The 518,194-nt window shown below is 41.2% G+C and overlaps 3 protein-coding genes across 3 annotated transcripts; 1 reads left to right on the forward strand and 2 right to left on the reverse strand.

The window, feature by feature from the left end:
• Positions 1-37,983: 37,983 nt before the first annotated feature.
• On the reverse strand, positions 37,984-301,150 carry CFAP54 (cilia and flagella associated protein 54). The gene is given in 70 exon segments (XM_075274556.1): positions 37,984-38,241; positions 38,533-38,607; positions 42,945-43,116; positions 47,873-47,979; positions 59,501-59,680; positions 70,048-70,250; positions 72,524-72,685; positions 73,403-73,544; positions 78,716-78,814; positions 83,360-83,480; positions 85,593-85,701; positions 85,912-86,070; positions 91,572-91,698; positions 95,942-96,115; positions 100,989-101,146; positions 101,948-102,095; positions 104,853-104,940; positions 105,194-105,363; positions 105,960-106,039; positions 110,802-111,018; positions 112,075-112,128; positions 112,250-112,372; positions 114,819-114,905; positions 116,387-116,587; positions 116,684-116,750; positions 118,660-118,857; positions 127,112-127,199; positions 128,550-128,750; positions 130,936-131,091; positions 133,027-133,135; positions 137,205-137,334; positions 138,097-138,320; positions 153,347-153,574; positions 154,814-154,995; positions 157,712-157,866; positions 170,835-171,065; positions 175,678-175,784; positions 177,334-177,442; positions 184,732-184,858; positions 187,455-187,544; positions 191,797-191,799; positions 194,122-194,227; positions 195,386-195,550; positions 197,784-197,906; positions 201,604-201,759; positions 208,409-208,556; positions 211,441-211,580; positions 212,165-212,350; positions 215,474-215,566; positions 217,419-217,595; positions 217,874-217,989; positions 218,943-219,017; positions 221,572-221,725; positions 224,447-224,566; positions 228,125-228,189; positions 232,968-233,118; positions 238,062-238,196; positions 241,853-241,935; positions 242,801-242,957; positions 256,649-256,761; positions 261,318-261,416; positions 263,380-263,578; positions 265,566-265,667; positions 268,157-268,270; positions 274,192-274,335; positions 293,507-293,565; positions 293,692-293,863; positions 295,652-295,795; positions 297,769-297,874; positions 300,996-301,150. Coding segments are annotated over 70 exon segments (9,438 nt in total). The 3' UTR covers positions 37,984-38,121.
• A 7,677-nt stretch (positions 301,151-308,827) lies between these two features.
• CDK17 (cyclin dependent kinase 17) lies at positions 308,828-419,386 on the forward strand. Its single transcript, XM_075274560.1, has 17 exons — positions 308,828-309,203; positions 363,320-363,476; positions 372,889-373,053; positions 387,275-387,408; positions 396,341-396,466; positions 397,489-397,545; positions 400,069-400,183; positions 400,938-401,032; positions 404,024-404,086; positions 404,891-405,014; positions 410,380-410,500; positions 411,971-412,068; positions 413,139-413,244; positions 414,058-414,100; positions 415,027-415,117; positions 417,396-417,473; positions 418,855-419,386. The coding sequence occupies exons 2-17, from the start codon at positions 363,359-363,361 to the stop codon at positions 418,890-418,892; spliced, it is 1,572 nt and encodes a 523-aa protein (XP_075130661.1). The 5' UTR covers positions 308,828-309,203; positions 363,320-363,358; the 3' UTR covers positions 418,893-419,386.
• A 4,722-nt stretch (positions 419,387-424,108) lies between these two features.
• On the reverse strand, positions 424,109-460,354 carry ELK3 (ETS transcription factor ELK3). The gene is made up of 5 exons (XM_075274543.1): positions 460,078-460,354; positions 433,001-433,209; positions 428,079-428,903; positions 425,168-425,290; positions 424,109-425,074 (listed from the first exon to the last, which is right to left on the reverse strand). Exons 2-5 carry the CDS (start codon positions 433,205-433,207, stop codon positions 424,976-424,978), a joined length of 1,254 nt encoding a protein of 417 aa, XP_075130644.1. The 5' UTR covers positions 433,208-433,209; positions 460,078-460,354; the 3' UTR covers positions 424,109-424,975.
• Positions 460,355-518,194: the final 57,840 nt, after the last annotated feature.

The following is a 518,194-nucleotide window of genomic DNA, read 5'->3' on the forward strand; positions in this document are numbered from 1 at the left end:
GGTCCTGGGAAAAACGTATGTGCGCTATTGTGACAAAAAGTAGCCTATTGTGCAATCGAGTGTAGTGACTATGTTTGTGGAAAATTTCAGCAAAATCGGTGGAGCGGTTTTTGCGTGATTGACCGCCAAACATCCGAACATCCAAAGTCACAAACTCACAAACATTTCACATTTATAATATTAATAGGATTAAAGACTAAAGAAAAATGATCAAATAATTAATATTGTGTGGGGAACCGCTCAGGTAGATGCGTGATAGCAGTGCAGTGTGTTACAACTTCCAGTCAAGCATTGTATGTAGTGTCTGGTTACAGCAGTTGAGAAAAAAAATGTCAAATTGTATGTTGAAAATACTAAATATTATAACTTCAGGGACCACATGTATCTTAAACGGCCACTAACTTTGTCTAATTCCACAGAGCTTGTGAATCTAGATCAAAATGTAATGCACTTTAATGAAAAATGTGGCTGCTTTTTGCCTTTAAAACCTATCTGTTCTGGCCTGTTTCCCTTGTAGGTAATTTACAGATCACTCCCTGTTGTTAGGTGGAAGGCTACTGTCAGCCTAGTGTGCAGTGGTAGAGCCTTATGTTAAAAGATAGCAGTGTCAAAAGAGATCGCTCACACACAGCGTAGCAGAGTTTAACAGCCTTGTGTGTATTTTCCAGCAGCTTCCCCTTCCCGGACAGTATCTGCTCTAATGCCTCTGGGCCAATCCATTGCCATCTCAGCTGCCATTTTACAAAAATAAGTAGTACTGTATTACAGAAGTACCGTTAAGTACTGTAGAATATAAAAGTATATGGGAAAGCTGTGACTTTGCCATGACCTTTGTTACAGGTACTTATTCCAAATAGTCTTAGGTTTAGGTATAGTAATAATGAAATCAGTAGTTCACAAAAATCAATGTAACTGAAGGCATTATATAACTAGTGCATCTCAATAAATTAGAATATCAAAAAATTATTTTTTTTTTAGGAAGAATATGTAAATCTGCCTTCCATGATGTAATTAGGAAGACAGTTGCTGCCTTCCAGATCGAAACAGCTGTCCTCAATTGAGAGACTATACCTGGTAATAATCCCAGCGTCATTGCTAAACAAAGGCCTCTTGGAAGGTCGGGCATGAGGCTAAAGGGAGCAGCCATTATTGGGTTATTTCACTGGAATCTTGTCTTAAGACAGGCTTGCACATTCCAGTGAGCGCCCTCTATTGGTTTGCAATACTGAGGCAGCAACTGTCTTGCTAATTACATCATGGAAGGCAGATTTGCATATTCTTCCCATAGTTCCTTGCAAAGTGAAGTGCTAAAGGCTTAGCAAGTCTCCACACACCTATATGGTGGTCTCTCCCTAAGGAGTGACAATATCCCCCGAACCTTATTTTTTTTAGTAATTCAATTGAAAAAGTTTAACACATATATTATAATGAGTCATTAAAAACAGAGTGAACTTTTTCAAGTGTTTATTTCTGTTAATGTTGATAATTATGGCTTACTGCCAAGGAAAACCCAAAAGTCATTATCTCAGAAAATTAGAATATTATATAAGACCAACTGTAAAAAAAAATATTTAACACAGAAATGTTGGCCAAATGAAAAGTTTGTCCAGTTAATACACTAAATAATTTGTCAGGGCTGCTTTTGCATGAATGACTGCATCAATGCAATGTGGCCTGGAGGGATCAGCCTGTGGTACTGCAGAGGTGTGATGGAAGCCCAAGTTGTATGATAGCTCGTCTGCATTGTTGGGTCTGGTGTCTCTCACCTTCCTCTTCACAATACCCCATAGATTCTCTATGGAGTTAAGATCAGGTGAGTTTGCTGGCCCATCAAGCACAGTGATACTGTGGTTATTAAACCAGGTATTGGTACTTTTGGCAGTGTGGAGAGGTGCCAAGTCCTGTTGGAAAATGAAAATTCCATCTCCGAAAAGCTATAGGCAAAGGGAAGCATGAAGTGCTCTAGAATTTCCTGGTAGACGGCTGCACTGACTTTGGTCTTGATAAAACACAGTGGACCTACACCAGCAGATAACATGGCTCCCCAAACCATCACTGATTGTGGAAACTTCACACTAGACCTCAAGCAGCTTGGATTGTGTACAGTCTCTCCACTCTTCCTCCAGACTCTGGGGCCTTGATTTTCAAAGAAAATGCACAATTTATTTTCATCTGAAAACAACACCTTTGACCACGGAGCAACAGCCCAGTTCATTCTCTTCTTGGCCCAGGTAAGACGCTTCTGGCGTTGTCTTTTGTTCATGAGTGGCTTGACACATGGAATGCGACACTTAAAGCCCATGTCCTGGATACATCTGTGTGTGGCGGCTATTGAAGCACTGATGTCCCCACTATTCAAAAATATAATTATTTATGCTGTACTGTGAACATCTTTAAAAGAAAAATGTGTACATATATATATAATGCGCAAATTAATTTTGTTCATATATTTCCCAAAAAATAGCAATAAAAAGTGATTAAAAAGTCATATTTACCAGTCAGTGGTACCAATAAAAAACACAACTTGCTCAGCAAATAAAGAGCCCTTACATATCTCCGTCAACAACACAGTAAAAAAGTTACAGACATTAGAATATGGTGACCGCAGGAAAATCATTCATTTTCAGAAAGTGAGATTTTATTTGTAACACAAATAAATACGGTAGCACTGTAATCATAATGACCCATCAGGCAAAGTTGCCATGTAATATTTAATGCAAAGTGAATGCCAAAACAAAATGCAAAAAATTATGATAGAATTGTGTTTTTTTCACATGGACCCCTCCAAAAAAGTTAAAATCTAATGAACAAATTATATGTAACCCAAAATAATGCAAAATGATAGAAAAACTCATCTTGCAAACAATAAACCCTCACTTGGGCTCTGTCAACAGAAAAATAAAAATGTTATGAATTTTGGAAGGCAGGGAAGGAAAATATGAAAAAAAGTCACAAAGTATTAAAGTTGTTGTCCCATCTCACGGATCCGATCTATACTGGTAGCTTATGTAAATTGAAGACTTTTCCTAAATATAATGCTTTAGAAATGTTGCTTTATTTGCCTGCTATGTGAACTTTTTCCTCCCATTCTTTACACAGCATTGCTATAACCACGGACCTATAGGACAAGTGACATCACTCACTGCTCTTGCTGGCAGGACAATCAGTTCGGCTAATTGTAGTTTGCTGATAAAGTCGACTCTGTATCTTTCCATATAAACACACAGATAACACTGAGTCCCTTCTCTACAAGTATGTGCATATTATCTGATCTGCATAAGTATTGTGATACTTCATTGTCCGTTCAGCAAGAGGGAGGGAGGAGAAATACAGAAAGTAAGAAGAGACAACAGGCAAATTGCTGAAACAAACCCCTTTAAATCACAAACTACTAAAACTATTACGCAACAGCATTACTACTACAAACTACTAAAGGGTTAATGTCTCAGCTGATACTCTTTAAGTTGTATTGTGAGCATTGGGAGTACTACAAAATGACATTGTGGCCTTTGGAGTAAATAAAAAGGTTGCCACTTATCAGGTACTGCAAACATCAGGAAAACATAGCAACAAATGTCAGCTATAGTTCTTGAAATAATCGAATGATGCTTACTTTCCACAGTAATGCAGAATTATGGTACTTGAAGAAGCTTCCAATACAATGTACACGCTTCTATTCTGAGACACGTAACAGGTCAGGACAACTGTGGCTAATTAAATGGAGAGAGAACCCAACCAAGAAAAAGGCTTTTAATACAATGTATCCATTCTACACAAATACAGACAACGACTGCTCTCATACATAAAAAAATACTGTTCAGAAATGCATGTCATGAGCTCTTTGCATCAACCATACCTTCAGGAAATGTAATAGGCTATGAAAAATGGATACAAAAAAGCTTTTAAAATGCTATATTAATTAGAATCATATTGAAATTGGCTTATTGATCATTAAAGTGATTGTCTTCCTAGAATAACAGAGGCTGAGGCCCCTCATTGCAGAAGCACAGCTTTTTTTGTTGTAGATTTTTCTGTGATTTTTAGAGCCAAAGCCAAAAATGACTGCAAAAGGAATGGGAAGTATATAGGAATTACTTATAGTTCTACCTTCTGCTTAATCCACTCCTGGCTTTGGCTTCAAAAACCACAGAAAGGGTAAGTTCACATAGGGTTTTTTTGTTTAGGATTTTGAGGCCATATCCGCCTCAAAATCCTGACCAAAAAGACGGCTCCCATTGAAATCAATGGGAGCCGGTCAGTTCTTTTTTCTGAGAGCTATTTGTTCCGGCTCCCGGAAAAAAGAAGAGACATGCTCATTCTTTCAGGTGGATTCACCTTGCGACATCCACCTGAAGACACGTCCTCATTCATTTGGGCCTAATCCGGAGCAGAGTGCACGACTGGATGCTGATGCACTGCACCAGCATCCAGTCGCAGCCACCTGTATTTTAGTCCGGAACCTGAGGCAGCAGAGAAATAAGTACCTTATATACTATAAGTACCTTATATACATATAACTGACCCGAATATAGCCGAGGCCCCTAATTTTACCAAAAAAACTGGGAAAACAAGTGTATTGCCGTCTATAGGAGATTCTATACATTACAATAGTAATATTGCTATGACAGGCCTGGGAGCCTCGCCGCGCAGGAGTGCCGGCCTCCAACTCTCAAGGTATGGGGTCGGTGGGGAACGACCACAGGGCTAATTGTAAACTTTTTTTTTTTTTGGGGGGGGGTGGTGGTGCATCTCCGGTTGCGATGGCGACTGAGCTGCAGAGCAGTCGCCATTATACTTACAGAGCCGGCATCCGCTCGAATAGAACGGTGGATGCCGGGGAGGGTTTTAGGAGGGACCCACAGCATCTCCACGCTCCTGCCCCTGCAGGAAACCAGTGGCAGCAGCAGCTTGGTGGTGCTACATGAAAAATCACAGGTCCACAGGTGTCTTGCCGACACTTGTCATAGCAACCGGGTCTCCGTCACTCTTACAGCGGAGATGCCGTAGCTAATGCCTGTGATCTCTAAAAAAAATTTGCTCGACTCGAGTATAAGCCGAGGGGACTTTTTCAGCACAGGAACTGTATAAGAATGAATTCAATTTAGAAATTTCTTTGGGAGATCCTACAAACAAATCAGTGGGTGATAAATGAATGCTACACACTATTTTACTGCCTCTTACCCAGGCTGGATTAAAAGGGGGAGGCAGGCTTGGTGCATACCTTGATTCTGCACCACCAGAAATGAAGAGTTAAAGGGGTTTTCTGGGAAGAATTTTTTTTTTTTAAAGGTTTGTTAGTGCTAGTAATGGGTTAATAAGTACAACCATATACCTTTAGCAGTGTTTGGAGTGATTTGTGGGTGTCTCTGGCAGCTGCTGGCGTCCTCTGCCTTTGTTTAAAGGGTGTTATCTTCCTGCTGTGCAGCTTCCTGTGTAGCTGCTACACTAGTTCCCTCTCACTCAACCCCTCCTCCTCTCTCACTCCGTTACAAAACTCTCCCTGTCTCATTAAGCCTAGCGATCCTGCCCATTACTAGCCCCCTCCCACTCTCCCCTATCTCTCTAGCCTAGCGATCCTGCCCACTACTAGTCCCTCCCACCCTCCTTGTCTCACTAAACCTAGCGATCCTACCCATTATTGGCCCCTCCTACCCTCTCCTGTCTCCCTAGCTAACCTATTCCACCCACTAATAGCAGACAGGAAGAGGGGAGGAGCCATTCCCTGGACACAGGAAGGCTTGGTAAGTATTGATGGGGATAGGGGAGGGGGAAGAGTAATGGTGACGTTATGTTTTGGAAGCAGTGAAACGGAAAGTCGCTGGACTAGTAGAAAGTGTCCCTGGGTTAGTCACATGACCGTTCCAGGGATATGGGTAATTATACTTTTTTTTTTTTCTTTGAAGTAATTTAGAAGTTAGGTGGAGAGAAGAGGGAGTTTAGTTTAGGGGTTAATTCTACGTTATCCTGGACAACCCCTTTAAACTCCACAGAACAGCCTCTCTGCTGCTGATTGGGATCGATGCTTCCTTCTGTCTCACAAATTACCTTTACCCTGTAGCGCACAGCAGAAAAATTACAAGAACTTGACCTGATAGTATCGATGCCCAACCCTCCTCCACAAAATTTACCCTGTGGGTTCTGACCTCTGCTGGCACTGTGGGGCTGCGGAGGGTACCTTTTTCCATGTGTGGTGGGAATGCGGTGCGATCCAACCTTTTTGGACCTCAGTGTTTTCTCTGTACAGTAGGGTTTCTGGCCACACCCTGACCCCATCCCCTCAGATGGCCCTTTTTTCCCCTCATCTCAGGTAAATTTTCAAAGGTGAAAGGGGATCTCCTGCGTCACTTTCTCACAGCCGCCAGGACGGTCAACCCACGCCACTGGCGCAGTTCCACGCCTCCCTCCCTCTCAGAATTGCTTCAGGAGTTTCTCCTCATCCGTAGAATGGAGAGCCTGGTTGCGAGGTACTCGCCTGATTCTTCTAAGTTTGAAGCCCTCTGGCGGCCGTGGGTGATGTTCCAGGAGACATCGGAGTTCTCCTCCCTGTTCAGTTGAGCTCCAAGACGCCCGGAGAATGTCCTCCTCTGCCCTGCCTCCCCAGTGACCTCTCTCCCTTTTTCCTTTTTTGTTTCCTGTCTGTTGTGTCTTACCCCTGTTTCTTGTGACTGTTCTGTATGTCGTCTGTCTCCTCCTTCCCTCTAGTTTGTCAGGGGTTCCGCCCCTGTTTCCTTTTGAACTGTTGTTTTGTTCCAACTACATGTTCTTGCTGTTGGGGGTTCTCCCTATGGCGTCTGTCTTACTTCAGGCCCTGCATGGCCTTTTTGGTGGAACCTTGGGCGTATGGCCCTTTCTTTCCTTGTTCTGCATTTGTTGTGTTTTAATTTTTGATCGCCATGATGTATCTTCTTTGAAAAACTTAATAAAATCTGATTACACCCTAAACTCCACAGAGCAGTAGGTTTGGACTGAAGCCCATTAAAACTGCAGTACTCAGCTCTTTTTTTTAACTACATGTGCAGGTACAATGTACTGCCTGCTGCAAATCACTGACAGCAAGGAGGAGGAAGATAAGGTTAGGCTATTTTCTGCTTTTATTTAGGTGGCGGGGTGAAATATGACTATATGGTGGTACAGAGGGGTCATAATTACTACAATATATGCAGTATATGGAGACACAGTGTGGCATTACTGCCATATGGGGCCACATAGGGGGTATTATTACTATATAGGGAGCACCATTACTTTATAGGGCCACATACGGGAGCATTATTATTACATTGGGAGAAAAGGGGTCTGTTTTCATGTGCCTTCCCTTTTTGTTTGGCTTCTTGATCCTTGCAGGAAACATCCCTGTGAATACTGTTGGCTGTGGTGGGAAACACTTTTAACCCCACTACAGTTTTGGACAAGCAGGACTTGGGGGCAGGGAGAGGAAAAATTATTTTATTATGCTCCTGTCCCTTCAGATAACTCCTGGGGAGGTGGTAACATGGAACTCTTATTTTTAGGAAGTCTGGTGCATATAACTTTTTGTTTGGTTTCCACTTTTAGCAACTAATGTAAATTAATTTGCATAACATACATAAAATGTACACTTTAAATCAAAATCGCATAAAGGTGCCTGTTTGTATACAGTACCAAGTAGCATTTTGACAATTTTGCAGGTGTCTACATTTATAGGTAATGGGGGTTAGTCTAATTTTTTAAAATTTTGAAATTTAGATTTTATTTGTTCATCTCAAAACTGTCAAATTATCATGGTGCAAGACAGGAATGGAAGTCTATAAGGGGGCCACATGGTGGCTCAGTGGTTAGCACTGCAGCCTTGCAGCGCTGGAGTCCTGGTGTTCAAATCCCGCCAAGGGCAAAAAACCATCTGCAAGGAGTTTGTATGTTCTCCTCGTGTTTGCATGGATTTCCATCCCATATTCCAAAAAAGACATACTAATAGGGAAAAATGTACATTGTGAGCTCTATGTGGGGCTCACAATCTACATTAAAAAAAAAAAAAAGGAATGGAAGTCTATCCTCTTTAGCAATGAGCCCCAGTTATGTCTCGGTTACAGTGATAGCTGGAGACATGTGGGCATCGTGAAGGGGCATTCAAAAGGAAACATCACACCTGTCCCAATCCTTGGGTTATGGTGTGGGTTGGCTTAATGTATGGTAGCCTGACCCATGTAGTATTCATTTAAAGAACACTAATAATTCTTTGTTACATTGATTTGGTCATTTAACCAGTGGTACAAACATTTCTCCAAAGTGTACCAGGAACCATACATCAACAGGACAACGAAAGGCTGCATACTACTAATGCTACGCTGAGCAGCCTGTGTGGCCAAAACATGTTGCCATGGCCTGCGGCATCTCCGGGGTTGTCTCCCATCGAGTAGATCTTGGAAGTAATTGCAAAGGGAGGTGCCCAAGTGCAGCTCTGTGCCCCGTTATTTCTGGCGCCCTATATGTTAATTAAGCCGTTCACTGTCAGAAGGGCGTTTCTGACACTAAAGACAGCAGCTACGTCAATCTGACACTGTCCATTTAGCAATGGACAGTGTCGGAGCTGCTTCTGCTGCCTGATCTCGGGAGTTCTCGTGAGATCACGCAGCTTTCTCTTCACAGGATTGCATAGAAGACCCGGAGAAGCGATCCAGGCCGAGTATTGAAGCAGATGAAGGAGAACTTCAGTGACATTGCTACAGGTAAGTAAAGAAACCCCTAAGCAATGAGCATAAGTGCCCTGTAGCCCCTATATAACGAGCATTAACCCCTAATTGCCCCCATTGTTCCTTTTTCACGCTTTGAAAAAGGAACAATGGAGTTCCGAAACGCGTTGGAGTTTTTTTTTTTAAGGTTTTTTTTTTAGGGTTTTTCTTTTTTGTGTGTGTTTTTTCATTAGCAATTATCATGATTTGGTCATTTTTATGATTTCTATTAAAAGTTAAATTTTATCTACTATTGGAAGAGTTGCCGGACTACACATTTTTCTATATGTCATATATTTCCTGCACTTTTGGAGTGAAGTGCAAGCCGTGCACCCCGAAGAGACCTTTTTAACATTGGAGGTGAGCAGGAACAAACTTTTCCTTTTTTATACATGAATGTAGGTACCCATTATACCGGAGTAGTATACAGTGCTTTATTGCGCATCTGTCAGACCTCAAATACAAGTATAGTGAAGCGGAGTTGTAAGTCTCCGGCTCATTGGACTCATGTAGTAAGTATAGGGATTTTTGTTTTTAATTGTGGTCATGGACAGTGTTAGGTTTCTCCAATTTGGGATACTAGGCCAGCAGTTCCTGTACCTGTGGTGTCCTTTAGTTTAGTTAAACTATCTCTGGTTATTCTGAAAGTAATATCTGATAATAAAAGCATCTTCTGTTGCCAGCTCTTTACATGCACAGCTTACATACATTCAGTAAAGGTCTGCGTTACAAAGATGATTCTGTTTTCTTTTTTGCTTCGTTGTAAATTGTTGTAGAAGACAAATATATGGAAAGTCACTAAAAATAACTGCACAAGAAAATGTGGGGCATCATGGGATTAGTCTGTAGAAGTCACACAAAATAACACAGTGTTCCAAAAGCACCAGGGGGAAAGAAAACGGAGCCAATAATTTGTGAAGATCTATCCAAATGGTGTCAGATCAGTTTGCATGGCCATGTAATAACATTCTTTTTTAGGGCATTACTAGAAATGTTATTTTTAAACTACTCAGTTGTAAAAATACCAACTTCACATGAATCATTGATATATGCCATCAGTCTGTTCTCGCAAAGCACCAGAATTATAATAAACTCCTTCCTGACAATAGGCCTCAATTGTCTTCCAATGGCTTTTACATTTTTTTTTTTCCAAAGGAACAAGGTTATGAGCAAATGCTGTTGTGTCTACTGAACTGGCAGAGAAATGTATGCAAAGCACTATAAATATATTGGAGAAAAGAAGCTTGCAAAAACCAAGATACATGTTTCTGGATTTCTGTAACACTCCTGTAAACAGCATTGCCTCTCTAACTAATGAGTAGATGGTTGAAATTGATTCAGCCATCATTTCCTGGACAACTTGCTGAAGAGCGGCGTGACTGCTCGAATCTTTCAAAATGGAGATTAAACTTCAGCAACAAAATAGAAATGTAATTAAGGGAGTAGTGATCCATGTTGTGCTCTCTGCGAGTCATGAGCAATATCACAGGCCATTTGTAGAATATTTGGAATGTACGGGAAAATAATAGACTGTTTATCACGAGACATGCTAATTCTACATATTCAATGCTTCGGCATAGCAAGGCAACAATGTACCGCACAGATTACATACCACAACCTTGTTTTACTGATTATGGAGAACTTGACTTGATTTACAGTAGGTTCATACCAGTGTTCGGCTCTCTGTCGTTCGGGTCTGCATGGGGATTTGAAAGACGGATAGTCCGTCCACTTAAGAAACGGTTACCTGCGGACACTAGTGGACCCCATATACTATAATGGGGTCCGACAGGTGTCCATCGGGTTTCCGTCAGTTTTATACTGAAACTTAGAGAAAGAAAAGTCCTCTGTGCAGGACTTTTCTCCCTACTGATTTTAGACAGAATCTGTGTCAGAGTCTCCAACACATGATATAAACCCAGCCTTAGGGATTATTTAGAGTGTACTCCAGTTGTATTTGTAACCACATGTACCATAAGAAATTTAAAAGTGAAGAAGCAACGATAAAGTGACAATCCAGTAGCCTAGATATCACACAATCACACAAGCCTCTTTTGAGGTTGGTATATATTATATTAAAGGACAACTCTTCTGCAGGGGCTACCAGCCAGTTATTTTACACGTTGTGCCATTGTTGTTAATACTTACCTCAATAAAGGGTTTTTCAACCGGAACCCTTGGCCTGTGTTTGGTCTTCACAACCAGAATTTCCTGCTACAGACCTCTGGTCCTTGTTGCTGTCCATGGTATTCCCCGGCCCACTGGTGTTTGCAGGCTGAACCACTGCCATGCTCATCTTGAATTTCTATTGTCTACACACTATTAAGGATGTTGTGACTGTTTCACAAGCCCAAAAGGTGAGAGGCTATCCATCATGTATGCACGTTGACTTATTGTATACGATTAAATACTACACTTAGTGCGCTTGGTGTCTCTCTTTCTGTATATTTTTCCAAAGGCAGAGGAGAGGTCAAGGACGAGGAGGACAGAGTAATGACGCTTGGCTTTGGCAGTTAGAAGGTCATTAGTGACTTTGGTTGGGGCAGTTTCAGTGGCATGACGGGGTCTGAAGCCTGACTGTAGTCTGTAAAAGAGTAGGTTGGATGAGCGATAGGAGGATAGTTCAGAGTGGACGTGTTGCTCAAGCAGTTTTGAGGTGTACAGGAGCAGTGAGATGGGTTGATAGTTGGTCGGAGAGGACGGGTCGAGCGACGTTTTTTTAAGTATAGGTGTGACTGTGGCGTGTTTGAAGGCGGAAAGCAAGGATCCATTGGCTAGGGATAGGATGAAGAGATGGGTTAGGGCTGGAGTGATTAGGGATGAGATGTGACTGGATCGGGTCAGGTGTGCAGGAGGTGAGGTAGGATTTAAAGATTAGGGAGGAGAGCTTTTCGTCAGTGATGGTAGAGAAACAGGTTATGCACGAGGAGCACCAAATAGAGTGGTTGCCGAGGGTGTAGGGTGAGAATGTCCCTGATGGTGTCAATTTTACTTTTGAAATAATAGGCAAAGTCGTCAGCTGAATTAAGTGATGTTGGAGGGAGCACAGAAGGATGGAGAAAGAAGATGAAGGTAGTGAATAGCTGTTTGGGGTTGAGGAATAGGACAGATATGAGTGTGGTGAAATAGACCTGCTTTGCAGAGGTGAGTGCGTTCTTGAATGTGAATACTGCCTCTTTATACCTGAGGAAGTCCTTCTGGGAGTGGCTTTTTTTCCAGAGAAGTTCTTCAACCCGCGACGCACATCTTTTTTGGTCAGGTCGGTGTGCCAGAGTTTCCTATTGATTATTCGGGCTTTGGTATTTGTGAAGGGGACCACAAAGTCAAGGGCTGAGGTAATGGTGGTATTGTAGAAGGCAGCAGCGGCATCTGCGTCCTGAAGTGAAGATATATCAGCGAGTGGTAGGAGAGAGTCTGAGAGTGTGCGGTTGTCAAGGCGGTTAAGGTTCAGAGAATATCAGCATCCCTCTATAGCGACAGCTTTGTCTGTTTGTATCCATTTTTATGGTGTATTCACTAAATGGATTCACAAAGTAGATGATGGAAATGTAGTGTAACCCCTAGCTTAGAGCGGTGTCAGATGGCATCTGTGGCCAGAACACTGAGGAGACAAATTGGGTTGTCTGATGTAAACATTCCAATGAAGGATGATACACAAAATATCATATTCATTGTCTTCAATTTGTCAGGAAATGTTTTTTGTTTTCTTTCATCATTTACCTCAAGTGATTTTTAAGACATTTTCAACAATTGCAATTTGTCTAACCTTCATGTATCCTATTTGTATGTCTTTCTGTCTAACCTAACTCTCAGATAAGGATACTGTAAGAAACCACCCTATTAACTACAGTTCCTTACATATTTTTCTTATTCCTTCTCTTACATGTGCCCCATTTTATTTACTGTATTTTACTACACTGACCTCCCAAATAGTTTTTCATTGCTCTATTATGAGCAGTATTGGTGGCTAAGGGTCAGTTCACACAAGCGTTCAGAGTATCCGTTACCCCGTTCCACTTAAAATAGGCGGAAAAAAAAGTCCTGCAAGCAGGACATTTCTCTCTGCTCAATTCAGGCAGAAACCCAGAAGACCCCATTAACTCTAAGGGGTGCGCAGGTGTCCATAGGTAACTGCTTTTTAAGTGGATAGGGTTTCCGTTTTTCGGGTCCCCCCTACTGCTTTTCAGTATTGCGAAAAGCGCACTGGAAATATTTCAAATGTTTGTCTTTGTCATCATAATAATGAAACTTCCCATAGTTGTCATCATTTTGGTTGGTGTCTCTTATTATGTTACACTCATTGTACTGTATATTATATTGTATTGTATGAGAAAAACACATAACCATTGAGGCCAATCAGCCACCTAAGGAAGGGGACATGGGACATCACAGCCAGCGAGGACTTCTGGCAAAACAAGACAGCGGAGTATCAATATTGGACCATGTTGGGAAGACACCGGAGCACCGATGAAAGGTGAATATGTTTATTTTTTTTTATCCTGTACATCCTCTTTAAGCCATGCCGCCATGTTCCTTTTTCGAAAGGAGACCTTCTTGTGAAAACCCTTCCAAACGAGCTGTACTTGTTCAGTTGTTTTTTAAATGTACTGTCATGAACTTAAACAGTTGACAGGCTAACTGAGGCCTGTAGAATCTTAGACGTAGCATTCAGATATTTAAATTTAGCATTTCAATTTTTCTGAACAATGCATTGCGTGACTTCAGGATAAATTTGCTGGTACTTCCACTACTGAAAAGAATGGCAACTCTCTTGAATGTTTACCACTTTTTTCTTGATGGACATCAAGGTGTTTGGAAATAACGTTATAACTCTTCCCATATTGATAGACAGCAACAATTGCTTCTCTAAGAGCATTACTGATGTATGTCCTCCATGACATTGTGTTAGCATGCAGGTGAATTCTCCAAACCAGCAAACAGCCTAAACCTCTGCTTTTATAGAGGTGATCAAACTTGCTGATCAATTAATCAAGGGCATTTGATTAGCAGCACCTGACTATCCTGTCTTAATCCCTATAGACCGGTAATGGCATAATTAAAGGGGTTATTTGCTTTCTGAAACAGATAGCCTATTCTTAGAATAGGACATCAATATTAGATATGTGGGGGGGTCTGAAACTGGGAGTCCTGCAGAACTCGGACACTGCGAAAATGCAGCTCTAGTGGCAGTGAGTGAAGGTACTGCAGCGCTGTCCCATTGAAGTTACCATGCTGCCTCAGTATCAGAGATCTGCAAGCTCCTGCAGATCTAATAAGATGGCAAATCTAAAAATAGAAAGTGGACAACCCCTTTAATTTTTCATACACTGCTTCTGCATTTTGACCTAGTTTTTGATGAACAAATAATGTTTATAATGACACAATATAATCTGTCGTGTGAGTTCATCTGAGGTTTTATTAACCTAGTTTAAAAACCTTCAAAGAACAGATTTTTTTTTTATTACTATGCCCTGAGACGGAAAAACCACAGATTTCAAAGAGGAGTACTTTGTTTTTCACATCTGTATCCCTATCTTCAGATGTTACTTTCCTACTCTGGTAAACTTTAGATTTTCATTACACATGAAATATTTTCTGTCTTATGTGCAACATGCTTTTATGAATAATGTGGAATGCTACAACACAACAGTTCACTTCACTTATTCTCTTCCATTTATTCCAACACACAGCAGTCGTGCAGAACAGTTGATCTGTCACACCTTATGTAAACAACCAAAACAAGCGCCTATTCTTTATATAGCTATAGCCCTTTCAATACCCTGGAGCTGAAAAATAGGCCACAAATATGTAGGAATATGCTACATAATAAATCCCCTAGCACATTGAAAGGGTTTCTGGCCTTTAACATTGCATTTGTCATCAGTTGACCTGAAGACCCTTGGATTGAGTTGGGAATTCTTAGCAGGAATAAAAAGCACCAGCATCCCGTAAACCAGGGCTAATACATAATATAAATACGAGCTATTTAAAAGCATTACACGTGTGTCAATACCGGTCGGATTTATAATCTCTTGACTTTCTTTGGTTTTCTCTTTGACTATTTTTATAGGTATAATTTTGTGGCTGATCTACAGTATATGAGACAATGCAACAAACACACAGAAATGGTCAGCACTGCCAAACCATGTGGACAAGAAAGATAGGTGCATCCTTACTCTGTCTGGCTCTCTTCAGTATCTTTGATCCTCTTCTGCCTGTGACTGAGGTGACGTGCCCAGACGTCACTGCTGAGGCCTGTGATTGGGCCTCAGCAGTCATATTGGGCATGTTATCGTCATTACGCAGATGTGACCTCTGGGGACCAATCATACAGTCCTATGAAAAAGTTTGGGCGCCCCTATTAATCTTAATCATTTTTAGTTCTAAATATTTTAGTGTTTGCACCAGCCATTTCAGTTTGATATATCTAATAACTGATGGACACAGTAATATTTCAGGATTGAAATTAGGTTTATTGTACTAACAGAAAATGTGCAATTTGCATTAAACCAAAATTTGACCGGTGCAAAAGTATGGGCACCTCAACAGAAAAGTGACATTAATATTTAGTAGATCCTCCTTTTGCAAAAATAACACCCTCTAGTCACTTCCTGTAGCTTTTAATCAGTTCCTGGATCCTGGAGGAAGGTATTTTGGACCATTCCTCTTTACAAAATAATTCAAGTTCAATTAAGTTTGATGGTCGCCGAGCATGGACAGCCCGCTTCAAATCATCCCACAGATGTTCAATGATATTCAGGTCTGGGGACTGGGATGGCCATTCCAGAACATTGTAATTGTTCCTCTGCATGAATGCCTGAGTCGATTTGGAGTGGTGTTTTGGATCATTGTCTTGCTGAAATATCCATCCCCGGCGTAACTTCACCTTCGTCACTGATTCTTGAACATTATTCTCAAGAATCTGCTCAAACTGAGTGGAATCCATGCGACCCTCAACTTTAACAAGATTCCCAGTGCCGGCATTGGCCACACAGCCCCAAAGCATGATGGAACCTCCACCAAATTTTACAGTGGGTAGCAAGTGTTTTTCTTGGAATGCTGTTTTTTTGGACGCCATGCATAATGCCTTTTTGTATGAACAAACAACAATCTTTGTTTCATCAGTCCACAGGACCTTCTTCCAAAATGAAGCTGGCTTGTCCAAATGTGCTTTTGCATACCTCGGGCGACTCTGTTTGTGGCGTGCTTGCAGAAACGGCTTCTTTCTCATCACTCTCCCATACAGCTTCTCCTTGTGCAAAGTGCGCTGTATAGTTGACCGATGCACAGTGACACCATCTGCAGCAAGATGATGCTGCAGCTCTTTGGAGGTGGTCTGTGGATTGTCCTTGACTCTTCTCACCATTCTTCTTCTCTGCCTTTCTGATATTTTTCTTGGCCTGCCACTTCTGGGCTTAACAAGAACTGTCCCTGTGGTCTTCCATTTCCTTACTATGTTCCTCACAGTGGAAACTGACAGGTTAAATCTCTGAGACAACTTTTTGTATCCTTCCCCTGAACAATTATGTTGAACAATCTTTGTTTTCAGATCATTTGAGAGTTGTTTTGAGTAGCCCATGATGCCACTCTTCAGAGGAGATTCAAATAGGAGAACAACTTGCAATTGGCCACCTTAAATACCTTTTCTCATGATTGAATACACCTGGCTATGAATTTTAAAGTTCACTGGGGTTACAAAACCAATTATGTGTTTCAGTAAGTCAGTAAAAAGTAGTTAGGAGTATTCAAATCAATAAAATGATAATGGTACCAAAATTTTTGCATTGGTCAAATTTTGGTTTAATGCATATTGCACATTTTCTGTTAGTACAATAAACCTCATTTCAATCCTGAAATATTACTGTGTCCATCAGTTATTAGATATATCAAACTGAAATGGCTGCTGCAAACACCAAAATATTTAGAACTAAAAATGATTAAGATTAATAGGGGTGCCCAAACTTTTTCATAGGACTGTAGGCCCCATCAGTGACATTTGGAGCATGGGGCCTCAGTCACAGGCTGGAAGAGCCCAGGATAGGACGCAAGATTTTTCAGAATATAAGTATTTGTTATTTTTTAGTCACCTTCCCTGAATTGGCATCTATTGGAAAGGGGCCTGGCAACAGGCCGGACCCCTTTCCATTAACAATATGCATAGCGGTTGGGGAATCAAGCTTTTCCCAACCACTGTCATGGTGGTCTGGGGCTCCAGCCATCTCCAGCTGACCATGGGCCCTATACCCCTCTGGTCACGGTCACACCCCCTGCGACCGCAATCATTAAACCATTGCCCAGAACTCTGTAGTGCAGTTTCTGTCTCTTTGTACTATGATCTGTATTTTTCTTGTGCAGAGGCAAAATTTGAAGCTCCTGGGCCCCAAATTTTACCATATGTCAATTAAAATGCTGTTGTCTTATAGTATTTGGAAGAGGGACATTTGGGCTCCAGGACCTTGGCATGATTGTAACCTCTGCATACACTATTTTATATTATCTAACACACATAGTACATGTGACGCGCTCATAAGGCTCTCATGCATTCAGCATATGACAAAAACAGTGTCCATTTGGCTTCAGCTAGCATATCTGTTTTCTCACTGTATATGAGTTTTCTGACACTGTAACAAAAGAATACCACATGGTATAGATTCTTTTTAACATGGAGGGTTATACTGTCACTATATGTGTCACAGCCTTTTGTCAAAGGTATACATTAGGTGATCTTTCCCATGTATACCTCTAATGGAGACTCAAAATGAGATGAACACAACCTTATTATATACAGTATCATTATTAGAATATATATTTAATAATTCACATAGAACAAGGGCATTGTATTAATAAATATGTGAATCACATTTCTCAGAGTAAAGAATATAAACACGGGGTTAGACACTCCCTTGAATCTCTTTTTCTTAGAAGGGGTACCCGAAATAATCTGATGATTTGTTGTCCTACAGGCGAATTTCTCCGCATCTAGCTGTAACATGTGCAGGGACCTACAGTGCCACTCCAGCGCCCATTGACAACAGTGAACTCTGTGTAATCTATGGATGTGCTTAGTCCTCCAGGGAGGAAAATAGATACCCTTTCCGTATCTCCAAGATCGATAAAGGTCTTGATGTTCTAACAAAGTATTTGAAAATAGTTTTTCTATATCAGACACGTCCTTTAATGCACATTGCGGTGTTGAACATATAAATAACATCCTCCATCTCGTAGCCCGGTTGCACGTATAAGATGTAAGTACACTACACAACCATCTAACTGTAATTAATATACATGGAAGAAAAGACACTGGAATAATTAAGCTCCATATAAAATCCTTCATATGTCATGAAAAGCCATATAAATGCACACAATACTAAGCAGGCTGTTCCAATTTTTTCATTTACTGTGCAATTGCTAAAAATAAATGAATCGTGATCTGACCCCAGACATGTTGCCTTCACAGTTAGAAAGGGTTGATTGGAATCACAGATTGCTTGGCCACTGAGCAAATGGAAATGTTTTCTGTTTCTAAGCAGTGTTGTCAATATGGATACGGTTGGTTGCATCCAAAACATTTGATAATGAACAAATTTGATGTGAACCTACAATGTATTTAACCCATTCGCGGTGACTTGCAAACAGTTTATTCTAGCATTGTAATGATACACATCATGTATGCGGGGATAAATCATCTTAATTAATCTTCCATAAGATGCCTGGCATTTAATGAGATGGAATGTGCTATAGAAATAGTACATAATAACTAGGAGTTAGGGAATGCACTAGAGGACCGATGTAATGCACATTGTAAACCTGTCTTCAATAATAGCTTGTTTGGAAATGTCAGCATATATTAGTAACAGAAACAATATATTACTGAATGAATATCATTATATACATATATAGTGAAAGAGATAACAAATTCTAATATACCTCGCTGTAAACTAGAGCGTTATATACAATGACTCAGAAAGCACATCCGCCTGTGTATTATATTGTTTGGATAATGCACATTCACCCATAAATTACAAGGGATATAAGATGTCATTGTGTCTTGTCGAGATTTATGTTACATATGCAAAGGTTACTTCTATATGTCACTTGTATGTGGTCATATAAATCCTAAGTGACATTTGATTTCCTGTAGGGGAGATGTTCTAAAATATATATGTCTAACCCTGGCACTGCGGCTATTTAAACTGAGCACAAGGATTATACTCAAATCTTCCCTTCCCTCATCAATATAAAGTGATTACTGTGGTGACAGCTGATGTTATCTGACAGCTTGGCTGATGGAGATTAGGATGGAGAATATTCCTAATGTGCAGGGCTTCATCACTCTTGGCTCTGGATAGTTGAACTTTATCCATGCCCATTGTCATGTAATCCAGATTTTAACATTATTGAGTACTTTCTGGATAAATCAACCATTTATTTTTAAAGGGTTCTGTTCTTACAACTATATGTAGGAACTTTATGCCATGCAATCTATGAAAAGGTTAGTAAGAGAGCAAGCGGAGCTAAGTATACTAAACAGGAATCCATTCAGTATAACTTGTATTTATCTACTGAAATCCCTGCGTGTTCTGTGCTTAGGATTCAAGCAATTGTTGTCTTCCATGTATGATTGTGTGTACACTTACAGTAGCTGTCAATCACTGATAGGACCTCCCACCGGACTCCTAAACTCAAAATGGAATAGAATACAAGTTATACTGTAACAATTCCTACAAACCTATATAGCAATATGCTGAGCTCTTCTTGACATCAGCCTACAGTATTACACTATAGTCATGTTTTACAGTAGGTAAGAGCTAAGACAAGTTTGCTTCTTTTCCCTTACCAGTGGAATTGGTAGAGATGACCGATAACTGCAGAACACATTTTTGTACCTAGACATCCATTAAAGCATATTTAGGACAGATACAGATAAAGGTCAGTCTTGGACAGACACACAGTTGATGTAATCCTGACACTGGTTAAAAATAAAAGTTTGTGGTATGTGCTCCATGCTTGTGTCTAAATAGCTAAGAAGCCTGAAAATTAAGCCAGGCCTTTCACCTCTTCTGCCATGTCTGTTTTAGTAAATCTTTATATTCGCTATGAAATTACAATTCTAGAGCATCTTTTCTTAATTCACTTTATGCTGTTTGCCTGATATTCCTTTTTGGAAATGATGCTGCATCAGCATCCCATTGCAGCTAGCTGCGCAAAATGTTCACAAGGTGGAAAAGCTTTCCGCAACCTTTTCCCCCATGTGAACATAACCGTAATGCATCATGACGCATAAAGATGCAAGCCCCGGCCCACATGACATCTAGGATGTCACCCAACTAGGCCAGAAGCCTTCCGGAAGCAGGAGAGGTAAGTAACTGTATTTTTTATGTTCTGCATTATGGGTCAGACAAACTGTTATTTTATACTGTATAATTTATACGGTATAAAATAACTAAGAAATTCTACCTGAAAGCTGACAGACTTTTTTTTTTAAATTATGACAAAACTGAGTTCCGGCACGTTCTGGCCCACTTGAACAACTGTTACTGGGTACTTAGCATCTAGAACTAAGTGAAGTCTGAGCTTCATCATTGGTCAACAATCTTGCCAAAGCTATGAACTAATCTAAATGTAGCTTTCATTTTTCTCTTAAATCTAGAAGAGCACTAAAATAACCACAGGCAAAAAAACTGCTGGGAGGTCCAACGTCTGACACCTTCAGCGAATGCATACACAAACACTCATACTTTCAATTGTATCTGACTCGATGTAGTTGGTTAGCCTTTTCGGCTATTGTTGACTTACCTGTCATAGAAGTGACCACATATAAAATGCTTTCATTTAACTCTAGGTTTGCCTACCCTATTGAAGCTCCCAAGCTTGTCATATACTTCTGTTACAGGCTGCTCTATTTAACATGTAATAGAAGTGCCGGAATTTTGCAGTGCAATTTCTTTGCAATACATGGCATTAGTGATTATATCTCCTGGGGTTCAAGACCCCGTAGAGCAGGGGTGTTCACACTTTTTCAGTGTGTGAGCTACTTTATTAGCTGACCAAGGCAAAAGATCTACTAGGGCAGGGTAGGGGCGGGCCTGTGGGCGGGACCGGGCGGACTTGTGGGTGGGACAGGCGTGTCTGTGGGCAGGGCGGTGCGTGTGGGCGGGGCCAGGCGGATCGTGACAGCAGGAGAGAGAGGCGTTCTGTGGCTGCCAAGGGATCCCCGCTGTCTGCTTCTTCACAGCGCAGGCTGAGAGTTATCTCTGGACACTGGCAGGCTGGGCTGCGGCAGCCCCGCCTGCCAGTGTCCGGAGATAACTCTCAGCCTGCACTGTTAACAAGCAGACACCGAGGATCCCTGCATCCCGCGATCGACCCATACGTCCTTTGCGATCTACCAGTAGATCGCGATCAACGTATTGGGCACCCCTGCCCTAGGGTGTCTAATAAACACAGTATAAAAAAGAAGTTAAAAACTAAAAATAATGAAAAATTTTAATAAATTTTACCCCTTTCCTAGAATACATATAAAAGTAAAAAATGACACATACACATTAGATATCCCTGAATCCAAAAAAGCCTAGTCTGCAAATCTATAAAAATATTTTTCAAAATGGTGAACGATATAGTGGGGAAAAAAAAATCTAAAGTGCCAAACTAACATTATTATTTTTTCGCCTTTTTACCTCCTGAAAATTGAATTGAAAATGTCAGACCAAACCACTACCCAAAATGGTACAAATAAAAAAAAAAAAGCACATCTTGCCCTGTATAAAAGATGCCTTACACAACTCTGTACACAAAAATAAAGATAAGCTACAGATGTCACAATGTGGCAACTCAAAGTGTTTCATTTTTGTGAAGGTATTAAATATGAACAAAAGCTATGACCATACCAACTGCACAGTACATTGTATGGAATAAAGGGTATCATTACTAATTGTCCTGCAAGAAATAATACCTTCATATGGCTCTCCAAACAGAAAATAAAAAAACGTTATGGATTTTGGAAGGTGGGGAGTACAAAACAAAAAAACTAAAATTCCTGCAACAGGAAGGGGTTAAACAACACAGATCTGTGGGGCTATTTAGAAATAACAATAATACAACTGGTACTCTATAATGCGGTGTCCATATAATATACACTCACCGGCCACTTTATTAGGTACACCTGTCCAACTGCTCGTTAACACTTAATTTCTAATCAGCCAATCACATGGCGGCAACTCAGTGCATTTAGGCATGTAGACATGGTCAAGACAATCTCCTGCAGTTCAAACCGAGCATCAGTATGGGGAAGAAAGGTGATTTGAGTGCCTTTGAACGTGGCATGGTTGTTGGTGCCAGAAGGGCTGGTCTGAGTATTTCAGAAACTGCTGATCTACTGGGATTTTCACGCACAACCATCTCTAGGGTTTACAGAGAATGGTCCGAAAAAGAAAAAACATCCAGTGAGTGGCAGTTCTGTGGGCGGAAATGCGTTGTTGATGCCAGAGGTCAGAGGAGAATGGCCAGACTGGTTCGAGCTGATAGAAAGGCAACAGTGACTCAAATAGCCACCCGTTACAACCAAGGTAGCCAGAAGAGCATCTCTGAACGCACAGTACGTCGAACTTTGAGGCAGATGGGCTACAGCAGCAGAAGACCACACCGGGTGCCACTCCTTTCAGCTAAGAACAGGAAACTGAGGCTACAATTTGCACAAGCTCATCGAAATTGGACAATTGAAGATTGGAAAAACGTTGCCTGGTCTGATGAGTCTCGATTTCTGCTGCGACATTTGGATGGTAGGGTCAGAATTTGGTGTCAACAACATGAAAGCATGGATCCATCCTGCCTTGTATCAACGGTTCAGGCTGGTGGTGGTGGTGTCATGGTGTGGGGAATATTTTCTTGGCACTCTTTGGGCCCCTTGGTAACAATTGAGCATCGTTGCAACGCCAAAGCCTACCTGAGTATGGTTGCTGACCATGTCCATCCCTTTATGACCACAATGTACCCAACATCTGATGGCTACTTTCAGCAGGATAATGCGCCATGTCATAAAGCTGGAATCATCTCAGACTGGTTTCTTGAACATGACAATGAGTTCACTGTACTCCAATGGCCTCCACAGTCACCAGATCTCAATCCAATAGAGCATCTTTGGGATGTGGTGGAACGGGAGATTCGCATCATGGATGTGCAGCCGACAAATCTGCGGCAACTGTGTGATGCCATCATGTCAATATGGACCAAAATCTCTGAGGAATGCTTCCAGCACCTTGTTGAATCTATGCCACGAAGAATTGAGGCAGTTCTGAAGGCAAAAGGGGGTCCAACCCGTTACTAGCATGGTGTACCTAATAAAGTGGCCGGTGAGTGTATAGCACTGGTTATGCTGTCATGGAACTGCTACCAAATATCAGAAAAAATGAATTTCGAATCACATTAACCTTCCAAGCTGCATGGCTCCAGCAGATTTTTCCCAAATGTATCCCTAGCAGAGTATTGCTCCATCAATAGCGGCAGCTTGTTAGCGTGACGGGGTCATTTTGATCATTACGTCTGGTTCCCCTGGATGCAGCTGTTTGATAGAAAGTTCTGGACACTGGATCACAAACCAACAATCTCGGTTGCAAATTCACCCAACTTGTCATAGTCATGCTTTATGAGATGTGTTATTTTTGCCGGTATTTAACCATTAAATGTATTGTGTGTGGGTGTAATGTAGGTGTTTAAGTCGTCACTGGCGGTTATAGATATACACGCTGAGTGGTCACATAATTACAGGGGAGTGGGCACCCTCAGAATGATGGTAGATGCCAGGCCACAAGAGTGCTTATATGATTATATGGCGGCCAGCACTGACTGCATATTAAATACAAAATTTTACAGCATTAATCAATACAATGGCAATATATATCAATAGGCTTCTGTACATAGTGTTATGTGCACGGTTTAACAAAGGAGTCTACAAATACAACACAACCACCTCAGTGAAGTATAAAAAGACAACCAGAACGTTACAGTATTTCCAACTGTACATTGAAAAGTAATAAAGATAGAGAATATAAATGTAATCCCAAATAAAGTAAAATAACTACTGCTATATAATACCTTTAAATATGCAATAAAGCGGGGCGTGGCCTGGTGCTGAAGCGGATCGCGGGTTACTACTCTGAAACGGTCCAATCACATTGCTTCTCTGATACAATAGTGCACAACGTCTATTCCACACTACAGATCTTCTCCCAGATCCTCCATCTTCCAACTGGCCTCTATAAGATCCCGACTGGGCTGCTGTCTGGCCCTCATTCCCAGAAATACTATGTATGTGGCCATTACTTGTGTGCCCCTACAGTTCCACTGTGATCCCTTCTTTGACATGGGGACTTTTTGAGCTAAGCCCCTACCATCCTCTCCTGCACTAGCCACTGAGCCCTGTCTGCTGTGGATTACCATGTGCTGCCTTTGCTTTGGAGACCCTAGATTTCTGTTTTGCTGCCGGAGACCATTTTGAATCTGTTGCTTTTATATTGATTGCGGCTCTGTATCTACTGGACTGAGCATTCTGCTAGAATTGTGACAAGCCATTATTTGTTATGGTGCCTATCTGTCTTCTGGTGTGCACCTACCATACAGATAAAGTCTGGTTAAAGGGATCCTATCAGTCGGACACAATTTTTTGTAGGTACCACGTCGGAATAGCCTTAAGAAAGGCTATAAGTCTCCTACCTTTCATCGTCTTCCTCGTGCCGCCGTTCGCCTACAATCCTGGTTTTTCTCAGTATGTAAATGAGCTCTCTCGCAGCACTGGGGGTGTCCCCAATGCTGCGAGAGAACTCTCTCCAGCGCCACCTCCTCTTCTTCAGCAGCGTCATCTTCAGCCTCTTCTTCCGGTGGTGGCTTGTAACTTCTAAGGCCTCGGGCAGAGCAGACTGCGCATGTCCACAGGCCACGAGAAAATGGCCGCTTGCTCAGTATTGTAAGTGGACATTTTCTTGTGGCCTGTGGGCATGAGCAGTCTGCTCTGCCCAAGGCGGCATTCCCGTAGATATAATTAACATGCTGTGAGTTCCAAAATCGTGGCGGTTTTGGAAATCGCAGCATATTTTTATTATTTCTTATCACTGCATAGGAGTCAGTTGGCATGACAGCTAACCTCTGATAGGGGTAAGAAATGAAAACACATACATTTGTAATGTTCAATTTCCAACTCTAGTTATTAGCAATATTAGATAAAATAAGTGTCTTCCCTTCCAAAGGTATTCATCGAGTTGTAATGCATATACTACATTGTAGGTTTATTTTTACTTTTTGTTCATTCATTTTTGTGAGTGACACATTTGACCAAGGCATCTGACAATATTTGGTGCTATAACACTTTTCACATAGGCCGTCACAAGGGCTTAATTCAACCATGTTTAGTGTTTAACAGACTGGAAAGAGCTTGTAGTTCCTGTTACACTATGTTCAAGGTTTTCTTGTAACGGCTTCTCTGTCATTGCAATATGTCTTACTGTGACTTATGCTCACCTTCACCATTTATCTTCGGGTCTATGCACTTTGCTAGATATAGGAAGATCAGGTGGCAAAATACCTAAAATAACAGACTTTATACGCTCTTTCACCAATGAAAGATTAATGTGAGAAATCCTAATTGTTTTAGAATTTCCAGCTTTCAATATTAGGTTGTATTGACAGTAGGGTTTCCATGGCCTCTTAAAGAAAGTTCCAAATAGATAAATATCAAGTCCCCTGCCACGATTTCCATGTACCCCTTTTAGAAAAAGTGTGGAAAATATGGGTCTGGGCAGAATTATAAGTGGAGCCCCCCAAATTATACCAAAAATAGTTACATTCAGGCAATCTAGAAAGTGGTGTGCAGAGAGGCGCAGAGTTTAGATTTAGTGCTACTAGGGTTATTATTGAAGGGGTATTTTGGGATTGAGCCTTAGGATAGGTAATTAATATTAGATCACTGGGGGTCCGACACTGGAAGCCACTGCTTGGGTTACCAATACAGCCTATTCTTAGTAGCTGACACCATGTCCATCAGTCATGTGAACCTTCTACAGCTGAGTCCCAGTTAAGTTATTGAGACTGAGCTGTAATACTAAATACATCTCTATACTACATACAGTGCTGTACCTGGTATACAGTGTAGACTCTGCAGCACGCATTTGAGGGCCATAACCCCTTCAATCATGTCAGACCCCCACAGATATGAAGTGAGAGTTTTAAAAACATAAGCTCCTCTTTCCCCTCAAGCCAAACACAATACCACCACTATGCCAGGGCCAAATATTACATCATACAGTAATTGTATATTACCCCCATGTTATGAAACAAAATGCACTATCCAAAGACAAATACTAGCAATGATACCATTATACAAGACCTAAACTATAAAATTCAAGTGACGGTGTGACTTAATCCTACATTTTAACTACTGTTGATCCCCTTCCCCTATACTTCTTGTATGGGCCTGTATAAATGGGTGATGCAAATAAGTACGGTTATGAGACTGTTATACGGTCGATAATCGCTCGTCGATTGAACCTTAGCATTACCCAAACCCCTTCCCACACACAACAAGGAAAATGATGACCTTTAACTGTCACAGATGGATTCCCGCACACACGATAACTCCATTCATTCGCTTCAATCTGAAGCCATGTAACATGTTAGGGAGAAAAATCTAATTTGTTTTCACAAGCACCATATATCTAACAAACCCTCCATGGTTCACTCTGCTGAACGAAGCTGATAGCTATGCGTCCAGTAATATAGGGGAGTGACAGAAGCAAATACATTGACTGACTCTGCAATGTGTGTGACTTAGACCTCATACACATGAACATACTTTATTGTGGATCAACGTATGGACACATGGTTTTCAATGGGCCTAGATACACGGTTGGATTGAAAAGCGGCAAATTATGGAGCAGGTCCCATACCTGTCTGTAATTGCTGTTCTGTCAGTTCATTTGGATCGCATGGGTCAGTGAAAACCAGAGATGACACACGGATATCAATCTGTATGCCATCCATGCTGTTTTCACTAACCCGGAAACTGCACATGGTTTTACACAGGAGGCTTTACAGAGAGTGGTGTTGCAGTTCTCCCGCTGCAGTTCAGCATTCAGTATCTCATTTGTGTAATTTTCCAGGAGGCTGATTGCTTTACTTTGCTCATCTCATCTCCAGAAAACTAACAAAAAGTGATCAAAATGTTTTAGGAAACCCAGAATGGTACCAAGTCATTTCACACGAAAACAATCCTTTGCACAGCTCCACAGATGGAAAAAAAAAAATCTAAAAATATTTGAGTCATTTAAATGCATTAAAAAAAAAAAAAAAAAGTTTTGGGCAAAACTAGTAAAACAATAAAAAGCCTTCACGTATTGCCTTAAAGAGAACCTTTCACGTCCTTGGGCACATGCGGTGTAATATACTTCTAGAAAGCCGACAGTGCGCTGAATTCAGCGCACTATCAGCTTACCCATTCTGTGCCTCCGCTGAAGAGCTATCGGTGCCATTAGCGTAGCTCTTCAGTGTCAGAAGGGTGTTTGACAGTCAGTCAGGATGCCCTTCCTCACAATAGCGTCTATTGCATTGTACTGTGACAGGGGTTGTTCCTTACCGCCCAGCGATGACGCTGAACAGTGAGGAACAGTCCCCAGTGCTCCTCTAGGGACGAGTACTATCAGGAGTAGGGGAGACGTTTCTCAACGCTTAGCGTCATGGCTGGGTGGTAAGGAACGCCCCCTGTCACAGTACAGCGCAATAGACACTACTGTGAGGAGGAACACTCTTGACAGTCAGAAATGACCTTCTGACACTGAAGGGATATGGTAAAGGCACCAATCGCTCTTCAGCGGGATCACAGAACGGGAAAGCCGATGTGCTAAATTCAGCGCACTGTCGGCTTTCTCGCGGTGTATTACACTGCATGTGCCCAAGGACGTGAAAGGTCCTCTTTAAATGTATACAGCCATAGAATAAAGTAAACATATTATTATTATTGTTTATTAATATAGCACCATTAATTCCATGGTGCTTTACATTTGGGGGTTACATACAATACTCAAAATATAAAGGGAAAAATAATACTAACAATGACCGACTGGCACAGTGGGGCAGGGGGCCCTGCCCGCGAGGGCTTACAATCTATGGGGGGGAAGGGGGTAGAGACAGAAGGAGAGGGGGAAGACTGTACAGATGGCAGTGCGGTGATAGTGTTATTGGAGGTTATAGGCCTTCCTGAATAGGTGAGTCTTCAGGGCCTTCTTGAAGCCTGTGATTGTGGGGGGTCAGTCTTATGTGTCTTGGTAAGGAGTTCCAGAGTATGGGGGATGCACGGGAGAAATCTTGGAGGGGTTGTGTGAGGAGCAGATGAGAGCAGAGCGGCGTAGGAGGTGATTGTAGGATCTGAGGTTATGTGTGGTCAGGTAGTGGGAGATTAGTTCAGAGATATATGGAGGGGACAGGTTGTGGATCGCTTTGTATGTTAACGTTAGTAGCTTGAACTCAATTCACTGCGCTACAGGTAGCCAGTGGAGGGACTGGCAGAGGGGAGCAGCCGATGAAGATCGAGGGGTGAGGTGAATTAAGCGGGCTGCACAGTTTAAGGTGGACTGGAGGGGGGTAAGTGTTTGCTGGGAGTTCATGGAGAAGGGTGTTGCAGTAGTCTAAGCGGGAGATTATGAGGGCCTGGACGAGCATCTTAGTAATTTCAGGGGTGAGGAAGGAGCGGATTCGATGAATGTTCTTGAGTTGGAGGCGGCAGGAAGTGTTGAGGGTTTGAATGTGTGACTTGAATGATAGGTCGGGGTCCAGTGTTATCCCAAGGCAATGGGCCCGTAGGACAGGGGTAAGTGTGGTTCCGTTAACTTTCATAGATGGGTCAGGTGGAGGGGTCATGTGGGGTGGGGCAAAGATGATGAACTCAGTTTTCTCCATGTTGAGTTTGAGAAAGCGGGAGGAGAGGAAGGAGGCTACGGCCACTAAACATTCTGGAACTCTGGCCAGCAGGGAGGTAAGGTCTGGTCCAGAGATGTATATTTGGGTGTCATCGACATAGCAATGGTACTGGAAACCATGAGATTGTATGAGTTGGCCCAGGCCAAGGGTGTAGATGGAGAACAGAAGGGGTCCTAGGACTGAGCCTTGGGGGACACCTACAGAGAGAGGGCATGGTGAGGAGGTGGTGTGCGAGTGGGAGACGACGAATGAATGTGCGGTTGGTGAGGTAGGAGGAGATCCAGGAAAGGGCCAGGTCTGAGATACCAAGGGATGAGAGAATTTCTAACAATAGGGAGTGGTCGACGGTGTCAAAGGCAGAGGAGAGGTCAAGAAGGAGGAGGACAGAGTAATGGTGCTTGGCTGTGGTGGTTAGCAGCTCATTAGTGACTTTTGTTAGGGCAGTTTCAGTAGAGTGACGGGATCTGAAGCCTGACTGTAGTCTGTCAAAGAGCAGGTTGGACGAGAGATAGGAGGAGAGTTCGGAGTGGACGTGTTGCTCAAACAGTTTTGAGGTGTACGGGAGAAGTGAGATGGGACGATAGTTGGCTGGAAGGGACGGGTTGAGGGATGGTTTCTTAAGTATGGGTGTGACTGTGGTGTGTTTTAAGCAGAGGGAAGGATCCATTGGCTAGGTTGAAGAGATGGGTTAGGGCCTGAGTAATGACTTCAATGAGTTTGGGGATGAGATGTGACTGTATCGGGTCAAGCGCGCAGGAGGTGAGGTGGGATTTGGAGATTAGGGAGGAGAGTTTTTCATCAGTGATGGTGGAGAAACAGGTTAAGGATGAGGAGCAGTGAGCAGTTGGGTAGAGGGGTTGCTGGGGGTGTAGAATGAGACTGTCTCTGATGGTGTCGATTTTAGTTTTGAAGAGGCAAAGTCATCAGCCGAGATAAGTCATGGCGGGGGGGCGCAGGAGGACAGAGGAGGGTGTTGAAGGTGGTGAATAGCTGTTTTGGATTGTAAGAGAGTGCAGATATGAGTGTGGTGAAGTAGGCCTGCTTTGCGGAGGTGAGTGCGTTCTTAAATGTGAGAAGTGCCTCTTTGTGACTGAGGAAGTCTTCCTGAGAGTGGCTTTTCTTCCAGAGGCGTGCTGCAATCCGCGAGGCACATTTCAGTTTTTTAGTCAGGTCGGTGTGCATATTACATATGTTACATATTACATATGTTACATATGCTCCAAAGTTAGCGGCTCAAAATTCATAGCACAAAAAGTAATTGCAGGGTTTTTTGGGCTTCCTCCCCAAAAAGAATTAATTGGAGCTAATTAGAATTATAAGCTATATATACCCGACAATGGTGCCACTGAAAAATACAACTCATCCCATAAAAAAATAAGCCTTGAACCAGCAATGTCATCAGGAAAATAGAAAGGTTACAACTTTAGGAAGGAGCGAATAAAAAAAACTAAGATGATGCTTGGTCCTTAAGGCTCAAAAAGAGAGTTACACGTTCTTCCTTCTGTTAAAGGGGCTCTATCAGCAAAATTTTGCTGTATGAGCCCCACATATGCATGAATAGCCTTTAAAAGGCTATTCAGGCACCGCTAATGTTATTTTAAACCCCCGTCCCGTTTTAAAATAAAACTATAAAAACATATATGTAAATCATACCTGAAAGTCCACGGTGGGTGGTCGTGCACGATCCGACGTCATCTTCTGGCACGCCTACCTCTTCTTTCTTCTTGCAGTGACGCGCTCTGGTCCTGACTCTTCCATGCCTTCAGCGTCCTCTTCTTCCGGCGTGATGGCTTCAAATTCCGTGCCTGCGTGGTAGTGCTTCCCTCCGGAGCGCTACTGCGCAGGCTTCAACACCATTTTTAGCAATGGCAGTTCTTGAGAGTACTGCGTATGCGCGGTACGCTCGTGAAGTTGTAAGGGGAACTGAGCATCCTGAGCGCCGAAGCCTGTGCAGTAGCGTTCCGGAGGGAAACACTACTACGCAGGCGCGGGATTTGAAGCCATCACACCGGAAGAAGAGGATGCTGAAGGAGTGGAAGAGCCAGGACCAGAGGGCGTCACTGCAAGAAGAAAGAAGAGGTAGGTGTGCCAGAAGATGACGTCGGATCGTGCACGACCGCCCACCGTGCACGTTCAGGTGTGATTTACATATATGTTTTTATAGTTTTATTTTAAAACGGGACGGGGGTTTAAAATAAGATTAACGGTGCTTGAATAGCCTTTTTAAAGGTTATTCACGCATATGTGGGGCTCATACAGCAAAATTTTGCTGATAGAGCCCCTTTAAAATCACTTACTAACCCAGTCTTTATTAATCTCTTCTCTCTATCTCTTCTCTCTATCTTATAAAAATGAATTCTTGTCTGTCTGTCTGTCCGTCTGTCCGTCCGTCTGTCTGTACTCTAATGCGAACCAAACGACTAGACCGATCTTCACCAAATTTGGTACAGACATACTTCTGATATCAGGGAAGGTTTAAGACGAGACTCCAACTCGCTCGGACATACCGTTGCTGAGATACAGCATTCCAAACACAGTGCCCCCCCCCCCCCCCCCCTAGCCAATACAAACCTGCAAGTCTTTCACTCATATTCCAACTGCAATACACACGGTCACTCCACATGCACAATACAACACTAATATCCAAACTGAGATACACGCATCAGAGGATTAGATACACAGATCAGCACACAGTCCCACACACCAGAGGATTAAATACGCATTTCTGCACACAGTTCCACACACTGAAGGATTTGATACGTGCATCTGCACACGGTTTCACATGCCGAAGGATTAGATACAGGCGTCTACACACAGTTCCACACTCCAGAGGATTAGATACGTGCGTCTGCACACATTTGTACACGCCATAGGATTAGATACACGCGTCTGCACACAGTTCCACATTCCAGAGGATTAGATATGCGCGTCTGCACACAGTTCCACATTCCAGAGGATTAGATACGCGCATCTGCACACAGTTGTACATGCCATAGGATTAGATACACGCGTCTGCACACAGTACCACATGCAGTAGGATTAGATACGCGCGTCTACACATAGTTCCACACGCCAAAGGATTAGATATGCACGTCTGCACACAGTACCACACGGGGGAGGATTAGATACGCGCGTCTACACACAGTACCACATGCCATGGGATTAGATACGCGCATCTGCACACAGTACCACATGCTGGGGGATTGGATACACGCGTCTACACACAGTTCCACACGCAGTAGGATTAGATACGCGCCTCTTCAAACAATACCACACAGGGGAGGATTAGATACACGTGTCTTCACACAGTTGTACACGCCATAGGATTAGATACACGTGTCTGCACAGTACCACATGCCATAGGATTAGATACGCGCATCTACACACAGTACCACATGCCATAGAATTAGATACACGCGTCTACACACAGTTCCACACTCCAGAAGATTAGATACGTGCGTCTGCACACAGTTGTACACGCCATAGGATTAGATACACGCGTCTGCACACAGTACCACATGCAGTAGGATTAGATACGTGCGTCTACACAAAGTTCCTCACGGCGAAGGATTAGATACACGCCTCTTCACACAATACCACACAGGGGAGGATTAGATACGTGTGTGTGCACACAGTACCACACTTTGGAGGATTAGATACATGCCTCTGCATACAGTACCACAAGCCAGAGAATTAGATACGCATCTCAGCACACAGTATCACACGGGGGAGGATTAGATATGCGCGTCTGCACACAGTACCACACGGGGGAGGATTAGATACGCGCATCTACACACAGTACCACATGCCATAGGATTAGATACGCGCATCTGCACACAGTACCACATGCCGGGGGATTGGATACGCGCGTCTACACACAGTTCCACACGCCGTAGGATTGGATACGCGCCTCTTCACACAATACCATACAGGGGAGGATTAGATACACGTGTCTTCACACAGTTGTACACACCATAGGATTAGATACACGGGTCTGCACACAGTCCCACACACCAGAGGATTAAATACGCACTTCTGCAAACAGTACCACATGCCATTAGATTTGATACGTGCGTCTGCACACGGTTCCACATGCCGAAGGATTAGATACAGGCGTCTACACACAGTTCCATACTCCAGAGGATTAGATACACAGATCAACACACAGTATCAAATGCCAGAGGATTAGATACATGGGTCTCCACACAGTCCCACACACCAGAGGATTAAATACGCATTTCTGCACACAGTTCCACACACTGAAGGATTTGATACACGCGTCTGCACACAGTTCCACATGCCGAAGGATTAGATACAGGCATCTACACACAGTTCCACACTCCAGAGGATTAGATACGTGTGTCTGCACACATTTGTACACGCCATAGGAGTAGATACACGCGTCTGCACAGAGTACCACATGCCGTAGGATTAGATACACGCGTCTACACACAGTTCCACATTCCAGAGGATTATATACGCGCGTCTGCACACAGTTGTACACGCCATAGGATTAGATACACGCGTCTGCACACAGTACCACATGCAGTAGGATTAGATACGCGCGTCTACACATAGTTCCACACGCCAAAGGATTAGATACGCGCCTCTTCACACAATACCACACAGGGGAGGATTAGATACGTGTGTGCGCACACAGTACCACACTTTGGAGGATTAGATACATGTCTCTGCACACAGTACCACAAGCCAGAGAATTAGATACGCGTCTCAGCACACAGTATCACACGGGGAGGATTAGATACGCGTGTTTACACACAGTACCACACGGGGGAGGATTAGATACACGCGTCTACACACAGTACCACATGCCATAGGATTAAATATGCGCATCTGCACACAGTACCACATGCCGGGGGATTGGATACACGCCTCTACACACAGTTCCACACGCCGTAGGATTAGATACGCGCCACTTCACACAATACCACACAGGGGAGGATTAGATACACGTGTCTTCACACAGTTGTACACGCCATAGGATTAGATACACGTGTCTGCACACAGTACCACATGCCATAGGATTAGATACACGTGTCTGCACACAGTACCACATGCCGTAGGATTAGATACGTGCGGCTACACACAGTTCAACACGCCGTAGGATTAGATACGCGCCTCTTCACACAATACCACACAAGGGAGGATTAAATACGTGCGTCTGCACACAGTACCACACGCCAGAGTATTAGATACGCGCATCTGCACACAGTACCGCACGCCAGAGTCATTAGATATGCACGTCTGCACACAGTTTCACTTACTGGAGGATTAGATACGCGCCTCTTCACACAATACCACACGGGGAGGATTAGATATGTGCATCTGCACATAGTACCACACAAACAAGGATTGGATACTTGCATCTAAACACAGTACTACACGGGGAAGGATTAGATACAGCTTTACTCCAGGTATCCATAACAACTGATCACAGGTTTTTCACTGACATCCAAAATGAGATACACATAATCACGACTCTTATGGACATACACACAAACCACATACAAAATACACCAGTGCAAAATTGGACAATTCTTATGGGGCCAAGACACAAACACAAAATGTAATATACCCGTGCGAAGCCGGGTCCTCCCTCTAGTGCTGTATAAACATAGAATGAAAAGCTCACCTCCAATATGTATACAGCAAATATTCCAGCTTACTCTGCCAGGTAATAGGGTGTGAGCACCCCTAACTCCAGCGAGAGTTCAGCAGGAATAAGACAAGACAACCCAGCAACAATCCAAATAAATTTTCCTATAATTTACGTAAAAATACATTAACCCTTTCCAGCTCTGTGCTGTACTATTATGTTGTGCTGAACATATAGTTAACGCTCAGTGCTGTAATAGTACAGTGCTGTAATGCCATGGGTACAGGAGCTGTGCCTGCTGCATTACTGCCAGCTCATGGCTGTGGTACACAACTGAGGGCCAGGACTAGGAACTGGTGTAGGAAGATACTCTGACTCCACCAGATTAACCTCCTGGATGTTGTGCTCAATAGTGATCACCCACTGCTTCTTCCAATACCAATGCCATATTGGTGCAGTATTCTGCTTCCATTAAGGGATTATTTTTGGTGCAGATTTTGCTGTGGCTTATTTTTTTTAGCCAAAGTTAGGAGTGGCTTGAAATAGAATGGAAAATATAATCAAGACACTTAGACATTTCAATTCTGTTAAATACACTCCTGACTTTGGCTAAAAAAAAAAAAAAAAAAAACACAGCAAAATCTGCAACAAAAAATGTGTTACCATAACGTGGAGCTACAGTCTAAAAGATACTATTGTTCTCTAGGAAAAACTAACAAAGCTCTTAAATAACACTGCAAGACAAAATTCAGACAATCCCATTCAGTAGTGAATTCTGTGTATTACATCCATTAAGGTATTTCGTACATCAGATGTTTGCCCACTAGGCATTAACAACCTAGCAAATGTCAATGTGCAGAACAGCTCTGTACTACACATAGAACCAGAATCAGTGGTTTAGAAGTTCCCATAAACAGCAAATAAAAAAAAATTCAGCTGTGATCAATGCAACTAATCTGAAATCAATATCTGCAAGCCATTGTGCTTGATGCGGAAAGCGCTAATTGCCCGGCTATTAATAATGTAATCAACCATTTCTGCTGCTCTGCAAAAAGAAGGAGCTCATTATTCCTAAATGTTCCTTAATCACAGAAACAGGTGGATTTGATGCATGTCTTAAAAACTGCGCGGTAAGGTGTTTCATCCAAGAAGACATTAAACATGGTCATCAATTATTAACGTTTTACAAGTAATTAGTTATATTTATTAAATTAATTATCTCACTTGGAGGTCTATTCTATGCAGATTTATTAAGAGTCATATACGGAGAGAGGCTTCATATCCTATTTCTGTACTAGTTTGCTTCTCTAATTCAGAGGGGACCTTAAGATAACTGCTGGTAAAATTGATATTTGAACAGTGGCCAAATTCCAGCTAAAAATTGACAGCATCGGCTCGACTTGGAGGAATTCAATAAAACTAAAATACTACAGTACTTTACAGTGTTCTAAGTATCAGATATGCAGTCATGGCCATAAGTGTTGGCACCCTGGAAATTTCTCCAAGAGAATCAAAACAATTACATGTTATATTATATTCATGTTAGTTCCCTCGTGTGTATTGGAACAATGTAAAAAAAAAAACAGAGATTAAAAAAAGGCAAAAATTACCATTTCACTCAAAACTCCAAATATGGGCCGGACAATATTACTGGAACCCTCAACTTAACATTTGGTTGCACACTTCTTGGAAATAATAACTGAAATCAATCGCTTCCTATAATCATCAACAAGCTTCTTACATCTCTCAACTGGTATTTTGGACCACTCTTCTTTTGCAAACTGCTCCAGATCACTCATAGTTGAAGGGTGCCTTCTTATAACAGCAATTTTAAGATCTCTCCAAAGGTGTTCAATGGGATTTAGATTTGAACTTGTTGCTGGCCACTTCAGAACTTTCTAGTCCTTTGTTTCCATCTACTTCCAGCTGCTTTCTGAAGTATGTTTGAGGTCATTGTCCAGCTGGAAGACCCATGGAACTAGGACACAAACCCAGCTGTCTCACACTGGACCCTACATTGCGACCCAAAATCCTTTGGTAATTTTCATTTTTTATGTTGCCTTGCACACAGTCAAGTCACCCAGTGCCAGAGGCAGCAAAGCTATCCCAGAATCCCTTTCATCCTTCACCATATTTGACTGTTGGTGCTGTGTTCTTTTCTATGTAGGTCTCATTCCATTTTTAGTAAACAGTAAAATGCTTGTGTTTTATTCACATTTCCAATTGTTTTGTGGACAGTAAAAAGTAAGAAAATGGACATGCTCTGTCTTTTTCTAATTTTTCAAAAGAAATTAATTGCTAAGTTTTTAACCCTTTCCTGACATCCAGCATAATAGTTCAGGCAGATGTTAGGTATTTAAATATTGAGACCACTCAGGAACTGTGTGGCTGCAAAATATGAAGGGTCTCCACTTGTTATACTCCTTATTATACAACAGAGACCCAGTGGCAAAGCCAACAGTTATACCGATTGGGGGCATTGTACCCCCAGCCCCTTGGTCAAAGCTGACAGAGGCACTATTTTGTGGTCGATCACTAGCCTATTGAAGGCTCCCAGGCTTAACTAGCTTAGACTCATATTACAGACTGCTCAATGATTTGCAATGCTTTGTATTAGGTATCAGACTGCCTGGAGTGCAAGACCAATAGGGTCCAATAATAGTAATAAGTTTAAAAAAATGCATAAAAAATAAAAATTCAAGACAACCTTCTTTTCTTAAAACACATATAAAAGTAAAAAATTCAAGTGAAACACAAAAATTAAGCCCCAATATGGCTCTGTAAACGAAAAGATAAAAAAGTTAGTGTTTGGCAGGTAGGCTATCATAAACGAAAATTAAAAACCCAAAAATGGCTGCAGTGGGAAAAGGTTTAACAAATGTAAAAAAAATTACATTGATTGAAATAATAAAGCTAAATGGTTGTAAAATTGAACACATCCTGCGGTGCTTTTTTTGCTGTGGACCCCCTATGTAGGGCCATAGCCTTAGGGTCCATTCACACGAAGGAAGTTGGTGCTGATTCTGGCACGGAACCCGCGTCAGAATCAGCACAGAAAAAAAAGGCTCCCATTGATTTCAATAGGTTCTGCGCGGAAAACGGAACCCATTGAAGTCAATGGGAGGCTTTATTTCCGTGCGGATTCTGACATGAGTTATGCCAGAGTCAGTGCTAACTTCCTCCGTGTGAATGCCCCCTAAAGGTGAAGCCAACATTGTGAAAATGCAGCATTGCATCAAAAAACACTTCTGATTTATAGTACCTGCAAAGTGAATGGGATTCTGGATAATCCCATACATGTAGAAAAAAATCTGCAGCGAAAAAGCTACATTTTTGAAAATCACAGCCTGTGAACTATACCTGCGGAAATGCTGGTGTTTTCTGTATAAGTATAATATAGAAAGTCTGCAACGTTTTGCTATGTGGGGCTTTAGCCTTAGGTGTATTTTGTGATGTTTGGGTGAACACCATCTCTATTGTATGCCTAGTTATTTCCAGATAATAGTCATACTACATTTTCCCTGTATGAGTATTTTTGCAACACATATGAGATGATAGTCAACGCTTTAAGTTATAACGCCACAGAAGAGCAAGTTAGATTTTAGCATTTCTTTCTAATAGCTGTTTACAGTACATTCTTTTCATCTCAGAAACTACAGGGAAGCAAAGAGATTGATTTTATGAGACTTTTTCCCATGGGCAATGCAATAAAATATTGTAGAAAGTTGCAGAAAAAGATATAAGAAATGGTTTGAATAAAAATTAGTAAACTCGGAGTATGTGATGTGTCTGATAGGAATATATTTGTAAGTGATAAAACAATAAGTAGGAATTGATTGTTCAGGTGAGATGTGACACTGTCCAATCTAGAAGGCTTCCCTTCATTAACATACAGCCGTGAGTCAGGTCAAAGACTCTCTCCAGCCTGATTAATGATGGCAAAGTCATGTCAAATGGAGCCTGTGAAAAGAAGGAAATTATAGCTGTGAGAGATTCATTTTTCTTGTCATAGGCAAGCATCACATCCATTTTCGCACTTAAGAAGATTAATATCATAAAGCAAAACTGTGCTGCAATACCCACCAAATGGAGAGGAGCAGGCACACAGACTATGTAAATGTAATATAAACACTGAATAAATAGAACAAATTATGGAAAATGAATCATTTACACTTGTGCCTGGTGTTTTATTCTTCTGTTAAAATGATGTAGATTTTCAATGCTAAAGATAAACATAAACTGGAAGCTAACCTGAGTAATTGGCAGCCGATCTGGATCAGTGGATAGCAGGGCTTGAGCTTCACAACAACACTTCAGGACCATTGCCTGTCAGAAAATTACACAGAAAGCAGTAAACATGAAGATTTTGTTGTAAAAAACATCACTATTGAAATGTGCATTCAAGGTAAATTTGCATTCCTTATACTTCATCACTGGGTTCACTCAAGCAAGGTAAATAGTGTGCCATATACTCCGTACTCTGTAAATAGTCTGCTATACACTAAATCACAGGGTTCAACCATACTCTATAAATAGTCTGCCATATACCTTATCAGTGGGTTCACCCATACTCTATAAATAGTCTGCCATATACCTTATCAGTGGGTTCACCCATACTCTGCAAATAGTCTGCCATGCACCTTATCAGTGGGTTCACCCATACTCTGTAAATGTCTGCTATATACTAAATCACAGGGTTCACCCATACTCTGTAAATGTCTGCTATATACTAAATCACAGGGTTCACCCATACTCTATAAATAGTCTGCCATATACTTCATCATGAGGTTCGCTCAAGCATTGTAAATAGTCTGATATACTCCATCACAGGGTTCACCCATACTCTGTAAGTAGTCTAATATACTTCATCATTAGGATCACTCCTACTCTGTAAATGGTCTGCCACATACTTCATCACTGGGTTCACCCATATTCTGTAATACTCTGTTCACCTATGCCCTGCAAATAGGGCAATTCTTGCCATATTCACTGTGCATATTCTTGCAACTAGCACCCTTTTGACTTGATGCTGTATTGCAAGAATCCATTTACTTGACATGAGTTCCAAGTACATTGGGAAGCCAGAAGAATTTTTAGTGCAACAGAGTGCAAAACCAGGACAAAGCTAGTGATGTGGTATATGGTGGACTGACAAAGGTGTTTTACCATGAAAAACTTGAATACAGGATAAGTGATAAATATATGATTGCTGGGGACCCCCACCTCTGGAAACCCTATTATTTACTAGAGGGTCCACAATCCACAAGAAAAGCAATCGTGAGTATGACACTTAGTATAAAAGAAATATACTACACATCCAGTTTAGGTAAATAAACTTGTCATAATTTTATTTATTACATCGTACACATATATAAATGATGGACATTAGAAGGGTCCACAAACTTGTACCAGAAAATTTTGCACGGTCGCACATCCACACTATCACTTCAGTTTCCGTTCCCTGTCTAAGAGGCTGACTGGAGAAATGCTAGCTTTATCCTTCAGTCTTGTTATACCCTCTTTAAAGGGATTCTATCATTGGAGAAACATGTTTTTAACTGAAGCAATGTTGTAGTAGCCTATATAGACGCTATTCTCCTCCTACCTATATTTTTCTTCTCCTCACTGCCGTTTGTCACAAAAAAACCTTTATGCTCATACGTAAATGATGTTCAGTGAGCACGGGGACGTTCCCCCTGTGTTCCAAGCACACCATAGTCATCGCCACAACCCACTTTCAGCACTGCTTTTTCACGCCTCTTGCATCTTCTTGTTCCGTCGGCCCTGCCACTCCGAGTTCAGGCAGAATCGAAAAAGAAGCACTGGAGGCAGGTTGTGACAATGGCAATTAAAAGCACCCATTATCACAGGTTCTAGTCTAGTTCTGTGTGTCTCCTACATGAAAATTATAGTAATGGAGAGGGAAAAGTATTTTTATAAAATACCACTTCGTAGATAAAATGTGAAAACAGGCATCTTTCCTCTAATTTTTTTAAACATTTTTGTATATATTTTAAAAAAAATGACATAAAAATAATCCTCATTTATCACTGAAAAATTACACAAAACATATTTGAATAACCCACCCCCCAAAATGTTGTAGCTCTCAAAAGCGCATGAACTTCAAGCAGGAAAAATGGCCCGGTCACAAAATGGTTTAAAGAAAAGTTATAGCAAGTTTTATAAACAATAAATGAACTCAAGTTCCCTTTGTGAGATTATACTCGGGATCAAATTTGCTGGGGTCAAAGGACATCAAAACCAGGCCAAACAGCAGCATACATGTATAAGCTGACAATGTTTAATGCAGGTATACAGAAAAGAAAACAAAAAAAATCCTTGCATGGCATTTACTAAACGTTAAAGAACTCTAGCTAGCAGCTAGAGAACTTCTCCTTGTCAGCTTAAAACCAAAACAAAGTTCAGCAAGCAACCTCTTACTCAGATGTATTTCTGACACAGTCCTGCCCTCCTAACCTCTGTTAAATACCCACCATCTCTGATTTAACTAATTGATTAATTATCAGGTAAATTCCTGTGCCTGCTACTTAAAGGTGCTCTATCATTGGGAAAAGTCATTTTTAATTAAGCACCTACTTGCATAGCTTTTAGAAAGGCTATTCCACACGGACCTTTTGTATGTAAATCGCCTCAGTGGTTTTTGAATGAGACCATTTTTATTCATATGCTAATTAGTATCTTGGTGCACCCCGGAAGTCTCATCATGCACCCTCTGCTATTCTTTCCTATGTATGTATACAGCACAGGCTGCTGATGATTTCCTGCTTGCACACACAGATAGGAAAAAATAGCAGAGAGGAGTGCTGCTGGGAACTTCCTGTGCTGGCTGGAAGCTAATTAGCATATGAATAAAAATGGACTCATTCAAAAACCACTGAGGCAATTTACATACAAAAGGTACGTGTGGAGTAGCCTTTCTGAAGGTTATGCAAGTATGTGCTGTAAGTCGATGGCTGGTCAGATAATGAGGGGGGGGGGGGTGTACATCTCACCCAGACTACTAAGGTGGGTGAGATGAGAAAACTCCAAAAAGAACGTTGTCTGCTGAGGGTTATTTTAGAGTTCCAGTTACTGCGCTGGATTTTTAGGAATGGCAGGTAGGTTGGTAGTGGGACCTGTCATTCCCCCCCCCTCCAGTCCACACTTTGGGGATGTTCCTACAGCGACTCAGCTGCAGAGAGTCTGCTCCTCAAGGGAGGTTTAAGAAGTCAGCTCCAGCAGCAGACTGTGGGCAGAGTTTGGCTGGAGAGCCAACAGAGAGGTCTTATTTTTGGAGCTATGTCCTGAATGATTCTACTGGTTTTTGATTTCTGCTATTCCAGGTGAGGTAACCTATTCTATGTTTAGTTAGAGCCTAGCCGGGCAGGTATTTATTTTTGTATTGTTTCCTTTTGTTGCTGCACTACCTTTTTGAGTGAAAATAAACTCTACCTTTGTTTTGGACTAAAGAATCTGGACTTTTGGTGTCTATGCCACCCCACCTAGCAACCCCAGACCCTGACAGTGCTTAGTTAAAAATGACTTTTCCCAATGATAGAGCCCCTTTAACATAGGAGAGGAATCTAGAAGAATCATAACTACCCTCCACAATTAATCCTGCACAGGTGTCACACCTTAACTTTTATATACACAATGCAAGACTCAAGAATTCATAAATTCTATATTGAAAGAGAAGATACTACCATCACTCCATGCCCTTGGTTGCCATGCACTTTTCCAATACGACAATGATGCAAAACACTTCTCTAAGGCCACTGATAAATTTCTGAAGAACAACACAGTGAAAGTGATTCAGTGGCAAAGTATGTCTCCTGGTCTGAACTCAATCGAACACTTATGGGGAATTCTGAAGAGACAAGTTGAGCATCCCTCTCCATCCAGCATCCAGGTTCCAAAAGAAATTGTTCTTGAAGAACGGAAAAAGATAGATGTCCCCAAAAGCCGCCGGCATCTCTGTAGATATAATTGACATGCTGTGATTTCCAAAACTGCACCGGTTTTGTAAATCGCAGCGTGTCCGCGCTGCGGTTTTGAACGCATAGTAGTCATGGGATTTGCATGAATCCCATCCACTCTGCAGTTACTGTATAATGCCACAATTTTTCCCACTGTGTTTCTGCTGTGGGACCCCAGCCTTAGGCAGTCTCTTTAGAACTGGAAAAATGTTGTATTGTATGAATTTCAGTTCATTTGGGGGAAAAATGATTTGAAAAATATCTCGACTTTCTGTTGTTGTTATGTTTTAACACAGATAAAATTCTTTGCAATATATTCAATACAGATAGAGAAATTGGACAATTCAAGTCATCAGTTTGCATGTGTTATTCCTCAGCGCAAGAAAGTACAATACTTTATTACCACACACCATTTTTCCTCGTGTTAAACGGCAGACTCAATGGGAGTCAGTAAATATGATTTACAAATATCCCAGATAAGCAGAAACATGAAAAGTGTATCTATTGCCATGACATGCAATTTGGAAGACTGATACATAGATCCCTGGCCTGTCAGCAGATACTGATATGTTTCTTCCTGCATCCGAGTGTGACAGCCAAGCTACTAACACTAATGCTTATCAATGTGTTTCCATCTATCAGCCTCCCACATATATTACCCTGCTGATTGTGAGCCGACGGTTATACCTGCAGTTCTTCTGTGATCTTCACTGGTTTCAGATCAGGTTTATTTGCAGTTGTCTGAGACGATCTTCTTTGCTTTTCACTGATGCCCAGGTTATAGGTGCCGTTCCCATTGTGTAAGGAGATTTCTGCCTTCTGTCTCAGGTCACAAAGCTTCTCATATAATGACAGGACACTGGTTAAAAGAAGGAAAATTAGGACCAATAATTTCTGATCATGAGATTCAGTCATTTGACAAAAACTGCAAAATGCCATTTGTTTAACCCCTTAAGGACACAACCAGTGATTGCCCTAAGGCTTGGTGAAAGTTTCTTGCCAACATACAGAAAACGACAACTTTTTTTATTTTCTCACTAATGTAGCTGTTTGAGGATTGTTTGTTTTTCTGGGATACATTATACTTTTCAATGGCACCTTTTTGGGATGCCTATAACTTATTGAATACATTTTATTAACCCTTAGGCTACATTCCTACAACCAAAGTGCAATTTCCACTTTTCACAGCCATCTTGGGGCGGCCGTTTTCAAGGAAATTATCTAGATTTTGACAGTCCTTTACAATGGATTGTCAAAATAATGGTCATTTGACTAGCCCCCATTCATACACACTGAATGTTTTAGCTTTGCCAGTTGTCTCTTCTCATTTCCTGTATCCCCCCCCCCCTTGCTGAATGGGACACTGAAGTCTCCCAATACTTATACAGATTAGATATTATGCAAATTGCTTTTAGAGAACACTCAGTGTTATCTGTGTGTTTACATAGAGAGATAACAGCCCAGGCTTTATCAGCAAACTACAATTAGCTGAACTGTTTGTCCTGCAGCAGAGCAAGAGTGATGTCACTTGTTCTATCTCTCAGGTCATTGGTTATGGTAACACTGTGTAAACAATAGTAGGAATAAGTTCACATAGCAGGCAAACAAAGCAGCATTTCTAAAGCAATATATTTAAGAAAAATCATATACAAGTATAGATAGGATCCTTGAGATGGGAATACCCCTTTAAGGTCAGAAACTCGAACACCAATTTTCAGTTTTTTTTAAATAAAATTAGTGCCACTTACCATAGAGTATACATAACATATTGTAAGAGTCAGTATGAATACCAAACTTTTATAAATTTTTACTCATTTTGCACAATGTTAACACTTATTTTTTTTAAACATTTTTTTTTCTATTGCTAACTTCTAAGACTCATAACTTTTTTGATTTTTCCAACTGAGGTTTGTTTCTGAGAGACAAGTTAATCTTTACTGCAGCAAAATGGCCATAAAACAACATTTGTAGTGTAGTTTAGCTTTTTTTTCCCCCAGCGTTCACCTTGTTGGATAAATAATGCAATACTCTTATAGTACAGGTCATTACAAATGCAGCACTACTAAACATTAATAGTTTTTTTTTTTTTTTGTTAGTCCTCCAACTGTGGACATTTTGAGGATTTTGTTTAATTTAAATATTTTTATTTGTTTATTTTGTAAACTTCTTTTTATTCACATTAGCGGATTAGATGAAGGGATATTCTGAACCCTGATAGAATAAACTGCAACAATATCCTACTGCAGTGTATTCTGGCTGTCAGGACTTGGCTGACAGCCAGCCAATCAGCTGCGGTCTTGGGCAGTTACTCAGATGAATAGTTAGATAATTCATGATCAAATCAAAACGATCAAATCAAGGTTTATTGCCACAGTTATCAAGAAACTGCAGCAAGTTGCTGTGATTTTGTTTCACTTTTGAAGTAACTGGCGCAAATGACTGCAATTTAGATAATCTGCTGATCCCCCCCCCCCCCCCCGAAAAAAAAAGGACAACTCATAGAAACTAAGGACTGAAGCAAAGTTAATGCAGCCAAAAAAAGCTCCATCTGCTATGCTTTTCTACAGTGCATGTTGTTTGTGCTTTTTCAGGAGCCCGTGGGCAGATGGATTCTATTAGTCAACCTATAATTTGTGGCATCTTAACATTGTTCCCAGAATGATGCACACCATGGTGGGTAATAGGGAAGGCAGAAATGTCACGATTAAAGGATTTTTCCCATCTCACTGTTTCAGCAGTTTGACTGTATTCCCCCCCCTCTCTTCCTGAATGGGATATTGAAGTATCACAGGATTCTTGAGACGGGACAACCCCTTTAATCTATGTCGTAAACTTGTATTCATAAATCTAAATAAAGGCTAGCCTCTATTGTAAATTGCACAATATTTTAAATTAAAGGGGTTTTCCCACAAATATTTACCCATCCTTAACTCCTACTGATCATGAGAATTGGGGTGTCTCATACCCCAGTCTGAATGGAGTTGGGGTCACACAGGTTCAATGCAGTCATTTTGTCAAACCGTTCATTTATCTGGTACTTTAAGAGATGGCTGAGCACTGTTTAGCTATTTCTAGAAGCTTCATAGAAATTAATGGAGCAGCAGAGTGACTCCATGACTGTGAGGTCACATGGTAATTAAACAGCATTTGCAGGCAGCAGAGAGAGGCCACCTATATGCACATCAATCCATAGTGGGAAAAATGGGTCACAGTGTGATTATGTGACTCACTGAAGAAGTTGAAAGTAGGATGAGGAAAGACCCTGTGAGTAGATAACTATTACCATTTGCTGGATAGTTTTTCAGGCAATATTATGAGTCGAAACAAAATCATTGGAATATTGCTTTAGGAAGTGGACATGATTACTCCCTTCAAGCTGCCACCATAGTGCTGTAGGTGCTGTGACATGTTTACATATCATACCTTCACCGTCCTGGTGATGGCAAGACATTTTCTTCATTATACAAATTAGGTGCTCAGAGCACAGGGGCATTCCAAGAGATCCCCAAGCACAGCATTCAACATCACAGCAATAGAGCAATAATTTCCGACTGGCCAGTGACTGGTAGGAAACTGTACAGTATGCACTTGTAGTGTTTGGCGTATACGAGCATACAGCTCATATGTATTTATGCATTGTGTGATTCGTGGCACATACTGCACATGTGCAAGACATCACAGACCTGAAGAAGATGTAACCGCAGTGGGATAATCATTGCCAACTTGCCAGGGGGTGGAACAAAGCATACAGGGGTTCGTTTTCAATGAAGAAAGCTGTGCTTGGAGATATCTGGGAATGCCCTCTGTGCACCTAATTTGTATAATCTCCTCCACTTCCTGGCGCCCTTAGTGGCTGCCTCGATACAGGGCTCCAAGCTGGGAGCAACCTTATCTTTCCTTTCTCACTCTTTTTCTCTGTATCTTCAAAAATCCTGTAACCAAGAAAACTAGCACTATGAATTAGCAACTATAAATCGAATGGAAGACCCTGTGGAGTTTTTTGTTCCTTTTGTTTCTAGTGTAAAGCATGGACTCAAGATCTGGTTCAGCTGGTTTCCTGTGTCTACACATGTGCCTATTACCATCCCCCCAGGACACCATGCGGCATGGAGGAAAACCTACATGGAAGTGTGGACTTCTTCGTTCAAGGAGATGATTTTTGGCGTCTATTGCTGATGTGTGAAGATGCTACAGCTGACTGGTATTTCTTTCTATTACTGTGGACACGTGGGACTCTGCTACAGCCTAGAAACCTACCATCACCCACCTACCCCAGGAGTTATGGAAGCTTGGCACGAGAACAGCACCATGTATACCTGGATGGCTTCAGACTTCTTTGGGGAAGTAGAACACAGTGGTAAGGAGGAGGAGGGCTTGTGATGAAGGATATTTGGGGCATTTTTTTGTGGTAAATGGACAATAGTGCTGATGCAAGATACCGAACTATCAGCTGTGAGCAGGAGATCTCACTACCTACCAAAGGAACTACCACATGTTATGATGATAGCTGCATATGTCCCCCACCTCTGCAAAAATGTTTTTCTGCCTCTTCTATCTACATGCTGTGACCCCCATCCTCGTGTCCTCCAACCACATTCGGCTGTATTATTAACATCAATCCACACAGAGAACTAAATGATCCTGCAGTGTGTCTGTGTTTCTTTCATTTTAGTTGCTATGATTCATAGGATTTCTCTATCTGCCATGAGCTTGTATGTGTTTCTCTCTTGTTATATACTACTGTACCATCTATGAAACTGTATCACTGAAATTTCCCCATTGTGGGACTATTAAAGGAATATCTTATATCTTATATTATAATGAAAAAAACGCCTTTTTCTTGGCATTCATGGGACTATGAAACATAATGAAGGTATGATATGCAAGCATGTCACAACGCCTGCAGAACTATAGTGGCAGATTGAAGGGGTTAAGGAAGGTGATAGACTCCCTTTAAGTGATATCTAAGCACAGAAGTAAGATGTTAAAATAAAGTTTTTACTGTTTTAATGTTTATTAAAATGAATTTTATTCAAGACATACAGTAACATGATACATAGGCCATGCTAAAACATTAAAGATGTATTACATGTAGTAACTATCGACATCTATGTGTCTTACAGGGGTAAATATGGGGATGGGAACCTCTTCCTTCTGGAGGAGCCATAGTAGCTAGGCTATTATTTGCTATTATTCCCAGATTATGCCCATAGGTTTCTTTGAAAACCAGGTATTAATCTATGGGAGATACCTTCCAATAGGTGGTGCAAGTAGCAAATACCTCTTTTTCACCAATAAAGTCTTATTTGTATTCCTTTCTTAGGGGTAAATATGTAACTGTGAATTGTATGCTCACGTTGTAATATGATAGAAAAGTTAGTAGAAGCCCATGCACCGCACACTGACAAAAGAGCAGACATCTGGACTGTTGGTCCCAGTGCCAGCGTGCACTAATGTGTTAACAGCAGAGCTGTGTTGGCAGTACATCAGGAACAATGATCATGGAAATGCTGGTCCTGATCTGGTACATTAAATATAGGTTGTTTAGATGATTTTGTGATGTGAGTGCAACTAGTACACAAGTAACCTAATATGCACTATAGACATATACTTACTGTGTCCAAGAAACCCAACGATAGCCACATAGCACAACAGATGGATCAGACTTCATTGGGTCTTTAACATCAATAGTCTGTTTGTTATAGGAATACATGAGCAATATCTAGAATACAAATACATAACATAGTATAATAATGTATGCGTGGTATATAAAAACCTTGTAATGGCACTAATTGCCTAGTTTTATCTACTAAAAAGTCCTGTAGATGTAATATACCATCCTTACATGAGTAGCTAACAGATCTCTTAACGTAGGTTTCCTAGTAAAAACTATGACAATGTATGATATCACAATGAACTGAAATCATAAATTGTTGAAATGCCAAATGTAAAGCTGCAACTTTAAATAAAATCATTTATTTTTTGTGGTCCGTAATAGGATCAGAACAACATATTAAATTGACAGAATGATGGATGAAAACAGAACACCATGGGGCAAATTTATTAAGACTGGAATACTATACACCAGTCTTAACAAATGGCCCAAATGGCCCAGAAACTGAGAGATTTATAAAGAGGCTGCAGCCTCTTCATAAATCTGTCTCACATTCCAGCGCCAGAATGGAAATCTATGGCAGTTAGGAACTGGCGTATTCCATTGTAACTCATGCCATAGATCTGTCGATGCTCAAACTGACCACATCTGTAAACTGTGACAGTTTGCTAGCAGAGGGAACAATGAATTTTCCCCATTCCATCTGTATCCAGTATCAATCACCGTAATGTAAAAAAAAAAAAAAGAAAAAAGACAGCAACTTTCTTCCATCTTTTTTTGTTACTTTTCAAACAGAAGATAAAGTATACTCTGACTGCATCTCTCATTCTAGAATTTTTTCAGTCGTATGACCAGAAACAACAGATTTAAAAGAAGTCGGTGTGAGCTGAACCTAAGACAGCTAAACCCTGCCCACCTGTGTAAAACCTAGCATTGTTTTCCTAGACTAGGTTAGGCTAGGTTCACATCTGTGCACTGGTCTCCATCGTTCATGGTCTGTCGGGGACTGCTAAAACAGCAGTTACCCGTCTACCCTATAGACTATAAAGTGGTACGTCTGGTGTCCAACATTTTTTACTAAAAGCGAAGGATGTGAACCAAACCTAACCTGGTGAAGATGTATGGCTTTTCTGCCTCAGGACCATGCAAATTTGTCATAATCGATAGAATGATTATTTTTGCTCTAGATGTTTGGCCATTGGTCGTGAAGCGACAGATAACAATCCAAAAGAAGAGCATCTCTAACTCTGAATTTTTTCAAAGGAAAAAAAAAGTGGTAATTTGGTTCACAGGCACAAGTTCACAATAACCCATAATACATAAGTTAATATTTGTAGTGTTTTTTTGTCCAAATAAAAGTCCTCTCTTCAAGTCTGTAAAATCTACACCAGCTTCTTACACTATTGACGTGCGCATTCTGAACCATACTTAGTTCATCCATGCATCAAAGTCAAAGCATGGCGCATGAGTCTGAGAAGCTAGTAGTCATTTTACAGAAATAAGACGGGCTCTGGGAATTGGAGGACTCAATAATAAAAAGGAAGAGATCAACGATTTAAACATGCATTGCACACTTGTTGTGAAATATTAACTGTGAGCCATAGGATTGCTATGAGGTTTTGGTGAGCGCACAACAACAACTTGATCCCACTGATATACTGTGATTAAAAACACTAAGTGTTCCAAAATAAAACAATTTTGCCAAGGAGCAAGGGAAGATAGTCCTTCAAGGGAATGTGAAAATCTAATCTCAAGTTACTTGTAGTATTGCTGCCATTGCCGCAGCAGTTTTTGTAGAAAAAATACTTGAAATTTGCCCTTTTATTGAAGTTTTTTTTGGGGGGAAAATCGAAAACATAGGAGACAAATATGCAGAGACAGAAGAAGTCAAGAAGGTTGTAAAGACTTTTTCAAGCCTAGAAGACCTGTTTTCTTTAGAAATATAGAGGGTATATGACAACTAGAGATGAGCGAACAGTGTTCTATCGAACTCATGTTCGATCGGATATTAGGCTGTTCGGCATGTTCGAATCGAATCGAACACCGCGTGGTAAAGTGCGCCATTACTCGATTCCCCTCCCACCTTCCCTGGCGCCTTTTTTGCTCCAATAACAGCGCAGGGTAGGTGGGACAGGAACTACGACACCGGTGACGTTGAAAAAAGTAGGCAAAACCCATTGGCTGCCGAAAACATGTGACCTCTAATTTAAAAGAACAGCGACGCCCAGCTTCGCGTCATTCTGAGCTTGCAATTCACCGGGGACGGAGGTTTCCGTCCAGTTAGCTAGGGGTTAGATTCTGGGTAGGCAGGGACAGGCTAGGATAGGAAGGAGAAGACAACCAACAGCTCTTATAAGAGCTAAATTCCAGGGAGAAGCTTGTCAGTGTAACGTGGCACTGACGGGCTCAATCGCCGCAACCCAGCTTTCCGCGGATCCTGAATGGAATACACTGTCAGTGTATTCCCGTATACCCGATATATACCCCCGATACCCGTTCCAACGGTGTGCCCCCCACCTTCACCCCAGAAATACCCTGCAAGTCCCCTAGCAATAGAATTGGGGCTATATACACCCACTATTTTTGCTACTGCCATATAGTGCCATTGTCTCACTGGGAATTCAAAGAATATATTGGGCTTACATATAACTTCAATTCCAGGGAGAAGCTTGTCAGTGTAACGTGGCACTGACGGGCTCAATCGCCGCAACCCAGCTTTCCCAGGATCCTGAATGGAACACACTGACAGTGTATTCCCGTATACCCCATATATACACCCCAAATCCCCGTTCCAACGGTGTGCCGCCCCACCTTCACCTCAGAAATACCCTGCAAGTCCCCTAGCAATAGAATTGGGGCTATATACACCCACAATTTTTGCTACTGGTATATAGTGCCATTGTCTGACTGGGAATTCAAAGAATATATTAGGGTTACGTGCACCCACAATTTTTGCTACTGGTAGATAGTGCCATTGTCTCACTGGGAATTCAAAGAATATATGGGGGTTACGTGCACCCACAATTTTTGCTACTGGTATATAGTGCCATTGTCTGACTGGGAATTCAAAGAATATATGGGGGTTACGTGCACCCACAATTTTTGCTACTGGTATATAGTGCCATTGTCTCACTGGGAATTCAAAGAATATATGGGGGTTACGTGCACCCACAATTTTTGCTACTGCTATACAGTGCCATTGTCTCACTGGGAATTCAAAGAATATATTGGGGTTACGTGCACCCACAATTTTTGCTACTGCTATACAGTGCCATTGTCTCACTGGGAATTCAAAGAATATATTGGGGTTATGTGCACCCACAATTTTTGCTACTGGTATATAGTGCCATTGTCTGACTGGGAATTCAAAGAATATATGGGGGTTACGTGCACCCACAATTTTTGCTACTGCTATACAGTGCCATTGTCTCACTGGGAATTCAAAGAATATATTGGGGTTATGTGCACCCACAATTTTTGCTACTGGTATATAGTGCCATTGTCTGACTGGGAATTCAAAGAATATATTGGGGTTACGTGCACCCACAATTTTTACTACTGGTATATAGTGCCATTGTCTGACTGGGAATTCAAAGAATATATGGGGGTTACGTGCACCCACAATTTTTGCTACTGCTATACAGTGCCATTGTCTCACTGGGAATTCAAAGAATATATTGGGGTTATGTGCACCCACAATTTTTACTACTGGTATATAGTGCCATTGTCTGACTGGGAATTCAAAGAATATATGGGGGTTACGTGCACCCACAATTTTTGCTACTGCTATACAGTGCCATTGTCTCACTGGGAATTCAAAGAATATATTGGGGTTATGTGCACCCACAATTTTTACTACTGGTATATAGTGCCATTGTCTGACTGGGAATTCAAAGAATATATGGGGGTTACGTGCACCCACAATTTTTGCTACTGCTATACAGTGCCATTGTCTCACTGGGAATTCCACAAATAATTTGGGGATTCATTCACCCTACATCTCAGGCTCTTGCCATATTCACCCAGGTTGTCAGTGCTGCACCAGCTCGTTCCCAGACAGCTCGGCCCGAAAAACACGTTACCTATATAGAGGATTTGGACAATGAAGACAACATGTTCTAAATCTAATGTCTGCACCTTCTCCAGAATTAAAATAAAGGCAGCGTTTAACTTTCAAATAGCACTGCACAAAGGAAGAGCTTATCAGCTTGTCTCATGACATGCTACTGAAAAGTGTCATTTGTGTATCTTAATGTAAATATAGTTGTATAAGCTTTTTGGGTTTTAGGCACTGCCAAGTTATTTATTACCACCCGCTCCCTTATAATGATGATGACGCCAAAGTCACTGTGGGTGTTCAGAGCTCACAGCTTTGGTTGACATTTGTCTTGCTCTCTGTCGGTACCAGCTGTCTTTTTGGATACCGTAAAGTTATGTTGACTTTATTAACAGCTATAGAAGCTTTAGCCAGGTTGTGACGGTGTGTAACCCTAACAACACTAAGTGGGATACACATTAATAGTCAGTCTATGTACGCTAAACGTATCACTGAAGTAATTTTTTTTCCCTCTCCCCTAATATAAGAAAGGAACAGACATTACACCTAGACCGGGGTTCGAGGCTTGTAAAAATCCAGTATTATTTGTTCTTCATGATGTGAAATATGTGTTGAAAAGCAACCCAAGATGAAGTCAGCCATGTGTGCCAGTGTGTTACTTGGCATGCCTTTGCTGGCCCCAACTGTAAGGGTCACTCTCCATTTCCTCCATTTTCCACTCCCCTTCACACCATGTGTGGTGAAGCAATGAGATGCACTGAAGTGCACCCTCTAGCCTCGTGTGGGACAGGGACATCAGATGCCACTCCAACCCCCTCGTCTTCCTCCGCCAGCCAACGGTGCGAAGATGAGAGGAGTGTGCTCTGAATGTTTTCTGCCTAGCAGAGGCTAGTTCTCACTTACGAAAATGGCCCCACTTTGACCTGTATATCAGGCACAATGGTGTAGGTTTCAAAGAAACATGGCACCAACAAGTTGGAAAACGTGGGCCATGCGTGGACCGTGTTTGAGTCTGGCAAGCTCCAGATCTGCTACCAGGTTCCAGCCATTATCACAGGCGCAAAAATGCCAGGCCCCAGGTGTAGCAGGGAAAAAAAAATGCCATCTCAGCCAGGATGGCATCCCTGACCTCGGAGGCACTGTGCTGTCTGTCCCCCAAGCTGATCAGTTTCAGCACGGCCTGCTGACATCTCCCCATGCCAGTGTTACAGTGTTTTCCGCTAGTAGCTGGGGTGGAGGTTGCAGCTTCGTAGGGTTTCAGTCTACTCCTGCCATGAATTTTGGCCTGGGAGAGGAGATAGGCCACCCCAGTTTGCACCCGGGGAACAGACTCCACCACATTCACCCTGCCTGTCATTAAAGATAAGCACTGCAGCATCCCTGACCACAGGCGCTTGTCCATGTGTCGGTGGTCAAGTGGACCTTGCAGCAAAGCGCAGAGCTCTGGGCCCGACTGATGTTATGGGACACATGCAGGCGCAAGGCAGGGACAGCACACCAAGAGAAGTAGTAACGGCTAGGCCCAGCATAGGGAGGTGCCCCAGCTGCCATCTGCTGACGGAAGGTCTGGGTCTCCAGAAGCATAAACAAACACCAACATCTCCAGGGCCAGCAGTTTATCGATGAGGCTGTTAAAGGCTTGGGCATGGGGGTGGGTTGTGTTGTACTTCTGCCTGCAATGAAAAGCTTGGGAAATGTGGAGTGGCTGGGAAGAGGCGCATGATGGTGCAGGCCAAAAGGGCGCATGAGGGTGAACTCCCCAATGTGTCAGAGATAGGTGTGTAGGTGTCCTTGCATCATATACTTGCACCATATTTGGCTTTGGAAGTTAATTTTGTGCCAAAAAGTGGTTAAGACAGCGATCCCTCAGCTACTCCCGTTACACTGTCTAGTGAAATTACCATCTTTGGAAGTGGACCACCACTTGTAAGATCCCAAAGGAAGCAGGCAAGAGATGTGCAGTGCAGAAAAAAAGATGAGAAAATAAGTGTAGGCTGTAGAGCACAGAGGGATCGGAGAGGACAGAGCTGGTGTCGGCCAGGTATTCCCACAACATGCGCCTATACTTGTCCCTCCTGGTGACACTAGGCCCCTGAGTGGCAGTAATTTGTCCAGGGGGGCCATTAACGTGTTCCAGACCTAGGAATAAGTCTTCCAACAGGGTAGAGTTTTGCATGCCTTTGCTTCTACCCACTGTTTTTGCTGCTTAGCTTCCCTCCACATCTACACTGCTTTCACCCCTAAACATCACCACAGTTTATGCCTTTGTTTCTACCCTGTTTTTTTTGTTGAATTAGCTTCCCTCTACATCTACACTGCTTTAGCCCCTAGACATCACCCCTGTCCATGTGGGGTCGGTGGCCTCGTCATCCACCAACTCCTCTTCCAATTGCGCACTGGCCCCTTACTGCAAACCGCACATGACCACAGCTGGCCCTGATGGCAAGTGTGTCTCATGATCCCCACTTAGGTCCAGACAAGTCGGTGGCGGGTCCAAAACCCCAAAATTGGAAGGAAATGGCGGATGCTGCAGTATTTCTAACACCTGTTCCTGGTGCTCGGGCCTGGTCTGTGTTGTACCCTGCACCCTGCTTAACGCAGCTGCCATATCCGAAGTTGTGCTGAGCGCATGCTAATGTTTCATGTCCAGTGCAATGGATGGGATGGGATTTCACATAAGTCTGCCACCCATGGCCACTCATGGTTGAGCAACTGAGGGAGTTGACTTTGACGAACCCGAGGGTTTTGGAGTTGGAACTACATCAAAGGTCTGTGCTGCTCACACACTCTGCTCAACACATGATATGTTTAGTGCCAGCAGTGTGGAGACGTCGCACAACAGCCGTTGTTCCAGCAGGTACAGGCGTTGTAGGAGTGCATAGAGGCTAGCAGCGGCAACTATAGACTTTAAAAACTATCCGCACAAGCGCCACACTTTCACCAGTAGCTCAGGAACATTGGGGTACCTTTTTCAAAAGATTAGCAGCAATGAGTTAAAAACGTGGCCCAGGCATGGAATATGTTGCAGGCTGCCAAGCTACAGAGCCAATCCCAGGTTACGGCCATTATCACACATGACAACATGCCTGGGCCCAGGTGCAGTGGCAAAAACCACATTGCCGTCTCATCGAGGATGGCATGACTCACTTTGTAGGCAGTGTGCTGTCTGGCCCCCAAGCTGATGAGCTTCAGCACGGCCCGCTGACGTCTCCCCACACCAGTGTTGCAGCGTTTCCAGCTCGTAGCTGGGGTCAATTTAACAGCGGAGGAGGGTGGTATTTCAGCCCTCCTCCCAGGAATGTTGTGTGGGGAGACAAGTCAGGCCACCACATTTTGCGACCCGGTCCACGCCTCAACTACATTCAACCACTGTGCCCAAATTGAAAGGTAGCGTCCCTGTCCGCATGCACTTGTCCATTCGTAACTGGTCACATGGAACTTTAGGGCTAAGCGCTGAATTTAGGGACCGCCTCATGTTTGGGGGAAAGTGCTGGTGTGGACGGCACAGTGCGGTGGCACAGTAGACACTCTGCCCAAAAAGGATTCCACTCTGCCCAGCCGGGATTCCAACATCTCCTGGGCCAGATTTCTTGAGATGAGGCCGTTGAAGCCTTGGGCATGTGGGTGGGTTGCGCTGTACTTTAGCATGAAATGAAAGGCTTGGGAGATGGGGAGTTGCTGGGAAGAGGCGCATGATGGCGCGGGCAAAAGGAGAAATGGCAGGAAAAGGTGAGGATAAGGGTGAACTCCCCAAAGTGTCAGAGGCAGATGTGGAGGTGTCCTGGCTGCTGGTCTGGACTGCAGCGCCAGCCCTGTCAACAGTGGGAGAGGCAGTGGCCGCCAGGCCAAACGACGATTATCCTGCGCTTGCTCTCACCCACTGAGCCCAGGGCTTGCCTTCCAAATGATGGCACCCGCAAGAGGTGGTGAGATTCCTCTCCGCAGATCTCCAAACCATCTTGGACTTGCAAATTGCACTAAATTTGTCATGTAACTGACATGTATATGATGAGTCTATCCATTGTCTGTTCATTTTGGTGAAAGTCAGCCTGTCAGCTGACAGACAGCTGTGCTTGTCAGTGATGATGCCACCGGCTGCTTGTACCCCCAGTTTTTGCTGCTTAGCTTGCCTCCACATCCACACTGCTTTTGCCCCTAGACATCACCCTAGTCCATGCCTTAGCTTGTACCCCCAGTTTTTCCTGCTTAGCTTGCCTCCACATCCACACTGCTTTTGCCCCTAGACATCATCCCAGTCCATGCCTTAGCTTGTACCCCCAGTTTTTCCTGCTTAGCTTGCCTCCACATCCACACTGCTTTTGCCCCTAGACATCACCCTAGTCCATGCCTTAGCTTGTACCCCCAGTTTTTCCTGCTTAGCTTGCCTCCACATCCACACTGCTTTTGCCCCTAGACATCACCCCAGTCCATGCCTTAGCTTGTACCCCCAGTTTTTCCTACTTAGCTTGCCTCCACATCCACACTGCTTTTGCCCCTAGACATCACCCCAGTCCATGCCTTAGCTTGTACCCCCAGTTTTTCCTGCTTAGCTTGCCTCCACATCCACACTGCTTTTGCCCCTAGACATCATCCCTATCCATGCCTCTGCCCCTAGCCATAACTCTGCCACCCCTGGAAACTCATGGTGCAGAAACTTTGGGAGCTGACTTTGAGGAACCCTTGGGTTTTGTAGATGGAACTCCATCAAAGGTCTGTGCAGCTCACACACCCTGCTCAAGATATGGTATTGTAGGGTTTCAGCGTGTGTGAATGACAGACAACAGCCTGTGTTTGGACAGATGTAGGCCTTGCTAGAGTGTTTTTAGGCTAGCAGCGACTCCTGTGCACTTGCAAAAGTGGGCGCACAAGCGCCGCATTTTCAACAGTAGCTTCGGTACATTTGGGTATGTTTTCAAAAAACTTTGCACCACTAGGTTAGACGTGGGCCAAACATGGAACGTGTTGGAGGCTGGCAAGCTCCAGAGCCGCTACCAGGTTCCAGCCATTATCACAGGCGTAAAAATGCCAGGCCCCAGGTGTAGCAGGGAAAAAAAAATGCCATCTCAGCCAGGATGGCATCCCTGACCTCGGAGGCACTGTGCTGTCTGTCCCCCAAGCTGATGAGCTTCAGCACCGCCTGCTGACGTCTCCCCACACCAGTGTTTTAGCGTTTGCCGCTAGTAGCTGTGGTGGAGGTTGCAGCGTCGTAGGGTTTCAGTCTACTCCTGCCATGAATTTTGGCCTGGGAGAGGAGATAGGCCACCCCAGTTTGCACCCGGGGAACAGACTCCACCACATTCATCCTGCCTGTCATTAAAGATAAGCACTGCAGCATCCCTGACCACAGGCGCTTGTCCAAGTGTCGGTAGTCAAGTGGACCTTGCAGCAAAGCGCGGAACTAAGGGCCCACCTGATGTTGAGTGACACGTGCTGGTGCAAGGCGGGGACGCCACACCGGGAGAAGTTGAGACGGCTAGGGACGGCATAGTGAGGTGCCACAGTTGCCATCAGGTCCGGGAAGGCGGGAGTTTCAACAAGCCGGAACGCCAACCTCTCCTGGGCCAGCAGTTTAGCGATGTTGGCGTTCTAGGCTTGCGTGGGTGGGTGGTTAGCGGTGTATTTCTGCCGGCGCTCCAATGTCTGAGAGATGGTGGGTTGTTGTAAAGAAGCGCCTGATGGTGCTTTTGATGGTGCAGGAGAAGGAGATAAGACAGAAACAGGGGAGGATGAGGGAGAAGTCAACAAAGTGGCGGAGGCAGATGAAGTGATGTCCTGGCTCGTCCTCTGGAGTGCATCGCCAGCACTGTGAGCAGAGGCAGTGGCATGAACGGCAGGCGACGTTTGTCCTGCCGTTGCTGCCTGCCACTGATTCCATTGCTTGGATTCCAAATGAAGGTGCATTGAAGTGGTGGACAGGTTGCTCTTCTCAGGGCCCCTACTCGATTTCGAGAGGCAAATTGTGTAGACGACACTATATCTGTCCTCGACGCATTCCTTGAAAAAACTCTACACCTTCAAGAAACGTGCCCTCGATGGGGGAGTTTTTCTGGGCTGGGTACAAAAGGGAACATCTTCGGACATTCCGGGTCTGGCCTGGCTTCGGCAAAGCAGCTGACCTCTGCCTCTGGACATGTCTCTGCCTCTAGCTACCCTTTTTGGTGCTGCACCTGCCTCAACATCCACACTACTTTCCCAGCTTGACATCCGCCTTGTCCAGGTTGGGTCGGTGTCCTCGTCGTCCACCACCTCCTCTTCCAACTCCTGTCTCGCCTCCTCCTCCTGCACAATGCGCATGTCAACTGGCTGCCCTGACAGCAACTGCGTCTCATCGTCGTTGATGAGGGTGGGTTGCTGGTCATCCGCCACCAAATCGACCGGAGATGGAATGGAGGAGACTCTACTGTTTGAGCATCTGGACACAGATACTCGTCTGTTAGGTCCGTGGAATCGCGAAATGGAGGGGCAGGTTGCGGTACAGTCAAAGGAAGGGAGAACAGCTCTGGGGAGCAGGGACAGTTGGGGTTATTGTTCTGGGAAGATTGGGAATTTTGGGTGGAAGGAGGACAAGACTGTTGGGTAAGAGGAGGTAGAGGCTGCCTGGCTGGTGGACAATGTGCTTTAAGCGTTATCCGACAGCCATTGCAAGACCTGTTCCTGGTTCTCGGGCCTACTAATCTTTGTACCATTCAGCCTAGTTAATGTGGAACTTTTGTGCAAAGCGCAGAACTTAGGGCCCGCCTGATGTTAAGGGACACACGCTGGTACAAGGCTCAACTCACCCTAAGTGCCAAAAACACTGCTGGTGCAAGGCTCTACTCATGCCAAGGGCCTCAATCTCTGCTGGTAGCTCAGCTTAAGGTCCTGTAACTTTGTTTGGAAGGGCTCATGTTAAGGGCTAGAAAAGTGAATTTTGGAAGGTCTTACCACATCACACACACACACACACACACACACACACACACACACACACACACACACACACACACACACACACACACACACTCAAAATGACAGTTAAGGGTGAGGGCTTTTGGAATTCCCATTGCCTATTCCATTTGTGGTTGTCATGGGGAACGTGATTTAAAGGGGTGGTTGTTACTGTTTGTTGAGCTTAAATTGGGGTTTGTGTCCATCCATTTGGGGAGTAAAGAAGGTTTCCAGGTATTTTCCCACTTTGATAGAGGTTTTTTTGAATGTGGAAAGTGTGTAGTTGTTAGGCAGTGATGTTGGGGTAATAGAGGGTCTTTGGTGTGTTAGATGCCCCCAGACATGCTTCCCCTGCTGTCCCAGTGTCATTCCAGAGGTGTTGGCATCATTTCCTGGGGTGTCATAGTGGACTTGGTGACCCTCCAGACACGGATTTGGGTTTCCCCCTTAACGAGTATCTGTTCCCCATAGACTATAATGTGGTTCGAAACCCGTTCGAACACACGAACATTGAGCGGCTGTTCGAATCGAATTTCGAACCTCGAACATTTTAGTGTTCGCTCATCTCTAATGACAACACATTTTATGCTACTTGTTCAGAAAAGTATCTGTGCTGCAAAACCTTTTTCATATACTAAACATTACCTGGGGTTTTGCTGATCTCTCCAAGGCTGGAAAATACCACTGTAGACAAAGTTCCTGTTCTGAAGCAAGTGTTGCCATTTGTTCCCCATGAACTTGTAGTTTGCTTTCTGAGGACCCACTGGAAGGTGACTTCAATGGCTGTGGTGTATGCTGATGAGAATCTTTACTTTCCAAATGTGCCTAAAACAGACATGAAAATAAAGTTTGTTTTTTTTTTTTTAGCTATGATAGTTATGCAATATCCTCACACTGGACGTATATAGATTCTGTAGGGGTACATAGAAAACATTTTATCTAAAGGCATAACTCACAGAAGACACAAGTTCAATGAAACAAACTGTCATTTATGCTGGCATTAGATTTGTTGGTGCAGAGAGTCCTCCCAAGGGTCCTGACCGAATCTTTACGGTTGAGCATGGTGGAAGTTTACCGTTCGGTAGTAGCAGCACAAAATTTGCATTTTCCAATTGCAAAGTTCTAGTTACTACAATTTCCTTAATATCATACACTAGCTGGTACCCGCGACTTCGTCTGCGGTGATTGTAGAAGTGGGTATATACAGGCGTGGGTAAGGTTTTCGTAGTGTGTATAAGGTATGGGATATGAAATGTAACTTTGTATCTTGTTTTTGCTATAATTCAGAGAATACGTGAGACTTTTGTGTTGAAGTTAATTTGTATTTGAGCTGCTATACGGTGTTGTGAGAAACTTTACATAGTGACTTTGGGACAGAAGTATTTGAAGTTAACCCTTTCCCGCCGATGGCATTTTTTGATTTTCGTTTTTGACTCCCCTCCTTCTAAACCCCATAACTTTTTTATTTCTCCGCTCCCAGAGCCATATGAGGTCTTAATTTTTCCTGGGACAAATTTTTCTTCATGATGCCACCATTATTTATTCTATATAATGTACTGGGAAGCAGGGAAAAAATTCAGAATGGGGTAGATTTGAAGAAAAAATGCATTTCTGTGACTTTCTTATGGGCTTTGGTTTTACGGCGTTCACTGTGCAACCAAAATGACATGTCCCCTGTATTCTGTGTTTCGTTACGATTCCGGGGATACCAAATTTATATGGTTTTATTTACATTTTGACCCCTTTAAAAAAAATCCAAAACTGTGTTAAAAAATTATTTTTTGAAAAGTTGCCATATTCCGACAGCCGTAACTTTTTTATACGTGCGTGTACGGGGATGTATAGGGCGTCTTTTTTTGCGGGACCGAGTGTACTTTGTAGTTCTACCATTTTCGGGAAATGTTATTGCTTTGATCACTTTTTATTCAAATTTTTATCAGAATCAAAACAGTGAAAAAATGGCAGTTTGGCACTTTTGACCATTTTTCCCGCTACGGCGTTTACCGAACAGGGAAAATATTTGTATAGCTTTGTAGAGCGGGCAATTTTAGACGCGGGGATACCGAACATGTATGTGTTTCACAGGTTTTAACTACTTTTATATGTGTTCTAGGGAAAGGGGGGTGATTTGAATTTTTAATCCTTTTTATTTATTTTTTTATATTTTTTTTTACTTTTTTTAAACTTTTTTTTTGCATTTATTAGACCGCCTAGGGGTATTGACATGGGTGGGCGGTGTCGCGGATTGTCAGAGCGGTGGGGGTCGGCAAACATGGCTGCTCCGGAGCGTTAAAGAGAGCCTCCTGGAGTATCGTTAAGGTGAGGGGCAAAGTGGTAAAGTATATGTATATGTGATTGTGTGGGGTTAGGGGCAAGGCTGTAGAGGGCAATATGAATTTTGTGGCTTGCTATGGTCCAAAGTGTGTGAGATTGCAGAGATGGTGGTGTGAGTTTGGGTTTTGTGGGGGTCCTGGCACAAACGTATGTGTGCTATTGTGACGAAAAGTAGCCTATTGTTTAATCGGGTGTATTAACTATGTTTGTGGAAAATTTCAGCCAAATTGGTGGAGCGGTTTTTCCGTGATTGAGGAACAAACATCCGAACATGCAAACATCCAAACACACAAACCCACAAACTCTCACATTTATAATATTAATAGGATTATAGATTTCGATTCAGGTGCATGGAACTACCTGAGATGCACCAGAATTATTAAAGTCTGGAGCTTGATAATAATTCTGACGCATCTGGTGCTAGTGGGGACATTGGTTAAGACTCATATATGAAACTCCATTCTTGATAAATTTCAGCTTTTTCCCAGCACTATTACATTCAAAGCATTTTTTGTTATAGAAAGGAAACTTTTACTGTTCGAAACACAGAAACTAATGAGGTCTAATAGTTTCATGTACTGAACAACATAACAGGTTTAGTCTCAGGTGTTAATGGTTATTACCAAAGATGAGGAAAACGGTTTGCAAGTTTCAGTAGTTCACACCAAAAAATCATTTTGAAAAGGTTGTTATAAAAATCTATTAAAACTAAACCTTTATTTCTTGCCTGGTACAATACATTCACTCCTCTGCATCCTTGCTAATTCCCTCATTCCTCTCTACAATCTTCCCATTTTAAGGGGTACCTCATTTTATTTTTCCTTTTTTCGTTCAGTAACTTATATTTTTCATAACTTCCTTCTAGAATGTCGATGTCGGACAATGGAAATCATCAAGACAAGTTAAGAGTCAAGGACGGAGTCAGAAACAAACCAAGGATCAAAATACAGAGAAACCAGCAAATGCAAAAGTAGAATACCCTTGCAGGAATTAGTAAACTAGAAACCTATATTACTCAGGTGTCTGGTGCACATAAATAAGGTCTGGGCAAAACGGATTGGCTGGAAAAAGTTAGATTGCTTGCTTGCTGTCAGTGTCAGAAAGGAACTGTTCGTACTCTATGGGAGCTAGGAAGTTAGAAGTCAAGGGACAAGAGAATGAGGAGGAAAGAAGAAACAAATTACACTGGCATTCATGTCAACCGGAAGGGACAGTATGCCATTCGATACAGAATTCTGGCATAGCAAGTAAGAGAGGAGGATGCAGACATGTAACCTAGTTGCAGGGACCACCAGAAGGAGCGGCACCTGCCACTGGCTTTACACGAGGCTTCTGAGTCCAGTGAGCGGTTGTACTCAGTTACTGGCGTCCTTCCCTGTAAGAGTGTGTATACACATGCACATGTAAAATCTGGCCAATATAGTATAATATGTTACAAACTGAGTAAACATACACAGGGAGTACTTTGGCACCTGAAAATGTTCTGTTCTTATGTGAGGAGGACACCATCTTTTTACCTAGCTATCTTTCCCATCTTCAGAACTAAGAAGGCACTCAAAAAAGATTGTAGAAAGATAGACAGGTGTGCCGTCAATAAGAACCTGAAGCCTCCTAAATGTTATTGATAAGAGTCTCCCATTTCCTAATAAACATTATTATCTCCTCTTTATAAAGATGTTCAGCCTTAAATCAGTCTTATGTTTAGGTCCGAGTATTTCCATTTCACCAGACCAAAGGAAAATGAAATCAATAACTCAGTAAAGACAAACCCCACAGCTCAGAACAGGCTTAACATTTACCAAAGCTTAATTATTCCATGAAATCAAAATATTTGCATGTGAAATTTTCAATAAAAGACGTTATGAATTTGGGATGAGGATCTGCCCCATCTACCCGTAATAAAGAACGCTTGCATAATGACACTTTCATCTTTGTAGAAAACATGTGATGACATTACATTACAGGGGGAGTTTGAGTGAATTCATCGTGACATGTTTAAAAGCAACAAAGCTTTGTTTCTGTAATGAAACAAAATAATCAAAGGCCTGTCTGCTTGTTAGCTATCTGCTCCAGACAGGGTAATACACGATTGTGCTGCACCTGTCAGCTAACTGCAGCTGATGATCTGAGGAAAGCACAAGGATAATATATGAAAAGGGAAAAAACTAACAAATCGGTCTATACAACATTTTAATATGATGCTGCTGGATATGTCAATTACATTTAATGTTTTTCAAGATAAACTCTGATATACATTTTGTTTAATTCTCAAACCTGTTTTACAAATGTGCACATTATTCTTTAACGCGATCTTCCAATTATAAAACCACTTTAATAAATGAACCGTACAGGTGGATATAAGAAACTTTGTAATATATCTTAGAACAGAAATATGTTTCTTTCTCCACTTACCAGACTGCTTTCTTCCTCCTTCACTTACAATGTTATCTCCAATAGTATCCATATCTCTATTCACTTTCACACACAGAAGCCTATGGAGAGGGGAGGGGGAGGAGGGGGTTGCTGCAGACCTGTTAATTGATTTATTGCCTCTCTGCAGTGGTAGAACATTCTCTTCAATGATATAGTATTGGTAAGTGTGATGTTTTTGTTACATTGTTTAATGATGTGTATGAGATGCAGTATGGGTATGCTTTCCAGCAGCCCCCTTTTCTCTAGACCTCTAAGTTAGAAGTAACCTCTCCTGATAAATGGAAATGGAAACATTTTCCTTTAATACGATATATTACTAAGTTTCTTATACTCACTTGTATGAAAAGGGTACAACAATAAATTCTTCCCCATGAAGGCCATTCAACAGTTCTGGTCTTGATAAATATGGTTGAGAAATATATTGGGGGGAGGGATAAAAATAATATGAATCCTGGCTACAACTGACCCCCAACTTCCCCCCTTATAGCACCTCAGATGAATTCGTTTTACTATTCTCAGAGGGAAAATGTTAGCTGTAGTTTTATTAGATGTAGCTTTAATCCAATCTAGGGTATTGTGGAGTAGAAATAAGGGACATGATGGTCCATATAGGAGCACAGGTCAGATTATATATTAGTCCACTTCCCCCCCGGGAAGAAGGCTAGCGCCGAAACGCGCTTTGGGGATCCTGGAGATCCATCCAGGTTAGGTAGTTGCTGCTCTATGGGTATGATTTCTCTATTACATTAACATGCTTATATACTTTGCTCTCTATATACTTTGCTCTTTGCTCTCTATATATCTACGACAAGCAGGCATCTATGATATTATCTTGATGTTTTACTACAACCATACACTATATCCATATGGCTCACTCTCTATATATTGTGTATCTTGGTTGGTTGACATCAGTATATGGCATTTAGTTTACATCATATCATCATATTATAGGAAACATTTATTATCACTCAGTATTTTTTATTGTGGAGGTATTTTTTTATTTGGCACAACAATACAATTTTGTGAAGTTCTGTGTAACTGTTATGCTTATGCGATGCCGTATTATGTCTATATACTTTCTTATGTGTACTTCCTTTAATTCACACACGATTTATAATATCTCCACAAATCATACTGTGTCCTGATTTATTTACTTTTTGATGTACTTACCACTGTGTGCATATAACTCCTCATAGGGTGATATGCACTTTTTGTGACGCTTCACAAACTATTGGAATTATATGGCACTTTGCCACGTCCATATATCTACTTATGTCTGTTTGCATATACCTACCTTAGCCGGCTCTCCAGTCTAATGGTAATTTTGTCCTCCCCATATATTTTTATATTGTTCCTCAATAAAGTTTTTGTATTTTGATTATACTTTAGTGTCCCAGACATTTTCTTTTGTTTTTTGGCTGACCCTTAGATTGGTAGGCCTGGTATGTTTTTCTAACTATGGACCATCAAAATACTGATCATGTGAATAGCCCCAATTCACAGACAGTGAAATTAATATGGCCAAGGTCTATCATGTAGCCAATACTCACTGTTGTGTAAATATAGGGTAAGGCCGCACATATTGGGTCCATTACAAGATATCCATCAAAAGACATCTGCAGTGTGTGTGGGGATTGTATAAATCCCATCCTCAGCATCTAATCTTCTACAAGTACGCAAAGTATGTCCTCGAACCAAAGGTGTTTGTGCACAAATACAACATATACACTATTTACAGCTCAATGTGGGTTTGCTGGTATGCCCACTGATGTATGGGCACTGTCCTTCAGCTATCTCCAGCAGCACCATAGAAATGAATAGAGTGACAGCAATGCTCCCCTGTTTTCATAATCGATGAGAGTCCTAGAAGTCAGACCACCACCAATTTGCAACTTATTTCCTATCCTGTGGACAAACTCCATTAAATCTACTTTTGAAAAGTGCAACAAAAATGTCAGAGAATAAAGATAAAGTCTCAAAAGTTCAAGAGTTTAATTTCCTACCTCTACAAGATCACCAATTCTGGAGATAACAATTTTATGAGTTCAATAAACACAGACTAATACTTATAATAAGAAGGCTAATAAACTGCTATTGTTAAGAATAATGTCCTTGCACCCAAAACCAAATAATGTACTGTGTATGTAAATGAGGTCTTTAGGCCTCGTTTGATAAATTAATATGTATTTCTGATAGATACAAATGAACTCTTTAACAACATGCACATCTTCAAAAAATGAGATGTAACAAAAATCTTTGCTTTCTCTTTTGCAATGAGATTTTCTATAAATTCAACTGAAATCCTAACAGTCCAGCACTAATGCAAGACCAGGCACTTTCTCTGACACAGAACAATATGCAAGTCAAACATTACAATATGAAAATCCATTGTTCATTCAGGTCACGTTCCTCCTTCGATTTAAGCCAACTATTTCAGGAGGTCAGTGGAGGAACAATTCTTCTGCCGAGGTGGAAAACATATATTAAATTCAAGCTAGATTCCAGGTCACTTCTTCTGACCCTATATGTAATTTCTACACTAAAACATATATTAATTGAGAATATGAAGCTTTATGGCAGAAGAAGGTTGATTCTTGCAAGAGATTAGCTTGGTGTGCTGCATAAAGAAAGTCAGATTTGTAATCCTATAAATGTAGAGGCTTCCCACTGATTCAGCTGGCACCCCCATTTACGGAAACAGATGGTAAGGTCATTGCTGGCATTTAGGAAATTGTAACTCTCAGAGCAGAAGACAGTGTGTATATTTTAGTTAGCATTCACATGTCATTTAATTGCTTTAAACACAAAATGATGTTTCCCGAGCACACAGCAAGTAGAAAAAAAAGCTTAATTACTTGCTAGTTGCTAAGGTAACAACATTTTCTCTAGGAAAATAAATTCCCAGATTTATGTAAACATAGTAATAATTAGAAAAAAACACTGATTTATTAGCAGAGAGATGACATTTAGTTGAATCATTAGTAAGAAACTATTGCTATAGGTTATATTTAACTAATTCGATTTTACACCTCAAAGCTATATTCTCAACAGAGAGCTAGAAAACAGGACTGTTTCAGTACAACACTTCCACCATCTAAATTACATTATACCGATCTGATTGAATATGAGGAAAATCATATAGCACAAAAATACTACATACACTGAAATGAGGATCTAGTTCCATCTGAAGACTGCTTGGGCATTTTAAAAAGATTTCCATATTTTTTTTTTTTTTAACAAACAGGATTTTTTTTCTTTTTTTGTGTTCTAGGTAAACTGAAATACTAAAGGGGTTTTCCAGTTTCAGCAAATACGTGTTATTAGATGTATAATGAAAAGTTATACAATGTTCTAATATACTTCTTTTATCAATTCATCATGGTTTTCTACATATCTGCTTGCTGTCATTCTTCCTGTTTACTTCCTGTTGATAAAAATCTGTCCACGGTCATGTGATATACAGTCCACGGTCATGTGATATACAGTCCGCGGTCATGTGATATACAGTCCGCGGTCATGTGATGAATACAGGTGCACAGCTCGCTATAGTCACAGTACAGTAACCAGACATCTCATCTGTCTAGTAATGAGCAGGGTACCTGTGTATCATCACATGACTGTGGACTGTGTGTGTGAGTATATATATATATATATATATATATATATATATATATATATATATATATATATGTATATTCCACTGGAAGTAACAGAATGACTAACAGAGGTCTAGAAAACCACGTGCAATTGATACAGAAAGTATATTCGAAAACTGTACATTTTTCATTATAACAAAATCATTTATTTGCTGAACCTGGACAACCCCTTTAGTATGCATGACCAAAAGTCTAGAATCTGTATATCAGAATACAAAAATAAATTCCTCCTTAAATGGAGTCAGAATTTAAAGGGGATATATATATATATATATATATATATATATTCATTCTTTTTTTAGTCTCGGGAAGGGCATATGCCTTGTTGCTTCTGCACCTGATCTTTAAAGATAAGGCACAGAAACAACTAGTTTGCCTAGGCAAAAAACCTTACAAATTTACATTAAGAACATCCCTGAAAGTACCAGTGATAGGCACTGCGGCACACTGAATTAACAGAATGTTAATGTGTGTACAAATGTTGTGTGTACGAATGCGGCCCCACTTTTAATTTTGCCCAGGGCCCCATTTTATCTAAACCCGGCCCTGCTGACGCTTGGTTGTTGCTCATCGGGATAAAGTGAGCAAAGTGCAGGGTTGAGCTGGGACCTGCTGTATGTCCGGGATTCTAGTACTATGCAGGACATGCAGTGGGTCTTGGCTCCACCCCGCACTCACCTACCAAACTTTGGACAACTACATTACATGTCACTTGTCCCTGTGACGTGTAATGTAGCTGTAGTGAGGCTGTAGTGAAGTTAATAGCACTGATTCTGCCTTATGGTGACTTGAGTCACATTAAATATAATAAAAATTATATAGTTTGCACTGTCTCTTGTATTTTCATATGTACATGATTCTAATCTACACCCTCATGCTTAGCCCCGCCCCCATCTACACCCCTTCCCCGCCCCCATCCACACCCCTTTTCACCCCCACTGGGCCATGGAAAAATTGTCTTGCTGAAACTGGTCCCTGGTGGAAAAAAAGTTGGGGACCACTGCTCTAGTTTATATTCAGAAAAGCACAGTGAGGCAGAATCACTTTTTTACATCACTTCTGTACAAAGTTACAAATGTGGCTTTCATGCCATCTTCTCCACTTTTCTTGAAGTGGGCAAAGCATCATGGTGAGGATGGGATCATCCACCATGTCAGATTCGTTATCAATTATGCCAATTTAGTGCTCCTTGTTGGTGTAGACTATAGTGAAAGCACAGAGACTCCCGGAGAATGCACCCTGCTATGACATAAGCGCATACACCAACGGCATAAGGGACACACAATATGCCAGTCATGATGAATGTCATTAGTATGGATAAAGTAGTCAGAGAATCAAAAAGGACTGGGAATTAAAGAAACCATAACAGAAAATTTAAAAAGAAGGGTACTTGTAGTGAATTTTTTATTATAAAATTTAGGAACATAGTAAGTCAGGTCTAAAATGCCTCCATAACAGATAACAATGCTGTTTAGGGGCTTTTAATGGGAAAGGAAACATTTATGTCTAGCCACAAACAGATGAAGAGCTAATCATATTTTTATGAATATGCAAATAGACTGAATAAGCAAAGGTAGGGGCTGATTTGCCTATAAACAGCCACAAGTGCCCTGAATGTCCTCTAAAATTGATGACCAACTTCACCCCTTTAGCACTAAATGACATTTATCAGTATTAGTATCGCCTGATTCAGAGTTGTCTGTAGGTAAATCTGGCAAATAGGGCCCAGTCTTGTTGCACTTACAGGCTGATTTACATATTAATAAAAGGATGATGATACATTGCATCATCAGTTTGCGCACACAGGGGTATGTTTTTTCTACTATTAAAGGACCCAGTGCAGGACTATTAGTTTGGAAGACATATTGAGTTGTTCAAGATGCCTTTAACAGTTTTGCGCATAGAGGTTTGGGAAAGTGGGAAAAAAAAACCTATACTCACCTGTCCCCGCTGCTCTGGCGTCTCCAATTGCAGTCTGGTCCTGCTCCTCCTGGTGTCTTGTTCCAGCGGAAGGCCTCAGTGGCATGGGTGAACCTGCCCTTTTCACCGCTTGAGGCGGCTGACAGAAAGCCCCCCCCCCCCCCCCCCGGGAGGAGTGGAACGGAGAGGGTGTGGCGGAACGAAGGGGCGGGGCGAAGCTGGGAGGGCGGGGCTTAGCGGCGTTCGCAGGCACGGAGAGGACCTGCTCTCTGCCTGAGCGTGAGGGGAGGTTGCTGGAGCAGCGCTGCTCCAGCGGCCTCCCCAATCCACCGTTCAGTGCTAAGCCAGTCCAGGACAGCTTGTCCTGGACTGGCTTAGGTAAGCAAAAATGACGCCCTCCCTGGGGCCCTGACATAGCGCCGCCTGAAGCGGTCGCTTCAGTTCGCCTCATGGGAGGTGTGGCGCTGCTCAGTGGCCTAAGGAAAAGACACAGGACGATGTATATGAATGGCATCCTGGGTTCCTTTCCTTAGGCCGCTGATTGGCCCCATCAGTCATGTGAGGCGAAGACATCTGGGACACCACTGGATTGGATGGTGACAGGGCATACCTTCCCTAGTCTTCTTGTGAAAATCTGTATATCCTGGACAACCCCTTTAAGACCTGAATTTTGACATTAGGTAAAATAATGTTGAATACTTTTAGAAACCTTTTTAAATGAATGCTACTTGTCTTTACCTTTGAGGTAGCAACTCTCCTCTTGTGCATTTAAATGTATGATCCATAAAATGAAGCTCCTACTTTACATACATATGAATATTCAGACTCATATACAATAGTCTAATATACCTTAGGCAGAGCATAAAAGCCTGTTGTTTTCTGTTCTAGTCCCCATAATAGTTCTGCAGGAAAGTCATTCACGCAGCATGTGGAATAAGAGGGAAGATGCTTCTTGAGAAACAGGTGCATCTCCACATAGCGCACTGTAATCCCATTATCAAAGACAGATGTGTATAGTGTGTCACTGGCAGACACTTTCCCATCATCAAAATCTGTAAAAACACATGTACATATAATAAAGCGAGTGATATATTGTATCTGTCACTGTTAATTGTAAGGATATTAGAATTCACAAATGCAGGTTACATGGGGATGTGAAGCTGGAAGGTGCTAGAAATTTCTTCGAAAACAGCTGAAAATTCTGACAACACATGTTCCCAGCCAGCTCCATTCGGACATCTCAAAGCAGGGAAGTGCTGTACAGGGGACCTTGGGACCATTTTGAGAGTGATAAGCAGAAATGAATGGGCACAGACAGAAGGGACATCGAATGAGGAGGGTCATAAATGTTTGCCATCAGATAGGGTTAAAGAATTAAGGTAGTGCCTTATGTATTTCCAAACCTGCATTTATTTAACTCCTTCAGGATGGCCCTCAGGACCAAGCATTTTAGGGTACTGAAGGGTAGCCGAATAACAGAAGCATACTTGAAAACTGTAGAAACACCGCTGCAAGGTACTGCCATTAGGTTTATAATGAATTTACTGCTGACAGACTCCCTTTAATAATGGGACTGGAAAAAAATAACACTAGTTCTGCCATTTCATTTTAGTCATCTTTTTATTTTGCTAAATTTGACTAGAGGCCTAGAAGCTGCCATTGTTTTCTCAATTCTTACGTTTCCCTTCCCTCTGTTTAACTCTTTAGATGCCAGAAATAGAGAATGCAGCAGGTTTTTGAAGTTTGGTGACCTGATGCTCTTGTCATGGGCACAGCTACTGTTCCTATCCTTTCACACAAAGTGTAGCAGTATGAGAAGGGTTTCAAGGTGAATAAAAGCTGCGACTTTGGATGGATATGATGGATGGATGTTTAGCGTATTGGAAGCTAATAACTTTGATGGAAGCTGCAATAGCCTCTGGGGTCTGGAAGCTACTGCAGTGGACAGGGAGGAGATGCAGCTCTGCTCCTGTTACTTGCTGCTGAAACTGCTCATCTGTGCAGGGTCCAGGTGTCGGACCCAGTTAGATCAGATACTGATCACCTGTCATGTGGATAGGTTACCAGACATACTACACCTCTCCTAAAGCTAACATATGGAGTTTCCCTATGTGATAACAGCTGAGCATCATGGTTAAATGAAGCCAAACCTTGGATGACTTTATAGTAAGAAGTGGTTATCCAGATGGGACAACCCCATAAACTAGAACTTAATTAAGAGGACAGAGGTGCTACAAAACTACAGGCAGTATGTTGAAGGCAAAGCAGTATGATGGAGCAGATACTCTAATGCATAGTAAGAAAAATTAATGTGTCATGCAGTTCCTATGGAAAGACAGTAATGGGGCTCAGTAATAGAGGACAGTATTTTTTAGATCAAGACAATAGGGTACATTTATGATGTCCCTATGCCAATTTTATGCCATAAAAGATTCTCAAACCATAGGGTTTGCAACCTTTTAAATACCATTTGTGCAAATAGCGTTTTTATGGCAGCCTCAAAAGTTCTACAAAGAGAACACAGCAGGGAAGTGGTGTGGTGTGGCTGACATATTTATCATCATTTATGCCAGTCCCCTGGTATGAATGATGACTGAAATCTACGCTAGTTACAAGCTGGCATAAATTTCAATATTGCTCATAGACTGACAGAAGATTTGCTTAATTTATGACGATGTGTGCATAGTATATGCTGCTCTCCTCATATAATCATATGGCTAAAACATTAACACACTTCAGATAGGGGAAGGCTATGGACAACTTTGCGGACATGTTTTACTGAAATGTATGTAGTTACGACTAGTTATGACTTTAAGAAACGTGTTTTCTGCAGCCTGAATGTATTCTCATTAGTGTAAAATACAGGAGACAAGCTCTCTGAATAAAGAGATGGGCTATACACCAATCTGCCAGAGATCTAGCTTGTCTAAAAGATTTCACTCTGAACATGCCAGTCTACTCTGCAATGTATAAAAAACATGCAGGCTGTAGCAGACAAAAACAATTCTGTAAAAAATAATGGGGCAAATTTATTAAGACTGGTGTAGTTTACGCCTATTTTAATAAATGACCCGTTTGGCAAAGGGTAAGCAGCCTCTTCATAAATCTGTCTTACATCCCTGATTCTGAATGGAAATCATTGGGCGTGCTCAACTTAGATGACCCCGATTCTCGTCCACATTTGCACAATGTGCACCTCAATATTATTCCTATACGCCAGTATTCTGCCCCAAAAGGTGACCAAGCCTTGTAACATAATAACAGGAAAGCAAAAATAACTCAACATAGGTTCTTGTTTACAAAGAATCGGCAATAAGTAATTTACCTGTCATTGTGAGCAGATTTTTAAGTCTCATTAGATGATTATGATATCGGATGACATGTATCCAGGACAGCATATCTATAGGAAGATCTCCACCACTTTTCTTTCCATCTATGGGACTTTCATTTGAAAGTTCTTGTATTTTAGCACAATTGTACTGATCATCTGTGAAGCAACATTCTGTAAATTACAACAATCACAAGTACTGAACTTGAAGCAGCCTGACTCCCCAGGTATTAATGGTGATGGTCACTTGTTTGGTGATTATTGTTATGTTATTCATCATTTTCATTTGCAATAGACATCTTCTAACAGACTCCCTACCGCCAACACTAGATTCTACAAAATGCAACAGAATTGAGGAAACTCATAATTCACTTATTGGGTCTAAATTTTCTTTACTTTGTTTCTATACTTGACAGATTTCTATAATTAGGGCCCAGGTCCATGGCTATAATACAAATTGAAAGTTTTCCTATTGGAAAACACTGCATACCACACTGTGCCAAAACAGAAATATAACAAAGACTGAAGCTTTGCAACATGCTATGTTATTGTCCTGTAGCTGCACATATTTACATCTCATTTATAAAGTGCAGGTAAATGTATTCTGTAAATGTACTAAATGTATAATGTGCTTGATAAAAGCAAGCAAAATACAAAATAAAATTATATGTCAAGTCTAGATCTACACTTTTAAACAAGGTGCTTACGGGCAAAGTTCCAATACTATACTAGACCAGAAGTTAAAATTCTAGTCCACTCCATCATATGTCTTTACCCATAGATTCACATCTTAAGCTGACCTGATTTCTACCATTCCCTGGCCCTGGAAATAAAGCAAGAGCACCCTGTAATATCTTTACCTTTCTTTGTACTTACCTTTCAGGTACTTTTGGTATGTGGCTAAAAGATCCATACAAGCAAATGATGGGATGTTCTGTTGAAGTTGGGTCTTTGTAGCCTGGACAATAACATCCTTCTCACCGATTAACTGTTTATATGCCAACATGGCTGTAGCCACCTACACGAACATATAAAAATCATGCAAAATACAACATAGCAAAGTTAAACAAGTAAAAGTTGGTAAACTAAATGCAAACTTATTTTACTAGATAAACTAAAAGGAGTAATGAATTTACAGAGGAGGTTCACAGCACGACATCCCGATAGACAGGTAATTTTCTGTTTGTTAATGTTCTTTCTGGAGAGGCTAAGATTTCACAATGCTTCTGAACTTTCCTGCCCAGAGCAATTTACTGGCAGTGTACAAGAAAGGTAATATCTTTCTCCTGACAGGGACTGTAACTCCTGTCTCTAGTTAGCAATCGTTTTTATAATCCAACATTACTTCTCATCAAGACTGTATTCGTGGTGATACCTCTGCTGTCTTTTTAATAGTACATGCTGTGTACAATCTCATCATTTTTCCTTTGCTTAATCACCAAGATCATTGGACCCATATCATTCACGACACTAGCAATATAGACATAGCTCCATGGAACAATGCCTAACATATTTTTTGAGGCTAAATAGTATTTCTTATCAATCTCTTGTTGGCAGAATTTGCTGTTTCTTTCAGAAAATAATTAGTTTACTGGATGTTGGCATCAGTCAGAGAACTATAAAGGGATTCATCAGAAGTGGCGCTACATACACCAGTCTTGATGAACTGTACTCTGGAGTGACTTGGGTCTAATTCATCAACAGGCATATGCCACTTAATGAAATAGGTGTATCCTCAGTCTTCAACTATCATTTGTTTCAGTCTCTGGTCTAAATTATTATAAATATGTCAGGCTGCAAGAGGCCACACCCCTCCCAACACGCTATGTAAGGGGGAATAAGCTGCTATTAGGCACCTCTGGTGGCAACATTTCCTTCTTGACAACAGAAGATCAGGCATGATGAAAAACTGCAAACATGGGGCCACACGGCGACTCAGTGGTTAGCACTGCAGCCTTGAAGCGCTGGAGTCCTGGTGTTCAAATCCCGCCAAGGGCAAAAAAAAAAAAAAAACATCTGCAAGGAGTTTGTATGTTCTCCCCTTGTTTGCATGGATTTCCATCCAATATTCCAAAAAAGACATACTGATAGGAAAAAAAAAAAAAAAAGTACATTGTGGGCTCTATGTGGAGCTCACAATCTACATAAAAAAAAAGCAAACAAAAAAACTGCAGACATTGACAGCTTTGATACTGGATTGGTTTGGAGCTGTGTATCAGATAAATCATTATAAATATATATTTTAAGAAATTAAACACCATCAAATGTTGGACATAAATAGACATGATGTTAAAGGGGTTGTCCAGGATAAACTGAGAATTAACCCATAATCTAAACTCCCTCCCCCGCCTAACTTCTAATTTACTTAAATTAAAAAATAAATAAATCTATAATTACCCATATCTGTGGAGCAATCATCTGACCAGCCCAGAGACACTTTTTGATAATCTGGTGACGTTCCATTTCACTGCTTCTGAAACGGAACGTCACCATTACTCTTCCCCCTCCCCTATCCCCATCAATATTTAACAAGCCTTCCTGTGTTCGGGGACGGCTCCTCCCCTCTTCCTGTCTACTAGAAGTGGGCGGAATAGGTTAGCTAGGGAGATGGGGGGAGGGGCTAGTAATGGGCAGGATCACTAGACTTAGTGACACAGGGAGGGGGAGTGTAGGAGTGAGAGAGGGAGGGGGAGTGAGAGGGAACTAGTGTAGCAGCTACACAGGAAGCTGCCCTGCAGGAAGCTAACACAAAGGCAGAGGATGTCAGCAGCTGCCAGAGACACCCACAAATCACTCCAGACACTGCTATAGGTATATGGGTCTACTTATTAACCCATTACTAGCACTATCAGACCTTTCTAGAAAAAAAAAAAGATTTTCTGCCCAGAAAACCTCTTTAAGAGGTGAATATTCTCTTTAAAGCAGTTGTCCAAGCCGTCTTTAAGCATCTATAGGTATTGTAAATGGGCCAACAGAATAGAAAAATGTACTCACCTCTCCCTGGTCTTCATTTTCCAGCAGCAGTTCCTATGTACAGAATCCTCATGCTGATGCCAGCTGTGCGGACCCGTGTGCGTGTTAGGTGACCATAGAAGCTAATCTAAGGCCTCAGGAGTGACTGCTTCACAAACAGCACATCACTTCTGGGGTCAGTCACATGCCATTTGTGAAGAGATCACCACTGAAACCTATGACTGAGTGCTACATTCACCTGACATTAGCTAGGGAACTTGTAAATAAAAGCCACCATTGGAAACAGAGCAATGGGAAAAGGTTTTGTATGTTTTTTATTTTATTTTATCAGTCCTATTTGTAGAACCTATAGTTGTTAACAAAAATTACTCAAAAAACCCCGATAAGACACACCATGGTCCCACTGAATATAGTCCCATGACAGGCTATTCATATTAGCTTGAACATCTGGAGATCTCCAAGCTAAAAGAGGGTGGGTTATGGCAATTTGTCGGGTGCTGCTCTGTTCTAACTATCTGTTTGACTTGTCAAGAAAACAAATTGTTCCAACAGAAGGCTAGTATTAATCTCTTATGTGTTTCTTTATTATCCAAAATATTACAGTTTAAATTAGCAATTACAATTCTACGTTTGGGCTTCTTCGGCTGATAAATTCTGATGAATTTTGCATATTTTTGGGGATATTATTTATGGTACTGCAGAATAGGGATGTTTTTACAATGTTAAGATAATACAATCTCTTTTGTAAATGAGTAAATTCAGAATTGTGAAATATTTTTATACAAGTTATTGTAAGTGAAGGTGAGGCAAGGACAATATTAGAGTCCATGCACGGAAGAAGAAAAGAAGAGCCAGTTATTTCTATCAGCTATCTATCAGGCAGGGCATAACACAGTGAAGAAGAAAATCTCCCTGGTGACAAATGCTCCCATTCCTAGCGTACCACAGCACTAAATAACGTTTAGATATAGTAAAAAGGAAAACAGGTTTTCCCCTGTAATGTTCACAAATCTAACTATAGGATATTATGCCAGCCCATAAAATCTGGTGCGATCATAAAATTTCCAGGAGACCCTGTACAGAACAGATGCTGCTTATACTGCCATCAGACTAATATCTCAGAGACTTGTTTCCATGAAAAAAGACAAAATCTTTTACAAGCTGTACAGCAATATGTTAATGACTTTCAAAGATTCCAAGATTTTAAAAATAGTTTATATGGAATCTGTGCATGAAAATAGCTGTAATATCACTTTATATGAAGGCTTTTTATATCATGTAGGCATATAAAAATAGTATTGTTCTGTGACTGCAAACTAAGCAGATGTCTTCACAACAGACAATCTTTCTTGCTGGCTCCCAGGAGAGTGCCTTGTCTAGCTCAGCTCTGCATGTTTTCTGAAGCAAAGCTTCACTGTCTCTTCACATGCATTTATCTGACTGTCCAAATAACAAACACTTTACTTGGAAATCAATAAGAAGGTCATGGCTTGTCCCTACCTGGATAAAATAAGTGTATGCAGGCTGAAAACAATGCCATAAACATATGATGTAATTTATTAATCCATTTATTACATGTTGCAAAAGGAATAAACTCTTGGCCGCTGCTGATGTAGTGGTTTTTAACCATCGACTGGCAGCAAATAGCTCTGCTTTTACTACCACTTACAGCATACTCAGAGTTTTCAGAACCACGGATAGTTACAAATGATTTGGAAACTCACAAACACATGGCACACCAAATAAAAGAGGCTAAAATACTATTAGAAACGTAATGGGGCAAATTTTGTCTAGTTTTTAAACAGGAAAAACTTAGATACGACAGTCTTGATATGCAACAGATTTATTACAGTATCTGATGCTCAATATAAATCTAGTGCACTTAGATTGTCTAGTCTAACGTCATACCACCAAGTAGTTATCGACTTTCCCATTATGTGACCCTGCTGAAGAGCTATCAGTGCCAGTAATGTAGCTCTTCACTGTCAGAAGGGAGTTCCTGACAGTCAGTCAGGATCGCCCTTCCTCACAGTAGCATCTATAGTGCTGTACTGTGAAAGTGGTGAGGAACGCCTCCCTCCCCTCCTGATAGTACTCGTCCATTCCTCACCACTCAGCATCATGGCTGGCTGGTAAGCAACAGCCCCTCTCACAGTACAGCGCAATAGACGCTGCTGTGAGGAAGAGCGTTCCTGACTGACTGTCATAAACGCCCTTCTGACAATGAAGAGCTATGGTACCGGGATCGACAGCTCTTCACCCGGGGCACAGAACAGGAAAGCCAATGATTTCAGTGCACTGTCGGCTTTCTAGTGGTGTATTACACCGCACGTGTCCCAGTAGGTGAAAGGTCCTCTTTAAGCCCTCATCCTTCTTGAGCATGTCAAAAAACACAATAAATATGGAGTACAACATGTAGGCTAGTTAGCTTAGTGAGTCTTTCCCAATATATTATAAAGAACACAAGTCTTGATTATTTAATCCTGTAACTCAAATATTTGCTAACCTCCTCAGGATCCCTGCAAAGACTATTGAGGATACCATACATGACAAAACAGAAAGATATCTATGAGCTAATGAAACCTAACCTTCCTAATCCACCTGAAAATCTGCACCAGATACCGCCTTGTGAACTTACTCCTAGTGGCTAAGGCCAGGTTCACACTTCCACAGGGGGACTCTAATGATCGAGAGCCCACTCACTAAAACAGCGGTAATTGCGGACACCCAGAGACCCCATAAACTATAATGGGGTCTGCCAGATTTCTGCCATTTTTATACTGAAAGCGGCAGAGAGAAAAGTCCTCCATGCAGGACTTTTAACTGTGTTGAATTTAGGTGGTGACTCCAACGCAGATGTGAACAAAGCATTAGTTAGATATGGGAGATGAAACTAAATATTGTAAAAGAACATTTGATGAATCTATTTAATTCTGTAGACAATCCAGATACAGAATTTTGCCAATAACAGCTTGCCTTACATTTCAGCTTTTTCTTCTGAAACCAGAAAAAACTCTCTACATGTTGTTTTGGTAATCTCTTCAATATGTTACAACAAAATAAGGTGTATAATGCCCTTTCCGTTTTTTGGACCTTATTGCCACTCGTCTAACATACATGTGAAGTCAGTATCTGTGTAATTTTTTTTATCAAGTTACAGCTATTTTTCGGACAGTTATTAAAGTAGTACAGAGAAAATGAAAGCATGATAAGAACCTGTGTGGCGGCTCTAACAGCAATCCATGCCAGCAGTTTGCAGAAGTCTGATATGCTCACTGATTTCCTTCCAACATCCTTTTCCATCACGTTATCCACCTGGAAAAAATACACAATAGATGTTATGCTCACCATCAACAACAAGTCGCCATTCGTGGGTTTATTGATCACCCCAGTAGCTTTAGCCAGTGAAACTGAAGCAAAGCTAAACAAAATAGTAGCAAAATAATAATAATCATTAAAATAATCGTTAATCATTTAAAAGTAACGTTCAAAAAAGCTTTAGATTGGAATAATGAAAAATGATGTGAAGAGGTTGTTCACTTTGTATTTTTTTTATTCGTTAATTTATTTTATGATAAGATGGGAAATTATGTACTTAAAATTATGTACTTAGAATTCTGCTCACATACTTGTCATATACCAGTAGGTAATCCCTGTCTCTACACTGTAGAATGGTATAGCTCATGAACCAGAAAATCCTGTGTAATGTATCCATGAACTTGCTGAATACGACATAACATGGGGTCTGACACACACACACACACACACACACACACACCTTCCTCCAGACATATCAACCCACCCAGTCACCTGGTGAGCATTCTCTTTAACCCTGCCACTGATTCCTTGGTATTCACTGCACTGCACCTGAGTAGATATTAATGAATTTGCTGTGGAAATCCACCACCTAGTCACAGTTTTATTCTATTTTTTTCATTAGCTTCGAGCTGGGAACACAGGACCACACCTATTGATGATGTATGTAAGGCAGTCACTTTATTGCTTGAGCCACTGCCTCAATTACTCAGAATGGTATGTTTTTCTCTTACCAAACTTCAATATTGTATGCTTACTACTAAAGTTTGGTAAGAGAAAAACCTATAGCTGGTGGCTAAGCAGAAGAATAGTTGCAAACCTGGGTGAAACTTTATGGAAAAAAAAATCTTAAAAAGATGGGAGGATAACCTCTGTAATTTCAATTTAGTAAAATGATTTAAAAACACATAAATATAAATATCTATCTATCTATATGTTTGTCTCTAACATAAAATATAATGATTTTACATATTAGATTTGGTATTGCCATAGCAGTTACAAACCACACAATACAATTAACATAACATTTAAAAGGATCTGTAAATGGCAAAAATAAAAATAGAGAAATGTTTTACATTATTTAACCATTAATAATCTGGGATCCAATTATACTATACATGATCTGAATATATAAAATCATGACCTTTTATAAAAACCCACACCCCTTGAAAAGGCTACTCCTACTTTTTCCATGAGATTAGATGTGTGACTCATCCTATGTTGGGCTCTCCTAGGTTGACATCTCTGGATCATCATGTGTCTTTGAAATCCATCAATTGTTGGATTTACTTGCATATCATAACATTAACTGCCTGTCCTATAAAACCTATAGACATACAAAGCCTGCCTGATTTAGTATGATTAAAAACAACTTTACTCAGTTGCACTTAAAAACTATCAAAGGAGTTATTTGCCCATCATGGGTTGACAACAGACTAAAGGAGATTATCCTTTCAACACAGTCTGTGCAAGGCTCACATAATTTTTTTTCTTCACCACATGAATAATCTTTCTCTCCTAACCACTGCCCTCCCACCAAACAATTCTATAATCCTATGAATTTTTACTGAGCTTATTGAACTAACTTTCACCAGTGGTTAAAGGGGTTGTCCAGGAATTAAAGTACTTAGGTAGGATACCAAGAAGGTGAAACAAACAAAACAAAAAAAACAAGCACCTGTTTGGGGCTTGTTGTGGCGAAGTCTACTAGTGGCCTAAGGAAAGAAAAAAAATGTGATGTATATGAGTAACATTCAAGTTTCCTTTCCTGTGAATGCTGAAGCCACTAACTGGCCTTAGTGGTCACATGCAGCAAGAAGTTCGGCCAGTACATGCCCCGGCACGCACTAAATGGGCAAGGTGACAGGTGCATAATGGCGACAGAACATACACAGTTGGCTGTTCCGTCGGCCATTTTGCAGTGGTTTCGTGTAAAAAGAATCCAACATGGTTTTAGTACAGTTTTTTTTAATGATAGAATCCCTTTAACTAAAACTGAATAAAGTTCTTTTTAATAGGCCTATCAGGTTTTGTATTTGCATCATATGGAGTGGATACCCAAGAATTGTAGTTTTTCTGTATTTCTATAGACTAATCTGTGGGCTGTAATATTTTTTTATTTTTTTAAATTAAACAGGCACCTACTACATGTATATTAGGTTCGTATGTTGCAAAATTTTAAATGTGTGTACAGTACTGAGCAAAACTTTTAGCAACACAAGAATGCTTTTAAAAAGTGTTTTAAATAAGGGCGGGTTCACATCTGATCATGGTCTCCACTTTCAGGTTTCCGTCTTCTGCCCGAGAAACTGGACAGGAGACGGAAACCGGCAGTCAGTTTTCACACCCATTCATTTGAAAGGATTTGCAAAGTGTCTGCCCCGTGAGCATCTTCGGGTCTCCACGGCGAAACAGGGTTTTTTTTAACCATACACTAAGTCGGACATGCAGGACTTTGTGTCTAGTTAAAATGAAAACTTGTTTCACCGCGGAGACCACAGAAAGCTCACGGGCGAACACTGTCTGCCGAGTGTCCGTCTCCTGTTGGCAGAAGATGGAAACCTGAAAGCGGAGACCGGGCGCAGATGTGAACCCCCCCTCCCTTCCTTAGTTGTTTCTTTTTTTTAAAAAAATAAACTTGAGTTTATTTTTTTGTCAATTAACAAGCGTAAGTAAAAAACAAAAGAGAAATCTAAATCATATCAATATTGATGTGACCACCCTTTACCTTCAAAACAGCATCAATTCTTCTAGGTACCATTGCACACAGTTTTTGAGGTTGTTCCAAACATCTTAGAGAACTAACTAACTTTCTGTGCATGTAGGCTTGCTACAGTCCTTCTATCTCTTTTTGTGATCCTAGATAGACTCGACGATGTTGAAATCAGGGCTCTACAGTGGCCATATCCTCATTGATGGGACTCCTCATTTAAATACAGTATTCACTTGTTTTATATTTCTCTTTTGTTCATTTACTTCAATGTGCTACTTGCTAACTTGACATCTATGAAGGAGTCTCTCGCTGCAGAAACCGCCTATAAACATTTGAAAGAAAAGTCCTAAATGGAGGACTTTTATCTCCGCTGCTTTCAGTATGAAAACGGCAGACACCCAGCAGACCCCTTTACAGACAATGGGATCTGCTGGCGTCCGCATGTAACTGCTGTTCTAGCAGTCCAGCTCCATCATTTGGGCCCCCCATGGCAGACCAAAATGAAGAACAGCCTGCTGCAGTTGTGAACCTAGCCTAACACTTGAATTTTTTTTAAAACACTTGCTTGGCTATGACTTTTTAATATCTAAATAAATACATTTAGAAAACTATAAAGCAGACAAGACCTCAGCAGACAGAAATCAAACAATTGTTAAATTCTGCAAGATCTTAAAGTGAAAACCTAGACTTGCTTATGGGGCAACCCCTTTAAGATAGTAAATGCATTCAGTTTAGCTCAGAACATGTATGCCATATGTAAAACTATCAGCCTTGAAAACTTCTGTTACTTCCTAATGACATAAAAAAGACATCCTGGAATAGGATTCTGTTAAAAACTGTATTCTGGTAAATGTATTGGTAACAGATTTACAGAAATGTCTGCAAAATGACACTCATTTAAAGAAGCCTTGCAGAAATCCATGCACATGCTCCAGAAACAACTCCACTTGAAATCAATCTGCCACGTGTGAATGTATCCCTTGCAATCTCCGTAATCCGAATTTTCAGACAGCAAGATGCAAGCTTAAACCCTCAAAATGAGAGATTTGGCATGTACGTCTTTTAAAGTGAAAAACAGGGCCCGTGTGATAGATCCCAGGCTAAATGACCTGAACCTAGGGAGTTGCTAGTTACTGTAAACCGCTTTATTCGTATATTATTCTAAAATAATAGACATAGTATTAAAAACTAGGCACAAGACCCCTACAAATAAATGAATGATAGAAGGGTTTAGTCACAGTGGGTCAACGACGCTGAAATGTAGCAAGGCTAGCAGCATTTTAAACTACTTCTCGTGATTGAAAAATCTCCTATGAAGAGTTTAGGGCCTGGAGGCCTCAATTTAGCCCTAGTGGTGTTCAAGATGATATTAGTAATACACTGTGAGCTTCTATCACTACATGGAAAAATGAAATATACCTCATAATATCTATACTTGCTCATATCAACCAACCCCCTATCATTTTTCATTGATCGACACTCTAATGATTACATCACTCTAAATAATGAAGGTCTGAAGAATATTTTTTTTTTATACTTTACAAACCATGTTTTGATAGACTGGCGCCTATCTGAACCACTTTGCTGCTTGAGATGGTATATAAATACAGAATCTGAAACTCTAGTCACAAATTACTTGGAAAAAAAATCACAAAATCAAACCCGATGCCCAGCAGTTTTATACAGCAATGAAAATAAGAAAAGAAATGTGTGACTCGTACCTGCCAATCGATAATTTTCAGAAATATACAAAATAAAGTGAAATAAAACTTACTGTGTATTGTTAACTTTTCGGACAAAGACAATCAGATTCACAGAAATGTTAAGGTTACCTTTCGTTTTGAAGTAGGCGTTTTCATTGTATGTAAAAGTATGGTATTTGTTTTGTTTGCATCCAAATTGGTCATGTGCAGGTATACAAGTGCTATCTCCAGATAACATTTCCTCATTAAACTATGGGTAAAAAGTAATTACATTAAATATAATTGAGTACATAGGTTCAGTAGTAAATTTGTGCCAAATGAAGAAGCCTTTACTGGCCACATGAATGACTACTTAATAGAAGCTCATTTTAAAGGGGTTGTCCAGGATAAGCCGGGGACAAACCCTTTAATAGACAACCATTTACTAGAAATGTATTTTAAAGGTGTTGTCCAGGATAGGCCAGGGAAGGTGAAAAAAAAAAACAACAAAAAAAACCCAACAACCATACTCACCTGTCCCCGATGCGCTGATGTCTCCTACAATGGGCCAGTACTGCTGCTCTAGGGTCTTATTTTGGTGGAAGTCCTTGCCACACGTGACTGCTCAGTAAAGGAAAAGGGACATCCCATGTTCTTTCCTTAGGCCACTGATTGGTCTCAGCGGTCGCGTGCTGCAAGGATTTCCACCAACAAAATACCTGGGACCAACAGAACCAGACTGCGGTGGGAGAACTGGGTACAGATGAGTATGAGTTGTTGATTTTTTTCACCTTTCCCCAGCCTCCTTGCCAAAATTGGGTTATCCTAGATATCCCTTTTATGTTCACCAGAATAGGAGTCATTATTTGCAGTGGCCAATATGCTCTCAATGTGAAGCTGGGTCAAAAATAATAAAATTACATTTTCATAAAGGGGTAAAAGGGGTTTTCCTTCATTGAGATAGAAGAGAAAAAAATGTATGCATACTATTTCTTTATTCACACAATAGACTTGGCCCCCCTGTATTTGTAATTGCTGGGGGTCCCAGCAGTTGGCCTCCCAGCAAATAAACACTTATGCCCTATCCATAGTGGGCCAGATAAAACTAAAACTAGAAATTTTCAGCGCAGTCTGCAATAGAATGTATCTTATGACAAGCCTGAGAGTTTTCAATAGATTCCTGGCTTTCATGGTACTGGAATGAGGTCTGGGGCCTGTGATCCAACCCAAAATAGCGGTGTCCATACAACGCTGAGAAAATGGTACCTTGGTCAAATGGGAGTTATTGTGTGCAATAAAAGCATATTTAAATACCCAACATCCGCCATGCTACCATACACATATACACACATCCTTTTCACTAAGCCCAACCTACATGTTGCATGAAACGTGTCTCAAACACATAGAAGATGAAGTGTAAAGCATGTACATCAGTTTTCTGGTGCAAATTATGCCAGAATTCTGGTGCATATTTATTAGTTTATCTGCCACAGTATTATTATTGAGATAACAGTTTGGAAACTAATGGAAACCTGAGGTTGTAAACACTAAGGTTAAGTTCACACAGGCCTCAAAATCCTGGCCAAAAACACAGCTCCCAATGAAATCAATGAGAGGCCGGTCAGTTCTTTTTTTGGGAGCCGTTTGTTCCGGCTCCCAGAAACAGAAGCGAGATGCTCATTCTTTCAGTCGGATTCGCCTCGCGACTTCTGCCTGAAGACCCTCCCGACTAAGCCCATTCATTTAGGCCTAATGCAGAGCGGAGTGCGCGACTGGATGCCAATGCACTGCACCGGCATTCAGTCGCAGCTGCCCGTATTTTGTTCCAGGACCTAAGGCCTCCGCCTCAGTTTGCAGACCAAAAAACCCTGTGTGAACTTACCCTAACAGGCAGGTTTCTAAGAAAAAAAAACCCAACCAATTGTGGACAACAGATATGTTAGAAATCCCACCTTTAGGGGGAGTTCACACGGTGTAAAGTGGCGCGCAATCTGGCACGTATACGCGTGTCAGCAGTTTGTGCGCTAAAAAAGATCCCATTGAATTCAATGGGAGTTACGATCGTATACGGCGCGTAATTTTGCGCCCGTAATTTTGCAAACAACTCCTGATGGTTTATTTGGTTTCAACATGGTTTCCCTTCCTTGACAAGGGATGTTATGTCCAATTTCACTTGCAATACAAAATGGATCACTAAGCACCCTTTTTCCAATCTGATTCTTAGATTTACAGATCTTAGCATCATTGAATACTTAATCAATTAGAATTATATTATGGCTTTTCCTTCATGGTGTTGCAATTTCAATGTTCAGGAATGTATATAATATATTACATTAATGTCTTGAATATGATATACTTTTAGAAAAATCTATATATATCTTACCTATAGTTCTGGTCATTATCCCTGCTAATGTTGATAGCATCTGAGAAGGATTTGATGGCGCAAGACTTTTCATGGTCTCCTAAGATGAGCATCAAGCGTTCTGTCTTGCCTAAAATAGTAGACATGCCACGAAGATTTCTAAAATATGTTTCCATAGTACAAACAGTGCAATGCATTTTAGTTTTTATTTTAGCCATAACTCAAAAGATAATACTAGATGTATTAGTAAATACCTAAACGACAACTAAGGCCCACAGCATTTTGCTATACCTAACACACCGAACTTGGATTAGATGGATTGATGTATTAGACACAATACCTTTTAAATAAAGCAATTCAGCTTCCAAGTCTGTTTGTCGAAATGCAGACAGTCGGCACAGCGTTAATGCCATGCTGCACAGATTAAGACTTGGCAAAATGGAACATGAATTAATAGATGATTCAGAAGAAGAATTTGCTTGGAGAGCCAGTATGCGCCCTGTGCAAAAGAATCATTTATAATAATTATTGCTGGGTTTTTTCTGACAATATAAAGCTTTACTTACATGCTCATATTTCCTATCAGTGTTAGGTATCATAGAAAGTAGAAATGGGGAATACTTTTCTCATGCAGTTAGGAAATGCATCCATGTGAATGTAGTTTCAGTGCATACTTGAGAAAACAACCAGTCAAATAAAATACAATTCAGAGGATAGTAAAGGTTATTAGACAAAATAGAATATCATATATTTCAAGAAAATATCCCTATAAATGATCTTTCTGACTCAGTGTCCCACAGCCGAATACGGCGGCAGAAAACGAAGAGGAACTTCTCTTCATTTTTCTGCCATGTGAAGACGCCTTAAGACAACCCAAGAACCAATATGGTTGCATTTTCTCTTGTGTTTTTTTCTTAATCCCAACCGCTGCAACAAACGAGACAAATACTAACACCCGCGTAAAAAGTTCCTGAGACAAAATTTGGCTATACATTACAAGGGTTGTCTGAAGGGAAACATTTTTAAAAGCAGGCTCAGAATGGGCTGAAAATTATTAGGCTCCTATTAGTCTCTGAATTACTAAAAAGCCTGTAAATTACTGGCTAATGCGGGTCAGCCCTGCAACCCGTGGTTGGCAGAGAGGAGATCCAGATCCAGTCCAAATAACCCAAATAGGGCATACAAGTCATCATGATGAATTATACCCATAGAAAACAAGAGACAAGCGGCACATGGTTAGATGGGACTAAGTTAAAAGGCAACTATCGGTGTCGGAATTGTGCCTATTGTATATTCAGTAGTCAAATTAAACAGGTTAATCTAGGTGGAATATATTATGATTTCAAACAGTTAATCACATGTAAGACCTGTTTCGTGGTGTACGCTGTTCAATGTCCCTGTAGGAGATTCTATATCGGTAAAACTATTAGACCCATGTATCATAGATTTAGAGAGCACTTTAAGTCTATTGAGAGTGGGAAGGGGTCACTCAGATTAATTAAGCATGTGAGGGAAGTACATGGAGGTAGGGCCGAATGTCTGTCGTTTTTTGGATTATGGCATGTTGAGCCGTTGCCGAGAGGGGGAGATAGGAATCGCAAGCTTCTACAGGAGGAAACGAAAATTATTTTACAAACTGGTGCGATGGGTCCCCTTGGCCTTAAATGGGCTCTATCAGCAAAATCATGCTAATAGAGCCCCACATATGCGTGAATAGCCTTTAAAAAGGCTATTCGTGCACCGTAAATCTTATATTAACCCCCGGTCCCGTTTTTAAATAAAAGGATAAAAACATATATGCAAAACTTACTTGAACGTGCACCCTGGGCGGGGGTGCACGGTGCGATGTCATCTTCGGGCACGCCTGCCTCTTCTGTCTTCTTGGAGTAACGCCCTCTTCTCCGTGTCTTCTTCCGGCTTCTTCTCGTGAAATCCTGCGCCTGCGTAGTAGCGCTTCCCTCTGAATCGCTACTGCGCAGGCTCACTTGTCATTTCACTTAATGGCAGTTCGCGATTGTACTGCGCATGCGCAGTACTGTCGCATACGTCTACGGGGACTGAGCCTGCGCAGTAGTGATTCGGAGGGAAGTGCTACTATGCAGGTGCGGGATTTCACGAGAAGAAGCCGGAAGAAGACACGGAGAAGAGGGCGTTACTCCAAGAAGACAGAAGAGGCAGGCGTGCCCGAAGCTGACGTCGCATCGTTTATCCCCGCCCAGGGTGCACGTTCAGGTAAGTTTTGCATATATGTTTTTATCCTTTTATTAAAAAATGGGACCGGGGGTTAACCCCTTCCCGCCGATGGCATTTTCTGATTTTCGTTTTTGACTCCCCTCCTTCTAAACCCCATAACTTTTTTATTTCTCCGCTACCAGAGCCCTATGAGGTCTTACTTTTTGCGGGACAAATTTTTCTTCATGATGCCACCATTAAATATTCTATATAATGTACTGGGAAGCTGGAAAAAAATTCAGAATGGGGTGGATTTGAAGAAAAAATGCATTTCTGCGACATTCTTACGGGCTTCGGTTTTACAGCGTTCACTGTGCAGCCAAAATGACATGTCCCCTATATTCTGTGTTTCGGTACGGTTCCAGGGATACCAAATTTATATGGTTTTATTTACATTTTGACCCCTTAAAAAAAATCCAAAACTGTGTTAAAAAATTTTTTTTCTAAAAGTCGCCATATTCCGACGGCCGTAACTTTTTTATACGTAAGTGTACGGGGATGCATAGGGCGTCTTTTTTTGCGGGGCCGGGTGTACTTTTTAGTTCTACCATTTTCGGGAAATGTTCTTGCTTTGATCACTTTTTATTCAAATTTTTATCAGAATCAAAACAGTGAAAAAACGGCGGTTTGGCACTTTTGACTATTTTTCCCGCTACGGCGTTTACCGAACAGGAAAAATATTTTTATAGATTTGTAGAGCGGGCGATTTCGGACGCGGGGATACCTAACATGTATGTTTCACAGTTTTTAACTACTTTTATATGTGTTCTAGGGAAAGGGGGGTGATTTGAACTTTTAATACTTTTTATATTTTTTTATATTTTTTTTTTTACTTTTTTTAAAAAATTTTTTTTGCATTTATTAGACCCCCTAGGCGTGTTGAACCCCAGGGGGTCTGATCACTAATGCAATGCATTACAATGCTAATGCATTGCAAAAAATCATCCTCTCTTTTGCAGGCTGCATAGACCAGCCTGCAAAAGAGACAATTTGCAGACAAGCCTGGGAGCCTTGTACAGGCTCCCGGCTGTCATGGCAACGTGACGTCAGCCCTGGAGCATGCTCCAGGAGCCGGCGATCACCGGCAAAATGTGCGGTAGTGGCGATCGACCTGTTTGGATTTATCGCTATTTAGACGTTGTTGGCATAAGAAGATCAGTGGTTTGGGCTCTTGTTGGCTATATATAAGAGGATCTGATAGCCTGCGTTAGGGGTCTTTATTGAATTGATAGCCAGAGTTGGGTCTGTTTAACAGTTCGAGTAGGTTGGAGGTGTGGTGTAGAAGTGTTCCGCAGCTTAGTGCATTAATATAGATGGGAACATAGTGAGTAGTATAGTATAGAGAGGATGTAGCTCGGTTGGTTATTGGTTGAAAATCGTGGAAACAGTTTTCATTCAGGTCTGTTAGAATAGAAGGGGCGGAGTCAGGTGTGATCTTGATGAACTCCCGTTTTGTAGTCAATCGTATGTGCACTAATGTCCAGTAGCTTGGATTCCGATTGGTTAAGAGAGGGACTTGGTAGTTTTCATTCAGGTCCGACAAAGTAAAGAAGGCTGGGTTATGATAACCGCGTGTATAGTAAGGCTTTTGTAATTCTCGAGTAGCGAAGCGAATGATTGGTCCATAACTAGGAGACGCTGTTCTCCTTCAGGTCTGCCAATAGGAGGAGGTACATCATCGGCTGCAGCCTATCATGGCTAAGGGCCGGTGTTTGGTGGGGATTTTTGTGAATGGGAAATAGTAGAAATATATTATGGTGATATTTATAGTTTAATGAAGATATAGAATAAAAAAAACTCTGGGAGTTAATTAAATAGGTCTCTCCCCGCAAATTGTTTGTTCTTTATATTGTATAATGTTTTTGTATATTTTTTTAATGTGTTTTTTAACTGGAATGTGAATTTAACACGCCCTGTCCACTAGAGGTCACCAGCAGGTACGGTGATCTCTACACCTGTATAAATGAGGGGTGTGGGCACAAGTTTAGAGTAAGCCTGATAAAATGCAACCTGCATGAAACGATCGTCGCTTCATTTACATGTCGTTCCATCGAACTCTATTCCCATGCACTGAAGATGTATTTTTAAAGACATGAAATAAAAGTCTATCGATTTTAACATCAGTTGTTTTTGGTGAGTGCCCTGACTCTCTATTTTTCTGGATGATAAATTACACAACTTTCTAACATAAAGTACATTGCAATTCAATTCCTTGTTGTCAAAAAGATTTTTGTGTTAGATTTACTAATTGCCTTGCATCAAAAGTCTGGAACTTATTATGCTTAGAATATGGTATACAGTACAGCAAGGGTGTTTTCAGTGCAACGGGGCGTGTGTTTTTTTGTTTTCTATGTTTCCTAAAAACTTAAAAATCAGTTTAAAAAAAAAAATCTGACATACATATTTTACAACACATTTATGATGAATTTTGGATACTATATTGCTTTGCTAGACAAGAAAAGCTGGAAAGGGCCTAATTTTCACCAGAAATTTGACGCAAAATTATGACATAACATGAGCCAACTAACATGCGGTATAGACTAGAAAGTCTAAAGATGCACCAAATAAGACTCCCATTGACTTCAATGACATTTTACACATGTATTTTGACGTGTTTTTTTTTTTTTACATGTGTAAAAAAATGTCATTGAAGTCAATGGGAGTCTTATTTTACATGTGTATTTTTTACACGTGTATTTTGCCAAAATACACGCGCGTTTACTCCGTGTGAAGGGGCCCTTAGTCTTCACACTCAGACTGTTATTAGGGCCTGATTATTCAGCTGACCCCCCTGGTGTGAACTTTTACCATACACTCTTTAGGTGCCTGGCTGGAATGTACCTGTCTTCCCAGACCACACCTGTCACTCTCTCACAACCTATAGTCATAAAAATAAATGTAAAAAACAGGATGTATCTGGGTTTTTTTTTTTTTATTCTTTTTATTCTTTTTAATACTGACCCAAATGAATATAAAAAAGGAAAGTCTTTTGTTTGTATCTGTTAGGGTGCATGCACACTCAGTAACGCCGGGCGTGTATGAGAGCCGTACACGCCGGCATTACAGCAGACTGCCGAACACTTCCCATTCACTTCAATGGGAGCGCTCGTAACAGCGGCGTTTACGAGCGCTCCCATTGAAGTGAATGGGAAGTGTTCGGCAGCCCTGCTGTAACGCCGGCGTGTACGGCTCTCATACACGCCCGGCGTTACTCAGTGTGCATGCACCCTTAGAAGGGAAACTCTTTTGTTCCCCATTTTTCTGATTATGTGATGATTTAAAATGACAAAAAAAAAAAGAGTAGTGTAAACACCTCTTAATAAGATATTGTGATATTCAAAAGGAACTGACTGAATGTCAATGCTTATCTTGAATTTTTCTTGTGGTGTACACAAATCGTAAAATCCATCTGAAACTGAAGCCAACCTAGCCCATTGCTGTCAGTTGTACAGATTGAAGTACTTGGAATAATGTACAATCCCTGTGTGGATTGCAGATATAAAAGCAGATAGAAATATTTGGATAAAGCTCTATACAATTACTATTCTAGTATTGGAGACAAAGAGGATAATATAAGCTTACTGATGACGGAGTACAGAGGAGTCTACTTGATAATCAATATGATGCCAGGATTTGTGTAGATAGTTATGCCTATTTTTAGACAGAGTCAACATTATTCTTCAGAAAGGACTCCTTATAAAATATCTAAAAGCCAGAAAAACATGCAATTCGGAAAACTTGTTGGCTATTGATGTGCTGAACACTTACCTATTCTCATTTTCACTTTTGCCAGCAAACAAATTTGTGGTAAGTATACGTTTTTGAGAGATAGCTCGGATGATGAAGTCACAGATTGTGTTACAGTATGTTCAATAGTTTCCCCAAGACATACAAGCTGAAACAGATGATAAAATGTATTTATTCATTAATATTTCTATTGATGTGCACAAAATTTACCATTTCGCACAATACCGAGAATATAATTACTTTGCAAGCCCTGCTCCAAAGAGTCATGGCTCCCATGTCTTGTAATGATGAGATCAGAATGCATATGTACTGATGAGGCTAGAACATTCTAATATACCTTGTGTTTCAATTCCTCTCCATTTCCAAGATATTAGTTTGTTGTGAGTGAATGAGAACACTGCTGTTTACATTGACTGTAAACTTAATAGCCACAAACTTAATAGCTTGGCACCCTGCATAATAGCTAGGCACAGCTCCTATTCCCACTCCCATAATATCTTGCCAGATTAGCTTAGGCAAACCCACCATAACAACCAAGTATAGTCCCAAATATAATAGCTATCTTCAGCCATACGAGCTAGCACAGCTTCCCCCAGAAAAGTTAGCACAGCCCCCCATAATAACTAGCCCTGTTCCCCACATAATTGCTAAGTACAGCCCTCATAATAGTTAGGTACAGTTCCCTATACATACTAATGCTGTTCCCCCACATAATGTACTTGACAAAACCCTTTCCCCACATAATAGCTAAGTACAGCCCCCAAAATAGCTAGCACTGCCCCCCACCACAATAATGGGAAGGAACAGTCCCACCATAATGTGTAGACAGCTATTATATGTACCCCCATATAATAGCTAGGCACAGCCTTCCATGAGCGTGAACAGAGTTGTCGCCTCTCTGCTGAATTGCTTTATGGCAATCTGTGCAGCCATCATTCCCAGCTTGGATCATGCTCTAGAGAACATCTCTGCCCTAATAGAACATATCTGATATACAAAAATGTATGCCTTGAAAACATAAGTTAATAAATGTAAACATACTGTCCATAGCAAGGGAAAAAGTATGTATGAAATGGAAGTGTATAAATCAGTATTTCATTAGTGTGATATAGGGTGGATACACAATATACAAGCACGGTGCTGTTACTTGTGAATATTAACGTAATCTGTCCAGATTCAGCTCAGGAACAGTTGTCAAATGTTTTATACACTGAAGACTCAATGAAATGTATTAGAAACGGCCCAGTCTAGTATTTACTATCTAGTAAGAACCCTCTGGGCAGACATTGCTTTTAACTTAAAACAGAATATCTGACATTGCTATTTTACACTTGGACAGTATAAAGGATTTTATGACTTGGTGAATACAGATTTTTCTGATACGGCGTACATTTTGTAGCCTGCACATTTCCCTCATCACATTTTTGATAGCTGTAGCATATGTCTAATAAATTCTGTTATATTTACTGCTATTCCGGAAAGTAAGTCCACAAATGAAAGGGTGGACTTTAGCCGGTATATGAAGCATTTTTTATTAATGAACATGTGACCGGCAATGCACCGTTGTGGCACTGCAGTGAGGCCGAGATGTTGGTTTCCTATCCTTCGCTGCGCCATGTGAAATTTGAAACGAAGAAGATTTTTTCTTGTGGGAACATGTCAAGTCCGTTGTGTATGCAACACCTGTGCCAACCCGCGAAAAGCTTGTGAACCGCATCCAGGTTGCGTTCGTCGTGGTGAAGACCATGCCAGGAGTCTGTGAACGGGTGCATCATTCCTTTACCCGGCACTGCACTGCTTGTATTGAGGCAGGCGGCCAGCACGTCAAGCAATTCTTGTAAAACAGGGGTGCTCACACTTTGTCAGCATGTGAGCACTTTATAACATGACCAAGTCGAAAGATCTACTACCCACTTCTTGTGGGCGGGGCCGGAGAAGGCCTGTGGGCGGGGCCGGGCGGAGCGTGAGAGCAGGAGACAGCGGCGTTCTGTGGCCGCCCAGGGATCCCCGCTGTCTGCTTGTTCACAGCGCAGGCTGAGAGTTATCTCTGGACACTGGCAGGCTCGGGCAGCCCCGCCTGCCAGTGTCCGTAGATGACTCTCAGCCTGTGCTGTGAACAAGCAGCACCCCAGCCCCCTCCATCCCTAAGAGCGGCTTGCAAGTGTCCGGAGTGCTTGTTCACAGCGCAGGCTGAGAGTCGACTCTCAGCCTGCACTGTGAACAAGCAGACGCCGGGGATCCCTGGCTGCATCCCGCGATCGACCGATAGATCGCGATCGACGTATTGGGCACCCCTGTTGTAAAAAGTAACAGTGATTAAACAGATTCCCCTTTAAAGCACTTTCTCTTCTTTGTTTCTCCTTTCACACGGCCCAGTGAGGGATAGGAAACCGATATCTCGATCTACCTGCAGCGCCACAACGGTGCAATTCCGGTCACATGTTCATTAATAAAAAACGCTTCATATACTGGCTAATGTCCACCCTTTCATTTTGCGTTCTAACTTTTTGGACAACCTGTATAATTTGCAAACTGAACTAAATCTAGTGAGCCACCCTTTGATATTTTTTAGTCTGTAGCACCCCTCTTTGTAGAAAGTGAACTTAACATATGATACCAATCTGCCAATAAATCATAATTCATAGAGACTCCAACCATACATATGAACATGATATTTTTAGATTTACATATGGTTGTAGTGTACTGAAGATCTGGTATATAGTTGGGCAAGATGGCATATTGGATAGCACTACCACTGATTTCAAACAGGTAAAACCCGTGTCTAGATTTGTCCGTTTTGTAGGAGTTTCTTTCAGGCACCCTAAATACAAAAATACAGTCTGTGTATTAAGCCGAATGCACACTATCATAATGATTTACAGTGCCTGGCAAAGTTACTTGAATTTTTGCACATTTTGTCATCCTACAACCACAAACTTAAAGGTATTTTGTTGAGATTTTAAGTGATAGACCAACACAAAATAGCAGATAATTGTGAAGAGGAACAAAAATGGTACAAGGTTTTTAAAATTGTAATCAAATAAAAATCTGAAAAGTGTGATGTGCAAAAGTATTCAGCCCGTGTACTCTAATACCCCTAAATAAAATCCAATGCAATCAATTGCCTTCAGAAGTCAATCAGTTAATAGAGTCCAACTGTGTGTAATTTAGTCTCAGTGACCAATAGACCTGTTTTGTGATGGACTCAGTGGTTTGTTAGAGAACACTAGTGAATAAACAGCATCATGAAGACCAAGGAACGCATCAGACAGATCAGAGATAAAGGTGTGGAGAAGTTTAAAGCAGGGATAGGTTATAAAAACATATCCCAAGCATTAAGCATCCCAAGGAGCACTGTTCAATACATCATTCAAAATGGAAAAAGTATTCTACAACTGCAAACCTATCAAGACATGGCCGTCCACCTAAACTGACAGATTGAGCAAGGAGAGCACTGGTCAAAGAAGTAGCCAAGAGGCCCATGGTCACTCTGGAGGAGCTGCAGAAATCCACAGCTCAGGTGAGAGAATCTGTCCACAAAACAACTATAAGTCATGCACTCCCCAAATCTTGCCTTTATGGAAGAGTGACAAGAAGAAAATCACTGCTGAAAAAAAGAAGACATAAGAAGTGTTGTTTGCAGTTTGTCACAAGCCATATAAGGGAAACAGCAAACATGTGTAAGAAGGTGCTCTGGTCAGAGGAGACCAAAGTTGAACTTTTTGGCCTAAAAGCAAAGTGCAATGTGTGGCTGAAAAGTAACATTTCTCATCACCCTGAACACACCATCCCCACTGAGAGACATGGTGGTGGCTGCAGCACACTGTGAGGATGCTTTTCTTCATTGTTCAGTGTTTCTTCAGAATTTGTGCCATATGTCCACAAAAACAGATAATGTATTATCAGTGTGCCAACAGTGTGTGATCCTAGTTTGGAGATCCACAAAAAAAACCCCCCAAAAAGCAGGAGCATAAAAAAATATAGCACACTGATCTCACCCACAATCGTCTACAAGAGACCTTAATGTCACTAAGGCCCCACATAGCTAAAACAGCAACAAAAAAAAGTGCTGAATAAAGCAGTGAAAACACCGTATTTTATTCAGTGTTTTTCATTCAGTTTTCTTAATTTCCCTTCCCCTATTAAAAATAGCTCTGACTGGCTGGGCAGACCAAGCTCAAGAGGTTGACTGTTAGGCATGGGAACCTTAAAGAGACAACTCTGAGCACTGCTGCGCTGAAGATAATGATGGATGCATGTAGGAGCGGTGGTAGCATAGATATTAAGATTCCTAATATAGACCCACTTTTACCAATTCACTTTTTTAGAGCAATCAAAGATTATTTTATAAATTTTTGCTTTAACTATTTATTATCCACAAATACACTTACCTGTTTGGTGATAAGTTCATGTGCCAGTTTGTAATTGTTCAACTGCTTTGTCCAAAACAAATGCTGGTCCTCATTATTTTCCATTAAGTCAGCTGAAAGAGTCAAGCTCTGAGCCAATGTTAAGTATGCCACAGGAGACATGAAACACTTTCCTTGCAGCAAGTGGATGATATTCTGTTAAAACAGACAAAGCAGCTTTTTAAATTGAATAGTTTTGTATGAAAGTTGTCTCTTGCAGATCATACTGTTTACAAGACCACAGGACTCGCTATATAAAATGTCACAAAAAGAGCAGATATTTGGTCCTGCTGGGAGTAGGCAGATACAGTTTCCACAAATCATGTATTTAGAAATGCATTCATTATTAAATAATCTTTAAAAAATGGTTACATCTGAAAAATTACACAAATCATCACTTATAATAAAATTAAATGAATTACAAACAAAACCAACAAAAGGAACAAACAAAATTTGATGTTTAAAGGAAAGGTCTACATTTGTAGCCTATACTTCTAAAATGTAAAATAAAGCAACTCTGTAAGAAGTCTTCACTACATCTTCCATTGCTTTGTGTATACAGGTCTTATATTACGGTCACCATGGTTATGGACGAAAAATAATGTATAGACTGATTTTGATATTACAGTATTTCCTTCCATCCTTCCCCTATTCATTGCGAACATACATTTGGTAGCTTAGTAGGAGGTATGGATGGAAATATGACTGCAGGATTAGAGTTTATATGTAGTTTGTTACTGTGGAAACATGTAGTTGTATGTAAGGCCTGTGGACACTAAAATATAAGACATTTATAATTAAAGAGAAACTTTCATGTTCTCGGGCACATGCGATGTAATACACTGCTTGAAAGCCGAAAGTAGGCTGAATTCAGCGCACTATCAGCTTTTACGTTCTGTGTCCACGCTGAAGTGCTATTGGTGCCGGTACCATAGCTCTTAACTGTTAGAAGGGCGTTTCTGATAGTCTGTCAGGAACACCTCTCCTCACAGTAGCGTCTATTGCGCTGTACTGCGAGAGGGGGTGTTACTTACTGCCCAGCGATGACGCTGAGCAGTGAGGAATGCCCTCAGTACTCATCTTTGGACGAGTACTATCAAGAGTAGGGGAGGCGTTCCTCACCACTCAACGTCATCGCTGGGCGGTAAGGAACGCAATGGACGCTACTATGACAAGGGGCGTTCCTGGCTGACTGTCAGAAACGCCCTTCTGACACTGAAGAGCTACGGTAACAGCACCGATAACCCTTCAGCGGGGGCACAGAACAGGAATTCAGCGCACTGTTGGCTTTCTAGTGGTGTATTACACCATATGTGTTTCAGGTGGTGGAAGGTTCTCTTTAATTATAAATGTCTTATATTTTAGTGTCCTGGTAAAAAAGACAGCCGGGATTGGGATAATTATATGCAGCAGCAAATATACATATCCCAATCACTGTTAATCAAACAGGTAGAATTACATCCTTAATATCATATGAAAGATGAAAACCGAAAGCAAGTTTTTACATTTCAAATGCCTGAGATATACCGTAGTTACTTGAAATAACTAGGGTTGAGCCGATCTTGACTTTTCAGGATCGATTTTAAAATCTGATTTCCGATCATTTTTCATTCGAACCCGATCTCGATCCCAATTCTGATCCCAATGCAAGTCAATAGGATTTTTTTTTATTAATCGGAGATCGGATTTTAAAAGCAATCCTATTCACTATACAGCATGGAATCTAACAATTGTTAGAATCCACGCTGTGTAGTGAATCACTAAAGTAGCCAGAGGATTTTTTTTTAAATCCTCTGGCTACTTAGTCCCCCCTGGTGTCCACTTACCTCCAGAGATGGCTGGTCCGGTGCCTTCCTTCTTCCATGCCTCGCTGCCGCTCCATGCTGCTCTTCTCCCTTCGCTGCCAGGTTAGGAGAGTGTGGGCGGGTACTGGGAGGGGAGACGTCACATCTCCCCGCCCTGTACCCACCCACACTCTCCTAAGCCACAAGCCCCGCCTACCTAGCGCTTTAAACACTAACCTGGGAGGTGGGGCAGCGAGGCAAGAAGAAGAAGGGCACCGGAGCAGCCATCTCTAGAGGTAAGTAGCTGCTAGAGATGTTTAGTTTAGCCTCCCATTCGAATGAATGGGGGCAGCCGGGGCGCTGGGGGTTAAGGCTGTGTGCTGGCTGCTTCCATTCATTCCTATGGAACATGTATACTCAGTGTGAAGGCTAAGCAAAGCATTGTGGGAAAAGATCACCGATCTCGATCCCACATAAAAAGATCGTGTTCGGAATTCCGATGGCGATCGTGAAATTTTCTCGATCGCTGATCGAAATCCGATCTTTTCCGAACACGATCGCTCAACCCTAGAAATAACCCTCCCCTCCCTCCTTTTCTCTTCACTTCACACATGTCTGTACTCTGTACACAATGAAAAAAGGAGAAGTAAAAGAAGGCTCACATGACAGAAGAAAGGAAAAAGTAAAAAAAAATTAAGGTTTTCACAAAAAGGAGCCAAAATGTGTTAAAAAGTATATTACAACATTTATTAATGACACAAATGCTGCCAGAAAATCAAAAGTTGTAAGAAAGTTTAGTTACATCATAAAAGTGGAACCTATAACACCAGTGTGAACAGAGACTTGTATATCCAAATGCATTTGTTTAACCAAATATTGATTTTTATTTTTTTTTAACTATTTCTCTACTTTTATATTTTCCACCACATATTTTACATATTATTTTACAGTAATGGTCTGCATGCTGTGCCTGCATAGCTGCTGTGACACTACAAGTCTCAGCATGCCAAGCCACCAGCAGACCACTACTTCAGAAGAATGGCCTTCATTTGTATTCAGAAAGCCCTACCAGAAATAACTTCTGCTGTTTCATACAATGGATGTTTTCAGAAGGATAATATATCACACAGAAACATTAGCAATACTAAGAATATTCACTAAATCATATTAAAGTGACACTCTCCAAAAATAGTTGTTTGTATATTATTTGGGTTTTCTGTATTGCAATAGTATATCTCAAGAGAATATTAAATATAGTTCTATAAGTATGCAGAAATCCAAAGTCATAACAATATTTGCCTAGTACTAGCAAGAGGGCAGGATCATCGATCAGTCTTCAAGCATAATGTGGACGATAAATAAAAATGGCTCTATTCTCAGTTCCTTATGCAGAGAAATGAGACACTTATATCAAAGTCAATGCTAATGTGTTTGCTGCACATACAACTTTCCAGGGGTTGTCCATAGTTTTTTTTATGCTTTGGCTTAACTATAGTGTTATAGTTTAGAAAACCAGGACTATATGATTGAGAATACATCACATCACATATTGATTTTAGAAATGACACCTCTTTACATACAGTCAGTGAGTTGAGGTGTCATATAGTCACAAATAAAATAATTTTTCAACAGGTCAGTGCCTCAGATAAGATACAAGATAAAATAATGTAACTAAAGCTGGCGATAGAAGTTATATATTAGATGAATGTTGAAGAGACTGGCCAGGCATCTATATATGAGTGTATCAACACTTGACCAATGGCAGATGTAGAGAAAAAAGAATCAGACATATTGCATTTTTTTTTAAAATCCAATCTTTTTGTTCTTAGTGGTCATTCACACTACTGTTGGTGTCCACTCAGCAGTGTCCGTGGCTATTGTCCATACAAGATTTTAGCAATGGACACTAGCTGGTCCGTTTGCAATTTCCATTCTTTTCAATTGGATTTTATCTTGTGTCCTGTAGAGATGAGCGAGTACTATTTGAAATGGCCGTTTCGAATAGCACGCACCCATAGGAAAGAATGGACGTAGCCAGCCGGACGTGCCGGCCGCTTCCATTCATTCTTATGGGTGCATGCTATTTGAAACGGCCATTTTCTAATAGTACTCGCTCTTCTCTAGTGTCCTTTAGTGTCTGTTTGTGTCCTTTAGGGGGCATTCACACAATGTAACGCAGCGCTGATTCTGGCACGATAACTCGCGTAAGAATCAGCGCTGCAAATCAGAATCCAATTGACTTCAATGGGTTCCGTTTAGCGCATGTAACACATTGAAATCAATGGGATTCTGTTTTGCAGCGCTGATTCTTACACGAGTTATCGTGCCAGAATCATTGCCACGTTACATTGTGTGACTACCCCCTTTGTGTCTGTTTACAACCATGTCCGGTTTTTCAAGCGAGCAAAAAAATCATACATGCAGGAGTTTTCTGTCCGTTTGAAAAAGTAAGTGTCCGTTTGTTTTTTGTTTTGGTTATTTTTTTATTTTATTTAAACATTGAGGTCTATGGGCAACAGACATATAATGGACAGTAACTGAGTCCGTTATGATAGGTGTCCGTTTTTTTTTTTTTGTTTTTTTTTTTTTGTTTTTTTTTAAACAGACACCTTCTGAGCGGACAACAATGGTTGTGTGAACCCTACCCTACTGGCTTAACAGGTATGCATGTGTCAAGTGGGGATTAGAGCAATAGTTGTTCGCCAAGCAGTGAGCTTTAGACTTTAAAAAAAGTAAAATTATTTACTATCTTTTAAGAGACAAAACAAGAAAAAAAGTCAAATTCAGAGGTTCTGTATTTAACAGATATAACATATTAAATAACTGCAATAAGAGACTTGCTTTACAACACTGCTGCCCAAATAAAGCCGGTGGTGTTCCAACCACTCACATCATCAATTTCCTACATACAAGGCAGTAGATAGCTGAAAAGTCACCTGCTCTACCAGGAGGGTGCAGTAGGCAGGGATACGGATCATTTTTATGTAGAATATGAAAAATTATTTGAATGACTTGCTGCAATGAAACTAGAAGCGAGCTGCAAAATGTAGGTGCAAAAAAAATCCCATAGGTTGTAATGTTAAAAAAATGGATCCATTCCTAGACTAAAGTATCACCATTGTTAGTTCAGTTGGACTGAACACCGTTACTAAAGTTGGCAGTCATTATTTCATATAAATATAACAATTCCTGAAAATACAATATGTGAACAAGTAGATTTACTGTGCAAAAAATATGTAATGTACCTTTAGCATGTGCTGAACGCCTTTCCTGGGATGTCCCTCTTGAATATCAAGGAAAGCTGCTTGCAGCATGAACTGAGCCTGGGTCTCAGAATCATTAAAGGTTTCTGCCTCTACAATACCCTTAGTTATTAGAGCTGAACGGTCAAGCACATCCTGATCTAGAAATGTGATGTAAAAAACATTATCTTACTATATCAGCAATCTTGTTGTGATAACAATACATCTGTCAATACACGTGCAAACTGACAGTAAAGTGTAACATCAATGGTGGAGAGCTGTCAAGAACAACAGACAAGTACTACCATGAGGAGGTTAACACAGATCATGTAGCACACAACTAAGGAAGCAGCATTGTCAGACACACACTCTTGTAAAGGCAGAAGTAGAATTCAGATGGAAAGAAAACAACATTCTATTTTATTAAGAAGCTATGCGTTTACAACGCATTTTTTCCTGCACCACTTTTTGGCTGTGGCCAGCTATGTGAGGCTTTAGCCTTACTAATGAAAAGTCGCAAATTCTGTTGCACATGCATGGGTTTTTTTGCACAGAATTTTAAGTTTTGCTAGGTTTACACTAACATTTGGGTCTAGGGACTTCAAAGACAAAGAGCCTGTCTGCTTAAAATGAGTTTACCCTGGACACCTGTGGACCCCATAGACTATAATGGTTTTATATGGAAATCGGTGTCCTTGCAGGACTTTTCTCCCCAGCCAAATCTACACGACCCCAACACAGAGGTGAACTTAGTCTTTCTCTGTTTTGTTCCCAAGTTCCATTTTTCAAAAAAGCACCTAGAGCATGGTAGGAATCTAGGTGGGCTGGGACAGGTTTACTATAACTCAGGCACACAATAGGCCCCAATGTATATAGCTACACTACATCTATTCACAGTTTATGTTGTGCTCAGATAAAACCTACTCTTTATTTAGATATTAGGAGAGAATAAATGTCCATACCATGAAGTGCTATACCACGTATCTGCCTTGTAAGAATAGAAACAAAAGCAAGTCGACATCTTAACCATGTGTTCATGTTGAGATGCTCTCTGGCTTCAGATTCACTTGGATGAATGGAAACAGTTTTTTTATCGACTTCTTCTCTGATCTTAAAATAAGACACATTAGTAAATTACAGCAAAATACAATAAAACACTCTTCATACAATTTTTCAATTAGCTGAGGGACAGACTCCATTTAAGCCTTGCGACCCCTCCACAGCTACTTTCTTTATGCAGAATTTTCTGCAGTTTTTTTTAACCAAAGTGGAGTGGATTTAGCAAAAGTACTTCCTTTATATTTCCCATTCTTTTATGCCACTCTTGACTCTGGTTCTAAAAACTGGAGCAAAATCTTCAGCAAAAAGCAGGTTTTATGCAATATGTGGCCTTTTTGAGCAGAGGACACCACTGGCAGCCATTTTGTTTTTTACCTTTAGTCAAAATGAGCTCCTGAATCTTACTTACTATGTGATCTCCTACATTTTACTACTTACAACACACCTACTTTTTGGCCAGTTTCAAGAGAACATTTAATAAGTCTGCCTCAAGAAAGTAAAATATAAATTAGGCTTATATACATAATAATAAATCATGCTTCTGTATCTTGTGAATATTGTAATACGCACTAGAAGCTGGTTATAAGTACAAGTAAGCTGAATGCATTCTAGTTTATTTGAATGACTGGCACAAGTGGAAACTGAACCACTGAAATGGCATTCATGAACCTTGTAGAGTAAGTGCAGCTCTCTTGACTAAGCCTACACATAATGATCTAATACAATAGGCAGGGAAAGTAAAGTACAGAATGTGATTCTGCGTTCTTGGACAGTCAATGCGCTTGCTGTTAAATGTCAAGATAGTATTTTTATGTACGAAGCCTTTGTTCTCATACTCTGTTTTTAAATTGAATATATTCAGATATGAGAAGTCTATAAACAAGCATGAAAAATTATATAGTAACATACTGTATATAACAAGATGTTCCCTTTGTCTGGATGAAGTGTAAGAAGTATTTTACGGCTGTCTATTCTATAGTTCTATTTTAGGACTATGGCATATATACACTATATACCTTATAGTGAGTGTACTGCTATAAGGTATATATTGCAGCCAGTGGCGTAACTACCGCCATAGCAGCAGAGGCAGCTGCCACAGGGACCAGGACATTAGGGCGTCCGGTGACAGCCACTACAGCTGCATTTTTTTCTTCTTAATAGGCCGTTGCCGGCTGGAGTTACTTTTCAGACCCCCGAGTATAATGATCGGAGGCCCGAGAGAGGTAAGAAACATAAAAAAACACTGTTACTCACCTATCTCTTGGCTCTGCTGCAGTCCTCCGCTGTCGGCCTCTCCACGATCCGGTCAGGCTTCAGGCCTGGTAGTCTGACGTCTCATGACCCCGGCCTGCGTCTCGGGTCATGTGACGTCTGACGTCATCAAAGATGGACTACAGTGGAGGCCGACAGCGGAGGACTGCAGCAGAGCCAAGAGATAGGTGAGTAACAGTTTTTTTTATGTTTTTCTCCCCCTGGGTCTCAGATTATTATACTCTGGGGTCTGTGTGCAGGGGCCACTAAAGAACTTATTACTGTGTGCAGGGTCCACTATGGGGGATAATACTATGTGCAGGGGCCTCTATGAGGCATAATAGAGCGCGCAGGAATGCGTAGGAGAGGGGTCAAAAGGGGGGTCAAATGTTCGCCACGGGGCCCTGCCATTCCTAGTTACGCCACTGATTGCAATATTAAAACTACTTCTGGATACACAATGCAGTATATTTCTATTCATTAATGTATCTGCCACTGTTCATTTCCAAAACTACTCAGATTTGCACGGCTTACCTATCTGCTTCCTTCTGATACATTATCTTTTTTTTTTTTCTTTTTTTTATGTAGTTTGTGAGCCCCATATAGGGTTCACAATGTACATTTATTTTCCTATCAGTATGTATTTATAGAATGGGAGGAAATCCAAGCAAACACGGAGAGAATATACAAACTCCTTGCAGATGTTGTTCCTGGCGGGATTCGAACCCAGGACTCCAGGGCTGCAAGGCTGCCATGCTAACCACTGAGCCACCGTGCTGCCCCTGAAACATTATCATATTTAGTGGTATGTTTGTACTGTTCCCCTGCTGCCCTAAATTTACCATATGTCCCCATGCTTATACAGTGTGCAAATATACACATCTCTCATAGTACAGAAGCGAACTGTAATGGCAATGCAACCATCGTATACACAGTCTACCAATAAGTATTTGGACACCTGTGGTAGAACAGAAAAACAACATTTATTCATATTCAATAGTTGGTAGAGCCTCCTACAAGTCCTTGTATGACGGCTAGTGGTATTTTATTCCATTCGGTTTGGATAAGACAGGTAAGTTCTTTCACTGATTTTGGACGGCTGCAATTTCGGGGTTCTGCCGACTTGGGGCACAATCACTGTTCACCTTCCACTTCGTAATCACATAGGCCACTGTCGATGTTGGGTAATTCAGTTCGCTTGCTATGTCCCTTAAGGATCGACTATTTCTGTTGTACCCCACAATTACCCCCTTCTCGAAGTCGGACAACTCTGCACTTCGTGGCATCCTGCATGCGACTAATGCCAATGCTGTATCCTACACGACATTTAACGGCGGAAGGCGTGACGTACATCACGCCCGCAGATATCTTCATGTGCATTTGCATGGGTTTCCAAATACTTATTGGTAGACAGTGTAGTACAATACTTTTTACTATAATATTATACTTTATTAGTGTAGTGGCTCAGTATGCAGTATATGTTTAAAAAAAAAGGATAAAAAATATTAATACTAAAGAAAATGTGTATGGTAACAGGTAATCGGTGTCTGCACTTACATGCCCATCTTTATTGTCATCTTTACTTTTAGCTGCGAATAGTTTGGCCTCCTGAAGGATCTTCAGAGCAGAAAATGACATAGCAACGCTGAAATGATTAAGAAATTAAAATGATTTTATTCCCGCTGGACATATCACCATTGGGTGTAATGCTGCTGCTACTACTACTACTATTATTATTATTATTAATAATAATATAGTTTGATCAATTTATCTTCAGATCAATTGAAATGATTGGAATACCCCTTAAAGTTCCAAAAAACACAAAGAACTTTACCACAACCAGTGATGTAATACTGTATTTCCTTAGTCATACCACTTCTGCCATATGTTACACTTACCCTTCTGCAATGTGCTGCCTCTGCTGTGCTATTTCAGAAAGTTGAAGCTTTGCTTCAATTGCCATTTTCAGGTCAACTGCACTACAGTCTGAAAGCTGATATTTATATTTCATCTCTAGATCCTGAAGAATGCTTTTTATTTTTCCCTCTGTTTCTTTCAATAAAACATCCTAAATAAAGAACAAACAACAGAGAGGGAAACCTACGATTATTATAAAAGAACAGTTTATCTATGTTCCTGGAAAACCTGTTTGCAAAATGAAAGATATGTTTTTTATCAAGATATTACACTTAAACAACTAACAGAAACTAGAAAAAAAATGGATGAAACCAATGGTCTTTCTATAACACTTTCCTATAATACCTTTCCTTTTATTAGGCCATCAGTATGAAATTAGTCAGGGTCCAACTCTTGGAACCCCTGCTGATCAGCGGCTGTAGCACTCCGGCAATTGTGGCAGATTCTTCATTGTTTACCTTACTCTGCACTGCACAACTTATAGAAGTGGTTGTGCTTGTAGCTGCAATATGCCTAAGCAGCGCTGGTGCTGAGAGTCAGATCCTATTTTGATGGCCTTCCTTAAGGACAGGCTATCAAAAGCCTGGATAAATCCTTTAAGGCTAAGGCTGCACGTTGCGGAAACGCAATATTAAATTGTGGTGTAATATTACCATGAATTACAAATTACTTCCCTGTGACCATGGTATCCTAACTTTACAAGTTATATGTTCCAAATTAAAACCCCATCCTGAAGATGCAACAAACCTTTAGTTTGGGTAGTGTAAGAGCTTGTTTACATGCAAGTTGTACTGGAGCATCACTATCAACTTTGGATCCATTTTCTTCTGCAAAAAACAAAAAACAAAACAAAAAACAAAAATAAATTTAAGGCTAAAGCCCCACTTTGCACTTAAAGGGGCCCTATCATTGGGAAAAGTCATTTTGTAACTAAACATATACTTCCGGGTGCTTGCAGGAGGCTAATTAGCATATGAATAAAAACAGGCTCATTCAAAAACTACTGAGGGGATTAACATAGAAAAGGTAGGTATGGAATAGCCTTTCTAAAGGATATGCAAATATGTGCTTAGTTAAAAATGACTTTTCCCAATGATAGAGCCCCTTTAAGCAAAATCCAACATAAGTTAATGCTCCTGTAGAATGGGAATGCTGTAGTCACACATAAGCCTCTAATGGACCAAGTAGTGGCAGAAAAAAAAGTGACTCTTGAAGAAATAGTCAACGAGAGTTCTTTGGAAAGAAAGTATCCAAAAGATTATTTGAACTAGAGCTTACTAACCTGGTGACAAGTTACTTTTAAATATGTAGATACTTTAAAACATGAAAACCATCTGACATGTTAAAATAGATTTCTGATACTGATTGCCAAAACTTAGGATAGGATATTGTTATCAGATCATTGGTGGTCATGCTTCCAGGACCCATACAATCAGCTGACAGAAGGTACCAACAAGAAGAAAAGAAGAGGGTGGCACACTTGATCAGTGCCCAAGGCTTTATTAACAAACTATATTGAAGATCCTTCCTCCCAACTGCGGTCAGCCTGTATAATCAACATCAGATTAAGTGAAGATCACTCCACAGAAAGAACTAAATGATCCTGAGTCTTCTTCTCTTTTTAATTGCTATGACTCCTTGTATCTTTTCTATCTGCTATTCTGAGCTTGTACATGTTCTTTTTTGTAATCTATTACTCTATTATCCATGATGCTGTAACACACTGAATTTCCCCATGGAGGGACTATTAGGCTGCATTCACACAGAGTAACGCCAGGCGTCATTTGTGTGTAATTTGTGTGTCTTTTACGGCCGTCATAAAACGTTTACATAGAGTTCTATAGGAAAAGACGGCCGTAAATGACGGCCGTCTTTTCCTATAGAACTCTATGTAAACGTTTTATGACGGCCGTAAAAGACACACAAATTACACACAAATGACGCCTGGCGTTACTCTGTGTGAATGCAGCCTTAAAAGGATTATCTTATAGTAAAAGTAGGCACAGCACTGGTCACAGCAAAGGGCCATTTTGCACTACAAATGATCCTACATTGTTTCTAAAGCAGACAATGCCTCCATGTTATTGTTTACCAGCTGTACAGTTTGTAGTGGTTGTTCTCATTGTTACAGTGCTCTGCAGCTCATTCACTACTAAATGTACAGAGTTTAGAATGAGCTATCAATATCACATCCATAAAAAACCCACTTTAAACTGTACTTCTTATAATATTAGCATAATAGAACTGAGAATGATTGAAATTACTCGACAAAAATGTGTTTGTTCAATATGCACTTAGTACCGGTGTGTTGTTTTTTAATTGTGGTACTAAGCATGGACTAAAAAACTACTAATAAAAAGCAGAATGATGTACACCTTTAAGGTAAAGCTAAAGCTGAGTAGAAGAATAAATCATTATAGTATATAAAGCCTGGCATTTTAATTCTTAATTTGAAACATATTCTGTAATTAAAAAATGTTTCCATCTTCCTAACACTTTAATTTCAAGAGCTTTACCGCATGTTCTTCTGCAATAAAGAGGGAGATGAAGCTCAATGTTGATAAATGTAAGGTTATTCACTTGGGCCATGTTAACAGTATTTCTAGCCATATGTTAAACTGAATATTGTTAGGGAAAACAGACATAGCGGGAAGCACTCAATATAACACATAATGCCAAGCAGTAGCTTTAAAAGCAAGTTAATTATAAAGAGAATAAAATAGAGGTAACTACGTGTGATTGAAGAATGGTTCTGCATCAATTATTTGTGAAGCCATACCGTGGAATGATTGCAAAAGCATGGGCCTTTCTTCTTCCAGTTACAAACCTATATTAGAAATGACTTGAACACTAAGTCTATCATCAGAAACTGTTTTATTACCTTAGTGAATACAAAATTAAAAGAAACTTTGTTTCTTGATTAAAAAATGAGTCCTGTTTTGTTTTTACAGCACCTCTGTAGACCTGTATGCATATCCATGGTAACAGACAACAAACAAACTCTGTGTAGTCAGATCCTGCAGTCATATTCCCTATCCTCAGTATCCTCTACTTATGGTTAACCTACATAACCCCAAAGAATGCCCAAAATACATAAGCCCAAGGTAAAGGATGTATAGAAGAAAGTATGAGAGTGCAAGGCTGCTGGATTACATTAGAAACACAGTCTACATAGGAGCCACATGAAAAAACAACAGGGATTTTTTAATTAAGATCAGTTGCAAAGCTGCTTCATTCTTCATGTTAGATTTAATGGGACAACAAAAAAATGGTTGCAGAGATATATACAGCCTTAAACAGGTTGAGATTCTAGTCTGAAAATATATAGTATTCATGTGCAAATAGCATGAAATTAGTGAAAACAGCTTATAACCTCAGTTTCCACTGCATCAACAAAAATCCACTTCACAAGTCACGTACAGACAACGCCTCGTGTCTAATTGAAGATCTGGCCCTGCTGGAGAACACTCACAGACAGGCAAACTGAATTAATGAAAGGAGACTGCAAAAAGTTGGATTTTGCAGGATGGAAAAAGAAGTAAACATGTTCATCACATTAGTATGTAAAAATATATTCACAGTCAAGCTAAAGATTTGTCAAATACATTTCAAGGACAGAGTGCTATCCATTACTTGAAAGAGGAAGGTGGTTTATCTGAAGCATAGGAGAGAGATGTGGTATTGGCAGGCAATGACAGATGATAAAACATACCTGCCATTTATAAGTAATGCTGTCAGCAGATTAATTAAGGGGGTTATTTGATGAATCATTTACATACCAAACGCAGGCTATTGGTCACACACTATTGGTCTTCATACTTTTAACCCTCTGAAGAGCTGACAAGATTGTCCCTTCTTAATTTCCAAGCTAGCTGAACAATTCTAACAATCCGATAAGGAGTATTCTGGTTAAGCTTTATTACTAATGTACATCCCCGTCCCCTGTTAATTATTTTTGTGGAGGGCAGCTGGAGAGGCCAAAACTCTTGTTCCTCTGTTTTCCCTGCAACCACTCTGACTCTGAGACATCAACTCTCCACAGAACTGAGCAGTAGTAAAGTGAAAAAGTAATACACAGGGCACATGGAACCAAGATGTAGGGAATGCACTGGAAAGCTTTATTACTCCCTGGATAACGCATTTAGGCCGATTGCAGATGACCATGCTGTGGCTCAGTGTGCTATCCGTCTATTTCACAGAGAGCACACTGACCCATTCTTTTCCACGTCCCGTACACATGACCATGATTTTCACGATCCCATGTGCAGGCCACATCAGATAGGACAGGTCCTATCCCTGTCCTATGTTGCGGCCCAGGCTTCCGTGGCTCCCATTTGTTTAATGAATGCGCAGCCCATAATTTTAAGTCACAGCAGGCCGGTGGCAGCAGCTAGCCTTAAAGGGGTTGTCCCATCACAAGGATCCTATCTATACTCCTTGTTAATGTGAGTGTAAGACTTTTCCTAAATACACTGCTTCAGCAAAACTGCTTTGTTTGTCCACTATCTTACTTTATTCAATGCAATTTCATTCATGTTGACACAGCCCTTGACTTATCTGCTCAAAAGTCAAGTGATGTATCTGCCTGCTCTCAGGGGGGAAGGAGGAGGGGCTAAGTGCACAGGAGCGAGCCTGTGTTTCTAGCTATTCCTGTGTCTGCACCACGTGACCTAGCTTGCTGATCTCAGATAGGGGAGAGGAGCTGCTTTCATTTCTGAACTAGTCTTCTGTTCTCCCAGTTATCAGGCTAGCTAATTCAATTGTGTTCATTAAGGCAGAGACAGGCAGTCTCTGTATGTAACACAGAATGGAGTTGCTCCTGCCTGTACTTTATAGTCCAATATTGTGCATATAGTGTTGTTTGAGGACCTTTGATGACATCACAGGCCCTTCAGCCACCCCATAGGATCACACTATGAGATGGGCGGAGCTTCACACTAATTCGGGGGCAGAGTTAAAGGGCAGGTTGTATGAAACCCCGCCCACCAAATGACGCAAGAAACCAGGAAGAAAGAAGATTTTACAGCAGTGAAGACTGGTGAGTATGTGACGTGGGAATACCCCTTTAAGCTAAGGCCCCATGTAGCAGCCAAAAACACTGCGGAAAAAAGCATGGCAGAAACGTATTTTCCCTGAGTTTTCCTCTGCGGACTTTCCAGAGGACAGATGCCCACTGGATAATTTTATTTAGACAATCTATGTGCACTCAACCAAGTCATGTATTCTGTATAGAGAGAAACTAATGCCAGGCTCATCTAATGCAGCTACGTGAGTACAAAAGGATCATCCATGTTGAAAATCAACAGCCTGATCTTTCTCTTCTCCAATACTGGCTGCTGCAGAAAAGTTGTAAGGCCTCATACACATCAGGTGGTTGGCCAATCCTGCCAAAATCATTGTGTGCAGCCAACATTAATCTAATGTGTATGGCCTGCTTCACTGCAAACATTTTAAACATAAAATTTCTTTAAAATTCTTTGTGCCACGTTCTTCATGGAATAATCCCTTTCGTATAAAACACTGTCAGTGTTTACCAATGTTTGGTAAGAATTGTAGTGTAAATGCGGCTATTTTAGCTGGTTTTGTTACCTGACAAAGTCGGTTCCAGATCTGTACTTTGCAGTTTAGCTTTTTCCCCAGTCACATAATATCCAGACTCCTTCACCACTTCAGGGATGGCATTAATCGTTGAAGACAGTTTTAGGATGAAATGTGTTTTCGTCAGTACCAGCTTATTCATGGTTGCTTGATCACACACGGTGAGCAGACAAGGGCTAGGTTTTCTGTTAAGAATCTCTTCTAATGCCTGTAATGTTAATATAGTTTATACAATGTATACAACAACAAGATTGCTATTACCATCTACGTAGAATTACTGCTTACAAAGCAAATACTAAATTAATGGATATTATATATTCATATTCCTTTAATAAAAATATACAAGGTATTTTCCCATTAGTATTCTACCCTACAGTATTTTGTAGCTGATGTTTTGTGATCTAGATTGCATTTCCTAGCAAGATATGGTTCTTCAATTAAATAAGCCTTAGAGACAAGAACTGCACCTTTAGGGGAGCAAATATCAAGCTATAGCTATTGCTGTAAGCAACAATTCTGACTTATTTTAGTAACAAAACCACTAGAGTATACCTAGTCATGACAGCAAGGTTTACTAAAATAAAATAGGTAGCAAAACATTCTTTCTGCAAAAAACACTCCCTTTTTGAGAATAAACTAGTACAATAAAACTAAATATACTAAAATACTAAAATGTAAACGAAGGCATAATACACAAATCACATTGATAATGAATAATATATAATAAAGAACAAGATGGGAATGGCTTACTAGCCTTCACCTGGATTTTATTTTTCATAGAACAGTCTATTCTATGTACATGTATCTATTATGTGCAATGATCCAATGTTTACCGGTATACATTATTAATACTACTAAAGATTCAAAAGGCACAGCAAAAAATCTGATTCCGTGATCTATAAAAGCAGTAAAATAGTTATATATGACACAATAGGGGGTGTTTATTACATAATAAAACCTAATAAATCAATTGAAGCTGTAATACATCTTATGTTTCAGGGTCAGCACTCAGTTCTCTTATTACCGCAACGTCATCGACTTTGCTTTTTTAGTACCAAAAAAGGTGCTTGTATTTTTGATAATAAAATAGATTTTTTTTCTACACCCCAGGGCTCTATATTAGCGTATACCGTCAAAGAATGATTTGCTGTTTAGGGTTTTTCATTTATATACAGCATGATTTTATTATACATTTGATATAAGTTCTTTGATTGTACCTATAAGTTAATAATAAAAGGAAGTCTACTAAAAATGCACATCCTACCTGTACATTTTCACTGGAGATAAGAGTCTTTGATGATGAGAATTTCAAAGTTTCCTGAAATAAAAGAGTAAAGTTACAATCCACCATTTTCTGTTTTATCATTCAGCCTAATACCTCGCAAGTGAAACAAAAAAAAATTCTAAAACTTAAAAATAATAAAGAACTATTGTTTTACCAGAACTTTCCCAGCTGGTGAGAATCCTTCGTGTGGTCTTCTTGGAATTTGTTTTCCACTATTTAGGAGAAATAGCTCATGGAAAGCTTCAGAAAACAAGTGAAGGTCTGTGAGGACTTCAACCTTAAAAGGAGCAATATAGTAAAAAAAATATTACACAATGCTGGCAATAGCTTTCATATTCCAAAGGAGGAAAAGGTGGTCTAGGAGAACTTAGTATATGCCATAACATCACCTGATTTGTCACTATTCCATAACGATGGCGTCACCCACATTTTACATAAACGTTACATTACATGACAGTACACATGTAGGTTGTATAGTATACAAATGTACACCATATGTTATAAAACTGTGTAAAGTACACCAAAGAGACTTAAAGTTTAACTTGACAGTTTTTGGAACCTGGCAGTCAGTTGTGGATTGTAATTGCTGTATCAGGTATTCACTCCCCTGTTCAGCACAGTATCAAAGGTTCATGGAGCTTGGGGTGAGTGTTTAGACTGTAAATCATGTAGATACTATATGACATTACCTGCACATGGTATGGTACTGTGGGCAATATACACATTTCTAGTATCCACTACTTACTATATCTAAGCAATGTATATGACTAAGTATATGCTGTACCTTCTGGGTGCATGTTTGCACTTGGGCACTCTATGGAAATATTTGTTAAGGAATGGCGCTCTGCAAGTACATTCATATAAGAACAATCATACATAGATAAATATGGACATTACTAGGACAAGGACAATGATCCGAATGGGTAGCGTACGTTAATGTTCCTGCTTTATCTACATCTACATGTGTATTTTATCTATACATGTATTAAGTTTAAGGTTAAGTTCATACAGGGTTTTTTGGTCCAAAACCTGAGGCGGTTCCGGACCAACATATGGGTAGCCACGACTGAAAGCCAATGCACTGTACCGGCACCCAGCCGCGCACTTCGCTCCGGATTAGGCCCAATCAATGGCCCTAGTACGGAGGAGGGAGTGTCTTCAGGCCAAATCGTGAGGCGAAACGGCCTGAAGAATGAGCATCTTGCTTCTTTTTCTGGGAGGTGGAACAAACCGGCTCCCGGAAAAAAGACCTGAGCGGCTCCTATTGATTTCAATGAAAGCTGTCTTTTGGTCAGGCTTTTGAGGCGAATACGGCCTTAAAATCCTGACCAAAAAACTCAATCTGAATTTACCCTAAGGCTGCATTCACACAGAGTAACGCCAGGCGTCATTTGTGTGTAATTTGTGTGTCTTTTACGGCCGTCATAAAACGTTTACATAGAGTTCTATAGGAAAAGACGGCCGTCATTTACGGCTGTCATTTACGGCCGTCATTGTAATGACGGCCGTAAATGACGGCAGTAAACTACGGACGTCTTTTCCTATAGAACTCTATGTAAACGTTTTATGACGGCCGTAAAAGACACACAAATTACACACAAATGACGCCTGGCGTTACTCTGTGTGAATGCAGCCTAAGGCTGTATTCACACAGAGTAACGCCAGGCGTTTTTTGTGTGTTTTTTGCACATAGCGCCGCGTTAACGCCGCGTAGCGCCGCGTTAACGCCGCGTATACGTGGCATTAACGCGGCGCTATGTGCAAAAAACACACAAAAAACGCCTGCCGTTACTCTGTGTGAATACAGCCTAAGGGTGCATTCACACTGAGTAAACGCTAGCTTATTCTGAACGTAAAACACGTTCAGAATAAGCGGCATCTAAAGCAGCTCCATTCATCTCTATGGGAGCCGGCATATGAGCGCTCCCCATAGAAATGAATGGGCTGCTTCTTTCACTCCGAGCAGTCCCATTGAAGTGAATGGGGAGTGCCGGCGTGTACGCTCCGGCATGAGCAGAACTTGCCGTATATGCTGGCACTCCCCATTCACTTCAATGGGACTGCTCGGAGTGAAAGAAGCAGCCCATTCATTTCTATGGGGAGCACTCGTATGCCGGCTCCCATAGAGATGAATGGAGCTGCTTTAGACGCCGCTTATTCTGAACGTGTTTTACGTTCAGAATAAGCTAGCGTTTACTCAGTGTGAATGCACCCTAAGAATGCTGGATATCCACTGGCTACCTTTATGGCGGAGTATGTGAAAAAATAGTGAAATAGAGAAGTGCAATCCTAATTCATTAGCCACAGGGCACAAAAACTCAAATGCCAAATTTGACTTTGTAACCACTGTACATAAGCAAAAAGGTAATACTAGATAAGGAAGTGGATACTAAAACGTGTAGAGAGAAACAGCGTTGCTGGTCATAGCAAGCAGATGACTGTGTTTTCTGAGGTCAATATCTACAGGACAGAAACTGTTAATCTGTTATGTCTAGTCTCACAGTTTTCCTTTGCGGTGAAGACACTTGACTGCTATCTTTAGTTTAGAAAATACTAATATGTAGTGTAGTCAATACAAGAAAAAAAATGACTGACGACAGCATACAAACAAATCAATTATTGGCAAGATAATGTCTGTCCGTGTAATACATTTACTGCTGTTAAAAGTCACGCTGTCATCTGTTTATCTCGGCGTCAATAAGTTGAATAACAATTTCACATACCTTTAAGAGCCTTCCCTCCACACTTCTGACAGGGTCCCGGCACACAATGCTGACAAAATACTGGTACAACGTAAATAATGGCAAAATCTGCAAAAACACATTATAAAATGTGTAAATGTTAGGTAATGTAAATGTGTAAGTAAACTATTTATACAAGTATAACACTATTAAACCAAAAAAGGGATGATGTGGGGAGTTTTAGGCTAAGGCCCCACGTAGCAGGCCGCATCAAAAAAGCACTGTGGGAAAAATCGTGATGGCAATGCATCGCAGCTTTTATTACTGTGTTTTTTCAAAACTGCTAGCGCTTCCATAAGTATAGTTAACATTTCCAAAGCTGCAATGGTTTGCATTGTCATAACTTGTGCCAAATTTATCAAATACGGAGCAATGTTGAGTACATGTGGTGCACCTTAGATTTTAATATGTCTGCTTTGAGGCCTTTCCACACTTTTCTTGCCATACATCTACTGAATTGAGATTAAAACAATCATGTAACTTTTGATAAATCTGGTATACAACCACTTGCCATGCCTACATTTCCACAATGGCAAGCTAAAAAATGTAAAATGGCACATACATTTTCTGAATATAAGGCCAAAAAGTTGCAAAAAAAACCACAAAAATATTTTTGTGACTTTTTGACGCAATAAAGCTTGATAAATTCCTCTATCTATCCTCTTCCTAAGTCTTTTCATTTTGTAACAAATGCAGAAAGATTGTTGCATAAATGTTGTCGATATGCATATCTCTATGAGTTATTATGCTGGGATCTCTTGCCAAATCTGTAAAAACTCAAGATTTTTTTGCTGTTATGGCTATATTTGGGTGGTATAGCTCCAGTCTTTGAAATGGCAGTGTTAGGAGCATTCACAATATCAGTAAACCCACTGCCAGGTGATTTCTGCTGCTGAGCTGTGTAATATATAAATTTACGGGATTTTGAGAAGGATTTCTACAGAGTAAATCCTGTCAGGACTCCTATGAGACATGGTAAGAGTCCTGTTTACCCCTCCCACAAAGGATGATTGACAGTTTTCTCACTGGCAATGTGTACAGGGATACATATGTTTATCCTGTATGGTGGGTAAGCAGGACTCTCATTGTCTCTACTGTCTAGAGGTTTCTGAAAATCTGGTACTGTACATGTGAGATAATCTAAAGACTAAGGGTTTATCGAATCATCAATGTTATTTTATCTAGGATATACTGAAGGATCATATTGAGCGGACTTCCCCATAAATGTAAGGACATTGTACAGCAATCATACAATATTTCAGGATTTGTTTTATATATATCTTTTTATAATTATCTTTCTATCCATTATGAGACATTTATACTTTTATGATTTTTGGCTAGTTTTATCATTCTGCTTTGGATCGCCAGTTATTTATGTTCTTCAATTTTACCATATAAACTGAATACACATATGTGGAACAAACCAAAAACTTTTTGTTAAGACATAAACTGGAACTTGTTTCCTACAAAAAAAAAATCCAGAAGCAACAGTGTAAGAATTGCAGTATATAAATAAAATATTGATTTATTTTTTAAAAATGGGCACGAACCATAAGATTCTGAGCATGAGAATGTAATTCAGAAATGAGAAATCCTAGACTGGAAACAACAGTTATGACATCTGCTCTGTGCCGATCAGAAAACAGGTCAATCCCTGGAATAAGTTCAGATATTTCACATCCTTCTCCAATCTCATATAATGCATAATCAAGATCTTCATCTGGATGTGACAGGGACGTGCGGAACAAGGACTAGAAAGAAAAACAGAAACCATATATTATGTCATTTGCTTTCAGATAACTTATTACTTGTCACAGAAATTCATAAGAAACAAATGTGCTTCTTACCTTGAAAAGTAAAGCTGAGAGCAAGCAGCAATCTGTTCTCTTTCTAACATCGGATGTCAAGATATAGCTAAAAAAAAATACAAAACAAGAAAGTTATACAGCAATGACTTATAAAGAGAGACCTATAAGAAGCAATGCATCTGGAAACCAGGGGCCTGCCAGCTACCAATGAAATGAGAACATTAGGTGACCTGTTACCAGTGTTATTTTACAAGATTAGTGCACAACCCCCAGCGGTAAAGAATTACACAGATGTATATATATCTGCTATAATATAAACATTTTAGATAATTTTAGGTAGTCAGAGCATTGGGATAGGTAAAGTAATAGTAAGACAAAGAAAAGGAATTTCACCTGACTTGTAAAACCTTATGTGAGGCCGCAGATAGGTAGATATCTCAGTCACACTAATAATTAGATACCAGCCTCCATTCAAGCTCCTTATCAGCTAAATAAGGAAAGATACTTTGTTCTTTGCTATGTCAAACACTATGGACTAACACTTTTGGATTGTGTTATTGCTTGTCAACTTTGTTACATTACCAAATGCTTGGGTCTAGCACCATGTTTGGTCAGGATCAAGAAGTATTATAATTATACATTTTTAAAGGAGTTGTCAAGTTTAGAAGACCCATCTTTTGAGTTAATTGAGGTGGGTGTGGGACCCTTCTCTAGTGGCCACAAGAAAGAATAGTTATGAGTAGCATCTCTTGCTATTGTGGACCTCTCCTACATCACACACACACTACTGACAACCCAGCTCTGTGTAATACCTAATTTTTCCTCTAGTAGTGCTGCTGAAAAACTGAGGCATAGTTTCCATTAAAAAAAATCTAATTAATTAATTTCTAAGCCGGGGATGGAAATTGATAGCTGGAATGTAATGGGAAGCAGTGGTCACTGAGACGGGAAGTCATTCACAGCTGAGAAGATGCCGAAGGAGCGAAAACTACATAGGTTACCCTTAGTTCATATCTGCGTTTGATAATTCATTTGGGGAGTATGCATGGGGACCCCCCCCCCCATACCCCCCCCCCCCCCCCCGAATGGACTACCATATGCACTGGCAAGTATGAAAGTAGATCACAATCTACTTTTCTGTCCCCATGTTCCGTGTGGGCAGCGTGCGGAGAGCACACAGACCCCATTACAGTCTATGGGGCCTGTGTGCTTTCACTGCACACTGCTTGCCAGTGCGTTCAGTAGTCCTTTCGGGGAAGTCCCCATGTGGACTCCCCCGAACGGATTACCAACACAGATGTGAAGGAGACCTTAGATGGTTTACAACATTAGGAGTGACTTATATTTGTCCACAATCTAAATAAGCTCTTTGCATACAGATGTGAAAACTTTACCATATACATGTAAATGCATTGAGTTAAAGACTATTCTGAGGCAGATTCAAGAAGTTTAGTATAGTGAGCTCACATAGGGTATTTATTGGTATGGCAAGCTGCACTTTGAGAATGCAAACATTTCCGCTAAAAAGGTCACAGAATAATTAAATGACAGTTTACAGGCAATAAAACCTGTTCTCACAGATGATGCTATAGCAGTGACCACATCATTGAGAATTCCCTAGGTAGGCGTAATGTTGCTTAGTGGAATCCATGGTGATAACCTGCTGCGGTTCTAATTAGAAATATATACACGCACACACACACATATATACTATATATATATATATATATATATATATATATATTTATAGAGATACAGATTCTTATTATGCCATAGCATGGCTTCCATTTAGTTGTTACAAGCGTGGAATATATGTGGTTAAATACAGGGGTTCATGCATTAAACTAGAACGCAGAAGAAAATATCTGCTGCTAAGGAGAAGTTTTTTCTTCCTATATTGTAACGTTTTATTTCTTCAGTATGTACCAGGAGAAGCTTTTATTGCTCCCCTCTGGGCACTAAACATTACGTGATAAATAAAAATAAATCAAGAAGTTTTTTTCTTCAATACTTACCGAGACATTTTAGCAGCAATGACGGCAGCCAGCAAACAACCCCAAATTCCCGCTCGGGAAAGAAATTTCTCACTGTAATCTTTAGATCTTCCATTGCTTATGCCGTCTGGGGAGCTATCAAGCTTTTGCCATGAATTAAGAGCATCAGACATGTTGAGCGTTTCATCAAGGGCCTGACACCAGCATTTGAAAGCAGCTCTGCAACATATAAAATGCAAAAAAATATGACACTATAGGGGGGATTTAGTGCACACGCAGCCAAATAAAATACTTAACCTCTTTAGTTCTAAAGATCAAGTAATGCATACACACAGGAATATCAACAGAATGAGTTATGTGGATATTATCCAGATGCTGAATTACTTTATCAGTATGAAGTATAATTTATTCCAAAAGCACTTACAGATTTCAACAACTCATATGTGTACCAAAGCAAAATGGTACATGTCTAGTAATATAAGTAGAGCGTAATCTGAGGACAGCAAAAAGTACCAGCAAAAGACCCCAATTCTATAGCTGGGTCATTTACACAATGTCATATTGTAGTTTTCAATCAAAAAATCCCTGCTGATCAGTTGTAGCCAGCGCTGGATGCTGAGTCATGGCTCCCCCAACCACCTGCTGCTGATTGACAGCTTTCTCTCTATATTGTGCATGTAGACAAAGCTGTCATTCAGCATGGCTTGAAATGTTCTAATATTTAGCCCTATTTATTCTTGCTTTAGAATACAACGGGTAATTCCAGTCATGCATTGTATACAGTGATTAGGACCACCTACTCAACTCTGATATGAGTATGGGGTTCTATGATACGGATCACCGATTCTTAGTGTAGGTCATAAAAATCAAATTGACAGAGGTCCAAACATGGAACCACGTTCTCCCCGTGTTTGCATGGATTTCCATCCCATATTCCAAAAAGATATACTGATAGGGGGAAAAAATGTATATTGTGAGCTCTATTTGGGGCTCACAATCTACATTTAAAAAAAAAAAAAACAAAACAAAAAACATGGAACCACCACAGATCAGCTGATTGAAGGGGTTTCAGTGATTGAACAAATGCTGTGGCGTCATCATTGCTTATCAAGCACAATGCTATACGTTGTATAGTGGCTGTGCTTGGTATAGCAGCTCACCCGTATACATGTAAATGGTACTGAGCTATAGTATGGCCAAGTGACCAATAGATGTGATGTCAGTAGCCTGAGAAGAGGAAATGAAGCTCAATCAAGAGCAGCAAGCTCTTCAAGTACACATTGGCCAGGGCATTGGGTATCACAGGAAGATGAAGAATCAATAGAATTGTTCCAGAAACCCTTTAAACCAAGAGGGTGCAGGGATATATATAAGCAAATTACGAGTTTTACTGAATCTTTCCTAAGTATATTGTATTTATATCTATTTACAAGCACTTTTTCCAAATTACATTCCTTGGACATCATTTACACAGACATGTACACATATAGAGGCTGTACATCTATACTTCACTAGCATTTTTGAACAGATAGAAGTGATACCAATACTTTTGATGTCTGTTTTAGTAAATAATTTTGAATCAAATTATTTACAACTCTGTGCCACTCCTCTATTATTTTAACTAGAAATTTATGAATAGTATGACAACTGGGTGTTACTAGTTTGGGGGATGTGCAGTCCGCTATACAGTCTGCTATACATTCTCATGCTGCTTATTCAGTGTGGACACTGCCAGACCGTGTAGGTCCATTTGCTCATAAATTTCTAGGTGGAATAAAAGGAGACAGCTTAATGGGCATTGCATAGATGAGCGTATATAACAGATACATATGTTATATGGTATATAGAAATAGGATGAGCTGATAACCTTGAAACTATGAAACAATAGGTCACTACTTTAATTTTGCAACCTACTGCAAAAGCCAGGAACTCAGCACAGAAGAAATGCACCAATAAGAAGCATTGAAAGTAAACACAATAAATCTCTTAAATAACCCTACAAGATACGGTAAATGGCTATGACAGCCGCTACTGTAAGCACTAGATAAATATGACAGTCACAATGGAAAACATCTTTGTTGATAAATATCACACGCAAAACAGATTATCAGCTTATAGAAGAAAAATGAATTGTCATTTCAAAGGAAAATACTTTTGGCAGAGTCTCAAAATAATTTTGGTCAGCGATGATTTAAATATGTAGATGATCTAAAGCATATAAAGCAATCTCTGCCTGATAGGAGGCAGAAAGGATTTCGGCACAGGTTCCTCAACGCCACAATACCGTTTATAATAGTGCAGGTTACTCTTTTATTTTCTGTGAAATAAATCAAAAAGAGTTATTTTTATCTGACAGAATGAAAGCCCCAGATTTTCAGTCATCTGCCCTTTGGTATATGACAGGGACCCCAGTTGCTTTTATTTATTGTTCCCTTAAGTGGCTATACAATACAACTGAATGCTTTTAAAAGCTGGGAAAACGACACTACAGAGAAAAATGCTCAGACCTGCCATATATTCAATCGAACAGTTAGATCAAGACAATTGACTTGGAGGAAAGATGACTTCCATGCTCTAATATCATAGCAAATATCAGATAGTACATTTCCTAAGAATACATATTTACCTACACATTAACATCCATAAATATGCTAAAAGATGCAAATTCAAAACATTCATCTTATAGTAAACCGTCCTACAAATGATTCTTCACTAAAGAAATATAGGGAAGAGGCCTCATAGCCAAATACAGCTAAAAAAACGCAGCAGGAAAACATGCGATGGAAACATATGACTTTTTATCAGCAGCGTTTTTAACAGAAAGTGCATAGTTTTCCTCTGTGGACTTTCTACACCTATCGTACCAATACGGAAAATGTCAGCGTTTCCATAAATATAATTGACATAATGCCATTTTCAAAAACACATTTTTTTAAAAAAATGCAGCCTTTCCACTGCAGATTTTTTTTCTGCAATATGTGGTTGAGATCAGCCAGAATCCCATCCGCTTGCAGGTACTATACAATGCAGCATTTTCACAACATGGTGCCCTGATGTATATGCTGTATATGTATGGGCAAGTTAGTGACATAGTAAACATACTGCAACTTCAGTATATCAAAGTGAAATCTTACTGCTGAGAAATTCAACTTTTATTCCATTTGCAAATACACTGTTTGGTGCATTCAGGCAGGGTCACACCTGCTGAAGCATCAAATTTCTTCTGTGGTCTCTCCTTAATTCTGCCACAAAAACAGAGAGACTGACATGCCCCATGGACAATTATTTGCAGCGTCCACAAAAGCAGATGGTGCTCCAGTAGAAGAGACTTCACCCCAAGTGCACCAAATAGCACCTTTGCTTGTGAAATATAATTTGAATTTCTCTATAGCAAAATTGCTCTTTGACACAAGAAAGGTATATTTGCTATGAAAGATATTCACTATACCACTAACTAGCCCTACAACAGTATACGGCTTATTCAAAAGTGGTTTTGGTAGCGAGTAGTATTCGATCGAATACTACTATTCGATCGAATACTCTTATCGGTCGAATACCACGCGGGAAAATTCCATTGAATTCAATGCAAAAACCTCCTCGTGCTCCTAATCCTGCTAATTCCGGAACTTGGACGATCCAAGGTGTCGAACTCTGGTTTCTATGGAAACCGGAACAACATTCCCGTTTTTTCCCATAGACTATAATAGGATTCGATATTCGAACAAATACTACTCGCTCATCTCTACATATGAGTACACAATACAGAGTCTGACCATGAACAAAACAAAACTATATATTTCAAGACATTTATATAAGGTGTCCTTAAAGGGATCCTATCATTTAAACACTTTTTTTTTTTCTAGTTGACACGTCGGAATAGCCTTAAGAAAGGCTATTCGTCTCCTACCTTTATCAGTCGCCTCCGGCCCGTCGTTCGGTAGAAATACTGGTTTTTACTGGTATGCAAATGAGTTCTTTCACAGCACCGGGGTTGGGCCCCAGCGCTCAGACAGCACTGGGGGCGTCCCCAATGCTGGGAGAGAACTCTCTCCAGCGAGGCCTCCATCTTCAACAGCAACCGCGTCTTCTTCCGGCTGGGGTCACACTTCGCTCTTGCGCACATGCGCAGTACACTCCAGTAGTTCTCCGTAGAATTACATGAACTACAGGAGCGTACTGCGCATGCGCGCCGGAGAGGAGTGTGACCCCAGCCGGCAGAAGAAAGAAGACACGGTTGCTGTTGAAGATGGAGGCCTCGCTGGAGAGAGTTCTCTCCCAGCATTGGGGACGCCCCCAGTGCTGCGAAAGAACTCATTTGCATACTGGTAAAAAATGGTATATCTACCGAATGGCAGGCCAGAGGCGACTGATAAAGGTAGGAGACGAATAGCCTTTCTTAAGGCTATTCCGATGTGTCAACTAGAAAAAAAGTGTTTAAATGATAGGATCCCTTTACGTCTTCAGCAATATTAAATGAATAATGGAAGAAAATGCTTCTTAGATGTAAAATTTAGGAACCAGAGTCATTTTCTGTCTTGAATCATTCATTCTGTTGCCTTCACAACAGATCCAACAATTAATATTTAAGTCTCTACATGAGGTTTATAATCTACTTTGTCCCGGAGCTCCATGATAATATAGATTATGTATTTTCATATAAGGTCAAAGCTGACATCCCACTGTAACCTCGCAGCCAATGCTGGCTTTTGTTTAGTTTCTTTCCATTTAATAAAGAGGATTTGTCTCTCTTTTGATTTTTGAACAAATACAATCACTAACAGTAAGAAGAAATTCTGAAACTATTCCAGACCTGAAACCAAAACATACCAGAGAGATGTACACTGGCTTGCAAAAGTATTCATACCCCTTTAACTTTTTCATATTTTGTCAACGTATAACCACAAACTTAAATGTATTTTGATTGAGGTTTTAAGTGATAGACCAACACAAAGTAGCAGATAATTGTGAAGTGGAAGGAAAATGATATATGGTTTTCAAAATTTTAATCACATAAAAATCGGAAAACTGTGACGTGCAAAAGTATTCATGGTTGTGGCAGCATTATGCTGGGGGAGGCTTTTCTTCAGGAGGGACAGGGAAGCTGGTCAGAGTTTATGGGAAGATGGATTAAGATAAATACTGGGTAATTTTGGAAGAAAACCTGTTGGAGGCTGCAAAAGACTTGAAACTGTGAAGGACATTCACCTTCGAGGAAGACAATGACCCTAAACATACAGCCAGAACTACAGTGGAATGGGTTAGATCATGGGTTAGAATGGCCCAAAGTCCAGACCTAAATCCCATTGAGTATTTATGGCGAGACATGAAAATTGCTGTTTACAGATGCTCTCCATCCAATCTGGCTGAGCTTGAGCTATTTTACAAAGAAGAATTGGTAAAAATCTCAGTCTCTAGATGTGCAAAGCCGGTAGAAACCTACCCCAAAAGACTTGCAGCTGTAATTACAGGGAAAGGTTGCTCTGCAAAGTATTGATACAGGGGGCTGCATACTTTTGCACGTCACACTTTTCAGATCTTCAACTTCACAATTATCTGCTACGTTGTGTTGGTCTGTCACTTGAAATCTCAAAAAATACATTTAAATTTGTGGTAATAAGGGAACAAAATGTGATAAAGTTCAAAGGGTATGAATACATTTGCAAGGCACTGTATAATGAAAACCCCTTTAAATTGAGAGCGAACTGTACTTAGCCACTGAAATGAGATAAAAGATGGTGTGGGGTGTTTTTTAGACCTCCCATTTGTTCAATTTCTTGTTTAATATACATCGCCATGATCAATGGCTTCCAGCTTTTAAAGAGTTTAGCTCCTGTGTTCCAAAGTTATCCATGGACATACTAATGTAGTAGGTCTGAATTTGTCACATTGCTGTTAATTTTGTGCTATAACTAATACTGAAAACTGAATAAAATGTTTGCTAAATGAGAAGTTCATCTTTACTACTTTGACAAACTTAGCTTTATAACATCTGTATGTCTTTCAACTTCTCCCAACTAGCAAGCAACTTGAATAGACTTTGCAACATTTTCTGCTGAAATTGTCTACAGTAAAGCATAGCTCTGAGTATATATAGTTTTAAAATATTTTTTTATATTACATTTTTTTCATAAATTTTCTATTACATTTTTATATTTTCATATTTATTTCATATTATTTCTTTTACATTTTTAAATTATTAAATTTATATATGCATATATATCTATATATACAAAATCTAGAGAATAATATAAAAATATAAAAGAGAAAATGTGAAAATATGTTTAGGTATAATGTATTCCCTTTGACGTTTTTTCTCCTTTTTGTTCTAGTTTTGGATGAAATTGTATGCATAGATGAATCATATTTTTGTGATTAAAGGGGTTATGTGGGGATACAAATTATTTTACAGTGCATTCATTCTAAATTACTGTACTGTAAAATCCATAGAGTAGAGAGGAGTCAGTCATGTGACTAAGACTCAGAATAGAAGCAGGGGAGGCTAAGGAAATGAGTCCCCCCTCCCTTCCTACTGTGTTCTGCAGAGCTAAACATTGGGGCACCAAGGGACTGTCTGCTATGCACTAAGAAATTTTGTACGGTGAAGTGAATGCACTGTAAAAAAAATCCATCCCCGTATAACCCTTTAATTTTGAAAACTTATATGAAATATTAATGTAATACGTTTGACTCATACATTTCTGGTCTGAAACAGAAGTAATGTTGACTGGCAAATTGGATGATCATCAAACAACTTCTACGGGCTGCCTAGCTGCAAACCTAAAGGTACACATATACATTAGTACAGAATCAGTTTCCATTAACACACAATTTATTGAAGCCATCAAGGCTATAAGCACTTTATTCATTAGCTCTATTGTAAAGGTCATAAAAACAGAGCGAACATCAAGTATAAAACAGGTTACAAAAGGAAACAGCATCACCTTAACCCCTAATGCAGTTTTCAACACATTTACTAAGTATGACTTATAGAAGTGAATCTCCATTGTAGTGAATGCAATGAATTATACCTCTTACCTGTAACCTTGCTTATTAAAATGCAATACTGAATATAGTACAGTCAAGTTGTTAGAAGTTGCTATGATGGAACAGTTAATCCAATCTGCAATATTACTACTAGTATCTATTCTTTATTTTATTTGCATTTTATTGGCACATTTGTGTGATGTTACTTAGTATACAAACTGCATATTAATAATCATTATATATACCATAACAGTTGGTATGGGACAGTATGATGCTGGCAGGTAGGGACCCCTACCATCAAAGACAACTAGGATGCTAGGAGTTCCACTCCCAGCATTAAGCTCAAGCCAGTAAACCTGGCTAAGACACAGAGATGTGCAGCTATACTAACAGTAGTAAGTTTTGTACTAATATTCTGAAAATAATACAATGAAATACGTTACAAATGCCAACAGTCAGCATACTACAATAAGTATTATTGCAATTTTATTAATTTATTTTTTTTTATCTCAGTCCAAATCTTTTTCTTCAAGTTGATATAATGGCCATGAAAAAATTATTTTTAACGTGGAATTGTAATTATTTAATTGATTAGCAAATGGATTTTAACAACTTTTATATTATGCTTTATTACTGAATTCTTGATAGTTTTATTGGAAAACAGCCTCTGAAGTGACACCTCCAGCTGCTCACCAAATGAGCACTGCTAAGATGTATTCATAGTCAAGAGGGCACTGTACTTGAGAAAACGGTTAGCTACATTAATAACGTTTATCATAGAAGTCACTCTCCCCATACAGTAAAAATTTCAGCTGGGTTAACACTATCATTGTTAATGTCTGACGCGGTCTTGTGTCATCGGATGACAAGAACGGACATTAAACTATCTATACTGGTAGCTTATGTAAATGGAATTATTTTCCTAAATATACTGCTTTAGAAATACTGCTTTGTTTGCCTGCTATGTGAACTTATTCCTCCCATTGTTTACACAGCATTGCCATAACCAGGGACCTGTGAGAAAGGACAAGGATGTCACTCATTGCTCTGCCAGCAGGGTAAAGCGGAGTCTGTTATCTCTCTATGTAAACACACAACACTAAGTCTGTTCTCTTCAAGCATGTGCATATTATCTGATCTTCATAAGTATTGTGATACTTCAGTGTCCTTTTCAGCAAGGGGAGGGATACAGGAAGTGAGAAGAAGAGACAACAGGCAACTTGCTGAAACAGTGAGATGAGAAAACCTCTTTAGCTGTTGTAGAGAACGTATGCAGACTGATTCTGTGTCTATTCCCATTGATACATAAGAAACATGAGGGACACTATCTTCCCTCATGTTTGTTTACTTTTGTAAAGTCCTGCATGCATTTCAGTTTAGGGGATTAACTTCCCCACATTTCAATAACATGTATTTTTTATGTTTAAATAAACCTGACATACAATATTACAAATGATCTCAATGCACAATTGTATGTAATAAACATTACCTTTTGTTTCCTGCATACAGGTGAAGATTGCCAAGCTCATGAAGAGCCTGAGCTTTAAGGCCTTGCTGTTTGTCTAAATGAAGAATTTCTACAAAAAAAACAGTATTCTAACATTAGGGTACTAAACATTGATGTTTAATTGTAAAGTTCATAAAAAATGGACAAGTGGATATATTCTCAAAAATATACTAAAAACACAACTAGGAGTTTTTCCTCACTAACAACACTTATTTCATATCCACAGGACAGGGGATAAGAGCCTGAGGGTCTGAACACTAGGAATCCTTACTGAACGTGAGAACTGGGGTCCCCTGCATGAATTGAGCAGTAGTCCACATGCAGGACACGTGTTCCATTCACTTCCATGGGACTGACCGTGATAGCTAAGGCCCCATAATTTTTGCAGATAAAAGTGTGGAACCATGTATTTATATGGGTCCTTTCACATGTCCTTTTGAGTCAGAGTTTCTGGAACGTAGATGGGATCAGTAAATTATGAAGCATGCCATATTTGTGGCACAGACCAGTTTGGGGAGTCATACAGGAACCGTGATTGTGGACGGCTTTACTGATATAATGCAGACATGTTTATGTGCAGATTGCAGATCAGTATTTGAGGACCGTAAAACCACTACGGTGATGTGCATGAGACCTAAGTATAGTTAGTGACAGTTTGCCCCAGTATTTAGACACTCATTCCCTATCCTTTTTTAATTTGCCAGTCAATGATAGACTTATCAAACTATATAGACATATTGACCAGGTGTGAATTCACCCCATATGGAACTGGATTACTGAGTTGTTTGAGGAAAGTTATATGTCATCATTTTACTACATTTATCTGTTGCAAGAGTAAAGAAATACAGCAATGATAAAAAGAAGGGGCTGTATATTACAATACCCAACTGCATATCCATACTTCATTTAATATGCATATTACGTAAAATGACAGATGAAACTATGTTCCCCTTGTTATCCTACTATGTATTTCTCTATGGCACCTTTCATTATTACGTTAACCTACTATTTTGTCTGCTTTGAAATAAATTTGCAAATAAATGGATATGTCAGTAAAAGATAAATGATGTATTGGCAAGTGCATGGCACACTATGACAGGCTGCAGTGTCTGGGCTTACAACGTACAGCTCTGGATGTGAAGCAGAATTGTTTAGCACTGATGAGATGAAGGATTTAATGAATGGTAACTCTATAAGCCTGCGTGCATACTAATCTTTCCCTCAGGTAACAGGATGTGTTGATTGAAGCCCCCCCTCACTTCATCAGGGTGATTACATTAACATGATATATTTGGGAATATTTTGCTGTCACTGTCCAGCTTTGCAATACTTATTGGACGCTGAAGACATTAATCCCTGACCCACAGATTAATTGATCTTAGACTGTGGCTTCCTATCAGTCAAAAAATAAATGCCTTACCAATAGTCTTGTCATAGGAAGCTATAACAACTGAAAGGTGTGAGGGAGGGATTGCCTTGCTTTCAATTGCACCCACAGAGATGAATTCTTCTTCCGAGAGGTCAGGGGGGACTGGGCGATGTGCTTGTAAGGCACCACCAGAGAAGCCAACTTTTCCATAAGGTAGTTGTGAACTGCTATACCTGTCTTGTGAATTTAACCCTAAAAAGAAATGCAGAATGGTAAATTTAACATATGAACCTGTAGACCCATGCAAGGAAAAACTACAGAAAAAAAAGGTTTGGCATGTGCCACTGCCCTCTGTGGCATCACTGCATTGTAATATGTAAAATGTACTTATATATGGTTTTATATGAATAGGCCTGCACCATATACTTAAATTTAATCGATACAGAAGTTTAGAACTATTTAGAAAAAAAGGAGCAAATGTATAGCAGAATTTGCCAAGCAATGATAGTGGATTACCATGGGTTAGGAAAAAACTGCTTTTATGTAAAACTGGATACAGTAATGTTATGAGATAACCAGAACCATAATAAGTCTTCATGGAGTCCCACAACAAAACTTGTAATGGTGCCCCACTCTACTATGGCCTCCTCAAGCAGCAAGTTCAAGTGAATAATTATTTTAGTCTCCCTTACACTAGGTTCATATTAGTGCCAGGTTCTCTTTCGCTCTGGTCCGATGATGGACCTGAACAACTGAGAGCTGGACTGCTAAAACAGTGGTTACAAATGGAGACTGGTGGACCACATTGACTATAATGGTGTCCGCCATTTCAAAACTAAAAGCACTGGAGAGAAAAGACCTCTGTCCAATTTTCAGTGGTTGCTGCAATGGAGTCTCCTCAGACACTCCAGCGCAGATGTGACCCCAGCTTTACACATAGAGATAATGGACACAGTGTTTTTATAGTACAAGTAATGTCTAGAATGATGTCACAGTTCCTAACTGGCATAGGTTTCAATTCTGGTGCATGGGTGTCTGTCACCTGAAGACATCATGTCAACCCAGGACTGAAGATAGATAGATTAGGGTCGCCTAAACCGTGTTTTCCCCATGTGGATAGCTGACAAAATATCGTTGTTTTTGTCAATATACAAATTAGATATTTGGAGAAATCGGGCATGGGGGTCCCCATGGTTCACAAGAATGTGGATGTCTCGCATCCCCATTCTTGCAAATTCTAAGGGACTACCTGAGATAGCTATAGTGTAGTCTTCGGCTCCCTCCATCAGTCCCATAAAAATTAATGGAGAACCATCTCAAGGCACCTCCATTCTTGTGATTAAACTCCCACCAATTTGGAACTGTCTGTCCTGTATATGACCACTTCATAGCACCACTTCTTTTACCCAGCATAAATAACCCTTAAACTATTACTTTTTCTCCTTCCTTGGCACAGTCTGACTACTGTTTTGCTGCATACATGGGCACTGCACAGCACCAGTTCAATAATCCTGCTTAAGGCTATGGCCCCACGGGCTGGAAACGCCACGCTAAAGTGCTGCGGGAAGAACCGCAGCGTGAACGCATTGCGGTTCTTCTCGCAGTGCTTTGAACAGATAGTTTACAGAGTTTTCCCCCCAAGGACAAATCTGTTACAATGCCGTCAGCGTTTCCGTAGATATAATTGACATGCTGCAATTTTCAAAACCGCGACTGTTTTGGAAATTGCAGCGTGTTCGCTCTGCGTTTTTTTCCGTAAAGTGGCCATGGGATTCACATGAATCCCATCTACTTTGCAGGTACTGTAAAACCCCAGAAAATCACGGCGTTTCCCACCTGTGGGGCCCCGGCCTATAAGGGCAAAGTACAGTACGTTTTTATTCTATGTATATGGGCCCTGTACCATTGTCTTTAGATTTGTTGTTCTGATCAGTCAGAGCCTAAAAGTATTGTAGTTTATCAGTAAATTCTGTATTTTTAATTTACTTTTTAGTATCTGAAAAATTAGCATACACTGAGTTCTTAAACAGCCATAAACAGCTCAGCGTGAATTATTACTTAATGAATTGATGGCAGGTGAAGTGGGCAGAAGTTCCTGTGACACTGATCTCCGGTAATCCTGAAGAGCCTATTAAGATGCTTTTGTAAAGCTATTGTACACTTATTTCTAGGAAATTATTTTCAGCCGTACATTCACAGACTACAGGTTGTCATACAAAGTCATTTGAGGCAGAGTTTTGATATTTTATGGCAACATACAATATTTGCTTTATTGGATTGATGTCCACAGAGGTACACGTATAAGGCTACTCACTGATCACAATTTGTCTTTATTTTAGATGGCCTGTAGAGAATCCACTCCTCTGAGTATACCAACACTTATACCACTGTTACCTTGTTGCATTCATATATAGAAATCTTACAGTACACAGTATACATGGTTACGTACCTTGACCATAAGCTAAGAATAAAGCGAGTAGTTTTCTGCTATGTTTCAGTGCCCGACTTGAGTATTTCGATTTCTGTAAACTTTCATGGAAGCAAGCAAATGTATCTAACACATCCAGAGGAACACAGGTAAGTGCTTTGTATTCTGCAATGACAGGAAAGCACATTTTTAGTATTCACTCAACAAGGGGACATGGTTTAGTGGGAGTTGGTGTATGATTTAAAATATGACATCTTGGAACAAAACAAATTGAAGGGGCTCTATCAGCAAAATTATGCTAATAGAGCCCCACATATGCGTGAATAGCCTTTAAAAAGGCTATTCAGGCACCGTAAATGTTATATTAAATCCCGGTCCCGTTTTTAAATAAAAGCATTAAAACATATATGCAAAACTTACCAAACGTGCACAATGGGCGGGGATGCACGATGTGATGTCAGCTTCGGGCACGCCTGCCTCTTCTGTCTTCTTGTAGTAACGCCCTCTGGTTCCGTGTCTTCTTCCGACTTCTTCTCTTCAAATCCTGCGCCTGCGTAGTAGCGCTTCCCTCCGAAGCGCTACTGCGCAGGCTCACTCGCAAACTGCCATTAAGTAAAATGGCGAGTGAGCCTGCGCAGTAGCGCTTCGGAGGGAAGCGCTACTACGCAGGCGCGGGATTTGAAGAGAAGAAGCCGGAAGACACGGAATCAGAGGGCGTTACTCCAAAAAGACAGAAGAGGCAGGCGTGCCCGAAGCTGATGTCGCATCGTTTATCCCTGCCCAGGGTGCACGTTCGGTAAGTTTTGCATATATGTTTTAATGCTTTTATTTAAAAATGGGACCGGGATTTAATATAACATTTACAGTGCCTGAATAGCCTTTTTAAAGGCTATTCACGCATATGTGGGGCTCTATTAGCATAATTTTGCTGATAGAGCCCCTTCAATATGTTTTGTTCCAAGATGTCATATTTTAAATCATACACCAACTCCCCCTAAACCATGTCCCCTTGTTGAGTGAGGTGCAAAAAGTATACAAACGTATAGCAAATGTGGTGCAAGGCATGTCTTTTTTTTTTTTTAGGCAAATTGAGGCACCAGTACAACTTTCTGATTTTCTGGTGATATTTCTCCCTTCCGGAAACGTAAAGTCAACTATACTAACCCACCCCAAAATACTTACCTTTTTTCTGATTTGGACATCCTCATCAGAGGACATAATTTTTTCGGGGTGGCTGGCACCTCCTCTTCTTGATGTCTGCTGACCACCCACGCTTGCGCAATAGAGCTAAGGCGCTGGCATGCACAGTGGACCAGAATAAGTGACATCCTGTGCCCAGAAGGCCCAGAACATAAAATAGATTAAGCATGATGGGGAGAGTTGAGTTAGTTAGGAAGGGCTAATGGTGGGCGGGCTAGCTTGGGAAACAGGGAGTGGGAAGGAGTGAGAAAGGGAGGGTGAGGGAGTGAGAGAGTGTTGGTGCGAGTCTACTCAGAGGGAAGCGCAAGGCATCATAGCATTTGTAGGAAAACAGAGAACAAGAAGATGACCATGTTAACAAATGTAGAGGATACCAGGAGCTCACAGCGAAACCCAGAAAACAATCAAAACACTGCTAAAGGTATCTGGGTGCACTTAGTGCTATTAATATGTTAATAACAGACCTTTTCTGAAAATTGATTTCTATTTGGGAAGTAACTAATGACAATATGGTTTGAGATCACCGTTACCCTGCTTAGGATGTACAGTTATATCAAACAGGGTGTATCTTTGTAGATGGAATAAAAGTGTCACCTCTTGTATTAATTACAGCTATTCATTACAGCTGTGAACACTTGGAAATATTTTTTGGAAATAATGGGAACTTAATGATAATCTCAGACATGCCACTCACTATTTTATAAATCTGCATTTGATGAATGCAGTCATATGGCAATATGTCAAGTGAATATACCACAACCTGCCAGCAAGTGGTGAAAGCGGTTTTATAAAATAGCCTACTTCATATAGACATTACAATGGTCTAAACAGAACGTTGCGTGGTTTATTTGCTTGGGATACAAATACATGTCACATAAAGAGATGTAGCTCAGCTCTGACCTGAATGAACAATGCATCCTCTCTGATCAATATCGGCCCCCGAGTTCCTCACTTTATTAGTGAATGTGCCAACATGCGGTTGTTTTCCGATGTAATTCCTGCAATGCATCTAAAGAGCAAACGAGAACAGAGAACATTTCTGAAGGCTTATGTTAACAAATCTTTTTAGCAATTTATGATGTGCATGTTCTTCAAATACCATAATAGTGATATTGTTTTATAGATAATCCAGTAGGGGAAAAGAAGACAGACTGATGTTAATGTTGTCCTTTAGTAAAACTATCATAATGACAATTTATGTTTAACGCTGCAATCTAATACAATAGAAAAGCTGTGTTATGTTCTTTTTATGTAAAATAGACAGAAAGGTTATTGCAAATAATATATTTTTATACAAAAAGAAAACAATGATGACAGCACCAAGCATTTCTGATATCCTACTAACTCGTTCAGATATGGAATGCAAAAAGACATAAGTCAATGCAACACAAGAGCAAAAAACTAAAACAAGATGACAATAGTGAAGCTAATCTGATAGAAAAAAAAATGATAAAATATACATGCATTGTAATTCAATGAGATTGTGTCCCTTTAATAATGACCCCCACATTTTACATAGTTAATGACTATCTAGATTACGTAGGCATAGACATTTTGGTGGTCCAAATAATACATTTTTCATATTGTACTGCAACTCTTTTTATGCCAGAAGGCTCACATATGGCAGTAAATGTGTCTGGCAAGGCTGAGAAGCCGATTCTGACTCTTCTATTTCTTCATAGGCCTGACTCCAACTCCCGCAAAAATGGCTGATAGTAATCGTCAGACAGATGTAGTAAAAAATATTTAATTCACATAAAAGGCAGTGACTGACATCATGTAAAAGTATATATACCACAAACTATGAGTCTAATTAATTATGCAATATTGATAATTGTGTAATATAATTTCGTATACTGATTTATTTTATTTTGAAGTTGGAATTGGAATCATTTTTACAACTCGAGCTCCACCCAAAATTGGTCCCAACTGACCCCACAGCCCTGTGAATGGGACACATGAATAATAAAGCCACCTCTTTCACTACAGTGACTGTACTGCATGTAGATTGTCTCTTACTAACTGTATGATGACTGGTTATTAGTTAAAAAACCAGGCCTGCAGTAAATCAAGGTGACAGCACATCAATAAAGGACAAGGGATTAATGTTTGATGACTGTACTAAAAAAAAGCAAGAGTATCGGCAATACTCCTCGTAGCACTAATAGGTTTCTAAGCATTTAACATTTCCTAAAGTGAGTCTGAGAAAGGATTGTGCCAAGTTAGACATGCTATTTAATCTAGTCAACGTATATTACTGCTATCATTTAATCTATGGTAAATTGTAGCCACACGCAAGCACTAATACTTTCTTCTGTGCTGACCGCAGCGCACCTCGAGTATAAGGCACAATGCTTACGAGTGCTGAATGGGATGTATGACTGATGTGCCCAATTATTCCGCTTCAGAACAAAATTGCTGCACAAACCTACACAGAAACTAGATACGAGCGACCAGATCTTTGTATTGGTGCTGCACAAAAAAGTTCTAAACTAATGCAGAAAAATAACTGAACAAGTTATCACACCAAATATTGATCTGATTTACATTTCTCTGTTATTCAATCACTTAATGTAACTGACAAAATTGTTAATTAACAAAAATAAAGTATTAAAAATTCTATATTTGACAGCATTCATAATTTGCTAGTGGAGGTGACATGATGGGGGAAAATTAGTAATCCATCTATGCCAGTACATAGCTAAGTGCATGCTATGGAATTGCCACTGGAGCAATGCCAAAGAAATGGTGGAAATGGCAGATACCAGAGAGCAGTAGAACTCGCAACTTAAATCTCATGCTGCGCTGGGAGATAGATCTTAGGGTGCATTCACACTACGTAACGCCAGCGTGTATCACAGCCGTACACGCCGGCGCTACAGCAGGGCTGCCGAACACTTCCCATTCATTTCTATGGGAGCCGGCATACGAGCGCTCCCCATAGAAATGCTTCTTTCACTACGAGCAGTCCCATTGAAGTGAATGGGAAGTGCCGGCGTGTACGGCTTGGCATGAGCAGAGCTTGCCGTATATGCCGGCACTTCCCATTCACTTCAATGGGACTGCTCGCAGTGAAAGAAGCAGCCCATTCATTTCTATGGGGAGCGCTTGTATGCCGGCTCTTAGAAATGAATGGAGCTGCTTTATACGCCGCTTATTCTGAACGTGTTTTCGTTCAGAATAAGCTTCAGTATACATAGTGTGAATGCACCCTAAGAGTCCATTCCCACGGAGGAAAATGGTGAGGAATTTGGTGTGGAATTTCAGCCCTGAAAAAAAAGCCTCCCATTGACTTCCTCTGCAGAAAAAGGAACCCACTGAAGTCAATGGGAGGCTTTTTTTTAAGTGCTGAAATTCCACACCAAATTCCTCACCATTTTCCTCCGTGGGAATGCACCCTAAGAAACCCCAAATGTTCTTCACCAGAGCCTACCACAAAGTCGGTTGGACTTAGGCTGAATGTGGACCCAGGTTATCGTCTCACTAGCTAGGTGCAAGAAATAGATACTCTACAATATGAATACGAACCAAGACCCATAGTACTACTTACTAGGTAGATCTAAGCAGGAAAGCTGAATCAACTGTGTGATCTTATCCAGGCTGGGGTCAATCCAACTCATAATAATGTAGGCACATTTAGTGCAACAGAGGAATGTATAAAGACTGGCATATAAACCACCAGTCTTAATAAATTTCCCCCAGTGTGCCAAATATGCGCAAAACTGTTAGACAGTACTAAGAAATGTACTTTAAGGTATGCATTAAAATATAATAGCTGTAATAAAATACATTTTCTTTTGCGGTTGTTATCCGCATCCCACTAGTACTCAGTTGACAAAAAAGTATGGTAATACATTATGTATACTTGTTACATGACCTTGGGAGTAATCACTGTCCATCAAGGTCAGATTACAATGGAAATAATCTGTAACCACCGAGGGAACTGTCAGAACACATTTCTGAATTTACCACCAGGACTCTATTTTTTTCTTATAATCAGGTAATAGGTCTCTTAAGGGCTATCTGAAATACATTTCTTCATCACTTGATTTTATGCTTTCATGGGTCAGGCTACTGAATGCCAGCTAGTTATTACCATGGCTTCTAGGAAGCAGTTATCCTCCTCATGGGCCTCGTGACCAGCTCTAAGGAGGCCCATGTACATAAACAGCTTTTTACGTAGCAAACTATACAGTATATCCTTAAACTCAGTACAGTATATGCCCTTTCTCCTGCACTAACTGTTAGAAAGCTTACCCAAGACGACAAGACAGAGCCACTTTAAAGGAACAATAAACCCAAAGTGAATGTTTCCAACATTTCTGCATTATTTCACATAAATACAGTGCTGAGGACTACAAAAAATATAAATATGTATATATTTTAAAGAATGATGTATAACAGTGTACAGTGAGTGTCTATGGAATGACTAAGTGTGTCTTTAGGCAGCCAAAATTGATCAAACTGTGTCTTGGCAAGGAATTTTGTACCAGAACATGGCAGCTTCAACCACTATAAATATATTCTCTACAACAAATTTTATATATACTAATTGCTTCATAAACTTTGTGGTTACAATTGCACACACAGGACATGTCAAAAACTTAGGTTAGTGTAGACTATGCCATAAAGAAACAGTCCCTAGCGGCAAGTGATTGGCATTAAAATCAGTATCAGCCAAAAATGAACAGGACCTCTGAGACCCTATACTGTGTCAGATCCTAGGTAACAACATTACATCAAAGTTGGATCAGTCTGTTGTGTTTTTTTCCACTTTAATTTTGGGGGAGACTCCAAATCCAGGCCTCCATTGGTTAATACATTTGAATTCCATTGATGATTTTTGTGTGATTTTGTTGTCATCACATTCAACTAATGAGAATGTTTCATTCATTCAGATCTAGGATGTGTTATTTTAGTGTTCCCTTTATTTTTTTGAGCAGTGTATAACCAGAAAAATAAAGAAAAAACAGATGCAAAATATGATGTAGAAAAAATTCCTTCCATTGAGAATTGAATCCATGTTAGTGGCAACATCCACAAAATATACAAAAAAAATGTAATATTCAGTCACTGACCTTTTCATCACTTTCCTCCATAGGTGCATAGGAATTAGGAACATCAGCTCCTTTCATGTCAAATATTCTGCCAGCCAGCATCCTCTGTGCATGAACCAGCAGTGGTGTGACTTGCTCGGTAAATCTCTCACTGTAATAATACAACAGTATATTAAGATATTATATTATATATATATAAAGAGCTCAACGGAAAAATGGCCTAAGTCCAAAAATCAATATTGTGAGAAAAATGAAATTTAAAGTTTTAGCCTAAAGCAAACGGGCATTATTGTGGAATATATCTATCCAATGTAATCAGCTAATGAACACCGTTAATCCTAATCATAAATTGTATTATTTATTAAAAAAATTGCAGCTTCATGTATAAATATTATTTATTTAATATTATTAATTAATTACTACTATTATTAAACGATGAAGAATAATAATTACCTGCCTCCCTTTTCGGCGCTAAATATGTGCAAAAGTCGATTTAGAGCCTTTTAAACAATAAGACAAAGTTTTTACACTAATATAAACAACAGACCGGAAGTCACGATTTCAATGAAAAAATGACCAACGAGAGTGAAGTAAGTAAGTTTGTATTGGACTTAGGCCATTATTCCATTGAATGTAAATTCTTCTGCATTGAAATATATGGACTTAGGTCATTAATCCTAGGTACCTTGTAAACCCAATGCACAGAACGAGGTACAAAGAAGCTTTCTAGGTAATAATTTGAAATATGACAAAATGTGGACTTAGGCCATTTTTCCGTTGAGCTCTTCATATATATATATATATATATATATATATATATATATATAGCCTTCAATATTTACTCAGAATTACCACTTCAGTGTGAGTCTTAGCTGCATCCGTTATTCATACATAATGAGGAAAAACTACTTACTGAGAGAGTATATTGAATTGCACCGCTATGTGCACCAAAGTTTCCCATCTTTTCACATAGTATAAAACCTCCATGGCTTTCATCACTAGATCACATATCCAGCGCATGTCAATCACAGTCACATCATCAAAGGGATATTCAAACTTCAAGCTAGATCCCCCCTCTTCATCCGCAACACTCCCCATGCAGCTTGGGACACAGAACTTTCTATTGTCATCAAAGACCTAGGGGTGAAAATTACATTACTGTGTTATTAATTGGGCCATTAAAGGGAGTCTACCACCTTCCTAAGCATATTGAACAGCCACCAACATATTACAGAGCATACTACTGTAATAAACATCATACCTTTGACATGTATATCACTATATATCTGGAGAAAATACTCCCAACTTTTAGTAGATGAGACTTTCTCCTCACTGACACAATCTAAGGAATGCAAAGCAATACAGTGGGATGAGCACTGATGATTACACTTTACCAACTCCTTTTTACCCCAATCAAAAATAGGGTTATGGAGGTTCAGCCAGGGAAACCACAAAATAACATCAGCAGACAGATGCTCCATTACAAAAAGGCTTATGACCTCCGAATGTGGAGAACCCACTTGCAATGTGATTAAGGGGGTGATTAAGGGGGTCTTATATTGAACCTTACCCCTGGCCGCTCCAGTAACAAAGGAGTGTCAAGTGGCAAAAGCTCAATGCCCAAAGATGAAACAAATGAATAAAATTGTAATTTACTTGGTCATAGCAAATGTATGCTAATGCTCAGCAATCGTCTTACAATTTTCAAGACAAACGAAAAGAGCAGATGTCTCAAGATATGTAACTATATCACTTTTTCCTTCACCTTTAGGTGTTGATCTTCTACTTGGGGGATCTGTGCCTGTCTATACATAAAAACAATACCAACGCCTTATAGGAGTGACATTTAGTTTTGAATCCAGTACATGTAGTTGCAGTATGAGTGGTGTTTGCTGGAAAGTCACCGGAGAACATACTTCAATATTAAATAATGCTCTTTTCCCGTGACCGATTCCCTGTCTGATATACATTAAGGGTTCACATAAAGCAAAGTGAGAAAAAGTAAATCATTGGTGTCTAATGGAAGAGTGTTTTATTTCTCCATCTAAGGTGAGAAAGGTATGTACTATACTTTCCAATGAAGACATAACAGAGATGACTTCTATTCATATGTATTCACATCATAAAATATTCTTTGCAATGGGCAGAAACCGGATATGGAGATAAACGCTAGCACAGAAAGCTTTTTATTGTGCATAGAAATAAAGACTCAGAAGGGAACATATAAACTGTGACTGGGAAAGAGTAATGTGCATTGGCATTGTACCAGAGTTTGTTCAAGATACTAATGAATCATGTGTAGCATGAAACTACTGTTTGCCAACAGCTTTATTCTTCTGATTCGCTCGGCTCTATGGACATTTTTAATTGACTGGACTAAATGTAACATTTTATCTTTGCCATTCTGTGACACAACTTCATTTCTCATGGGTGTGCCAAATATTTACCAGTTACCCTGTGCTTTCTATGATCTAAGTGCAAGTGCTAAACCTGGTAAGCGACATCATAGCCATATGTTTCGTGAGCCAGGCTGGTAATGACGCTCCACTTCTTTCTAGTACTGGCAGAATTCCTGTAAAACACAGAGGCATATAAACCTCCAGTGTATACCCTAAATGAATGCCACTGTATAGTCATAAAGTGGCATCTGTCACGCAGAGGCTCCATTGCTTGAAAAAATAAATAAATGTGTATTTGATTTCCACCGGATGCCATGTATAGAATAGCATAGACTGCTACACTGTACCATGCTGTATATACCATGCTGTAAAAAAAGACAGTATAATGGTGGCTCAATGTATCAAGCAGTCTCCCTCATCTCCCCAATCCATTTGTTCATGACGTTAGATGCATAGTACAAACACAGTGAGCTTACACTTGAAAAAAAATTGCTGTCCAACTGGTTCCATCTTTAGGTGTGAGCCTCCCTAGACAGTAGGTCCTTGAGATCAACAGTCTGAAAGCCTTGCTGTTGTAAGAAGCACCAGAGAGTACATGGCATGTAGTCGAGGCAAGGAGCAGTGTTGTATGCAAAATTTAACACTCCTATGGTAACGGGTTTGCAATCCTGCCTATAGAAACACTGAATCTTCCTCTTTAGCAAATTTGTTCTTGATAATATCAAAGGGAGGTTGTCAAGCAAGAAAACTGGTATTAAACTAATGACAGTGCCTTGTAGGATTGCTTGTACACTTTACAAAGTTGCCTTTCTTATTCTGCATCGCAGTTCCACTGCAAATGAAAATTAGGATTTTGTTCTTCTTCAGATCAGCTGAGAAGGGCTTTAGGGGAATTTTCTTCTCCTGCTGGGGCTTCTCTCTTCGCTCCAAATAACCATTCCTAACTGCACTCAACGAGTGTGGGAGAGGTCACTGATGCCCAGGTTCCTCCACTTGGGTGGCAGTAATGAGCAGTTACCTATGGTAAACAGTGAAGCCCCAGCAGAGGAGGAAATGCCCCCAAAGCCCCTTTGTATTAATCTGCAATGCATATTATGAAAGACTTCTTTATCAAATGTGTCATTAGGTTGATACCGATTTTAAAACTGACAGACTCCCTTTAACTTTTCTATCACAGAAAGTAATATCTGGAACTAAACTAGACTATGCTACTATCATGGACTGCTGGAGTCTTCATCAATCTTCAGCAATGCTTTAGCTTTTTCACAGGTTTCCTCTGCACAGTGCTGATCCGGGCCTACTCCTTGTGTATGGATCCCCTTCATCTCATTACTGGGTTCAATGGAGTCCCAGAGGTCAGACCCAAACCAATAATAATGTTATAGTGTAGTATATCCTCGCAATAGAAGATATGATATACCAATATATCTCTTTAGGATTTCTCAGTTCTAATAAATTATTTCTTATATATCTATCTGAACTGTAGCGGCATGAAATTACATTAAGATCTAAGATCTCAGGAATTAAAGGGGTTGTATAAGCCATCAGTAAATACATTTCTGACATACATTGAGTTAAGCTTGGTCCCAGACTGCTGATCTTAGGCATACCAGTCTAGACATTCATGCATATTTTAATGGTTTTTCTGAACTTAGCAGATGTTATATAGGGAACACAGAAAGTAGAATTCTGTACGCACTACAAAGCAAGTAAAATCTTCATTAGCTCTAAACACATATTCATAAAAACCAATGTTACATTTCTTGATATTAATGAAGGATAAATTTTAAAACTCACTATTTTTTTATGGCTGTGACTGCAACTATGTGTAGATTTTTGTGACTGCAGCAATTGTCATTCTTTGAAATAGATTTATAAAAACAAATCTGCTTTTGCTGATATGTTATGATTTGGAATGACATAAAACAAGATATTTTATCAGAATAACTTAAGAAATAAAGGCACGATGTATGAATTTAGGAAGCTTTTGTTTAATAGTGAATCATAACACTCACTAACAAAAAAAATGCACCAAGGAGTTGGAATCAAATGAAACTTTATATGTGTTAGGCCGGTTGCAGACGACCATGCTGTGGGTCAGTGTGCTATCTGTGAATTTCACGGAGAGTATACTGATCCATTCCTTTCTATGGAAGCGTACACAATACTGTGATTTAAACTGTCCTGTGTGCGGCTCGTCAGTCTGGGCCACATCAGATAGGACAAGTCCTTTTTTTGTACTATTTTGCGGTCCGTGCTTCAATGGCTCCTATTCATTAATGAAAGGATCCACAGAGGCACAGCCAGTACACGGGGTGCACATGGAGACATCCTCGTCTCCCCCATGTGCAGTCTGTGCTTTTATTTCACGGCAGGCCGGTTGCAACACAGTCATCTGCAACTGTACCTTAATGTAATAAGGATATATGTAAGTGAATACCATATTAGAGTGAAAGTATACGTGTATTGGGGAAAACTATATGATTTAAGTTCTAGTACCCTGCTGGACCACTAGGCTGGATACATGGTAAGATATGGTTGGATACTGAAGAATACAGGTTCCATATGCTATCTTGCGCACATTTACTTACAAATGATGAAGCTGGACATGTGGATCCTTTGCACTCACAGGCTGCCAAAGATCCATAAATGCTTAATTGGGGATAAATCAGGCAACCAGGCAGGCCATAGAATTGTTACAATCTGATGAACAAGGGGGAACCCTTGTTGTATCTGGACAAGCATTATCCTTCTGAAAAATGCCAGTTGGAAGCCCTGCCAAAAGAGTCAACACGCATGGCGCAGGATGTCCTATACATATCACTGAGCTGTATGTGAACCACTTTTCACTCTCATGTGGGAAGACCCTAGTCTAATCAGACCAAACCTGTAATCATTCACGTTATTTGCCTGAGACATAACTGCATGCAGTTTTATGCACTGTTTTACAGCAATCTGACATTTTTATCTGGGTGCGTTATTTTTTTTAGTCAATGAGGGTTATCTATCATTTACCCCTTTTTGACTATATTTTTCGCAGGTGCAGCCTAATGTTAAACTAGTTTTACTGTGATGCCTATTTATGATGTAGGCGCACGTCCTTGCTAAATTTCACAGATTAAGCTGAGGACATCTTGCTTCACTGTACGTACATGTGTTCAGTGTACTCTGCTTAACTTTACACGAACAATGCAAATGCATCCAAAGCCTCTGAATAGGAGTTCTGGACTCATATAGTTGGTTATCTATTTGATTCTTTGGACTGCAGAAATGAATGGTACTGGCACGTTTGGGACCCTACTCCCCAATTGCATAATAATATGCTGTTTGTTTGGAGTCCCAAACTTGCTGACAAAAAGTGAGATACATGCATTTTTATATTATTTACATACAGTTTTATATTATTTTTATACATACAGTTTTCTGAATGCCCTACTCATATGTATAATTCTGAATTCACTTCCAACATTTAGGTCTGTCTTTTAATACTTTTTTTTGTTTTTAATTAACCAAAACAACTGGATTCACATGTTTGTTAGTCTAGGCAAACATATCTTCCTTTGTGGTGGACCCTGACATTTACTTTTAGTTGGCAAAGAGCCTAATAATAATTAGAGATGAGCGAACAGTGTTCTATCGAACTCATGTTCGATCGGATATTAGGCTGTTCGGCATGTTCGAATCGAATCGAACACCGCGTGGTAAAGTGCGCCATTACTCGATTCCCCTCCCACCTTCCCTGGCGCCTTTTTTGCTCCAATAACAGCGCAGGGTAGGTGGGACAGGAACTACGACACCGGTGACGTTGAGAAAAGTAGGCAAAACCCATTGGCTGCCGAAAACATGTGACCTCTAATTTAAAAGAACAGCGCCGCCCAGGTTCGCGTCATTCTGAGCTTGCAATTCACCGAGGATGGAGGTTTCCGTCCAGCTAGCTAGGGCTTAGATTCTGGGTAGGCAGGGACAGGCTAGGATAGGAAGGAGAAGACAACCACAACAGCTCTTGTAAGAGCTAAATTCCAGGGAGAAGCTTGTCAGTGTAACGTGGCACTGACGGGCTCAATCGCCGCAACCCAGCTTTCCCAGGATCCTGAATGGAATACACTGTCAGTGTATTCCCGTATACCCGATATATACCCCCGATACCCGTTCCAACGGTGTGCCCCCCCCCACCTTCACCCCAGAAATACCCTGCAAGTCCCCTAGCAATAGAATTGGGGCTATATACACCCACTATTTTTGCTACTGCCATATAGTGCCATTGTCTGACTGGGAATTCAAAGAATATATTGGGGTTACGTGCACCCACAATTTTTACTACTGGTATACAGTGCCAGTTTCTGACTGGGAATTCAAAGAATATATTGGGGTTATAAATACCCTCATTTCTTGCTACTGCCATATAGTGCCAGTTTCTGACTGGTAATTCAAAGAATATATTGGGGTTATAAATACCCTCATTTCTTGCTACTGGTATATAGTGCCATTGTCTGACTGGGAATTCAAAGAATATATTGGGGTTACGTGCACCCACAATTTTTACTACTGGTATACAGTGCCAGTTTCTGACTGGGAATTCAAAGAATATATTGGGGTTACAAATACCCTCATTTCTTGCTACTGCCATATAGTGCCAGTTTCTGACTGGTAATTCAAAGAATATATTGGGGTTATAAATACCCTCATTTCTTGCTACTGGTATATAGTGCCATTGTCTGACTGGGAATTCAAAGAATATATTGGGGTTACGTGCACCCACAATTTTTACTACTGGTATACAGTGCCAGTTTCTGACTGGGAATTCAAAGAATATATTGGGGTTACAAATACCCTCATTTCTTGCTACTGCCATATAGTGCCAGTTTCTGACTGGTAATTCAAAGAATATATTGGGGTTACGTGCACCCACAATTTTTACTACTGGTATACAGTGCCATTGTCTGACTGGGAATTCAAAGAATATATTGGGGTTATAAATACCCTCATTTCTTGCTACTGCCATATAGTGCCAGTTTCTGACTGGGAATTCAAAGAATATATTGGGGTTATAAATACCCTCATTTCTTGCTACTGGTATATAGTGCCATTGTCTGACTGGGAATTCAAAGAATATATTGGGGTTACGTGCACCCACAATTTTTACCACTGGTGTACAGTGCCAGTTTCTGACTGGGAATTCAAAGAATATATTGGGGTTACAAATACCCTCATTTCTTGCTACTGCCATATAGTGCCAGTTTCTGACTGGTAATTCAAAGAATATATTGGGGTTACGTGCACCCACAATTTTTACTACTGGTATACAGTGCCATTGTCTGACTGGGAATTCAAAGAATATATTGGGGTTATAAATACCCTCATTTCTTGCTACTGCCATATAGTGCCAGTTTCTGACTGGGAATTCAAAGAATATATTGGGGTTATAAATACCCTCATTTCTTGCTACTGGTATATAGTGCCATTGTCTGACTGGGAATTCAAAGAATATATTGGGGTTACGTGCACCCACAATTTTTACTACTGGTATACAGTGCCAGTTTCTGACTGGGAATTCAAAGAATATATTGGGGTTACAAATACCCTCATTTCTTGCTACTGCCATATAGTGCCAGTTTCTGACTGGTAATTCAAAGAATATATTGGGGTTACGTGCACCCACAATTTTTACTACTGGTATACAGTGCCATTGTCAGACTGGGAATTCAAAGAATATATTGGGGTTATAAATACCCTCATTTCTTGCTACTGCCATATAGTGCCAGTTTCTGACTGGGAATTCAAAGAATATATTGGGGTTATAAATACCCTCATTTCTTGCTACTGGTATATAGTGCCATTGTCTGACTGGGAATTCAAAGAATATATTGGGGTTACGTGCACCCACAATTTTTACTACTGGTATACAGTGCCAGTTTCTGACTGGGAATTCAAAGAATATATTGGGGTTACAAATACCCTCATTTCTTGCTACTGCCATATAGTGCCAGTTTCTGACTGGTAATTCAAAGAATATATTGGGGTTACATGCACCCACAATTTTTACTACTGGTATACAGTGCCATTGTCTGACTGGGAATTCAAAGAATATATTGGGGTTATAAATACCCTCATTTCTTGCTACTGCCATATAGTGCCAGTTTCTGACTGGGAATTCAAAGAATATATTGGGGTTACGTGCACCCACAATTTTTACTACTGGTATACAGTGCCATTGTCTGACTGGGAATTCAAAGAATATATTGGGGTTATAAATACCCTCATTTCTTGCTACTGGTATATAGTGCCATTGTCTGACTGGGAATTCAAAGAATATATTGGGGTTACGTGCACCCACAATTTTTACTACTGGTATACAGTGCCAGTTTCTGACTGGGAATTCAAAGAATATATTGGGGTTACAAATACCCTCATTTCTTGCTACTGCCATATAGTGCCAGTTTCTGACTGGTAATTCAAAGAATATATTGGGGTTATAAATACCCTCATTTCTTGCTACTGGTATATAGTGCCATTGTCTGACTGGGAATTCAAAGAATATATTGGGGTTACGTGCACCCACAATTTTTACTACTGGTATACAGTGCCAGTTTCTGACTGGGAATTCAAAGAATATATTGGGGTTACAAATACCCTCATTTCTTGCTACTGCCATATAGTGCCAGTTTCTGACTGGTAATTCAAAGAATATATTGGGGTTACGTGCACCCACAATTTTTACTACTGGTATACAGTGCCATTGTCTGACTGGGAATTTCATGAATATATTGGGGTTATAAATACCCTCATTTCTTGCTACTGCCATATAGTGCCAGTTTCTGACTGGTAATTCAAAGAATATATTGGGGTTATAAATACCCTCATTTCTTGCTACTGGTATATAGTGCCATTGTCTGACTGGGAATTCAAAGAATATATTGGGGTTACGTGCACCCACAATTTTTGCTACTGGTATATAGTGCCAATTTCTAACTGGGAATTCAAAATGCGCAAGGCTCCCGGAAAGGGACGTGGACGAGGCCGTGGGCGAGGTCGGGGGAATGGTTCTGGGGAGCAAGGTAGCAGTGAAGCCACAGGGCGTCCCGTGCCTACTCCTGTGGGGCAGCAAGCATTGTGCCACTCCACAGTGCCAGGGTTGCTTGCCACATTAACTAAACTGCAGGGTACAAACCTTAGTAGGCCCGAGAACCAGGAACAGGTCTTGCAATGGCTGTCAGAGAACGCTTACAGCACATTGTCCAGCAGCCAGTCAGACTCTGCCTCCTCTCCTCCTATTACCCAACAGTCTTGTCCTCCTTCCTCCCAAAATTCCCAAGCTTCACAGAACAATAACCCCAACTATCCCTGCTCCCCAGAGCTGTTCTCCGCTCCTTTCATTGTCCCTCAACCTGCCTCTCCACGTCACGATTCCACGAACCTAACAGAGGAGCATCTGTGTCCAGATGCTCAAACACTAGAGTCTCCTCCATCTCCGTTCGATTTGGTGGTGGATGACCAGCAACCCACCCTCATCGACGATGATGTGACGCAGTTGCCGTCAGGGCATCCAGTTGACCGGCGCATTGTGCGGGAGGAGGAGATGAGACAGGAGTTGGAAGAGGAAGTGGTGGATGATGAGGACACTGACCCGACCTGGACAGGGGGGATGTCAAGCGGGGAAAGTAGTGTGGATGTTGAGGCAAGTGCAGCACCAAAAAGGGTAGCTAGAGGCAGAGGCAGAGGTCAGCAGCTTAGGCGAAGCCAGGCCACACCCGGAATCTCCCAAGATGTTCCAGTTCGTACCCAGCCCCGAAAAACTCCCACCTCGAGGGCACGTTTCTCGAAGGTGTGGAGTTTTTTCAAGGAATGCGCCGAGGACAGATATAGTGTTGTCTGCACAATTTGCCTCTCGAAATTGATTAGGGGCTCTGAGAAGAGCAACCTGTCCACCACTTCAATGCGCCGTCATTTGGAATCCAAGCACTGGAATCAGTGGCAGGCAGCAACGGCAGGACAAAGGCCGCCTGCCGTTCACGCCACTGCCACTGCCTCTGCCACTGCCTCTGCCTCTGCCACTGCCACTGCTGACTGTGCTGGCGATGCACTCCAGAGGACGAGCCAGGACACCACTTCATCTGCCTCCGCCACTTTGTTGACTTCTCCCTCATCCTCCCCTGTTCCTGTCTTATCTCCTTCTCCTGCACCATCAAAGGCACCATCAGGCGCTTCTTTACAACAACCCACCATCTCTCAGACATTGGAGCGGCGGCAGAAATACACTGCTAACCACCCACACGCGCAAGCCTTGAACGCCAACATCGCTAAACTGCTGGCCCAGGAGATGTTGGCGTTCCGGCTTGTTGAAACTCCCGCCTTCCTGACCTGATGGCAACTGCGGCACCTCGCTATGCCGTCCCTAGCCGTCACTACTTCTCCCGGTGTGCCGTCCCCGCCTTGCACCAGCACGTGTCACTCAACATCAGGCGGGCCCTTAGTTCCGCGCTTTGCACAAAGGTCCACTTGACCACCGACGCGTGGACAAGTGCATGCGGACAGGGACGCTACATTTCACTGACGGCACACTGGGTGAATGTAGTTGAGGCTGGGACTGCTTCCCAAACTGGCCCGGTGTACCTCGTCTCCCCGCCTAACATTCCTGGCAGGGACACGAGAAGAACACCCCCCTCCTCCTCCTCCTCTACCGCCTCCTCCTCCGCCACCGCCTCCTCCTCCGCTGTTAGATTGACCCCAGCTACGAGTTGGAAACGTTGCAGCACTGGCGTTGGTAGACGTCAGCAGGCTGTGCTGAAGCTGATCAGCTTGGGGGACAGACAGCACACTGCCTCCGAGGTGAGGGATGCCCTCCTCGATGAGACGGCAATATGGTTTGAGCCGCTGCACCTGGGCCCAGGCATGGTCGTTTGTGATAACGGCCGGAACCTGGTAGCAGCTCTGGAGCTTGCCGGACTCCAACATGTTCCATGCCTGGCCCACGTCTTCAACCTAGTGGTGCAACGTTTCCTAAAGAGCTACCCCAATGTTCCAGAGCTACTGGTGAAAGTGCGGCGCATGTGTGCCCACTTTCGCAAGTCGACAGTAGCCGCTGCTAGCTTAAAATCTCTCCAGCAACGCCTGCATGTGCCACAACACCGGCTTTTGTGCGACGTCCCCACACGCTGGAACTCAACGTTTCAGATGTTGAATAGAGTGGTTGAGCAGCAGAGACCTTTGATGGAATACCAGCTACAAAACCCTAGGGTGCCACAAAGTCAGCTGCCTCAGTTTCTCATCCATGAGTGGCCATGGATGAGAGACCTTTGTGACATCCTACGGGTGTTTGAGGAGTCCACAAGGAGGGTGAGCTCTGAGGATGCGATGGTGAGCCTTACAATCCCGCTCTTGTGTGTTCTGAGAGAATCCCTGATTGACATCAGGGATAACTCAGATCACACAGAGGAGTCAGGGATAGCATCCGATCCGTCACAGCTGGAGAGTAGGTCCACACATCTGTCCGCTTCATCGCGTTTAATGGAGGAGGAGGAGGAGGAGGAAGAAGAGTTGTCCGATGATGTGATGGTGATACAGGAGGCTTCCGGGCAACTTCGAATCGTCCCATTGTTGCAGCGCGGATGGGTAGACATGGAGGATGAGGAGGAAATGGAGATTGAACTTTCCGGTGGGGCCAGAGGAGTCATGCCAACTAACACTGTGGCAGACATGGCTGAGTTCATGTTGGGGTGCTTTACAACCGACAAGCGTATTGTCAAAATCATGGAGGACAACCAGTACTGGATCTTTGCTATCCTTGACCCCCGGTATAAAAACAACATCTCGTCTTTTATTCCGGTAGAGGGGAGGGCCAATCGCATCAATGCTTGCCACAGGCAATTGGTGCAGAATATGATGGAGATGTTTCCAGCATGTGACGTTGGCGGCAGGGAGGACAGTTCCTCCAGTAGGCGACCAAGTTCTCACCGGTCCACACAAACGAGGGGCACACTGTCTAAGGTCTGGGACACCTTGATGGCACCCCCTCGCCAAAGTGCCGCCACAGAGGGTCCTAGTGTCACCAGGCGTGAGAAGTATAGGCGCATGTTGCGGGAATACCTTTCCGACCACAGCCCTGTCCTCTCCGACCCCTCTGCGCCCTACACGTATTGGGTGTCGAAGTTGGACCTGTGGCTTGAACTTGCCCTATATGCCTTGGAGGTGCTGTCCTGTCCTGCCGCCAGCGTCCTATCTGAGAGGGTGTTCAGTGCAGCCGGTGGCATCATCACTGACAAGCGCACCCGTCTGTCAGCTGAGAGTGCCGACCGGCTCACTTTGATAAAAATGAACCACCACTGGATAGAGCCTTCATTTTTGTGCCCACCTGTGTAAAGCACCCCAACATGAAACTCCATGTCTGTACTCAACCTCTCCAATTCCTCCGCATCCTCATACTCATCCACCATAAGCGTTGCACAATTCTGCTAATACTAGGCTCCCTCCAACATGATTTCCCCCAACTCTGCCGGTTAGAGGCTCCCTCCACCCTGATTTCCACCAACTCTGCTGGTTAGAGGCTCCCTCCACCCTGCTTTCCCACAACTCTGCTGGTTAGAGGCTCCCTCCACCATGAATTTGCCCAAACTGGGCTGTTTAGAGGCTCCCTCCACCATGAATTGGTCCAAATTGGGGTTTTTAGAGGCTCCCTCCACCATGAATTTGCCCAAACTGGGCTGGTTAGAGGCTCCCTCCACCATGAATTGGTCCAAACTGGGCTGGTTAGAGGCTCCCTCCACCATGAATTGGTCCAAACTGGGTTTTTTAGAGGCTCCCTCCACCATGAATTGGTCCAAACTGGGGTTTTTAGAGGCTCCCTCCACCATGAATTGGTCCAAACTGGGCTGGTTAGAGGCTCCCTCCACCATGAATTGGTCCAAACTGGGTTTTTTAGAGGCTCCCTCCACCATGAATTGGTCCAAACTGGGGTTTTTAGAGGCTCCCTCCACCATGAATTGGTCCAAACTGGGGTTTTTAGAGGCTCCCTCCACCATGAATTGGTCCAAACTGGGGTTTTTAGAGGCTCCCTCCACCATGAATTTGCCCAAACTGGGCTGTTTAGAGGCTCCCTCCACCATGAATTGGTCCAAATTGGGGTTTTTAGAGGCTCCCTCCACCATGAATTTGCCCAAACTGGGCTGGTTAGAGGCTCCCTCCACCATGAATTGGTCCAAACTGGGCTGGTTAGAGGCTCCCTCCACCATGAATTGGTCCAAATTGGGGTTTTTAGAGGCTCCCTCCACCATGAATTGGTCCAAACTGGGCTGGTTAGAGGCTCCCTCCACCATGAATTGGTCCAAACTGGGTTTTTTAGAGGCTCCCTCCACCATGAATTGGTCCAAACTGGGGTTTTTAGAGGCTCCCTCCACCATGAATTTGCCCAAACTGGGCTGTTTAGAGGCTCCCTCCACCATGAATTGGTCCAAATTGGGGTTTTTAGAGGCTCCCTCCACCATGAATTTGCCCAAACTGGGCTGGTTAGAGGCTCCCTCCACCATGAATTGGTCCAAATTGGGGTTTTTAGAGGCTCCCTCCACCATGAATTGGTCCAAACTGGGCTGTTTAGAGGCTCCCTCCACCATGAATTGGTCCAAACTGGGGTTTTTAGAGGCTCCCTCCACCATGAATTGGTCCAAACTGGGCTGGTTAGAGGCTCCCTCCACCATGAATTGGTCCAAACTGGGATTTTTAGAGGCTCCCTCCACCATGAATTGGTCCAAACTGGGGTTTTTAGAGGCTCCCTCCACCATGAATTTGCCCAAACTGGGCTGGTTAGAGGCTCCCTCCACCATGAATTGGTCCAAACTGGGCTGGTTAGAGGCTCCCTCCACCATGAATTGGTCCAAATTGGGGTTTTTAGAGGCTCCCTCCACCATGAATTGGTCCAAACTGGGCTGTTTAGAGGCTCCCTCCACCATGAATTGGTCCAAACTGGGGTTTTTAGAGGCTCCCTCCACCATGAATTGGTCCAAACTGGGCTGGTTAGAGGCTCCCTCCACCATGAATTTGCCCAAACTGGGCTGTTTAGAGGCTCCCTCCACCATGAATTGGTCCAAATTGGGGTTTTTAGAGGCTCCCTCCACCATGAATTGGTCCAAACTGGGGTTTTTAGAGGCTCCCTCCACCATGAATTTGCCCAAACTGGGCTGTTTAGAGGCTCCCTCCAGCATGAATTGGTCCAAACTGGGGTTTTTAGAGGCTCCCTCCACCATGAATTGGTTCAAACTGGGGTTTTTAGAGGCTCCCTCCACCATGAATTGGTCCAAACTGGGGTTTTTAGAGGCTCCCTCCACCATGAATTGGTCCAAACTGGGGTTTTTAGAGGCTCCCTCCACCATGAATTTGCCCAAACTGGGCTGTTTAGAGGCTCCCTCCACCATGAATTGGTCCAAATTGGGGTTTTTAGAGGCTCCCTCCACCATGAATTTGCCCAAACTGGGCTGGTTAGAGGCTCCCTCCACCATGAATTGGTCCAAACTGGGCTGGTTAGAGGCTCCCTCCACCATGAATTGGTCCAAACTGGGCTGTTTAGAGGCTCCCTCCACCATGAATTGGTCCAAACTGGGTTTTTTAGAGGCTCCCTCCACCATGAATTGGTCCAAACTGGGGTTTTTAGAGGCTCCCTCCACCATGAATTGGTCCAAACTGGGGTTTTTAGAGGCTCCCTCCACCATGAATTTGCCCAAACTCTGCTGGTTAGAGGCTCAATCCACCCTGATTTTCAAAACAAATGTTGGTGCCAACCTCAACTTACTACAAGGGCCAAATTCACTGCTGGTGACAAGCTCTCCTCACTGCAAGTGCCAAATACACATGTTTCAAGGTGTTTTCCTACTGTCAGAGAGGTGGTATTGAGTGTGTAAAGTGTGTAGTTGTTAGGCTGTGATGTTGGGGTAATAGAGGGTCTTCGGTGTGTTAGATGCCCCCAGACATGCTTCCCCTGCTGTCCCAGTGTCATTCCAGAGGTGTTGGCATCATTTCCTGGGGTGTCATAGTGGACTTGGTGACCCTCCAGACACGGATTTGGGTTTCCCCCTTAACGAGTATATGTTCCCCATAGACTATAATGGGGTTCGAAACCCGTTCGAACACACGAACAGTGAGCAGCTGTTCGATTCGAATTTCGAACCTCGAACATTTTAGTGTTCGCTCATCTCTAATAATAATATCACTCCCTCTTTTTCTGACAAGTGCTGTCAGGTTCATGCAAGATATGGAAAAAAAATATCACATTTTTGATATACTGTATGTTAAAGTACTTTTTGAATTTCTTCACTTAGGTCTCTTTTCAAAGTAAAGTTAATGTTATTTAGTGAACTTTGGGACTTTGCTTATTACAATGTTTACAGCACATAAAATAAGGTAATGATAATAAAGACTTAAATATCTTAAAAATGTTTGAGCTCCTATAGCCCGGCCAGGCCATTACACCTCTGCTTCTGGTTTTATACACAATGAAGAATAATATCACAATGAACTGCTACAGAAATTACGAATATAGCCAAGAACATGATACTGGATGGGATGTTGGGTGGGGGGAATGGCATTCTCCACATAGGTGTGGGTACCGGATCTGACATGTATTACGTATTTGAGTTCTGATTTTGTTCAGTCCAAACATTTTTCATACAGGATGAAAGATCTTGGCAAGCTGAACATTTTGATCAACACTCCAGAAAGTAATACATAAATTTACGCAAACGAATGACTGTCCTGGATATACAACGCTAACATAAAAATTACCTTAACTGAACCGGTATTTTGTAATGTGACCAACATATCAAGTATGGTGTCTGCTGCAAAATAGAAAGGCATCCACATTTCACTTTTCAGGCGATCTCTTGTTATGGGAAAGAATCCTTTATTTGCATAATAATTCTCAGTGATTAACTGTATTTCCATCACAATGTTCCATAGTACACGGCCAGCGTTCTGTAGTAATGTCCAGTGTGCTCCTCGATGTGCCAGAACCTGCATGATAGAAATGCACAAATGGATTAACCAATTGAAGTAAATACTGCAACACATCAGCTAAATGTTTTATGCAAAAGCGCTAAAGATAACACAACACCAGTCATAACAGTAAATCCACTGACAGGTGAAGAAATAACATAATATTGATGCAGTATTACCTACCTTGGGGTCGGTTATATTAGGCAGGACACATAGTGAGTTCTTGTGATAGATGTGTTTGAACCAAAAATTTAAGCAAATAAAAGAATCTCGGTGAAAAGGGCCAATTGTGATGGTTAGACAACTGAGTCAGAACATTGCCAAAGAGGTGGGTCTTGTGGGGTGTACCTGGTATACGGTGATTAGCTATCTACTAAAAGTGGTTCAAGAATGGACATCCGGTAAAAACCAGCATCAAGATCTTGAAAGATTCTGGCTCATTAATGCATGTGGGGAGCAAAGGTTAGCCTGACTAGCCAATCTCACAGAAGAGCTACCATAGTACAGACTGCTTAAAAATAGCAACAAATATGATAGAAATGCTGAATATAAGAGAAAGTTTCCTTGTATGGGACTGCATAACCGTGTAGTACAGAATGGCAGGCAGAAGCTTTTTATGTTTTGTACCCACAGCAGATAGCAGGAGTCATTCCTTGCCGCTTCCCATCAGCTTCCTATAGCACAAACTAGTGCTAGTATGTTTCCAAGACATATGTGCATGTGATCCTTGCTTCTTGAGGAAAGGCATGTGTCCTGGTCATTATGTGCACCAAGCCTTTTCCTCATGATATATAAGACACACACACACCATGAGAAAGTGCCCAAGTAGTAAGTTACCTAGTATTTCGCAAAGAAAGGTGGATCTGCTGGACTATCTAAAGTTATGACAACGCTCAGGATAATGTCCTCCATTATGCAACATGGCTGGTTTAATATTAAGTTTCCTGGTGACAGACTCCCTTGAATGCCAAGCACTGGCCCAAATATTGCTCCTTAACATAAAACATGGCTACAAAAGTCAAAAAGACGTCCTAATAAACAGATACATTGGATTTATATGCATCAAATATAGTCCATTTACATACCAGACTCAAACTGAACGAAAACGTGAATTTCTAATAGTGGAAGGCAAGTGTGTCAGTGCCGCAAAAATGATATATCTAATATGTAAAACATTTTATGATATCAAAACTGTTTAATAACCATTACTGCACATCAGGAAGCATAAAAAGGCACTTTACTAGGAAAATGTCTTACCAATGCTCTTTTAAGATGAAGAAAAATCTTCCCAAGGTGATCCAAAAGAATGACTGAGGACATATTTAGCTTTGCTTGTTCTTTTAAAGGAGGAGATGAAGTCTCTATGTCATTGGTCATTTGTGTGCGTGGAGTATCCAGATCACTTCGCTTTGTACTTGGTTCAGAACCATCTAAAGAATCTTAATAGAAAAATGTAAGATTAGACTCAATGCTGGGTGAAGTAGATGCAATTATACGCATGCATACAAGAAATAAACATGGTGAATGGAGAAATTAGATTTTTTTTGAAAAAAGTAAAATAACAAAAAAAAAAATCAGAAGTGGTTTTGAGACTTTAGTTTAGTTAGTATAACTATTTTGTCATACAAGCAAAAACATTACTCAAATTACTGTATACATTTTATACTCGTATATCTTTTTCAACAGATTTTGGTGATTCTTTGGTATGCCGTATATACTTGAGTATAAGCCGACCCAAATATAAGCAGAGACCCCTAATTTTACCACAAAAAAATGGGAAAACTTATTGACTCGAGTATAAGCCGAGGGGGGGAAATGCAGCAGCTACTGGAAAATTTCAAAAATTAAAATGGTCAGAGATTTTGGGTGCAGTAGTTGCTGGGTGCTGGGGAAGGGGAGGGGGTGTTTTGGTTGTCTGTCTGCCCCTTCCCTGAGCTTGAGGACTGGGTTTTTTTCCCCCACTTGGAATTCAGCCTGGCTGAATATAGGGTATCTGCAGTGCTCCTATTAACCCCTTCCCGACGGAACAGGAGCACTGAAGATCCCCTATATTCAGTAGACCAGGCACTTTCAGACACAGGATACCTAATGTGTATGTGCTGCACAGTAATTTTCAAATTTTATATGTATTCTAGGGAAAGAAGTGATTTAGAACTTTTATTTACTTTTTTTCTGAATTTTTTTTAAAAACTTTTTACTTTTTCACAATTTTATGGGAGATTCTATACATTACTATTGCGACTGGTCATAGATAAATAAATAAAAAAATTATAAGCCGAGAGGGGGCTTTTTCAGCACAAAGACTGTGCTGAAAAACTAGGCCTATACTCGAGTATATACGGTATATGAGGATGCATTCATATCACAATTTATTCTCACATTTAATGTATACAGATGTAGCGTTGAGAACCCAAACTTAGTTAAAGAGGACCTTTCACCATTTTGCCCACAGGCAGTTCTATATACTGCCGGAAAGCTGACAGTGCGCTGAGTTCAGCACACTGTCGGCTTTCCCGATCTGTGCCTGGTGTGAAGAGCTTACGATCCGGTACCGTAGCTCTTCTATGGTCAGAAGGACGTTTCTGACAGTTAGCCAGAGACGTCCTTCTTCACAGCACAGCCAATCGCGCTGTGCTGTGAGAGCCGGGAGGAACGCCCCCTCCCTCTGCTGCAGTACTCGTCCATAGACGAGCATTATCAGGGAGGGAGGGGGGAGTTCCTCACAGCACAGCGCGATTGGCTGTGCTGTGAAGAAGGACGTCTCTGGCTAACTGTCAGAAACGTCCTTCTGACCATAGAAGAGCTACGGTACCGGACCGTAAGCTCTTCACACCGGGCACAGATCGGGAAAGCCGACAGTGTGCTGAACTCAGCGCACTGTCAGCTTTCCGGCAGTATATAGAACTGCCTTTGGGAAAAATGGTGAAAGGTCCTCTTTAAACTGCTGCAGTATATGAAATGACTTTTCATTGGGTTTTGTTGTCTTCTGTGATACGGTATCATACTGCAGCAGTTTAACCATTTGCAGAGGTTCGGGTTAACTTGTCTACATCTGTATGTGTTAAACCAATGCCTGTGAAAAATGCCGTATGTTGTTCTCGAGCACCATAGACTCCCATTGTAAGAAAAAAAACACACTATATATGTCTCACATTTTATAATTGGACCATGTTTAACATAGACAGTTTTTGTTGGAATTGTAGGATGAAAAATAGTAAAATGCTAGACTTTCCGTCCCATATACAGCCATATACTGCATTGTGAATAAATAATTGCAAACCTTGGAAGACACAGTGGCATCCAATGGAAAATTTTATTGTTTTTTTTTTTTAATAGATTTTATGACTCTTGATAAGGGTCTGATAGCCCAAAATGCCATAAGAATATAATGTTATTAAATGTTTATTCTACTGTTGGTATGGGTGGATATTTTGTCGCAAAGATAATAGAGTGACTAGTAATTCACTTTCTACATGGGTAATGATTTTATTCTAAAACATGTCTTAAGAATATTTTTATATCACATATTTTATTCACTTGCACACACACTCCACTAATTACTAGAAATAAGGATTATGGTATAACCTACAATGTCTACAACAGTGGTGAACATACTACTGTATATGTGCAACCAGAGGGGGCACAATTGTCTACTGTATATTACATTGCATGAAAGGGATTGAGCTAGAGAATTACATGGCTCACAGACGATGAAAAATTGCTATACATAAGGAGGGATATTTTGTGATAAGCTACTGAAAAGTATACACTTGAATGGGGCCCATACCCATCCTTGCACAGGGACTCTCTCTATCCTAATAAGAAACTATTACCATTTCCCGAGGATGAACCAATAGCCAAATAATGTCATTTCTTATTAATTATTAGCTATCATTGCCAGTGATGAATTAATAACCCCCATTTATAACGTATGCACAATTTGTAGATTGCTGTAATGCATGATTTCAGTACTGGCACACAGTGAATGGCATGTCTTTTTCAAAGTGCTTCTGTACAGTCACTTAGAGCTGAAGCCATTACACAGGCAATTTGCAATTCAATGGAGGCGTTTTGAGAATGCAATTACATTTGTAATTAAATGCAAAAACACAGTAAAATATTGGACATTGTGGTATAAATTTATAAAATGTTTACCCGTTAGTTTGGCATCTGGTGGAAGATCTAGTTTAAGTGAGGGATGAAGGTGACCTAGGCTAGACATTTGCTCATCTGCAGCATTTGTTTCTGTTGCCATGACGACAGTGCCAGCATGATGCAAAGTGAATAATTCGGGATCCAGAACTCTATAGCTGCACAAACATAGAAAAACACATGTATGGAACCAAAACAAATGTTAATTCCAAGCAATTAATTCAGTCACAACAACTTGAAGAACAGACACTTTTCCACTTAACTAGCAACTTGGAACCAGACAGCAGGTACAATTTGGCGGTGCAATGAAAAGAATGTTCTACTAATGCAGCATTAAAATGAGCATTTATCCTTAATTTCCAAGAAAAGGTGATTCAAGTGACAGCTACAAGCTCAAAGCCTTCAGCTCTGATCACTCTGTTTTATGATGGTTACTGTTCTGCTGAATTTAATGGTGCGGCTGCAATAGGGCTGCATATCAAACTGAACATAGGCCACCGTCCATCCAAAGAAACACAGGTCTGGGGGCCGTATTACAGATGCAGCAGCACTATGCCCATTTAAAACTAGCTTTAAGGGATTGTGGACTGAGATTCGGGTATGTTTTTATTTTATGTGACCTCTTTTTAAAAGAAAGCCCTAATATATATGCCAAAGGGGTGCTCATCGTTGATTATTTGTATCGGCCATTTACACAGAGAACATGCTTTTTTGTCTAGAGTAAAACAAAATTGCTGCAACAAGCTGTCGTTTCTGAGAAACTGGCAAACCATGGCATTTTAGCTGCCATTTTACAGCAATTACAAATAGAAAACAAAACACAAATTTCACCATGTAGTGTGAATGCACCCAAAGGAGGTGACAGGGGGTAAATTAAGTGACATCAGGAAGAAATTCCTGTTGTTGCCATAAATATATACCGTATATACTTGAGTATAAGCCGACCCGAATATAAGCCGAGGCCCCTAATTTTACCACAAAAAAACTGGGAAAACTTATTGACTCGAGTATAAGCCAAGGAGGGAAAATGCAGCAGCTACTGGAAAATTTCAAAAATTAAAATGGTCGGAGTTTTTGGGTGCAGTAGTTGCTGGGTGATGGGAAAGGGAGGGAGCGTTTTGGTTGTCTGACTGCCCCTTCCCTGAGCTTGAGGACTGGTTTTTTTTTTTCCCCCACTTGGAATTCAGCCTGGCTGAATATAGGGTATCTGCAGTGCTCCTATTAACCCCTTCCCGACAGAACAGGAGCACTGCAGATATTCAGTAGACCGGGCACTTTCAGACACAGGGATACCTAATGTGTTTGTGTTTCACAGTAATTTTCTACTTTTATATGTATTCTAGGGAAAGGAGTGATTCAGAACTTTTATTTATTTTATTTTTTTATTATATACAGTAGACCAAAAGGTTGGACACGCCTTCTCATTCAAAGAGTTTTCTGTATTTTCACGACTATGAAAAATGTAGATTCACACTGAAGGCATCAAAACTATGAATTAACACATGTGGAATTATATACTTAACAAAAAAAAGTGTGAAACAACTGAAAATATGTCTTATATTCTAGGTTCTTCAAAGTAGCCACCTTTTGCTTTGATTACTGCTTTGCACACTCAATCGCGATGGTCTAAGCTGGACCGCAGAGTGAAGGCAAAAGGGCCAACAAGTGCTAAGCATCTCTGGGAACTCCTTCAAGACTGTTGGAAGACTATTTCCGGTGACTACCTCTTGAAGCTCATCAAGAGAATGCCAAGAGTGTGCAAAGCAGGAATCAAAGCAAAAGGTGGCTACTTTGAAGAACCTAGAACATAAGACATATTTTCAGTTGTTTCACACTTTTTTTTGTTAAAGAAGACCTTTCATGGTTTGGGGCACAGTCAGTTCTATATACTGCCGGAAAGCTGACAGTGCGCTGAATTCAGCTTTACAGTCTTTACAGTCAGAAGGGCGTTTCTGACAATCTGTCGGGAACATCCTTCTGCAAAGCAGCGCCTATAGCGCTGTACTGTGTGAGAGGGGAGGAACGCGCCCTCCCTCTTTTCACAGTGCTCGTCCATAGACGAGTACTAGCAGGAGGGGAGGAGGCGTTCCTCCCCACTCACACTGCACAGCACTATAGGCGCTGCTGTGGAGAACGATGTTCCTGACAAACCATCAGGAACGCCCTTCTGACTGTAAAGAGCTACGGAACCGGCAACAATAGCTCTTTACCCGGGGCACAGATTGGGAAAGCCAACAGTGCGCTGAATTCAGCGCACTGTCAGCTTTCCAGCAGTATATAGAACTGCCCGTGCCCAAATCAATGAAAGGTGCTCTTTAAGTATATAATTCCACGTGTGTTAATTCATAGTTTTGATGCTTTCAGTATGAATCTACAATTTTCATAGTCATGAAAATACAGAAAACTCTTTGAATGAGAAGGTGTGTCCAAACTTTTGGTCTGTACTGTGTATATATATATATATATATATATATATATATATATATATATATATATATATTTTACTATTTTATGGGAGATTCTATACATTACCTATTTTTGCTTGACTCGAGTATAAGCCGAGGGGGGCTTTTTCAGCACAAAAACTATGCTCAAAAACTTGGCTTATACTACATCTGGAATTTTTATTTTCAGGAGGTGTTACGTATCTCAGGCTCTGCTTTGGTTAGACATTTATCATCAATTCTCATTAATTTAATTTTATTTTTTTTTACAAAACTGTGCTTAGTATCTTCTTTTAAAAAAATATATTGGTATGTGAGCATAATATAATATATTTACTTAATAATTTAGATTTTATTTGTGTATGTCAGAAGTGTGAAAATTACATTGGCGGCAAAAATGGTTAAATAACATGTTCATGTGCTAGACTGGTTATATAATGTAGGCACAAGTCTCAAGATGTTGAGGTTACTATCTTATTAAATATATTTGTTCATAGATGTAGGATAAAGACATAGCTATGGATGAGCAATAGATAGCAACTTATAGTTATAATAATTTTACATATAGCCCCCAGATCTGCAGTCTACAGTAAAGAATAGGTTAAACAAGTGATCTGTTCCAAGGCATAGTCACATAAGATACCAAAATAAATTACTGTAATGTATTTGATGTGATTCTTAACAAAACTAACCTGATAATGTATTACAATGGCTATAACAATGATTTACTGTTCTTAAACTTTACGCTAACTTTGTCAATAGCTGATAAAGTTACTTCCTTTAAATCATACTGTATAATAAAAAAAATATTCATTTCTGAGCTGTGCCGCTTTCCCTTCAGCTTTCTGAGAAATCGACACAGCCCCGTTTTACAGATTTCTCATCTACATTATCGCAAACACCTTGGGGAGAAAGCTTTTGTCAAGTGAAACTTTTGCTGGCTCTTTTTGATTTCTCATAAAAAGTAGATCAATAACTTGAGCTCTCGTAACAAATGTAATAGCAACCAGAAAAATTTCAATCTGACCAGAGTAATTGGTTTAACGGGTTTGTGAAGATTCATACCGAGCTCCCAGGAGAGATGGGGAAAACAAGAAGACCATTTTCTAATAAATGTCCTAATAATAGTGTTGAACTAATGTGCAAATCTGCTTTTTAGTGCAGTTTTTATTGGTGTCAGACAAAAAAGTGCACTTTTAAAACTACATGTGACAAGACCCAGAAGTAAAGTACTGTACATGCAAGAATGGAATACAGCCAGGAGGGGAATCTCAAGTTATAGCGTAGATAGCGTTATTACAAGTAGTACAAAAAGGAGCACTTGTGACCTAAACAGAACATAGAAATCACTTCCTGAAAGCAAAAACAGAAATATCTATTTTTGACTTGCTTACTTTTACTACCACACCCTATAAACCTTGCTTACTTGGGTAAGTGTACATCCTGGGATTTCCCCATTACCTTCTTCTGATTCCTGGCCATGAAGGCATATTACCACTGGTAACCCTTGGTTCACATCTACGTTTGGTAATCCGTTTGGGGACCCCCCAAATGGACTAGAGAATGCATCTGTAGGTGTGCAGTGAAAGCACACGGACCCCATAGACTATAATGGGGTCCGTATGCTTGCTGCGCGCAGCCCGCACTAATCATGTGGACAGAAAAGTAGATTGTCCACATGTTCTCTGCAGAGATCTCGCGGCAAGCACACGGACCCATTATAGTCTATGGCAGGGGTGCTCACACTTTGTCAGCATGTGAGTTACTTCTTAACATGACCAAGCCCTAAGATCTACTACCCACTTCTTGTGGGCGGGGCCGGGCGGGTGGGGCATGTCCCACACTGCGGCAGCCCTGCCTGCCAGTGTTCATAGATGACTCTCAGCCTGCGCTGTGAAGAAGCAGCACCCCGGCCCCCTCCATCCCTAAGAGCGGCCTGCAAGTGCTTCTTCACAGCGCAGGCTGAGAGTCATCTATGGACACTGGCAGGCGGGGCTGCCGCAGCCCCAGCCTGCCAGTGTCCAGAGATAACTCTCAGCCTGCGCTGTGAAGAAGCAGACACCGGGGATCCCTGGCTGCATCCCGCGATTGACCCATACGTCCATTGCGATCGACCAGTAGATCGTGATCGACGTATTGGGCACCCCTGGTCTATGGGGATCCATGTGGTTTCACTGCCCACTGATTGCAAATGCGTTCGGTAGTCCGTTTGGGGGGATCCCCATGTGGACTCCCCCGAACGGATTACCAATGCAGATGTGAACGAGGCCTTATAATAGCCATTCCACAGAAAAAGCAAAGAAAGAGAACCTACTTTAAAGGATTTTAGGTTCATACAGTACAATATGGCATCTTTTTTTTGTTGCTTTGTTTAAAGAAGTTGTCCAGGCTAAATAATATTTTCTAATTAACCCGGGGAAGGTAAAAAAAATAAAACCATACTCATCTGTCCCCAGAGCTCCAACGTCCTCCCAGGTGGTCCAGTCTAGTTGGCTGCCTTCTTTTTCATAAATTTCTTGCCAGCTGTGACGCTCCGAATCCCTTCCGCTAAGGCCTGAAAACTGGCCTCCGCAGTTGCGTGGAGTGGGTACTTCCACTGGAAGACAACAATGGAGTTGCCTGGACCGTCCGGGCAAGGGTGGGAGCCCCAGGGACAGTTGAGCATGGTTTTATTTTATTTTTTTCACCTTCCCGGTCCAATTAAGGGTCAGTTCACACGTGAACCGTCCACACGGGCTTTGACACAGAGAGAGACGCGTCTCTCTCTGGTCAAAACCCGTCTGCCGCGACCATCGCGGTTGCGGCTTTCCCCTCCTATGCCGGCTCAAATGAATGAGCCGACATAGGAGGGTGCTGCCATTAGGCGGAAGCCGCGGCCCGGCCCTGAAGATAGGGCATGTCGCTTCTTTTCTCCGCTAGCAGCAGCCCGCCGCTAGCAGAAAAAAAGAAGCCCAGCAGTCTGCATAGACCACCATTGTAAAGGGGCGGATTTTGAAGCGAAATCCGCTGTCAAAATCCATCCCTTTGCCCACGTGTGAACTAGCCCTAATAGGTAAAATGTTAGGCCAGACAACCCCTTTAAATAAAAAGTTTAGTAGTCCTATGATAGACTATAGTCCAACTAATTCCAGCCCCAGTTATGTCTGTACTTAGAACACTTGCATAAACTCATCTCAACTAGTCTGAAAATGCTTTTTTATCTGCTCTGCTGTAGACACTGCACTGTCTCAAGCAATTTTAGAAATATGTTACAGACAATACAATACTATACCTGCCGCAGATCATGCCATTTCTGAGGCCTATTGTGATAAGAAGCCTGCCACTGATCTGTTCCTGCTGTTTCTCTTCACATAGTCATTGAGTTAAAATATACTTCCAGTTACAAATGAAACATTATATACTACACTAAACTAAACTTCCACTTATAAACGTAATAGTATAAATGATAATATAATAATATAAACATAATTATTATTAGAAATATATAAGCTTAATAAACTTCAACTAAAAGAATTGTCACAATCCTCCTCCAACTGCATAAACACACATTCCTGTAATGGGCAATAACGGTATCTTACACTGATCGTACACATTACATTATAACCTGGAAATGTTACTGGGGTGATCTAACGTGCATGGGGGCCACCCTACAATCTCCTGACATAAGATTCCGGAAAATTAATAGATTGAGCATTTGGTATACAGTGATGTATGATAGCAGATTTCCGCTCCTCCTTAATTCTTGCCATTGTATGGGCAAGTATAGTGTAATAGCTTTCGGCCAAATGCTATCTATCTCACGCCCAGCCCAACAAATGAAAACAGTTCAAAAAAAGGGGTTGGGGGAGACCAAACACAGTAAAAGGTCAGCTGATCTATGTTAATTTAAAGAGTTTTTTAGGGAATAACACATTGGGTCATCAATATATGATCTGTGGGGGTCAGACACCTGGGATTTCCATAGATCAGCTGGTTGATGAGGCTACAGTATTCTGGTGAATTCTTTGGCCTTTTTACTGAATACCAAGCATAGTGCCATACACTTCAATGTAACTTAGCTACTGGTCCATGTGACCAATTAACGTCACGTCATTGGAACTGGGAAGAAGCCACAGTACTCGTGAGCACCACAGCCTCTTCCAACAGCTGAGTAGCAAAAGTCCTAGGTGTTGTACTTCCACAGGTAGTGGAAAGATAAAATTGAGGTATTCTGCAGTTACCCCTAGGGGGAGCTCAACGTATAAATATTTGTACTTCTGCCAATGAGTTCAGATGCAGCTATATAAACCCATTTACAGTAAATTTTCTCTGGTGGGGGCAGCAAGCAGATAGAATAATTAAATGTAACCACTGTATTGACGTAAGAAAAGTATTTGTATCAGCTTTATTTCCTATAGTTACATTACAAAATTTATTAGCACATCATTTTGGATTGCTGTTCAAAGGACTCCATAGATTTTAAATAAAGAAGTATTACTGTCAATTTCACTGTCCTCCACAGTAAAAAATCTAGATAATCCAGCATCCGCAGGACCTTTGACATTCTGGATTATAGGAAATGTTATCAAAATGTTAAACAACCATGAATACACAAAATATACACTTCATACACCACATATAGTTCTGTTTCTTTGTTTTGTTCTCTTTGCCCTTTTTGTCCCATTTTAAAGGATTGCCCCCTTTTGAATTTGGTTGTGGAGCCCTGTAATGTTGTTGGTGTCATATTGATAATAGAAGATGAACTGGTTGAAGAATATTAAAAAAAAAACCAAAAAACAACAACATAAAAATAAGGCATCAGACAGGGGCCACACGGTGGCTCAGTGGTTAGCACTGCAGCCTTGCAGCGCTGGAGTCCAGGTGTTCAAATCCCGCCAAGGACAAAAAACCATCTGCAAGGAGTATGTATGTTCTCCCCGTGTTTGCATGGATTTCCATCCCAGTATATTCCAAAAAAGACATACTGAAAGGGAAAAATGTACATTGTGAGCTCTATGTGGGGCTCACAATCTACATTTAAAAAAAATAAATAAAAATCAGGCATCAATCTGGTGTATTCTGTCCTAGATACCAGCGTCTAATAAATACTTAACAAATAAATGATGCAAATATAATGCTATAAACAATGTTACATTCAGTAATGTTATGTGCGTTGTACGCTAAATTTATCTAGATAATTTACAAAAACTGACACTCTGACCACCTGAACCTCAGATTCCAGGCTTGCTGTAACATATGGGGAGCCTCAATATTTTGCAAATTATACGTCAATAGGATCTACTAATTTTGATAAAGCTAATGAGTTCCTATGATAACAGTGAGCTCATGTCATAGACATCTGAAGTAATATAACACAGCCGGCTTTTTGGTTCTATGAAAAAAACTGATGTTATTGAAATTATTGCAATTTATCAGGGATATGTGCTGTTGTCAAGTCCTGAGATGAATTATGAGTAAGATATCTTGCCATCACATAATGTATTATGGTCTGCATTGAGAATTTATCTTTCTTATGTATCAATAGGATGGCACAACTGGGAGTAATAATAATGTGCTAATATTTGATGTACAAACAGTATCAATAATGCTTGTTACATCTGTGACATATACAGCATTAATGTTATATCCTCATTTCCATTGGAAACTAAAAGCCCTGTTTGTCACTGTGCCAGGGTCTTCTTAATTTCATACACATGATTAAAAGATTTACATATAAATGAACATTAACGGTTTGATCTCTACCCCTAGAGTATTAATTAAAATTAAATCTTATTAAATAACAAGAAAAAAATGGTAAACTTAACTTACAATTTATATTCCAGTCTTTGCAGTGAGCACTAAATTCAGAAAATAAATTACTTCTAAAGTTTGCTTTACAGCATTGCTTTACACGACTGATTTTTCAATGGTTAATGTAGTGTTATGTACAATAAAAGCGGCATAACCAAAGGCTAAAATTAACACAGTAAGAATATGCAAAGACTGAAATAGAAAAATGTGTAAACTTGTCCATTCAAGAGACATTCCTGCCACTTGAAATATGATGTGAAGTGCACCTGTAGGAAGGTAGAATGTTTGCAGACTGGCCAGTAATCTGAAAATTGTCAGCTGTTCCAAAAGCTTAAAGCAACCCTCCAGTTCTCTGTAAAATGTTACAATAAGTACATAATGAATAATGAAAATATCTCCCTTACATTTCTGCCAGAAATCGAAAACTGGGGCCCATTTCATTAGGACATCTTGAAGCTACGTTCACACTAGTGTGAGTCTCTGTCCTTCGGGTCCGCATGGGGACCTGAAAGATTGAGACCCTATCCGCTTAAAAAGTAGTTATATGCAGACCCCATACAGTATAATGGGGTCCACCAGGTTTACGCTCAGTTTCCAAGAAATTGGCAGATAAACATCTCCTTTTCTCGCCACCAAGTTTAATCGGAATGTGGAACAAGTCTCATACAGACACTCTAACGCTAGTGTGAACCTAGGACTAGTGATTCTAGCGTTCAGACCACTCCGATATGATAACCCTCTGCAACTCTTTTGTGAAATGACAGAATTGAATTCTATAATAATGAACATTACTCTGGACTATACTGTAGATCAGTGGTCTTACACTTGTGGCTGTCCAGTATTACTCCTATAATGCTGCGGCAGCACATGGAGGGACAGAGTTTAGAGACAAGTGCTGTATATCAATTTTTATACTATGACATGAACAAAAATGTACTGAATGAACCCATCATGTGTATGGCTCAGTATTAAATAAGTGAGCTTTAGTCTGTAGGGAATATGGATCAAAGCACGATCTTCTTGGTACCTTTTCTTTATAAAAACTTGTTATATTTCCACCAACCACTACCCTCTGGCCAAAAATATGAAAGTTACATATATTATGGCCATGTCCCTGCACTGAAGAACTGCTTGCATTATTGAGACTCCATTCTAGAGAACAGGTACCACTACTAGTATTGGAAGGGAGGACCCTTGTAGACCTTTGTAATATACCGTATTTTTCGGACTATAAGACGCACTTTTTTTCCCCAAAATTTTTGGGGAAAAGAAGGGTGCGTCTTATAGTCTGAAGGTGGCGCTTGGCATCCGCTGTAATAGAGAGACGGAAGCCGGCAAGTGATAGACGCCATTACAGGTGCCGGGGCCTGAGACATCGCTGCGCTCCTCGGCCCTGCATGAAGCCAGCAGCGGCATGGGCTCCTCCGTGCCCCCGCCGTTGGCTTCATGCAGGGCAGAGGATCGTAGCGATGTCTCAGGCCCCGGCGTCTATCCCTCCCCGGCATCCGCCTCTCTAGTACAGCGGATGCCGGGTCAGTATCGGTGGCCCCTTCTCCCCCGGGGCCGGTCCCCACCGGCCCCGTACCTATAAAGTTGCAGGCCGGCTCCTGCGCGGCGATATCGCAGGAGCCGACCTGTTCGGGTGACAGCCGGGAGCCTAATGAGGCTCCCCGGCCTGTCACGGCTATATTAGTATTGCGGCTGGTCTCTATGACCAGCCGTAATACTAATAGACAGAATGTCCCATAGACGGCAATACAGTTGTATTGCCGTCTATGGGACTTGCGATCAAGTGACCGCAGGTTCAAGCCCCCGGGGGGGAATAAAATAGTAAAAAAAAAATTAAAAAAAAAAGCTTTAAAAATATGAAATAAATAAAAGTTCTAAATCACCTCCTGTTTTTTTTTTTCAATACAAGGTGATCTAAGCAATAGATATCCCCCAAAATGGTATAACTAAAAAGTACAGCTGGCCCCGCAAAAAAAACGCTCTATGCATCCCCGTACAGCTGCAGGGTCACCTGTCAATGTGGCCTTGCAGCTGTTGCAAAACTACAACTCCCATATATTAAATATTTTACCAGTTTTTGCTTCAAAATTTTTTTTCCCTATTTTCCTCCTCTAAAACCTAGGTGCGTCTTATAGTCCGAAAAATACGGTAGCTTTTGTTTTTTCAAATGTCTCATATTCTGTTAAATTATAATTTCCTTTTTTAACTTAAAAGGGGTTTTCCGAGCTAAAATCCTAAACATAGGTTATCAACAGCAGGCCGTTAAGAGTCTGACCCCAGATACCCCAAGCACTCAGCTGTCCTCAGAAAATGGAACTGGAAGCAGACAGCTCACTTCTTTGTGTGGTGGTCAAACCAGTGTACTGCAGACAGCTTCCACTCACTAGAATGGGATCTAAGCCACAGTCACCTGGTACAACCATTATACACAGAACAGAGCTGTCTGCTTCCTGCTCTATTCTTCATGTATCAACTGCTGAGAAGAACTAATCGGTGGGGGTGCTGGGGGCTAGACTCCCAACAATCCGATACTGATGACCTATTTATAGGATAGGTCATCAACATTTCCAACCAACATTTTATTAATCAATTTAATAAAAAGTAATATTGTCATATTTAAATAAAATACCATATCATACATTTGAAAATAAATAAAAAAGGTTAGATAGATAGATAGATAGATAGATAGATAGATAGATAGATAGATAGATAGATGTGTATGTACTACTACTGTTAAAAATTCTTGACTTAATACAACATTTATTTTCATACAAGAGATGCTATTCAAACCTATTTTCAGTGCTAGAAATTCAGAAACCATAAGGTATTTTGAGTGAGTTTTGACATAATATTAAGTGAAATTGTGCAACAATTGCATTCAAACCATTTCTAGGCATATTTCAGACACTGCTACTTTTACAGAACACCATAATTTTTCAATGCATTAGTAATTTAGGTGCATAAAGCTCCCTGTGTGTATTCCAAGAACTGAAAAAAATGAATAATTTCTGTTATATTATCCTAAGGCGAATAGTTAGATAATGTGGGGAAACCAGATCCAAGTTAAATCCAAATTAGGAAACTAAAGATCATAGGATAAAGATAAAGGGATTTGATGTAATAATCAAGGCATAAAAAGACAATCTGAGAAGAATGAAGAAGACATGAACAAGACACAATGGACAGGGGCACAAAACTGCAGAGAATAAAAAGCCAGATATGTTGCATGATATGTAAAGGGATGGTAGGTAAGTAGGTTTTATGAGAGTTAAATATTGATGACCTATCTTTAGGATAAATGGGGGTCTTATCAGCTATTTAAGGCAGCAGCTTCACAAGTCATGTGATGTCCTATTATTTGGTCACAGGGCCTGTTTGTAGTTTACTTTCATTAAGGAGAATGTGACTAAGCTGCAATACCAAGAAAAGCCACTGTACAACGTATGTCTTGACCAAACAATGCAATCTCTTCAAATAGTTGATCAACAGGGGTTCCAGGTTTGAACTAGCACTGATCTGATATTCATCACCAATCCTAAGGACAAGTTATCAATATATAATTCCTGAAAAACCCATTATAGTGGGGAGAGGTTCAGGTTCTGGTTATGTCAGAAACAAGATGCAAGTGGGACAAATAAAATCATTTTAGAAGGTAACATGTCTACCGTATATTCTTATATAATAACTCTAGATTTGGATAATAGTACTTATCATTGTACCTAGTACTAATCTGTGTAGTTCAGGCTTGGCCTCTTAGGGTCAGTGCACACAGAGTTTTTTGGTGCTGATTTTGATGCTGAATCCGCCTCAAAAATCAGCCTCCCAATAGACTTTTATTGGCAGGCTTTTTTTGAGGCGAATTCAGCAACAAAATCAGCACCAACAAACTCTGTGTACACTGACCCTTAGGTCATGAAGATAGCAATCACATACTCTGACCTGTAAGGTTATACTTATTGGTTTGTCACTTGCTGTGGATTTCATATCTTATGCCTTCCCCTCCAGAGACACCACCCACAGTAAATTTTATACTGATAACACTTATAATGATACTAGAGATGAGCGAGTACTATTCGAAACGTCCGTTTCGAATAACACGTACCTATAGGAATGAATGGAAGCGGCCAGCACGCAGTCTTTGCCGGTGGCCGGCAGCTTAACCCCCTGCGTGCCCACTACGTCCATTCATTCCTATGGGTGCGTGCTATTTGAAACGGACGTTTCGAATAGTATTCGCTCATCTCTAATGATAACACTTTCTCCATGACCACTTCGCCCACCTCTTGGTTTATGTGTGTGTATATATGTATAAAAATTACGGAGAGGCACTAGGGAATTATCTGATATTGCAAATGATGGTGCCAGTTTATGACGGTGCCAGGTTTCCTTTAAATTAAGCCCTAATGCCATTTCTTATTAGATAAGCCTCTAGCCATTTTACAAATGCTGACAAAAATAACCACCACTACTACTTCTTGGGGTGACACATTCCACAACCTATCTACTTTAGAGGCATCCCATAAGAGAATGACTCTGAATTACAATGGTTGAATAGAAATTTGTGAAAAAAGCAGCTAAAGTCTATAAAGAAGAAGCACTGCAATGCTACAGAATTACAGATATTGTGATCTGTGTTTGTGCCCATTAACAGACAGCAACAACAGGAAATAGAAAAGGTCACACTATGGCAATTTGTTCTTGCAGCATTAAAGGAACTAACAAGACAACATAACATTTAAGTTGGTAAACTTGAGAACAGGGGCCACCATGTCTCTTCATTACTAGCGGATCTTACATTGGTTGTTTGTCTGTAGCGCAGAATGTGGAGGAATGCTAATGAGAGGCATTATTTGTGAAGCTGCTCATGTCTTGAGCTGGGTTACCTGTTAATGCTTAGCTCACTGGTCGCTTCTTCTCTGCACAGCTGACTAAGCTTTTTCCTAAACAAGCTGAAGTGAGTTAGTGCCAGAAGTAGATTCATTTGAGCTCTCCATGGCATCTCTTCTCTGCTGGCTTGAAAAAGTCTCTTCCGTTTAATATATCTACCGACAATAGGAGTTAGCAGCACGAGCAAAGTTGTAAAAGCTTTTTTCTCAATCTCCTCTTGGGTAAGCCTGAAATGGAAAAAAAGTAGTACTAAGTGGATAGTATAGAGTCACAAAAATAACAAAACCATATAACTCATGCCAGTTTATCTTTGCTTACTCTTTCTGCACAACCAATGATGGTCATTTTGCACTACGACTCTTTCACTAGTGTATGTGAATGGAGTAACATCGCAAAGATGATGTAACCATAAATTCTAGTTGTAAAAGAAATTGTACTAGAAGTTCATTTTCAGGATCGCAATGCAACTTTACTCACTTACATTATGCAAATCTGTTTTCCAGGACGTAATTAGTAAAACAATGCCTTTGTTCGCTGCCACTAGGACAGCCCCTTTCAACATCATGCATTACTTTTTCAGTAAGCCTAATACCACGATGCGGGGATACTGCCAGACTAGTATATCTATCTCAAAAGGAACAGACTCCCAGCTGTGGACAGTGCTGTTTTGATCTGTTTGGATCTCATCAGCACAGTGTAGGGAAACTCGTCTGCTAAGTGAGAGACTGTACACCCGGTTCAAGGACTAAGAAAACTCCTTAAGAAGAGAGCCTTTTCACTTACATTAGTTAAATAGTTGCAGGGTGACATGGCGAGAATTACTTTGTAGCTCTAGCCTAATACGTTGTTGATCTGTTTCCAGTGACAGAATACCTATTTGTGCCAAAATGCTATCTTTCTGCCAACAAAACCATTAATTTGTATGCACATCAACAGCTTGGTGCACCAGCAATATGGTTGTCTGACAAAGCACCAAATTTCACCAGATCTCTACCAGGCAAAGTTATGCCCTGAGTGTACTAGAAAAAGCTCAGGTCCATGTAGATTAAGGCTAAGGCCCCACATTGCAGAAACACAGCGTTTTTGTTGCAGATTTTGTTCTGTTTTTTTTTAGCTAACTTCAGGAGTGGATTTTACAGAAGGGAAATGTCTAAGAGCTCCCTTTATATTTTCCATTCCTTTTTAAGCCACTACTGACTTTGGCTCAAAAAGATACAACAAAATCTGCAACAAAAAGAAGCTGTGTTTGCACAATGTTGGGCCTCAGTCTAAAAGTTGATTTTCTCAGAGGCAATACTATACTAAAAAGGTATGTACTGTACATCACTAACTGCCTCTATAACAGTATACACTTGGTTAATAAGTGATATTGGAGGTTGTAGGCCGGGTTCACACGATGTCTTTTGGCACGTAATGTGCCACGTAGATGCCGCGGGAGCTTTTGCGGGCCGTATACGCTCCCATTGTTTTCAATGGGAGCCGGTACTGTATACGCGGCGCTATTTTGCGGCTGTGATTTTGCAATGGCCGCAAAATAGTGCCGCGTATACGGTACCGGCTCCCATTGAAAACAATGGGAGCATATACGGCTCGCAAAAGCTCCCGCGGCGTCTACGTGGCACATTACGTGCCAAAAGACATTGTGTGAACCTGGCCATAGGCTGTTTTACAAAACTTCATATCAAGACAAGCATATACTAAACAAAATTACAATTGGAAAAGGAACCAAATGAGGGTAGCGATGTATGTAAAATTTTATGTGTTCAAGTTGATACTGTATTTCGCAAGTCCTTTAATAGCAAATGTATTATTAAGCTATATAAGTAACTGCACGAGTCTAGAGGAAACCATATATCTTATAGTATGTTCACATCACATTTGAGGTATTTGCTCACATTACATATTAAACATGCTCATACAGTACTCCACAGACAGATTTAACCATATGTCATGTATAGCTGCATACTTTATGTCCATGATTGACTTCCATAGTAAAAAAAAAAAAAAATGTATACCACACATTATGGGCTTTTTTGTGCTATCCCCTTACACTGAAAAATTACTGTACATAGTGTAAGGCAAGGACACTTTTTTGGAATAAAGTCTAAGGGACGTTCCACAAAAACATTTGTAAAGTGCTCCCAGTATCTCACAGAGGCTTAGATATACCATATTCACTAAATATAAGTCTTTTGGGTGCTGTAACTAAACACCCAATGGTTTATATCACTGGAACTGCTTACAGACTGGATGAGATTATACAGTATGTACGATACTACTTATATTCCCCCTCCATGGCCACCACTCTTCTGTATCAATCCATCTCTCTCTCTCTGCATACCTAATACATTTTTTCATGTTTATATAAAACCTATTTTTCTGTATTGGGATAGGTATATTGTGTTTATACTCTGTACATTGTTTCAGAAAAAAAAGAAATGAACAAAAATTTGTCAAAAGTACTGTAACTGACATACGTCAATTTATGGAAGTATATGATACACAACATTACAATGAATGGCACAAGTAACATATAAACTTTCAAATAAATGTTCCATAAAAAAAAAATGACAGACAGTGTTGTATTATGAGAAACATTTTATGTCAAAGCAACATTGCAACCTTCTACAACATATGGCAGGAATGACTGGGCTTTAGATGACCGACTCTTTTTATGTGACAGTTGCAAATGTCACACAAGCTTTATAAATGAACTGCGTGCCGGCAATATTTTTGGCCACAAGCACAAACACAAAATTTAAGCCAGCTGGGAAAAAGATGATTAAAAAAAAAAAAAGAGTGCATATATATATGTAGAGAGAGACATATCTACAGGAATGGATAACATTTTTCAGAATTTGTTTAATACAGCATCCCGTTCCTATACATTACTATTGTACTAGATTCCATGTGTCTATGCTTGCTGTGCTCAGAAGAAGTGACACTGTGCACATCTCATTACTGTGAAGTATCGTTCAATGCAAATTGCTATATGCTCCGAAACAGTTTCTAGATTAGAAGGTTTTTATTTTATAAGTAAAACTTTCATTTCAAATTGCTATGTTCATTAGACTGATGCACTCAGACTGCACTGCGAGGAGACAACAACACAACACAATTACATCTAATTACCCTAATGACTGCATAAACACATCATTTAAACATTATTTTAAATAGATATAATTTCCCCATGAGGGAATAATTGGAAAATGTTCCCAAAATTAATGTAGTGGATTTTTACACTAGCACAAGTGTGCACACAAAAAAATATATATAAAAAATTAAGAATGAATATAAGCAATAATATGATTAGTTTTAGAGTCAAATTATAGGAGCTTCTGAAAAGATGTGAACTGTGTGTGATAAGGCCTCATGTACACTGTCATATTACAGCTACATCAACCTATGAGTAAAAACCGGTAATTAGCCATGGATAGCTTATACTGTGCCTTATCTTTTCTCCAGTGTTATGTGAAATGTGCCATTAGATGCCATGTCATAGGGGTATCCTACCCAGAAGCAATTTTGGGGGAAATATCTTTGTAGTGTATTGTACAGAGTCACCATACAGCAGCACGCACAATGCAAACATGTCCAAAGTGTGCAGGGACATCATGTGCCTCTATATGTTATGTGCGCACTAGGCTCTGCTCCATGGCTTCATATCTGAAACTGGACACTCTCATGGTTAAAAATGCAATTTTTAAAGGGAGCCCCAAAATTTTATTAAAGGGAATCTATCATTGGCGCTAGTGAATTTTAACTAAGCATATATTTGCATAGCCTTTAGAAAGGTTATTCTAAACATACCTTTTATTCATTAATCCTCCTAGTTGTTTTTGAATTAATTGTGATATGTATAAACAGGGGGAGGTGAGAGCAGGGAAGGCTGCTGATGCTGATGGGGACTCACCTTTCCCTGCTCTCAACTCCCCTTGTTTACACATATCATACAGTGCTCAGTGAACACAAGGCTCCAAGGTGGCTAATTAGCATATCAAGAAAAGTGAGCTAATTCAAAAACGGCTGGGAGGATTAATGAATAAAAGGTATGTCTAGAATAACCTTTCTAAAGGCTATGCAAATATTTGCTTAGTTAAAAATCACTAGAGACAATGATAGAATCCCTTTACACCAGCCTAAGTACTTCACAGTACTCAGAGCTGTGAGCACATAACTATAATTTGTTTGCAGATCGGGCGCTTAATTTTGATGAAAAACTGCTTTTTATTCCTATGCTAATGAGCAAAAAGTACATCAGGGCGAGTACTAGGGCAGCTGAGCATCACAGCAAGATCTTCCTCTTGCTTGGGAGTAGGAGAAAAGCTCTGATTACATCAGTGTTGCTGAGCAAGAGGAAGATCTTGCAAGCTCAGCCATCTCACTACTCGATGCAGTATTAGCTAATTTGCATAGGAATAAAAATCATCTTTTCATCAAAATTAAGCAGCCATTCAAAAAATTATAGCACTGTGCTTACAACTCAGAATCCGTTTCAAAATCAGTTCCAAGCATCTTTTCTTAGATCTCTATCTTGTGCCATTTTTTCAAGAAATGTATGAATAAAATTGTCAATTGGGTGTTACCAGGTAGTATCTCTGATACTGTCCAATCAGTCCGTGTAGGAACACACCCCTTTGACAAATAGAATAGTAACACCAGGTTGCCCTTTTATTCATTAATTTCTAAGGGATGGGAGACTAGCAGAAAAATGAAAGAAATTGATATTTCCTAAACACATATATCAGAAGTGGTGATCTTTAAACAACAAATCTAATGTCATATACAAGATTTAAAACTGTATCCAAACTATAAGGAAAGTATCAATGTTATAATAACCTTTGAGGTTCTGCATTTCGATTCTTCTTTTTCTGTTCCTTTACACTTTCCACTTTTTTAGAAACATCCTGTTTTTTAGTTGGTTTCAGTGGTAAAGGTCCTGGGCCCTTAAATATGACAAAATTAATATTTTTAACAAGTGCTGGTTTAATTCAGAATAATATTTTATAATATGTTATTTTATAATTTTATAAAACCGTATATTTCGGACTATAAGACGCACCTAGGTTTTAGAGGAGGAAAATAGGGGAAAAAAATTTTGAAGTAAAAACTGGTAAAATATTTAATGTATGGGAGTTGTAGTTTTGCAACAGCTGCAAAGCCACATTGACAGGTGACCCTGCAGCTGTACGGGGATGCATAGAGTGTTTTTTTTGCGGGGCCAGAAGTACTTTTTAGTTATACCATTTTGGGGAATATCTATTGCTTAGATCACCTTTTATTGAAAAAAAAACCGGTGGTTTATGATATATGATTTTCTACTTTTATATATATATTCTAGGGACAGGAGGTGATTTAGAACTTTTATTTATTTCATATTTTTATTATATATTTTTAAAGCTTTTTTTTTTTTTTTTTTTTTACTATTTTGTATATATATTCATAGACCCAGCCGCAATACTAATATACAGCAGTGACAGGCCTGGGAGCCTCAGTAGGCTCCCTGCTGTCACCCGAACAGGTCGGCTCCTGCGATATCGCCGCGCAGGAGCCGGCCTGCAACTTTACAGGTACGGGGCCGGTGGGGACCGGCCCCGGGGGAGAAGGGGCCGCTGATACTGACCCGGCATCCGCTGTACTAGAGAGGCGGATGCCGGGGAGGGATAGACGCCGGGGCCTGAAACATCGCTGCCCTGCCCTGCATGAAGCCAGCGGCGGGGGGACGGAGGAGCGGAATAGCATCACTCCTCCCGCTGCTGGCTTCATGCAGGGCAGAGGAGCACAGCGATGTCGCAGGCCCCGGCACCTGTAATGGCGTCTATCACTTGCCGGCTTCCGCCTCTCTATTACAGCGGATGCCAGGCGCCACATTCGGCCTATAAGACGCACCCTTCTTTTCCCCCAAAATTTCTTATAGTCCGAAAAATACGGTATATTACTAATGAGAATTTAAAAACACAAAAAAGTACAAACACATATACATATGGCTAGAAAGTGACAACATGTTAAATTACCACAGCAGATCATTGCCGCTACAACACAAATGGATGTGTGTATGAATGAAATACAGACAACGAAATACACCTGCAGTAGGTGATAACTTGCTATCTAAAGACTGTAAAGTAACATCTTTCTACGGGTAAAAAAAAATCTGAGTGTAATAAAACACGGTTTGTAAATCCAGCCTAGTATTTCTATTCCAAATATATTTCTCTTTTTTTATGTAGATTGTGAGCCCCCCATATCGGGATCACAATGTACTTTTTTCCTATCAGTATGTCTTTGTAGAATGGGAGGAAATCCATGCAAACCCGGGGAGAACATACAAACTCCTTGCAGATGTTGTCCTTGGCAGGGTTTGAACCCAGGACTCCAGCACTGCAAGGCTGCAGTGCTAACCACTGAGCCCCCGTGTTGCCCCGCTATTCCAAATATATTTCTGTATGAGACTTGATTTTTTTTCCAATACGAAAAAGTAGTTAACAATTGGCATACCTTATGATATTCAACAAGGGCTGTGGTGTATCTCCTGAAGGAATCATTTGGGGCAGGAACTTCCTCGGTCTCATCAGTTTGCTTATTTCCAAAAACATTTTCATTTCTCCTAAATGGATAAGACATTGCTTATATAATTTACTAGTTATTCTTCTTTTGTCACACGTTTCCCTGTTGGTCAACAAAATATTGCCTGGTGTGCACTTATAAATTGTATGGATGTACAGTATAAGCTTGGTATTTGTCACAATATTACTGGTTGTAACTGTTACCGATGGCTATAGAAGCACTTATAAGTGGGGAGGTCCCAAGATAAAGATTAAAAGGCCGTCCTCTTTCTTAGGGTATGTTCACACAGAGGAAAAGGTTGCAGAAACCTTTTCCGTTGTGTTAACTTTCCGCGCGGCTAGCAGTGATGGGAGGCCGATGCGGCATCCTGCTCCTGATTAGGCCCAAATGAATGGGCCTAAACAGGAGTGTGTCTCGAGTCCCGGACACCGCGGCTGAATCAGCCGCAGAATCCGCGGCAAGATAGGGCATCTTGCTTCTTTTTTCGGCTACTAGCTAGCAGGAAAAAAAAGCGAGCGGCTCCCATGGAAGTCAATGGGAGCCGTTTTTGCAGGCGGATTCCGTGTCAAAATCCGCCTGCAAAAAACTCTGTGTGAACTAGCCCTAATAGTGGTTGACACTATCACACCTCTACCCAGCTGGTATCTTGGTGTTTGTATCCAGTTTGAGTCTGTGGAGAGGAGATACTTGCAAAAGTTCTTACCGCCTACTCTACTATGGAATGGGGGCCACATGGGTTGGAGCTCCATAGCCTAATTACATGGGCGACCTCTGTGTTATACCCTTGCTGGCGGTTGGAATTAAACTTGTTTTACTTAAAGAGAGCCTGTCAGCGATTCTGTCCCCTCACACCTGCTGTCAGAAGTATATATGTGTATACTGTGCACAAGTGTAACTGATATTGATATGATTTAGATTTCTCTGTTGTTCATTGACAATTTTATTTGCTAACACTTCTATTTTTGAAAGCATTCTATCTTTGCAGCATTTTTTTTCCACACCTGCATAAAACTTTTGCACAACACTGTATGTGACAGACCTCCTTTACAGAGAACCTCTCACCTATTCTAATGTATCTATTTTAGTAAATACCTGTATTCCCCATAAAATAGCAATTTTGGCACTTTTTTTATTGTAACCATTTCCCTTGTCAAAGCAATATTTCTCTAAAAGGTCTGGCACTGTCGGTCGTAACTGGACAGTGTGAGAGTGTGCAGGGATAAACCCAAAACTGGTAACGCCCAGTTCAATTAGTCATAAATTTCCATCGGGAATAACAGTATCTACACAATGCAGATTTATAATAAAAGATTACCCAGAATAGTTATTTAATGAAGAATATAGTATTTAGTAAAGACAAGTCAGGAGTGGTGACAAGTTCTCTTTAAAGCCAATTAATTTGACATCACATTGCTATGTATAATATGAATATAAAATTTCTAGTTTTAAACATCTCCCTTGAAATATATACTGCCAATCCTCCTTGCAGCTATAGACTGCCACCCGCCAGTATGGGTCCTTGCCTAAAGACTACTGTAAAGTCAGCGGAGTCTGTAGTTTGCCTCAGATGGTAGCAGTGGGGATCCTTCGGCACTGCCGCTGCCCAGTAGGGCATTCTCTGAAATGATGATAGAACCTATTATAAATGTAAGAATCCATCTGTAGACCCTTCTCTTTAATTATAGACCTTCTCTCACAGAGCCAAGCTATATGATTAAAATTTTCTTCTGTGTATTTTTCAGCAAATTTTAAAAAGATCAACTTTTCTGGTCATGACTTCTCTTGAAAAACTGTCAGTGCCATCCAGAATCAGGCTTCAGTTTGCTATTATTTCACTGAATAAAAATAGAATTACATTACAAATTAATACCCTGTAATTCTTGTGCAGGGAGAAAAAGAAAATCAATAGGCAGGTGGTTGTCAACATTTCACTCTCTTTGTACTACTGTAAGATGACAGCTTATTGATTCAAATCTATTTCTCGACTTCAATTTAGAAATCAATTTCGCAAAGTGAAAGCAAGACCCATAACCCGTAAACTTTTTTTTTTCAATGCATATGTTACAATATGGATGCCTCTCCAAAATAACAATTTAATAGTCTAATGTGACATAAGTTATTTCTAGTTACTTCACAAAAGTATTAGCATAAATTCATTTTTTTTTTTATCCACAACATGAAAAGTCAATGTCCTGTAACTAAGATCAAGCTGGTTCCAATTTTATTTCAATTGCAAATACTCCATCTGTGTGCTAAAAAAACAGATGGACTCATGGTAGAACCTTTGCATAAACAAAAGACTTACTACTTTATTATGTATTACTTATTAGTTTTCATACATTTCATCATATAACTAGCTATAAATAAGGATATGGTCTCTTAAAGGGATTCAATCATTAAAATGCTATTTTTTGTCTCTAACACGTAGGAATAGCCTTAAGAAAGGCTATTCTTCTCCTACCTTTAGATGTCTTCTCTGCGCCGCCGTTCGGTAGAAATCCCTGTTTGAGTCAGTATGAAAATGAGTTCTCTTACAGCACTGGGGGCATCCTCAATGCTGCGAGAGAAATCTCCAGCGCCGCCTCCATCTTCGCCTGGAACAGCCTCTCTCTGCGTCTTCTTCCAGCGCTGGCTTCAAACTTCTAGGCATGTGCAGTCGGCTCTGCCGTCAGGCCTTGGGTAGAGGCAACTGCGCATGCCTGCGGCCATTTTCTTATGGCCGCTTACCCCAGCTTACAAGAAAATGTACACTAGTTTACTGTGTAAGCGGCCACAGGAAAATTGCAGCGAGCATGTGTAGTCGGCTCTAACCAAGGCCCAACGGCAGAGCCAACTGCGCATGCCTAGAAGTTTGAAGCCAGCGCCGGAAGAAGACGCAGGGAGAGGCCATTCAAGACGAAAATAGAGGCAGAGCTGGAAATTTCTCTCGCAGCATTGGGGACGCCCCCAGTGCTGTTTGAGCGCTGGAGTCCACCCCCAATGCTGAGAGAGAACTCATTTGCATACTAAAGAAAACCAGGATTTCGACCAAACGGCGACGTGTTAGGGACAAAAAATAACATTTTAATGATTGAATCCCTTTAAGGCAAAGAGCACAAAACTGTTTGAAATCCAGCTTTAGTTCTTCCCGCAGCGCTTTGAACAGAAAGTTCACGGAGTTTCCTCCTCAGACTTTCTGTTACAATTTATATCTATGCAAAAGCCGCTGGAGTTTCCGTAGATATAATTGACATGCTGTGATTTTCAAAACCGCACTGCGATTTTTCCCCGCAAAGTGGGCATGAGATTCGCATTAATCCCATTCACTTTGCAAGTACTGTACAACGCCGCGATTTTTCCAGAAATCACTGCGTTTCCAGCCCATGGGGCCCCAGCCTTAGGCTGAGGCCCCAGCTTTTTTTGTTGCAGATTTAATTGCAGTGTTTTAGGCCAAAGCCATGAGTGGATTAAGCAGAAGGTAGAAGTATAAGAGCTTCCTATATATTTCCCATTCCTTTTGTAGCCATTCTTGTCTTTGGCCCCCAAAAAAACACAGCAAATTCTGCAAAAAAACCCAAAAACGTTGCATTTCCATAAAGTGGGGCCTCAGCCTTAGGACACATGTTGAAGAAACGCTGCTTCTATTGTTGCAGATTTTACTGTGTTTTTGCACTGTCGAACCTAGTAGTGGCTACAGAAGGAATGGGAAATATCTAGAATACACTTATAATTCTGCCTCCTGCTCAATACATTCCTAGCTTTGACTCAATAAACAATAGCAAAATCTACAACCAATAAAGCAGCTTTTCCGCAATGTGGGCCTTAGCCTTAAAAACTAACTGGATAGTTAGAATCTACCCACCTACATAAAAAATTAAGTATTGGTAAGTTAGTACAGGCAGACTGTGCAGTCTTCAGGATTTTCTTTAAAACTGGGCAGATGATTTGGCTATGTATAGACCTCATCTGGTAGTTTTGGGGTATTTGATGGTAAATGCTTCCAATGTACACACTGCATACTGAACGTATAAACAGTTTATAACGACTTGGACATTTGCCAAAATCATCTAGCCACTATGACTCAGCATAAGATTTCTTTAACTGTATTGGAAAGCAGTGTTATCTACTTAAAGGGATTGTCCACTTTCAGCAAATACATGTTATTTCATTGTTTGTATAATGAAAGGTTATCCAATTTTCCAATATGCAGTCCATGGTCATGTGATGGGGACACAGCTGCACAGCTTGTTACAGTCACAGTACAGTAATCAAAGCTCTGTCCTAGCGAGCCGTGCACCTGTGTGTCCATCACATGACCATGCACTGAGTGGACAGAATGGCCTTTGCAGAGATAAATGGGTCTAAGTCTTAATCTGTTTCCATATATGCTTTTCAGCACCAGCTTGGCAGGCCTCAATGTGCAGTGACCACAAGTGGGAATGGATGATCCAGTAGGCCATGACCCGAGTGCACTGAGCAGCTAATTTGCATACAAATAAAAATTTGCTCTTTTCAGCAGCAAGACTGCAGATTTATACAATAAAAGGTATATGTTACTATGTTACTAACAACCCCTACATCAGCATATTTGTGGTTTAAGAGATTTTGGTTGTGGCACCAGTTTAAATTAAGACTTTGTATACGATTAAAGGGGTACGCCTATAATACCAAGTTATCCCCTATCGACTGGATAGAGAATAACAGCTAGGTTGGTAGGGGTCCAATAACTCAAAATCACCTAATCCTAATTCACTCATAATTCCCTATCCCAAGGCAATGGACCTACACGCATTATAATGTCAATTTAACTCTCTACATTGTATTAGTATTATTGTATTAGTATTATTAAATGGGATATTATGTAGTGTCCGTGTGTGTCCTTAAGTGTCTGTTTGCAAAGATGTCCGATTTTTCAAGCGGACAGCAAAATCCTACATGTAGTCCCCTTGAAAAATCGGACAGCTTTGTAAACGGACACTTAAGGACACCCACGGACACTACATAATATCCCATTTAAAATACTGGAAATTGTAAACGGACACAGTTACTGTCTGATGCTAAAATCTTCCACAGACACTAGCTACAGACACTAGCTGTCGGACACTGATGCTAGTGTGAACCCAGCCTTACATGGTACTGATTGTCCACATCCATTTTTATGCTTTCTTCTATTGATAATAATTATTCTTTGCTTAAAAATGTTAGGTAAGCATTACTATATTGTCATAATAATACCAAAACACCACATAACTCCTAGTTAAGAACACATACGTTTGTACCCTGTGCACTCCAATTCAGAAGCATTTGGCTATAGATTTTAGTATTTTATTCTTTTATATATATGAAACCGAGAATGTAGTTTAATAGCTTTCATTTGACAGATTAAACTGCAATCTCAGGGCTTACACATGATCAAACTGTGAAATTTTTTGATGGGACAATCCATCAGTCTTGGCAGTTATGTTGTTAAAAATATAGTGAACCTGGGGCTATTATTTCTAAAGATCCATGAACAACATGCCACTGCATTGGGGAAGCCTAAGAAATATTAGTAACATGAATGATTTATTAGCAAAAAAGTCCTCTATTCTAATACAGTCTGCCTACAACACATTACAAAAAATATATGACACTGTTATAATATTGTGGAAAAAGCAAACAAATAACATGACATTTAAGAATATCAATATCATATTCAAAGAGCTCTTTGGAAAAATATGAAAATATGTTTTTGGAAGGTTTAATATTTGTCATAAAAGTTTCAAGTTACAGGCTTTGTCATGGAGATATTTCAAGGCTAAGGTCCCACGTTGAAGAAACGCAGTTTTTTTTGTTGCAGATTTTGCTGTGGTTTTTTTGAGCCAAAGCCAAGAATGGATGCAAAACGAATAGGAAATATATAGGAAACTCTTCTACTTGTACCATCTGCTCAATCCACTCCTGGCTATAGCTCAAAAAAAACGGGGGGCCTTAGCCTCAAGAGGACTTTTAGGGGCTATGCGTTTCTTATACCTTCGTCTGTTATTCCACCTACAAATTTATAAGGTAAAAAAGGTGCTACTAGCTATGGATGTGGGCATGCACATTCTGTCATTGTACAGATATGAACTGATACATATTTTCTAGGAGGAATAACAGAGAAACAGTATAGCACAAGGGAAAAGATACTTCAGAATTGTATTTCATGGTTAATTCTAGCATTTACTAAAACATACTGTATATACATCAGGAGAGATGACAGAATCTCTTAAGCCTAAGGCCCCATGTGTGCAAAACGCACCAAAAAAAATACCCGCTGGGAAAAAAAAATGTGTTGTGCTTCTGCAAAATTTTCCTTTGCAGAGTTTCTGCCCTTATTATACCTATAAGGAAAACACTAGCAATTCCACAACTATAACTGACAAGCATTTTTGAAAATGCAGCTTTTTTGCTGCAGCTTTTTTTTCTGTAATGTGTGGTTGGAATTAGCCAGAATCTCATTCACTGTGCAGGTACTATAAAACACAGCGTTTTTGCAATGTTCAGCCTAAAACTGTTGCACTATGTGGGCAGTGAGCCAGTATCCCTTATCATGTAGCATTGTTAAAGAACCAGTGTGGACTCAAAACAAAGCCGTAACGTTTCATATACGGTATGTTAATAAATCAGTCATAGTCATCGTAACTTAGAACTCTGACTACTCCCTACCGTGTTTCTGTCTGACAATGTACCACAGGAGCTTCAATAAGTTACCATGCTATTTAACCCGTTTATGCCTAGAGTTGGAACGGCAGCCTCATAGCACACAACTCAAAAATTTCAACCTCTGGCATAAGTGAGTTAAAGTCTATCGGACTGACTAAGATAGCCAAATGATGTAGTCAGCTATCTACAGTTTCCATGATTAATATGGTTGGGACTCTCATTGTTTAGATATAGATACTTATCCTTTGTCCTGCAGATAGATGATAAATGCTGATGTGAAACTGCTTTAGGCTGGGACTACACAGGACAAACTCTTCTTGAAATTCTTGAGTGTGCTTCACTGCAAGCTGCCATGGTACAAACCACCAAATATTGGGTAGTTTTTGCTGTGGCTTATGGTACTTGCAGTTTGTTTTTTTTCTGACCCTCAGTAGCTTTTAACCTTTTAATTGCATACTTAGTTTTTCTAATATTCTCACATTGCAGCTTCTGCATGCATACGAATCCCCAACAGCATGAGGCCTACAATGTATAATCGGGGGGTGATAATTGGTGGTGGATACAGATAGGGCTTCATCTGCATGCGGCTGCCGCAACATTAGAATGCAGCATAAGAATTGCCAAGCACTTTATAAAGCCAGAGACAGTAGGGAACAAGCACTATACCTTTTCAAATAGTCTAAGGCGGTAGATGACCACTCCAGGATCTTCTGAAACTTTTCCTCATAATATACTCTCTGCAACAACTGTATAAGAAACTCCAGAAAACGAGATTTCTTCTTGAATTTCATGACTAGATAAGAAAAGACACAATGTTTTATTATTGAAGTCATTTATCAAGGAAAATAACAGGTACTGTTGAAGACACAAATATTTGTGGCAAATGAGGTCAAATGGTTTCACAAACATAGTCAGAAAAGGTAATTATATAAGTAATCTACCTACAGCATCGCCATTCAGGTCACTGACAATAGTGACACAGGCATCAATCTCAAGCTCTGGACGCCAGCATGCATTACAGGTACCTGTGACAGCTCAACATAAACTAGAGAAGAGTGACATCTTTTGGTTATTGATAATCACTAGTTTTCTTGCTTATCTAAAATATTTCATATTCTTTTAGGTCACCAAATTCAGTTTATAGTTTTGTGGGGGGGGGGTTGTTTTATTTTGTAGGACTAGTTTATCTGAACGTTTAGTCCAAACCCATGCCTTCCTCCCTGTTTTATTGAGACTGGGGATTCTGTTTGCTAGTTTAACTGTTATCTCTTTATTGTTATATAAATATTCTTATATTTTTGTACCTGGATTTTTTTCACTTAGTTTCTTAGCATCTTTTTGGAACTCAAGTTAGTAGATCATATTTAGATACAGTGCAATACATATGAAATTTCCACACGTAAAATAAATATTCCGCACTGACTGCTGATGTTACGGTCCCCTAGCAGATCTTGTTAACTTCCTAGGTGTGATGATATACCGCACAGAACACATGATTGTGAAGGCCAATTGCTGCCTGCAGAGGTGAATTGCTATCTATTCTGATTTCACAGATATGGCCAGCGACTGGCTACTGGGGTGATGGCCCAAAGATGTAAACAAGATGCAGCGGGGAACCATGGACTAACAGTGTGGAACACAAGCAATACACTGTAAATATATTATTACTGGTTATTTTCACATGCTTACAATTTGTTGGTCGGTATTTTGAGGAATAAACAACTCATTCTATCTGTAACAGTAATGCAATATTCTGAGTATACCTGCGTTATCATAGTAAGTATCTAAAACACATAAAAAGAGATGTATGTCACATAAGACATTATGTTATCACCTGCCACCATTTGTGCAGGCCAAGAAAATGTGGAAACTGCCTGTATTATAATAAGTTTTGCACTGTGTTCCTGTGCTCACCCAAAATCTCCTGGGTATCAAGAGGGGGCAACTAAGCTCCTGGCTCCAATGAAAAAACCTTTAACAAGGACGCCCATGGTTCATTTGTAACACTGATCTCTTCATATAAGGCAGCGGTGCTGTAAGGACAGAGCAATTTGGCAATGTCATCATTACACAGAGCTTTAGGGAAAAGCTCCATGTCTATGTAAAAAAGGTAACTCTTTTTCTGATGTCAAATTACTAAGAGTAGAGGTTTTACACAAATTCTGCTAATCTATTCCTTGTATGCAAAGATTTCTTTAGCAAAAAGTTCTAGCTTGTGTATTAACCATTGATAGGAGACACATAAAGAGCTTGAATTATTGAGGTGGTCTGCTGCTTGGCCACAATGAAGAGTTGCTCTGTACACGGGGTTTCCATTCTGGTGGGCTCAAATTATCAAAGATGGCATTAAAGTGAATTGGTAGTATGTAATACTACATTGTCCCCATACACAGGTCGCTGCTCGCTGCAATGGAAAGGTTTGGCTGTACAGAGGCATTTTCCTCAAATTGAACTGAATGCTAAGGTTGCTGGAAGCAGGACATGGGACACTCAGCCAATCACCCAGCAGGTTGCATTGGGTCTACCTCAATTAAATTTATCTTAGGCTGTAGAGTTGTAGAGTTGTGGATGGAATAGTGAATATACCTTTTTGTGGCAAAATGCAAGCTTTCTGCAAAGAGAATATGAACATGATTCGTGTAGTGCACGTTTGGTTGCCACTCCGTGGGTGCCTGTCAACCTTTATATTTGGAAGTGTTACTCGGTGGGGACCACCAGTGAAATCAGGTACTCTGCTATGGCCACACCCCAGGTGCACCAGACAGCTCATTTGCATACATATTAATAGTTGCACATTGATATGCAACTACATAGGTATGTTTACTTTGTCACTAAACAGCCCTATAACAATATATAGGTGGTTTGGAAGCAATTTTCGTGGTAGTAGGGTCCCTTTAACACACCTTCAAGTCAAGACAATTACATAACAAATAAAATTAGAAACAGAAAAATTAACCAAATGAGTGCAACAAGTGAGTCTGAGCCTAAAATTGATCAGAAATGTAAACATGTCCCTACAACACAAGAAGCACGTTGTACATAATAAAATATTCAGTACGATATCAAGAATCCTATACAAATTCTTTTCCATCATGGAAAAAGATTGTGCATCTGCGTTGCCTTCAATATTGCTTTCAGACGTTAGCAAAATTAAAACTGACTGTAGCGTTTACCACTTTACAACCGTGAAATATTTTGATGCATGAATAAGTGTTTTGGCTAACAGAGCAGTTTCCATCACTGAGAAGGAATTGTTTTTAGCCTCGCAGACCTACTGAAAAATGTGCTAATCTGTCAACTGCAGTCCTACCATATGTAGCATCATGTACTGCCTATTTTCTATGATAAAAAATCTCAGTTTTTCTTCCGGTTTAGATGAAAGTACTTACTCTCTTTAAATGCTGCACTTGGAGACCAGCAGGAAACCACAGAATACAGAATGATGGGATCTTCTTGTCCAGTAAGCTGTGTCCCGGCAGCTGTAAAATGAAATGATAAATTATTGGAGTTATACATAGTCAAATGAATTAACTTTACATTAGTCAATGAAAAAGTCATTTTTAGACTAAGCCATACATTTGAAACTTTCTCTGCAATTTCTCTGTTTAGTATTCTGTTCCAACATGTGAGCGCAGCAAGCGGTAAATTTACGTTGTGCTGTGTCAGCTTGTTCTTTCCGGTGGCAAGAATCTCTTAATTGTTTTTTTACTTTCCATAGAAGCATCAGTGTAAAAACAACAACATAGCAAGTTAATATCTTATTTCATTAACCTATCCAGGTAAACCAGACTGATAAGCTATTCTAATTTGTGTCTAACTGATGCCATGCAGATGGTCCATACCCTGGGAGCACATAAATATGGCTCTATGTACTCATTTTATGTTCATGGATAAGTTCTTGGTACATTAAATGGGGCAGAATTGCTACTAAAAATGTGCTAAAATTTAGGCATAATTTGCACCAAAAAACTACAATACATGCTTTACTCCTCGGATCTTTAGCTTTTCCTGTATTCACAACTGAGTTTTCCCTTATCTCAGTAATTGGAGATTACACATACCAATTGTGTCTGGTCTTGGCACAACTGAAGGAAAAGGCTTGGAAAGACATCGGTCAGCAAATCTGATTAAAATAACCTAAAAATATACCTCATAGGGAACAACGGGACTAGATTTGTGTTTTTGGTCCCCCCTCATCCTTTTTATACTGGCTGGATACAAAAAAGAATGGGTTGAGACAAGGATAATGCAGCAGGCTACGGATATTTATTCTGTGTCACTTCATGTGCATTACAAAATTTACTTAAGCACATGGACCCCATAGACTATAATGGAATGGAACATGCGGACAGAAAAGTACTTTGTGATCTACATTCATGAACGCATGATTCGTGCAGGCAGCACGCGGAAAGCACACGTACCACATTATAGTCTATAATGCAGACTCTCCGAACGGATTACCAAACGCAGATGTGAACGAGGCATTATATAGGACAGGCTCACAGGCAAAAAATTTCATGGGGAAAAAGATTTTACATTTAGGAGACCATGTCCTATCTAACGGTGTTGCTGGTTTACCATACTTCACCCTGGTAACAGAGTCGTTTTAGGCAAGGCCAAAGCCAAAAAGCGCCGCGGAAAAAAATGGGGAGGAAATGCATCACGTTTCTTTCACATCATTTTTCACAGAAAGTCCACAGAGTTTTTCTCTGAAGACTTTCTGTGCCTATTATACCTATACGGAAAACAGCAGCATTTCCATAGGTATAATTAACATGCTGCAATTTGAAAAAAGACACGCGTGTTGTTGAAATCTCAGCATGTGCACTGCAGATTTTTTTCTGCAATGTGTGGATGGGATTAGCCAGAATCCCATCCACTTTGCAGGTACAGTAAAATGCTCTGGTTTGTGCTGTGGCGTTTCTGCCGCAGCCAAATCGCAGCGTTTACGCTACGTGGGGCCCCTGCCTTAAGAAGTCATTTTATTTCTCCCACTGGACAATACATTGTAGTATAGCTGATACCCATCAGTGCCATTATTTGTTACTTTCCAAAATGGATTTTTCCTTCTCACCATGTCTTCACTTAACTAATACAGAAAATAGTCTTACAGTCTTTACTTTCGCTTCATTAAGCAAAACAAAAATCTAATATCTGAACTGCACAATTTCTGCTTCGAAATGCAACAGTCTTGGCTTATGACCGCAAAGCAGAACCTATATGCATTTTACTAAAAGCAATATATTGAGGTTATTCTCAGTCTCATGTCATTAAAATCCAAATCTATCCTAATTTTTTTTTATAATTTAATGACTAGACTGTAAACTGACTTAATTAATTTATCATATGCTTCAGCAACCAACTTGCATAATTAGCTGATTAAGATGCATATCTCATTGATTTAGTTATACACTTGTTAATTTAATTGCCACAAGTTTGGCTAATTACATTTAGGAGAGTCCCCATAGTTAGATATTGTCCTTTTGTTTAAGGATATATAGAATATTATATCTAGCTTGTGCTTGGCGGAGATTATAAAGAAGTGGGCTTTTATTCATTTATTTACTTGCTTGCTGAATATTAGGACAGAATGCAATTTAGTCTGCAAATCATAGAAGCAGGATAATTCAATTAAGTCATATTTATATCTGTTTCCCGATTAACGCAAGCACCTTGCAAAATAATCTGTTCACAGTTTTCAAGATGGAAATGACTATTACTTACAGACATAGTGTTAGTGTATAAGTAATGAAAACATTACAAAAAGCTGCATATGTTCTAATATTTCAAAGATTTCCAGGCATTAACAGTAGACTTTACCTTTGAGATTATAACTTTATGTCTGGCAAGTGAATTACTGTGGCAACGAAAGCAAAATCATCCACTTTGGTGTTTTCATAATTTTAGCAACAATACATCGAGAGGCAGAGTTATCACATGAAATGCATCAGAAAAGTGCAGTTTTATGTATCAGAAAATGATGCAAATGATGTAATATTTAGTAAAAATATGTCACATGTTTAACCCCTTCCCGCCGATGGCATTTTTTGATTTTCGTTTTTCGTTTTTGACTCCCCTCCTTCTAAACCCCATAACTTTTTTATTTCTCTGCTCCCAGAGTCATATGAGGTCTTAATTTTTGCGGGACAATTTTTTCTTCATGATGCCACCATTATTTATTCTATATAATGTACTGGGAAGCAGGAAAAAAATTCAGAATGGGGTGGATTTGAAGAAAAAATGCATTTCTGCGACTTTCTTACGGGCTTTGGTTTTACGGCGTTCACTGTGCAGCCAAAATGACATGTCCCCTGTATTCTGTGTTTCGGTACGGTTCCAGGGATACCAAATTTATATGGTTTTATTTACATTTTGACCCCTAAAAAAAATTCCAAAACGGTGTTAAAAAAAATTTTTTCTAAAAGTCGCCATATTCCGACGGCCGTAACTTTTTTATACATAGGTGTACGGGGATGCATAGGGCGTCTTTTTTTGCAGGGCCGGGTGTACTTTTTAGTTCTACCATTTTCGGGAAATGTTATTGCTTTGATCACTTTTTATTCAAATTTTTAGCAGAATTAAAACAGTGAAAAAACGGCGGTTTGGCACTTTTGACTATTTTTCCTGCTACGGCGTTTACCGAACAGGAAAAATATTTGTATAGATTTGTAGAGCGGGCGATTTCGGACGCGGGGATTCCTAACATGTATATGTTTCACAGTTTTTAACTACTTTTATATCTGTTCTAGGGAAAGGGGGGTGATTTGAACTTTTAATACTTTTTATATTTTTTATATTTTTTTTTTTACTTTTTTTTAATTTTTTTTTTGCATTTATTAGACCCCCTAGGGGTGTTGAACCCCAGGGGGTCTGATCACTAATGCAATGCATTACAATGCTAATGCATTGCAATGCATTGCAAAAAAGCATCATCTCTTTTGCAGGCTGTATACACCAGCCTGCAAAAGAGAGAATTTGCAGACTGGCTGGGAGCCCTTAACAAGGCTCCCGGCTGTCATGGCAACGGGGGGTCGGCCCTGGAGCATGCTCCAGGAGCCGGCGATCCCTGCCAAAATGGCGGCGCCCATGCGCCGCCGGGAAGATGGCGCCTCCGGCGCCTTTGACAGCAGCGCCGGAGGGGTTAATGCCTCCGATCGGTCCGGGGACCGATCGGAGGCATTAGAGCCGGTTGTCTACTGCTTGAAGCAGTAGACACCCGGCGGCTATGACGGCCGCCCGGCTCCCGGGCGGTCGCCATAGTTACAGACCCGACACGCGCCGTACTATTACGGCGCATGTCGGGAAGGGGTTAAAGGGGTCTTCCCATGAACATAACTAGATTTAAATTTGTAGATGGTTAAAAGCTAAACATTTTTTGTAAATATAAATAGTAAAAAAATTTGCAGATGTTTAAAGATTTTCTGTAACCATCTTAGTGGTGACAGTCTGTTGACTTGCTAGTTTGCCAATGGATATGACCATGAATGCAGGTACTTTCTATGGTCTGACAGTTGTCAAGCAACTAGCCATGATTTCCTTGTGGCTGGGTTATCTTCTCATACGTTTAGGGTAAGTTCACATGGAGATTTCTGGTCCGGAACCTGAGGCCGCCTCAGGTTCTGGACCAAAATACGGGTAGTTGCAACTGGATATCGGTGCAGTGCAAAGAATGGGCATCTCGCTTCTTTTTCCGGGAGCCGGAACAAACAGCTCCCGGAAAAAAGAACTGACCTGCTCCTATTTAATTTCAATGGGAGCCGTCTTTTTGGTCAGGATTTTGAAGCGGATATGACCTCAAAATCCTGACCAAAAAACCCTGTGTGAACTTACCCTTAGTCTACCTGCCTGATAACCTGGCCACAATAAGGAAATCATGGCTGGTTTTCTGACAAGCACCATATCATAGTAAGTTCCTTTTTTTTTATTTTATTTTTTTATGTTTTTTAAATGTAGATTGTGAGCTCCACATAGAGCTCACAATGTACATTTTTTTCCCTATCAGTATGTCTTTGGAATATGGGATGGAAATCCATGCAAACATGGGGAGAACATACAAACTCCTTGAAGATGGTTTTTTGCCCTTGGCAGGATTTGAACACCAGGACTCCAGCGCTGCAAGGCTGCAGTGCTAACCACTGAGCCACCATGTGGCCCCCTCATACCATAGAAAGTTCCTGTGTTGTATCTATTGGAAACCACAATATATCTGATGCTCCAGTGGTGTGCCATGGTTTGCCCAGAAAAAAAACATTGTGTTTTACAGTTAAAGCAAAGTGGACACTTTGCATAAAAATACATGCAGCGGACAAGCTGCAATTTCCAAAATCGTTGCACTTTTGGTACTCGCAGCATGTCAATTATACCTACAGAAAAGCTGGCACTTTCCCTATAGGCATAATTGAATCAGAATGTGTAAAGCGCTGTGGGGAAAAATGCGGTTTTCCCACAGTGCATCTTTGCTGCAGCCTACTATGTGGGACCTTAGCTTATAAGACAAAAGACTGTCATCACTGAGATGGTTTTAAATTTTTTGTGTTAACTAAACTTTTGAACAACTTTAGACTTACTGGCAGCATTTGTCATTTATACATTTACATATACTCTATTTATATATGTTGTCTTTTTTCTGTGCCAAAACGTATTTATTTCTTCCCTTGTTTTTCTACTGAGATCTGTTCCCTGCTTCTCACTGTGTGCTCTCAATAGAAAAGCAAGGGAAAACAAAGAAATGCAGGATTTCACAGAAAGGCGGCAAAACTATTTAATAAAGTATATTACAGAATTTATTAATGGCACAAATACTGGCAGAAAATCAAAATTTGTTCAAAAAGTTAGTTACGCTTTAAAACGCTGGTAAATTTTTTATTACTTATGTTTGCAAAAATGATTAACTTTTAATTGTCTATAGGTTAACATTACTGTTTAGTTAGTTGCTCAAACAAGCAGGTTTTTTAAATTTGTTTTTGCCTGACGTTAGGGCTGTATTTTGTTTTGCTAATTTTGTGCCTGAAGTCAAAGATTATTTATTTTTCTGCATATATATATATATATATATATATATATATATATATATATATATATATATATATATATATAGGGGTTGTGGTCCTGAGGCTTTCTCTGTGAGAGTGTAATGTTGATGATATTTGGAAGTAATTACAATATTACAACCAAAGAAGAAAGCTAGTGAGTGATTGAGAACTATGACTATAAAGATGGCTACTGATGGTGTAGTGGGCGGGCTTGCTAGGGAAACAGGAAGGGAGAGTTTGCAGTGGAATGGCACTTGGTTGTTTCCTTCTCCAAATACAGCTTATTATCTCCACTGCTTCTTTAGGGTGAATTCACACGATGTAACGTGCCGCGTGATCTGGCACGTATACAGCGTGTGAGAGTTTGCGCGCCGTAAAAGCTCCCATTCATTTCAATGGGAGTTAGGATCGTATACGCCGCGTTATTTTGCGGCCGTGATTTTGCGGCGTGCAAACTCTCACACGCCATGTACGTGCCAGATCACGTGGCATGTTACATTGTGTGAATGCACCCTTAGAGTTCATTGCCTAAGTTCCTGGCCACCACTGCTGGATCTCAGTGGTGGCAGACTAGATAACTTCAATCCCTTCTCTGAGTTAGAGGGTGAAGGGTACATCTTTGTGTATCTGTAAAGCTACCTTTATAATCTGTGCTTTTCTGTAGTTGACAAATCCAATGCAACCTAATCAGCCCTGGAGCCATCTGTCAGCACCAAAGAGAACACATACAAGACACTGCACCCGGTCAGTGTTTTACCTACCTGTCCGTACGTACAAAGAAAACACTGACAGCTTTAGAACAAGTAGACTTTTCAGCTGGGTAGCATGACAGTTTGTATACTGTCTTTTTACTTTGCTTTACGTCTCCACCCAATGTTTGCTGGCCTGACCCATCCTTCACAGATACTAAGGTTACCCATCAGAATAGACAATGATACAAAGGTTTTCCACCTTTGGAATATAAGGCAGGCAAGTGAAATCTCTATATGGGAAAACTCCTTTGCATATTTAAAAGAGTACTCACATGGATTTGTTAGTTTTAGCAAATTTTGTTCCAAAGCACTTAACTGTTCAGTAACTTTTTCAACAACAATTGTTTTCTTTTTCTGAAGTTTTTTGAGAGGATATCCCTTTGGGCGGTAAAAAAAAACAACATCATGATGGTTAATTTCATGAAAATGCTAAATATCAATACAGTGAGAGGGTCCGACTATTCTATTCAGCCACTAATTGAGTAGTGTCTCTTGTGTGTTGAGAGGGATCAGAAATCAGAGATACAATTAGTATATTGGTTAAACAAATTATTAAAGTGCTAATATTGCTAATTAAATGGATACAAGACTTAAAATAATCAGACAATGGCTTATGTTGGGGGACGGAATATAAATTAGACAGTGTGAGAATGTTGCTAATTACGCTTGTTCAGAACCTCCATGAAACAATAATTGAGGAAGATGCAGGGTCAGTTGTGGATTTCAACATTCCCAGTTTTTTTTTACTTTACTTTCTGATCCTATTGAAACAGCATGACTACTGACCAGAGTCTAGTGCGAAATCGATAAGATAGCTCTAAAGCAGATGTACAAAAGCTGTGACCTAGGGGCTACATGCAGCCCACAAGGCAATTTTGTGCATTCTCCAAACAATAGGGCACAGAGTGACATTAACTTGGGACACTGTGTAACTGACGCTAGGTTCACACTAGCGTTCGGGTCTCCGTTCTTAGCTTTCTGTCTTCTGCCGGCAGAAGACAGAAAGCTGTCAGAGCGGGTCCGGCCGTGAGAGGCAGTGAGCGTTTTATGCTCTCCGCCGCGAAACCAGTTTTTTAAAACTGGACACAGAGTACTGCATGTCCGACTCTGTGTCCGATTTTAAAAAAAAACGGTTTTGCGGCGCAGAGCATAAAACGCTCACCGGCACTCACGGCTGACATCTTTCAAACCCATTCAAATGAATGGGCATGAAAGAGTCCTGCAGGTTTCCGTATCCTGCCTCTGTTTTGTGCAGGAAACGGAAACCTGCATAACGTAGACCGGGCGCAGATGTGAACGAGCCCTGATTCTGTTATGCCAAACAGTGGAGCAACATTGGCTAGATGTACTAGAAGTCTATCAGACATTTATGGCATATATTGTTGCATCTAAATTGTAAGCTAGGTATTTATTTATTTATTTAAATCCCAGCTACAAATAACATTAGCATAGGGTTATTTGGGACACTAGACCACTGGTTTCATGTCTGTTCAAAACTCTGTTCAGACATGACACTTATTACATTGTTTTCTTTACCTTTTCTTTATCACTTGCATCTTTTGCTTTTTCTGTGTCATCATCACCGTTGGATTTTGTCTGAGAAAGTTGTAGAACTGATGTATTTTCTGTCAAATCCAGTAACTTTTTCCCAGTTTCTATTATTTGTGTTGCAAGTTCATACTCTTCCCAAGAACGAAGTACCTGCCCAAAGAGAAACAACATAACATTCTAGAAAACACAATGATTTTTTTTCACCTCTTTAAATTAAATCCCACCACCCTTCCAAAAATGTAACTTCATGTGGAGATTTTGGTAGTTCTTTTGATCTAGAAGTTGGCAGTAATATTAAAATGGTTGTCCAGTAAATTCAGTGCCTTGAAGTCAAAGTTTCAGTGCCCATCTTTTGGTCATGGCAGCTTCACTTCCCCTTCAGTGTTGACAAAGAGAGCACTTTCCCCAAATCTTTACCAGCACATGACCAGGCTATAAGAGGCTAGCTGTTATGCTTAGTGCAATAGGTAAGCCAGCTCACTTTGCTATCTCAATATCAGCTGTGATGGAGAATACAACTGGCTTAGGTACTGAGATAAGCCTAATGGATAGTCCAATAGAAACACATCACTTGCTACATGTCAACACAGACAGGAGCTATACACACAAAGTCTGTGCTATACACAGTCTGTATTTGTGTTTAGTACCTTCTGTGGACTTCATATCTACTCTAGGAGAATTTAGGACCCTATCTATATCGGACAAGTTAGGGGTTATGGGTCACATACTCCCTTTGATATTATATATGTATATTGAGCTGATACAATAGAGCCTCATTGATACACTATCCTGTGTAGGGGTTGTGGACTCTGAAATATTAACCCCTTACAGTCATGCTATTTGTAGGTACAATAACACCATCTTAGATGCTCACTTTTTGGTGGAATGTCCACCTTTTAATACTATATTAAAAGTTAAGTTTTATTTTTATTTTTCTAGTAGGCGTATTCCCTTCTGTGACACACGTCAACACAGAGAAAGTAGGGAGCTTTCAAATATGTTGGACGAAAGTGGAAATGTGACTACTAGGAAATGGGTACTAAAAATGGAACATCAGTGCCGAACTGAACAACATTAGTAAGTTACATTATCTAACAGTTACACCAAATAAAAACATTTTTCTTTCACCGGACAACTACTTTAAGAAACTCCCATCCTTAAACATTGCAAGATCCAAAAAAATCAAGACAACGAGTCTGTTACGAGAATCTTCTGTGAATAGGATTTCTATAATGTGTCAGGCCTCATTCACATGACATTATTCAAGTATTTTCCATCTGTATTTGTAAGCTGAACAAGTGTTATGGATAAATGTTTACCTTTTCTGTGCATTGGATCCAATTCTGGTTTTGGCTGTGAAATTCTGATAAATACCGCCATGCCCATTTAACGTGTTCATGAGACTCAAAGCCCTTTTCCACTGACTATAATACACTGAGTACACTATCCTACAAAACCAATTATATACTAACAAAACAGTAGCAAAGCATTGAATTGTGTTCGCCTCCAGTTTAAGGAGCACATATGACAATGTATAAGAACAATTTTAATGTGACGCCAATAACTAAAGCATCTCAGTCTGTTTTTCAATGCAGAGGTAGAAGTATTCATTATACTCGCCTAACAATCTCATTACCCCATACATCAATGGATCGCTACTGCAAACAAAATATTGTTTGCTGTGCTCTCTCCCTCATACATTTCTAAGGGGACTAAAAAATATCACTGCCATTAGGCCACATCTTTTGATCTGGCTCTAAGCAGGACAATTATACACCATTTCCTCAGCACCTGCACAATTCTGCATTTCAACAGAAGAATGAGGAATTTTCTTTGAATTTCACATGAAATGTTTGATAGTAGGAGAGTTATAAGTAGATCATATTATCTTTCTTTTTATTCATTATCGATAATATGGAAAACTGCATTACCTCATTGCTATATAGCTAACAGATAATTATATTGAATTCTGGGTAACAAGCTATTGAGCCTGAAAGAAAGGCACATGGCTAGCAAGAACTTACTCCAGCTTAGTACGAAATACTTTCTAGATTTATAGCAGGAAATCTGATTATACATAACATATAATTATGGCTTCTGTAAAGCAGGGATTTGAGCTTTTGCACATAGATTTCGACAGGTGACATGGCAGGAAGAGAAAATATTTACATCAAGGAGCTTGATAAAGTAGGCTATTAACTACTCTGATCTAATACATATCATTTAAAGAGACCCACCATAGGGTCACAAATGGAAATAATAATGAAATATTATCAAAACCAGAAAAGTAATAGGAAAATGTTCTGCTTCTAGTGTCATCCTAAAAATAGAAATATAATAAGCATTCTCCTGATTGCCATGTTGGATGTGTCTAAATAAGTACCTTAGCTACATAATACACCATGCAGGCTGTCATGTGTAGAACGCCCTCTGTTACACCAGCCTGTTTTTTCTGCCAGGTGCTGCTGGGGATTTCTTGTAGAACTGCCAAGCATTTAATTAGGATCTGAAAACATGAAAAGAAATGTATTGAGCCTTATAACATTAACTACTTCTTTATCAGAAGAGGAGGCTTCATGATCATGTCCGCTAACATGCTAAAGAATGCTATAAGCGGAGATATTTATCAATTTCTGAAAATACAGGAATAGGAAATGTATATGAATTCAACAGTGTGTTCATATGTATAATCGGACATGTTTAGGATAGAACAAATAGATTACAGAATATTATTAAAATGCTGAAAAATTGGGAAATATATACTATGCCAAAAGAATTTCATCTCCTGCTGCTGCAAAGGAATTTTAACAGCAAATCTTCATTATTGTTTTAGTAGTAGTATTTTTATTTACTGTATACAGTGCCAATATGCTTTACAATTCACTGGATACATATACAAACAATACGAGGGAAGGCCCTGCCCACAAGAGCTTACAATCTATGAGAAAGCAATGGTTTTCAAAAGTGGTTCAGTCCTTATAGCCAGATAGTACACATAAAGTTGTATGGGCCAGTCTACAAATCCACAAATTGGAGGTTCTTATGAGACTTACTAAGTGAGAGTTACTTCTAAGTGAAGAGATAAGGCTCTGGGTAATAATGGAGTAGGTAAATGAAGAAGTTAGATTAAGAAGTGTGAAAGGTCAAGTACAGCATTCCAGAGAACTGGTACAGCGCAGAAAGTGGTTAGAAATGGCAGTGTGAGGTTCAGATTACAAAAGATTGATAGTATTGGCTTGTTTGCAGAACATAGAGCCCGGGTGGGGTGGTAGACAGATAATGGAGGAGATATACTGTGCTGCAACACTATGAAGATATTTGTGGGTGAATATAATACATTTAAATTACATTTTGTAGCGTGCAGGAAGGTAGTACACTGACTGAGGGATGGATGTAAAGGCTGGACAGTTAGAGGAGTCTGGCTGCTGAATTCAGGGTGAATTGTAAAGAAAGAAAAATATATTAGTAATGAGTTACTGTAATTAGGATGAGAATTAATCAGACCAACAATTAAAGTTTCCGAAGATTAGCAAATTCTGGTTTACAATTAACAGGTACCTGTCAGGTTGATTTCGGATACTAAACCACCCAGAGGTCCTTATAGAAAGGCGGCTTAGTGGCCCAAATAGGACACTCCTAAAACAGTGGTTGCTATGAAAAAATGCTTATACTTACCCAGAGATGAACCAATGCATCATCTCCAGTGCTCCTAGAACCTGCACAATCTTCACTGAAGCAGGCTCCAGGAGTACAGGAATCAGGTAAGTGTATATATATATTTTTTCTTTAACTGGGATCACCAATGGAGTTAGGAGTACGTAGGAGTATGCTATATAGGACACTAAACTACCAGTTCATAAGGACATGAGGTGGTTCATTGTCCCAAACAGACCTGATAGGTTCCCTTTAAAGGGAGTCTGACCAAGATGATTCGCATTAAACTAGCAACACAGTTAGATAGATCAGGCTCATCTGATTGTAACAACTTCCCCATGAAAATGTGTACCCCTCTTGAGGAAATATTCATTTACTTCATAATATGCAAATAAGCATTCTGAAGCACCGAGGTCGACTATTGCTCCAAACTGCTATGGTATAACAGTTTGGAGAAACAGAGTCACCTTGATGCTCCAGATTATTAATTTGCTTATTGTGAATTAAATTAATATTTCATCATCAGAGGAATGAATTTTCATAAGAAAAGGTGTTACATTCAGGAGAGCCAGACCTAACTGTGTTGCTGGTTTAATATACTTCACTTTGGTAAGAGACTTCCTGTAAGTCTTCGTAATGTTCTTATTGATAAGAATATTGTTATAGAATTAGCTTGGCTGTTGATCCAATAATTACAATAATGAATTACAAAATAAACAGCTTGACCAAGTACAAAATTAAAATATTCTGGTGCATTCATAGAAGGACATGATAACTGCTTGAACTGAATCTCAAGAGCAAAAAAAAGACAAGAATGGGTCAATAAGACTGAGATCAGATTGTCCTTTGCTGACTAAAGAATGTTGTTCTATTGAATTTGCACATCAGAAAGCAAGTTGCTCTTGTTCTAATGATTACAACATCCAAAGTAACAGCACATTTCTTTTCCAAAATGTTTAATCTGATTTCAGTAGGACTGACAAGTGTATTATATGACTCATGATCAAGTATCATTTTTACCATGGCCATTATATTTGATAAATTGATCCCAGACCCATCTTTTTGTGTGCATAAAGCATCATTCTCTATAAGAAATTGATCATTTTTATGTTTCATTTCCAATGGGCTTTGTAGAACCAGTGCCAAGGAAAAGCAGCCATAGACCACCAAACAGATCCCTGTATGTTTCACAATAATTGAAATGTAGTGAGGATTGCACTCTATGTATGCACTGTCACTGGCAAACATCATAAGAACAGAGAATAGATATGAGCGAGTACTATTCGAAATGGCAGTTTCGAATAGCACACACCCATAGGAATGAATGGAAGCGACTGGCACGCCGACTTTGCCGGCAGCTGGCCGCTTAACCCCCTGCGTGCCGGCTGTGTCCATTCATTCCTGAGGGTGCGTGCTATTCGAAACGGGAGTTTCGAATAGTACTCACTCATCTCTGTCAGAGTATCATATTCCTGAATTCCACAGACAATGCTCTCTTTGGAAGGACTACTTTTGTTTCACACATTATCTATAATTTTTACTAAAGGAGTGCATGCATGCAGTCCAGTATCTTACTGACCACGTTCAATAGTAAAGTGACTCACAGAAGATTATTTGTTACATGATTTAAAAAAAATGTTACACAGAGCGGAAACGTGATGGAAAAAACATGCTGTATTTTACAGTACCCGCAAAGTAAGGGCGGGTTCACATCTGCGCCCAGTCTCTGCTTTGTGGGCTTCCGTCTTCTGCCAACAGGAGACGGAAACCGGACAGTCAGTGTCCGCCCGTGAGAGTCTTCTGGTATCCGCGGTGAAACCAGTTTATTATTAACTGGACACAAAGTCCTGCATGTCCGACTTTGTGTCCGGTTAAAAAAAAAACGGTTTCGCCGCGGAGAGGAAGAAGACGCTCACGGGTGGACACTTTGCAAACCCATTCGAATGAATGGGTTTGAAAACTGACTGCCAGTTTCCATTTCCTGTCCAGTTCTCGGGCATAAGAGGTAAACCTGAAAGCGGAGACCGGGTGCAGGTGTGAACCCACCCTAAATGAGATTCGGGTTATTCTCATCCCCACATTGCAGAAAAATGGCGGTGGAGTGGTATGGCCCAGGTCTAGGAGGCTTAGCCTGGCAGCAGGGATGTTGCTGGGGTGCTCTTTCACTCTTCTTATGCGTGCTGTATTGTGTTGATCATGGTCGCTGTATAGTAGAGACCCACCACACAAAGATCACTGTGAAGTGAATAGTGGGCTTACACACCTTGATCAATATGTATACTAAGAGCCTTGTGTTCATTTTTGTAGATTTTGCAGAGATGCATAAGATCAATGTATAATATTGTGATGTGCGGTACTTTGACAACACATTCAGAGCCAACAACAAGATGTCTGACCCTAAAAGGCACAACATCACTCTTGTAGTAGGCACTTCAACTTCAGCCTGGAACAAGTGGTTCATTACTTTTATGTGAGTGAACCACTTGTATGACGACCTAAATAGAAATGATCACGTCTGAATGAATTTATTTTGTGAAATTTCTGCTTACCTGCACTACTGAAACTGAAGGGATCCGGTGATAGATTAGTGGAGCAATCAGACCGTAGCACTGAACAACAGCTTGAAGGGCATAGCTGGTATCACTCAGCAAGGTACTAACATCAAGAGCCACTAACAATCTCTCACATTCGGCTATTCGACAAATCTAAAGATAACAAAGAGACATTGTGCTCAGCAGAATCGGCCCTTCTTTAACAATCTAAACAAAAGTGTTTTGGCAATCTAAATGTAAATACATTTTTATAATCTCCTTTTTTGCAAATCAATTTGAAGCAAACAAAATTTCCCTTTGAGGATTACATAAACTTTTACTCTACAAACTGCCTGTTGTGTTTGACTTCTCAAGTGTGTTACTTTAGTAATAATCCTCCCATGTGCACTGAAGAAATGGCTACACTACGCTACTTGGTTCTACTCCATTCACGTTGGCTGATTTATGCAATGTTTCTTATGCGTATTGTTTTCTGGTCAAAGCGCTGTGGTGTGATGTTCTGTTACATACTGTGCACACCTTCAGAGGCATAACTGAAGAATTGCTATTTCCACCATCTAACCAGCCAAACCCTGATATTTCCATTTCGGGATGTGGTCTTACCATAACTCAAAGGAAAGACATAATGCATGAGACAGCATATAGACAATCAGCGGTATCTGAAGGAGTGGAGTGGTGATATCATGGGAGGAGCGATATACTGTATATTTGTGTGACATCATCAGAAAGATGGTACTGAAAGCCAAATATGTTGATAGTTTGTCCAATAGGGACTGTGTAGTAGAAAAGGAGAGGACCTAGGATTAAGCTCTGAGGACTCTGACATCAAGGGGAAGTGACAGGGCAAGGACACGAAACACTGAAAGACAGGAGAACTAAAGAAGAGGAATATTCTTGAGGATAATACACTGGAGCATACTGAGGAGAAGTTGGAGGTCTACGGTGTCAGATGCTGCAGCAAGATCCAGAAGAATAAGAAAAGATAGTTACCATCAGATATAGCTGTAACAAGATCACTGGAGAATTTTGTAAAGGGAATTTTCAGTACAGTGAAACCAGAATGTCAGGAGTTCAGAAGAGTCTTGGCAGATAAGATGTGGAACAGGCGAGAATAAACCAAGAGTTCCAGGAGTTTGGAGATGAAAGGAAGGTAAGAGACAGGTTGGTAGTTAGTAGTACTGGAGGGGGCAAGAGAGGGTATTTTTCTGGTACTGGGTTTATAACAAAATGTTTGAAACAGGAAAGAAACAGTGTAGAAGCAAGACAGAGGTTATATGTTTTAGGAATATAACAAAGTTATTCACTGATTCTGTACACTGGTACTCAATACCAAATCTCAAAGCTTCTTTAAACTATTATTTGCTGAAAAAAATGAATTAAAATGTACTGTTTAATAATAACTATTAAATAATGGCTATTTTAAAATCACATTGTGTGCCCAAGTGAACACCTGTTGTAGCTACTGTGGGTCGCATCTCTAAGTGGAGTTGGGGTCTAGATATTTCTAAAAATTACTAGTGAAAAAACCCTTTTAACGCCTAGATACCAGTTCCTACCTACCAGTTCCAATGATATTGTTGTGCCCTCAAGAGGGCAATTTTAACTTTATGTCCCGAATGAATTCTTCCCATAGCTACAGGTGTTCACTACGGCACAAGGCGTGAGTTTCAAACAGATGTTTATTAAAAGTTCCTTTTTAGATCACTTTTTATTTCGTGAATAGTAAGGAAACAATGCTCTGGACAGGCAAAATCTGTCAGGGAAGTTATATTACAGTTACTCCTGGCACAATTACATGTAGAAAAAACAGTAGTAGTAACAATGGAGAGGGGAGGGGGCAAACTGTAATGTACATGCTCCCTGTCACAAATTCAAACTATGCTGAAGCCATAATGGAACTATTATCTGCAAAAAAACTGATAAGACACTATGTATGAAGGCGTATACAATAATGGAAAATATTACCCAGCAAAATCCTGCAAATATTTTAGCTGTTGATGAAAACTCAGGTATTTTTTTAAGTCCTGCTTCAGTGGCTAAACATCATTCCTCATGCTATAAAATGCACTTATCTGCAAAAGCTGAACCCCTTTTTCTTCATAGGATTTCTACTGTTGAAAGATGGAGAAAATTCTGCACAATGACAAATAGGGAGGGTAACTATATTTCCTGTTTTCTTTTGGCATTCATGTCAAGGTTCAGTTAATGTGGCCAACACGTGTGTTTTTAAGAATCCATAATACCTTTTACTACAGAACACAGTTGTTAAGATTTGCGGCAGTAAAGGAGTTATTTAAGTGGACAGAGAGTGTAATATTTTATTAACCTACACACCCTATGGAACATTAGACAGACATGTAGCTGTGAATGCTCTTATGACACTTAGAGTGCTTTAATAGCAAGACATAGTCATTTCAGAACATGGTTTTAAGTTGAATTGAAGGGAAAGTGGAATAAAATAACAAGACTACGTTAATGAAAGAAATTACAAGACTGCTGAAGTAAAGCGAGGACTAAAAGAGATTCTAAGGATTGCAATTCAGTATGAATTCACTTTTTTACAGCAAAATCTGTCTAGATGACTGGAAATCACAGCAATAGGCTGTACTGTAGTTTAATCGACCTATTCTTTTATCCAAAATACGTGAAAAATCAAGACTCCCATTTTACACATTTATGGCATTTATATTTGCTAATTTTTATTTTCTTTTGAGATTGGTGCCACATGATTGGTGTATGTTTGATGCAGAGGGGAAGGTAGTGTGGTTGGTGGAGGGAGGGGGGAGGACACAGGATGCATTCACTTCAATGTGTTCTAGCTAGTCCAGGAGCTGCAGTAATGAGCCATGCTATTACAGAGCCATACCTCCAGTCATAGCTAGTTTCGGTGTGACTGGATACATTTCATAATGCTCTGCTCTGATGAGCATGTGAGCCATAGGCACAGGAACCCACTAACCAGGCAGAGTGTGACTGTGTCTACAGCTCTTGTGGTCATCAGAGCAGAGCGTTATCCGATGTATCCGGCCACACTAAAACTAATTGGGAGGCATGGCTCTGTAAAAGCACAGCTCATTACTGCAGTTTCTTGTCCACAAGGGAGGTGCACAGCTACTTTTTATCTCCCTGCAAAAAAGTTTTATTTCAAGCATCAAGACCCTATATTTTGTTATATTTTAAGAATGGGGCTCATCATTATTTCTGCCTGCAAAACAAAACTTTTATCCTCAAAATGAATTCCTATAAATATGGGTTTTCCTCCTTAAGACAAGGCTCCTTTTGCCTCTAAAAGACAACAGTGTGATTAAATATATTTGGGGTAAAAAATATGCAAATCTATTCTCCAGGATGTAATTAGGAGAACAGCGCACTCTGTATGCCACCCTCTAGAGGGCAGCATCCTTAATATCATGCATGACTCTAAGTCTACTGTCATGATGTGGATTTAATTGCCAAATTAGTATTTCTATTCCAAAAGGAACAGATTCCCAGCTATGGACAGCGCTGTTTCGGCCTATTGGGCCTCCTCAGTATAACGCAGGGATACTGATTTGGCAGAGTGAGGGATGCTGCCCTCTAGAGGGTGGCATACTGAGTGTACTGTTCACCTAATTCCATCCTGGAGAATAGATTTGCATATTTTTTACCCAGAATCCCTAGCGGAGCAGGAATGACTCGTAAGTCTCCGTACTGCCTATGTAGGCACACACTCTTCCTGATGTGTACGATTATCCCTGACCCTAAATATATGTTGCAATATACCTTGCTTACACTTATTTTTCATTATTTGATCACATATTGTAACCAAATGTTCCTAATTCATAACTTATTCTTCATTTTCTAGAACAATAATTGTTATTGAAGAGCTCTGAAATTACATTACATACAAGAAAAAAAAATGAGGGGAAACAAAAGGCCAATACGGCCGGTCAGAAATGTCAATGAATAAGTGAAAATACAGTCTATGCTAAGACAAATATGTGTAGTACACAATGCACTACCCTTATTCTTCTTTTTAATATCCCTATAAAGAATTTTTCTCAATAGTAACAGTAGGGCATATGTGCCTGATCACTGGGGGGGGGGGGTCTGAAAAAGTATAACAAATCGCGGAAACAATAGTGGACCACTCAAAAAAGGCAGTTGATGATTGATACAGTTAGGTATAATATCGTGAGCTGGACAGTTGTCTGCCTGTATGTATACATGGTACACATGTTCTTTTCATACCAATGGGAGTGAAAAGTGCTCTACTCTGTGATTTCTGTTCTACAGTAGTAAACAGAGGGGTGGCCATACATGTGCACTACCACTCCATTAACACAAGATATCCAGGGGCCTTTGCAACGGAATCTCCCACATAGATGAGAAAGTAGCCCTCAATGACATTCAGCAACATCAATATTTTGGGGGAATTTTTATGGGGTTCAACTAACAGGCAGTGTACGGTTAGCCTAGAAAGTCTAATAACATGTCAGATTTATCATCTGTCATAAGAAACTATGATAAATCTGGTACATTTAAAGTCCATTGTGCGTTGTAGACAATGCTGAAGAACACTAGTATGCTGTATGTAACGGCCCAACATTCTTCAGTGTCATGATGTAAGTGTAACGCTGCCTAGAAGACAATGTGTGTCACCTAAATTGTCTTGACATGTCACCTTTGACATTTGTCATAGGTTCACCATCATTTACGTGTTTAGACAGTTAGTAAAACTGCCCATACTGAAAATCACTGTACTGCCTGTCTGGAGATGGACTACAAGTCAAATGGTTCAGATAACTTATCTGTATACAAAGCCAATGAGAACGGAGGGGGAGGATTGAGTAGAAAAGCAAGAGATAAAGAGACTTAGACTGATTCAAGAGATTGATGGAAGGTTTCTATCTTAAGCAAACCACTTTACTCATATCAGTGCATGTCAGTACTTTACTATATGTAGGTCTGGAAACTTCTGAGTGACAGAGACATTTAAGCTGGTCTTACACGACTGTAATGTAAGTCCGCAAATGGTCTGCAATTGACGGTTTTCAATTGGGGACACATTATATTCAATGTGGCCTCTTACACCACCGGATATTTTATCCATGGTGTGGCCGGGCCACAACCGTGGTCCACAATTTATAGGACATGTCCGTAATGGCCGTGAATTGCGGCACTGCACGGACTCGCCCATAGAACTCTTTGGGCGAGTGCGGCAGGACAAGGACATCTGTGGAGCCTATGTTGCCGATCAGCAATTTGCGCACCGTACATTCAATACAGTCGTGTAAGACCAGCCTTATAGAGCAGATTTTCCTCTACCTGGGGTGTGCAGCGTACGGATGTTAGTTTCCATCCACCAACTTGGAGAGTACTGCACTTTCCAGTTAACACTATGAAAAGGTGAAATTGCTAAAAAAAACCTGCAGAATATAAGTCTAAATAATGACTAGAATTAGTGTTACTTTATTGTACACACAAGCAACAACTTATCCTGGAAAGTCAAATAAGGGCGGGTTCACATCTGCTCCCCGGGTCTCCGTTTTGCAGGTTTCCGTTTCCTTCCCAAAACTGGACAGGAGACGGAAACCTGCAGTCATTTTTCAATGACAGAAAAGTGTCCGATGAAAAGTGTCCGGCCGTGAGCGTCGATGAGCGTTTTGTGCTCTCCACGGTGAAACTGTTGTTTGTTTTTTTTTAACCGGACACAAAGTCGGACATGCAGGACTTTGTGTCTGGTTAAAAAGAAAAAACAGTTTAGCTGCAGAGACCACAAAACGCTCACCGACGCTCATGGCCAGACATGGTCTAACAGGTTTCCGTCTTCTGTGAAACCTCAAAACGTAGATCAGGCGCTGGTGTGAACTCAGTGTAAAAGGGAATGCATCACTATAAATGGTCTAGTTTTAAAACCAAGTTTATATAAGAAATACAGTTTTAAGAATTTTTTACTATTTAAATTATTCATCAATATTTTAAAAAAGTAAAATATCCTGCAATTTTCACTCTGTCTGCTAAAGCCTAATAAGCAGCCTAACACTTGCAAATTTCTGTAGGTGTTTTCATTGCAACAGTGACCTCTAAGGGGGCGATCACACTACCGTCAGTGTCCGACAGGTAGTGTCCGCTCCTAGTGTCCGTTCAAAATCTCGCACAGACATTAGGAGCGGACACTAGCTGTGTCCGTGACACTTGTCATTCATTTAAATGGCGATCGGGTGCATTCTTTTGCACTCCGTGCCCTTCCTTCACTGTCCGCTTGTAAAGATGTCCGACTTTTCAAGCGGACAGAAAAACCCGACATGTAGGTTTCTTCTGTCCGCTTGAAAAGTCGGACATCTTTACATGCGGACAGTGAAGGAAGGGCACGGAGTGCAAAAGAACGCACTCGATCGCCATTTAAATGAATGACAAGTGTCACGGACACAGCTAGTGTCCGCTCCTAATGTCCATGCGAGATTTTGAACGGACACTAGGAGCGGACACTTCCTGTCGGACACTGACAGTAGCGTGAACGCCCCCTTACATCACAAACAAGACACAAAGGATTAAAATAGAAGTTCACACATGAACAGATAACACCCATAGTGACCCAGTAGTGACAACAGATGATGTCACAGCTTATCTACTGCCCTTCCTGCACAGAGCATGTCTAGAAAACTTTCCCATAGACCTGACTGAGTTGGCTCCAGACCATTGCTGCCAATGGCCATGACTGTAACATAAAGCATATTACTAAATCAAATAAATAAAAAGTAAATAAATAAATGAACAAACTGGCGATAAATTCCTTTTTAATATTAGTTTTATTACTTACCTGTCCATCGCGGGAAAGCTCACCAAAACAAAGAGAGTCACAAAAAAGTGATCCTTCCTTTATGTTTATATCACTGTACATAAAAATACTCCCCAGGAAAAGTTGTAGTAGTATAGGAGAGGAGTTTGATACAGCTTCATGACACAGTCTATGGAAAAAAACCAAACATCATATGAGATATATGACATGCAGAAATGTATCTATTCTTCTAACAAAATTTGTGAATATTCATATATGAAGAATTCCAAGCCATTATGATAAACTGCATTTAGATATAATAATGTTAATTCTGACTCTAGTACTTCCTGAAGGAGATCCGGGATATTAAAGATAAGTTATGACAAACCGGCTATTTACTAAACAGTGAGAGTCACAATCTGACAGCGCTAATTAAAAATTCTTCCATGCACACAGCAGGCTGATACTGGCCACTGCCGTTACCATGGAAACCATCACCAGGTCCCTTTTGTTTGAAACAAAGACGATATTAGAAATGGATTCCAAGCTTCTCGGTGTTATACATAGATCATTGCATATTATTTAGTGTAGTCCTGGGAGACTTTGATATTGAGCTTAAAAATAAAAACCGCTCTGTGACATGATAAGTGGGTCGAGCCCGATTTCACTGTGTTACAGCTGTGTAACTGTTCACATAATTAGTGAGAAGGACAGAAAGCAAACACCGCGCAGCCATGAATGCAGGGACAAGTTTTATTTCTGGATTGACCTTTCCTTGGATTGCTTAGGCATCCATAGAAAAATAAGAAGAAATGATGCTGCTTCGCCTATTACCTGCGTGAATACAGTAATAATCACTCTGTAGCATTAACAAACCCACTATTGTTACAGGAATCGGTAGTATTACTGAGGATGTAATAATATCTTAGGAGCCAAATGTCCTACTTATTGTTTCGACCTCCAGAAAAATCCCCATTGGCATTCTCTTGTTTACTGATCCCTGTTTTCGGCTGACCCATCCCTTCTTGGGCATACATGGACCCCTGCCAACTTCATAAAGGAATAATGAGGCATATCCACTCTCATGGTGCAGAGTATTGACTCCCTAATCGCTTGGGTTCCTGTCATTTTGATTGCATTATCTATGTACCATTACTGGCCTATGTACACAATAGAAGATCATTCCATAACTCAAAATCTATAAGCTCTCCACAGCGATCCTGACAGCTCCCATGTAGCTGTACCTCCTAGGTGGCACTCACAAATAAGTATTTCTGCCAATATACTCGACAAATGACCTACATAAGTAAGAGAACTTATCTGTTGTCACAAACCATAACATAAAAAACTATAAAAACAGCAACAAATGCTACAAAATAAAGAAAAACTCGCTAGTGATCCCACCAACGTTGCTTACAAAAAGCTAGAAAAAGATCACTATCCGATCAGTAGTCTCTGTAATCATTTGCTATACAACTGGCATCACTGCTCAGCAATGTGAGTGTAAAGGCCATAGATTTTCCTAGATGGTCACAAAAAAAAAAAGGAAGCAGCATAAGAGTGGCTGCACTGGATAGACAGGAGAGCAGAGGTCACATTACTTATTTCTTGGCAGAGTTAAAAAAAAAAAAATAAATAAAAATAATTCCTTAACATTTTTAAATGGAGTACCAGTATCCACAACCCATTGGAGTGAATGGAGCTGAAGTCACGGAAATGCACTGGTTCTCCATTTACAAGGAGGCTTCAAAGTCCCCTTGTTCTAATTACTGGGAACTCAGTGGTCAGACCCCAATGATCTGACACTTTTCCCATACCCTGTGGATGAGACAAGTGTACTCAAAGAGGACCTTCTATGTCCTCATCAATGTGCAGTATTATATAGTGCTAGAAAGCTGACAGTGTGCTGAATTCAGAACATTGTTGGCTATCCCAGTATGTGTCCCGATGCTGGAGATATCAGTACCATTATCCCCCACTGTCAGAAAGGCGGGCCTTAAAAGCCTAGGGTCATCGCTGGGATGTAAGGAACGCCCCTCTGACTTTACTCTAACATAGCTTTCCTTACCACCTAGCGATGACACAGGAGAAAGAGAAGGAATAAAGAAATGCAGGTTTTCACAGAAAGGAGCCAAATAAAGTATATTATAATGTTTATTAAAGATAGAAATGTTGCCAGAAAATATAAACTTTATGAAAGTGTATGCTTTATTAATACTAACAAAAGCTTTTAGGTATATGTCTGATGGTGCACATTTCTTGACCCATAGACATATTGTATTGAATGAAGATAGCCACAGTATAGTAAAGCTAGAACTCAGTGTAGACATTTTATTACAGAACTGCATTACTGCATTTTCACTCCATTTACAAACACAATCACTTAAGATAATAAGCCTGTAGGGCTGAGGTGAAATTACAGGTAGCGACAGCAAAGTATATGTAAGCATACATTATATGAACACTTTGGGAACAATTTTTGAAACACTATGCTCAAGGTTTCTTCCATAAAAAGTTGCCATTTTTACTAAAATCTATTTTTGTGCAAACCCTTTTGATATGTAGAGCACCGCAGATTAATGGTGCTCTAAAAATTAATAATATGAACTTTTTAATGTCCTATACACAGGAAGCAGGGTGTGGGTGGCAGGTATCAGTTTGTGTTCCAGCACTAGACAGAGAGCAGGCACGCTCAATTTGAGTAAATTAACATGTAGAAAAAATTTTGCAGAAATGTCTGACTGTTTCATTCATCTCAATGGATTTTGTAGGAAACCAAGCACACGCTGCAGAGACAACACCCCTTGTATGAAAAAGATTGTAGAAAAGTCTGCAAAAAATCTGCTGCGTGTGTATGCGCACATAGATAGGTTACACAGACTGTAACCTAACTAATTTATGTTGGAGAGGTTTCCTTCAACAGAAAATGACCGTATACATGTAATTAATTGTATTTAGCATGGAAAACACAGCGTTACAATCTTTCACATTTCAAGTTTGTTACAAATGATATCTTCATCATTTTTATAATTGCCAAGATTTCATACAACTACAGTCATTACTTCATAACTTACCTCATCTGCCTTATATAACCGTTTTGGAATTCTGTTTTTTCTGAATTACATTGTCCCAGATTTGGAGAGATGACAAAGTAGTTCCATAAGACAGAGCAGGCCTTCTTAGCCACTTTATAGTTACCAATTTGATAAGCACTCTGTAAATCAGAATATCATTTATACTTGGTTATTAAAAGTACAAAATACAAATGAAATGATATATTTGATACACAGTGGAATTAAAGGGATTGTCAATTGACATTTTCAAAAATCGCTTGAGAGCAAAGCAATGATCTGAGCATAAGCTAAACATGCAAGTGTCACCCCTGAGGCCACTAATTTGTTACATTGGTCACATGAAAAATGTGTGTGACATCATCATTATGGTACTGTTGGGGATCAGTGAATAGGCAGTGGCGGATTTTATCAGGTAACAGTTATCATTTTATTTGATATTATAGTGTGCTCTTAGGCAACAGAAATTTCTGCTGTGAAAAATCTGAATTTACCCTAATGAGCATTTATACCAACTTTTTTATTTTACTGTTTGTACTGACTGAGAGTGCACAAGAGTGTGCCCTAATGTTCCTATCTGTCATGTCTGCAAGCCAAAATGTCCACTGATACAGTATAGTATGTTGCTAATTCTGCAGGCAAAAGTGAAAAGCATATTGGCTAAAACAAATTGTTACACACTATTCCACAAAAACGAAAACCGTTATGTAATAGTCATGTACAATACCTGAGCTAGATAGGCTAATGTTGCTGGAACTGACAAAGGGAGAGAGGCAAGGATTGGTTTGGTTGATTCTCCTATCACATCTCCAATAAGGCGGCCATCTGCTGCATATGCTGCAACTGCAAAGATGTACTTCTCATTTTTCTTTAAACCTCTAACTTCCAACATGATATTACCATTTGCTGGTACCTGTTGAAGTAGTAAGTGTGAACATTACCACATACTAGAATCATGGTTCAATAAAGATATTGAGGCACATTTATAATATGGCTCAGACAATGGACTGTGCTACTATGCCAGGGACAAATGCGTCTGCAGAAGACAGTCTTTTAGACACCCATCATATACCATTCACATCACCATTTCAATACCATTGCTATGCCTATGACACCCAAATATACATCTTTGGACCAGACATTACCTCTCTACTGGCCAGAGTTCCAGATTGTTTAGCAGCAGTAGCCTCCTTCCTCACCTCCCGCTTTCTCAAACTCAACATGGAGAAAACAGAGTTCATCATCTTCACCCCACCCCGTATGGCCCCTCCACCTGACCCATCTATCAAAGTTAATGGAACTACAATTACCCCTGTCCCACGGGCCCGATGCCTTGGGGTAACACTGGACTCCGACCTATCTTTCAAGTCACAAGTTCAAACCCTCAACACTTCCTGCCGCCTCCAACTCAAGAACATCCATGAAATCTGCGCCTTCCTCACCCCTGAAACTACTAAGATGCTCGTCTAGGCCCTCATAATCTCCCGCCTAGATTACTGCAACACCCTCCTCCATGGACTCCCAGCAAACACCCTCGCCCCCCCCCCCCCCTACAGTCCACCTTAAACTGCGCTGCCCGCTTAATTCACCTCTCCCCCCGTTCTTCATCAGCTGCTCCCCTCTGCCAGTCCCTCCACTGGCTACCCATAACCCAGCGAACTGAATTCAAGCTACTAATAGTAACATACAAAGCCATCCACAACCTGTCCCCTCCATATATGTCCGAACTAATCTTCCGCTACCTGCCCACACGTAACCGCAGATCCTCCAATGACCTCCTACTCCGCTCTACTCTCATCCGCTCCTCACACAACCGTCTCCAAGATTTCTCCCGTGCATCCCCCATACTTTGGAACTCCTTACCAAGACACATAAGACTGACCCCCACAGGTCACACAGGCTTCAAGAAGGCCCTGAAGACTCACCTATTCAGGAAGGTCTACAACCTCCAATAACACTATCACCACACCACCATCTGATCTGTCTCCCCCTCTCCTTCTGTCTCTACCCCCCTTCTCTCATAGATTGTAAGCCCTCGAGGGCAGGGCTCTTTACCCCACTGTGCCGGTCGGTCAATGTTAGTATTATATCTACCTGTATATTTTGTGTATTGTATGTAACCCCCAAATGTAAAGCACCATGGAAGTAATGGTGCTATAGAAATAAATAATAATAATAATAATAATAATAATTCACATCAATATATACAGTATGTGCCTCAAATTTTCACCTTTTTTAATCCTTTGTCTTTGAAAAACTGTATTTAGGCTAAGTTCACATGGCGGACTTTGGTCCGGAATTTGGCACAGATTCTGCGTCAAATTCTGGACCAAAATCCGCCGTGTGAACTTAGTCTTAAGGTATGTTCACACAGAGGAATTTGGCACTGAATTTGGCCTCAAAATCAGCTGCAAAATCCTCCTAAATTCAACTTCCATTGATTTCAATGGGAATCGGATGCAGATTTTTCCTCTAGCTGTTTTTTCAGCTAGCAGAAAAATAAGAGCCATGCTTGATCTTCAGGCATATTGCGCCTGGCAACTCTATTTGAAATGAATGGTAGGTGAAAAATCCTGCCTGGCATGTGCAGAATTTGACAGTTTTCTGCACATTGTTTTGACAAGCAAAACATTCAACTTCCAATTCCTGAAGCTGAATTTTTCAGCTGGGAAAAATTCCTGAAGCTAAGTTTTCAGCTAGGAAAATTTCTGTCATGTGAAGAACTCCTAAGGCCCCATTCAAATGGGGCATGGTATGGTGTATTTTGATTCTTATTCTGACGCGGGAAGCCACGTCAGAATAGGGCCAAAATGCGCCTGCCACTACTGTCTTCCAACAGTCTCGGCTTCCCGCTCTGGAGTAGGTCCAAATGAATGGGCCTAGTCTGGAGGGTTCTGCCGCGAGGTGGATGCCGGGGCTGAATCAGCCGCGGAATCTGCCTGAAGAAAGGGCAGCTCACTCCTTTTTTCCGTGAGAGGCAAAAAGCCGCTCACGGTAAAATAGTAAGCTAGCGGTCTACATACACCTCTATTGTTAGGGGGGAGATTATGACATGGATTCAGTGCCAAAATCCGCCCCCTCTTGCCCCCCTCTGAACGAGCCCTTAGGCTAGGGTCCCACATTGCGGAAACACAGCGTTTTTTGTTGCAGATTTTGCTGCATTTTTGGAGTCAAAGTCAGGAGTGGATTTAACAGAAGGGAAACTTCTAAGCGCTTCTGTGATATTTTCCATTCCATTTCAAGCTACTCCTGACTTTGGCAAAAGAAAAAAAAAAAAAAAAAACACAACAAAATCTATAACAAAAAAAACTGTATTTCTGCTACATCAGAAACATCAGACTAGGGCGTCAGGGCATCAGACTAGGTTCACACCTGCACCTGATCTACATTCGTGGTTTCTGTCCCCAAATTCGCTTAAAGAATGCAGAGAAAAAAAGTCCTTTTTCGGGCGGAAACTTGGTGAACCCCATTATAATGTATGGGGTCCACGGGTTTCTGTGAGTGACCGCTTTTTTAAGCGGGTTAGGTTTTCCGAACGCAGGTGTGAACCTAGCGTCAGCCATTCCTTAAGGCTAAGACCCCACATTGTGGAAACAGCTTTTTTTGTTGCGGTTTTTTGAGCCAAACTCAGAAGTGGATTGAGCTAAAGGTATAAGTATAAGAACTTCCTGTATATTTCCCATTCTTTTTGAAGCCATTCTTTGCTTTGGCTAAAAAAAAAAACACAACAAAATCTGCAACAATAGAAGCTGCAATTCCGAGGGGCCCTGACCAAAAAGTTTTAACTTTTTTGATAGTGAGAAGGCAAAGTAAGCATATTTCTGCACTATTTTAAATGTTTTAACCAATGCAACGTTTAACAAAATCCTGTGAAACTGAATAACAAATTTGGGCCATGAATTTGTATTTGAATGATCTACAAACATATACAATAGTAACATTTGTGTATAGTGTAAAGTGTACCGGTATTGTGTGTACGCTGTCTACCGTATAGTATACATTATACACAACATGACACAAGTATGAAGACGTTTACCTGCTCTCCAGTCCCTAGAAGATTATGATCATTTAATCGTACTTTCAAGTTGGGACTAGTTACACTTCGCCCGAACAAACTGTACCAGGCCACCTGTAAAGAAACCAAACATATGTAACATGGAATATAATGTAAAAATACTGAAAATACTCAAGATAAAACAAAAAGCTGCATGAATAAAATAAAAACACTTCTAGGTATAAAATACAACAGCAAGGAATGGTTGCCATGTGCTATCTGGAAAATATTTGTCAAAATACTTGAAAAGTAATTTTTCTCAAAGTATATAACTTCACTTATCTGGTCACAAGTAAACAATTTAGTTGCAGGGACAGGTCAAATGCCATGGGGAAAAAAAATTTTGCACCCATATTTTTGAAAATTGCAGCATATCAACTATACCTGTGGAAATGCAGGAATTTTTCCTGAAAAATTAAGAAGGGAAGGAAATCTTCAGAGAAAAATCAAAAACACAATGAAAAATGCTGCAGAAAAAAAACACGACGTGTTTCCACGCTGTTTTTTAGCTGTGTTTTGCTACATGGGGCCGTAGCCATAAACAGGGAACTCAACCACCATTCCTATCCTTTGAATTTTCAACAGCACTGAACTACCTGATGCTGACCCAACTCCTTTTCTCAGGACTATATTGTGGCTACACTACACTGTGTGGCTACACTGACTAGAGTCTACTTAAGATATGTGGAGAGAAAAGTCCTGCAAGCAGGACTCTTCTTTCTGCTGATTTCAGGCAGAACAGTTTACCGTATTTCAGGTCCCCAAGTGTGAACCTAGCAGAAATTGTATAAAAAAAAACATAGGCCAACCCAAAATGTCCTTGAGCTCCCAATAATCCAATTAAAGATCTCTGGTGTGTCTCAGAAGAATGAAATTAATTAACCATATCACTGCTACTTCAGTGTGCAGTGCTGACCTGAAGCTGTGAGATAGGAGCTAACTATGCACGACTGTCCTGAAGGAAAAAGTGGATAGACATATGAAAAAAAACAGAGGGTACTATCACTGACATCAGTGCAAGTCTTTAGACCAGAAAAATAATTTTAGGCTGAGGCCCCACATTGCGGAAAAGCAACTTCTTTTGTTGCAGATTTTGTTGCGGTTTTTTGAGCCAAAGCCAAAAATGGCTACAGAGGGAATGGAAAATATACAGGAGGTTCTTATACTTCTCCTTTCTGCTCGATCCTCTCCTGGGTTTGACTCAAAAAACCACAACAAAATCTGCAACAAAAGAAGCTGCTTTTCCGCACCGTGGGGCCTCAGCATAAGCGCAGTGATAAAGCGCTGCGGAAAGAACCGCTGCGTGAACCCATTGCGATTCTTTCCGCAGCACTTTTAAGAGAAAGTTCACAGAGTTTTCCTCTGCAAACTTTCTCTTAACATTATATTTACGGGAATGCTGCCGCCGTTTCCGTAGATATAATTGATGTCGTGTCCGCGCTGCGATTTCTTCTGCAAAGTGGGAATGGGATTCGCATGAATCCCATCCACTTTGCCTGCACAATACAAAGCCACAATTTTTCCCACAGCGTCTCTGCTGCGGGCAAATCGCGGCGTTTACGTCCCGTAGGGCCCCGGCCTTAAAAAGGATTTTGAAAAGATTTTATGGCTAACTTACTTTTTTGTTTTGCCACTATGACCTCTTAATTTGCTGAATATGTTCAAAAAATTTATTCCTTTATTTTTCTGAAGGTGTTCAATCAATTCCATTATTATTTGATAATATGTGGGTCTTTTTCTGTGTATCAACTGTTTTTAAGGTGAATATACAGTAGAGGAAAAAGTTGACAAATTCCAAGATAACAAATCCTTACGTACGCATGCAACTAATGATTCTTAACAAAATGAGAAAGAATTAAATTCTCGGTTGACAGAAAGAGCTTCAAGGTCAGCCATAGATGTTGATAATGAATGTAAACTAGTTTACCTTAGTATCAGATGTGAATGGAGCTGGTTTAAACACCATTGAATTTTCTGTTTTGCTAAGTAGAATAGGTGGGGGCGGTACATTCTTTTTGCCACCTTTTGTCTCTGTTTGCTTAATGCAAGATAAGTAGACTGCATTTTCTTCCATTTCGACTTGCTGAATCAATTTTTCTGAATCCTGCCAGTAGAATAACATGGAAATAAATAAGCAATAAATTGTTCTTGTGACTGCTTGTGTCTAAAGGAAGAACAATAAATATGTCCTAGACATTGTTAAGCTGGGAGGAAAGCAGAGAAAAGTCTTGGTAACATTGCAGAATTTTATTATGCCATAGTTTAAGCCAGAGATCGATAATGCTGTAACAGACACTAGCACAACATATACACTGGAATCATAATACCAGCACGCCAAGAAAGTTTAATAAAATTGATCAGAATGATAATGCTCAACATTACCTCAAGGAGCATATTAGGTGAACAATCTAGTCCTTTATTCAATAGCAAGGCTTTCTGCATTAAGAAGATGGCTTTCGAGAGCTTATTCTTGTTGATTTGATCAAGAAGTTCCGATTCTACAATCCAAAATTACATAAAAAGTATGTTGCATAGTGCCCAGTAATGTATTTTAATGTTTATGGTGTGTTTCCATGTTCAGAACTTTTAGGGTGCATTCACACTGAGTAAACGCTAGCTTATTCTGAACGTAAAACACGTTCAGAATAAGCGGCGTCTAAAGCAGCTCCATTCATTTCTATGGGAGCGGGGATATGAGCGCTCCCCATAGAAATGAATGGGCTGCTTCTTTCACTCCGTGCAGTCCCATTGAAGTGAATGGGGAGTGCCGGCGTATACGGCAAGCTCTGCTCATGCCGGAGCGTACACGCCGGCACTCCCCATTCACTTCAATGGGACTGCACGGAGTGAAAGAAGCAGCCCATTAATTTCTATGGGGAGCGCTCGTATCCCCGCTCCCATAGAAATGAATGGAGCTGCTTTAGACGCCGCTTATTCTGAACGTGTTTTACGTTCAAAATAAGCTAGCGTTTACTCAGTGTGAATTCACCCTTATGCAGTTTTTGAAGAGAGAGAATGCATAAGGCTAAGTTTTCCTTTGTGGACTTTCTCCCACTATTATGCCTATACCAAAAACATCGGTGTTTCTGTAGGTATACTCAACATGCTGCAATTTTCAAAAACACAAGTGTTTTGGGTTTTTTTTTATAAAAAAAAACAAAAAAAAACAAAAAAAACTTTCCACTGTGAATTTTTTCCTGCAATTTATGGATGGAATTAGCCAGAATTCCGTTCACTTTGCAGGTACTCTAAAATGCAGTGTTTTTTACTTCGGTGTCTCCATCATGGCCAAAAGGCTGTGTTTTTGCAATGTGGGGCCCCAGCCTAAAAAGCATTCTGTTTTTTTTTTTTGTTTTTTTACAATCCACTAATTTTGTCTTAAAAACTGCATCTATAAACCTGAATGTGGAAACACAGCGATACAAATTTAATTAGAGTAATATCATCTTACCATTGTGGAAAAGAAAAGATTCATCTCTTCCTTGACTTCGCCTTTGACTTTTAGATGATCTAAGGTGTTCACTGTCTGTGAATACAGTAGTAATGCATTAAAGGAGTATTCCCTCAAAGATCCTACATACTTCCAGTTTAGGTAAATGCAAGAGTTTTCTTGAATACATTGCTTTAGCAATGCTGCTTTGTTTGCCTGTAATATTAAATTATTCCTCCCATTGTTTAAACATCATTGTCAAGGCACCCGGCTTGTTATCTATTCTTAGGGTAGATGATATGACTCACTCACTGCTCTCTGAAAGGGAGGAGGTCTGCGATCCCTGTATTACTTGCAGAGCCAATTGAAGTTTGCTGATAAAGGTTCAGACAGTGTCGTTATCTCTATCTAAACACTAAGATGTTACTGCAAGTCTGTTGTTTTCCTAGAAGTGTATCATTTTTTTCTCTCATAACAAATAATATCTCTTGTAAAGCCAATGTCTATATGTACTGCAGCACTTCATAGTGTCCTGTCCATCAAACAGTCAAAGTTCGCCCACCAGGTTGCTGAAGAATACAGGCAGTGAGAAGAAGAGACAACAGGCAAACAGGTGGGAGAGAGAAGGGAAAACTCCTTTAAATAAGATACAGTCTTCAAAAACGTATGTACAATGAATGTAAGGAACACGTGATATGAAGAAGAATTTTATGTTAGATTATCATCCCCCATTTGAGCTATAGACATAACGTATATATATATATAAAAAAAAAAAAAAAAAAAAAAAAAAAGCTGAATAAGACCAGCTTTACACATTTGGTCTATGAAATACAAACCAGGTATTGACAGCTTTTTCTAGACTAAACACTGAGCTGGACTCTAAGGCCAGGTTCAGATGGGGTATTTTGGACCGGAATTTGACGCGGAGGCCGCCTCAGGTCCCGGTTCAAAATATGGGTAGTCGCGACTGGATTCTGGTGCCGAATGCCATCCAGTCGCGGCACTCCGATCCGGATTAGGCCCAAATGAATGGGCCTAGTCGAGAGTGTCTTCAGGCGGATTCTCAAGGCGAATCTGCCTGAAGAACAAGCATGTTGCTTCTTTTTTTCATGTTCCAGCTCCCAGAACTTACCAGATCCTATTGATTTAAATGGGAGCCGTTTTATTGGTCAGGATTTTGAGGCAGATTCGGCCTCAAAATGCTGACCAAAATACCCTGTGTAAACTCAGCCTAAGCATTATGGTCATCTAGTAGTACTATGGTGCCATAGTAAATACATGATTACAGGAGGGCCTTCTAACATCTGGCAGGGTTAAAACGCTAGATTTTGGTGACAGACTCCCTTTAAGTTCATGTAGTTATCAGCACAGTCTTTTGAATGTAAATATGTAGATAAAACTGGAGATGCTATTCTCCATTTACTATTATAACCCACTATGTAACCTACCCTGTGGGTACCCATAATGACTATCCACTGATATCATTGATTTCAGGAGCCAAATACTAAATGTTACCAAGATTAAAACATTTTAAGCAATATTCTTCTAGGTACCGTATACTCGCGTATAAGCCGTATAAGCCAGTTATTGTGCTGAAAAATCCCCCCTCGGCTAGTACTTGAGTCAAGCAAAAAAAAATAAAATATATATTTTTATATATTAAATATATAAATATATATATTAAATATATATATTAAAATATATATATATATATATATATATATATATATATATATATATATATATATATATATATATATATTTTATTTATTTATTTATTTATTTTTGGGGGGGTCTATGACCAGCCGCAATAGTAATGTATAGAATCTCCCATAGAATAGTGTAAAAAAAGAAGCTTTAAAAAAATATAATAAAAAAATAAAGTAAATAAAAGTTCTAAATCCCTCCTTTCCCTAGAATACATATAAAAGTAGAAAATGACTGTGAAACACATACACATGAGGTATCCCTGTGTCTGAAAGTGCCCGGTCTACTGAATATAGGGTATCTGCAGTGCTCCTGTTCTGTTTGGAAGGGGTTAATAGGAGCACTGCAGATACCCTATATTCAGCCAGGCTGAATTCCAAGTGGGGGAAAAAAAACTCAGTCCTCAAGCTCAGGGAAGGGGCAGACAGACAACCAAAACACCCCCTCCCCTTCCCCAGCACCCAGCAACTACTGCACCCAAAAACTCCGACCATTTTAATTTTGAAATTTTACAGTAGCTGCTGCATTTCCCCCTCTTGGGTTATACTCGAGTCAATAAGTTTTCCCAGTTTTTTGTGGCAAAATTAGGGGCCTCGGCTTATATCTGGGTCGGCTTATACTCTAGTATATACGGTAATTAAGTGACTTGGTTCCCAATTCAGAGTGCCAGTGAGTGACCCAGTAACCCAACACAAAATGCAAGACAAACCAATGTAACAATGGCTCTTGTTTGACTGTTCAGAAGAAAAGTAAATCATAGCATCTCTGCAAATTTAGATATACAAAACAAGGTAAATTAAATCAATATGAGCTGTATGTAAGTAAAATTATAGGAACTTATATCATCTATTGCTGGAAATGTATCTGAATTTGGATTATTTTGGAACATTGCGAGATAGGAGTTCTATATTTTGGACAGATATAGCACTAGCAGATCTCCTACCTTTTACTTGGCAGAGGATTTTGATTGACACCCGATGTTGGGCTACAATTAGTTCAAGATGTAAATCCATCATTGTCGCATTATTTACAAGTGACTTGGAAGAACTGTTTTGCTCTTTCGGTGTGTTTTCTCCATGTTGTCCCTTTGCACCCAGCTAACAAAAAACACAGACATATAGAGAATGGATTAGTATGCATTTGTGTTGCTGTGTTTTAATTAGTTTATAATCCTAACAAATATTACTTCAGGACTTAACCAAGAATTTACAAAACATTAAATATTCAGTAAACAAGGAATCTGAATAATATAAGGCTTTCTGATAAACTCAGTGGAACATCTAGAAATGAGTGTAAAGTAGATCCTTCATTTATTTAGACAAATGATTGAATCTAGGCTATCAACCCTACAGATAGATAGGTTAGGATCACCTGGATGAAAGGGTGTTTTCCCCTTATGAATTAGTGTCTCTGTTGCTGAGATATCGACATTTCTGTCAATTTGCAATTGATTTTTCTGGAGCAATGTAGCCATTGCCATTTACTATTTTGGAGCAATGGCACCCCCCTTATTGAGCCAAAAAAAACTTGCTTGCATATTGAAAAAACTGAGAACCAATTCACAAGAATAAACACATTGTTTGAATCAGATGACCACATCTGTAAGGTAGTGCTGATATAGCTGAAATGTGCAGGGCAGGGTTGGTAAACAGGCAGCATGGTGGCTCAGTGGTCAGCACTGTGCCTTGCAGCAATTGAGTCCTAGGTTTGATTCTGACCAAAGCTAATATCTGCAAGGTGTTTGTATATACTCCCATGTTTGCTTGGGTTTCTTCCCACACTCCAAAGACATACTGAAGGGACAGCATCTGTAAAGCCGAATATTTTTGAAGTGTACAAGTATGAGAAATTTATAACTAAATATTCTAACTTCTGGTGAAAGATTCCCTTTAACTCTCAAAAGGATTCTGTCGGAAGAAGCTGTCTCGTAAAATCAACAAGACATCAGGGCAGAATGGACTCCAAACCAAGTCAATGGAAACTGGCAGACACCAGATGCATATAAAGAGCAGTCAGTGTACAAGTCAGTCTTATCACAAATTAGATTTCAGCAGCAAAGGGTCTTAGGTTAAGGCCCGATGGGCCGTAAACGCAGTGATAAAGCACTGCGGAAAGAACCGCTGTCTGATCACATTGCGGTTCTTTCCACAGCACTTTTAAGAGAAAGTTCACAGAGTTTTCCTCTGTGGACTTCCTCTTAACATTATATCTACGGGAAAGCCGCCGGCGTTTCCGTAGATATAATTGACTTGCTGCGTTTTGCAAAGCCGCAACGGCTTTGCAAATCGCAGCATGTCCGCGCTGTGATTTCTTCCGCAAAGTGGGCATGGGATTCGCATGAATCCCATCCCCTTTGCTTGCACTGTAAAACGCCATGATTTTTTCCGCAGCGTCTTCGCCGCAGGCAAATCACAGAGTTTACGTCCCGTTGGGCCCTGGCCTTAAAAAGTTCTCAGGCTTCATCCACCAAATGTCAAATGACTCTGCTGCAGGACACAATGCAAGATGTAAAGTGTTCTGAAAGAGTCCTGCTGCTCTGTTCACATTTTGGTTATAGGCTCCAACAAGAATTCCATGAAAATGATGGCAAGAATAGCTGGGCATTCTCGGTCTAATGTTGTTACTCGTCTTTATTCACTCTTTTGTTGCTCCTATTTACTGTTTTGCCTCCTCATCCTGCTTACTATTCCCCTGATCCAATCTGGGAGAGATTTCTTAGGCTCTGCATTCCACATAAACCAGCCCAAAATGACTTTAGATTAGAGAATCCATTTCTGTGAGCAGCAGATAGACACCACAAGGGATCCCTCCTAGAAAACCCCATTATAAGTCAACGGAGTTAGTTGGTCATTATTGTGATGTGTTGTATGAAGAATCTGTTACAATGCAGATGTGAACAGAACCTAAAATATTTAAAAGAGGACCTTTCACCACATCCACAAACTCTGAGGGTGAGTTTACATCTGCGCCCGGTGTCCAGTTTAGCCATTCGGCGTTTTTTTTGTCTTCTACTCAGAGAAACTGGACAAGAGACGGAAACCCGGCTGTCAGTTTTCAAACCCATTCGCTTGACCATTTTTTTTCAACCAGACACAAAGTCCTGCATGTCCAACTTTGTGTTCGGCTAAAAAAAAAAAAACGGTTTCGCTGTGAACAGGCAGAAGATGCACACAGACGGTCAGTTTGCAAACCCATTCAAGTGAATGGGTTTGAAAACTGACCGCTGGGTTTCCGTCTCCTGTCCAGTTTTTTGGGGCAGAAAACAGAAACCCGCTGGATTGGCTAAAGCGGAGACCGGACAAAGATGTAAACCCACCGACTCGGAATCCTTTAATAGTTGCTGCTCCATCACTTCTGCTGCAGTTGGAAATTTTTTTTTCTACTTTCACCATTCTCCACCAGTATTTTTGTAAATTTCAGCACAACTCTCTGCTGTCAGGTGGGCGGATCCTGTCTGTCTGTCCCAGCCAAGGACCACCCACTTGACAGCAGATAGTATGATTGCGATGAAAGTAAAAGAAGTCATTACTCAGGAATGGTGAACACAGGACAAAAAGTTTCAACTGCAATGGAATCAGAGAAGCTACAGCTATTGAATGATGTAAATAGTTGGAGTTAGTAGAAATAGTGAAAAATCCTCTTTAAGTATATTATATAAGCATACATAAGCCATATGCTCTAGCCTATAGGAAGGGGGTAGCTGAAATGTAGCCCATTGTGACTAATCAAAAAGAAACTCATTAACATACAACAGTCCTGTTTTTAAAAAAATATACATGGAATTTTATTTTTAATATACTACACTTCTTTGGTCTTACCATCTTGATATAGTGGTCCACAATTAACATATCAGGATGTCCAGATCGGGATACTGCTAATCCATTGATTCCCTTGTCTAGGGTTTCATATGCAAAAAACAGCTGTGTCAGCAGAGTTTTCTACAATAAAAAAAAATTAGCCACAAAAGTATGAAAGATTATCTTTACCAGGATCTGAAAGTAATAAGGTCTATTTTTAATAAGAAAACATTTTTCGAATAAATTCACACCCAAGAATTGACAAATTGATTTTACTATAACGGAATTGCAAAATTAATTTCTGTGTGACCCATGTAATAAATTAAATTACCTAGGCTCCTAGCTCTCCACTCTCAATTCAATAAGATTAATGGAGCTATTTGTCCAAACTGCATAAAGCACTCCAATGAAATAAAATAAAGAAAAATATTTGTGTAGAAAGGTTCACTGTATTGTAACTTCTGGTATGGGAGAAAATCAGTAGTTTTAAAAATCTAAGTAACAGACATTACTGGTGTAAAGAAGATGCAACAATCCTATAGTAATAAAGACAAGGTAGAAAAAAAAACATGATCCCTAATCTGCTCTTCACCCAGAAGTAAAGGGGCTCATTCATTAGAAGACACAGTGAGTGTGCTTTCTTATATGTACAGTATTAGATTTAAAGGAGTATAGTCCTAGATATGAAACTAATATAGATTTTCCATTTTTCCAAAGGAGTTTTCCACAAATAGCCTATCTACAGAATGAAAGATAAACGTATGATACATGTATGCTCAAAACAGTCCATTTTAAGGCACCCCCACTGATCGATCACAAGAACAGTGGTTCCTGAGACTACTCTGAGTTCAGTGGTAGGGACCATCACTCCATCACTGTCTACGGCGCTAAGCTATCTGTGTCAGTCCAACACTGAATGAATCAGTGGTTAAGCTCCATTCACACAGGGGATCCTGTTCTTTTCATAGCTGGGGGGTCCAAACCAAGACTCCAAGCAATCATACACTGATCAGCTATCCTGTGGATAAGTGATTAAATTATTTAACCCCAGAAACATTTTAGTGTTTTTGCACACGTGTTAACATTGCACACGTGCTTCATTAAAATGGGATCACTACTGGATGTTCAGACATTTTGATATATGTATAGTCTAGATGAATGTGGCGGTTATGGCAATGCTTGGTCTGGCAAGGGCTTTCTTTATTTGTCTTTTTTAATTATTATTTATTATTTTATATGTAAGCGTTTTTCAGATTATATGTCCCCCAGGAAGTCATTAAAGCCTGCTGGGAACATTCACACTTTATCGTATTTTGCAACATGTTGTAAAACTAAGCCATCAAATTGCAGCTAAAAAAAAATATGCAGAAAAAAAGCAGCAAAACACTTGCGGTTTTACTGCTTTTCTGCATTGTTATACATTTCTAAAGTGTATGGGAAAAATGGGTGCAATTAAAATACTCTGCTACTATACTTCCACTATATAGTACATAGTGCTAATTCAGTGCTGTGTGATGTATAAAGAAAAAGACAGAAGTGGTAATAAACCAATTCTAACTTCTCCGCAGACTGCGTTTCGCTACGTGGAATCTTAGCCTAAGGATGAGTTAGTTCACACAGTTTTTTGCAGGAGGATTTTGAAACAGAAGCAGATTTTTTTCCTCTAGTTGATTTTTTCAGCTAGAGAAAAAAAAAGCAACATGACCTATCTCCAAAAACCACCTTGAAAAACTCATTGAAATCAATGGGAGGCAGAAAAAGCGTGAAGCTTTATTTGACACTGTATTTGCAAAAATCTCATCAAAAACTGTTTTTTTTTTTTTTTTTGTTTTTCTTTTTCTTTTTAAAGTGAAGTTTCCATATCCATAGAGTGTGCTGGAGGAAAACAAACGAGTGAAAAAGCAGCAAAACCTAACTCCTGCAGAAGATTTTTTTTGCTTGCAAAAAACTTTGTGAACATACCCTAAGATTTACCATGTACATAAGTCCTTAATCAACAATAGTCTTCTTGTTTTCTGGTTTGACACTGGAGAAATATTATGACTTACAAAACCTCACAGCCACTGTAGATGGTATATAAGAACAATGTTACAGTAGATGCTTTGTCCATCATTCCAGCAAGAAAACTGATAATCCAAGCTGTATGCACATTCAGCCATATTGATAAATGAGAAGCACATATTGTGATGGACTTGCTGCCAATTTGCATCCTCAGAGCTGTAAAAGCATTTGTTTCTCCTGTTTGACAGTGGGAGATTTCATTGTTGTTGCCTCAAACATGAATTACCAATTTACCAGGTTCATGTCAGGTCTTTGGCATACAGTGCGGTGTATACGATTTTTGCTGCATAGTTCAATAAAACATACACAGCTACAACAGGATGCAAATGGATGCCTATACAACTGGGTCATGCTGCCAATTACTTCTACTGAAGAAAAAATACTTCAATGACAGTAGCATAGCCATCCACAATTGCATCCTGTAGCAGATTTTCTGCAATAAAAGCATATTCTTTCAAAGGGATTGTCCATTTTTTAGACAGGGCTCCGCGTGAACACATTCCGTCGCGGCATTCCGCTCCAGATTAGGCCCAAATGAATGGGCCTAGTCCAGAAGGTTGTGTCGTGAGGTGGACGCCGCAGCTGAATCAGCTGCGGAATCCGCCTGAAGAAAGGGCAGCTCACTTCTTTTTTCCGTGAGTAGGAACAAACTAGGAAGAAGACAGCTCCATTCTGTTTGTAGTGGCAGAGCCACTTACTGCAGCTCAGCTTTCACTTGAATGGAATCTAATCTATAGTAACCTAGCCTGCCAATTACACAGATAATAATGATGATAATACAGATACACTTTGTATAGTGCTAACATATTCCGCAGCACTTTACAATTAATACAGAGAACAGATTGTCTGCTTTGGCTCCATTCTCTGTATAAGTTCCGGTGGCTTCTGTGAATAACTGAATGGTGCAGGTCTGATACCCTAATAATGACCTATGCTAAATATAGGTCATCAACATCTCTAACCCGGATCTCTTTTAGACTAAGGTCCCACATATCGAGCTGCATCAAAAATTGACACAGGAAAAAAACATGGAAACACATCCGCAGTGTTATTCACAAAAAGTCCACAAAGTTTTCTCTGCGGGCTTTCTGCCCCTATTATCCCTATATGGAAAACGCCAGCGTTTCCATGGGTATAACTGACATTCTGTGATTTTCAAAAACACGATTTTTTTCTGCAATGTTGAGATTTGCCACAATCCCATCCATATTGCAGATAATGTAAAATGCAGCATTTTCTCAACATGGGGCCCTGGTCTCCATGGATATTTCACCACCTCCACCAGCTCCAACACTGCATTCTATAACTGGACTCGGTACTGATTCTGATGCAGTTAGAATTTTTTCTCTAACCCCCACAATTCCTGACCAAACGTTTCCAATATACTACAGTCAGGTGGGTAATCCCTGTTATCTAATACCTAATTAGCATATTGGGTGAAACTAACATCGCAATTGCTCAGGAACAACACGGCTAGGGAAAATATTCTAACTGCACCAAAACAAGTGGTGTGGCACCTATTGAAGGATGCAAAGAGTTGGAGTTGGTGGGGTTGGTGAAAGGTCCTCTGGAAAGCACATTAAGATTACACAGTATTTCATTAGGTTATGTGTTCCACAGACAAACGTATCTGCTCACCTTCATACTTGTTTGCTTATTGCTCCCACAGTGCACATTTCCATTTCCATTTTCCAATGATCTATCTGAATAAGAGAAAAGGTATGTGTTACTTCTCCTTATAAGCGCCATTCAACTGAGGGAACAATTTAAGCAGAATGCAAGACGGAATTATGGCTAAAGGAAGCTTTACAAACTCATTAAAACTATTAGAAGGAACAGTAGAAAATAATCCCTCATGATAAAATGATAATAGTACAAGACATTCTTTTATTCATATATTCCGCATTGCATAGGTAAAAAAAACCCCTGTTATACTATGATGCTGTATACAAACAAGTCTGATAAATCTCTTTAATTTCCAATATTCATAAACATTTCAGTGTGTCTTAACATGCGGAATACCATCTTCATACACAAAGCAAAAAAAAATAAATGAAAACAGCCAAGCACTATAATACTACCAATTTGTTGAGAGTTATCAACCAAGAAACAATTACAAAACTGTTTTCTGAACTTTCACTGTAGAGGAAATGCAATATAAGGGTATGTTCGCACTTCTGTTATTGGGGTTCATTACGGTCATAAGATGAGAGCAATGAACATTAAAGGGATTCTACCACTAAAACAGGTTTTTTTTGTGCTTAAGACGTCGGAATAGCCTTTAGAAAGGCTATTCGTCTCTTACCTTTAGACATGGTCTCCAGCCCGCCGTTCCGTAGAAATACTGTTTTTTTTACCTGTATGCAAATGAGTTCTGGCCTGCAGCCATTTTTGGGAGGCCGCTCTTGCAGTTCAATACAGGAGCGTACTGCGCAGGCGTCAGAGGTTGGACCGAGACGGAAGACAGAAGAGGCGGTTGCAGGTGAAGATGGAGGCATCGCTGGAGAGAGCTCTCTGGCAGCAGTGGGGACGCCCCCATGACTGTTTGAGCGCTGAGGGCCGCCCGCACTGCTGCGAGAGAACTTATTTGCATACCAGTAAAAAACGGTATTTCTACGGAACAGTTTTAGTGGTAGAATCCCTTTAATGGTAGTAGAATAAGGGACATAGAAGGATCCCCCCCCCATTACAGTTCCCATTGACTCTAATGTGAACAACATGACCTACACTGTCTTCCAGCATGTTTGTCTACTTGTTGCAGGACTTTTTCTTCTGCCAGAAAAGTAAAAAACATGACGGAAAAAAGATTCCATTGCGTTTTTTTACACTGGGGTGAATAGACCGGCACCAGATTCTAAAATCCCCCCCTTCCCCCATTGACACATGGATGCTCAATTTAGCCAACCATGCATATGTTATCAATGTGGACACTGCCTGACTTATTTTCCTAAGAACAAAAGGACCAAGTGCTAAAATTAAACATCTCGGCTCTCCGATATTATCTGGCACACTCCCCTACACATAACATAGTCATCAGGTCCGGCAGACTTTTCTCTAATGTGTATGTGGGCCATTAAAAGCCCACATACACATTACATTTTTAATGATTCCATTGCGTTAGTGAAAAGATATCCTCTTTAATACTTTGTTGTAACTGAAGTGTTTAGTGGAAACATTTAGACAAGACAATTCATTTGTGTAATGTTTTGCTTTTTCATAAATTGACTTCTATCATTGTGACTTGGCCACCAGGTCACGATAAAAAAAATATTGACTGAACACACGAAAAAAAATACGGCTCTTGATATTTCTCTGCATTATGAGATACGAATGCAACTCTAAACAGTTTTGCCAAGGGTTAAATAATACATACATGTCCTTTGATCAGAAGGTTAATATGCAGATTATAGAATTTGTAGTACTATGACTTTTTCCATGGGTCACTTTTACATTACAGTCGGTAGCTACATTGCTAAATGGTTTATTTTACAAGGTCTCCAGAATGGGATTCTCCAGACTCGAAGTTCACAGTGTCTCTGCGGGTTAATTGCCCTGTTGTCTGCAGAATATCCTTACGGCAGAAAACTAATTTCCGCCATGGTCAAAAGGGTCCTAGTTCAGATTCACTTCAGCAGTGTGTTTAGCAGAGCTCACAAATACATTCCTCTTGACTGCTAGAAATGTGCTGTATCTGATAATTAAATCCATCCTTCCTTTCACTTACTACAGTACATTCATTTTACCCCATTTCTCAACCTACATTTCTAGGAAACTAAACGTACATGTACCTAACAACAAGACTGCACAGTCTGGCCCATCAGGTAAGTAACATGGATGTACGAACACAAAGTATATGTGGCCAATACTGCTTTGGTTAGTTACACTTTTCATCTTTTCTGAGATTTCAAGTGATCCCTCAAATTACAATGGCCTTCGGGTGCAATATTTTCAACAAACAATGCTCTTTTCTGGATCACTGTAACTGGAAAACTGGAGTCAACATACAATGCTTGGCTGGAGATTCCAACAAACCAGTATGGATTGGTCACTTCACTGGTAAATCCCTGGCAGCAGTGAGGTATATTCAGTATCTGGCTGACTAGTAGCGTTCTGTACTTCTCTCTACCTGTGCCAGGAGACCTCCTCCAGGTGAGAGCAGCTCCGTGTTATTTTTTGGGTGCACTATATATACTTTTTAGGATCCTGAAAAATCTCCTTCCTTACAGCAGCTCTTCCTGACTTATGTGGGGGGTTTTTTGTTTATGTTTTTTTAAAATCTCCACTTTGTTTTTATTAAAGGCTATGGAAGTATGTGCTTAGTTAAAAATGACTTTTCCCAATGATAGAGCCCCTTTAATTCATAATAACTATTATCCTTAGTCATCATCCTTTTATGTCATTGTTTTAACAGATTTGTCCTTGTCTACCATTATTTGCACTTTCTTGTAAAAAGTGGGTATGGCTTGCATGGCGCTGAGAAATTAGTGAAATTCATCAATTTTGTCTAATACAAAACTTGCATTTCTAGGCACAAAATTCTAGCACACTTAAAACCTTTTAAATATATAGAAAATTAATGTATAAACTAGGCAAAGAAATAAAATACTACAATGGAAATGCGGGTGCAAATGCATAGAGTAAATGAGAAATGTACAGAAGTGCCCGGTTTGACATTTTGCATGTTTTAGAAACTTTCAGTAGAGAAAAGCTAAAGGTTGGCACATGCTCTTTCTCAACTTCACATTAATGTTGAAGGTAATATGTAGCAAGTTCACTCTGGCATCTAAGTCAGCTTGTTCTTTATCAAGATTTCAATATTTTAGAGCTGAGAAAGTCATTATTCTCAGCAGAAAAGGAGAATTCAGAGTGACACTGTCATTTCTCTTAAAAACAGAAACAAGAAAAGTTCCAGAAGCCTCTTCTTAGGAACTTCTTGAATTGTTTTTGTGTGTTTCAAAGACTCCAAATCAATCAATACTTCCCCCTGTATTCCGGTAAATATGGACATGGCACAAAAGCGTTATATGAATGCAAAACACTCTTCTGGCTGAAGAATACTGAAATGTCTGCAAGGAGCTGTATGTTCGCTGACACTACTCTGATCCTTTCCATTAGCTCCAGCTATTATATATGTGCATCTGTGCATGGACAATACACTCAGGTAAAAACTTTCACAACTTGTGTCCTCTAAATGTGCTGTATATTTCAAAGTATTCAAGCAGACAACCTGCACAAGATGATCTTTATATTTTTTGTAAGGATCCCTGTATGTAAAATCAGAGAAAACTATAGTACAAAGTAGTATACAGCATTAAGGATCTGCAAACCTTGTATTTTGCTAATGAACTTTTACGAGCTGCTTTTTTGAGAAGCCAAAGTGATATAAAGCCACAACAAACTATTGAAGAAATTAAAGCATTTGTCCAGGATCAACCAAAAAGGGGCTAAAAAGTATTACCGTACTTAAAGGGATCCTATCATTGGATACCCTTTTTCTCTGACTAACATGTAGGAATAGCCTACGCGTTAGTTAGAAAAATAAGGTATCCAATGATAGGATCCCTTTAACATTGCTGCAGTGGTCATGCCATACATGGCATTGCTGAAATAGGAGTGGGAGTATCAAGCAGGTAAGTACTACTTCTTTATTATGTTATGGCTTTTTTCCCACTATTACCACTGTGAAGCCTGGACAATGACTACCAGGCCCCATAAAAAATTTAGGCTGATATACATAGTATAGAATTTGATGTTCCTGTTCTTTGGTACATATTTTAAAACTACATTCATCTGGTTCTGTTGACTAAAGTTACCACAATAAAACTGTGCCCCCCTTCCAAATACGAACGTATTGGAAGGTGGGGGGGGGGGGCAATAACAATGAAACACAATATACCCACAGACATCCTTTCTAAAATAAAAATGATTAGGATAGTTAATGGAACTACAAATGTACAGCTGCGGTAGTATCTGTTCTTCTGACATCTCTCCATAAAAACATACTTCCCCATAATACTCAATTCTGAAGCTTCTTTTTAGAGCTTGACATTAAGCTCATTTTCATCATGAAAAATTAGACATAAATTGAGAAGTAGATGTTACCCATTTGGGGAGTTGTCCCTACACACTTGATAATATGACATGGCAAGTCCAAATATGAAAGGAATTGCACTATGTAGTTGTCCTCATTCAATGAAGCCATGAAAGTCGGGCGGTTTCTAGGGCTGCTCTGTGTATACCAATCTATACAAAATAAGCTATAAATGTGTGGTCAGGAATGTTGACAATTGTAAGATGTCGGCCATTAAACCAGCGAACATTATACTATTGGTACAAGAAAGCAGACTTAATAAGTATCCTTATATAAAGTAAGAGTAACATAAGTACTTTGTTAGGAAAAAGTTTATTTTTTTTGAAATTTGAAATCATTTTTAGCCAAAATTTCATCTTTCAGTCACAGCTAATGGAGCTGTTGTTTTACCTGACTTTTTTCCAAATTTCATAATGGTATCAGCCATACTTTCAGCAATCCCCGATAATCTCAAAGCAGCTTCTCCTAATATAAGAGCATCTGTATATATGTTACATGAGTGTTGCATCACTTCATAGATGAGACAGAGAATATAGATCCACTGGAAGAAAAAGAAACACGATATATAAAAAAAAAATCTTTGGATTATATGTTTGAGGCTACATTATCAATACATGAAGATTCTGTCATCTATAAATTAGAACAATAAGCACATGTGTCTGCAGGTACAACTGGCTGAGGCAAAATGTCATTACAGTCATAAAAGCAGAATGTATTGTGCCTATCCATCAACAATAAAAAATAAGTAACTTTGCAAAAGGTCTGAATTAAAAATTTACTATCATTTTGTTTCTAGAGCGGCATACGGTTATTACAGTAACTGGATGATAAATTTAGTCCGCCTTTGGATTGTCTAGTTTCTTTATACCTCATTATTTGGCCCACATTGTGCCAGATATTTGTGTTATAAATTGGTGCTAATCTGGTGCACAACATTGCATCTGCAAGCCCTGTGCTGTTCCTGTTAAGCCTCAACCCCTTGTTGGATAAGGTGAAAAAAAACAGCTTTAGCCCAGGGCCGCCTACATGACAATACACAGCCTAAAACTACAGCAAAAAAAAAAAAAAAAACAAAAAAACAAAGAGAACGGAACATCGCCACACAGAGTAATAAGAAAAGGCTCTCTGAAATTGTTATTTTCTTGAGAATAGATTTATATACTAAAAAAGAGATGTTAGAAAAGCCTGATGGTCCTTATTAAAGGGTTTGCCAATGTACATAACCATGTATACATTTCTAGACAATTAAAAAGCTAAAATTTTGCAGATATAAGCAATTACATATTTTGCAAAGTTTTAAAGACTTTCTCTAAACATCTTAGTTGACACAGTTTGTTGTCTTGATACATCACCAATAGAGATGAGCGAACAGTGTTCTATCGAACACATGTTCGATCGGATATCAGGGTGTTCGCCATGTTCGAATCGAATCGAACACCACGTGGTAAAGTGCGCCAAAATTCGATTCCCCTCCCACCTTCCCTGGCGCCTTTTTTGCACCAATAACAGCGCAGGGGAGGTGGGACAGGAACTACGACACTGGGGGCATTGAAAAAAATTGGAAAAAGTCATTGGCTGCCGAAATCAGGTGACCTCCATTTTAGACGAATAGTGGATTTCAAATCCGGGTCATATGAGAATGTGAACTTTGTGACTATGAGACAGGGATAGCTGTACAGGCAGGGATAGCTAGGGATAACCTTTATTTAGGGGGGAATGTTATTAAAAATAACTTTTTGGGGCTCTATCGGGTGTGTAATTGTGATTTTTGTGAGATAAACTTTTTCCCATAGGGATGCATTGGCCAGCGCTGATTGGCCGAATTCCGTACTCTGGCCAATCAGTGCTGGCCAATGCATTCTATTAGCTTGATGAAGCAGAGTGTGCACAAGGGTTCAAGCGCACCCTCGGCTCTGATGTAGCAGAGCCGAGGCTGCACAAGGGTTCAAGCGCACCCTCGGCTCTGATGTAGGAGAGCCGAGGGTGCACTTGAACCCTTGTGCACCCTCAGCTCTGCTACATCAGAGCCGAGGGTGCGCTTGAACCCTTGTGCACACTCTGCTTCATCAAGCTAATAGAATGCATTGGCCAGCGCTGATTGGCCAATGTATTCTATTAGCCTGATGAAGTAGAGCTGAATGTGTGTGCTAAGCACACACATTCAGCTCTACTTCATCGGGCTAATAGAATGCATTGGCCAGCGCTGATTGGCCAGAGTACGGAACTCGACCAATCAGCGCTGGCTCTGCTGGAGGAGGCGGAGTCTAAGATCGCTCCACACCAGTCTCCATTCAGGTCCGACCTTAGACTCCGCCTCCTCCGGCAGAGCCAGCGCTGATTGGCCGAAGGCTGGCCAATGCATTCCTATGCGAATGCAGAGACTTAGCAGTGCTGAGTCAGTTTTGCTCAACTACACATCTGATGCACACTCGGCACTGCTACATCAGATGTAGCAATCTGATGTAGCAGAGCCGAGGGTGCACTAGAACCCCTGTGCAAACTCAGTTCACGCTAATAGAATGCATTGGCCAGCGCTGATTGGCCAATGCATTCTATTAGCCCGATGAAGTAGAGCTGAATGTGTGTGCTAAGCACACACATTCAGCACTGCTTCATCACGCCAATACAATGCATTAGCCAGTGCTGATTGGCCAGAGTACGGAATTCGGCCAATCAGCGCTGGCTCTGCCGGAGGAGGCGGAGTCTAAGGTCGGACCTGAATGGAGACTGGTGTGGAGCGATCTTAGACTCCGCCTCCTCCAGCAGAGCCAGCGCTGATTGGCCGAATTCCGTACTCTGGCCAATCAGCACTGGCTAATGCATTGTATTGGCTTGATGAAGCAGTGCTGAATGTGTGTGCTTAGCACACACATTCAGCTCTACTTCATCGGGCTAATAGAATGCATTGGCCAATCAGCGCTGGCCAATGCATTCTATTAGCGTGAACTGAGTTTGCACAGGGGTTCTAGTGCACCCTCGGCTCTGCTACATCAGATTGCTACATCTGATGTAGCAGTGCCGAGTGTGCATCAGATGTGTAGTTGAGCAAAACTGACTCAGCACTGCTAAGTCTGCATTCGCATAGGAATGCATTGGCCAGCCTTCGGCCAATCAGCGCTGGCTCTGCCGGAGGAGGCGGAGTCTAAGGTCGGACCTGAATGGAGACTGGTGTGGAGCGACCTTAGACTCCGCCTCCTCCAGCAGAGCCAGCGCTGATTGGCCGAATTCCGTACTCTGGCCAATCAGCACTGGCTAATGCATTGTATTGGCTTGATGAAGCAGTGCTGAATGTGTGTGCTTAGCACACACATTCAGCTCTACTTCATCGGGCTAATAGAATGCATTGGCCAGCGCTGATTGGCCGAATTCCGTACTCTGGCCAATCAGCACTGGCTAATGCATTGTATTGGCTTGATGAAGCAGTGCTGAATGTGTGTGCTTAGCACACACATTCAGCTCTACTTCATCGGGCTAATAGAATGCATTGGCCAATCAGCGCTGGCCAATGCATTCTATTAGCGTGAACTGAGTTTGCACAGAGGTTCTAGTGCACCCTCGGCTCTGCTACATCAGATTGCTACATCTGATGTAGCAGTGCCGAGTGTGCATCAGATGTGTAGTTGAGCAAAACTGACTCAGCACTGCTAAGTCTGCATTCGCATAGGAATGCATTGGCCAGCCTTCGGCCAATCAGCGCTGGCTCTGCCGGAGGAGGCGGAGTCTAAGGTCGGACCTGAATGGAGACTGGTGTGGAGCTATCTTAGACTCCGCCTCCTCCAGCAGAGCCAGCGCTGATTGGTCGAGTTCCGTACTCTGGCCAATCAGCACTGGCCAATGCATTTCTATGGGGAAAAGTTAGCTTGCGAAAATCGCAAACTGACAGGGATTTCCATGAAATAAAGTGACTTTTATGCCCCCAGACATGCTTCCCCTGCTGTCCCAGTGTCATTCCAGGGTGTTGGTATCATTTCCTGGGGTGTCATAGTGGACTTGGTGACCCTCCAGACACGAATTTGGGTTTCCCCCTTAACGAGTTTATGTTCCCCATAGACTATAATGGGGTTCGAAACCCATTCGAACACTCGAACAGTGAGCGGCTGTTCGAATCGAATTTCGAACCTCGAACATTTTAGTGTTCGCTCATCTCTAATCACCAATAGATATGATCAGTGGCGTAACTAGGAATGGCGGGGCCCCGTGGCGAACTTTTGATAAAAACATTTTAAAAAATACTTGCTACTTACCTATCCCCGACTCCGCTGCACTCTCCGCCGCTGACGGTTATCTTCAATGACCTCCGGGACACAAGTAGGCCCGAAGCCTGCCAGGAGAGGTAAGTAACACAGTTTTTTTATGTTCTGTTACCTCTCCTGGGCCTCCGATCATTATACTCGAGGGTCCGAAAAAAAACCCAAGTATAATAGTTTTTGTGGGCCCGCCGCGTCACTTACCGATCCCGGCCCCTGTCAGGATCGGTAAGTAGGGCCCGTTACCGGCTAGAGTTACTCCAATGGCATATTAATTTTATTTTTTTTTTAAACGCACCGGTAGTGGCTGTCACCGGGCCCCCTAATGTCCCGGGCCCTGTGGCAGCCGCTACCGCTGCTACCCCGGTAGTTACATCCCTGGATATGATCATCAATGCAGAAACTTTCTATGCATTTTCTAGAACCATGCTAGTTGGGGCGCCCTTTTGTCCTTATTAGTTGCCAATGCATATAACCATGAGTGCAGGAATTTTCTATGCTCTGGCACTTGTCAGAAAACTAACCTTATTGTGGACAGGACAGGTTATTATCTTGTACATGTATTTTCCTTCCCTGATAGCCTGTCCACAATAAGGAAATCATGGCTGGGTACCAGACCAAATTTCTGCATTGATGGTCGTATTCTTTGGTAACTTATCAATCACCACTATTAGGGAGCATTCACACGGTGTAACGTCCCGCGAGATTTGGCACGTGTACGCCGCGTGACCCTTTGCGTGCCGTACACGCTCCCATTGAGTTCAATGGGAGAAGGGAGCGTATGCGCCGTGCTAGTTTGCGGCCGTGCATTTATTCACGGCCGCAAACTAGCGCGGCGCATACGCTGCCCGCTCCCATTGAACTCAATGGGAGCGTGTACGGCACGCAAAGGGTCACGCGGCGTACACGTGCCAAATCTCGCGGGACGTTACACCGTGTGAATGCTCCCTTAGAGAAAACCTTTAAAACTCTGCACATTTTTGTGTTATTTATATTTGCTAAAATGTTTAACTTTTAATTGTCTACACATTTAATTATGGTTATATTCATAGAAAAACCCTCAAATCAGCCAGTTTCAGTGGGGTCTATTTGACATAAAAACTAAGGGCTGATGATTTTTTTCTCTGTTTTAGAGAAGCATTTTAGTTATTAAATTTAGCTGGCAGACCTCCTAAAGACCAAGATATGAGTGAATTATAGGTGGAAATAAAATTATACTGCAGTTAATTAAACTTACCTTGCTATTCATTTCACACTTTTGGACAAACTTGGATCCATCTAATCCCGTTTGCATTCGTTGCACTCCAACTTTGCATTTTTGCCAAAGAAATAATATAACATCGATGACAATATCTCTGTCAGGCTGAACATCCTAGAAAATCAAAAGAGTAAATCTTAGTGAAAAAGAAGGAAGGTGAAAGCAATAACGGAGAAAGGTTTAGTTTCCAGATTTCATTTCTGAATAAAAGACTACCCCTGGGTCACCTTAGACTAGATCAACAAAGTCGCCATTCAGAATTCAGCCCAGATGGGGCACCTATTCATCATGACTGAGATATTGATTCATGGGGTTGCAGTTGATTCAACATAATATAGAGTAATACAAGGCTATATGGTTGAATGGCCAAGCAATATTTATGAAAGTAAAGACAAAAAGATACACAAATGTCAAAAAGCAAAAAATGCATTATACCTAGATGGAGCAATAAGAGAAAAAGAAGGAGTAAGGGAAAACATAAGGAGAAAAGTCATAGGGACACATGTACCCTATTGACCATAGGGAAAGAAAGTAGTAAAAATACCACTGCATGACATTGTGGTGTTGTCCCTGATGTTTCCAAAACTCTTGAATGTCGGATTGTCTTGCCGTGAAGTGACAAATGCTCCAGTATCAGTCTTTGGTCTATATCTTGAAATATTAGTGCTTACAATATGAAACTTTGCTTCTAACCTCTGTGGATGCTATAACAGCTGTAATGGACTTACGGTTACAATTTATACTAAAACAAATAAATAAAACTCTGGTATTACAGTAAAAGGTAACAATGTGCACCTATATAGTCACTGCAGTGGGGGGGTTTTAACAAAAATACATAATTTACTCATGTGTCCATTAAAGGAGACCCCACCAATCACAAAAAGTTCTTCGACCAGACAACACTATTTAGTCCTATATTCGGTGCACAGTCACACAGTCCACACATATGGCTTTTGTATAGTTTGACTTTTCTGTTCCCTTTGATATATTTGATGTCTCCATTTTATTTTTCCATAAACAATAAATGCAGCCCGTCCGAGCTTTTTGTCCCTTCACAATAGCAGTGGAATGGCAATCCCCATTTACTGTACACAAAGCGGCCCCTGTGATTGATTTCTATGCAGACCCAGACAAAACTTGTCAAGTTTCACAGATTTCTTGTCAGTCTTCCTGGCTGTTTGCAGTGACACATACCTTAATGGATTATCTATCACTCACAGCTTTCAATAATTTCTCATTTAAATTGCAGATTTTTTTTTTGAAAGAAAAAAATGAGAGCCTACTTTTATTGTCAATGTCCTCATGAACATATCTGTGTGGCTGGAGATAGGATTATTGTTATATGGGAGTTGGAGGCTTATGGGCTCATCTCTATAGACTTGTATCAGTGTTTAATGCATTAGAAAGTTCACACTACGGTATGAAGGTAAAGCTATACATTAAGTTAATTTTTTTTTCTGCTCGTAGTATACCTTGAAAGGCTATGGACATAATTGATATGAAAAATTTTGACGTATATCAGAGGTTACCTTGAGCATTGTGTATTTAGCTGTAATCTTTACTTGTACGTTCATTTTTACACCACAGAATATGCAATTTGTAACCTGTTCCTAGTTTTAGACATATCTCATGTGGCTCTGTTCCTCCAAGTTATACTGTACAATTGGAGCAACACGGTGGCTCAGTGGTTAGCACTTCAGCCTTGCAGCGCTGGAGTAGTGAGTTTGAATCCCACCAAGAACAACATCTGCAAGGAGTTTGTATGTTCTCCCCGTGATTGCGTGGATTTCCTCCCGTTGTCCAAAGACATACTGATAGGAAAAAAAAATGTACATTGTGATCCCTATATGGGGCTCACAATCTACATTTTAAAAAAAACCCGTTATACTGTACAGCTGAAATGTGTGTGTACAGGATGCTGCTGCCTTTACTAGTTCCCTGGTATCAGCACAGATTCATTGTTGTACTGCCTCCCGAATTCAGGCCTAGTGGGATCTCCCCCCATCCCGACACTGGTGTTCTCTGTGTGTACGATCTGCATATTTTGTCTCTATGCTGATGCTGCACATGTGTGTGATCTCTCCCATTTCCCCCTACATATTGTAGTGTGGGTTCTCCATCCTATCTACACATGATATGGCCCACGTGATTGCTCCTGAGACTCTATATTCTCCCTTTTCTCACTCTGCTGTGTACACCCCCCTTTTCCAAACTCTAAGGCCACTTTGATGTGTAAGTAAATTGGTCAGTATTTTTCATCAGTGTATATAAGTGAGTTCAGTACACTTAAGGTATGTTCACTCAAAGGAATTTGGTGTTGATTTTGAGGCATATTCTACCTCATAATGAGGGCCAAATTTAGCCCTGGATCTGCCTCCCTGTGTATTCATGGCTTTACCTTTCCACTGCAGGGAGTCAGAGTTTGGGAGAATGGAGAGGAACTGAGGTGGCCTCAATTCCTTTTCGTTTTACGCCATCTGAATGGGCCCTTAGAATGGGCAAACCATTGCATTTTAGTTTTTCATATGCAGGTCCTCCTGATTTTGGCCTAAACAGATTAATGTAAAATGCCAACAAACATACACACAGAATGTGGCCCAACTCTGAGAGACGAGCAGAAAGAGCTGACAATTGAAGAATGCTTTGGGAAGCAGCAGTCTCAGAAGCAACAAGTTCTATATCCGCCTTAGTCAAGTCATTTAGCCTTGAGAAATATTTGCTCATAGTTTAGAAACTTAAAGCAAGGTCATCATTGTAATGGCATCCAAGTACGGATCTTAAAGCATACAAAGCTCATGTTGAGCAAGTAGCATCTTAGTTGGTAAAAGGCTTTTAATTCCAGCATATACGTAGAGGACCGATACATGCTAGAAGTATATTACCTAAAATCATGTTAGGAACAAACTGCGTAATTCTAGACAACTATGTTGATAATCTTTATGACTGCACTTTAGATGGATATACCTGTTCACAGGCTATTGCTCGTGACTCCTCCATACACATGCATGCTCACTTTGGGAGAGCATGCATGAGATTTCAAAGGGAAGAGGAAAATAAATCACTGCCACACATTTCCGTCTGTGGCTTATCTTCTGGGGGAACAAAGCATGGGAGATTACAAAATTCAATAAGCCTGATACTTCCGCCCATCATAATCTATTGGGGGAGGCACTCGCATAAAGCATAGTACAGTCAGATGGTCCCACCAAACCCAGCAGGTGTGGATGACTTTCCTATTATGTACCAGAAGTTCAATTTCAACTCCTATCTATTACTACAAAATCAGTTTAAAGAAAAAACCCAAAAAACTAAGGTAACATAAAACCAATACTATTTGTTATACACATTAGACTTGGCGGAACCTGTTGCTTTTAGAGCAAACCATGTAATGTGTATGAAATGACTGCGTATGGAGAATGTAGAAAGGCATAGGCAATGCTTTCTTTTTAAGAGAGATAAGTTGCTACCAGCGGTGTCTGGCAATGGCTTATTCTTCAATGAGAACAGATGCGCACTTGCAAAATACAATGAGTTAGTTAGCAATAGCTGTCGGCCTACAGCTATTAAAAGTGTATGGTCAGCTTTACCCTGCAGAGCAACTATTTTATTTCCAGTGACTGCGAGTTCATTTAGACAACTCCCCATACTGCAGATTCCTGGACCTGTCAGAGTGTGACATGGGATATTTTAGTTAACTGCAGTGATTTTTTTTTAGGTTTTGAGAGAAGATAGTTATTGCTCACAAGTAGTAAAAGTGTCAGATACTATACCTGAGAAGCGTTACACACACATGAGTACAGTGTCTCTGCCAGAATGATGTGATCATCTGGAGATCTGTTATCTGCAGGTTCACCTGTACATAAAAGTGATCAATCCATCAACAATATAACACAGATTATGGCATATTTTCTGGAACATACAATACAGATTTCCTGCCTATAAACTTTCAATGTCGACTTCACAAATGCCAAGTCCAATTATTTTTTACTTTTACATCTTCAGTGTTTTTATGGATCACCTAAAGACCCTTTCCTTTGAAATGACAATTGTTTGCAGCTAGTGCTATAAAGATATTTATGGAAAGATGTATTAGAAGTATGTAGTGCGAGGTGCTTTGTATGCAGACACCTTTCTTCTTCATTAAATAATCACAAACAAAATCAGTAATGTACACAAGGAGAGTCTGCCTGTTCTGAACAGTGTTTAATGTTTTAGGATGCATAATCACTAGGAAATCTTATGCATATTTTAACTTGTCGGGTTGTCCCCTCAGAAGGGAAAACGTTAATCAGTTTGACTGGAGACGCACGCCATGCTTTAATGAGCCATCTTCACCTTCCTATTCTTGACTTTATTTTACCCATGAAGAACTTACTTTATGCGTATAGTGGTGACAGAGTCTTAGAATAGACTAAGACACTCTAGAAAATATTCAAAAGGGTTAAAAGTGTAAGTATTTTGAGTCAAACAGAAGCAAACAGTGAATATATTAGATAAGTTGAAATTGTCTGCTTTAAGAACTTTGCTTGTTTTCCTTTATAAGGGCGCCATCTGGTGGAAACATACAGCATTGTTAATGGTTTAAGGTTATCAATACTTTTTATGAAAATATGATATTTTTAGCTGGAAGTTTTTGTTATTTTTCCAATGTAATACAAGAATGGTATGAGTCTAAGGGCTGGCCTACAAATGGAACTTACTGATGCCACTTCACTTACCTTGTAGTCCAATAATTCCTAGATAGTCTGGTACATTATTTTGCGTCAGACTAACTTGTACGTTGTGCTTATGTTTTCTCCCCGACAACAAAGGTTCAGCTGCAATAAGTATGCTAAGATCCATTACTTCTTTCTTCCACTTTGCAGTTTCCTTGGCCTAGAGTTAAGAGATGTATATTGTTATGTGATGCAATTGTGAATTTCTAGGCATCACTTAGGCTCTTTTCACACTAGCTCATGTAATATCTATCCAAAGTTCCCATGTCTGGAAACTTCAGAAATGCAAATTTAATGGATGCCACTCAGTGACACCTTGTGTGCTATTCCATGCTTTAAGAAAATGAACCCCTGATGTCAAAATCCCACTCTCTTGTCATCATTATAATGGGTCCACTTAATGTACATATTGGGACCTCCTGCTGCATACAATAGACTGCAGATTCGGTGTGAAAACACCCAAATCATGCTCAAGTTACTATCTTGCACTATTTATTTCCTTATTTATATTGCGGCACCATATTCCGCAGCGCTCATCAGACAGGGGCAGTGATTGAAAATTAGCTTGAAGTGTGGGAGAAACCTCCACAAACATGGGGAGAACAAACAAACTCCTTGAAGATGTTGTCTTTGGTCGTATTCGAACCTTGGACACAATGCCACAATGCTGCCCCTAGCCGAACCAGGAACTGAAGTTTCTGTGGGTGATAAGGTTCTGTATAAAACTGAAAGAATGTCACATGGGTACAAGAAATGACTACATTCAAGAAGTAAAATACTTAGTACATTTCCAAACAAGGGGTCTTTTTTAGAGATGAGCGAACACTAAAATGTTCGAGGTTCGAAATTCGATTCGAACAGCCGCTCAATGTTCGTGTGTTCGAACGGGTTTCGAACCCCATTATAGTCTATGGGGAACAGATACTCGTTAAGGGGGAAACCCAAATCCGTGTCTGGAGGGTCACCAAGTCCACTATGACACCCCAGGAAATGATGCCAACACCTCTGGAATGACACTGGGACAGCAGGGGAAGCATGTCTGGGGGCATCTAACACACCAAAGACCCTCTATTACCCCAACATCACAGCCTAACAACTACACACTTTACACACTCAATACCACCTCTCTGACAGTAGGAAAACACCTTGAAACATGTGTATTTGGCACTTGCAGTGAGGAGAGCTTGTCACCAGCAGTGAATTTGGCCCTTGTAGTAAGTTGAGGTTGGCACCAACATTTGTTTTGAAAATCAGGGTGGATTGAGCCTCTAACCAGCAGAGTTTGGGCAAATTCATGGTGGAGGGAGCCTCTAAAAACCCCAGTTTGGACCAATTCATGGTGGAGGGAGCCTCTAACCAGCCCAGTTTGGGCAAATTCATGGTGGAGGGAGCCTCTAAAAACCCCAGTTTGGACCAATTCATGGTGGAGGGAGCCTCTAACCAGCCCAGTTTGGGCAAATTCATGGTGGAGGGAGCCTCTAACCAGCCCAGTTTGGACCAATTAATGGTGGAGGGAGCCTCTAACCAGCCCAGTTTGGACCAATTAATGGTGGAGGGAGCCTCTAACCACCCCAGTTTGGACCAATTCATGGTGGAGGGAGCCTCTAAACAGCCCAGTTTGGGCAAATTCATGGTGGAGGGAGCCTCTAAAAAACCCAGTTTGGACCAATTCATGGTGGAGGGAGCCTCTAACCAGCCCAGTTTGGACCAATTAATGGTGGAGGGAGCCTCTAAACAGCCAAGTTTGGACCAATTCATGGTGGAGGGAGCCTCTAAAAACCCCAGTTTGGACCAATTCATGGTGGAGGGAGCCTCTAACCAGCCCAGTTTGGGCAAATTCATGGTGGAGGGAGCCTCTAAACAGCCCAGTTTGGGCAAATTCATGGTGGAGGGAGCCTCTAACCAGCCCAGTTTGGACCAATTAATGGTGGAGGGAGCCTCTAACCAGCCCAGTTTGGACCAATTAATGGTGGAGGGAGCCTCTAACCAGCCCAGTTTGGACCAATTAATGGTGGAGGGAGCCTCTAACCACCCCAGTTTGGACCAATTCATGGTGGAGGGAGCCTCTAACCAGCCCAGTTTGGACCAATTCATGGTGGAGGGAGCCTCTAAAAAACCCAGTTTGGACCAATTCATGGTGGAGGGAGCCTCTAAACAGCCCAGTTTGGGCAAATTCATGGTGGAGGGAGCCTCTAAAAAACCCAGTTTGGACCAATTCATGGTGGAGGGAGCCTCTAACCAGCCCAGTTTGGACCAATTAATGGTGGAGGGAGCCTATAACCACCCCAGTTTGGACCAATTCATGGTGGAGGGAGCCTCTAAACAGCCAAGTTTGGACCAATTCATGGTGAAGGGAGCCTCTAAAAACCCGTTTGGACCAATTCATGGTGGAGGGAGCCTCTAACCAGCCCAGTTTGGACCAATTAATGGTGGAGGGAGCCTATAACCACCCCAGTTTGGACCAATTCATGGTGGAGGGAGCCTCTAAACAGCCAAGTTTGGACCAATTCATGGTGAAGGGAGCCTCTAAAAACCCGTTTGGACCAATTCATGGTGGAGGGAGCCTCTAACCAGCCCAGTTTGGGCAAATTCATGGTGGAGGGAGCCTCTAAACAGCCCAGTTTGGGCAAATTCATGGTGGAGGGAGCCTCTAACCAGCCCAGTTTGGACCAATTAATGGTGGAGGGAGCCTCTAACCAGCCCAGTTTGGACCAATTAATGGTGGAGGGAGCCTCTAACCACCCCAGTTTGGACCAATTCATGGTGGAGGGAGCCTCTAAACAGCCAAGTTTGGACCAATTCATGGTGGAGGGAGCCTCTAAAAACCCCAGTTTGGACCAATTCATGGTGGAGGGAGCCTCTAACCAGCCCAGTTTGGACCAATTAATGGTGGAGGGAGCCTCTAACCAGCCCAGTTTGGACCAATTAATGGTGGAGGGAGCCTCTAACCACCCCAGTTTGGACCAATTCATGGTGGAGGGAGCCTCTAAACAGCCAAGTTTGGACCAATTCATGGTGAAGGGAGCCTCTAAAAACCCGTTTGGACCAATTCATGGTGGAGGGAGCCTCTAACCAGCCCAGTTTGGGCAAATTCATGGTGGAGGGAGCCTCTAAACAGCCCAGTTTGGGCAAATTCATGGTGGAGGGAGCCTCTAACCAGCCCAGTTTGGACCAATTAATGGTGGAGGGAGCCTCTAACCAGCCCAGTTTGGACCAATTAATGGTGGAGGGAGCCTCTAACCACCCCAGTTTGGACCAATTCATGGTGGAGGGAGCCTCTAAACAGCCAAGTTTGGACCAATTCATGGTGGAGGGAGCCTCTAAAAACCCCAGTTTGGACCAATTCATGGTGGAGGGAGCCTCTAACCAGCCCAGTTTGGACCAATTAATGGTGGAGGGAGCCTCTAACCACCCCAGTTTGGACCAATTCATGGTGGAGGGAGCCTCTAAACAGCCCAGTTTGGGCAAATTCATGGTGGAGGGAGCCTCTAAAAAACCCAGTTTGGACCAATTCATGGTGGAGGGAGCCTCTAACCAGCCCAGTTTGGACCAATTAATGGTGGAGGGAGCCTCTAAACAGCCAAGTTTGGACCAATTCATGGTGGAGGGAGCCTCTAAAAACCCCAGTTTGGACCAATTCATGGTGGAGGGAGCCTCTAACCAGCCCAGTTTGGGCAAATTCATGGTGGAGGGAGCCTCTAAACAGCCCAGTTTGGGCAAATTCATGGTGGAGGGAGCCTCTAAAAAACCCAGTTTGGACCAATTCATGGTGGAGGGAGCCTCTAACCAGCCCAGTTTGGACCAATTAATGGTGGAGGGAGCCTCTAAACAGCCAAGTTTGGACCAATTCATGGTGGAGGGAGCCTCTAAAAACCCCAGTTTGGACCAATTCATGGTGGAGGGAGCCTCTAACCAGCCCAGTTTGGACCAATTAATGGTGGAGGGAGCCTCTAACCAGCCCAGTTTGGACCAATTAATGGTGGAGGGAGCCTCTAACCACCCCAGTTTGGACCAATTCATGGTGGAGGGAGCCTCTAAACAGCCAAGTTTGGACCAATTCATGGTGAAGGGAGCCTCTAAAAACCCGTTTGGACCAATTCATGGTGGAGGGAGCCTCTAACCAGCCCAGTTTGGGCAAATTCATGGTGGAGGGAGCCTCTAAACAGCCCAGTTTGGGCAAATTCATGGTGGAGGGAGCCTCTAACCAGCCCAGTTTGGACCAATTAATGGTGGAGGGAGCCTCTAACCAGCCCAGTTTGGACCAATTAATGGTGGAGGGAGCCTCTAACCACCCCAGTTTGGACCAATTCATGGTGGAGGGAGCCTCTAAACAGCCAAGTTTGGACCAATTCATGGTGGAGGGAGCCTCTAAAAACCCCAGTTTGGACCAATTCATGGTGGAGGGAGCCTCTAACCAGCCCAGTTTGGACCAATTAATGGTGGAGGGAGCCTCTAAACAGCCAAGTTTTGGGAAATTCATGGTGGAGGGAGCCTCTAACCAGCCCAGTTTGGACCAATTCATGGTGGAGGGAGCCTCTAAACAGCCCAGTTTGGGCAAATTCATGGTGGAGGGAGCCTCTAAAAAACCCAGTTTGGACCAATTCATGGTGGAGGGAGCCTCTAACCAGCCCAGTTTGGACCAATTAATGGTGGAGGGAGCCTCTAACCAGCCCAGTTTGGACCAATTAATGGTGGAGGGAGCCTCTAACCACCCCAGTTTGGACCAATTCATGGTGGAGGGAGCCTCTAAACAGCCAAGTTTGGACCAATTCATGGTGGAGGGAGCCTCTAAAAACCCCAGTTTGGACCAATTCATGGTGGAGGGAGCCTCTAACCAGCCCAGTTTGGGCAAATTCATGGTGGAGGGAGCCTCTAAACAGCCCAGTTTGGGCAAATTCATGGTGGAGGGAGCCTCTAACCAGCCCAGTTTGGACCAATTAATGGTGGAGGGAGCCTCTAACCAGCCCAGTTTGGACCAATTAATGGTGGAGGGAGCCTCTAACCAGCCCAGTCTGGACCAATTAATGGTGGAGGGAGCCTCTAACCACCCCAGTTTGGACCAATTCATGGTGGAGGGAGCCTCTAACCAGCCCAGTTTGGACCAATTCATGGTGGAGGGAGCCTCTAAAAAACCCAGTTTGGACCAATTCATGGTGGAGGGAGCCTCTAAACAGCCCAGTTTGGGCAAATTCATGGTGGAGGGAGCCTCTAAAAAACCCAGTTTGGACCAATTCATGGTGGAGGGAGCCTCTAACCAGCCCAGTTTGGACCAATTAATGGTGGAGGGAGCCTCTAAACAGCCAAGTTTGGACCAATTCATGGTGGAGGGAGCCTCTAAAAACCCCAGTTTGGACCAATTCATGGTGGAGGGAGCCTCTAACCAGCCCAGTTTGGACCAATTAATGGTGGAGGGAGCCTCTAACCAGCCCAGTTTGGACCAATTAATGGTGGAGGGAGCCTCTAACCACCCCAGTTTGGACCAATTCATGGTGGAGGGAGCCTCTAAACAGCCAAGTTTGGACCAATTCATGGTGAAGGGAGCCTCTAAAAACCCGTTTGGACCAATTCATGGTGGAGGGAGCCTCTAACCAGCCCAGTTTGGGCAAATTCATGGTGGAGGGAGCCTCTAAACAGCCCAGTTTGGGCAAATTCATGGTGGAGGGAGCCTCTAACCAGCCCAGTTTGGACCAATTAATGGTGGAGGGAGCCTCTAACCAGCCCAGTTTGGACCAATTAATGGTGGAGGGAGCCTCTAACCACCCCAGTTTGGACCAATTCATGGTGGAGGGAGCCTCTAAACAGCCAAGTTTGGACCAATTCATGGTGGAGGGAGCCTCTAAAAACCCCAGTTTGGACCAATTCATGGTGGAGGGAGCCTCTAACCAGCCCAGTTTGGACCAATTAATGGTGGAGGGAGCCTCTAACCAGCCCAGTTTGGACCAATTAATGGTGGAGGGAGCCTCTAACCACCCCAGTTTGGACCAATTCATGGTGGAGGGAGCCTCTAAACAGCCAAGTTTGGACCAATTCATGGTGAAGGGAGCCTCTAAAAACCCGTTTGGACCAATTCATGGTGGAGGGAGCCTCTAACCAGCCCAGTTTGGGCAAATTCATGGTGGAGGGAGCCTCTAAACAGCCCAGTTTGGGCAAATTCATGGTGGAGGGAGCCTCTAACCAGCCCAGTTTGGACCAATTAATGGTGGAGGGAGCCTCTAACCAGCCCAGTTTGGACCAATTAATGGTGGAGGGAGCCTCTAACCACCCCAGTTTGGACCAATTCATGGTGGAGGGAGCCTCTAAACAGCCAAGTTTGGACCAATTCATGGTGGAGGGAGCCTCTAAAAACCCCAGTTTGGACCAATTCATGGTGGAGGGAGCCTCTAACCAGCCCAGTTTGGACCAATTAATGGTGGAGGGAGCCTCTAACCACCCCAGTTTGGACCAATTCATGGTGGAGGGAGCCTCTAAACAGCCCAGTTTGGGCAAATTCATGGTGGAGGGAGCCTCTAAAAAACCCAGTTTGGACCAATTCATGGTGGAGGGAGCCTCTAACCAGCCCAGTTTGGACCAATTAATGGTGGAGGGAGCCTCTAAACAGCCAAGTTTGGACCAATTCATGGTGGAGGGAGCCTCTAAAAACCCCAGTTTGGACCAATTCATGGTGGAGGGAGCCTCTAACCAGCCCAGTTTGGGCAAATTCATGGTGGAGGGAGCCTCTAAACAGCCCAGTTTGGGCAAATTCATGGTGGAGGGAGCCTCTAAAAAACCCAGTTTGGACCAATTCATGGTGGAGGGAGCCTCTAACCAGCCCAGTTTGGACCAATTAATGGTGGAGGGAGCCTCTAAACAGCCAAGTTTGGACCAATTCATGGTGGAGGGAGCCTCTAAAAACCCCAGTTTGGACCAATTCATGGTGGAGGGAGCCTCTAACCAGCCCAGTTTGGACCAATTAATGGTGGAGGGAGCCTCTAACCAGCCCAGTTTGGACCAATTAATGGTGGAGGGAGCCTCTAACCACCCCAGTTTGGACCAATTCATGGTGGAGGGAGCCTCTAAACAGCCAAGTTTGGACCAATTCATGGTGAAGGGAGCCTCTAAAAACCCGTTTGGACCAATTCATGGTGGAGGGAGCCTCTAACCAGCCCAGTTTGGGCAAATTCATGGTGGAGGGAGCCTCTAAACAGCCCAGTTTGGGCAAATTCATGGTGGAGGGAGCCTCTAACCAGCCCAGTTTGGACCAATTAATGGTGGAGGGAGCCTCTAACCAGCCCAGTTTGGACCAATTAATGGTGGAGGGAGCCTCTAACCACCCCAGTTTGGACCAATTCATGGTGGAGGGAGCCTCTAAACAGCCAAGTTTGGACCAATTCATGGTGGAGGGAGCCTCTAAAAACCCCAGTTTGGACCAATTCATGGTGGAGGGAGCCTCTAACCAGCCCAGTTTGGGCAAATTCATGGTGGAGGGAGCCTCTAAACAGCCCAGTTTGGGCAAATTCATGGTGGAGGGAGCCTCTAACCAGCCCAGTTTGGACCAATTAATGGTGGAGGGAGCCTCTAACCAGCCCAGTTTGGACCAATTAATGGTGGAGGGAGCCTCTAACCAGCCCAGTTTGGACCAATTAATGGTGGAGGGAGCCTCTAACCACCCCAGTTTGGACCAATTCATGGTGGAGGGAGCCTCTAACCAGCCCAGTTTGGACCAATTCATGGTGGAGGGAGCCTCTAAAAAACCCAGTTTGGACCAATTCATGGTGGAGGGAGCCTCTAAACAGCCCAGTTTGGGCAAATTCATGGTGGAGGGAGCCTCTAAACAGCCCAGTTTGGGCAAATTCATGGTGGAGGGAGCCTCTAACCAGCCCAGTTTGGACCAATTAATGGTGGAGGGAGCCTCTAACCAGCCCAGTTTGGACCAATTCATGGTGGAGGGAGCCTCTAAACAGCCCAGTTTGGGCAAATTCATGGTGGAAGGAGCCTCTAACCAGCAGAGTTGTGGGAAAGCAGGGTGGAGGGAGCCTCTAACCAGCAGAGTTGGTGGAAATCAGGGTGGAGGGAGCCTCTAACCAGCAGAGTTGGGGGAAATCATGTTGGAGGGAGCCTAGTATTAGCAGAATTGTGCAACGCTTATGGTGGATGAGTATGAGGATGCGGAGGAATTGGAGAGGTTGAGTACAGACATGGAGTTTCATGTTGGGGTGCTTTACACAGGTGGGCACAAAAATGAAGGCTCTATCCAGTGGTGGTTCATTTTTATCAAAGTGAGCCGGTCGGCACTCTCAGCTGACAGACGGGTGCGCTTGTCAGTGATGATGCCACCGGCTGCACTGAACACCCTCTCAGATAGGACGCTGGCGGCAGGACAGGACAGCACCTCCAAGGCATATAGGGCAAGTTCAAGCCACAGGTCCAACTTCGACACCCAATACGTGTAGGGCGCAGAGGGGTCGGAGAGGACAGGGCTGTGGTCGGAAAGGTATTCCCGCAACATGCGCCTATACTTCTCACGCCTGGTGACACTAGGACCCTCCGTGGCGGCACTTTGGCGAGGGGGTGCCATCAAGGTGTCCCAGACCTTAGACAGTGTGCCCCTCGTTTGTGTGGACCGGTGAGAACTTGGTTGCCTACTGGAGGAACTGCCCTCCCTGCCGCCAACGTCACATGCTGGAAACATCTCCATCATATTCTGCACCAATTGCCTGTGGCAAGCATTGATGCGATTGGCCCTCCCCTCTACCGGAATAAAAGACGAGATGTTGTTTTTATACCGGGGGTCAAGGATAGCAAAGATCCAGTACTGGTTGTCCTCCATGATTTTGACAATACGCTTGTCGGTTGTAAAGCACCCCAACATGAACTCAGCCATGTCTGCCACAGTGTTAGTTGGCATGACTCCTCTGGCCCCACCGGAAAGTTCAATCTCCATTTCCTCCTCATCCTCCATGTCTACCCATCCGCGCTGCAACAATGGGACGATTCGAAGTTGCCCGGAAGCCTCCTGTATCACCATCACATCATCGGACAACTCTTCTTCCTCCTCCTCCTCCTCCTCCATTAAACGCAGTGAAGCGGACAGATGTGTGGACCTACTCTCCAGCTGTGACGGATCGGATGCTATCCCTAACTCCTCTGTGTGATCTGAGTTATCCCTGATGTCAATCAGGGATTCTCTCAGAACACACAAGAGCGGGATTGTAAGGCTCACCATCGCATCCTCAGAGCTCACCCTCCTTGTGGACTCCTCAAAGACCCGTAGGATGTCACAAAGGTCTCTCATCCATGGCCACTCATGGATGTGAAACTGAGGCAGCTGACTTTGTGGCACCCTAGGGTTTTGTAGCTGGTATTCCATCAAAGGTCTCTGCTGCTCAACCACTCTATTCAACATCTGAAACGTTGAGTTCCAGCGTGTGGGGACGTCGCACAAAAGCCGGTGTTGTGGCACATGCAGGCGTTGCTGGAGAGATTTTAAGCTAGCAGCGGCTACTGTCGACTTGCGAAAGTGGGCGCACATGCGCCGCACTTTCACCAGTAGCTCTGGAACATTGGGGTAGCTCTTTAGGAAACGTTGCACCACTAGGTTGAAGACGTGGGCCAGGCATGGAACATGTTGGAGTCCGGCAAGCTCCAGAGCTGCTACCAGGTTCCGGCCGTTATCACAAACGACCATGCCTGGGCCCAGGTGCAGCGGCTCAAACCATATTGCCGTCTCATCGAGGAGGGCATCCCTCACCTCGGAGGCAGTGTGCTGTCTGTCCCCCAAGCTGATCAGCTTCAGCACAGCCTGCTGACGTCTACCAACGCCAGTGCTGCAACGTTTCCAACTCGTAGCTGGGGTCAATCTAACAGCGGAGGAGGAGGCGGTGGCGGAGGAGGAGGCGGTAGAGGAGGAGGAGGAGGGGGGTGTTCTTCTCGTGTCCCTGCCAGGAATGTTAGGCGGGGAGACGAGGTACACCGGGCCAGTTTGGGAAGCAGTCCCAGCCTCAACTACATTCACCCAGTGTGCCGTCAGTGAAATGTAGCGTCCCTGTCCGCATGCACTTGTCCACGCGTCGGTGGTCAAGTGGACCTTTGTGCAAAGCGCGGAACTAAGGGCCCGCCTGATGTTGAGTGACACGTGCTGGTGCAAGGCGGGGACGGCACACCGGGAGAAGTAGTGACGGCTAGGGACGGCATAGCGAGGTGCCGCAGTTGCCATCAGGTCCAGGAAGGCGGGAGTTTCAACAAGCCGGAACGCCAACATCTCCTGGGCCAGCAGTTTAGCGATGTTGGCGTTCAAGGCTTGCGCGTGTGGGTGGTTAGCAGTGTATTTCTGCCGCCGCTCCAATGTCTGAGAGATGGTGGGTTGTTGTAAAGAAACGCCTGATGGTGCCTTTGATGGTGCAGGAGAAGGAGATAAGACAGGACCAGGGGAGGATGAGGTAGAAGTCAACAAAGTGGCGGAGGCAGATGAAGTGGTGTCCTGGCTCGTCCTCTGGAGTGCATCGCCAGCACAGTCAGCAGTGGCAGTGGCAGAGGCAGAGGCAGTGGCAGAGGCAGTGGCAGTGGCGTGAACGGCAGGCGGCCTTTGTCCTGCCGTTGCTGCCTGCCACTGATTCCAGTGCTTGGATTCCAAATGACGGCGCATTGAAGTGGTGGACAGGTTGCTCTTCTCAGAGCCCCTAATCAATTTCGAGAGGCAAATTGTGCAGACAACACTATATCTGTCCTCGGCGCATTCCTTGAAAAAACTCCACACCTTCGAGAAACGTGCCCTCGAGGTGGGAGTTTTTCGGGGCTGGGTACGAACTGGAACATCTTGGGAGATTCCGGGTGTGGCCTGGCTTCGCCTAAGCTGCTGACCTCTGCCTCTGCCTCTAGCTACCCTTTTTGGTGCTGCACCTGCCTCAACATCCACACTACTTTCCCCGCTTGACATCCCCCCTGTCCAGGTCGGGTCAGTGTCCTCATCATCCACCACTTCCTCTTCCAACTCCTGTCTCATCTCCTCCTCCCGCACAATGCGCCGGTCAACTGGATGCCCTGACGGCAACTGCGTCACATCATCGTCGATGAGGGTGGGTTGCTGGTCATCCACCACCAAATCGAACGGAGATGGAGGAGACTCTAGTGTTTGAGCATCTGGACACAGATGCTCCTCTGTTAGGTTCGTGGAATCGTGACGTGGAGAGGCAGGTTGAGGGACAATGAAAGGAGCGGAGAACAGCTCTGGGGAGCAGGGACAGTTTGGGTTATTGTTCTGTAAAGCTTCGGAATTTTGGGAGGAAGGAAGACAAGACTGTTGGGTAATAGGAGGAGAGGAGGCAGAGTCTGACTGGCTGCTGGACAATGTGCTGTAAGCGTTCTCTGACAGCCATTGCAAGACCTGTTCCTGGTTCTCGGGCCTACTAAGGTTTGTACCCTGCAGTTTAGTTAATGTGGCAAGCAACCCTGGCACTGTGGAGTGGCGCAATGCTTGCTGCCCCACAGGAGTAGGCACGGGACGCCCTGTGGCTTCACTGCTACCTTGCTCCCCAGAACCATTCCCCCGACCTCGCCCACGGCCTCGTCCACGTCCCTTTCCGGGAGCCTTGCGCATTTTGAATTCCTAGTTAGAAATTGGCACTGTATACCAGTAGTAAAAATTGTGGGTGCACGTAACCCCAATATATTCTTTGAATTCCCAGTCAGACACTGGCACTATATGGCAGTAGCAAGAAATGAGGGTATTTGTATTCCCAATATACTCTTTGAATTCCCAGTCAGACAATGGCACTGTATACCAGTAGTAAAAATTGTGGGTGCACGTAACCCCAATATATTCTTTGAATTACCAGTCAGAAACTGGCACTATATGGCAGTAGCAAGAAATGAGGGTATTTATAACCCCAATATATTCTTTGAATTCCCAGTCAGACAATGGCACTGTATACCAGTAGTAAAAATTGTGGGTGCACGTAACCCCAATATATTCTTTGAATTCCCAGTCAGAAACTGGCACTATATGGCAGTAGCAAGAAATGAGGGTATTTGTATTCCCAATATACTCTTTGAATTCCCAGTCAGACAATGGCACTGTATACCAGTAGTAAAAATTGTGGGTGCACGTAACCCCAATATATTCTTTGAATTACCAGTCAGAAACTGGCACTATATGGCAGTAGCAAGAAATGAGGGTATTTGTATTCCCAATATACTCTTTGAATTCCCAGTCAGACAATGGCACTGTATACCAGTAGTAAAAATTGTGGGTGTATATAGCCCCAATTCTATTGCTAGGGGACTTGCAGGGTATTTCTGGGGTGAAGGTGGGGGGGCACACCGTTGGAACGGGTATGGGGGGTATATATCGGGTATACGGGAATACACTGACAGTGTATTCCATTCAGGATCCTGGGAAAGCTGGGTTGCGGCGATTGAGCCCGTCAGTGCCACGTTACACTGACAAGCTTCTCCCTGGAATTTAGCTCTTACAAGAGCTGTTGGTTGTCTTCTCCTTCCTATCCTAGCCTGTCCCTGCCTACCCAGAATCTAAGCCCTAGCTAGCTGGACGGAAACCTCCGTCCTCGGTGAATTGCAAGCTCAGAATGACGCGAACCTGGGCGGCGCTGTTCTTTTAAATTAGAGGTCACATGTTTTCGGCAGCCAATGGGTTTTGCCTACTTTTTTCAACGTCACCGGTGTCGTAGTTCCTGTCCCACCTACCCTGCGCTGTTATTGGAGCAAAAAAGGCGCCAGGGAAGGTGGGAGGGGAATCGAGTAATGGCGCACTTTACCACGCGGTGTTCGATTCGATTCGAACATGCCGAACAGCCTAATATCCGATCGAACATGAGTTCGATAGAACACTGTTCGCTCATCTCTAGTCTTTTTCCTTTTCTGCCTGGTAACAAACACCAAACCACAAAATAACAGCATGTCCGCATAAGGACAATAAAAAGCTGATACAAGAGTTCATCCCCATACAGTTTCCATATTGTCAGTAAGACATCTTCAGTGGGAGATGTGCAGCCAACAAGTGATCTTTTATGCCCACAGAAGTGTTTGCATGTTTCTTGACTGATCGCCCTCATGTTTATACAGGGTAATGATCAGAAATGTTCTTACAAATGTTTGTTTGACCCATTGTGGTCCTTTAGTCTATGAATGACTTTATTCCTTGGAGATTACACTCCAATATGTAGTAGACAGAGCTCAGACAGGATCACATTCCTTATAACAAATTGAAAAGAGACCCCACACTCATTTATACGCTGCTGATCAAGTCTATTAATCACAATTAATGGCGCCATTCCAAAGCGGCAGCGGCTATAATACAAAGCTGCTATTGGCACAGTTTACTTATAAGCAATCCAATGGTTTGTAAAAGGTCTAGTGTGGGACTGAAATGTCAAACACATTTGTATGAATTGTGATTAATAAAAGTGATTAGCAAGAATAAGTGGCAGATTCTCTTTTCTATTTGTGTCTCTATGGTTAGAGAATAAAACTGGAAACCTTTGCAGCCACATCTATTGGCCATATGGATGGCATACATGACAGAAGTGATTAATGCTTTCCCGGTTTCCATTTTCCTTAACTTTCCATATCGTCAAGCATTGTTTCATTCTGCGCTGTATATCCATTTCTACTTATTTCACACCAATGCATGAAATATGAAAATATGAAACACATATATTAGTATTCCAACAGATAAAGGCACTGTAACACAGACTTCTGAACCAAATGATTGCAAACTGGTGATCTCATGAGATTTCAAGGGTGTTTCAGTGGGTTTCATACTCATGGACTCTGTAGTTAGGGGAAAATAACTTGCCTTGATAAATAAGAAAATACTGTCAATACTGATAACAATTCTAGACTGCTTTATCTTATTACCTGTAGATATGAATATAATGGAGCTATAATGGCATCAAATGCTTCCCAGTGTTCATAGCTAAATGCCAATTTGGAAAACTTCACAACAGCTTCTGCAGACACAGCATCCTTTTCTGAAACAGACACAAAAGAGACAAAGCAATGCAGACCTCCATATACACATCCGGCACAATAGATAGCTCTGCTGCATTCCACAACTTGGTTATCAATATATCATCAGTCCCAGTGTGAATTGTACGTGGCAGTAGGAACATTTAAACTAATTTTAGACAATGTAATGCTGCCTTTGGCGGTGTCTGGCATCTTGTGAATCTTCGAGGATGCTTGGCGAACGTTTGTTTTTGAATGATTTATTTCTTTTTGCAGTACATTTATCTTATTGTACGCGATTAAGTCATCAGTTATGTTACATGCTCTTTAGTTTGCCTAGTCTGCTCCTTTGGTTAGAGACTGAGATTTTATATGAATAACATTCAGACACAGAATTTTACAAGTAAATAGCAGATGCTGATTTTGAAGTATTCTCCTACAATGCTATGAAAATTTCTAATGCTTTGCTGGTAGAACACCTTAGCATATGTATATCAGTAAAGCAGATATATATATTGTTGTATATATTGTTATGTGTGTATATATACAGTACAGACCAAAAGTTTGGACACCTTCTCATTCAAAGAGTTTTCTGTATTTTCATGACTCAGCATGCTCAGTATCCCTGCTACTGTACCCCTGCTACTGCGCCGGCGCGGGATTACAAGCAATGACGCCGGAAAAAGAAGACGAAGAAGACGGGACTCGAGGACATCGCTGCAAGAAGAAAGAAGATGTAGGCGTAGCTAAAGATGACGTAGGACCGAGCATGCCCGCCCAGGGAACATGATAAGGTATGATTATCATATTTTTTAGGATATTATTTTAAAACGGGGGGGGGGGGGGGGGGGGTAGTTTAATATAACATTAGCAATGCCTGAATAGCCTTTTTAAAGGCTATTCACGCATATGTGGGGCTCTATCAGCATAATTTTGCTGATAGAGCCCCTTTAACACATGTAGAATTATATACTTAACAAAAACATGTGAAACAACTGAAAATATGTCTCATATTCTAGATTCTTCAAAGTAGCCTCCTTTTGCTTTGATTCCTGCTTTGCACAGTCTTGGCATTCTCTTGATGAGATTCAAGAGGTAGTCACCTGAAATGGTCTTCTAACAGTCTTGAAGGAGTTCCCAGAGATGGTTAGCACTTGTTGGCCCTTTTGCCTTCACTCTGCGGTCCAGCTCACCCCAAACCATCTCGATTGGGTTCAGGTCTGGTGACTGTGGAGGCCAGGTCATCTGGCATAGCACCCCACCCATCACTCTCCTTCTTGGTCAAATAGCCCTTACACAGCCTGGAGGTGTGTTTGGGATCATTGTCCTGTTGAAAAATAAATGATGGTCCAACTAAACCCAAACCGGATGGAATAGTATGCCACTGCAAGATGCTGTGGTAGCCATGCTGGTTCAGTATGCCTTCAATTTTGAATAAATCCCCAACAGTGTCACCAGCAAAGCACCCCCACAACATCACACCTCCTCCTCCATGCTTCACGGTGGGAACCAGGCATGTAGAGTCCATCCGTTCACCTTTTCTGCGTCCCACAAAGACACGGTGGTTGAAACCAAAGATCTCAAATTTGGACTCATCAGACCAAAGCACAGATTTCCAGTGGTCTAACGTCCATTCCTTGTGTTCTTTAGCCCAAACAAGTCTCTTCTGCTTGTTGCCTGTCCTTAGCAGTGGTTTTCTAGCAACTATTTTACCATGAAGGCCTGCTGCACAAAGTCTTCTCTTAACAGTTGTTGTACAGATGTGTCTATTGCTAGAACTCTGTGTGGCATTGACCTGGTATCTAATCTGAGCTGCTGTTAACCTGCGATTTCTGAAGCTGGTGACTAGGATGAACTTATCCTACGCAGCAGAGGTGACTCTTGGTCTTCCTTTCCTGGGGCGGTCCTCATGTCAGCCAGTTTCTTTGTAGCGCTTGATGGTTTTTGCAACTGCACTTGGGGACACTTTCAAAGTTTTCCCAATTTTTCGGACTGACTGACCTTCATTTCTTAAAGTAATGATGGCCACTCGTTTTTCTTTACTTAGCTGCTTTTTTCTTGCCATAACACAAATTCTAACAGTCTATTCAGTAGGACTATCAGCTGAGTATCCTCATGACTTCTGCACAACACAACCCATTTATAAGGCAAGAAATCCCACTTATTAAACCTAACAGGGCACAACTGTGAAGTGAAAACCATTTCTGGTGACTACCTCTTGAAGCTCACCAAGAGAATGCCAAGAGTGTGCAAAGCAGTAATCAAAGCAAAAGGTGGCTACTTTGAAGAATCTAGAATATAAGACACATTTTCAGTTGTTTCACACTTTTTTGTTAAGTATATAATTCCACATGTGTTAATTCATAGTTTTGATGCCTTCAGTGTGAATCTACAATTTTCATAGTCATGAAAATACAGAAAACTCTTTGAATGAGAAGGTTTGTCCAAACTTTTGGTCTGTAGTATATATATTTATTTAACAACCAGCATCATGTTCAATGATGGAAAATCTTTATTGGAGCCAGAACATACATACACAGGGCAATACCTCACTTCCTGAACCCTGACTAATCTATTGAGGGCAAGATACTCTGCTGAGGTTTCTTCACACCAGTCTGACTCAAAGTCCTTTCTGGAATCCAGTCTTCTCGGGACAGACCTGCTGTCCGTCTCCAACTGGTCCACAGTGCACCTGTATGGTATGGGTGTAGTCAGGGTCCTTTTCAACCCTGTTTTTGGTCACTCTACAGTGCCCTCTAGGTTCACACATTATATATATATATATATATACATACATATATATATATATATATATATACACACACACACACACACACACACACACACTTGGCCAAAAGTATTGGCACCCCTATTCTGTCAGATAATACTCATTTTCTTCCAGAAAATGATTGCAAGCACAAACTCTTTGGTATTAATATCTTCATTTACTTTGCTTGCAATGAAAAAATCAGAAAAGAGAATGAAAAAAAAGTCAAATCATTGATCATTTTACACAAAACTCCAAAAATGGGCAGGACAAAAGTATTGGCACCCTCAGCCTAATACTTGGTAGCACAACCTTTAGACAAAATAACTGCGCACAACCATTTCTGGTAACCATCAATGAGTTTCTTACAATGCACTGCTGGAATTTTAGACCATTCTTCTTTGGCAAACTGCTCCAGGTCCCTGAGATGTGAAGGGTGCCTTCTCCAAACTGTCATCAAGAGATCTCTCCACAGGTGTTCTATGGGATTCAGGTCTGCACTCATTGCTGCCACTTTAGAAGTCTCCAGTGCTTTCTCTCAAACCATTTTCTAGTGCTTTTTGAAGTGTGTTTTGGGTCATTGTCCTGCTGGAAGACCCATGACCTCTGAGGGAGACCCAGCTTTCTCACACTGGGCCCTACATTATGCTGCTAAATTTGTTGGTAGTCTTCAGACTTCATAATGCCATACACACGGTCAAGCAGTCCAGTGCCAGAGGCAGCAAAGCAACCCCAAAACATCAGGGAACTTCCGCCATGTTTGACTGTAGGGACCGTGTTCTTTTCTTTGAAGGCCTCTTTTTTTTTTTTCCTGTAAACTCTATGTTGATGCCTTTTCCCAAAAAGCTCTACTTTTGTCTCATCTGACCAGAGAACATTCTTCCAAAACGTTTTTGGCTTTCTCAGGTAAGTTTTGGCAAACTCCAGCCTGGCTTTTTTATGTCTCTGGGTAAGAAGTGGGGTCTTCCTGGGTATCCTACCATACAGTCCCTTTTCATTCAGACGCCGACGGATTGTACGGGTTGACACTGTTGTACCCTCGGACTGCAGGGCAGCTTGAACTTGTTTGGATGTTAGTCGAGGTTCTTTATCCACCATCCGCACAATCTTGCGTTGAAATCTCTCGTCAATTTTTCTTTCCCGTCCACATCTAGGGAGGTTAGCCACAGTGCCATGGGCTTTAAACTTCTTGATGACACTGCGCACAGTAGACACAGGAACATTCAGGTCTTTGGAGATGGACTTGTAGCCTTGAGATTGCTCATGCTTTCTCACAATTTTGCTTCTCAAGTCCTCAGACAGTTCTTTGGTCTTCTTTCTTTTCTCCATGCTCAATGTGGTACACACAAGGACACAGAACAGAGGTTGCGTCAACTTTAATCCATTTCAACTGGCTGCAAGTGTGATTTAGTTATTGCCACCACCTGTTAGGTGCCTCAGGTAAGTAACAGGTGCTGTTAATTACACAAATTAGAGAAGCATCACATGATTTTTCAAACAGTGCCAATACTTTTGTCCACCCCCTTTTTTATGTTTGATGTTGAATTATATCCAATTTGGCTTTTTAACAATTCTTTTTGTGGTTTTTCATTGAAGACAAATTAAATGAAGATAATAATACCAAAGAATTTGTGATTGCAATCATTTTCTGGAAGAAAATGAGTATTATCTGACAGAATGCAGGGGTGCTAATACTTCTAGCCAATACTGTATATACAGTAGTATACATACACACACACATACACATCTTTATATATTTGAAGACCATTTGAGTCTAGCTCACAGTTTAATACCAGTAGATGAAGAGCTCACCCTGTACTGCTAGCTCCAGTAAAGAGGACTCTTTTAGCAATTTACACAGCTCATTTTGGGGTGTACCTCTGGAATTCCGTTCTCCTTTATTGCCTCCCCCTAAAGTAAAGACAAAAAAGTAATTTATATAAATGTTATATCAGTCCCAGATTCCTGACTTATGTGTGGTCCAGTGCAGGTCTGGAATAGGTTTCAGCCCCAGGTGTGGGTCCTGAGGCTCGTTACTGGCCCATAAAAGGCTGAAGAGCCTACACTTCAGAGCAGATCCAGGAAGTGAGGAGGTGCCTGGGTCTGTCTTGTAACTCTGAGAATGGTGAGATCAATTTGTGCTTGTGTTTATCGTGAGGCTGATAGTAAGCCACACGTATATAGTTAGGTTATTAATTCTGTATAGTTAGTCGCTTGGATGAGCAGGATTTTGATTTATTTTTTCCTGAAGTTAAGGCTGTATTTTGTTTTACTCATTTGGGCCTGAAGTGAAGGTTTATTTATTTTCCTGTTTTTTCTAAATAAACAGTTGCTGCACAGTTTATGTCCCTGTCTTGACTGTTTGGGTCCGTACCACTGCTTCTACCAAGCTACCTTCCCCACAATGTATATAAATGTTGTAGATGCAAACCATATTACAAACAAGAAATGTAGGGCTGCCTGCTTTAGTCTGACTCACTACCAGCACTGCAGCCCACCACCAGGGCTGCAGGAATTGTGGTTTTCACCGCAGCTCTTTATTATTTTATGTACTACTCCACTCTGCTATTAAGTATCGCTCTCCTGATGAACCTTTTTGAGGCGAAACACGTCGAGAGATAGAGAGATAAATGAGAAATATGATGTATTGATAGACAACTGTAGCACTGTTAGACTGGCCAGGAATTAGCTGGGCTGCATGAATATGGTTTTTTTTGTTTAGTCCTGCATTTAAACAGGCCACTTGTGTTACTGACCCACAAGAGACACTATGGGTGTTGCCCTCATTGCAGTTAACCCTTAGCAATTAACTCTTTGTTGGCCATATGGTGCTGGTTGTCTGGTTTTACATGGTGTGGTATTAGGAAGGGGTCACATGGAAAGGGGTTTCTTGACAGTTAAAATAATCCAGTGAAACCACCAACTGGATTCTAAACCCTTGAACTGACAGGAACCAACCCCCCTCCTAAGTTATTTTTACTTATAGGGACCAGGTGGAATATAGGGTCCTGGGTGTGTATGTGTTTGTGTAGTGGGAATATTAAGAATGAATTTTAGCAAATTATTTAATAAAAGTTAGGTTTAAGCCATCAAGTAAGGGGTACCCTTCAGACATTTAGAACTTCACTTCGCTGCAATCGAAAGGTTCCAGAGGGCAACAATGAAAAGGGAATTACTTCATCCTGCACATGTTGGGGCCAGTTTATGGTGGAAAAATCACCTGACAGGTTCTCTTTACACTTACTTATAATAAAATATTGGACAGTTTACTAATATCTGTCTTGTTTTATGATGAATAGTTTACATTCAGAGACTGAAGCAATAAAGATCTTGCCCTGCTCACAGCAGAGGCTCTTTTATCATGTATTGATTTAGTTAATCCTCTGTGAGTTAAATACAGTAGCAGCACCAGGGCTGTCCATGTTTGCCTATGAATAAAATCTTGCAGGAGTTTATGTGGAGACCTGACTTCACAAACTGTGGATTGAGGATTGTGCACACTACAGACCAAAGTGCACACTAATCTCCCTTCATATTTCCTGATCGCTAGTCGTGACGGTGTGGCGGACACCTATCTGGTTGGGCAGCTGTTCCCTCCCCTCATCATCACAACTATTTTTTTCTGGTTCCTCTAGAAATTCCTGCTGCTGTGGCACTGCAAAATAATGTTCACCTGACTTCAGGTGTTTTTTTTGCAGCGGTAGCTTTCAGAAAAACACAATGCTGAATTTACACTAGCAGAAATTCAACTGCGTGTCCTCCATATCCGACTTCAACCTTAAAGTCGTGGAGCCGTGAGTGGTGTCCAGCCCTAACAGCAAAACTCAATATTAGAGTATGCTTGTTTAGGAACCTTAACAAGGACAAATCTTACCTGAAAGGATATCAATGGCAGCAAAACAAAGTTCTGCAATCACATCATGTATTTCTGGTTCATCAGGCGTTGGCGGTCCAGCCTGCAACACTCTTCTATTGCTATCCATCAGAGCTTCAAGAATTGCCAAGAACTGAGCTGCATTGTTTTCAAACATCTCTACTAGCAGTCGCTCAGTGTTAGTACGAGGCCACGGTAACTAGGGGTAAGAGACAGTATGGATTTCCAAATTTTTACCATTTAATAAAAACACTGGGGACATTTGTCAAGCCGTTTCAATTTTTTTTTGTCCAATTCATGTTCTTACTCTACTTGCCCAAGATTTGCTATTCATTCGCTCCTATCTTCTAGCCTTAAAGAGGTTGTCCACTTTCAGATTAATATTGAGAGACAAATGTTATTCTTTGTATAATAAAAAGTTATACAATTTTCCAATATACTTTCTGTAGCAATTTCTCATGGTTTTCTAGATCTCTGCTTGCTGCCATTCATTGTGTTACTTCCACTGGATAAGTCTGACCATGGTCATGTGATTTACGGTCCATGGTCATGTGATGATCACACAGGTGTTCAGGTCATTATAGTCACAGCACAGTAATCATCTGCCTGGTAAACGAGCTGTGCACCTGTGTGTACATCACATGACCATGGTCAGAGTTTTATCCACTAGAACAGGGGTCAGCAACCCCTGGCACACGTGCCAAGACTGGCACGTGAGGCATATTTTGCTGACACAGCAGTCAGCCCAAAACCTTCATGCATTAAATTAACAGAGAGCGTCCCTTCAGTGCTCTGCTAGAGCTGAGGTGTAGAACACGCCCCCTTCTCTCACTGACCACCAATCAGAGGTGAGCCTCTCACTGCACAGGATAAGGGCTCCCTGTTCCCTGCTGCTACACGTGAGGAGCTCTTTCAGTCTGCAGCCCTGAATAGGAGAGGAAGCTCTGCTGAGCAAAGTGAAAGTAAAAACAACACCAGGTACCTGCTTGTATTACTAACTATTCTTATTAATGTCAGGCATTTGGGGTTATTACTATAGCTTTAGTAACTCCATGTGCCTCACATTAATAGCAATTAACCCCATCATGCCCCTCACATTAACTCCTGTGTGGCTCACATAAGTGTTAATAACATGTGAGACATATGGGGGTACTAATAAAGGACCTATATAATGAAGATATTTACTTAATTATTACCTCCATATGTCTCACAATTAAGTGTTCACACCTGCTCCTGGTCTCTGCTTTGCAGGTTTCCGATACCTGCCCGAGAAACTGGACAGGAGACGGAAAGCGGCAGTCAGTTTTCAAACCCATCCACTTGATGGGTTTGCAAAGTGTCCGCCCGTGAGCATCTTCTTCCTCCCTGCAGCGAAACTGGTTTTTTTTTGTTTTTTTTTTTTTACTGGACTCAAAGTTGGACATACAGGACTTTGTGACCGGTTAAAAAAAGAAAAACGGTTTCACCGCAGAGACCAGAAGATGCTCATGGGTGGACACTGACTGCCGGGTTTCCGTCTCCTGTCCAGTTTCTCGGGCAGAAGACGGAAACCCACAAAGCGGGGACCGGACACAGGTGTGAACCTGCCCTTACAGAAAACTGAAGTTACTGACGGCTGGGGACTAGATGCAGCACCCATGGAACATTGTGTGTCTCCCCCTACAGGTGTTACCTCACTCTGCTCCCAGTCACATACATTACCACTAATTGCAGGTTACACATGTACTCATATTGCTTCTAATGGAAAAGCACATGTGAATCCAGGCAAATAGCGGTAAGCGCATGTGGCTGGGAGCGCAGTATGACAGCACCCCTATGTTTGTGCTATATCACTTTAGTGTAGGTGTCGTCAGCCTTACAATTATTGCCCGACACTCCGAGGGGCTCATCTTTGATTTTTTTAATATAAATCGGCACGCCCGAACTAAAAAGGTTGCCTACCCCTGCACTAGAAGTAACAGAATGAATGACAGCAAGCGGAGATCTAGAAAACTGTGAGGAATTGATTCAGAAAATATATTGGAAAATTGTAGACTTTTTATTATACAAACAATGACATATGTCTCTCAATATTGGTCTATTTTCTTGAAATAACGACAATCAATAAAATCATCATAAAAAAAGATACTAAGACATTAGTCCTTATGATAAAAAGAGTCAATATCAATACATGTCCACAAACAAACCTTTTCGGCTTCCTTGAGATTATTTTTCAGCTTTGGACGAAGAATGCCTTTTAGTTTCCTTCTTGACTCAAACACTGTTCTTTTGAAGATCATTACAGCCATCTGACAAAGAATAAGATAATCACTTTACAGTACATAAGTAGGAAAATTCAGCTTTCAGCAACAATTCACAATTAAACGCTCAGTGGTTTTGTAAATACTTTGCTTTCGGCCTCCAAGCAATTGCTGGGAAATCTCTTCTGTATTTTGTGCTGTATATCTGACTGTATTCTTCTTCTTGGTAACAACATCAAATGATACATGCAGAATTAGTTTTTTTTTTATTTAAGAGGATATCAAACAAGCGTATACCAACAGATAGGGGCTGGTCGTAAAGAGCAAGAAACATTGCAAGACCCTCTCCTCTTTCTTTACACAACACACCATAAACCATGCAGTATGCTAGTGGTGCCGTGGCCATCAGCCAATACAGTATATTATAAAACCAGCCATGTCATGCAGCACACAACCCAACTTTGCAATAAACAAGTATCTAGAATTCGGTGAGACACATGGCACTATCCTGGAACACAAAAAATCTGGAAAGCTTTCTTGATAACTTGTCCCCTGCAGATGTCATCTTGAACATCAGAAATTGGTACACTTTCAAATCCCAGCAAATTTAGCAAATGCCCCTTCATTTCCAGTTAAGGGAGCCGCCACGTCATGAGGATGTTGTTATCACTAGAACTGCTGTGACCCCTGCACTCAGTGGAACAAAGTAGCAGCAGAGCTAGGAAAGATCTGCTTTGTTTCATCTGCAGGACAACCACTTTAAATGACTGACGCTTGCATCCAAGTTTGTGTTAGCGGAGCAAATAACAATACAGGACTATAAAGGAGATAAATGTGTTGTTCCATATTGGCACTGCTGTGACTGGCACAATATCATGGGTAATTTTCTACAGTGGGCACATCAGTATGGGCTATTCTGAGCTGATGTTATTGCTCTGCTGAACAACCATTTGGCCTGCATAGGAACGCAGTGGGGAATAGTTTAGTAATGAGTGGCTCTAGCATGGGGACAGTCTACTGTGAGCAAAACCATTTGGAACTATTCTCTGTTTGCATATTTAGCACTGAACACTGAGGATAAGAGATTTGCAGAGAGCAGGGAACAGACACAGCAACAATACCAAGCAGGTAAGGAAAGTTCCATTGTGCTGAGAATCCGGATCAGAGCAGCCTGGCTGTCGAACAGTGATAACTTTATTACAGAGGGTGCACATTGCTCATGGAGCTCTCCTCACTCATGCCTTCTCATTCAGACACCAGAGCTTCAGATACAACAATCCAACAATGATAAACAAATAAAACCAATACATTCTTGACTGACCTGGTTAAACATATAATGTCTATGATGTTCACAAGGAGATAGCAAAATGAACAGATTATTTTCAGCACCAGTACTTATAAAAGACAGGATGAAATTTGTAGATGCGCAGTGGTGCAGGTAAAGGGGCCACAGCAGTTGCACTTTTAAGCTCTTGCGCCAACTTCCAGTGCCTGAAGACTGCCAGAACACCTGATCTCTGAAGGGTGTGGGTGTCGGATCCCCACAGATATCATGCCAAAGACCTATACTGTGTTACAGACAGATATGGTGGCAATTAAAGAAGTTAGAAGTGGGGGGAGGGGGCCCAAACTGATCTTTTGCACCAGAGGCCATGAGCCATTAGCTATGTCTCTGTAGATACGGATATCTTTACAGTGGAAATATAGCACATAACTGTCTCTGTGCATTGTGTATTCTGTGCATTCTGCAACTGTCTCTGTGTATTCCCCACGTAGCGATCCACAGCCGAAAAACACTGTAGAAAAGACAGCGGCGGAAACGCACTACAATTTTTCCACAGCGTTTTTCATAGAAAGTCCAGTTTATGATATTGCAGCATTTTCATTGAAGATTTTTTATGCAATGTATGTATGGGATTAGCCAGAATCCCATTCACTTTGCAGGTATTGTAAAATGTGGTGTTTTTGACCGTGGCATTCTCGCAATGTGGGGTCCCAGACTTAAAGAGATTTTTCCAGTGAAACCTGAGAAGAGGGGATCTACTCACTACTGCTCCATTTGCAAGAAATTGGTCCATTCTTGCGGCCATTGGGGTACAGACTTTCAGTGATCAGACACTTATGCCCTATCTGGTATTAAGTATTGTTAGTGGGAAACATAAAGCTCATGAATTTTTCAACAGTTTTGAAGCTTTATCCCTTATACTGTCCTCCATTTACATTCACGTGTAGCAATAAAATATATGACTATACAAAGGATATTTATACAAATGTCCATTTCTACACATACTGTTTCCAGTTTATGTGTATTTATTAGTAGCAAAGCAGCTGTAACATAAAAATGAAATACATTCCTTCATGTTTCAGTAGCACTAAGTAGCAGCAAAATTCCTGGAATACATATAAGTAACCCCACAGGCAGTATTACATGTCTTGTTCACTGACTTGTGTGTCTATGAATATCTTATTGAGCTTGTAACTCATGCCAAGCGCCTTCAATCACTTCACTTCTTAAAGCAGGCAAAATGTTTGTTTACCTTAAGAGTGGACTCTTTAAAAGCTTTCTTTGTCTCTTCGTTGTATGAGGAATCGCTCATATGTTCAAGCTGACTAAGCTCGCTGATCTTACCGAGAGCACGACGAGCAAATACCTACAAAGACACATACATATCAGATATGAGATGTCTCAATAACCTTGTCTTTTGTACAATGAAACAATAGGCCAGTAAACAAAAATCCTAATTGCAGTATAATCCTATGCGAATAAAGGGGGGCAGAGGCCAAGTTTGTAGTTTGGGAAATATTTACTTTAGTAGGAAATGAATATTCATTTTGGAAGCTGATGTAGAATTTAGTCATTTGTGTTCTATAAATAAAGAATTTATCTAATATAAAGGAAACATAAACCTTTGTCTAAGATTTGAAGTTGTTTTATTAGTTACAGAGGGTGAAACACAGTGTGGCATTCAGTACAATTCCTATAGGGTTTGTTAAACTTTCTGAATGGAAATTCAGTCCAGTTTGTTAAACTTTCTGAATGGAAATTCAGTCCAGTTTTGCTGTGAAGTAGTAATGGTACTCTGATCGGGTGAAGAAAAAATAAAGATTTGGGGGGACAATTGGGGCTGCTTTATGGTAATAAGGAGGATTTCCAAGTAATGGCAAAATTTAAGTAGTTTATTTGACATTTAAACTTTTGAACAACTTTTGATTTTCTGCCAGCATTTGTATCATAAATACATTTTGTAATATACTTTATTAACATACTGTGGCTCCTTTCTGTGAAATCCTGCATCTCTTTATTTTTTCCTTGGTTCTATATTGAGATTTTCACTGAGCACAATGTACCTTATTAAGTGCCTAAGACCCCATGGACACGACTGACTGTTTCCGATGTGGGGCCAAGTTTGCACTGGAATGCAGTTGGATGACACTCGTTTAGCTTAGATTATAAATATCAATTTATCCCAGGCAACCCCTTTAACATAAAATATTGTAAAAAGAAGACTAGATTCAGCTGTAAGCAGGACCTGGGCAAACCATCACCAGGTCCATTGGACGTGGCAGCATGGCTGCTCCACTTGAGCTTGAAGTGAACTCTACGGCCAAAGCATCCACACTGCTCTCTCCAGGATTAATGCTGGGAAGACCAAGGAGTTGGTGGTGGACTTTGGTAAGCGGAGGAGTACCCTGAATCCGGTGGACATCCAAGGGACAGGCATTGAGATAGTCAAAACCTATAAGTACGTGGATATGCTCCTCAATAATAAGCTGGACTGGGCTGATCACCTGGATGAGCTTCACAGAAAGTGCAACAGCAGGCTTTACCTGCTCAGGAGTCCAGGGGCCACTTCTTAGGGCCCTTTTCAAGAAACAGACTTCACAGGCTGGTTAGAAGAGCCAGCTCTGTCCTAGGGAGCCAGAACCAGGGACTGGGGAACCAGTGGTTGGTGATAAGATACTGTCCGTGGTGAGCTCCATGCTGGAGAATAACTCCCATCCCATGCATGAGACTGCGATTGCATTGGGCAGTACTGTCAGTGACCAACTGCTACACCCCAAGTGTGAGAAGGAGCGTTATAGAAAATCCTTCCTCAAAAACGTTGTCAGGCGACTGCATAGTTAATATCAGGCTAAGCTAAAATCACTCCGCACAGAGAACTAAATGATCCTGAAGTCTTCTTTCTTTTAGTTGCTATGACTCCTTGTATCTTTTTTATCTGCTATTCTGAGCTTGTATGTGTTTCTTTCTTGTAATCTATTACTGTATTATCCATGCTGCTGTAACACACTGAATTTCTCCATAGTGGGACTATTAAAGGATTATCTTATCTTACCACAACACATGTCATACACTTGGTATGTTACGTATCTTACCAAATTAAAACTTGCAACATGCAAAACAGAATTTAAAAACAGTTCTAAGTAATACTGGAACTTTTAACTTGAAGTCTTTCTTGGTACTTGCCCATGAAACCACAACCTGAAGAGGTTATAGCTTCAGTGCTTAACGACATAACTTTTTCACTGTCTTCTTTCCATCCGTTCTAGTAGTTGTATCCTGAACGTTGACTTCATTGACACATTGCATCAAGATCTCCATCAGGACCAACCAGTGACAGAGCCTCGACCAGCAGCTTCAATTGAAACTCCAATATCCTTCCTTGGGGCCAAGCATTCCAGCATCTAAGTGGTTTGTTTTCCAGCCTGTGTCCTCTCTTTAACCAGCTGCCCTGACTGCTTGCCGCCCTCCAACTTCACTTGACAGCTGACTCCCCCTGCTTCTCAAACCTTGGTAATCTGCTTTTGGTCCTCCTCCCAAAAGTTCACTGTTTCCACTGCCCTAAACAAATATGTGGCAATATTTTGCATTCTTTCCACGGTCGCTTACACTCTTCTGCTGGATTATAGTACCAGAAAGCAACATCCTCCATAGCCAAGAATAAGCACAAGAGCTTCCTTGTCAACCCCCTTGGTGAGCTGTACACTTTGGTGACCCTGCCAACTAGAAACATGCCCCAGGCAAGCAATTGGTGATGAAATAGCTATTTCGATGCTGCCAGATCCACAGTCCTCCTCAGCCAACATGCCGCTGTGTCTGGCCTTCTCCTCCCAAACTGCCACACAGACACTGCACCCTGCAGGTCACCTGAAGCCATGCCCCCAGTGATGAAGATCAAAGACCCTTACTTTCAACTGAAGTTCTCTCTTCTGAGGTACATGGAAGTTACGCAATGTATGCAGGTCTTCAGTGGCAAGGTAGATAACAGAAGACAAGATGACAGTAACAGTGGCTGTTGGGCCCAGTGGGCAAGATCGCAGACCACAACTATGAACAGCACGCTAATGTTGACACAGTGAATGTACTGCCCGTCAATGGAGAACTTATTCTCTCACCAAAGAAGTTCCTGAGTTGTATAACCAGATGGAGGTTAAGTGGTAAGAAGATTTCCTTCCCAAGCAGTACAAACTTCTCCCAAGTGTTCCTCCTTCCAAACTGTGCTCAAAGCCGGTCTACTCAATGAATGCGTGGGAAGCTTGCTAAGATCCCAGAAAATATAAGGCTATCTCATGTGCAATACAACTCACAGGTGCAACAATGTTTTGCCTTCTAAAGAGTCATATCCAGATATAAGTTTCTGGAAAGTACTAGATCCCTGCCTGTTAAAATCAATGTGAGTCATAACTGCAGCTACAGTCAGGACAGTGGTTCATGCCTTCATATAGAATCAGAGTCATTTTAATAGATTAGGGGGTCTTGTTCACGCTTGCTGCAAAAGGGAATCTCTCCCACATCATTTAATTTCCCCTTAAGTACATATGGCCCCCTGCCCCCTCAGCCACCAATATTACACAAATAAAGAATAATCAAAGAACTACCTAATCCTGTTCCCACAGACCTGAATGTAATGATTTGAAAACAAAAAACAGTCCACCGAGCAGATTTTGAACAGTAGGTCAGATATTATCCCAGTGTAAATACAGGTGTATGCAGCAGCAGTTATAAACCAACCCAAGGCTGAGAAGTGAATCACATATATTCAGACCAACACCCTTATCAATTAAGGAGGTCCAGTTGGTCTGAATACCTGCATGTAATGATGTCTGCAGTGGTGCTCATTGTGTTTCCTTGCCTCTGACATCATCAGCTGAATGCGGAATAATGGAGCACGGAACCCTGCTCTACTATTGTACTCAACCTCTTTGTGTCTCGTAAGGACACAGACAGAGTTGAAATCGATACCTCCTGTCCAGAACAGTAAGACAGCACCAGAAATTTGGGACTGTCCTGCTTGACACAGGTCGGTTGTGGGGCCCCGTAACCATAGGGCGTGATACAGAAACACTGTTTGTCCAATGGTTAAAGCAGCCATGTATGCAATAAGCCATAAGTTGTTTAAAGATTGTGTCCACTTTAGGCTTGCTTCACACTCTACAACTTTACTACTACACAAATGGTGTAATGAGGCATCTTTGGCACATGGCCCTGACTTACAATAAATATGTCGCACTTTGTCCCTTTTCTGCCTCACTCGCCACTTTTTGAGACAGTGGGCAGAGCAAGGTGGAAAGAAGTGGACAGAGATTGTCTTGTGCCATCAGATTTTGCCCTTCTGTGTGCCCCCAACATTCTAGGATGGGATCCTATACTGTAAAAAAGGATGGTGGCCATTTTATTTCACCCATACTGCTTATGCCCTAGAGAAAACACCTTTACTAATTAAAACTATAAGGGTAGGGTCAAATGCTTGAATTTGGCGCGGATTTTGAGGTGGATTCTTCTTCCAAATTCCACCCTGATTCTTCCTTTCATTATTTCAAAGGGAGACAAAGATCGAAGAAGGATGCTGAAAAAATATGTCCGACTTGATCTTTCTGCCGATTCCACATCTGATCCTGACACAGAACTTGTGGCACGAGCCACTCTGATTATAGGTTTATTCATCTGAGCCTAACCAGCAGAAAAAAGTCTCAATTTCCTCTTCCATATTAGACACCTACACTGATGAGCAAAAGGGTAACAATGTTTTGAACATTCTGACTTTCAGACTCCATATCTCACCATGCACTACAGCTTCCAACATGAGACTACCATCATTTTATAGACAATCATCTTGGATATCTCATACATAAATTTGACTTGCAGCCATTTAGCATATGATTAGTTATGCTGATTCTTGTCATGTAACTGCATTGATACTGTTTTGCTCCTAAAAAAATCTAAATTTTAATTTTTATTATTTTGTTAATCCACCTTTGGCATTCAACACTGCCTGAATCCTTCTGGGCACGCTCTTGATCAGATTCCATCAGATCCATGTCTTGACCAAAATCTAATTCCAGGTCTCTTCTACATGTTCCCAATGTTGGTGCATACTGGGTACAAGTACAGCTTTTTCTTCAACTCTACCCACAGGTATTCGATTGGGTTGAGGTCTGAGCACTGTGGGGTCTAATCCAGCACCTCTACTTCATTGCCATTGCACCATTTCTTCGCTAATCTTGATGTATGCTTCCAGACGTTGTCCTGCTGGAACACTGTTGTCTTCTTCATACCCGTAGTACTCGAGTGTACAAAGTAACTTGTCTGGTAGGATACTCACATGTAGCTCAACGTTGAGACTACCATCGATCTTGGTCAAGTATCCAACACCTTTGGCTGTGAAACAACCTAGTATCATCAGGCTTCCTGCACCAAACTTGACATTTTCTTAGCCCACTTTTCCTTTACAGACCCATTTACATGCATCGGAACCCAGTCTATTAACTTTTGTCTCATTGCTCCAAATCACCAGATTCCAATTTTCTACTATCCACCTTACAAATTTTTTCTTTTGCAAAATCAAGCCGACACTTAAGAAAATATTGAAATCAAGGCTTCTTCGCCTTTTTTTTTGGGTCACCATTCCAAACTTGTGTAATGTGCATCTCACAGTTCTTGATTTGATGTATACACGTGAACAAAATTGTTGGTATCCCTCGTTTAATGAAAGAAAACCCCCAATGGTCACAGAAATAACTTGAATCTGGCAAAAGTAATAATGAATAAAAATTCTATGAAAATGAACAAATGAAAGACAGACATTGCCACAGACACTCCAGCCTGCGCACAGATAAGGAGAAAGGAGGAACCGTCTCCCAGAGTGGAAGATACGTAAGTATGATGCGATGAGGTGGGGGTTTAGGGGTTGAGGTCTTAGTAATGGGGGTCTTATTAGTTGGTGGGATAGCTTAGCTAGGGAGACAGGGAGGGGGGGTGTAAGAGTGAGAGAGTGGGGGAGCAGTGACAGGGAGGTAGTGCGGAAGGAACACAGGAAGCTACATAATAAGAATGGAACACCATGTAAACAAATGCAGAAGATGTCAGGAGCATCCACAGACACCTAGAAAACACTCAAAACATTGCTAAAAGTACATGGGTGTATTTTTAACCCATAAATAGCACTAACAGACCGTTTAAAAAAAAAAATTACCCAGAAAACCCCTTTAACTATTTACATCACAAAAATAAAAACTTTCCTGTGCTATCAAGAAATACAATATGTAGTGTGAAAAAAGGCAACTACTATACCTCTCCATGAACACCAGCCTGGCAGTCAAAATAACACTGGCACACAGCCGTATATAGCGTTGCCCTCCAGGTAAGGTAATGGACAGATAAGAGAGGTACAGAAGACTCCATGCATACACTTGACCATAACAGGAACTCCAGAGCCTGAAAAAGAAGCATTTTACAAGTGTTTGTGAACTGGTGGTTTGACATTTATGGGCAATTAAATGTTTTATGACAAATGGAATAGAAATCAGTTTACATACACTAAACCAATAAATATAACAATTAAGAAATTAATGTCCAGTACTAAGATTTATTATTTCATAAATGCTGATAACTATATGGATACAGACAAGCAGAACAAACAGACTACTGTTTTGTTTTTATAACCCTGTCTTATACCCTAATGTAGCCACTAGAGGTCCCCATCAGCTAAGTTATACTGTTCAATGAGAATCTGTAGTTCTCAGCTGCCCCATATTGAGTCTGATAGGTTTAATATGAATTATTATTGAGAGAGGATAAGGTTATGAAATAACTTCAATAGCATGCACCATTTAGCTGTTCTATTTTGAGAAAGCTGGATAAGAAATCTGGTTTTTCCAAAGTTCCATTTATTGGAGAATCTGAACACGATAACCTACAGAGGGACAGTTCCTGTATTGTATTTATGGCACAGATATATGGGCAGTATTTAGTTTAGAAAAATATACTAAGAGCACCAATATGGCTCAATAACGTGCCAGAAATGGAAATCGTTAACATATGACAGCTGAAACCTTTAAACCTGAAAAACTACAGAGAGCGTTTAACCCCTTAACGACCAATACATTTTTTGCACTTTTCTATCATTGCATACCATAAGCCATAACTTTTTTTTAATTTTTTGCGGTCAAGACAACTATATGAAGTTTACTTTTTGCAGGACAAGTTGCCATTTCAGGTACATATACATCAATTAACTTTTATTAACTCTTTCTAGGAGGGAATAAAAAGAATAGCAATTCCTCCAATGTCTTTTTAGTCTTAGCAGTGTATACAGTATATACTATACTAGCCTCTGCCTGCGACTTCATCTGCAGGTTGTTGGCATCGAGGATCTGCCTATATTCAGCAAATTGCTGCCGTTGATGGTTTGCCTGCACCGGCGTTTTAGCAGCTCTTAAGATGTCCTGCTGCTGAACTCATTCCTCGCACTGTGCCTGTGATTGTTCTGGCATCGAAGCAGCTCGCTAGGACACTATATAAATGAGCGTGTTATTGGCTTTGATGATCAACCTGCTCCAGGGTTTCAACAGCTGTCAAGCAGGCCTGCTGCTGAACTCATTCCTCGCGCTGTTCCAGGATCTCAGCAGCTTACTGGGACACCATATAATGAACGTGTTGTTGACGTCGATGATCCCCCTCAGCTCCGCTTGATGAGAACTCTGTTGACTTCTGGCTACCTTCATAGCTGTCGTTGTTTTAGAGTTTTGCAACAAACTAGATTTTCTTTTTCCCGGCATGTTTAAAAGTAGAAAACTGCCAATTTGGATTAAAGGTGTTTTCCCATCCAGTGAGTAAGCACTGCCTGGAGCATATCAGATAATATGCAAATGCATGTACAGAATGGACTGAGGGTTAGCTGAGTGTTTACATAGAGAGATAACAGACCTGGCTTTATTAGAACCTGAGATAAGCTGTTGCAAAAGCAGTTTAATAAACTATGTGAATATAAATTCATAACAGTCATGGAGCCATGTCATTTACCAGGATAAAAAGAAGCCTGTGTGTTAATCAAGGTTACAAATTATCTATGTGCCAAATTTCACTCAAATCCGTTCAGCCGTTTTTGTGTGATTGAGGAACAAACATCCAAATATCCAAACACACAAACTTTCACATTTTATAATATTAATAGGAAAGTAGGATTGGCAGCCACGTGTATCGCTGACGATAACACGTTACATTTGCTTTGCATGGTCTCACACTGCCATTGGATATGTCACTAACTGTGCACTATCCTACCATGTTTCTCCGAAAATAAGACAGTGTCTTATATTAAATTGTCACTCTAAATATAGGACCTGTCTTATTTTCGGGGGACGTCTTATTACAACCGGCAGTCATGCCGGCACTTCCTTAGTGGAGTGTCAGCGTGACTGCCGGTTGTAGGTAGTGTAGTGTAGGGGAGGGGGGAAAGTATCATACTTACCTTTCTCTTCTTCTTAGCAGCGCTGGTGCTGCTGTTCGTCCCGGAAGTGGTGGGCGGGGCTTAACGAGGCTTCGGGGCGGGGCTTAGCGGAGCTTTGCAAGCTCCACTTCACTGACACAGCAGCCGTGCTCTGTGCTCCGTGTGCGCAGGAAAGCCGGCTGCTGCCTCTTCTGTATGGCAGCTGCTGTCTCTGCCTCTGGGATGAGCTGGGAGAGCTCATCCTACAACAGTAGAGGCAGCAGCCGGCTTTGCTGTGCACACGGAGCACAGAGCAGGGCTGCTGTGTCAGTGAAGTGGAGATCACTAAGCCCCGCCCATGAAAGCTCCGCTAAGCCCCGCCCACGAAACCCCGCACACCACTGCCGGGCATGCCTTTTTTTTCGGGGATGCCTTATATTAGGCAATTCAACAGAAACCCCGCATGCCTTACTTTCAGGGGGTGTCCTACTTTCGGGGAAACATGGTATCAGAATCATTGATATGTCTATCAGCAGTCTTACTAAGTAGTATACATAAAATAGTAGTATACTTATCTGATACTCAAGGAAAGTTTGAGACAGAAAGTCTATAATAACTAGAATAACTGAAATAACCACACAAGATTACACCGATTACTTGGTTTGACTTTTGGTTTCAGTTATTAATCATTAATTATTATTATTATTATTGTTTATTTATATAGCACCATTAATTCCATGGTGCTTTACATTTGGGGGTTACATACAATTCACAAAATATACAGGTACATATCATACTAACAGTGATCGACTGGCACAGTGGGGTAGAGGGCCCTGCCCGCGAGGGCTTACAATCTATGAGGGAAGGGGGTAGAGACAGAATGAGAGGGGGAGACTGTACAGATGGTGGTGAGGTGATAGTGTTATTGGAGGTTGTAGGCCTTCCTGAATAGGTGAATCTTCAGGGCCTTCTTGAATCCTGTGATTGTGGGGGTCAGTCTTATGTGTCGTGGTAAGGAGTTCCAGAGTATGGGGGATGCACGGGAGAAGTCTTGGAGACGGTTGTGTGAGGAGCGGATGAGGGCAGAGCGGAGTAGGAGGTCGTTGGAGGATCTGAGGTTACGTGTGGGCAGGTAGCGGGAGATGAGGTCAGAGATATATGGAGGGGACAGGTTGTGGATGGCTTTGTATGTTAGCGTTAGTAGCTTGAACTCAATTCGCTGGGCTATGGGTAACCAGTGGAGGGACTGGCAGAGGGGAGCAGCCGATGAAGATCGGGGGGTGAGGTGGATTAAGCGAGCAGCACAGTTTAAGGTGGACTGGAGGGGGGCGAGGGTGTTTGCCGGGAGTCCATGCAGAAGGGTGTTGCAGCAAAACTGTGCTGAAAAACTCGGCTTACACTCGAGTATATACGGTATGTGTACATTCTTCTATTTGATGCGATTAGCTTTATATTGATTTTTAGATCCATAAATTGCAGCTAAGTACTCCACCCACCCTCGTCTTGGCTCTGCAGAGTAACATTCCAAACACACACACAATATATATATATATATATATATATATATATATATATATATATATATACACATACAGTCCTATGAAAAAGTTTGGGCACCCCTATTAATCTTAATAATTTTTAGCTCTAAATATTTTGGTGTTTGCAACAGCCATTTCAGTTTGATATATCTAATAACTGATGGACACAGTAATATTTCTGGATTGAAATGAGCTTTATTGTACTAACAGAAAATGTGCAATATGCATTAAACCAAAATTTGACCGGTGCAAAAGTATGGGCACCTCAACAGAAAAGTGACAGTAGATCCTCCTTTTGCAAAGATAACAGCCTCTAGTCGCTTCCTGTAGCTTTTAATCAGTTCCTGGATCCTGGATGAAGGTATTTTGGACCATTCCTCTTTACAAAACAATTCAAGTTCAGTTAAGTTAGATGGTCGCCGAGCATGGACAGCCCGCTTCAAATCATCCCACAGATGTTCAATGATATTCAGGTCTGGGGACTGGGATGGCCATTCCAGAACATTGTAATTGTTCCTCTGCATGAATGCCTGAGTCGATTTGGAGCGGTGTTTTGGATCATTGTCTTGCTGAAATATCCATCCCTGGCGTAACTTCAACTTCGTCACTGATTCTTGAACATTATTCTCATGAATCTGCTGATGCAGAGTGGAATCCATGCGACCCTCAACTTTAACAAGATTCCCGGGGCTGGCATTGGCCACACAGCCCCAAAGCATGATGGAACCTCCACCAAATTTTACAGTGGGTAGCAAGTGTTTTTCTTGGAATGCTGTTTTTTTTGGACGCCATGCATAACGCCTTCTTGTATGACCAAACAACTGAATCTTTGTTTCATCAGTCCACAGGACCTTCTTCCAAAATGAAGCTGGCTTGTCCAAATGTGCTTTTGCATACCTCAGGCGACTCTGTTTATGGCGTGCTTGCAGAAACAGCTTCTTTCTCATCACTCTCCCATACAGCTTCTCCTTGTGCAAAGTGCGCTGTATTGTTGACCGATGCACAGTGACACCATCTGCAGCAAGATGATGCTGCAGCTCTTTGGAGGTGGTCTGTGGATTGTCCTTGACTGTTCTCACTATTCTTCTTCTCTGCCTTTCTGATATTTTTCTTGGCTTGCCACTTCTGGGCTTAACTGTCCCTGTGGTCTTCCATTTCCTTACTATGTTCCTCACAGTGGAAACTGACAGGTTAAATCTCTGAGACAACTTTTTGCATCCTTCCCCTGAACAACTATGTTGAACAATCTTTGTTTTCAGATCATTAGAGAGCGGGCTGTCCATGCTCGGCGACCATCAAACTTAACTGAACTTGAATTGTTTTGTAGAAAGAAATGGTCCAAAATACCTTCATCCAGGATCCGGGAACTGATTAAAAGCTACAGGAAGCGACTAGAGGCTGTTATCTTTGCAAAAGGAGGATGTACTAAATATTAATGTCACTTTTCTGTTGAGGTGCCCATACTTTTGCACCGGTCAAATTTTGGTTTAATGCATATTGCACATTTTCTGTTAGTACAATAAACCTCATTTCAATCCTGAAACATTACTGTGTCCATCAGTTATTAGATATATCAAACTGAAATGGCTGCTGCAAACACCAAAATATTTAGAACTAAAAATGATTAAAATTAATAGGGGTGCCCAAACTTTTTCATACGACTGTATGTGTGTGTATATATATATATATATATATATATATATATATATATATACATACATATATGCAATCTGGTCTGCCGGGAACTTGTATATGTGGAAAATGTCCTTTTATTGGAAAAAGCAGTACACCACGTATCGGTCCTCATAGGAACCTTCTGCAAGTGTGTATATATATTATATATACAGTCCTATGAAAAAGTTTGGGCACCCCTATTAATCTTAATACAGCGCACTTTGCACAAATAGAAGCTGTATGGGAGAGTGATGAGAAAGAAGCAGTTTCTGCACGTACGCCACAAATAGAGTTGCCTGAGGTATGAAAAAGCACATTTGGACAAGGCAGCTTCATTTTGGAAACAAAAATTGAGTTGTTTGGTTATAAAAAAAGGCGTTATGCATGGCGTCCAAAAAGAAACAGCATTCCAAGAAAAACACATGCTACCCACTGTAAAATTTGGTGGAGGTTCCATCATGCTTTGGGGCTGTGTGGCCAATGCCGGCACCGGGAATCTTGTTAAAGTTGAGGGTCGCATGGATTCCACTCAGTATCAGCAGATTCTTGAGAATAATGTTCAAGAATCAGTGACGAAGTTGAAGTTACGCCGGGGATGGATATTTCAGCAAGACAATGATCCAAAACACCGCTCCAAATCCTCAGGCATTCATGCAGAGGAACAATTACAATGTTCTGGAATGGCCATCCCAGTCCCCAGACCTGAATATCATTGAACATCTGTGGGATGATTTGAAGCGGGCTGTCCATGCTCGGCGACCATCTAACTTAACTGAACTTGAATTGTTTGTCCAAAATACCTTTATCCAGGATCCAGGAACTGATTAACAGCTACAGGAAGCGACTAGAGGCTGTTATCTTTGCAAAAGGAGGATCTACTAAATATTAATGTCACTTTTCTGTTGAGGTGCCCATACTTTTGCACCGGTCAAATTTTGGTTTAATGCATATTGCGCATTTTCTGTTAGTACAATAAACCTCATTTCAATCCTGAAATATTACTGTGTCCATCAGTTATTAGATATATCAAACTGAAATGGCTGTTATAAACACCAAAATATTTAGAACTAAAAATGATTAAGATTAATAGGGGTGCCCAAACTTTTTCATAGGACTGTATATCACTAAACATGCCAATTTTCTTAAACCAGAAAAACAGATTTATTAATGTACAATGCTAAATAAAGCACTGCATTTGTGACATTACTTTGGCATTACTCAGACTAAAGACAGCCACCCACCACTTTCCATGAATTATTGAATAAACTGCCTTTTTTTTAGAAATTAACTACAATATAAGCTTTTTAAATATATTTTTATCTTAGTTTTCTTTAACACATCTTCCTGTAGTTGCTTTTCCTGGCACACAAATCTATTATAGACATAAAGATTGGCCATCAATTTTAAAAGGGTAGAAAACCCCAAAGTTGACATCAGCAGCTGAGGCTTGGACACTGCACATTGTACAGAGCCATAAGGAGACAGTTCTGTAGTGGCCAGGGGCATAACTTGATGTGTAAGTAAATTTTCAGACAACTTTTGATTTCTGGCAGTATTTGTGTCATTAATAAATTTTGTAATATATTTTAATAACACATTTTGGATCATTTCTGTGAAATCCTGCATTTTTTCACTCTTTACCTTGCTTCTGTATTGAGAACTGTTCCTGTCTCTCACTGAATGTTACTATACATGGGAGTAAGGGGCTGTGTAACATGTAGTGAAAATGAGGGTGGGGGAGTCACTTCAAACAGTTGTATCAAATCAATGTCAAACAATGGTCAAAAACCTAATTGGGAAATGCTGCTCTGGTTGCTCCTGATCCAAATGTTCTCGATATATGATATAGACAAGCCTCTGCCCGCAACTTCGTCTGCGGGTTGTTGGTGTCAATGACCTGCCTATATTCAGCAAATTGCTGCCGTTGATGGTTTGCCTGCTCTGGCGTTTCAGCAGCTCTGAAGCTGTCCTGCTGCTGAACTTCTTCCTCAAGCCGTGCCTGTGATTGTTCCGGCATCTCAGAAGCTCGCTGGGATGCCAAATAATGAGCGTTTTGTTGGCTTTGATGATCCACCTGTTCCGGTGTTTCGGTAGCTGTCAAGCTAGTTTGACGCTGAACTTGTTCCTCGTGCTGTGTCCTTGATTGTTCCAGAATCTCAGCAGCTCGCTGGGAAGCCATATAATGAGCATGTGTTGTTGTCATCGATGATCCGTATGCTCCGGTGTTACTGCAGCTCTCAAGCTGGCCTGCCGATGAATTTGTTCCTCGCTCCGTGCCTATGATTGTTACGGCATCTCAGCAGCTCACTGGGACGCCTTATAATGAGTGTGTTGTTGGCGTCGATGATTCCCCTCAGATCCACTTTAGGAGAACTGTGACTTCTGGCTACCTTCATAGCTCGCAGTGTTTTAGAATTCTGCGACAGATTAGCATGTTTAAAGTTGGCAAACTGCCAATTTGCATTAAAGTTGTTTTCTAGAGATGAGCGAACACTAAAATGTTCGAGGTTCGAAATTCGATTCGAACAGCCGCTCAATGTTCGTGTGTTCGAATGGGTTTCGAACCCCATTATAGTCTATGGGGAACAGATACTCGTTAAGGGGGAAACCCAAATCCGTGTCTGGAGGGTCACCAAGTCCACTATGACACCCCAGGAAATGATGCCAACACCTCTGGAATGACACTGGGACAGCAGGGGAAGCATGTCTGGGGGCATCTAACACACCAAAGACCCTCTATTACCCCAACATCACAGCCTAACAACTACACACTTTACACACTCAATACCACATCTCTGACAGTAGGAAAACACCTTGAAACATGTGTATTTGGCACTTGCAGTGAGGAGAGCTTGTCACCAGCAGTGAATTTGGCCCTTGTAGTAAGTTGAGGTTGGCACCAACATTTGTTTTGAAAATCAGGGTGGATTGAGCCTCTAACCAGCAGAGTTTGGGCAAATTCATGGTGGAGGGAGCCTCTAAAAACCCCAGTTTGGACCAATTCATGGTGGAGGGAGCCTCTAACCAGCCCAGTGTGGGCAAATTCATGGTGGAGGGAGCCTCTAAAAAACCCAGTTTGGACCAATTCATGGTGGAGGGAGCCTCTAACCAGCCCAGTTTGGGCAAATTCATGGTGGAGGGAGCCTCTAAAAAACCCAGTTTGGACCAATTCATGGTGGAGGGAGCCTCTAACCAGCCCAGTTTGGGCAAATTCATGGTGGAGGGAGCCTCTAAAAAACCCAGTTTGGACCAATTCATGGTGGAGGGAGCCTCTAACCAGCCCAGTTTGGGCAAATTCATGGTGGAGGGAGCCTCTAAACAGCCCAGTTTGGGCAAATTCATGGTGGAGGGAGCCTCTAAACAGCCCAGTTTGGGCAAAATCATGGTGGAGGGAGCCTCTAACCAGCCCAGTTTGGACCAATTAATGGTGGAGGGAGCCTCTAACCAGCCCAGTTTGGGCAAATTCATGGTGGAGGGAGCCTCTAAACAGCCCAGTTTGGACCAATTCATGGTGGAGGGAGCCTCTAAAAAACCCAGTTTGGACCAATTCATGGTGGAGGGAGCCTCTAAACAGCCCAGTTTGGGCAAATTCATGGTGGAGGGAGCCTCTAAAAAACCCAGTTTGGACCAATTCATGGTGGAGGGAGCCTCTAACCAGCCCAGTTTGGGCAAATTCATGGTGGAGGGAGCCTCTAAACAGCCCAGTTTGGACCAATTCATGGTGGAGGGAGCCTCTAAAAAACCCAGTTTGGACCAATTCATGGTGGAGGGAGCCTCTAAACAGCCCAGTTTGGGCAAATTCATGGTGGAGGGAGCCTCTAACCAGCCCAGTTTGGACCAATTAATGGTGGAGGGAGCCTCTAAACAGCCAAGTTTTGGGAAATTCATGGTGGAGGGAGCCTCTAACCAGCCCAGTTTGGACCAATTAATGGTGGAGGGAGCCGCTAAACAGCCCAGTTTGGACCAATTCATGGTGGAGGGAGCCTCTAAAAACCCCAGTTTGGACCAATTCATGGTGGAGGGAGCCTCTAAAAAACCCAGTTTGGACCAATTCATGGTGGAGGGAGCCTCTAACCAGCCCAGTTTGGACCAATTAATGGTGGAGGGAGCCTCTAAACAGCCAAGTTTGGACCAATTCATGGTGGAGGGAGCCTCTAAAAACCCCAATTTGGACCAATTCATGGTGGAGGGAGCCTCTAACCAGCCCAGTTTGGACCAATTCATGGTGGAGGGAGCCTCTAACCAGCCCAGTTTGGGCAAATTCATGGTGGAGGGAGCCTCTAAAAACCCCAATTTGGACCAATTCATGGTGGAGGGAGCCTCTAAACAGCCCAGTTTTGGCAAATTCATGGTGGAGGGAGCCTCTAAAAACCCCAGTTTGGACCAATTCATGGTGGAGGGAGCCTCTAACCAGCCCAGTTTGGGCAAATTCATGGTGGAGGGAGCCTCTAACCAGCAGAGTTGTGGGAAAGCAGGGTGGAGGGAGCCTCTAACCAGCAGAGTTGGTGGAAATCAGGGTGGAGGGAGCCTCTAACCAGCAGAGTTGGGGGAAATCATATTGGAGGGAGCCTAGTATTAGCAGAATTGTGCAACGCTTATGGTGGATGAGTATGAGGATGCGGAGGAATTGGAGAGGTTGAGTACAGACATGGAGTTTCATGTTGGGGTGCTTTACACAGGTGGGCACAAAAATGAAGGCTCTATCCAGTGGTGGTTCATTTTTATCAAAGTGAGCCGGTCGGCACTCTCAGCTGACAGACGGGTGCGCTTGTCAGTGATGATGCCACCGGCTGCACTGAACACCCTCTCAGATAGGACGCTGGCGGCAGGACAGGACAGCACCTCCAAGGCATATAGGGCAAGTTCAAGCCACAGGTCCAACTTCGACACCCAATACGTGTAGGGCGCAGAGGGGTCGGAGAGGACAGGGCTGTGGTCGGAAAGGTATTCCCGCAACATGCGCCTATACTTCTCACGCCTGGTGACACTAGGACCCTCCGTGGCGGCACTTTGGCGAGGGGGTGCCATCAAGGTGTCCCAGACCTTAGACAGTGTGCCCCTCGTTTGTGTGGACCGGTGAGAACTTGGTTGCCTACTGGAGGAACTGCCCTCCCTGCCGCCAACGTCACATGCTGGAAACATCTCCATCATATTCTGCACCAATTGCCTGTGGCAAGCATTGATGCGATTGGCCCTCCCCTCTACCGGAATAAAAGACGAGATGTTGTTTTTATACCGGGGGTCAAGGATAGCAAAGATCCAGTACTGGTTGTCCTCCATGATTTTGACAATACGCTTGTCGGTTGTAAAGCACCCCAACATGAACTCAGCCATGTCTGCCACAGTGTTAGTTGGCATGACTCCTCTGGCCCCACCGGAAAGTTCAATCTCCATTTCCTCCTCATCCTCCATGTCTACCCATCCGCGCTGCAACAATGGGACGATTCGAAGTTGCCCGGAAGCCTCCTGTATCACCATCACATCATCGGACAACTCTTCTTCCTCCTCCTCCTCCTCCATTAAACGCAGTGAAGCGGACAGATGTGTGGACCTACTCTCCAGCTGTGACGGATCGGATGCTATCCCTAACTCCTCTGTGTGATCTGAGTTATCCCTGATGTCAATCAGGGATTCTCTCAGAACACACAAGAGCGGGATTGTAAGGCTCACCATCGCATCCTCAGAGCTCACCCTCCTTGTGGACTCCTCAAACACCCGTAGGATGTCACAAAGGTCTCTCATCCATGGCCACTCATGGATGAGAAACTGAGGCAGCTGACTTTGTGGCACCCTAGGGTTTTGTAGCTGGTATTCCATCAAAGGTCTCTGCTGCTCAACCACTCTATTCAACATCTGAAACGTTGAGTTCCAGCGTGTGGGGACGTCGCACAAAAGCCGGTGTTGTGGCACATGCAGGCGTTGCTGGAGAGATTTTAAGCTAGCAGCGGCTACTGTCGACTTGCGAAAGTGGGCGCACATGCGCCGCACTTTCACCAGTAGCTCTGGAACATTGGGGTAGCTCTTTAGGAAACGTTGCACCACTAGGTTGAAGACGTGGGCCAGGCATGGAACATGTTGGAGTCCGGCAAGCTCCAGAGCTGCTACCAGGTTCCGGCCGTTATCACAAACGACCATGCCTGGGCCCAGGTGCAGCGGCTCAAACCATATTGCCGTCTCATCGAGGAGGGCATCCCTCACCTCGGAAGCAGTGTGCTGTCTGTCCCCCAAGCTGATCAGCTTCAGCACAGCCTGCTGACGTCTACCAACGCCAGTGCTGCAACGTTTCCAACTCGTAGCTGGGGTCAATCTAACAGCGGAGGAGGAGGCGGTGGCGGAGGAGGAGGCGGTGGCGGAGGAGGAGGCGGTAGAGGAGGAGGGGGGTGTTCTTCTCGTGTCCCTGCCAGGAATGTTAGGCGGGGAGACGAGGTACACCGGGCCAGTTTGGGAAGCAGTCCCAGCCTCAACTACATTCACCCAGTGTGCCGTCAGTGAAATGTAGCGTCCCTGTCCGCATGCACTTGTCCACGCGTCGGTGGTCAAGTGGACCTTTGTGCAAAGCGCGGAACTAAGGGCCCGCCTGATGTTGAGTGACACGTGCTGGTGCAAGGCGGGGACGGCACACCGGGAGAAGTAGTGACGGCTAGGGACGGCATAGCGAGGTGCCGCAGTTGCCATCAGGTCCAGGAAGGCGGGAGTTTCAACAAGCCGGAACGCCAACATCTCCTGGGCCAGCAGTTTAGCGATGTTGGCGTTCAAGGCTTGCGCGTGTGGGTGGTTAGCAGTGTATTTCTGCCGCCGCTCCAATGTCTGAGAGATGGTGGGTTGTTGTAAAGAAACGCCTGATGGTGCCTTTGATGGTGCAGGAGAAGGAGATAAGACAGGACCAGGGGAGGATGAGGTAGAAGTCAACAAAGTGGCGGAGGCAGATGAAGTGGTGTCCTGGCTCGTCCTCTGGAGTGCATCGCCAGCACAGTCAGCAGTGGCAGTGGCAGAGGCAGAGGCAGTGGCAGAGGCAGTGGCAGTGGCGTGAACGGCAGGCGGCCTTTGTCCTGCCGTTGCTGCCTGCCACTGATTCCAGTGCTTGGATTCCAAATGACGGCGCATTGAAGTGGTGGACAGGTTGCTCTTCTCAGAGCCCCTAATCAATTTCGAGAGGCAAATTGTGCAGACAACACTATACCTGTCCTCGGCGCATTCCTTGAAAAAACTCCACACCTTCGAGAAACGTGCCCTCGAGGTGGGAGTTTTTCGGGGCTGGGTACGAACTGGAACATCTTGGGAGATTCCGGGTGTGGCCTGGCTTCGCCTAAGCTGCTGACCTCTGCCTCTGCCTCTAGCTACCCTTTTTGGTGCTGCACCTGCCTCAACATCCACACTACTTTCCCCGCTTGACATCCCCCCTGTCCAGGTCGGGTCAGTGTCCTCATCATCCACCACTTCCTCTTCCAACTCCTGTCTCATCTCCTCCTCCCGCGCAATGCGCCGGTCAACTGGATGCCCTGACGGCAACTGCGTCACATCATCGTCGATGAGGGTGGGTTGCTGGTCATCCACCACCAAATCGAACGGAGATGGAGGAGACTCTAGTGTTTGAGCATCTGGACACAGATGCTCCTCTGTTAGGTTCGTGGAATCGTGACGTGGAGAGGCAGGTTGAGGGACAATGAAAGGAGCGGAGAACAGCTCTGGGGAGCAGGGACAGTTTGGGTTATTGTTCTGTAAAGCTTCGGAATTTTGGGAGGAAGGAAGACAAGACTGTTGGGTAATAGGAGGAGAGGAGGCAGAGTCTGACTGGCTGCTGGACAATGTGCTGTAAGCGTTCTCTGACAGCCATTGCAAGACCTGTTCCTGGTTCTCGGGCCTACTAAGGTTTGTACCCTGCAGTTTAGTTAATGTGGCAAGCAACCCTGGCACTGTGGAGTGGCGCAATGCTTGCTGCCCCACAGGAGTAGGCACGGGACGCCCTGTGGCTTCACTGCTACCTTGCTCCCCAGAACCATTCCCCCGACCTCGCCCACGGCCTCGTCCACGTCCCTTTCCGGGAGCCTTGCGCATTTTGAATTCCTAGTTAGAAATTGGCACTGTATACCAGTAGTAAAAATTGTGGGTGCACGTAACCCCAATATATTCTTTGAATTACCAGTCAGAAACTGGCACTATATGGCAGTAGCAAGAAATGAGGGTATTTGTATTCCCAATATATTCTTTGAATTCCCAGTCAGACAATGGCACTGTATACCAGTAGTAAAAATTGTGGGTGCACGTAACCACAATATATTCTTTGAATTCCCAGTCAGACACTGGCACTATATGGCAGTAGCAAGAAATGAGGGTATTTGTATTCCCAATATATTCTTTGAATTCCCAGTCAGACAATGGCACTGTATACCAGTAGTAAAAATTGTGGGTGCACGTAACCCCAATATATTCTTTGAATTACCAGTCAGAAACTGGCACTATATGGCAGTAGCAAGAAATGAGGGTATTTGTATTCCCAATATATTCTTTGAATTCCCAGTCAGACAATGGCACTGTATACCAGTAGTAAAAATTGTGGGTGCACGTAACCCCAATATATTCTTTGAATTACCAGTCAGAAACTGGCACTATATGGCAGTAGCAAGAAATGAGGGTATTTGTATTCCCAATATATTCTTTGAATTCCCAGTCAGACAATGGCACTGTATACCAGTAGTAAAAATTGTGGGTGCACGTAACCCCAATATATTCTTTGAATTACCAGTCAGAAACTGGCACTATATGGCAGTAGCAAGAAATGAGGGTATTTGTATTCCCAATATATTCTTTGAATTCCCAGTCAGACAATGGCACTGCATACCAGTAGTAAAAATTGTGGGTGCACGTAACCACAATATATTCTTTGAATTACCAGTCAGAAACTGGCACTATATGGCAGTAGCAAGAAATGAGGGTATTTATAACCCCAATATATTCTTTGAATTCCCAGTCAGACAATGGCACTGTATACCAGTAGTAAAAATTGTGGGTGCACGTAACCCCAATATATTCTTTGAATTCCCAGTCAGACACTGGCACTATATGGCAGTAGCAAGAAATGAGGGTATTTCTATTCCCAATATATTCTTTGAATTCCCAGTCAGACAATGGCACTGTATACCAGTAGTAAAAATTGTGGGTGCACGTAACCCCAATATATTCTTTGAATTCCCAGTCAGACACTGGCACTATATGGCAGTAGCAAGAAATGAGGGTATTTGTATTCCCAATATATTCTTTGAATTCCCAGTCAGACAATGGCACTGTATACCAGTAGTAAAAATTGTGGGTGCACGTAACCCCAATATATTCTTTGAATTACCAGTCAGAAACTGGCACTATATGGCAGTAGCAAGAAATGAGGGTATTTGTATTCCCAATATATTCTTTGAATTCCCAGTCAGACAATGGCACTGTATACCAGTAGTAAAAATTGTGGGTGCACGTAACCCCAATATATTCTTTGAATTACCAGTCAGAAACTGGCACTATATGGCAGTAGCAAGAAATGAGGGTATTTGTATTCCCAATATATTCTTTGAATTCCCAGTCAGACAATGGCACTGTATACCAGTAGTAAAAATTGTGGGTGCACGTAACCCCAATATATTCTTTGAATTCCCAGTCAGACACTGGCACTATATGGCAGTAGCAAGAAATGAGGGTATTTGTATTCCCAATATATTCTTTGAATTCCCAGTCAGACAATGGCACTGTATACCAGTAGTAAAAATTGTGGGTGCACGTAACCACAATATATTCTTTGAATTACCAGTCAGAAACTGGCACTATATGGCAGTAGCAAGAAATGAGGGTATTTGTATTCCCAATATATTCTTTGAATTCCCAGTCAGACAATGGCACTGTATACCAGTAGTAAAAATTGTGGGTGCACGTAACCCCAATATATTCTTTGAATTACCAGTCAGAAACTGGCACTATATGGCAGTAGCAAGAAATGAGGGTATTTGTATTCCCAATATATTCTTTGAATTCCCAGTCAGACAATGGCACTGTATACCAGTAGTAAAAATTGTGGGTGCACGTAACCCCAATATATTCTTTGAATTACCAGTCAGAAACTGGCACTATATGGCAGTAGCAAGAAATGAGGGTATTTGTATTCCCAATATATTCTTTGAATTCCCAGTCAGACAATGGCACTGTATACCAGTAGTAAAAATTGTGGGTGCACGTAACCCCAATATATTCTTTGAATTCCCAGTCAGACACTGGCACTATATGGCAGTAGCAAGAAATGAGGGTATTTGTATTCCCAATATATTCTTTGAATTCCCAGTCAGACAATGGCACTGTATACCAGTAGTAAAAATTGTGGGTGCACGTAACCCCAATATATTCTTTGAATTCCCAGTCAGACACTGGCACTATATGGCAGTAGCAAGAAATGAGGGTATTTGTATTCCCAATATATTCTTTGAATTCCCAGTCAGACAATGGCACTGTATACCAGTAGTAAAAATTGTGGGTGCACGTAACCCCAATATATTCTTTGAATTACCAGTCAGAAACTGGCACTATATGGCAGTAGCAAGAAATGAGGGTATTTGTATTCCCAATATATTCTTTGAATTCCCAGTCAGACAATGGCACTGTATACCAGTAGTAAAAATTGTGGGTGCACGTAACCACAATATATTCTTTGAATTACCAGTCAGAAACTGGCACTATATGGCAGTAGCAAGAAATGAGGGTATTTATAACCCCAATATATTCTTTGAATTCCCAGTCAGACAATGGCACTGTATACCAGTAGTAAAAATTGTGGGTGCACGTAACCCCAATATATTCTTTGAATTCCCAGTCAGACACTGGCACTATATGGCAGTAGCAAGAAATGAGGGTATTTGTATTCCCAATATATTCTTTGAATTCCCAGTCAGACAATGGCACTGTATACCAGTAGTAAAAATTGTGGGTGCACGTAACCCCAATATATTCTTTGAATTACCAGTCAGAAACTGGCACTATATGGCAGTAGCAAGAAATGAGGGTATTTGTATTCCCAATATATTCTTTGAATTCCCAGTCAGACAATGGCACTGTATACCAGTAGTAAAAATTGTGGGTGCACGTAACCACAATATATTCTTTGAATTACCAGTCAGAAACTGGCACTATATGGCAGTAGCAAGAAATGAGGGTATTTATAACCCCAATATATTCTTTGAATTCCCAGTCAGACAATGGCACTGTATACCAGTAGTAAAAATTGTGGGTGCACGTAACCCCAATATATTCTTTGAATTCCCAGTCAGACACTGGCACTATATGGCAGTAGCAAGAAATGAGGGTATTTGTATTCCCAATATATTCTTTGAATTCCCAGTCAGACAATGGCACTGTATACCAGTAGTAAAAATTGTGGGTGCACGTAACCCCAATATATTCTTTGAATTACCAGTCAGAAACTGGCACTATATGGCAGTAGCAAGAAATGAGGGTATTTGTATTCCCAATATATTCTTTGAATTCCCAGTCAGACAATGGCACTGTATACCAGTAGTAAAAATTGTGGGTGCACGTAACCCCAATATATTCTTTGAATTCCCAGTCAGACACTGGCACTATATGGCAGTAGCAAGAAATGAGGGTATTTGTATTCCCAATATATTCTTTGAATTCCCAGTCAGACAATGGCACTGTATACCAGTAGTAAAAATTGTGGGTGCACGTAACCCCAATATATTCTTTGAATTCCCAGTCAGACACTGGCACTATATGGCAGTAGCAAGAAATGAGGGTATTTGTATTCCCAATATATTCTTTGAATTCCCAGTCAGACAATGGCACTGTATACCAGTAGTAAAAATTGTGGGTGCACGTAACCCCAATATATTCTTTGAATTACCAGTCAGAAACTGGCACTATATGGCAGTAGCAAGAAATGAGGGTATTTGTATTCCCAATATATTCTTTGAATTCCCAGTCAGACAATGGCACTGTATACCAGTAGTAAAAATTGTGGGTGCACGTAACCCCAATATATTCTTTGAATTCCCAGTCAGACATTGGCACTATATGGCAGTAGCAAGAAATGAGGGTATTTGTATTCCCAATATATTCTTTGAATTCCCAGTCAGACAATGGCACTGTATACCAGTAGTAAAAATTGTGGGTGCACGTAACCCCAATATATTCTTTGAATTACCAGTCAGAAACTGGCACTATATGGCAGTAGCAAGAAATGAGGGTATTTGTATTCCCAATATATTCTTTGAATTCCCAGTCAGACAATGGCACTGTATACCAGTAGTAAAAATTGTGGGTGCACGTAACCCCAATATATTCTTTGAATTACCAGTCAGAAACTGGCACTATATGGCAGTAGCAAGAAATGAGGGTATTTGTATTCCCAATATATTCTTTGAATTCCCAGTCAGACAATGGCACTGTATACCAGTAGTAAAAATTGTGGGTGCACGTAACCCCAATATATTCTTTGAATTACCAGTCAGAAACTGGCACTATATGGCAGTAGCAAGAAATGAGGGTATTTATAACCCCAATATATTCTTTGAATTCCCAGTCAGACAATGGCACTGTATACCAGTAGTAAAAATTGTGGGTGTATATAGCCCCAATTCTATTGCTAGGGGACTTGCAGGGTATTTCTGGGGTGAAGGTGGGGGGGCACACCGTTGGAACGGGTATCGGGGTATATATCGGGTATACGGGAATACACTGACAGTGTATTCCATTCAGGATCCTGGGAAAGCTGGGTTGCGGCGATTGAGCCCGTCAGTGCCACGTTACACTGACAAGCTTCTCCCTGGAATTTAGCTCTTACAAGAGCTGTTGTGGTTGTCTTCTCCTTCCTATCCTAGCCTGTCCCTGCCTACCCAGAATCTAAGCCCTAGCTAGCTGGACGGAAACCTCCGTCCTCGGTGAATTGCAAGCTCAGAATGACGCGAACCTGGGCGGCGCTGTTCTTTTAAATTAGAGGTCACATGTTTTCGGCAGCCAATGGGTTTTGCCTACTTTTCTCAACGTCACCGGTGTCGTAGTTCCTGTCCCACCTACCCTGCGCTGTTATTGGAGCAAAAAAGGCGCCAGGGAAGGTGGGAGGGGAATCGAGTAATGGCGCACTTTACCACGCGGTGTTCGATTCGATTCGAACATGCCGAACAGCCTAATATCCGATCGAACATGAGTTCGATAGAACACTGTTCGCTCATCTCTATTGTTTTCCCATCCAGTGTGTCAGCACTGCCTGGAGCAGATCAGATAATATGCAAATGCATGTACACAATGGACTGAGCGTGTGTTTACATAGAGAGATAACAGATCTGGCTTTATCAGTACCCGAGATAAGCTGCTGCAAGATCAGTTTAATATAGTACGTGAACATAAATATATTACCGTTGTGAAGCCATGTCATTTACTGGGATAAAAAATAGCCTATGTTTTAATCAAGGTTACAAACTATCTATGTGCCGAATTTCATTCAAATCTGTTCAGCCGTTTTTACGTGATTGACTAACAAACACATTTATAAGTAAAGTAATTAAGTATTAGTAAGTATATTATATATATATAGTATATATATATATATATATATATATATATATATATATATATATACACATGAAAGATAAGATACGATAAGAAGATAAGAAAGATAAGAAGGATAGGATAGGATAGGATTTGGGATTCTCAATTTATTTCTACTGCAGCCTTATGAACCAGAACATGGAAATACATTAAGCTAACCGATGGTCAAAGACTATGACAAAAGTAAAACTGAATAAGGTACGTAACAGGACTGTGTACTTTATCACAGCAAAAAAGTAACAATTCATATTTAGTTCTCCAATTCAATATATTATAACTAGACAAGCTACAAATGCTTGCTATATCAGCAAAAAAACAAAAACAAAACAGTTTTTTATAATGCATGACAAATATTCATCTACATATTATATCTTACCTGTGATGAACGTCCCAATGCCAGTAAATGTCTGCAAATAGTGTATATGTGAAGAGTTCCTAAATATAAGTGAAAACATATAAATATAATGGCAACTGGCAGCAAATATATAACACCACCGAATTAGTATTCTATAAGGACACACTTCATTAAGCATACCATTTTATACCAGTTTCTGAGCCTACCATTAAATATTAACCAGCAGAGATGTTCTTCGGGAAGGACAACTTGCATGATGAGCTGAAGAAAAGACAATATATTCAGGCATTTCTTCACTGATTCTGGATTTCGGAGACTGGCATCACTTGTCTTCACCAACTGGTACATGCAAATACATCTTCCTTGCAGAGCATGGAACTGAAATATAGGTTCATATTAAGTGAATCAATAAGGAAATGCTGTAGAAAATATTGGTATTTACACTGAACTATCGGTAACCTCTTATCCAGAAAAAATAATATTTATGAAGATCTACCTGGATCATTAGTTCCAGAATAAAAATCTTTTATATGTGAAATGGACTGCTGCTGTGACAGCCACTGAAACTGGAAATCAATATACCTAAACATTCTTTCATAAACAAACCACTAGCAACACTGTATAAGTCACATAAAATCACGTGATGATGTTCATAGGCTACCATAGCATAAAGGGGTTGGCCAGGATAAACCATTTTTGGCAAGAGGACTGGGAAAGACGAAAAAAAAAAAACATAACTCACCTGTCCCCAGGGGTCTGGTGTCTGATCTTGCTGCTCCCTGGGACTTGTTCTAGTAGAAGTCCTGACGGCAGATCACCATTGAAGCTAATCAGCAGCCTAAGGAGAGGACATGGGACATCACAGTGATATATGTGAATGCCACCGTGGTTCCTTTACTTAGTCCACTGATTGGCCTCAGCAGTCACATGAGGCGAGGAGTTTTGGAAGCACCAGATGCTGCACTAGATCAGCCACGGTGGGAGACATCAGGTATTTGGGGACAGGTGAGTTTAGGATTGTTTTTTTTCACCTTTCCCTGCCTCTTTGCCAAAAATAGTTTATCCTGGACAATCTGTTTAAAGCTCCATGCTCACATCCAAGTGTGCCATCCGAGCGGTTGTCCACTAGTCTGTTTCATTGCGATGAGGATAGAGAAAGTCCTATCCTGCTCCGTTTCATAACAACAAAACAGATCAGAAGCCCTTAAAAAGGTAAGCGCATAATGGATTGCTGAGATGCACACTCACTCATGTGCATGGGGTCTACAGAAAAAAAAATAAACCTTAAAGAAACAGTCATTGAATTTTTGCTCTATGCAATCCTACGAAAGCCCCTATCTGACTCCCATAAAAATGTAATGAAAGTTATAACTTTAGGCTCAATAAAATATGGTTTTTGAATCTGCAAGCCAGAAAGGAGATCAACTGGAGGTTTTTGTTTTTTTGTTAAGTCAATCTCCATCAAGTCCAGTTCTTTGCATCTTTTAACAGAAGCCATTCTATTGATTTTGAAGCAGGTTCAATTTTTTCTTTAACCAGAACCCTGAACAATTAGTTAGCTGGTTTCAATTAGTTCTGCTACCCGATATGCTAGTTGGGCTCTGTACTGTCAGGTGGGTGGTTATAGGGCAACAAGAGAGTGTAATTTTGCATTCTGATCCTCTTCAATCACAGGCAGACAATATCAGACCTTCGACTCATACCCCCTTTGTCTGCTCTGGCCCATAATCACCCAGTTGACAGTAGAGTCTAATTATCACATTTGATACCAAAATTAACTCCGTCGATTGCTCAGGATCGGTGGGGGCTAGAGAAAAAAAACAACTGTGCCAGAATCAGTGGAGTGGAGCCAATTAAAGGATGAAGTAAGCTGGAGAGGCATAGTCAAGTCAAATACGTATCCTGCCTTTTCATCAGTAATCCCTTCCCAATACCACAACTTTTAACATTATCGACAAGTTTACTGTTTTTGTCATTGTAAGTAGCTCTAAAATTCTACACATTTGCTATCGCTTGCAAAGGTGGCACATGTACAGTGCCCATCACTGCTGTAGGTAAGAGCCTCAGGGATCTACTGACCAAGGACTCTTCTCTGATGCAGCCAAATGCACTTACAATGACACAAGGAGCAGGAAACCTGTCAGTGAAGGTTTCTGTTAAACTTACCATAAGTCCCGCTTTTTCATCATCTGTTCCATTTGGAAAAAATGTAGATTTGAATTGGTCCACATCAGAAATATCATTGATATCCAGTGAACAAAACTGCTCAAGGTATCTCTCATAGCACTGAAAGAGTGCTAGCTTGTATTCCTGCAAATCAGTCATGAGAGAAGGTTACTGAATACGTAGCTGTATATTCTATCAGTCAAGGATATGTTAATAGTAATGTTAATGTGATTTTTCTGTAGCTAAAACCAAGAATGAACAAAGGAAAGCTACAGCATGAGTTATATTGCACTGGCTTTACTAAGATGATCCTCCATTGGACTGGACATAACCATACTGAACTGCTAAATAATTTGTAGAAAATATCTTTGATAAAATGGCTATCCAGGTGAGGTGAGTGCTGCTCCAATGTATTAAATGAGGTTAAGCCGCAATAACACACACACAACATGTGGACATTTCTGGTCCAGTTTTTATAAGAAAGTGGACATTTTTCTCTAATCCTGCACAACCTTTTTAAGCAGCCAAGGGGATGTGCTGGAAATGTTTCCAAGGAAACCTTAACCCTCTCCTAGATTTTTTTTTTTAACCCTCTCCTAGATGACACCAACTATACAACATCTAGAATAGGATTGGCTCTCTGCATGAGGGCGATACCAAGCTCTATTGTGACCAGGCATTAACAACCACTGCTCATGGCCTCTTGTTAAAAAGGGTTTTCTAGGAGCTGCATACAGATAACCTATTCTAAGCATTGGTCCTCAATATCTGATTGGTGGATGTCAGACACCCAGGACTCCCGAGATCAGCTACTTGAAGCAGCAATTGCGTTTTGGTGAGCTAAGGATAGGTTATTGATATTCTACTCCCAGGAAACCCCTTTAAAGAGGACCTTTCACCACTTTTGGGCACATGCAGTGTTATATACTGCCAGAAAGCTGACAGTGCGCTGAATTCAGCGCACTGTCGGCTTTCCCGATCTGTGCCCGGTGTGAAGAGCTTACGGTCCGGTACCGTAGCTCTTCTATGGTCAGAAGGGCGTTTCTGACCATTAGCCAGGAACGTCCTTCTGCCTCGCGGCACCTATCGCGCTGTGCTGTGGAGCGGGGAGGAACGCCCCCTCCCTCTGCTCACAGCGCTCGTCCATAGACGAGTATTATCAGGAGAGGGAGGGGGCGTTCCTCCCCGCTCCACAGCACAGCGCGATAGGTGCCGCGAGGCAGAAGGACGTTCCTGGCTAATGGTCAGAAACGCCCTTCTGACCATAGAAGAGCTACGGTACCGGACCGTAAGCTCTTCACACCGGGCACAGATCGGGAAAGCCGACAGTGCGCTGAATTCAGCGCACTGTCAGCTTTCCGGCAGTATATAACACTGCATGTGCCCGGATATGGTGAAAGGTCCTCTTTAAGAGCACATTATGATGAGAACTCCTTGAGTTGTTTCATGAAGCAAAACAAGTCTGAGGTTTGGGGACACTTTCAAATTCAAGAACTCGGCATGAAACTTTCTAGAGGAAAATGTCAAGTAGTTACAGGATACTGAGGCCCTACTAAATGAAAAGGCCATAAACCTACATCTTGAATAATCAGATGATATATATTTACACTAGTCTCTGCCCAGCCCTTCTGTATTTGCTGTCATCTGCAGATATATGTATGTATGAAATGTAGCAAATTTATAATTATAGTAACAAAAATTTAATAATAATAATAATAATAACAATAATACAAAGAGTTACTATTTTCTGATTACAATTTTGTCAAGGTTGAATGCTATGAAAGCCTAAAAAAATTCCCTCACTTCCACTCCGCATTTCACTTTGACCATAAAAGTCTTACTTCCTATATTTTCATCACCAAAGAATGTGCCATATCCTAAGAGTAATGAGAAGAGTGAATCACGAACATGATTCATCAATATGTCAAGAATAGCACACAGCCAGATGATTCACTCTCAGGGAAATATATAGTGTTCATGTTGTGATCAGAGGCTGAAAGATGTATGCGCTTTACATTAATGTCAGTCAGACACTACCTTAATGCGTTCAACGCAACCAAGCTGAGGCAAAATACTGCAAAATACTACTGTTTCATCCATGAATAACCTTGACTTACTCTCATCTGAGCAAGGCTATCGCCAACCTTAAGAAGCTTTTCTTGGTAATACCACTCTGGCAGTCGGGGTTTATACTTGACCCATATGTGAAACAAAGTACTGGATCTAGAGATAAAAATAAAAATATGTGAAAATGCAAGCCCGTGCTCAATAAAGAAATAATACATTCAAAAATAGTAACAAAGAAGCTCTGCGGTTTATTAACGGAATCATACAGAAAAAGTATGTGCAGTGTTAGTTAATATTGAGCAAACTAACAAATGCATAAGGATCACTACTTGCCTCCCCTCAACATGCAAATTTATCACAGGGGATCCCAGGGGTGGCAATGAAGGACCATCTTGCCCCCAAAACCCTGGATGCCATGATAGCTATTGATAATGGTATCTAGGAGTTAATCCACCAAAGTCAGAGTATCTTCCAACTCTGACGGTTGGTCACAGCCCTCAGATGTGTTACACAACCTCTGTGCCCACAACATACCAGCACCGTACTATTCGGCCCCGTTCACACGGGGCAAGAGGGGGAGGATTTTGGAGCGGAATCCACATCATAATCCGCCCCCTCACAATGGTGGTCTATGGAGACCTCTAGCATTCTTTTTTCCGCTAGCGGCATGTTCCCCATTAGACTGGGCAGTTCGCTTCTTTTTTCCACTAGCTAGTAGTCAATGGGAGCCATTTTTGAGGCGGATTTTGAGGCAGATTCCGCGTCAAAATCCACTCCAAAAAACTCTGTGAACATACCCTAACAGCACTGAGTGTTAAGTACATGCTCAGCGAAAAGAGGGAAGTGGGTTTGAGTTTTTTTCTGGGATTTTATACAGCTAAATCTGTGCACACAAACAAGCACCTTATCGTAGGATAGAATTCAGCAATACGTTTCATTGACAACATTTGTGCAGAAATCTAATGGGGCCCCAACGTGAGGCCTGAGTATTCAAGTGACCAAAGTCTATGACATATTAATGCTTAATTTATCTTTAGATTTTCTCCTGAATTCAGTATCAGTCACAGATTCTCTACAGAAAACATCCTTATAAGGTGCTCTTTATCCTCTACCCTCCATAGGATAGAGCAGGGGTAGGGAACGTACGGCTCTCCAGCTGTTGCAAAACTACAATTCCCAGCATGCATACTTGCTCTACTGTTCTTGGAACTCCCATGGAAGTGAATGGAGCATGCTGGGAGTTGTAGTTTCACAGCAGCTGGAGAGCCGAAGGTTCCCTACCCCTGCGATAGAGGATACATAATTGATTGGTGGAGGTCTGACTACTGACACACCCACTGATCCTGAGAATGGGGGTGTTTTACCCCAGTTGTGAATTTTGCCTGAGTGTAGCTGTCTGCTCAATGGGAGTGTCAAAGATAGCTGAGTACTCTGTCCAGTTCTCCCACTGAAGTGAATGAGAGCACAGACAAGTTCTGTCTAGCAAGAAAAAGGCAAGCCAACATTCAGCTGGCAGCTATAGTCAGGCTGGGTTCACAACAGGAAGAAAAACACCCCCATTCTCAGGATCAGTGGGTAACTCAGTGGTCAAATCCCCACTGGTCAGCTATTTACTTTATATTATAATATTTATCAATGTGACAAATGCTGCCCAGAAAATCAAAAGATGTCTGAGGCCCCACATTGTAGAAATGCAGCTGTTTTTTGTTGCAATTTTTTGAGCCAAAGCCAAGAACGGCTACAAAAGTAATGGAAAATATATAAGAAGTTCTTATACTTCTACCTTCTGTTCAATCTACTTCTGGCTTTGGCTCAAAAAAAAAAAAACACTTCAAAATCAGCAACAAAAAAAGCTGCATTTCTGCAACAAGGGGCCTTAGCCTGAAAGTTCAGTTATGATTAAGCCTTTCAGTAAGTGACTTAGTTTTATTCAAGGCCTTTATAAAGTGGCCTAATTCTGCAAGTACTAACCAAATTTCCATTGCTCAAATCACTAGTCACTCTAACAGCTCATCTCCCAATTGATCGACCCATTTGTACTGACAAGCAGAAAAGTATAGTATCAATAGCAGAAACCTAACAGCACCATTATCTGCAATTGGGACTGTAAGGTCTGGTTCACTTTGCATTCGGTATTCCGTTCGGGGAGTCCGCATGGGGAATACCGAACACATTGACAAGTGGTAAGCTTATGAAAGCACATGGACCCCATAGACTATAATGGGGTCCGTGTGTTTTCTGCGCAGTGTCCACGCAGAACATGCGGAGAGAAAAGTACTTCATTAACTACTTTCCTCTCCGCATGACTCGTGCGAACACCGCGCAAAAAACACACGGACCACATTATAGTCTATAATAGTCTAAAAACTGTGGTCTTTCATTGCTCACCACTTGTCAATGCGTTCAGTATTCCATTCGGGGAGTCGCCAAGCAGACTTCCCGAACGGAGATGTGAACCAGGCCTAAAACTGGTACCCACAACACCAGCGTAAGCAAGCACTTACTGGTTCACCTATGACTACCTTTGGGCTAGGGTAACACAGTGATTTTGGGTGCCACTCTTGTTGCCTGACTAAAGATTGCTGGATAGCCCTGAAACTCCTTCACGAATATTAGTGAATGGAGTCACAGGGTGCTCTCTAGGGTGCCTTGACTGCACTGGTCCACTTCTTTGCATGTCGAAGTCGCTGCGCACTAAGGATTGCAATGTGACTCTACTCAGTAACCTTTGGTCACATGATAGGAGTCGCAACGAAAATTACTGTGTCTCCATAGCCTTAAAAATGGAAATTTCTACAGAAACATGTTCTACAGAAGCATTGGGTTTCTGTTCAGGGAGTCTGCTTTGGGACCCCTTAACGGAAACCTAAACCACATAAAAAAGCGGTTACCTTAGGAAACCTGCGGACCCCATAGACTGTAATGGTGTATATTACTAGACTATAATGGGGTCCGTGTGGTTTCCACTCGGTTACACATGAAAAACGTTCAGAGAAAAGTACTGGCTACAGCTCTTCTCTCTGCATTTTTCATGCGGAGCGGGAAACCGAATGGTCCAAACGCAGATGTGAACTGGGCCTCAATGTTCCTACATTATGTTCTTGGGTTATATAAGAGTCCTAAGGCTGAGTGTGGGGAATATACGCTCAGCACTGGTAAGGCTACAGCTCAGGACACGCTGGGAGTTGTAGTCCTGCAGCACAGCATCCTGGGCACGCACTATTGCACATATTACGTCACTACAGATTGTATTACAGTGGTAGATATGACGTGTTACCCCCTCCTGTGGTCCTGCTGCTGGGCATCTCCAGGGGGCGCGCGCTGCACTTTTCTCATATAGCCAAGAAACTCCTTGACTTCATTCTCGAAGGTCGCTATAACCGGGTTCCTGCCGTCTATATCACCGTAGAAGGTGGCCGGTAGCGGCTCCATGCTGTCCGTTAGCAGCATGCAGTATACAGCAGCAGCTACTGCTTGGAGACCGTCTCCAGAGGAACCACGCACAGCGCTGCCTTCACAACAAACCCTGCGTGAGAGCGTGAGAAGTGCATGACGTCACGCGTCCTAAAAGTGTGGAGGCTACTATTTGCGGGGTAGTGACACTGTGTGTGTCCGATGTGTGCGGTGTGGAGCTGCTGGTAGTCACCGGCACTTGCAGAAGCATAGATACACATTAGGAAATATTTGTAACACCTTTATGTATGGATATTCTGCATTTATAAAGAATCTGTCTTGAATCTGTTATGATCCATTCCTTACTGAATCATAACTGATCCACTGATGTTATTTCTAATGGTTCCATTTATTATAGTTTGTTTATAGGGTCTCTTCACTTTATGTCCCAGTACACGTTAATTTGATGCCTAAGGGTAAGTTCATACTGCTGATTTTCTTCCTGCCATCAGATCTCCAACACAGAAATCTTCCTGCAGTCAGCAGAGACCTTTCCAACTCCTTCATTTCCCTGTGAGGTTGGGGTGAATCCACCCAAAGATAAGACAGAACACTTTTTTTCACTGACTAATTTTTAGAGCTAGCGGTAAAATAAGTGCCTGTTTTTTTGCAGTGGATTGTGCTGCAAAAATTCTACCTTGTGAACATACTACGGTATACTTAATTTAAAGGTAATGCTTCTGTATGGGATAAAGCAACCTGCCAGGCTCTTATTCATGTATGCAGTGGCATAACTAGGAATGGCGCCCCCCCCCCCCCCCAACCGACGCCCTCGACCAACCCCCTCCTCTGCACTCTATTATGTCCCTTAGTAAGCAATGCACACAGTATTATGTCCATTAGTGGCCCCAGTACACAGTATTATGTCCATTAGTGGCCCCAGTACACAGTATTATGTCCATTAGTGGCCCCTGCACACAGTATTATGTCCATTAGTGGCCCCAGTACACAGTATTATGTCCATTAGTGGCCCCAGTACACAGTATTATGTCCATTAGTGGCCCCTGCACACAGTATTATGTCCATTAGTGGCCCCAGTACACAGTATTATGTCCATTAGTGGCCCCTGCACACAGTATTATGTCCATTAGTGGCCCCAGTACACAGTATTATGTCCATTAGTGGCCCCTGCACACAGTATTATGTCCATTAGTGGCCCCAGTACACAGTATTATGTCCATTAGTGGCCCCAGTACACAGTATTATGTCCATTAGTGGCCCCTGCACACAGTATTATGTCCATTAGTGGCCCCAGTACACAGTATTATGTCCATTAGTGGCCCCTGCACACAGTATTATGTCCATTAGTGGCCCCAGTACACAGTATTATGTCCATTAGTGGCCCCAGTACACAGTATTATGTCCATTAGCGGCCCCTGCACACAGTATTATGTCCATTAGTGGCCCCAGTACACAGTATTATGTTCATTAGTGGCCTCTGCACACAGTATTATGTCCCTTAGTGGCCTCTGCACACAGTATTATCCCCCATAGTGACCCCTGCACACAGTATTATGTCCATTAGTGGCCCCTACACACAGTATTATGTCCACTAGTGGCCCCTGCACACAGTATTATGCCCCATAGTGACCCCTGCACACAGTATTATCCCCCATAGTGACCCCTGCACACAGTATTATGTCCCTTAGTGGCCTCTGCACACAGTATTATCCCCCATAGTGACCCCTGCACACAGTATTATGTCCATTAGTGGCCCCTGCACACAGTATTATGTCCATTAGTGGCCCCTGCACACAGTATTATGTCCACTAGTGGCCCCTGCACACAGTATTATGCCCCATAGTGGCCCCTGCACACAGTATTATCCCCTATAGTGGCCCCTGCACACAGTATTATCCCCCATAGTGGCCCCTGCACACAGTATTATGTCCATTAGTGGCCCCTGCACACAGTATTATGTTCATTAGTGGCCTCTGCACACAGTATTATGTCCCTTAGTGGCCCCTGCACACAGCATTATGTCCCTTAGTGGCCCCTGCACACAGTATTATGTCCCTTAGTGGCCCCTGCACACAGCATTATGTCCCTTAGTGGCCCCTGCACACAGTATTATGTCCCTTAGTGGCCCCTGCACACAGCATTATGTCCCTTAGTGGCCCCTGCACACAGTATTATCCCCCATAGTGGCCCCTGCACACAGTATTATCCCCCATAGTGGCCCCTGCACACAGTATTATGTTCATTAGTGGCCTCTGCACACAGTATTATGTCCCTTAGTGGCCCCTGCACACAGCATTATGTCCCTTAGTGGCCCCTGCACACAGTATTATCCCCCATAGTGGCCCCTGCACACAGTATTATGTCCATTAGTGGCCCCTGCACACAGTATTATGTTCATTAGTGGCCTCTGCACACAGTATTATGTCCCTTAGTGGCCCCTGCACACAGCATTATGTCCCTTAGTGGCCCCTGCACACAGTATTATCCCCCATAGTGGCCCCTGCACACAGTATTATCCCCCATAGTTGCCCCTGCCCACAGTATTATCCCCAATAGTGGCCCCTGCATACAGTATTATTCCCCATAGTGTCTCCTGCACTCAGTATTATCCCCAATAGTGGCCCCTGCACATAGTATTATGTCCCACTGTGGACACCCATAAACAATTATTATACTCTGGGATCTTTTCAGACCCCAGAGTATAATAATCGGAGACCCGGGGGAATAAAGACATAAAAAAAAATCAGTTGCTTACCTGTCCCCCGGCTCCTATGCTGTCGGCCACCACTCTCGTCCTTCTTTAATGACGTTGGATGTCACATGACCCGGGAAGCAGGCCGGGTTCATGTGACGTCAGACAAGTATGAAGGAGGCCTGGCAGGATCGTGGAGAGGTAAGTAACAGTATTTTTTACGTTCCCTTACCTCTCTCGGTCCGCCGATCATTATACTCGGGGGTCTGCAAAGAATCTGCCCCCAGATTCATGTCCCCCATCTCTGCCCCCAGATTCATGTCCCTCCATCTCTGCCCCCAGATTCATGTCCCCTCCATCTCTGCCCCCAGATTCATGTCCCCTCCATCTCTGCCCCCAGATTCATGTCCCTCCATCTCTGCCCCCAGATTCATGTCCCCACATCTCTGCCCCCAGATTCATGTCCCCTCCATCTCTGCCCCCAGATTCATGTCCCCTCCATCTCTGCCCCCAGATTCATGTCCCCCATCTCTGCCCCCAGATTCATGTCCCCTCCATCTCTGCCCCCAGATTCATGTCCCCCTCCATCTCTGCCCCCAGATTCATGTCCCCTCCATCTCTGCCCCCAGATTCATGTCCCTCCATCTCTGCCCCCAGATTCATGTCCCCTCCATCTCTGCCCCCAGATTCATGTCCCCTCCATCTCTACCCCTAGATTCATGTCCCCACATCTCTGCCCCCAGATTCATGTCTCCACATCTCTGCCCCCAGATTCATGTCCCCTCCATCTCTGCCCCCAGATTCATGTCCTCTCCATCTCTTCCCCCAGTTTCATGTCCCCTCCATCTCTGCCCCCAGATTCACATCCCCTCCATCTCTGCCCCCAGATTCACGTCCCCTCCATCTCTGCCCCCAGATTCATGTCCCCTCCATCTCTGCCCCCAGATTCATGTCCCCTCCATCTCTCCCCCCAGATTCATGTCCCCTCCATCTCTGCCCCCAGATTCATGTCCCCTCCATCTCTGCCCCCAGATTCATGTCCTCTCCATCTCTGCCCCCAGATTCATGTCCTCTCCATCTTTGCCCTCAAATTCATGTCCTCTCCATCTCTGCCCCCAGTTTCACGTTCCACCTTAGTGTACACATTACACTTACCTTCTCCTTTGCTCCCTCGCCGCTCTCTGCGCGCCTCTCTCTCTCGCTGACACAGTTATAGACGCGATGTGACTTCATCACATCGTGTCTACACAGCCAGTAGGCGCGTGCAGCGGCGAAGCAAGGAGCTGACCTGTGTGAGCTCCTTGCTTTAGCCGCGTATGTGTTCAACTCAGATCTGTCCTTTGACCCATGTTGCAGATTTTGCTGTGTTTTTTTGTAACCAAGGCCAAGAATGGCTACAAAAGGAATGGGAAATACATAGAAAGCATACCTCCCAACCATCCTGATTTCCGCAGGACATTCACGATTTGGGTGACGTGTCCTGCGGTCCCGGTTGGTGGGAGGTATGTCCCGATTTCAACTCAAATCTGCGTCCAGAGGACACAGATCTGAGTTGAACACATACGCGGCTACTGGCTGTGTAGACGCGATGTGATGAAGTCACATCGCGTCTACAACTGTGTCAGCGAGAGAGAGAGAGGCGCGCAGAGAGCGGCGAGGGAGCAAAGGAGAAGCTAAGTGTAATGTGTACACTAAGGTGGAACGTGAAACTGGGGGCAGATGAAGGAGAGGACGGCATGACACTGGGGGCAGAGATGGAGAGGACATGAATCTGGGGGCAGAGATGGAGAGGACATGAATCTGGGGGCAGAGATGGAGGGGACATGAATCTGGGGGCAGAGATGGAGGGGACATGAATCTGGGGGCAGAGATGGAGGGGACATGAATCTGGGGGCAGAGATGGAGGGGACATGAATCTGGGGGCAGAGATGTGGAGACATGAATCTGGGGGCAGAGATGTGGAGACATGAATCTGGGGGCAGAGATGGAGGGGACATGAATCTGGGGGCAGAGATGGAGGGGACATGAATCTGGGGCAGAGATGGAGGGGACATGAATCTGGGGGCAGAGATGTGGAGACATGAATCTGGGGGCAGAGATGTGGAGACATGAATCTGGGGGCAGAGATGGAGCGGACATGAATCTGGGGGCAGAGATGTGGAGACATGAATCTGGGGGCAGAGATGGAGGGGACATGAATCTGGGGGCAGAGATGGAGGGAACATGAATCTGGGGCAGAGATGGAGGGGACATGAATCTGGGGGAAGAGATGGAGGGGACATGAATTTGGGGGCAGAGATGGAGGGACATGAAACTGGGGGCAGAGATGGAGGGGACATGAATCTGGGGGCAGAGATGGAGAGGACATGAATCTGGGGACAGAGATGGAGGGACATGAAACTGGGGACAGAGATGGAGGACATGAATCTGGGGGCAGAGATGGAGGGGACATGAAACTGGGGGCAGAGATGGAGGGGGGACATGAAACTGGGGGCAGATGAAGGGTGTATATGAACCTGGGGGAGAGATAGAGGGGGGACATATAATTTACGGGTGACTGTAGGAAGATTATACTGAGTGCGGGCACATGAAAAATTAATCAGTGGGCGGAGTCAACACAAAAATGGGTGGGGCTAAATTTGCAGCGCCGCGCTACACGCACCGCACATTTTGTCCCTCTTTCGGTTCTTCAAAAGGTGGGAGGTATGAGAAAGTACAAAAGCAGCTACAAAAAAAGCTGTGTTTCTGCAACATAGGGACTCAGCCTAAGGGGGTTATTGTAATGCTTATCAGGCTTAAAGGGATCCTATAATTGGATACCCTTTTTTTCTCGATAACACGTCGAAATAGTCTTAAGAAAGGCTATTTGTCTCCTACCTTTAGATGTCTTCTCTGCACCACCGTTCGGTAGAAAACCGGGTTTTCTTCAGTGTGCAAATGAGTTCTCTCGCAGCACTGAGGGCGGGACCCAGCGCTCAAACAGCACTGGGAGCGTCCCCAATGCTGCGAGAGAACTCTCCAGCGACGCCTCCATCTTCCGACGTCAAGCCAAAGAAGGAAGGGGAGGATGCAGAAGAAGACAGAGGCGGCACTGGAGTCGGTTTTCGAGCAGCAATGGGGACGCCCCCATCGCATTTTCTGCTCTGGGGGACGACCCCATCGCTGCGAGAGAACGAATTAGCATACCGGTACAAACCGGTATTTTGAACGAACGGCGCGGCAGAGAGCACTTCCAAAGGTAGGAGACGAATAGCCTTTCTAAAGGCTATTCCCATGTGTTACCTAGAAAAAAAAGTTTTTTAATGGTAGAATCCCTTTAAGGCTATTCCGTCGTGTTATCAAGAAAAAAAATATCCAATGATAGGATCTCTTTAAATAGCAACCTCTTAGCATTATTAAACCAACATTTATTTTAATTACTGCAAACTTTGTATTCCTTTATGGCTAAAAATACTTTTCAAAAATTGTAAGAGAAATAGTTTTACTGTTCCAGAAAAAATGTAATGTGACCTCTGGTGCCACCCTCCATGCGAAACTGCAGGCTTTCGCCTGAGGCAATATACACAAGTTGCCTCATAGGAGATGTGACCCTGACTCAAAATGAGGTAAAAGAAAAAGGAATGTTCCTCCACCCTGTTCCTCTGTTACATTGTTGGATCGCTTGTTCCATCCTGTGTTGGCACTGCTGGGGCTGAGGTAGCTGAGCGCTGCAGCCAATCACTGACTTCAGCAGTCACACGTTAGGTAGCGTTAATGTTATTGCCAATACATCGCCATATTTGACTAAGGTTGGATCCACACCTGCACGCAGGGGTGAACCATGGCTTTCTGCCGCCTGAAGCAGACGTCAGAAAGCCACGCCCCCCCCCCCCCCCGAGTGGAGGGGACGGGCCGAGCGGAGGGGGCAGGGCCGAACGGAGCGATTGTCGAGAGCAGGAAGGGAGAGGACCTGCTCTCTGCCTGAGCGTGTTTTTTTTCAGCAGCAGTGTACTTACTGCTGTCTGATCTTCAGCCTGCGCAGCAATCTTGTGAGACCGCGTAGGAGCGCAGGCACACGTCGGGTGCTGGCCTGATTACGTGGCCACGTCACCCAGCGTGTGGGTAGCAGGGGGCAGCGTTAGCTTGCAGAGAGCAGGCAGAGAGATGACCTGCTCTCTTCTAGGGATGAGGGGCGGCCGCAGGACGGGTTACCCGTTTGGGGATTCCATCCATAAAGTCCTGTAAGGCTAAGTTCACACTGAGTTTTTTGGTCAGGGTTTTGGCAGAAATCCGCCTCCAAACCCTGAACCAAAAAACGCCTCACCATTGAAAGTATACAAAACGCTTCTGAGTCTTTTCCGCTAGTGTTTTTTTCCGTTAGCGGCAAAAAAGAAGCAAGATGTTCATTCCTTTTTTGAAGCCTGAGCGTTTTCCAGCTCACGGTTTCAATGCAAGTCAAAGTGAGCCATTTTTATGGCAAAAACGCCAGGCGGTTTTTTAAAATATAATTCATGACCACATCCCAAGAGGAAACGGATCAGGAAACTCCTCGAAAAACGCCTCAAACAACGCTTCAGGAAATGCTTCAAATGGCAAAAAACACCTCAGGAAACTCCTCACGCATTTTCCGGTCTGGTTTTGACAATGCCAAAACCCTGACCAAAAAAACTCCGTATGAACTTAGCCTAAGCAGTAATTTTCACTCTGCTTTATTCGGTCAGAAATACAGCAAACAAGTGAATTGGGTTTCTTTTTCAGGTCCCGAGCAACAGAAACCCAAACACAGGTGTAAACCTAGCATAATACCAAATTTGGCCCTCCTTGCAAAAACTTTGGACAGCCCTGTTGTAGATCTGTAGAACAAACTCGACAGGAATGTGCCAGTGTAAGCAATAGCAGGCTGCATACAGTAGGGGGCGCCAGAACGCTACAATCTGCGCCTACTCCGCCTCACTCACTGTGTTGCCAGGCCGGGGGCGGAGCTGATGTTGCTGCGTTCAAAAAAAAAAAAAAAAAAAAAACCCGAGATCAAGCAGGATCCTGTCCGGGTAGGGTAATCCGCCGGATACGTCAGTCTTGTCGGCCAAGGAACTGGAGGGGCGTCTGTCACAGCTCTTGTGTCCGTCCATATAGCAGGACTACTGCTGGAGGAAGGTGTTTACCCCATACCTGTGTGAGAAGTGCCCCAGGGCTCGGGAGCCATGTTGTGTGCGGAGCCCGGCGATGTCCTGGGGTCATGACTTCACTACGACTGCACCCATAGCGGACACTGAGGAGAGGCGGGAGGAAGCAGCAGCTCCGGGCTGGGGTCTCACAGGCAGGAAGACCCCCACACAATTCGTCTGTATCCGGCCTTCAGCGGACGGCACATCCCAGTGTGAGAACGAGCACGGCTACCCTGTGAGTAGTGCCCTGTGTAGTGTACGTGACCCCGGCCTGTGTATGGACGTGTATGGCTGGATGAGCCCTCAGCCTGCTGCATTGTATGGAGAGGCTGTGCTGTGGATACCGACCACATATATATGTATGTATGTGTATGTATGTATAAGATATATATGTATGTGTGTGTATAAGGGATATATATATTATGCACATATATATGGGACTCTGGTGCCCTGACTCACATCACTTGTTTGCAGGGCAGGTAAGTTTCCCATTGCTATGTTGACATACTGGCACATTGTGATGCCACACCACATACCTACCAATTCTGGATAACATTATACATCTAGTTGGTCCTAGTTATTTTGGTGCCCGCTCTGCACAGATTGGCACTACAGCTGTTTCATTGTGGCCCTCATACCTGTAGTTTGACTCCTGTGCTGGCCTATGGGGTCCCTATATATTATACACACAAGCTGTCATTCACAAGCCATGATCGGGAATGATTTTTATACAAATCCTGCAATAGTTGGGTCAGAAAGCGTAATATTTCAGTTATCACTGCGATCCGGTGTTCCTAGACATCCATCTAGTGAAGTCACTATGGCTCAGAATTGCCTTAGATTTGTAAGGGATTTCCCCACTATAGTAAGTTATGGTATTTATCTAGGAGCCTGATCTTCTAAGACACCCAATGATCCCTAGAGAATAACACAGTGGATTTTTTTTTTTGCACATCACTCCCCAGATCTGGTTCTGTCCAGCGAACCTCAAAATGACCCATTCATGGGACATGGTGCCATGTAGAGAAAGAAATAAGAAGGGGTCATGATGCTGTACTAGTCCTGTGGCCTCCTCATTGAGGGTCCCAGAAACCGTAGACAATTGGTAAGTGAGGGCATTTCCTGAATAAAACCTGCAGGATTCTTGTGGGGAAGTCACTGCCCCCATCACCAGAATAGACAAACCATGTTTGAATTGTCTGCTTTCCCTGAATTCAGGCATTCTGGGCAGTAAAAATATATGGGCTGTTCTATGCATTCTGGGTACTAGATATAAATTTCCAGGAGGTTGGGGTTTTCAATGTCTGTAGTAAATGCAGAATTGGAACCAGTGACTCAGTATTGTGTGCCCATTCCATGCCACACGTTCATTCATATGGTATTAATGCTAATAAAAACAGTCATTAAAATTTCCCATTATATCACCCTGAATAAATAAACATTCAGTTGGAAATGAAGAAGAGCTTGTATTCTTCTGTACTGTAGATTCCATGTTTGCGACAGATCATGTATGTACATTACATAGTATGACATGGGGTTTTGTGTGTATTTGTCAGGTTTATTGCATTGCTCCTGGCTAGGAGGTTACAACCTAGAAAGGTATGTGACTAGCAGCAGTGATTTATGGAAGCCCATCACCCTGTGCTAGGGTAAACCCTGGAGGAAAACACCAGTGACTCCTCTTCTAGATGGCAGGGAAACCTCAGCAGCACAGCAGGCATTATTCATGCACACCAACAACTGCTGGAGGGATGAAACCTTCTGCAGGGGGATGGGAATGTGCTTGAAAAAAAACAATGTAAGGAACTGGTGCTAGATGGGAACAATGGTGATGAACCGTTCTCTTCCATGTGATGTAATACATCTCGTATTAATAGTGTTACTATGTGCCAGACAATGGTGATAGGATTAGAGGATCGCTACACATTCCTACAATCGCCGTCTTCATAGAATAGAGATTTCCAGCCTGATAATGCAGGGGAACCCCTGAAAATTGTTTTCACTCCTGGGAACCCCTGATGACGTCTCTGCTTCAGTGAAGCTTGCTGTAGGATCAGGTAAAGCGTTCTGCAATTTTTATTCAGTGTTAGAATTTGGCTCCAATATATTTACAGCTTTACAATTCGTCTTTGAGCCTCTATCATCAATTTGTCATCCTTACTGTAAAGGAGGCAGGTTTTGTTGCCGCTGGATTCAGGGGAGCCCTCATCGGAGTTCTGTCAAATAGTCAAGTCTAATGTTAAAGTGCTTGTTTCAGCTGGCAAAAAAAAACCCCTAAAAGGCCTCATACTTGTTGCTCCGGTTGTAGTGCCTCCGATCCCTGCTGTCTCTACTTCCTGGTCCATCACAACAAACAGGAGATGACTGCCACTCACTAAGCTGAGGAGAGTCATCCATGGATAGTAATGATCAGTTTCACACGTAGGAAATCCCTGTGATCGATCCGGGTATTATTTATGTGTCTTGCTGCCTGTGTAGTATCATGAGTGATGGCTGATAAATGAAATAATGTTTATAGGATTGTCGTAAGTGATCATTTTCATGCCACACGTGCCAACAATGATGTGAGCACCTTGCCCATACTGCATATGGCTCCAGTGAAGGTGTATTGAAACTGGTGAGCGTTTCCATACTATCTACCACAAGAGAATTTGGTGCCCCCCAGGGTATTTTTTCCCTTGCTTGGGACCGACCCCCTTCACCTGTATGATTTGTTTTTGGTACAACCTAACGCTCCTTTTCTTTACCACTCTGTGTGACTTGTAATGTAATAATGTGTGTCTAGAGTCTACAAAGCGGTATTGTCCCCTTCACATGCCTGCTTTTATTCTTGAGAATTGGTGGCTGTATTAAAAATCTGTGAATACATTATTTTTATATATATATATATATATTTCCTAAACTAAGGATGAGCTTCAAGTTAACGCTCCACATACACCAAAGTGTGCCTTAGCTGTATTTTTCATGGCTAACATGACCCATTATGGCCTCATACACATGCCTATGTATTATCACAGGTCTGTGTATGGGACTATAAGCCATAAGCAAAACTCAGGTCCCTATACCTGTCAGTGTTTTGGCTTGGGTCGCAGAAGGAAATGCATGGGTCTATGGAGTCACGGGTAGGACACATATAATGCGTATGCCTTTTTAACATGGACATGTGCATGTAGTCTTAAGGGGATTTCAGAGGGATAAAAATAATAAGGTTAAAAATATGGACACTAATATACCAAAACATTACTAGCCTTTCTCCCATTTCCCCTGCCACACTGGCCATAAAGCTAGCAGGATCTATGTTTTTGACCATCTTCTTGGTGTCTTCAGACATGTGACTGAGCGGGCATCTCTAAGCTAGTCACTAGAGGGAGCACAATACCCCGGCCAGTGATGGGACCCCCATGCTTATCCTTTTTAAAAGGGTATTCCCTTCTGTTTATATATGGCTGTATCCACAGCATATGCCGTAAATGTCTCCTATCTTGAGAAACGGGAGTCCCCATCACCCTACATTTTGTGGCCACAGTGCCGATCTCTATAGTGCATTGATGCTGTTTTAAGCAGAATCCGCTTAAAATAGATGAAGAGATAAGCCATCGGAAACCCAGCGGGCACCATTATCAGACCCGAATGACGAGAACCCAAACATTAGTGTGAACCTAGCGTCAGTGAAATAATCATAAAGGCTCAGGGAGGAATAGTCCTTTAATGTATAATTTTATGCACCTGGAAAAATGGCTTTAGTATGACCAAAGAGTATGTTTGACATATGACAAGATAATACATATTCTTATGCCATATAATAAGTGAGTAAGGTTCATGTTACACCTTCAATCTACACTAGAACCTGTGATCCGAGACTAGATAACCCCTGTCCTTATAAGCTTTGGCAGCCGCATAAAGGGAGATGTGTAGCCAGACCCGGCTTTTCTTGATAAAAACATGAGACGCTGTTGGTAGATCTCAATGAATGACCGTGCGTAGCAGCCTTCTCACTTTCTCAAGTTCTTATCATTTTTTGTTTCAATATATTTATATATTTACATAATATATTTTCAGGTATTTATTGAACTATAACAATAAGACATTGGTAAGGCAGACTAACAGTATATGAAACAATCTTGAGAATAAATGAAACTTACACAATATAATATAAATATACAATGACAAATCCAAAATAATAAGTCCTATGGGATAATAGGGATAAAAAGGTAAATAACCAAGAGTATACAAAGTGTAAGGGATGGGCAGCACATGGTGTGTGTTTGTGTAAAAGAATGCAACACTCAACCACAACAACACATTAGGGTTGTAGACCATTTGACAGACTGGGATATTAGACCTATTAACCCAGGGAGACCATACCCTGTAAAAATGTGGGTGGGTGTCTGAAATAATTGGGCTGATGTTTTCATAGAACATGATCGTATCTACAAGTCTAATGATGAGTTCTTATCATTTTTAAGATAGAAAGCAAGAAATAGCTTTCACAAAATTGTGGGACATTTGGGGACAAAATGGTGCCAAGCTTGTACAAACAGATTTTGACAGATGGTAAAATAGATTAGAAACTGATATTGTAAATGCTCATTTTATGTACAAGAGAAATTCCATAAAATGTCTCTCCAACCACATTTACTGTTTAATGGGGGCGGCTCTGAATTCCTCACATCACTGCCATGTTGTTACCAGATTCGGCTCTTAATATACAAACTGAAATCTGTAATTCTTAGACGTTTTACTGCTTACAGGGGTACAGAATATATCACTATAAACCTCTTCTACTGCAATACACAGTGGTTGGAAATGGAGTGTATAGTGCATGTGCTGCTTAGTGTCCGAGGTTGTGTCTTGTAGTTCCCTATGTTTCCTCATGTACCTGTATACGTGCTGCAGTTATATATATACATGTATAGGGGAGCAGCAGCCACTAGACTTAGACCAACAGGAAGGCATCTTCATTTGCGTTCAGTGCTGCCCTTGTGCATGCTGACATATGTGTGGATGGTAAATTTCACAATCTGATTTTTTGTTTTTTTTTGATACTGTAATTGTACAATTTCACTAGCTGAATCTTTTTACTGTATAGTTGTGGGTTGCTCTTGTTCTATCCCAGCGGCCGCCTTTGTGTGTGCTACACCTTGTCGGCTGTTAGTAGTCATCCATATGTTCAGTGGACTGTGTGTTTTGCTGAACAGTATTGGGTTTGGATAAAATCCAGTCATTAACTCCCTGATTCCTTCATATCTTTAGGATTGTGGCGCCTAAGCCTCAGTTGCTATGGTTTCCATATTCATTATATCGGCGAGAAGCTAAAATGTAGTTTGCTATGTGTAGGTGTTAATAAAGTGACTCCCCCATCCTCTTAGCGGTGGGAATGTTGAATAAAGCTTTTATTATTTACCTAATCTCAAATGCAACCACGGGAACATAAGGGGCAATTGAATCCTTTGTTGCCTGTCAGAAAGGGTGGTGGGGTTTTTTGTGTGTTGGGTCTCATACAGCATAAATGGATATTGTGGTTGTATAGTTGACTGTAGGACCTTTTCTAACTTCCGTTCACTGCTTCATTGATTTTGGCACAGCTGGAATTTTTCTCTAGTTCCCACCATTCCTGAGCAGTAAGTGCTGGTAGTTTTGGCGTCTGATTTGCTATTTAGGCTCTGAACTGTCAGGAGGGCGGTGTCAGTCAGGTGAAGATTAGTGGGTGTGATTCAGAGCTCTAATCATAGGTGGACATTGTCAGATTCACACCTCTTGCCTCTTTCTGTTTGGCACCACTCACCTGACATTACAGGGCCCAAATTGTATATAAGGTACCAAAACTAACATAAATATATTGGAACAGTGGGGGCTGGAGAAAAAATGACAACTGTGCCAAAATCAGAGGAGCAGAAGTGCGTAAAGGTCCTCTTTAAAGGGATTCTACCACTAAAGCAACTTTTTTTTTTTTTTCTCTAATTATCACGTCGGAATAGCCTTAAGAAAGGCCATTCGTCTCTTACCTTTAGACGTGGTCTCTGTGGCGCCGTTCCTTAGAAATACTGGTTTCAACCGGTATGCAAATGAGCTCTCTACAGCAATGAGGGCAGGCCCCAGTGATCAAACGGCGATGGGAGCGTCCCCACCGCTGCCAGAGAGCTCACTCCAGCGACGCCTCCATCTTCAGCTGCAACCCCGCCTCTTCTGTCTTCCATTTTGGTCCAACTTCTGATGCCTGCGCAGTACGCTCCTGTATTGAACTGCAAGAGCGGCCTCCCAAAAATGGCCAACGGCCATTTTTGGGACTCCGCTCTTTCTCTTGTAATTCACTACATGAGCGTACTGCGCAGGCGTTGGAAGCTGGACCACCAGAAGAAGAGGCTTTTTTTCGTGTGGATTCTGAGGCGGATTCCGCTCCAAATTCAGCGCCATTTTCCTCTGTGTGAGTGCACCCTTAGGCTGGTTTCACATTTAAAAAGTTTTGGACAGTTCTGCCACATTTGTAGGCCTGTACAATATGTTAGCGGACAGACTCCTAACATTATAGTAGTTATCTAAGATCTTAGGAGTCCTTGCTTCTCTGCTACATACTATCCCATATTGTAATGGCTACGGGACAGAATATAGCAGGGAGAAAGGGACTCCGGGGCGCTCTGATGTCACAATGCTTCAACCCAGCGTTGGTGACATGGACATGCACCTGGGGCGTGTGACCTAATCCGGGTCTGGAAAAGGCCAAAATAAGGCGCTAGGAGTCTACTGGACGCCCAGGAGAGGTGAGTATACCTAGTTTTTGTTTGTTCGTTTTTTGTTGTTTTTTTTTTCTCATCTTAAGTGATGAATCTCTTGGAAATAATAGCATTTTCTTTAAGGATCCAAGGTGGAAAATGTGCAAATATTCATCTCTATAATTCAAAGCCCTGCTCATAATTTGTACCCTTTTTTTCTAACAAATTTTTTTCTAACCCTAACATTGACTCTATGTAAACAGATAGTCATCATCAGATTTAATTTGTTTTTCGCGTCATTTGTTTGTTTTTTTTTGTATCCTCTAAAATTGAGCATCAAAATATGTGAATGGATAGTTTGTTTTTGTTTTTTTTTCTTCCAGTTTCTCAGAGTTGTCAAGACCTTTTCTTGCTTTCTTTGAATTAATACTTTTTTTGCGTACTCCCAGCAGGAGAATAGTCCTTCCTGTTCATGTATACTAAATCTGTCGCTAGGTTCACCCTGACGCCAGGCTCTCTGGCGGTTTCTGCAGTGGGGTCCTCCCGGGCACACTCTCTATATATTCAGCGCACCATCCCACGCCACTTTTTCTATATCTTGAACTGGTGCACTGTGCTGTATAATAAATCTTGGTGACTAGAGCTTAGTGTTTAGACTGTGCGGGTGTGGACTGCTAGGCAGAAGGAAGGATTTGCACTGGTATGCGGCATTGTTATGATATTACAGGTGAGGCTGGGTTTTGATACTTGGTCACATGAGCGGCTATGCATCAGCTTGTAGTTTAGTCATTCGCCCCACACTGAGTGTTTGACGTATGACTATACAGATGCTTTACCTGTTATATTTTCTCCAGATATAGGACTTGTTAGAACTATATGAATTAAAAAGTAAAATGTTTTCAACACTGGCAGATGTGGTATGAGATGGCAGTAACTGGCTTAAGATGGGGTCATTTATTATCACTGACTAGACCAGAGCAATATTGAGAAGATTTTTTTTTTTTTTTCATAGATGTTCTGACCTCTAATGGTTATGTCATGGCAGCAATTCCTATGCCTGGGCCCCTCCGTACTGCTGATGTACTAATAGTGGCCTGTACTGAAGTATTCATGTTTCACAGAAATGTCAGGATGCTTGTAAACCTGCGGATCTGTAAACTGTTGCTATGCAACCCTCTTCCCATAGCTATTTTCGCAATGCTTCCATTACATAACCCATTTCACTGCTTCTCTACCCTACATAACGCTAGTAAACATCTTTATGCCCAGACTAACCATCTCCTATTAATGAAGTGTTTCACCACATAAGTGCATGGACTGTCCTAACCTAGATTTTAGACATCGCCTGTTAAGCCATTTTCTTCCCCTCTGTTCTTTCAGCTTCTGGAGTTCTTAAGGCATTTCTCTGTTACGTGTTAAAAATGGGATAGCAGACACCCTACAGAAAACGTGGCAGTTTCCTAACATGTTGGGACCCTCCGAATGATGACCAAACTGATTTGCTTAACCCATTAATAAATTAAAGCTCTTCACATTTATTTGAGAAAAAATATGGTGTGGATTCTGGTCCGTCATATTTGTTTTTTTTTCTTTTTTTTTCCCCTCTTATTTATCAGAATTGTCCATCAGTGAACTTAAATAAAGCTTCAACATAACTTGTGGCAGTACATACAATGTTTCACACGATGAATTGTGGCGTACGTGCTTGGTTTAGTCATTTGTGTACATACACTCAATAGAGGGAATTCATCAGTCCCTCTACCTCAGTTTTCTGTCATGAAGGGGTGATATTGTGACTGATATTTGGTGCAAGACCTTTTCTTGCACCCAGTGTGCGCTACAAGGCCTGATCCATGCCTTGCTTTCTATATTGTGCGAATGTGGGCAGAGTGGGAATCGGGACAGGGCACCTTCATCCATCACATTCATTAGACTTCATGCCAGTTTTCTGCCAAAAGTACAACAGTTCAAGAGGTGTAGATTTCTATTCTGACACAGGCCATCTGACTGATTTAGGAAGATGATACATTAGACATAATCTTCCCCAATATTCATATAGTTGTTTTAATGGTAAAAAGTTCATAGACAGTGGGACAAAATTGTGATTATTGGAAAGGAACCCATTGAAGTCAATGGGAGGCTTTTTTCAGCACTGAAATTCCACACCATTTTCCTCCCTGTGAATGGACCCTTAAGGTATGTTCACACGGTGGAAACCAAATTCCATGTGTGAACTTTCCACGCGACTAGCCCCCGGAGTTTTGCACCGCGGACGCTGTAGCTATCTCAGCCGTGGAATCCGTGAGAAGAAGCGGCATCTTGCTTCTTTTTCGCGCTAGTGGGGGGAAAAAATGAGCATCTACCATTGAAGTCATTAAGAGCCTTTTTTGGAGGCGGATTTTGAGCCAGATTCCGCTACAAAATCCGACTGCAAATAAAAAAACTCTGTGTTAGGCTGCCAGCACATGGTCTGATTCTGCATGAAATTTTTGCTGTAGTTTTGAGGCTAAAACCTGGAGTGGAAGAAAAATAAATGAGGAAGAATAGCGCCTTTCCTTAATATTTTCTCTTTTCAGTCCACACCTGGCTTTGTTTTCAAAACTGCCTAATGCCAGCTTCATGTATTAGAGTAAAATCCAGCTCCAAACCAGGAAAAAATCCGGAGTAATTCCAAGGTAAGTATAAAAAAAAAAAAAAATCACTTTTATTGTTGTTCAAAGATTTAAGAGTTACATCGTAACTACAAAAATAGTAAGTTCCATGACTGAGCTACGCGTTCCGGGACTTGACTTGTTACTTCCTCATGGCAAGCTAATGCTATGTTCGCACCTGCATTCGGGTTTCCGTTCTTCGGGTCTGCTTGAGGTCCTTAAAAAAGGGAAACCAAATCCACTTAAAAAAACTGTTACCTGCGGACCCCATAGGTTATAAAGGGTTTCCTTCCATTATAGTGATCAGTATTTTATGCCCTCCAAACCCCTTTTCAGTGAAAGTGCTGACTGTATCTGTGCTGTGGCCAATACTGTTTGACACCACCTGCAGGTTGCCTTGATATGATCTGTTTCAGCACCAGATTTTCTGATACAGATTTTAACTTTTATATATCATTTCCCCAGGAAATGCCAGTTCAAATCTTAGCAAACCCACACAATAGAAACTAAGCCTGGTTACCTGTACTGTACTGTTTATATGCTTGGTGAGCGAGCAGTTTATCTTCCTCATGGTGGTTACATTTAGCAGACACAGCTAATCCAGAGCTTTGTGTAGATAAACCCTTTTTACTGTGGCCTCTGTTTATTCTTTTACACACAGTATATACTTTTTGTGTCTTTTCTAAATTGATTTTGGAATTAATACGTTAGGGTGGTGGCACTGTTTTTCACAGGGTCACAAATCCTGCCTAGCTGAGCATACACCCTTGAAAGCACTGTGCTATCTTGGAGTAGTGTTACACTATGGTTATAGGAGCAAAGCTTTTTACATTTGTTTTTTATTATTACTACTACAGCGGGTGGAAGTGTTTTACGTATCCAATGATGTCGTCTTCATTTATTTATCCAAGTCCAGGCTGCAAAATGGACAGGAATTCGATCAATGAAAAATTCAGCACACTGACAATGCACAGTTGTGTGCATGAAGCCTAAGGGTAAGTTCACACAGGGTTTTTTGGTCCAGAACCTGAGGCGGCCTCCAAAATATGGGTAGCTGCGATTGTGCATCGGCATCCAGTCGCACACTCTGCTCTGGATTAGGCCCAAATGAATGGGCCTAGTCGGGAGGGAGTGTCTTCAGGCAAATGCCGCGGGGCGAATCCGGCTGAAAGAATGAGCAAGTCGCTTCTTTTTTCTGGGAGCCAGAACAAACAGCTCCCATTGATTTCGATGGGAGCCGTCTTTTTGGTCAGGATTTTGAGGCTGATACGGCCTCAAAATCCTGACCCAAGAACCCTGTGTAAATTTACCCTTAGTCTGTTAGTCAAAAACCTGATGGCCCTGGAATACTGTTAGTGTTGTAGTAATATATATTTGCGTATCTATGAGTGTCTGCAATCTTCAGTGCACATTCTATAATATCCTTACTATTTGGCAAGTTCTGGATTTCCTTTCCAATGGATTTGACTCATCATTAGTGTTCAGACTACAAATCAAAATTTCCAAGTATGCATAACTGGTATGTCGAGAATGCAAGACTGTGACTTGTTAGGACAAGCAGGTATCATTAGGTGAAGGCAGAGTTCATTCTGCCCATGTTTACTTTATCTGTTTGCTTCGGGGAATAACTAAAGTCATTTACATTACATTCTGCTACAGAAACCAGATTGCCATCACCCAAATGTATTACTATCTTTCCCAGGTTCTCATAAGCATGCACTCTCGTCTTGGCTGAGCAGTGCCTGTGTGATAAACTGGAAGAAAGACGCTGCTGGACACTTCTTACAGTGACTTAGGCCCGTTCACATCTGCATTTGGGCCATTCCGTTCGCCTATCCGCATGAAATATGTGGAGAGAAAACTCCTGCTAGCAGCACTTTTCTCTCCACGTTTTTCATGCAGAAACCACCTGGACTCCATTATAGTCTATGGAGCCTGCGGGTTTCCTTAGGTAACCACTTTTTTGCGCGGATAGTTTTCCAAGTGGACTCCCTGAAGGAAAACCAGAATGCAGATGTGAATCGGGCCTTACCGATCTGGAATTAAAGCTTTCATTTACTCAATCCTTATCTCCCTTGAAAGCTTACACTTAGGGGCAGTGAGTCGGTGGACCCCATAAACACATTAGGTTTTCACTCCAGGAAATAATGTGTTATGTGTCAAAATATGGTGCGTTTTTTTGGGGGGGAAGGGGAGGGGGTGAAACCTTTATCCTGGACATTTCCCTTTATAATGATCTCTAATTCTGTCCATGTGATCTAATCTGCTTGATGGAGCTCAGACCTCTATGACAGTCACTATATTATATATATAGTAAGCCAATGGCTGGTCAGGTAATGGAGGGGGTGAACATCTCACCCAGACTACTAAGGTGGGTGAGATAAGAAAACTCCAGGAATGTTTGTTCTCAGCAGACAACTTTCGTCTGCTGAGCATTTTGGTAAATGCTCAGTACTTGGCTGGATTTTTAGGAATGACAGGTAGGTTGGTAGTGGGACCTGTCATTCCACCCACCTCCAGTCCACACTTTAGGGATGTTCCAGCAGCAACTCAGCTGCAGAGATTCTCCTCGTCAAGGAGGCTTGAGAAGCCAGCTCCAGCAGCAGACTTTGGGCAGAGCTTGGCTGGAGAGCCAAAGAAAGAGGTCATATTTTTTGGAGCTGTGTCCTGAGTGATTCAACTGGCTTTTTGATTTCTGTTATTCTAGGTGAGGTAACCTATGTTTAGTTAGAGCCTAGCCGGGCAGGTATTTATTTTTGTATTGTTACCTTTTGTTGCTGCATTATAAAAAATAAACTCTACCGTTGTTTTGACTAAAGAAACTGTACTTTTGTGTCTATGCCACCTCTCCATATATACTTTTCTGAGCCGTGAATTAGGATTTGCCACTTCCACCAGAGCTTTTACAATTTTATGCGAATGTTGTATGGGCTGGGGTTGTCTTTGTGAGGTAACACTTTCTAAATGTCATTGGATTAATATGTAATCAGCTAAAGATTATATTGATTTATGTTTATTAAGCATTTCTATAGGGTGTTGCAGCTTTCTGTAAGGTTGTGTGTACATCTGTGTGGAGGCGTTGTTAGGAGCCTATGTCGCAATGCATAGCATGTCAAAAATGGCAGATAAAATAGCACAGTGCTAGAAATGAATAACACAGATGTGAAGTTTCACCATTTTGGAACAAAAATGTCACATACTGAGGTTAAAGCAGAGATTATTGCAAGTGGAATAACTTCTGAATGGATTACGCACCAAGTGTGCAGACAATGGAGCCACTAAACCAGATATACAGGTTGGATAAACCTGGTGACTTGATAGACAATGTCCATTTTTGTTACACAATTTCCATTACTAATCCAAACCTTTCCCATTTTACATATCAGAAAGAGCACAAATATGTGGGTTTTGCAAATATTGGAAGAATCTGCTGGACATGTATTTATTTTTTTGGTCTTCCTATTATGAATTGTCATTCCTATGAATTGTTCTGTTTTCTGAGATTATTCATCACTGTCCCCGCATTGAACGGTCTGTGAAATGTGCTGCATAGAAGAAGTCCGAGTGGACACAATCGGACATTGTGTGGAATCCTCTGTGGATTTCATTTTCACACTGCTACTTTTATTTTGCCTTGGCCGTGTCTCTCCTGCCTTCTAGGGTTTCCTCTGGTTTTGTACAGCGAGCAAGCAGTGGTCCAGATTTCCATCTCCTGCAGGAGTAGTTTTAACAAGGTATCTTTATCATGAGATGTCAGATTGCTGCCAGGCTTCAGCAGAGATGTTTACACTTCTTGCCTGGGTTTCTGTCTGGCTGGTAAGAGCCCTACCAGTACGAGTATTTGGGCCAGCATTTGTAACGCAACATGAAGTACAGCACCTTAATTCTTCCTGGAAACAAGGCTCTGCTGTGTGCAGCCACATAGAGGGATGTTCTGTGTGTGGCTCTCTGCAATGGAATACGCGGCAAAAGCTCAGTTATTGCAGTACAATAATATTTTCTTTTACTTGGTTATAATAGTGAAAATAACATTTTATTAGCTGAAATGATGGTAATTACAGTGTTATTAATCCCTATCATCTTTACGTATCCTTTTGTATGGAAGGTTATATATAAGTCCCCTTTGAGATAGAGAAATACGAGCGCACTGCATTCTTCTCCTGGAGATAGATATAGATTGTATGTATGTGTGTGTGTATATATATATATATATATATATATATATATATATATATATAATTTTCTTTTTTTTTCTTTTCTGCTGTTTTAGTTTACTGGTTTATGGTACTATAGCACTTTCTCACCACCCTAAAGATGTAGAACGTCACCTTTCATATATTGAGTGCACTTTACTGATTCCAATATCTCCATGTGCTTCATGTTTTGTGTTGTTACTGCCCACTTGGCTAATATATCCTAATTTGCATCAACACTAAAAGGACTGATATCTTTGGAATAGCTGAATGGATTTGGATAAACAAAACATCAAAATGCAGAGGATGACCATACGTATCAGTCTGATGTATGTCACTGGGCTTTTCAGACCTGGTGGTGTCTTCTTTAATATTTGTTGTTTTCCTATAATCTCAATTCACAGACTAGGCTAGAAGTATCTGATCACTGGGAAGCCTACGGATCACAAGGAAGCAGGTCTCTCTATTTCAATAGAGAGAAGGTTGTGTACCCTCTGCCCACTCTATTATATCTGTATCAGACTGTATGAGATGCCCAGGTACAGCACTTGGGTAGAGACATATACAAGTGTATGCCACTAAAACTGGGACAAGGGATTCCCATTTTCACCATTGTGGCAGTCCCAGCAGTGAGTCTCACGGCCATCATACACATTGTGGCTAGGTGATAGCTTGTGATTGTGGTACAGGTTTTTTTTTTTTTTTTTACTTATATAACACCAATATATTCTGCAGTGCTTTACGGATTATCACTCACTGTCACTATTAGGGCTCACAATTTTCTTTGCCAAGTCTCATTTCTTCCATATAAAGTTTGTGCTTGGGAGGACAATACCACCATAGTTGTCACAGCCAGGGTTACTTGTTTATCCATTTTTTTTTTCCCCTTCCTCTCCAGTGATGTAGTTGTTACGGTTTTTAAAGGGTGTCTGCATCTGTGACTCTGACCTTTCTCCCTCTGAGTCATATTGACCTGCATGTAGTTTTATCTGTGAACATTGAGCAGTGTGCTTAGAAGGAGGGAGCGCATAGGGGCAGGGCAGAAGACGTGGAATGACCTTGTCAATTTCATAAATATATCATGACTATCATTTTGTTAATGTGCTCACGAGCACGGTTATATTATTGAGCACTGTGAGGTCTTGATGTAATAGTCAGATGATTAGCTGTGACTGGGGATACAAGATGGCATGAGTTGGTATCGGTGTGCCTTTCTATCCGGTGACAGTGAGCTGAACACGTGAGTCAATTTCCAGGTGTGTAAGACCAGAAGAGTCTTGCATATTTGGTGATGACTATGAATGACTCAGACTTGGCATTGGTTGCCTATGCTCCTAGTGGAATATCATGGAGTCAGGACTTTCAGTGCAGTCTTTGCACGGTTACAGTTTTTTTTTATTTGTTTTTTTTTTTGTTAAATCAAATGTATAAAAGTATAATTTATTTTATTTAATTTAGTGTTGTATTGCTATAAAATTGACACAAAAGAGATTTGCTCTTGCTTTATAAAACAGCCGAGCCAAATTTTAGTTTTTGTTACATGCGCAGACCTTTACCACAGTTCTTTTACAATACCTTACTCAAGCTGTGCTAGGTTGTCTCATTGTTCGGGAGCCCAAGAAAAAAAGAATTGTCCTCTTGAAATGTTCCTGGTACTCCCACCACCTTTTGTTAAGGAAACCATTCTTGTTTCCCTCGCCAGTTCCTCATAGTTTTATTGGCGTTCCTAGTGCCATGACATCATCCACAGCACAAAGATTTTCTGAAGGGTTTTCTCTCGCAGTCTGGCTCATTATGCTGTGAGGACACTTAATGCCAGAGATCCTCCGAGCTGACATGGAAGAAGCAACACTAGGAAATTCACACAGCTGAAATTGCATGGTGTCAATAGTATACAGCGATTATTTCATTGCTGAAGAATCCCATACACTTAACCTTTGTGTGTGGTACACCAGTGCAGGCCGCCTATACACCCACAAGCATGCTTCTGTACTGCTCCCTAGTGCAAATCCCCAGCTAAGGAAATGTGTTTGGTGCCGAGATGTCAGCCAGTAACAATGCATGTTTTATGTTGTGCTAGTCATAAATAGTTAATATAGCATATTCAGCCTGGCAGCTTGTCCTGGCATCACTTCAAAGGGAAAGCAAGTTTTCTAATCTACTTTTGTGTCTCTTTTCTCTCAGTATAAATATAACTGGGTTCATCTAACAACTAGTATAGAAACGAATAGCAAACTGAAGGCTTCCATCTAGCAGGATCTACAAATAGAGCCAAAAATATCATGTAATGTAGTAACTGACTGTGCCAGTCTCTGCCACATGATGTTGGTAATGATGAAATTCCAGTGCTGAGGGTCTTCACTTTGGATACAAAAAAGGCTAGGCCTAGTAGTGTAACTTTTTTTTTTTCTTTTTTTTTATCTGTTGTTAAAGTAGTGTTTCTACATCCCAAAAAACATGTATTTAGTAAAATCTGCTAAATATGATGGGGCAGGTCTGCTGTGGGATATTTGTAACGGACATAATGTAGTGGACCTGGCTGTAGTAAAAACTAGACAAAATCAACTCGCGTTTGCCAGGTGGCTGTCCTGTCATTCAACCAGAGATTGTAACCCCCCAATTCAGTCAGCATCTGGGGGGCCAGTGCAAATGAATGTCGATCAGTGCCTTTCTGTTTCTTGCTTTACACCTAAAAGATCTAAGGTGGATGACTTTTATTTGGAGGATTATGAGGTAATTTGATTTCTTTTTAAATTTTTTTTTCGAACGGCGATTTACACAGTATGAGATACATATTTTTATAGGGGTTTTTTGGGGGATGTGGTTACACCTAATATGTTTTTGTTTTTTGATTTCATTTGTTTATTTTTAGTTCCCCTTCCACCAAAGGGTTTGAGCACTTATGCAATGTACTGCAATACTTCTGTATTGCAGTATATTGTCTATGTGTTGTTTTATTACACTCTGGTACAATAACAGGCTTCCTGCTGTCATGATAGCTGATAATCTCCTTTTGATGATATAGGGTGCAATGATCTTCTACAGGATAGCACCGTAACAGCTTACATGCTGGTGTCAGTTGGTGTTGGCTGTAACCGGCAGGTTCCTGCAGTGTAATACAGAGAGCCACTGTATATGTAGATGGTGCTATGTGCTCTCAGTATCCCCCACTTGACATTATGGCGTACATGTATGTCAAATGTTGGGAGGGCTGGTTCTGTAGAGAATAATTCTTTAAAACTGACACACATTGGGCTAAGCATTATTCTCACCCCATCAGTACCTTGCTGTTATTATTTTAATGCTTTCAGGGTCCTAGCTACATTCTGGACCAATCTTGGCAGGCAGGAAATGCCTTCTTAGCCAATTGGTGGTTAAAGCAGTGGACATCCCCAGCCACTGATTGGCCAAGCAGGCATTTCCAGTTTGATATCAAGACCAGGAAGTAAACCCTGAGGTGGTGGTGTGTGTGTGTGTGTGTGTGTGAACTAGTTTACAAACTGTTCCCTGCCGGATAACCCCTTATAACTGTATGCCAATAATATAGTGTGAATAGAGTCTTAGACTGTTAACATAAAGCAGAATATACCGCTGTTGTTATACAATAGTTAATATAGGTTTTTCAGCATCTAGAAATGATCTAAGAAAACAATGCAGAGAGGAAGGAAGTGGGGAGTTGGCAGTGCACCTACTTCAGGGATTGTTATCATTACCATGGGAAATACATGACCTGTTGTGGAGCTTGTTACAGATTTGGAGCATGAACCAAGCAGCTTTATGTGCTCTAATATGTTAATATCTATGTATTAGAACTTGGAGATAGCAGCTGCGGATGGAAGTGCAGATATTCATCCTGTTTAGCATCTACTATTCACATCCACAATGCCAAAATCTCATCTTGGGGGTTGCACTGCTTGTTTCTTAAAATTCTATCATAGACAAACAGTGACCATTTATGTATAAGGTTAATCTTTTGAAACTTAGTCTTTTACACAACGATCTTCATTATATATTGTTATTGTTATTATTATTATTATTATTATTATATAAAAAGGATGCCCTTTCACCTATCATCTGGCAATAAACTCTTACCACTTTCTAGGCTCCATCTCTGTCAGGCTTACATTGTAAGATCAAAAACCTCAATGACTTACTAATCTTAAGTATAAAGCCACTTTTCAGTGTATGGTACAGGCTGGACTATACCTTTTTTTTTTTTTTTTTTACCTCTATGGTGAAATAGTCTCACATAGTACCTAATACCTTTTATTTGGTACCATTTCAGTTAAGGTTCCTAAGTCAGCTGTAGCAATACCAAAAAGTGACGTTTCTGACCCTTCATGCAGTGCTGCTAGGATGCCCAGATACATGGAGGAGGTGCTAGATCTGAAGCAGCGGGTACAAGTATATTGGGAAGGTACCGTGCACTGGATAAAATGTGTCATTCACTAAAGCTTGAGTTTATTTTCTCTGCCATGCTTTTGTTGCGATAGTTCCCTATTGACTTCCGTAGGTTATTATCTGCAAAACCAAAGTGCGCTTTGCTGCCAAAATCTGGAAGCTTATCTCTATTGAGCTGCTGTATTAGGGAATAACAAAACTAATTTGTCATATTGTCAATACTAAGCAGATTGTGAGGACCATTGTAATATCTGCGTGGCTATATCCGCACACTAAAGACTGGTTGGAGGCCCAGGAGTCAGAAACAGTATAGCTAAGTATCACTGGCATTCCTATGTGATGTCCACGGGTTACCAAGGAAACGGCGCTGCCTGAGCACCCTGCATTCTTCATGCTTATGTCTTGTCACATTCAGCTCTTCATAGCCAGATTGGAGCTTGCATTGGAATGACTAATAGTTTTATTCAGTAGACAGTTGCCGTTTCCGTGTTCTCTTGGTTTCCTCTGAAAAATATGGAGTCTGGTATTGATGCCTGCTGATGTATGACCTCTTGTTATATCTTATAACGGCCTAGAAAAATATCACAATTTTTGCATATGTCTGTCTGTGACTCCACAGACCTAGTTGTGGTGTTGGAGTCAGGAATAAAGCACCTTAGACACTCAAACCAGTTGTATTCACTGCATTAGAGAATCTTAAGGCTTGTGTTGTCTGCCATAAAAATATTCACTAGTCCTGATTTACAAACTTTATGTCCTCTCATCTCCTAAGGCCTCCAGAAAGGCAATCTATTCTGCTCGTGTGCCAGTTTTTTGGTGTACAAGGCATGAAGAAAAAATGTCAGCTTTTGCACAAAAATAGCAATGTCTTCCCTCAGTGCAAAGTAGGTGGAATGTGGCATGGATTCAAATCAAACAAGCTTTATTGGCACGTCCGAATAGATATTTTGCATTGCCAAAGCTAGTAAAGTTGAGGGGGGAGGGGAATTGGGGTTGGGGGGAGAGTGGTGGGTATGGGGGGGGTGATTTGGGGCATAACAGTCCGTGGGGTCTCATCTTCCTCTTAGTTGGTGACAGCTGGACACGTATTGGGCAGCGATCTCCACAGTGGCCTCTTCTTCTCCCAGTAGGATGTAGAGTTTCCTCTTCTCGTCTGCAGATGTGAATTCTGGGATGTGGGCAGAGAGTCTTTGGAAGTAGACTTTCCCAGTTCATAGCATCTTCTAAGAAACACCAGGGAGACTGACAAATGAAAAATGTAGTACAATCTGTAGGCTGCATGTTAAGGAGCAGAATTCATTAATTATTGTACAGGTTTATCAGAAAAGATGCAGCATAACCTGTTATATGCATTGAAATCTCTGCTCTTTCTGTGTACAGAAGTCGTGTAGGCAGTCCTATCAGTGATTGACAGTAATCCCCATATGCACACATAATGGAGAAGGTACCAGTAACTGCTAGGGCGGCCTCCTTCATTTGCCTGCATGGAAAGAGCAGACGAGCCGATCGAGAAATGACAACTTACTGTATATACTCGAGTATAAGCCTAATTTTTCAGCACAGTTTTTATGCTGAAAAAGCCCCCCTCGGCTTATACTCGAGTCAGCAAAAACAAATAAAAATGTTTTTTTTATTTTGTTTTAGGAAGGGGGGGGTCTATGACCAGTCACAATATCAATGTATAGAATCTCCCATAAAATGGTGCAATAAAAAAAAAAAAGATTTAAAAAAAATAAAAGTTCTAAATCACTTCTTTCCCTAGAATACATACAAAAGTAGAAAATTACTGCGAAACACATATACATTAGGTATCCTGTGTCTGTCCTATATTCAGCCAGACTGAATTCCAAGTGGGGGAAGATAAAAAACCAGTCCTCAAGCTCAGGGAAGGGACAGATAGACAACCAAAACCTCCCCTCTCCTTTCCCAGCATCCAGCAACTACTGCACCCAAAAACTCCCACCATTTTAATTTTTTAAATCTTCCAGTAGCTGCTGCATTTCCCCCCCTCGGTTTATACTCGAGTCAATAAGTTTTCCCAGTTTTTTTGTGGTAAAATTAGGGGCCTCGGCTTATATTCGGGTCGGCTTATACTCGAGTATATACGTTAATCACTTTATAATTTTGTGGGAAAATATTTGGTATATCAATCCTGCTCAGCATCTTCTACTCTGTAAATTTAAGAATATTGGCAGGTTCCCTTTAAGAAATCAGAGTTTCTTTAAGCTGAAGCCCCACGATGCGGAAACACAGCTTTTTTTTTTTTTTTTTTTTTTTTGTTGCAGTTTTTTGAGCCAAAGCCAAGAATGACTATAAAAGGAATGAGCGATATTTAGGAAGATTCTTCTAATTCCATCTTCTGCTCAATACAATCCTGACTTTGGCTCAAAAAAATAAAAATAAAATCTGCAACAAAAAAAAAAGCTGTGTTTCTGCAACATGAGGCCTCAGCCTTGATATGGCTTAATAATGCCACAGTCACAGAGCCTATTGCTGAATTGCATTTTTTGGTGTGGAATGTAGGCATTTAAATATACCCTGCAGATGTCCTGTGGTCTACAGGATGTCAGTGCACAAATGATATGTGTAAATTACTTACATTTTCCTTAAGGCAATGCTTTCTGAATATCTGAGTTTGAATTTAAAAAAAACCAAAAAACTAATAGTATGAGCCAGATACTTGCATAGCTAGACCAGTGGTTAAACATGCATTGTTCATCAGATTGAAAAGCAAATGTTTTTGTATTTGGCTGACTTTCTTCCAATATCCAGGAAATAATGACCATGTTTGTATATTCCTTCCTATATAGTTTGCGTATGATGACGCCAGGCTTCCTAGTTCTGTATATATCTTGTAGCTTGCCTATCACAAATTGCATGTATGGTAATATTTCTGTAATTTTCCATGGTACTTTTCTTCTAAGAGTGCACAAAATACAAAAATCTTAAACTGTGTAATACAAAGAAATCCTCCCACACCCCTGCATGAAGCGTGGTCCAGGTGAGTCATTCTCCGTTCTATAGAAAGAGCCTGTACATATTGTGCACATGGAAATGCCTTCCAAATAAAAAGTGCACTAAATGAGTTTATATTGTAACCACTAGAACTGCATTATTATAACGGCTTACTATGTGATCAAGTTTATTTCCATTAAAAAATGTGAAATTCTATATCCATTTCTCAGTGCACTGGGCCACAGTCTCACCTGCTTGAATCTTTGGCTGGTTCCTCCATGTTTATTGCACACAGCTATGCCATGAGGTCCAAGTATATAGCTAGTATGCTTGTATATAGCACTATATTAGGGAAGCAGTGTTTCTATAAAAAAAAAAACAAGTTTTCCCTACGCTGTGCTGATGAGATCCAACCAGATCGAAACAGCGCTGTCTACAGCTGGGATTCTGTTCCTTTTGGAATAGACCTACTGGTTTGGCTAAAGCTCGCATCATAGCATCAAGGCTTGGTGAAAAAGTTGTGCATGATGTTTAAGGGGGCTGCCCCTAGAGAACAGCAAACAGAGGCACTTTTTTCCTATTTACATCTTTAAAGACAGATTTCATATTTTTCCCATAGTCTTCCAGTAGAGCGAAAACAGCTTTTGTAAGTCTCCATATGCCTGTGAAGGTGATCTCTCCTTAAGGAGTGATAATATCCCTTTAACCAGATTTGTAAAGACAGACGCTCTTCAATGAATTCTGTAACTCTTTCTTGAGCAAACTTTTGACTAGCATAAAGGTTAGTTTTAATAATAGTGGGCTTATAGGAAGCAAAGGCATTTAGAAATGCAAACAGGCAACATAAAGTACTTAAAGGGGCTCTATCATTGGAAGTGAGTGAGTGAGAGAATTTGAGCAGATTCTCCTTTTTGTTTTATTTATTTATTTTTTTTGTTTTCCACCAACCAGTTCAGGGAGAACTGAAAATTAAAGATGAAATCTGCATAAGGAAAAACTGCTAAAAATAGAGAATACATGTCATATGACTGGAAATAAGGCTATTCCTCTTAAACGCATTGGACTGTTGGTTATGCTGCTGTAATAAAGTTGAAATGCAGTTTATATATTTACATGCAATGTGTGAACTATAGTTTATATTTTGAAAGTATTACTTTCACTTTCAAGGAATTTAAAACAAAAATGCTTGGTCTTTATTGAATGTCTGGAAAAATTGTAATATTTAATGTTTTGAGCACTACAGAATAAGTTGTACAGTTGTGGGGAAACCTTGGAGATGGCATGAAGATGCTTAGTGTTTATGTGCCACTGAACCACTGAATTTTGTTTGTTGTGACAGTCAATAGACTGCACAATATCGAAGAGGAATTGAGATACTTAAACTGGATACCAGGGCTGTAAGCCAAACCTCCGAAACAGGGTTAAAATGTGTCATCCTATGGGTAGGTAATGAATATCAGATGATTGAGGGTCCGACACTCAGGACCCCCACCAATCAGCTGTTCCAGGCAGTCGATATGCAGAGAATGGAACAGGAAGCAGATAGGTCTGTGCTCTGTGAAGTGATCAGGTTGTGTATCTATGTATGGACAATGGCTGGCTGATCAGAAGACACTATATCCATAGCTGCATCACCTTGTTCTAGGACAGTGGTTCTTAACCAGGGTTCTAGCGAACCCTAGGCCCTATGCATGGTTCGTTTTGTGTACCAGTAAAAAACATATACCTATGTCTTGAATTTGGAAAAAAAAATCATATTTGATTTATCACTAAAGAAGGGTTCGGTGAATGTGCATATGAGACTGGTGGGTTCGGTACGTCAAACAAGGTTAAGAACCACTGATCTAGGGGCACAATTTGCTGGGAGTTTCTGAGCACATATAAGTTATTGCGGATGAGAGGTGCTTTATTACTTGATTTCTTAAGAAATGGCCACATTGACAGCTCTAAGACTTTGAATGTCACTGTTAGTCATTTCTTGTTGCTTTGACATATACTTTAGGTCAAATATTTCACGGTAAGTAAAGAAGCACCATGGGCAAGAGCAAGGCTGAAATCTGTTAGCAGAATATCGTCCTAATACCGAGGCCCTGACAGCCGTAACCTTTGTGAATATTTGTACGCTCATCTGCTCAGTCAAGGTTGAACTTGCAGGGCTAATGTGATCCTGTTCACTGGGTTTTAGAAAAAAAACACTATTTCCCACAAAATTAGAAATTCTAATAAAAGCCTATTAATGCCAAGTATTTTTTCAGAAGCCATAACTCTTTCAACATTTGTTTTGGCAAGTTATAGCTAAAGGATGGAGATGCTGAATAAATGAATCGACAGTCCAGTTTACCCAAGTTTTGTCACAAAACACAGCTCTTCTAGACTATAATGTTATAGGTATACTGTAACCCATTGTAAATTATTCACAGACCTATCTTTTAACATTTTTTTTTCTATTGTTAGTTTCAATGTGGATCCTATATATGGCATATGCATTTGATCTTAAAATCTATTTACATTGCTTTACTTGGTGTATGTCTGCGATACACAAATGGTATGTTTAGGCCCGATTCACCACTACCTTCGGGCCAATCCATTTCCCTATCTGAATGAAATATGCGGAGAGAACAGTCCTGCAAGCAGCACTTTTCTCTGCATTTTTTGTGCGGAAACCACACAAACCCCATTATAGTCTATGTAGTCCGCGGGTTTGCTTAGGTAACCGCTTTTTTTTTTTTTTTTTTTTTTTTTTATGGATAGGTTTTCATACTTGGGGCCCCAGGCCGACTTCCCGAATGGAACTCAAACGCAGATGTGAACCAAGCCTCAAAGCAAGCAAATAGCCTAGTTTTATGACTTATGTGGAAGGGAAAGACTTCACTGTAACAAGAAGTACTATCATGACACTTAAAAACTACATGGTACATACACTCACCGGCCACTTTATTAGGTACACCTGTCCAACTGCTCGTTAACACTTAATTTCTAATCAGCCAATCACATGGCGGCAACTCAGTGCATTTAGGCATGTAGACATGGTCAAGACAATCTCCTGCAGTTCAAACCGAGCATCAGTATGGGGAAGAAAGGTGATTTGAGTGCCTTTGAACGTGGCATGGTTGTTGGTGCCAGAAGGGCTGGTCTGAGTATTTCAGAAACTGCTGATCTACTGGGATTTTCACGCACAACCATCTCTAGGGTTTACAGAGAATGGTCCGAAATATAAAAAACATCCAGTGAGCGGCAGTTCTGTGGGCGGAAATGCGTTGTTGATGCCAGAGGTCAGAGGAGAATGGCCAGACTGGTTCGAGCTGATAGAAAGGCAACAGTGACTCAAATAGCCACCCGTTACAACCAAGATAGCCAGAAGAGCATCTCTGAACGCACAGTACGTCGAACTTTGAGGCAGATGGGCTACAGCAGCAGAAGACCACACCGGGTGCCACTCCTTTCAGCTAAGAACAGGAAACTGAGGCTACAATTTGCACAAGCTCATCGAAATTGGACAATTGAAGATTGGAAAAACGTTGCCTGGTCTGATGAGTCTCGATTTCTGCTGCGACATTAGGATGGTAGGGTCAGAATTTGGCGTCAACAACATGAAAGCATGGATCCATCCTGCCTTGTATCAACGGTTCAGGCTGGTGGTGGTGGTGTCATGGTGTGGGGAATATTTTCTTGGCACTCTTTGGGCCCCTTGGTACCAATTGAGCATCGTTGCAACGCCAAAGCCTACCTGAGTATTGTTGCTGACCATGTCCATCCCTTTATGACCACAATGTACCCAACATCTGATGGCTACTTTCAGCAGGATAATGCTCCATGTCATAAAGCTGGAATCATCTCAGACTGGTTTCTTGAACATGACAATGAGTTCACTGTACTCCAATGGCCTCCACAGTCACCAGATCTCAATCCAATAGAGCATCTTTGGGATGTGGTGGAACGGGAGATTCGCATCATGGATGTGCAGCCGACAAATCTGTGGCAACTGTGTGATGCCATCATGTCAATATGGACCAAAATCTCTGAGGAATGCTTCCAGCACCTTGTTGAATCTACGCCACGAAGAATCGAGGCAGTTCTGAAGGCAAAAGGGGGTCCAACCCGTTACTAGCATGGTGTACCTAATAAAGTGGCCGGTGAGTGTATGTTACTAAGCTTGTGTGGTTTTCTGAATTCAATTTCATTGAATAAAACTGTGATGGGTCAGGGGTCTTCTTGGTAGTCTTTGGTTTTCATAAATAAATTAAGTAAACTGGAGTCCCATTACTAGGGTGCAGATGGTGGGGAGTTTACTCATCTGGCCTGCTTGTTGGCTACTGACTCGGCATCCAGATGACACAGTTTGGTCTAGTTTGGTCTATTGAGAAAACCTATAACCTCTGCGTTGAACGTAAGGATAGTATTTAACTTTTGAATTGACTTTAAAGCTTTCCATGTTGTGGAAAAGTTGCTTTTTTTTTTGTTGCAGATTTAGCTTCCACATGTGGCCTCACCTTAGCTCTCTTCGTATTTTTACCCAGGCATAATTTCCATCCAATACTCCACAATACCTACTAATGCAGGGCTATAGATGACTGGTCGTGAAAGTAGATTTGTAGACGGCTCACGCCTCACGTAAGAGTGATTTTTACTGCCTGGCCACGAGGTCAGTGGGGGAGTGAAATACCGTATTTTTCGGACTATAAGACGCACTTTTTTCCCCCAAAATTTCGGAGGAAAATGAGGGTGCGTCTTATAGTCTGAATGTGGGTGGAGGAGTGGGTTTGCAGCATGGCCGCGCTACTGCCACCGCTAGTTTTCTTCAGCGGCAGTAGCGCGGCAATCTGCAGGCCCCGGCAGCTAAGACAGTCCCCGGCATCTGCTGTAATAGACCGGCGGATGCCGGGGAGTGTCTTAGCTGCCGGGGCCTGCAGATTGCCGCGCTACTGCCACCGCTGGTTTTCTTCAGCGGCAGGAGTGTGACAATACTGCAGGCCCCGGCAGCTAAGACACTCCCCGGCATCTGCCGGTCTATTACAGCAGATGCCGGGGACTGTCTTAGCTGCTGGGGCCGCGCTACTGCCGCTGAAGAAAACCAGCAGTGGCAGTAGCGCGGCCATGTTGCAAATCCACTCCTCCTCCACAGGTCCTGGCAGTCAGTTAGCCCCTCCCACCGGCCCCATACCTTTAGTGATGCAGGCTGGCTCCTGCACGGCGAGGCCGCAGGAGCCGACCTGTTCCGATGACAGCCGGGAGCCTAATGAAGGCTCCGAGGCTTGTCATAGATATATATTACTATCGCGGCTGGTCTATGACCCTCCGCGATAGTAATGTATAGAATCTCCCATAGACGGCAATACACTTGTATTGCCGTCTATGGGACTTGCAATCAAATGATTGCAGGTTCAAGCCCCCTAGGCGGGGGATATTAAAACAGTAAAAAAAAAAAAAAACACTTAAAAAAAAAATATAATAAAAAATAAAATAAATAAAAGTTCACCTCCTTTCCCTAGAATACATATAAACGTATAACATTACTGTGAAACATACACATTAGGTATCCCTGTGTCTGAAAATGCCCGGTCTACTAATATTTTTATGTACAGTGAACGTCAAAATCAAACGTGCTAAACTGCCGGGTTTTTCTCTCTGTTTTGCCTCTGAATTAAATAAAAGGTGATCTAAGCAATAAACATTTCCCAAAATGGTATATCTAACAAGTACACCTGGCCCCACAAAAAAAAACGCCCTATACATCCCCGTACAGCTGCAGGGTCACCTGTCAATGTGGCCTTGCAGCTGTTCCAAAACTACAACTCCCATATATTAAATATTTTACCATTTTTTGCCTGAAAATTTTTTTTCCCTATTTTTCTCCTCTAAAACCTGGGTGCGTCTTATAGTCCGAAAAATACGGTAATCTTTCTCCCTATTAAAAAATTAACCATATCATTGCTGTGTGTAAATTCTGTCTCGCTTCTGACAATTCACATGGTTCAGATTTGTTGCTGAATTCTTTGACTTCATCACAATAAGCTTGTTGCCTATTGCTACAATGACCTCCGCTATCTAATAGAAGAGCCCTTTACTTTTCCCTTCTGTATGATTTAAAGTGACCATCAGTCAACATGGAGGAAAGTTTAGAAACTAGACCGCTGCTCCCATGTTGTACCCATCACATCTATTCCATCTGCAAGGATGAGTCATTTCCCAGGTGGATTACAAGTGGGAGCGCGGTACCAGCAGAGCTGATGACACTGAGTCTTGCAATCCTTTTCAGCCATAGTTTATCCTCTTAAACACATGCAGTGTTTAGCTGCTGTTTTCACACCACCGCGCGGTAGCCTTTGTGCAGCTGAGATTAAAGCTTCAGAATAGTTTTATTTTACTGAATGCACTGTGTGAATGGCAGCTTTTGTGTCTACAGCTTGCCGTTCTTTTGGTCTTGAGAGATTGTTACGATAGACTGCATTGCCCCCTATTAAACATTATATGGTTGTATACCAATACCACTACAGTGTAGGTCATCTGCACCAGTTTTGTTTTAGCTATTATTTGTTTTTATTATTTGTTTCAGATTTCACAATACTGTTACAAAGGGGCCATCGTAAACTTAGGCCTCATGCAAAGTGGTGGTGATAGTTTTTACAGCACCTGTTATCTGGTTTGGGGCACCTAAGCTGGCCACATATACGCATGCATCTGGGGTTTAGGGCTCCATTCTTGGTGACCCCACTCTACTGTGGCTTGGTTTGCCAGATACTGAAAGTGTTAATCTGCAGGAGATGAATGACTGGAAGCTCCTGGTACAGTAGATAAATTAAGCCGAGTAGAATACACTTTCAGGGAGTCTGTCAGATGCTATATAGCTACGAACTGATAGCTCTGGCTGGTAGGGAACTGAAAGAGGATCTGACATGAAATACATAATGCTTAATTCCATTCATCATGCTACTGTGCTCCTTATCAATCTGGCGTTTGTTTTTTAATCCACATGTTCAAAAGTTCCCACCCACTTGGCGAATAAGAGGTAATTTACATATCACCTTCCAGGAGCCATATCTTTTGAATTGCCGGTCGGATTTGAAAAAGAAAAACGCAAAGACAAAGGGAACAGCAACAATGAAGTGATACATTGCATATGTAGGATTTTGTACTTGGTAGTAGGCTCTCCACCTGCCATTACCGTATGGATATATCTGTGTGACTGCACATAGACATAGCAGTGCAAGAAGAGAACTTTTATCTTGTATGCAAATGAGGTCACAAATACCTTTATTTAGGGTGGTCTTAAGTGCTCCAAAGTATCATTACTAAACACAGTGATAATGTATAGCAGTGGAGGAGTTTACTGGGAAGAACATTTGCTGTACTTTGGACCATCTTTGGGACCCTTGTAAGGTAATTTGCATACAAGTTCTTTATCTCAGTACTGCTCAGTCTATCTGCAGCCATAAAGGTACGTATCTTTGCACATGTCATAAACATCTTTCATTTTGGTATCTCACTTCCTCTAGTGGTAATCCCCGGTTATCAACCTCCTGGATGTCCAGAACCTGAAGATGCTTTTGTGTGCTCTCTGATATACTACTGTATTTTTGTCACGTATGTGGTTGTATGTCTGTTACAGTATATATACGCGTGAGTGCAAGTTTGACAACTCATGCAGGTGTGAGAAAGTGAAGAGCAAGCAAATATTAACCAGTTTCTAAGAGAACTAAAAAAGGATCTTCACACTGTAGCCTTGTAGTAGATAATCTACACACAGCCTGCAGGGTCAGGAACCACACCGTATACTAAGCTCCAGACTGCTGACACTGCATGGATCTATATTATGTGTAATTCATCTGATATCCTGATGTCTTCTAGCCCTACAGATTGCTGAAAGCTGAAATATCTGCATAATTTCTGCATGCAATGTCTCACCAGAAACCCTTCCATGTTCAGTATTTAGTGGACATCTCCAATTCTCAATGGCATTTGTAATTGCTCTGAGTCCCGCACTCCTTTTCCCATGAGGTTTTATTCCCTGTTCAGAAAGAGTTGGGCTGTGTTCCTGCTACCAGGGAGCGGTGTATCATGGGGGCTTGGATGATTGTTGTCAGGTCACATGTCTGACACTGGAATGTAGTTAAACCTCTGTCTGGTACAGTCTCGGACAGCAGCGTGTGTGTGTGTGTGTGTGTGTGTATGTATACGTGTGTGTATGTATGTATGTGTATATATATCTATTCTCAAAGAAAAATAATTGCACCAGCAAATCTGGGGATTATCCCACAAATTGCACGGCAGAAACCCCTCTCCAGGCAAAAGGGTTTGCAATAGAAGAAACAATCCGGTCTGTCAGCAACTTGTATGGATGGAAAATGTCCTTTTATTGGAAAAAGCAGTACACCACGTATCGGTCCACACTGGGACCTTTCTCAAGTGCAAAAAAGAAAGGTCCCAGTGTGGACCGATACGTGGTGTACTGCTTTTTCCAATATATATTAATATGGAGAAAATGTATCTTGTTTGTGACTTTACACTGTCATATGTCACTTAAAAGCAGACTGGTGAAATCCAAATGTGTCCTAATATGTGTGAACACAGGGGTTCAGCTAGGTAAGATTTCTGACTTATTTTATCTATACCCCTTTAAGACAGTAAATATGTTTGGTCTGCTAGTCTTGACTGCTCATAAGTGGTTAATAACAGTAGTGACTTACATGTAAATGGTGTCATCCCACTCCTGACACTCGGATTATTCTGCAGTCTGTCTCCTGCCTGTTTTCTTAATTGCCCCATTATAATGAATGGAGAGGTCTGCTGCGTCATCTCCTCACAATGTGACAGGCTGCTCTATACAATGATGCAGTTGTCTTTACTAGCTGCTGTGCTGAAAATGAAGTATGAAACATTTCTCAAAAAGAAATCTGTCTTACCACTCGGAAATGCGGATGCAGCAACAGCAGCAAGTGAATTTGGATGTATTTTCTCTCTGAACCTGCTGAGATAGAAGTCTAACAGCAAAAATACCAAGCTACTGTATGCCTAGCAACAGGGGGTGTTTGCTGCTTCATGCCCACTTCACTGCTCATTGTGCTTGTTCAACTACGTATAATAAACTGAAGAACATATGTCCCCTGAGCTGCTAAACCTACACGCAGTGACAATTTCATTCTGATAACGTATACCTTCATTCTTATGTTGTGGGTGTATTTTAAACCCACACTGAATGTGGGCGAACGCAGAGTACAGACCTCGTTTTCTGTGGTCCTCAGTAGGTTTGTAATGCTATTGTTATATTCATAGCCTAAAAGGAAAAAAAAGAACTGCTACATATAGAACACTTCGGAAGCTACTGCAAATAATTCTGCCAGTTATAGGAGTGTTGTTCATTTGGTTTAGTGGCATTTTGGGATTGGTTAACAAATGAGTGGAATTAAAAAAAAATAAAAGTGGATCTGTTCTCTTAAAGGGGCTCTATCATTGGGAAAAGTCATTTTTAACTAATCACATACTTGCATAGGCTTTAGAAAGGCTATTCCACACCTACCTTTTGTATGTAAATTGCCTCAGTGGTTTTTGAATGAGCCCCTTTTTATTCATATGCTAATGAACTTCCAGCCAGCACAGGAAGTTCCCAGCAGCACTTGTCCCTGCTATTATCTCCTATGTCTGTGTAAGCAGGAAGTCAGTAGCAGCCTGTGCTGTATACACACATAGGAAACAATAGCAAAGAGGGTACATGATGCTTCGTGCACCCAGTCTAATTAGCATATGAATAAAAAGACTTATTCAAAAAAGTCAATTTACATACTAAAGATAGGTGTGGAATAGCCTTTCTAAAGGCTATGCAAGGATGTGATTAGTTAAAAATGACTTTTCCCAATGATAGAGCCCCTTTAAAGCTGCTGTAAAGAACAGGAGAATGGTTGTCTGAACAATGGATACGTCACTTGGAGGTTTTTTTCCACAATATGCATCCATTTCAGTGTTGAAGTCTGACTCAACCAGTGGGACCTCTGCCGATTTGTAGAACAAAGGGGGCCGCAAGCCACTTTGGCTCGTCTATTTTAACGCCTCTCCTCACAGCATCATTGACTTTACTTGAAGTGCAGTAGTCAACATGCTGCTTGGTCAGGAGTGGTGATGTTTCCCAAAAGCTCTGCCATTGCAGCATTCAGTATTACCAGAGCTTGGACAGATATAATCAATATGAGCTCAATTGTTATCCATGTAAATCTCCTTTAGACTAAAGCCCCACGTTGCAGAAATGCAGCTTATTACTGTTGCATTTTTTTTGAACCAAAGCCGGGAATGGATTGAGCAGAAGTTGGAAGTATAAGAGCTTCTTTTATGTTTCCCTTTCCTTCAGTAGCCATTCTGGGCTTTGGCTCAAAAAACCACCACAAAATCTGCAACAGAAAAAACTGTGTTTCCACAACATTGAGCCTCAGCCTTAAAGGGGTATCCCAACTTAAATAATTTATTATGTGGTAAATGCTTCTGAGTGCAATACCCTTTTAGGTGCTGAATGTTTTATTAGTAGTCCTAATATACATTTTGCTCTTTTTACTTTCTCCAGTCATTAGTGTCTCTAGTTTATGTAGGTTTCCCCCCCGTGAGGCACACTTACATTATGCTGAATACCATTTTCCATATAAAGGTAAATGTTTCATAATTCTGCCATTCACAATATAGTGCAGATATACACACCGGAGACCTGGAATACTTTATAATTTAGTCATTAGAGAGCTGTAGATGGTTTAGGGAAAATGCTTCAAGCCCCTGGTCCACAGGGGAGTACAGATGGAGGCTCAGTATCTGTAACATATGAATAATACATGGATGCCAGGGGAATTGGATATGTAGCTGAAACGGATAGGGGAAGGTGAAAGAATGCTGCGCTAGATTCTCATTGTGTCTGGTGAACTGAACCTTTAGGAAACATCCTTTTTATGGGTGTTGGGAATACATGGAAGCTTTTAATTGTTGTGAATATTTCATAACTTATTATGGCGCTCTGAGTGTCTGAAATATGATATAAATGTACAGAAATTAAAATATGTATCCAGCATACATCAACGCCCTCAGTGACTGATGGGGCTACATTCATTTTTCATATACTAAACTACTAGTAGACATGGTGTGAAGGAATATGCCTGCAGAAAACGTAATCCCTTCATTGTGCAGACATTTTTATATTTTACTATAGAGGTTCTACTCTCTTCACTCTTATTTTCCATCAGACTTCTCACTATATACTGCCATATTGTCTAATTATTTAAAAAAATGTATGAGCTATGAAACTGGGCCTAAATTCACTGCTCTGTATAAGGTTGCCTCTGTCCAAGCTTTTTTTCTCATACCTAACGTCCTTCATTTCCAGAGCACATTATCATTACAGTATAAGGGCATCCTTATAATATTAAACATTGTAAAGAGTGAATGGGCTTTCTTATGTCAAACACCCAACCTCCCCCCCTCCCCCCCTACCCCCACCCCCCCCCCCCCCCCCCCCCCCCCCGATTTCTCTCACACACACACACACACACACACACGCACACTTCTTCATTGACCAATGGGGGAAAAAAAATCTCATTTTCTACTTGTGTGTTGATCTACAGCGTTTTATTGCTTTATTGTAGTCTACCTTGTAGAGAGGCCATATGTCAGGGGGAGTTCACACGGAGTAACGTGCCGCGTGATGTGGCACGTATATGGCGTGTGAGACTTTGAGCGCCGTATACGCTCCCATTGATTTCAGTGGGAGCCTGGATCATATACGCCGCGTTATTTTGGTATGTTCGTTCAACTATCTAATATGTATGGTGGTCTCTTGACGCTCCCCCTTTGGGATATGTCTGGAGAGAATGTTTCAATATGCACAGTCCTTTGTTCCCTTGAAAAAGATGAACAGATCTGGTAGCATGAACAGCAGACAGACACACGTATAAATATTATTTTCATTACTATCTACAATACTTTATTGCATGAATTGGCCATATGGAGTTGAAAAGGACACCTCAGTAGTGCTGATGTAACCGTATGAACCCTGCAATGTGTGTATATCAGGAGCTTTCCCAGGGTACGTTCTAAGCTTACATTACAAGCATAGTGTGAACATACTCTTGAATAGATGCTGGCCATCAGCTCTCTCCCAAGGCCCTCATACACGTGCACTCTTGAGTTGGCGTGTGCAAGCGTGTTTCACTGGGGAGAGGGGGGAAGCTGTTATCATACCTCACATGTCACAACAAACCAATATGCCCAATGCTTCATTCTCCACATCTGCTATAGGGAAGTTTCCATACATATAATGGCCGAAAAAGGCAGTAGGGAATCTGAGGTAAATGCATACTATTGTCTTGTCACCAGAACACAACATATCAACCCAGATAGGTAGGTTAGTGTTGCCTTATGAATTGTTTCCTCCATTGCTGAGAGATTACAATTTCACTCACTATTCAAATGCGGTCTGTGGAGCAACACTCTTTTAAAGGAGTTCTCTGAAACTCTTTTTTTGTTGGCCTGTCCATAGGGTAAGTCATAAATCTCTTCTCACAAGGCACCCACACCTACCAGCTGTTTTCACCGTGTACTGAGCCAGAAACAATCTGGCCTTATACACTAGGCTGAAAACAGCTGATCATTGAGGGTGTCAAATTGATCCTCACTTGTCTATTATTGATGTACATGGACAATCTATGTCAGTACTTTGAGAACCCCTTTAAATCTGGCTAAATTAATTGTTTGTGCTTTTTACTACCGGTGAAACACATTCATATTTCACTCGTAAAAAAAAAATCCAAAACCTATAGCCAATTTCTCCCCCCGAAATGCTGTAAGTCTAATTCAGTGTTGTGCTTTATTTCCCCTCTGTTCTATTTTCTCGGTCATACTGTCCCCCTGGCTATTAGCAGAGCTCTCCAGCAATATCTTCAGTGTGCAGATGTTTGCAAATTAAATGGGTTTAATGGCGTAAAACCTCAGCCAGGGGATAGATTATAGAGGTTGCTGACACTTGTGCCCTGGTCACATGCACACAACTGATGGATGCAAGATTAGTTTGTCATAGATGAGAAAATCTTTGAATTTCAATAGTTTTTTCTAGAAATACCAGTGTCATAAACTTCTCTGTTGCATTGAAATATATTTTGAATCCACATGCAGCTATTTATTGCTGTGTAGCCTTGTGACATTAGCGCCAATCTAAAGCCATTACATTTGGCACAGCAGCTAGTAACACAATAGCTATAGATCGTTGTCTGGCAGCCATTACTGGAGAGAAGGAACACTTTAACCACACTGTTGGTTGATGTCATGGCACTTCTTCAGGATTTCCAAGATTGACCTTTGCTTGGGCTTCTATGGATATTCTGGATCTCTTTAATGCTTACTCAAGAATAAGGTGTGGTTGATTTTTCTTAGCGTCAAGACTCAGATCTTGCTTCCACTTGTACAGGAAACAAAGGTTTGTGTACTTCAATGCAAATGTCAGTGCGTTTCCTGAAGTCATTCAGCCTTGTATTTCCTGAAACCTCACACGTCAGAGGCAACGCCGTCATATTGTGCGCTGAAAAATAGAAATGCGTTCAGACGGATGATAAAGTATATAAGAAATGTTAATTTAAGAGGTAAAATTCCGCTGGCAAGAAAAATCTACTCTGCATTAAAAAGTTCTATGAATGCGTTTTGATATTTTGTCAATGTAATTGTTTCAGTACAGCTTAGGCTAGATGAGACTGAAGCCCGTCCACTAAAAAAGCGGTTACCTGCAGACCCCATAGACTATTATGATAGTCTGTTTATAATGATACTGGCAGAGAGTAAAGTCTGTGATGGAGTCTCCTACAGAGACTTCAACGAAGATGTGAACCTTGCCTTAAAGTGACCTCTCTACCCTTATTGGGGAAAAAAGGCAACATAAGAAATGTGTAATTATTATTTTTTTTAATGTATTCTTTTTAACTTGAAAGTTCACATTGGGATAACAGTGTTGTATGACCCTTGAGAATTGTCTCTGTGTATATTTTATTTCCGTAACCCATTTCTTCCATTTGAAGCAGTTTGCCGTATTGTGCCTATGATGCCAGGAGGGCAGCTGTGCCACTACCAGATGGCATTTTCGCTTTCTCTGCTACTAATTAAAATCTTTAAAGCTCTTTACATGTCAGTGAACTGTAGAATAGGGAACGCTCTGAATTTAGGTAAGTCTGAGACTGTACGGTATGTATACAGTCCTGTGAAAACTAAGACACCTTCTCTGATTCTTATTCTTTACCTCTCAATTACATTTTTTCATAAGTGAATATAAGAAACATTGTAACATAACATACGGTACTTTAAGAAATATGTTCCTTTTACCATTTATCAGGCTAAGTTGCTTTTTCCATAGATGTTTTTGAAGAACTGAGGAATGGGAAGAGACTGCTAGAAAAGACAAATTGCTGAAGTTGGTATACGCTGCTACTCTTTGAGTGAGGGAACTCTTCTGACACTGCTGTATCTTCAAGATAAGACACTACCACTGCACAGGCAATAAATCATTAGCCCCCCCCCCTCTCCTCCAGGAGAGGACTGCAGATTAATAAATGGAGAAGGAAGCCTATTTCTTTAATAAGATATACTGTACAACAAAGTTTCATATAGTTACATGTACTATTCATTTATGTAATGTTTTATCATTGGAGGTACACTTTAACTTGGTCATAATCCTATTTGGTCCTTGTTCAAACAGTATGTAAAAATAAGGCTCAGTTCACATCTGTGCCAGAGTCTGTCGGAGAATATAACGCCGAAACTGTCAAAAATCGGAGGAGAGGAAAGTCTTGCATGGAGGATGTTTATTTACAACACTTTATGAAGCGACTGACATTATAGTTATTGGGTCTTCTGATGTTTGTGTGTAACCGCTGTTTTAGCGGTCCAGCTCTGTGATTTGGGGTCGTTGGCAGATCCAAACGACAGAGAGCCCAGCACTAGTGTGAATCTACGGTTAGCTGTAAGTTAGTGGCTGTGAAATCAAAAACAACTGGTTTATTAGCGTGGTAAAAATGCTACTTTTCTGAAATAAATAGTAAAAGTGTGCATGCAGTAGTGGACAAAGGGAGAAAAAAAAAACCCCTCTGTGTGAACCAAGATGAAGAGTGCTGCCACTTGCTGTAATGTGCGTCTCTATGTAGCGGCACTCAAGATAACCTGCCGAACTGTGCAACCAGTAATGATGGAAGGCCACTAGATAGTTAGTAGTATCACTTACTTAAGGGTTTGTTTTTTAATCAATTCAGTCTTATTGAAGTCTATAAAATTAATATTTGCTACAGACATGAAATAGAATTCACAACAATAGTAGGAACAACACATTATCAGCATTTCCAATAGGTTGTAAAATCATCAGTAATAATGCCCAAGAATTGAAAATCTGCTACTTCATGGACTTAGAAGGACCTATCTCCATGTAGAAAATCTTTAATAAAATACCTCATGTGGTTCTTGCCATTCCCCCATTTTTCTCATAGAAAGACATACGGTTCCCACACACTTGGAAAATCAGAACTACTTTACATATAATCTTCCAGGGATCTGGAAGATTTTGAATGGGTGGATGAATTTAAAAAAAGAAAAATCCTAAATTGATCATGGGAATAGCAGAGATCATATCATGTATTTACTACTTGGCCTTCTTTAAGTGAAAGTATCAATGTCTTGGGGCTGCAATCTTAGTCTTATTGTTACATTTGTGGGGATGATCAGATGTTTAGTGTTTTGCAATACATATTCAGTTCAGTGTTTATGGGGCGAATACATTGGTTTCAGAGGGACCTCACGCCACAATATAATATCTATAGACCTGTTCTGACCCTCTCCCTATGGAAGATGTTAGGTGAAGGAAAGATTGGTGATGTTGAACTTGCCAGATCCGGACCCGACGCGGTTAATGGTGTTTAGAGAAAGGTGTATAGACTGCTGCAAAAGATAATATAGGTGGGTGAGTTAGGGGAATGGCTATTGGCTGAACAAATATTCAACTAACAGCAATACAACGTGTACCTTTTAGGGTATGTTTACGTGCTGCAGATTTGTTGCAGAAATTTCTGTGGCTGAAAAATTTATTTCATGCATCTAAATGTAATGGTTTCTGCAGGATATAGATGGATCGCCTCTTGTCCCACCCATAATCCACCACAGACAGTTCTGCAACAAGTTGGCCAAATGTGAAAATCCCTTTTTAGAGACTATATCCCAGTTGGAGGGGCTGACGCAGAGCGTTATTGTGAATTGTGTCATTGCTGGTCACTCAGTGAAATCCGGACCTCTTTCTAATGTGATCTTTTCACCAAGGCCTAAGCTTTAAAGCTGCCTACCTGATTTTATGTTTAACTCCATGCTATTAAAAACTAGAGATGAGCGAACAGTGTTCTATCGAACTCATGTTCGATCGGATATTAGGCTGTTCGGCATGTTCGAATCGAATCGAACACCGCGTGGTAAAGTGCGCCATTACTCGATTCCCCTCCCACCTTCCCTGGCGCCTTTTTTGCTCCAATAACAGCGCAGGGTAGGTGGGACAGGAACTACGACACCGGTGACGTTGAAAAAAGTAGGCAAAACCCATTGGCTGCCGAAAACATGTGACCTCTAATTTAAAAGAACAGCGCCGCCCAGGTTCGCGTCATTCTGAGCTTGCAATTCACCGAGGACGGAGGTTTCCGTCCAGCTAGCTAGGGCTTAGATTCTGGGTAGGCAGGGACAGGCTAGGATAGGAAGGAGAAGACAACCAACAGCTCTTGTAAGAGCTAAATTCCAGGGAGAAGCTTGTCAGTGTAACGTGGCACTGACGGGCTCAATCGCCGCAACCCAGCTTTCCCAGGATCCTGAATGGAATACACTGTCAGTGTATTCCCGTATACCCGATATATACCCCGATACCCGTTCCAACGGTGTGCCCCCCCACCTTCACCCCAGAAATACCCTGCAAGTCCCCTAGCAATAGAATTGGGGCTATATACACCCACAATTTTTACTACTGGTATACAGTGCCATTGTCTGACTGGGAATTCAAAGAATATATTGGGAATACAAATACCCTCATTTCTTGCTACTGCCATATAGTGCCAGTTTCTGACTGGTAATTCAAAGAATATATTGGGGTTACGTGCACCCACAATTTTTACTACTGGTATACAGTGCCATTGTCTGACTGGGAATTCAAAGAATATATTGGGAATACAAATACCCTCATTTCTTGCTACTGCCATATAGTGCCAGTGTCTGACTGGGAATTCAAAGAATATATTGGGGTTACGTGCACCCACAATTTTTACTACTGGTATACAGTGCCATTGTCTGACTGGGAATTCAAAGAATATATTGGGAATACAAATACCCTCATTTCTTGCTACTGCCATATAGTGCCAGTGTCTGACTGGGAATTCAAAGAATATATTGGGGTTACGTGCACCCACAATTTTTACTACTGGTATACAGTGCCATTGTCTGACTGGGAATTCAAAGAATATATTGGGAATACAAATACCCTCATTTCTTGCTACTGCCATATAGTGCCAGTGTCTGACTGGTAATTCAAAGAATATATTGGGGTTACGTGCACCCACAATTTTTACTACTGGTATACAGTGCCATTGTCTGACTGGGAATTCAAAGAATATATTGGGAATACAAATACCCTCATTTCTTGCTACTGCCATATAGTGCCAGTGTCTGACTGGGAATTCAAAGAATATATTGGGGTTACGTGCACCCACAATTTTTACTACTGGTATACAGTGCCATTGTCTGACTGGGAATTCAAAGAATATATTGGGGTTATAAATACCCTCATTTCTTGCTACTGCCATATAGTGCCAGTTTCTGACTGGTAATTCAAAGAATATATTGGGGTTACGTGCACCCACAATTTTTACTACTGGTATACAGTGCCATTGTCTGACTGGGAATTCAAAGAGTATATTGGGAATACAAATACCCTCATTTCTTGCTACTGCCATATAGTGCCAGTTTCTGACTGGTAATTCAAAGAATATATTGGGGTTACGTGCACCCACAATTTTTACTACTGGTATACAGTGCCATTGTCTGACTGGGAATTCAAAGAATATATTGGGGTTATAAATACCCTCATTTCTTGCTACTGCCATATAGTGCCAGTTTCTGACTGGTAATTCAAAGAATATATTGGGGTTACGTGCACCCACAATTTTTACTACTGGTATACAGTGCCATTGTCTGACTGGGAATTCAAAGAGTATATTGGGAATACAAATACCCTCATTTCTTGCTACTGCCATATAGTGCCAGTGTCTGACTGGGAATTCAAAGAATATATTGGGGTTACGTGCACCCACAATTTTTACTACTGGTATACAGTGCCAATTTCTAACTAGGAATTCAAAATGCGCAAGGCTCCCGGAAAGGGACGTGGACGAGGCCGTGGGCGAGGTCGGGGGAATGGTTCTGGGGAGCAAGGTAGCAGTGAAGCCACAGGGCGTCCCGTGCCTACTCCTGTGGGGCAGCAAGCATTGCGCCACTCCACAGTGCCAGGGTTGCTTGCCACATTAACTAAACTGCAGGGTACAAACCTTAGTAGGCCCGAGAACCAGGAACAGGTCTTGCAATGGCTGTCAGAGAACGCTTACAGCACATTGTCCAGCAGCCAGTCAGACTCTGCCTCCTCTCCTCCTATTACCCAACAGTCTTGTCTTCCTTCCTCCCAAAATTCCGAAGCTTTACAGAACAATAACCCAAACTGTCCCTGCTCCCCAGAGCTGTTCTCCGCTCCTTTCATTGTCCCTCAACCTGCCTCTCCACGTCACGATTCCACGAACCTAACAGAGGAGCATCTGTGTCCAGATGCTCAAACACTAGAGTCTCCTCCATCTCCGTTCGATTTGGTGGTGGATGACCAGCAACCCACCCTCATCGACGATGATGTGACGCAGTTGCCGTCAGGGCATCCAGTTGACCGGCGCATTGTGCGGGAGGAGGAGATGAGACAGGAGTTGGAAGAGGAAGTGGTGGATGATGAGGACACTGACCCGACCTGGACAGGGGGGATGTCAAGCGGGGAAAGTAGTGTGGATGTTGAGGCAGGTGCAGCACCAAAAAGGGTAGCTAGAGGCAGAGGCAGAGGTCAGCAGCTTAGGCGAAGCCAGGCCACACCCGGAATCTCCCAAGATGTTCCAGTTCGTACCCAGCCCCGAAAAACTCCCACCTCGAGGGCACGTTTCTCGAAGGTGTGGAGTTTTTTCAAGGAATGCGCCGAGGACAGATATAGTGTTGTCTGCACAATTTGCCTCTCGAAATTGATTAGGGGCTCTGAGAAGAGCAACCTGTCCACCACTTCAATGCGCCGTCATTTGGAATCCAAGCACTGGAATCAGTGGCAGGCAGCAACGGCAGGACAAAGGCCGCCTGCCGTTCACGCCACTGCCTCTGCCTCTGCCACTGCCACTGCTGACTGTGCTGGCGATGCACTCCAGAGGACGAGCCAGGACACCACTTCATCTGCCTCCGCCACTTTGTTGACTTCTACCTCATCCTCCCCTGGTCCTGTCTTATCTCCTTCTCCTGCACCATCAAAGGCACCATCAGGCGTTTCTTTACAACAACCCACCATCTCTCAGACATTGGAGCGGCGGCAGAAATACACTGCTAACCACCCACACGCGCAAGCCTTGAACGCCAACATCGCTAAACTGCTGGCCCAGGAGATGTTGGCGTTCCGGCTTGTTGAAACTCCCGCCTTCCTGGACCTGATGGCAACTGCGGCACCTCGCTATGCCGTCCCTAGCCGTCACTACTTCTCCCGGTGTGCCGTCCCCGCCTTGCACCAGCACGTGTCACTCAACATCAGGCGGGCCCTTAGTTCCGCGCTTTGCACAAAGGTCCACTTGACCACCGACGCGTGGACAAGTGCATGCGGACAGGGACGCTACATTTCACTGACGGCACACTGGGTGAATGTAGTTGAGGCTGGGACTGCTTCCCAAACTGGCCCGGTGTACCTCGTCTCCCCGCCTAACATTCCTGGCAGGGACACGAGAAGAACACCCTCCTCCTCCGCCACCGCCTCCTCCTCCGCCACCGCCTCCTCCTCCGCTGTTAGATTGACCCCAGCTACGAGTTGGAAACGTTGCAGCACTGGCGTTGGTAGACGTCAGCAGGCTGTGCTGAAGCTGATCAGCTTGGGGGACAGACAGCACACTGCCTCCGAGGTGAGGGATGCCCTCCTCGATGAGACGGCAATATGGTTTGAGCCGCTGCACCTGGGCCCAGGCATGGTCGTTTGTGATAACGGCCGGAACCTGGTAGCAGCTCTGGAGCTTGCCGGACTCCAACATGTTCCATGCCTGGCCCACGTCTTCAACCTAGTGGTGCAACGTTTCCTAAAGAGCTACCCCAATGTTCCAGAGCTACTGGTGAAAGTGCGGCGCATGTGCGCCCACTTTCGCAAGTCGACAGTAGCCGCTGCTAGCTTAAAATCTCTCCAGCAACGCCTGCATGTGCCACAACACCGGCTTTTGTGCGACGTCCCCACACGCTGGAACTCAACGTTTCAGATGTTGAATAGAGTGGTTGAGCAGCAGAGACCTTTGATGGAATACCAGCTACAAAACCCTAGGGTGCCACAAAGTCAGCTGCCTCAGTTTCACATCCATGAGTGGCCATGGATGAGAGACCTTTGTGACATCCTACGGGTCTTTGAGGAGTCCACAAGGAGGGTGAGCTCTGAGGATGCGATGGTGAGCCTTACAATCCCGCTCTTGTGTGTTCTGAGAGAATCCCTGATTGACATCAGGGATAACTCAGATCACACAGAGGAGTTAGGGATAGCATCCGATCCGTCACAGCTGGAGAGTAGGTCCACACATCTGTCCGCTTCACTGCGTTTAATGGAGGAGGAGGAGGAGGAGGAAGAAGAGTTGTCCGATGATGTGATGGTGATACAGGAGGCTTCCGGGCAACTTCGAATCGTCCCATTGTTGCAGCGCGGATGGGTAGACATGGAGGATGAGGAGGAAATGGAGATTGAACTTTCCGGTGGGGCCAGAGGAGTCATGCCAACTAACACTGTGGCAGACATGGCTGAGTTTATGTTGGGGTGCTTTACAACCGACAAGCGTATTGTCAAAATCATGGAGGACAACCAGTACTGGATCTTTGCTATCCTTGACCCCCGGTATAAAAACAACATCTCGTCTTTTATTCCGGTAGAGGGGAGGGCCAATCGCATCAATGCTTGCCACAGGCAATTGGTGCAGAATATGATGGAGATGTTTCCAGCATGTGACGTTGGCGGCAGGGAGGGCAGTTCCTCCAGTAGGCAACCAAGTTCTCACCGGTCCACACAAACGAGGGGCACACTGTCTAAGGTCTGGGACACCTTGATGGCACCCCCTCGCCAAAGTGCCGCCACGGAGGGTCCTAGTGTCACCAGGCGTGAGAAGTATAGGCGCATGTTGCGGGAATACCTTTCCGACCACAGCCCTGTCCTCTCCGACCCCTCTGCGCCCTACACGTATTGGGTGTCGAAGTTGGACCTGTGGCTTGAACTTGCCCTATATGCCTTGGAGGTGCTGTCCTGTCCTGCCGCCAGCGTCCTATCTGAGAGGGTGTTCAGTGCAGCCGGTGGCATCATCACTGACAAGCGCACCCGTCTGTCAGCTGAGAGTGCCGACCGGCTCACTTTGATAAAAATGAACCACCACTGGGTAGAGCCGTCATTTTTGTGCCCACCTGTGTAAAGCACCCCAACATGAAACTCCATGTCTGTACTCAACCTCTCCAATTCCTCCGCATCCTCATACTCATCCACCATAAGCGTTGCACAATTCTGCTAATACTAGGCTCCCTCCAACATGATTTCCCCCAACTCTGCTGGTTAGAGGCTCCCTCCACCCTGATTTCCCCCAACTCTGCTGGTTAGAGGCTCCCTCCACCCTGCTTTCCCACAACTCTGCTGGTTAGAGGCTCCTTCCACCATGAATTTGCCCAAACTGGGCTGTTTAGAGGCTCTCTCCACCATGAATTGGTCCAAACTGGGCTGTTTAGAGGCTCCCTCCACCATGAATTTGCCCAAACTGGGCTGTTTAGAGGCTCCCTCCACCATGAATTGGTCCAAACTGGGTTTTTTAGAGGCTCCCTCCACCATTAATTGGTCCAAACTGGGCTGGTTAGAGGCTCCCTCCACCATGAATTTGCCCAAACTGGGCTGTTTAGAGGCTCCCTCCACCATGAATTTGCCCAAACTGGGCTGGTTAGAGGCTCCCTCCACCATGAATTGGTCCAAACGGGTTTTTAGAGGCTCCCTTCACCATGAATTGGTCCAAACTTGGCTGTTTAGAGGCTCCCTCCACCATGAATTGGTCCAAACTTGGCTGTTTAGAGGCTCCCTCCACCATGAATTGGTCCAAACTGGGTTTTTTAGAGGCTCCCTCCACCATGAATTTGCCCAAACTGGGCTGTTTAGAGGCTCCCTCCACCATGAATTTGCCCAAACTGGGCTGGTTAGAGGCTCCCTCCACCATGAATTTGCCCAAACTGGGCTGTTTAGAGGCTCCCTCCACCATGAATTGGTCCAAACTGGGTTTTTTAGAGGCTCCCTCCACCATGAATTGGTCCAAACTGGGCTGGTTAGAGGCTCCCTCCACCATGAATTGGTCCAAACTTGGCTGTTTAGAGGCTCCCTCCACCATTAATTGGTCCAAACTGGGCTGGTTAGAGGCTCCCTCCACCATTAATTGGTCCAAACTGGGCTGGTTAGAGGCTCCCTCCACCATTAATTGGTCCAAACTGGGCTGGTTAGAGGCTCCCTCCACCATGAATTTGCCCAAACTGGGCTGTTTAGAGGCTCCCTCCACCATGAATTGGTCCAAACTGGGTTTTTTAGAGGCTCCCTCCACCATGAATTGGTCCAAACTGGGCTGGTTAGAGGCTCCCTCCACCATGAATTGGTCCAAACTGGGGTGGTTAGAGGCTCCCTCCACCATTAATTGGTCCAAACTGGGCTGGTTAGAGGCTCCCTCCACCATGAATTGGTCCAAACGGGTTTTTAGAGGCTCCCTTCACCATGAATTGGTCCAAACTTGGCTGTTTAGAGGCTCCCTCCACCATGAATTGGTCCAAACTGGGGTGGTTAGAGGCTCCCTCCACCATTAATTGGTCCAAACTGGGCTGGTTAGAGGCTCCCTCCACCATTAATTGGTCCAAACTGGGCTGGTTAGAGGCTCCCTCCACCATGAATTGGTCCAAACTGGGGTTTTTAGAGGCTCCCTCCACCATGAATTGGTCCAAACTTGGCTGTTTAGAGGCTCCCTCCACCATTAATTGGTCCAAACTGGGCTGGTTAGAGGCTCCCTCCACCATTAATTGGTCCAAACTGGGCTGGTTAGAGGCTCCCTCCACCATTAATTGGTCCAAACTGGGCTGGTTAGAGGCTCCCTCCACCATGAATTTGCCCAAACTGGGCTGTTTAGAGGCTCCCTCCACCATGAATTTGCCCAAACTGGGCTGTTTAGAGGCTCCCTCCACCATGAATTGGTCCAAACTGGGTTTTTTAGAGGCTCCCTCCACCATGAATTGGTCCAAACTGGGGTGGTTAGAGGCTCCCTCCACCATTAATTGGTCCAAACTGGGCTGGTTAGAGGCTCCCTCCACCATGAATTGGTCCAAACGGGTTTTTAGAGGCTCCCTTCACCATGAATTGGTCCAAACTTGGCTGTTTAGAGGCTCCCTCCACCATGAATTGGTCCAAACTTGGCTGTTTAGAGGCTCCCTCCACCATGAATTGGTCCAAACTGGGTTTTTTAGAGGCTCCCTCCACCATGAATTTGCCCAAACTGGGCTGTTTAGAGGCTCCCTCCACCATGAATTTGCCCAAACTGGGCTGGTTAGAGGCTCCCTCCACCATGAATTGGTCCAAACTGGGGTTTTTAGAGGCTCCCTCCACCATGAATTGGTCCAAACTTGGCTGTTTAGAGGCTCCCTCCACCATGAATTGGTCCAAACTGGGGTGGTTAGAGGCTCCCTCCACCATTAATTGGTCCAAACTGGGCTGGTTAGAGGCTCCCTCCACCATTAATTGGTCCAAACTGGGCTGGTTAGAGGCTCCCTCCACCATGAATTTGCCCAAACTGGGCTGGTTAGAGGCTCCCTCCACCATTAATTGGTCCAAACTGGGCTGGTTAGAGGCTCCCTCCACCATTAATTGGTCCAAACTGGGCTGGTTAGAGGCTCCCTCCACCATGAATTGGTCCAAACTGGGGTTTTTAGAGGCTCCCTCCACCATGAATTGGTCCAAACTTGGCTGTTTAGAGGCTCCCTCCACCATTAATTAGTCCAAACTGGGCTGGTTAGAGGCTCCCTCCACCATTAATTGGTCCAAACTGGGCTGGTTAGAGGCTCCCTCCACCATTAATTGGTCCAAACTGGGCTGGTTAGAGGCTCCCTCCACCATGAATTTGCCCAAACTGGGCTGTTTAGAGGCTCCCTCCACCATGAATTTGCCCAAACTGGGCTGTTTAGAGGCTCCCTCCACCATGAATTGGTCCAAACTGGGTTTTTTAGAGGCTCCCTCCACCATGAATTGGTCCAAACTGGGCTGGTTAGAGGCTCCCTCCACCATGAATTGGTCCAAACTGGGGTGGTTAGAGGCTCCCTCCACCATTAATTGGTCCAAACTGGGCTGGTTAGAGGCTCCCTCCACCATGAATTGGTCCAAACGGGTTTTTAGAGGCTCCCTTCACCATGAATTGGTCCAAACTTGGCTGTTTAGAGGCTCCCTCCACCATGAATTGGTCCAAACTTGGCTGTTTAGAGGCTCCCTCCACCATGAATTGGTCCAAACTGGGTTTTTTAGAGGCTCCCTCCACCATGAATTTGCCCAAACTGGGCTGTTTAGAGGCTCCCTCCACCATTAATTGGTCCAAACTGGGCTGGTTAGAGGCTCCCTCCACCATGAATTGGTCCAAACTGGGGTTTTTAGAGGCTCCCTCCACCATGAATTGGTCCAAACTGGGGTGGTTAGAGGCTCCCTCCACCATTAATTGGTCCAAACTGGGCTGGTTAGAGGCTCCCTCCACCATTAATTGGTCCAGACTGGGCTGGTTAGAGGCTCCCTCCACCATGAATTTGCCCAAACTGGGCTGGTTAGAGGCTCCCTCCACCATGAATTGGTCCAAACTGGGGTGGTTAGAGGCTCCCTCCACCATTAATTGGTCCAAACTGGGCTGGTTAGAGGCTCCCTCCACCATTAATTGGTCCAAACTGGGCTGGTTAGAGGCTCCCTCCACCATTAATTGGTCCAAACTGGGCTGGTTAGAGGCTCCCTCCACCATGAATTTGCCCAAACTGGGCTGTTTAGAGGCTCCCTCCACCATGAATTTGCCCAAACTGGGCTGGTTAGAGGCTCCCTCCACCATGAATTGGTCCAAACGGGTTTTTAGAGGCTCCCTTCACCATGAATTGGTCCAAACTTGGCTGTTTAGAGGCTCCCTCCACCATGAATTGGTCCAAACTTGGCTGTTTAGAGGCTCCCTCCACCATGAATTGGTCCAAACTGGGTTTTTTAGAGGCTTCTCCACCATGAATTTGCCCAAACTGGGCTGTTTAGAGGCTCCCTCCACCATGAATTTGCCCAAACTGGGCTGGTTAGAGGCTCCCTCCACCATGAATTGGTCCAAACTGGGGTTTTTAGAGGCTCCCTCCACCATGAATTGGTCCAAACTTGGCTGTTTAGAGGCTCCCTCCACCATGAATTGGTCCAAACTGGGGTGGTTAGAGGCTCCCTCCACCATTAATTGGTCCAAACTGGGCTGGTTAGAGGCTCCCTCCACCATTAATTGGTCCAAACTGGGCTGGTTAGAGGCTCCCTCCACCATGAATTTGCCCAAACTGGGCTGTTTAGAGGCTCCCTCCACCATGAATTTGCCCAAACTGGGCTGTTTAGAGGCTCCCTCCACCATGAATTGGTCCAAACTGGGTTTTTTAGAGGCTCCCTCCACCATGAATTGGTCCAAACTGGGCTGGTTAGAGGCTCCCTCCACCATGAATTGGTCCAAACTGGGGTGGTTAGAGGCTCCCTCCACCATTAATTGGTCCAAACTGGGCTGGTTAGAGGCTCCCTCCACCATTAATTGGTCCAAACTGGGCTGGTTAGAGGCTCCCTCCACCATGAATTTGCCCAAACTGGGCTGTTTAGAGGCTCCCTCCACCATGAATTTGCCCAAACTGGGCTGGTTAGAGGCTCCCTCCACCATGAATTGGTCCAAACTGGGGTTTTTAGAGGCTCCCTCCACCATGAATTGGTCCAAACTTGGCTGTTTAGAGGCTCCCTCCACCATGAATTGGTCCAAACTGGGGTGGTTAGAGGCTCCCTCCACCATTAATTGGTCCAAACTGGGCTGGTTAGAGGCTCCCTCCACCATTAATTGGTCCAAACTGGATTTTTAGAGGCTCCCTCCACCATGAATTTGCCCAAACTGGGCTGGTTAGAGGCTCCCTCCACCATGAATTGGTCCAAACTGGGGTTTTTAGAGGCTCCCTCCACCATGAATTTGCCCAAACTCTGCTGGTTAGAGGCTCAATCCACCCTGATTTTCAAAACAAATGTTGGTGCCAACCTCAACTTACTACAAGGGCCAAATTCACTGCTGGTGACAAGCTCTCCTCACTGCAAGTGCCAAATACACATGTTTCAAGGTGTTTTCCTACTGTCAGAGAGGTGGTATTGAGTGTGTAAAGTGTGTAGTTGTTAGGCTGTGATGTTGGGGTAATAGAGGGTCTTTGGTGTGTTAGATGCCCCCAGACATGCTTCCCCTGCTGTCCCAGTGTCATTCCAGAGGTGTTGGCATCATTTCCTGGGGTGTCATAGTGGACTTGGTGACCCTCCAGACACGGATTTGGGTTTCCCCCTTAACGAGTATCTGTTCCCCATAGACTATAATGGGGTTCGAAACCCGTTCGAACACACGAACATTGAGCGGCTGTTCGAATCGAATTTCGAACCTCGAACATTTTAGTGTTCGCTCATCTCTATTAAAAACATCCTAAAACAAATAAAAACTGTATGTGTAAATCCTGCCTAAGGCGAAGTATACATATTACAAAAAACTTTTTTTTTTTTGCGAATTTTTCAGTTTTTGTTGCTTTTTGCCACTGTTACCTCAGTCTAGGACTAGGTTTACACTTTGTCTTAGCAAAATATTTGGGGAAAAAATTGACAAATCTGTCTGTGGCAGAAACCCCTATGGCCTATTGCCATGTACCACAGCTTCAGCTTAAATTCTAACAGTGAAACTGTGGCGAGAGAGGGCCAGACACTGCTTTTTCAGTGGGCTTTTGAGTCAGAAAGCGCCTCAAATATTGCAGTGTGAACTTAACCTAATGCCATTTGTGATAAAAAAAAAATTTTTTTTACATGACAGCAAATCTGTACATACATTTATCATGCTGTGATGTAGTGGAGTATTTAAACAGTTCTCCTCTTATCATTACAATGTATTCTTAGTGGATTATATCACTAAATAATATTTACTTATGGACTGTATATTTAATGTAGGGAATGTAAAGCTGAACTCAGATCACAGCACTCTCTAGTGCACTGGCTACTTGTTACCCCAGCAACTTTTTAAGTGGTTATTCCTAGGGAATACAAATATATTTTGAGGAAGTTGGGGGGGGGGGTGTTGTGTTTGTTTTTTGTTTTTTTTGTTTTTTGTTTTTTAAATGACCTATTTATCCTCATAAATCTGTGGCAGTCAGGTCCTCACTGATCATCTGTATGAAGCGGCCATGGCACTCCTTCTAGCGCTGTGACCCCCTTGGCTATTTCTATCACTCTTAGTTTCATAGTGGCCGTGTGAAGTAATTTTAGCCTGGTCCCATAAAAAGTGAGCTTGTCTATTTCTCATAACTAGATTCCTTTCTGAAGGAGATACAACAGGAGCTGTTCAGCCGAGGCTGCTATTCTTACATAAGAATGAATTGCCTAATGAGCACGTACACTAAAGCTCATGTATGTGCCTGTCAGTCACTGCCCATGCTGCATTATGGTGTGATAATAAAGCATACGTTGCTGGTATACAGAATAGTAGCTGTATCTGAGCAGCAGTGCAGCCCTACGGTTCATTCACCCTGCTCTATTACACGGCTGTCCTTCGAGATGTGGAAAATCTACACAGCAAGAATGTGTGTAATGGTCTAGCCTCAACAACGCACAGTAAACAGAGCCAGAAATGGGCCTTCACTGTAATGATGGCAATAACACAAGTGCTGCCTACCCACATTGCACTGCGGCTCAGTGTCCCGCTTGCTTTATGGTCGTTTTTTTTTTTTTTTTTTTTCTGTTTGTTTTTTTTTATAAAGTATCTGTTTATTAAGCTGTAAATATTTTCTTTAGGTGGTGTCTAGTAAAAACTTGTTTTGTACTCTCTCGTGAACCTTTCACACCGATTCTATTCCAGTATGAAGGTAAAATTTTCACCTTGTGACGCACTGGACAACATGGAGAACAGACTGTGCCTGCTCCTTGGTGGAATATAGGTTATCTCAGGAGCCAAAGTTGTTGGAAATTTCCTCCTATTGCTACACTTTGTGTTCCATTAATGAAATTCTTATTGTACATGTCTTAAGGCTAGGTTCACACTTACCTTGCGCTCTCTGTCATTCAGGTCCACCATTCCGGGTTACTTGCTTTATAGGATTTATGAACCAATCTGAACTAGCTAACCTTACTCTAGTGACAATAATATTTCTCTTTATGGACAGGGCTACGGACCTGAACTTGTAATAGTTTTATATCTGACTAGACTACTCCGTGATAAGTTTCTACTCTAGTATTGTGTCTAATCTTTTTCTGATTATCTATTATCTAATAAGGACTTTTTGATTCACTTTTGCTTTGGGGAAAAAAATCTTCAAACTATCAAATCCCAAATATTAAAGCTTCCACTTTAATGAATTTCCTCATTATTTCTTCTCCCTTAGGCTTCCCTTAATGCTGCAGATCCAACTGTTGACAAACTATATAAAGATTTGCCCTTGGCGCTATAAAAGAAAGGCAATGTTTCCTTTTACTCTATAATGTCTTCTGATTATGTAGTGGAAAATTACCCTTTAGGACCCTTTCACACGGGGCAAAAGGCGCTGTTTTTGGTGCCAAATTTACTGCGCTGGAAAAAAAAGCCTCCTATTGACTTCAGTGGGTTCCTTTTTTCTGCATTGAAGTCAATGGAAGGCTTTTTTTTCAGCGCTGAATTTCCACACCAAATTCCTCACCATTTTCCTCTGTGTCAATGGATCCTTATTCTATTTTAGTGGAAGATATAGGAGAGACAGGTTTGAAAAGCTGCAGCCAAGAGTTCTTAAAGAGGACATATCAGCAGCTCTTAAAAGCCCAATGACTTCCATCATGTGATGAGCGCTGTCGCCCTGAGCATTTTGATCTTTTGATTATCCAAATTCATTCAGCCTTTGCACAGATATAATTCATTTAATGTTCATGCAAATTGGGATCTACTAGCCAAGTGGGCGGCACCTGGAGACCTGATGATCCCCATAGTTTCCTCCCACTTGGCTAGCAGGAGCCACCTGTTTCTCTTGCATAATTTTTCACTGAGATCGACAGGTTTAGGCCTTTGTCACTTGCATAAGGTTTTAAGGACCTTTTGGATTTTTTATTTTTTTTATTTTTTAAATATAATTTAACTGCATATATTTTGTCTAAAATAGATTTTTGCACTAATAAAAAAAAAAAAAAAAATTCTGTATGTACATATATACATTTACTTTATTACATATATTACATGGCAAACTACAGAATGTGGTTCGCTGTTTAGGAAATCTGTCCATATGCTAGCTGTGAAGCGGTTAAGACGATAGTCACTACTGTTGGAGAAACCATAATATGGACCTAGTTCTGAGACTTGGCTTCATCACTTATTTTTGTTTTTTGACTGCCCGGCATGTTCAGATCTGTCATGGTCTGGTTGCAGATATCCCACCTAGTACTATTGTAGTGGTCTTTCTGATGCCCACCTTGGATGTTTTTCAGCTGTTAACACTAGCCGCAATTGTTTGTTTTGGCTTTTTTTTCCTTGTACATAATAATATAATAAAACCTTTATCTACATCAGTCTTCAGCACTTTAAGACAAGCGAAGTAAACTTCAACCTCCATAAACCTGCTTACATGGTGAATCCATTGAGCCAGCTTCCGGGTATACATCTATTTACATGTGCTAGGATTGTCATCTGACTATAAACAAATGAATTGGCATGTAGTTTGCCTAATCCTCATTGCCAATATGTTGCTGTACCGCTCAGTGTTTGGCATGCATGTTCTCTAGTCACTTCTTCCGTTTCAAGTCACGTTATTCCTCCTCCTTGCCAATGATTTTTATCTGCCAGATCTGCAAGGAAAACACTGAATGGGTTTTCAGCGAGTGAATAAGAATAAGCTGTGGCTGAAAGGCAATCTCCAACCTTTACCTTTCCAGTTTCCTTTGGCTTAGAGAAAGTGTGTGTATCTATGTATGTATATATGTAAATGTTTTTGTTGTTTTACTAAACCATGGGAGCCTTTGAGCAACTAATACTACTGTATACCTTTTACCTTTAATACTGGCATACATCTGAAATCCTCCTTTAAATATTCTTGTGACAGACATTGAAGACCGAACACGTAGTAGCCAAGCTTCTGTTGTCTGCATCACTTCATGCACTTACATTGGAGTAGGGGAACTATATACTGGAGCAGTCTTAACAAGTAAAGGAAGGAAAAAAGGCACAGTCTTATAATGAGACAGGAGATGGCTCTCTGCAAAGCCAGATTTTCTTTAGATAATGCATCTGGAACGACGCTAACTGGGTTCATATCTTGGCTACATGTGTCATATAGGATTAGCGTGTGCGCAGAAAACTACCACATTAAACATGTCCTTAGTCTGCATAACCATACTGATGTATACAGGCCGCATATATACAGGCCGGAAAGTCTGGTCATTAACAGAGGCATATCGGTGAAAACTGCGAGGTACTGGGGTTACGTTTACAAAGCATTTACTGCTGACAGACTCCTTTTAAAGGGATGGCTATATCCGGGTTGGTCAGGAAATGGAAGGGCTTCAAATCTGTATACTATATTTTTTCTCTATTTTTGTTTCAGTCCAGGTTTTGGCTTAGAAATACCCATGGCAGTATTCTGCATCCGTTTAAGGATGGATTGTCATGCCTAGCTTTCTGAAGACCGTATCCAGAAGGGCCCATAACACGAGATGAGAATTGACATTAATTGACAGATGTGACAGAATTGTCCGACTTAGATAAACTGCGCGCAGTGCAGGGACGGTTATCAAGAAATGAAGTGTTGGTTTTCCATGGCTGTTGTGGATGTCTGTTGTGCTCGGTTTCTGCTTTTATTAGCTGTATCTGGAAAGTGGCGTATGGGTAACCAGCAGGCTGTATGATGCACCTTCACAACCTGCTTTCTTAGTGATGCTGGAAACTGAATGATGGGTAAATCTGCCATTCTCTCTGATGTAATACATGTATTCAAGTGCTTAATTGGGAAAATAATGTCTACAGTGAATAAGTGACATTGCAGGATGAATATGCTGGTGAATTAATGTATGTCAATGAGCCACTCAGGCTGAATTAGCAAATTTACATTACATCAAAGGGGATATAGAGCGTATTCACAAGAGTCCGCACAGGGGAAGATCAGAGCAGGGGAAAAGATGCCACTCTGTACAAAAAGTGCTGACTTTAGTAACTAGATTCCCTTATATATGCCAGTTCGGGAGGAGAAAATAATCTGTTCATCATTTTGCAGGTGTATTTGTACAACCATGTTAAGGGGGATATGCACCGAAAAAATAGTATGTTAAAATAAAATGTATACCGCCTCAATGAATGATGTACCCCATGACTTCCAGCTAACATACATGTTCATTTGAGCATGCCTCCTATTTCAGCAGAGGAAAGAGCATGAGGGTTTCCAGAAGCATCTGGTGTCTCATCACCAGGGGGAAAAAGGATGGATGAGGCATTGTCCCACCTCCTGGAAGACCTCAGGGGCAGCCATGTTTTCCTTATCACATTAGGTTGGAGAATGGCCCTAAATTGTCAAGATTTGGCAGCAAATATTTGAAGGATTCGATCCGCTTTAGTTTCAGAACGAATACAGAATTCTGACAGTTACTCCTAAGCAACACCTAAGAAAAGGAACTACTTTAGAGAAGAATAAAATACTATTCTCCGTAAATCTTCTCCATTGTTTTCAGAGTGGCCATTGTAAGGTGGGTTGGAAAAAAAATTTTGGTTAGGAAAAGTGGGGGCAGGATGGCAAGAAGGAGAGAACCTATAGGACACACGGTCAGGTCAAATATATACAGTACCATGTTCATAGTCTTTCCTCGAGTAAAGGTATAAATCAGCCAAACACAGTATCAATGTTAAGGTCTGTAGCTCATGGCCTCCTTCTGCTCAGGAGTACTGTCAGGTCATCACCTGGAAATGGGGCCAGAGAAAGTGTGAGGTCTTCCATGTGTACCATGTCATTCACTCTTGCCAGTCATTGTTCAGCTGTACAAACCACTCTGTACCTCCATAGATCCAGTATACAGGTTCCGGAAGGTAAAGCTATAGGATCCACTCTGTACCTCCATAGATCCAGTATACAGGTTCCGGAAGGTAAAGCTGTAGGATCCACTCTGTACCTCCATAGATCCAGTATACAGGTTCCGGAAGGTAAAGCTGTAGGATCCACTCTGTACCTCCATAGATCCAGTATACAGGTTCCGGAAGGTAAAGCTGTAGGATCCACTCTGTACCTCCATAGATCCCGCATACAGGAATTTTCAGGACATTGGAGCTGGTTTACATTATTGATGCCCGGACGCTGGTGCAGGCAGTGCTGCCTCTCTTTTTCTGAGCACACACTGTATTTTGACAAGTGGGTAAAGGTCGCAGCTTTTTTGCTGCTTGGTTACATTCCCTGTGGTCAGAATGAGCTGTTACTGTTTGTTTTGTTGTACTCTTGGCGCTGTGTTCTTGGCAGTGAAGGTCAAGGTATTATATTCTGGTTTTGTGTATCCAGCTCTGCATTCTTCTAACTGTTGTACCACATTTAACCATTTATTTTTATTTTTTTTATGATCCTCTGTCATAGGATTAAAATCTTAAATGGATCCTTTTTAATTCCTGCCTGTAAACCTTGCTCTTAATGTGCGTGTGGATATATTCGGCTAGACCTGCTTTTTATTAGAGGTTTGGTTATGACTTCAGTGACTGCGTCTACCGGCAGCATTATTGGCTTGTAAAAATTGATAGGATATTGTGGAATTACTTTTATGTCAACATTGCACATGCATTTTAAGGGGGCACACAGAACTTAAGTACACCTGATGTTGATGGCCTTTTAGTTGGTGAATCCTAATAGTTGCCATTCTTTCTTTTGCAGGCTTCCCTGTGCTGTGATATATATTTTTTTAACTGAACCATGAAAAAGTTTAAGAGACGACTTTCACTGACTTTGAGAGGCAGCCAGACAATAGATGAATCTCTATCTGAACTGGCGGAGCAAATGACAATAGAGGAGAACAGCAGCAAAGACAACGGTAAGAGGAATGTTGTATGGCAAAAATCCATGTAAGGCAAAGGCTACATGTTATGGAATAGCTGTGATTTTCTTTTAGAATTTGTAAGTTGTTTTTTTTTTTTTATTTATTTATTTTTTGTTTTTTATTTAGTTTATCTTTTCCATAATGTGTGACCTCAGCAATAAGCTACATTCACACCACAGAATATGGAGAGGTGTTTGATCCCTGTATTCCAGCACTCTGTAACCTGTAGATCAATATCATAGACATTGGGACTAATTGGCATGAGCCTCGTGCCCCCAATTATGTGGCTGAGTCAGGAGGACCATCCAGCAGGGCACTTCTTTTTTTCAGCATCTGGAAGGCCGATTTTGTTTGGAATTTGGAGCTGATTTTGAAGTGGAATCTGTATCAAAATCTGCTTCAAATCCCATAGTGTGACTGGCACCATATAGAGATTTTTAGTTTGTAGGTAAGTGGTAGTTTTATTTTTGCCCTTGTCTAGATTTCACACATCATAACTGTACTGACTTGAATGTCTTGTAGACTGAGTTACTGCCCAATTTTTAGTTTAGAAGTTATTTAGTCTTCATCCTTCGTCAGGGTTTTTTTTTCTTTTTTCCTTAAACTGAATTTTGACAGTGGACATCACTTTAAGTTTAATGCCTTTTGCTTGTAACAATAGATGGACTTTGCATTGTCTGGAAAATGTATGCAATAAATCCACCTTCCATTTTTCCTTACTACATTAGGGGATGACGGATTGCAAGTTATGCATCTTTTTTTCCCCATAGTGTATCCATTTATAGTGCAGGGACGGAAATAATACTGTAATTGTTAGGCGTCATTGTTCCTGTTGAGTATAGCCCACATTTACTCAAATGTTGCACGTGAAAAGATTAAATGTTTTAGTGACTTTTCTCATTTTTTTTTTGCCAAATGTAGAAAATGGCAATTGTTAGGGCATTGTATTACGAATAGTTTAGGCCAGGTTTATTAGAGAGAGATTCTCGCAATAACCAGTTATTCCCTGTTCCAAAAAGTAATTCCAGTATTAACAGGTTCCCCCTTATCCATTGTCACCTGACCTTCAGGATAACCGACTATCCCAAGAATGTGGGTCCTGTGTACCCCATGTGAATGCAGTGGAAGTCAGGCATTCACTCTACCTCTCCATTTGAAGTTTGCAGTGTTACCAGAGGTAGCCGCGAACTATCCCATAGTGTACATGCTTGATCATTGCTACCATCAGAGGGTACAGGACCCCATTTTCTGCTGGCTGGGGTCTAAATGGTCAGACCCCCACTGACTTTACAATGGATGGGATCACCTGTTATTACCGGAATACCCCTTTAAGTAAAATTGGTGAAAATGGCACACGCTTTGTAACAGAGCTTTTATGGCAGATGGAGATTTTCATCTCCTGACTGTCAGATTGCTAAACCTTTTTTTTTTTTTTTTGCTACTGTTGCTACCTTTTAAAAATTCTCACAGTAAAAGTGGGTTATATTTTCCTTTTAAAAATTTGAGGGTCTTTAACCTTCACATAAGTCTAGCCTAAGACTGGAGACGCATAGTTTGGGAGCTCAGCCTGGGCTATACTTATTGAGTGGCAGTTTTGTTTGTTTAATGTTAAGGATACTGTTGTCAGGAGACTTCTTTGTATCTTGTGACACTGGAGATGTCGGTGCCATCTGTAAATGGAACAATTATTATTCTGTTGGCTAAGGATAGCTGTCTGCAGATTGGCATAGCTTGGAGCATTTTCTGCATGGTTTTAACAGCCTGCTCTTACAGTATTGTCAGCATGATGTAAAGTGGGCAAATCTAAAAACACTGCTATATACGGGTCATTTTAATTCATTCGCTGTTCTTCCCTATCAGGGTTCTGCTACATATATCTCTGATGGAAGCCTCGTGGGTATACACCGTGCTGCAAACAGTGAGACATGCCGGCCATTGAATCCCATTGCAAAAAAAAAATCCTCATGAGATATACGAAATATACTGTGTTCTATTTTACTGTGTCTCTCTGTATAGGAAAGTGCAGCAAACTATACTTGCATACACAGTCGGGGGGAGGGGGGAATCTTAATATACCAAAAGGACACCTTTTTAATATATGCTGGGTACATGGGCTCATATGAATATGCCTCTGGTGGCAACCTGTCTCTCCTGATTAACAGCTTGGTATTTGCCATTGAGAGAAAGTCAGGACACCCCCATACACATCCAATGACACGCAGATCTTGGACTGACCCCCAATTAATTATTAAAGTGTCCAGCTGTTGTGGAGGATAAGCCTACTTCTGAATAATAAAAAGTTTTGTTTGTTTGTTTGTAGCTTTGATAAAGTTTTCATCTATCTTTTTATATTTTTTAGGTTTTTATTTGTAAACGAGTTTTTCTGCAGGAAAATGAATCTTTTTCTCCTTTTAATTACTGAACTATTTCCAGTGCCGAGATTGAGAGTGACAGAATGAGTCTGCTGGCTCGCTTGCCATCGCACAAATGAGAGCATATCAAAGGAATGTTGTACTTGAGCCAACTTTTATTATTTTAATGAACACGGTTGAATGACAGTCAATGGCAATGTCATATCTGTGTGAGCGGCCCTCTGGAGATGTGCAAGGTTTTTGATCATGCTTGGAATGATCTGTTTACATGTAAGAGAGGATTGTGAAATCCCAGCTGAGATGCAGGGAGGATAAACCGGTCTACATATGACGGCACATTTGGGTACTAGACCTGTTAGCATGACTAAAGGCTGTCACTCAGTCACCGCATTGAGCGGTTTATTACTATGCTATAGATGCAGACAGATTTATCACAAGTGGTGCAGGTCACCAGGAATCCCAGTGGTGACAACCTGCTACCTGATCACATAATTCCTACAGAGATAAATATTTTAATGTTTCCTAACCCATCACTTGGATGAGACATCTGCCAACTGTACTACTGTAGAGTAATGAAGAAAATTCTCAGACCTTTTACGGTGCTCCATCTGAGACCTTGGATACATTATTATATTACTTACTGGATGGTTTGCTGTCATTTTCTTATAGTTTGCCTTTGTAAGCAACAATGCAGCATTGTGCACTTACAGTGTATTTTTGATGTTCATCTGCTGCTGCTCCCCCTACCCAGTCTTTGCAGATTGACAGCTTTCTCCCTGTAACCTACATATCAGAGGATGGGAGGAGCAGAGGCTGATGACTATCAAGGACAATACTGCATGAGCACAACATAGTGTCGGCTACACCTTTTGGCTGCCACTGATGAAGGGCGATTTCTTGAAAAATACAGCAAGTCATCCAGTGAATTGTGCATCAATGGAATTAAGATCTTTCTTTACTTTGTTGACCTCATATCAGACAGTAGTCTAGTGGCTCAAATATGGAGTTCCCCCATGTCAGCCTTTCAGCCAGGCTATATGCAGTGTCTGCTTCTCACTTCCTGTATTCCTCTCCCTCCTCCTCCTTCCTGCTGAACGGGACATAGTTTGTTCTGTATCTGAACTGCAGAAGTGTTCTAAGTGTTATCTGTGTGTTTACATAGAGAGATAACAGACTCAGATTTATCAGATAACTGCAATTATCTGAATGGGTTGTCCTGCCGGCAACAGCAGTGAGTGAGTGATGTCTCTTGTCCTATAGGTCCATGGTTATAGCAACGCTGTGTAAACAATGGGGGGAATAAATTCACATAGCAGGCAAACAAAGCAGAATTTCTAAAGCAATATATTTAGGAAATGGGTTCAATTTACATAAGCTACCAGTATAGATTGGATCCTTGAGATGGGACAACTCCTTTAAGACTTTTTAGACTAGAAGAATGGTAACTTGTCCCGCACTCCTTAGGAAATCAAACTTTTTAAGGTAACAGCACATCTTTGTTTATAGGGGTTCTTAATAACTCGGTCTGTGGTTTACTGTGAAAGAATTAAAAAACCAGAGTGGCCTAACACAAATATCCTGTTAATACATTAGCCTGCAGTGCTTGTAAAGTTTCTTTCCTCCTGTCTGCTGTCACATACGATGACATGTCAGACATTTTATACAGTCCTATGAAAAAGTTTGGGCACCCCTATTAATCTTAATCATTTTTAGTTCTAAATATTTTGGTATTTGCTACAGCCATTTCAGTTTGATATATCTAATAACTGATGGACACAGTAATATTTCAGGATTGAAATGAGGTTTATTGTACTAACAGAAAATGTGCAATATGCATTAAACCAAAATTTGACCGGTGCAAAAGTATGGGCACCTCAACAGAAAAGTGACATTAATATTTAGTAGATCCTCCTTTTGCAAAGATAACAGCCTCTAGTCGCTTCCTGTAGCTTTTAATCAGTTCCTGGATCCTGGATAAAGGTATTTTGGACAAACAATTCGCGTTCAGTTCAGTTTGATGGTCGCCGAGCATGGACAGCCCGCTTCAAATCATCCCACAGATGTTCAATGATATTCAGGTCTGGGGACTGGGATGGCCATTCCAGAACATTGTCATTGTTCCTCTGCATGAATGCCTGAGTTGATTTGGAGCAGTGTTTTGGATCATTGTCTTGCTGAAATATCCATCCCCGGCGTAACTTCAACTTCGTCACTGATTCTTGAACATTATTCTCAAGAATCCGCTGATACTGAGTGGAATCCATGCGACCCTCAACTTTACCAAGATTCCCGGTGCCGGCATTGGCTACACAGCCCCAAAGCATGATGGAACCTCCACCAAATTTTACAGTGGGTAGCAAGTGTTTTTCTTGGAATGCTGTTTCTTTTTGGACGCCATACATAACGCCTTTTTGTATGACCAAACAACTCAATCTTTGTTTCCAAAATGAAGTTGGCTTCTCCAAATGTGCTTTTGCATACCTCAGGCAACTCTATTTGTGGCGTACGTGCAGAAACGGCTTCTTTCTCATCACTCTCCCTGACAGCTTCTCCTTGTGCAAAGTGCGCTGTATTGTTACCGATGCACAGTGACACCATCTGAAGCAAGATGATGCTGCAGCTCTTTGGAGGTAGTCTGTGGATTGTCCTTGACTGTTCTCACCATTCTTCTTCTCTGCCTTTCTGATATTTTTCTTGGCCTGCCACTTCTGGGCTTAACAAGAACTGTCCCTGTGGTCTTCCATTTCCTTACTATGTTCCTCACAGTGGAAACTGACAGGTTAAATCTCTGAGACAACGTTTTGTATCCTTCCCCCTGAACAACTATGTTGAACAATCTTTGTTTTCAGATCATTTGAGAGCGGGCTGTCCATGTTCGGCGACCATCAAACTTAACTGAACTTGAATTGTTTTGTAGAAAGAAATGGTCCAAAATACCTTCATCCAGGATCCAGGAACTGATTAAAAGCTACAGGAAGCAACTAGAGGCTGTTATCTTTGCAAAAGGAGGATCTACTAAATATTAATGTCACTTTTCTGTTGAGGTGCCCATATTTTTGCACCGGTCAAATTTTGGTTTAATGCATATTGCACATTTTCTGTTAGTACAATAAACCTCATTTCAATCCTGAAATATTACTGTGTCCATCAGTTATTAGATATATCAAACTGAAATGGCTGCTGCAAACACCAAAATATTTAGAACTAAAAATGATTAAGATTAATAGGGGTGCCCAAACTTTTTCATAGGACTGTATATCTCATGTCTTAGTTTTCATTTCTCCCATTGATTTCAATGCAGCAAACCACATATGTTTACTAGCATCATCCATTTTTTTTGGATAATTTCTGGCCTGCTTTTTAGCAGATAAAGTTTTATGGCAGTCTGTTGCTTTTGGGGGGGTTTTGAGCTGAGGAACAGTATTTGTTTCAGCGGTTCACCAGGCAGGATGAGTGAGACCCCCTCTATGCTTTTAGATAGATAGGTGCGGGTGTTGTGGATATGCCATACAGCTCTAAGATGGGAAAACCCTTTTAATATTAACTGCATAACTTGAAAGGAGAAAGAGAATGATAACATTTATCACAGACTTAAAGTACCCAGTGGGCAAAGCAGTTATCAGCCCCTATCCATCTTGTACACGCAGCGTGAGATGAGCAGCTGCCAGGAGCCTGTGTTCCCACTTATCTCTCGCCTGAGTCTTCTAGCAGCCCTCATATGAGAAGATCAGAAAATTGTTTCAGACATTCTCAAACCACTTTCTAATATTGTAAATTGTTTTATATAACAAATGTTGGCCTTGTTTATTACATTACGTTTTGGAAGATGCCAAAACAAACAAATTGTTCACATTTTCCTGCAAGATGTTTGCATGTATTCCTCACATCTATTAAATAGTCCCATGCATGTTTACTAAGGAGTAGTATAATTTATAGGAGTTGTACCGGAATGTCTATTTTCTCCCAGAAATACTGCCACGCTTATCCATAGGAAGTGTCTGGAATTGCAGCACACCTCCATTGAAGAGCATGGATCTCATGGACTTAGCAGGTGCATTTTCTTTGGCTGTATCTGGTGTTGGAGCCCATTCACTTCAGGCATATCCTATGGACAAGAATGGCGCTATTTCTGCAGGAAGATACTTTTTTTTTTTTTTTTTTTTTTTTTATTTTTTTTTTTAATCATCCTAGACAACCTCTCTTAATCCTTTTTCAGAATAAAACAAACTTAACTGTTATTGTTTAAGCTATTATATTTCTATATAGTTATTTGTCTGTGGACCAGTTTACTGTATTGGGACATGTAGATGAATGTAGGCCTCTTATACTCAGTTCGGGGCTTCCATTCCCCTTTACGCATAAAAATGGTCTATATAGTCTAAGGTAACTGTTTTTTTTTTTGCGGATTAGTTTTCCAATCGGAGGGGGGGGGGGGGGGGATCTCCAAGCAGACTCCCCGAACGGTATACCAAACGCAGATGTGAACCTGGCCTTAATGCTTTTCTTGCCTCCAATAATACAAGCTTTGATATATTTTCTTCTGCTCAAGGTCAGAGCATGCCTTTTAGACTCACTAGCTCAGTATTCCTTTGGGTACTTTTTCTATAAGTGGCATTGACATGGATCTCAAAGCAGCTGAGTGGCTATTATTGTTAAGCTGACGTTCAAGAATCTGGTTTTCCCTTACTATGAAGATGTTAGTCAGTAGCTGATTCACTGCATATTTGCTGCCATTGAAAAAGTTGTTCATTGAAGGGTTCTTTTATCCATAAGGCCAATTGATTGCGTGGTTCATTTTAGGGCATATTTAAAGGGTACCTGAGTTTTCATTAAACGTTGAAATATCTGCAGTGTCTTGCTGGGCAATCTGACCTCTAGTTTAACTCTTAGAACATTTTGTCCTATCAACTTATCTGCTGCTTATAGCCTCATTATAGCTGCAGCACATGTTCTCTTCTCCCTTAGGCTGTGGGTGTATACAATACAGTCACCACTACTACTACTAGTGGCTTCTTTACATGTAACTCTGCCAGGAGTGACTGTAAATGAGAAAAGCCCAAGTGACCATTTTATAGGAGATCCAGGGACATTGGTCTGCAACTACATGGCATGACTCGGTAATGAGAGCCCTCTATGAGCACAACCAGAAGTAGATTCATGTACATAGTAGAATTTTCTTAAATAGTGTGCTCTGAGATGTTGCAGAATCCTCCCAGTGCGGACGTGTATAGGCAGTGAGGAAAGGCCACCCCATATCTCTCCATTCACTGACTATAGAGAGCCCTCCTCCTCACCCCTTCACTTCACTGTGAACTTGTCTTGATTTTGAAGGACGGAACTTGCCTAATGACACGGAGTGAACAGCAAATTGGTTTAAAAGGGGGCACTGAGTATATTGTTTTTCCATGCAGAAAACAATACCATTTTTTTCAATAAAGTGCTTTACATTTTGATCTGGAATCTATGGTCTATTAAATGAGACAAAGTTGCCTGAATAGTTAGTGCCAGCTTAAGGTCTCCGACTGTAAAGAGTGGCCTTTGCCTACAACTCATTCCTCTTCTGACCTATGCAGGAATCCAGCTCTATCAATATTATGTATTGCACCCGCCATTTGTTCATCTGTATACAGGCAGAGTAAATACACATTTCACTGACCTAATAATAGACCCATCACAATTGGTTAGGTGCTAATTTTCACATGCAAACACGATGAATGTCTACACTAGAGAATTTCAGTCTATTTCTGTTGCTAGTCCATTATATTTTTGTAGTGGTGTTGATAGAAACTTGTCTCTGTTTTATGCTCTAGACTCTCTTGTAGGGTACAAGAAGGGGTTCTTTGGTTTTATGCAGGGATAATATGGGCACAATACTAGAGTCCCTTGTGTTTGTATTGTATAAGGCATAATAGTTATGTGACATTGTATATGCCCTGGTTGTGCATCCATGATATAACCCTGATAATGTGGAATATTATGACTGCTTTGGTCAGGATAAAGATCTGTTATGCTCATACATTTAGTTTATTAAGGATTCCCTAGTCTTGATACAGGTTGAGGAGTTTTTATTACGTTTTTTTGCTACTGATTTATAAACCGGAAAACTTTTTTTTTTACTGACTGCATGCAGAAATCTTGAAACATGACAGTGTAGCCAGTAATCAAGGAATGAAGTAGTGTCCCTTCCTGGAGTGTGGCTACAGGGCCGCAGGGTACAAGGTGTGGCAGAACCCGTACTGAAATTTGTTAACTGTGGTTAGTTCTTAGTGGGATTAGACCTATTCCCATAATCTCAAGGATTTTTTTTTTTTTTTTTTTTTTTGTAGTTTTGAGTAGTGAAAGTGCTGTGACACCATTTGGAAAATGCAGCTCATTCCCTAAGCCCATATTTAACTAGCATTTTTATTGCACTGATTCTTGCATATTGTATCTGAACAATGAAGATGTGTCACTATAACCATTTCTTCCCCAGTATGTTGTCAAATAATCTGTGACCCAACACAAAGGTAGGTAATCTCTGTGGTGGCACCTATTTTTATCAATCTAGAATATCTACTGTAACTTGTGGCTGGAAAAGACGTGTTCTTCCACATGTATTTGTGGTTATAAGCAGACAGCATGTCCGTCTTGGCCACAAGTATGAGACCTGGGTCACAGGCTATTTAACTACAGGCTGTAGATGTATTGGTTATAGGTATATTCACTTACTGATTGCTTATGAATTATTCTCTTCTATTTCACAGAATATGTAATATGTGCACTGTATATATATGTCACAAGTAACATTGCCTTCTCTGAATGTTGGTGTTGGGACTAGCTAAAAAAAAAAATGACATTTTCTACTGTGACTAACACATAATGGGATTCTAATTGGGGCTTCAATCACTTCACCAATGTTTATCTATTAATGATTATATGTGGTGTGGACAGTAATCTATTCTTTTTCTTCCTCCATTTTTTCCTTGGGTTTCTTCCTATTCTACAATCTTTTCTTTTCTGATGGATTGGATCTGTGTTGCCTTTTGGATTACTAGAACCTATTGTGAAGAATGGCAGGCCTCCAACGTCTCATAGTATGCACTCCTTCCTCCATCAATACACAGGATCCTTCAAGAAGCCACCACTAAGAAGACCTCACAGTGTTATAGGTGGAAGTCTCGGCTCCTTCATGGCAATGCCCAGGAATGGAAGCAGATTAGGTAATGCTTTTGTTAATTAATTATGTCACATACAAGTTAATCAATGTGCATGCCATTTCCTTGAGCAGTAGGAATATGGGAAATGTATGAATTTTTTTTTTTGTGTGTGTGTGTTTCTCGTATGTAATTTAATATATATATGTGTGTGATAAAAATATTGTGTGTATATACGTAGCAGAGTTTAACATAAAGAGGATGTTTCACCACCTCCACAGACTCAAATTCTTTAATAGTTGCTAGAGATGAGTAAGTAGTATTTGATCGAATACTTCCCCTGCATAGTTGTTGGTGTAAATAAGCGCCAGAGAAGGTGGGAGGGGCATCAAATTTTTAATGCGTTTACCACGTGGTGTGCGTCCGATTATACCAATAACTATGCAGGAGAGGTATTCAATCGAATACTACTCGCTCATCTCTAATAGGTGCCTCTCCACTGTTTCTGGCACAGTTGGAATTTTTCCCTGGCCTCCATCATTGCTGTGATGTTAGTTTTGGTGCCTGATATGCTATTTAAGATCTTTTATTGTAAAGTGAGCAGTTATAGGCCGGAACAGACAAGATTCATCATTGGTGATTCTCAGCTCTGACATTCTCTGGTTGGATGGTGTCAGAGCTCAGGCACTCTCCCTCTTGTCTCCTCTGTATTATAACTGCCCTCTTCAAAGTAAAGATCCGAAGTCGTGTATTGGGCACCAAAACTGACCACACTGATTGCTCAGAAATGGTGTAGGCTAGAGGAAAATCCAACTGATAAGGGCTTGTTCACACGGGGCCAGTGGGGCGGAATCCTCCTTCACACAATAGTGGTCTATGTAGACCGCTATCGTTAGTTTTTCCGTTAGTGGGGTTTTTTTTGCCACTAGCGTAAAAAAGAAGCGACATGACCTTTCTTGAGGCGGATTCTGCCTTCAGGAAGTCAATACAAGTGAATGGGAGGTGGAAACCGCATCACGGTTTTTGCCAAAAACAGTGAGGCGGTTTTTTAAGGTCCATTCACTGTGTGGGAGGGAAAAACCGCCTGATGTTTTTTGAGGCGGTTTTTACCAAAAACCGCTTCCTAATTCCTGAAGTGGTTTTTTTTTTCTGGACCAAATTACGCCACCCCCTATTCATGTGTGAACTAAGCCTTAAAGAGGACCTTTCATGGATTCGGGGACATGCGGTGTTATATACCGCTGGAAAACTGACAGTGTGCTGAATTCAGCACACCGCCTGCTTTCCCGATTTGTTCCCCGGGTGAAGAGCTATCGGTGCCGGTACCGTAGTTCTTTACAGTCAGAAGGGCGTTTCTGACACTCTGTGGAGTGTCTTGCATCCCAGTCTGGATGGAGCTGTGGGAGGACAGATATGCTGTCACCACACTGGTTTTTATGGGGCCGCTGGAGATGCCTGAAGTACAGCACTCTTGTTTCTTCAATCAAGTTTAAGGTCCAGTTAAACTTTGGTACAACTATATATATATATATATATATATATATATATATATATATATATATATATATATATATATATATATATACACACACACATGTACACACACACACACACACACACACACTGGGGCAAAAAAAGTATTTAGTCAGTCTCTAATAGTGCAAGTTCCACCACTTACAAGGATGAGAGGCGTCTGTAATTTACATCATAGGTAGACCTCAACTATGAGAGACAAAATGAGAAAACAAATCCAGAAAATCACATTGTCTGATTTTGTAAGAATTTATTTGCAAATTATGGTGGAAAATAAGTATTTGGTCACCTACAAACAATCCAGATTTCTGGCTCTCACAGACCTGTAACTTCTTCTTTAAGAGTCTCCCCTTTCCTCCACTCATTACCTGTAGTATTGGCACCTGTTTAAACTTATCACTATAAAAAGACACCTGTGCACACCCTCAAACAGTCAGACTCCAAATTCCACTATGGTGAAGAAAAGAACCAAAGAACTGTCAAAGGACACCAGAAACAAAATTGTAGCCCTGCACCAGGCTGGGAAGACTGAATCTGCAATAGGCAACCAGCTTGGATTGAAGAAATCAACTGTGGGAGCAATAATTAGAAAATGGAAGACATACAAGACCACTGATAATCTCCCTCGATCTGGGGCTCCATGCAAAATCTCACCCCGTGGGGTCAAAATGATCACAAGAACGGTGAGCAGAAATCCCAGAACCACGCGGGGGGACCTAGTGAATGAACTGCAAAGAGCTGGGACCAATGTAACAAAGCCTACCATCAGTAACACACTACGCCGCCAGGGACTCAGATCCTGCAGTGCCAGACGTGTCCCACTGCTTAAGCCAGTACATGTCCGGGCCCGTCTGAAGTTTGCTAGAGAGCATTTGGATGATCCAGAAGAGTATTGGGAGAATGTCCTATGGTCTGATGAAACCAAACTGGAACTGTTTGGTAGAAACACCACTTTACGTGTTTGGAGGAGAAAGAATACTGAGTTGCATCCATCAAACACCATACCTACTGTAAAGCATGGGGGTGGAAACATCATGCTTTGGGGCTGTTTCTCTGCAAAGGGGCCAGGACGACTGATCCGGGTACATGAAAGAATGAATGGGGCCATGTATCGTGAGATTTTGAGTGCAAACCTCCTTCCATCAGCAAGGGCATTGAAGATGAAACGTGGCTGGGTCTTTCAATATGACAATGATCCAAAGCACACCGCCAGGGCAACGAAGGAGTGGCTTTGTTAGAAGCATTTCAAGGTCCTGGAGTGGCCTAGCCAGTCTCCAGATCTCAACCCTATAGAAAACCTTTGGAGGGAGTTGAAAGTCTGTGTTGCCAAGCGACAGCCCCAAAACATCACTGCTCTAGAGGAGATCGGCATGGAGGAATGGGCCAACATACCAACAACAGTGTGTGCCAACCTTGTGAAGACTTACAGAAAACGTTTGACCTCTGTCATTGTCAACAAAGGATATAGAACAAAGTATTGAGATGAAATTTTGTTACTGACCAAATACTTATTTTCCACCATAATTTGCAAATAAATTCTTACAAAATCTGACAATGTGATTTTCTGGATTTGTTTTCTCATTTTGTCTCTCATAGTTGAGGTCTACCTATGATGTAAATTACAGACGCCTCTCATCTTTTTAAGTGGTGGAACTTGCACTATTGGTGACTGACTAAATACCGTATTTTTCGGACTATAAGACGCACTTTTTTTCCCCAAAATTTCGGAGGAAAATGAGGGTGCGTCTTATAGTCTGAATGTGGGTTTGCAGCATGGCCGCGCTACTGCCGCTGAAGAAAACCAGCGGTGGCAGTAGCGCGGCCATGCTGCAAACCCACATAAGACGCACTTTTTTCCCCCAAAATTTCGGAGGAAAACGAGGGTGCGTTTTCTTCAGCGGCAGGAGTGTGACAATCTGCAGGCCCCGGCAGCTAAGACACTCCCCGGCATCCGCCGGTCTATTACAGCAGATGCCGGGGACTGTCTTAGCTGCCGGGGCCTGCAGATTGCCGCGCTACTGCCGCTGAAGAAAACCAGCGGTGGCAGTAGCGCGGCCATGCTGCAAATCCACTCCTCCTCCACAGGTCCCGGCAGTCAGTTAGCGCCCCCCCCCCACCGGCCCCATACCTTTAGTGATGCAGGCCGGCTCCTGCACGGCGAGGCCGCAGGAGCCGACCTGTTCCGATGACAGCCGGGAGCCTAATGAAGGCTCCCAGGCCTGTCATAGATATATATTACTATCGCGGCTGGTCTATGACCCTCCGCGATAGTAATGTATAGAATCTCCCATAGACGGCAATACACTTGTATTGCCGTCTATGGGACTTGCAATCAAATGATTGCAGGTTCAAGCCCCCTAGGCGGGGGATATTAAAATAGTAAAAAAAAAAAAAAACACTTAAAGAAAAATATAATAAAAAATAAAAATAAATAAAAGTTCACCTCCTTTCCCTAGAATACATATAAAAGTATAACATTACTGTGAAACATACACATTAGGTATCCCTGTGTCTGAAAATGCCCTGTCTACTAATATTTTTATGTACAGTGAACGTCAAAATCAAAAGTGCTAAACTGCTGGGTTTTTCTCTCTGTTTTGCCTCTGAATTAAATAAAAGGTGATCTAAGCAATAAACATTTCCCAAAATGGTATATCTAACAAGTACACCTGGCCCCACAAAAAAAACGCCCTATACATCCCCGTACAGCTGCAGGGTCACCTGTCAATGTGGCCTTGCAGCTGTTCCAAAACTATAACTCCCATATATTAAATATTTTACCATTTTTTGCCTGAAAATTTTTTTTCCCTATTTTTCTCCTCTAAAACCTGGGTGCGTCTTATAGTCCGAAAAATACGGTACTTTTTTGCCCCACTGTATGTGTGTGTGTGTGTGTGTATGTGTGTGTGTGTATATATATATATATATATATATATATATAATGTATATATATGTAGAGAAATGTAATATAAAAAAAAAAAACTTTGCAAGTCTTCAGTAGGTGATACCTTTTTTAATGGCTAACTCATAATGATGACAGGATATAACGTTTCGAAGCTTCCTCTGAGCTTCTTCTTCAGATATAACTAAAAACACTCTGTAGAGGCTGCATATTTATGACTGGTCACAGGGGTAGGATTACAGGAGGGAGGGGGGAAGAGGCTTGTTACTATATACTTATAACAACAAACAATCAATTGCCAGATCCCAGGTTATCTTAATGGCTGTCTTAATGATTTGTATAAAAATACATAAACCCACGTGAGATGTTCATTCATTGAATTGAATGAACATCTTCCCCCCTCCCTCCTGTAATCCTACCCCTGTGACCAGTCATAAATATGCAGCCTCTACAGAGTGTTTTTAGTTATATCTGAAGAAGAAGCTCAGAGGAAGCTTCGAAACGTTATATCCTATCATTATTAAAAAAGGTATCACCTACTGAAGACTTGCAAATTTTTTTTTTTTTGTTTTTTATATTTTATAACCACTGGCTAACACAGTACCAAAACAAACATTTTCCTTTTAGAGAAATGTAGACGGTGCAGTGTTTGGTTGAGGATCATAGTTTCAGGACAGTGCAGACTATTATGTAACATGACTTTGCTGTTGCTGTTAGAACTTGTCACATATAATATTGTCTTTGGGTTTTTCCAGTACATATATGAAAGCAGAAGTTCCTTATTCATGCTGTTAATTTCTAGATGTTGCTCATGTGATTTTTGCTCCAGTTTTACAGATCTTGCCAAGCAGTACTACACAACCAGACCTTGTTTTCAGCAAATGCTTGCATTCCTTCTCAGCATATGTAGTATGTACTGTCTCGCATTTTCATTGAACGTACATACTTATAAACTTGTCACGGCTTGTTTGTTCCTAGAAAGTTGTGTTAAAGTTTCTTATGGGCAATGAATACAGTGCCTTCGAGACTTCTAGAAGATAGTTATCTCAAAGAGGATCACCACTATACATAGTATGTGATAGGACAGAAAATCTGTCCTAGGAAGTCTGGTCTGGATAAGGTGTGTTATTTTTACACACCTAATGCGTCCAGTGAACCGCCAGTGCCTCTGTAACTAATAACATTCAGCAGAGACTTGATCTACATTGGAATGCCTCCTAGTTCTACCACCTGATAATGGGGTTGGCTGTGCTATGGGAGACCAATTCCTCTCTGTAGCTGTGCCGCTGGTCACCTGTTTGCCTCCTCTAGACCACAGTTACTTTGGCCCCATCTAATATATAGTGATGTTTCCAGAACATACTAGATTATCAGCCATTGAAGAGACTCTTAAGTAATGCGCACATTTGTCTGCTCTTCTAGTGCTTGCCAATATGTAGGCAGCCTGTGATGTGGTTGCCAGCTTCCTGGTCTCCCACAACACATGCATTTCCAGATTCCTTCTAGAGGCTTTGGTATTTGACAAAGGGGTATTCCCCCTTTGTCAAGTGCAAAGAAACTACACCAGAGTATCCTTGTAGCTGTGACTCTACAAGCCTTTAGCATTGCTGCCGTAGTTTCTTCACCAAAGAGTGGAACTCCAGTCCTGGTGAAGAAACTAGCTATGCTAAAGGCTATGCACTTGACAAAGGGGGAATACACTGAAATGCTTGTGTAAGCGTTGTGTTGATGTTGCAAAAATAAAATTGCGTGTGAATTTTAAATTTTCAGAGTAAGCGATGTGGTCTTCCCATCGTTGGTTGCTCTGCTACTGTATTGCCTGAGTGGATGTTGGGGACCCCTGCTGCTGTACCATCTCCGGTTTTGTGTATTACCTACAGTGTCATTCACTCTAGAAAACCATCCGAGTTAACAGACGGTTGCTCGGTGCAGTATTCTCCTTTGCAAGTTCTAAACACAATCTGTCCCTAGTAACTTCCCCCTTAACTATTAACAGACGTATACTAATGTGTGGGACTACAGCATAAGTTACAATACAACATCACACTGGCTCACCACTATATATGGATATCTTCCTGTGCATTAGAAGTGGTTCATATAAACTGAAAAACTGCCCTAAATGGTGAGGATACCTTCTATAAACAGGTTCATGGGTTCACTAAAAAAAGACTTAAGCCCGGTTCACGTCTGCGCTTGGGGACTCTCCGAATGGAAAACTATCCACATAAAAAAGCAGTTACCTAAATGGGGTCCGTGTGGTTTCCGCACACACAAAATGCAGAGAGAAAAGTGCGAATAGGGGAAGGAATGGCCTGAATGCACATGTGAACCAGGCCTTAGCGATCCCTATGATAGTGGGCATCAGACTGGAGCACTACACAAGCAGTAATGGAGAAGCAATGTGTGCTGGGATGTGCTCTTGTTTTCACCACTCCAGTGTATTTCTCGGTGCCCCATCTATTTCACATGTGTTTTTGACCGGTTGACGTTTGCCAGAGATGTGCTTGAAGAATAACATCTCCTGAATTGACAATGTTTATGTGAAGAGCTTGATGCAAAGCTAGTTGGCATCATCTGATGCAAGGCATTGAATGTTTCATTGTAAGCTTATGAATGCCAGACTGTTTGGAGTGTTTATAGGATATTGGGGCATGAGCCATCTCCTGCTTTACCTTCTGATTCCTCCTGTATTTCTAAAGCTAGTTATCTGTCTGTTGGTGATAGTCTGTCGCCACAAAAATGCAGGCTGCATGCTATACAGCATGAGAAATCTGCGCAGATTGTGGAGAAGGATTCAATATTTGTTTATTGGTTTCTGTGTTAGCTTTTTTATACATAGAACCTGTCATGGGGGTCCTTATGACCGCTTATTCTTAATCTTTTCTCTCAAAACTTGTGTAACATGCTTCACTGCATAGCACCAGCTTTCCTCTTTTTGCTATCTACAGTATAAGAACTGTTTCGTAGTGTACTATTTAATTGGAAGGGGTGTGAATAGTCCAGCACCGTTTCTTCTCAGTGTAGCTATCTTACAAAGTGTTGTGTCCCTATCTTTATCTCTTTGTGAAATAGTGTCCATCATAGTAACTTGGTTGTCTCTCTGTGCTGTGCAAATCCTGCTCTGCACGTGCCAAGTGCCACATATCTTTCAGGCCTGGTTCTGGCTAACTTATTTTTATTGGTATGACACACTGAAATCTGATCTTAATCACAGAATTATTAGAGTACAGATGAAGAATACTTGCTTTGAACTACACCACCACATCCTTAAAGGGGACCTTTCAGCACATCTACCACTTGTTACGTTCTTTAATGGCCTCTGATCTACTGATTCCGGCACAGTTAGAATTTTTTCTCTAGCCCCCGCAATTCCTGAGCAATTCTTTTAGTTTCTGCACCCAGTATGCTTACTGGGCTCCCTAGGTGGGTAGTCCAAGACTGTCTGATTCAGTCCAGCACTGTGTACCTCACAGTAGAGACCCTACTTGGGCTCTAAATCTAACTGCACTTATTGATCATGAACAGTGGGTGCTAAAGAAAAAAAATCCAAGTCTGCCTTAATCAGTGGAGGAGAGCCTATTGAAGGTTTCAGAGATGATAGAGGTAATAAAATGTCCTCTCTAAAAGTGTTTTTAAAGCTAAAGATGACCCATCTGTCACCTAGCTGTAAAAAGCTGATCGGTGTGGCTGCAGGACCCTAACAATATGATATTAATATAGCTCATCAATGTCTATAATATTAAGTGTTAATTGGGCACTAGCTTTTCAACAAACTTTTCATAAATTAACAGTATGGTCAGTTATTTCAGAAGAGAATAAAAAAAAAACTTCATATACCTTTATCAGAGGGGCATGCTTCTGTCTGCTCCAGTCGTCTTTTTTTTGCTAAGATGACTTTCACTCTGAAAATCCCTGCTATACTAGTATTCAAACAGACTGCAGGTCATTTATCTCGAAACTGGGGATGGGTAGGGAAGCAGTGAGCAGGAGGTGCCAGATAGAAGAAAGATACACTAAGGCTAAGTTCACATCTGTGCTGAAGTCTCTGATGGAGACTCCACAGCTGAAAATTGGCTGAGAAAAAAATTCTGCACAGAGGAATTTTTTGTCCACTAATTTGATTTGAAATGGTGGACACTCGGTGGCTCCCTTACAGTCAACGGAGTCCACCAGTTTCTAACCATGTTTAACTGCTAAAACAGCAGACCATCTCTCCTGAGAGAACAGCACAGGTGTGAACCTACCCTTAATCCAGATCCTGGAACTATCGGTAAATAGAATCTTTCTATCTATTATCTGTCTTTCCTAACCAAAGACAGGTGAACCATATCAGCTGTGTTTTGAAAGTGAAAGTTCTTCTTGAAGTTTGGTCATTGCAGCACCACTATTTGATTTAGTCTTTGCCCACTACATACCTGACTGTTTTCATTAATAAGGTTGCACTTAAACTTGCCCATTAAATCAGCCCCAAAGTGGTCTGCGTAGATGCTTCAGCATGAAGCTTGCGGCACAGTACCGCAGATGCCCCTACCAGGCATGCAACAATAATCAGTGTCCTGACTGAAAATCTGTCATACCCAAACATATCATTCCCAAAAACAAATAACAGATTTTTAGAATACAAGTAATAAAGTTCATCAACCGCAGTGTAAACTATCTGACTGAGAATAGAGGGAGCGTGACTACACGACTGAAGAAACTTCAATGGATGGCCTAAGGCTTGGTTCACACTTCAGTATGCCATCCATCCGTTTCAATTCAGTTTGAGACTTTAAAACGGACTGATGCACATACTGATTGCATACTGACACCTTTTTATGCTGATAGCAAACGCTGTCTATCCCCTAGAGGAGAGATAAGGGGATTAAAAGTAGAAAATTGTGAACAGAGTAGAGATAAGGACATTTATTATTCCTTATCTCTACTGTTTAATATTTTCCACTTTTAATCCCCTTATCTGTCCTCTAGGGGACGCACAGCGTTTGCTGTCAGCATCAAAAGGTGTCACACCTGGTCTCCGTTCTGTGGTTTCCGTCTTCCGCATGCAAGAAGACGGAAACCACAGACCGGGTCCGGCGGTGAGCGTTTTATGCTCTCCGCTGCGAAACCGTTTTTTTTTTAATCCAGACACAGAGTACTGCATGTCCGACTCTGTGTCCGGATTAAAAAACCCGGTTTCGCGGCGGAGAGCATAAGACGCTCACCACTGCCCATGGTCGGACATATTTCTCACCCATTCAAATGAATGGGTGAGAGAGACTCCTGCAGGTTTCCGTATCCTGCCTCTGTTTTATCTGTTTTTATCAGTCCGTTTTAAAGTCTCAAACAGACGGATGGCATACTGATGTTTGAACCAAGCATGAGATGTAAAGTAGTACATCATTTGGGATGTGGTCGCTTATGAGACTTGTGAGAAGTCACAAGCATTCCTAGTGCAGTCTCATTTTAGGGTTGTAACAACTAGGTCCCTTTTGAGTCTACTAGATCAAACACCATAGTACAGTAGTACATAAGCTCTGGATAAGATACAGAAACTATAATGCATTATAATTATAATGTATTACAGCTGTGTGACTAGGACAGAATACCTGAAAGGCCTTCCACGGTTTAGGATTTATTTATTTTTTTTAACTGGTAATGCCTAATGTTTACGTAACACCTCAAACGTTGGAACAGGTGACAGTGTTTACCTAAGGAGGGACATGTGACTATTTGACTAAATTATTAAAATATGATGTTCTTGTAGTGTACTATAAAATGCAACAGTTCAGATGTTTTTGTTCCTGTTTGCTAAATATGAACTTCCTTAATTTTTGAGAAATGAAAAATAGAAACCTATAATATTAAAATGTGAGCCCTGAAATATATTTGCTCTCCTTCTGTTAATCTTTAGAGAAAGCTACCTCTTAGGTTACATTTACATCTGCATCAGAGATTCCAATAGGATCTTCAGTTATAAATTGCATTAAAAAATCACACGATACAGCCTTGCATGGGGGCTTTTCCATCTGAGAATAGTCATTCTGGTTCAGTTTGTATCACTTATATGAGTCCATTTTAGATTTTCTGTTCCTACAACAAAACCAAGCCCTACAAGGATGTCAACAAATAATAGTGTAGAAAAAAATATAATAATGAGGATCATAGGGACTATTTACAAAATCTAACAAGATACAACCTTGTGTTTCTTGAGAATTCTACTTATAGAGGTAGTGTGTTACTGTAAGCTATATGCTATCCATAAGACAGGGAATAGTTATCTGGTCTGGTGGAGGACTGACCAAAATGGAGTAGAACACCATGCATGTGCACTGTTACTCCGTCAGCGGCATCCCCACCGATCCCTACAGATCAGAGTTATCCCCTATCCTTTGAATAGGTAATAACTTAATACCAGAATACCTCTTTTAAGGCGGGAGCCCTACATTGTGGAAATGCTGTTTTGTTTTGTTTTTTTGTTGCAGATTTTGCTGGGGTTTTTTGAGCCAAACCTATTAGTGGCTACAGAAGTAATGGGAAATATGAAGGAAGCAAACTATAGTTCTCCCTTCTGCTCAATCCACTCCTTGCTTTGGCTCAATCAAACGTAGCAAAATCTGCAACAACAAAAAATGTAGCTTTTCCTTAATGTGGTGCCTCAGTCTAAAAGGGTTTTCCAGGCTTCATAGTAGCGTATCCTTAGATTAATGGACATCTGACACATGGGACTCCCACTGATCAGCTGTTCAAAGAGACTGTATTATTCAGGTCAACCTACCCAGCAACAGTGCCCCGCATATGTATTGACTGTGTTTGGTATCACACCTCAGCCCATTCACTAATAGGACTGAGCTGTGAACAGGCCATGTGTCCAATGAGTGTGATGTCACATGTGCTGTGAAGCAAAAGTAGTGCTGCCCCTTCAAACTGCTGATCCCTGGGGTCCTATCTTAAGGATAGGTCATTAATTAATAAGTCCCAGAAAATCACTTTAAGTACAGGGAGATTGACTTGTGAAAGGGTGCAAATATTCTGTAATGACTCTTGCTAGGGTGAAGCAATCTGAATTAGAATTTAGGGAGAAGTTGTTAGATTGTTGCATCTTTACAGCGTGGTTTCCTACATCCTTTTCATTGTGGCAGAGCTTAAAACATGTCCACAAATAGAAACCTGTACAGAAGTAGAGAAATAATAACCGTGCTGAGCGATCACCGATGTCCTTAAGTGTAAGAGTAACCGGAGTGCCAGGCAGGAGCCCAAATATCTTCTGACTTTGGGATGCCCTGTCTGTTGTTCAGAATGCATTGACTGTGGTTTGTTTTACAGCTCTGACAAACCATTTCATTACTTCATTATTTTTGTCAAACAAGAGGCACTTGTCTTGTGTTTCTTCTTTTCTTTAAACTAATTTAGCAATTTTATGAAAAGGCTTTTGCAAACACAAGCAGAATCCTTTGGTGCCTACAACAGCAATCATTATAGAAAACAAGCGCTCAATGGGAAGCCTCAGTGCTGTAATTGCAAAAAATTGGAATGCCATTACTGACAGAGGAATCATTTATACAGTGAGATGAATGATACAGCCTGCTAGTGCTTGTCGCACAAAGAAACCTAGTATAGCATATTCCCCTAAAATCAAAATGTTTATTTGTATACGGATGAGCAGATGCTTTGCGTTAAAAAGGGTTTCGCTTATGAAAACTCCCCATTTCCATATGCTCTATCGGGGTACATTGACATTATAAAGGGTGTCCTCTGCTTCTGTCAGAGCACAGTGCGTCCAAACAAACCCGTACTAGATGGTGGCCATTTTATGAATGGTCAGCATGTCAATCTAAATATAAGGTCAATTGGATCTTTCCTTGTGAAAAACAGGCTGAGACAATCCTTTTAAAGGGGTTGTCTGGGGAGTTTAGATTTACTTACTTGAACTGGCGGACTCTTGATGATGGACTTGGGGTTTCTGGCCTGGTTTTTGATCAGAAGCAGTGCTCCGCCTCCTCCTTCCCCAATCTCATAGGTGAACTGATTACCGTATATTCTCGAGCATAAGCCAACTTTTTCAGCACATTTTTCATGCTGAAAAAGCTCTCCTCGGCTTATACACGAGTCAGGGTCCACGGAGCACAGAAAACTGGAAGGGGGAGGTCCTTTAGTGCTACTGCTCTGTGATTGGCTTGTCATGAGGTCACGTGACTGTGATGTCTTCAAAGGTCCTGTAGCCACTGGTATGTAACATCTGCTGATAAGATTGAGTCTAAATCCTAGTAGCTCCGCCCGCACCAGAGTCTGATGACATGGTCATGACGTCATCAGAGGTCCTTTACCACACTAGGATTTCCTTCCTTTAGTTACTCTGCCTATTAATGTCAGGCATTTGGGGTTATTAATTTAGTTTCAGTAACTCAATGTGCCTCACATTAATAAGTTAACCCCATCATGTCCCTCATATTAATCCCTGTGTGCCCCATATAAGGGTTACTAATATGTGAGACACATGAGGGTACTAATGAAGGACCTTAATTATGAAGATACCTAATTATTACCTCCATATGTCCCACATATCAGTAACTCTTATGTGAGGCACACAGGGGGTTAATGTGAGGGACATGATGGGGTTAACTGCTATTACTATTATCCCCATGGAGTTACTAAGCTGCGATGCACATGACACATGACCAGACTTTTTCTCTGCAATGGTGGATTCCCCACCCTCACCTCACCCCTCGGCTTATACTCGAGTCAATAAGTTTTCCCAGTTTTTTGTGGTAAAATTAGGGGTCTCTGCTTATATTTGGGTCGGCTTATACTCGAGTATATACGCTAATTATGTTAAAGGGGCTGCACCATCACAACTGTAGGTAGGCAAGTGTGACTCATGGAAATGGTATTGGTACCTATTGGACTGTTCTTAAAAATGGGGTTTCAAGTGCGAGAGAGGCGCATGTCAGAACACACTACACTTGAGCCTCATTGCTATATTTCTAAAAATGTCTGTTTCAAAGAAATGGGGCATCTGTTGAACTACAGCAGGCAGTAGCGTAACTTGAAAAATTACAGAGGGTGCCGTCTGGGACCAGGGGCTTGAAAGTTTGTGAACTCTTCAGAATGGTTTACATTTCTGAGCATCAACAATTCTTCTGAGGTCCTCAGAAATCTCCTTTGTTTATGTCATGATACACTTCCACAAATGTGTTGTGTAGATCAGACTTTGATAGATCCTTGTTCTTGAAATAAAACAAGTCGCCCACTGACTCCTGTTTGTCATCCCCTTGGTTGAAAACACCTGAATGTCACCTTTAATTTATCATCTGATCTTAAAGGTTTACATACTTATCTCAGATATATGGTATTGGATTATTTGTTCTGTTTGTAAATGGTTTAGTCTAATATTTTGACTTCTTTATTTGATTTGGATCTCTTTATATGCTTTTAAAACTTGTGTGAAAGTCTGATGTAGTTTTAGATCAAATGTATGCAGAAGTATAGGCTTCATGTTATGCCTCGATCTAAAGCTATGATGGTACTCGCTGTAATGTCACCTACATACACTGTGGCTGATTTGATGTTGAGTTTCCTGGCAATATACATAAGGAAAGACTATTGTACTCACTCGCACAGCACATTAATATATATCTCTAATCCATACCCCTCAAGTACAATATATGCGGTTTCATCTTACATAGTTCCCTTTCCTACACCTTTTTACCTGCTTTTGCTGTCCTATTCTTCTGTGTGTACTGTATTTTTTTACCTTAATGGTACCTGTGCTTTTTTTTGACTTATGATCTTTGGAGAAAGTTATCAAAATGGCTGTATTGTAAAAATAAACTAAGCCATCACTCATAGTTGAAAGCTTTTTCTGTGTTTCAGACATTGTACATGAAAATCTAAAAATGGGATCAGATGGTGAAAGTGACCAAGCATCCGGGACATCATCGGATGAAGTCCAGTCTCCCACTGGTGTTTGCCTCAGGAACCGAATACATCGAAGAATCTCAATGGAGGTAATATGATGTGGTGTACAATTGGCAGTTTTTTGTTAACTTTCTTTACTTCTGTGTTGTCAATAGGTACTGTCCTCAGTGAGCTCTGTCATCTACTAATTCCTGCACATACATTCACTTTGGCTGCACTCCTACCCAGTGGCACGCAATACTTTAAAAGGGTCAGCTGGGTTATTGAAGATTACTGTCCACTTCACTTCTTTGCTGATCCACTGTATTGTGATGTGTAAAGGTGTTTACTGTGCTTTTACCTGGTAACCTGACTCCGTCTGTAGGCTGACTGCCTTGACCCGGTGCCAATTTACCCGTGTTACAAGAATTTCACCTGTGCTGAGCTTGGTGTTGAATGACTGATCTGCAGTTTATCACCCTGACTCTAAATATCCATTTATTGCTATCAGGGATTATTGAGGGATAGCAACCTGGTATTTCCTTGGGGAAAGTCCATACCTTTTCTGTTTGGGATTTAGGGTAGAACAAGTAATCTCTTAGTTACAGCTCCCCTATGCCTTATTTCTTAAAGGGGCTCTATCACTGGATTTTCGCTGTTTTAGATAAACCTATGCCTAAATAGCCTTTAAAAAGGCTATTCAAGTCCTGCTAATCATTTGTTAAAAGAACCCCTTGTTTTAATGAATGACCTTTTAAACGTATATGTAAATGCACCATGGGCGTTCCCGTGCACTCCTCTGTTCACGCCCTCCTCTCTTGGTTCTTCAATGCAAGTCCCTCCTCCTGCTTTCGATTCACAGCCTCTGTCTCTTCCCTGCTAGTGGCACAGGACCTGTGATGATGTCACTACTGCTCTGTGATTGGCTTGTCCCTGTGATGACATCAGTACAAGGTTCTTCATCATTTTCTAAGTAGTGATTATGCAGAGCAGGGGCTACAGCTCCCTGTGTCATGTCATATATCATAGATCTGCTGTTCACATGGAGATCTATGATAGACACAGGGAGCTGCAGCCCCTGCTCTGAATAATAAAGGCTATTTAGGCATATGTTTATCTAAAATAGCGAAAATCTAGTGATGGAGCCCCTTTAAGCAACTGTCCAGTCAGGAGCTCAGAAATATAGAAGTAACTAACTGCAGGGAACAATTTCCAGCTCTGGGCTCCTTTTAGCGCAATTGTTTGAGGACAGAACTGCAGTATTGCACTACAGCGCATCTACAGTGACTTCAGGAAGTTTAATGTAGTCTGAGACACACCCCTTTCTCTGTATTGGTCCAAGCTGATCTCTCCCCAACACCTGCAGCTCTGACTCCTCAAATTGGATGCTGTGTGAAAATGCAAGCTTAGCCCAGAATGTCAGTGAATAAAACCCTGATGTCTGTTTTAGCTAGGAAAGAATGATTAAAAGTTAATAAACCAGCGAGGAAAAGATTTAGGTCACTTCATTTGTGTCACTATACCTGACAGCTAAGTAAGGGGGAGCAAAGAGACTCTTTAACAACTGGCTGACCAGTGTGACAGGTCTCATGTCACTAAAGATGTATTCAGTATACATTTACTAAGTATTTATAAAATGTTTATTAAGCATAGTTTTCCAAGCAAAATCTAAAAAAAAAATTCACCAGAAATGGACCTGTCTACTATAATGATGCCTACATCTCAGGTTCTGCAGTGCAAAGACCACGTGTATTCTCTCTGTATGGTGCATGTAGTGATATCATTAGTGCTTGCGGTTATGAATTGCTGTCTTCATAACTAAACTATTGCCAACAGAGAGAATACTGCTATTTTTTATGGCTAGAACTGTCCAAATTACCGTATGCAAATAGAAGAGAAAGGTCTTAGTATCCCCTACTACTACTAATATAACTTGCCTCTGCTTCTGACATTTCTGGGCAGAAATATATTGGGACAGATTTACTAATACTGTCCAAGGCAGAACTTCACACAGAGGAACATGGAGCTGATTTTAAAGGGAAGCCATCTTGAAATCTCCTCTAAACTCCACCTAAAATCACAGCTGAATCTCCATCAGCTGTGTGGTACAAGGCTCACACTCTATTAGCCCCATTGTATATGAGGCTAATCTGCATGCAAACCCATAGCAGAAGCTAGGCTACCGCTACTGGGTTCCCCAGGGCTGGTTTTCATAGAGGAATTTGAAGCGGAACACCACCCCAAATTCCTCCATGTGAAAAGTTACAGCACAGGTTGAGACTAAACAGAGTTTAATGCAGTTTGATGGCTTCTGTCAAATTATTACTTTTTAACCAAACCTTAGACCTCCCATTAGATGGTTTAGTTTACGCTAGAAAATTGCAGAAATTTTTGGCGCACAGTTGCAACTTGGACCACTCCCCTTTCTTGTGACTTCATGCCCCAAAGCATAAAAGTGTCAGAAACACTCCATAAATGTGGTGCAAGACATGTTAGACAGTTTGTTTTCCCATAAATGAGTTAGTAATTTCTGCTTAGTAAATCTCCTCCTTTATGTATTGTATGCCTGGGGGTTCAGTTGCCGAAGAACATGCTAGCAGTGCAAAGTATGGGGTATTATTATAATTCATGTAGTCTGTTTGAGCTGGAAGGAGAATAAGAGCAACAAGGTCCTCTGGCGCCGTGTGGCAGCGAGTCAGGAGTACGGGCTGGATGAAGAGTATGTGGAAGTTTGTTCTGCCAGTGCCATAGAGACCTACTTGTCACCCATGACACATCCAATATAACATACCCCTATATATTTCTCAGAGCTTAGATTTCTATCTACAGTCCTCTTCAGTCAATAATGCTTTGCACAGATGCCACAAATGATCATTTGGATGACAAAATGAGGGCACCCAGTCATAGTCAACAAGCAGATGGCCTTAATGATCGTAATTTGTAACGCTTGTGACACCTATTCTTGTTAATGTGTCAGCTAATAGCGTGGAAGCCACCAAGTCTGAGTGTAGGAAGTGCCAGCATCCAATACAACAGCAACAAAATGGTGCAAAGTGGCTTCTTCTTATTAACCATCAGATAGTTGGTGGGGTGCCAAAAGCTCTACTATTAGGCTTGCGTTAAGTTATTTAAAAGCATTTTTCTCTTTGCATTTTTCGTGTGGAAACCACACTGACTCATTATAGTCTATGGGGTCCACGGGTTTCCTGAGGTAACTGCTTTTTTTTATGCGGATTAGGTTTCCGTTCGGGAAGGAGGGGGGTCCAAGCGGACCTCCAAACAGAACCCCATGCGCAAATGTGACCCAGGCCTTACTGCTTACGGCTCTATGCCAGTTGTTTGTAACATCTTGGTAGTTCCTTCCTGCACGCCTCTCCTTGTAAGACACTTTGATTTCTCAAAATAGTTTGTATAAATCTCAGTTATCCACAGGGAGAGACTCTAAAGTCTCCTTATGGCTTTCCATCTCTTCTACTCTTTATACTTTTCATGGTTCCATGTCCTTGGAAGGAAATTTCTCTGCTCCTTTGATTCAGATTTTAGATCTAAGATAAGCGGATGGTGAAGTTAAGACATCTCCTATATTTACTGCCCTATTAAAGTATGGTCTGGACCTGACAGCGTGGACACCATGGTTAGAAAAATGCTGCTCTCTGCTGGAATTCTAGGAGTACTTCAAGTACCTCTTATAACAAATGACTTTCATTTATCTCTGCTGGAAATCAATAATTGTTAAATCGAGCTTTTTGTTTCCTTGGAAACTGATATCAGCTCTGCATATCAATAGTGAGAAATGTTGTTAGATAAGGTATTTCTGTGGATGACTTCGGCTCTTCTCTGTGATTTCACGGCACATGAAGATGGGGATCTCATCGAGCCATTTAGATTTTGGTTTGCAGCCATCACAAATTAGATAAGCATCAGTTCCATCATTGTAGTAATTGGAAGCCTTCCCTTAAAATATAGGGCAATGAGTTACAGGGTCCCCTGTGCTTGGCCTATATCAGCCTCTTGCAAGTTGATGTAACCTGCTGTCTCTGTTATCTGGTCTTGCATGGCAGACACTGGGACTTTAAAATCCCTGACAGTACTGCGAAACATTACAAATTTTGTCATGTTTGTCAGAATGTGAGCAAGATAATTACTATAATTATCTATTTTTTTTGCTTTGGGGGGAGTTATAAGTTGTATGATTTTTTTTTTTGATTTTTTTTTTTTAAAGATTTTAGGCTTTGGACTCCTTTTGGCGCTGATGCTTAGTGATTGTTTTGCTAATCTGATAACTGACTTTTTGTACATGTTAATGTTTTCTTTAAAGTGATGATCATGAGATTATATATCTATTATCATTATCAGAAAATCATTCATCCTTAAAGCTGGCAGCAGTGCCTGCCTGGAGCACAGATAAACTCAAGAGGCCACTGATCTGAGCTGATGCTATACGGATCTGCACTTGAGAGTCAGTCAGTATTACTTAGCCTGCTGGGCAATACATGAATTATTGAGCTGACGTTCTCTGCCCCGATAGTGCCCTGGGTTCCCTTATGCTGAACAACCAAACATGAAAACTGACATTAGAAATTATATCTTATCAGCACATTTATAGTTTCTTTCTATCGCTTTGTTTCATTGGAATCATTCTATTAAAAGAAGGAAAGAGGGCTACTAACCCAGAATTGCAAGAGTTTGTTCAAACAGGGTTGATCTACTTCTGAACTTTTGGTGGTATGTTTTTTTTTGTTTTGTTTTTTAATAAAAATCATGGAATTCATCGCACCTCAAAATCATCTGCAAATTCCATCTGAAGCCATCCTCCATTCATGGGAGGCAGACACCGATTTTCTTCTTGCTGAATTTTTCAGTTAGCAGAAAAAAAATGACATTTCCAATATGCCGGTGGATTCCACTTGATAACTCTCATTGAAGTGGATGGGAGGCAGAAAATTTCTGCTGTTCTGTTGTGGAATTTAATAGTCAAGCAGAAAATTGCTGAATCCCTATTTTTCAGCTAGAGACGTTTCCTCCATGTTAATGTACCCAAAGTATGATCCGCTTGCTGCAGGTTTTACCGTCTTCCACATTGTAACCAGCAGTGTGTGTGTGTGTGTGTGTGTGTGTATATATATATATATATATATATATTTAGATTTTTTTTATTTTTTTTCTTCAGCAATTGGATGTGGATCTCATCGACTTATCTGTATGTACAAAAATGCAAGTTTTTCACATGCAGTTCTGTGCCATGCTAACATTCACTTGTAGTAAGACACTGCAAAATGAAAAAAACAATGCCCAATTTAATGCATTTATATGCAATTTTAACACAATTTTTATTTACTTTAAGTAAAATTGCAACCTTAGGGGCACCATGATTAGTAATGTCTGTTCATTTTAATTTTACTGATATGACTCCTCCCCAGTTATTCCTGACACACTTACAAGGACCATACACCTTTCTTCATGGCTCAGGCTCAGTTGTATCAGAATTCTCTGTTGCATGTTCCATCAAAAGGGTTGAAACATTGCAAACCCATTATATTAGGTGTGGCCTGGTGAGCATTGTTGGTGTCAGTGATAGATATGACACAGTGACCATTTTCGGTTTTCCATTTCTACAGCAGAACCTGAAAACTGAAACCACTGTACATATTGTGAACTATAAAGGTGCTCATACACATTAGGTGTACGTCATCACAACCTGCTCATTTTGGATGATTTGGAGAATCAGGTGTATTGTCTCTGTCTACCTGATCCTTTATTCCCATAGAGGATGAGCTGTTGCATAGGTGCTTATTTATACCCCTTCGCTGAAAAAACAAAACAAAAAAAAACGTGCATGCTTAGCCAAGTATTCATACGCATTGGTGTATTTGAGATAACTAGCTGTCAGCCAAATGACCATTCAGCCACTTGTGTATCACCAGATGAAGAAACCTTAGACAGATTTACTAAAACTGTCTAGAGCCAGGGCCCTACATGGCATATAAGCCGCGATTTGGCCGCAGCAGAAACACCACGTAAAAAAACCCCGACATTTTACAGTCCCTAGTCAATCCCATCCACACATCGTTGGAAAATGCGTGCATCGGTTTCCAAAACTGTTGCACTTTTGGAAATCCAAACATGTCAATTATACCTATGGAAATGCTGGCAGTTTTCTTATAGGAATATTCGAAGCAGAAAGTCTGCAGAGGAAACCTCTGTGAATCTTCTGAGAAAAGCGCTCTTGGAAAAAAAAGTGATGCTTTGCTGTGTCCTGCTACATGGGGATTTAGCCTAAAAGTTAGGCAGTCTTAACCTGTGCCAATTTTCACAAAGTATCTAAAGTAGGATGGTAGACTAAGCAGTAAGAAATGCCAGATTTAGGTTTACTGCACCTACTAGCTGGCTTAGTGTTCAAAGAAATGCACCAAAATGTTGGCACATTTTGATGCAAGGTTTAGTGTCCTGGACCCTACTCTCTCAGCTGGACAAACCCCATTTATACCAAACCTTACTTGATGCCATTTCCTAAGACTTAAGGATGGGGAAATTGTGAGCCCTATATGGGACAATGTCTGTAAAACACTGCAGAATATGTTGGCACTACCTAAGCAAGTAAAAATGAAATAAAAAATAAAATGTTCTTACTTTGTCAATTATATGAGCAAATATTTTACACAAAATTCACAGGAAATATACTACATGTAGTGCTTTGCTTTTATGAATTTAGCCAATAATTTCTACAGTCTATTCGGTCATTTACAGCATTGTCCACTGCAGATGCACTATATAATGTCTTAGGCCCATAAAACCAAGCTATGAGTTTAGGGCTAAACAGAAGGAAGTCTGGAAGAAGGTGCTAAGGGTTACATGAAGCTTATGGAAGATCTTTCATTAATGTTGTTTGACTATGGAAAATTTCTTTGCCTAGGAAACATGCGTGTAATCTCCAGCTGCTTGCGATCTCTAGGGAATGGCCCAGACTGTGTAGGTCTGCCTTGGGATTTATTCTGTTTTAAAGTACTTAAATAACTAATAACATGTATTTTGTTGTAGAAACTGCAGCTTGGTTTATCAAAACCATATCCCACATAGTGGACTCTGATAAGTAGCAGCATGGTGTGCATGTATTTGTATTGTGCCTGTGCTGTGTTCAAGGAGTCTTCCAGGTTAAGAATTTTAATGACCTATCCTCAGGATAAGCCACCATTATCAGATTGGTGAGGGGCTGACTCTAGGGGTTCTTACTGATCAGCTCTTTAAAGATGCCATAGCACTTGCATATGTGTTGCGGCTTCTTTAGAGTTTACATGGTTCCTTCTAACTTTACGCTGCCTACTTAAGTAGACATTTAAGAATCATCAGTGGTCTTACAAGCACCACAGCTGAATAGCTGGGACACTGGAAGTCAGACCCTCTATCTAATATTCATAGTCTGTCCTCAAATTAATTACCGGGTATGTGTATATATCCAAATACATGAAACCACCACACCCCTATACAAACCATATTTTCAGAGACAGATTTTCAGTTTTCTATATTAACCATATTTCAGAATACCACTTCCTTGAGACTCTCCCTCCCACAGAATATTACTTTTTTAATGCAATTGTGGGTGTTGTCTGAAGACAGATCTCTCTATAGAATGCTGTAATTTGCTGTGAGCCCACAATGAAGTCTACAGTATTCTTTTGTATGCATATTTATGGACTAAAGAAATTCATTGGGTGGTATTCACTCTTATTGCTTTATCAACGTTTTTTAATTCTGTAGATTTAGGCTTGTAAGGAGAAGCTGATGACTGAATCTAATCTGAAGAAATCAAAATTACATAAGGGGATTTACCAAAATGTTGCTGTCTGATATTGCAGCTCAGGCCCACTGAACTGAATGTTGCTGTGTTGCAATACCACATGCAGCCTGTGGACAGGTGTGGTTTTGTATTTGAGGAAAGCAGCCATGTTTTCTCTAACCCTATACAACCTCTTTAAATAGTTCAACGTTTCATTAAAACTCAGGTACTATCTGTACTGTTTTGCTGGACAGTCTGTTCTAGGACTATATAAGCCTTCATACGTGGTGTCCTATCAGTTTTTCTGCTGCTTATATCCCTATTATGGCTGCAGCACGTTTCTCTCTCAGGATGGAGGCATGTACAATACGGAGCAGTCTGTCCACAGCCCTATCTATTACTACTGCTGCTAGTACAGATATATACTTTTTTATGTAATTCTGCCAGAGATAACTGTAAAACAGCAAACAGCGAGCTGAAAAATGTCAGATGACCAAAATACAGGAGAAGGACTGCAAATTCAGGTTATGAAGCAGCTAAAAAGATCCCTTATATAGGAAAAGTGAAATCTAAACAGTCAGGAGAGCTACTTGCTTTCTATGATTCAACACCAGCAATAACACAGGCAACCAGATGTAGGTGCAAGTACATAGTAGGTTTTTTTTTTACATTGTATGGGGAGATATTACAGTGCTCAACTTGCCAACAGCACTCCCCTCCCGCTCTGTTTCTGACTCTTATTGAGCTTCCACTAGTCTCTCTACTTTCTGGTGCTGTTGTACCACATTGGTCGTTTCTTGACATTTCCTATCACGGTCTGAGGTAGTCCTAGAGTGGCAAAGTAGTAGAGGCCGGCGAGGTAATTGAGCAGCATCACAATGAGGGTGGCAGAGGGGTCAGTGATATACGTCCTGCTACTTTTTATATTGTTTAACCCATTTTTATCCTGTTTTAAGAAATAACTTCCTTCTTCATGGCCTTCTTAAGTTACTACCTATGCTTTCTGCTTTCCTGATTTATTGCCGTGTATTAAAAATGTTCATTTGTACTATATTGGTGGCTATAGATTGTTGAATGTACTGCCTTGTGTAATCCCTTTTGACCTGCTGAATGAATGTCTGATAGAAATTATGAGTGTTTCATAGAATATTAATGTATATGATACACTATGTTTACTATGCTTAATTTTGGCTCCTATTGGTTAGACTATGGCTGATGTCCTTATCTAAATTTTATATCTAATTACTTTTTCCCCTTTCTTTTGTTAGGATCTAAATAAGCGCCTCTCACTTCCAGCTGACATCAGGATACCAGACGGATATTTAGAGAAATTGCAGATTAATAGCCCACCATTTGATCAACCAATGAGCAGACGGTCGCGAAGAGCATCATTGGTAAGTTGATGGTAAAATCTAAATATACACTGCTACTAAGTAAATCCTTTATAAAAACCTCAAAATAAATACCTAATGCATAAATAAAATACATGGCGCCTTTCTTTGGAATTTTTTCTAATGTGATTTCAAGTCCTCTCTTCAATTCTGTAAAATCCGGTCACTAGCTTCTCAGGCTTCCCTAGGTATGCTATACTTTGCTAGTCTCAGACATCCCTTCCCACAATCTCCGCTGACTTGTCTAAGAGCAGGGAAATATTGTGTCCTACCTGTTACCAAAACAGATAAAATGGATAGAGCAGACTGGAAAGCTAAGCTGGCGGCTGTTTTATAGAAATTAAGAGGGCACTGGGAACTGGAGCTACCATGACAGAAAAAGTAAACAAGACACCGGGTAATATTAACTATGCAATATGCATCATTTCTGTTACTTTCATTACAATTATGCTCTTCTCTGTCAAGTGTTTAGTCCCTGTGTGTCAGCCTGTTCCAGCCAAGAATCTCCTATCCGACAGAGCATGAGCATTAGATAGCAGCAACCACTGCTCAGGAACTGTGAGGGGTAGGGAAAAAATAACAAGTGCATCAAAATCACTAGATCGGCTCCTACTGAAGAATCCAATTACGGTAGTTGGTGTTGTTTAAGGAGGGGAAACGTCCTCTTTAAAGCCAGGAACCACACTCTGGACAAGCTGCTAAATTTCTCAATATTGAGTAGTTCAGCAGTGTTCCCCCAGTAATAGTCACCATCTTCTGTAGACTTCAGCTATCACTCACTATACCATTCCTATGGGATAGTTCGTGATATCTGAGTGAATAGGTTCCCATTCTAAGCGCAAATATTTGCTTTTCTCCTCTTTATTAGAATTGTTTAGCATTGTGGGGTTGCTTTCCTTTAAATACTTTTTAAGGATGTGAAGACTAAGTAATGTCTGAAAGTCACTTGACTCTTGAAGGATAGTAGTTACTGTTCTAATTTGTCATTTCCCTTATTGCTCTTTTTTTTCACATTGTGATCACAGTCAGAAATTGGGTTTGGGAAGATGGAAACGTACGTTAAGTTGGAGAAGCTTGGAGAGGTACGTAAACTTTTTTTATTGCATAACCTGTATGTGTCATATTGAAGTTATGAGCAAGCCATTTCTGATATTGTATGGATTTTTACCTTTTCGTTTATCAGGATAAAGCAATATTCATTTTTTTTTATTTTTTTTTTTATTTCCTCTTAACAGTGTCTCAGCTAAAATAATTTTCTATACGATCACAGCTATGTTTGCAGTCTCTCATCAAAAAGTCCTGAAACTCTCCGATATACTTCGTATTTTTGAATTTGAGTGTTTTTAAGCTGTTTTTAGTCAAAAGGAAGCTGATTCAGACAAAAAGGGGCTTTCCAAGTCTTTAAAGGGGTTATCCAAGGAAAGTAACGCTTTCCTGGTGGCAGAGTAGTGATAACAAAACCTAAGCTACTATAGTCTCCCATCCTCACTCCTACATTGTGCCCATTCTGTTTGCTAGTCTGTGTTTTCAGCGCTTGTAGAATAATATCACAGGCATTTTTGACTGCCTGAAGCTTGACCTAGTGTCATCCTCCAGCATCGCCAACATAGACTGGCAAAGAGAACATGAGTCCCCACTCTGCAATGGAGCAGTGAGGAGAGGCGAGTTTTGTTATCACTACCCATGCTACTAGGAAACCTTTACTTTCCCTGGTTGACCTCTTTAATATTGATGGCCTATGCTTAGAATAGGCCTTCAATATAAGAACAGTGCGGATCTGACTTCCAAGACTCTCATCAATAAGCTGACTTCATTGTTTACAAGTCACACTGCTTTACTTATTGTAGTGGCAATGCCTAATACCGTAGCTATCGCCTATTCACATCAGTGGGATGGAACTACTAGACCAGATACTAGATGTGTCAGCTAAATAAGGGACTTCTTCAGACAGCAGAATATTGGAGGGTTAGGATTCTGGCATCGCTACCAATGTGATGTTGACGGCCTATTTTGTCTATGTGCTCAAGCAACAGATTCACAGATAGTAAATGCCTACTCCAGAGATATTGTAACAAGCCATTAGAAGTTCTTAAACTGTGTGGAGATTCAACCATAGGCTGTATAAGATATTCTGTTATTTAGCACGAACACATTCCACAGATTAGAACATTCCCAATTGCTGACAGTAACAAATTTATATAGAGGAAAAAAGGTTTGTAAAGGTAGGATTTCTTAAAGGCTACCAAACTTCTGAACAACTTTTAATTTTATGGCAACATTTTGTCATTTATACATTTTTTTTATATACTTTACTAACAAATTTTGGCTGCTTTCTATGAAACCTCACATTTTGTAATTCTTTCCTTTGCTTCTCTGTTAAGAGTTGTTCCCTGCTCGTGATTGTGTGCGATGTAGGGGCTTCTGTGTAATGAAGAGAAAATGGGGGTAGGGGGTCACTTCAAACTGATATATCTGGGGCATTATAAAATGTAGAAACTTTCCTTTGGTGTGATATGATGCTAAAGTTGCCGTTTCTCCCTATGTTTTTTCCAGAGGTATCACAGATTGCAAACTGTTGGGAGGTGTTACAGCTGCAGATAGATAGATAGATAGATCAATCGATCGATCCTAATCCTGACTGTTTTCAAATGTGATATCTCTGAAAATCCAGGAAAAACTGCAATCTCCACTTTCACACAGCACACTGTACACTGTGAGCAGCAGTCTTCAGAGCTCAATGTTGGAAGGAAGGAAAAAATAAAGAGCTGCAGGATTCAAAGAAATGAGCCAAAATTTGCTAATAAAATATATTACAAAATACTGTCAGAAAATCAAAAGTTTGGTTGTAAAAAAAAAAAAAAAAGTGCATACTGTGTGATAAGTAACAGCTGTTCATTTCCCATCCAAGGTGCATTATCTGTGTCAAGTCTTTAAAGGGATTCTACCACTAAAACACTTTTTTTTCTAGTTACCACGTCGGAATAGCCTTTAAAAAGGCTATTCGTCTCTTACCTGTGGAAGTGCTCTCCGCCGCGCCGTTCGTTCAAAATACCGGTTTGTACCGGTATGCTAATGAGTTCTCTCGCAGCGATGGGGGCGTCCCCATTGCAGCTCGAAAACTCACCGCAGCGCCGCCTCTCCGGTCTTCGGTGTCCTCCCCTTGCCTCTTCAGCGTCTGTCGGACGCCTGCGCAGTATGCTCTCTGTTCGGCGAAGATTGCCGAACGTACTGCGCATGCGCGAAAGTGCAGTGCCCGCAGTACGTTCGGCAATCTTCGTCGAACAGAGCGTACTGCGCAGGCGTCCGACAGTACGCTGAAGAAGCAAGGGGAGGACACCGAAGACCGGAGAGGCGGCGCTGCGGTGAGTTTTCGAGCTGCAATGGGGACGCCCCCATCGCTGCTCCTGCAATGGGGACGCCCCCATCGCTGCGAGAGAACTCATTAGCATACCGGTACAAACCGGTATTTTGAACGAACGGCGCGGCGGAGAGCACTTCCACAGGTAAGAGACGAATAGCCTTTTTAAAGGCTATTCCGACGTGGTAACTAGAAAAAAAAAGTGTTTTAGTGGTAGAATCCCTTTAAGAGAAATTTCTCTTTCTAGGGAACATATGCTACAGTATTTAAAGGGAGGAGTAAGTTAACCGAAAACCTTGTAGCCCTGAAAGAAATCCGATTGGAACATGAAGAAGGAGCTCCATGCACGGCTATTAGAGAAGGTAATGCTTTACATCCATCTGTTTCTTTTAGTGTGGATTCACATGCAGCAGATGTTACAGAAAGTCCTGCAAACTGAATGAGGCTGGCAGAAGTCTATGTGCATACTGTAGAATTGGGGGGAAAAAATGTTTATGAATAAATGGATCCCATTCATTTTGCATTTCATCGTGCCCAAGCCACAAAACGGACAGGTATAGTTACTGTCCTGAGTTTTGTGCCATACTCATGGCCCCATACACTGGACCTTAGACTATAATTGGTCATTGTGTTTGCTGTGAAAAACATGGCTAGCACACTGACCAAGCTTACATTTGTGTGCATGGGGCCTTATTCTTATGTAAGAGATTGATAAAAAAAAAAAATCTTTCTCACGCATCCACACAGTCTTGTGGCTGTTTTTGAATGAGAGGCATTTATAGAACAGATTCTCCTCTACTCACTGTATGCAAAAAATAATACAAAGTAGAGGTATAGTGTGCATTTCGGGATACTAGTAAATTATGCTAAATTTAACTCTGATACTGGAACCAGAAATGGTGTTACTGCTCACTTACACAACTGGCATGCTTTCATCTAATGTGCATGGCCTCCAAGTGGTTGTCTGCTGCTCTGGAAGACTCTATATGTAAAATAATCTGATAATGTGGACATTATTACAGTTGTCAGAGACTTCATAAAAGATGATATGGAAATGTAATGTAATGTGTGCTGGTGCAGTGGAATATCCTGAATGTTTCTCCTCTTCTCCTCTAGTCTCACTGTTGAAGGATCTGAAGCATGCAAACATTGTTACCTTACATGACATTGTTCATACGGACAAATCATTAACGCTCGTCTTTGAATACCTGGTATGTATAGAATATTTTCTGCATGTAAAATGAAGAGGGTTGTTAAAATGACATTTCTATTTGCATATCACACACGTCCGCGGGCTACACTACTTTCTCAACATATGTCCTTTAATTCCATAGCTACAGTGCTGTTCCGGCTCATGCTGCATGCCCATGCACCTTTTCAAAGCATAACAGACTTCTATCAGAATAAAACTATAGAGTCACTTTTGTGATCTCTAGTGTGAGGTGTCTGCATGGGTGCTGAATAATGTATCATTTTATAAATAGGTTCTTTATATCTTGGTAATTCAGACAGTTTTACCTTATTTAGTTAATCCCTTCTATCTAAATCCATCTCTTCTGCTAGCTCATGTCGCTGTCACTAGATATCTCCTACATCATTTCATTTAGATTTTAATAAACTCCTGAATGTTGGACTGTTCTGTACAAACTCTCCAGAGTGGAAGACAGAAACGTTTGTCACTAAGGGTGTGTTCACACCTGTGCTCGTCGTCCAGTTTGTGGGTTTTCTTTCTTCTGCTTTTCGAAACCGGACAGGAGACGGTTACCCGGCGGTCAGTTTTCTAACCCATTCACTTGACTAGCAAAGGTGACTGCCCATGTGTGTCTGTTGCCTGTCTGTGGGGAAACAGTTTGGTTTGTTTTTTGTTTGTTTTTTAGATGGACATGCAGGACTGTGTGTCTGGTTAAAAAAAAACAAAACTTTTCCCCGTGTACAGGCAGAAGACGCATACGGGCAGTCACCTTTGCAAACCTTTTCAAGTGAATGGGTTTGAAAACTTTCCGTCTCCTGTCCAGTTTCGCGGGGCAGAAGACAAAAACCCACAAACTGGACAGCGAACGCGGGTGTGAACCCCCCCTTACTACTGATAAGCAGACAGTTTCTGTCATTCAACTAAGAGGCAGGAACTCAGTCATAACCATATTGTTATAGTCTAATTGATTATATATATATATATATATATATATATATATATATATATATATATATATATATATATCTTTTATTATTGTTGTTAAGGAGCTATAGGGAGAAATATAATTAGTATATATTATCATTTAGGATAATAGAGTACATTCTCTAGCTGGTCTACTAATGTGGTGCTGATGCATCATGGGATTGGTAGCAGAGCAAAGAGAAAGAGATATAAAAGATACGATGGTGCCAAATTCAGCATCTACGGTTAAGTTGGATTGCAGGGAAAGGAGGCTAATAAACCTGGAAGAAGCCTATTGTGTGACAGATAAGGTGATGGGTGCAGGGATGGAAACAAGTGTTTTGCTGGACTTTTTATTGTAAGTTTATATACAGTAAAGTATGGCTAAACCTCACAAGGATCACATGACAGACTAAGCATGTCTATGGACCTTGTTCTACACAATACACTTTGAGATACCTCCTATATTTAGTGTGTGTGTTTATTTTATAAATTCTTAGTATAAATATTATTGTGGTTAGGTATTAAGATTTACTTAACGTTTGTTTCTGTTTGTTGTGTGGGTGAGAAATAAGTAAAGGTAACTTCTGTACCATACTAACTAACAAGTTTACCAAAAGTATTAATGGCTGCAGCTCATATTTAGAGGCAGACTGAAGAAGAAGAAGAAAACAACTTTAGCAAATGAGGCATTAGGAGCACTAGGGCCAGGCCTTTATCTCACTGGACTGCTTGGGTTGCAGCTGAAACCTACAAATCTTTTTGCAAAAAACTATGCCCGTACACAGCTCAATCAATTGAAAAATTAACAAGTTGCAAAAAGTGTTTTCATTATACAAAAGTATTAAAATGGAAAAGAAGAGTGGTAAAATCAAAATAAAAACCGTTATCATACTGACCTATAGATTAGTTAACGTTTCAGTTATACAGTGCAGTCAATTATGTAAACTTCATTGCAATAACCTAAAAAAATGAAGAATTATTAGTATATTCACACACCTCCCTCACATTCGTGCACACATGCACGCAAAATAAGTTTTCAGTGTATTTGATCCAAAATGGTTACATTTAAAATCAAGCTGTTATGGCTGAGCTATTAGAAAATTAGAGTAGAAGACGGGCGCGAAAAAAGAAAAAAAGCTTGTCTAAATAGGACATATCATTAAAGGGGTTTTCTGGGCAAAAATGGTTTGGTTGGGGGGGGGGGGGTGTTAAAAAATAAAAATCTATTGGTGCTATTAATGGGTTAATAAATGTACCTATATACTTTTTAGTGTGTTTTGAGTGATTTGTGGGTTTCTGTGGGGGCCCCTAGTGTCTACTTTTGTTTCCATCCTTCTGCTTCCTGCTATGTAACTTGCTAACTTCTCTCCCCCTCCCTGTCTAGCTATCCTAGCGATCCTATATGTCCTGTCCTACCCTACCTACTTAGCCCAACGCCCGACCCATATTACATACTTTCAGTCCATGGCTGCTTCCTGTGACACGGCCTCTTCTCCTCCTGTACTGTGTCTGGGCATGCTCCTCCAACAATTTACCTCTCCTGCGCATGCGTAGACACACAGTAGAGGTGATTTACTGGCAGCGGTGCGGGCACAGTGCTAGGAGAAGAGCACGTACCCTGCCAGCACAGGAGGAGAAGCTGTGTCGCTGGAAGAAGATGTGGATGGGCAAGTATGAGAGAAATGGATGGGGGGAGTAGTAGTAACAATCCGTTTCTGGAGATGAGGAAACAGATCATCACTGGATTATCAGAAAATGTCTCTAGGGCGCTCACATGACAGCCCCAGGGGTATGGGTAAATATACATACATTTATTTTATTTATTTATTTGTTTGTTCTTATTAATAACATTATTTAGAAAGTAGGAGGATGTTTAAATTAGTGTAGGGATTTCATAATATCCCGGACAACCAGTTTAAAGGTTTAATGCTTTTGTTTGTTTTCCAAAATACTATGTTATCTGATGGTAGTAATGGGTCTAATATAATTAGAAAACATTGGGTACATGTCTGCAATATCTAATGTTTTCTGTTTTTCTTCCTAGGACAAAGATTTGAAGCAATACATGGATGACTGTGGGAACATTATGAGTATACACAATGTAAAGGTACATAAAACAACTGAATGATGACATTGTGCTCAAAATAAGTTTTACTAGGTTAAATACTGTCCGTTCAGTACTTTTGAGGCAACATTTTCAGTATCACTGAATATACGTATTGCTAACTCTATCTGCTTAGAAAGCATTTACCCCCAGAACCCATAGACTATAATGATGATTCTTGGTGCAGTCTAGCATCCGATATTCTGTAATACACACTGCTATAGTAAATTTGTTTTAGAAACCAGACTGGACATTGTAGTAGCATTTCATGTTCCATAGCTCGTGGCCATATACGCATAGTCTATAAAGGCAATGCAGTGACTACTGGTTCACCTAGTTCCAGATCCTCTTTAATTAAAGGGTTTGTAATAATTTCTAGAAATGCTGTAGGTCTTTTTTTTTCTGAAAAACTCTTCCATAAAAAGGTTTGTCTGCAGCAGCAAATTGGTTATAAACCTAGTTGCAGTACCTTGTAGTGGTTATCCTTCAGTTTGGGGGTGTTTGTTTTGTTTGCTTGTTTTTTTTTTTAGCTTTAGAGTACAATTTTTCATATGAATTGATTTGTCAGCTAATAAAGACAAAACTTCTTTGGAGACTTAGTTTGCGCGGTCCTTGGTCTCAATCCATATTCCTGGGCAAATCTGGAAACTAAAGAATCACCTCCACAAGTTGCTGTGAATAGATAAATAGATAAATTTGCTGCGGACACTCCCTTTAAATGACTGTAACATACTTTGTACAGTGGAGAGTAATGCACATACAAGTTATATTTTTTATCATGCATTAAGTATTTTTTATTTCCTGTAGATCTTCTTATATCAGATTTTAAGAGGCTTAGCATATTGTCACAAAAGGAAAGTCCTCCATCGAGATTTAAAGCCACAAAACCTCCTCATCAATGAAAAGGGGGAACTAAAGTTAGCAGATTTTGGTAAGTTTGATCATTCCTTTAAATCAGCACTTTTTAATGCTAGTAATCACTTTCATCTTCAGATCAATACATTGATTGTTAGGCCTACATAATAAAGAGGTGGCATTACCACCAGTTATTTGCATCTTTTAATAGCGATTGCTCTACTATTGCAGAGAAATTAAAATTAGTTTGTGTCTAATATGACAAATAGACTCTGTACTGTCAATTGGGTTGTTTCAGGCAGGACAAGGCAAAGTGTGATACTAAACTTTGAGGGCTAGTTCACACGTGGGCAAAGGGGAGGTTTTTGACAGCGGAATTCGCTTCAAAAACCTCTCCTTTAACATGGTAGTCTATGTAGACCACTAGCTTTTTTTTTCCTCCTAGCGTTTTCCGCCTGAAGAAGCGACATGACCTTTCTTCAGGCGGAAAACGCCTGAAGAATTGCATAGAAGTGAATGGGAGGCGAAAACCGCGCGGTAAAAAACCGCGCGGTTTTTTGCACAGAAAACCGCGCGGTTTTTTGCAAAAAACCGCGCGGATTTCGCCTGCAGTTTCTATAGCACATATAGGAAAAAAAAACCCTAGCGAAAACCGCTAGCGAAAACCGCGTCAAAAACCTCGTCAAAAACCTCGTGGAATGCAAAAAACAGCGTCAAAAAAACTCCTCGAGGTTTTTTACCTCGCACAAATAAGCTAGGCGGTTTTCACGTGTGAACTGACCCTGACACTGTCTGCTCTGATTGGAGTTCTAATTCACACCCCTTTGTCTGCTCATTAGCATATTAGACACAGAATCTAACCCCACTTAATTGTTCAGGATTAGTGGGGCTAGAGAAAATTCCAGCTGTGGAATGATTCATGCGTGGCAAGCACACGGACCCCATTATAGTCTATGGGGTCCATGTGCTTTTACAGCACAGCGCTTGCAATTGCTTTTGTATTCTGTTCGGATGGAAGGGGGGGGGGATGTCTCTATGCGGACTCTCCCGGATGGAATACAAAAGCAGATGTGAACAGGGCATAAGGCTAAAGCCCCATATTGTGGAAACTCAGTTTTCGTTTTGTTTGGGGGGGGGTTTAATATTCAAAGCTGGGAGTATATCTATTATATCTCCCATTACTATTGTAGCCGTTCATGGCTTTATCTCAAAATAAGGCAGCAAAATCTGCAACAAAAAAGCTGCGTTTCCATAATGTGAGACCTTAGTCTAAAAATCTATTAAAATGCCAATACTTTTACTGTTTTTCAAATTTGCATTAAAGCAAACCTTTCTATAAATTTTCTTAATTGCTAATATTTATTCTACACAGCATGATTTTAGTGCAGCATCATGGGTTTTATATATAAGATGTATTATAAAGAAATACGTTTTTCTATTCACCTCTTTCAGAAAAGAAAGAGGATAGAATATCTCACTAAATAATGCACATACTTAATTGAAATTAATGAAATTATAATCCATATTATTTTTCAGATTTGTATAACAAAAAACTAAATTCAGAATTGCAATAGTAATTATAATTAACATATATAATGTACAGATAGCATTAAAATTTATTTGATACTTGTGCATTTTACATTACTGTCACATTTGACTAACAGCAAGAAAAATCTGGAACTTGTAATTAGAAAGCTTCACAAATTTGTCTAATTCTACAAGTGTTGGCCACACCCATAGCAAAAGTGTAGTTTGTCTATGTAGTTTAACTTGTCACATGTACGTGCGCCAACATTTTGGCACATTTTATTCAAAAGTATTGTAATTTTAATAGTAAATATGTCCCATTGTTGACATTTACAGACTCTTAATTGTTCCAGTTCAGTGAAGATTTGTAGCATTATTTACATTGTATGGCGCCACCTGGTGTTCAATGTGTTCATAAGCGTGCATGTCCACATAATGCAAAGCAGCCAATAGAAACTGCTTTCTGCCATGCTGTCAGGACTATGACGACAATTCATGGGATATCACCTTTTGATGTTTGGATGAAGATGATTAAAACAGTTTTGACTCCATACTCTGTTAATCATTAAATGGGTATTTTGGAAATGTGTAGTCATAGAGGAAAGTCCAGTGGATAGAAGAATAACTGCAGTGGTCTCTTGACTAAGGGGATGTTCACACTAACACTGCTGTCCGCCCTTTGTGAGTACGTCAAAAAGCCAGGAAAAACTGCATAGGGATGGCTTGCTGGCGGTCAGTTTAAAAACCCATTCATTTCAATTGGTTTTTAAAGCAAACCTCCTTTGACTTGCGTGTGTAAGAATTTGCGATACCTGTTCTAGTTACCTGGTGATTTTCGTATTTGGTGGTCACGTTTTTGGGTCTTTGGTGCCAATTCCAGAGAACTATATAGATAGAATAGATTTTTTTTTTTTTTTTTGCAGTAGTTCCAATGAGAATGAATGGAGTGACCTGCTGCTCCATTTAAACAGTGAATCGGACCCCTATACTACTGATCAGTGGAGGGGTCCCTGTGTCAGACTCTATCCCATCACACAGTTTTCCACTGTATGGTGGATAGAGGAATAACTTCAGAATCCCCTTTACCCCATTGCAGATACACTGTACATCAATCACTTTTACAATTAATCAAAAATGGAAATGTGCAGTATTATAATTAATACATCAGGAATGGTTTCAGCATTTATTTTCCCCCTTCCAGAATGGATTTCTAATCTCCGATTTCCTTAATGAGTTGTTGGCAATGCCCGGCCTTTACTTGACTTTACCTCTGGATTTAATTTTGAGATTTTCCTTTGTCCTTTTCTTTAGCTCTAAGTCCGGTCATTATGTGAACATCTGTGGACAGAGGATGCTTAAGATGCTCATTTTAATGTATTCTTTGGTCTAGCGTACAATTCAGTAAGCTCATTTTAACACACACGGATGCTGGGGGGTGGTTACTGTCTCAACAATGAGTATGAAATGGACTGTGATCACACATATTATTCCAGCTCACTGACTTCAACATGGATAATGTTAAATTGCGGACAAAAAGCTTCAGTTACGTAACTCTAATGACAGTTGTTGAAAATGATTCGCTGAAATGAAGCGTGTGGCATCTTCTGTTGTCCTTTGCTCTAAAAGAAGTGGATGACATTGGAAAAGAGCAGAAAGTTAATATAAATTGGCATATATTATACAAGTACAGTCCATCTGTTAGAGAAAGCTGAGAAAAATTATAAAGGGTTGTTCCACTTTTTTTTTTTCATTTTAATCATAACATAAGGAAGCATACAGTTTTCAAAGATATTATATATATATATATATATATATATATATATATATATATATATATATATACACATACACGCACCTTTATTATACTAGTTCTGTAGACCCTTCACATGCAAATTTAATATGACGTGGGGAGGGACATGTGACTAATGGGAATATGTGGCTTTCATTTTATTGACCTGTGGTTATTAGAGGACCTTTTCCCTCCTGGGGCACATGTGGTGTAATACACCGCTAGAAAGCTGACAGTGCGCTGAATTCTGTGCCTCTGGTGAAGAGCTATCAGTGCTGGTACGAGTACTATCAGGAGGGGGCATTCCTCACCGCTCTCACAATACAGCGCTATAGACGCTACTGAGAGGAAGGGCATTCCTGACTGACTGTGAGAAGCCCTTCTGACGGTGAAGAGCTATGGGTAACTGCATTGATAGCTCTTAACTGAGGGAACACAACGGGAAAGTTGATAGTGCGCTGGTATATAAAACCGCATGTGCCCCAGGAGGACCTTCCACCTCCTGGGGCACATGCGGTTTTATATACCAGCGCACTATCAACTTTCCCGTTGTGTTCCCTGAAGGTCCTCTTTAAGGCTCTCCATAAATGTTGAAGTTATTCTGGTATAACCAGACATTGCTGAAGGCTGGACAAATCTTTATTAATGGTTTTTGTTACAAAGATATTATGTGAATTTTTGAATGCTGATAAAAACAAAATCAAGGAAAGTAAAACCTGAGGCAGTGAAAATGCCTTGACCTAAATGGATAATTTTAATATTGCCTTTGCTGGGGTTTGCGACTTCGTAAACTCCTTATGTGCCAAAAATTGGTGCAACAGCACTATCTGTAAAGGCAATGGACAAGGTGTCAGCCCAGACACATTTATGATTTGTAACACGTTTCTTACATAAATTATTACTGACATTGATGCTAACAATGACTGGATGTAAAATTCAGACTAGACGTACAGAAACCCGCAGAATGCTGGGAATATCAAGATCTGTATGGCAAATCCTTGTCTTGATAAATCCCACTTAGGGTGCATTCACACTGAGTAAACGCTAGCTTATTTTGTAAAGTAAAATTACACTTGTAAATTTTGCTATCCCATTGACTTCAATGACATTTTACAGGCGTATTTTTACAGGCGTATTTTTTACAGGCGTATTTTTTACAGGCGTATTTTTACACTTGTAAAAAAATATCATTGAAGTCAATGGGATAGCAAAATTTACAAGTGTAATTTTACTCTACAAAATAAGCTAGCGTTTACTCAGTGTGAATGCACCCTTAGTGTCCACCTTCACAACCTGCTTTTTCTTTGTCCCAATACAAAATAAAGCCTCAACCAAAAATCCCATCCTTTTGTTTCACCGCTCTAATATATGCGTTTAGGTTTTTTTCCAGAATATTACCCTTTATCTGCCATTTTCATTTTTGTAACCCACCAACTGTATGATTTAATAGAGATAAGCGAGTACTGTTCGGATCAGCCGATCCGAACAGCACGCTCCATAGAAATGAATGGATGCACCTAGTACTTCCGCTTTGACAGCGGCCGGCCGCTTAACCCCCCGCGTGCCGGCTATGTCCATTCATTTCTATGCGAGCGTGCTGTTCGGATCGACTGATCCGAACAGTACTCGCTCATCTCTAATGATTAATATAAAAATAAGTTCCCATTACTGACCAGTATCTATTAGATTATGGGGATAACGTCCATCCTTAGGATGGACGTTACTTCTTCTTACCAAATCAATTCTCTCTAGGCTGCGTTGATGAAGTCCAACCAGACAGAAACGGTGCCATCTGTAGCTGAGAAATTGATTTGGTTATAACCCCGCATTATGCAGTAAAGACTTCTGGGAAAGTCGGGCATGATGTTCAGCGTGCTTCCCATAGAGGGCGGCATAACAGAGGCACCGTCTCCCTGTTTACATCTTGGGGAGACAGATTTGCATATTCTTCCACAGTATCTCTTAGGTCAGGATACCTGAGAAACTGCAGAATTGAGTAGTAAAGGCTTTTACACAAGATAACCCCTCGGGATTTTCACTACTTCTGATCCTTTTAAGTCTTTGTTATTACTGGTAGTTGCGCTTTGTTGTTTTTGTCTTAACTTTGTTTTCCTTTTAAATGTAGGACTGGCAAGAGCAAAGTCTGTACCAACCAAAACCTACTCAAATGAAGTGGTTACGTTATGGTACAGGCCTCCCGATGTTCTCCTTGGGTCTTCTGAATATTCAACACAAATTGACATGTGGTAAGTGTCTTTGTACATATTTACCTATGTATATTAACAACTTTTGCTGTGCAGGGTTTCCGTTATAAACACTTTTTACATATGCATATTAAACCTGAAATGATAAAAATCCTATTACCCCACATCTATATATTTTCTATATGTCTTAAGCAGTTATTTATGGCTAACACCTTACTGAATTTTTCTCTGTGTAATTTTTGTAAAATGGACATTTAAATTCATGTTTGTGCTTAAAAGACTGACCCAAACATAGCCTAAAACATGCAATGCACGTGGTAAAAAAAAAAACAAAAACAAAAAAAAAAAAGCATGTCACTTATGCCTTTTGCCTATGTGCATCTACAGAGAGTCAGAAAAACTGTTAAAAAATATCTGATCAAGATGCCAGTGCACTGCTTAGGTGCCAGGGGCGTTGTGTACCTACTTCTCACTCCTTTAATAGAGAGTAACAAGGATGACAATAAAGGACACCATATACTTTGTTTATTAATATTGACCTTTCATTTCAGCTGAGATAGGGCATATTATACCGTTGCAAAGCTGATTTCACAGTCCACTTTCAGCTTTGCAGGTATCTGTCTGATAACCTCCAGAACTATGGGTGCTAGCAGGGCTGGCCGGGCAATAAGGAAAGACTCTCTGCCTTTACACTTCTATAGTTATGTACTGTGAACGGGGCGGACCTCACTGTCCAGCAATGATGCTGAGCTATGAGGCCCGATCCTCTGACTGTGCAGTGATATTAGTGGCCAAAATGAATGGTACCAATATCTCTGGAACCAGAGCAGATACATAGGGTGTGATGAATTCAGCGCACTGTCAGCTCTGCATGTAAGAGGACATGGAAGCTCATCTTAAGAGGGGTGAGAACCTGTAAATTCTTGTATCAAATTTCCAAGTAATTTTTTCCTATCCAATGGAGACTGGTTTGTAGATTGAAACCACAGGTCTGCAAGAAAAAAAATGGCAATTTGATATAGGAAAAGACTGAAGTAATCTCTTACACCCACCCGCTACAGGTGTTCAGGAATATGACTGCTGGATAAGACTATACAGCTTATTTGTAGTCTGTTACCATGGAGAATTCTAGGTTTGCATACGAACTCTGGAAACAAAACCTATAGGACATTTTTACTCCAGATTTACATCATTGTTTCATCTTCATTGGAGCAATAGAAACAATGGTGGTGAAAGTAAAACCAATAGTTGATCAGTTGGATGTAGTGTGACCACATAATGACCTGGGAGTAAAATTGGCGACACATTCATTTTAATGGCTATTGCCATCTCCAACACTTATGTCGTAACAATGGGATAATGCTGATCGATTAGCTTCTTATGAAACAATCACCTTATACATTTATGTCTGTACAGTGTGTTTAATTGTGATTTCTTTTTCATATTTTTTTTTTCTTTTTTATCTTGGAATACTTTGGAAATGTATTTATTTTGTGTTTTCTACCTTTCAAGGGGTGTTGGCTGTATATTTTTTGAAATGGCTTCAGGAAGACCACTTTTTCCAGGGTCCACAGTAGAAGATGAGCTTCATTTAATTTTCAGACTTCTAGGTAAATGTCACTTTTTTTTTTTTTTTTTTTTTTTTTTTCAATTCAAATTTTTATTGCAATTTTATGATAATACAACAAGGTCTGAAACAGACCAACAGTACAAACAAAACAAAGTGTGCCAGAGCCACCTGAGGAGACCCCCAGACAGACTAGGAGGCTACCTAGATATTAAAAGGAAGAAAAGGATGAAAGAGTGAAAAAATGTCGCCATTCTTACCTGAGGGATAACTGCTTTATTATTTAATTTGGAGAGTATTATCTTTATCGCCCTCTGAGATGGGCCATTGTGTCACATCATGGGATTAACAGCATTTTGTATTTTGTTCTTTGGCACGAGTAGTAATGGGCTCCATTTCAAAGCCGGCCTTTAAGGATCAATCATCACTCAAAAAGACCTTTTATCCCAGAAGATATTTACAGTAATTGCTGAAAGATGAAGGCATGCCATGTGCAGTCAGATCCTCAGAACTGAAATACACTGTCTGGTTTTACCATACAATTTTAGCTGTAGACTTTGTTACTGTCTAATGCCATTGTAAATTTCCACAATTTAGCGGTTAACAATTTTAATATTGTGCAAAATGTCATTTTGAGCTTGTAATATTTGATACGGAATCGAAGGACTGCTCAGTGCCAGCTGAGGAATGAAAACATGTTTGGTTAGCTCAGGTCTCACGTGGAGTAATGTTTGTATTAGTCAAACCCATGTTTATTTTCAGTGGAAAATTCAAGTTACTCTCCAGAGAATATATCTATATTGTATTGGAAGAAATACAGTATATAAAGTTGTGTGTAGCAGTCTTCCAAATGACAAATATGCATATAGTTTTCATTATTTATATAGCACTATTGATTTGTTGGTGCTGTACATTTGTTTACATACATAGTACAACAGACAGTACAGTAAACTCAAAACTAACAAGACAACTACGGTAATCTGATACAAGTAGGAAAGAGGACTTGGTCTGCAGTCATCCCCATTTCATTGCTGTAGGGAGAAAGTCTTAGATGGAACTGTCAGACGGTGTCTTTGATTTTCAGGGCTTTATTGGAATTGGTTTGTTTTTCAGGCACTCCAACTGAAGAAACCTGGCCAGGAGTTTCGTCTAATGATGAGTTCCGCAACTACAATTTTCCTAAGTACAAACCTCAACCTCTAATCAATCATGCTCCAAGGTATGGGGTCGCCCTGTGTAGTGATATACAGAAATTGAATAATTGAACTTATGTATTTTATGTATTATGGATGAAAGTTGTTTTTTTTTTCTTTCCTAGCAGTACATGATGATACAGTTGACTATCATAGCTGTCAGACTTATGTGAGCTATTTCCAAGCAAAATTAAAGTAGTTTTCTCACCATTTATCATCTATCCACAGTTTTGGTGACAAATTACTGAAGGCCCCACCTCTGGATAACCTTAGGGGGGGGGGGGGTCCTATAATATGCACATTGTTCTAGCTGTCAACAGGGACTCTGAGTACAACTCTGACTTCCAGCTTTAACATTGCTCCTTGCAGGCTGAGCATTTACTGTACTAATGTGCAATACCTGTGACATCAGCCTACAACCATAGCAGAGTTAGCACTGAGTCTACAAGCAGTTATACTGAACCTGCAAGCTAGGGAAGAAGCGACGTCAATCAAGTACTGAACAGGGGAGCTGGGCAACATTTTGAGGGAGCGAATCCAGAGCCCCTCTATAGCGTAAACAGATAGTGGGCCTACAAAGTTGAATAACAAAGGCATATATAGAAACTGTAGAATCTGTATAAGGTACTTGGATTAGATTTATAAACCATGTACTGCTGACTGTGGACAGCCCAATCCTCCTCAAGTGACATGATCTCAGTCACTTGAAGTGCTAAACATTGTGTCCAGTGTGCAGGAGTCTCCTCTCATTGTTTGTTTTTTTGTTTTGTTTTTTCTTAAATTATTTTCTGATGTATTTTATTGCCGCACAGTCTAAATATATATCTTTTTCATTTTAGGTTAGACTCTGAAGGAATAGAGCTGTTAACCAGGTTTCTTCAGGTAGAGATTTTTTTGTGTGTGTATGTACATTGTCAATTTGCATTTATATAGTATTCTACTGCAGTCAGACTTTAATAGTTAGGCTTGACCTACAGTATAACGTTATACATAATTTCAGCTCTAATCCTATGCTATGTAGTTTTCCATATTTGTTTGTGCACAGAGGTTTAGTTTTTTCACTCTATATTCATGATTGCCATAAGGAATAAATCAATAAAGATACCCTTTCTGAGCAGCATATGGCAAAAGCTATATGGTATTTATGGTATGTGCATATGAGACTTAATGCATATGTATCGTACTCTAGCTAAAAAAATAAAAAAAAAGTGGCCCGATGTTACGCTGCGGTTTCCTGTACTGTCACATATACACAGCAGGTGATGCCAGATCCTGGAGAATCTTCTATAGTACACAGAATGAGGCAATATTATGCTAAGCCTCTCCTGCAAAAAAATAAATAAATAAAAAAAAAAAAAGGGATGTCATTGGTATTTTTAAAGTGTATACAGTGTATTATCCAAATAAAGAGGTGACCGGTCCTGTAAGGTTTTTTCTGTGTTTGTGATAATACCACTTCAATGCCGTTTAGGGGTATTCTTGGCACAAGAGAATTCAGGGCCTATACAAAAAGCTACATAGCTAATGTGTGTATTATGTGCTGCTGATGGTAATAGTACTCGCTTCTTATATGAAAGCTGATGAGTGGCATAGGAATATGTTTTAACATGTAGGAGGTTAAGCAAAGTATTGTGTTAGTGCGGATGCCATCGTGGTCTGTGGATGCCACTTAATTAGGCCACAAATGTTGTTTTGCTAGTAAATGGCTTTCTTTTACTGACAACTAAAGATGTACTATTCTGCTGCCTGTCCCTGAATATATAAAATGTACAATATGGGTCCCTAAAGGAACATTCTTTATCTTGCAGTATGAGTCTAAGAAGAGGATTTCAGCAGAAGACGCCATGAAGCATGCTTACTTCAGAAGTCTGGGAACAAAACTACATAGCTTACCAGAAAGTAATTATGGAAACCTTTCTAATTTCTGTTATACACAAGTTAGAATTGCATAGAATCAATGAGTCATCTATCTATATTTCTACAATATGGATACATTTATGACTGACTTCTTGAGACCTTCATAATTCCTCACACGAGGGCTATATAATACCTACAGAGAAATTCCACTTTGCAAATAATACTACTCACTGTAATCCAAGATATGTAGTAAAACCAAAACCACACAAAAATATTAATTGGTGTTCCAATCCCTTAGTAGATTCTAGAAAATATTTCCAACCATATGCAGTGTGCATAGAGTAGTTACTACAGGAAAAATGCACATATAGTATTGTGAAGTACCGTATTTTCTGGACTATAAGGCGCACATAAAATCCTACGATTTCCTCAGAAACCGAAAGTGCGCCTTATAGTCTGGTGCGCCTTATATATGGATTGTAACTTCTTACAATTGAAGTTAGAGATGAGCGAATACTATTCGAATAGCTTAACTCCTCGCGTGCCGAGCGCTTCCATTCATTTCAATGGAAGGGTGCCATTGAAATAAATAGAAGCGGGGGGTTAAGCGGCCGCCGGCAAAGTCTGCGTGCCGCCGCTTTCAATCACATATAAGGCGCCACCGGACAGCGCTGCGCCTTATAGTCCGGTGCGCCTTATATATGAACCTAGACAGGACTATAAGGCGCTCATGGGTAATGCGCCTTATAGTCCAGTGCGCCTTATAGTCCGCAAAATACGGTAGTACCCAGCAAAGCAACAGATAAAGCCAAAGGTACAAACTGGTGGACACCGAAGAAGTTAAAAAAAAATTAATCAAAACTAATATTAGAATACTATAAAATCTGTGGAGAGGGAGGATATTGGACACAAAGGGCAAATAGAGATTTGAGGCAGTCTGGAGCATCTAATGATTCATTTCTCTCACAACAGTGCTTGATAATAATTGATCTGATAATCCAAAACTGTTGTGAGATAAAACTGTCACTGTCTCTTATCTCTCCCTAGTCTCTCTGGTTTCGGGAGCTGCCCTCTTCCTCCTTCCCCCTGTGGCTTAAAGGGATTCTATCATTAAAATCAAATTTTTTCTCGATCACACGTAGGAATAGCCTTAAGAGAGGCTATTCTTTTTCTACCTTTAGATGTCTGCACCGCCGTCCCCAATGCTGCAAGAGAAATCTCCAGCGCTGCCTCCATCTTCTTCAGGAACGGCCTCTCCCTGCGTCGTCTTCCGTCCTGGGTTTCAATCTTTTAGGCATGCGTAGTTGGCTCTGCCATTGGGTCTCAAGCAGAGCCAACTGCGCATGCCCGGCAGCCATAAGAAAATGTCCGCTTACACCAGCTTTCTGTGTTTATGGCCACCAGAAAATGGCCGCTTACATGGCTTAGTATGTAATCAGCCATTTTCTTGGGGCTGCCGGACATGCGCAGTCGGCTCTGCTTGAGGCCTGATGGCAGAGCCAACTGCGTATGCGTAGAAGATTGAAACCCAGGTCGGAAGAAGACGCAGGGAGAGGCTGTTCCAGGCGAAGATAAAGGCAACGCTGGAGAGTTCTCTCGCAGCATTGGGGACGCCCCCAGTGCTGTTTGAGCGCTGGGGACTGCACCCCAGTGCTGCGAAAGAACTCATTTGCATACAGACGAAAACCAGGATTTCTACCGAATGGCGGCGCGGTGAAGACTTCTAAAGGTAGGAGAAGAATAGCCTTTCTTAAGGATATTCCTATGTGTGATAGAGAAAAAATGTGATTTTAATGATAGAATCCCTTTAAAACTGAATAGATTTCGGGGCCACATGGTGGCTCAGTGGTTAGCACTGCAGCCTTGCAGCTTGGGGAGTCCTGGTGTTTAAATCCCGCCAAAGGCAAAAAACCATCTGCACGGAGTTTGTATGTTCTCCCCATGTTTGCATGGATTTCCATCTCATATTCCAAAAAAGACATACTGATAGGAAAAAAAAAAAGTACATTGTGAGCCCTATGTGGGGCTCACAATCTACATTACAGAAAAAAAAAAAAAACTGAACAGATTTCTGTGTATGAATTTGATCTTGCTCAGTAGAAGTAAAATAATTTGATTAAACAAGCACTTTTTCTTTAATAAAATCTGAAGTTTGCTAATATCACTTGCACTAATAATTTTCTGTATTTTTGTATTTTGTTTTAAACACACTACCTTTTCATGGAAAGGATTTTTAAACAAAATGCAAAGCAGCAGATTGTGATGCATGAAGCTGCAGGTTGCGATTGTTGTCTGAGTAATTTCTCTTGTTGCCTATCAGATATATCAATATTCAGTCTTAAGGATATCCAGCTGCAAAAGGATCCTGGTTTTCGGAATTCTTCCTATCCAGAAGGAGGTAGGTGTTTTGACATCAATCATTGTTACAGTTCTTGACTGTAAAAGATTTACAAGGTATATGGAGCATGTGAAAGGGAACCTGAGTCACAGAGTCTATCGGAAATTGGCAAAGAAACTGGATGGAGGACTTTTTTTCTCTGCCAGCTTTAGTTTAAAAAAGAACGGATAGTCTGCTGAACTCTGTATATAGCCGCTGTTTTAGTGGCTTACCTCTTTGTTGTTCAGGTCTCATGAAGCACCCAAACAATGGAGATGCATCACTAGCGTGAATCTAGTGTCAGGTGATTTTTCCACCATAAACTGGTCCCATTGTGTGCAGGATGAAGTAATTCCCTTTCCATTGATTCACCTCTAATGCAGCAGAAAGATTACAAAGTGAACTTTTAAATGTCTGAGTGCATAAAAAGTCATATCGAAATTAACCTACATAGTCAGTGAGCGAGGAGCAGCTTCAGTCCGTTTACCCAGTCCACTTGCTAATCACACCTCCTGGACATCACCTTCATGCCTGATGTCATGAGGGAGATGTCAGTTTTGTCCAGGAGTGGTGACTAGACTGAAGAGCTCTCCGCCCAACGTCTCTTCTTAGGATAATTTGCACTTCTCATATTAATGCAGTCCCACAAAAATCACTTAGTCCTCTACTATGCATTCATTATTGTCCAGTTTAGTGGCCTAAAGATCTTGTCTCTATAAGGGTATGTTCACATGGTGGAAACCTTTTCCGCAGGCGGATTCCGCGTCAAAATCTGCCTGCAAAAAACTCTGTGAACTAGCCCTAAGGATCCGTTCTCACGGAGTAACGCACCGCTCATTTAGACACGTAAACACGTGTCAGAGCGCGGCGCTTCAAAACAGATCCCATTGATTTCAATGTGTGCTGGCTTACGCGCGCTACACATTGAAATCAATAGGAGGCTTTGTAACCCATTGATTTCAATGTGTAGTGTCCATAAGCCGGCACACATTGAGACTTCTTACCCATTACAACCAGTCACTATTTATGCAACGTGAATTAAGGATATTGGATATGTGGGTGTTTGTCTGATTTTCTGACATTCTTGTTGCAGAGATCCAGCAATGTTTCAGTCTTGTGCGCGGTGGAGGCTCTTTTAGATGCTTCAGTCACAGATTCCATCACAAATGTTGCACTAATTTGTTAAAATAGGGTACCCCATTAGAGCCAATAGAATGAGGTCCGGAACATTTTAAAATTTTGTTTTTGTTTGTTTTAATGTTAATATATGACTTGGCGGAACATTTCCTACGCCACTGTACAACATTACCAGATACTGAATCATCTGTCACAGTGACCTTTTCTATTATCAATCATACACACAGGCCATTGGTTGTAATATTTTTTCCTGTCTCATTTGTAGGGCACGGAAAAAACAGAAGACAGAGCATGCTCTTTTAAGATGCGTTTCCTAATCTGTTTCATACCAAGATCGGAGGCTTTGGTGGCAATTTTTACTTCTGGTGGACTATGGACTTTGTCAACACTGCCCTACTGACAGTGGAGTCGTTTTATTTCAGGCCTGCAGTTTTCCTTTTATTTTTTTTTTCCTCTTCCTCTCCTTTTTTTTTTTTAATATATATATATATATTTGTTGTCACAGTGTGACGAAGCTTGTACAGTCGGTTTTGAGGTCTCCTCTGCTGTTAGAGCCAGTAGGTTACAGCTGTCAATGTGACTGTAGCTGCAATTCTCGTGCAGGACTGAGACACAATGCGTCGTTATTTATTGCCGAATCATTGCTGCTAAATGACTACTGTCTGAATATGTACCACAACAAACAGTTGAATGCCCGAAGAAGTTGCAGTGGCTTGATAATCTGTGAATGCATCATTTTTTTTCTTTTTTTTTTCTTTTTTTAAACCCAACATTTTTGTTTTACCCTGTTTTTTTTTTTTTTTCTTTTGTTTTATTTTTATTAAATTGTACTGTTTCCATTAATGCTATTTTGCTTTGCTTGGCCTTGAACCTAGTGGACCATATTTGATGTTTCACCCGACCGTCATAATTTCTCTTTCGTTCAAGTTATAATCATCAACAATCTTTTGTAAGTACACAACAAAGATCAGAGACCAATATTTTACTAAGGTAGGGAAAAAATCTGCTCACCAGCAAATCACATAGAGCTTATATTGGAAAATGACTCTCCCTTGCAATAGTCAAACAATTTCTATTCTTAAAGTACCATGATGTGCCTCTAGCACAACTGGAAAAAAGCAAATTACGTTTTGTATGGCAGTTTTGTTAAGAAAAATTGAGTGTCTGAATGAGATTGTGTCTTTTTGTGAAGTGAGGCGTAAAAAGGACTGGAAACACATTGGGGAACATTTACTAAGCTAATTGAGCTAGAATTGTGGCAAAAAAAACCTGGTACATGTCAAATTTAGTATGTGTTACGCACATTTTGCACCTCACTCGTCAAGGGAACAGTTAAGGGGTCTGACTTATCAGGAAAACAATGGAGATCAAACAATCAGGGGGAAAAGTATGCACCAAAATGTGGCACAAAATTTTGTTACAAAGTAAGACAAGCAATAGGTGGCCTAAAGTTAGACAAAAGCGTCTAAAGATGCAGCAGATTTATTATCCGGTTTCAGCATCTTTGATAAATCTGGCACATCTTTAGACTCTGGTATACATTTAAACTGCCTAAATATTAGACAGGATTAGTCAATCTTCCCCATTATCGCTGTAATGGAATAATCAACCTTTATGGAAATCTATATTATCACTAGATATTTATTGCTCCTTCTCCCTCTGTTCAGTTTTGTTACCCCAGCCATTTGTTGTACATAGCATCTGAATCTGCCATTTAAAAGGATATTCCTAGGTTATAATGTTACATCATACCGCTAGGACCAGGACCACACCATTTCTTAAATGCAAGGGCAGTTTTTTGGCAGTAGATGGCGGTACTGCTGTGAAGTGAATTTCAGTGCACCTCCATTTGAACAGAGGTCACCTGTGACACCGTGCAGAGAAAATCTGTGAAGGAGTTGAAGTTTTTAGCTAGCTGAGGCCTCTTCATTCTTAAATGGACCATCAGTAGGTACAGTCGTAGAAAATACTATACATGACGTTCATTGAAGTACTTGAACATAGGGGATATTGGATGGGTTCTAATGTATTGTAGATGTCACTTTTAATTACTTGTAGAGCTCCCATTGACTTGTGATAGCTTAATAAGACACAAGGGAAAACACAGGGCAGCTATTGAAACTTTGTACACCACCTCTAAAGACAGTACTGGAGAGCAGTCATCCTAAATCAATATTCCGCTGAATAAGCAGACAATAAGAATGAAATATTTAATTCCCACGACAATATTGTAGCTGATATCCTTGCTAGTAGTGCATTGAGAAATTTCCGCGCTCACATGAATAACTGGTTCAAAAAATACTAAATGTTTATCACTAGCTGTTAGCATCACTAAATAATGAAAATCTTCTTTTACTATGTGTACAGAATTAAAAGATAACATGTATGTTACATACATAACTTTCCAGACCTTTATATGACGACTAGCAGAAATTAGATGAGGTTATGTAGCATTTATGTACCGTACAGTATTATAGCACAGGAAAGATGCAGAAGTGGTTGTGTCTCCTAAATGTCATACCATTAATAGAGGAGAATGGTTATTGATATAACAAAACCTCTAATAACACAACGAAATCCCTAAAATAACAGACCGCAAAAACATTTACAGATAATATTCAAGAGAGGAGGATACATGACCAAAGCTGAAGGATGTGAGAAGAGACAGAAAGAGACTTTATCAACATGATGGACTTGCAGATTGTGGGAGCTCAATGAATTGTCCGTGTCACATATGAATGCATTTCCCTGCCATCTGATTGACTATAACATGTTCTACTATTAGGCCCAGGCTACACAGCAACTTTCGGCAGTGCTACTGATTCATTTCGGCTATTGAACTACAATTGTAGCCCAACTGAATGCTTTGAGTTGTATGGAAAGCTGTCACTCAATAGTTAAAATCTTTCAGTAGTGCTGCAAAAAGTCACAGTAATCCAGGATTACAAAAAGTTTACTACTTTCTACCAAAAACAGTGTCATGCCTGTCCATACATTTTGTTGTGGTATTGCAACCCAGCTCCATTCACTTCAATGGACAAGTGTGGCTCTGGTTATAGAAGAAAGCAGCCATGTTTTGTTTTTTTTTTGTTTTTTTTTTTTTTATGTGTACAATCCCTATTCTATAAGAGAGACTACTGCTTTCTGAGGGATCCTAGTAATGGAGAAAATGCACACTAACCTGAGGGCAATATGAGGCAGACCTGCACCATGTTAGGGCCCCTTCACACGGAGTTACGCTCCGTGTATTCTGTACATTTTACACATGTAAAAATACACGTGTAAAATGTAGTTATCCATTGAGTTCAATGGCATGTTCGTATAACGCGCGTCTTTTTGCAAAAAGACACGCGTTATACGAACATGCCATTGAACTCAATGGATAACTACATTTTACACGTGTATTTTTACACGTGTAAAATGTACAGAATACACGGAGCGTAACTCCGTGTGAAGGGGCCCTTACTGCCCAGCTAGTTGTGGACTTGTTTTAACCAGTAGTTCTAAAAGTACAATATGTTACTCCCCCTCCCCCAAAGTTAATCCCTTTTTTATGTCCAAGAGCGTTCTGAAGTGGGGGTCTCTAACAGAAGCGTTCATTATCTGAAGTATTGCATTTACCTATTTCACTGACACTTTTTTTTTTTTTCTTCCTGCATTTGACCTAAAGTAAGACTGTAAATCTTCAGAAACGAGCTGATCTATGTGGAATGGACTGTATGGCTGTTCTTAGATCTAATATTCACCCTGTAGAGCATTCAGCGATCTGCTATTTCTGTTCTGGGTGAGACCTTTAGGTAATATAACAGTATTATGTGACCTTCTCCCATTTTTTTTATTTTTTTTTTTAATTTCAATTTTGTGAATAGTGATTGTGGAACACGTGGGTTGTTTCGTTACTATAACCAATATTATATGGGATTTCTTTATTTTATTTTATTTGGTTAGAGAACAGCAAGTTCATGTTGACTAGCAGTGAATATTGGACCACTACTACTTTTCATAAATTATAAATGGGTTTAATTTCCGAAAACAATTGGTAGAGCTAACAGACTGCTGTTTATCTGAAACTGACAACGCTGTATTAATATTGTACTTTTTGAAGTATAAATATTCAGTGGAATACAATAGTCTTGTTTTGAATCTCATGGGGGACAAATATTTCTTTGTTGTAAGGCACTTTCCTTCCCTCTGAGTTTCTTGTACAACACAGGAATATGTTCATTTTTGTTTTTTGGTTTCTACTCCCCATCCCTTGGTGCTGATTTCTACGGTGTTTTATAAAATTGTCCAGGTTGGAAAAAAAATAAACTGGTTCTTAATATTTCAAATTTCCTGTTCATGGTTTTACAAATGGCTTTTGATGGTCATTGCCGTAGCTCAGCAAGTCAACCTCACTATTAACAAGTTGGTGTTTCTTATATGCAGCATTACTCACATTACATTTACAACAGGGGCTCTTCGTTCAATACTTTGGTTTCCAGGTGATAAACTGCTGCCAATACAATCAGTATGTTTTTTTTTTTTTTTTAAATGTTGACCGTGTGAAGTATAGCAGTTTAGAAACACTCCTATGGAGTCGGCCATGGAGCATGGCAAAGGAAGCTATAATTCTACTGGTGCTGCAGTCTCATGGGAAGTTTTCTGTAAGTGTCCTGGGCCTTCTGCACTGCATGACCTCTAGCCCATTACCTTTGCTCTGAGTGATGGCTCCTATCTGATTCAGGGCTGAGAGTGAATGAGTTGCAGTAACCAGGCATGGCCATTTTACAATGTACAAAACTTTTCAAACAGCTGGTAAGTGAGGGTATTCTGGAAGCTGGACCTGATTGATAGTGATGACCTATCATATGGATAGATTATCAATATTAAACTCCTTTTAAAGGGAGTCTACTACATCCCAGCATATTTAACTCTCACTGCATTAGTGATGAACAACATACCTTTAAGTTTGTCATTTTTATAGTTTTTGAGAAAAACTGCTTTGAAATCTTATGCAATTGAGGTAGTCGGTGCACTGGGGATGGGCCACTAGAATAGTGCTTCAAGGGCCGCCCCCATTGCACCAACAGCCTGATTTGCATAAAATGTCAAAGCTGGTTTTCTCTCTACATAAACAACATACCTTTTGTCATCACTGTAATGTGCTCTGTAAAGAGCTGGTGTCAGGTGAATACCTGTAAGAGATCTTTTGTATTTTATATTTTCTCACATATTGAAGAACACTGAGCATGTATATGAGAAATAAGAGTATGTCTCCGTGTTACCTTTAGCAAACAGAGTTCAGTTTAAGATTGTATTGTAACTCTTTGTCAGTCATATGGAAATCCTAGAGGAACACTTCAGTTAGCCAGAGCCGTAATGCAGTGGCTAGGTATTACACGACTATTTAGTTGTATGTCTATACATGATGGAAATGTGTGTATGTGCTCATCCTTCCTCAGTTATAGAACGTGATCCCTGGAGGTTTCAGTCTTCAATCTGTTTGAAGTCTGATGGAAGAATGATGTTGGAAATCATACATTTACATATTTTATTCTTTTTATTCCCTACAATGGAAACAATGTATAAGTCCATAATTCAATGTACATTAAAAAAGCACTAAATATAAACATTGCTGAATACATATTGGGGAAATGAGCACAGAAAGTTTCAGAGGTATTTCTTCCTAAAGATTTCCCCTATGCAGGAACAATTATATAAAACATTTACAGAAAAACGATGCAGAAGAAGGCACAGCCGGTTATAGTTTCTATAAGCTCAAGTGCATAACATAGAATTGGGGCAAGGAAATTTCCATCCTTTTCGGATATAATGCACGAAAAAGAGGACTGAACGGTCCTCAACACTTAGGGAATACAAAACCTGTAATACGTAAGGCTTGTGTCCTGCTAGTAAATATTCCAGCAGCTTAATACAAACAGAATGTCATTTTAGAAAACCTTTTTTGTTTTTAGGTTTGGGTCATAGGAATAATGCTAGCTATAAGATACTGTACTTGTTGTTGTGTAACATATACATGGGAAAACGTAGCTAGCGTCCATGTAGGAACATAACCATACCAGTATATGCATATAAAGTGTATCAGACTTGTATCAAATGGCCAACTACCAATCTGTCCAGGTACAGTTTACATATGCAGGACATTTTGTGCTTAGTTAACCCAGTGTACAGTGCAGTTTCAGCTATCCGCCCTGTGATGATGTACTTGTACATCTAATACTACTGAAATCCAGGGTCACAGGATAAAGTGTAGCAACCTGAATATTCTGAGGCATCCTGTGTGGTGATGAGAGTCCTGCTCACTTCAGGCCTGCCCACTGTTTACAAGGGACATCCAGGAGAGATTACAGATTTCACCATGTCCATAGTGCCTTGAGATAACATCAGGACCTTTGAGAGCTGGATGACAGCAGCACTGGAGATGATGATCTATCAAGCCCTGGGAGCTGCAACGGCAAGTGACTGTTTAGCAGGTTTGGAAACTGTAGAGGAAAAAATAGTCTACTTTAAATCGGGATTTCTCATGGATTATTTGTATTAAGATAAAACTTGACTGTAATGCAGTTTACACTTACCTGGAATAGGGTGTTTGGTCCTTGCAACCTGGCAGGACTTAATGGAGCTACAGGACTGAGGCTGCTCCAAAAGTGGATGCTGGACAACAGAGGACTTGGGGTTAACAATAGTCCATTAGGTGTCTGCAAGGCAAAGTTTACATTTAAGTAAGTGTATAAACAACATAATTAGTTCTCATACTGCTTTACGTTCCATAATTATATCATAAATCATGGTTATAAGAAAAGCCTGCTGTGTTGTATATAGTATTCAGTATCATAACTGTAGTCAGCCTATGGGTGTAGGTAATGGGTCCAAAAGTCATCGCCTGTCCTGTTGGGTATCCCTGCAATTTTTTTTACCTTGAACACCACTGCCATAGTAGAAACTGTGATCTACTTAGTTCATATCTACACAATGTGTTTTATACAAGAATAATGCTGTAAGACTATATACAACTGCAATTTCATTTTCTTAATGATCAATATCATTCTTGATAATATGCAGAATTCCTGTATTAAGTACGATCTTGCAACTGATATAATCTTTCCCAACACTTACTAATTCCTCATCATAATGGTGTCTGAAAGCATGGCTCAGTCATTCCAGTATCACAACCCCTAATGGTCTTGATTCTCTAGACCGAGATGTGGTAAAGTATGCCATGTAGATGGACTAGTAGTCCACATAACTTAAGAGACACCGATCCTTCCCAGTCCTCAGACTGATGGTCTGCAGTTCTTTGCACAACCTTTGGCCAAAAACAAGAAAGTGGGGACATGATTGAAAGTAGTAGTTGAGACTTGGTACAAACTTCTAGCAGATGTAGTTGGGAAATCTATAGTAAGTGAATGTTAGCATGATAAGACGTATTGTATAATATGTATCTATCGTAAGACAAAATTGGAATAATATAAGGGCATACTAGAATGACCATGTATAAAGAGCGCTGCAGAAAAAGCCAAATACCCACCAATCAGAATATTCCATCACTTTTTGTGATCTGAAAAACTCATTGAAAGTAAAGACCTCAAGCAAGTTGTAAAATAACTGGATTTAATGTTCGTAATATAAAATGTGGAAACTAAAAGCTTTCTGTGAGAGAGGGTAAACAAAAACATATCCTTTTTTTTTTTCATTTCACTTATTCTTTTGTGTATTGATTGTATATTTAACACCAGTGTGCCCCAAGATTTTCGGGGGAGGTGGTAGGTCTGGGAGAGAGAGCAATATATTCTGGAGCTGTACTCTCTGCTCACTCTCAGGTCACACTGGCAACCATTGAACTATTCCATCATTCAAGAGCATTAAGGCCAGCCATTGTTTAGCAAGGGGACGGTTTTAATATGGGAACTGCACCTTATGTATACCCCTGCTAAGTGTTTTATTTATAGGGAACCTGTCACCTAGAAATGCAGTGCTATCTCTAGCTGGCCTGTTATGGTGAAGGAGTAGCTGAACATATTGGTATATAGTTTGTGGGGAAAAAAAAGGTTCAGTATAATGTGTACTTTAGGAATGATTATCCCTGCTCAGTCTGACCTTATTATTCATATTGACTTCTAGCTCTTCTAGCTGCCATATTATACAACTAGTCATGATTTAAGGAGAGGAAATTCTGCCTCCAATATGGTCGTTCATGGCCTTCATGTGCATGCAGAACAGTTGTTCCTGCGCATTCTAGTGAACTGTTTGGGCACAGAAGAACTACAGTACATCAAAAACACAGAATAAAGACATTTTTTTTCTATTAGTTCGTATGCAAGTATCTTTATCATAACTTTACGGAAATATAATTATGGGAGGACCACACAAGCGGGCCTGTATTTACTGGTGATTTCCATTTATACAAGAGACCTTAATCTGGGTAGACTCTGCAATGGTTCTTAAGTTAAATGACTGCAACACAAGATTAGTATTTCTGATGTCATGGAAAGGGTAAGGCCCCACATTGCGGAAACATAGCTTTTTTTGTTGCAGATTTTTTGTGGTTTTTTGAGCCAAAGCCAGGAGTGGATTGAGCAGAAGGGAGAAGTATAAGAACTTTTTATTGAGTTTCCATTCCTTTTGTAGCCATTCTTGGCTTTGGCTAAACAAAAAAGGTGTTTAATGGGGTTTTCCAAGCTAAAATTTATGACCTATCTTAGGCCTGGTTCACATCTGCATTCAGTATTCAGTTCATGGGACCCCTTGAATGGAATACCAAACGCATTAAAAAGCGAAGAGCATTCTAAGCACACGGACCCTATCGACTATAATGGGGTCCGTGTGTTTTTCGCACAGTGTCTGCACGAGTCATGCGGAGAGAAAAAGTACTTCAAGCACTACTTTTCTCTCCGCATGATTTGTGCGGACACCGCATGGAAAACCCACAGACCTCATTATAGTCTGAGGTCTGTGTGCTTTTTATTGCTCACTGCTTTTTAATGCGTTTGGTTTTCCATTCGAGGGGTCCCATGAACGGAATACCGGACGCAGATGTGAACTGGGCCTGAACCATAGTTCATCAATACCAAAGCGATGGGGCTCCAACACTTCCAATGATTAGTTGTTCTGAACAGCTGATACATAGAGGATGGAGCTGGAAGCAAACCAGTGTACTGCCGATCAGCTTCCTTTCACTTGAATGGGAGCTAAGCTGCAGTGACTTGGTTCAGCCACTACACAGCGAACAGGGCTGTCTGCTTCCTGCTCCATTACCTAGGTATCAGCTGCTGTCAACAATGTCATATTTGTGGGGGTCTATCTTTAGGGTAGGTCATACTCCCATATGACTCCTCACATTGAGAAAACATTTAGCTTTTTCTTTTCAGCTCTTCATTACATTGTGTTTTCACTGCGTGCTTTTGTTTTTGTGTTGTTTGTCACATTAGTTTAGTAATGGTGTCTTGTCATAAGAAATACTATATTGCACAACTGAAATTATTTTACCTGAGCAGTGAAAAAAGCTGGTGTCAAGGATCCTGAAGGAAGGGCTGGGCTGTTGAGCGCAATGGAGCCAATATCATTACTGGAAAGGAGAAGAGGCGGAGAACAGATTTCCAGGCCTTTGGGCTTCTTCGCTTTGGGGGGATGACAGGAAAGCTTTGACTTAGACCCTGATGAGAGATTTAATGGTTCCATGGTGTCCTGATAATCTACAAAAAAGCTCCTTTGCTCTGTTGACAAGGACAGATTAGGGGAAAGAGAAGGGGATCGTGATGAACGCGGTGAAGAAGAAACACTAGCTGCATTGGGTAATAATTGGGGAGACCCTTTAGCAGACAAGGTTGATGATAAGAAGGCTGAGGCCGCTGCCGATTCTGAAGTAGAAGGCAGTGAAATCACTGGTCGGACACTTTCTTTGTCCATTTTGTTTGTAACAAATCTTATAACGGTCCTGACTTCCTCTAAAGGACTTTTAGCTTCTGGTCTATCATCGTCTTCATCATCTTCATCTTGAAGTTCCTCATCATCCTCCTCTTGAGTCCTTTCACTTTTAATAACCTTGTAGTTATCGGTTTGGTGTTGTAGAGAATTTATGGTGAAGGAGGAATATAATCCTGAGTTTATGTACTCATTGCGGCTTGCACTCTTCAAGGCTGATAAAGTATGCTTGTGCCTGTCGTGGAGATCACTTGGGATCTTGCAATCACTGTCCTGCAGCAATAGGCTATCCCTGCTCACCTCCACAGTGTGTGGGTCCATTTTCAAGATTTCTGGAAAGGACACAAACTTATAGACAAACTTCTGGCCAATGACTTTTTTGATAATGTTCTGGAAGGAAAATACAAACAAATTGTTAGGTATTTGGAAACAAAATCCAGTTTCTAACCCCCTAAAACACGGCCACATAATCGATGGGCATCTTTCTTTCTTACTAAGCGGCCACTAATCGGCAGCACTTATTGAGACCTGCAATAGAGGGGCATAAATTGAAGATGCTGGGACATAATACAAAGTCTGGATAAGAGATTCACATTTCCTTTTATTCAGGGCTGTGTGTTGTATGCATGATTTCTTATTTTCCATTGGAAAATGCCCTATTTTTGGCACTTAGGTGGACCAACCATGCCCATTCAAATCTGTGAAAAATGGTCAACCATTTAAAAACACATTTATAAAATTAGGACACAGATGTAAATAATGGATGTATGAATACGCCCTAACCCTATCAATCCTGAAGTAGTGTTGGCCAAAAGTATTGGCACCCCTGCAATTCTGTCAGATAATACTCATTTTCTTCCAGAAAATGATTGCAAGCACAAACTCTTTGGTATTAATATCTTCATTTATTTTGCTTGCAATGAAAAAAAACACAAAAGAGAATGAAGAAAAAGTCAAATCATTGATCATTTTACACAAAACTCCAAAAATGGGCCAGACAAAAGTATTGGCACCCTCAGCCTAATACTTGGTAGCACAACCTTTAGACAAAATAACACCCGCTTCAACACCCGCTTCCGGTAACCATCAATGAGTTTCTTACAATGCTCTGCTGGAATTTTAGACCATTCTTCTTTGGCAAACTGCTCCAGGTCCCTGAGATTTGAAGGGGGCCTTCTCCAAACTGCCATTTTGAGATCTCTTCACAGGTGTTCTATGGGATTCAGGTTTTGTTTTTTTTCCCTGTAAACTATGTTGATGCCTTTTCCCAAAAAGCTCTACTTTTATCTCACCTGACCAGAGAACATTCTTCCAAAACATTTTTGGCTTTCTCAGGTAAGTTTTGGCAAACTCCAGCCTGGCTTTTTTATGTCTCTGGGTAAGAAGTGGGGTCTTCCTGGGTATCCTGCCATACAGTCCCTTTTCATTCAGACGTCGACGGATAGTATGGGTTGACACTGTTGTACTCTCGGACTGCAAAGCAGCTTGAACTTGTTTGGATGTTAGTCGAGGTTCTTTATCCACCATCCGCACAATCTTGCGTTGAAATCTCTCATCAATTTTTCTTTTCCGTCCACATCTAGGGAGGTTAGCCACAGTGCCATGGGCTTTAAACTTCTTGATGACACTGCGCACGGTAGACACAGGAACATTCAGGTCTTTGGAGATGGACTTGTAGCCTTGAGATTGCTCATGCTTCCTCACAATTTTGCTTCTTAAGTCCTCAGACAGTTCTTTGGTCTTCTTTCTTTTCTCCGTGCTCAATGTGGTACACACAAGGACACAGGACAGAGGTTGAGTCAACTTTAGTCCATTTCAACTGGCTGCAAGTGTGATTTAGTTATTGCCACCACCGGTTAGGTGCCTCAGGTAAGTAACAGGTGCTGTTAATTACACAAATTAGAGAAGCATCACATGATTTTTCAAACAGTGCCAATACTTTTGTCCACCCGCTTTTTATGTTTGCTGTGGAATTATATCCAACTTGTCTTTTTGACAATTCTTTTTGTGGTTTTCCATTGAAGACAAGTTAAATGAAGATAATAATACCGAAAAATTTGTGATTGCAATTTCTGGAAGAAAATGAGTATTATCTGACAGAATTGCAGAGGTGCCAATACTTTTGACCAACACTGTATTTAGAAATACTGGCAATTCCTGATGTGACACAAGGGATATGGCCCCCTTCAGACAGAGGGGCCTGGGTATGACAGCTCTGAATAACCTATAGCTATGCCATTGTGAAAAAATTACAAGGTGATCTTACAAATCATGCCAATAATCAAATTATGTAGAGCGGATGTTTGGTTTTTTTTCCATCTGGATCTGCGACTACTGTGTGGAGGTGACCACAATCGTACTATGTTAGGGCAGATCTAGATGGAATACTTGTCCACTGATGAAATCTATTTGAGCATCAGCAATTGCATATAAATGCATAACATTAGCATCATAACTGTGGTCTAAAGTCTTTAAAGCTATGTTTCCATGTAATTTCTACACTGAAACTATCCTGTGTCTGAATTATACTGTAACATTATGGTACATTGTGAATTTATTTACAGAGTTATGAACAATGTTTATATTATGCAGGAATACTGGATGTTACATTGGCTTATTTACAGTTAGGTTCAGAAGTATTGACAGTGACAAGTTTTGGCATCTTAGCCATTTACCAAAACATATTTAAGATAAAGTTATAAATACCTACTTGGCTTTAATTTGAGGATATTCACACACTTGGAGAAGAGGTTTAGCAATTACAGCTCTATAATATGTAATAAGGGATCAAAGGTAATTGGACAATTGTCTTAATCTCTTTAATAGGCTATTCTGTTGCTAATCCACCATCAATTAAGCAGGTAAAAGGTCTTAAGTTAATTCTAGGTGTGGCATTTGTGTTTGGGTCAATCACCAAATCTCAACCTGATGAAGAATGACTTTCACTTGCTTAAAAAAAAAAAAAAAAAACATTTAAAGGGGTTAGCCACTTTTAGGCCAATATTGAACAGCAGATGTTTATTGTTTGTATAATAAAAAGATATAAAGTTTTCCAATATACTTTCTGTATCAATTCCTCACGGTTTTCTAGGTCTCTGCTTCTGTCATTCATTCTGTTACTTCTAGTGAATAAAACTCTGATCATGGTCATGTGATATACAGTCCATGGTCATGTGATGAGCACACAGGTGCACGGCTCATTACCAGGAAGATGACTAATTACTGTGCTGTGAGTATAATGAGCTGGGCACCTGTCTGTCCATCACATGACCATGGTCAGAGGTTTATCCACTAGAAGTAACAGAATGAGCTCTAGAAAACTGAGGAATTGATACAGGAAGTATATTGGAAAATTGTACAACTTTTTATTATACAAGCAATAACATTTGTCACTCCATATTGGTCTTAAAGAGGACCTTTCATGGTTTGGGGCACAGGCAGTTCTATATACTGCTGGAAAGTCGACAGTGCACTGAATTCAGCGCACTGTTGGCTTTCCTGATCTGTGCCCCGGGTGAAGAGCGATCTGTGCCAGTACCATAGCTCTTTACAGTCAGAAGGGCATTTCTGACACTCTGTAAGGACCGTCCTTCTGTACAAGCAGCGCCAATAGCGTTGTGCTCTGAGACCGGGGATGGTCTATGGATGAGTACTGTGAGCAGTGGGAGGGGGGCGTTCCTCCCCGCTCACACAGTACAACGCGATAAACACTGCTGTGGAGAAGGACGTTCCTGACAGACTGTCAGGAACGCCCTTCTGACTGTAAAGAGCTAAGGTATCGGTACCGCTAGCTCTTCACCCGGGGCACAGATCGGGAAAGCCGACAGTGCGCTGAATTCAGCGCATTGTTGGCTTTCCAGCAGTATATAGATCTGCCTGTTCTCAAAACCATGAAAGGTCCTCTTTAAAGTGGCCAACCCTTTTAAGGCAGAATGACCTACAGAAAAGGAACAACTAAAGACAGCTACAGTATAGGTCCAGCAAAGCGTCACAAAAGAGTTCTGCAAAGGGTTCTTTACAAAGTATTAAAAATTTGATTTGAAAAAGCATCTGTTTGGACGCGAAACGGCTGTTGCCATTTTTCTGCCAATATGCTGTCACTCCTTCCCTGAATTTTATCCATGCACCCAATAAAGGATCTACTTTTATCTAGAAGATTGTTCGTCTACTGATTGGTGAGTGCCCATCCCTACATTTTCTTTTCCTTCATATATTAAAAATGTACATTTTATTATTTTAACTTTTTGCAATTACTTTTGAACCCCTGAAATGAGGAGGCTTAGTAGAAATACAGGTGCAATTCTTAAACTTTTAATAGGATATTTTTTTTCAAGCACTTGCATAAACCCCTCAATTGCTTCTCCGTTGTTTCATTTCAAATCCAATGTGTTGCCTGTAGAGCCCATGTCAGTAGAATTGTGCATTGTTCAAATATTTCAAGATCTAACTGTATATTTTCTATATTGTTTTCCAAGGCGCACGCATACCTTATCATAATAGTATCTGAGGGCACGGCTCAGCTTGTCGTAGTTCATGTTGGTTTTATTCTTTCGTAGTCCCCAGAGCTTGGCCACCTCCTCAGCCTTGAGTAGCTTGAATTCTCCATCATTGGACGTCCAGCAGATAAGATGCTCATGTTTTTGATCAAGAAGTAATTGTAACAGAAACTGCCACAGAGTGATTGCACTCTCCATACCTGCAAGAGAGAAACCACACACTTATTCTCTAGGCATATCGTCTGCATTGTGAGGAGATGAGCTCAAGTATTTATTGCAGCCTAACATGACGAAACCTCAAAGTCAGACAGACATATATTCATTATGTTGCATTAATATAGAGAGTATGAAAAAGAGTAGTTTGAGGTTCCTGGTGGTCGTTCTGCCTTGTGCCATTCAGAATAGTGGTAGATTTTATGTGGCAAAAGGAACTTTGGGTCCTCTCAGGGTCCAAGGCCGAATAGCTAAGCCATTGATATGAAACCAAGCAATGACTCTGCCTTGTCAGACCTTTGTTGTCTTCATGGTGAACACAGTCCTTACTGTACTCTGTATATCTATACAATGCCCAAGTAAAAACTGTAAGGCTGTGTAACCAGAGGTATTTGCTTTCATCCACTACGCCAGTAGGTGGCAGACTTGTCTGAGTGCAGTATGCTCTAAGCAGATTGATCAGACATGACAGGGTTCACTTTCACATTTTGCTATGTGTTCTGTAACATCAATGTTAAAGGGTAATGTGCAGCCCAGTCATACTGACATTCTCATATAAAGCAAAGAATCTGTTAAGCTGCAGCAGTATGTGCGAAACCAAGTGTGGTCACCCAGGGAAATCAACGTGAACATGAAATAGACAGTTACACAACATTGATGTTGTATTTGAGGCCACTGCTGAAATGAGGTGTATGAGTAACTACCCAAATTAGTACCAGGGAAGGTCCACTGGCTTAAGGGAGTATACTATACTGAGATTAATGTATATTGTACTCTTAGCGTTCTGGCCTAATTCTCACAAATATTCTGGGTTTTTTTCTGTATTAAATGGCTTATCCAGGATTTAGGTTTTACAGCTGATCGGTGCAGGGATCTCCGACCAATTTCATATTTACGATCTACAAGGATGCACCATAAACATCTAAATCCTGGCCAGTCTTAATAAAATATTACAATATATGTAAAGTAACCTGGGAGCTCATCCTATAGCCGTGTTGGCGAACTTATGGCACGTGCGCTGCTGCCCCATCCAGCCTCCCTGAAAGAACAAGGAGGATGCCCAGCTGCTCTTTGAGGGAGGCAAGGTAAGTAGCATATTATACTGTGTGGGGGCCCAAAGTGGAGCATATAATACTGCGTGGGGACCCACTGTGGATCTTGTAATACTGCGTGGGGGCTCACTGGGGCACATATAATATTGTATGAGGGCCACTGTGGAGCATATTGTACTGTGTGGAGCCACTGTGGATCACATTGCACAGAATGGGGGCCCTTCACTATTTATATCACACAGTATGTTAGCAGACGTGTGGTATTACTACAGGCTGTAATAACATTGTACGGTCACTATAAAACAGATCCTGTGCAATGTAAAGAGTGAACGTTAATTGTTCAAAAGTACAAGTGCTAACTATTACCTTTCAGTACAAAGTTGTCTCTATTATTGAAAGCTGTGTAAAACTCCATTCACACAACCATATTTTGCAGATCTGTAACTGTCCACAATTTTGGATTTGCACAATACTACAGATAAATTGCTGTATTGGCATTTTGCAATAAATTAGTGGGTTTTGAGTTGCAGTTTGGGCACTGGCTCTCTAAAAGGTTTGCCATCACTGTTCTATGGTTATGCAGATTTTTGCTTTCAGGTACTTCCTTTATTGAATATACATGTGCACGTGCGTGTTATCTCAGTATTTGCTTCCTGTTTGTATCAGTAGGAGATTATGGCCGCTACAAGTCCAAAGCTGTATGCCACATCATACCACCGACTGCCCTGCACCTGGAATGATATTTAATGTAAAACATATAACCATATGTTATTGATATGTCACTTACGTCAATGTTCACAAACCGTATCCATAATGTATCATTTTTAACATAGTGTAGAGACCTATGCAATACCTTACACTAAAGAAGAAACAGTGTGGCTGACTTGTGCATGAAACTACTCTGGCTTATATATTATGTGCAGTGCAAGTCAAAAGTTACATATAAGTTACCATATTAACTGTTAGATCATATACTGTATAATGCTTACTTATGAGATATACTGTGTGTGTGTAATCCATCAGGCAAATTGTTGGCGTTTGGTGATCTGTGGATTAGACAGGAACTGATTGTGTGATAAAAGCCTCGGTTTTGCTTTTAGTTTTTGTTCCGGTTTTTCTATAAGTTATGGACAGGAAACTGGAAAACAGAGCACAGGATATCTGGAGTCTTACATTTGCCCCTATATGACATCATAGCTCGGCACTCCCTTTTCTCTCTGCATTGCTATTCATCCCTGCTTTTCTGTGTTCTGCTCTAGTTGATCATGTGTTAAGCTTTTTACTAAAGTTTGCATTTTGTGTTCACAATAGTCTGTATGTACACATAAGGAACATAGAGTAGAAGTACCCCATCATTGCTCAAAGTCTATGGGTGTATCTGGAAATCCTCAGAATAAAGGTGTCCGTCAATCACATCGTCCAGCTTTCCACATCCAAAGAGAGGTATTTTTATTTATTTTTTTTCTTAAAAAATGTAACTCCATGTTTCTTCAGTTTTCGGGGAAGCCAGATGGAGACACAAACTGCTTTCAAGACTGTAAGTATTTGTAGGTCACATACATGCAGGATGTGGTAAAATGTAGACATGAGAATATCAGCACCATCCATATGACAGTTCCTGTTGAGAGATGCAGCCGTTGACCAGTTGTTTGAAACACCACTGATGCTTCTCGCTCTATTAGTATTAATGTATGGATTACAACCTCTACACCAGTGTCAATATCAGTGATAACAAACCAACTAATCTCAGGGAATACACAAGAAAAACAACATTGCGCTGCTGATCTTTCCATATGCAGCTCTGTTAATGTTTCCGTCCAGAGCATCCTCAGTGTTTCTATTGTGCTCAAGCTGTAAAAATGTTCTATATCAGGACTTCCTCCTATTATGTTTGTGAGGCGTCGTGCTGGGAAAGCAACAGAAGGTAGGAATTCCTGCAGCACCACCCAGTGGAAAATATAGGAAAGACTAAGCCTACAGCCAACTACAGTACTTATATAATCATATAGTGGAAGGAATACACAAGATTAAGGAAAACAACCTGACACTAATCATTACTTTATTACATTGCGTTTTTGCTGTTCTTAGATTTATGTCGGATTGCCATTGCTCCAAAGAGCTCATTTGCTTGTTTCTGGTGACTCTCACTTCAAAGAAAATGTCTTGTTTGCTCAATTTTCCTGCAACTGATCTGTACAATAGAAGCCTAAGGATAGAGTATAGGAGAGGACGAGGACCTTCACTACACATCTGAGTTATCAGGAATTCAGCCTTCTCCTAACAGGAGTGATTCATTATGTAGACTACCCGCTATATTATGTAGAATCATTAAATTCTGTAGACTGCTCAGATATTCCTGTCTTTCTTCTCCTCCTTCCATCTCCATAGACTTCAGTGTAAACTTATCGGTTTGTGTACAAAAGACACAGGCACATTTCTTTAGTGAAGTATATTGCAAGGTTTTTTTCTCCGCCTCACCTGCTCTACTGATGTATAAATAAATATTTAATTACATTTTAAGAGTTTACTTTTGTCAATTAACAAAATTAAAGGGGTTGTCCACTTTCAGACCAATATTGAGAAACAAATGTCATTGTTTGCATCATAAAAAGATATACAATTTTCCAATCTACTTTCTGTATCAATTCCTCACGGTTTTCTAGATCTCTGCTTGCTGTCATTCATTCTGTTACTTCTAGTGGATAAAAGCCTGACCGTCGTCATGTGATGTACAGTCCATGGTCATGTGATGGACACAGGTGCACAGCTGATTACCAGGTAGGTGTCTGATTACTGGGCTGTGATTATAACGAGCAGCACCTGTGTGCTCATCACATGACCATGGACCGTAAATCACATGACCATGGTCAGAGTTTTATCCACTAGAAGTAACAGAATGAATGACAGCAAGCAGAGATCTAGAAAACTGTGAGGAATTGATACAGAAAGTATATTGGAAAATTGTACAACTTTTTTTATTTTTTTTGCTTTAGACGTCGGAATAGCCTTTAGAAAGGCTATTCGTCTCTTACCTTTAGACATGGTCTCCACAGCACCGTTCCTTAGAAATACCGGTTTTAACCAGTATACAAATGAGTTCTCTGCAGCAATGGGGGCGGGCCCCAGCGCTCAAACGGCAGTAGGGGCGTCCCCACAGTATTTCTAAGGAACGGCGTCACGGAGACCACGTCTAAAGGTAAGATACGAATAGCCTTTCTAAAGGTTATTCTGACATCTAAAGCACAAAAAAAACCAAAACCATTTAGTTGTAGAATCCCTTTAAGTGAATGAGCAAAAGAGAAATCTAAATCATAACAATATTTGATGCTTTAAAGTACAGAGTTAATTTTTTATTTGTTGCTTTTCACAACAGGTGCGTGTTCTTTTGAGTATTCACATCCCTTATACTAGTGTTCAGGCTTCCGTTTTTTGGGTCCGCATGGGGACCCAAAAGACGGAGACCCACGGACTCCATAGACTTTAATGGGAGTATGTGGGTTTTTGTTGGTTTTATACTGGAAAGCTTTTAAGCTGCTTCTTGAGTGAAGACTCCAGTGAAGGTGTGAATCTGGCCTTACTGCACCTCCATATGCCTGTGATTCCATAACTAGGTACATATATAACAGGTGGAGGACTCAGGAATGTTCTTTTACATGTCGGGACTGAGCACTGCAACATGTGGCAGCACATGGAGTCCTTCTCTTTTACCTTTGAACATTTTATTGTCATATTTCTATATCAATTCATTCTTTCCTCTGCATTCCGATATCTGTTCAGATATATCTTAGAGGCAGAGCAAAAAATATTAAAATGTGGCATCCAATGTCATGTAAATAACAGTTATTGAGCTATACAACTTTTTATACACGCTCTGCTTTAAAGCCCCACTATTTTTAAGATTTTTGCTTGCTGTGAATGTTGTCTTGGTAAATCCCACACTATGTCACTGTTGTTTGAGCTGAACTGAAGTAAGAGATCATAAACTACAAGGAAATGGCAACCTATAACACTTCTCATTCATCTACCTTTGGGACGGGGCATCCAAACAATCATACAATGCTTCATAGTTACACGTTCTACTGAACTCTCCCGGTCAAAAGTTGATATTGGTGAACACTTCCAATTTTCAGAAAGCTCTACTACTCTTGCTTTGTGCGTTGCATCTCAAGATACAGTAATATTTGAGAATTACACATCTTAACAATCTTACAATAAAAACAAACAACACTTGAGCCTTTTGCATAAAATCTTCACTTATGTCATCGAGTAGCGATTTAGGTTTCTAGGTAAGCAAATAATGAAAACTCTCCACCTGTGCTACAGTGACCTCAGCATTTTGGAAAAACAGTTTCATCTGATTTTATAGAGTGCTGGATTAAGAGGATTCTGGCCATACGCATTGCTGAGGTGTGGATACCTCTCCCCAAACAGGAACAAGGCAATTCAATAGAAAGTATAAGCTACTTTCCAATCTGGCCTCACTGAGCAGTGGGAATATCTATGTACTCTCTGGTAAAATTACAGGGATGCTTTCATCTGCTGCTTCTAGTTTATTAAAACATTTGTTTCCAAAATGGTCTCTTCAGTTTCCTGGCCCTTATATCTTGTGCACTAAGGCAGGCACATCTTCTGGCAGTCCCTGGCATAGATTTCAGTTATCATTTATGGCATAAAAAGTCCCTTTTCAGAAAGTGGTGAGGACTGCATACAGGTGCCATCTGCGCAAAAACAATGATGTAAATAGCATTTTATAACATAGGGCAATGGTAAATCCTCCCCTCCCCCAATGTGTCTTGAGAATAGGTCTGAGCTGTTGTCTTGAGCAAATCATGACAAAATATATTCTAATGAATCATTTTACAATAAATGCTTATCTGCTGGATATTCAGAAAGTTTTAGATTATTATGGGCCCCACCGATGAGACTCACTGAGCTGAAACTCCGTATCATTGTCTGTAGGGGTGCACAGATGAATAAGGAGATTGTGCGTTCTCCGTGTTTGCCTGGGTTTCCTCCAGGTACTCTGGTTTCCTCCCACACTTCAAAACACATAGTGATAGGGAACGTAGATTGTGAGCCCTATATGGGACAGTGACTGTCAATGCCTGTAAAGTGCTACGAAATATGATGGTGCTATACAAGTAAGCATAAAATATGGGAATTATTAAGACAGTCATTGGCCCCAGTCACTTGTTTCTATAACTTTATATAGAAATGTATAGAGTGGTAGCATTTATATAGAAATGCTCAACTGCTACTACATACAAACTCCTCTATTCTACATCTCTAGTCGGAAATGATTGATTTTGTTGGGAACATTTTTCCAATAAACGTATGACCATATCTTTGTCTAACATCCCAATAAAATATTTTTGGCATGTCTGACTGAAAAACTCAGCCTTCCTCAAAAAGTTTTTCTCATAGCAGAGTAGATTAAATGGAAGTTAGATCAATCTTAAACTGCCTGGTGCAACGTGTTTGGTGCCTTGTGTGTCTTTAAGACAAGGCATACGCGCAGAATGCTTAAATATGGTCTCACTTACACTAATGACTTCAAGATGACCACCAGTAACCATTCCAGTGTGTCCCCTTCTTCCTGGTCATGTTATTCCAAGACATTGTTTACGTTCTGAAAACCTAGATTGACTTTTTGTTTGGTTTTATTGACATGTAGCAAGTATCTTGGATGCTGTAGATTTGGCAAAACAGAAAAAGGCCATTTCTACCAAAATTCTGTATTCCACAATATATTTCCTACTGCTGGAGAATACACAGTGCATGTTCTACCTTCTGCTTTTACAAATACAAAAATGAATATTAAAATATGGTGACTCACAGCTAGAAACAATGACATCACACAGCAGCTAGATTCTGTGTCCACCCAGTCACCATGAATCACCAGCATCTTCTCTTCTCTGAGGATTCACTTACATTCTCATTCAATACTCATTGCTGTCTGGACATTTTCTATTTTACACTGTGTATACTGCCACACACTGACACTTACGCTAGGTTGTCACTACCATTCTGGTTTCCATCCTTCAGGTCCGCCTGGGGACCCTAAACATGGAAACCCTATTCTCTTAAAAAGACTATATATATTACCTATTTATAGATTTTAAAACAAAACCCGAAGAGAAAAGTCCTTCTTGCAAGACTTTTCTCTTCAGCGATTTTATGTGGATTCAGCTGCCGAATCCTCAAACGCTAATATGAACCCAGTGTTGCAAGGCAAAGTAGATGGCAAGTTGTAGATTTACAACCCAAGTCTGTAGTGAAAATGGTAATGTGAACAAAAATTTTGAGTAGTTATATCAGGACTTATTTTTCACTATTTATCCTTATTTTTTAAAAAAGTAGTTAGAAAACCCAAGCGAATAACATGTATATGTAAATTTACAGCATTGTGTAAAAGTTTTAGGCAGGTGTGGAAAGAATGCTTTCCGAAATAGAAGCATTAATTGGTTATTATTGTCAATTAACCGAATTAAGTGAAAGAATAAGATCTATAATCGCATCAATATTTGGTGGGACCGTCCATTAGAGAAGGAGGTACTGAAAGTGATGATCTGGCCCCCACAGATCCCTGATCTCACACTTAAGTCTGTTGGGGATGAAATGAAGAGACAGAAGGATTTGAGCAGAGCTATATCCACAGAAGATCTAACAGTTGTTAGTTCTCTAAGGGGTTTGGAAAGTCTGTTGAGCTCCTTCAAAAACTGTATGTAAGTATAGACTGAAAGAACTGATGCAGTTTTGAAGGCAATTTATAGACACACAGAATATTTATATGATTTAGAATTCTCTTCTGTTCATTAATTTAATTTTGTTAATTCACAAAATTAAACTCTTAAAGCATAAGTCTACTTTTACTTACCGTATTTATTATTTTCTGAAATCAATAGTGCAGCTGAAAGGACTTGGGGGGGCTTTCACACCTTCGCTCTTTGTCCAATTTGTGCAATCCAGATGGTTTCCATCTTCTATCCCATGAAACTGGACAGGAGATGGCAATCTGGTGGTCAGTTTTAAAACTCATTCACTTGAATGGGTTTACAAAGGTGACCGCCCATGTGCATCTTATGCATGTCCGCGGGAAAACGTTTTTTTTTTATCTGGACGTACAGGACTTTGTGTCCGGTTAAAAAAAAAAAAAAAAAAAAAAATGTTTCCCACAGACAAGCACAAGACGCAAACCCGGGCTTCCGTCTTCTGTCCAGTTTTGCAAGGCAGAAGATGGAAACCGGCCGGACAATAAGCGCAGGTGTGAAAGAGGCATTAGTAATACACTTCACTAAAGAAGAGTATCTTTAAGTATTTCTACTATCCTTCCTCCTTATCTGATTTATTCTGTCTGTACTGGCAAATCCAAATCCCAACAGCAGCTGAGAACTGATGCTTCTTAGTATACGCCATGAATATATTGTAAAATGCCCCAAACATTCCTTTACATACAGCCACATTTTAGAGTCTGTATCACAATCACTGGAGTTGGACTCCCTACAAATTAAGAAAACTCAACTTAGCTTGTTCCAGAATTCTTAGTCTTATTCAACAAAACTATAAGTAGTAAAGGTTTTATAGTTGTGACATTCATGAAAGGATACACCTATATTACAGCTATGTGATTTAAAGGTGACTTCGTGAAAAAAATAAGTTTAAAGGGGGGGGGGGGTTCTGTATAGCCTACAAAATGATGGATCCAGATAAAACACCAGATTTTTTTAAGCCGATTTTGAAGGGGTTTTTTTGTTTTGTTTTTTTTATAGTAGATCTTCCATTAATTTCAGAAGTTTTACTTCTTAAAAACAAAAAAGTCCTAAGGAAAAGAGTTGGGAGGCAGAATTTGAGGCTGATTCTTTCTTTCTCAAAATCCACCCACAAAAAAACTCAGAGTGAACATACCCTAATCTCTTTCAGGGCCAGGAATAGGAGAATAGAACAGACTTGTCAACTACCGTAACTCGGGTTTCCTGGAAGTTTCCTGATTTTCAGGTCCCCTTACCCCGCCACCCGATGAATAATCTCTCTTACCCAGCTGCCGGCATATTAGTATTCACTGCACTGTGATGTCCTTAGCGCCGGAGATCCTCTCTGAATTTAAAGTTTAACTTTATTCATTTTTTTTCAGCAATTTTTTTTATTAACTGATTATAAATAAATTCATATATTCAGTATCTGCAAAAAAATATTTAAAGTGACCACTAAATGTCGTAAATCAAAATGGCGCAATTGTGTATTTTACTATCAGGTATTTTTCTGGGGTCTAATATTAAGTGGGGTCAAAATATACAGTATGTAATTCTTTTATTAAAAAGACTACTCCTACTTGCAATTCGTAGATCACCCTTTGAAGGTCCAGGTCGATGTTATTGGCCAACTCTTTTATGTTTTGTTTACGTAGATATTTGCTTTCATCATGAATAGCATCTTATTTTATTCTGCTTTGTAACATTCCACTATTATTCCTCCTGGTAATGTATGAATAAATGGACCACTGATAACCGGGTATAAGCCTAAGGGGACAGCAGCTACATACCCTGTTTCTCCAAAAATAAGTCATCTCCCGAAAGTAAGACATAGCAGAGGTTTTGATGAATTGCCTAACATAAGGCACCCCCCCAAAAGTAAGACATCCTCCAATAATAATCTTTCTGCGCAAAGATTGTATGAAGAAAAACATTGCAGCCTGCTAACGCCGCTGCGATACATTGTATCCACTGTTCATGCTGCTGTAGGATAAGCTGGGAGATGCCCACTGTGCATACACTAAGCATCGTATGCGGCGGAGGGTCCACTCACCCAGCTCATCTCACAGCAGCAGGAACAGTAGATACAACATACGGTATCACAGCAGCGGCAGCAGCCGTCTTTCCTGTGCACGTGGAGCACCGCACACAGTGTTCAGCCGGCTGCTATGTTTTTCTTCATACAGTCTTTGCGCAGCAAGCACATCTCAGTGTAGCGCAGTGGTGGCAGCCGCACACAAAAATAAAACATCCCCTGAAAATAAGACATAGCATATCTTTAGGACTAAAATTTAATATAAAACACTGTCTTATTTTCGGGGAAACACGGTAGGACCAAGTCCCATTGACTATGGAAGTAGCAAAACTCATGATCAATTTATTTATACATTTTCAGAAGAAATAACAGAGTGATGACAAAACACAAAAGAAGGTAATTTTCCATTGTTCTGATCCACCAATGGACCACAACAACGAACACTACAGCACAGACAGCAGATGAACATAGCATAACATAGTACGTATAAATGATACAATTTACCCTCCACAAGGAAAATTGGCATACGCAGACTGTTCTGAAGCTTCTATGATTTCTGCATGGTAAGCCCTATTTCACAAAACTGATTGTGCCCTTTCATTTCATATCTGGGTAGAGGTTGCTGCAGTCATTTTCAGTACACAGATGGCAAATTGCTGTGACATTCTGGTAACTATCAATTGTTTATTATTGCTTAATTCAATTCATTAGAAGCCATAGCATCTATTTTTGCATATCTGATGAAGAGGTTGTTTTCAGTCCCAGACTATTGTGAAAATATATGTAGTTTTCCATGTGCCGCTCTTACCACACACAGCATTCTTGCTAGTAAATTACATCCCACAGAGAGCAATACTTTGTTTCCAGGGATACTTCCTCATATATATTTTCACATGCCCCTCAGCTGACACCAAAGCAATTTCAGCCAATGGTTTAATACCATAAGGGCAATGTGCACTCTGGTTCTGGTATTCATTATATTTCTCCTCTAGCAGACAAGTGACAGGAGATTCCTAGCAATGCCGGCCTCCTTATATGCTGCTTCCTTGACCTGGAGATCTTTACTTCATGCCATTACTCTCCTTGCTCCTTCATGATACCATAAAACTAAGACCCCATCAGTTGTCAACCAGAGCTATTAAACGTGTTTTATGCAACTGGAAAATTGTGGCTACTTTTATACATAGTCAGAGCCTCTCCTTGTCTACGGGTGGTGTGTAGTAATGCAGGTCAACCCTTTCAACTATACATAGTAGAGGTATAATAAAATGCACAGCTCATATGGCGGAACCAGCTTTTTTTTTTTTCCCCCCCACATTGCCCTGATACAGCACTGCATATTATGCACACACACATATATATATATATATAGAGAGAGAGAGAGAGAGAGAGAGAGAGAGAGAGAGAATAGATTTTCATCCTATAGTCCATCCTCTATAGCAGAGATGCACAATATTAGAGACTTCTCAACACACTACGTTACCATAAATGTCTGGATCTTGAAATGGCATTTTACACTGTCTATATTAGCAGAGGTGTGGTAGATATGGGGGTATCACATGATATTTTTCAACAGATTTTGAAAGGGGTTGTCCAGTTTCACCAAATACATTTGCAATTACAAATAATGTTTTAACAACTTTCCGATATAGTTTCTATATCAATTCCTCATGACTGTCTAGATCTCTGCTCGCTGTCATTCACTCTCTAGTCATATTTATAGGCAGTCATCAGGTTCAATACACCGCACTGATCGCTGTCATTTAACTGGCAAGCTGCGCACCTATGTGTCCGTCACATGACCATGAGCTGATTTTAATTCACTGAAAGTAAACAAAACAGAAACTATATTGGAAAATTGTATAAACTTTCATTATACAAATATGTTTTTACTGAAAGTGGACAATCCCTTTAGACTCCCACACTCTCCTAAGCCACAACAAGCCCCGCCTACTCCCAGCATCAGTAACACTAGCCTAGGGAGGGGTGCGCATGGCTCTCTGCAGGCATGTTAAGGAGAGAGAAGAGGAGTGAGAACAACGGCCCGAAGCTCCGGGGGAGCTGCAGCGGTTCTGTGCAGGTAAGTTGAGCAATCGGGATTGGAATTCCATTCCCGATCTTTTTTTTTTTTTTTTTTTTTTTTTTTGCAGGAGCGGAACCCGATCGTGAAATATACTCGATCGCCGATCGCTCAACCCTAGTTAACACCTGTGCCTACTCTCCGCTGGGGGATTCCTTTCCCCATTCCATTTTCACCATTTTTGGGTGGAAACTCCGCTATCATATTCTATGATATCATATTCTACAGGTTTTGGCAGGTAATCAGGTTTTTTTGGTTTGTGTTTTTTAAGTGGATTAGGTTTCCATTCAGGCGGGGGGACTCCATGCGGACCCCCCCTGAATGGAAACAAAAATGGATGTGTGAGGTGTTGCAAGTTTAATATGCTTTCACCAAATGACAGGCTCCTTTTTGAAAATACATATAGTTACAATGCTAACCTCTCACAATCTACTGTTCTCTACTATTACAGTAGTAAAATTTTTACTTTAGCTATAGACATGAATATAGAAAACAACAGGTAAATAAGAAACCACAGAATGAGTACATAAAAACAAATGGCTCTCAACCAGAAGGGAGGAATCGGTCTCTCTACTATCAGTAGCGTACCCCTATAGCTAATGTTCAAACTTGTGAAAGAGTCATGAACCATGAGATATCAGTAGGGGCAGATTAGGACCACCATGGGCCTGGCTTGTCTGAAGAACCCACCAGGCCTTCTAACCCACCAGGGCATTCTAAATAAACTGATAATTATCAGCTCAATGAGTAATCCTAGGAATGTTCATTCTCAACCAATTCCCAATGTTACTCTGGATTTATACGCTCTGCATGCAATGTGTTCAACATGCACCCAAAATTCTACTAAATCAATGTTTCAGATGGATGTAGTTAAAGAGGACCTTTCATGTCCTTGGGTGCATGTGGTTTTATATACTGTTTAAAAGCCAATAGAGTGCTGAATTCAGTGCACTGTCAGCTTTCCCGTTATGTGCCCCAGGGCAAGAGATATCGGTGCCATTACTGATGTCTACCCACCGTCAGCAGGGTGTTCCTGACAGTCTAGCTGGGCTGTGAGGAACGCTCTTCCTGACAGTACTCGTCCATAGCTCTGTACTGTCAGAGGGGGCGTTCCTTACCGCCCAGCGATGATGCTAAGCTGTGAGGAAACCCCCCCATTACTAATCTATGGAGGAGTAGACTGAGGAGGGGCGTTCCTCAGGAACGTCCTTCTGACAGTGGGAAGACATCGGTGCCGTTATAACAGCACGGATATCTCCAGCTTTGGGGCACATAACGGGAAAGCCGACAGTGCACTGAATTCAGCGCACTGTCTGCTTTCTAGTGGTATACAAAACCACATGTGCCCGAGGACATGAAAAGTCCTCTTTAAGGGCAATATTATTTGTAATGACTGCTTGGTACAGGATGGGGGGCTTTGCTGTGAAATGGCAACCATTTCCCTTGCTGTCACGGATGTAGGCATGCACCCCCACACTATGATGCAGCCTCCTTGCTTACAGGAAAACTAGTTGCACTCATGCATGTATATACAGATACATGTAAAATTCTACTACCGTCACAGGACACGTCCAAGCAAGCCTGTGGAGTTGTTAGGCCAACCACCAACCTCTAATTTTATTTGTTTTTTTTCCAGTCTGATTCCTTTGTAGATGACTGACAACTATGATCAGACAGAAGCTACAAACCTCCTCTACTTCCTAAAAAAGCTAGTGAACTCCCATGAAAGTAAATATGCAACAAACTATGATTCTAATTAATTAGGCAATACCTATAATTGAAAAATATAATTCATCATTTTATTTTGAATTCACAATTGGTTACTTGGGGTTTTTTTCAACTCTGATTCCACCCAAAACTGGAACAGACATTGAATCCATGAATCCAAATACACATCACTACTTCAAGGGCTTTAAGTGGCCCAAACTAGATACAAGACAAACCAGCAAGACCCATCTATAAACAGCACTGTTTTGGGGTTTTTGATCTTTATCAGAAAACTATAGGGCAGCGTTTCCAAAACTTTTTGAGTGGAGGAGCACTATTCAGGACAGAAATTCTGTAGGGAGCACTTAACATATTTTACCTAAAACCTACATAAGTGCCAAAGATAATAAGCGATATTAACGATGGGGGGGATGGGAATTCTAACGAACTGATACTGAACAACCAAATTAGGAATGTTTTTTTGAATAACACGTGAATAACTGCAAATACTGCACAAACTAAACTGACAAAGCAAGGATTGAGTGACCGCACAATACGAGCACGAAAGATGACTAAAGCACTTTCGTCCGTAGGTACAGTTTGTTTGGCAAATATATGAGACCGGCGCATTAAGCCAGAAAGCGCAGTCAGAGACCAGTTTGGAAGTGCTTTCTGACAGTGAAGCATTAATCCGCCGGCCTCATATATTCGCCGATCAGACCGTAGGGCGCATGCCGGTAGAATATTAAGCGTACATGTGAACCAGTAGTTTAATTTTGAAACCCTTCACATTTATCTACTTTTTTTTTATTGTTAACAGTTTATTATCGCCATATCGCGAGCACCTGTAGGTGGTTCACGGAGCACAGTTTGGGAAACGCTATAGGGTATAAGAAGGCTGGATGACATCTCTTCCATACAGCTACATAGATAACTTTCTAAATTGCACATATTTTTCCCCCAGCTGACTCCCTGCACCATCTCCCAAGAAATAAGTGAGCTATCTAAAGTGGTTCTGTCAGAAGATGCTCCGCTGCAATATGCAAGGTCCTCTGTATTAATGAGAAAAGCACATTATGTAGTTGTTTGTGGACTCTTACTTTGGAGAAAAATGTAGAAGGAAAAGTCTGTTGTGAAAATGAATATATTTTTTCTCTTGGTTACCAACTAAACAGTTTTTTAACAGACACCATAATAGTATGCACAGCTGACAAGTGGTTTTCCCAAACTGCTGTAATAGTACGGTAGGAGCATGCCAGCCACTCAAAAGCTTAGCGGGTGCTAGAGCAGGGTGTCAGCTAAAAGTAACAGATGACACCCTGCTCGAGCACCCGAGGTCAGAGCTAAGCGCTAATCACAGTAGAGAACCTCCTAGATGTTGCGATCATGTAAGGCTGGATTCACACACCTGTGTTGGGAGACTCTGCCACAGATTCCGCTTAAAATCGGCAGAGAGAAGTCCTGCAAAGAAGACTGTTGTCTCTACCAGTTTTATAGTCTATGGGGTGCATGGGTTTCCGCTGGTAACCACATTTTAAGCTTACAGGGTCTCCGTCTTTCGGGTCTCCATCTTTCAGGTCCCCATGTGGACCTGAACACTAGTGTGAACTTAGCACAAGAGGTTAACATTGTGACCCACCGACATCACCTTTAGAGGGTGCAAATCCATTTTTATGGCACCCTGAGGTCTGATTAGATGATCACTGGTTCAAGTCCCCTAGTGTCACAAAGTATTAAAAACATAATTTAATAAATTTACCCCTAAAAAAGGCCCTTCTTCACATTATTTTTGTAAAAGAAAATAATATTGGGCACTGAAATTTTTTATTTCTGGAAATTAAATTAATGCAACACTCCAGGGGTACAAAAATGAACTGCCCAGGCAGTGGCCTCATTTGTTCGACTTTACTGGTCCTTTCGGAGCTATGCAGAAGCAGCATGGCATTTAATCTAAACGCCAGTCCATCTAAATCCAAATGCCAAAAAGTATGGTGTTCCTTATCTTTTGAGCCCTGCTGTGTACCTAAACAGCACTTTACTTTAGGCCCACATATACAACATCTTTGTACCTGGAACAACCTGCTTAAAAGGTTTAGTAGTGCATGTCTCTGTTGATACAAAGCGGGCAGAACTTATTAAACATTAAAATGGCATATTTATTTAAAAAGTTCAATTTTTACATGGCATATTAAGTTTTGAGAAGCATTCTTATTAAAGATGAGCGAACACTGTTCGGATCAGTCGTTCCGAACAGCACACTCCCATAGAAATGAATGGAAGCACCTGGCACGCGACCGGCCGCCGGCAAAGCGTACGTGCCAGGTGCTTCCATTCATTTCTATGGGAGCGTGCTGTTCGGAACGACTGATCCGAACAGTGTTCGCTCATCTCTAATTCTTATGAAATTTGTCTTATCACGATCCCTTGAAATTCCAAAATGGGGTCTTTGCAATTAGTTGTCAATGCATTGTAAATAACTAAATTAGGCTTTAAATGTGCATGGTATTTTTTCACTTCTGAGGCCTGTTATATCTCCCAGTCAAAGATTAGGGTCACATGTAGGAGGGTTTACAAAATTAAGAAACAGAGAATGATAACCAAAAGGCTGACTTTTCACAGTGGCACAAGCTGACTATGATATATCTGGGGGGGGGGGGAATCAATTTTAATTTTTCTGTGCATTTGTTTTACAATTCTAGGATCAAAATGATCACTATAATCCTAATCCATCATGACACCTGAAAATGATTCTGCCCTCCAAAAAGCCTAATGGAGTTCCTTCCCTTCTGTGCAGCCAAAAAGCAGCATTCATCCACAGGTAGGGTATTAACATACTTGGAAAAAAATTGTGTAAAAAATGTGGGGCACAATTTCTCCTTTAATCCCTTGTGAGAATGAAATAGACCCCTGATGCTCCTTCCCTTCAGCATGGTACTATGTACCCAAACAGCAGTTAACATCCACATGGTGAAGTATTTAGATGCTAAGGAGAAATTGCATAATAAATTGTGGATGCATTTTCTCCTCTAACCCCTTGTTAATGTGGTTAACAGCGGATGCCGGGTCTGTATTCGCATTGTGAAGGCTAGACTGGTCTCACCATCTATGAGCGTGCACGCAGGGCCAGCGGCATCTCGCCGCTGGCTTTGCATATGTAACCCCGCCCACCAATGACGCAACAAAGCAGGAAGACAGAAGATTTTACAGCAACGAAGACTGGTGAGTATGCGACGTGGGAATACCCCTTTAAGGATAGTTTTATTGCATTATTTTGTTCATTCATATTTTTTTTAATGTGTTTTCGTATTGTTTTTGAAAACCTTTAAAATTTAAAGAAAGATGTAGCATTCCTGAACTTGAGCACCTTTAAACTGACTTTACTGTTTCCTTCTGTGAATTTTTTTTCTGATCAAATAAATTTACTTTATAGGCTTTATTTTGTTTATATGGATGTGAAAGTTTCCTACTGTGTAGCTTGTGATACTGTGTCTTAACTTGACTGACCTAACCCCCCTACAGTGATGGCATAGTGTAACTATGATATGTGAGTAGAGAGACACTTATTGAAATTGAGTAAGAACTGCTGCACTAAACAGGACTGGTCCGCTACCGGATTACCAAAATTGGCTGGCTTTAGCCACAGCTTTCAACCATGATTCCCAGAAGGCTGGTCTGGCTTTCAAGCCGTGCATTGCAAAGATTGAGTCTTTTCCCATTGAACTATAAATTACCCTGTTAAGTAATACAGTATTGTGCTTCATCATATGCTGTAGACTGATCAGCATTTTCAACATTACTCCTGGTTCACATTAGCGTTTGGATTCCTTCCACATGAGGACCCCCCGAACAGAATACAATCGCAATTGCAAGCATTGTGCAGTTTAAACACATGGACCCCATAGACTATAATGGGGTCCGTATGCTTGCTGCGCACACAAATGATGTGTGGTTAGTGCACGGCAAGCACATGGACCCCATTATAGTCTATGGGGTCTGTGTGCTTTTACAGCACAGCACTTGCAATTGTATTCCTTCTGGAGGGTCTTCATGGGGACTCTAACTGGACGGAATACATATGCTAAGGTGAACTGACCCTGACTGGTTCCCTTTAACATGTAGTGTCTTTTACTGCACCAGGCACACAGCAGTGCATATACAGACACAAAGTATCATAAAAATAGACCATAAAGTCTTCCTGACTGACACATACAAATAGAAACACTTTTGTCATGGTTGACTTTAAGTATAACTAAACTTATTTCTTTTAATAAATCTAGAGTGTAGATAAAGATAACAAACCTTTTAATATACTTTAATAAAGAAAGTACCAGTTTCTTCACTTCACTTTTTTTCCTGCATCTGATGATCAAGTCTGTACAATAGAAGCCTATGAAGAGGAGAAAAGGAAGATCTCCTCCAGGCAGAAAGACATTTGCACTCCAGAGAGACTGTTCTAATTCACAACACAACTGAGTTATCAGGAATAGGAGACAGCCTCCCTCCTATCTCTGCTGCTCTCCTTTTCCACCTTCTATCTTCATAGTGAACTGATCTGCTTGTGTATAGAGTATAGGACAAAAATATCCAGATAAAAAGTAAAGATTTCTTTGTCCCGTTTCCCTGCCCTACTGATTTATGAAAAAAAATAAAAGTTTACTTGTGCTTTAAGTGATAAAACAAAAACCCCTCCCTTCCGACGCCTTTCCTTCTTCTAAAACTGAAAAAAATCAGCAAAGTTATCAGCAAGTCAGTGGGACATGTTCGGCAGTGCTAACTACAGACACTGTTAAAAGTATGATGAGTTTTCCATATTAGTTGGCTGACTTTGTCGTGTGATATAACGAAGTCAATTTACCTGACAACAATATAGATGTATAGAAGGAAATGACTAAGACTATATTCACATGGCGATGCGAGAAATAACAAACAACGGTCATAACACCTGTTTATCACAACCGTTAGGGAGAAACCAGTTTTCATGGTTCCTTCATTGACAGACTTATATCCTCTGTTATCCGAATATCCCAGTCCTACCTCCAAGACTTTTCTTCAGTTGCACCTGTGTTCTGGAATGCTATATCCTGGAAGTCAGATTACTATCAAAGTACTGTACTATAAAAGCACATTTTTTTAGGCAGGCCTATCACGTGACCTGACCACATTGCTCTACACCACCTCACACTAGGCTAACATTTCTTATCCTAATCTACTTTTTCTACATTATACCTCAGAACCTGACCCCTCCATCCTAAAGTTACCCTGCACTCCATGCGTTTTGTATCCGTATATTACATGTACTGGCTGATGATGGACTCATATAGCTTCAGATATATCACCTTATTTATGAACAGATGGCAGGACCATTGTACCAAACAAGCCCCCTTACCTCTGGTGTCCCCCTATTTCCTAATAGATTCTAAGTTCTCATGAGCTGAAACTTCACTCCTATTGTTTGATCAGTAGCGTTACTAAAGTCTTTGGGGCCCTGGTGCAAACTTGTGTCCTACAGCGAATTCTTGATAGTGACTGTTCTGGGTGCTGCAGTAGTATCTCAGATACTTGAATGGGATACAACTTTAGTACCAACAACTGCAGTTAACAAGAATATGGTCAGTGAGCAGCACAGTGCTAGGCATGTAAACAATCCTGGGAGCTACGTGCCTTGGGAAACAGCTGAACTGTAGGGCCTAACAGTCTAAGAGATATATAATATTAGTGGGGGTCCAACACCAAGGGACCCTGCTGATCAACTGTTTGAGGTGGTTTTGCAAGTGCTGTGACTCTTTCACTATTTACATTGCATGCAATGTTATTACAGCCTGTATTAATAATGCATGGCTGCTATAAAACAGATGTTGCATGATGTGAATAGTGAAGGGGCCCCACAAAGTATAATATGCTCCACAGTGGCCCACACACAGTGCTATATGCTCCACAGTGGCCCTCACACAGTATAATAATGGGCACGTGACACAGGCCGGAAGAGCCCAGGTGGGGATACTCGGGAGCATCAGAGGCCCAGTAGAGGTGAGATTAAGTATTTATTTTTAGTCACCTCAACTCAGTCAGCAACTATTGGAAAGGGGCCCGATGACATGCTGAACCCCTTTCCATTAACAATATGTTTATGGTCTGAGAACCAGGCTTTTCCCCACCATTAATAATGGTGGTCCAGGGCCACTTTATTCTCACTATAGTGTTTGTTTGTTTGTTTTTTACTTTGTGGTATTCATGGTTTCAAAAAATGAACCACATTTTTCACTTATCTAACCTGTGACACAGTTCACAATTCCTCAACCATTAGGGTATACTGGGATAACAGATTTTCCTGTATTAACATTTCAGAATGAAAAGGCTTATCAATTTTTCTATTGTATTCTGTTTACAGAAATATCTGTATTGTCAAAATGTTATCAACTCTACTTATGAGCTAATAATATATTTTCTTATTGATAAGTGACTACATATTCTGCATAAGTTTACAGTTTCACATGAAACCTTTATATTCAGGATTATTTCTACTGTGAACACATATACTGTGAACACTCTTATGAGTCTAATGGGGCGCTTATACAGTCCTATGAAAAAGTTTGGGCACCCCTATTAATCTTAATCATTTTTTGTTCTAAATATTTTGGTGTTTGCAACAGCCATTTCAGTTTGATATATCTAATAACTGATGGACACAGTAATATTTCAGGATTGAAATGAGGTTTATTGTACTAACAGAAAATGTGCAATATGCATTAAACCAAAATTTGACCGCTGCAAAAGTATGGGCACCCTTATCATTTTATTGATTTGAATTCCCCTAACTACTTTTTACTGACTTACTGAAGCACAAAATTGGTTTTGTAACCTCAGTGAGCTTTGAACTTCATAGCCAGATGTATCCAATCATAAGAAAAGGTATTTAAGGTGGCCAATTGCAAGTTGATCTCCTATTTGAATCTCCTCTGAAGAGTGGCATCATGGGCTACTCAAAACAACTCTCAAATGATCTGAAAACAAAGATTGTTCAACATAGTTGTTCAGGGGAAGGATACAAAAAGTTGTCTCAGAGATTTAACCTGTCAGTTTCCACTGTGAGGAACATAGTAAGGAAATGGAAGACCACAGGGACAGTTCTTGTTAAGCCCAGAAGTGGCAGGCCAAGAAAAATATCAGAAAGGCAGAGAAGAAGAATGGTGAGAACAGTCAAGGACAATCCACAGACCACCTCCAAAGAGCTGCAGCATCATCTTGCTGCAGATGGTGTCACTGTGCATCGGTCAACTATACAGCGCACTTTGCACAAATAGAAGCTGTATGGGAGAGTAATGAGAAAGAAGCCGTTTCTGCACGTACGCCACAAATAGAGTTGCCTGAGGTATGAAAAAGAACATTTGGACAAGGCAGCTTCATTTTGGAAACAAAAATTGAGTTGTTTGGTTATAAAAAAAGGCGTTATGCATGGCGTCCAAAAAGAAACAGCATTCCAAGAAAAACACATGCTACCCACTGTAAAATTTGGTGGAGGTTCCATCATGCTTTGGGGCTGTGTGGCCAATGCCGGCATCGGGAATCTTGTTAAAGTTGAGAGTCGCATGGATTCCACTCAGTATCAGCAGATTCTTGAGAATAATGTTCAAGAATCAGTGACGAAGTTGAAGTTACGCCGGGGATGGATATTTCAGCAAGACAATGATCCAAAACACCGCTCCAAATCCTCAGGCATTCATGCAGAGGAACAATTACAATGTTCTGGAATGGCCATCCCAGTCCCCAGACCTGAATATCATTGAACATCTGTGGGATGATTTGAAGCGGGCTGTCCATGCTCGGCGACCATCTAACTTAACTGAACTTGAATTGTTTGTCCAAAATACCTTTATCCAGGAACTGATTAAAAGCTACAGGAAGCGACTACAGGCTGTTATCTTTGCAAAAGGAGGATCTACTAAATATTAATGTCACTTTTCTGTTGAGGTGCCCATACTTTTGCACCGGTCAAATTTTGGTTTAATGCATATTGCACATTTTCTGTTAGTACAATAAACCTCATTTCAATCCTGAAATATTACTGTGTCCATCAGTTATTAGATATATCAAACTGAAATGGCTGCTGCAAACACCAAAATATTTAGAACTAAAAATGATTAAGATTAATAGGGGTGCCCAAACTTTTTCATAGGACTGTATTACCGTTAGTAGTATCCGTTGCGATCATCCATTACAAATTAACAACGGACACTAACAGAATCGTCATAAATACGTTAAAAAGCCTGTTGAATAATGGCTAGTGTACGTTTACATTAAATGTGTCACATGTCCGTTTTTTCCGTGGACATAACATCCTAGAGTGCAGGATTTTTGTGTCCTGTCAAAATAATGAACTTACGACGGATGGCAAGTGTCCGTTTAATGTCTGTGTCAAATAGGCACCTTAAAATCGGTGTCTGTTAGGATAGGCGTCCATTTTGATTTTTTAAAACCTGACACTTCACATCACATCAGAATGGACATCTAACAGTAGTGTGAATGTCCTCTAAGTGTATGTACTGTAGTGTTGGCAACCAGGCTTTACTACACCGCTATAATGGTGGTCAAGGGCCCTGGCCATCTCCAGCTAGCTGGGCGCCTGTGCCCCTCCAGGCCTGGCCGCTGTCGCACTCGCTGTGACCATAATCGTTACTCCCCTGTGTTTGATACATTAGTTCTTTGTCACTTTGTAATGTCAAATATTGTATGTTCACATTATTATTAAAATTATTAATCAATGAAAAAGCCAGAAACAGGACATCTCCGGGCACATTAAAATCAGCTAGTGCCCGCTATAATAGGCGTCCGTTTTTTAGTATTTTTTTTAAAGTGGCACTACCAGAATGGACTTTCAACAGTAATGTGAAACCCCCTAAGTGTATGTGGTGTCGTACATATGTATGTATTGCTGTAGACTATTTGTGATCTGATACATGATTCATTGCATTACTGGTATGAGTTATTGACAAGTCATTTTAATTCTTCAATAACCCACGCCACCTATATTGCTCAATGAAATTATTTAGTGCTTGAATCATTATTTATTTATTCATTCATTGTGTTTTTGCACATGATCCTGTGAATGCATACTGTGAATAAATAAATAGGAGCTGCTGGCTGTGCATGTTGGTTGCAGAGCTACACAAGTCCTCTTGTGTATAACATTGAATATCTTGTATCAATGGAACCTGACATAGGGTGGAATATATTAGACAGCAAATAAACAGTCATTTTGTGAAGCTGATATTTTGGGAGCAGGAAAAATGGGCGAGTGTAAAGATCTAAGCAACTCTGACAATGGTCAAATTAAGAAGCCGAGACAGCTGGGTCAGAGCATCTCCAAAACGGCAGGGCTTGTGGGATGTTCCTAGCATACAGTGGTTAGTAGCTTCCAAAAGTGTTCCATGGGAGGAGAACGGTAAACCAGCAAAGGGGTCATGAATGCCCAGTGCATAATGATACTTGGAATTGAAGTCAAACCTGCCTGGTCCAATGCCACATAAGAGCAACTGATAGAAAGGTGTTTGAAGATGTAGTGAGGTTGCTGTGTATCGTGCTGCATAGACACAGAGTAGTCCGAGTGCCCATACTGAATCCTGACCACCACCAAGAGCAGCTACAGTGAGCATCAGAACATCATAACTGGCCTATGAAGCAATAGCAGGAGATGAAGAGTCACATTTTTTACACTTTATATCAACAGTCCAGGGTGTATGCATCACTCTGGGTGAGGAGATAGCACCAGGATGTACTATAATAAATAGGCAAGCTAGCACAGGGAATGCGGATGTTACTATGACATGTACCACCCACCTAAACATTGTTACAGACTTGGTACACCCCTTTAGGATAACAATTTTCCCGAAAGGCATGATAATTCATACTGCCACACTCCAAAAACTGTGCAGGTTAGAACTTAAGGAATATGACAAAGTTCAAGATCTAAACTCCAGATTTTAGAGGTAATGATGGCAGGGGTATGCAGCTGTACTGGGCACTTCAGTACATAAATAGGAGTAGCTGGCAGTGCAAATTGGTGGCAGGGGATTATATATACAGTATATATGAGATAATGATGGCAGGGGAATGTGGCTGTACTGGGCACTAGAGGACATAAATAGGAGTAGCTGGCAGTGCATGTTGGTGGCAGGGGATTATATATACAGTATATATAAGATAATGATAGAGGGGTATATGCGGCTCTACTGGACACTACAGTATAGAAATAGGAGTAGCTGGCAGTGCATGTTGGTGGCAGAATATTATATATACAGTATATCAGAGATAATGATGGAGGGGTATATGCGGCTCTACTGGACACTAAAGTACATAAATAGGAGTAGCTGGCAGTGTATGTTGGTGTCAGGGGATTATATATACAGTATATTACAGATAATGATGGCAGGGTTATGCAGCTGTACTGGGCACTAGAAGACATAAATAGGAGTAGCTGGCAGTGCATGTTGGTGGCAGGGGATTATATATACAGTATATATGAGATAATGATGGCAGGGGTGTGCGGCTGTACTGGGCACTACAGTATATAAATAGGAGTAGTTCGCAGTGCATGTTGGTGGCAGGGGATTATATATACAGTGTGTGTGTATGTGTGTATATATATATATATATATATGATAATGATAGAGGGGTATGCGGCTGTACTGGGCACTAGAGGACATAAATAGGAGTAGCTGGCAGTGCATGTTGGTGGCAGGGGATTATATACACAGTATATATGAGATAATGATGGAGGGTTATGCAGCTGTACTGGGCACTAGAAGACATAAATAGGAGTAGCTGGCAGTGCATGTTGGTGGCAGGGGATTATATATACAGTATATATGAGATAATGATGGCAGGGGTGTGCGGCTGTACTGGGCACTACAGTATATAAATAGGAGTAGTTCGCAGTGCATGTTGGTGGCAGGGGATTATATATACAGTGTGTGTGTATGTGTGTGTGTATATATATATATATATATATATATATATATATATATATATATATATGATAATGATGGAGGGGTATGCGGCTGTACTGGGCACTAGAGGACATAAATAGGAGTAGCTGGCAGTGCATGTTGGTGGCAGGGGATTATATACACAGTATATATGAGATAATGATGGAGGGGTATGCGGCTGTACTGGACACTAGAGGACATAAATAGGAGTAGTTCGCAGTGCATGTTGGTGGCAGAAGATTATATATACAGTATATATAAGATAATGATGGCGGGGTATGCGGCTGTACTGGGCACTAGAAGACATAAATAGGAGTAGCTGACAGTGCATGTTGGTGTCGGGATTATATATACAGTATATATGAGATAATGATGGAGGGATATGCAGCTGTACTGGGCACTAGAGGACATAAATAGGAGTAGCTGGCAGTGCATGTTGGTGGCAGGGGATAATATATACAGTATATATATGAGATAATGATGGCAGGGGTATGCTACTGTACTGGGCACTACAGTATATAAATAGGAGTAGCTGGCAGTGCATGTTGGTGGCAGGGGATTATATATACAGTATATATGAGATAATGATGGCAGGGGTATGCTACTGTACTGGGCACTACAGTATATAAATAGGAGTAGCTGGCAGTGCATGTTGGTGGCAGGGGATTATATATACAGTATATATGAGATAATGATGGAGGGATATGCGGCTGTACTGGGCACTAGAGGACATAAATAGGAGTAGCTGGCAGTGCATGTTGGTGGCAGAGCTCCTCTATAAGCCACACAAAACCCTCCAGTGTTTGGGGAGCGGAAACTCCTAATGAGATTAGTCGGTATAGGCAGACATTACTGAGCCATGACTAAATGCGCTCTCTTCCTGCAGCCAGTGGAAAATTCAAGCGAACTTTTTCCCCCGGCAGCATCAGGTCCTGTAACCTTATAAAAAAGAAAGTCTCCCCTCCAAAAACAACACTGCAGCCTTCTCCTCTACCTTTCTGGCTCAGGCGAGTTATTAAATGGCCAGAGCCTTAGAGAAATCCTCCGAAGACTACAAAGGAAGCTGCACATGCATGAACCTGAGGAGAAGGAAACCACAGAGTCTCTTTGTGTGCTCACTGACTCATTCTCAAGATGTTGTCTGCTGCCAGCTCCCAACCGGAAGCGCATGGCAATTAGTCTTGTGTTTCCAGACAGGACAGACTCGCACAACTTTCTTCAGGGAAATAGACGGCTCTGACTTCTCCTCACACAGGAACACATTCTCCATGCCAGACAACACATGATGCCCACAGTTTTTAGTACAGGACACTCCTCCTGTCACTCACAATGCCACCCTGACATGACTGACTGTTCCTGTCATACATGGCAGTCACAAGTGTTCATGTTTATGTCACGACACAACTAGTGATGTCCAGATACTGACTCAGTCATATATGCCAATCACTAACAAAAGAGACTTTCTGTTACTTCTGCCCATTCAGTTATAATAAGAGACACATGCCAGTCACAAGTACCAAATCATGTCCAAATAATGCTAGTCTGCCGCTCACACATTGCTGGCACATGAGTAATATCCGAGACTCTGCCCCTCCTTGTCATACATGCCAGTTACCAATCACTACCAACCCTCCCTGTCACCAGTGCCAGCCTACTGAGTATTATAAGGAGACCTCCCTGATAGGTGTATATTCACACTGACACTACTGTCACTGCCCAGTCAGTAATATCATATCACTGTGAATGATAACAATCTGTGCCTGTTACCCATGCCAGTCACAATGAAGTACAGATGCCCACAATGTAACCTATGCCAGTACAAATGTGAGATACCCATCTGAAGGATTCTTCCTGTCACACTTGCCAGGCACAAGCAGTCACTTAGAAGATACACTGGCCACAACCAGTGATAAAACACACACACCGCAGTCCAGTATATCCCTCACATGAGCTGACCTCCATGGGCATTATCTGTCATTCCAGTCACACCCTTATGAAAGTCATTAACTCCTCAGATGCCACCCAGGGCAATGAAAGGAGTGTTGAGATGATGGAAGGCTGCTGACTTCTTAATGCCATGCCATATATTAACACAAATCCATGCTGAGGTAAAATAAGAAACTTCATGTATACCATGGCAGCCCCTCCTCCATGCTACAGACAGTATACAGAGCCCAAGAACAGAAGTAAGAAGTGCATGCAACAATACAGTGTGAGCTAGTGCCACATAGGATCCCCAGCTGTACCTACCCAGACTGGTGCTGCAGCCCTCTCTCCTGGGTTATTATTGTCTAGGACGGCTGGGCTACAATCCCTGGCTTGTCCATGCTGTCAGTCGCCTCACTGTTGTAATGAGATCCTGATTTTCTGCTCTTTTTTCTCTCTGCTGTGTGTTAATGTGAGTGTGTGTGTGTGAGCAGGAAGTTGGAGCAGTCAGACAGAGAGCCGGCTCACTTCCTTTCCTGCATTATTCCCCAGGCGGTTTGCAGTCTGTGTAAACAGGCTTTTCCTCCCTCTCCTCTCTCCGGCCACTGATGTTCAGCATGGTTGTAATATAAGACACACACATAGTAAAACAGCAACAACACAAAAGCTACAAGTGCTCCATCTGGCTGCTGTTCTCTGCTCACAGGGGAGGAGTCCATTCAGGCTACACCAAAGTCCTCACAAAATGATGTCTGACCAGATACAGGCTGAAGAATATGCTCTTAGATTTCTTAGAGCCAGGAACAAGGCTATCTTCACACCTGCGGCTCTAAAATGCCTGCACCACATGAGGACAACAGCTTAATAAATGGTGCTTGAATTCCAATGTGACTGGTCTGTTACATGAGGTGCCAAAACCTCTGGGTAGAAACAACCTTCCCCAAATGCTAAGGAATTACTTAACTAACAGTTCCCTAACCTACACTAGAGACATGAAGGGCATAACTTGAGGGGTTTGCAAGGGTGCGGTAGCAACTGGGCCAAGGAGCCTTAGGGGCCCATAGGTTGTCTCTTACTAATATGAGGAGAAAAGTAATATAAATATTAGTCACGGGCCTGATACAGATTTACAAGCCTACAATTCGCACCAGGCAATACAAAACTCTAATGCAAGAAAGATGCAGAAATAATCTGCATGGATTTTACATTTCTACATCATTTTCTTGGACTGCAAAATGCAGGGAAAGAGAATTGATGGAGAAATTACTAGATGTTACAATAAATAGAGTTTTCAGGTAAGTAAAAACCTCAATTCCAGTAAACAATTTCCACCATTTGTGAATATGACCTTATTAGTGGGGTTATTACATGATAAGAAGGAGGCTCTTGTTATGTTTCCTTGACTCCAAGTAGGGCCTAAAAATAATTTATTTATTTATGTATTTATTGATTTCAAGTACAGGAAAAATAGTCATACATATTTGGTGCAAGCTACCTTGTCCCACTACTCAGCTAATAATAGAATATAAGTATTTTTATAAAGAGAGTCTACTAAAACTCGAGGTTCACACATTGGTTTCCGCCTTCGTGTCCAATTGGGGGCCCAAAAAATGGAAACCTTATCTGCTTAAAAGCGGTTACAGGTGGAAATTGATGGACCCCATAGATTATAATGGAGTGCCCGGACGCTGCCCCATTGTTAGTGTAAACCTAGCCTAACAATTTAAAAAGTGAATTTGGACACAGTTGGAGGATTGTATCTGGCTTCAACCTCCTTGACTGTTCATCAGAATTCTTCCTTGTTATCCTCCTCTTACCTTTTTCTTAACATACTTTACTTCTTTCCAGCAAGAAAATCCTACAAGATTGTCACTTTTGAAATACTGACGCCAAATAGTTTAGCACCAATATGAGCAAGCATCACCAAGCGGACCCCCACGAACCAAAACCCCAAGGCAGGTATGAACCTAGCGTAAGACCAGGTCGATTTTCCCATTCTAATGCGGTTTCCATGGAAAACTTACTTCCATGATTTTATGCTGCACTCTGGGGGCCAACTCTCTAATTTTCATACAGGAAAGAAACAATCATAAAAGGGCAGGTATCTCTAATAAAGTGGCCATTTAATGCACTGTATCTTAATGAATATAGTTTACAAATATTTGGTTTAACTTCTCATTTATTTACTTCCTTTAGTTATCAAGTAAGTAGCCTCTGCCTGCGAATTTGTCTGCATGTTTTTGGCATCGATCATCTGCCTATATTAAGGAAATTGTTGTTGTCAATAGTTCGCCTGCTCCTGCATTTCAGCAACTCTCAAGCTGTTCTGCTGCTGAACTTGTTCCTCGCACAGTGCCTGTGATTGTTCTGGCATCTCAGCTGCTCACTGGTATGATTGTAGTGTATTGTCACTCGGTTTGTGTTTGCTTGGGTGCTCAGAAAAGGCATCTCACTGCCATAACAACATATGAAAGGAATTTCAGGCACTCACGAAGAATTATGCATTTAATTGCATCCAAAATTAATTGGATGCAAATAAATGCATAATTTTTCATGATTCCCTGTGACTGCTCACTGGTATGCCTTATAATGAGTGTGGTGTTGGCATTGATGATTCTCCTCAGCTTCGCTTGAGGAGAACTCTGTTGACTTCTTACTTCCTTCATAGCTCTCATTGTTTTAGAATTTTGCAACAAATTAGATTTTCTTTTTCCGGGCATATTTAAAATTGGCAAACTGCCAATTTGGTTTAAAGGTGTTTTGCCATCCAGTGTGTCAGCAGTGCCTGGAGCATAGCAGATAATATGCAAATGCATGTACACAATGGACTGAGGATTAGCTGTGTGTTTACATAGAGAGATAACAGACCTAGCTTTATCAGCAATTTCCAATTAACTGACATAATGTTGCTGCCAAGAGCAGTTTAATATAGTATGTAAATGAAATTCAAAACAGTCGTGAAGTCATGTTATTTACCAGGTTAAAAAGTAGCCTATGTGTTAATCGAGGTTACAATCTATCTATGTGCCAAATTTAATCAAAATCCATTCAACTGTTTTTGCGTGAAAGAGTAACAAACACACAAACTTTCACATTATATTAGTAGGATTCTTCATACAGGATAGCCATACCATGTTTGTAACCAGTGTAGCTATAAAGGGACAACACTATAAACAAGTGGGCTTAGTGTCACCCTAAAACATAACATCTCTTGTCTATTGGTTTTCATGTAAATAACTATGCCTTAGGTGTTCTTTTGAGCTATGTAAATCACTGTATAGATGGAAATGGCTGCTCCCAATTCCAACAGGACTTGACTCATGAGAAGTGCTGAGCTACTCTACACTGTGTCTACAGAAACAACATAGGACAGCTGAACTCTTTTGTATATAGCTTCACAGTTAGAGACAATGTAACTAAATGTGATACACTGTTTATAAACCTCCCATTCTCCTCTATAGTAGTTACTGGAACATTATAGAGAAGCCCTGCTTGTCTGTTCTCAAAAGAACTGCCTTAGGGGGTGTTCACACTTGTGTTCGGTGTGTCTTCAGCCCCGGCAAAACTGGACAGGGGATGGAAACTCGGCGGTCAGCTTTAAAACCCATTCACTTGAATGGGTTTGTAAAGGTGACCGCATGTGGCCTGTCCGTGGGGAAAATGTTTTTTTTCCTAGCCGGATACAAAGTCCTGCATGTCTTTAGGGTCCAGGAGCTTCAAGTCCCACTTCTGTTTACATGAACCTCATTCTTACGAAGTTACCAGTTGACAAGTAAAGACTTCATAGACTGTTGTTGCATAGGGGTGCTGTGTGTTGGCCCTGACTAGGTACATAAGCCCTATAATAAATAGCTTAGAGATACTGCCACTACCTGTGGGAATGTTTATATAGACACACAGATCTACTGTATACATAAATATATATTATATGACTAAAAACAATGAAACAGTGAATTAACATAATTTATGGTATAAATACATCCCCTCAGGGGGAGACTTTTACGTGCCTGTAGGATCCTCTGAATAAGTGTGAGCTGCTGTAAGACTAGCATGACGCTAGCAAGTCTATGGAAGAAGAAGTATGCCGTGGTTCTATATATCATGTGGCTATACCAAAAGATACTGTCTAATAGGGTTCTTCTGAGAACGTTGCCGAATCTTAGACCTAAAGTTCCTTCTTTTCAGAATATTAATAAAGAATCCTTCCCACCAGTCTTCTATCCTCATCCTGAGACGGAAGAACAAATATGTTTTTACACATGTTAGGAGAGCTATTCTGGCCTACCTGGATAAAACCAAGAATTTCAGGAAAGAAGACAAGTTATTTGTACGCTTTTCATGCACTAGGAAAGGGATGACATCTTCTAAAAACACAGAGCCAAATGGATCAAGTCCACTATTTTTGAAGGCTACAGATTAGCAAATCTTTCTTTGCCAACTACACCAAAGGCACATTCTGCACGTTCGACAGCAACTTCATGGGCTGACAGTGTACAAGTATCTATCCTGGATATTTGTAATGCTGCCTCCTGGAGCTCTTCTTCTACCGTCATCAAACATTATCCTCTCGACATCCACTCTGAGGATCCAGCCTGTGGCACAGCAGTACTTAATACAGCTTCCAAATAATGATTCCCCCCCCCCCCCATACCAGTAAAAACACTACGAAATGTTGGAAAGGGGGGGCTCTTATACCATCAAATATGCTAATTGACTGTTTAATTGCTACCTAGGTGGCTGGTCCTAAAAGGAAAGAAAGCGGAGCTACAATCCTATCTGTGCAGCCTTCAACCTAAAGTAATCAAAATTTCAGGTAAAACCCCATTTTATATCTTATTTATTTATATTCATAGAACGCTGTTTTCCCTTTCACTGCCAGGACCATTTTCACATATACATAAAAGATGAATTATACAATTAATATAATATATAACTCATATATTGTCTGAAATTAGACACCTGCTAAATTATATAAATTCCACTCAGTTGCCTGCGTTAAACTGTAACATCTTGTAAATAATGCATAAAAAGTCATGTTTGCAGCTTAAAGGGGTATTCCCACCTCACATACTCATCAGTCTTTACTGCTGTAAAATCTTCTTTCTTCCTGGTTTCTTGCATCATTTGGTGGGCGGGGTTTCACATGCAACCTGCCATTTAGCTCCGCCCCAAATTCACGTGTAGCTCCGCCCACCCATATTGGACTATGAAGTACAGGCAGCAGCAACTCCATTCTGTGTTACATACAGAGACTGCCTGTCTCTGCCATAATGAACTCAATTTAATTAGCTAGCCTGATAACTGGGAGAACAGAAGAAATGAAAGCAGCTCCTCTCCTCTATCTGCTAACAGGAAGCTAGGTCACGTGGTGTAGACACAGGAATAGCTAGATACACAGGCTCGCTCCCGTGCACTTAGCCCCTCCTTCCTCCCCCCAGGCAGATACATCACTTGACTCATGAGCAGCTAAGTCAGGGCTGTGGCCACAAAGAATTGAATAAAGTAAGATAGTGGACAAACAAAGCAGTTTTGCTGAAGCAATGTATTTAGGAAAAGTCTTACATCCACATTAACAAGCAGTATAGATAGGATCCTTGTGATGGGACAACCCCTTTAAAGTCTGACTAAAGCAGAGCCTGAGACATATAGCACATTCTACTGCATGTCTATCGTCACATATACACATGAACAAAATAGCAATAAATCTCTTACTGTACATAATGTAGATACTGGAAAACATTTGCATCATAGAGTCATCATATGATTAGAAACAGGGATACAAAGAAGAATAGAGCTGCAACTGCTCACCTGGTCACTCCTTCAGATGAACATAAACGTCCCCAACATTACCTTTTATTTATTTACATTTCTTAAATAAAAATAATAATGCACTCAGATAGAAATGGCAGATCACCGCAAAACTGATCCTGCAGTTATATCTCAGGAAGATTTAATCTCAAGTAGGATGGTCACATCGACAAATTGCCTGCCATTTAGGCTCTTCTGACTTAGCTCTTCGGAGGTGTTGGGATGTGGATACAGTTTTCTTCTCCACCATCCAGATACAGGTGGCAGCCTCATTACACACCCCTATCTCTGTCCAGGCTATTTCCAGGCACTTATCAGAAGGAATTTTTGTGTCGTGGCACCCATTACATAGATTACCATTGACAGCAACCATCCGTCTCCACTGGAATTGTAGCATTTTTAGTGAAAAATCCAGGTTTGGTTTAGGATTCAATGATGGTCAGGTTCCAGTATAGAAACCTTGTGACAAGATCTCAGATCCTGTCTTACCTGCACAACCTTGGTGTAGAAGACTTTAAATGGAGCTGTGATTAGTCATAAACACTGCTATTTTATTCTTGCTTTGTGGTACCCCATTCTACAGATCCTGGGAATCCCAGTTTCGTGAATGATCTCCTGTACATTTATACTCACACATACTTGTAATAATTCCCACACCATAGCATGGTAACTACTTTGTAATTTTTTTGCTTCTGTAGTTGCAAATACATATGTACAGAAACTGAGTTCTTTACATACTGACTACCGCTTGGAATGGCATTGTGGTAACACGTTTCTCTAATATTAGATGGTGCCAGTAGTCTGAGTTCACAAGTGATCTGTGTTTGTAAGACACTGTTCAGCTGTGCACTGACTCGCATACATTTACAGTGCATTCTATTTTGGGGGAAATAATGACATGACCAAAAATAACATTTTTACTGTTCAGATATTAGTTAGATGCTATTTTAGTATTGATGAATATGGGTGGTTTACTAGTGTTTACTATGCATTTATATGATTTTGACTGTGAAAACTGACATTAACTTCTTATTTCCATTGCTGAAATACCTCCGAATCATACAAGCACAATACACAATACAGTACTGTGCAAAAGTTTGGACAAAAAGCTCCAAAACAATATTGCTTATAAATAATTTGGTAACTGACAAAAATTAGAAAGCATTAAAATTCATAGCATTTATACTTTTTTCCACACCTGCCTCACACCTTTGTTGTATAGTATGCATTAGGTTAAAGGGGTTGTCCAAGAATTACAGATCTCTGCCAGGAGGTGGGGGAAGGTGAAAAAAAACAAAACAAAAAACATATCACCTGTCCCTGACACCCTGGTGTCCCCTGCTGCTATCTAGTTCAGCAACACCCAGGGGCTTGTTCTGGCCACACGTGACAGTGGTCAGAGGAAAGGACACAGGAGGTCACTCACATACTTAACTGGTGATGTACCATCCCCACTGGTCCTGCACCTTCTTTTTATTGCAATGACAGCTGAGAGCCTTATGAAGGCTCCCAGATCTGTCATATGAATATAGCTATTGAGTCTGGGCTACAACCAGTCTCAATAGCTATATATTGAATCTCCAGCGCACCCTAACAGGGGCTAATAAAATAGTTTCTTTTTGTGTGTGTGTGTTTAAAATACAAAAAAAAATCAAAAAAATCAAATCACCCCCCTTTCCCTAGATTTGAATTAAAAAACCCTAAAAACTAACATAAATACATCCCACATCAGAAAATGCTTGGTCTACAAAATATTTTTCCCAAGCAGCGAAAAACAAAAGAGCCAAATGCCGGGGTTTTTTTGTTTGGTTTTTTCCCTGTTTCACCTACCAATAAAATTTGAATAAAAAGAGATAAAAACATCAGAAGTTACTCAAAATGAGGTAAGTAAAAAGTACATCTGGCCTCACAAAAAAGACACCTAATGCAGCCTCATATACAGAAATATAAAAAAAGTTACGGGTGTCAGAATATGGCAACTCCAAGAAATGTTTTTATGCAAAGATATGAATTTTTTTTAAAGGGGTTAAACCCCAATTATAGCTAAATATATTTGGTACCCCTGCATCATACCGACATGTAGAACACAGGTGACATGCTATTTTGCCTGCAAAGTGAATGCTGTAAAAACAGAACGTTTAAGAAAGTTGCACAAACTGTTTTTCTCTAATCCCACCCCATTCATAAACTTTTTCCAGCTTCCCAGTACATTGTATGGAATATTAAATGGTAACATTATGAAGTACAATTGTTTTACAAAAATTAAGGGCTCTAACAACTCTAAACAGAAGAAGTTAATAAGATATATTACAAAGTTTCTTATTTTCACCTGAGCTATTCATTTATGAAAAGTTGTTTATAACTGGAAGTAATGTAAAGCACCATGGAATTAATGGTGCTATATAAATAAATAAATAAATAATAATAATAATAATAATGTAGACTTTAAAGGGATTCTATCATTAAAATAGTATTTTTTCTGCCTACCACATCGGAATAGCCTTATGAAAGGCTTTTCTTCTCCTACCTTTAGATGTCTTCTCTGGGCCGCTGTTTGGTAGAAATCCCAGTTTTCGTCGGTATGCAAATGAGTTGTCTGTTTCAGCGCTGGGGCCTGCCCCCACTGCTGCGAGAAAACTCTCTAGCGCCGCTTCCATCTTCGTCTGGAATGGCCTCTCTTCGCGTCTTCTTCCGGCGCTAGGTTCAAACTGCGCATGCCTGCCAGCCACAAAAAAATGGCCACTTACACTTACTGTGTAAGTGGCCATTTTTTTGTGGCCCAGGCATGCGCAGTTGGCTCTGCCCGAGGCCTAGAAGTTTGATCCCAACGCCTGAAGATGACGCGAAGAGAGGCCGTTCCAGATGAAGGTGGAGATGGCGCTGGAGAGTTCTCCCTCAGTATTGGGGACGCCCCCAGTGCTGCGAGAGAACTCATTTGCACACCAACCAAAATCGGGATTTCTACTGAACGGCAGCCTGGAGAAGACATCTAAAGGTAGGAGAAGAATAGCCTTTCTTAATGGGACTCTATCATCACATTTTAGTGATTTGAGATAAAGATATGCCTAAAATTACCTTTGAAATGGTTATGTAAATCACCGTCTTTGTGAACGGTGGGCGTTGCGTGCATTTCCCAGCGTCATCTTGCTTTTGCTGAATAACTTCTCCTTCTTCTTCACTGCCTCCAGCATTGTCCTTTCCGTCGGTTTCTATGGAAATTTTGCACGTGCACAGTAACGCTCCCTCCGGAGCACTACTGTGCAGGCTCCAGCACCAGCTTGTATATTCTCTATAGGAAAATTGAGCTGGAGCGTGTGCTACTGCGCACGTGCAAAATTTCAATAGAAACCGCGGGAAGGACAATGCTGGAGGAGGTGGAGCAGGAGGAGTTATGCAGCAAAAGCAAGATGACGCTGGGGAGTGCAACGCCCACTGTGCACGAAGACAGTGATTTACATAACCATTTCAAAGGTAAATTAAAAAAAACGGGGGGGGAGGGGGGTCTTCTTAAAAACGACTATCAGCACCTGATAGCCTTTTTAAAGGCTATTCAGGCATATCTTTTTCTCAAAGCACTAAAATATGATGATAGAGCCCCTTTAGCCGGGGACCCACGGGACGTAAACGCTGCGATTTGCCCGCAGCGGAGACGCTGCGGAAAAACTCACGGTGTTTTACAGTGCAAGCAAAGGGGATGGGATTCATGCCATGCCCACTTTGCGGAAAAAAACGCTGTGCGGACACGCTGCGATTTTCAAAGCCGTTGCAGCTTTGCAAATCGCAGCATGTCAATTATATCTACGGAAACGGCGGTGGCTTTCCCGTAGATCTAATGGGAAGAGAAAGTCTGCAGAGGAAAACTCAGTGAACTTTCTCTTCAAAGTGCTGCAGAAAGAACCGCAATGCGATCACGCAGTGGTTCTTTCCGCAGCGCTTTAGCGCTGCGATTACGGCCCGTGGGGCTTTAGCCTTAAGGCTATTTCGACGTGGTAGGCAGAAAAAAAAAAAAATGGTGAAATTGCCACAGCTGCCCCCCCCCTCGAAAGTATTTTAATGATAGAATCCCATTAAGGCATATGATCTAAAAGAGTGTATTACAGTCTTTCTAAAGTCAAGTCATCTTCAAATGTTAGCAGGAACCTTCATTCCCACCCCATTCTTCATTGTAGTTGACGCTTTTCTTCTCCACCTGCTCATGTAAGAAGAAATCCAAGATGGCGCGCATGCTCTGTTAAAATTAAAAAATAGCAATGATAGACTCCGTTTGATCTGTATTTAATTAATCTTTTTAGTTAAAAACATCTTGATAAAACATAATAAATGACAGACAGTCTTCACATCATATCAATTTCCAAAAATACTAACACTGTCTAAACATGTAAAGCAGATGTTGGTTACTGTTACTTAAAGAAGCACAATAGCACTTAATAATATAAATGTCAACTGATACACAATAAGCTATTTAATCCTATGAAGAATACTGCAGTGTAACACAAAAGAAAAAGGGAAATAATAACACCTGAATACAGAAAACATGAGAGCAAGAGAAAAACAACTTGTGTTATGGAGGATTTATTATTAAAATATGCAACATGATAGATGGATATAGAAGTACAGGCCCACTGTAATAGTATATCAGACTGCACAGAAATACACTGCTCAAAAAAATAAAGAGAACACTCAAATAACACATCCTAGATCTGATTGAAATATTGTCATTGAATACTTTGTTTTGTACAAAGTTGAATGCGATGACAACAAAATCTCACAAAAATCATCAATGGAAATCAAATTTATTAACCAATGGAGGCCTGGATTTGGAGTCACCCCTAAAATTAAAGTGATAAAACACACTACAGGCTGATCAAACTTTGATGTGATGTCCTTAAAACTGATGGCACTTGTATCCTATCGGGAAATTAAAATATTTATTATATTTTTATATCAAAATAAACTCCAATCCTATATCTTCTCTTTAGTGCTTCTTGTTTGTCTCGTAATAAAAACCTTTTTATGTCACAAAATCCGATCTTCATACGTTATTAAGATCTACCAGCGAGCGTGGACCTGTGGTTTCTAGTGCCTACACATCTTCTCTCCGGTTTTCTGGTGGTTTCACTGGTTCTGCTGCCGCTCTCACCTGGATTTTTACTAAAAAGTGAATATAGGGTTTGTGACTTCCACAACCTCTTCAGGTGAGAGGCCAACTGGTCTATTTATCTAATATTGTTACCTCACTCAAATAAGTATAACATAATACTTCAATTAGAGCGCTCGGTGTCTCTCCTGTTTTTCCAATACCTTATAGGAGTGAAACACATCCAGACAAATAGCTACCATCACTACCCCACACACACACTTACAGTAGACAAAACACTGATACCTAAACCACGCAAACATGTGCCTGTTGGCACATACAGTGAACCTTTTCCATATACTGACAAACAAAGGGTAACAACCTCAACCGCTGTCTCCACTATGCATCTCAGGCAGCAGAAATTGGCATACTTCTGCTGCCAATGAACAGCACCGTTAATGAAAAGAGGCCCTTTGTTATGTGTTGTATGTACATGCCACCGGGCCCCTTTTCAATAGATGCTTGCCTAGGAGAGGTGATTAAAAATAACACACACATATACTTACCTCTCCTGGGCTTCCAATTGTCACCAGCAACAACTTTGGGGCTCTTCTGGCTTGCAACTACTGTCACGTGTCTTGGGGGGGGCCTGTGATTGGATCTCATTGGTGACCCCCAGGGTGTGTGACATCAGTGACGATGGAAAGAACCAAATTGAATGAGGATGGTTAAGAGAGGTGAGGCAAGGTGAGTTATTTGTTATTTTATACTATATCATCCCTGGGCCTCTGCTTATTATACTCTGGAGTCTGAGGAGATCCCAGAATACGATCATTGCACAGTAATTATTTGTGTGGTTCACCTGAAGTTGCTCGAGGCTTCCAGAACATATTATCCTAGGGAAAGGGGGCTCTTGGGAGCATATTATACTGTGTGGGGCAACTATGGAGCATTATACTGTGGGGGTGGCTCTGGGCAGCTGTTATACTGTATAGGTTTTCAGTGGAGCATTACTACGAGAGACCTCTAAGAAGAATAGTATATTGTATAGGGCCACTATATAGCGTAGAGCCTCTGTGGAACATATTATACTGTGTGGGCCACTGCGAATCATTATACTTTGAGGGGGTGGGGTTCCGGGAAGCATATCATACTGTGTGGGTTATTGTGGATTTTTATACTTTGAGGGGTGTCTCAGGGGAGTATATTATACTGTGTGGAGAAAAAAAAACTCTTTATCTGCATTATCTGGTATTAGATGGTGCTCTCCTGAGCTATATTATGGAGTCAGTCAGCTTCTGTAATATGGCTATGATAAAAACAAAAGTTATGGTGTAATTTATTAAAACTGAGAGCGAGTACAGAAGACCAATTAGTCATGTTGCTTACTATTGCCATATCTTATCTTTCAGAAAAGTCACACTTCCTTAACATACAGGAACTTGCTTTGTTAGAGTTGTTCACTAAGAGACTGTAGCAATGACAGATCACACAGCAACTTCTGTGTGGACTTTATAATGACAATGAATGGTAAACTGCAATTTATTTGTAACTTTCTAGTACCATAGTATTGTAAGACTTATCATCCTAAATATGGATGTCTGTTGCCTCATCTGGTTCCCATGGCCTGTATCTGCAGGTGTACTTGGCTCATCCTCTGCTCTAGGGATGTGGCGATTCCCTGCTCCCTTCATTTTCTTTAAAGAGAACCTTTCACCGCCTCTTCTAAGTCCAACGGTGTCAGGCAGGAGCAGGCAAGGAGTGTGATTCTGATCTTTGATACTGTCCAACCCTGATTGTAGCTCTGAATCACTTCTCCTTTCATGCTCCTGCCTGACTCTGCCCACCTGACAGTACAGAGCCTAACTAGCATATCAGACACCAAAAGTAACAGCAATTGTTGGGAGAAAATTTTAAAATTCCAACTGTGTAACTGCATCTGTTAATAGATAATAAGAACTGGAGTGGTGAAAGGTCTTCTTTAATTGATTGCTGTGGCAACCCATGGCCACTATTGACCTGCTAGCCTATTTAACACGTACTATTACGGCAGATGCCATGTGTTTAACTATGGCAGCCGCCTGGGAGTCGGACGGCCTCCATAGCTGCCCAGTGTCTGCTGTTTTATACAGCGGACCCCATGCGCTAATGCCTGCAATTGGCATTAACCCCTCAGCTTTGACCGAGGCGCCATCTTACCAATGGCGCCTGAGCGCCGCTATATTTCCAGTGATCGCAGGCACCCGGAGCAAACTCTGGGGCCTGTGTCCCATTCCTATGACAGCCGGGAGCCTTGTGAGCCTGTCATTCTATACTTTCTTTTGCAGATTACTCTATGTAGCCTGCAATAAAAATGACATTTTTTTTGCAATGCATTAGCATTGTAATGCATTGCATTAGTGATCAGACTATTGAGCCAAAACCAAGAGTGACTGCAACAGGAATGGGAACTGTATAGGAAATGCTCATACTTCTAACTCAATCCACTCCTGGATTTGGCTCAAAAAACCGCAGCAAATTCTGCAACCAAAAATCTGCATTTCCAAAACATGGGACCTCAGCCTTAATTGTCTACAAATTTAAATATTTTTATGTTTTTCGGAAAACCCGTTGAACAAAAATGAATAGAAATGTTAAAATAAAAGACTGTGCATGCATCGGCCATGGAGGCATTGATGCGTGAGCAGTCCAATATTTCACTTTGAGATTTACATTCTGCCAACCATGACGCAGTCGGTGATTCAGGCTGTCAATCACATATCAAGACATGGTGCTTGGTAGTAATTTATAAGAAAAGCATTTCGGTTGTGAATTTGCATAACTATAAAAAGATCAAATTTTAAGCATCTACCAACCACTTTGTGGCCATGGAGGTAAACTGCCTTTAATGGGAGTCTTTCACAAGGAAACTCAACATCAAACCAGCTGCCTAGAGTGTATTGAATGGTGTTCCTGAACCCGTTACTCCTCATTGCAATTGGATATCGAGAGGGTTTCCAATCCTAATATTTTTCATATGTAGATTTTATCATATGGTGAAGGTCAAATTTACTTTGGTCAACTATATTTTCACATTTTTAAATAGGTGAATCCAATGTAAGCTGCTAACTGTGTGTACCAGGTATCTGCTAAACAGACTGTTATCCAGCCATGAAAGGGTTCAAAAGAGAGTGAGAAATGAAAAATATTCTCTGACAATTTTTTTGGAAACTGTTTATGTTTGAACTTTCCTCCTTCATCCGGTAGAAACTTCCGCATCCTTTTCCTGTGTCCCTCCAAAGATTTTCACAATAGAGAACCAGAAATGCTGCGCAGTCTTTACCCCACCTTTCTCCTTCCTGCATGGATATCCTTTCCATAGAGACTGATAGAACACAGCCCCGTGTTCTTGTCTAATATCTGGCAAGAAACAGAAATATATAACTAGATCTTACTGTACCATGCACAACCAGTTATAATGTGAGCTCCGATACGTGCTGTATCTTCTGACACCATCTTTGTTGTTAATTCTATACATTTTGGTAGTGCCGTGTATACCACCAAATGGAAAGATGGTTATCAGAGAAAGATGACCCAGAGTTGACTGTAAATAAACTTTAACCATTGTACTGTTCGATAAAAGTATTTCTAAACTTTCTTTAAAACTGTTTTAAAAACTCTGCTTGAAGCCAGCGAATGGCAAATTCTTATTCACTTTCTTAAGAATAGCATTGGCAACGTCTTACTAACCTGCGCTAGAAACCAAAAGCTTCAAAATGGTCATGGATCACTGTAGCAACTGGAAACATTGGGAAAAATCTCATAAATTTTTTACATTTGTAGTCATAAAAGGATAAAGCATCCTATACAGAACCTGGCACCATTATAACGATTTTAATTTTTTCTGGGATTATCCTTTTTATACTATTTCCACATTAGAAGCCTCTAGGGGGTATTCACAAGGCAAAGGCTAAACTCCTTGGTTAGTGCATAAAGAGAGATTGGTGGTGATGGTATAGCATTCTCTTCTGGATAGAGCCATCATATCTTTCGGCACTACTTGTGAACAGGCAGTTTGTGTACTAAAGGTTAGAAACTTCAAAAAGAGTATCACAGGCCACATGAGGACCCAGGGCTGTATCTAGTGCACTTGGTGTGGAGTAGAGAGAGTCCATTGCAAATAGGTGGCGGAGAAATTTCACACATTTAGCTTCAGCATAAACATAGAATCTAAGAAAAAAATCTGCAGGTGAACAAAGAGAGATGTCTTTCACATTGAGGTGTTGATACAAGAGAAGAGACCACACCGAGCGGATCCTCGTGTAATAAATTAACAAAATTGAACTAGTATAGGTTGGGACAAATGCCCCCTCACCTGGGGAGGTTGTGTATGCCACAACACTCAAAGAGCTCGTAACACCCTAAAACAAGGGTCTGGGCAGCTGCTGTAGACGTCACTCAGACGTAGAGATGCAGAGAAGCACATGGACCAGCCCCCTGGTAGGTTTCGGCCAAGAAGGAAAACAGCGCTCGCCCGATATGGATAATAGGTACTCCTTTATTGATACACAACGCGTTTCGGGCCATACAGCCCTTTCTCAAGTGCATATATTTCAAACCACAGTGGGCTCATGCATGAGCCCACTGTGGTTTGAAATATATGCACTTGAGAAAGGGCTGTATGGCCCGAAACACGTTGTGTATCAATAAAGGAGTACCTATTATCCATATCGGGCGAGCGCTGTTTTCCTTCTTGGCCGAAACCTACCAGGGGGCTGGTCCATGTGCTTCTCTACATTGAGGTGTTATCATTGTAGAGAATACCCTATGCAGAATTTGTAAAGAGAGACTAGAAAGAGGGGGAGATCAAACACACAGGCAACATCAGTATAGAAAAAGAGGAGAAAACCCATAGCAGTGTCTGTAGTGAGAGAAATGTCCTACACAGGAGATGTCAGTGTCTGTGTTGGCACAGGAGACGGGAGAAAAAAAGGGACTTTATTAGGAGGGGAAAGCAATATAGAAATGATGATATGCTAGCTGATTTGAGCTAGCGAGGACAGCAGTATACTGGATTCACAGAACGCATGTCCTGCACATATTACTATGTGTATGACTATGACTATTAGGTAGTCAGGTGGTCTGGATATAAATGAAGTATTGGAGATAGTGGCCTGAAACCCAGTCCAACCTTTTTAACTGAACAGAAACACTAAGGGGGCATTCACACTACTGTTAGTGTCTGCTCTGCAGTGTCCATGGTTATTGTTCGTACAAGATTTTAGCAACGGACACTAGCTGGTCCGTTTGCAGTTTCCATTCATTTCAATGGGATTTTATCTTGTGTCCTTTAGCGTCCATTTGTGTTCTTTACTGTCCATTTACAACCATGTCCGCTTTTTGAAGTGTGTTTTGAGTCATTGTCCTGCTGGAAGATCCATGACCTCTGAGGGAGACCCAGCTTTCTCACACTGGGCCCTACATTATGCTACAAAATTTGTTGGTAGTCTTCAGACTTCATAATGCCATGCACACGGTCAAGCAGTCCAGTGTCAGAGGTAGCAAAGCAACCCTGAAACATCAGGGAACCTCCGCCATGTCTGACTGTAGGGACCGTGTTCTTTTTTTTTTTTTTTTTTTCCTGTAAACTCTATGTTGATGCCTTTTCCCAAAAAGATCTACTTTTGTCTCATCTGACCAGAGAACATTCTTCCAAAATGTTTTTGGCTTTCTCAGGTAAGTTTTGGAAAACTCCAGCCTGGCTTTTTTATGTCTGGGTAAGAAGTGGGGTCTTCCTGGGTATCCTACCATACAGTCCCTTTTCATTCAGAGGTCGACGGATAGTACGGGTTGACACTGTTGTACATTCGGACTGCAGGGCAGCTTGAACTTGTTTGGATGTTAGTCGAGGTTCTTTATTCACCATCCGCACAATCTTGCATTTAAATCTCTCGTCAATTTTTCTTTTCCGTCCACATATAGGGAGATTAGCCACAGTGCCATGGGCTTTAAACTTCTTGATGACACTGCGCACGGTAGACACAGGAACATTCAGGTCTTTGGAGATGGACTTGTAGCCTTGAGATTGCTCATAGCTTCCTCACAATTTTGCTTCTTAAGTCCTCAGACAGTTCTTTGGTCTTCTTTCTTTTCTCCATGCTCAGTGTGGTACAAACAAGGACACAGGACAGAGGTTGAGTCAACTTTAATCCATTTCAACTGGCAGCAAGTGTGATTTAGTTATTGCCACCACCTGTTAGGTGCCTCAGGTAAGTAACAGGTGCTGTTAATTACACAAATTAAAGAAGCATCACATGATTTTTCAAACAGTGCCAATACTTTTGTCCACCCCCTTTTTTATGTTTGGTGTGGAATTATATCCAATTTGGCTTTTTGACAATTCTTTTTGTGGTTTTCCATTGCAGACAAATTAAATGAAGATAAGAATACCAAAGAATTTGTGATTGCAATCATTTTCTTGCAAGGGTGCCAATACTTTTGGCCAACACTGTAGCTGGTCTTAATGGATTTTCAATAAAAGGGTTACAAAGATTTGATCTTTACAAGTACCGACTTCATTTGCCATTTCTAATATCCCTCTAGATTAAGAAAGTATTGTATAACAGAGAACTTGAGCTACTTTATTAAATAGCTAATTATTAATAATATGATATAATACTGTTTATTAGCCATATGTTTTATAGTAGTCAATAATGTGTAGCATGGAAAAAAGGGTTAAAGACAGCCTAGCACCCAGTAATTTGTTTCCAGTAATGTCTCTCATTCTGGTACTCTGAAAACACAATGCTCAATTAAAGGGATCCTATTGTTTCATACCCTTTTTTTCTGACTAACACGTAGGAAAATCCCGTTTTTCTTCTGGATGCAAATGAGTCCTCTCGCATCACTGGGGGCATCCCCAATGGTGCAAGAGAAATCTCCAGCGCCGCCTCCATCTTCTTCTGGAACAGCCTCTCCCTGTGTCTTCTTCTGTCCTGGGTTTCAATCCTCTAGGCATGCGCAGTCGACTCTGCAATCAGGCCTCAGGCAGAGCCGACTGCGCATGCCCCGCGGCCACAAGAAAATGGCTATTTTTTCTCTCTATCCTATGCTATGATAGCTCCAGTTATGGGGGAAATTGTAAAATTTAATATTTAAATCATGTAGCTTTAAGGTCTTTTCTGACTTTCTGGAGGAATATCTAAAGCCTTCCCAAAAAGTAAGAAAATGTGGTAGCCACACATCAGGATTTGTCAGCTTTTATGCTAGGTAGCGGTTTTGGGTGACAACCATGGTAAAAAAAACAGGTGCACTGAACAGCCACACCCTGGGTGCACTGAACAGTTCATTTGCATATGGATTTAAAGTTGATTTTCCTGGCAACAAGATTGCACTGACACAGAAAGTTAAGAAGCGGCCCCTACAACAGTATATATAAGGGGTTTAGAATGTAGGTGGTGGTAGACTCCCTTTAAAGTCTACTGTTTTGATATGCACAGGAAAAGGTGTTTTAAACATTTTTGTAATATAATTTATTGGGGTTTTGTCAACTTTTAATTAAAAGAAACTTCCGAAGTTTTCTCTTATCAATCCTCTGATTATCTTTAAAGGGGCTCGCTCTGATATTGGGAAAAGTCATTTTAAACTAAACATATACTTGCATAGCCTTTAGAAAGGCTATTCCACACATATGTTTTGTATGTTAATCCCCTCAGTAGTTTTTTGAGAGAGACCATTTTTATTCATATACTAATTAGCCTCCATCGAGCAACGGAAGTTTACTGAGCACTGTCTGCTATGTGCTGTGTACAAGCAGGGAGATGAGTCAGCAGCCTGTGCTGTACACACAGGAGAGAGGAGTGCTTCCTGAGACTTTCAGGTGCATGCTAGCAGTTTTTTCATGGTCCATACGCTGTGCTGGATAAAAAAAAAAAACTAAAAACGTCTCAAAAATGCTCCAAAAAACGCCCCATGTTAAAAAAAAACAAAAAAACAAAAACCATTTCCTAATTCCTGAAGCAGATTTTTTTCCTAACCAAATTGCTTGACACCTCAGTTTGAGGCAGGGAAAGCTCTCAATACAAAAACCAGGGCAAGGGTGAAAAAATGTAGGATTTCACATAAATTATCTGAAATTTTAAAAGGTATATTACAAAATTTATTAATGACAAAATATGCTTATGATTTCATGTTTTCTACAGATTTTCAGCTTTGCTATGTAGACTGGAACAGGTTCAGCAGAGGCATAAATGACAGCTCTGTGATACTGCTGTAGACCTAGAAAAGACAGGATAGCACTAACTTCACAAACAGATGAGACTTTTGATACATATCTTTTGTTTCTGATTTGTTGTGGAAGAGATATATAATGTATAATGTATTACTGTAAATTGTAATCCATGATATTTTTCTGTAATTTCTCCTATGTATTTTAGCTTCCATATATAGCCTGCTGTACTATCAGACCCACCATCACAAATTTATGGGACCCATATAGCCTAAAAGTCTGCTCTCACATACATTATTAAGCTCTGTCCATATAGCAGCTGATTTTTACTTCAAGTCCTCGTTTGCATCTGCATTGGTGATCTATTCGGGGGATTCTTCATGGGGACCCCCCTGATCGGACTACCAAACGCATTGGCAAGTGGTGTACAGTGAAAGCACATGGACCCCATAGACTATAATGGGGTCCATGTGCTTTCCGCATTGTCTCCGCATGGAAAATGCGGACAGAAAAGTAGTTTGCAATCTACTTTCCTGTCTGCATGACTCGCATGACATATATCTGGGGTCCATGTGCTTTAACTGCACACTACTTGCTAATGCGTTCGGTAATCCGTTCAAGGGGTTCCCATGCAGACTCCCCTGAACGGATTACCAACGCAGATGTGAACAATGCCTAAAACAGGTGCTTATCAATTACCTTTTTTGTTTTTGGCATCTTTTTTGCTTTTCTTTTGTTTATATTTTAGTAAAATATGGATGGAAAAAAAAAATAAAATGTTTTTACACTTCTTACATTAAAAATACAAAACAGTATAGATTAAATACAGTTTAATACATTATAATACAATTTAATATGAGCTCCACTGATGTAGAGATATGTGGGACCTACCTCAGTGAGAAGTAATTTTTTGTTATAGCCTATGTGAGAGAGGACAATTGGCCCTTTTGAATAGTTAAAATCTCTGACAGGGCTTCCTCTCCCTTCCAAATGGAGACCTTGCCACCTGATAGATTGTGCCTCCTACTCCCTTTGATGTTGTGGCAAATCTAGCAGGAGGAAGGACACAATCTAACATGGTCTAAGGAGAAAACAAAGAAACACTTGATTTGTATTTCCTATCAGATTAGTACACCACCTTCAGAGCTCCACTAGGCAGTCACATGGCTAGTGTAGGAAATGGGGCCAAATATGACTTGTAGGTGGCAGTGGGCCCTGACAGCAACCTTGTGTACTATCTATTCAGACAATATAGCGAAGACTTATTAAGTTACATTTTTAACAATAATTTCTTACAATGTAAAAAATCCCATCATCTTTACTGATTTATATCTTAGTAGTGACAATAAAAGCAAATAAATCTATATAACATATATTACACTGATGTCACTTTTGCAGTTGTGTCTCTATTTGGGAATACTATATCGCTAATAGAATTAGAGTGACCGGAAATCTGAAGTCACCTTCATCTTGATGTATTGGCATTTTCCATTTCCTTTTTCTGAAGCCCAGAACTATCTTCAGACATAGCCTGACAATGATCATGTCATGAGTCATTTCAATTTCAAAAGTTAAAGTATTTTGAAGATTTAAGAAAGCCACATTATGGAAAACAGATGTGGCTCAAAACTCCAGAGTTGATGTACAGGTCACATACAATTTATCACAGAAGTATCATCAATTCAGATGTGAGCCAAATAAAACCTTCTAATGTTATATCACGTGAAATATTCTGTATACACTCAGCATATGTATGTCAAGCAAGATAATATGTATATACATGTAGTATGTACCTGATAAATAGGTCACTCTCTAGATAGTGTTTACATAACCCCTTTATATGGCAAAAATATTTGGACTCTCCTTAGTGGTCAGTGATGCTCTTATAGGGAATCTGTTAGCAGAATTGACCCCTATAATCTGCAGCTGCCACCATTTGTGAACTGCAAAGATCTTTCTGTGGTTTTATTCATTAATTTTATTCATTCATTTATTCCTTCATTTTATTCATTTCTCCGTTGAAGCGAACGTAATGAAGACACTTAAAAGGTCCAGATACATCCAGTATATGGGGCAGGAATTTTCAGAGTACTTTTTATAAGATATACAGTCCTATAATAGACTAATGGATATAACTTCCGAAAGATCTTTTCAGGTCGCCAATGGTAGTGCCAGCAGTTTATAAGGGTACATCCTGCTGACAGGTTACCTTACATATACAGTAGCAGGGATGGACAGCCCATCAATGCAGCCTGTGCAGAAATACAGGGTCCAGGAGATAAGGGGGGGGGGGGGTCTTATCTCTTCAACAAAAGATTCTTACTGCCTATTAGATTGTGGGGACGTGTCTAAGATAATGAGCTTTATGGTATATACCGGTAGATTTTTAAAGAAACATACAGTAAGCAGAGGTATTGTATGGGAGAAAAAAAGGGCCCATAACTGTGCTCAGGTGTCTGTACAGTACAGTAGGTTATGATGAGCTGATTTATTTGTCCTTTTAAATCGCCATAAACATGAGATTTAATCCTGGTTAGGACTGACTACTGAAAGATCTCACCATATCAAATGTTAGATTGTAGTTCCAAGCCGTAAAGGACACCTCTGTAACAGTTGAGTATATACTTGCCCCCCTACTTAAATTAGAAAAAAAAAAAGATGAACCTTGGTTTGGAGAAATGTGCCTTTATGATAGAAGACACATTAGGATCAGTACAGTCTGACATTTTATTATACAAAAAGAACAAACAAACAACAAATCTCAGTGTTATCTGGATAGTAAACGTGAATAGAAATCTAGTTTATTAACCCTTTCGTAGTTAATACGTCCTCCCTACTAATGCCGATATCTCTGGACTGCATCAACATATCTTGATGCTTTAAAATGCATTTTAAAGAAGAGAATCTCATCTTTAACATGATACCAGGGACTTGATGATTTTGCTTACAGTTTTGTAGTGATTCACTGCTGAATACACTATTTGGCATTGAGATCCAACTGCAGATCTCAATTCCCAACAGCGTTTCAACAGTGAATTGCTCCAAAACTGTACATCCAGTCATCGAGTTCTTGATATCATTTTAAAGAGGAGATTCTCCTCTTTAAAATGCAATTAAAAGCATCAAGATATGTTGATGCAGTCCAAAGATATAGAGCTCCAAAGTGTCCCCCCCCTCCTGTCTAAGCAAGCAATTTGCGATCTAACAAGAAAGGGAGAGGGACACGGAGCAGCCCAGCAGAGCGAGAGAGACACAGAAACGATCTCTCTGCATAACTTGTATGTGACAGCAGGAGGGGGGTGGCAGGGACTGTATTGTCCCTATTAACCCTTCTCCTGCCAATCAGAGCGTATACTATACAATTGTCTCTGATTGTCACATACAGGTATAATGTAATTCCCCCCTGAGCTTTACTAGAGGGGTATTCTTATGTTATACCTCCTGAACATAACCAGGAAGTTTGTTGGCACTGTGACCCAGACTTTTGCCATTGTCCAGGTCGCAGAGCCAAAAAAAAAAGTCGCACCAAACACTTACACAACATATACATAAAGTCGCAAATAAAGTTTACATTTCACCCAATCCCTGTCCTGTCTATACCTGAGCTTTCTACAGTAAAATACGTCTCTAGTGATATCCGTTACACACTAAAATAATAGTAATAACGATTATCACTAGAGATGAACAGATAGATTGCTAAAATTATTATAGGGGGATGGAAAATAAAATTTAACACCCGCCCCTGTAAATGTATACATGTGTGGTATGTATGAACTCCTCACATATTGCAGTTTTATGGACAGTACATTATGTTTGCAGAAAGGGATTTCTTGAGCCGCACTTTAGTGGCAAATTTGAATTTTTGCGCAATTTTTGCTAGCAATCTCTGTTTGCGGCAATGTTGAATGAAGGTGGTTGTATATATAAACTATTAAATTGTGTTTTTATATACGGTATGCTGTGTACTCTGAAAAAAGTTAGATTTTGGTATCACAGTCACAGTTTGGTAGGTACAGTATAGCTTTTTAACATATTAGTGAACAACAGCAAAATCCTGCTTGTCTTCTGTTTTCTTGTTTTTGGGAGTCCGAGCTCTTGTTGTAGTTGATGTTTGCGGTACATATAGTATATATACACATTGTATACACCATAAGCTATTATTTTAAAAGTATTTTGTATATGAATGTGAGATTGAACATGAGTTTTAGGTGCAAATATGTGTTTTAGCGTATTTTTTTCAAAAAATTATTTGTGTTGGTCGCAAAGTTGCATGAAGGTGGATGTGGCTATCGATGACCCATTAAGACATTTGTAATCTTCAGGTTGTCTACTTTCAAAAAATATATAGGGTTTAGGGGTTCACTTACTTTTCATGGTGTGTAATCCCTACATTTGATAGGATGATACTTTTTTAACATTTCCAGCTTCAAAGCAGAATTTTGTTCCTTCCAGTTCTAGCGATTTTCTGAAGACACGTGCAAGCAGGTTCAGGCCATAGTGATATGTATGAACTCTGCACATGTTGAACTCTTATTTTTAGGAGGTTTGGTGCATTAAATTTTTTTGTTTGGTTTCCGCTTTTAACAACTAATATACATTTATTTGCATTTTTTCATAAAACATTCACTTTAAATCAAAATTGCATGAAGGTGCCTGTTCGTATACAGTACCAAGTGGCATTCTGACAATGCTGCGGGTGTCTACTTTAAGAAAATATATAGGTATGGGGGGGTTGGATGCTTTTTTAATGTTGCAATTTAGGTTTGATTTGTCCATCTTAAAACTGTGAAAATTGCACTGGCTACTGGAGGTGCAAAATTTCCAGAGACCCTTGGCAGCGAAAAGGTTAAAGTGGGCCTTTCTCCACCTCCACCAACTTCAGTGCCTCACATCCTTCAATAGATGATGCACCACTGATTCTGGCGCTGTTGGAATATTTTCTCTAGCCTCCACCATTCTTAAGCAAGCAATGTCTGATGTTTCAGCACCAAATATGCTAATTAAGCTATCTGTCAAGTGGGTGGTCCTGGGCCCGAGCAGATAGCCTGGGGCCACCCATTTCACATGGGAGAGTTTAATTAGCATATTAGGTGCTGAACATAACAAAAATGAGAGCTCAGGTGGGCTAGAGAAAACATTCCAACTGTGCTGGAATTGGTTTTGCAGCACCTATGAGAGAATGCAGAGAGTTGTAATTTGTTACCTTTTTAAGATTAAAATATTTTGTAAATGTTTTGCCCATGCTTTACTTTACTCTTTACCGTTATTTACTAACACTGCATACAAATAACAATGTATGTGTTGAAAATGACAAATATTGTTATGTATGATGTGCTGTTACATCAATTATACCAAGATTTATTTTTCTAATTACTTTTATTGTGTCGTGTTGTTTTTATGATGTCATCATTGATTTAACCTATTCTATACTAACTTAAAGATAACTTGATTTTCTTTATCTATAATGATATCTAATTGGAATTTCTAGCAGTCTAATATGATACCCAGTATGATGTCGCCTATTAAAAAATGACTTTGATAGATTACTATTCTAGGTAGCAGCTGTAATCCCAGACTGGGATCTAAGTAAGACCATCTGTAATCAGATTAATAGGAAACGGGAATGACTGTATAACCTGAGCTTGGAGAGTTCTCATGTTTTCGTTCCCTCTTTTTGGGAGCCACAAACTATAACATCAATTGCCATAACATCTACTACAATCTAATAGTTTGGTCCTTGCTGTATATAAAGGATGTCTGTTACCACCAAAATTGCTTCTCAACCAAGCTGTTGTAGAGGTGATCTCCATGTGCAGCGACCTTAGGTGAAAATGGTGCTTCAGCATATGTGACCACCTCCTCCCCAGTGCACCAAACAGTTAATTTGTATGCGAATTAAAGGTTGACTTTCTCAGTACCAAAATTCTACATTGACATAAAATAGGGACGTTCCCTATGGTACCGGTGGTTGTGGTAGACTCCCTTTATGAAATGTTCTCACTTCATGATCTACATTAAGGGTCCATTCACACAGAGGAAAATGGCGCTTTATTTGGCGCTAGTGGAAAAAAAAAAGCTAGTGGAACCCATTGAAATCAATGGGAGGCTTTTTTTTTTACAGCGCTGAAAATTCAGCACTAAATAAAGCGCCATTTTCCTCCATGTGAATGGACCCTAACAGTTTTTACCCGATATGCAGATTAGAGAAAAGTATGGAACTTCTTTTAGATAAAATAAACTTATTTCTAAAATCTAACATGATACGTACAGTCCAATCATCCTTTTATATTTTAGGTGAATTATGTAGGTTGAATCTTCTAGTCATCAAGCAAAGGTATTTGTTAACCACCAACACAATGAATAAATGGGTGATAATAACCCTATCTTATACTGATACTTGCACATCTGGACTTTTACAGATTTTTTTCTAATTCTTAATCAGAGGGCAAAACACAAACACATGTACATTTTGTTACTGGTAACTATCAGGTTACTGAACCAAAGAGAAGTACAATCACTTATAGCTAAAATATTGAGACAAGCATGGGAGTTTAAATTTTTTTTTTTTTTTTTCTTGGAAATCAATTCTGTGAAATCTAAGCCACTAGAATTATAGCCACCATTCTGCTGCCAAAATATGTTAGCGGGTGAAACAATGGCAGTATGTATTTTTGTCTCCGTTCATCCATCTACTTGTTTTTTGTTTATTGGAATATATTTCTGTGTTGATTCAGTCTTTTATATTTATTTGCATTACCCAATGAGATACATTTATGTTTAACCGATGAACTATATTGTGCTGTCATGTGGACTCTGATGTGTTAGGAGACAGTAACTGGCATGTAATGGTTAGTACAGTCATTTACTCCATTCCAGATGTTCTCTACAATTGCAAAGCTCTCACAAGAATAATATTACAGATGCTTTACCTCTGCGTTACCTACGTTCCAAACATTATCTTGTTATCTCAAGCCACCTCCTGACCTTTAGAGCCCAATGTTCCACCTAGTATTATGACACCGCACCACCCGGGCACATTGTGTTATGTATAACTGGCACACACTAATGGTTGATGACAACAGTTCTATAGTATGTTGCAAGGTACATTATGTTGTTGGAATTAGGAAACAGAAAAACTGGTTTCACAAGTGTATATAGGCTTTATAGGCTTTGACAAATCCACCTTTTAAATTATTTCAAAGGTTATCTTTGGTCACAAAATAAAACACCATGGAGCAACAAAATATGGGTGGGTAGGCAATGGCAAGAAAGAATAGGAAGTATGTAGATGTAAAACAATCATCACTTTAGCTAGTTTTTTGGGTGGAGGAGCACTTTCCAACCCTTCTTTAACCTTTGCAAGAAGAAGAGGAAGTCCATATTCACAGATCTGTCACAGCCTCTTAAACCGTGGGACACGTCTCTGACGTAATATGCTGTTCTGTACACACTTGGTATCAATTTTCTCTTTGTTGGCTTAACTTTAGTACAGTTTTTTCTCTTCTACGGATATGTAGCCTAATCTAAAAGCAAGGATATGAACGTGTGTGAAGGTAGAGAGAAAAACAATTATAATACAACACGAAATATTCCAGAATTTACAGCTTTTTTCCTTTATAGAATATGCAGTGTTTTCCCCTATCATGATAGTTAGAAGTTATGATACCGCTCGTGAGCTGTGCATTACAGTGTGATTATTGTGTAGCCATTCCCTGAGATGAAACACAGTTTCTAAGCAGTTTCAGGCATGCCATAACATCACCATTATATGCACTTGTACTACACAATAAAGCATTGGGGTTCCTTAGGCTGCGACCATATGCTGCAAGCAGGGGTGAACCTGGGCTTTCTGCCGCCTGAAGCGGCGTCAGAAAGCCGCCCCCCCTCCTCGGAGGGGCGGAGCTGAGGGGGCGGGGCACAAGAAAGGGGCGGATCGAGTGGAAGGGGGCATGGCTGAGTGGGAAGGGGGCGTGGCGAGCGGAGCGAGCGGCGTTCGCAGGCAGAGAGCAGGCAGGGAGAGGACCTGCTCTATGCCTGAGTGTGAGGGGCGGCCGCTGGAGCAGCGCTGCGTCCAGCAGGGCCGCCCCAATACACCGCTCGCTTCCCGTGTCGGGCTGCAGACATGGTGACGCTAAGCCAGTCCAGGACAGCTTGTCCTGGACTGTCGTAGGTCAGCAAAAATGCCACCCTCCCGAGGCCCTGGCATAGCGCCGCCTGAAGCGGTCGCTTCAGGTCGCCTTATGGGAGGTGCGGCGCTGGCTGCAAGCTTGCAGTGGAATGTATGTAGTGGAAATCCTGCAACGGGCAAAAATAGCCGAAATTGATGGGTTTGTTCTGTGGGTTTCATTGCCAGTTTCCTATGTGGCTGAAATGGGTTTCAACATTTCTATAGCAACAGGTGAGATTGAATACATGGCAGACACCAGCAGCAGTTTTGCCCAGTGTGTTCCTGGCCTACAATGGTTTTTCAGTGCATTATCGATCATTTATTTATCTGATATGTGGATGTTATTTCATGATAAGAATAACCCAGTGCTGTTCACGCGCATGGCAGTCTAGTTAACCCTAGAATGCGTATTGGGGGCCTTTTAACATAATAGAAATGTAGCTGCAGCTAGTTTGGTATAGAATTCTATGCGTTTTTTTGTGCGTTTTTTCATATGTTTGTGAGAAATTTGGAAAAAAAAAATTTTTTTGGTTTTATTTGTGAAAAATTAGTAAAATTTTGTTTACTAGTCATATTTTATTTAGCAGTTTTAAAATAAACTTGTAGAAGTTTTATATAAGTGTGTTTTTCCATGTGATTCGCATGGGGGCCTAAAAGGCCCCCAACACGTTAATATGAAGATTTCTGATGTCACGCATTCTAGGGTTAATAAATACTGTGCTGTATAGATTTCTAATCCCCATTCGCCACAACCCAGTCATATTTTGGCTATATGTTTGTTAATATATTACTTGCAGCAGTTTGACCAAAATCTTTAAATTAACTCAATGTAAACTCATATTTTCAAAGACTATGTTAAAGCATTTGTTAAGTATAAGGCTAGTTGCTATACATTGGATATAAGCGATGAATCTCCTATAGTGTGAGGAGAGCATTTGTGGACAGGAAAACATGGAAATATGACTTTTTTCACTGACAGTGACTGTATGTCTCCCCCTGCTGCAAGAACATTATAGTGGCAGCCGATTAGCACAGTGCGTCTCAAACTGTGTTTTGCCCTGTATTCCTCAGGGGTAAATACTGTGGCTGAGAACACTGTGCCCCCAAGGATGCCAGCCTTCCTTTAACTTTGGACAGCTTGCCTGTATGTGTATACACGCATATATTATATTGTGTGTAGGGAGATACAAAGGCTGCCATTCTGCCTGTGAGGGCACTGAAGTGGCCATTATATGGTGTGTGTTTGCATTGAGAGAGCTTTACACTGTGTGCTGGGACACTGAAGGAGTCATTATACTGTGTGCTGGGACACTGAAGGAGCCATTATACTGAGTGCTGGGACACTAAAGGAGTCATTATATTGTGTGTGGGTAAACTGAAGTGGTCCTTATATAGTGTGGGAGGCATTATACTGATTACACTATGTATATAAAGATAGATTATCAAACTTGAGGTTGTCCAATTTGGAAAAAAAAATGTTTGAGGGGCGGCTTATATACAGATATATCAATGGACAGTGCTGTGACGTTTCCAATTATCTCTGTATACAGAGACTTGTAACTGTGTCAAGGGGCATCCTCAACCTGTAGAAGAAAAAAAAGTTTTTACTTTAGTTATAGGGGGCTTCATTACAGTAAGACCGGTAAGACTATGGAACTTGCTGCCCTTGTAATGACATCTGATACTAGTTTAAGAAGGTCCTGGATTCTTGAAAGTAAGACATTTTTCAGATATGATCTTGATTCAGGTACTTAGTCCAATTGCCATATTTGGAGTTGGGATTTTTGTTTCCTGATGGGGCAATTGGCATCAGTCTCATGTTTTGTTTTGTTTTTGCTTTCCTCTGGATCATTTTGGCAGGTTTATAGGTGAAACTTGATGGACTTGTATCTTTTTCCAACTCTACTGTAATCAAAATGTTATTTATTCCCTATATTAATTATATTAAACATGGTGCACCAATTCAGAAAATCTAACCCGTGTATCACTGTATAGGAATACTTATTAATAGTTAGAGCAAAACTACACTATGTGATCAAAAGTATCCAGACACCCCCAAAACATACGTTTTTCTTATAAGGTGCATTGTGCTGCCACCTACTGCCAGGTACTCCATATCAGTGACCTCAGTAGACATTAGACATCATGAGAGAACAGAATGGGACGCTCCGCGGAACTCACGGACTTCGAACGTGGTCAGGTGATTGGGTGCCACACATTACGCAGATCAATGCCAAACGACGTCTCGCTTGGTGTAAGGAGCGTAAACATTGGACGATTGAACAGTGGAAAAATGTTGTGTGGAGTGACGAATCACGGTACACAATGTAGCGATCCGATGGCAGGGTGTGGGTATGGCGAATGCCCGGTGAACGTCATCTGCCAGCGTGTGTAGTGCCAACAGTAATATTCGGAGGCGGTGTTATGTGTTATGGTGTGGCCGTGTTTTTCATGGAGGGGGCTTGCACCCCTTGTTGTTTTGCGTGGCACTATCACAGTACTGGCCTACGTTGATGTTTTAAACACCTTCTTGCTTCCCACTGTTGAAGAGCAATTCTGGGATGGCGATTGCATCTTTCAACACGATCGAGCACCTGTTCATACTGCACGGCCTGTGGCGGAGTGGTTACACGACAATAACATCTCTGTAATGGACTGGCCTGCACAGAGTCCTGACTTGAATCCTATAGAACACCTTTGGGATGTTTTGAAACGCCGACTTCGTGCCAGGCCTCACCGACCTATATCGATACCTCCCCTCAGTGCAGCACTCTGTGAAGAATGGGCTGCCATTCCCCAAGAAACCTTCCAGCACCTGATTGAACGTATGTCTGCGAGAGTAGAAGCTGTCATCAAGGCTAAGGATGGGTCAACACCATACTGAATTCCAGCATTACTGATGGAGGGCGCCACAAACTTGTACGTCATTTTCAGCCAGGTGTCCGGATACTTTTGATCACATAGTGTATGTATGTGGGCTTTTGGGTAAATGCACAATGTCATATTATCACAACATGGCTTTTGCTGTGAGGCTTATCTTGTAAATTACACCTTATTAATGGAAAAATAACTTTGTGAAATTCACATTTGCTAGGACATACAGCACATTTAAAGCCTGTTGTAGAATCTGTCCAGTATCTTTCCCAGCATGTGAATAGGATGTGAAAGGGGTTATGCAGGGAGAAATAATGTTTACCTGTGCTATCTCTGCACTAGCTAAGCTTTATTATTAATATTAGTGTTGAGCGAGTAGTATTCGATCAAATACCTCGCCGGCATAGGAATGCGTGTAATCGGCCAAACACCAAGGGGTTAAACTCTTCGAATATTCGATAAGTTTAACCCATTGGTGTTCGGCCGATCACACGCATTCCTATGCCGGTGAGGTATTCGATCAAATACTACTCGCTCAACACTAATTAATATATAACCAGATCCCTCTGAGCTCGGATTATCAATGTTCCTGCGTTCCCTGTTACTCCCTGGTTTTCTGTGAGGTCACCAATGCTGTTCTACTCCAGCTGCAGGTCCTTAGAGTAGAGGGCAGGTCCTTAGAGTAGAGTGGAGTTGGGCATGTGACTAAGAGTTGGAGCATCAGCAGAAGAAACAAAGGAACAAGACTTCTGGCCTCCCCAAGTGAGCTCTGCAAATGTAATCATAGGGATACTAGAGGACCTGGTTATATGTTGGTAATAAAGTATATGCAAGAAGTGCAAGGGTAAGTATTATTTCTTCTTGCATGGCCCCTTTAAAGTCTGCAGCAAAATGTATAAACTCAACCTGTAGCAGAATTGTATGTTCTCCATATTATATATACCAGTGCTACCTAAGCTGTGGATTGTCACTTACCTTGGTGGGCCGGGGGAGGCTAGTAAAAATAACTCTTATATTCACCTCTGCTGGACATCCAGTGATGTCCCAGCATCCTTTTCAGGCCTCTTCTGATGTCATTGCTGAGGCTCAATCACCTGCAGGCTGTTCAGTGCTACACTACTGATACAGCTGCTAATCTTTATCAGCAGCCATATCGGGACTGTAGTGCAGCCCTGCACATCCTAATTACTATTGATGGCCTGTGACCCCCTGACAGTCTTCACACAATTAACCCAGGGGGGCTGCGATCCACTGTTTGGAAACCAAAGACCTAAAAAAATATGGAAAACATATGATCCCGCTTCAGGTTCCGTTTATAAATTTTGCTTCAGAGTTTAAAGGGGCGATGCAGGGAGAAATAAAACTTACCCTTGCATTCTTTGGATAAGCTTTATTACAAATATATAAACAGATCTTCTGGTGCCCGATGACATAGGGTGGGCTGACCTCATAATGCTGGGTCAATGTGTCATGGTATCAATCCCACAAGACCATTTAGGCTTAATCACAGGTCTCAGAGGTGACCCCCATGGCATGTGACGTCACAAGAATCCTGATGGACACGAGGTGAGCGTATAATGCTGCTGAACGTTGAGAGGATGCCCAGGTGTGGTGAGGCAAGGTGACTATAAGTGTTTGTTATTTTTCCTCCCCTCCCATTCCCCTCCATAGGCCTCCACTTATTATCCTCTGGGGTCCGAGGAGACCCCAGAGTACAGTAATTCACTGAAACAAACCAGGGCTGAACCTCATGAATATTCAGAGGGATTCGCCCATCTCTACTAATGATTAGGTTGGCATTATACTGTGTGGGGCCACTGTGTGGAGACGCTGTGGGGCATTATACTGTGTGGAGACACTGTGGGGCATTCTACTGTTTGGAGACATTGTGGAGCATTATACTGTGCAGACACGCTGTGGAGTATTACGCGGTGTGGAGCATTTTATATTGTGTACAGTATTATACTATGTTGAGAGCAATAGTGAACATTATACTGTATATACTGTATGGGGACCAGAGGACAGGAAGCTAAGTTACATCTGGGAAGAGGGGGTGCTAACAAATATTGCCAGTATGGTAAGAGGAGGATTACAGTGGAATAAGATGCACAATACGGGTATGAACATTTATTTTTCAAATGTGTTTAAGTACATGTAGATTCTTGGCGGGTTCTTGGCAAAATTCACAACCAAAAGTTTGGAACCACTGTTCAATATTATATACCCAGTTTGTCCACAAGATGCCACTATAATAGAAAATAAAAGTGAATCTACAAGCTCTTGATTTATATTAGCACACATACTGTATACTACTGCTTTATGGTTCACTCTTCTGAGTATATGTGCCACTAAAGTAAGTGAGCTCATCATATGATGTGACTCTATATATAATCTCTTTGGGACATCAAAATTAAATTACAGTTTACTGGGACACATCCCATAAAATAATGCAGAATCCTATTAATATTATAAATGTGAAAGTTTGTGAGTTTGGATGTTTGTGGGTTTGTGTGTTCGGATGTTTGTTAGTCAATCACGCAAAACCCGCTCGACCGATTTGGCTGAAATTTTCCACAAACATAGTTAATACACCCCATTGCGCAATAGGCTACTTTTCGTCACAATAGCGCACATACGTTTTTCCCAGGACCCCCACAAACCCCAAACTCACATCACCATCTCTGCAATCTCACACACTTTGGACCATAGCAAGCCACAAAATTCATATTGCCCTCTGCAGCCTCGCCCCTAACCCATACAATCTCATATACATATACTTTACCACTTTGCCCCTCACCTTAACGATACTCCAGGAGGCTCTCTTTAACGCTCCGGAGCAGCCATGTTTGCCTACCGCTCTGACAATCCGCGACACCGCCCACCCATGTCAATACCCCTAGGCGGTCTAATAAATGCAAAAAAAAAAGTTTAAAAAAAGTAAAAAAAATATTAAAAACAAAAAAAAAGGATTAAAAATTCAAATCACCCCCCCTTTCCCTAGAACACATATAAAAGTAGTTAAAAACTGTGAAACACATACATGTTAGGTATCCCCGCGTCCAAAATCGCCCGCTCTACAAAGCTATACAAATATTTTTCCTGTTCGGTAAACGCCGTAGCGGGAAAAATGGTCAAAAGTGCCAAACCGCCGTTTTTTCACTGTTTTGATTCTGATAAAAATTTTAATAAAAAGTGATCAAAGCAATAACATTTCCTGAAGATGGTAGAACTACAAAGTACACCCAGTCCCGCAAAAAAAGACGCCATATACATCCCCGTACATGCACGTATAAAAAAGTTACGGCTGTCGGAATATGGCGACTTTTCCAAAAAATTTTTTTTAACAGTTTTGGATTTGTTTTTAAGGGGTCAAAATGTAACTAAAACCATATAAATTTGGTATCCCCGGAATCGTAACGAAACACAGAATACAGGGGACATGTCATTTTGGTTGCACAGTGAACGCCGTAAAACCAAAGCCCGTAAGAAAGTCGCAGAAATGCATTTTTTCTTGAAATCCACCCCATTTTGAATTTTTTCCCTGCTTCCCAGTACATTATATAGAATAATTAATGGTGGCATCATGAAGAAAAATTTGTCCCGCAAAAATTAAGATCTCATATGGCTCTGGGAGCGGAGAAATAAAAATGTTATGGGGTTTAGAAGGAGGGGAGTCAAAAACGAAAATGAAAAAATGCCATCGGCGGGAAAGGGTTAACTTCAAATACCTCTGTCCCAAAGTCACTATGTAAAGTTTCTCACAACACCATATAGCAGCTGAAATACAAAATAACTTCAATACAAAAGTCTCACGTATTCTCTGAATTACAGCAAAAACAAGATACAAACTTACATTTCATATCCCATACCTTCTACACAGTACGAAAACCTTACCCACGCCTGTATATACCCACTTCTACAATCACCGCAGACGAAGTCGCGGGTACCAGCTAGTAGAATATAAAGTATAAAGAAGGACTTCTATCCCATGCAGAATAGAACAGTAATGGCATCACAATGATACTCTCCTTAAAGAGGACCTTTCATCAGATCGGGCACATGCAGTTCTATATACTGCTGGAAAGCTGACAGTGCGCTGAATTCAGCGCACTGTTGGCTTTCCCGATCTGTGCCCGGTGTAAAGCGCTATCGGTCCCGGTACCGTAGCGCTTTACAGTCAGAAGGGCGTTTCTGACAGTTAGCCAGGGATGCCCTTCTGCCCAGCAGTGCCTATCGTGCTGTAGAGTGAGAGCAGGGAGGAACTCCCCCCTCCCTCTGCTCACACAGCTCGTCCATAGACCAGTATTATCAGGAGAGGGAGGGAGAAGTTCCTCCCCGCTCACACAGTACAGCACGATAGGCACTGCTGGGCAGAAGGGCGTCCCTGGCTAAGTGTCAGAAACGCTCTTCTGACACTAAAGTGCTACGGTACCGGGACCGATAGCGCTTTACACCGGGCACAGATCGGGAAAGCCGACAGTACGCTAAATTCAGTGCACTGTCAGCTTTCCAGCAGTATATAAAACTGCATGTGCCCGATCTGATGAAAGGTCCTCTTTAAAGGTAAGATCCAGTTTTAGACAAATATTATTGTTTATATAATGAAAAGTTTTACAATTTTTCATAAATTGTATGAATTCCTCAGTTTTCTAGGACACTGTTTACTGTTATTCATTCTGTTTACTTTCAGTGGCTATGGATGTACAGCAGTCATGGTTCTAAGTGCTAGGCCCCGAAAGGTATTTCTACAAAATTATTGCAATTACACTTGTTTTGTTATACACGTTTTTTTCATTTGTGTGTATCGAAACAACATAGAAAAGAAAAGCCAAAAATTACATAATTTCACGCAAAACTCCAAAAATGGGCTGGACAAAATTACTGGCACCCTCAACTTAATATTTGGTTGCACACCCTTTTGAAAAAATAACTGAATTCAATCTCTTCCTATAACCATCAACAAGCTTCTTACACTTCTCAACTAGAATTTTGGACCACTATTCTTTTGCAAACTTCTCTCACTTCCAGTGGAAGTCCCCACCGCACTTGACCACTGAGGCCAATCAGAAGCCTAAGGAAAAGAAATGGGATCTTCCCAGCCCCTTGCAAAAAAAAAAAAAAAAAATCAATTACCCCGGACAACCCCTTTAATCATATTTTGAAGTATGCTAGGAGTCCATGCATAACACAAGACCCTAAACACAGAAATCAAGGCTAGCTATTAGGATGGATGGGAGTATGCTAGGTACACAGGATAGGCCACGCATCAAAATAAATACGAAATAAACATGAACCTATAAGAACACTGTTAGGTGTACATGTAGGGAACACTTGGTTAAGCAACCATCGCAACTCTTCCCCTTGGAGATTAGCTCGCTTCAAAATTGGTCACTACATGTGTTCCAGCAAGTCTTCACTTCATCAACTGGTGAAAACAAGCCCTGGCTCTCCCCTGCACCTCCACTTTCTCCTTTTGATTGTTGGTAATCTTTCCTTCTCCCCTCTTGTTCCTTCCTTTTTACCTTCCCTTTCCTTTCCCTCCCATTTCCCTTGTCCCTGTTTCCATGTCTAGCGTCCTACCTGGTCTCCTCCTGTGTTTGTCTAGGTCCTTTCCCCCTCCTCTTCTTTGTCTTATGCTGATGACCCATCATTTTGATTGCCTTGCATTGATATTAATATTTTGCAATATGTTGTTCATTTTTGATCGAGGGCCTCCCTCTGACCTTCTGCCATTTCTTTGGGGCCTGTGCACCTCGCTTACTGCTTATTATTCCCATTGTGTTCCCTTCCCTTTTTTTAAACTCCTAATAAAACTTGATTATACATAAAATGGTGAAAACAAAACCAAGTACCAAGGCACAAAAATAACATAATACTGGGTATATAGCTGACGTAATTTATTACATTCAGGATACATAAAAAGGACATCACTGCTGCTACTTGTGTGAAAAAAAATTTCTTTGCCCTATGATCCACTTGGCAAATCCCTCACAGCCTCTTTATAGACCTTGTCTGTTCCGAACCTGTTGCCTTATTCTTCGCTCCTCTTATCCCAAATGTTGGGACACTCCTGAATAACATAGTTACTGTACTGGACATAGCATTTAATACAATTCTTATTCAGCTTTTAGAAATTGGTAACACATCAAAGGTCATAAATAGCCACTGTCAGCAACCATAGCTTTTTGTGATTCTCCCCCCTGGCATTGTTTACATGTCACGTACACTGCACTGCTTGTGCCATACTTTTAGTGGTGGTTGTGGGTACTGCAGCAGTGTTCCTTACACTTGAATGGGATACTGCTGCAGTACTAATACAATGCTGGGAAGCTGTGTATGCATGGAAAAAAAAGCTATTTTGTCCTAACAGTGCTACACTCGCCAATTGATGGCCTAACTTTATAATAGGCCATCAACTGAAAATAGGGGGATTATCCCTTTCCACCTTGTGCCACTTGCCTGAATTAAGGTGATGAGGTGCACCACAAACTCCTTTGACATGTTGTGCCTTGGAGAATGCTGCACAGATGTTCTGTACTAACTCCAGACTTGGAGCTACCAATAGTGCAAAACAGAAGGGAATTGCATCGTCCAGCAACTTTCACAAAAACTTGAAAGTTACGTCTATATGTTTTTTGTATTTTGCACGTGCCCATAGAGTTATATGGCAGAGTCTGTGCCAGTCGCTGCTCTGTAAAAACATGGCTGTGTACATGGGGCCATAGACAAGTGCTTACCTAGCAAATACTGAGCCCCATAGCAAACTTTTGACTTGCTCCTCACCTCTCGCACATGGCATATCTTCGCCTTTTCTAGCTCCCATACAGTGTAACACCTCATTTACACACACTATAATGTCCCATAGCGGCCCTCCAAACAGTATTATGTCCCATAGTGTCCCCCAACACAAAGTATTATGTCGCATGGTGGTCCCAAAGGTGTTCGTTGCACAAACTCAGACCCCAGAGTATAATGATTGGAGTATCAGTGGAGATGACAAATAGAGATGAGCAAGTAGTATTCGATCAAATACCTCCCCTGCATAGTTATTGGTGTAAATAAAGGGGTGCCCTGGAGGGCAGAAGGGGAAGCCGAGATATATGTGATTAGGAATGGGATCAGTAAGTAAACAGGGCCCATTACTTGCTTGCGTTACAGCAACAGGTAACATCCTATTTTAAAAAAAAAAGAGCAGCAGGGGCTCACTGGGACCCAACAGTTGTTGTGGTAATTACGCCACTAGCCATAGAAATGAATGGCTCAGTATATTGTCCCCACTTATGGGCCTGTAATTGTGGATAATATAGGGCAGCAAACTACAGTCATATGCATGGGGCCTTAAAGAGGACCAATCATGTCCTCATGAATGTGTGGTTTCATATACCGCAAGAAATCTGACAGTGCGCTGAATTCACAGTGGTACATGAAACCACACGTTCATGAGGACATGAAAGGTCCTCTTTAAGCTGTTACAAAAAAAAAAAAGCTAAAATTCAGTAGCCTATGTTTGAGATATTTACACGATTACAATCTTATTAAAGGACAAGGACAAATATTATTATTATTACAATATTAGTAAAAGACAAGTTTATTGGGGACAACTTTACAATTGAAAGGAAAAGCTAGTACTCTGCTGGGAAGCCTCTAGTTTGGATATGAGATGATATATATTTGGGCATGGAGGCATACAGGTTCTGTATAGAATCCTGTTTCACATTTGCCCATAAATGTAGCGAGGCCTGCACATTTTGCACACTTGTAGGTTGCTGAAACTGCAGTCCTAGCTGGTCTGGTGACTGGGTTGGCCAAGGAAGTGTTGCAATCTGGTGGAGACGTTCTGCAGTATCTAACCTATGATTGATACTGCTGGTGTCCTATGGATTCCATTCGCTTATGGATTTTGTCTTTTTGAAGTAACATAAGACATAATTTGCAGTTGTCACTGGCATTGAAATGAACAGAGCCTACTTCTATTGTGATCAGCTTATTTTTACATAGAGGATGCACACGTGAAGAGAAAACTTAGGTACTTTATTCCATGATGATTAAAAAGATAGTCCACATAACAAACTGTGATAGTAGGAAAACACGCACAAGTGATGTAAAGAGACGCTAACGTGTTTCGGGGTTGGAGTTGCTTTTAGTCTTTGAACATGCTTATAGGAAGTATATAGAGTGAGTTTTTTCATTCAATTAATTATATTGCAATTACACATGTGTAGGAGCCTTTATTTGCTGTAATTATCATTGGAAATATTTACCCTTATATGATCTGGCTGGCTATTACACAAATGTATGAATCGCTACTTATTAATTTATTGTATTCATTATCGGAAATATTTATCTGCATATGATCTGACTAGCACTCTATGTATATGTGTTGGGGGAACACATATTTTTGTATATCTGCAAACACATATATTTAGGAGTGTTTAATGTGTACAGTACTCTGGTTTGTATACAGTGTTGCAATTCTGTCAGATAATACTCATTTTCTTCCAGAAAATGATTGCAATCACAAATTCTTTGGTATTATTATCTTCATTTAATTTGTCTTCAATGGAAAAACCACAAAAAGAATTGTCAAAAAGCCAAATTGGATACAATTCTACAGAAAACATAAAAAAGGGGGTGGACAAAAGTATTGGCACTGTTTGAAAAATCATGTGATGCTTCTCTAATTTGTGTAATTAACAGCACCTGTTACTTACCTGAGGCACCTAACAGGTGGTGGCAATAACTAAATCACACTTTCACCCAGTTGAAATGGATTAAAGTTGACTCAACCTCTGTCCTGTGTCATTGTGTGTACCACATTGAGCATGGAGAAAAGAAAGAAGACCAAAGAACTGTCTGAGGACTTGAGAATCAAAATTGTGAGAAAGCATGAGCAATCTCAAGGCTACAAGTCCATCTCCAAAGACCTGAATGTTCCTGTGTCTACCGTGTGCAGTGTCATCAAGAAATTTAAAGCCCATGGCACTGTGGCTAACCTCCCTAGATGTGGACGGAAAAGAAAAATTGACAAGAGATTTCAATGCAAGATTGTGTGGATGGTAGATAAAGAACCTCGACTAACATCCAAACAAGTTCAAGCTGCCCTGCAGTCCGAGGATACAACTGTGTCACCCCGTACTATCCATCGGCGTCTGAATGAAAAGGGACTGTATGGCAGGATACCCAGGAAGACCCCACTTCTTACCCAGAGACCTAAAAAAGCCAGGCTGGAGTTTGCCAAAACTTACCTGAGAAAGCCAAAACGTTTTGGAAGAATGTTCTCTGGTCAGATGAGACAAAAGTAGATCTTTTTGGGAAAAGGCATCAACATAGAGTTTACAGGAAAAAAAAAAAAAAAAAAAAGGCCTTCAAAGAAAAGAACACGGTCCCTACAGTCAGACATGGCGGAGGTTCCCTGATGTTTTGGGGTTGCTTTGCTGCCTCTGGCACTGGACTGCTTGACCGTGTGCATGGCATTATGAAATCTGAAGACTACCAACAAAATTTTGCAGCATAATGTAGGGCCCCTTGTGAGAAAGCTGGGTCTCCCTCAGAGGTCATGGGTCTTCCAGCAGGACAATGACCCAAAACACTTCAAAAAGCACTAGAAAATGGTTTGAGAGAAAGCACTGGAGACTTCTAAAGTGGCAGCAATGAGTCCAGACCTGAATCCCATAGAACACCTGTGGAGAGATCTCAAAATGGCAGTTTGGAGAAGGCCCCCTTCACATCTCAGGGACCTGGAGCCAAAGAAGAATGGTCTAAAATTCCAGCAGAGCATTGTAAGAAACTCATTGATGGTTACCGGAAGCGGTTGTTCGCAGTTATTTTGTTTAAAGGTTGTGCTACCAAGTATTAGGCTGAGGGGGCCAATACTTTTGTCCGGCCCATTTTTGCAGTTTTGTGTAAAATGATCAATGATTTGACTTTTTTTTTTTCATTCTCTTTTGTGTTTTTTCATTGCAAGCAAAATAAATGAAGATAATAATACCAAAGAGTTTGTGCTTGCAATCATTTCTGGAAGAAAATGAGTATTATCTGACAGAATTGCAGGGGTGCCAATACTTTTGACCAACACTGTATGTCACTAGCTCTTTCGTTCACAAATTCTTGTTACCTTATAATTGGTCTCTACTACTATGCCACACTTGTAATCTATTGAAATTTCCAGATAGAGATATACTGGGTGTGTGGAATCTTATAGTTTATTTCAAGTCACGTGACTATGTAGGAGGGGCTTAAGGATTCGTTCATTAATAGAGTTCAAATACAGAGGAATCAGTATAAGCCCGAAACATGTAGGTCTATATTTGCCACCAATGTTTCACACATTGAGCCGCATCTGGTGAATTGTATATCCTGAATACTTTAAGTTTTCGAATTGTTCCTAAGGCACAATGTTATAATGTGTCTTTCAACTAACTTTATTGTAACCCGACATGGGTAGTGACCGTAACGTGCTGCAATTGTTATGGGGAACACCTGTTAGAATACGAGTCATACCATGAAAACGGTATTGTTTTTTGAATGTGAGTATGCTATGATTAAGGGGAACGCCTACCCCGAAACGTTAGTGTATTTTTACATCACTTGTGTGTGTTTTCCTACTATCACAGTTTCGTTTGTTATGTGGACTATCTTTTTAATCATCATGGAATAAAGTATCTAAGTTTTAAGGACTCCAGAGTGCTGCAGACCTTTTCTTCACGTGTGCATCCTCTGTGATTGATTGTCCTCTCCGATCCAGAGGCAGAGTCTGGCACCTCTAGGAAAGTCTGACTAAGTGGTAAGCTACAGTCTCTTTATCTTTTTATTTTTTTACACAATATTTCAGGTTTTTATTTTAACCATTTAGGTATTTTAGAAACGGATTAAAAAGACAATGAAAAATGACATCCTCAGTTTTTTTTTCCCAGCAGTTTAGGCTGCTTCTAATTGTTTTACTCACAGCAGCTATTTTTTATGCACTTTTTACTCCCAATTTTAAAGTCAGTGGAGGAAGACGTCTACACAGAATACAGTAAAGCTATGCAGCTACCAAAGGCATGGTATAAATGGATGTTTTAAAATTATATTAATTGTATTAATGATTATGACCGAAAAAAACACTGGTGCTTAAAGGGGTTGTCTGGGATAAAGTAGGAATTAACCCCTAAACTAAACCCCCTCCCCCCCGCCTAACTTCTAATTTACTTCTATTAAAAAAATGTATAATTACCTATATCCCTGGGAAACTTTATGATAATCCAGTGATGTTCCATTTCATCGCTTACAAAATGGAAAGTCACCAGTACTCCCCCCCTCCCCCCAACCCCATCAATACTTACGTGCCTTCCTGTCCAGAAACAAATCCTCCCATACTCCTCTCTGCAAGCACTTGCGCAGTCTGCAAGTGCCTGCGACTCCACCCTGTGCACAGTGAATGACAAAGGAGGAGCTGTCTCCCAGAGTGGAAGATAAGTAAGTATGATGGAATGGGGATACTGCTATCAGTGGGCGGAATAGCTTAGGTAGGGATACAGGGAAGGGAGTGGCGGATGCTAATAGTGGTCAGGATAGCTTAGTTAGGGAGACAGGGTGTGGGGTGAGAAAGGGGGATGAGTGAGAGGGAGCTAGTGTGCAAGGTACACCTTGTAAACAAATGCAGAGGATGCCAGGAGCTCCCACAGACACCCAGAAATCACTCCAAACACTGATAAAGGTATATGGGTGTACTTATTAACCCATTAATAGCAGTAACAGAACTTTAAAAAAAAATAATTTATTTTTTTTTGCTCAGAAAACCCCTTTAAATTTAGTCTAGAAAAACCTCTTAAAACATACCGTACTGTACATTGTGTGACAATGTATTTTTATCACATGTACATCTTGGTATAAAGTAATTTCATAATACAGCGCTGAGTAAGGATCATTTACTTAATACTTCCTTAAATAATTTCCTTTTTGTGGTGGGTGTATAATATCAAGTTCCCTAGATGTTGCTAAAACTTATATGTGGGGAAGCAGGAAAGAGAGTTAATTTGCTTAATCTACTTACCGTACTGTGCAAATGTTTTAGGCAGGTGTGACCAAAATTGCTGCAAGGTAAGAAGTGTTCAAAAATAGCAGTATTTATAGTTTATTATTATAACAAACAACACTTAGCATAAAACATAACTTTTAATGTCAAATATGGTCAGCTAAAATCTTTCAACGGTATAGCTAGGGCTAAAATTAGAATACATAACTCAATAAGAAAAGTAGGGAACACTATAGAGATATAGCTTTTTTGCAATGTTCCAACAATGTTACATTGCAAAAAAGCTATATCTCTATAGTGTTCCCTACTTTTCTTATTGAGTTATGTATTCTAATTTTAGCCCTAGCTATACCGTTGAAAGATTTTAGCTGACCATATTTGACATTAAAAGTTATGTTTTATGCTAAGTGTTGTTTGTTATAAGAAAAAATGTAGCAGCCAGTGCCCATTGAGATTGAGTATAGTTTATTATTGTCAATTAATAAAATTAAGTTAATGAACAGAAGAGAAATCGGTATCAAAGCAATATTTGGTGTGACCGCTCCTTTGGAGGAGAATTCCTGGAAGTGATGATATGGCCCCCACAAAGCCCTGATCTCAACATCAAGTCTGTCTAGGATTACATGAAGAGACAGAAGGATTTGAGCATGGCCAACATAGACAGAAAACCTGTGGTTAGTTCTCCAAGATGTTTCGAACAAACTTCCTGTCGAGTGCCTTCAAAAACTGTGTGTAAGTGTACCCAAAAGAATTGATGCTGTTTTCAAGGAAAAGCAAGGTCACACCAAATACGATTTAATTTCGATTTTTCTTTTGTTGTTTTCATGTTACAGCAATATAGTAATTAAAAAAAGCTTGAACTTTTTTGCAATAATCTCAAATTCCATTACATTTTTCACATTGCATTATACCAAGATTGTTATTTCATAATGTAGTTCAATTTTTTTTTTCTAAGCATCTCCATAGAAGGCTCTCCCCTTAACCCCTTCCCGCTCTACAATATACTATCACTTCACACTGAGCATGTAGTTAATATTCAGTGCAGTAATAGTATGGCGCTGTAATGCCGTGGACACAGGCGTTGTGACTGCGACATTACCTACGGCATGTGGCTATGTTACATACCCGAGGCCCATAACTAGTTGGAAGATACTCCGATTCTGGTGGATTAACCCCATGTTTGCCGTGATCAATAATCATCATAACATCCAGGGGGCCCTTAGGGCAAGATCGCCCCCCCCCCCCCCCCCCTCCATTGTATTGCAAGGTCCAAAGGGTTGCCATGGCAGCCAGGAGGTCAAGCAATGGCCTGCTGACTGCTCTTCCCTGTCACACATATGCGATAATACTTGCAGTCTGTTATCTCCTATGCTCCTGCACAGTATCGCACATATAAAAGTCTTCCTGCTACTGCTGCTGCTGCTGTACTTAGTGCTGTCCATAGGTCGTGCATGCCCTTCCTCCATGGAATTTGAAGGACTAGCATGCATTACCAATCCAAGGCAATCTTCCTTTTTTATGATCCCTGTCCTCAGCATGATAACTGAGCAATTTATAGTATCTTAGCATGCTAGTTTCTGTGACGGCTATTGCTGGCTTGTCTGCTTAGTTACTGTATTACCTGTGTATTGATGTTTGGCTTAGTTTCTGACTCTGCATTTGTCTGTTCATCCTGATACCTGTTACTGACCATGACTTGTCTTGTTACTGACTCATTGGCCTGTACCCTTCTATATTCTGTTTCTTTAGTGTTACACACCAGTGTCTGGTCAGCTACTATTTATACCAGATATATCTCTTGCCTGTGCCATCTGAAGCAGGGAGGGTTGATCCTCCCACTGCTATGATATCACCTATCCAGCTTGAGCAGTAAGAGCAGCGGACTTCAAAGTTGCTTCTCTGCAAAGCTACATGAGTGACATACATAACAACTGTATGATCATGATAACATACCTCCCAATTTTTGAAGAACCGAAAGGGAGACAAAATGTGCGGCGCGTATAGCACGCCGCGACAAATTTAGCCCCGCCCACTTTTATATTGACTCCGCCCATTCTAATTAATTTTTCATGTGCCCGCACACAGTATAGTCCTCCTACAGTCACCCGAAAATTATATGTCCCCCCTCTATCTCTCCCCCAGTTTCATATACACCCTTCATCTGCCCCCAGTTCCATGTCCCCTCCATCTCTGCCCCCAGATTCATGTCCCCTCCATCTCTTTCCCCAGATTCATGTCCCCCATTTCTGCCCACAGTTTCATGCCCTCCATCTCTACCCCCAGATTCATGCCCCCATCTCTGCCTCCAGATTCCTGTCCCCTCCATCTCTGTCCCCAGATTCATGTCCCCTCCATCTCTGTCCCCAGATTCATGTCCTCTCCATCTCTGCCCCCACATTCATGTCCCTTCCATCTCTGCCCCCACATTCATTTCCTCTCCATCTCTGCCCCCAGATTCATGTCCTCCCCATTTCTGCCCCCAGATTCATGTCCCCTCCATCTCTGCCCCCAGATTCATGTCCTCTGCATCTCTGCCCCCAGATTCATGTCCTCTCCATCTCATCCCCCAGATTCATGTCTCTCTATCTCTGCCCCCAGTGTCATGCCGTTCCCTCCTTCATCTGCCCCCAGATTCACGTTCCACCTCAGTGTACACATTAAACTTACCTTCTCCTCGCTCCCCCGCCGCTCTCTCCGTGCCTCTCTCTCTCACACACAGTTGTAGGCGCGATGTGACGTCATCACATCGCATCTACACAGCCACTAGCCAGAGTGCAGCGGCGAAGCAAGGAGCTGAGCTGTGACAGCTCCTTGCTTTAGACGCGTATGTGTTCAACTCAGATCTGAGTTGAAATCGGAACATACCTCCCTCCAACTGGGACCGCGGGACACGTCACCGGAATCGTGAATGTCCCATGGAAATCGGGACGGTTGGGAGGTATGCGATAATGTTCTCTGTAATGTGCTGGTGACAGTTGAATATGCTTGGGGGGGTGGGGTGATCGACTTCCTCTAATACTATCTAGTCTAAGTTTTACACTGTCTTACCGTCTTAGACAGTATTTGAAATGCAATGGACAATGGATCATTGACCCACTGTGCAACCTAACCATTTTGACTTTGGGCCACTCCTAAGGACATTATCGAAGTAGCATCTCTGTTTTTTCACCCTTTAACCCCTGTGCGGAGATCTGGTCTTCACTGTGGGGACACTACCAGGTCGCTACCTTTTGGCGTAGTCTCGGGGGTTCAGACAAAAGCTTTCTCAAGTCCAGTCCAAAGATCTGGGGCAGGCAGCAGAGAAGCAGGGTAAAGAACCTGACTAAGGTCAATAAACAGATAAACACTGTAGGGATTGTAGGGTTATAGGTTCGACTTGATGGACTAATGTCTTTATCCAACCTCTTTAACTATGTAAACAGCAGAACAAAGACCGTAACAGAAGCGGAGTCAGTCATGAAGCTGAGTTCACAAAACAGAGTTAAATGTAGACACAAAACCCTTGCAGGTACTAAAGATCCAAGAACCTTGCTGCTCAGGTGCAGCGTAAAGGACTGTGCAAATTAAAATAGACCTCAGCTGCTTAAAATTGGCTGTGTAAGTAGATTCATTCATCTCTTATGTTGCTGAGAGCAAGAGTGTGTCCACCCTATAGAGTGAGCCAGGAGCCAATACACAGTAGCCTGGAGAGTCAGGAACCACACAATGTGAATTAGAGGTAAGAAGGTAGCAGTATATTGAGAAAGATCGTACGCCGGTGAGAGCAGTGTCTCATTACATGACTTTTTAATACGACTTTGGCTCACTTGGCACCTAGAATAAAGGTACTAACAAAATCACCTGGTACTAGATACTTGGAAATGCAATTTAAAACGTCCAGCGGGATCGGACCACCCTGGGAGACACCAGAGAACCGGGGACAGGTGTGTGTTTTTTAAAAAATTGTTTTCACCTTTTGTGGCCTCATATTAAAAAAAAGTTATCCCAGACAATGTCTTTAAGACTATGTAAACCATGACTAAAGACTGGAATCACAAAGGTGATTTTTGCAGAATTTTTTTTTTTGCATTATCTTCTATGTACTGCTATATTGTTGATACGATTTATTTTATATTAGATAAATATATAAAGACTACACTGAACACCAGAATTCACTTACCGTACATAAGTGGATGAGTAACTAAAATAAATATATTGCATTACCTTGTATTAATCGTGATTTCCCCAAGGTGGGACTATTAAAGGATTATCTTATCTTATCTTATTTACAATACGTCACGTCTGAAATATCCAAGCATTACTTGCTGGCTCAGTATTGCACAGAGCTTACTGGCTTTTCCCCTCTCCACATTTATAATAAATGTATTTGTTGGCCAAACAGGTATCTGCCATCATTGCATCACTCCCATTAGATGGTCCGTCAGTCTCACCAGGATTTACACCAGGCAATGTGTAGTAATCTGATGTAGGAAAAAAGTATTGTCTGCTCCACTACTGGAGATCAGCCAAGCTATTAGGTATGTACAGTATCGGATAATAAATGTATAGATGGATTCTAATGACAACCAGAATGCGGAATGTATGGAAAGTGAATTCTGCTGAATACTTAAGTTTTTTTTAAGTTATTCAGTTCTTAAGAAGATTTATTTTTATATAAACTGTTAAACATTGGAATGTGCTAAAGATCTGGTTAGATCTTATATGTAGCTTAAGTCTGATCTTTTTACCACCGGATTCCCATGTGTCGATATGGAGAACCTTTGCGTATATTTGTTATCCAATTACTCATGGAAGAAGTTTTGATGGTATTGTCAGTAAAATATCACAAACATTATATCAATGATATTAGGGAATATAAAAAGAGGGGGCCCATAACAAGGACTAAAATTGGCCCTTTGTTATGTTTTCCAGATTTGCTACCTAGGACAGAAGAACATATTAGTTTTCCACTTTTCCTGGGTTCCTCTGGAGATTAGTGGAAATGCATAGGTTCTTGCCACCCAGTACCAAAGGGTATGGAACCAAGCAGGTTGCATGTTGGGTCCTTCATGCCTATACACCCCATAGCAGTCACATGGTATACCTCTATGTTACGTACTCTCTGGGTCAATGTCAATGAGGTACTTCAAGCAACAAGATAAATAACGGTGTTATGTTTGCTTTTATAAGTGTCTCCTGTTTGCAGATAAATGATTAGAGACCTGAATGACCTGCAAATAACAATGATACAGCTTGGCAACCAGTGGATTAAGCGTGAAAAGAAAAAACCTATGGAAGTGCAAAAATATGCAGCATTCAGGTTTGATAGATGCGCATCCTATGTATTTGAAGTGAATTTTCCCATTTTGGTAGCTTATCCCCTGTCCACTGGATAGGCCGAACCTTTTAGAGACTGCGTGTCCAATCTGCAACCCAAAACCCACAAAATTATTGCAAAGTATCAACATGGCAATTTAGCCTTAATACTGTGTGGATTCACAATTGCAGACAGTTATGGAATCGCAAAGTACAGTTGTGTGAATACAGAGCTTTCAATTATACAAAAATATTGTACTGAAAGGTAACAGTTTGCATTTGGTACTTTTGAACAATTAATGTTCACTATTTACATCGCACAGGATCCATTTTATAGTGACCGTACAATGTTATTACAGCCTGTACTAATATCACATGTCTGCTATAAAACAGATACTGTGTGATATAAATAGTGAAGGGGCACCCACACAGTACAATCTGCCCCACTGTGGCCCCTACGCTGTACAATATGCTCCACAATGGCCCCCCATTTATTATGTGCTCCATAGTGGCCCCCACACAGTATTATATGATCCACAGTAGGGCTCCCCCACAGTATTTTATACTCCACAGTAGGGCCCCTCCCACAGTATTATATGCTCCACAGTAGGTCCGCCCACACAGTATTATATGCACCACAGTTGGACTCCCCACACAGTATTATATGCACCACAGTAGGGCCCCCACACACAGTATTATATGCACAGCCTTAACGTCAGGCAAAAATAAAATAAAAATATGCTCATCTGAGCAACTAAACAGAACTGATAAGTTAACTATACGTGTGACTTATGTCCAGCCACATGAACAAAACAAGCGCAATATTGTCTCACTGGACTCATGGTTACAGGACAGAACCATACACCTCCTTTCACTCCATGGAACTGCACTGGAACGCAAGGCTCTACACATGGGCTGAGGCCTACTCCAGATTCGCCCTGGACCACACATATGTCAGAAACCTGGGGCTGATATGTCTGTACTCCAAGCACTCTGTCTGTCACCTTCTTACAAGGGGCAGAAAGTCCGCAAAGTTTTCCTCCTTCTGCTGTTAAAAACGCTGCAGAAAAAAATAAGTGTGTTTCAGCCACTGTCTTTTCTGCAGCGTTTTTTGGTCGCAGCTCGCTATGTGGGGCCTTAGCCTCAACGTGTAAGGTAAAAGTTAACTTTTATCCGCACCCATCTTTGTGGTGGACTATAGTGAAAATAAGTAGATGCTGCTCAACTATTGACAAATGAATAAGTACATGTTCTCATTGTAAACTCAATGACCTGAAATAATGACCTTTTGGCGTTCTTTGAGGACTTCATTTGCAAACATTGATATAACGCATGGCTGTTGCCTAATTTTTGGTTATTGCACATGAAATCTTTCACAGTTGTACAGGAAATCTTGTAACTAATGCAAGCAGGGAAAAAACTTGATAAATCCAGAACACAAGCAAAAGTACAATTAAATTTCAATGGATTTAAGAAGTATAAACACAAATGCAAGAAGATATAACAAAGTTACCATTCACAAAAATATTTATACACTGATGCTATATTTTCATCTGCAAAGGTGAAATATTTGTTTTGCTGTAGGAAGATAAACTTGGCTTGATTAGGTCAACAGTATTATAATTAGAGATGAGCTAGTACTGTTCGGATCAGCCGATCCGAACAGCACGCTCCATAGAAATGAATGGATGCACCTGGTACTTCCGCTTTGACGGCGGCCAGCCGCTTAACCCCCGCATGCCGGCTACGTCCATTCATTTCTATGCGAGCGTGCTGTTCGGATCGGCTGATCCGAACAGTACTCGCTCATCTCTAATTATAATGGCAGGGGTCCGAAACCAACACCTCCTATAAAATAGGTTGCAGCACTCTGATCGTGCTTCATAGTCCTGTGACATGTCCAAATTTTTTTTTTGTTTTTGATTGTGCCCAGGTCACAGCTGATTGAGGTGCCATTTTTGTGAAGGTTCATGGGTGTCACCATTTTTCTGTAGATCGCCAGCGCCTGGAACAAGATCCTTGGCTGGCGATCAGTAGCTATGGCAGCAGAGAGCCTATCAAAGGCTCCCAGGCTTATCTCCCATTTATTTGTATAACAGGTTGCATTGATTTAAGCGCGACATTAATTGCACAATAACGCAACTGTGTTGGCTGAATTAAGTGCAACATTAACATTGCAATATTGGAAACCGCTTGGCTGAATTAAGCACAACATTACTTGTGCAATAACGCAACCACCTTGGCCCACTGCAGTTCAAAACCCCTTGGGCGGTCTAATAAATACAGTAATAGTAAAAATATATATATATATATATATATATATATATATATATATATATATATATAATGCAACCCATAGGGAATTAAAAATTCAAATCAACCCCCTTTCCGTATAACACATATAAATGTAAAATACATATATACAATAGATATCCAAAAATTCCCAAGCTGAGCCAACAGCACATGTGAAGGATTTTGATCTTGCTGAAGAGAGTTGCTCCTCCTGATGCAGCGAAGAGGAGGCTGACGTCATCTGATCTACATAGCAGTGGGCGTGTAGAAAAGGTTCAGGAGGTAGAATGAAGGCCAAGGAGGGTATGAGGCTGCTGTGCACAGGAGCTTCATTAGCATAATAGCTAAAAAGTATTTAGTTCAAAAATGGCTGCGAGCAGAAGTACAGCAAAGTTAGGGCTAGACTAGTCTTTCTAAAGGCTATTCCAATGTGGGTTTATTTTTTATTTTATTTTTTTAAAAAGCATATTTTGAATGATTAGATCCCCAGCTATGTTTAACAACATTAACTTATGGCTGAATATAAAAACTGACACTGATCTAGGAGTATTACAACACTGTAGTGAGTACAGGCCAGGTCACTCAGATTGCTTCATCTCTAAAGCTTTTGAGCACACATTTCAGTTTGCAGTTTTGACATACTACATTAGGCAATTCTTTCCAGCAACACAGATTTTCTAAACCAGTTCTTCTATAAGCATGGGATTATAACATGAGGTTATCACTATGCTCGCATGTTTTTTTTCCCAACCCAAATGTATACGAGCATAGTATTAATAAATTTTAATCTTATTCCAAGAGCAGATTTATTTGAAAGAGGAGTCAGAGAGGGGTAGTGAACCTACTAAAGCTTAGTACTGCTCATTCATACTACCACCCCACACTGACTCCTCTCTCAGGCACAGGAATATAACAGCATATGGGTCCAAAAGTGGCGCTGTTTATGGTGCAAAATTTTCCACGCTGAAAAAAAAGCGTCTCATTAAAGGGGTATTCCCACCTCACATACTCATCAGTCTTTACTGCTGTAAAATCTTCTTTCTTCCTGGTTTCTTGCATCATTTGGTGGGCGGGGTTTCACATGCAACCTGCCGTTTAGCTCCACCCCCAAATTCACGTTTAGCTCCGCCCACCAATATTGGACTAAGAGGTACAGGCAGCAGCAACTCCATTCTGTGTTACATACAGAGACTGCCTGTCTCTGCCATAATGAACACAATTGTATTAGCTAGCCTGATAACTGGGAGAACAGAAGAAATGAAAGTAGCTCCTCTCCCCTATCTGCTAACAGGAAGCTAGGTCATGTGGTGCAGACACAGGAATAGCTAGATACACAGGCTCGCTCCCTGCACTTAGCCCCTCCTCCCTCCCCCCAGGCAGATACATCACTTGACTCATGAGCAGCTAAGTCAGGGCTGTGGCCACAAAGAATTGAATAAAGTGAGATAGTCGACAAACAAAGCAGTTTTGCTGAAGCAGTGTATTTAGGAAAAGTCTTACATCCACATTAACAAGCCAGTATAGATAGGATCCTTGTGATGGGACAACCCCTTTAACTTCAATGGGTGCTGCTAGTTTTTTTTTTTTTTTTTTTTCTTCTCTCTAGTGGTAAATTCCACACGTAGAAAAAAAAAAAGCTAGCGGCACCCATTGAAGTCAATGGGATACTTTTTTTTTCAGCATGGAAAATTCGGCACCATAAACAGCACCACTTTCGGCCGTGTGAACGGACCCTTAGGTTGTATAAAATTATTTCAGTACCCCTTCCAACTCCAACCCCTATGGGCTAAAGGGGGCTTACAATAAGTCTGCCAGGGCCTGCTTGGATTAGTCAGGGCATTGACTTTCACTGTTCTCCTCCTTTTTCATCTACATAGCAAACCAAAATAAGGATTAGGCATTAGGGACAGAAAAACTAATAAAAAATCCTCCAGAATTCTGGTGTAATTTGTGCCAAAAAGTGATGTACATGCTTTACACCTTATGTTCTCTGTGATTTAGACACTTTCTAACAGTTTCTGTGCCTCAACCATTTTTCTGTGCACCCTAAATCCATATCCTACATTGAGATTTTTTTTAATTTATTTATTTTTAATACAGTAAATATACAAATGACTCTCTGCATTTAGCCTGCTTCTTTATATGCACTTGCATATGATAAAACTACCATTGTAGCACTTTGGGAGTCTTCTGCAGGTTTATAGAAAGCAGTAGTTGTCTTATACATTACATGTGATGCAGAATTCTTTCTCATGGCAACACTGTAGTGAAGGCACAGGCAGTTCTATATACTGCTGGAAAGCTGACAGTGTGCTGATAATACTCGTCTATGGACAAGCACTGTGAGCAGAGAGAGGAGCATTCCTCCCCACTCACACTGTGCAGCGCGATAGGCACTGCTGTGGAGAAGGACGTACCTGACTGACTGTCAGGAAAGCCCTTCTGATTGTAAAGAGCTACGGTACTGGGACTGAAAGCTCTTTGCCCGGAGCACAGATCGGGAAAGCCGACAGTGTGCTGAATTCAGAGCACTGTTGGCTTTCCAGCAGTATATAAAACTGCCTGTGTCCCAAACCATGAAAGGTCCTCTTTAATAGTCGCTGCTTTACTGAGTCTCTGCAGTCAGTTTTGGTGCCTGATATGGGAGGAGTAGACAAGGAGACATGATTCTGCAAGAAGGAATTTTTTATAATGGACTTTTTTTCTCTGCCTTCAGTTTGGAAATAGCAGACACCTGGCAGACTCCATTATAGTCCCCTGACAGACCCGAACACCACATAGTCCGGCACTAGTGTGAACCTAGCGTAATTTATATCTTTTAAAAAGAGAATGTTTAGCACCGTACATAATGATTTTGTTAGAGATCTCTGCATTTTGTTGCTGTCAGACTTGAGAATCTTACAATAAAAAGCCTTTATATGGCTTACATTTACCATACACTTGTATTGTCAGAAACAGGGGCCTTTGTTGGTTACCTGTCCAGTAACTGTGAGTGATTATGGCTGGCCAAATTCAAAGACTAAGTGCTAGCAATGAAGATTTCACTCCACACAAGAATTGGTATAAGCTCCTCTCTTAGCCTCAGCAGAGCAGTGCACAAAAAGAGAGCTTTATTCCACATGTGCAGGTTTTTATATCCAAATACACGAAGTAAACAACAGCAAGCTCTATCATGAGTCTGATTGGTTGGTCGGGGTATCTGACTCCTGTGACATCAGCTCCAAGGCACTACCTCCAGGAAGGCAGTGACCTTCTGTGATGCCCCTTCCTGTGATGTGGCTTCCTGTGATGTGGCTTCTTGTGATGATGCTTTCTGTGATGTCACTTCCTGTGATGTCACTTTTTGTAGGAGTAGCTTCCAGTGATGACGCTTTCTGTGATGTCACTTTTTGTGGGCGTGCCAGGCCCTCCCATGAGAGCATGGGAGACCCTGTAGACTCCTTGTGTCCACCTGGTCAGGCCTACACCATAGAGACCATCTTGTTATGTAATATATTCAGTTTCTAACGTAAGTAATTATACTGCATTTAATTTTAAGGATAACAATACTATTGCTGTTGGAATTATCCTAAAAAAGTTTTGGGCCCAACATTGCGGAAATGCAGTGGAAAAAAGATGCTGTGTTTTACATTACCTGTAAAGTGAATGGGATTCTGACTAATCCTATTCACACAGGGTGGGGGGGAGGAGCGGAATAACAGCATCGCTTCTGCCACTGCTGGCTTCATGCAGGGCAGGAGCGTAGTGATGTTGCAGGCATCTGTGCATCTGTGCCGGCATCTACACTCCCCGGCATCCGCCTCTCTATTACAGCGGATGCCGGGTCTGTATTCACATATGCAAAGCCAAGCGGCGAGATGCCGCTGGCCCTGCGTGCACTCTCATAGACCAGTCTAGCCTTCACAATGCGAATACAGACCCGGCATCCGCTGTAATAGAGAGAGGCGGATGCCGGGTCTGTATTCGCATTGTGAAGGCTAGACTGGTCTATGAGCTTGCACGCAGGGCCAGCGGAATCTCGCTGCTTGGCTTTGCATATGTAACCCCGCCCACCAATGACGCAACAAAGCCGGAAGAAAGAAGAATTTACAGCAACGAAGACTGGTGAGTATGCAATGTGGGAATACCCCTTTAAGGCCGTTGGCATCAATAGAGGAAAAAATAATAGAGTCCATAGTCAGTAACTGGAACCCTGGGGAAAGAGAAAGAAGAAGAGAAAAAAAAAAATAGACATGCTAGATTTATATCTGCTTATTAGGTAATGATAATGTAAGATATTTGAGAATTTTGAGAGTTTTTGTGAAGGAATATTTTATATTTACGAGCTCCCAGCCATTAGCCGAGCGGTGAGGAGTCTCAGAACACATTTAGCTGCAGACCTGACTTTTTAAAAAATACTTGTTTCCAATGAATGTTATCTTAGGGCTTCTTCTGGCCTTTTATGGAGCTATATAGTCAGCAAAACTGAAGCCAGAGTACCTGCTTTGAGAGAATATTGAACAAATACTGAAGGGAATCTTTCCACAAAATCTTCTGTAACATTTTATACAGAAAGTCCACAAAGTAAAATTTGTGTGTATGAGGCTGATTTATTAGGGGAAAGATTCCTGTCTATGGTCCACGGGAAACCCGAACGCAGTTGTGAACCTAGTGTAACCCTGTTACAGATGCACTTGATACTAGTATGTATGTTGATATGCATGTTCTATAACTAACTGTTCCTGTTCTGGTATACTTGAGATTGTATTTGAAATATGTACTAAATAGTACGACATACCAGTTGCTTTTCACGGTCCCAGGTAAGCTTGCCAAATTTGCCTTTCAGACTTCTAGGAAAGCTGAGTAAAATATCATGTGGCGCTACAGTGGGTACGGAAATTATTCAGATCCCTTTAAAACTTTCACTCTTTGTTTCATTACAGCTATTTGCTAAACTGCAAATGGTGCAAAAGAAAGATAAATCCTACTCACACAGCATAAAGCAATAAAAAAGGTGCAAGATTGTTGATACATTTCCCACATTCTCTTTCTACATTCCGCACACAACCATATGTTTGATCCGCAATTGTGGATCCACATCTGCAGATGAAAGTACGGACACATGCATTGGGCCCAAATTATGAAGCATGTCCTTTTTTGCCTGCATTTGCGGTACAGACCAGTGTATGGAATCATGCAAGATCCAGGGATGAGGTGTGTTTTTTTTGGAACATGGATCATTAGTTATGGACAGTACATCCATTACAGTCGTGCGCAGGAGGCCATACAGTAATCTTTTTTCCAAGCTTAAAGGGATTCTACCATTAAAAAACTTTTTTTTTGTCTAGATAACACGTCGGAATAGCCTTTAGAAAGGCTATTTGTCTCCTGCCTTTAGAAGTGATCTCCGCCACGCCGTTCGATAGAAATATTGGTTTTTACTGGTATGCACATTAGTTCTCTCGCAGCGATGGGGGCGTCCCCCAGCGCTGGAAATGCGATGGGAGCGTCCCCACTGCTGCTCGAAAACCGGCTCCAGCGATGCCTCTATCTTCTGCTGGATCCTCCCCTTCCTTCTTCGTCTTTTTTCGGCGTCATGTCGGACGCCTACGCAGTTGGTTCCTGCCAGTGGGACACTAGTAGAGCCGACTGCGCATGCGCGGCCATAGTTCCGAGGCCGCAATTGCGCGCATGCACAGTTGGCTCTACAATTGTAAGCCGACAGAGGTGACGCCGCCGAAGGGGAGGATCCAGCAGAAGATAGAGGCGGCGCAGGATCCTGTTCTCGGGCAGCGGTGGGGACGCCCCCATCGCATTTTCAGCGCTGGGGCCCGCCCCCATCTCTGCCAGAGAACTAATTTACATACCGGTAAAAACCGGTATTTCTAAGGAACGGTGCGGCAGAGATCCCATCTAAAGGTAAGAGACGAATAGTTTTTATAAAGGCTATTCCGACGTGTTATCCACAGAAAAAAGGTTTTTAATGGTAGAATCCCTTTAACTCTTCCTGGAGATGGTGTTTTGTAATTCAATTGTTTGGCTGCTTGCCTCATATTCTTCCACATGAAATGCACATTCAACAAAATGCAGTGTTATGTAATGTTTTGCAATGTTTTGAGTTCCTCTTTGAATAATTTCTGTGCTTCTTTTGTGTTAGCAAGGGATTATACGCCAGCTTGTCCTTTCTAGACTGCATATAAAACCTTACTGTAACATTTAAAGAGTACATTTTTGATGCCTCTAATATTCAGTCACTTATTTTTATCTTACACTAGCCTCTGCCTGCAACTAGGTCTGCGGGTTGTTGGCATCGATGATCCGCCTATATTCAGCAAATTGCTGCCGTTGATGGTTTGCCTGCTCCAGCATTTCGGCAGCTCTCAATATAATGAACGTGTTGTTGGTGTTGATGATCTGCATGCTCCGCCATTTCGACAGCCGTCAAGCTGGCCGGCCGCTGAACTCGTTCCTCACGCTGTGCCCGTGATTGTTCCGGCATCTCAGCAACAAGCTGGGAAGCCATATAACGAGCGTGTTGTTGTTGATGATCCGCATGCTCCGGCGTTTCGGCAGCTTTCAAGCTGGCCTGCCGCTGAACTCGTTCTTCGTGCTGTGCCCGTGATTGTCTCGGCATCTCAGCAGCACGCTGGGACGCCATATAGTAGTGAGATTGTTGTTGGCGTCGATGATCCCCCTCAGCTCTGCTTGAGAAGAACTCTGTTGACTTCTGGCTACCTTCATAGCTGTCTTTGTTTACGACAAATTAGATTTTCTTTTTCCCGGCATGTTTAAAATTGGCAAACTGCCAATTTGGATGAAAGGTGTTTTCCCATGTCAGTTTGTCAGCACTGCATGGAGCAGATAAGATAATATGCAAATGCATGTACACAATCCACTGAGGCTTAGCGTGTGTTTACACAGAGAGAATAACAGCCCTGGCTGAGATAATGCTGCTGCAAGAGCAGTTTAATATAGTATGTGAACATAAATTCATAACAGTCGAGAAGCTTTACCTGGATAAAAAGTAGCCTATGTTTTAATTGAGGTTACAAACTATCTATTTGCCAAATTTCATTCAAATCCGTTCAGCCGTTTTTGCGTGATTGAGGAACAAACATCCAAACAAACACACTTTATTAGTATTATATTATATTAAATTGTTTTGTGAAATTATTATCAGAAAAACTATGTACTGATAAATATTGGTTTGTGTGATTAAGTAATACAAGTACACGCCTGGACATTTGTATTGTGGACTTCTATCATGAATATCCTACTAATATTATAAGTGTGAAGGTTTGTGTGTTTGGATGTTTGGATGTTTGTGAGTTTGGATGTTTGTTCCTCAATCACGCTAAAACGCCTGGACGGATTTGCGTGCAATTTTCCACAAACATAGTTTTCCCTTAGGATTGAGTCACAGGCTACTTTTGGTGCCACTAAACAACATGGCTTCCTAGCAGGAGACTCACAAAAGCAGGACTCCTAGCCCCAGCTATAGACTCACACACACTGCCTGGCATTTCCTGTCTCAACCTGCCTGCACACTCCTTACTGTCACCTCAGGAGTAGCCCTCACTCTACTCACTCACATAACACATCACATTGTCTGTATCACTACATACACAACACATCACTTTGTCTGTATCCCTACATACACACTCACACACACTGCCTGCCATTTCCTGCCTCAACCTGCCTGCACACTCCTTACTGTCACCTCAGGAGTAGCCCTCACTCTACTCACTCACATTTACATATAGCTTTCCACTATATAACACATCACATTGTCTGTATCACGACATACACAATACCACACATCACATTCTGACACAATACAACACATCACATTGTCTGACACAATACAACACATCACATTGTCTGTATCACGACATACACAATACAACACATCACATTGTCTGACACAATACAACACATCACATTGTCTGACACAATACAACACATCACATTGTCTGACACAATACAACACATCACATTGTCTGGCACAATACAACACATCACAGTGTCTGATACAACACATCACATTGTCTGTATCACGACATACACAATATAACACATCACATTGTCTGACACAATACAACACATCACATTGTCTGACACAATACAACACATCACATTGTTTGTATCACGCCATACACAATACAACACATGACATTGTCTGTATCACGCCATACACAATACAACACATCACATTGTCTGTATCACGACATACACAATACAACACATCACATTGTCTGACACAATACAACACAACACATTGTCTGTATCACAACATACACAATACAACACATCACATTGTCTGTATCACGACATACACAATACAACACATCACATTGTCTGTATCACGACATACACAATATAACACATCACATCACATTTGCTAGCCCACCAAACTTTTTAAAGCACTTTTACAGTTTCACACGTCTGTTTCCACCCAATTCTCAAATCACCGCAGACGAAGTCGCGGGTAAAAGCTAGTCCACAATAAAATTAAGAGTTTACCCATATGGGGTTTCCCACAGATTGTAACTTGCCAATATGTGTTATGTCATTAATATTAGAATGGAGTGTTTCCAGCATCCCACTCCCCTCAATTATCTGTCTATAGATATTTGAGGGTAAAGGGGTGTTGGAACCACTTCATTCTAATATTAAGGCACCACTCTTAATATTATAATATTAATATAAGACACGACTTTGTAGCTT

This window comes from Leptodactylus fuscus, chromosome 5 (assembly GCF_031893055.1).
Source record: "Leptodactylus fuscus isolate aLepFus1 chromosome 5, aLepFus1.hap2, whole genome shotgun sequence".
Taxonomy (NCBI): domain Eukaryota; kingdom Metazoa; phylum Chordata; class Amphibia; order Anura; family Leptodactylidae; genus Leptodactylus; species Leptodactylus fuscus.

Bases quoted from the DNA above. Each gene is read 5' to 3' on its own strand.
- ELK3 (XM_075274543.1), bottom strand. From the start codon at position 433,207: ATGGAGAGTGCAATCACTCTGTGGCAGTTTCTGTTACAATTACTTCTT. The intron at 428,904-433,000 runs GTATGCGTGCGC...TTTTCCTTCCAG, and splicing joins TCAGATACTATTATGATAAG to AACATTATCAAAAAAGTCAT. The intron at 425,075-425,167 runs GTAAGTGTAAAC...TTTCCTCTACAG, and splicing joins GACCAAACACCCTATTCCAG to TTTCCAAACCTGCTAAACAG.
- CDK17 (XM_075274560.1), top strand. From the start codon at position 363,359: ATGAAAAAGTTTAAGAGACGACTTTCACTGACTTTGAGAGGCAGCCAG. The intron at 405,015-410,379 runs GTAAGTTTGATC...TTTTAAATGTAG, and splicing joins ACTAAAGTTAGCAGATTTTG to GACTGGCAAGAGCAAAGTCT. The intron at 413,245-414,057 runs GTATGGGGTCGC...TTTTCATTTTAG, and splicing joins CTAATCAATCATGCTCCAAG to GTTAGACTCTGAAGGAATAG.